The following is a 482,131-nucleotide window of genomic DNA, read 5'->3' as shown; positions in this document are numbered from 1 at the left end:
GGTTATGGCTTAACCACTGAACAGTACAGGATAAAGTTCAGAGAGACCAAAAAGGAGTCTTCACAAGACTGGGTTGATTTCATTGACCATTCAGTGAAGGCCTTGGAGGGGTGGTTACATGGCAGTAAAGTTACTGATTATGACAGCCTGTATAACTTAATCCTGAGAGGGCATATTCTTAATAATTGTGTGTCTGATTTGTTGCACCAGTACTTGGTGGACTCTGATCTGACCTCTCCCCAAGAATTGGGAAAGAATGCAGACAAATGGGTCAGAACAAGGGTGAACAGAAAAGTTCATACAGGGGGTGACAAAGATGGCAACAAAAAGAAGGATGGTAAGTCTTCTGACAAGGGTGGGGACAAATCTAAAAATGAGTCTTCATCAGGCCCACAAAAACACTCTGGTGGGGGTGGTGGGTCCAAATCCTCCTTTAATCAAAACAAAGAAAAGAAACCATGGTGCTATTTATGTAAAGTAAAAGGCCATTGGACAACAGATCCCAGTTGTCCAAAGAAAAGCACCAAGCCTCCTACCACTACAACCCCTACTTCTACCCCTAGTGTCCCTACTAATAGCAGTGGTGGTGGGAGCAAACCTACTAATAGCCAATCCAAGGGAGTAGCTGGGCTCACTATTGGTAACTTAGTTGGGGTTGGCCTTGTTAGGGAGGCCACAGAGGCTGTGTTAGTCTCTGAGGGGGCTATTGATTTAGCCACCTTAGTTGCTTGCCCCCTTAATATGGATAAGTACAAGCAGCTACCCCTAATAAATGGTGTTGAGGTTCAGGCCTACAGGGACACTGGTGCCAGTGTGACTATGGTCATAGAGAAACTGGTCCACCCTGAACAACACCTACTTGGTCACCAGTACCAAGTAACCGATGCTCACAACAACACACTTAGCCACCCCATGGCTGTTGTTAAACTCAACTGGGGGGGGTTACTGGTCCAAAGAAAGTTGTGGTAGCCACAGATTTACCTGTAGACTGTCTATTAGGAAATGATTTGGAGACATCAGCTTGGTCAGATGTGGAGTTGGAGGCCCATGCAGCAAAGCTGGGCATCCCAGGGCATATTTTTGCTTTAACCAGGGCTCAGGCCAAAAAGCAAAAAGGACAGGGAAGCTTGGATCCTGGAACAATGGACCAAGTGCTCCCTAAAGCTAGGACTAGTAGAAGCAAACCACTTCCTACTATCCCTCCCTCTACAGTGGATTCTACTTCTGAGGAAGAAGAATTCCCTCCCTGTGCAGAACCTACACCAGAGGAGCTTCAAGCAGACACTGCTGAGCTTTTGGGTGAAGGGGGGCCTGCCAGGGAGGAGCCGAGTGTGGCACAGCAAACCTGTCCCACATTAGAGGGTCTAAGACAGCAAGCTGTCAAACAGGCTAATGGGGATGTCAGTGACTCTCACAGAGTTTACTGGGAGGACAACCTCTTGTACACTGAAGCAAGGGATCCTAAACCTGGAACTGCCAGGAGATTAGTGATTCCTCAGGAGTACAGAAAGTTCCTCCTAACTCTTGCACACGACATTCCCCTAGCTGGGCATCTAGGACAAATGAAAACTTGGGACAGACTTGTTCCCCTGTTTCATTGGCCTAGAATGTCTGAGGACACAAAAGATTTTTGTAAGTCCTGTGAAACCTGTCAAGCCAGTGGCAAGACAGGTGGCACTCCAAAGGCACCCCTTATCCCACTGCCTGTGGTTGGGGTTCCCTTTGAAAGGGTAGGGGTTGACATAGTTGGCCCCCTTGACCCTCCTACTGCTTCAGGCAATAGGTTTATCTTGGTGGTAGTGGACCATGCCACAAGATATCCTGAAGCAATTCCTTTAAGGACCACTACAGCACCTGCAGTGGCAAAGGCCCTCCTAGGAATATTTTCTAGGGTGGGCTTCCCAAAGGAAGTAGTATCAGACAGGGGAAGCAATTTCATGTCTGCATACTTAAAGGCCATGTGGAAGGAGTGTGGTGTAACGTACAAGTTCACTACACCCTATCATCCACAAACAAATGGACTGGTGGAGAGATTTAATAAAACTCTCAAAGGCATGATTATGGGTCTCCCTGAAAAACTCCGCAGGAGATGGGATATCCTGTTACCATGCCTCCTTTTTGCCTACAGGGAGGTACCCCAAAAAGGAGTGGGCTTCAGCCCCTTTGAACTCCTGTTTGGTCACCCTGTTAGGGGTCCACTAACACGTGTCAAGGAGGGTTGGGAACAACCTTTAAAAGCTCCAAAGCAAGATATTGTGGATTATGTACTTGGCCTCAGATCAAGGATGGCTGAGTATATGAAAAAGGCCAGTAAAAACCTTCAGGCCAGCCAAGAGCTCCAGAAGCAATGGCATGATCAGAAGGCTGTTTTGGTTCAGTACAAACCAGGGCAGAAAGTGTGGGTCTTGGAGCCTGTGGCCCCAAGAGCACTCCAAGATAAATGGAGTGGACCCCACACAATTGTTGAAAAGAAGGGAGAAGTCACCTATTTAGTTGACTTAGGCACTGCAAGGAGTCCCCTTAGGGTACTCCATGTAAACCGCCTGAAACCCTACTATGACAGGGCTGATCTCACCCTGCTCATGGCAACTGATGAGGGACAGGAAGAAGACAGTGATCCTCTACCTGATCTCTTCTCTTCCACAGAACAAGATGCTCTTGTGGAAGGTGTAGTTTTGGCTGATTGTCTTACTGCTGAGCAGAAAGACCATTGCATAAATCTCCTAGATCAATTCTCTGAACTCTTCTCTACTGTGCCAGGTACCACTTCTTGGTGTGAGCACACTATAGATACTGGAGACAGTTTACCTGTCAAAAGTAAGATCTATAGGCAGCCTGACCATGTCAGGGACTGCATAAAGCAAGAGGTGCAGAAAATGTTAGAACTAGGAGTGGTTGAGCACTCTGAAAGTCCATGGGCTTCTCCTGTGGTACTTGTACCAAAACCCCATTCCAAAGATGCAAAGAAGGAAATGCGGTTTTGTGTAGACTATAGAGGTCTCAACCTGGTAACCAAAACTGATGCTCACCCTATACCCAGGGCAGATGAGCTCATAGATACACTGGCATCTGCCAAGTATCTAAGCACTTTTGATTTGACTGCAGGGTATTGGCAGATCAAATTGTCAGAAGATGCTAAACCTAAAACTGCATTTTCAACCATTGGAGGCCATTACCAATTTACAGTAATGCCTTTTGGTTTGAAAAATGCACCTGCCACTTTTCAGAGGTTGGTGAACACAGTCCTGCAAGGGCTGGAAGCTTTCAGTGCAGCATATTTGGACGATATAGCTGTCTTTAGCTCCAGCTGGGATGATCACCTGGTCCACCTATGGAAAGTTTTGGAGGCCCTGCAAAAGGCAGGCCTCACTATCAAGGCTTCAAAGTGCCAGATAGGGCAGGGTAAGGTGGTTTATCTGGGACACCTTGTTGGTGGGGAACAGATTGCACCACTTCAGGGGAAAATCCAAACAATTATTGATTGGATTCCCCCTACCACTCAGACTCAGGTGAGAGCCTTCCTAGGCCTCACTGGGTATTACAGGAGGTTCATTAAGAACTATGGCTCCATTGCAGCCCCTCTTAATGACCTCACATCCAAGAAAATGCCTAAAAAGGTATTATGGACAGCAAACTGTCAGAAAGCTTTTGAGGAGCTGAAGCAGGCCATGTGCTCTGCACCTGTCCTGAAAAGCCCTTGTTACTCTAAAAAAGTCTATGTCCAAACTGATGCATCTGAATTAGGAGTAGGGGCAGTCCTATCACAACTTAATTCTGAGGGCCAGGATCAACCTGTTGCTTTTATTAGTAGGAGGTTGACCCCTAGAGAAAAGCGTTGGTCTGCCATAGAGAGGGAGGCCTTTGCTGTGGTCTGGGCTCTGAAGAAGTTGAGGCCATACCTGTTTGGCACTCACTTCATTGTTCAGACAGACCACAAACCTCTACTTTGGCTAAAACAAATGAAAGGTGAAAATCCTAAATTGTTGAGGTGGTCCATATCCCTACAGGGAATGGACTATACAGTGGAACATAGACCTGGGAGTAGCCACTCCAATGCAGATGGACTCTCCAGATATTTCCACTTAGACAATGAAGACTCATCAGGTCATGGCTAGTCTTATTGTCCTTCATTGGGGGGGGGGGGGGGGGGGGGTTGTGTAGGAAAGTACCATCGTGCCTGGCATGTTACCCCCATTTTTCACTGTATATATGTTGTTTTAGTTGTATGTGTCACTGGGACCCTGTTCACCAGGGCCCCAGTGCTCATAAGTGTGCCTGAATGTGTTACCTGTGTAGGGACTAACTGTCTCACTGAGGCTCTGCTAATCAGAACCTCAGTGGTTATGCTCTCTCATTTCTTTCCAAATTGTCACTAACAGGCTAGTGACCAATTTTACCAATTTACATTGGCTTACTGGAACACCCTTATAATTCCCTAGTATATGGTACTGAGGTACCAAGGGTATTGGGGTTCCAGGAGATCCCTATAGGCTGCAGCATTTCTTTTGCCACCCATAGGGAGCTCTGACAATTCTTACACAGGCCTGCCACTGCAGCCTAAGTGAAATAACGTCCACGTTATTTCACAGCCATTTTTCACTGCACTTAAGTAACTTATAAGTCACCTATATGTCTAACCTTTACCTGGTAAAGGTTAGGTGCAAAGTTACTTAGTGTGAGGGCACCCTGGCACTAGCCAAGGTACCCCCACATTGTTCAGGGCCAATTCCCCGGACTTTGTGAGTGCGGGGACACCATTACACGCGTGCACTACATATAGGTCACTACCTATATGTAGCTTCACAATGGTAACTCCGAATATGGCCATGTAACAGGTCTATGATCATGGAATTGCCCCCTCTATGCCATCCTGGCATAGTTGGCACAATCCCATGATCCCAGTGGTCTGTAGCACAGACCCTGGTACTGCCAAACTGCCTTTCCTGGGGTTTCACTGCAGCTGCTGCTGCTGCCAACCCCTCAGACAGGCATCTGCCCTCCCGGGGTCCAGCCAGGCCTGGCCCAGGATGGCAGAACAAAGAACTTCCTCTTAGAGAGGGTGTTACACCCTCTCCCTTTGGAAAATGGTGTGAAGGCAGGGGAGGAGTAGCCTCCCCCAGCCTCTGGAAATGCTTTCTTGGGCACAGATGTGCCCAATTCTGCATAAGCCAGTCTACACCGGTTCAGGGGACCCCTTAGCCCTGCTCTGGCGCGAAACTGGACAAAGGAAAGGGGAGTGACCACTCCCCTGACCTGCACCTCCCCTGGGAGGTGTCCAGAGCTCCTCCAGTGTGCTCCAGACCTCTGCCATCTTGGAAACAGAGGTGCTGCTGGCACACTGGACTGCTCTGAGTGGCCAGTGCCACCAGGTGACGTCAGAGACTCCTTCTGATAGGCTCCTTCAGGTGTTAGTAGCCTATCCTCTCTCCTAGGTAGCCAAACCCTCTTTTCTGGCTATTTAGGGTCTCTGTCTCTGGGGAAACTTTAGATAACGAATGCAAGAGCTCATCCGAGTTCCTCTGCATCTCTCTCTTCACCTTCTGCCAAGGAATCGACTGCTGACCCCGCTGTAAGCCTGCAAAACTGCAACATAGTAGCTAAGACGACTACTGCAACTCTGTAATGCTGATCCTGCCGCCTTCTCGACTGTTTTCCTGGTGGTGCATGCTGTGGGGGTAGTCTGCCTCCTCTCTGCACTAGAAGCTCCGAAGAAATCTCCTGTGGGTCGACGGAATCTTCCCCCTGCACCCGCAGGCACCAAAAAGCTGCATTACCGGTCCCTTGGGTCTCCTCTCAGCACGACGAGCGAGGTCCCTCGAATCCAGCAACTCTGTCCAAGTGACCCCCACAGTCCAGTGACTCTTCAGTCCAAGTTTGGTGGAGGTAAGTCCTTGCCTCACCTTGCTAGACTGCATTGCTGGGAACCGCGACTTTTGCAGCTACTCCGGCCTCCGTGCACTTCCAGCGGAAATCCTTTGTGCACAGTCCAGCCTGGGTCCACGGCACTCTAACCTGCATTGCACAACCTCCTAAGTTGTTCTCCGGCGACGTAGGACTTCTTTGTGCGACTTCGGGTGAGCACCGTTTCAAGCATCCTCGTAGTGCCTGTTTCTGGCACTTCTCCGGGTGCTACCTGCTGCTAAGAGGGCTCCTTGTCTTGCTCGACGTCCCCTCTACCTCCTGGTCCAATTTGCGACCTCCTGGGCCACAGCAGCATCCAAAAACGCTAACCGCACGATTTGCAGCTAGCAAGGCTTGTTGGCGTTCTTTCGTCGGGAAAACACTTCTGCACGACTCTCCACGGCGTGAGGGATCCGTCCACCAAAGGGGAAGTCTCTAGCCCTTTTCGTTCCTGCAGAAACCTCAGCTTCTTCTGTCCAGTAGAAGCTTCTTTGCACCCACAGCTGGCATTTCCTGGGCATATGCCCATCTCCGACTTGCTTGTGACTTTTGGACTTGGTCCCCTTGTTCCACAGGTACCCTAGATTGGAAATCCATCGTTGTTGGTTTGTGCCTTTCCTGCATTATTCCTCTAACACGACTTCTTTATCCTTAGGGGAACTTTAGTGCACTTTGCACTCACTTTTCAGGGTCTTGGGGAGGGTTATTTTTCTAACTCTCACTATTTTCTAATAGTCCCAGCGACCCTCTACAAGGTCACATAGGTTTGGGGTCCATTCGTGGTTCGCAATCCACTTTTGGAGTATATGGTTTGTGTTGCCCCTATCCCTATGTGTCCCCATTACATCCTATTGTAACTATACATTGTTTGCACTGTTTTCTAAGACTATACTGCATATTTTTGCTATAGTGTATATATATTGTGTGTATATTTCCTATTCTCTCACTGAGGGTACACTCTAAGATACTTTGTCATATTGTCATAAAAATAAAGTACCTTTATTTTTAGTATAACTGTGTATTGTGTTTTCTTATGATATTGTGCATATGACACTAGGTGGTACTGTAGTAGCTTCACACGTCTCCTAGTTCAGCCTAAGCTGCTCTGCTAAACTACCATTATCTATCAGCCTAAGCTGCTAGACACCCTATACACTAATAAGGGATAACTGGGCCTGGTGCAAGTACCCCTTGGTACTCACTACAAGCCAGTCCAGCCTCCTACAGTGAGTCAATGGTAGGTGCACAGACATCCTGAGTCATTCACCGGCACACTGAGGGACACAGTGAGTCACTGGTAGGTACACAGACAACCCGAGTCATTCACCGGCACACTGAGGGACACGGTGAGTCACTGGTAGGTGCACAGACATCCAGAGTCATTCAGCGGCACACTGAGGGACAGTGTGAGTCACTGGTAGGTGCACAGACATCCAGAGTCATTCACCGGCACACTGAAGGACACAGTGAGTCACTGGGAGCTGCACAGACATCTAGAATCATTCACCGGAACACTGAGGGACACGGTGAGTCACTGGTAGGTGCACAGACATCCCGAGTCATTCACCGTCACACTGAGGGACACGGTGAGTAACTGGTAGGTGCACAGACATCCTGAGTCATTCAGCGGCACACTCAGGGACAGGGTGAGTCACTGGTAGGTGCACAGACATCCCGAGTCATTCACCGGCACACTGAGGGACACAGTGAGTAACTGGTAGCTGCACAGACATCCTGAGTCATTCACCAGCACACTGAGGGACAGGGTGAGTCACTGGTAGGTGCACAGACATCCCGAGTCATTCAGCGGCACACTGAGGGACAGTGTGAGTCACAGGTAGGTGCACAGACATCCCGAGTCATTCACCGGCACACTGAAGGACACAGTTAGTCACTGGGTGCATCGCAGACATCTAGAATCATTCACCGGAACACTGAGGGACAAGGTGAGTCACTGGTAAGTGCACAGACATCCCGAGTCATTCAGCGGCACACTGAGTGACAGTGGGAGTCACTGGTAGGTGCACAGACATCCCGAGTCATTCACCAGCACACTGAAGGACACAGTTAGTCACTGGGTGCATCGCAGACATCTAGAATCATTCACCGGAACACTGAGGGACAAGGTGAGTAACTGGTAGGTGCACAGACATCCTGAGTCATTCACCGGCACACTGAGGGACAGGGTGAGTCACTGGTAGGTGCACAGACATCCCGAGTCATTCACCGAAACAGTGTGTCACTGGTAGGTGCACAGACATCCCGAGTCATTCACCGGCACAGTGAGTCACTGGTAGGTGCACAGACATCCCGACTAATTCGCAGTCACACTGAGGGACACGGTGAGTAACTGGTAGGTGCACAGACATCCTGAGTCATTCACCGGCACACTGAGGGACAGGGTGAGTCACTGGTAGGTGCACAGACATCCCAAGTCATTCACCGGCACAGTGAGTCACTGGTAGGTGCACAGACATCCCGAGTCATTCACCGGCACACTGAGGGACACGGTGAGTAACTGGTAGCTGCACAAGCATCCATAATCATTCACCGGCACACTGAGGGACACAGTGAATCACTGGTAGCTGCACAGACATCCTGAGTCATTCACCAGCACACTGAGGGACACGGTGAGTCACTGGTAGGTGCACAGACATCCAGAATCATTCACCGGCACACTGAGGGACACAGTGAATCACTGGTAGCTGCACAGACATCCCGAGTCATTCACCAGCACACTGAGGGACACGGTGAGTCACTGGTAGGTGCACAGACATCCCGAGTCATTCAGCGGCACACTGAGCCTCATCTTAACTCACTTGCACACACAAGCCAGAAAACTAGTCGGCTCATGTTTCAGCGTTCTTAGATACCTAAGAAAACTTCTATATCTACTACCTCACTCCACCTGGAGAGTCGTTGTGCAGTCTCTTATCAATTCACGATTACATTATGGTAACTCCCTTCTTTTTAGGGAGTTCAAATTGCATGAGAAAGACTGCAAGTGGTACAGAAAGCCGCAGCCAGAGTTCTGCTCAGAATACCTAAACCTCAATCAGCCAGGCCGGCCATGGCAGAGCTTCACTGGTTGCCAGTCCAAACAAGCATTTGCAATGCAACGGGTCTCGCATTTCTCAGAGTTAGAGCTATTAGCAGTTGTAAACCCCAACCAGACTTTTCTTGCCTCATTAAATGGAAAACAAGAGCGCGATTGTGCTGCTACAGTTCACTCGTGGTGAAACCTATCGGCAAAAGTGCAATTCTCTACGTAACCGGCAAAAGTGCAATCAACTATGCAACAGGGTCGATGTCATGCAAAGCGCTGAACTTCTGCCAAGCGAGATCGCTCTGCGAAAAAAAGAAAAAGTAGTCCACAAACTGGACAGAAAACAGCTAGCCTCGTATGTTTTCATAACTTGGTTGTGCACTCGAGGAGGGCTAACCACCAGAAAAGGCATGACATATGCATGCCTTCCACTAATGAAAGCAAGCAGATTTGAAAAGGCAAGCCCACGAACCAGTGAAAGACACTGATGTAACATGGGCGGGGCTCCGAGCCCTTTTCCAACTACTACAGCGTCTCGCAAGCGATACGCATGCACAAGAGCATGCTACGCAGGCTCGACCCTAAAAAGGACCTACTTTACGGTTCTGCGCATTGCCCATAGGGCCTCTGTAGGAAGTTGGCTCTGTATGTGCTATTTCAAAGTAAGGAATAGCATGCACAGAGTCCAAGGGTTCCCCTTAGAGGTAAAATAGTGGTAAAAATAGATAATACTAATGCTCTATTTTGTGGTAGTGTGGTCGAGCAGTAGGCTTATCCAAGGAGTAGTGTTAAGCATTTGTTGTACATACACATAGACAATAAATGAGGTACACACACTCAGAGACAAATCCAGCCAATAGGTTTTTATATAGAAAAATATCTTTTCTTAGTTTATTTTAAGAACCACAGGTTCAAATTCTACATGTAATATCTCATTCGAAAGGTATTGCAGGTAAGTACTTTAGGAACTTCCAATCATCAAAATTGCATGTATACTTTTCAAGTTATTCACAAATAGCTGTTTTGAAAGTGGACACTTAGTGCAATTTTCACAGTTCCTAGGGGAGGTAAGTATTTGTTAGGTTAACCAGGTAAGTAAGACACTTACAGGGCTTAGTTCTTGGTCCAAGGTAGCCCACCGTTGGGGGTTCAGAGCAACCCCAAAGTCACCACACCAGCAGCTCAGGGCCGGTCAGGTGCAGAGTTCAAAGTGGTGCCCAAAACACATAGGCTAGAATGGAGAGAAGGGGGTGCCCCGGTTCCGGTCTGCTTGCAGGTAAGTACCCGCGTCTTCGGAGGGCAGACCAGGGGGGTTTTGTAGGGCACCGGGGGGGACACAAGCCCACACAGAAATTTCACCCTCAGCAGCGCGGGGGCGGCCGGGTGCTGTGTAGAAACAAGCGTCGGGTTTTTAATGTTAGTCTATGAGAGATCTCGGGATCTCTTCAGCGCTGCAGGCAGGCAAGGGGGGGATTCCTCGGGGAAACCTCCACTTGGGCAAGGGAGAGGGACTCCTGGGGGTCACTTCTCCAGTGAAAGTCCGGTCCTTCAGGTCCTGGGGGCTGCGGGTGCAGGGTCTCTCCCAGGCGTCGGGACTTTAGGTTCAAAGAGTCGCGGTCAGGGGAAGCCTCGGGATTCCCTCTGCAGGCGGCGCTGTGGGGGCTCAGGGGGGACAGGTTTTGGTACTCACAGTATCAGAGTAGTCCTGGGGTCCCTCCTGAGGTGTTGGATCGCCACCAGCCGAGTCGGGGTCGCCGGGTGCAGTGTTGCAAGTCTCACGCTTCTTGCGGGGAGCTTGCAGGGTTCTTTAAAGCTGCTGGAAACAAAGTTGCAGCTTTTCTTGGAGCAGGTCCGCTGTCCTCGGGAGTTTCTTGTCTTTTCGAAGCAGGGGCAGTCCTCAGAGGATGTCGAGGTCGCTGGTCCCTTTGGAAGGCGTCGCTGGAGCAGGATCTTTGGAAGGCAGGAGACAGGCCGGTGAGTTTCTGGAGCCAAGGCAGTTGTCGTCTTCTGGTCTTCCTCTGCAGGGGTTTTCAGCTAGGCAGTCCTTCTTCTTGTAGTTGCAGGAATCTAATTTTCTAGGGTTCAGGGTAGCCCTTAAATACTAAATTTAAGGGCGTGTTTAGGTCTGGGGGGTTAGTAGCCAATGGCTACTAGCCCTGAGGGTGGGTACACCCTCTTTGTGCCTCCTCCCAAGGGGAGGGGGTCACAATCCTAACCCTATTGGGGGAATCCTCCATCTGCAAGATGGAGGATTTCTAAAAGTTAGAGTCACTTCAGCTCAGGACACCTTAGGGGCTGTCCTGACTGGCCAGTGACTCCTCCTTGTTTTTCTCATTATTTTCTCCGGCCTTGCCGCCAAAAGTGGGGCCTGGCCGGAGGGGGCGGGCAACTCCACTAGCTGGAGTGTCCTGCTGGGTTGGCACAAAGGAGGTGAGCCTTTGAGGCTCACCGCCAGGTGTGACAATTCCTGCCTGGGAGAGGTGTTAGCATCTCCACCCAGTGCAGGCTTTGTTACTGGCCTCAGAGTGACAAAGGCACTCTCCCCATGGGGCCAGCAACATGTCTCGGTTTGTGGCAGGCTGCTAAAACTAGTCAGCCTACACAGATAGTTGGTTAAGTTTCAGGGGGCACCTCTAAGGTGCCCTCTGTGGTGTATTTCTCAATAAAATGTACACTGGCATCAGTGTGCATTTATTGTGCTGAGAAGTTTGATACCAAACTTCCCAGTTTTCAGTGTAGCCATTATGGTGCTGTGGAGTTCGTGTTTGACAAACTCCCAGACCATATACTCTTATGGCTACCCTGCACTTACAATGTCTAAGGTTTTGTTTAGACACTGTAGGGGTACCATGCTCATGCACTGGTACCCTCACCTATGGTATAGTGCACCCTGCCTTAGGGCTGTAAGGCCTGCTAGAGGGGTGTCTTACCTATACTGCATAGGCAGTGAGAGGCTGGCATGGCACCCTGAGGGGAGTGCCATGTCGACTTACTCGTTTTGTCCTCACTAGCACACACAAGCTGGCAAGCAGTGTGTCTGTGCTGAGTGAGAGGTCTCCAGGGTGGCATAAGACATGCTGCAGCCCTTAGAGACCTTCCTTGGCATCAGGGCCCTTGGTACTAGAAGTACCAGTTACAAGGGACTTATCTGGATGCCAGGGTCTGCCAATTGTGGATACAAAAGTACAGGTTAGGGAAAGAACACTGGTGCTGGGGCCTGGTTAGCAGGCCTCAGCACACTTTCAATTGTAAACATAGCATCAGCAAAGGCAAAAAGTCAGGGGGCAACCATGCCAAGGAGGCATTTCCTTACACAACCCCCCCCCAAACGAAAGAGGATGAGACTAACCTTTCCCAAGAGAGTCTTCATTTTCTAAGTGGAAGAACCTGGAAAGGCCATCTGCATTGGCATGGGCAGTCCCAGGTCTGTGTTCCACTATAAAGTCCATTCCCTGTAGGGAGATGGACCACCTCAACAGTTTAGGATTTTCACCTTTCATTTGCATCAGCCATTTGAGAGGTCTGTGGTCAGTTTGAACTAGGAAGTGAGTCCCAAAGAGGTATGGTCTCAGCTTCTTCAGGGACCAAACCACAGCAAAGGCCTCCCTCTCAATGGCACTCCAACGCTGCTCCCTGGGGAGTAACCTCCTGCTAATGAAAGCAACAGGCTGGTCAAGGCCATCATCATTTGTTTGGGACAAAACTGCCCCTATCCCATGTTCAGAGGCATCAGTCTGCACAATGAACTGCTTAGAATAATCTGGAGCTTTGAGAACTGGTGCTGAGCACATTGCCTGTTTCAGGGTGTCAAAGGCCTGTTGGCATTCCACAGTCCAGTTTACTTTCTTGGGCATTTTCTTGGAGGTGAGTTCAGTGAGGGCTGTCACAATGGATCCATATCCCTTCACAAACCTCCTGTAGTACCCAGTCAAGCCAAGGAATGCCCTGACTTGAGTCTGGGTTTTTGGAGCTACCCAGTCCAGAATAGTCTGGATCTTGGGTTGGAGTGGCTGAACTTGGCCTCCACCTACAAGGTGTCCCAAGTAAACCACAGTTCCCTGCCCTATCTGGCATTTGGATGCCTTGATAGAGAGGCCTGCAGATTGCAGAGCCTTCAAAACCTTCCTCAGGTGGACCAGGTGATCCTGCCAGGTGGAGCTAAAGACAGCAATATCATCAAGATAAGCTGTGCTAAAGGACTCCAAGCCAGCAAGGACTTGATTCACCAACCTTTGGAAGGTGGCAGGGGCATTCTTTAAACCAAAGGGCATAACAGTAAACTGATAATGCCCATCAGGTGTGGAGAATGCTGTCTTTTCTTTTGCTCCAGGTGCCATTTTTATTTGCCAGTACCCTGCTGTCAAGTCAAAGGTACTTAAGAATTTGGCAGCACCTAATTTGTCTATGAGCTCATCAGCTCTTGGAATTGGATGAGCATCTGTCTTGGTGACGGAATTGAGTCCTCTGTAGTCCACACAAAACCTCATCTCTTTCTTTCCATCTTGGGTGTGAGGTTTGGGGACTAAGACCACTGGGCTAGCCCAGGGGCTGTCAGAGCGCTCAATTACTCCCAATTCCAGCATCTTGTGGACTTCCACCTTGATGCTTTCCTTAACATGGTCAGACTGTCTAAAGATTTTGTTTTTGACAGGCATGCTGTCTCCTGTGTCCACATCATGGGTACACAGGTGTGTCTGACCAGGGGTTAAGGAGAAGAGTTCAGGAAACTGTTGTAGGACTCTCCTACAATCAGCTTGCTGTTGGCCAGAGAGGGTGTCTGAGTAGATCACTCCATCTACTGTGCCATCTTTTGGGTCTGATGACAGAAGATCAGGGAGAGGTTCACTCTCTGCCTCCTGATCCTCATCTGTTACCATCAACAGATTGACATCAGCCCTGTCGTGGAAGAGCTTAAGGCGGTTCACATGGATCACCCTCTTGGGGCTCCTGCTTGTGCCCAGGTCCACCAGGTAGGTGACCTGACTCTTCCTTTCTAGCACTGGGTAAGGGCCACTCCATTTGTCCTGGAGTGCCCTGGGAGCCACAGGCTCCAGAACCCAGACTTTCTGCCCTGGTTGGAACTCAACCAGTGCAGCCTTTTGGTCATACCAAAACTTCTGGAGCTGTTGGCTGGCCTCAAGGTTTTTGGTTGCCTTTTCCATGTACTCTGCCATTCTAGAGCGAAGGCCAAGTACATAGTCCACTATGTCCTGTTTAGGCTCATGGAGAGGTCTCTCCCAGCCTTCTTTAACCAGGGCAAGTGGTCCCCTTACAGGATGACCAAACAGAAGTTCAAAGGGTGAGAATCCTACTCCCTTCTGTGGCACCTCTCTGTAAGCGAAAAGCAGACATGGCAAGAGGACATCCCATCTCCTTTTGAGCTTTTCTGGGAGCCCCATGATCATGCCTTTTAATGTCTTGTTGAATCTCTCAACCAAGCCATTAGTTTGGGGATGGTATGGTGTAGTGAATTTATAAGTCACTCCACACTCATTCCACATGTGCTTTAGGTATGCTGACATGAAGTTGGTACCTCTGTCAGACACCACCTCCTTAGGGAAACCCACTCTGGTAAAGATACCAATGAGGGCCTTGGCTACTGCAGGGGCAGTAGTCGACCTAAGGGGAATAGCTTCAGGATACCTGGTAGCATGATCCACTACTACCAGGATATACATATTTCCTGAGGCTGTGGGAGGTTCTAGTGGACCAACTATGTCCACACCCACTCTTTCAAAGGGCACCCCCACCACTGGAAGTGGAATGAGGGGGCCCTTTGGATGCCCACCTGTCTTACCATTGGCTTGACAGGTGGGGCAGGAGAGGCAAAACTCCTTAACCATGTTGGACATATTGGGCCAGTAGAAGTGGTTGACTAACCTCTCCCACGTCTTGGTTTGTCCCAAATGTCCAGCAAGGGGAATGTCATGGGCCAATGTTAGGATGAACTTCCTGAACAGCTGAGGCACTACCACTCTCCTAGTGGCACCAGGTTTGGGGTCTCTGGCCTCAGTGTACAGGAGTCCATCTTCCCAATAGACCCTATGCGTTCCATTTTTCTTGCCTTTAGACTCTTCAGCAGCTTGCTGCCTAAGGCCTTCAAGAGAGGGACAGGTTTCTTGTCCCTTACACAGCTCCTCCCTTGAGGGTCCCCCTGAGCCTAAGAGCTCAACCTGATAAGGTTCAAGCTCCAAAGGCTCAGTTCCCTCAGAGGGCAGAACTTCTTCCTGAGAAGAGAGGTTCCCTTTCTTTTGCTGTGTTGCAGTTGGTTTCCCAACTGACTTTCCTTTCCTCTTGGTAGGCTGGGCCATTCTTCCAGACTCCAGCTCTACTTGTTCACCCTGTGCCTTGCACTGTGCTCTTGTTTTCACACACACCAGTTCAGGGATACCCAGCATTGCTGCATGGGTTTTTAGTTCTACCTCAGCCCATGCTGAGGACTCCAGGTCATTTCCAAGCAGACAGTCCACTGGGATATTTGAGGAGACCACCACCTGTTTCAGGCCATTGACCCCTCCCCATTCTAAAGTAACCATTGCCATGGGATGTACTTTTCTCTGATTGTCAGCGTTGGTGACTGTGTAAGTTTTTCCAGTCAGGTATTGGCCAGGGGAAACCAGTTTCTCTGTCACCATGGTGACACTGGCACCTGTATCCCTCAGGCCCTCTATTCTAGTCCCATTAATTAAGAGTTGCTGTCTGTATTTTTGCATGTTAGGCGGCCAGACAGCTAGTGTGGCTAAATCCACCCCACCCTCAGAAACTAGAGTAGCTTCAGTGTGGACCCTGATTTGCTCTGGGCACACTGTTGATCCCACTTGGAGACTAGCCATACCAGTGTTACCTGGATGGGAGTTTGGAGTGGAACCTTTCTTGGGACAGGCCTTGTCTCCAGTTTGGTGTCCATGCTGTTTACAGCTATGACACCAGGCCTTTTTGGGATCAAAGTTTTTACCCTTGTACCCATTGTTTTGTGAAGAGGCTCTGGGCCCACCCTCCTGTGCAGGTTTTTGGGGGCCTGTAGAAGACTCTTTACTATTTTTAGTTTTGGTTGTCTCATCACCCTTCCCCTGGGGAGTCTTTGTGACCCCTTTCTTTTGGTCACCCCCTGTTGAAGTCTTGGACACCCTTGTCTTGACCCAATGGTCCGCCTTCTTTCCCAATTCTTGGGGAGAAATTGGTCCTATGTCTACCAGATGCTGATGCAGTTTATCATTGAAACAATTACTTAACAGGTGTTCTTTCACAAATAAATTGTACAGCCCATCATAATTATTTACACCACTGCCTTGAATCCAACCATCTAGTGTTTTCACTGAGTAGTCTACAAAGTCAACCCAGGTCTGGCTCGAGGATTTTTGAGCCCCCCTGAATCTAATCCTATACTCCTCAGTGGAGAATCCAAAGCCCTCAATCAGGGTACCCTTCATGAGGTCATAAGATTCTGCATCTTGTCCAGAGAGTGTGAGGAGTCTATCCCTACACTTTCCTGTGAACATTTCCCAAAGGAGAGCACCCCAGTGAGATCTGTTCACTTTTCTGGTTACACAAGCCCTCTCAAAAGCTGTGAACCATTTGGTGATGTCATCACCATCTTCATATTTAGTTACAATCCCTTTAGGGATTTTCAACATGTCAGGAGAATCTCTGACCCTATGTATGTTGCTGCCACCATTGATGGGTCCTAGGCCCATCTCTTGTCTTTCCCTCTCTATGGCTAGGATCTGTCTTTCCAAAGCCAATCTTTTGGCCATCCTGGCTAACTGGATGTCCTCTTCACTGGGGCTATCCTCAGTGATTTCAGAGGTGTTGGTCTCTCCTGTGAGGGAACCAGCATCTCTGACTATTATTTTAGGAGTCAGGGTTTGAGGGACCCTGTTCTCCCTAGATAGGACTGGTAGGGGGGAATTTTCCTCCAAGTCACTATCCTCTTCCTCTGAGTTGCCACCCTCAGAGGGGTTGGCCTTTTCAAACTCTGCCAAAAGCTCCTGGAGCTGTATTTTGGTAGGTTTGGGGCCCATTGTTATTTTCTTTATTTTACAGAGTGACCTTAGCTCCCTCATCTTAAGATGGAGGTAAGGTGTGGTGTCGAGTTCCACCACAGTCACATCTGTGCTAGACATTTTGCTTCTAAAAGTTGGAATACTTTTTAAGAATCTACAACTGGTTCTAGAATCTAATTCAAACTTTTACAAACTTTTAAACTCTAAAAGAAATGCTAAACAGGATCTAACACAAGGCCCTAGCAGGTCTTTTAAGAATTTAGAAAACTTTTCAAATTGCAAAAATCAATTTCTAATGACAATTTTGGAATTTGTCGTGTGATCAGGTATTGGCTGAGTAGTCCAGCAAATGCAAAGTCTTGTACCCCACCGCTGATCCACCAATGTAGGAAGTTGGCTCTGTATGTGCTATTTCAAAGTAAGGAATAGCATGCACAGAGTCCAAGGGTTCCCCTTAGAGGTAAAATAGTGGTAAAAATAGATAATACTAATGCTCTATTTTGTGGTAGTGTGGTCGAGCAGTAGGCTTATCCAAGGAGTAGTGTTAAGCATTTGTTGTACATACACATAGACAATAAATGAGGTACACACACTCAGAGACAAATCCAGCCAATAGGTTTTTATATAGAAAAATATATTTTCTTAGTTTATTTTAAGAACCACAGGTTCAAATTCTACATGTAATATCTCATTCGAAAGGTATTGCAGGTAAGTACTTTAGGAACTTCCAATCATCAAAATTGCATGTATACTTTTCAAGTTATTCACAAATAGCTGTTTTGAAAGTGGACACTTAGTGCAATTTTCACAGTTCCTAGGGGAGGTAAGTATTTGTTAGGTTAACCAGGTAAGTAAGACACTTACAGGGCTTAGTTCTTGGTCCAAGGTAGCCCACCGTTGGGGGTTCAGAGCAACCCCAAAGTCACCACACCAGCAGCTCAGGGCCGGTCAGGTGCAGAGTTCAAAGTGGTGCCCAAAACACATAGGCTAGAATGGAGAGAAGGGGGTGCCCCGGTTCCGGTCTGCTTGCAGGTAAGTACCCGCGTCTTCGGAGGGCAGACCAGGGGGGTTTTGTAGGGCACCGGGGGGGACACAAGCCCACACAGAAATTTCACCCTCAGCAGCGCGGGGGCGGCCGGGTGCGGCCGGGTGCAGTGTAGAAACAAGCGTCGGGTTTTTAATGTTAGTCTATGAGAGATCTCGGGATCTCTTCAGCGCTGCAGGCAGGCAAGGGGGGGATTCCTCGGGGAAACCTCCACTTGGGCAAGGGAGAGGGACTCCTGGGGGTCACTTCTCCAGTGAAAGTCCGGTCCTTCAGGTCCTGGGGGCTGCGGGTGCAGGGTCTCTCCCAGGCGTCGGGACTTTAGGTTCAAAGAGTCGCGGTCAGGGGAAGCCTCGGGATTCCCTCTGCAGGCGGCGCTGTGGGGGCTCAGGGGGGACAGGTTTTGGTACTCACAGTATCAGAGTAGTCCTGGGGTCCCTCCTGAGGTGTTGGATCGCCACCAGCCGAGTCGGGGTCGCCGGGTGCAGTGTTGCAAGTCTCACGCTTCTTGCGGGGAGCTTGCAGGGTTCTTTAAAGCTGCTGGAAACAAAGTTGCAGCTTTTCTTGGAGCAGGTCCGCTGTCCTCGGGAGTTTCTTGTCTTTTCGAAGCAGGGGCAGTCCTCAGAGGATGTCGAGGTCGCTGGTCCCTTTGGAAGGCGTCGCTGGAGCAGGATCTTTGGAAGGCAGGAGACAGGCCGGTGAGTTTCTGGAGCCAAGGCAGTTGTCGTCTTCTGGTCTTCCTCTGCAGGGGTTTTCAGCTAGGCAGTCCTTCTTCTTGTAGTTGCAGGAATCTAATTTTCTAGGGTTCAGGGTAGCCCTTAAATACTAAATTTAAGGGCGTGTTTAGGTCTGGGGGGTTAGTAGCCAATGGCTACTAGCCCTGAGGGTGGGTACACCCTCTTTGTGCCTCCTCCCAAGGGGAGGGGGTCACAATCCTAACCCTATTGGGGGAATCCTCCATCTGCAAGATGGAGGATTTCTAAAAGTTAGAGTCACTTCAGCTCAGGACACCTTAGGGGCTGTCCTGACTGGCCAGTGACTCCTCCTTGTTTTTCTCATTATTTTCTCCGGCCTTGCCGCCAAAAGTGGGGCCTGGCCGGAGGGGGTGGGCAACTCCACTAGCTGGAGTGTCCTGCTGGGTTGGCACAAAGGAGGTGAGCCTTTGAGGCTCACCGCCAGGTGTGACAATTCCTGCCTGGGAGAGGTGTTAGCATCTCCACCCAGTGCAGGCTTTGTTACTGGCCTCAGAGTGACAAAGGCACTCTCCCCATGGGGCCAGCAACATGTCTCGGTTTGTGGCAGGCTGCTAAAACTAGTCAGCCTACACAGATAGTTGGTTAAGTTTCAGGGGGCACCTCTAAGGTGCCCTCTGTGGTGTATTTCTCAATAAAATGTACACTGGCATCAGTGTGCATTTATTGTGCTGAGACGTTTGATACCAAACTTCCCAGTTTTCAGTGTAGCCATTATGGTGCTGTGGAGTTCGTGTTTGACAAACTCCCAGACCATATACTCTTATGGCTACCCTGCACTTACAATGTCTAAGGTTTTGTTTAGACACTGTAGGGGTACCATGCTCATGCACTGGTACCCTCACCTATGGTATAGTGCACCCTGCCTTAGGGCTGTAAGGCCTGCTAGAGGGGTGTCTTACCTATACTGCATAGGCAGTGAGAGGCTGGCATGGCACCCTGAGGGGAGTGCCATGTCGACTTACTCGTTTTGTCCTCACTAGCACACACAAGCTGGCAAGCAGTGTGTCTGTGCTGAGTGAGAGGTCTCCAGGGTGGCATAAGACATGCTGCAGCCCTTAGAGACCTTCCTTGGCATCAGGGCCCTTGGTACTAGAAGTACCAGTTACAAGGGACTTATCTGGATGCCAGGGTCTGCCAATTGTGGATACAAAAGTACAGGTTAGGGAAAGAACACTGGTGCTGGGGCCTGGTTAGCAGGCCTCAGCACACTTTCAATTGTAAACATAGCATCAGCAAAGGCAAAAAGTCAGGGGCAACCATGCCAAGGAGGCATTTCCTTACAGCCTCCTACAGAAAAGACGCAGCCATCACGAGAAAGACCTCCATCCAGGCAGTTTAAAACTTGTGGTCGGTAGCTAGGGCCAGAAAGGCGAGACATAGCGGACGCTAGTTCACAGACCTGGTACCCAAGCTGCGGAATAGGCTTCCTCTCTCCCTCAGAAGCCAAGAACCGGAAAACGTTCAGAAAACGTTTCAAAACTCACCTCTTGTAATTCTCAGTTGATGACTTGGAAACCTCAGCGGTTGTTGCATCAAGCACTGGGAGGCCCGATCGGGTAGCTACACACTACATAAAAACAACAAAACTAAACTTGAGTGACTGACTGGTGCACCTAGGACCATCCTGGGTCCCTCTGGTGCACTGTGATTAGGCACTTAGCTGCAGTTAATAGGAAGCAGGCGAGGCGCCTTGAGGTTCAGCCAGCAGCCACTGCCACTAATGGAGTGTGAGGGATCTGGTGGATAATTCAAGAGCCCGGAATCAACCATCAATGTCCCAGTGCCAAGAGGCACAGACTGGATGAAAACTCTGCTGCATATTCCCCTGCACTAGAACCAAGACCTCTCTCCATTCATGATGGATGGCTCTATTTGCCTCTCCCCAGTGCTCAATTTGTACATCAAAAGGTGCCGGTGCCCAAAGCCCCATTCTTAAACACGCGGTTGCCGCAATTAATTGCGAGTACATGAATACTGAGGCGGCTTAGTCCTGAATCCATCTTGGGCTTCTTCAATCCATATAAAGCCACCCCTGCCCCTTCAGCTCACTCCTCCAGCTTTCTGCTTTCTGCCTTTGTGACGCTTTTCCGTTTTCCCCTTCCTCAGTCTTTCCCATATGAGGCTTTTGTTCGCAGCAAATGCTTGAGGCAGAAGAATAAGCCTTGGCCCTCAAAAACAAGTGCCGGTGCTCAGCACCGGAAACAACAAGCACAAATTAAGCACTGCCTCTCCCATGTCTGAGGAAGGAGGAGCCAAAGGTGCATGCAGGATCCCCTTCCCATGCACACCCTGGCCACTCCCATGTTTCACCCACCAGCGGTTAACTACCAAAACTCAGAACAATCCTCTTAAGTATGCCGGAGGACCAGACTGGAAACCAATAACAACCCTGGCAAAATTGTTCAAACCAGTTTCACACTGCAGGAGCAAACAACTGAAATGGGGCTATGGTGGTCTGGAGGGGTCACCGCGGTAGATCTGGTTCTGAAAGCAGCCCCCTAGCCTCTAACCTACCAGAGAAATGCTCAAGTGGCAGAATGGCCTGTCTGGTCCTGCAGGGGTGGTGATATGTACAGATAGGCACCGGTGGGCAGCTGCTGAATGCTCTAAGCCAGAAGACTGGCTCAGCTCAGGGTCCTTCTAGAACCCTGAGCCCAAAGCGCCCCTAGCTTTCACAGGAGGCAGTGCAGCGTCCTGGCTACAGCTGCTGACCCTGTGAATCCCGGCTAATCGCCCTGTGCCTATAAAGTAAACACGTAACAATCTGTGGTGAAGCGCTATTATGCCCTTTCGGTAAGATTCATGCTTTATAAACCAGCCAATGACACACTGCCATCAGTCGGTCACATACTCTAATCTCATACGGCAACAATCAAACGGAAGGCATTATCTCTGCAGTGAGAAAGAGATGCCCCTCTATTGGCTGAAGTGCAGTGTGAAATCTCAGCTCAGTCCCAGCTTCCCTGCTTGAACAGATCGTGTGATTGAGGGCACATACTTGACTTTGCCCAGCCTCCTTTCGGTCTGCTATCACAGGAGCACCTTCTAATATCCGAGCTCACCCTATACACAGCACAAAAACCTCTTGTATTTGCTGTAATAGCCTATAACGTTGCTCCATCTAAAATAGGAATCCAGGCCACGAACAGACTTGCCTCCATGTTCACTAAAAGCATTGTAATCAGGGCAGGGACAGGAATGTTTCTCAGTTCATATTTAAACACTCATGTTTGCTTAATACTTCTCAATGCACATATAATCTGATGAACTAAGGTGAAACGCTTCCCAGTGTTAAAGAAACATCCTTTTTTGATTTGTTATCATATTCTTACATGTTTGTTGCATGATTTACAAGCCAGTTTGTTGCACGGCTCGCCTTGTGCACGGGCTCTTAGAGCCAGAGCTGACCCTTGGCTCAGCTCTCCCTGTCCATTTGTTGGGTTTACAGCTGAGCCTTGTGCACGGGCTCTTAGAGCCAGAAATGACCCTTGGCTCAGCTCTCCCTGTCCATTTGTTGGGTTAGAGCCAGAAATGACCCTTGGCTCAGCTCTCCCTGTCCATTTGTTGGGTTTACAGCCGAGCCTTGTACACGGGCTCTTAGAGCCAGGAATGACCCTTGGCTCAGCTCTCCCAGTTCATTTGTTGGATTTACAGCTGAGCCTTGTGTGGGCTCTTAGAGCCAGAGCTGACCCTTGGCTCAGCTCTCCCTGTCCATTTGTTGGGTTTACAGCCGAGCCTTGTGCACGGGCTCTTAGAGCCAGAAATGACCCTTGGCTCAGCTCTCCCAGTCCATTTGTTGGGTTAGAGCCAGGAATGACCCTTGGCTCAGCTCTCCCTGTCCATTTGTTGGGTTTACAGCCGAGCCTTGTACACTGGCTCTTAGAGCCAGGAATGACCCTTGGCTCAGCTCTCCCAGTTCATTTGTTGGGTTTACAGCTGAGCCTTGTGTGGGCTCTTAGAGCCAGAGCTGACCCTTGGCTCAGCTCTCCCTGTCCATTTGTTGGGTTTACAGCCGAGCCTTGTGCACGGGCTCTTAGAGCCAGAAATGACCCTTGGCTCAGCTCTCCCTGTCCATTTGTTGGGTTACAGCCAGTAATGACCCTTGGCTCAGCTCTCTCGGTTCATTTGTTGGATTTACAGCCGAGCCTTGCTCACAGGTTTTTAGAGCCAGACCTGAGCCTTGGTTCAGGACTCCCTGTTCATTTGTTGGATTTTTTTCACAGCTCCTCTTTGCACTGGCACTTCGAGCCACAGCGAGCCCTTGGCTCAGCTCTCCCACCTCTACAGATGGGGCATCATGAACATATAGGACTTGAGCTTATTCACCCATGCATACCCCTCTCGAGGGGCTGGTGGGATGAGTGATGTAAGGAAATGCCTCCTTGGCATGGTTACCCCCTGACTTTTTGCCTTTGCTGATGCTAAGTTATGATTTGAAAGTGTGCTGGGGCCTGCTAACCAGGCCCCAGCACCAGTGTTCTTTTCCTAACCTGTACTTTTGTTTCCACAATTGGCACACCCTGGCACCCAGGTAAGCCCCTTGTAACTGGTACCCCTGGTACCAAGGGCCCTGATGCCAGGGAAGGTCTCTAAGGGCTGCAGCATGTCTTATGCCACCCTGGGGACCCCTCACTCAGCACAGACACACTGCTTGCCAGCTTGTGTGCGCTAGTGGGGATAAAACAACTCAGTCGACATGGCACTCCCCTCTGGGTGCCATGCCAACCTCACACTGCCTATGAAGTATAGATACGTCACCCCTCTAGCAGGCCTTACAGCCCTAAGGCAGGGTGCACTATACCATAGGTGAGGGCATAAGTGCATGAGCACTATGCCCCTACAGTGTCTAAGCAAAACCTTAGACATTGTAAGTGCAGGGTAGCCATAAGAGTATATGGTCTGGGAGTCTGTCATGCACAAACTCCACAGCACCATAATGGCTACACTGAAAACTGTGAAGTTTGGTATCAAACTTCGCAGCACAATAAGTGCACACTGATGCCAGTGTACATTTTATTGTAACATACACCCCAGAGGGCACCTTAGAGGTGCCCCCTGAAACCTTAACCGACTCCCCGTGTAGGCTGACTGGTTTTAGCAGCCTGCCACACACCAGACATGTTGCTGGCCACATGGGGAGAGTGCCTTTGTCACACTGTGGCTAGTAACAAAGCCTGTACTGGGTGGAGGTGCTTCATACCTCCCGCTGCAGGAACTTTAACACCTGGCGGTGAGCCTCAAAGGCTCACCCCCTTTGGTACAGCACCCCAGGGCACTCCAGCTAGTGGAGTTGCCCGCCCCCTCCGGCCACGGCGCCACTTTTGGCGGCAAGGCCGGAGGAGATAATGAGAAAAAGAAGGAGGAGTCACTGGCCAGTCAGGACAGCCCCTAAGGTGTCCTGAGCTGAGGTGACTAACTCTTAGAAATCCTCCATCTTGCAGATGGAGGATTCCCCCAATAGGATTAGGGATGTGCCCCCCTCCCCTCAGGGAGGAGTCACAAAGAGGGTGTAGCCACCCTCAGGGCTAGTAGCCATTGGCTACTAACCCCCCCAGACCTAAACACACCCCTAAATTCAGTATTTAGGGGCTCCCCAGAACCTAGGAACTCAGATTCCTGCAACCTAAGAAGAAGAGGACTGCTGAACTGAAAAACCTGCAGAGAAGACGGAGACACCAACTGCTTTGGCCAATACCTCTACCGGCCTGTCTCCCCACTTCTAAAGACACTGCTCCAGCGACGCGTTCCCAGGGTCCAGCAACCTCTGAAGCCTCAGAGGACTACCCTGCATCTAGAAGGACCAAGAACTCCCGAGGACAGCGGCTCTGTTCCCCAAAGACTGCAACTTTGCAACAAAGAAGCAACTTTGAAACATCACACGTTTCCCGCCGGAAGCGTGAGACTTTGCACTCTGCACCCGACGCCCCCGGCTCGACTTGTGGAGAACAAACACTACAGGGAGGACTCCTCGGCGACTGCGAGACCGTGAGTAGCCAGAGTTGGCCCCCCTGAGCCCCCACAGCGACGCCTGCAGAGGGAATCCCGAGGCTCCCCCCTGACCGCGACTGCCTGCTTCAAAGACCCGACGCCTGGTAAAGACTCTGCACCAGCAGCCCCCAGGACCTGAAGGATCCGACCTCCAGTGCAGGAGCGACCCCCAGGTGGCCCTCTCCCTTGCCCAGGTGGTGACTACCCCGAGGAGCTCCCCCCTTGCCTGCATCGCTGAAGAGACCCCTTGGTCTCCCATTGAAACCTATTGCGAACCCGACACCTGTTAGCACACTGCACCCGGCCGCCCCCGCGATGCTGAGGGTGTACTTTTTGTGTGGACTTGTGTCCCTCCCCCCCCCGGTGCCCTACAAAACCCTCCGAAGTCACGGGTACTTACCTGCTGGCAGACTGGAACCGGTGCACCCCCTTCTCCATTGAAGCCTATGCGTTTTGGGCACCACTTTGACCTCTGCACCTGACCGGCCCTGAGCTGCTGGTGTGGTAACTTTGGGGTTGCTCTGAACCCCCAACGGTGGGCTACCTTGGACCCAAACTTGAACCCCGTAGGTGGTTTACTTACCTGCAAAAACTAACAAACACTTACCTCCCCCAGGAACTGTTGAAAATTGCACTAAGTGTCTAGTTTTAAAATAGCTATATGTCATTTGTGTGAAAACTGTATATGCTATTTTGCTAATCCAAAGTTCCTAAAGTACCTACCTGAAATACCTTTCATTTGAAGTATTACTTGTAAATCTTGAACCTGTGGTTCTTAAAATATACTAAGAAAATATATTTTTCTATACAAAAACCTATTGGCCTGGAATTGTCTCCGAGTGTGTGTTCCTCATTTATTGCCTGTGTGTGTACAACAAACGCTTAACACTACTCCTCTGATAAGCCTACTGCTCGACCACACTACCACAAAATAGAGCATTAGAATTATCTCTTTTTGCCACTATCTTACCTCTAAGGGGAACCCTTGGACTCTGTGCACACTATTCCTTACTTTGAAATAGTACATACAGAGCCAACTTCCTACAAGTGACATACCATCACTTTTTCTTTCAAGCTAGCTCCTCTCATTTCACCACGTCCAGTGACCAGGATTCACATCCTAGAAAAGCCACACTTTGCGTAGACCTGGGTGAAGTTTAACTTGCACTACCATAATTTGCATTATTTCAACAATTTAGCATTACATTGGTTATGTCAAACTCCTGAATGCATAATTATGAGCAATTCACAGTAAACATTTACCATGAACGCACACATTTGGCTGTTTGGGATGTTTTTGTTTAACTGCGCCCTCGCATTTAAATATAGTATGAAATAAAAGATTTGCATTTTACATAATTTTGATGTAATGTCACATAATTATGCAAACGCATATTCCATGAGTTTCGCACACTAATTTTGAGAACAGCCGGTCTTGGCGCTGTGATGCTGTAGGAACGTGCCCTCTTTCTTGGCATGGTTACCCCCATTTTCTGCCTGTTGTCAGTATGTTTGACTGTGTTCCCTGGGATCCTGCTAACCAGGACCCCAGCAGTTATGCTCTCCCCTGCAAATTTATGCTAACTGTACCTTTTTCTTTCCACAATTGGCAAGGTGCCCCCCCCCCCCATGTAAGTCCCTATTATATTGTACCTAGGTACCCAGGGCACTGGGGTAACAGGGGATCCCTATGGGCTACAGCATGTATTATGCCTCCCATAGGGAGCCCATGCAAAGGGTTCGGCAGGCCTGTCATTGCAGCCTGACTGAAAGGGTGCATGCACCCATTTTCACTACAGATCACTGCACCAAGTCACTGTAATTCACCATGTGGTAGGCCCTTCTCAGCCCAGAGGGCAGGGTGGAGGTACCTGTGTGTAAGGGCACCCCTGCACTAGCAGAGGTGCCCCCACAAACTAAAGATCAGTTTTTCCTGGACTTTGAGTATGGGGAACACCATTTTACATGTGTACTAGACATAGGTAACTACCTATGACCAGCTACACAATGGTAACTTCGAACCTGGGCATGTTTGGTATCAAACATGCCGGAATCATACCCCAATACTGTTGCAAATATTGAAAGTAGGATTCCATGCACTCTGGGGGCTCCTTGAGGACCCCCAGGATTACTACAAACAGGCTTGCTGTCACCCCTCAGACAAGTTTGCGCCCTCCTGCTGCTAGATCTGATCAAGCCCAGGAAGGCAGAATGAAAATGTCACTTACCCAGTGTACATCTGTTCGTGGCATCAGTCGCTGTAGATTCGCATGTTTTGCATAGCTCGCCATCTGGTGTTGGGCCGGAGTGTTACAAGTTGTTTTTCTTCGAAGAAGTCTTTCGAGTCACGGGACCGAGTGACTCCTCCTTTTGTGTCCATTGCGCATGGGCGTCGACTCCATCTTCGATTGTTTTTCCCCGCAGAGGGTGAGGTAGGAGTTGAATTGTAGTAATAGTGCCCATGCAATGGAGTGACTAAGTATGTACCTATTTAAGGTTGAGATGATACATATACAAATAGTTGAAGGTAACTTCCAAACTGCTACAGGCTCCCGGGGAGGTGGGTGCCACGAACAGATGTACACTGGGTAAGTGACATTTTCAGTTCGATGGCATCTGTCGCTGTAGATACGCATGTTTTGCATAGACTAGTAAGCAGTTATCTCCCCAAAAGCGGTGGCTCAGCCTGTAGGAGTGGAAGTAGTTTGAAATAATGTTCTTAATACGGCTTGACCTACTGTGGCTTGTTGTGCGGATAACACGTCTACACAGTAGTGCTTGGTGAATGTGTGAGGCGTAGACCATGTGGCTGCCTTACATATTTCTTGCATTGGGATGTTTCCTAGAAAGGCCATGGTAGCACCTTTCTTTCTGGTTGAGTGTGCCCTTGGTGTAATGGGCAGCTGTCGTTTAGCTTTAAGGTAGCAGATTTGGATGCATTTAACTATCCATCTGGCTATACCTTGTTTTGATATTGGGTTTCCTGCATGAGGTTTTTGAAATGCAATAAATAGTTGTTTAGTCTTTCTGATGTTCTTTGTTCTGTCAATGTAATACATTAATGCTCTTTTGACATCTAATGTATGTAGTGCCCTTTCAGCTACGGTATCTGGTTGTGGAAAGAACACTGGAAGTTCCACTGTTTGAGTTAGATGGACCGGTGAAATAACCTTTGGCAAAAATTTAGGATTAGTCCTTAGGACGACCTTATTCTTGTGTAGTTGTATAAAAGGTTCTTGTATTGTAAACGCCTGAATCTCGCTTACTCTTCTTAGGGAAGTAATGGCGATGAGAAATGCAACCTTCCAGGTTAGGAACTGTATTTCGCAGGAGTGCATGGGTTCAAAAGGTGGACCCATAAGTCTAGTTAGGACAACATTTAGGTTCCATGAAGGAACAGGTGGTGTTCTTGGTGGTATAATTCTCCTAAGGCCCTCCATGAATGCTTTAATGACTGGTATCTTATATAGGGAAGTTGAATAGGTAGTCTGCAGGTATGCAGATATTGCTGCAAGGTGTATTTTAATGGAAGAGAAAGCCAGGTTAGATTTTTGTAAGTGAAGCAAGTAACCCACTACATGTTCTGGAGTTGTGTGTAATGGTTGTATTTGATTAATATGGCAGTAGCAAACAAACCTCTTCCATTTACTTGCATAGCAGTGCCTGGTGGATGGCCTTCTGGCTTGCTTTATGACTTCCATACATTCTTGGGTAAGTTGTAAGTGCCCGAATTCTAGGATTTCAGGAGCCAGATTGCTAGATTCAGCGATGCTGGATCTGGGTGTCTGATCTTTTGGTTGTGTTGTGTCAACAGATCTGGCCTGTTGGGCAATTTGATGTGGGGTACTACTGATAGGTCTAGCAGCGTTGTGTACCAAGGTTGCCTTGCCCAAGTTGGTGCTATTAATATGAGTTTGAGTTTGTTTTGACTGAGTTTGTTTACCAGGTAAGGAAGGAGAGGGAGAGGAGGAAAAGCGTAAGCAAATATCCCTGACCAGTTCATCCATAGGGCATTGCCTTGGGACTGTTTGTGTGGGTATCTGGATGCGAAGTTTTGGCATTTTGCGTTCTCCTTCATCGCAAACAAGTCTATTTGAGGTGTTCCCCAGAGTTTGAAATAGGTGTTCAGAATTTGGGGGTGAATTTCCCATTCGTGGACCTGTTGGTGATCTCGAGAGAGATTGTCTGCGAGTTGATTTTGGATCCCTGGTATAAATTGTGCTATTAGGCGAATTTGGTTGTGAATTGCCCAACGCCAAATTTTTTGTGCTAGCAGGCTTAACTGCGTGGAGTGCGTCCCCCCTTGCTTGTTTAGATAATACATTGTTGTCATGTTGTCTGTCTTGACGAGAATGTATTTGTGAACTATTATTGGTTGGAAAGCTTTTAGTGCTTGAAAAACTGCTAGAAGTTCTAGGTGATTTATATGCAGTTTTGTTTGATGTACGTTCCATTGTCCTTGTATGCTGTGTTGATCGAGGTGTGCTCCCCACCCTGTCATGGAAGCATCTGTTGTTATTACGTATTGTCGCACTGGGTCTTGGAAAGGCCGCCCTTTGTTTAAATTTATGTTGTTCCACCACAGAAGCGAGAGGTAAGTTTGGCGGTCTATTAACACCAGATCTAGAAGATGACCCTGTGCTTGAGACCACTGTGATGCTAGGCACTGTTGTAAGGGCCTCATGTGCAGTCTTGCGTTTGGGACAATGGCTATGCATGAAGACATCATGCCTAGGAGTTGTAATATCATCTTTGCTTGTATCTTTTGTGTTGGATACATGCGTTGTATGATGGTGTTGAAATTTTGAATTCTTTGGGGACTTGGAGTGGCTACTCCTTTTGTTGTGTCTATTATGGCTCCTAGGTATTGTTGTACCTTGCGCGGCAGAATGTTGGATTTCGTGAAGTTGACGGTGAACCCTAGTTTGAAGAGGGTTTGTATGATCTGATTTGTGTGATTTGAGCACTCTATTAACGAATGGGCCTTGATTAGCCAGTCGTCTAGATATGGGAACACATGTATTTGCTGCCTTCTGATGTGTGCAGCGACTACTGCTAGACATTTGGTAAAGACTCTTGGTGCGGTTGTTAATCCGAAAGGCAGTACTTGAATTGGTAATGTATTCCTTTGAATACAAACCTTAGGTATTTCCTGTGCGATGGGTGTATTGGTATATGGAAATACGCGTCCTTGAGGTCTAAAGTTGTCATGTAGTCGTGTAGTTTTAGCAATGGTAATACTTCTTGTAGTGTGACCATGTGAAAGTGGTCTGATTTGATGAATGTGTTCACTATTCTGAGGTCTAGGATTGGTCTCAGCGTTTTGTCCTTCTTTGGTATCAGAAAGTACAGTGAGTAAACTCCTGTGTTTATTTGTGTGTTTGGCACTAATTCGATTGCATTCTTTTGCAATAGTGCCTGCACTTCTATCTCCAGGAGATTGGAATGATGTTTTGTCAAATTTTGTGCTTTTGGTGGTATGTTTGGAGGGAATTGTAGAAATTCTATGCAATAACCATGTTGGATAATTGCTAGAACCCAAGTGTCTGTAGTGATTTCCTCCCATGCTTTGTAATAATGACTTATTCTTCCCCCCACTGGTGTTGTGTGGAGGGGGTGAGTGACATGTGAGTCACTGCTTAGTAGTAGGGGTTTTGGGGCTTTGAAATTTTCCTCTATTCCTAGGGAATTGCCCTCCTCTATATTGTCCCCGAAAACCTCCTCTGTACTGTCCCTGGTAACTGGACGGTGTTGCCTGTGAGGTGCTGGCTTGTGTGCTCTGACCCCGAAACCCCCCTCTAAAGGGTGTTTTACGGAATGTGCTGTAATTCCCTCTGCTCTGCGGGGAGTAGAGTGCGCCCATGGCTTTAGCAGTGTCCGTGTCTTTTTTGAGTTTCTCAAACGCTGTGTCCACTTCTGGACCGAACAGTTCTTTTTCGTTAAAAGGCATATTGGGAACTGCTTGCTGAATCTCTGGTTTAAATCCAGACGTTCGGAGCCATGCATGCCTTCTGATAGTTACAGATGTATTAATTGTCCGTGCAGCTGTATCTGCAGCGTCCATGGAGGAGCGGATTTGGTTGTTGGAAATGGTCTGTCCCTCCTCAACCACTTGTTTTGCCCTATTTTGTAGGTCCTTGGGCAGATGGTCAATGAGATGTTGCATCTCATCCCAATGGGCTCTGTCATAGCGCGCAAGTAGTGCCTGGGAGTTAGCGATGCGCCACTGGTTAGCAGCTTGTGCTGCGACTCTCTTACCAGCTGCATCGAACTTGCGGCTTTCTTTATCTGGGGGTGGTGCATCTCCAGATGTGTGGGAGTTGGCCCTTTTCCTAGCTGCTCCTACAACGACAGAGTCTGGTGGCAGCTGTGTAGTGATGAAAGCCGGGTCTGTAGGAGGCGCCTTATACTTTTTTTCCACTCTTGGTGTGATTGCCCTACTTTTGACCGGCTCCTTAAAGATTTCTTTTGCGTGCCGGAGCATACCAGGGAGCATAGGCAGGCTTTGGTAGGAGCTGTGGGTGGAGGAGAGTGTGTTGAATAAAAAGTCATCCTCGACCTGTTCTGAGTGGAGGCTTACATTGTGAAATTGTGCTGCTCTAGCCACCACTTGAGAATACGCAGTGCTGTCCTCTGGTGGAGATGGCTTCGTAGGGTATGCCTCCGGACTGTTATCTGACACTGGGGCGTCGTATAAGTCCCATGCGTCTTGATCTTGGTCACCCTGGCTCATGGTGGTGTGAGCTGGGGATGGAGTTTGTGCTGGTGAGACGTTAATCACAGGTGGAGGAGAGGGTGGTGGGGTAACTTTTTTCACCACTTTTGTTTGTGGTGTTTGTTCAGTTTGGAACACCAATCTTCTCTTTCTTCTAATAGGGGGAAGGGTGCTTATTTTTCCTGTCCCCTGCTGTATGAAAATACGCTTTTGCGTATGGTCTACATCAGTTGAGTGTAGCTCTTCCTCAAAACCTATGCTTTTGCATTTGGGAGGTTAGCGAGTGCTCTTCTGTATAAGAGCCTGAAACTGGGTCGGTTGCAGTTTGTTTTGGCACCGAAACCCTGTCTTTTTTCGGCTCCGAGGTGACTTTTTTCTTTTTCGGGGCCGAAACCTCTCGGCGTCGATCTTCTTCGGTGCCGCTGTCTCGGCGTCGAGCCGTGTCTACACCGGCATCTCGGTGTCGATGCTTGTCTCCAGCACTTTCTCGGTCCTGAGAAGGCTGCGTGCCGGTGTCTCGACCGGAGTCGGACGATCTCGGCACTGTTTGGGCCTTTTTCGGTGCCGACGGTCGGTCACCGAATTTATGGGTCGAGCCATGGCCTGGTGGCAGTGGCGTCCCCTGGGCCTTGTAAATCTTCTGAGTGGTTTTCGACGTCTTACTCACGGTTTGTGTATCGTCGAATCCTTCGGAGTCCGATTCTTGGATCGAAAAGGTTCCCTCCTCTTCTTGTTCCTCGAACTCCCGGTGGGCTGTCGGCGCGGACGCCATCTGAAGTCTTCTGGCTCGACGGTCTCGGAGTGTTTTTCGGGACCGGAACGCACGACAGGCCTCGCAGGTGTCTTCACTGTGCTCAGGTGACAGGCACAGGTTGCAGACCAAGTGTTGGTCTGTATAGGGGTATTTATTGTGGCATTTGGGACAGAAACGGAACGGGGTCCGTTCCATCGGCGTTCTTCTGCACGCGGTCGGGCCGACCAGGCCCCGACGGGGGATCGAAAAAATTACCCCGAAGGGCACCGGAGCTCTTCGATCTTAGACGCGGTGTTGAATCTAACTACGCCGATCCCGAACGCAACAATACCGACGAAAATCTTCCGAAATTAGCTATCTTTCCGTTCCGAAACTCGGAGCGACAGGAACACGTCCGAACCCGATGGCGGAAAAAAAACAATCGAAGATGGAGTCGACGCCCATGCGCAATGGAGACAAAAGGAGGAGTCACTCGGTCCCGTGACTCGAAAGACTTCTTCGAAGAAAAACAACTTGTAACACTCCGGCCCAACACCAGATGGCGAGCTATGCAAAACATGCGTATCTACAGCGACAGATGCCATCGAACCAAAGGTTTTTCTTTGGGAGAGGGAGGTAACACCCTCTCTCTTTGGAAATAGGTGTGACCAGATTGGGAAGGGTAGCCTCCCCAAGCCACTGGTATGCTTTGAAGGGCACATTTGGTGCCCGGTGTGCATAAGCCAGTCCACACTGGTTCAGGAACCCCCAGCCCTTGCTCTGACGCCAAACTGAGCACCACCCCTGAGGTGGTGATGGACAGGGGAGTGGTCACTCCCCTTTCCATTGTACAGAGTTCCTCCAGAGGGTCCCTGGGTTCTGCCATCTTGCTTCCGAGGTTGGCAGGGAATCCTAGAAGCATCTGAGTGGCCAGTTCAGGCAGTTGACGTCAGAGATCCCTCCCAATAGGTGCTCATCTGGCTAGGTGACCAATCCCCCTTTCAGAGCTATTTAGGGTCTCTTTCTTGGGTGGTCATCAGATTTGGCTTGCAAGACTCCAGCAGGATTCCTCTGCAACCTCCACTTCGACTTCTGGCCACTGGAACCGCGATGCACCCTCCAGGAACCAACAACACTGCAATCCACAAAGAAGACTCTTCCGTAACATTGTTTCTACAACTCCTGCCAGCTTTGCAGCATTTCCACAGCCGTGCAGACTCAGAAGCCAGCAACTCTTCAGCTTGCACAAGAAGAAGAAGGAGTCTCCCTTGGAGTGAAGGAGTCACTCCCCTGCATCCGCAGGCACCTGCTGCAACAATGACCGCCTGTGTGGATCCTGTATCACGGGTGTTGATCCGGAGTAGTCCTCTTGGCCCTCTCTGCCAGTTGTCCAACTTTGGTGGAGGTAAGCCTTTGCCCTCCCATGCAGGATAGTACCCCATGCACAGATTCTCTTGCAGCTGCCAAGGCTTGTTTGCATCTCCTCCAAGGGATCTTCAGGTGACATGTAGCTCCAGGCCCCGGCACTCCTTCCTGCAAAGCACAGCCTCCTGCGTGGTTCTCCAGCAGGCTGGGATCCTCTTTTGTAATGCTGCGTGGGCTTCTTCTGTGACTCTTGTGTCCCCGTCCTGTGGGACACCTGTGGGTGCTGCCTCTGCTCCTGTGGACTCTTTTCGACGCTGAGGGTCCCCTGTTATTCCCCCTCCTGGGTTGAGTCCTCCTGGGCCTTGCTAGTCCCTGGCAGCTCCACTTTTCCACTAACCGCAAACTCGCCTTTACCAAGGCTTGTTTTTGGAATTCCTGCACCGACACCAGTCTGTAATCTTCACTCCAGCATGGGACATCTTCTGCATCCATCAGAACTCATCTCCGGCTCCAGGGCTGCAGTGCTGACCTGTTCTTCCTCACCACTGACCAACTCCAGCAAGTACAGCTGGGTGGGTAGTAGCTCCTACTGCTCCTGGACTCCACTGTGATTCTTGGACTTGGTCCCCTCTCTACACAGGTCTTCTTTCTTCAGGAATCCACCGCTGGTTTCCTGCAGTCTGGTCTGGGTGTCATCTTTTCTTCTTCCTCCTTTTGGGTGGTTTGGAGAAATTCTAGTGAATTACTCCTGCATTCCTGGTCGCTAGGGGTACTGTGTTACTTACCTCTGTGGTTTTCGAGTACTCCCAGCTCCCCTCTACACATTCCACTTACCTAGGTGGGGGGGTCTTGTGTTTGCATTCCATTTTTTCAGTATATGGCTTGTTCTCCCCCTAGGGACACTATTGGGTATTGCTATTTGCACTGTTTTCTAACGTTTTCTATGCCCATTTCTGATTACTGATTACTAGTGTGTATATTTAGTATATTACTTACCTCCTATTGGAGGGCTGCCCTTCTAGTATTCTGTGGTATTGTTCCAAAAATAAAATACCTTTATTTCTGTACAACTGATTGTTTTTCTTTCACGGGTAAGGGCTGTGTGACTACAATGGTTTCGCATGAGCTTTGAATGTCTCCTAGATAAGCCTTGGATGCTCATCCACAGCTACCTCTAGAGAGCCTGGCTTCTAGACACTGCCTACACTTCACTAAGAGGGGATACCTGGACCTGGTATAAGGTGCAAGTACCTTCCGGTACCCACCACACCAGGCCAGCTTCCTACAGATGCCCATCGGAGCAACATCATGAGATGGGCACTTGCGTACTAAGTGCTTCGTTTGCAGACAGTTTTTTTTTGCAGGAAAAAAAAAAAAACTGCCGACCAAGCGTTCCTACAAATTTTTACTTTGATGTTAAAATGTTGGAAAGACTTATCCTAGAATTCTCCACTTGAAATCCATCTGCTGAAGGGTTTGTTTGGATGTGGCCTTTTCAAACAGGTCTTTTGTCAAGCCACCTCACCAAAAAGAACCCAGGAGTCAGATTACTTTCAGGAGCGACCAGACAGAGGCTGCACTTGACAAGCCCACTGACAGGCCAGAAGGCTTTACCAATCCTGGTCTGCATCCTGCCCTGGGGCACCATAACTGGTACTAGCCATGCCAGCAGGCACCCAGAGGGACAAAGCAGACACTCCGTGTACTCCAGTAATATTGCAACAGAATCCAAATGAGAACCCAGTGTCATTACTACCAGATGAACTGGACCTGCAACAGACAGAACTCTTACTGCACTAGCAGCCCTGGTGCAAACACAGCCAATGCACACAGCAGCAGATCGGTTAATCCCAGTCAACCCAGAAGTGCACACGTCAGAACAGCCAACTCCATATGAACACACGCCCTCAAGGCGGTAAGAGGGCCTTAGTTAAGGACTCTGGCAATGTGGTTTCTGGTGGATACTCTATTTAACTGCAGATTCCCTCTCCTTCGAATACTCCGTCAGGAAACGTTTCCATAGTAATGCGCCCGAGGGACACCAGCTAGCATCGTGCGTATAACTCCACAATGCCACACGTAAGGGCCACTTCTGCGCGCTGTTTCTTCTATTCACACATTTTACACCCTCAGACACACAGCATGAACAAGTCCTGTATATTCACATGCTCTGCAAACTCCTGCCATCTAGTGTTGGTCCAGAGTGGTGCACCTTGTTTTTCTTCGAAGAAGCATTTTGAGTCACGAGATCGAGTGACCGTGCACCTGGGCATCGACTCCTTTGTTAGACTGTTTTCCCGCAGGTGGGTGAGAAAAGTAGTGTAGAAGAAGTATAGAGAAAGAGATACCCATGCAAATATAACTACATGTGTACAGATATAATAATGTAACTGAAATAGCCGCAGGCGTCCGGGGAGGAGGGAAGGTGCATGTGAATCTGCAGCACTACATGCCACGAACAGATGTGGGCTGGGTAAGTAACATTTTCCGTTTGCTGGCATGTGTAGCTGTAGGTACACATGCCGTGCATAGGCTGAAAAGCAGTCCTCCATGGAAGCAGAGCTTTATTATTATTCGTGGCAGGCACTGCCCACTTCAAGGAATAATCACAGCCTTTGTCAGCGTCAACCCTCCAAGCCACTAAAGAACCTGAGCTCAACCCCTCAGGACCTGTGGCCCTGGGTGGACAGGGCCAACCCAGGGCGACACCTGCAGTAAGAAAACAGCAGTAAAGTCAAAATGGCCAACAATAAACATCTCAAACCGAATGTAAAAAATATAGTAACATTTAGTAACTGAAATTACAAAAATATATCAAGAGGAACCAGGAGTATGAATTTATAAAGATTTAAGGGTAAATAGCACCAAAAAGCAGAATCTTCCAAAGATAGTCTATTGTAGTGGTAGATGGGTACAGTGGAACAATTTCACAGGAGTACACTTCTAAAGCCCGCTAGCAAGGAGAGACATTTAAACACTCACATGCTGTCAGCCAACGGTCCACAGGAGGGTCCAGGCAAGGTGCCACAGGCCACTGGGAACTTCCAGGAAAAGGCCTCTTGCAGCTTATTTTCTTCCTGTAGTCACACAAGAGGTCAGCCAAGTGACCCTTGGAGTCCACATCTTAGTCTTGGCTACAAGATGGAGCAGGTCCAGTCCTTCAGGATACCTCTAAGGACGCAAACAGCAGGTCCAGCCTTCTTCTGAAGGTACAGAAAGTGTTCTGAAGAGGCTGCCTGGGGATGCCATATTCGTGCCGGTCACAAACTAACGGGTCAGGGTGACACCTGGATACTCCGCAACCAATAGGGTAAATGTTCCCAGGGCGACCTACCTACTTTTGGTGTAGCCCATGTGCCTTACTGCAAATAGGCCCAAAATGCAGTGTGTCAAGTCAAATTAAAGTTAGCGAACGTCTTCTGACAAAATCAGCCGGGGCTCTCGCTGCTGTGGGGATTGTACAGTGGTAATCCTAGCGTGCTCCGACATCTAATCATAATATACAGTTTGAGGCAGGTATTGTGCCCACAACCCACCCAGAGGTCTGGTAGACAAAAGTTGGGTCCTCCAGTAACCAGACAGTAAATAGACAAACACTGGCTTGGCATCCTGTTCTCCCTTTTTTGAGCGTACCCAAAGTGTTACATGCGGCTCAACAGACCTGCTGTGCAGGATTACACACAGAGTTGTAAAAAGGAGGTCCACAACCCCCACCCAGCATATTCTGTTGAGCTCAGACGAGTCATCTCTCCCCATTAAGGTCAGCCTTTTGTTAGCTCCTGGGAGGCATTTCACATCTATTCAAGGTTAATTACTGGCTGTTAGAAGCTGGAGAGCCAATATTATTTAATGAAATCCTTAATATTTCATAACAATTCAACTCAACTTCTCCACTGAATTGGATTTTGAAAAGCTATAAAAAAAAATAGTTGTCTATTCTTCTAGCTGGTCCAATTGCAGAGATACAGTATTAAAATGAAATAGTATCACTTTACAGCGCTTTCCTATGGGCCAGCCAGGCTTCGTACAGTGAAAACAGCTTTCACTGAAAGGACACATTAACATTACATTTCTATATGTCCTACTTTTAAATACCATGCACCCTGCCTTCAGGGGGCATTGGGGGCAGGGGGGATGTGGTTACAAGGCCTAAGTACAAGTGTCTTGTTCATATCTAAAAGACAGGGTTTTATCTGTCAAAGGGCTTTATTTTAAATGGTTAAAAGGTAGTTTTCACGCAGCCACAGTCAGGCTACAGCGATAGGCCTGATGCCATGTTTGCACTGCCACTATAGTATATGGAACAGTGCTGCAGGCTACCCGTGGTCTTTAACTGCCAGGCCTGTGGTTACATCTTGTACCATTAAACTAGGGAGTTACAGGCAAGTAAATTTATAGTAATTAAGAGTATGCAACTCAACCTTTTTTAAAGAGAGAGCACGGTTACTTTACCACTAGTTAGCAGGGTTAAAGTGTACAGAGTTCTAAAGCCAACAGAAGGAAAACATCTGGTGTGACTATGCAAACAATGCAGCTTTCATTCAGGGTCTGTCCGGCGTGCACACCAGGCCACACATTCATCCCAGTGCCCAGCATGAATGGATTTCGTGGAAGGGAGCCTGGCGGCAAGAAGGACATCCACCACTTCAGGCAGCAAATCAAATGCAGTCAATTGTTGCCACTCAATCTGCGTGTGTAGGTGCAGACTGCAAGGATTTGGGTGGAATCCATATAAAAGATGCCAAGAGGCACACCACACACCCAACTTTGTTCAGCACTTTGGGCTGAGCTCACCAATTGACTCACTACAAACAGTAATGGTCCATGAGTCGCAGATCTGAGCTGTAAGGAGACCCGTGGAAGACTTAGAGCTTTACTTGAGCAAATCCCAATCGATAAGTGGGAATTCACCAGGGTGCAACACTGCCCGGGACTGCTGGCCTTTCACCAGAGTGCGGAGACTCACCCCAGATACAGCAGACAGTCGAAGAATCCAGCGAGACAGAAAGAACGACAGGAGAGACAGATAAAAAGCAGAAATTTGATCCAGATGCATTCAATGGCCTCAGTCTTTCTCTACGACAAGGGGCTCAGACGAACGTTCATCACATTATATTTATTGACATATTTACAAACACAATTCGCTTTTATTTTTTGTACATTACAATTAAATAGAATGGAAAGAACCTTTTGCTCTATATTTGTATGCAAATTACACTTTTAGTTGATTTTATTTCTCCATAAAAGCCTGCGCCAAATCAGGGGCTCAACCCCCAAGCCCCCACACCTCCACATCCCTAACATCCTCAAACAACCAACCCAAAAATCCTTCTTTGTGAACTGGATGTGCCGTACTGTGGAACAAATGCTGAGCTGTCACACACACGGCTATCTTCAGAAGTCCCCAATGGATTCTGGGATTAAAGAAATGAAGGCCCAGGGAAAGGACTCGGGATGTGACAAGGAGCAGTCCGCTCTTCCCTGAGAAGAAGTAAGCTATGCCCTAAGGACCGTGGATCTGATGTCCGTGAATACCAAAGAGCCCTTACAGTGACCAGCAAACAAACCCTCACCCCTGAAGATCCTGTGTTACAGATACGACCAGCATCAATGTTTAACAAGAAGGGCTGGGCATTAGAGCAGCTGGTATTTGTGCCAATTTAGGGTGAAGCTGTGTCAGCATCCGAAGCCTTACTGGCTACATCTTAAATGTGAAAAGGTGGTGCTAATCCACAAAACAACTCCTTAAAAATGACATTTTCCATGAAGGCCTTCATCTACTCCTCAAATAGACCCCAAAGGGGAAAAAAACAAACAAAAAAAACAAAAAAAACAGGCTGGTGTTTTTTTCCACCTCATTCATCTTCACATTCATCCTCGGTGCACAGAGCGGCAAAAGAATGGTTCTGGCTAAAGTAAGACTCAACGGGTGTAACTATGGAAGACTCAACTACAGGTGCTTTCACCAGACCAGATGAGTGTTAATTTGCAAAACCTCACCAGAAACCAGTACCCTCGACCAGGGATGGTTTCTGAAGAGGTAACCCGGAAACAACACAGACCCGCGGAGGAAGAGCTCCAATGTGCCACACAAACTGGCTGACATGAACGGTCTAACTTCTCATGAGTTACCCAGAGTCAACATCCACCTTCCACCACACTGCCTCAGGACAGGAAGGTCTATTCTGCTCTCACCAAGGCACGTAGCATCTCAGTGCAGGATTTGCCAAAAGTAGATCTCTCCAGGAGCCTAGAACTGTAAGGGATGCTGTGTTTGCCAGAACTCACTGAGGGTGACTGACGCGATCCTGCTTTATGAGTTATCACAGCACTACCGGCCTGAAGTAGGAAGAGTGACCCACTGCATCTAAATGACAATCTCTTCAGTAAAGTGCCAAGGCCGCCTGCCAACAGCCAGGAAAAGAGTCTGCAAAGAGTGAAGAATTCCCAGAAGATCCTGACCCTCCCTCACCATAAGGAGTCTGCTCTTTCGGGATAAGGATGATAAGGACATGATGGTGTAGCAATTGCTTATATGCCACAATGACACCCTGGTTTCCCAGAGAGGCTCGCATGGACAGAACTCTGTGCATAGCTCTAGGCTCCTTCTATTCACAAAACATGCCCACTTTACACATATGTTGCTTCTGGGATTAGTTTACTGCAGTGAGGGATCTTCTGATGAGAAACCTCGCACACTTCCTACATTCACACTGCCACATTCTTCCATGAATGACAACACTAGCAAAGAACGGTCCTAAGCTGGATACAAATGAAGGGAAAGCTCCTATGGTACAAAGCTCCAGCAAGGAAGATGCCAAGACTGTCTGCATTCCTAGGGTAGTTCCAAGCCATGGGTAAAGGGACATCTCAGTAAAAGTATCTATTAAAGAAGCAAACGTGCCAACAGCCACCGCCCACTTTGTCCCAATATCGACAGAGTAAATAGGGTTGATCTCTCAAAAGGAAAGGCTTCAATCAAAATGCACCAGGTAGGAATGTCAGTACCCGTTTATATACAGCACCTATTTTAACTCAGCATTTAATCTCACCCCCTCACCCTCTCCACTGTCCTGCTCATCTGACAGCTTCAACTGTACCAAGGTCAGTTTACTCATCACTTCTTTGCTGACATTTCTGATGCTCCCTTGAATCATCCCTGCACCAATGCTGAAGAAATAAGTACACTTCTGCTCAGTCAATATCCTGTGATGAGCTGATGCTTTCCCTGTGCCCTTGACTCACCCAGCCTCGCCACTCTTCACAACATTCATTCATTTGAGCCTAAAACATTCACCCCAAATCTTTCCATGCCCAATGCCTGCAAACACACGCAGTCTGTTTTTTTCCTGCTTTCATCTAAAAATTATAATTGCAAAGCTTGGGTGAAAAAAACACCCCCTCACCCCCAATCTCTTTAAAGAATGGGCTCACCCGCAGCTCCCATCGTTGAACCCAGCCACAGCTGGGGTCCACAGAATGGGTTGCTTTGTTTGCCTGTGAGACTCGGAAGGGTTCCAGACGCTTCCAGTGGGCTCCTAAGGGAGGGCACTTTCATGCCTTGAGGGGTCTGAGCTCCAGAGAGCTGCCTTGTTTTCCTTTGTTCCTTTATAGGGAAAAGCAAAAACATTTAAGAGAATTAACAAAGAAGCAATGGTAACTGCGCTGGATGATCCGCCCATCCATAGTTGCCCCCACAGGCCGAGCTCAGCACGGTCCGCTGGCCTCTGCCCCCGGCTGGCTGCGATCCTGTGTGCCAGCCTCCGCTTGCTGGCTTGTGTCTGTTCCACTGTGGATCCTCACCTCAGAGCCTTTTGTGCTGAAGTCCGCCAGGGGAGGGGTTGCCTTGCTACAGGCAGGGTCACTTGTGGACTGTGCTGATTGGGAGGGGAAGAGGTTTTGGTCCAGGTGCGTAGGTGGCCTGTCGGCGAAGGCAATGTGCTCACCTGGCCCTCCAGCTCTGCTTAGGGGGTCACTGGTTTGAGACAAGCTCATAGCTGGAGATGGCGCCACCTCAAACGTAACAGAGTTAAGTGCAGCATCCAGGTGGTCACCAATGACACTAATGCAGGCAGCAAAAGTGGTGGGCCTAGCAGCAACTGATGCATCCTGCGGACTCTCATTCACTGGGACGTCACCCACAAGCTGCATGAGTGTGCTGTTCAGATCAGAGCCCAGCGGGTCCATGCTGGCAGTCCCTGCTGCTCCTGGACTCTGATTTTGTGCTGGCAGGCTGCTGCCTTCAGCAGAGGACGAGGATGCGGCTGGTCGGCTGGCTGCGGCTGTGGTATTGTTGTTCAGGTTGTCCTGCAGCATGGTCTGCTGACCCGGGGCCTGTCCCGCCTGCTGGTTCTGCAATAACATCTCCTGGATGCGGATCTGTTGCAGGATGGCCGGGAGCTCGTAGTGATGGAAGAAGTACATCATAGAATGCTGCAGAAAGAGGAAGTGTTAAAAGCTTCATCGATTGGGAGCACAGAAAACAGCCTGCAAGTCTGAATGCAGGTGTGCAGACAGCACCAATGCATGCACCACCTCCTCCCTCCCACAGCAGTACACCGAAGCAGCGAGACTACCATCTGTATGCATGCTGTGCAGACAGCAACACAAGATCTACCGTCCCCCTCACTCCCACAGCAGTACACCGAAGCAGAGAGACTACTATCTGTATGAATGCTGTGCAGGCAGCACCAATGCATGCACCACCTCCTCCCTCCCACAGCAGTACACCGAAGCAGAGAGACTACCATCGGTATGCATGCTGTGCCAACAGCACCAACAGATGTACCATCCCCTCTCTTCTACAGCACTGCGCAGAGCAGAGAGGTTACCATCGGTATGTATGCTGTGCCAACAGCACCAACAGATGTACCCGCCCCTCTCTTCTACAGCACTGCGCAGAGCAGAGAGGTTACCATTGGTATGTATGCTGTGCCAACAGCACCAACAGATGTACCCGCCCCTCTCTTCTACAGCACTGCGCAGAGCAGAGAGGTTACCATTGGTATGTATGCTGTGCCAACAGCACCAACAGATGTACCCGCCCCTCTCTTCTACAGCACTGCGCAGAGCAGAGAGGTTACCATCAGTATGTATGCTGTGCCCACAGCACCAGATGTACCCGCCCCTCTCTTCTACAGCACTGCACATAGCAGAGACTCTACCATCGGTATGTATGCTGTGCCAACAGCACCAGCAGATGTACCATCCCCTCTCTTCTACAGCACTGCACAGGAGCAGAGAGACTACCATCGGTATGTATGCTGTGCCAACCGCACCGCCAGATGATCTGCCACCCCCTCTCTTCTACAGCACTGCGCAGGAGCAAAGGGCCTGCAAGCCTTAGGCACATACTATGCAGACGGCATTGTCACGGTCTACCACCCCACCCTCTTACAGCTGTGCATGGAGCAGTGAATTGTCTGCCCTCAGCATGCACACAGTGTGCAGAATACCACCTGGCACCCCCACCGTTCCGAGGTAGCCAGCAGTACAGGAACAGTGCATGTTACCCCAAGCAAGAACATGCACCCACCCTGTACTAATGTAGAGTCCACCACCCCTCTAATTTAAAAAAGACTTCATTTAAACACTATTCTTCGTAGAAACAAAGCTCATAGAGATTATCAAAGCCTTTAAAAAAATAATTACACAACTATTCACTGCATTTTCTAAAGCAAGCTTATAAAACATTTCCCACTGAAAGTGCACCATTGTCAGTCTTCATTTCAGAAATCAATTCAAATCTTACAAGTTGCAAATGTAAATAAAGGCTTACGGCGCCCTTTACTCACCTTGATATAAGGTAGGAGTAGTAACAGTGACTGGGTAAATGAGGACTGTTATCCCAACAAACACAGCAAAACCTGCTTTGCAAGCAAATTGAAGTTTTTGACCCCCAATGTCTTATCAATCAGCACTTGCTAAACTCTTCACTAAGCTGCTGGGCGAGAAAGGGTTAGCATTTAAGGGGAAATACCACAGAGGATCCTAAATGTACAAACATGACAATGTTTTCGCACAAAATGTAGGCTGGTCAGAATCACAGCTGAGACAATTTCTACTAATTCATTATGAGTAGGTCTATTTTTCCTTTAAATAATTCTAAGGAAGTGCCTCTTTTGACTAGGTCACCCCCCACATTTTGCCTGGTTTCTGGTGTAATTTTGACTGAAAGTGCACCGGGTCCTGACTACCAGGTCCCCAGTGCCACATCTCTTTCCCCCAAAACTGCAAAGTCATGTTTCCCAATTGGCAAAAACTTTAGCTACCACTTTAAGTCCCTAGTCAATGGTACCCCTGGAACCTAGGGCACTAAAAACTGCACCTTAGGGCTGCAGCACGTAATGTGCCATCCTATGGGACCCCTCACCAAGCACGTGACCAGCTGCCATTGCAGGCTGCGTGTCTTGGTGCAGACAAAAGTGAAAACACACCATGTGCCATGTTCCTTAGCACTGCATGCAATATGCCACCTCTCTAGCAGGCCTTACAGCCCTATGGCAGGGTGCATTATATAACACGAGAGGGCACAGGTGCATGAGCAGAAATGCCCCTGTTAGGTCTTTGTCGATTCTCCGACATAGTAAGTGACCAGGGAAGCCATTTTAAGCATATGTGCTGGACACTGGTCACTATGAGTTTTCTCCCTACATGATGGCTTCTGCTAACCCAGAGATGTTTGGAATCAAACATCTCAGATTAATAAACCCTCACTGATGACAGTGATTGATTTAGTAATAAATGCACCAAAAGAGCACCTTAGAGAGAGAGAGTGTGAGTGTGAGTGTGTGTACTTCAAAAATGTGTCCCAGGTCTCTCCAGATGGCTGAGATGACCGACCCTGTCCTGACCCCAGTTTTGGTGGCAGAACAGACGGGAAAATTAGGAGGTGCGCCCACTTTATGTCAGTCCCACCCCTCAGGTGGGCAAGCTGTAGTGGACACCACTTTTTAAATTCCTCCATCTTTGTTTGGAAGGAATTATGCCACTAGGGTTAGAGTTATGCCCACTTCCCAGCAGAAGTGGTCATAGAAAGGGTGTAGTCATTCCTAAAGGCGGTCAGCCCATTGGCTAGCACCTGGCACTCCCTGTAATGCCCCTAGATTGAGTATTTAGGAGACAACCCTGAATCCAAGAACTCAGATTCCTGACAACCTAAGAAGAGCTGGACACGAAGAAAAGGACACAGAGGAGCCGTACCAGCAAAAGAGGAAATGAAGAAGCAGCTGACCTGGTACCAACCCCACCAGCCTGCCTCCTGACCTAGACAGTCTGCCCAAAACCCAGGACTTCTGCCTTCCACAAAGAACAGCAGATATGTTCTGCAACGAAGGCTCAAGAAAGGACTCTGCAGCCTCCAAAACAACACAGACCTGACACCCGAAGGGAGTACTGCACTGATGTCCACAACCCGAGAGGAAGCCAATCAATGGTGCCAGCACAGTGCCCCAGCTGACCAGAGTCTTAGTCTATTGTGGTCAAACCCATCTTGGACTCACTCAAATCCTTTGCAGCCTCTGCACACAGGCCTACTCTCCTGCGAGCTTGTGGTGAGAGAAAACCCGACACCTCCAGCAACCACTGCACCCGTCGCCTCTGACTCAATCTGAGGTGGGTCACCCCCAGCGCCCCTGAGCTCAGGTCCACCCTAGTTTCACCCCTTCTGGACTCCTCGATGATGTCTGCAGCCTCAACACTCAGGACCCCCACGACCATGAGTGCTCCAGGACGAAGAAACCCAATGCATCCATTGCCCCTGGAGAAAAGGACCAAAGGTGCATCTACTTCCTCGAGCAACCCACGTTTGTAATCTACCTGCTTGTTGTCCCCAACTGGCCCTTTAGCCAGAGCCTGCAGCCTATTTCCATGAAGGCCGTTTCCCACTGAAACATTGAAACCCACTGGGCACCTGACACGTTACTGCACCTCTACATCTGGCTGCCCACTGCCGCCGGGAGTGACCTGCTGGTGCGTTTCTGATCAGTGCCCAGTACTGACCGTAACTCTCCGAGATCAGTCTTGTAAGTCGTTGTTAACTGTTTGCTGAACATTGTTTTCCTCCATAGATTAACACTGAAGAACTTTGAAATTGCACTGTGTCGATTTTTTAAACTAAAAAGTATTTATGCTTGAAAACATACTTATGCTATAACGAAGTTCTTGGGTTCAAAGTATACATAAAGAGGTGTTATTTTTCTAATCTTGTCTCGGATTTATTCTTTGCGTGTGTGCCTCATTTATTGCCTGTGTGTGTACAACAAATGCTTGGCACTACCCTCTGATAGGCCTAACTGCTGGACCAATCTACTTTTGCCTCAGCAATACCAATTGGGGATGCACTGGACTCTGCACGGTGTACTTCTTTTTAGTGCAGTATATAGAGAGCCAGCTTCCCACAATAATATATTCATGGGAGAAATAATACTGATTTTATATAACCGGCTCTGCAGCGCTACTAAGTATTTACACCTTTTTACTTGCACCAAGTTATCGTCTGCAAGTTTCCAAATGTAGTTGATTTTATTTCTTCCAAAGTGCATGACGTCGGTTTTGGTTCTGTTAATAGTTAACTTATGAAAAAGGCAATAAACAATTCGGGAATTTGCCTTTGTAGGCTACATGGAGTACAGTCAATAAAACAAAATCTTCTGCACATAGTGAAAGCAACTGCACATTGTAGGAAATGTCTCCCTGTTGCAGTTACCCCCCACTTTTTGCCTGATACTGATGCTGACTTGACTGAGAAGAGTGCTGGGACCCTGCTAACCAGGCCCCAGCACCAGTGTTCTTTCACCTAAAATGTACCATTGTTTCCACTATTGGCACACCCCTGGCACACAGATAAGTCCCTTGTAAAAGGTACCAGTGGTACCAGGGGCCCTGTGACCAGGGAAGGTCCCTAAGGGCTGCAGCAGGTGTTGTGCCACCCTAAGGGACCCCTCACCTAACACATGCACACTGCCATTGCAGATTGTGTGTGCTGGTGGGGAGAAAAAGGCAAAGTCAACATGGCATCCCCCTCAGGATGCCATGCACACAAAATACTGCCTGTGGCATAGGTAAGTCACCCCTCTAGCAGGCCTTACAGCCCTAAGGCAGGGTGCACTATACCACAGGTGAGGGCATAGCTGCATGAGCAATATGCCCCTACAGTGTCTAAGCCTATTCTTAGACATTGTAAGTACAGGGTGGCCATATTAAGTATATGGTCTGGGAGTTTGTCAAAACGAACCCCACAGTTCCATAATGGCTACACTGAACACTGGGAAGTTTGGTATCAAACGTCTCAGAATAATAAACCCACACTGATGCCAGTGTTGGATTTACTAAAAAAAATGCACACAGAGGGCATCTTAGAGATGCCCCCTGTATTTTACCCAATTGTTCAGTGCAGGACTGACTGGTCTGTGCCAGCCTGCTGCTGAGAGACGAGTTTCTGACCCCATGTGGTGAGGGCCTTGCTCTCTGGGGCCAGAAACAAAAGCCTGCACTGGGTGGAGATGCTTCACACCTCCCCCCTGCAGGAACTGTAACACCTGGCGGTGAGCCTCAAAGGCTCAGGCTTCGTGTTACAATGCCCCAGGGCACTCCAGCTAGTGGAGATGCCCGCCCCATGGACACAGCCCCCGCTTTTGGCAGTCTGGGGGAGATAATGAGAAAAACAAGGAGGAGTCACCCCCTCAGGAGGGTCCAGCCCTAGGGTGACCAGAGTTAAAGTGACCCCCTCCTTGGAAAATCCTCCATCTTGTTTTGGAGGATTTAGCCCATTCGGGATAGGGATGTGCTCCCCCCCACAAAGGGAGGGAGCACAAGGAGGGTGTAGCCACCCTCAAGGAAAGTAGCCATTGGCTACTGCCCTCCAGCCCTAACAGACCCCTAAATTCAGTATTTAGGGGTGACCCTGAACACAGGAAATCAGATTCCTGATGACCTGAAACAAGAAGGACTGCTGACCTGAAAGCCCCGCAGAGACGACGGAGACAACTGACTTGGCCCCAGCCCTACCGGCTTGTATCCAGACAAAGAACCTGCAACAGCTACGCATCCAGCGGGACCAGCAACCTCTGCCAACTCAGAGGACTGCTCTGCACCCAAAGCCCCCAGGCGACTCCAATGACGTGGACACCCTAAGGCGACCTCCCTGTACCCCCCCACAAAGAAACCTGAGGCTTCACTTGACCGCCCGGTCACAAAGAACTCGACGCCTGGAAGAAGCACTGCATCCGCAGCCCCCAGTCCTGAGAAAAACCATCTACCGGTGCAGAAGTGACCAGCAGGCGGCCCTCATCGTTGCCCAGTCAGTGGCTGGCCCGAGAATCCCCCCTGTGCCCTGCCTGCATCGCATTAGTGACCCCCAGGTCCCTCCATATATTACTATCTGAAACCCGGCTGCCCCTGTGCCACTGAGGGTGTATTTTGTGTGCCTGTGTGTGCCCACCCACCCAGTGCTCTACAAAACCCCCCTGGTCTGCTCCCTGAGGATGCAGGTACTTACCTGCTAGCATACTGACACCGGACCACCCCTGTTCTCCATAGGCGCATACACTATTTGGGCCCTACGTTGACCTCTGCACCTGACTGGTCCTGTGTTGCTGGTGCTGGGTGTTTGGGGTTGACTTGAACCCCCAACGGTGAGCTGCCTATGCCCCAGAGACTGAACTTGTAAGAGCTTTACTTATCTGACAAACTAACTTGTACTTACCTCCCTGTAGAAAGTTGACTCTGAATATTCTATCTCCAAGTAAGAGATAGTGTGCACAGGGTCCAAGGGTTCCCTTAGAGGTAAGATAGTGGCGAAATAAGAGAATTCTAATGCTCTTTTTTGTGGTAGTGTGGTCGAGCAGTAGGCTTATCAGAGGGTAGTGTTAAGCATTTGTTGTACACACACAGGCAATAAATGAGCAACACACACTCAAAGACTTACTCCAGGCCAATAGTTTTTATATAGAAAAATATATTTTCTTAAATTATTTTTAGAGCCACAAGTTCAAGTTTTGAAGTAAATACATAAAATGCAAGGTACTCCACGCAGGTAAGTTAGGAACTCTGAATTAGAGCAATAACATATACAGTTTTTGTTAAAATTGCAATAAGCTATTTTAAAAGTAGACAGTACAACATATCAACAGTTCCTGGGGGAGGTTAGTAAGACACTTACAAGTCTCAGTTCCTGAGCATAGGCAGCCCACCGTTGGGGGTTCAGGGCAACCCAAAAGTTACCACACCAGCAGTTCCAGGCCGGTCAGGTGCAGTGGTCAAAGAGGTGCCCAAAACACACAGGTGCCTATGGAGAACAGGGGTGCTCCGGTTCCAGTCTGCCAGCAGGTAAGTACCTACATCCTCGGGGGGCAGACCAGGGGTTTTTTGTAGAGCCCTTGTGGGGAAGGGGGGGGGGGGGGGGGGGGGTGACACAAGTAGGCACACAAAACACACCCTCAGCAGCAGAGGGGCAGCCAGGCACAGTGTCCAAAGCAGGCGCCAGGTTTTGTATTGGTTTCAATGGAGGGACCCGGGGGTCACTCTAGCGGTGCAGGCAGGCACATGCGGGGCTTCTCAGGCCAGCCACCACCTGAGCTAGGCAGAGGGTCTCCTGGGGGTCGCTTCTGCACTGAGGTTCGGTTCCTTCAGGTCCTGTGGGCTGCGGGTGCAGTGCTTGGTCCAGGCGTCGGGTCCCTTGTTACAGGCAGTTGTGGTCAGGGGGAGCCTCTGGATTCTCTCTGCAGACGTCGCTGTGGGGGTCCAGGGGGATTGTCTCGGGCTACTCACGAGGTCGCAGTCGCCTGAGAGTCCTCCCTGTGGTGTTGGTTCTCTGGATCTCGAGCCGGGGGCGTCGGGTGCAGAGGGTGAAGTCTCACGCTTCAAGCAGGAAGAGTGAAGTTCTTTAAAGTCCTCTGAGGTTTCAGAGGTCGCTGGTCCCTGTCGGATGCGTCGCTGGTTGCAGGTTTCCGAGTCAGGCGACAGGCCGGAAGGGCTCGGGCCAAAGCAGTTGTCGTCTTCTGTCTTCTCTGCAGGGTCTGTAGGTCAGCAGATCTACTTGTTTCTTCAGGTTGCAGGAATCTGATTTCCTGGGTTCTTGGGTGCCCCTAAATACTAAGTTTAGGGGTGTGTTTAGGTCTGGGACGACAGTAGCCAATGGCTACTGTCCTGGAGTGTGGCTACACCCTCTTTCTGCCTCCTCCCTGTGGGGAGGGGGGCACATCCCTAATCCTATTGGGAGAATCCTCCAAAACTAAGATGGAGGATTTCTAAAGGCGAGGGTCACCTCATCTCAGGGCACCTTAGGGGCTATCCTGACTGGTGGGGGACTCCTCCTTGTTTTCCTAATTATCTCCTCCAGCCTTGCCGCCAAAAGTGGGGGCAGTGGCCGGAGGGGCGGGCATCTCCACTAGCTGGGATGCCCTGTGGCACTGTAACAAAGGGGATGAGCCTTTGAGGCTCACCGCCAGGTGTTACAGTTCCTGCAGGGGGAGGTGTGAAGCACCTCTACCCAGTACAGGCTTTGTTCCTGGCCACTGAGTGATAAAGGCATTCTCCCCATGTGGCCAGCAACTCATCTGGTTGTGGCAGGCTGGCAGAAACTGGTCATCCCCACACTAGAAGTTGGGTTGGTATTCAGAGGGCATCTCTATGATGCCCTCTGGGTGCATGTTACAATGAATTCCACACTGGCATTAGTGTGCATTTATTGTGCTGAGAAGTTTGATACCAAACTTCCCAGTTTTCAGTGTAGCCATTATGGAACTGTGGAGTTCGTGTTTGACAAACTCCCAGACCATATACTCTTATGGCTACCCTGCACTTACAATGTCTAAGGTTTTGCTTAGACACTGTAGGGGCATATTGCTCATGCAACTATGCCCTCACCTGTGGTATAGTGCACCCTGCCTTAGGGCTGTAAGGCCTGCTAGAGGGGTGACTTACCTATGCCACAGGCAGTGTGAGGTTGGCATGGCACTCTGAGGGGAGTGCCATGTCGACACAAGCTGTGAGGCAGTGTGCATGTGCTGAGTGAGGGGTCCCAAGGGTGGCATAAGACATGCTGCAGCCCTTAGAGACCTTCCCTGGTATCAGGGCCCTTGGTACCAGGGGTACCAGTTACAAGGGACTTATCCAGGGCTGTGCCAATTGTGGAAGCAAAGGTACAGTTTAGGGAAAGAACACTGGTGCAGGGGCCTGGTTAGCAGGGTCCCAGCACACTTTAAATCAAAACTTAGCATCAGCCAAGGCAATAGGTCAGGGGGTAACCATACCAAGGAGGCATTTCCTTACACTTCCCTAGGAACTGTTGATTTTTGCAGTGTCCACTTTTGAAATAGCTTATTGCCAATTTTGCCAAAACCGTGTACATTACTGTTTTAATTCAAAGTTCCATCTTTACTTATGCCAAGTACATTACAATGTATGTACTTTCTTGAATTCTGAATCTTGTGGTTCTAAATAAATTAAGAAAAGGATATTTTTCTATATAAAAACCTATTGGCCTGTAGTAAGTCTTTGAGTGTGTGTTCCTCATTTATGGGCTGTGTGTGTACAACAAATGCTTAACACTACCCTCTGATAAGCCTACTGCTCGACCACACTACCACAAAATAGAGCATTAAAATGATCTCTTTTTCCACTATCTTACCTCTAAGGGGAACCCTTGGACTCTGTGCATGCTATCTCACACCTTGAGATAGTATATATAGAGCCAACTCCCTACACATGGCCACCTATCTTTGGAGGATTTTCACTGACTTCCATAACTAATTAGAGAAATTCGGTTAAAAAAAAAAGTATGAATTTAGATTAAAAAAAATTAATAAAACGGAAAATTATAAAGTACCAAAACACAACCTTGCTCAAGACCATTTCTAAATAATACTCTATCAGGAAGCTAGCCTTCCGAAAAAGGCTGAACCCTGGCTCAGCTGTTTTCATGTAGAGCATGTAAAGAACGCAAAATTTACTGGGAGTCCCCTCCACCCCCTCCAAACTGGGGTCAGCACCAAGGCTGGCCCTGCAGCCAATGATAACTGGGGTCAGTACCAAGGCCGGCCCTGCAGCCAATGATAACTGGGGTCAGTACCAAGGCCGGCCCTGCAGCCAATGATAACTGGGGTCAGTACCAAGGCCGGCCCTGCAGCCAATGATAACTGGGGTCAGTACCAAGGCCGGCCCTGCAGCCAATGATAACTGAAAGGGAAGCTCCGGGGGTCAGTACCGTGGCCGGCCCTGCAGCCAGTGATAACTGAAAGGGAAGCTCCGGGGGTCAGTACCGTGGCCGGCCCTGCAGCCAGTGATAACTGAAAGGGAAGCTCCGGGGGTCAGTACCGTGGCCGGACCTGCAGCCAATGATAACTGAGAGAAGCTCCGGGATCAGCACATAGGCCAGCCCTGCAGCCAGTGATAACTGAAAGAGATGCTCCGGTGGTCAGCACCGAGGCCGGCCCTACAGCCAATGATAACTGAAAGGGAAGCTCCGGGGGTCAGTACTGTGGCCGGCCCTGCGGCCAGTGATAACTGAAAGGGAAGCTCCGGGGGTCAGTACCGTGGCCGGACCTGCAGCCAATGATAACTGAGAGAAGCTCCGGGATCAGCACATAGGCCAGCCCTGCAGCCAGTGATAACTGAAAGAGATGCTCCGGTGGTCAGCACCGAGGCCGGCCCTACAGCCAATGATAACTGAAAGGGAAGCTCCGGGGGTCAGTACCGTGGCCGGCCCTACAGCCAGTGATAACTGAAAGAGATGCTCCGGTGGTCAGCACCGAGGCCGGCCCTACAGCCAATGATAACTGAAAGGGAAGCTCTGGGGGTCAGTACTGTGGCCGGCCCTGCAGCCAGTGATAACTGAAAGGGAAGCTCCGGGGGTCAGTACCGTGGCCGGCCCTACAGCCAATGATAACTGAAAGGGAAGCTCCGGGGGTCAGTACCGTGGCCGGCCCTACAGCCAATGATAACTGAAAGGGACGCTCCGGGGGTCAGTACCGTGGCCGGCCCTACAGCCAATGATAACTGAAAGGGAAGCTCCGGGGGTCAGTACCGTGGCCGGCCCTACAGCCAATGATAACTGAAAGGGAAGCTCCGGGGGTCAGTACCGTGGCCGGCCCTACAGCCAATGATAACTGAAAGGGAAGCTCCGGGGGTCAGTACCGTGGCCGGCCCTACAGCCAATGATAACTGAAAGGGAAGCTCTGGGGTCAGTACCGTGGCCGGCCCTGCAGCCAATGATAACTGAAAGGGAAGCTCTGGGGTCAGTACTGTGGCCGGCCCTACAGCCAATGATAACTGAAAGGGAAGCTCTGGAGGGAAGCTCTGGGGTCAGTACCGTGGCATGCACATTCAGAAACCTCTTAGTATATTCTGGTAGGAGCTTTCTTCAGACTGCTCTTTCTATTGGCACACTGCCTAGCAAACTAGGTATTTTTCCTTGGTTACCTCTTTCCAGGACATCCGAAGGTATAACTTCCACAGTGACTGGATTTCAGCATACGCCTCAAACATCAGTCTTGTTGGAATCCTACTCACTGACCGTGTGCCCATATCTGACCTAGCTGCCCTGATAAGTTATGTTTTTTATTTCTTTCTTTCTCAAGGCATTACTGAGCCCTCCAACAGTTGCACGATTTGAGACACTGGCATTTGCTGACCTGCTGTTTTCAGCGCAGTAGCGTCCTGCAGGGCAACGGATCACTTCCCTAGCAGGGCAATGCTGTAAAATAAGTGCCAAAGCTCTGAAAGCTGAGCCCCTTGTCAGCACAAAATGTGTCGGAAGACTGACATCTGTCTAATATACGCAATAGGGAGTGACCTTTCTGAACATCAATGGAACATATAAAGGCCAACCGTGGCGAGACAATTATGAAGATCTGTGCCTGTCTTGCAACCAGAATCACTATTCTATCCAGGCACAGCGAGGATGAGTCGATCCTGGCTCCTGGGTAGATTCACAGTTACTGACTGATGTCCTTACAACCTTGGTATTAACATCCTAACATCCAACATGAGTTCCTCTGGAGAAGACGACCTACTTTTCTCAGTGTCACATTCTAATATGTCTAACACTTCCTCAGCAGTTAAGTTTAAATTAAACATTAAAGCTTACTAGCGGTCTCATTTTGTCTTATACCAAAGTCAGGTTAATCTGCTACTGCATTTTCTGTTTCCAAATCAAGTATATCCTACTTTGAGTTCAGATTTGTGTTCACTACTTTACCTAACCCAACAATAGCGCTCTCTCTACAACGGGTTAAATGGATCAGTGAACCATGTCTCCTGCAACATAGGAATAGAAAACTCAAACCAGGAAAGGTCCCGTGTCTACCTTCTTTTCTAGAGATATTTACTACTGATAGTACTTACAACTCAATATTTTTAACCTATTATCAATTCTTGTACTTTCAAAGGTTTGAAAAGGTTTCAAAGGTGAAGCTGCACAGAACTATCGACTGTATGAGTGCCAGGTCAAGACATGAACCAGATATGCAGCAATGAAACACAGCACCAAGAGCTTGACACGCTTTCCAACACTGTTAAGGGCTGTTACTCACAGGCACTAAACCTATTCATAGGAGTACAGAGATTTTAGATTCAGCAGCCCTGATTGCACAAGCATGTATGTACTCCTAATGGGAGAACATGAACACAGCAGCACCCGTCAGGACAGGTCATCCGAGAAGTTAACCAATGCTCTGCAAGAGCCAGGATATCCTAGAATGCTTGCAGAAACCACCTGGTTTGATTAAGGTTTAGTACGAAGCATGAGCTGGAGACAGGGTTGTAGGAAGTTGGCTCTGTATGTGCTATTTCAAAGTAAGGAATAGCATGCACAGAGTCCAAGGGTTCCCCTTAGAGGTAAGATAGTGGCAAAAAGAGATAATACTAATGCTCTATTTTGTGGTAGTGTGGTCGAGCAGTAGGCTTATCAAAGGAGTAGTGTTAAGCATTTGTTGTACATACACACAGGCAATAAATGAGGAACACACACTCAGAGACAAATCCAGCCAATAGGTTTTGTTATAGAAAAATATATTTTCTTAGTTTATTTTAAGAACCACAGGTTCAAATTTTACATGTAATATCTCATTTGAAAGGTATTGCAGGTAAGTACTTTAGGAACTTTGAATCATTTCATTAGCATGTATACTTTTTTACATAAAACACAATAAGCTGTTTTAAAAGTGGACACTGCAATTTTCACAGTTCCTGAGGGAGGTAAAGTAATGAAAATGTCACTTACCCAGTGTACATCTGTTCGTGGCATCAGTCGCTGTAGATTCGCATGTTTTGCATAGCTCGCCATCTGGTGTTGGGCCGGAGTGTTACAAGTTGTTTTTCTTCAAAGAAGTCTTTCGAGTCACGGGACCGAGTGACTCCTCCTTTTGTCTCCATTGCGCATGGGCGTCGACTCCATCTTCGATTGTTTTTCCCCCGCAGAGGGTGAGGTAGGAGTTGAATTGTAGTAATAGTGCCCATGCAATGGAGTGACTAAGTATGTACTTATTTAAGGTTGAAATGATATATATACAAATAGTTGAAGGTAACTTCCGAACTGCTACAGGCTCCCAGGGAGGCGGGTGGGCACATGCGAATCTACAGCGACTGATGCCACGAACAGATGTACACTGGGTAAGTGACATTTTCAGTTCGATGGCATCTGTCGCTGTAGATACGCATGTTTTGCATAGACTAGTAAGCAGTTATCTCCCCAAAAGCGGTGGCTCAGCCTGTAGGAGTGGAAGTAGTCTGAAACAATGTTCTTAATACGGCTTGACCTACTGTGGCTTGTTGTGCGGATAACACGTCTACACAGTAGTGCTTGGTGAATGTGTGAGGCGTAGACCATGTGGCTGCCTTACATATTTCTTGCATTGGGATGTTTCCTAGAAAGGCCATGGTAGCACCTTTCTTTCTGGTTGAGTGTGCCCTTGGTGTAATGGGCAGCTGTCGTTTAGCTTTAAGGTAGCAGATTTGGATGCATTTAACTATCCATCTGGCTATACCTTGTTTTGATATTGGGTTTCCTGCATGAGGTTTTTGAAATGCAATAAATAGTTGTTTAGTCTTTCTGATGTTCTTTGTTCTGTCAATGTAATACATTAATGCTCTTTTGACATCTAATGTATGTAGTGCCCTCTCAGCTACGGTATCTGGCTGTGGAAAGAACACTGGAAGTTCCACTGTTTGATTTAGATGGAACGGTGAAATAACCTTTGGTAAAAAATTTGGATTAGTCCTTAGGACAACCTTATTCTTGTGTAGTTGTATAAAAGGTTCTTGTATTGTAAACGCCTGAATCTCGCTTACTCGTCTTAGGGAAGTAATGGCGATGAGAAATGCCACCTTCCAGGTTAGGAACTGTATTTCGCAGGAGTGCATGGGTTCAAAAGGTGGACCCATAAGTCTAGTTAGGACAACATTTAGGTTCCATGAAGGAACAGGTGGTGTTCTTGGTGGTATAATTCTCCTAAGGCCCTCCATGAATGCTTTAATGACTGGTATCCTATATAGGGAAGTTGAATAGGTAGTCTGCAGGTATGCAGATATTGCTGCAAGGTGTATTTTAATGGAAGAGAAAGCCAGGTTAGATTTTTGTAAGTGAAGCAAGTAACCCACTACATGTTCTGGAGTTGTGTGTAATGGTTGTATTTGATTAATATGGCAGTAGCAAACAAACCTCTTCCATTTACTTGCATAGCAGTGCCTGGTGGATGGCCTTCTGGCTTGCTTTATGACTTCCATACATTCTTGGGTAAGTTGTAAGTGCCCGAATTCTAGGATTTCAGGAGCCAAATTGCTAGATTCAGTGATGCTGGATCTGGGTGTCTGATCTTTTGGTTGTGTTGTGTCAATAGATCTGGCCTGTTGGGCAATTTGATGTGGGGTACTACTGATAGGTCTAGCAGCGTTGTGTACCAGGGTTGCCTTGCCCAAGTTGGTGCTATTAATATGAGTTTGAGTTTGTTTTGACTGAGTTTGTTTACCAGATAAGGAAGGAGAGGGAGAGGAGGAAAAGCGTAAGCAAATATCCCTGACCAGTTCATCCATAGGGCATTGCCTTGGGACTGCTTGTGTGGGTATCTGGATGCGAAGTTTTGGCATTTTGCGTTCTCCTTCGTCGCAAACAAGTCTATTTGAGGTGTTCCCCAGAGTTTGAAATAGGTGTTCAGAATTTGGGGGTGAATTTCCCATTCGTGGACCTGTTGGTGATCTCGAGAGAGATTGTCTGCGAGTTGATTCTGAATCCCTGGTATAAATTGTGCTATTAGGCGAATTTGGTTGTGAATTGCCCAACGCCAAATTTTTTGTGCTAGCAGGCTTAACTGCGTGGAGTGTGTCCCCCCTTGTTTGTTTAGATAATACATTGTTGTCATGTTGTCTGTTTTGACGAGAATGTATTTGTGAACTATTATTGGTTGGAAAGCTTTTAGTGCTTGAAAAACTGCTAGCAGTTCTAGGTGATTTATATGTAGTTTTGTTTGATGTACGTTCCATTGTCCTTGTATGCTGGGTTGATCGAGGTGTGCTCCCCACCCTGTCATGGAAGCATCTGTTGTTATTACGTATTGTGGCACTGGGTCTTGGAAAGGCCGCCCTTTGTTTAAATTTATGTTGTTCCACCATAGAAGCGAGAGGTAAGTTTGGCGGTCTATTAACACCAGATCTAGAAGATGACCCTGTGCTTGTGACCACTGTGATGCTAGGCACTGTTGTAAGGGCCTCATGTGCAGTCTTGCGTTTGGGACAATGGCTATGCATGAAGACATCATGCCTAGGAGTTGTAATATCATCTTTGCTTGTATCTTTTGTGTTGGATACATGCGTTGTATGATGTTGTTGAAATTTTGGATTCTTTGGGGACTTGGAGTGGCTACTCCTTTTGTTGAGTCTATTATGGCTCCTAGGTATTGTTGTACCTTGCACGGCAGAATGTTGGATTTCGTGAAGTTGACGGTGAACCCTAGTTTGAAGAGGGTTTGTATGATCTGATTTGTGTGGTTTGAGCACTCTATTAACGAATGGGCCTTGATTAGCCAGTCGTCTAGATATGGGAACACATGTATTTGCTGCCTTCTGATGTGTGCAGCGACTACTGCTAGACATTTGGTAAAGACTCTTGGTGCGGTTGTTAATCCGAAAGGCAATACCTTGAATTGGTAATGTATTCCTTTGAATACAAACCTTAGGTATTTCCTCTGCAATGGGTGTATTGGTATATGGAAATATGCGTCTTTGAGGTCTAAAGTTGTCATGTAGTCGTGTAGTTTTAGCAATGGTAACACTTCTTGTAGTGTGACCATGTGAAAGTGGTCTGATTTGATGAATGTGTTCACTATTCTGAGGTCTAGGATTGGTCTCAGCGTTTTGTCCTTCTTTGGTATCAGAAAGTACAGTGAGTAAACTCCTGTGTTTATTTGTGTGTTTGGTACTAATTCGATTGCATTCTTCTGCAATAGTGCCTGCACTTCTATCTCCAGGAGATTGGAATGATGTTTTGTCAAATTTTGTGCTTTTGGTGGTATGTTTGGAGGGAATTGTAGAAATTCTATGCAATACCCATGTTGGATAATTGCTAGAACCCAAGTGTCTGTAGTGATTTCCTCCCATGCTTTGTAATAATGACCTATTCTTCCCCCCACTGGTGTTGTGTGGAGGGGGTGAGTGACACGTGAGTCACTGCTTAGTAGTAGGGGTTTTGGGGCTTTGAAATTTTCCCCTATTCCTAGGGAATTGCCCTCCTCTATATTGTCCCCGAAAACCTCCTCTGTACTGTCCCTGGTAACTGGACGGTGTTGCCTGTGAGGTGCTGGCTTGTGTGCCCTGACCCCGAAACCCCCCTCTAAAGGGTGTTTTACGGAATGTGCTGTAATTCCCTCTGCTCTGCGGGGAGTAGAGTGCGCCCATGGCTTTAGCAGTGTCCGTGTCTTTTTTGAGTTTCTCAATCGCTGTGTCCACTTCTGGACCGAACAGTTCTTTTTCATTAAAAGGCATATTGAGAACTGCTTGCTGAATCTCTGGTTTAAATCCAGACGTTCGGAGCCATGCATGCCTTCTGATAGTTACAGATGTATTAATTGTCCGTGCAGCTGTATCTGCAGCGTCCATGGAGGAGCGTATTTGGTTGTTTGAAATGTTCTGTCCCTCCTCAACCACTTGTTTTGCCCTCTTTTGTAGGTCCTTGGGCAGATGTTCAATGAGATGTTGCATCTCATCCCAATGGGCTCTGTCATAGCGCGCAAGTAGTGCCTGAGAGTAAGCGATGCGCCACTGGTTTGCAGCTTGTGCTGCGACTCTCTTACCAGCTGCATCAAACTTGTGGCTTTCTTTATCTGGGGGTGGTGCATCTCCAGATGTGTGGGAGTTGGCCCTTTTCCTAGCTGCTCCTACAACGACAGTCTGGTGGCAGCTGTGTAGTGATGAAAACCGGGTCTGTAGGAGGCGCCTTATACTTTTTTTCCACTCTTGGTGTGATTGCCCTACTTTTGACCGGCTCCTTAAAGATTTATTTTGCGTGCCGGAGCATACCAGGGAGCATAGGCAGGCTTTGGTAGGAGCTGTGGGTGGAGGAGAGGGTGTTGAATAAAAAGTCATCCTCGACCTGTTCTGAGTGGAGGCTTACATTGTGAAATTGTGCTGCTCTAGCCACCACTTGAGAATACGCAGTGCTGTCCTCTGGTGGAGATGGCTTCGTAGGGTATGCCTCCGGGCTGTTATCTGACACTGGGGCGTCGTATAAGTCCCATGCGTCCTGATCTTGGTCACCCTGGCTCATGGTGGTGTGAGCTGGGGAATGTGATGGAGTTTGTGCTGGTGAGACGTTAATTACAGGTGGAGGAGAGGGTGGTGGAGTAACCTTTTTCACCACCTTTGTTTGTGGTGTTTGTTCAGTTTGGAACACCAATCTTCTCTTTCTTCTAATAGGGGGAAGGGTGCTTATTTTTCCTGTCCCCTCCTGTATGAAAATACGCTTTTGCGTATGGTCTACATCAGTTGATTGTAGCTCTTCCTCAAACCTATGCTTTCGCATTTGGGAGGTTAGCGATTGCTCTTCTGTATAAGAGCCTGAAACTGGGTCGGTTGCAGTCTGTTTTGGCACCGAAACCCTGTCTGCATCTTTTTTCGGCTCCGAGGTGACTTTTTTCTTTTTCGGGGCCGAAACCTCTCGGCGTCTATCTTCGTCGGTGCCGCTGTCTCGGCGTCGAGCCGTGTCTACACCGGTATCTCGGTGTCGATGCTTGTCTCCAGCACTTTCTCGGTCCCGAGAAGGCTGCGTGCCGGAGTCTCGACCGGAGTCGGGCGATCTCGGCACTGTTTGGGCCTTTTTCGGTGCCGACGGTCGGTCACCGAATTTATGGGTCGAGCCATGGCCTGGTGGCAGTGGCGTCCCCTGGGCCTTCTAAATCTTCTTCTGAGTGGTTTTCGACATCTTACTCACGGTTTGAGTATCGTCGAATCCTTCGGAGTCCGATTCGTGGATCGAAAAGGTTCCTTCCTCTTCTTGTTCCTCGAACTCTCGGTGGGCTGTCGGCGCGGACGCCATCTGAAGTCTTCTGGCTCGACGGTCTCGGAGTGTTTTTCGGGACCGGAACGCACGACAGGCCTCGCAGGTGTCTTCACTGTGCTCAGGTGACAGGCACAGGTTACAGACCAAGTGTTGGTCTGTATAGGGGTATTTATTGTGGCATTTGGGACAGAAGCGGAACGGGGTCCGTTCCATCAGCGTTCTTCTGCACGCGGTCGGGCCGACCAGGCCCCGACGGGGGATCGAAAAAACTACCCCGAAGGGCACCGGAGCTCTTCGATCTTTCAACGCGGTGTTGAATCTAACTACGCCGATCCCGAACGCAACAATACCGACGAAAATCTTCCGAAATTAGCTATCATTCCGTTCCGAAACTCGGAGCGACAGGAACACGTCCGAACGCGATGGCGGAAAAAAAACAATCGAAGATGGAGTCGACGCCCATGCGCAATGGAGACAAAAGGAGGAGTCACTCGGTCCTGTGACTCGAAAGACTTCTTCGAAGAAAAACAACTTGTAACACTCCGGCCCAACACCAGATGGCGAGCTATGCAAAACATGCGTATCTACAGCGACAGATGCCATCGAACTGTTAGTTTTAACAGGTAAGTAAGTCACTTACAGGTTTCAGTTTTTGGTCCAAGGTAGCCCACCGTTGGGGGTTCAGAGCAACCCCAAAGTTATCACACCAGCAGCTCAGGGCCGGTCAGGTGCAAAGGTCAAAGAGGTGCCCAAAACACATAGGCTTCAATGGAGAGAAGGGGGTGCCATGGTTCCAGTCTGCCAGCAGGTAAGTACCCGCGTCTTCGGAGGGCAGACCAGGGGGGTTTTGTAGGGCACCGTGGGGGACACAAGTCAGCACAGAAAGTACACCCTCAGCAGCGTGGGGGCGGCCAGGTGCAGTGTGCAAACACGCGTCGGGTTTCCAATAGTTTTCAATGAGAGATCAAGGGATCTCTTCAGCGTCGCAGGCAGGCAAGGGGGGGGCTCCTCAGGGTAGCCACCACCTGGGCAAGGGAGAGGGCTTCCTGGGGGTCACTCCTGCACAGAAGTTCTGTTCCTTTAGGTGCTGGGGGCTGCGGGTGCAGGGTCTTTTCCAGCCGTCGGGAAATGGAGTTCAGACAGTCGCGGTCAGGGGGAGCCTGGGGATTCCCTCTGCAGGCGTCGCTGTGGGGGCTCAGGGGGGACAACTTTGGTTACTCACAGTCGTAGAGTCGCCGGAGGGTCCTCCCTGAAGCGTTGTTTCTCCACCAGTCGAGTCGGGGTCGCCGGGTGCAGTGTTGCAAGTCTCACGCTTCTTGCAGGGAGTTGCAGGGGTCTTTAAATCTGCTACTTGAAACAAAGTTGCAGTTCTTTTGGAGCAGGGCCGCTGTCCTCGGGAGTTTCTTGTCTTTCTTGAAGCAGGGCAGTCCTCAGAGGATTCAGAGGTCGCTGGTCCCTTGGAAAGCGTCGCTGGAGCAGGTTTCTTTTGGAAGCAGGAGACAGGCCGGTAAGTCTGGGGCCAAAGCAGTTGGTGTCTTCTGTTCTTCCTCTGCAGGGGTTTTTCAGCTCAGCAGTCCTCTTCTTCTTGTAGTTTCAGGAATCTGTTTTCCTAGGTTCAGGGAAGCCCTTAAATACTAAATTTAAGGGCGTGTTTAGGTCTGGGGGGTTAGTAGCCAATGGCTACTAGCCCTGAGGGTGAGTACACCCTCTTTGTGCCTCCTCCCAAGGGGAGGGGGTCACATCCCTAATCCTATTGGGGGAATCCTCCATCTGCAAGATGGAGGATTTCTAAAAGTTAGAGTCACTTCAGCTCAGGACACCTTAGGGGCTGTCCTGACTGGCCAGTGACGCCTCCTTGTTGTTTTCTTTGTTTCCTCCGGCCTTGCTGCCAAAAGTGGGGGCCGTGGCCGGAGGGGGCGGGCAACTCCACTAGCTGGAGTGTCCTGCGGTGCTGGAACAAAGGGGTGAGCCTTTGAGGCTCACCGCCAGGTGTTACAGCTCCTGCCTGGGGGAGGTGTTAGCATCTCCACCCAGTGCAGGCTTTGTTACTGGCCTCAGAGTGACAAAGGCACTCTCCCCATGGGGCCAGCAACATGTCTCTACTGTGGCAGGCTGCTGGAACCAGTCAGCCTACACAGATAGTTGGACACAGTTTCAGGGGGCACCTCTAAGGTGCCCTCTGGGGTGTGTTTTACAATAAAATATACACTGGCATCAGTGTGCATTTATTGTGCTGAGAAGTTTGATACCAAACTTCCCAGTTTTCAGTGTAGCCATTATGGTGCTGTGGAGTTCGTGTTTGACAGACTCCCAGACCATATACTCTTATGGCTACCCTGCACTTACAATGTCTAAGGTTTGGCTTAGACACTGTAGGGGCACAGTGCTCATGCACTGGTGCCCTCACCTATGGTATAGTGCACCCTGCCTTAGGGCTGTAAGGCCTGCTAGAGGGGTGTCTTACCTATACTGCATAGGCAGTGAGAGGCTGGCATGGCACCCTGAGGGGAGTGCCATGTCGACTTACTCATTTTGTTCTCACTAGCACACACAAGCTGGTAAGCAGTGTGCCTGTGCTGAGTGAGGGGTCTCTAGGGTGGCATAAGACATGCAACAGCCCTTAGAGACCTTCCCTGGCATCAGGGCCCTTGGTACCAGGGGTACCAGTTACAAGGGACTTACCTGGATTTCAGGGTGTGCCAATTGTGGATACAAAAGTACAGGTTAGGGAAAGAACACTGGTGCTGGGGCCTGGTTAGCAGGCCTCAGCACACTTTCAATTCAAAACATAGCATCAGCAAAGGCAAAAAGTCAGGGGGTAACCATGCCAAGGAGGCATTTCCTTACACAACACCCCCTCCTCAGCCCCCCCCCCCCAAACGAAAGAGGATGAGACTAACCTTTCCCAAGAGAGTCTTCATTTTCTAAGTGTAAGAACCTGGAAAGGCCATCTGCATTGGCATGGGCAGTCCCAGGTCTGTGTTCCACTATAAAGTCCATTCCCTGTAGGGAGATGGACCACCTCAACAGTTTTGGATGTTCACCTTTCATTTGCATCAGCCATCTGAGAGGTCTGTGGTCAGTTTGAACTAGGAAGTGAGTACCAAAAAGGTATGGTCTCAACTTCTTCAGGGACCAAACCACAGCAAAGGCCTCCCTCTCAATGGCACTCCAACGCTGCTCCCTGGGGAGTAACCTCCTGCTAATGAAAGCAACAGGCTGGTCAAGGCCATCATCATTTGTTTGGGACAAAACTGCCCCTATCCCATGTTCAGAGGCATCTGTTTGCACAATGAATTGCTTGGAGTAATCTGGAGCTTTTAGAACTGGTGCTGTGCACATAGCTTGCTTCAGGGTGTCAAAGGCCTGTTGGCATTCTACAGTCCAGTTTACCTTTTTGGGCATTTTCTTGGAGGTGAGTTCTGTGAGGGCTGTCACAATGGATCCATATCCCTTCACAAACCTCCTATAGTACCCAGTCAAGCCAAGGAATGCCCTGACTTGAGTCTGGGTTTTTGGAGCTGCCCAGTCCAGAATAGTCTGGATCTTAGGCTGGAGTGGCTGAACTTGGCCTCCACCTACAAGGTGTCCCAAGTAAACCACAGTTCCCTGCCCTATCTGGCATTTGGATGCCTTGATAGAGAGGCCTGCAGATTGCAGAGCCTTCAAAACCTTCTTCAGGTGGACCAGGTGATCCTGCCAGGTGGAGCTGAAGACAGCAATATCATCAAGATAAGCTGCATTAAAGGATTCCAACCCAGCAGACTTGATTCACCAACCTTTGGAAGGTGGCAGGGGCATTCTTTAAACCAAAGGGCATAACAATGAACTGATAATGCCCATCAGGTGTGGAGAATGCTGTATTTTCTTTTGCTCCAGGGGCCATTTTGATTTGCCAGTAGCCTGCTGTTAAGTCAAAGGTACTTAAGAATTTGGCAGCCCCTAATTTGTCTATTAGCTCATCAGCTCTAGGAATGGGATGGGCATCTGTCTTGGTGACAGAGTTGAGACCTCTGTAGTCCACACAAAACCTCATCTCTCTCTTTCCATCTTTGGTGTGAGGTTTGGGGACTAAGACCACTGGGCTAGCCCAGGGGCTGTCAGAGTGCTCTATTACTCCCAATTCCAGCATCTTGTGGACTTCCACCTTGATGCTTTCCTTAACTTGATCAGAATGTCTAAATATTTTGTTTTTGACAGGCATGCTGTCTCCTGTGTCCACATCATGGGTACACAGGTGTGTCTGACCAGGGGTTAGGGAAAAGAGTTCAGCAAACTGCTGCAGGACCTTCCTACAGTCAGATTGCTGTTGGCTAGAGAGGGTGTCTGAATAGATCACTCCATCTACTGAGACATCTTTAGGGTCTGATGAGAGGAGATCAGGGAGAGGCTCACTCTCAGCTTCCCGGTCCTCATCTGTTACCATCAACAGATTTACATCAGCCCTGTCATGGAAAAGCTTAAGGCGGTTCACATGGATCACCCTCTTGGGGCTCCTGCTAGTGCCCAGGTCTACCAAGTAGGTGACCTGACTCTTCCTCTCTAGTACTGGGTAAGGGCCACTCCATTTGTCCTGAAGTGCCCTGGGAGCCACAGGCTCCAGAACCCAGACTTTCTGTCCTGGTTGAAATTCAACCAGTGCAGCCTTTTGGTCATACCACAACTTCTGGAGTTGTTGGCTGGCCTCAAGGTTTTTACTTGCCTTTTCCATGTACTCTGCCATCCTTGAGCGAAGGCCAAGTACATAGTCCACTATGTCTTGTTTAGGCTCATGAAGAGGTCTCTCCCAGCCTTCTTTAACAAGAGCAAGTGGTCCCCTTACAGGGTGGCCAAACAGAAGTTCAAAGGGTGAGAACCCTACTCCCTTCTGAGGCACCTCTCTGTAAGCGAAAAGCAGACATGGCAGGAGGACATCCCATCTCCTTTTGAGTTTTTCTGGGAGCCCCATGATCATGCCCTTTAATGTCTTGTTGAATCTCTCAACAAGGCCATTAGTTTGAGGATGATATGGTGTAGTGAATTTATAAGTCACCCCACACTGATTCCACATGTGTTTTAGGTATGCTGACATGAAGTTGGTACCTCTGTCAGACACCACCTCCTTAGGGAAGCCCACTCTGGTAAAGATACCAATGAGGGCCTTGGCTACTGCAGGGGCAGTAGTCGACCTAAGGGGAATAGCTCCAGGATACCTAGTAGCATGATCCACTACTACTAGGATGTACATATTTCCTGAGGCTGTGGGAGGTTCTAGTGGACCAACTATGTCCACACCCACTCTTTCAAAGGGGACCCCCACCACTGGAAGTGGAATGAGGGGGGCCTTTGGATGCCCACCTGTCTTACCACTGGCTTGACAGGTGGGGCAGGAGAGGCAAAACTCATTAACCTTCTGGGACATATTGGGCCAGTAGAAGTGGTTGACTAACCTCTCCCACGTCTTGGTTTGTCCCAAATGCCCAGCAAGGGGAATATCATGGGCTAAGGTCAGAATAAACTCTCTGAAACTGAGGCACTACCACTCTCCTAGGGGCACCAGGTTTGGGATCTCTTGCCTCAGTGTACAGGAGTCCATCTTCCCAATAGACCCTATGTGTTCCGTTTTTCTTGCCTTTGGACTCTTCAGCAGCTTGCTGCCTAAGGCCTTCAAGAGAGGGACAGGTTTCTTGTCCCTTACACAACTCTTCCCTTGAGGGTCCCCCTGGGCCCAAGAGCTCAACCTGATAAGGTTCCAGCTCCATAGGCTCAGTTCCCGCAGAGGGCAGAACTTCTTCCTGAGAAGAGAGGTTCTCTTTTTGGTGTTGTGTTGCAGCTGGTTTCCCAGCTGACTTTCCTTTTCTCTTGGTAGGCTGGGCCATTCTTCCAGACTCCAGCTCTACTTTTTCACCCTGTGCCTTGCACTGTGCCCTTGTCTTGACACACACCAGTTCAGGGATACCCAGCATGGCTGCATGGGTTTTCAGTTCTACCTCAGCCCATGCTGAGGACTCCAGGTCGTTTCCAAGCAAACAGTCTACTGGGATATTTGAGGAGACCACCACCTGTTTCAGGCCATTGACCCCTCCCCACTCTAAAGTTACCATTGCCATATGATGTACTTTAGTTTGATTGTCAGCATTGGTGACTGGATAGGTTTGTCCAGTCAGGTATTGGCCAGGGGAAACCAGTTTCTCTGTCACCATGGTGACACTGGCACCTGTATCCCTCAGGCCCTCTACACTTGTCCCATTAATTAAGAGCTGCTGCCTGTATTTTTGCATGTTAGGGGGCCAGGCAGCCAGTGTGGCTAAATCCACCCCACCCTCAGAGACTAATGTAGCTTCAGTGTGACACCGGATTTGCTCTGGGCACACTGTTGATCCCACTTGGAGACTGGCCATTCCAGTTTTACCTGGAGTGGAGTTTGAAGTGGTATATTTCTTGGGACAGGCCTTGTCTCCAGTTTGGTGTCCAGACTGACTACAGCTACGACACCAGGCCTTTTTGGGATCAACGTTTTTACCCTTGTACCCAGAATTGTTTTGTGAAGAGGCTCTGGGCCCACCCTCCTGTGCAGGTTTTTGGGGGCCTGTAGAAGACTCTTTACTATTTTTGTTTTTGGCTGTCTCACCACCTTTCCCCTGGGGAGGTTTTGTGACCCCTTTCTTTTGGTCACCCCATGTGGAAGTTTTGGACACCCTAGTCTTGACCCAATGGTCTGCCTTCTTTCCCAATTCTTGGGGAGAAATTGGTCCTAGGTCCACCAGATGCTGATGCAGTTTATCATTGAAACAATTACTTAACAGGTGTTCTTTCACAAATAAATTGTACAGCCCATCATAATTACTTACACCACTGCCTTGAATCCAACCATCTAGTGTTTTTACTGAGTAGTCTACAAAGTCAACCCAGGTCTGGCTCGAGGATTTTTGAGCCCCCCTGAATCTAATTCTATACTCCTCAGTGGAGAATCCAAAGCCCTCAATCAGGGTACCCTTCATGAGGTCATAAGATTCAGCATCTTTTCCAGAGAGTGTGAGGAGTCTATCCCTACACTTTCCTGTGAACATTTCCCAAAGGAGAGCACCCCAGTGGGATTTGTTCACTTTTCTGGTTACACAAGCCCTCTCAAAAGCTGTGAACCATTTGGTGATGTCATCACCATCTTCATATTTAGTTACAATCCCTTTAGGGATTTTCAACATGTCAGGAGAATCTCTGACCCTATTTATGTTGCTGCCACCATTGATGGGTCCTAGGCCCATCTCTTGTCTTTCCCTTTCTATGGCTAGGATCTGTCTTTCCAAAGCCAATCTTTTGGTCATCCTGGCTAACTGGATGTCCTCTTCACTGGAGTTATCCTCAGTGATTACAGAGAGGTTGGTCCCTCCTGTGAGGGAACCAGCATCTCTGACTATTACTTTTGGAGTCAGGGCTTGAGGGGCCCTGTCCTCCCTAGATAGGACTGGTAGGGGGGAATCACCCTCCAAGTCACTATACTCATCCTCTGTGTTGCCATCCTCCGAGGGGTTGGCTCTTTCAAACTCTGCCAAAAGGCTCCTGGAGCAGTAGTTTGGAAGGTCTGGAGCCCATTGCTATTTTCTTTATTTTACAGAGTGACCTTAGCTCTCTCATCTGGAGATGGAGGTAAGGTGTGGTGTCGAGTTCCACCACATTCACATCTGTGCTAGACATTATGCTTCTAAAAGTTGGAATACTTTTTAAGAAACTAAAACTAGTTCTAGAATCTAATTCAAACTTGTTAAAAAACGTTTAAAAACTCTAAAAGAAATGCTAACAGGGACTAACACAAGGCCCTAGCAGGACTTTAAAGAATTTAGAAAAATTTCAAATTGCAAAAATCAATTTCTAATGACAATTTTTGGAATTTGTCGTGTGATCAGGTATTGGCTGAGTAGTCCAGCAAATGCAAAGTCTTGTACCCCACCGCTGATCCACCAATGTAGGAAGTTGGCTCTGTATGTGCTATTTCAAAGTAAGGAATAGCATGCACAGAGTCCAAGGGTTCCCCTTAGAGGTAAGATAGTGGCAAAAAGAGATAATACTAATGCTCTATTTTGTGGTAGTGTGGTCGAGCAGTAGGCTTATCAAAGGAGTAGTGTTAAGCATTTGTTGTACATACACACAGGCAATAAATGAGGAACACACACTCAGAGACAAATCCAGCCAATAGGTTTTGTTATAGAAAATAAAAATGTCACTTACCCAGTGTACATCTGTTCGTGGCATCAGTCGCTGTAGATTCGCATGTTTTGCAATAGCTCGCCATCTGGTGTTGGGCCGGAGTGTTACAAGTTGTTTTTCTTCGAAGAAGTCTTTCGAGTCACGGGACCGAGTGACTCCTCCTTTTGTGTCCATTGCGCATGGGCGTCGACTCTATCCTCGATTGTTTTTCCCCGCAGAGGGTGAGGTAGGAGTTGTATTGTAGTAATAGTGCCCATGCAATGGAGTGACTAAGTATGTACGTATATAAGGTTGAAATGATATATATACAAATAGTTGAAGGTAACTTCCGAACTGCTACAGGCTCCCGGGGAGGCGGGTGGGCACATGCGAATCTACAGCGACTGATGCCACGAACAGATGTACACTGGGTAAGTGACATTTTCAGTTCGATGGCATCTGTCGCTGTAGATACGCATGTTTTGCATAGACTAGTAAGCAGTTATCTCCCCAAAAGCGGTGGCTCAGCCTGTAGGAGTGGAAGTAGTCTGAAACAATGTTCTTAATACGGCTTGCCATACTGTGGCTTGTTGTGCGGATAACACGTCTACACAGTAGTGCTTGGTGAATGTGTGAGGCGTAGACCATGTGGCTGCCTTACATATTTCTTGCATTGGGATGTTTCCTAGAAAGGCCATGGTAGCACCTTTCTTTCTGGTTGAGTGTGCCCTTGGTGTAATGGGCAGCTGTCGTTTAGCTTTAAGGTAGCAGATTTGGATGCATTTAACTATCCATCTGGCTATACCTTGTTTTGATATTGGGTTTCCTGCATGAGGTTTTTGGAATGCAATAAATAATTGTTTAGTCTTTCTGATGTTTTTAGTTCTGTCAATGTAATACATTAATGCTCTTTTGACATCTAATGTATGTAGTGCCCTCTCAGCTACGGAATCTGGCTGTGGGAAGAACACTGGAAGTTCCACTGTTTGATTTAGATGGAACGGTGAAATAACCTTTGGTAAAAATTTAGGATTAGTCCTTAGGACGACCTTATTCTTGTGTAGTTGTATAAAAGGTTCTTGTATTGTAAACGCCTGAATCTCGCTTACTCTTCTTAGGGAAGTAATGGCGATGAGGAATGCAACCTTCCAGGTTAGGAACTGTATTTCGCAGGAGTGCATGGGTTCAAAAGGTGGACCCATAAGTCTAGTTAGGACAACATTTAGGTTCCATGAAGGAACAGGTGGTGTTCTTGGTGGAATAATTCTTTTAAGGCCCTCCATGAATGCTTTAATGACTGGTATCCTATAAAGGGAAGTTGAATAGGTAGTCTGCAGGTATGCAGATATTGCTGCAAGGTATATTTTAATGGAAGAGAAAGCTAGGTTAGATTTTTGTAAGTGAAGCAAGTAACCCACTACATCTTTTGGAGTTGCGTGTAATGGTTGGATTTGATTAATATGGCAGTAGCAAACAAACCTCTTCCATTTACTTGCATAGCAGTGCCTGGTGGATGGCCTTCTGGCTTGCTTTATGACTTCCATACACTCTTGTGTAAGTCGTATGTGTCCGAATTCTAGGATTTCAGGAGCCAGATTGCTAGATTCAGCGATGCTGGATCTGGGTGCCTGATCTGTTGGTTGTGTTGAGTTAACAGATCCGGTCTGTTGGGCAGTTTGATGTGTGGTACTACTGATAGGTCTAGCAGCGTTGTGTACCAGGGTTGCCTTGCCCAAGTTGGTGCTATTAATATGAGTTTGAGTTTGTTCTGACTGAGTTTGTTTACCAGATAAGGAAGGAGAGGGAGAGGAGGAAAAGCGTAGGCAAATATCCCTGACCAGTTCATCCATAGGGCATTGCCCTGGGACTGCCTGTGTGGGTATCTGGATGCGAAGTTTTGGCATTTTGCGTTCTCTTTTGTCGCAAACAAGTCTATCTGAGGTGTTCCCCAGAGCTTGAAGTAAGTGTTCAGAGTTTGGGGGTGAATTTCCCATTCGTGGACCTGTTGGTGATCTCGAGAGAGATTGTCTGCGAGTTGATTCTGAATCCCTGGGATAAACTGCGCTATTAGGCGAATTTGGTTGTGAATTGCCCAATGCCATATCTTTTGTGCTAACCGGCTCAACTGCGTTGAGTGTGTCCCCCCTTGCTTGTTTAGATAATACATTGTTGTCATGTTGTCTGTTTTGATGAGAATGTATTTGTGAACTATTATTGGTTGGAAAGCCTTTAGTGCTTGAAAAACTGCTAGCAGTTCTAGGTGATTTATATGCAGTTTTGTTTGATGTACGTTCCATTGTCCTTGTATGCTGTGTTGATCGAGGTGTGCTCCCCACCCTGTCATGGAAGCATCTGTTGTTATTACGTATTGTGGCACTGGGTCTTGGAAAGGCCGCCCTTTGTTTAAATTTATATTGTCCCACCATAGAAGCGAGAGGTAAGTTTGGCGGTCTATTAACACCAGATCTAGAAGGTGACCCTGTGCTTGTGACCATTGTGATGCTAGGCACTGTTGTAAGGGCCTCATGTGCAGTCTTGCGTTCGGGACAATGGCTATGCATGAAGACATCATGCCTAGGAGTTGTAATATCATCTTTGCTTGTATCTTTTGTGTTGGATACATGCGTTGTATGATGTTGTTGAAGTTTTGAATTCTTTGTGGACTTGGAGTGGCTACTCCTTTTGTTGTGTTTATTATGGCTCCTAGGTACTGTTGTACTTTGCACGGCAGGATGTTTGATTTTGCGAAGTTGACGGTGAACCCCAGTTTGTAGAGGGTTTGTATGATTTGATTTGTGTGGTGTGAGCACTTTGATAACGAATGGGTCTTGATTAGCCAGTCGTCTAGATACGGGAATACATGTATTTGCTGCCTTCTGATGTGTGCAGCGACTACTGCTAGACATTTTGTAAAGACTCTTGCTGCTGTTGTTAAACCGAAAGGCAATACTTTGAATTGGTAATGTATTCCTTTGAATACAAACCTTAGGTATTTCCTGTGCGATGGATGTATTGGTATATGGAAATACGCATCTTTGAGGTCTAAGGTTGTCATGTAGTCGTGTAGTTTGAGCAATGGTAGCACTTCTTGTAGTGTGACCATGTGAAAGTGGTCTGATTTGATGTATGTGTTTACTATCCTGAGGTCTAGGATTGGTCTTAGCGTCTTGTCCTTCTTTGGTATTAAGAAGTACAGTGAATAAACTCCTGTGTTTATTTGTGTGTTTGGTACTAATTCGATTGCATTCTTTTGCAACAGTGCTTGAACTTCTGTCTCCAGGAGCTCGGAATGATGTTGTGATAAATTTTGTGCTCTTGGTGGTACGTTTGGAGGGAATTGTAGAAATTCTATGCAATAACCATGTTGGATAATTGCTAGAACCCAAGTGTCTGTAGTGATTTCCTGCCATGCTTTGTAATAATGACCTATTCTTCCCCCCACTGGTGTTGTGTGGAGGGGATGAGTGACATGTGAGTCACTGCTTAGTTGCAGGGGTTTTGGGGCTTTGAAATTTTTCCCTATTCCTAGGGAATTGCCCTCCTCTGTATTGGCCCCGAAAGCCTCCCCTGTACTGTCCCTGGTAACTGGACGGTGTTGCCTGTGAGGTGCTGGCTTGTGTGGCCTGACCCCGAAACCCCCCTTTAAAGGGTGTCTTGCGGAAGGTGCCGTAGTTTCCTCTGCTCTGCGGGGAGTAGAGTGTGCCCATTGCTTTAGCAGTGTCCGTGTCCTTTTTAAGTTTTTCTATCGCTGAGTCCACTTCTGGACCGAACAGTTCTTTTTCATTGAAAGGCATATTGAGAACTGCCTGCTGTATCTCTGGTTTAAACCCAGACGTTCGTAGCCATGCATGCCTTCTGATGGTCACGGATGTATTAATTGTCCTTGCAGCTGTGTCTGCTGCGTCCATGGAGGAGCGTATCTGGTTGTTTGAAATGTTTTGACCTTCCTCAACCACTTGCTTTGCCCTTTTTTGTAGGTCTTTGGGTAGATGTTCAATGAGGTGTTGCATCTCATCCCAATGGGCTCTGTCATAGCGCGCAAGTAGTGCTTGAGAGTTGGCGATGCGCCACTGGTTTGCAGCCTGTGCTGCGACTCTCTTTCCAGCTGCATCGAACTTGCGGCTTTCCTTATCCGGGGGTGGTGCATCCCCAGATGTGTGGGAGTTGGCCCTTTTCCTAGCTGCTCCTACAACGACGGAATCTGGTGGCAGCTGTGCAGTGATGAAAACAGGGTCTGTAGGGGGCGCCTTATACTTTTTTTCCACTCTTGGTGTGATTGCCCTACTTTTGACCGGCTCCTTAAAAATTTCTTTTGCGTGCCGGAGCATACCAGGGAGCATAGGCAGGCTTTGGTAGGAGCTGTGGGTGGAGGAGAGGGTGTTGAATAAAAAGTCATCCTCGACCTGTTCTAACTGGAGGCTTACATTGTGAAATTGTGCTGCTCTAGCCACCACTTGAGAATACGTAGTGCTATCTTCTGGTGGAGATGGCTTCGTAGGGTATGCCTCCGGGCGGTTATCTGACACTGGGGCGTCGTATAAGTCCCATGCGTCCTGATCCTAGTCACCCTGGCTCATGGTGGTGTGAGCTGGGGAATGTGATGGAGTTTGTGCTGGTGAGACGTGAATTACAGGTGGAGGAGAGGGTGGTGGAGTAACCTTTTTCACCACCTTTGTTTGTGGTGTTTGTTCAGTTTGGAACTCCAGTCTTCTCTTTCTTCTAATAGGGGGAAGGGTGCTTATTTTCCCTGTTCCCTCCTGTATGAAGATACGCTTTTGCGTATGGTCTACATCGGTAGATTGCAGCTCTTCCTCGAACCTATGCTTTCGCATTTGGGAGGTTAGTGAATGCTCCTCTGTATAAGAGCCTGAAACTGGGTCGGTTGCAGGTTGTTTTGGCACCGAAACCCTGTCTGCATCTTTTTTCGGCTCCGAGCTGACTTTTTTTTTTTTTTCGGGGCCGAAACCTCTCGGCGTCGATCTTCGTCGGAGCCGCTGTCTCGGCGTCGAGCCGTGTCTACACCGCTATCTCGGTGTCGATGCTTGTCTCCAGCACTTTCTCGGTCCCGAGAAGGCTGCGTACCGGTGTCTCGACCGGAGTCGGACTGTCTCGGCACTGTTTGGGCCTTTTTCGGTGCCGACGGTCGGTCACCGAATTTATGGGTCGAGCCATGGCCTGGTGGCAGTGGCGTCCCCTGGGCCTTGTCAATCTTCTTATGTGTTGTTTTCGACGTCTTACTCACGGTTTGTGGGTCATCGAATTCCTCGGAGTCAGATTCGTGGATCGAGAAGGTACCTTCCTCTTCTTGTTCCTCGAACTCTCGGTGGGCTGTCGGCGCGGACGCCATTTGAAGTCTTCTGGCTCGACGGTCTCGGAGTGTTTTTCGGGACCGGAACGCACGACAGGCCTCGCAGGTGTCTTCACTGTGCTCAGGTGACAGGCACAGGTTACAGACCAAGTGTTGGTCTGTATAGGGGTACTTGTTGTGGCATTTGGGACAGAAACGGAACGGGGTCCGTTCCATCGGCGTTCTTCAGCACGCGGTCGGGCCGACCAGGCCCCGACGGGGGATCGAAAAACTACCCCGAAGGGCACCGGAGCTCTTCGATCTTCGATGCGGTGTTGAATCTAACTACGCCGATCCCGAACGCAACAATACCGATGAAAATCTTCCGAATTTAGCTATCTTTCCGTTCCGAAACTCGGAGCGACAGGAACACGTCCGAACCCGATGGCGGAAAAAAAACAATCGAGCATAGAGTCGACGCCCATGCGCAATGGACACAAAAGGAGGAGTCACTCGGTCCCGTGACTCGAAAGACTTCTTCGAAGAAAAACAACTTGTAACACTCCGGCCCAACACCAGATGGCGAGCTATTGCAAAACATGCGTATCTACAGCGACAGATGCCATCGAACATATATTTTCTTAGTTTATTTTAAGAACCACAGGTTCAAATTGTTCAATATTGTAATATCTCATTTGAAAGGTATTGCAGGTAAGTACTTTACGAACTTTGAATCATTTCATTAGCATGTATACTTTTTTACATAAAACACAATAAGCTGTTTTAAAAGTGGACACAGTGCAATTTTCACAGTTCCTGGGGGAGGTAAAGTAATGTTAGTTTTAACAGGTAAGTAAGTCACTTACAGGTTTCAGTTTTTGGTCCAAGGTAGCCCACCGTTGGGGGTTCAGAGCAACCCCAAAGTTATCACACCAGCAGCTCAGGGCCGGTCAGGTGCAAAGGTCAAAGATGTGCCCAAAACACATAGGCCTCAATGGAGAGAAGGGGGTGCCCCGGTTCCAGTCTGTCAGCAGGTAAGTACCCGCGTCTTCGGAGGGCAGACCAGGGGGGTTTTGTAGGGCACCGGGGGGGACACAAGTCAGCACAGAAAGTACACCCTCAGCAGCGCAGGGCGGCCGGGTGCAGTGTGCAAACACGCGTCAGGTTTCTAATAGTTTTCAATGAGAGATCAAGGGATCTCTTCAGCGTCGCAGGCAGGCAGGGGGGGGGGGGGGGGGAATCCTCGGGGTAGCCACCACCTGGGCAAGGGAGAGGGCTTCCTGGGGGTCACTCCTGCACAGAAGTTCCGTTCCTTTAGGTGCTGGGGGCTGCGGGTGCAGGGTCTTTTCCAGCCGTCGGGAAATGGAGTTCAGACAGTCGTGGTCAGGGGGAGCCTGGGGATTCCCTCTGCAGGCGTCGCTGTGGGGGCTCAGGGGGGACAACTTTGGTTACTCACAGTCGTAGAGTCGCCGGAGGGTCCTCCCTGAAGCGTTGTTCCTCCACCAGTCGAGTCGGGGTCGCCGGGTGCAGTGTTGCAAGTCCCACGCTTCTTGCGGGGAGTTGCAGGGGTCTTTAAATCTGCTACTTGAAACAAAGTTGCAGTTCTTTTGGAGCAGTGCCGCTGTCCTCGGGAGTTTCGTGTCTTTCTTGAAGCAGGGCAGTCCTCAGAGGATTCAGAGGTCGCTGGTCCCTTGGAAAGCGTCGCTGGAGCAGGTTTCTTTTGGAAGGCAGGAGACAGGCCGGTAAGTCTGGGGCCAAAGCAGTTGGTGTCTTCTGTTCTTCCTCTGCAGGGGTTTTTCAGCTCAGCAGTCCTCTTCTTCTTGTAGTTTCAGGAATCTGTTTTCCTAGGTTCAGGGAAGCCCTTAAATACTAAATGTAAGGGCGTGTTTAGGTCTGGGGGGTTAGTAGCCAATGGCTACTAGCCCTGAGGGTGAGTACACCCTCTTTGTGCCTCCTCCCAAGGGGAGGGGGTCACATCCCTAATCCTATTGGGGGAATCCTCCATCTGCAAGATGGAGGATTTCTAAAAGTTAGAGTCACTTCAGCTCAGGACACCTTAGGGGCTGTCCTGACTGGCCAGTGACTCCTCCTTGTTGTTTTCTTTGTTTCCTCCGGCCTTGCTGCCAAAAGTGGGGGCCTTGGCCGGAGGGGGCGGGCAACTCCACTAGCTGGAGTGTCCTGCGGTGCTGGAACAAAGGGGTGAGCCTTTGAGGCTCACCGCCAGGTGTTACAGCTCCTGCCTGGGGGAGGTGTTAGCATCTCCACCCAGTGCAGGCTTTGTTACTGGCCTCAGAGTGACAAAGGCACTCTGCCCATGGGGCCAGCAACATGTCTCTACTGTGGCAGGCTGCTGGAACCAGTCAGCCTACACAGATAGTTGGCTACAGTTTCAGGGGGCACCTCTAAGGTGCCCTCTGGGGTGTGTTTTACAATAAAATGTACACTGGCATCAGTGTGCATTTATTGTGCTGAGAAGTTTGATACCAAACTTCACAGTTTTCAGTGTAGCCATTATGGTGCTGTGGAGTTCGTGTTTGACAGACTCCCAGACCATATACTCTTATGGCTACCCTGCACTTACAATGTCTAAGGTTTGGCTTAGACACTGTAGGGGCACAGTGCTCATGCACTGGTGCCCTCACCTATGGTATAGTGCACCCTGCCTTAGGGCTGTAAGGCCTGCTAGAGGGGTGTCTTACCTATACTGCATAGGCAGTGAGAGGCTGGCATGGCACCCTGAGGGGAGTGCCATGTCGACTTACTCATTTTGTTCTCACTAGCACACACAAGCTGGTAAGCAGTGTGTCTGTGCTGAGTGAGGGGTCTCTAGGGTGGCATAAGACATGCTGCAGCCCTTAGAGACCTTCCCTGGCATCAGGGCCCTTGGTACCAGGGGTACCAGTTACAAGGGACTTACCTGGATGCCAGGGTGTGCCAATTGTGGATACAAAAGTACAGGTTAGGGAAAGAACACTGGTGCTGGGGCCTGGTTAGCAGGCCTCAGCACACTTTCAATTCAAAACATAGCATCAGCAAAGGCAAAAAGTCAGGGGGTAACCATGCCAAGGAGGCATTTCCTTACAAGGGTCAAGTATTCATCTAACTATACTTGCAGCATTAAACAGGGTTGTATCAGTATAAGAGCTCTAGCCATTAGAACCGCTAGTATTATCCAGATACTCAGTAAGAGTATTTGAAGATTACTGGAGAGATTGTGGTGGAAATAGAAGAGTTGAATTCATTGTCATGTTAGATTTCTTTAAAGTATCACTTTAAAAAGTCTTAATACAACTGTACCAGTGAGAAATGTTAAATTAAAGACTTATACTGGTACCACTCTATGAGAACAGCATTAACTATGTCAAACAAACCCTAAAGTGGTGTCATCTGAGCTGCAGAACACACCTCACACTAGACAACCGGTTGTTGAGTAAAATTGTGCTACTTGAGCTTATATACCAGCTTTTATGTTTTGGAAAGTACACCGTGAAGGCGTGCTTTGGGCCTTTGAGCTGCAGGAAATATTCGTTAACTCTTGTTCTGATAAAGACAACTAGAAAATTAAACTTTAAATTATTATCCATATTAAAAAAACCTTAAAAGTAAAATTAACTCAAGTTGCAGGGTAATCTCAGATCTGGTGAGACGTGACCTGGTTGAGGGAGTTGACACAGTTAAGTGGGAAAGCATCTGTTCAATTCCAAGAAGAAAGGTTTACTATACATATACTGACCCGTGCTACCTCTTACATCATTTGGGTTTATGTAGGTTTTATGTCACCGCCCTGCACCGTGGCTCAACCCCCCTCCCGCCCCCCACTCCTCCTTCAGGCTCTTTAGCTGAGAGGGCCCAGTCTCATCCCCAGGACATTCCGCTTTAGCCTAAAAGGATGTTGTTGTGTCCTTGTTGCATACTTTCAACCCCCCCCTTCCCATCCCCTGGAGTTGAGGCACTTGCTTGATGTTTTACCGTTGGCTCACCTGCTTGGGTGGCACCATCCACCATGTAGTCTGTTCTTACCTGTATGAAGAGCCAGGAGGTCACCAGGGCCAGGCTGCTGTACTGCCCGTTGAACCGGTAGTGGTAGGCATAGAAGGCAAAGTGATACAGGTAGAAGAACCTGGAATACAGGGGGAGGCGGGTCAGTGGCTGCAGAGCACAGTCACACAAGGACTGAGAGCAACAGAACACCAGAAGTACAAACTGCAACAGGAAACAGTGAGAGAGGTAGAGAGGAGAGGCACAAGTACAAAACACATAAGACAACACCACAGGCGCCAACACACTCAGAAGAAAGCTTCTCAAAGAGAACAGCGCGAGTACTAACTGCAAGCCTAGGAAAGATCCCAGCGCTAGTACTGACAGCCAAAGGACAACAGCACAAGTACAGAGAGCGGCAGAACAGTGGAAGTACAAGCTGCAACAGGAAGCAGTGAGAGCACGACAGGTAGAGAGAGGCACAAGTACAAAAACACACAAGATAACACCACAGGTGACAACACACCTAGGAAAGATCCCAGCGCTAGTACTGGCAGCCAAAGGACAACAGCACAGTACAGAGAGCGGCAGAACTGCAGCTGAACTAGTGACAGACAGCCCCCACAGGAGAGCACGTCTAAGAGGACAGTGCAAGCAGAACCACAACAGCAATACACACATTACTACCCACAACCCCCATGTGGACTTACAAAAGATAAAACTGAAGGAACTGCAAGCCACGGGACAGAGAAACATTTAACACCAGCAACTTCCATGAGAAGGAAGTGTTACCCCGGAGCAACCCGTCTTGCCATCACGAAGGCTTCCTCTGAATTCAGATACGGTAGAACAGCTTGGCGCTTGGCCATTTGGTTTTGTTCAGATAGTACTGCAAAGCCTTTTCCTTTTCAGCAAATGCAGTGATGTTTATGTTGCTACAGGCAGAGTTTGAAAGACTACAGGTGCGCTACTGCTTCATGCAGATGACGAGAGGATGGAGCTACGGCAGGTATGAACCTGGAAAGGCCTTCAAGCTGACTGCAAACCTCTTCCGATAAAGTACTTACACTTTCAGGATTTGTGTCACCATCACAGCAGGAACAAACACATTGTCCAGCTTAGACTTATGAATCTGCTGAAAGGGGCAGGGCGGTCTCCTGACCTTGGGCAGGGTTGTGGTATTTCTCACCATCATCAGGCAAATGCAACCAAAATCATCCCATAAAGCTCATGCAAATTTCAGTGAATGCGATAAAAGAACACTCAGATTTCATGTGGATGTCAAGGCTAAGTGGGCCGGAGACCCATCTGAGACCGTCGAAGTCAGGGTGAAACCTGACGTTCTAGAGAGGTTACAGGGCCGGACCTTTACTTATGCATCAGAAGCAAACTCTTTTCTATTTCATGATGTTCAGAAGGTCCTGGAGGCCTAACTCGTAGTCTTCAAGACAGAACAGTGCTCCCTGCATATGAACTTATAGAGCGTCTTTCACGAGGAGGGGCAATGGAGGACCAGCTACTAGTAGAGTTCATGTGACAAAGAACGAGGAATTTGAGCCAAAGGGGGTAAAGCTTAACATTTTACATATAGCTCAAAAACCCCATCAAAAAGGAGCCTTCACAAAAAGTAGAAATCTTAGGAACCCCATTGGGCTTCAGGGACAGTACCACAGGTCAGATGTACAAAGCGTTTTACCAGTCACAAATGGCCCGTTTCACAGAACAGGGCCGATTGTGACCGGAAAAATGCTTTTTTGGATGTACATAATGCACTATGGTAATTTGTTACCGAACCACAGTTTGCATTTGCGATTCAGTATTTGGAAGGAGTGTGCAGTGGGTGTCCCTTCCAAATATCAAATAAGTAAGTTACATATTAGTGACTTGCTACCGAATTCCGGCCACAAAACAGTTATACTTTACCACCATTTAAAAAGTGGTGGTAACCCATCCACAAATAGGAAGGGGTCTCTTTGGGACCCCTCCGCTTTGAGAATGTTGAAAAATATTTTTAAGAGTAGACAGTGTTACCACAGACCACTGCCTACTCTTAAAAATGAAACTTAAAGGTTTCATTTCTTTTTTAAACCTACTTAATTTTCTTTTGAGGAAAACGGACTGCTTTTAAAAACAAGCATTTACAATGTGCCAGTGAGTGGTACATAAACCTGAGAAGACTTTTGGCGGCATTTCAAGCAACCCCACAGACTTGGCTGCTCTCTGCTGATGACGGGCTAAACCTAGAAACACGTGTCCAGAGATACACAGCACTTGCTGCACCTACTTAGGTGAAAGACTTTTGATTATTTTTTCAGCACAAAACGAAGTGACTGCATTTACCATGATGCATTGGGGCTAACTTTTTGCTTGAGTGTGAGGCAGTGTGCTCCCTTTTTTCTTTTTGTACAATGCAATGGGTCTCGCATTTGCTTGACTTATAGCCATTAGCGTTGTAAATTCCTAAATGGACCTTTCTTGCCACATAAATTGAAAATGAAGTGTAAAATATTACTTGACACTAGAGAGCCAATTCAAAGCGCCATAAGCGTGCGCACGAAGGAGAGAAACAAAAGGAAAAAGAAGTTCTCGCAGTCAAACGTATCGGTAATCGTGCAGTCAGTCTGCAAGGTGGTAGCACAACCGCCCAAGGCAGGACAAACGTAAAGCATTTACTAAATGTTAACAAGTGATTTTTTTAAAGGCAAACCCACGAAAGAGTGAAAGTGCTAGACGTGAGGTGGGCGTGGTTAAAGCCTACAATTCCTACAACAGGTCAAAGCGCATGAGCAATCAACCTAAAAATCCTGCTTTATTTAAAAACAAAGCCATGGTGATCTGCTAAGCCCAGCAGGCCACCATCCCTGTGATGGCAGCAAATTCTAGAGGGTCACAAACTGTGACCTACCTCAATATGAATAAGGTAGGTCTGTTTGCGACCCATTAGGAATCGCTACTGAAGCAAAAAAGCTTCATACATTAGAAACAGTGATTTCCCAATTGAGACTCCCAGGATAACGCAATTAGGAAATCGCTATTCCTAATCTTCATACATCTGGCCCCACATCTCCTCACTGCAACAGATGTCCTTTTTGAGGCGAGGCCTTCTTTGATCCCATTTACATTGCCTTATTGGAATCCGATCTGCAAATTCTGGATTTCCTTTATGGATGGGATCGGACAGCTGTAACGAATTGTCTAAATACCGTAGTGGAGAGCATGGCTGGGGGCGCATGTTTGCGACCAGTGGAATAAACAGAAGAGGGCTCAGGTGAGTAGGAGTCTCTGATCAGGATCAAGCAGGTAAACAAGGCATCAATAAAGACAGTTGACTATGGCCATGGGATTGTAAATGTAACTGGGTTGACACTTTTGCAACCAACAAAGAAGCTGTCTGCGGGTCTGCGGTGGAAGAACACATTAATGAAGAGGGCAGAGAGATTTGTATATCTGCCCCAAACCAATCAACAACTTCCACCCCTTATCCAGAGCTGGGTGAAACTGCAAGTATGCCAGCACCATTTGTGAATTCCCCCATTTCACTTTAGGTGAAACTTCGCAAAATTTCTTGTTACGCAATATTTGAGTGTGAAAAACTTGTGCACGAAAAATTTCTTGTTTAGACACTTTGTTCAAACTACTTTCCTGACAGTATCTTGCAATACTTTCATGTAACATGTGCGCTTGTGTGGGAAAAGGTCCTGAAAGATACGGGCAAACTACATTTAGCACTTAAAGCACATTTTTTGCACATTATGAACTTACACAGTTTCAACCACCCACCTTTTACACTTTGTTACCTACAGACTCATGTTCCTCCCTGAAGCCTTTCCTAAGGGCGGTTCCTCGAGAAAAAAAATCCACCCACATGGCACAATCTTTGCCTCAAGGGAATAAAGGTTCAGCATTTAAGAAAACTGACAATGCTGTGCAATTTACAAACCTAGGGATGTGAGCCAGACAAAGCCAGCACATGGACAAGTTACCTTAAACTTGTGAGTACTTTGCACATGTACTTACTCTTGCACTTTTGAGAAACCTCCCTACTTCTGGCTATTCACAAAATCCAAACGTAGTGTAACTCAAACATGTAGACCTGTAAACTCTGCACTTGTATAGCGCACTACTCACTCGTTAGGGTCTCAAGGCGCTGTACGCATACCGCTGTGGAACCCCTCCTGGCTTTTCCCTGTGAGACACCCACACCTGGGCACCCCCAGGGTGAAGCCAGGCATCCAATCACTGTGAGGGCCGTTGTGGAGATTAAGCAAGCTATTGCCCAGAGTTACAGAGTGGGACACATGAATTAGATTAGGCACTGAGGCGAGAATTATCTGGTCCAAGGGAATTGAGCCCAAGGCCCGCCGAGGTGGGAATTGAACCCTGGTTCCGGGCCAGATCTCTGCATCAGGGTCCGCCGCTCTAACCATTGTGCCACAGTGACCTACACATACTCACCCCATGAAAAAGTTGGTGGACACAAACTTATAAGTGTAAGTTACTAACGAAAAAAGGAAGCTGTAAGTGGTCCGACGACACCCTCCCATAGAAGAAAAGAGGGGGAGGCGCTTAAATTTAAACCCCTTGGGAAATAATGTTCAATTTAATTATTTAATATTGTTCTAAAACAATTAAGTATGTTAACCTTTTTATTTGAAAAATTAATGCAGCATTATTTTTCATTAAAATATAAATGAACTATTTGAAATTAATTTTATACAGTACTTTCTTAATATCGCTGCCTAACAGAAATATGCTTTCACTTTAGGTGGGAATTTATTTTTTTTAATTTAAATTTCAGAAACAAAATCAATTTAATGAAGTTAAATTAACAATTTAATTTGAAATTAAGTCAATGGTGCTGCAGACTTTTTTATTTTTTTATTTATTTTGTTCCAAATTATTAAAAAGACATATATACACACAATTTACATGTAGCAATTTTTGTTCAAGTTAAATAAAAAATTTAAAAAAACTTTTCCCACCATTTTACCACATGGAGAACCCCCAAGGTAGGGGAATAGATCTCCCTAGGGAAAAGAATAATAAAAATAATATATATTTTTACATTTTCCTTAAATTAGTATAAAAATTCAGCACGCCTGACAATATAGGACCAACAAAGACCCGCACTTCGATCTCCACTGTGTGGGATCCTGAAAAGGCATCAGCGCCGAGTAGAGTGCCGCGCTGGCAGTGTGCCCCAGACGTACAGAATGGCTGATGCTGAATTCCCACAAGCCTTTCTACTTGGCATTAGAATCGTTATGCACACAACAACGAGCACACAGCACATAAGAGCACTGAATTAACATTGCCCTAACCATACACACTCAGGCTGAGAACAGTATGCAACGTTCCTGCCCGGGAGCTTTATACATACTCCCCAGAAGCAGAGGGGCACTTTGGCAAACTTCACAGGATCCTTCAGAGGGCATTTTCATTTCATAGAATAGCAAAGTAAAAATGTTAAGAGGCAAAAACAAACCCCACACATAATGAATACCCTTTTGCAATACTTTGTTTCTCCTCCCCAGCACAGGCCCTGGATACACTGCCCTTTTCAGCTTGCTCGGTTTACCTAACTCACCTCTCGTTTGTCTGGCACACGCCAGCTTCTGCGCAAATGGCAGCTGTTTAAACTGCAAAGACACAGGCAAAGAGTCCAGCAATGTTTTCTTGAAAGTGCTTGGAGAAGCACAGAAGGCTCCGTGCAGGAGGTTTAGCAGAAAGACAGTGCTGCGACACACCACACACTTCACCCATACCACCACGCAGAGATGCCCGCCTCCCGCTCCACCCCTACCAGCAGGTATCACTCACAGAGAGGGCTCTCACCTCAGCCAGTGCCTTTTGCTGGTGTTGGTGTGGCAGCAGATGGCATCGTACTGGTCAGCCAGCCAGACGATGAGGATGATGTAGAAGGCAGTGGTGGTATCGTTGAAGAACTCCGACATGATGGCCTCCATGCCTGAAAAACATTCATAGTGAGGATGCAGACTTTGTGAGGGGTGGGAGGAAGGGGGGGGGGGGAGGAACAGCCCTCATCAAAAGTCAAGAGAGAACACTGACCCAACAATCCCGCAATTGAGATGTACAATACCCCTCTTCGTTCTACACATATAAGCAGCACTTTTTCTGGAAGACAGGCATAAACTGAGCTCATGCAGGCAGACCATTCACTTGATCTATGCTCCAGAGGCTCCGAGCTGGCCTGCTGGAGTGCAGGGGTGAGGGAATTTCAGTTCAGCATCTGCCCCACACAGGGAACCGCCAGTGGGTTTGGCCAGCTCTATAGCACTAGACCAGCAGGTCATGCACAGAAGAAGGGTGTAGGAAGTTGACTCTGTATGCACTATTTCAAAGTAAGGAATAGTATGCACAGAGTCCAAGGGTTCCCCTTAGCGGTAAGATAGTGGCAAAAAGAGATAATACTAATGCTCTATTTTGTGGTAGTGTGGTCGAGCAGTAGGCTTATCAAAGGAGTAGTGTTAAGCATTTGTTGTACATACACACAGGCAATAAATGAGGAGCACACACTCAGACAATTCCAGGCCAATAGGTTTTTGTATAGAAAAATATATTTTCTTAGTTTATTTTAAGAACCACAGGTTCAAATTCTACATGTAATACTTTGCATGAAAGGTATTGCAGGTAAGTACTTTAGGAACTTTGAATAATCACAATAGCATATATACTTTTCAAATAAAACACATATAGCTATTTTAAAACTAGACAGTGCAATTTTCACAGTTCCTAGGGGAGGTAAGTTATTGTTAGTTCTTGCAGGTAAGTAAACCACCTACGGGGTTCAAATTGGGGTCCAAGGTAGCCCACCGTTGGGGGTTCAGAGCAACCCCAAAGTTACCACACCAGCAGTCAGGTGCAGAGTTCAAAGTGGTGCCCAAAACACATAGGCTTCACTGGAGAAGGGGGTGCCCCGGTTCCAGTCTGCCAGCAGGTAAGTACCCGTGTCTTCGGAGGGCAGACCAGGGGGTTTTGTAGGGCACCAGGGGGGGGGGGGGGGGGGGGGGGGGGAGGACACAAGTTAGCACAGGAAGTACACCCTCAGCAGCACGGGGCGGCCGGGTGCAGTGTGCCAACACACGTCGGGTTTGTCGTTGAAATCAATGGGAGATCAAGGGGTCTCTTCAGCGGTGCAGGCAGGCAAGGGGGGGGCTCCTCGGGGTAGCCACCACCTGGGCAAGGGAGAGGGCCTCCTGGGGGTCACTCCTGCACTGGAGTTCCGATCCTTCAGGTCCTGGGGCTGCGGGTGCAGGGTCTTTTCCAGGCGTTGGGATCGGAGAGTCAGGCAGTCGCGGTCAGGGGGTGCGTCGGGATTCCCTCTGCAGGCGTCGCTGTGGGGGCTCAGGGGGACAACTTTGGTTACTCACAGTCTCCGAGTCACCGGGGAGTCCTCTCTGTAGCGTTGTTTCTCCACCAGTCGAGTTGGGGGTCGCCGGGTGCAGGGTTGCAAGTCTCACGCTTCTGGCGGGAAACTCTGTTGTTTTAAAGGTGCTCCTTTGAAACAAAGTGGCAGTCTTTGGTGAACAGGGCCGCTGTTCTCAGGAGTTTCTTGGTCCTTTTAGAGCAGGGCAGTCCTCTGAGGATTCAGAGGTCGCTGGTCCTGGGGAAAGCGTCGCTGGAGCAGTTTTCTTCCGAAGAGGGGAGACAGGCCGGTAGAGCTGGGGCCAAGGCAGTTGGTGTCTCCATCTTCTCTGCGGGGTTTTTCAGCTTAGCAGTCCTCTTCTTCTTAGGTTGCAGGAATCTGAGTTCCTAGGTTCAGGGGAGCCCCTAAATACAGAATTTAGGGGTGTGTTTAGGTCAGGGAGGGCAGTAGCCAATGGCTACTAGCCCTGAGGGTGGCTACACCCTCTTTGTGCCTCCTCCCAAGGGGAGGGGGTCACATTCCTATCCCTATTGGGGGGGATTCCTAAAAGTCAGAGTCACTTAAGCTCAGGTTGCCTTAGGGGCTGTCCTGACTGGTCAGTGACTCCTCCTTGTTTTTCTCATTATCTCCTCCGGCCTTGCCGCCAAAAGTGGGCCCGTGGCCGGAGGGGGCGGGCAACTCCACTAGCTGGAATGCCCTGTAGTGCTGGAACAAAAGGGGGTGAGCCTTTGAGGCTCACCGCCAAGGGTTACAGCTCCTGCCTGGGGGAGGTGATAGCATCTCCACCCAGTGCAGGCTTTGTTACTAGCCACAAAGTGACAAAGGCACTCTCCCCATGTGGCCAGCAACATGTCTCGGGTGTGGCAGGCTGCTAAAACTAGTCAGCCTACACGGGTAGTTGGTTAAGGTTTCAGGGGGCACCTCTAAGGTGCCCTCTGGGGTGTATTTTACAATAAAATGTACACTGGCATCAGTGTGGGTTTATTATTCTGAGAAGTTTGATACTAAACTTCCCAGTATTCAGTGTAGCCATTATGGAGCTGTGGAGTTCGTGTTTGACAGACTCCCAGACCACATACTCTTATGGCTACCCTGCACTTACAATGTCTAAGGTTTTGCTTAGACACTGTAGGGGCACAGTGCTCATGCACTTATGCCCTCACCTATGGTATAGTGCACCCTGCCTTAGGGCTGTAAGGCCTGCTAGAGGGGTGACTTATCTATACCTATAGGCAGTGTGAGGCTGGCATGGCACCCTGAGGGGAGTGCCATGTCGACTTAGTCGTTTTTTCCCCACCAGCACACACGAGCTGGAAAGCAGTGTGTCTGTGCTGAGTGAGGGGGCCCCAGGATGGCATAAGACATGCTGCAGCCCTTAGAGACCATCCCTGGCATCAGGGCCCTTGGTACCAGGGGTACCAGTTACAAGGGACTTATCCGAGTGCCAAGGTGTGCCAATTGTGGAGACAAAGGTAAAGTTTTAGGGAAAGAACACTGGTGCTGGGGCCTGGTTAGCAGGCCTCAGCACACTTTCAATTCAAAACATAGCATCAGCAAAGGCAAAAAGTCAGGGGGTAACCATGCCAAGGAGGCATTTCTTTGGCATTACTCGCCTGCACTGCTGCACTGGCGAGGTCTCCGTACCCGCGTAACCGCAGGCAGAGGGTGTTACGGTGTCCGCTGTCTTACAGGGAAAGGCACTTGGTGCTGGGCACCAGGTTCAGAAGTGCTCTAATTGTGCTGTGCTGAACATGATGATGAGGCATCAGGAGGATGAAAGATTGAGGCCTGCAGGACGGACAAAGGTCTATTCTAAAGAGGAAGAACTCGGTGCCACGTCGGACGGCCAGAAAGGGGCCCTGATCATGAAGTAGGGTGTAGCCAAGCTCACTACAATGAAATAGGCTTGTAAATCATTTAAAATGAGATATAGTGTGCACAGAGTCCAGGGGTTCCCCAGAGCAATAATAGATAATTCTAATGCTCTATTTTGTGGTAGTGTGGTCGAGCAGTAGGCTTATCAGAGGGTAGTGTTAAGCATTTGTTGTACACACACAAGCAACAAAAGAAACACACACTCAATGACATAATATGTTTTTATATAGAAAAATATATTTTGTTAATTTATTTTAGACCACAAGATTTAGTTTGCAGGTCAGACCAATAGGTTTTTAATATAGAACTATATATATTTTGTTAATTTATTTCAAGACCACAAGATTCAGTTTGCAGGTAAGTACTTTAAATGAAAGGTACTTTGCACATGTAAGTTCAGTACTTTGAATCAAAATCGACAATACATGCAGTTTTCTTTAACATGGCAAAAAGCTATTTTAAAAGTGGACACTGCACTTCGCAACAGTTCCTGGAGGAGGAAAATACAGTACCGATTTGGAGGTAAGTAACTGACTGACAAGACTCAGTCTCCGGGGCATAGGTAGCCCACAGTTGGGGGTTCAAGATAACCCCAAACACTCATCACCAGCAACACAGGGCAGGTCAGGTGCAGAGGTCAAACAGGAGCCAAAATAACATGGGCACCTATGGAGATAGGGGGTGCTCCAGACCCAGTCTGCTTGCAGGTAAGTACCCGCGTTGTCAGAGGGCAGATCAGGTGGGGTTAGAGGAGCGATGGGGGTGCGGTTGGGGGGCGGAGGGGAGGCAAGTAGGCACCAAAGACACCCTCAGTGGCATGGGGGAGGCTGGGTGCAAACCGGGGGTCCGGTTCCCACTAGAACTGAATGGGCAGACCCAGGGGTCATTTAGGCGCTGTAAGCAAGGCACGGGGTGGGGCGGGCGTCTCATGCAAGCCAGTGACTGGACAGAGCGGAGGGCTGCCTGCTGGTCACTTCTGCACCGGTGGTCAGTTTCTCTCGAGTCTGGGGGCTGCTGGTGCAGTGCTTCCCCAGGTGTCGGATATCTTCGTCCCGGGCAGTCGCGGTTGGATGAGGGGAAGGGCGGGTCCTCGGGATTCCCTCGTCGTGGAGGGGTGGTGAGGACAGCCTAGGGTGGACACTTGGTCGGAATCGCCTGGGGGTCCTCTCTGACTGGATGGTTCCTCTGGACACAGGCCAGTGGTGTAGGGTGCCGAGTAGTTTTGAACTCACGCTTCTGGAGTGAGGTGGGAGTCCCTTCAAAGATGGCTTCTTGTTCTCCTTGTTCTTTTGCAGGGTCTTTGAAGCAGAAGACAGGCCAGTAGGGCTGTGGCCAAGTCAGTAGTTGTCTCCTTCTCTTCTCTGTGGGGATTTCAGCTCAGCAGTCCTTTTCTTGAGGTCATCAGGAATCTGAAGATCTGGGTTCAAGGGTGCCCCTAAATACTTAAGTTAGGGGTATGTTAGGGTCACGGGGCAGTAGCCAATGGCTTCTGCCCCGGAGGGTGGCTACACCCTCCACGTGCCCACTCCCTCTGGGGAGGGGGGTGCATCTCTATCCCTAATGGTCCTAATCCTCCAAAGCAAGATGGAGGATTTCTCAAGGAGGGGGTCACTTCAGCTCTGGACACCTTAGTGGTGGGTCCTGGCGGAGGGGGTGATGCCTCCTTGTTTTTCTCATTATCCCTCTGGACTTGCCACCAAAATTGGGCGCTTGTCTGGGGTGGGGGGAGCGGGGCATCTCCACTGACTGGAGTGCCCTGGGGCATTGTAAAACGAGGCCTGAGCCTCTGACGCTCACCACCAGGTGTTAAAGTTCCTCCAGGGGGGAGGTGTGGAGCACCTCCACCCACGACAGGCTTTGTTTCTGGCCTCAGAGCACAAAGGCACTCACCCCATGGGGTTAGAAACTCATCAGGCAGTGGCAGGCTGGCACAGACCAGTCAGTCCTACACTACCAAGCTGGCATGCAGGGGCATCTTTAGGATGCCCTCTGTGTGCATTTTTCAATAAACCCCACACTGGCATCAGTGTGGATTTATTGTGCTGAGAAGTTTGATACCAAACTTCCCAGTATTCAGTGTATCCATTATGGTGCTGTGGCGTTCGTAATGACAAACTCCCAGACCATATACTTAATATGGCCACACTGTACTTACGTCTAAGAATGGACTTAGACACTGTAGGGGCATATTGCTCATGCAACTATGCCATCAATTGCAGTATAGTGCATCCTGCCTTAGAGCTGTGAGGCCTGCTAGAGAGGTGACTTACCTATGCCACAAGCAGTGGTTTGTGGGGCTTTGCACTGAGGGGAGGGCCATGTCGACTTTGTCTTTTTCAACCCACTAGCACACACAAGCTGTGAGGCAGTGTGCATGTGCTGAGTGAGGGGTCCCCAGGGTGGCATAAAACATGCTGCAGCCCTTAGAGAGGTGAATTTTACCCAGATGATTGCATAATGTATGATCTTCAAGACTATCAGAAGAGCTGTAATAAGTGACTTATTATGAGCCGTCCGTTGCACACCGTGAGCACATGCACTTCGGCCTTATTATGCCTTGTACCATCGGTAGCCACATCAAGGAGGTATACTAAGAGACCAGATCTTCATCCCATCTGAAATCCACTGTCGCGGACACAAGACCCTTCCAGCAGTAATCTGCAGCCTCCTCGCCTGAGAAACATAGAAGAAGCGATGCCCTTGGAACACTCTAAATTACTACGGTGCAGTGTCTTACACACCCTCCAAAATACTACTGGGCTTCATTTTACACACCCGCAAGAGCTGCAGAGTGCTTACCCACAAGAGCCAGGATGACGGTGAGCAGAGGAGCGGCAGGGAACGCAATGGTCATATTCATTTCCAGCATCTGCAACAGGTCCACTGCAGGAGGAACGAGAAAAGCGCATATTACACAAAGCCAGTGCACAACACACCCCAAACCACAGCACGTGGCCCTGGATACCAACCCAAAAGGCAGCAACTCACCGATGAAGACAAAGATCTGGTGGTGGGAGTAGCGCAGCAGCATGGAGACGGACAGCGTCTGCAACGAGAAGCAACCATCCACAAGTTGTGCGTCTCACTCGTAATATAAATAAATTCATAACAGTCATGCAACCCTGCTGCGCGCATTGCTAGGCTTCTTTCCGTGGGTCTCTGCGCAGGCAGCAGTTACTATGGCCCACAGTGTGGGGGTTCTCTTGTTTACCACTCGCACCCCTGAGCCCATACTTTAGGCGCTCTAAAATGGATAATCATGGCACTATCTTGAGGACTTGACTTAAGAGCCTTATTTCAGGAGAACGCTAAGAGACACACACTCAGTATATTCATAGTAGAGAATAATGCCATTTCCCAGTCAGTACTTTATACAAAGAAAGAGACTTTAATGTTAGTACACAGAAACATGTTAATCTAGAAAAACAAATAGGTGTGAGCACCCATGTTACACCACCAAAAGTTTCTTTAACCGCTTTGTGCTGAAGTAAGTTTAACAATAAACCTTATAGTCCATGTTGGTCTACGGCCATGGCTTTGGTTAACTCAGGTCCGTTCAGAAGCATCCGCACAAATCACCGAGGCATCAGTAGCCCCTGGCAACTATCTGACATTAAGGGAAGGAAAGGATGATGGCTTTTACAAGCCAATCCCACTGCAACCTTGAGGTCTAAAAACATGTTCAAACTGTTCCAGACGCACAGCACGGTGCAAGAATGTGAAGACCCTGTACCTGGTCCCTCTGGAGCTGTGCGTGAGGTGAAGACTCAACGGGCCGAGCAGAGACTATCCAAGCTCACTTTTCAATAACAAAGGCGATGGAGCAGCTGACCAATTGAATCGTCTTCCCTGCGGCATGAAGGCAGCTAGACAGGCTCCTGGGCATACTTAAATTCTTGTCCTGGCCTCTCAACAGTCATCTGATCAGTCCCAGGGGTACTGTCTAGACCCACCTGCAGACAGGTACGCCCTTCTTTCTAACAGATCAGCAAGGCAAGTTGGCAGGCTTTACTCTGACTTAAACCAACCATGCAGAATTTCTGTTTATGTTCCAAAATACTTCTTTGTAAGACTCCACTACGTCTGATGGATGAAAGTGGCCAGAGCGACCCATAGGGTTTCTTTGCGGATCCACCTGGGAGTCTCCCTTTTTCTCTACCTGGGACATGCCCACTTTACCTTCTGAAGCACCTAGGTATGGGTCATCTTCCCAATCTGGGCATGTTAGGGCCAGACCCCCACCCTGTTTGCTTCCTCGGCACGCTCTGCAGGAACCATGCCCATGCAGATCCCTTTCTTTGGTTCCTTAATGTCACATACAGACCGATGGATGGTGCTACTTCTGCTCCTAGGAGACCCCAGAAGTCCCATACACACGTGGGGTCTCTTCAATGGATTGTCCCTTTGCTCCTGGGGGTGAGGGAAATCCATACCTATAGGCCCAGGCGTGATATACGTTGCTCCCTGGTACACCCTGGTTAACATACAAGCATAAACAACTGCTGATAATGGGCACATCCTATGACTGCCCGCATAATGCCCATTACTGTGGGCTGATCTTAGGCGACACATGGTGGACTCCTGGCAGATACTACAGTTAGTTGTGAGCAGCCCAGTTTCCACGAGTTGCTCCTCAGACACCCTTGGGAGTAGTCTCTAGAGCACTTACTATGGCCAGTAGCACAACTCTTATTTCAATGGGTTACTTTCTGCCACCAAAGGAGGAACACGCAGCACAGACACCACGACTAGTTGTAGAATGCTCGCTCTTGTTGGGTTCCTCCTTGCCACACCTGGGTGGACGACCAATCACATCTGCTCCTGTCTCCCCAAGGTACCTACCAGAGGACATACCATGGATGGCTGCTCCCTGGCTCATGGGTGGACCCCTCAGGGATGGATCTGGGCTGCTCGTATTGTGTTGGTATTTAAAATCGATCGCCATAATCCTGCAAGGCCTTAACATTCTTTTCATATGTTTGTATGTGTACATACTAGTAATCTATCGAAATCATGAACCTACACTTTTAGCAGTGAATATGTGTTTATTAACAAAAAATGCATTTTGAAATAGGTATTTAGAGCAGATATCTGAATGGCAATCAGGATCACGTTTAAAAACCCAAATTCGTATGTTTTATTATGCCCAGTCTGCTGTCTGAACACATGGCTCGGGCAACAGTGCTTTTGTTTTAGTCTGTGTATGTGGTCTACCTAGTCTGGATGGGCCCAGGGTACCAGTTATATGTTATTTGTTTATTTTTCTACCTGCTCCTCCCACAGAGATTCTTGGTCTATGCACTCAGAATCTGTTTGGCAGAGGGTGCAAAAAACTAAGAACTAAAAGGTAAATTATACCCCCTTTAAAATTGTATTTCTGAACTGCTGGTATCACCAATAGTTTCTTAAAGAACATCTGTAAAATGCAGAATCTAGCCATCACTTTCTCAAGATTGTTTTAGTGACACACTTGCAACCTGCTTAGGTTGCACAACATGAAAATATTAGCATATATCATCACTGCGCTTTCGCGGCCTATGTGTGTTTTTTGTTGCTGTTTTTAAAAAAATATGTAATCGTACAAGAAAATAAGGTTTAAAATGCACAATTTGATCCCATGGACCCCACTTCAAAATAGATTTAAGTTGGCTTGCTTTGGTCGCAGCTATTCAAAACAGGTACAATGCCTACCATGTCAGGTCCTTCAACCTAATCATAGCATCACTGGAAGGACCTCACACGACATGTGGCCTAGATTGCAGGAAATTATAGCGTGGATTTTGCGGTGGTGATGCAAATGTGCTCCCTAGCAACATTGCAGCAGCACAACGCCAGCCTCAGTCAATACACTGGAACTCATTAATCACTAATCACATGCCTACCGACATGAGAGACAAGCAGCATGCACAAGGCTAGGAGAACAAGAAGCCTCAGAACTGAATATTCCCGATCATACCCTGAATGTCCAGAACTATGAAGTGAGGTCTCTGCATCGTCCGAATATAGGATTTTAGCTCAGTGACTGAGAACTCTAGTCATCTGCACGTGAAGCATAACTGACGCCAGCTGCCGAGGTATGGAACAAGATATATTTCCAAGCTGCGAACATCGTTCACAACCACCTCTCTTACCTTCCGAACACCTGGGGGTCGAGGTGTACAGCCCAGCCTACTACAGGTTTTGCTGTTTTGCTGTGTTGAATTAATATATGTATCCTAAAATTGAAAAGCATGTATTCTGGATGAAAGATGAAAGACTATGCTCAAAGTGATGTTAAAAAAAACAGATTTTCAAAATAAAGTTAAAGCTTATATTTGCATGATAAATCATGCCCTGTTGGGGAGACGTACTACAAGTAGCATTAGCGTGGTGCTAGGGGCACTGCAGTTGTGGTTGTCAAGTATATTTATACAGAGACCGTCCAAATTGATAAAACCTGTTTTTTTTACATTACTTCTTGCACATCCACTGGATGCACTGAATTCGCCTCTACCAGTAGTCTTGCATGGTGTTACCACCCACGTAATAATGTTTGAGCTGGGTATTATTTCAACACTAATAATAGTAGCTTGGGATGATTTTCATTGAACATATGTAGCTCTTTACTACAGAAAAAGTTGGAAACCCCTGGTCTAGAGTGAGTTCACAAATAGCCCAACCACCACACTTATCCAGATGTGTATTCCACAGATATGCTGAGGCACTGAATGGTTAAGCAAGAAAAAGTGACATTTTCAACTTACAATTACAAAGCAGACTTCACCAAAAGATGTATTTTCAAATCGTGAGTTTCCAAGACCCTAATCTCCACATCTCTATCTTCTCCCAATGGGAAATTATAGTTGTAAGATATTTCAAGGCAATCCTTGGGAGAGATGGTCCTTGCAATAGTGAAAACCACATTTAGCAGTGTTTCACTATGAGGACATGTAAAACACACGAGTACATGTCCTACCTTTTAAATACACTGTGCCGTACCCACAGAGCTGCATTTGGCCTACCTTAGGGGATGACTTACATGTAGTAAGTGGGCAGGTTTGGGCCTGGCAAGTGGGTGCATTTGCCTGGTCGAAATGGCAGTTTAAAACTGCCCACACAGATACTGCAGTGGCAGGTCTCAGACATGTTTATGGAGTTACTAGCGTGGGTGGCACAATCAGTGATGCAGGCCCACCAGTAGCTTTTGATTTACAGGCCCTGGGCACACAGAGTTCACTTTACACAATACAACTTAGACAGAGAGCACTTGCATTTTAGCACTGGTCAGCAGCGGTTAAGTGCCCAGAGCCCTAAAGGCAGCAAAAATGAAATGCAGCACAGGCCAAAAACAGGAGGGTGGAAGCAAAAAGACAGAGACCCCCCTGCAGAAAGGGCCATTTCCAACACTCTCCAACTAGTCGCACAGAAGAAGTACTGCTCCTAAGTATCACTAACTAGCCGCACTGAAGTACTTCTCCTAAGTACCACCAACTAGCCCACACTGAAGGAAGATTCCCCTGCCCCACCACCCACATCATACTCACAAAGATGACCATGATAACAAAGGCAGCCAGGTAGGACGTCCTTGCCATCCACATGCTGACAAAGCGGTAATGCTCCCCAGACACCACATTACGCAGGAACCCTGCAAGAGAGCCACAAACCACTGTTAGGTCTCACAATGTTCCCACACACAGCAACACACAAAAATATTGTCAGGAAAACCAAAACTACTGCCACTTTCCTAAAAAGGTGGCAAGGATTGACAAAACAAGGCTTGCACCTCTCATCAGTTTCCCACCCAGTCACCTTTGTTCTCCTCGTTCTCTGCCAGCGCTTTGACACTTGACATCAGGATGTCATCGTAGCCCAGGAACTCGTCCAACAGCAGGCGGCTGAAGCGATCCCCAAAGCACTGATCTCTGGTGGGGTCTGTTGGAAAAATGAAGGAGATAATGAGTACATCAGAGGCTGAAGGTGAGGGATGCAGAGAGGCAGAGAAGAGACAACTGGGGGAGGATAAAATTGCAAAGGGAGAGGAAGGGCACTAGGGGGAATTAGATGACATAACTAAAACGCAGAGCTTCTTTGCACTGTGGTGGGTGAAGAAGGGCGCAACGCTAGAAGACTAGGCACTGTACCAGTACACAGATGAAGGACTGATGTGCAGCACGTAAGTCAATCACCGCTCATATTGTGGATCCCATATATTCACTGCTACAGATGATCCTCAGAACACCTACCGAGAGTTACTACCATGACTGGTATGTTGAGGCGTTGCCGTGTGCTCTGGGACAGCCGAAGGAATCCGTACTCCAGGGAATACTCCACAATATACTCCTCCTGTGGCCACACTGCACCATAGGAGACAAAAATTATACTGCATTAGGTACCAAGACCAAAGTGCACAGAATGCAATCTAAGAAAATCTGAGGCAGCTCTGATGTGAGGATTCCCAATGTTGCCAGCATCACTCACAGTATAGATAAAAGTCGCTTAGGCACAGGGTTATGTTTATACAAAGGCGTTCCACAGTGGTCCAAATGCCAGGAAGAAAACAAACCACGTGTGAAAAGCTGTGTACTCCAATATGGAAGAGGTTACAAGAGGGCAGCAGACATGAAACAGCATTACCACAGAGGCAAGTGAACTATGAAAACAAGCAAAATAAACTACATTCTTATTTATATTTTAACACAGGAGTACTCTTCATGCGATTAACCCTACGAAAAAGAGTTTCTCCTAAAGACTGGGAACCCATTAGGTAAAAGATTTCACCAATAGACTGGTAACTCGGAGGAAAAGGTGGCTTTCTCAAATACTGGGAACCTAAAGGAAAGTGAACTTCTACCAAAGACTGAAAGCTCTGATTTAAATAAAAATAAAAAAAAATAAAAAATTAAAAAAAAGGAAGGAGTTTCACACACAGACTAGGAACCCCATGGAAAATACACCATTCCTCAAAGACTAAGAACCCAAAGGAAAGATATTCTAACAAATACTGGTAGCCTCTAGGAGAGCAAAGAACTCAGGAAGAACAAAGCAGGTCTGGGACAAAGAAAAATTGAAATTAAAATTGATCAAGTTTTGCTCCATTAAAAGAACAGACTTCGCAAAGATACAACCCACTGACATGAATGCACTGCGAGGGCTAGCGGGTCTGGTTTCACCTGAAACTTGCAGTTAAGGGCCATTGGTGAGTGCCAGTCCTGATTTGAGCGCAACCACATGGAGACTGACAAGCCTCAAATAGGGTGAAACCTGTCTAGGGTTGCTGTTCAGAGGAGACCTGACAGTTTGTACCTATTGGAGCAGGGTTAAGACTGATTGGCATATTTCTGGTTCCTGTCTGAGGTGTCATGGTGAGCAACTGAACGATGGATTGGAATGCAGCCCAGAGTAATTAATTACTGGTGGCCGAGATGAATGCAAGCATTCCCCCAGCCTCTTTTTGGTGTACTTGATTGATGAGTTTAAAAAAAAAAAAAAAAAAAACAATCTCTCTTCCTGGCCAGTACAAGCCCCCCCCCTCCAACTACTGCATAATCCTACATTTGCTAGGGGAGGAAGGGCAGTGGCCACTGGTTAGAATTATTCTTTTTACACCTTTTTGTTGCCCTCCGTCCCCACGTTAGCAGACATAGGGAGTGAATAGTGTCCACTGTGCATGCACCAAGTGAGTGTGTGTGTGCATTTTAGTTTTTAAAGATTCAGTGTTCAGGAAGGACGTTGTTTTTACCAGGAAATTGCAAGTAAAACGGGAAATAACCATTACATGCATAGTAGAGACACATTTTGCATTAGACCATAGGGGTGGCTGGATTAAAATTCATCAAACCACAAAAATAAAAAAGAATGTCAGAAAGGCTTTGGGTCATTGTAATGTGGTGTAGTTTTATCTCACAGTTTCGGAGATTGTGTGAACAAAGTTTTCTAAAGGAAAAATACAGAAGTGGTAGATTTGGAGCTCTCGGTTATAGCTTTTGACCAATCTGGATCACACAGCACATTCCGGACGTGGGGCGGTTCTTCCCCAGGCCCGGTCCAAATTAGTTCAGGTTGCCAGGGAACCATTTATCTAGGAAGCAAAAAGTGGATTTCCTGAAATAAGGACATATAAAGATGCTTCTGTACTCAGCATGGTGTGAATGATCAAACTAAAAGCTCCTACTCTGGAATTATGCCTAACAGTACCACGTAAGACCACACAGATAAAGCCAAAGAAGACAAAAGGAAATATATTATTGTGGGTAGGGGGTGTTTGTGGGGGGGGAGGGGGAGTTAATTGTTAGGAAGACCAGATAAATTATTTGAAAAAAGAAAACACACAACCACTTGAGGGATACAACCCAAATAAGGACACGAAAGGCAAGAGAGGATTATTTTTTTTGTTTCAAGAAGGAAAAAACTAAATACTGTATGGGAAAAATGCTACTATTGGACAGAACACAAGACACTACAACCGGGCCAGCAGACTTCCAAACAATCTCTTCCATTGAGATCAAGCTATACTTGGATTGGTGGGTTTAAAGTCTAAAGCTGAAAACAGTTCTGGTCAGCAGTAGTGTTGGCATGGAAGTAAACATCACCGTCCCCTTGGGGGAAAGATGCCACTGTAAAGAGACCTTTGGGTAAAAATGTACAAATGTAAAAGTGAGAAGCATATTTGCCCTAGTGAGGGGCCTGCCCAAGTTGTAGCTTCCTGTGGTCATCCAACACATTAGAAATACCGCCCTGGATGACTCAAACATGGTGGTGGGTGCAATGACTGAACCAAACCCAGAAGTTGAAACTGTCTCCAGTTGTGAAGATCTGAAGCCAAGCCCAGAACCTAGAATTTCTTGAGGACCATTGGGGTGGGAAATCAACCAAATGATTTTCACCTTCAGAAACCAGTTCAACTGTATGCAGGAGAAGTATTTACTGAAACTCGTGCCCCAGAAAACTCCCACCCTGTTCTTGAGAGCCTGAAACTTTTGGATGCAAAGTCACGTCTGGAGATTTATCTGTAGTCTGTCTCTGTAAGGGTGCTTTCTGAGGGGGGGAATTATTAACACCCACTTATAACACGCACATTCACGTCACAGGTATCTTGGCGCTAAAATCACAGTACACCCAAAGAATTATGCAAAAAGCTAAAACTAACTAGTAATACCCTCAAGCTAGTCTACTACTTAGGAAAACCCACGTTTTAAACCTTTTCCTAAAAGTGCACAAGTTTCCATTCTTTCTGAGGATAAGTGGTAATTTATTCCACAACTGTGCAGCCTTCGCCTGGAAAGATCTGCCACCATACCCAACCTTCTTGAATCTTGTACGCACATCAGGTTTGCCAAGAAAGACCACAGCTGCATCTGTGGTCTGTAACAACAAAGCTTCTTTTTCAAAAGTGAAGGACCGGTTCTGTTCGCAGCTTTGAAGACCATGCACATTGCTTTAAACACAATTCTTTCCCCCACCGGTCCCAGTGCAATTCTCTTAAGGTATTCTGAGGCCGAATCAAGCCTGGATTTGGTAAGCGCAAGCCTAGATGCACCTTTCTGCACCCTTTCTAGTTTTTAGCAGGTAATTGGGAACACCCGCTGAAGTGGATTACAACAATCTAATCGGCTAAGCACTGCGCCCTGTACCACCAGGGTCCGTGCTGGTTGAGGCAGGAAGCAAAAATGAAGGGCTCTGTGCAGAGCCCTGTGGAACCCCATGGCTTATCTCTTTGAAAAGTGATTAGAAAGGAGGAAGCACAATGGCCTGCCATCTATCAGTCAGGAACGAGTCCACCCAGTCCAGAAAATTGCCTCCAATTTCAATTTCCTTCAGTCTATCCAGCAGACTTCGATTGTTAGTATCAAAAGCAGCTGATAGATGTAATAAAATGAACACTGCCACTTTCCCTTTACAGACTGTCATTCTCAACTCATCCAATGCATGGATTACAGCAGTTTCCGTACCATGTGCCAGTCTGAAGCCGGTCTGTTAATTCCAAGATACCAAAGACTTCTAGATATTTTGCTAACTTCCCGCTGACATATTCATCAACAATCTTTACCGGGTATGGAAGTTGAGAAATGGGCCTGAAATTAGTAAGGTTATTCATGTCAGAAGACTCTTTTTTTCAATAATGGTTGGACAAGTGCCGTTTTCCACGCAGGAGGAACCTTACCAATAATTAAGGATTGATTAGAAACCTTCAATGGACCTGGGAATAGATCTTCTGCCCTCTCTATCCAGATTCCCTGTGGGATAGGATCTAGTAAGGAACCAGAGGAGATGGGCATGACACATTTCTTAAACTTCTCACTACTCATAGGCTCTAAAATGTCTAATTTACCATGTAGACCTATTACCTTGCCTCCAGGATCCAGCGGACCAATCTCATTGCTCAGTCTGTCGTTTAACTGTGGGTTACCTGCAACACGGACGGCAGATTCTACCTCTATATCTTTTTGGATCACTTCGATCTTATGAAAAAAAAACGGATAACTCATCACGCAATTCCTGCGACGGTCTCACTGTACCTTTAACGCAATCTGGACCTGCCAAATCCCTCACTATTTCAAGCATTTCCTTACTTTTATTGGCAGCTTTCTTGGCTTTTCGAATTCTCATCTTATATTGATTTAAAGCTTGTTTTAATCATCTTTATCACCATCAGAATAGGTCCTATGCCACTGCCTTTCCAACTTCCTGTACTTCTGTTTGGTTTCTTTTAAAGTAGTCGTAAACCAGGGAGCCATCTGTCTAGGTTTGATATTAACAGATTTAATAGGAATTATTCCATCTAGAGTCTCTTTGACTTTAGTCAGGAGAAGACAGCATTCTTAACAGCGGTCAATCAAATGAGCCCTTAATACCGTCAAAAGACATTTTCAAATGTTATTCAAAATTCAACAAAACAGTCGTAGGTGTACATATTCCACAAACAGCCAACACGTGTTTCGTCCAAGGGACTTTTTCAAGGCGAATGCGTGCTAGTATAGGAATTCATATGTAAGATGTTACAAAATCAGGTAATTTAGGGTGTCCAGTAGTAATCCAAAATAGGTGTTCAAAAACTGTTGTGATGTAGTGACAGTAGGAAAAGGTCGTATAAAAAGTCACATATCTTGGTCAAGTTATGCAGAGCCCATGAAACCATATCGTATTAACAATGAGACGTGCTCTGGCGTTTCGGCAATGTTGCCGAAACGCCAGAGCACGTCTCATAGATATGTGACTTCTTATACGACCTTTTCCTACTGTCACTACATCAGAACAGTCACTTGGACGAAACATGTGTTGGCTGTTTGTGGAATATGTACACCTACGACTGTTTTGTTGAATTTTGAATTACACAAGGAATTAAAGCCCAACCGGTTTGAATAACAACTCCGATTGATCTTGGGACTTCTTTCTCCACTTTGGATGATATTCTTTGGACTGTTTTTCTGGAGTGCCCCGGTACAATTTTCCAAAATACTTTCCAGCACAGTTCAAGAAGTTTATTTTTGAATAGTGCCCTATAATACCCTTGGTGGTTGGGTATTACTACCAGGTTAAGCACCCACAAGAGCTCTAATGAATTTGGACTTACTATTTAATTTGCCATTTTGTGTACGGATGTGCGAAGTTTAAGCATTAACCACTGTTTTTGTTTCCTCACCTGACATCAAACTTGCTTCTGGAAATGAAAATACCAACAACCTAGTTACACTGGAATGTGAAAATAGCCATCCAGGATCTCCCAAAGGATTAACACTCGTACTTGACTTAAGTCAGATTAAAGCACCTAGAAAGCGCCTGGATACCTTCACAGATGAGAAATAGCACTGTACAAATCTACTGACTGACTGAAGTCTAGAACTGGACCACAGTCTAGGCCAGTGAACATCTAGGAGATCACTGTCCTTTCCTCCTCTACAAAGATAGCAACAGCAGTAACTGGCATCAGAGTGTGAAGCAGAAACACACAAACGCCCATGACATATTACATTTTTTAATGACCTGTACAATGTACCCTATAAACATTTGAAAGGGCTCATTAGATGTGACGGGGACATTTTGGGACAACAAAGTCTTCCTGCTTGGAGGGAAATTGTTAAAGGAGTAAGTGCAGCACCTTCCCCCTCCCCCCCATCATTTAGAGTGGGCAATGGTCCACTCCGGGAGAAAGACAGGAACTCAAGGTATGTGGGGGGCTTGCAGCATGGCTGTCGTGCACATCTCTTTTAAAGATAGAAGGGGGTATCATGAGCATAGAGAAAAAACAAATAATTTAAAAAGCTAAATATGGATCACATGAACCTGAGCGCACTGTCCCACAAGAGTCCACTCACTGCAGGGCAGCGAGTGCAGAGGACAGCAATACAAGGTGCCTTTACCTGCTCGGGCAAGCATCTCAAACTCGGAGACGCTCTCGCTCAGAGGCTGCGTACCTTTAGTGGCGGCCTCACTAAAGGAGAGCTCCTGGGTTTCGTTCTGGCCCACCTGGGTCACAGTCTCGATACTCCCCAACAGCGACGGCTTCAGGATCACCTTCGGTTCAATGTCCAACTCAAACTGTGGGAAAGGAAAGGAAAAGATCAGGTCTCATCAGGAGCTGCCGGTTGGATATCTGATATTACGTCCTCAGGAACGGAAATAACACTTTGAGCATCTGTATCTCTGTGGGTCTCAAAGAATGACAAACCTCCCAGTGAGTACCTGCCCCTCACCATCTGTCAGACTCTTCAAGCAGGCGAAGCACGCATCCCCTCACTGGCACATAAATTAATAGTCTGCCCACGAAGGACAGAGAGCAGGTTTTTTTCCCAAGTAAACTACAAGTTAAACCTGGTTGTGCCTTGAAACTAGGTGCAGACCCTGAAAAAAATGAAGGCTACACCCTTAAACCACAGGCAGAGCAGTATGTGTATCATCGTTAGGTTATCCACCAATGAGGGGGGGTTGACTATATGGTGTTAACTTGTCCAGTCTGCAGACTCCGAAGCGGCGGTCCGACTGTTTTATGCAATGTTTGCTTTGTGTATACATTTTGCGATACAAAGTGTGGGAAGAGGAGTGATGCACTCACTGCTGGAGTGACGTCTGTTCCAGGAACTATTTAGAGCTCCTCACTACAAGTTTCTTTCAAGATCTATCTTCTGACGTGTCCACAGCTGAGATTTTGTTCACCAAAAAGTAAACGGTCCCAATTGTGGGCAAATAATGTAAAAGAGGCAGAAGGATCACACAGCCCCCGATGTCAGACCTCAGCTAAGTTTGAAAGCTGGTATTAGCATTCTGTTTTAGTTTTATGGTGGAAATTCACTCAAATAGTCGATCAATTAGTCCCTGTTGTAATCACTGATTCAGCATGCAGAACCTTTAGTTTCTACAACACAAGGCATGTTCCAGGCATCTGTGAGGCACTGAGTGTGACCCCGTGTGGGGAGAATATCATAACAGAGGCCCTTGTAGCCCTCTTTCAGCAGTCACTCTCCTCAAAAGCAGCTGTCAATCATTGCCTGTGATGTGTGTTACAGGCTGCCCAACGTGTGAGCGACTGATGGAGCAAAGAGTTGCCCCCCACCCCATCCAGCGTTAGCAAGTCTTAAGATCAGACCATTTGCAAAGGCAACCCGTTTTAGTAGACCTATGTAGCCCAGTCTTCAAGGGCCCGGCTCACATCTGATATACACCGAACCCCCCATCTCTGCTTCAACCGAAGCAGCATCAAGCCTGAGGGCCAACCATCTAGACCTCCGCAAATGTTCTATTTAGATTTTGGGACTCAGCAGACTGGATAGGACATTCAGCAACCTTAGTGCTCAGATCAGCACACCCTCAAGCTCATTAGCACCAAGGGACAATATTTACACTAGGAATTATTAAGTGAGAAGAATACAACATATCCATTCGGGGTGACTCCAAGGGCAGTCCGAGTGACATTGTGCAAGCACCCCCCCCCCCTCCCAAAGGTGGAATACAAACAAACGGTCAAGATGTTTATAGAGCAGGAAAAATAAATGCTTATCAGATGATTGAGTCAAAGGATGCACCGACCATTAAACAAGAATATACAATGCATTACTCCTATCAACCTCAGCATGAAATATGACAGAATCTGGAGCAAGTCCTAACAGCGCTGAAGAAAAGGGATGGGGCGTGAAGCAACAGCACCAGGACTGATAAAGGCGTTTAATAAAGGTGTCTAAGCAATCGGGCCTAAGTCAATTGGATACTGCAAGAGAGACAAAGCCGTGAGCAACATATGAAACAGAAAAAAGGTGTGCATGGGTTCTGATAAGCAAAGCAAATGAGACAGAGGTATCACAGCAAACACAAACAGCACAGAATACTGCAGGTCAGACAGCACATGAATGCAGGGCAATGCGGGGCAGAATACAAGATACAAGCATGACCCGGAGAAGAGGGAGTGAAATACAACACAAGACTAACACCAAGGGGCAGTAAGGCAGGGCAGGCAGCATGCAAAAGGCAGACAAAGCCACAATGTGTTCAATCAAAAATATGGCTCGAGGGGCGCAGATGAATACAAGATGGAAAGAGATGTCAGAGCCAACTGACAAGGGGCGATGTGGTTCTTATAAAAGGTTTAGCTAGAGCAGGACTAACAATTATCCTGCTTACCCCCACACAAGACAAGTGCAGGGGAAGGCCACACTTCACAACTACTGCCATATCACTCAGCCCAATACCTTGATGGAGCTGTTCTCAAACATCTCCATGCTGAGCTCCTCCTCTTCACTGTCTTCCTCTGTGGTGGGCTCCTTTACACCCTCCAAAGTGCTATCCGCCTCATAGAACTGCAGGAAGATGGGCGCACGGGTGGAGTTTCTTTGGATTTCCACTCGCAGGATCCCGTCCCGGGGCCACTTATCGCGTACGTGCTCCAGGCAGTTGATGGGGGACCGGGAGAAGGCGATGTGAATGTAGGCCAGGATGAAAAGCACAAAGAGCGCCTGTGTGGAGAAGACATGGAGACAGGTGAGCATGGGCTGCGGACTCCTTCCTCTGCATGCTGGGACAATAACATAACATGGACACAGAGTCTAGCAATGCGCCAGTCCTAAAAACCCAGGAATCCCACCCTGCTGTGCAGCAGGCCAGGTTAAACAGTATGCAACAACACACAAAATATATACACATCCTACCACACCCAGAAAAAAGACCAACCAAAACAATCATTAAAAAAGCAGCACAAGTTCAAGCCACTTTGAATAACTATCGCCAGGTTTGACAACTCCCATTTCCGAATAAAATTCTGGAAAAACAAGCTAATTAACAAATCATGAACTATTAGGGGAAAAAAGCAGCTTTGCATTGTGCGCTGCACAGGCTCTAGGTACCCTAATGGATGAACTAAGTTGTATGGTGGATGGGGTGGGGCAACGCGGTCCTACATGAGCTTCGCACCGGAGACTCAGCGCTGGACTAGACAGACTCAAACTTGGAAGACAAAGGCCACGCTGTGAAAATCTCATTGAATTAGTTTATATTTCGGTCTGCGCAGCAAGGAGATCCTCACGGGTCCTGTCTCAGCCCCACCCTTTTTAACATCTATGTGGCCACACCTGACAGAGGGATCCAGCCCTTGTGTTTTCCTTTATGACAAAGGTGAACAATACTTAAGAACTTTTTTTTTTTACGGCGGTTACCTTTTGGACAGGCAATTACGTCGACAAGAGTAAGATCCTTGTTCCGAGTAAGAAATGTAGCATCTGCACCCACAGCTGTTTGCCATCTAACCTAGGCCGCCATCTTGAGCCAGCTTCCACTGGAAAGAATGTGGGGGGAACACAGACTAACCGCAGGGCTATGAGACACACACTAAGGAAGTGGCGGAAGCTTTCCTTTTCTTCATAAAGATCCAGAGCAAACTGTCCCTCATCTCCCTCAGGACTGCAAGAAAATGGCGTTTCAGGCAACAGAGCTATCCAGGCTACACTGACACTCTCAGACTGAAGTCCCAAGAAGCTCATAACCAAACTTCAGTTACTACGAAACATGGCTGCACGGGCTATTGCTGGAGTCCCGAGACGGGACCACAGCTCTGCTTATTGCAGCAAGTTACACTGCTTAAGGTGTAGGAAGCTGGCCTGGTGTGTGGTATGGTGTTATCACCTTATCCCAGCTCCAGGGATCTTCTCTCAGTGAAGTGTAGGCAGTGTTTTCAAGCCAGGCTCTCTAGAGGTAGGTGTGGATAAGCAGCCAAGGCTTATCTAGGAGACATGCAAAGCTCATGCAATACCACTATAGTCACACAGCACTTACACACATGAAAGAAAACACTCAGTGTACAAAAATAAAGGTACTTTATGTAGTAATCTGGCCTGGTGTGTGGTGTGTACCCAAGGTACTTACACCAGGTACAGGTATCCCCTCTCAGTGAAGTGTAGGCAGAGCCTAGAAGCCAGGGCTCTCTAGAAGTAGCTGTGGATGAGCAACCAAGAATTATCTAGGTGACATGCAAACCTTACGCGATACCACTGTAGTCACACAGAAAGAAAACACTAAGTGCTACAAAAATAAAGGAACTTTATTTTAGTGATACAATTACCTAACACACTATATAGGTGATACCCCCAGAGGAGGTAAGTAACACACTAGATATGTACACTAGTAATCAGTAATAGGCATAAACAGCAATAGAAAACAGTAAATTAGCAATAGACAGTAGTGATCCTAGGGGAAGACCAAACCATATACTATAAAAATGGAATGTTAATGCAGGCCCCCAATCGGGTAAGTGGAATTTGTAAAAGGGAGCTGGGGGAACTAGGAAATTTCAAATGGAAGTACCACAGTGCCCCCCAGCGACCAGGAAGAGAGAAGTTACTAGTTTTTCACCAAACCACCAAAAGGACTGAAAATAAGGATGAGGCAACACCCAGCCTAGACTGTGGAAACAGTCCACCCAAAACTGTCAAGCGAGGGCCACTACCAGACGGACCACAAGCAACCCCAGACCAGCTTTGGCCTTCATAAGCCTCATCGATGAGCTAACCCAACTGGACTTACATAGCAGGTGGCAGTCAGTCACGCCAAGTATTAGATCTCGCTGACAGTGCGCACACTTGCAGCTCCTTGGAGAGATGAAAGTATGAATAAAGAAAGGGAAGTTCCCGTCACAAAGGCTACCAGATGATGTGGGATTACAGAGTAGCACAGCACCTGGCGAGCGAGTTGGGAGGTCTACACAGCTAGTGAAGAGGTGTGCATAGCAGATGCAATTCCACTCAATGTCAAAAGTATTTCATGGTTTAAAAATATATAAACAACAAGGCTTTGCTACTGGATTGGATGTACATAAAAGCACAAGAACTTAAGTGTAAATTATTTTACTGAGCCATTTTGTCCGGACATCATGCCTGTGGCACAGTAAAGGTAAAGGCAGAGAGATGTGACCTACTTACAGACGCCATCTGTGTAATATAATAGAGGTGAAAGCGGGGAGCTGTGACAAAGGAAACCCACATCTCTGTACACAGTGGAGGTACAAACAGAAGCTACAATAGCTGCTTCAGACACGGTCTCTAGAGTTTGGTGGAGCGAAGGCACAGCGCTGCGACTGTGGCTTGAAACCTAGTCTGTGCAGCTGAAAGACAGCGAAGGGAGGGAGTCTCCAAACTTCCACTGGAGGTGGCCACCATAAGGCTGAAGGCTCAGCTATGCAGCATTAGGCCCAGACCTGGTATCTAAGGACAGCTTTATTCCACTGAAGATTCTGGCCTTGTGTCCTACCATGTGAAGCAGATGCAGGTAAACCTGCAGGTGGTGGCATTAGGTCCAGACCTGGTACCAAAGCACCGCTTTACGCCACTGAAGGCTGTGACATTGTGTCCTACCATGGGGAGCAGATGCAGGTAAACCAGCAGGTTGTGGCATTGAGGCCAGACAAGGTACCAAAGCACCGCTTCACGCCGCTAAACTCTCTGGCATTGTGTCCTGCCCTGGGGGAGGCAGGTGCAGATAAGCCAGCAGGTTGTGGCATTGAGACCAGACATGGTACCTGTAGGAAGTTGGCTCTGTATGTGCTATTTCAAAGTAAGGAATAGCATGCACAGAGTCCAAGGGTTCCCCTTAGAGGTAAAATAGTGGTAAAAATAGATAATACTAATGCTCTATTTTGTGGTAGTGTGGTCGAGCAGTAGGCTTATCCAAGGAGTAGTGTTAAGCATTTGTTGTACATACACATAGGCAATAAATGAGGTACACACACTCAGAGACAAATCCAGCCAATAGGTTTTGTATAGAAAAATATCTTTTCTTAGTTTATTTTAAGAACCACAGGTTCAAATTTAACATGTAATATCTTGTTTGAAAGGTATTGCAGGTAAGTACATTAGGAACTTTGAATCATTTCAATTGCATGTATACTTTGCAAGTTATTCACAAATAGCTATTTTAAAAGTGGACACAGTGCAATTTTCACAGTTCCTGGGGGAGGTAAGTTTTTGTTAGTTTTACCAGGTAAGTAAGGCACTTACAGGGTTCAGTTCTTGGTCCAAGGTAGCCCACCGTTGGGGGTTCAGAGCAACCCCAAAATTACCACACCAGCAGCTCAGGGCCGGTCAGGTGCAGAGTTCAAAGTGGTGCCCAAAACGCATAGGCTTCAATGGAGAGAAGGGGGTGCCCCGGTTCCAGTCTGCCAGCAGGTAAGTACCCGCGTCTTCGGAGGGCAGACCAGGGGGGTTTTGTAGGGCACCGGGGGGGACACAAGCCCACACAGAAATTTCACCCTCAGCGGCGCGGGGGCGGCCGGGTGTAGTGTTAGAACAAGCGTCAGGTTCGCAATGGAAGTCAATGAGAGATCAAGGGATCTCTTCAGCGCTGCAGGCAGGCAAGGGGGGGCTTCCTCGGGGAAACCTCCACTTGGGCAAGGGAGAGGGACTCCTGGGGGTCACTTCTGCAGTGAAAGTCCGGTCCTTCAGGTCCTGGGGGCTGCGGGTGCAGGGTCTTTTCCAGGCGTCGGGACTTAGGTTTCAGAGAGTCGCGGTCAGGGGAAGCCTCGGGATTCGACCTGCAGGCGGCGCTGTGGGGGCTCAGGGGGGACAGGTTTTGGTACTCACAGTCGTAGAGTAGTCCGGGGGTCCTCCCTGAGGTGTTGGTTCTCCACCAGCCGAGTCGGGGTCGCCGGGTGCAGTGTTGCAAGTCTCACGCTTCTTGCGGGGAGATTGCAGGGTTCTTTAAAGCTGCTCCTTTGGATAAAGTGGCAGTCTTTTTGGAGCAGGTCCGCTGTCCTCTGGAGTTTCTTGTCGTCGTCGAAGCAGGGCAGTCCTCAGAGGATTCAGAGGTCGCTGGTCCCTTTGGAAGGCGTCGCTGGAGCAGAGTTCTTTGGAAGGCAGGAGACAGGCCGGTGAGTTTCTGGAGCCAAGGCAGTTGTGGTCTTCTGGTCTTCCTCTGCAGGGGTTTTCAGCTAGGCAGTCCTTCTTCTTGTTGTTGCAGGAATCTAATTTCTAGGTTCAGGGAGAGCCCTTAAATACTACATTTAAGGGCGTGTTTAGGTCTGGGGGGTTAGTAGCCAATGGCTACTAGCCCTGAGGGTGAGTACACCCTCTTTGTGCCTCCTCCCAAGGGGAGGGGGTCACATCCCTAATCCTATTGGGGGAATCCTCCATCTGCAAGATGGAGGATTTCTAAAAGTTAGAGTCACCTCAGCTCAGGACACCTTAGGGGCTGTCCTGACTGGCCAGTGACTCCTCCTTGTTATTCTCATTATTTCCTCCGGCCTTGCCGCCAAAAGTGGGGGCCGGAGGGGGCGGGCAACTCCACTAGCTGGAGTGTCCTGCGGTGCTGTGACAAAGGGGTGAGCCTTTGAGGCTCACCGCCAGGTGTTACAGCTCCTGCCTGGGGGAGGTGTTAGCATCTCCACCCAGTGCAGGCTTTGTTACTGGCCTCAGAGTGACAAAGGCACTCTCCCCATGGGGCCAGCAACATGTCTCTAGTGTGGCAGGCTGCTGGGACCAGTCAGCCTACACAGATAGTCGGTTAAGTTTCAGGGGGCACCTCTAAGGTGCCCTCTGTGGTGTATTTTACAATAAAATGTACACTGGCATCAGTGTGCATTTATTGTGCTGAGAAGTTTGATACCAAACTTCCCAGTTTTCAGTGTAGCCATTATGGTGCTGTGGAGTTCGTGTAAAACAGACTCCCAGACCATATACTCTTATGGCTACCCTGCACTTACAATGTCTAAGGTTTTGCTTAGACACTGTAGGGGCACAGTGCTCATGCACTGGTACCCTCACCTATGGTATAGTGCATCCTGCCTTAGGGCTGTAAGGCCTGCTAGAGGGGTGTCTTACCTATACTGCATAGGCAGTGAGAGGCTGGCATGGCACCCTGAGGGGAGTGCCATGTCGACTTACTCATTTTGTTCTCACTAGCACACACAAGCTGGTAAGCAGTGTGTCTGTGCTGGGTGAGGGGTCTCTAGGGTGGCATAATACATGCTGCAGCCCTTAGAGACCTTCCCTGGCATCAGGGCCCTTGGTACCAGAGTTACCAGTTACAAGGGACTTATCTGGATGCCAGGGTGTGCCAATTGTGGAATCAAAAGTACAGGTTAGGGAAAGAACACTGGTGCTGGGGCCTGGTTAGCAGGCCTCAGCACACTTTCAATTCAAAACATAGCATCAGCAAAGGCAAAAAGTCAGGGGGTAACCATGCCAAGGAGGCATTTCCTTACAGTACCCAACCACAGCTTTATGCAACTGAAGGCTGTGACACTGTCTACCATGGGGAGCAGATGCAGGTAAACCTGCAGGTTGTTGCATTGAGACCAGACCCGGTATCTAAGCACAGCTTTAGGCCACTGAGGGCAGCGCATGTTGCCCTACCATGGGCAGCAGATGAGGGTGAACCACCAGGTTGTGACATTGAGGCCAGACATGCAAGGGCACAGTAACAGGAGCAGTGCGCCGGACTCAGTGGGCTCTCCTCGGCGAGGAGCTGCAGAAATATCGCAATGGGATAGAGCATGTTGCCAGCAGGAGGGGCTGAAGATGCTGATTAATGGTGTGTCAGCCCAGAGCCTTCACGTTTCCAATTTCCTCTCGGATCCAATCACAGTCACCCCAGTCTTGTCAGGATCAAATCTGAACCAATTTACAGTTCTTCATACACATACTTCATCAAGGCAGACAGACAGAGTTGCGAGTGGCTCGGATGTTGGGAGAATGACCTGGCTTCTCTGAAAGCTGCTCAGTCAGATTTGGGGCAGTGCACAAATCCTTCAGAAGAGAGCGACGGTCGCTGACACACCCTTCTGCAGGACTTCAGGACCAACTACAATGCTTTTTAAGCAGCTTGTATTGCATCAGACGAGGCAGTGCAGAGCTTGAAGTTGGTATCTGCGTTACACACACTGAAATGCTTTATAGTAAAGTAATATTACATGTGTAAAAAGTGGATCAAGAATGATCCTGCTGACCAGGAGAAGGTGGAAATTGAAACCAAACACAATCTGAAGTAACAACCGAATAGCAAAGGTATTCTTGCAGGAAGAGGGCTGCCATCCTCATACAACAGCATTCACTGTGATGCTTCCAAGCTACACTTTACACAAGGCCACCGTGGGTGTGAATCATTGCTGTGGCTGGCACAGAAGAGGGAAATAAAATAAAGTGGCAGCACATCGGTTAACTACAGGTCATGGCTTCAGAAGATAGGGGAAAGGGCATCATAGACAAAGCACAGTGTAGATGTACGCCAACGACAGCCACGGCGGGTGGCATCTAGAACGGATGTTGTCTGCATGTAGGTGGTTGTGTTAGGACTTCTTCAACTCATACACACTAAGAGACTAGAAACATACCACTAGGTAAAGGCAAAAACACAACCACCTCTGCAATCTTCAAATGCCACAGACAAAACTAACACTTTGGGTTTTTGGGGACGTGCACTTCACTTTTTACCACTCCAAGTGAAATGCTCAATTCTTTTGACACTATATTCTTGTAATCTCAGAGTCCTACCAACATGTACTGACCCCTGCCATGAGAAACTGGGATGTTTGGAGAGCTAGGCTGTCTTACTCATTAAACCCTCCTTCATCTTGTATCAGTAGACGACCCAAGATTGATCCACAGCAGTTTTCAGATTAAATTCTACACATAACCAGCAAAGCAATCTTTCATCCCGTCAGTGAGCCAAAGGCTAGCCTAAAAAAAAGGAGTCCTCCCTTTGAAATCTGAGAGAACGAAGCTGTGCAGCGCCAGACGGCCTGTAAGTACCTGCCACGTGGGGACAGGATGAGGCCAATCCAAGCAGGGCGACAGCAGTTGCTACCTGTGAGAGGAACGCCCTCACTCCTCAGGCCCACCAAGGGGCTATGGAAATTACATGCACAACAATTACCTCTGTGGATACTTTAAATAAAAAAAAAGCTCCACTAGCATCAGAAAAAGCCACCAATGGCTAACAAGGTTGGTCGCTGCTCTGTGGTTTATGTCTGTCCTATGCAAAGAATATCTCCCTCACCCCCTCCCAGGTTTCATGTTACCTGAAGTAACAGCTTCTCCCTAGAAACTCATACTTCTTCGTTTTCACACAGAAAGCACTTAAAATGGCCTGTGTCCTCCTGCAGCCCCTCTACTCTTCTTTGTTTTTTTTACTTTCACACTTTCAGAAACGTCACTCAGAGGCAGGTATATCGCCAATCATCACGATCAACAACTCTGACAATCAAGGAAAGAATCCACTGTGCATAAAATCTCAAAGTGAGCATCTGGGTCTAGTCCAGGTCCAGCATTTAGACGGCTCAGGTCAGGTTTAGTTTGGGCTGAAACCTTCATCTGTCTCTCAAGTGAATACCAGAGGCCACTCTCACCAAACTGGGGTGGGCTTTAACCCCAAACAACCTCGTCTCAGCGATTCTAGAGACCACAAAGCGTGTACACTGGAGGCCACAATTCTTCATTCACATGGACCCAAACAGGAGATGAACAGTTAGTCTTATGACTCTGGAGAGGGTCCCCAGTTATCATAGACCTCACGTATATAGCACTCCGCACTGATCCTTCCGGTGGCTGCCTTGTGGCAAGCCAAGGCTGTTCTCGGTGTCGCCTTGTATTCTGTGTCCACAAGAGAACTCCAACTTTATAAGCTTTCAGATTAGGAGCAAAAAGGTTGCAAAGAACTTTTAATCTGAAGCCCACACATGAGCCACCTACACACAGAGCCACTGCTGGGGCACACTGCCACACAGAGGATGCTGCCCTGGCTGTGGCCCTGCCAGCTAATGAATTACACAGTGGTCGATCACTCAGCAGGATAATCGAGTGACGTGCCACACTGGCATCTAACCAATTGTTATGTTATAGAGCTAAAAAAATCTAAAGAAATAGAACATTTGGTTGGGTGTGGGGGGGGGGGGGGTATATTGCTTCAAAAAGCAGCAGAGTTCTATATTCAAGGCAAACTCCGAGCAGTGGGCTGCACAACAGTGAAATGAAGGACACCTGGGGAAGGCATTAATTGCACTGTTGTGGTCGTGGCAAGAATATAATCGTCAAATGACAAAGCTTAAAAGAATGTGGTACATGCTCGAGGTTCAGCAAGTACAGGAGAGCGACAACACAAAGAAAGACAGCTAGAACATGCTGTTAGAAGTCCTTTCTGAACAGGTACAAGCAGCGGGCACGCTCAGCAGCAGCTCGCTTCAAAGTTGTTTCAGAGGCACATGCCAGTCTCTCTACTGGGTTTTGTGGTGTTCAGTCAGTGACTGCATGGTTTACCGTGGACCCTAATTCTGTCCAAGTTGGAGTGCAGACATTATTTAACCATTATGTTTAAAAGAATGCATACGGCCCTTTGAAATCCCAAGTTGAATATAGACTTGAATGGTTATCGCTCCATAGACAGTTTATAACATCAGTTTCAAGGTGAAGGGTAAACAGCCAAGAACGACACTGGGGCGATAATACCCAGACGTCGTCAAAGGAGCGGGACAGATCCTTCCACAAGCCCAACAACTAGGTGGGATCTAGAAGATATGACAGGGAGGCTCTTGAGATGAGGGACAAGGGCAGCCTTCCCTGCGCGCCACGCCTCAGGTGAGTTAAATGGCTCTATGTACCCCAGGAATCAGGAGACTGGCTTAGGGAGCGCAGTGAGCTGCAGTCAGGTGTAACACCAAGGGCAGGACAAGAGGTGCCAGACCTTCATTCCTAGGACTGTCAGTAAGGGAATATGTGAGGTCATAAGCAGTGCCTCTCAGTGATGCGAGTTACTTATGCCAGTTACACATAACCTGCACACTTTAGTGTTTGTTTAACCCATGATGATGGGCTGTCAGAACTGTGTTGAGTCACAGATGGCAACAAATCTCTCTCTGTAAAAGGTTCTTTGTTACCACACAGGATGGATAACAAAATACCTCTAGTTTAAAGACTGAGGCACAACTTACCTCCAAATATCTTACGAGCTAGATTGGGCCCTCACGCTTCCAAACATGCAAGAATTATGCAGACCCAAAGGTCTCGTACACGTGTGCATTTAGGACACACGGACACCTGTAGAAGGACTGAGCGAATACTAGATGCTACTGGCCAAGAATCAACAACAAGACTGTAGTCATTCCAACCACATCATCCACCACAAACGACAACTCCTCCAACACCTCGTCGCACCCAGTGACTGAGGAGCCAAGGCAAGCGGGACAAGAACGCTGTACGATTCTTGGAGTGCAGGAGGGAGCCGGAATGGGATGCTTCATCCTGTCTGTTCACTAAAAGCACTGACACCATTGGAAGGAGTCCTAGAAACAGGGCCACTGGAGTTATATAGCAATGGAGGGCCAGAGGTCACTACAGGGTTGCAGTGTAATACCGAAATTCGGCGACAGTAGAATGTCACAATTTCAAAACACTGATACTATATGGGCAAAAGTTAACTTTAGCACTTTTAAGTTGCTGAAGACAGTATTCAACAACTTAAAAGTGATCAGTTCACGTTGCTAAGGGTCTGTCACTGCCCAGACCCATATGAAGCACTTCAAAGCAAATTTAGGGCTCTAACAACCAGAAACTATTCTTTTAATGAAATTTACAAATTATGCAGGAGTATGGGGCAAGTGCCCAAAATCCCAAATAATTATGTTGGTTCTGCAGATCATTAAATGTCTAACTACTTTTGTTTTGCCTTCTGTGTGGTTAATGTTCATATTTTAAGCAATAGACCAAGGATCATAAAATAAACAGTTTAAGTTACATGTTCCTCTTTCTTGGTTTTCTTCAGGAATCTTTTTGTTATTTCTAATATGAAATATCAAATATACTGTAACAGTTTGGTGGCATAGTAATATTCGTGCAGTAGACAGTTACATCTGTTATACATTTTGCAAATTCATGGGTACTATCAACAGTAACTAGTACATGTATAACATTTACAAAGAGGAGAATAGATTATATACCCGAACCCATGCATCACATATTACAGTCAGAAGGAGGTATCTAAGCCGGTCTATAAGTGCTTCATATGTAGGGTAGTTGGGCCTCTGGATGTAAGCACAGTACACCAGTCGTCTTAACTCTCTTACTGCCTTTCTGTTTAAGTTGGCATGTAATTGCACATTCATGTATAAAGGTTGATCCTGGATTAGTAACGAATAGAAATAGTAACATTCTGAAACAATGGAGTACCTTATCTTCAAACATAAGACATGACATGACAGTATTACTATGCCTTTGTGTGTGTGTGGAATCCCCTTGTTGTTATGAGGATGTGTCCATGCAGCTTGAGCCATATTTGAACTCCGGGTGTTTAGTGTCTACGTTGTCCTGAGTTAATAGTTGAGGTCAGAGTGCGATAATCAGTAAGCATGTCAGTAACCTTTTCATATCATCTCCGGTGTTTAATAATCGCAATGTCACCGTATATATTATGTTGTCTCCGCTGAGTCGGAGTCCTGCCCTGGAGTTTGTAAGTGTATCATCGCGTCCCAGCCATCCGACAGAGGGTATTTGCGCAAACCAAGTGCATCCTCCCGCTGCAGCGCCACCCCCTCGGCTCCCGCCCAGATCATAAATGATTGTTTACAAGCCAAAACAGTGGGAGCCTCAGCAGACTTCCATCTGCGAGTTATCAGCCGTTTGGCTGTTATAAATCCCAAGTCCAAAAATCTTGCGGTAGCCCTGTGCCGCGGGCCTCTGGGGAATAAACCCAACACGGAGGTCTCCCATGTGTGTGGTATTGTGCATGCTGACAAACAAGCAAACACAGCCTCCCAGTAGTTATGCAAGCAGGGGCAGGACCATAGCATATGCAGGATATCGGCATCTAAATGTTTGCAACGGGGGCAGGCTGCGTCACAACGAAGGAAGTATCTGTTGATGCGAGCTGGCGTGCGGTATGCCCTTTGTATAATGTAGAATTGTATGAGTCGAAATCTGGAGTTACAGGGTATAGTGGTGTGGCTAGAGAGGGCAGATTTCCACTGCGAGTCAGTGAGGGTCGAGGCCGATTCACTCTCCCAGGCAGTGTGCAGCGTGCCATGCTCCTTTACCAAGTGAACTCGAAGTGCTTCCATGAACCACCTGATCAGATGTCTACCCCGCCCCATTACCTGTATATATTGTATTAGTAAATAAATGGGTCGGCGGTGGTCGTTAGGTCTGCCCACCTACTCGATAAGGATCACAGAAGTGAGTTATACAGCTGAAATGGTCTCTCTGGGAGGCTCATGTCCGCGACCAGAGTAGAGAACGCGATCAGCCTGCCACCACTATACAGATCACCTACTGTGTGCAGGTCCGCGGTATGCCACGCCCGAAGCTCAGCTCCAGACGTGACTCTGGAGCCATGAGGCGTGCCCAATAGTGCCAAACCCGGGGCAAACGGAACAGTCCCATTCGTGAGCTGCAGGGACCTGCGATAACAGCTGTAGGCCACTTTGAGGAGGAGCTCCCCCGGCGGCGCTAGGCGCGCAAGTGGGTGGGTGGAACAGGTGCATTACTTGCACAAGAGACCAGGGCTCTGTGGTAGTTGCTGTGTCAGAGAGATGAAGTCCTGCCAGCCATTTAGATTCCCAGTGGAGCTGGGATGCCAAATAATAGTGCTCCAGGTTGGGTGCTGAGAGACCACCCTGCTCCAATGGCAAAGTAAGCTTCTTAAGCGCAACCCTGCAGTGCCCTTTATTCCAGATGAATTCACGTAGTTTGGGTTCCAGTTCCTTAAAGAAGCTGACCGGTATATAGTATGGGAGGTTGGAGAAGTAGTATAATAGCCGTGGTAATACAATCATTTTCAGGAGAGCAATTCTTCCTGCTACAGAGAGCGGCAGTGTTTGCCAGAAGGCCATCTACATGTTCCTCTTTCCTGGTGATATCTTTGGGTGTGTTATGCATCATCGAAAGATTGTTTGGATTTCCACTGTGTCCCTGAACTCATCCAGAAAGATTGATAGATACCTAAACACACAGTACAGTGGACTCGTAACAGCTCTGCGGTCCAACAGGCTTTCTCATTCAATGTCGGTGCAAGGAATTAAGTCCTTGCATCAGAGGGTTACAAATTCAACCCCTGCTGCTCTGAGGAGCTTCTAGATTTTGTACAATTTCAACTGTTTCAGTTACTTAAGAGTTTTACCTAGATTAAAGATAGATCTTAAGTAATGACTTCTGTCCAGCGTGTCACTTAACACACGATCTGCTCTTTCCCATGCTATCCGAACTTACAAAGTTACTTAATGGCTTCTCATCTGGCCATCCTCTTAACAGCCAGCAATGTCTCATCTTATCTCAAGCCATTTAGGATTTCTGGATATACCAATGTAACATGTCCAGCTGGATACATTCAGGGTATTGCAAGAGCACTCACAATTGCCAATTAAAAAAACAAAAAAACAAACAAAAAAAGTAAATCCCTCAGCCTTTTGATGACATCTTATTCAGTCCTTAGTGCAATTCAAACCAGCGGTAGAGGCAACTCTTGGTGTAAAATGCTCCAGAACAAACCAAACTTTCAACTAACATCCAACCAGCCCTAAGAACTAATGAGCAAAGGGATTACTAAGCAGCTGAAACAGTTACAACAAAACATCTGTCTGAATCCAAGTGAGATTTTTGAGATGTGGAATACTATCAATGTTTATGCCACTACTTACTTTTTTAAAGAGGTGGGTAGCAATGGGAATAGTGTACTACTTCTACTGATTTTTTTGCAATCACTGACCATTTTAATCCCCTAAACAGTCTTAATGATCTCTAAATATGACCACGGTAGTGTGGTTTCTTTTCCAATCTCATTAATTATTCCTCCTTGATAAAAATGTGATACACTTCATCTGCTCCATCAATCAACATTCCTCTGGGAAAATCATTGAATCCCTCAAAATATTTGTCTGATCTCATTTGTTCAGTTCATATCCTAAAACTAAGGGTATATACCGTGGCAGGAAGATCTCTCTCTTCTAGCCCCCTGATGTCCCTCTCCTGACCCCACTGATCTCTCTTTCCTGCCCCCACACCCCCTGATGTCCCTCTCCTGACCCCCCGATCTCTGTCTTCTGGCCCTCCTGGTGTCCCTCTCCTGAACTCCCCCCCCCCCCCCCCCCCATTATTATATTATAAATATATATATCACTCTCTCTCTCTCCTGACCCCACTGATCGATCTCTCTCCTGACCCCACTGATCTCTCTCTCTCCTGACCCCACTGATCTCTCTCTCTCTCTCTCACTCTCGTGACCCCACTGATCTCTCTCTCTCTCTCTCGTGACCCCACTGATCTCTCTCTCTCTCTCCCGACCCCACTGATCTCTCTCTCTCTCTCCCGACCCCACTGATCTCTCTCTCTCTCTCCCGACCCCACTGATCTCTCTCTCTCTCTCCCGACCCCACTGATCTCTCTCCCGACCCCACTGATCTCTCTCTCCCGACCCCACTGATCTCTCTCTCTCCCGACCCCACTGATCTCTCTCTCTCCCGACCCCACTGATCTCTCTCTCTCCCGACCCCACTGATCTCTCTCTCTCCCGACCCCACTGATCTCTCTCTCCCGACCCCACTGATCTCTCTCTCCCGACCCCACTGATCTCTCTCTCTCTCCACCCCACTGATCTCTCTCTCTCTCCACCCCACTGATCTCTCTCTCTCTCTCCCGACCCCACTGATCTCTCTCTCCCCCGACCCCACTGATCTCTCTCTCCCCCGACCCCACTGATCTCTCTCTCTCTCCCCCGACCCCACTGATCTCTCTCTCTCCCCCGACCCCACTGATCTCTCTCTCCCCCGACCCCACTGATCTCTCTCTCTCTCCCCCGACCCCACTGATCTCTCTCTCTCTCTCCCGACCCCACTGATCTCTCTCTCTCTCTCCCGACCCCACTGATCTCTCTCTCTCTCTCCCGACCCCACTGATCTCTCTCTCTCCCGACCCCACTGATCTCTCTCTCTCTCCCGACCCCACTGATCTCTCTCTCTCTCTCCTGACCCCACTGATCTCTCTCCTGACCCCACTGATCTCTCTCCTGACCCCACTGATCTCTCTCCTGACCCCACTGATCTCTCTCTCTCTCCCTCCTGACCCCACTGATCTCTCTCTCTCTCTCTCCCTCCTGACCCCACTGATCTCTCTCTCTCTCTCTCCCTCCTGACCCCACTGATCTCTCTCTCTCTCTCCTGACCCCACTGATCTCTCTCTCTCTCTCCCTCCTGACCCCACTGATCTCTCTCTCTCTCCCGACCCCACTGATCTCTCTCTCTCTCCCGACCCCACTGATCTCTCTCTCTCCCGACCCCACTGATCTCTCTCCCGACCCCACTGATCTCTCTCTCTCTCCCGACCCCACTGATCTCTCTCTCTCTCCCGACCCCACTGATCTCTCTCTCTCTCTCTCTCTCTCTCCTGACCCCACTGATCTCTCTCTCTCTCTCTCCTGACCCCACTGATCTCTCTCTCTCTCCTGACCCCACTGATCTCTCTCTCTCTCCTGACCCCACTGATCTCTCTCTCTCTCTCCCCTGACCCCACTGATCTCTCTCTCTCTCCCGACCCCACTGATCTCTCTCTCTCTCTCTCCCCTGACCCCACTGATCTCTCTCTCTCTCTCTCTTGACCCCACTGATCTCTCTCTCTCTCTCTCCTGACCCCACTGATCTCTCTCTCTCTCTCTCCTGACCCCACTGATCTCTCTCTCTCTCTCCTGACCCCACTGATCTCTCTCTCTCTCTCTCCTGACCCCACTGATCTCTCTCTCTCTCTCCTGACCCCACTGATCTCTCTCTCTCCCGACCCCACTGATCTCTCTCTCTCCCGACCCCACTGATCTCTCTCTCTCTCTCCCCCACTGATCTCTCTCTCTCTCCCGACCCCACTGATCTCTCTCTCTCTCCCGACCCCACTGATCTCTCTCTCTCTCTCTCTCTCTCCCGACCCCACTGATCTCTCTCTCTCTCTCTCTCTCCCGACCCCACTGATCTCTCTCTCTCTCTCTCCCGACCCCACTGATCTCTCTCTCTCTCTCCTGACCCCACTGATCTCTCTCTCTCTCCTGACCCCACTGATCTCTCTCTCTCTCCTGACCCCACTGATCTCTCTCTCTCTCCTGACCCCACTGATCTCTCTCTCTCCTGACCCCACTGATCTCTCTCTCTCTCTCCTGACCCCACTGATCTCTCTCTCTCTCCTGACCCCACTGATCTCTCTCTCTCTCCTGACCCCACTGATCTCTCTCTCTCTCCTGACCCCACTGATCTCTCTCTCTCCTGACCCCACTGATCTCTCTCTCCTGACCCCACTGATCTCTCTCTCTCTCCTGACCCCACTGATCTCTCTCTCCTGACCCCACTGATCTCTCTCCCTCCTGACCCCACTGATCTCTCTCCCTCCTGACCCCACTGATCTCTCTCTCTCTCCCCTGACCCCACTGATCTCTCTCTCTCTCCTGACCCCACTGATCTCTCTCTCCCTCCTGACCCCACTGATCTCTCTCTCTCTCTCTCTCCCCTGACCCCACTGATCTCTCTCTCTCTCTCCCCTGACCCCACTGATCTCTCTCTCTCTCTCTCCCCTGACCCCACTGATCTCTCTCTCTCTCCTGACCCCACTGATCTCTCTCTCTCTCCTGACCCCACTGATCTCTCTCTCCCTCCTGACCCCACTGATCTCTCTCTCCCTCCTGACCCCACTGATCTCTCTCTCTCTCTCTCCCCTGACCCCACTGATCTCTCTCTCTCTCTCCCCTGACCCCACTGATCTCTCTCTCTCTCTCTCTCTCTCTCCTGACCCCACTGATCTCTCTCTCTCTCTCTCCCCTGACCCCACTGATCTCTCTCTCTCTCCTGACCCCACTGATCTCTCTCTCCCTCCTGACCCCACTGATCTCTCTCTCCCTCCTGACCCCACTGATCTCTCTCTCTCTCTCTCTCTCCCCTGACCCCACTGATCTCTCTCTCTCTCTCTCCCCTGACCCCACTGATCTCTCTCTCTCTCTCTCCCCTGACCCCACTGATCTCTCTCTCTCCCCTGACCCCACTGATCTCTCTCTCTCTCTCTCTCCTGACCCCACTGATCTCTCTCTCTCTCTCTCTCTCCTGACCCCACTGATCTCTCTCTCTCTCTCTCTCCTGACCCCACTGATCTCTCTCTCTCTCTCCTGACCCCACTGATCTCTCTCTCCCTCCTGACCCCACTGATCTCTCTCTCTCTCCCCTGACCCCACTGATCTCTCTCTCTCTCTCTCCTGACCCCACTGATCTCTCTCTCCCTCCTGACCCCACTGATCTCTCTCTCTCTCTCTCTCCCCTGACCCCACTGATCTCTCTCTCTCTCTCTCTCCCCTGACCCCACTGATCTCTCTCTCTCTCTCTCTCTCTCCCCTGACCCCACTGATCTCTCTCTCTCTCCCCTGACCCCACTGATCTCTCTCTCTCTCCCCTGACCCCACTGATCTCTCTCTCTCTCTCTCCTGACCCCACTGATCTCTCTCTCTCTCCTGACCCCACTGATCTCTTTCTCTCTCTCTCCCCTGACCCCACTGATCTCTCTCTCTCCCTCCTGACCCCACTGATCTCTCTCTCTCTCTCTCTCCCCTGACCCCACTGATCTCTCTCTCCCCTGACCCCACTGATCTCTCTCTCTCTCTCCCCTGACCCCACTGATCTCTCTCTCTCTCTCTCCCCTGACCCCACTGATCTCTCTCTCTCTCTCTCTCCCCTGACCCCACTGATCTCTCTCTCTCTCTCTCTCCTGACCCCACTGATCTCTCTCTCTCTCCTGACCCCACTGATCTCTCTCTCTCTCTCTCCTGACCCCACTGATCTCTCTCTCTCTCCTGACCCCACTGATCTCTCTCTCTCTCTCTCTCCTGACCCCACTGATCTCTCTCTCTCCCTCCCGTCACTCCCCCGGTCCCCCTCCCGCCCGGGCCGCACCTTGAGCAGCAGGCAGAACTCGAGCACGCGGCGGCAGGAGGCGGGCAGCAGGCGGCTGTAGGTCACGGCCATCTTGAAGAAGAGCGCGTGGAAGAGCCGGTCCCGCACCGAGATCAGCGGGTTCTGGTTCAGGCCGGGCGGCCGCGCGCGGGGCGGCGGGTGGTTGTTGTTGGCGTTGGCGGCCCCGGGGGCGGCGCCCCCTCCGGCCGCGGGCTCCGACATGCTGCCGCGGGGGCTCAGGGGGGGCCCGGGGGCGGCCTCATGGGGGGGTGGGCTGCGGTCCTGGGCCCCGGCGGCTCTGCTCTCTCTCGGCCCCGCCGCCTCGCCCCCCGCGGTCTCCCTCTCTCGGTCCCGACCGGTCCTGCTCGCTCCAGCCCCCCGGGAGAGGCCTCCAGTGGCCCGTACGGTCCCCGCTGCCACTTCCGGTCTTCCGCTCACACCCGCTTCCGGTCCGCCATCTTGGCTGACACACGGAGGCAGCAGCGGCGCAAGAGTGGCAGGAGGCCGCGATGTATGCCGGGATAGGAGCGCGCAGCCCCGCCCTTCTCGGAGGACTCGGCGTATCAACGCCTGTCACCCGCGCAACTCATCTGCATGCGCGCTACCCAGCCTGCACTGCGAGTGACGTGGCCACTGTGACGCGCGAAACTATTCAAAACTAAAAGATTCTTCAGCAAAACAATGAGAAAATGAGAAGCCTGAACCTGTGAAGCGAAGTGATCAATTCGTGACGGCCGCGGAGCTCCAAGAACACTGACGTTTAGGTGAATGGACACCCTCTGGAAGAAGGGAGCTCGGGAGCTAGGCATCAACACCTTCAGGCCACAGTACGTGCAGCAAAAGCTGAGAAGGGCTTTTCTAACCCCACTAACGACTCAGGCCTGAGAAGGCCTCTTCCAACCTCACCCATGACTTAGGGCTGGGAAGGGTTCTTCCACTCTGACCAAGGGCTGAGCAGGGCTCTTCCACCCTCACTAATGACTCAGGGCTGAGAAAGGCTCTTCCACCCTCCCTAATGACCCAGGGCTGAGAAGGGCTTTTCTAACCCCACTAACGACTCAGGCCTGAGAAGGCTTCTTCCAACCTCACCCATGACTTAGGGCTGGGAAGGGTTCTTCCAACCTCACCAATGACTCATAACTCATGACTTAGGGCTGAGAAGGGCTCTTCCACTCTCATCAATGACCAAGGGCTGAGCAGGGCTCTTCCACCCTCACTAATGACTCAGGGCTGAGAAAGGCTCTTCCACCCTCACTAATGACTCAGGGCTGAGAAAGGCTCTTCCACCCTCACTAATGACCAAGGGCTGAGCAGGGCTCTTCCACCCTCACTAATGACTCAGGGCTGAGAAAGGCTCTTCCACCCTCCCTAATGACCCAGGGCTGAGAAGGGCTCTTCCAACCTCACTAATGACCCAGGACTGAGAAGGGCTGCTCCACCCTCACTAATGACCCAGGCCTGGGAAGAGCTGCTCCACCCTCACTAATGACCCAGGGCTGGGAAGAGCTGCTCCACCCTCACTAATGACCCAGGGCTGAGAAGGGCTCTTCCAACCTCACTAATGACTCAGGGCTGAGAAGGGCTCTTCCAACCTCACTAATGACTCGGGGCTGAGAAGGGCTCTTCCACCCTCACTAATGACTCATGACTCAGGGGTGAGAATGGCTCTTCCAACCTCTCTAATGGCTCAGTGCTGAGAAGGGCTCTTCCACCCTCACTAATGACTCAGGGCTGAGAAGGGCTCTTCCAACCTCATTAATGTCTCAAGGCTGAGAAGGGCTCTTCCAACCTCACTAATGACTGAGGGCGGAGAAGGGCTCTTCCATCCTCACTAATGACCTAAGGTTGAGAAAGGCTGCTCCAACCTCACTAATGACTCAGGGCTGAGAAGGGCTCTTCCACCCTCACTAATGACTCAGGGCTGAGAAGGGCTCTCCCAAACTCACTAATGACTCAGAGCTGACGAGGGCTGAGAAGGCCTCCTCCACCCTCACTAATGACCCAGGGCTGAGAAGGGCTCTTCCAACCTCACTAATGACTCATGACTCAGGGCTGAGAAAGGCTCTGCCAATCTCACTAAGGACTCAAGGCTGAGAAAGGCTCTGCCAACCTCACTAATGACTCAAGGCTGAGAAGGGCAGCAACGCAGACCTGGAGCCGTAGAAGAGTTCCTGGAGGATGCAGTCGATGTCCCATGCCGGATGAAAGATTTCAGTCAGTTAGTGGTGTGTAAAAGCCACCAACAAGCCTTGGCAAAGGCAGAAGTCACAGTGAAGCAAATGTGGAGCTGACCGGGACAGGAGAACTCAAGGCAGAGAGTCCACAGAAGAAAAGGCAGCCCACACAGGAGACCCCTGGGACAAGAACCCAGGAGTCGCAGAAGAGCCCACGTAGCACAACTGGAGAAGGGTCCCATGCCACAGGAGAAGCATGCAGAGGGCTGTGCATCATAGGAAGGAGTGCTAGGGGCTGGGGCCACACAGAGCCTGAAGATCCCTTGGAGGAGATGCCAACACGCCTTGGTAGCTGCAAGAGACGTGGTGCAGGGGGGTACTGTCCTGTGTGGGAAGGCAAGGGCTTACCTCCACCAAAGTTGGACAGCTGGCAGAGAGGGCCAAGGGGACCACTCCAGACCACTACCCGTGATGCAGGATCCACGCAGCTCCGAATGAAAGGAGTTCCACACAGCTGGTCGTCGTTGCAGTTGGTGCCTGCGGATCCAGGGACGTGACTTCTTCACTCCAAGAGAGATTCCTTCTTGTGCAGGCTGAAGACTTGCCGCCCTCAGAGGATGCACCGCTGGGGAAATATTGCATAAGCTGGAAGGAGCCGTAGAAACAATGTTGCAGATGTTGTGGATGCAGATTGTCGGTTCCTGGAGGGTCGAGTCACAGCTCCAGTGGCTGGAAGTTGAAGTGGGGGTTGCAGAGGAGTCCTGCTGGAATCTAGCAAGCCAAATCTGAGGACCCACCCAAGAAAGAGACCCTAAATAGCCCTGAAAGGGGGATTGGTCACCTAGCCAGGTGACAAACTATCAGGAGGGGGCTCTGACGTCACCTACCTGACCTGGCCACTCAGATGCTCCCAGAGGCCTCTACCCACCTTGGATTCAAGATGGCAGAACCCAGGGACCCTCCGGAGGAGCTCTGAGCACCACCCCTGGTGTGGTGATGGACAGGGGAGTGTTCACTCCCCTTTCCATTGTCCGGTTTCGTGACAGAGCAGGGACTGGAGGTCCAAGTATCAGCTCTTCCAACCACTCTAGCTCTGGAAGACCCATCAGCCTGGGGTTGGGCCATCAGGATATTCAGGGCACACCTGTTATCCTGACCCATACGTGTATTCAGCAGACAGGCAGAGAACGAATGGTTAAGCGAGAAAATGCCCACTTTCTACAAGTGGCATTTTCAAACTTACAGTTCTAAAACCAACTTCACCAAAAGATGTATTTTGAAATTGAGTTCAGATACCCCAAACTCCATATCTCTACGTGCTCCCAATGGGAAATTACACTTAAAAGATATTTCAAGGCAATTGCCATGTTACCCTATGGGAGAGATAGGCCTTGCAATAGTGAAAACTGAGTTTAGCAGTATTTAACTATCAGGACATGTAAAGCACACCAGTACATGTCCTATCTTTGAAATATTCTGCACCCTACCCATGGGGCTGCCTGGCCTACTTTAGGTGTGACTTATATGTAGTAAAAGGAAAGGTTTGGGCCAGGCAAGTGGGTGCATTTGCCAGGTTGAAATGGCAGTGCAAAACTACACACACACACACACTGCATCGGCAGGTCCGAGACATGTTTACAGGGCTAATCATGTGGGTGGCACAATCAGTGCTGCAGGCCCACTAGTAGCATTTGATTTACAGGCCCTGGTCACACACAGTGCACTTTACTAGGGACTTACTAGTAAATCAGATATGCCAATCATGGAAAACCAATCACCAATACAATTTAGATAGACAGCATATGCATTTTAGCACTGGTTCGTAGTGGTAAGGTGCCCAGAGTCCTAATGCCAACAAAAACAGGTCAGAAAAAATAGAAAGATGAAGGCAAAAACTTTGGGGGTAACCCTGCAAAAACGGCCAGATCCAACACTGGGTTACAGAGTGTGTGTGCTGGCGTCTTCAGATTTTTGATACAACTGCTGGTACAGTCTATGCATGCAACACTGCCTTCAGATTTATTCTTCATAAATGCATCACTTCTGTCTTCATTTCAAGAAAAAGTATCACAAGTGTAATTTCTACTCCCAGGGCATATTTATGATCTGGTTTGCATCACGTTTGCACCATGCGTGCTACATGTGCAATGCAAACCTTAAATGCTATTTATGAAGCCAGGTAAGGCCACTCTGCTGGGCCCACGTGGATCCATAAATCTTTCGTAATGCAAAGCAGCGCAAATCGCTGTGTTGCCTTACTCTGCACTGCGAAGGCATTCCGTGGGTGCTGCGTGGGTGTTCCCATGCAACTCCAATGGATTTTGATGCTTTCCCACATCAGAACTGGTAAACCTGAGAATGCACCAAAATGCTGCGCCTTCCCGGGGAGAGGCAAGGAGCACAAATATATATTTATTTCTCCTTCTACTTCCTCTTTTTAGGAATGTGCCTCCGGGTTGTTGTTGTGCAGGACGTGCCTCTTCCTGCACAAAACAAACCTGCTTGCAACGCCGGCACCCGTGCACCATGGAGCAAGGGTGCCGGCGTTGGTGCTAGGCTGCCAAAAGTGCAGGACAGAGACAGCCCACTCGCAGTGTATTATGTCACCTACACACAGTGAAGTGAGTCGTCTACAGGGCAGAGCCCACTCACAGTTGAGTGTGTCGCCTACAAGAGAGAGCCAGCTCAGAATGAAGTGTGTCACCTTCAGAAGCAAAAGCAAGCCCACTCACAGTGGTGCCACCTACAACAGCGGCCTGCTCACAGTGGAATGTACCTACAAAAGAGAGCCCGCTCACAGTGAAGGTGACTTATAAGTTACTTAAGTGCAGTGGTAAATGGCTGTGAAATAACGTGGACGTTATTTCACTCAGGCTGCAGTGGCAGGCCTGTGTAAGAATTGTCAGAGCTCCCTATGGGTGGCAAAAGAAATGCTGCAGCCCATAGGGATCTCCTGGAACCCCAATACCCTGGGTACCTCAGTACCATATACTAGGGAATTATAAGGGTGTTCCAGTATGCCAATGTGAATTGGTGAAATTGGTCACTAGCCTGTTAGTGACAATTAGGAAAGCAGAGAGAGCATAACCACTGAGGTTCTGGTTAGCAGAGCCTCAGTGAGACAGTTAGTCATCACACAGGGAACACATACAGGGCACACTTATGAGCACTGGGGCCCTGTCTGGCAGGATCCCAGTGAGACAGTGAAAACACCCTGACATATACTCACAAACAGGCCAAAAGTGGGGGTAACAAGGCTAGAAAGAGGCTACCTTCCTACACTGACTCTTTGCATTGACTGAGCCCCCTACTCTGAGAAGTAACTGAGGTCCCTGACTGAGCAGTGACTGATCCCCCTGAGTCTAAGAAGTGAATAAACACCAGACTCCGAGAGGTGACTGAGCCTCCATCTCTGAGAAGCGACTGGCCCCTCTGACTCTCACAAGTGACTGAGCTCCCAGACTCTCAGAAGTGAATGAGCTCTCTGTCTCTCAGCAGTGATCGAGCCCTCTGAGAAAAGGCTGAGCTCCCTGACTCTGAGCAGTGACTGAGCCCCCTGACTCTGAGAAGTGATTGAACCCCCTGACTGAGCCCCAACCCCCAACTCAGAGAAGTTACTTTACTCTTTACTCTGAGAAGTGATTGGGCCCCATGACTCTGAGAACTGAGGTCCTTGACTCTAAGAAGTGAGTGTGCCCCCTTACTCAGAGAAGTGAGACTCTTGACTCAGAGAAGTGACTGAGCCCCCTGACTCTAAGAAGTGACTGACTCTGAGAAGTGACTAAGCCCCCTGACTCTGAAAAGTGACTGAACCTCCTCCTCTGACTCTGAGAAGTGATTGAGTACCCGATTCTGAGAAGTGACTGAGCCTCCTGACTCTGAGAAAGGACTGAGTCCCGCCATGATTCTGAGAAATGACTGAGCCTCCTCTCAGAAGTGACTGAGCTCCCTGACTCTGAGCATTGACTGAGCCCCCTGACTCAGAGAAGTGACTATAAGCCCCTGACTCTGAGAAGTGACTGAGGTCCCTGACTGAGCAGTGACTGATCCCCTGAGTGTGAGAAGTGATTGAACCCCCGACTTCGAGAGGTCGCTGAGCCTCCATCTCTGAGAAGTGTCTCACCCCCTGACTCTAAGAGGCGACTGAGCCCCCTGACTCCCACAAGTGTCTGTGCCCTGACTCTCAGAAGTGACTGAGCCCCCTGACTCTGAGAAGTGACCGAGCCCCCGACTCAGCTCCAGAGACATGAGTGAGCTCTTTGACTATGAGCAGTGACTAAGCCCTCTGAGAAAAGGCTGAGCTCCCTGACTGTGAGCATTGACTGAGCCCTCTGAGAAGCGACTGAGGCCCCTAACTCTGAGAAGTGACTGAGCCCCCTGACTTTGAGAAGTGACTGAGGTCCCTGACTCTGAGAAGTGACTGAGCCCTCTGACTCTGAGAAGTGAGTAAGCTCTCTGTCTCTGAGCAATGACTGAGCCCTCTGAGAAGACTCAACTCCCTGACTCTGAGCAGTGACTGAGCCTCCTGACTTTGAGAAGTGATTGAATCCCCGCCTCTGAGAGGTGACTAAGCCTTCAACTCTGAGAAGTGTCTGAGCCCCTGACTCTCAGAAGTGACTGAACGCCCCATCCCACGACTCTGAGAAATTACTGAGCCCCCCTGGCTCTGAGAAGTGACTGGGCCCCCTGACTCGGAGAAGTGACTGAGCCCACTGACTCTGAGATGTGCATGAGCTCCCTTATTCTGAGAAGTGACTCAGCCCCGTGACTCTGAGAAATGACTGAGCTCCTTGACTCTGAGAAGTGACTGATTCCCCTGACTCTGAGAAGTGAGTGAGCCTCCTGACTCTGAGACGTGACTGAGCCCTCTGACACGAAGTGACTGCACTCCTGGCTGAGCCCCCTGACTCTGAGAAGTGACTGAGCCCCCTGACTCTGAGAAGTGACTGAGCTCCTTGACTCTGAGAAGTAACCGAGCCCCCTGACTGAGCCCCCCCCCCCAACTCCGAGAAGTGATTGCGCTCCCCAAGCCCGAGAAGTGACTGAGCTCCCGGACTATGAGAAGTGAGTGAGCCCCCTGACTCTGGAAGTGACTGAGCCCTCTGACACAAAGTGACTGAACCTCCTGGCTGAGCCCCCTGACACTAAGAAGTGACTGAGTTCCCGGACTATGAGAAGTGAGTGAGCCCCCTGACTCTGAGAAGTGACTGAGCCCCCTGACTCGGAGAAGTGCATGAGCTCCCTTATTCTGAGAAGTGACTGAGCCCCCTGACTCGGAGAAGTGAATGAGCTCCTTGACTCTGAGAAGTGATTGAGCCCCCTAGCTTTGAGAAGTGGCTGAGCTCCCTATGAGAAGTGAGTGAGCCTCCTGACTCTGAGAAGTGACTAAGCCCTTTGACACGAAGTGGCTGAAACTCCTGGCTGAGCCCCCTGACCCTAAGAAGTGACTGAGCCCCCCATGTCCCTGACACAAGGAAGTGACTGAGCCCCTCCAGCAAGGACCCTGGGAAGTGACGGAGCCGCCCTCACCCTATGAGAAGTGACTGACACTTTGAGGTCACTGCCCCCCCTCAGGACAGTGGGAAGTGGCTGCACTGCCCCCTCCCGCACCAGGACACCTGAAGGCGACAGGTGAGCCCGGCGCCCCGCCCACACCTGTGTTTTGACCTTGGCCCAGTGTTTGGTTGCCCCTGGCGCTGTTTGTGTGAAGACCTGCCCTGCCGAGGAGCACACAGAAGGTGCAGGCGCCAGGACTCACCCGGAGTGGAAGCGATCCTGCCCAGGGCATGGGCGCCCCCACCCTCGGCCTGCCCCCCCCACCGGCCCCTCGAGCACCCGAAGGTACCAGGGACTTCTCAGGGAGTGGGCAATACATGCTGGCACGTGAGGCCGACTCTGCCCCGCCCCTGCCAGGACTCCACACACTGCCTGGCACCCAACTGACTCTCCCCAGCCCCACTGCCATTTCAGAGACAGCAGCATGGCATGTGACTGACTCTCCCCAGCCCCACTGCCATGTGACTGACTCTCCCCAGCCCCACTGCCGTTTCAGAGACACCAGCATGGCATGTGACTGACTCTCCCCAGCCCCACTGCCGTTTCAGAGACACCAGCATGGCATGTGACTGACTCTCCCCAGCCCCACTGCCATGTGACTGACTCTCCCCAGCCCCACTGCCATTTCAGAGACACCAGCATGGCATGTGACTGACTCTGCCCCAGCCCCACTGCCATGTGACTGACTCTGCCCCAGCCCCACTGCCATTTCAGAGACACTAGCATGGCATGTGACTGACTCTGTCCCAGCCCCACTGCCATGTGACTGACTCTGTCCCAGCCCCACTGCCATGTGACTGACTCTGCCCCAGCCCCACTGCCATTTCAGAGACACCAGCATGGCATGTGACTGACTCTGCCCCAGCCCCACTGCCATTTCAGAGACACCAGCATGGCATGTGACTGACTCTGTCCCAGCCCCACTGCCGTTTCGGAGACACCAGCATGGCATGTGACTGACTATGCCCCAGCCCCACTGCCATGTGACTGACTCTGCCCCAGCCCCACTGCCATGTGACTGACTCTCCCCAGCCCCACTGCCATGTGACTGACTCTGCCCCAGCCCCACTGCCATGTGACTGACTCTCCCCAGCCCCACTGCCATTTCAGAGACACCAGCATGGCATGTGACTGACTCTGCCCCAGCCCCACTGTCATGTGACTGACTCTGCCCCAGCCCCACTGCCATTTCAGAGACACTAGCATGGCATGTGACTGACTCTGTGCCAGCCCCACTGCCATGTGACTGACTCTGCCCCAGCCCCACTGCCATTTCAGAGACACCAGCATGGCATGTGACTGACTCTGTCCCAGCCCCACTGCCGTTTCGGAGACACCAGCATGGCATGTGACTGACTATGCCCCAGCCCCACTGCCATGTGACTGACTCTGCCCCAGCCCCACTGCCGTTTCGGAGACAGCAGCATGGCATGTGACTGGCTCTGCCCCAGCCATAATGACCTTTCAGAGACACCAGCATGGCATGGATTGGCCCTGCCCCAGCCCTTATGACCTTTCAGTGATGCCAGCACGGCTCTGCTCCAGCTTTCCTGACCTTCCAGAGACGCCTTCCTCCCTGACTGCTCCAGCTGTACAGGCATTTCATAGAGACCCACCTGGTGTGACAAGCCCTCCTGCCCTGCAGTGCCTGTGATCTGCCCTGCTATAGAGCCCAGACTGCCCTGCAGTGCCTGTGATCTGCCCTGCTGTATAGCCCAGACTGCCCTCAGTGCCTGTGATCTGCCCCCGCTGTAGAGCCCAGACTGCCCTGCAGTGCCTGTGATCTGTCCCCGCTGTAGAGCCCAGAGTGCCCTCAGTGCCTGTGATCTGCCCCCGCTGTAGAGCCCAGACTGCCCTGCAGTGCCTGTGATCTGCCCTGCTGTAGAGCCCAGACTGCCCTGCAGTGCCTGTGATCTGCCCTGCTGTAGAGCCCAGACTGCCCTGCAGTCCCTGTGATCTGCCCCCGCTGCAGAGCCCAGACTGCCCTGCAGTGCCTGTGATCTGCCCCCGCTGTAGAGCCCAGACTGCCCTGCAGTGCCTGTGATCTGCCCTGCTGTAGAGCCCAGACTGCCCTGCAGTGCCTGTGATTTGCCCCCGCTGCAGAGACCAAACTGCCCTGCAGTGCCTGTGATCTGCCCCTGCTGTAGAGCCAAGACTGCCCTGCAGTGCCTGTGATCTGCCCCTGCTGTAGAGCCAAGACTGCCCTCAGTGCCTGTGATCTGCCCTCGCTGTAGAGCCCAGACTGCCCTGCAGTGCCTGTGATCTGCCCTCGCTGTAGAGCCCAGACTGCCCTGCAGTGCCTGTGATCTGCCCTCGCTGTAGAGCCCAGAGTGCCCTCAGTGCCAGTGATCTGCCCCTCTCTGTATAGCCCAGACTGCCCTGCAGTGCCTGTGATCTGCCCCCGTACAGCCCAGACTGCCCTCAGTGCCTGTGATCTGCCCCTGCTGTAGAGCCCAGACTGCCCTCAGTGCCTGTGGTCTGCCCCAGGTGTAGAGCCCAGACTGCCTAGCAGTGCCTGTGATCTGCCCTCGCTATAGAGCCCAGAGGGCCCTCAGTGCCTGTGATCTGCCCCTCTCTGTATAGCCCAGACTGCCCTGCAGTGCCTGCAATATGCCCCCGGTGTAGAGCCCAGACTGCCCTGCAGTGCCTGTGATCTGCCCCCGCTGTAGAACCCAGACTGCCCTGTAGTGCCTGTGATCTGCCCCCGCTGTAGAGCCCAGACTGCCCTGCAGTGCCAGTGATCTGCCCTGCTGTAGTGCCCAGACTGCCCTGCAGTGCCTGTGATCTGCCCCCGTACAGCCCAGACTGCCCTCAGTGCCTGTGATCTGCCCCTGCTGTAGAGCCCAGACTGCCCTCAGTGCCTGTGGTCTGCCCCAGGTGTAGAGCCCAGACTGCCTAGCAGTGCCTGTGATCTGCCCTCGCTATAGAGCCCAGAGGGCCCTCAGTGCCTGTGATCTGCCCCTCTCTGTATAGCCCAGACTGCCCTGCAGTGCCTGCAATATGCCCCCGGTGTAGAGCCCAGACTGCCCTGCAGTGCCTGTGATCTGCCCCCGCTGTAGAACCCAGACTGCCCTGCAGTGCCTGTGATCTGCCCCCGCTGTAGAGCCCAGACTGCCCTGCAGTGCCAGTGATCTGCCCTGCTGTAGTGCCCAGACTGCCCTGCAGTGCCTGTCCACCTTATGCCCATGGGTCCTGATTACATCTTGGAGCCCTCTGGCCCCTCCCCTCAGACCTGCACCGGGGGGGGGGGGGGGGGGGTGAGTCTGTGCACCCCAGGGCAGGGAAGGGAATCCACACCCCGGGGGAAAGAGACCCCACCCACGCTGGGCATCTGCACCCCAAGAGTGGAGTTTCACAACAATTCTCTAATCCTCCAGGCAAGTGAACTCTACCCAGCCAGGGCACCTTCACCTCCACCTGGGCCCTTGTACCCCGAGATGGGGAAATTCCACCCAATCAGGGTACCTGCACCCCCACCTCGTACTCGGCCCTTGTACCCCGAAAGGAAGGGAACTCTACCCAGCCAGGGCACCTTTACCCCCAGGCTGGGCCCTTGTACCCCGAGAGAAAGGGAACTCCACCCATCCAGGGCACCTCCACCCCCACCTGGGCCCTTTGTACCCAAGAGGGAGGGAACTCCACCCAGCCAGGACACCTTCAACCCAAGGCTGGGCCCTTGTATGCAGAGAGGGAAAGAGCTCCACCCATTTAGCGTACCTTCACCCCTAGGCTGGGTCCTTGTACCTCGAGAGGGAGGGAATTCCACCCATCCAGGGCACCTCCACCCCCACCTGGGCCCTTTGTACCCGAGAGGGAGGGAACTCCTCCCATTCAGGGCACCTTCACCCCAACCTGGGCTCTCGTGCTCTGTTATGGACGCTCTAGCAGCTGGCACTCTCTGGGGTGGCACTATGTGTAACCGGCACTCTTTGCAGCCAGTCCCCACTCTGTAAAGGATGCTTCATGCAGCTGGCACTGTCTGGAGTGGCACTGTGTAATTGGCACCCTCTGCAGACAGTCCTTACTCTGTAAAGGAAGTTCTAGCAGCTGGCACTTTCTGGAGTGGCACTCTATGTAACTGGCACTCCCTACAGTTAGTCCTCACTCTGTAATGGAGGTTCCATGCAGCTGGCACTCTCTGGGGTGGCACTTTGTGTAACTGGCACTCTCTAGAGCCAGTGCTCATTCTGTAATGGATGCTCAATGCAGCTGGCACTGTCTGGGGTGGCACTCTGTGTAACTGGCACTCTCTACAGTTAGTCCTCACTGTGTAATGGATGCTCTAGCAGCTGGCACTCTCTGGGGTGCCACTCTGTGTAACTGGCACGCTCTAGAGCCAGTACTCACTCTGTAATGGATGCTCCATGCAGCTGGCACTCTGTGTAGCTGGCACTCTCTGCAGCCAGTCCTTACTCTGTAATGCATGCTCAAGCAGCTGGTAATGTCTGGTTTGGCACTCTCTGTAACTGGCACTCTCTTCAGCCAGACCTTACTCTGTAATGAACGCTCTAGCAGCTGGCACTCTCTGGGGTGGCACTCTGTGTAACTGGCACTCTCTGCAGCCAGTCCTTACTCTGTAATGGACGCTCTAGCAGCTGCCCCTGTCTGGAGTGGCACTGTGTAGCTGGCACTCTCTACAGCCAGTCCTCACTCTGTAATGGATGCTTCATGCAGCTGGCAGTCTCTGGGGTGGCACTCTCTACAGCCAGTCCTTACTCTGTAATGGATGCTCTGGCAGTTGGCACTCTCTGGGGTGGCACTCTGTGTAACTGGCACTTTCTGCAGCCAGTCCTCACTCTGTAATGGATGCTCCATGCAGCTGGCACTCTCTGGGGTGGCACTCCGTGTAACTGGCATTCTCTAGAGACAGTCCTCACTCAGTAATGGATACTCAATGCAGCTGGCACTCTCTGGGGTGGCACTCTGTGTAACTGGCACTCTCCTGCTAGTCCTTACTCTTTAATGGAAGCTCTATCAGCTGGCACTCTCTGGGATGGCACAATATATAATTGGCACTCTCTGCAGCCAGTCCTTACTCTGTAATGGATGGTTCATGCAGCTGGCAGTCTCTGGGGTGGCACTCTCTGTAACGGGCACTCTCTACAGCCAGTCCTCACTCTGTAATGCATGCTCTAGCAGCTGGCATGCTCTGTAACTGGCACTCTCTTCAGCCAGTCCTTACTCTCTAATGGACGCTCTAGCAGCTACCACTGTATGGAGTGGCACTGTGTAGCTGGCACTCTCTACAGCCAGTCCTCACTCTGTAATGGATGCTTCATGCAGCTGGTACTCTCTGGGGTGGCACTCTCTGTAACTGGCACTCTCTACATCCAGTCCTTACTCTGTAATGGACGCTCTAGCAGCTGCCACTGTATGGAGTGGCACTGTGTAGCTGGCACTCTCTACATCCAGTCCTCACTCTGTAATGGATGCTTCATGCAGCTGGCACTCTCTACAGCCAGTCCTCACTCTGTAATAGATGCTTCATGCAGCTGGCACTCTCTGGGGTGGTACTCTCTGTAACTGGCACTCTCTACAGCCAGTCCTCACTCTGTAATGGATGCTCAGTGCATCTGGCACTCTCTGGGGTGGCACTCTCTGTAACTGCCACTCTCTAGAGCCAGTCCTTACTCCCTTATGGATGCTCCTGGCAGCTGGCACTCTCCGGGGTGGTATTCTGTGTAACTAGCACTCTCGGCAGCCAGTCCTTACTCTGTAATGGAAGCTCTAGCAGCTGGCACTCTCTGGGGTGGCACTCTGTGTAACTGGCACTCTCTGCAGCCAGTCCTTACTCTGTAATGGATGCTCCATGCAGCTGGCACTCTCTGGGTTGGCACTCTGTGTAACTGGCACACTTTGCAACCAGTCCTTACTCTGTAATGGAAGTTCTAGCAGCTGGCACTGTCTGGAGTGGCACGCTGTGTAACTGGCACTCTATACAGTTAGTCCTCACTCTGTAATAGATGCTCCATGCAGTTGGCACACTCTGGGGTGGCATTCTGTGTAACATGCACTCTCTGCATCCAGTCCTTACTCTGTAATGGATGCTCTGGCATCTGGCACTCTCTGGGGTGGCACTCTCTACAGCCAGTCCTTACTCCGTAATGGATGCTCCATGCAGCTGGCACTCTCTGGGGTCGCACTCTCTAACTGGCACTCTCTGCAGCCAGTCCTTACTCTGCAATGGACGTGCTAGCAGCCGGCACTGTCTGGAGTGCCCCCTCTGTAACCGGCACTCTCTTCAGCCAGTTCTTATTCTGTAATGGATGCTCTAGGAGCTGGCATTATCTGGTGTGGCACTATATGTAAGTGGCACTCTCTAGAGCCAGTCCTCACTCTGTAATGGATGCTTCATGCAGCTGGCACTCTCTTCAGCCAGTCCTTACTCTGTAATGGATGCTCTGGCAGTTGGCACTGTCTGGAGTGGCACTGTGTAACTGGCACTCTCTACAGCCAGTCCATACTCTGTAATAGATGCTCTGGCAGTTGGCACTCTCTGGGGTGGCACTCTGTGTAACTGGCACTTTCTGCAGCCAGTCCTCACTCTGTAATGGATGCCCCATGCAGCTGGCACTCTGTGTAACTGGCACTCTCTAGAGCCAGTCCTCACTCTGTAATGGATACTCAATGCAGCTGGCACTCTCTGGGGTGGCACTCTGTGTAACTGGCACTGTCTGCTGCTAGTACTTACTCTTTAATGGAAGCTCTATCAGCTGGCACTCTCTGGGATGGCACTATATGTAATTGGCACTCTCTGCAGCCAGTCCTTAATCTGTAATGGATGCTTCATGCAGCTGGAAGCCTCTGGTGACACTCTGTAACTGGCACTCTCTACAGCCAGTCCTCACTCTGTAATGCATGCTCTAGCAGCTAGCACAGTCTGTAACTGGCACTCTCTTCAGCCAGTCCTTACTTTCTAATGGACACTCTCGCAGCTGCCACTGTCTGGAGTGGCACTGTGTAGCTGGCACTCTCTACAGCCAGTCCTCACTCTGTAATGGATGCTTCATGCAGCTGGTACTCTCTGGGGTGGCACTCTCTGTAACTGGCACTCTCTTCAGCCAGTCTTTGTAATTGACGCTCTAGCAGCTGCCACTGTCTGGAGTGGCACTGTGTAGCTGGCACTCTCTACAGCCAGTCCTCACTCTGTAATAGATGCTTCATTAAGCTGGCACTCTCTGGGGTGGCACTCTGTGTAACTGGCACTCTCTGCAGCCAGTCCTTACTCTGTAATGGATGCTCCATGCAGCTGGCACTCTCTGGGTTGGCACTCTGTGTAACTGGCACACTTTGCAACCAGTCCTTACTCTGTAATGGAAGTTCTAGCAGCTGGCACTGTCTGGAGTGGCACGCTGTGTAACTGGCACTCTATACAGTTAGTCCTCACTCTGTAATAGATGCTCCATGCAGCTGGCACACTCTGGGGTGGCATTCTGTGTAACATGCACTCTCTGCATCCAGTCCTTACTCTGTAATGGATGCTCTGGCATCTGGCACTCTCTGGGGTGGCACTCTCTACAGCCAGCCCTTACTCCGTAATGGATGCTCCATGCAGCTGGCACTCTCTGGGGTCGCACTCTCTAACTGGCACTCTCTGCAGCCAGTCCTTACTCTGCAATGGACGTGCTAGCAGCCGGCACTGTCTGGAGTGCCCCCTCTGTAACCGGCACTCTCTTCAGCCAGTTCTTATTCTGTAATGGATGCTCTAGGAGCTGGCATTATCTGGTGTGGCACTATATGTAAGTGGCACTCTCTAGAGCCAGTCCTCACTCTGTAATGGATGCTTCATGCAGCTGGCACTCTGTGTAACTGGCACTCTCTAGAGCCAGTCCTCACTCTGTAATGGATACTCAATGCAGCTGGCACTCTCTGGGGTGGCACTCTGTGTAACTGGCACTGTCTGCTGCTAGTACTTACTCTTTAATGGAAGCTCTATCAGCTGGCACTCTCTGGGATGGCACTATATGTAATTGACACTCTCTGCAGCCAGTCCTCACTCTGTAATGAATGCTCTAGCAGCTAGCACAGTCTGTAACTGGCACTCTCTTCAGCCAGTCCTTACTCTCTAATGGACACTCTCGCAGCTGCCACTGTCTGGAGTGGCACTGTGTAGCTGGCACTCTCTACAGCCAGTCCTCACTCTGTAATGGATGCTTCATGCAGCTGGTACTCTCTGGGGTGGCACTCTGTGTAACTGGCACTCTCTGCAGCCAGTCCTTACTCTGTGATGGATGCTCCATGCAGCTGGCACTCTCTGGGGTGGCACTCTGTGTAACTGGCACTGTCTGCTGCTAGTACTTACTCTTTAATGGAAGCTCTATCAGCTGGCACTCTCTGGGATGGCACTATATGTAATTGGCACTCTCTGCAGCCAGTCCTTAATCTGTAATGGATGCTTCATGCAGCTGGAAGCCTCTGGTGGCACTCTGTAACTGGCACTCTCTACAGCCAGTCCTCATTCTGTAATGCATGCTCTAGCAGCTAGCACAGTCTGTAACTGGCACTCTCTTCAGCCAGTCCTTACTCTCTAATGGACACTCTCGCAGCTGCCACTGTCTGGAGTGGCACTGTGTAGCTGGCACTCTCTACAGCCAGTCCTCACTCTGTAATGGATGCTTCATGCAGCTGGTACTCTCTGGGGTGGCACTCTCTGTAACTGGCACTCTCTTCAGCCAGTCTTTACTCTGTAATTGACGCTCTAGCAGCTGCCACTGTCTGGAGTGGCACTGTGTAGCTGGCACTCTCTACAGCCAGTCCTCACTCTGTAATAGATGTTTCATGCAGCTGGCACTCTCTACAGCCAGTCCTCACTCTGTAATAGATGCTTCATTAAGCTGGCACTCTCTGGGGTGGTACTCTCTGTAACTGGCACTCTCTAGAGCCAGTCCTCAGTCTGTAATGGATGCTCCATGCAGCTGGCACTCTCTGTAACTGGCACTCTCTACAGCCAGTCCTCACTCTGTAATGGATGCTCAATGCATCTGGCACTCTCTAGAGCCAGTCCTTACTCCCTAATGGATGCTCCTGGCAGCTGGCACTCTCTGGGGTGGCACTCTGTGTAACTGGCACTCTCTGCAGCCAGTCCTTACTCTGTAATGGAAGTTCTAGCAGCTGGCACTGTCTGGAGTGGCACTGTGTAACTGTCACTCTCTACAGTTAGTCCTCACTCTGTAATGGATGCTCCATGCATCTGGCACTCTCTGTAACTGGCACTCTCTAGAGCCAGTCCTTACTCCCTAATGGATGCTCCTGGCAGCTGACACTCTCTGGGGTGGCAATCTGTGTAACTGGCACTCTCTGCAGCCAGTCCTTACACTGTAATGGATACTCCATGCAGTTGGCACTCTCTGGGGTGGCACTCTGTGTAACTGGTACTCTCTGCAACCAGTCCTTACTCTGTAATGGAAGTTCTAGCAGCTGGCACTGTCCGGAGTGGCACGCTGTGTAACTGGCACTCTATACAGTTAGTCCTCACTCTATGATGGATGCTCCATGCAGCTGGCACTCTCTGGGGTGGCACTCTGTGTAACTGGCACTCTCTGCAGCCAGTCCTTACTCTGTGATGGATGCTCTAGCAGCTGGCACTCTCTGGGGTGACACTCTGTGTAACTGGCACTCTCTGCAACCAGTCCTTACTCTGTAGTGGAAGTTCTAGCAGCTGGCACTGTCTGGAGTGGCACGCTGTGTAACTGGCACTCTATACAGTTAGTCCTCACTCTATGATGGATGCTCCATGCAGCTGGCACTCTCTGGGGTGGCACTCTGTGTAACTGGCACTCTCTGCAGCCAGTCCTTACTCTGTAATGGATACTCCATGCAGGTGGCACTCTCTGGGGTGGCACTCTGTGTAACTGGCACTCTCTAGAGCCAGTCCTTACTCCCTAATGGATGCTCCTGGCAGCTGGCACTCTCTGGGGTGGCACTCTCTGTAACTGGCAGTCTCTAGAGTCAGTCCTTACTCTGTAATGGATGCCCCTGGCAGCTGGCACTCTCTACAGCCAGTCCTTACTCTGTAATGGATGCTCCATGCAGCTGGCACTCTCTGGGGTGGCACTCTCTAACCGGCACTCTCTGCAGCCAGTCCTTACTCTGCAATGGACGTTCTAGCAGCCTGCACTGTCTGGGGTGGCCCTCTCTGTAACTGGCACTCTCTTCAGCCAGTGCTTACTCCGTAATGGATGCTCTAGGAGCTGGCATTATCTGGTGTGGCACTATATGTAATTGGCACTCTGTAGAGCCAGTCCTCACCCTATAATGGATGCTTCATTCAGCTGGCAATGTCTGGAGTGGCACTCTTTGTAACTGGGACTCTCTTCAGCCAGTCCTTACTCTGTAATGGACGCTCTAGCAGCTGCCACTGTCGGGAGTGGCACTGTGTAGCTGGCACTCTCTACAGCCTGTCCTCACTCTGTAATAGATGCTTCATGCAGCTGGCACTCTCTTCAGCCAGTCCTTACTCTGTAACAGATGCTGTAGCAGCTGGCATTATCTGGTGTGGCATTATTATATATGTAATTGGCACTCTCTACAGCCAGTCCTCACTCTGTAATGGATGCTCCATGCAACTGGCACTCTCTGTAACTGGCACTCACTGCAGCGCACACTCTCATCCGCTGACGCCTCTTTTCCTTCACAGGTGAGATAAGGCGTGCCTTGCATGGACACCCCACCAAGGAGAGCTGAGGCCCCAACCCTCCTTGACAGGGCCCTGGACCAATGGCGAAGCTCAGCTTGGAGCAGAGGGCCAGGGGAGGCCAGAAGAGACTGCCTCCTATCCAGGCATCAGAGACGACACAACATCTGGACAGGCGTCAAGTGTCCCCTATTTATTGGTCAGATCTGTACCTACCTGCCACCAGGTGCCCAGCACAGCCTCCAGGTGAGGGTCCACGGTCGATGCGGGAGAAGGGTGGGTCTCCAGCTCTTGCACATCACCAAGGGTCTGCAGGGCTTGTGCCAGAGGGCGGGCCCTGTACGTGCCCCATCCCTCTGGAGAGCAGCGCAGGACAGCACAGGTCCTGGGAAGGATTGTATTGAAATCTCATTTATTCACTTGGCCTTTGGGAAAAAGGCCAAAGGCGGGTATGGTTCTACATGTTCATGTGTATTATGTGCTTGTACATGTGTATTATATGACTAATCTTCATGTGTATTGTATGTAGGTACATGTGTATTACATGCCTGTACATGTGTATTATATGCATGTACACATGTATGACATGTCGGTACATGAACACATGTATTACATGACTGTACATCTACTTGGGTATTACGTGTCTGGAGATCTACACATCCACTCAATGCTCATGCCTACACATGTGGATTACATGCCTGTGCAAGTACTAGTGAATTACATGCCTATATAGATGTATTACACACCTGCATACGTACACATGTATTAAATGTCTGTACATGTAGATCTGCATGGCTTTTCTAATACCAGTCCTGGACAGCAGTGAATGTGGCATTCAGGTGCACGTGAAACAAAATGTCCGTCCCAAACAAAGTCAAGCCGCCTCTAGGAATGTCCCTTCCTGCTTCGACAAACAGGAGGTAAATCCCAAAGAAGGGGAGAGAGGGACTGAACCTCCCTGTAGGGCTCTGGCTCAGTTTATGGTGTACACCTATGGTGTGGCGCCAAATACTGAGTCCAGGCAACCTTAGTGATAGTGGGTAGGTGTCCAGACAGCAGAAGCTCTCTGGGGGTAGCTGAGGAGAGCAGCTGAAGCTTAGCCAGGAGGCATGTAGAGCACTTGCAATACCACAGTAGTCAGTCAGTAACTCACTCACACTTACCTTCGGAGATATCTACACACAATATATACACAGAATAACAAGCAGAAATAGCATAGAAATATACAGGCCCCCAGGAGGGGATCAAACCATATACTAAAAAAGTGGAATGTGAAAGACTCCGCCCTCCCCCCAACCAGGGTAAGGGTTGGTTAGCGTAGGGGCTGGGTGAGTTAGGAACACCAGAGGTGAGTACAGTAGGTGGCCCCAGCAACCAGGAGTCTCAGTTACCCTCCCAGTTGTCCCATAGGCTAACACAGGAAGCAGTGGTGGGAGTTTGTGGAATTCAGGTCCCTTCCCTGTGGAACCCGAGGAAACCAGCAGACAAGAGGGTGGATGGAGAGTGACCCTACCCCAGAGTACCACAGAAGACAGGAGTACCTACACCGGCGACCCTGATGCAGAGGGGAGAAGGGACCCTCTCTGAAGACTGTGGATGCCTTGGATTGTCCAGCTGCTGTCACGACCTGTGGACCAGGCTGGTGGAACCCAGGGATGGATTCCAGACGTGGAGGGCCTGCAAAGGAAGGGGCAGAGTCCAGCAGCCTTGGAGGTGCCCAAGTGGCAATGCCCACCCTCCTGGAGATGAAGCTCTTGCAAGTGCAGCTGCGGGTCTAGGAGTCGATGGAGATCCCAGGAGTCACCTACGAGCTGTCCCTCAATGGTCGCCGGTCTGCAGGAGGGTCAGTGATCAGCCAGGTCACCAACAAGCACTATCAAGTGCAAATAGAGGCAGACAAGACTTTTGCAAAGTTGTGAGGACCAGCAAGGTCCAGTAGACTTGACCCAAGAGGGGGAGTCAGAGCTGGCTCTCAGCACACAGGAACGCCAACAGAAGTCAATGGAGCCCCCACAAGTGACCCACAGGCGCCAGGCACAGGGAGTCACAAGGAGGCCTTACCAGCCCAGCAAAACAGAAGTCCCATGTCGCAAGAGTTTCAGGGCAGGAGCTGATCTTCAGTTTGCAGTGTGCTCGAGGTTTCTTGAAAGAGTGAACAAGCTCTTGCAAGTGCAACAGTCGTGGTGCACAGGGGTGCCAGTCCAGTGGCAGGAGCAAGGGCCTACACACTCCCAACTGGGATAGAGGCCAGAGACTCACCACTTGTGTTGCAGGATCTTCGGATGTCCATAGACAGTAGACCCCACCAACTGGTTGACGATGCCAGCAGATGCAGGGGAGTGACTCCTTCACTACAAGGGAGATTCCTTTGTGCTTCGTGAGTCCTTGTGACCCTGTTGGATGCACAGCCTTGGATTTTGCAGTATTCTTGTAGGATCCAGAGAAACAAAGTTGCAATGGGCGCCTTCCCACCAGAAGTAGACGTATCCAGTTCCAGGGGAAGACCAGCACCAGTTTCTGAGGCCAAGGGCAGAAGATATCTTGCAGAGAATTCCTTGTAGAGTCTTGCTTGACGAATCTGAGGACCCACCCATGAGGGAGCCCTTAAAAACTCTAAAAGGGGGTTGGTCACTCTCTGCAGTGACCTACCTATCGTAGGGGGTCAGGGACTTCCCTTACCTGGCCTAACCAACCAGATTCTCCCAGGGGCCTCTGCACAACATATCTTCAAATGGCAGAATCACGTGGCCACCTGGCAGACCTCTGTGACCTCTCTAGGGGAGGAGCTGGACAAGGGGTGGTCACTCCTTGTCTTTGTGTAGTTTCGCGCCATAATGGGAACCGGGGGTTCCTGAACTGGTACAAACTGGATTATGCAAGGAGGGCACCAAATGTGCCCTTCAAAGCAGTCTAGTGGTGCTCAGAGGCCACGCCACCCCACCCAACCCCCACCTCTTAGACATCTAATACACAGGGAGGGGCTGTCAAACCTCTTTCATGCAGGAAATACTTTGTTCTGCTCCTCTGGCATGAGCCTGGCTCATCAGCAGGAGGGCAGAATAGTGTCTGGGGTCATCAGCAGTTTGGGCTGGCAGCTAGACCCCGTAACACTGCACAAGCATAGACCCCAGAGTACATGGTATCATGCAACTACAACTGGAATTGGTGTAGTTGCATGATTCCAACATGTTTGATTCCAAACAAGCCTCGGTTTGGAGAAGCCATTATGTAGTTGGACCGCTTGTGTTGATCAGTGTCCACTACATACCTTAAGATGGCTTCCCCACTTACAGAGTCCAAGAATTGGCCTGGGGCTTGTAGGGGTACCCTGCCCATGCAGGGGTACCTTCACACTTGGAGACATGCACTCTGCCCTTGGCTGAATGGCCTACCAGAGGGGTGACTTATAATGTCTAAGTGCAGTGGTCAAGTTTGGCAGTGAAAGGTGCATGCCCCCTCTCACGCAGGCTGCAATGGCAGGCCTGCAGACACAGTTTGCATGGGCCCCCATGGGTGGCATAATACATGCTGCAGCACATAGAGGACCACTGGTGTAGCAATGCCCTGGGTACCTAAGTACCATATACTAGGGACTTACATGGGGGCACCAGTATGCCAATTGTGGTTGTAAAAAGTAACAACTAACTAAATTTAAGGGAGAGAGCACGGTCACTGGGGTCCTGGTTAGCAGGATCCCAGTGAACTACAGTCCAAGCACATTGACATTAGGCAAAAAGTGGGGGTAACTATGCCAGAAAGATGGCACTTTCCTACACTCACGGGTTTTTCCTCCCTAAAAAATACAGAGACCACAAATGTATTACTGAGCATCAAGACTAGACAGCTGTGTTTGTGGAAAATAGTATGGATTGTATTCAAGTACCAAAGAGCCCCCAAAGTTGGGAAAAGTACCTACAATTTACGGTAAGCTTCATCATAGGGCTTTCTCCACACACGTAAAACATCTGGTAATGTTTGAGCAGGAGCGCTGAATATCATAAATAGGGATCTGAGCAAGTTAAAACTCCCTAGTTATATCCCATGTCCTCACTTTATTCAGGAAGCCACTGACAGATTTACAAACTAGAAAGTGTGATGGTAAGAGGGTATCATCACTCTACCATCCTCTATGCTAGTTTTGTCAACATGTTTCGGCTGATCCTTTGTGCCCACAAAGGGTCAATGGCCTCCATCGGAAAAAAGATTCCTGAATAACTGTCACATCCCCATAGTCAGAACCCAGGGAACAGTGGAGACCCAAGACCGGCGAGGGAGAACAGCGCCTTTGGGCCTGATTTAGAGATTTAGAGTTTGGCGGAGGGGGTTACTAACATGACGAATCAGATATCCCATCCACCGTATTACGATCCCATCGTAGCCAATGGAACTTGCTATTCAGTGGACGGGATATTCGTCACATTTGTGACAGAGTAACCCCTCTGCCAAACTCAAAATCAGGCCGTTAGTCACGAAGTAAAACTGAAATGCAACTCTGGTTGACCCATTTTACTGTTTTCAGGTCAGGTGGGTGTGCACTGAGGGTTGATCTCACAGTGTGGACCTCATGGTGGCAGTCAGTGACGGTGTCCAAGAGGAGGGGACACTTTTCAATGAGACCCAGCACAAAGAAAGACACTTCAGAATTCCAGAGATTAAGCATTTTCCGTACTAGGTCACTAGTGTATTGTCAAGAAAGAATGCATGTATGTTCAATCAATCAATCAATCAATAATTTGTTAAGCGCACTACTCACCTGGTAGGGACTCAAGATGCTGGGGGTGGGGAGTGGGAGGGGTGGATGCTACTGCTTGAAGAGCCATATTTTGCGGTGCTTTCTGAAGGCTAGGAGATCCTGGGTCTTGCGTAGGTTGGTGGGGAGTTCCAGGTTTTGGCGGCGACGTAGGGGAAGGATCTGCCGCCGGAGGTGGTGCATTGGATGCGGGGGACTGATGCAAGGGCGAGGTCGGCGGAGCGGAGCTGGCGGGTCAGGATGTGGAAGTTAAGTCGTTCGTTGAGGTAGGCGGGTCCAGTGTCATGGAGGGCTTTGTGAGCGTGGATTAGGATTTTGAAGACGATTCTTTTGTTGATGGGCAGCCAGTGAAGGGATTTGAGGTGGGTGGAGATGTGCTCGTGGTGGGGGAGGTTGAGGATGATACGTGCTGAGGCGTTCTGGATGCGCTGGTGTTTTCTCTGAAGCTTGGCTGTGGTACCTGCGTGGAGGGTGTTGCCGTAGTCCAGTCTGCTGCTGACGAGGGCATGGGTGACCGTTCTTCTGGTTACTATTGGAATCCACTTGAAAGTCTTGCATAGCGTGCAAAGGGTGTTGAAGGAAGAGGATGATATCGCGTTGACTTGCTGAGTCATGGAAAGAGATGAGTCTAGTATGAAGCCGAGATTACGTGTGTGGGTGGTGGGTGCTGGGGGTGGTCCGAGGGGGGTGGGCCCCCATGAGTCATTCCATGCTGTCTTGTTGGGTCCGAAGATGATGATATCGTTTTTTTTCCGAGTTCAGCTGAGGAGTCTGGCGTGGAGGTTGTTCTTGGCGGTAGAGGGGCTCCTCGTGAGGGAGAGGATGAACTGGGTGTCATCGGCGTAGAAAATTATGTTGAGGCCGTGGGGGCAGACAATGCTGGCGGGAAGAGCCATGTAGATATTGAAGAGGGTGGGGCTGAGTGAGGATTCTTGGGGGACTCCACATATGGTCTTGGTGGCTTTAGACCAGAATGGAGGGAGGCAAACTCTTTGGGTTCTGTTGGAGAGGAAGGAGGTGAGCCAGTCCAGGGCTTTGTGGCGAATTCCGGTATCAAAGAGGCATGTGCAAAGGGTTTTGTGGCATATGGTGCTGAAGGCTGCGGAGAGGTCAAGAAGGATGAGGGCAACAGTTTCACCCTTGTCAAGTCTGGTCCTGATGTCGTCAGTGCAGGCGATGAGGGCGGTCTTGGTGCTGTGGTTTTTGCGGAATCCAGACTGGGAGACGTTGAGCATGTTGGTGTCCTCCAGGAAGCGGGACAGTTGTTTGTTGACTATCTTCTCTATGACCTTTGTGGGGAAGGGGAGTAGAGAGATAAGTTGGTAGTTTGTGAGGTCTTCGGGGTCTGCTTTGTTCAAGTCATGCGTGGCTCCAGCATGCAGAGGAAGTCTGTGTGATGAAGATGGAGTTTTTAAAAGTGGTCAGTCACTCACCCACTCACTCACACTCAAGTCAGCAGAAAAGTCTGTTCCTGAACATGCTTTGGTCACGCCCTTCTAGCCTTGAGATAAAATCTTTTGGCTATTCAGTCTTTTCCTGATTTTGTGGTTGGATTTCTTCCAGGAATCCCAAGAGTAAAAGGAAGGAGAAGTCTTCAGGAGGGCAGAGCACCGAAGCCCCCAGATTTCCTTCCGCCGGACCCCAGTCTGCCATTGAGGAAGAAGCGATGGAAAGACCCGTCCCCCTTGAAAGTCACTGCTCAGTGTCCTCGTGGCAGAGCAGGAGGAGGCGTGTGGTCTGAAAGCAGCCCGAGTTCTCCAGAACTTTCCAATATGGAGGAGCCGTGTGACAATGCTATGGCGTCTAGGGCCACACACTGGAGAGAATTCCACCCACCACCCAGGGTTCACAAGATCTGTGTGGACCTTCGAGCTGCTCTGGAGAATGTGGTTGAGCCTTGGGGATCCTGGGAGGGATCATCAGACACATGCAGTATCTCCGGAGGATCTGGCACACCAAGGGATGATCAGAACCCAATCGAGGAAGAGCCGGGCGAAACAGCCAGTGTTCAGACCACAAGAGTGACCCGAACTGGCACAGGAAAAAACCCAGGAGCAAAAAAGGAACAGATAATGGTTTACAAGATAGGTTCAGCTCTCCCTCCTCCCCGCACCAGTACCATGTATGAAGAGCATGGGTCACCGTTGAGGCCAAGTCCAGCATTGTCACAAAGAAAAGTGAGCCTGGTGGAAGTCTTGGGAGATGGGACCTTGGCCAGCAGTATGTCTCCGAACGCACACGGCAAGTCACCATCTGGATTCCCAAAGGTCATTCTGCAGAGAGATTCCTGGAGGCTGCACCCAGGGAGGACAACAGTGGCTGAAGTCACGGTAAGGCAACCTTGGGGTATTTGATGCCACCACACGCTCCTGAGGGTTGTGGTGAAGGTAAAGTATTTGTGTTTTCCTGAGCAGTCCTGTCTTGATTCTCTGCAACGGGACCCTATGAGGTACGAACCCACTATAGGGCCACTGTGCTGTAGCTGTCAGCAGTCAGTGCTTTAACGTGTTTCCTTATTTCTAGGACAGAGGCAGCTCCCCCAGGCTGGACTTTTCTGAGGACCTCCAGCTCCCGACTACCCTTCTCCTCCAGAGGGTTCGAGATCACACGAGCAGCGAACACCACAAGCTGATCGCCCAGGTCCTGTGCTCGCTCCGCCAGGGACCGGGGGTAGGGCCCCGGGGACTACCACAGTAAGTGCCAGTGCATGGGGTGGAGCAAGATTCTGGGGTCCAGCAGCATAACTGAGGGTATGCAGGGACGCTGAACCGAGCGGACTAGCACAAATACTAGGACAGCACTGACCAGCGCGGATGGAAGGACGCTGAACCGACCGGACCAGCACAAATACTAGGACAGCACTGACCAGCGCGTATGCAAAGACCCTAAACCGAGCGGACCAGCACAAATACTAGGACAGCACTGACCAGCGCGTATGCAGGGACGCCGAACCAAGCGGACCAGCACAAATACTAGGACAGCACTGACCAGCGCGGATGCAGGGACGCTGAACCGAGCGGACCAGCACAAATACTAGGACAGCACTGACCAGCGCGTATGCAGGGACGCTGAACCGAGCGGACCAGCACAAATACTAGGACAGCACTGACCAGCGCGAATGCAAGGACGCTGAACCGAGCGGACCAGCACAAATACTAGGGCAGCACTGACCAGCGCGTACGCAAGGACCCTGAACCGCTATACTAGGACAGCACTGACCAGCGCGTATGCAAGGACGCTGAACCGAGCAGACCAGCACAAATACTAGGACAGCACTGACCAACGCGTATGCAGGGACGCTGAACCGAGCGTACCAGCACAAATACTAGGGCAGCACTGACCAGCGCATACGCAAGGACCCTGAACCGCTATACTAGGACAGCACTGACCAGCGCGTATGCAAGGACGCTGAACCGAGCAGACCAGCACAAATACTAGGACAGCACTGACCAATGCGTATGCAGGGACGCTGAACCGAGCGTACCAGCACAAATACTAGGACAGCACTGACCAGCGCGTATGCAAGGACGCTGAACCCAGCGGACCAGCACAAATACTAGGACAGCACTGACCAGCGCGGATTGAAGGACGCTGAACCGAGCGGACCAGCACAAATACTAGGACAGCACTGACCAGCGCGTATGGAAGGACGCTGAACCGAGCGGACCAGGACAAATACTAGGACAGCACTGACCAGCGCGTATGCAGGGACGCTGAACCGAGCGGACCAGCACAAATACTAGGACAGCACTGACCAGCACGGATGGAAGGACGCTGAACCATCTGGTGCAGCTAGTAAGGCACGGAACTGAATGGAATGGATAGTGGGAGGCACAAGCGACCAGTGCACACAGGGAACCGACTGGTACCAACGCCACGACATGGAACAGGCCACTGTTGAGAGCAGGACAGGTAACTACCAAGTACAGATACAAGGGAGACAAAGCTGAGGGAAGTTGTGTACCAGACACATTGTATGGAGTGCCCTAGAGAACATACTTGAGAATTGCTGAGGAGATACAGGGAGCCCGCCTAGGTACCGCCTTCTGTACACCCCAGAGATCCCCTGGATCACACATGGTGGACCCAGGTAGGAGAACCTGTTAGTCATGATAGTGAAGGATGGGCCTGCGAATGGGCAGCCCCCAGGACTCAGGAAGTCAGTATTTGGAGGCACAGAACCTGGAGACTTTACTTGCGGTCTTGGCTGTGTCTGGCAGCGATGGATGGTCTCTGATGGAAGCCCCCACCCCAAGGACCCAATATCTGGAAGCACACTACCTCGGATGGTACTAGACTTCTTGGTTCTGTAAATCACATCTGGGACCCCGCAGCCTTGCAGCATCACCAGGTGGGCTTCTTTCTTCCGTCAAGGGACAGGCTGGGGGTGCAGCTGCCACACTGCATGGTTACCGTTACCCCCTAACACGCGTTGAAGCTCGCAGGATGACTTGGACATGGCACTCACGGAGGCCCCACATTGCTGAGGAAGTTGCTGGATCCTGGCCGGAATCCACTGTACCGAGGGGGGAGGAAAGCCCACAGGCGGATCCTGCTTCAGATCTAGAACTTCTGGACCTAAATACATTTCTTAGACTCCTAACTGCTCCATCCCTTTTACAACCTTCCCAGGTGATGAGTTTTGTTATGTCAGTGTGCCAAACATCCCAGCTCAATGCTGGTCCTTACATACAATCTAGAGCAGCATTACTTGCTTCTGTTTGCACTTTGTCTAGGCCCTCATTCTGAGGCCACCTCGGTTCCAAAAATGCAACCTTAAGAGCTCTCACCAACCCTCCTTCTCGCTGTCTCCTCTTACCACTGTCCCGTAACGTGTTCCTAGTAGACCCCGTAAGACTTCAAATCTTGGGGCCTTATTTTAAGTTGAGTGGTGTCAAGACTTGGGAGTTGAAGCCTCCACAAGTGTGCATGTGGCCATACCTAGTGATCCCATCTGCGCGTCCTCCAGTACCGAGGATGCACTTTACTCACTGGTGAAGCAGGTCCCCGTGTCAAACTGGCCAGCTTGAAATTCTCTTCTGCTTTTCAGCAGCAAACCCCCAAAGCAGGGTTTTGTTGCTGAAAGGCAAAGAACATGTGTCCCTGACACCCAGGGAGTTTTCTTCCTGCAAGCCAGGGACCCTTCCATGCCCAGGGTGCTGTGTCTCGCTTTCTTTTACTTTAAGTTAGAATTTCCCTACTTTGATCCAACTCCCCTTTAAATACCTCTCGGTCAGGTGTCCTGTCCCACCCTTTTTTTATTGAGGAATTAACTCTGTTTCTTCTTGTCAAAAAGTCTGTCAATTTATTTTCATGTCCATCTCTTCATCTCCAGTTAAGGTTTTTCCAGTGTGAGAACCAACATTTGGGGGCTGTCGGGTCTTCTTACAACACTAGAGAAACTTGTGTCTTTTTTTGCTAATGACATGTCTCTGATTTCTAGTTTTTAAACATTAGCATTGTAAGGTCAACTTCGTTGCAAAAGCAGTTTCACAACCTCCCTATGTGCAGGCCACCCTGCCCTTTGTAGGACCCTTCCAGTTGGGTCATCTATTCAAGTTGGACCATCTGCTCGGGTTCTGATTTTCCACCGGTTTAGACTGTCCTTCCTATATGCTTTTGTTTATCTGAGTTTCGTCTAGTATCATTTGTTGGTTGCTGTCAGGGTGCATGGGAACGGTGTTCATGGAGCTCACGTCATCAGCTAAGACGCCTTCTCCCTTTTGTTGCAGACTGCAGGCATCGACCTGGAGGACAAACCTGCGAGAAGACATTGGGTGGAAAACCAAACAGACAGCTGTGCAGAACATCCAGAGGCGGTTGGCACCTGGCAGCATACCAGCCCTGACCAAGGGAAAGGCCAGATTTACCTGGCAGAAGAGCAGGTGGGTCATGCATGATGCCAACTGAAGCTCGATTCAGAAACCACTCCTTGCAGAAATTCAGGTCTAACTAGGCATTGCGACTACGATTGTCCTTTCCTTTCTTGAGGGGTCACGGTGCAGTACGGCTGAAGTCTTATGGCAGGATTTAAATCCCCCCCCCCGATCCATCGCCTCTCCTTTGTGAAGACCTCCACCCCAGGTGCTTCCATCAGACATTGTATCTCACTCAAGACTTCCAGACTGTGAGATTTGTAGAAAGGCTGGGCTGTGCAGAAGTCAATAGCAACTACATCCAACATCTGGACTTAGTAAACATCTCCTAGTGGCCAAGAATGTATAATGATGGCTACCAGGGCCAACACTGGCAAGTCTTGCATGAAGTGGATTAGCAAAACACAGTAATCAAAGCATGATGCCGGTGGTGAACTCTCAGTGCACCAATCCTGTACTTAGCCAAGTACCAGATGTTCACCAGTGCTCAATGAAGAGATGAGACACAGATGTGGAGGAGAACCAGTGACTCAGAGAAAAACCAAAGTAAAGAACGTAGATGGCGATAGTTAACAAGAGCCTCAAAGTGAAGCAAATTCCTCACAGAGATGGAATAACCCAATGCCTAGGCTTTGAGACGGATGGGGAAACGTCTGTGTGAGTTCTGAACAGACACAGTCCTCAGTCTTGACCCTTCGACACGGAGTCCCAAGGGCCTCATTCAAAGGTGGACAGGAATGGGATATCTGCCAAAAAATGCAGAGGGTGGTGGAAGGCTAATTTCCAAATGTCTGGCCTTCAGTTGGCTCATGCCATCAGGAACGTCAGGCTGGTAGTGCGGATGCCCAGTTTAGTGTTGCTGGTGCACCACTGTTATGGGGACACCATGTACCCATGCTAGCGATCGCAGCTCCACCACTTTGTGCGGAAACAGTGGAATTACGGTCACTGACATTACTTGATGTGCCTCCTGGTGAGGCCTACTCTGGGGAAGGGGTGGGTTGGGGGATGAGGGGAGAGAGGTTGGGAATTTCAAGCGAAGGGAAGGATCTTTAAATGGTGCTCCCCATACTCCAAAGTGGCAGAGAAGGTCACTCCACAACAGAAGCCAGGCAGTCTGTCCACCCAGATTTAAATCATCCCATAATTCTGGAAGCAAAACCCTTGAGTATCTCTACCCCAGGCTCCATCTGTTACATTTAAGGGTCATCCTAGGTCAGGTGGCACCAGCTGCTGAGGGCTCCACAAAGAGACTTTGTAATTATTCCCAATTTTCAAGCTCCCCACAAGATACTATCATCCCATTAATGTCCATGTAAAGGGGCGGCCTCATGTTGGGATTGCTTTTTTATTTTTTTACACCTTCCTTTGCATTTTTATGTTTTCTAGTTGAAACGTTTTACTGTTCTACAAAACACTGAGTTAGACATTTATGCTCTTAACTTCTGGTCCATATCGTTGTTCGAACGAAGGTTGCAACGCGTCCCTATTATACATGAACGGGTAAGTCTTTGTGCTCGGCCAGGCTAGCGAAAGGAGAGCCTGACAATCCCACTGGGTGAGAAGCTGCTTTGTCGCTGTGGAGTCCCCTGACCAGGATGTTGTTTGAGGTATCCTTAGCATAGCTCTGGCCACTGTTCGCTCCTCTCCTCCTCAGCTCAACATGACGGTTTCTTATCCGTACGTTGTGTGTTGTTCAGTGTACCCCAGACAGCCAACCCGTAGGAGTTTCCTTTCATGGGAACCCTGCAGCTGTGATGACACGCAGCAGCTCGCCCGGCGCCCAGTGTCTTTCAGGACTGGGTTCTTCTCAGCCGTGATGACACGCAGCAGCTCGCCCGGCGCCCCGTGTCTTTCAGGACTGGGTTCTTCTCAGCCGTGATGACACGCAGCAGCTCGCCCGGCACCCAGTGTCTTTCAGGACTGGGTTCTTCTCAGCCGCGATGACACGCAGCAGCTCGCCCGGCGCCCCGTGTCTTTCAGGACTGGGTTCTTCTCATCCGTGATGACACGCAGCAGCTCGCCCGGTGCCCAGTGTCTTTCAGGACTGGGTTCTTCTCATCTGTGATGACACGCAGCAGCTCGCCCGGCGCCCAGTGTCTTTCAGGACTGGGTTCTTCTCAGCCGTGATGACACGCAGCAGCTCGCCCGGCGCCCAGTGTCTTTCACGACGGGGTTCTTCTCAGCCGTGATGACACGCAGCAGCTCGCCCGGCGCCCCTTGTCTTTCAGGACTGGGTTCTTCTCAGCCGCGATGACACGCAGCAGCTCACCCTGCGTCCAGTGTCTTTCAGGACTGGGTTCTTCTCAGCCGTGATGACACGCAGCAGCTCGCCCGGCGCCCAGTGTCTTTCAGGGCTGGGTTCTTCTCAGCTGTGATGACACGCAGCAGCTCGCCCGGCGCCCAGTGTCTTTCAGGACTGGGTTCTTCTCAGCCGCGATGACACGCAGCAGCTCGCCCTGCGTCCAGTGTCTTTCAGGACTGGGTTCTTCTCAGCCGTGATGACACGCAGCAGCTCGCCCGGCGCCCAGTGTCTTTCAGGACTGGGTTCTTCTCAGCCGTGATGACACGCAGCAGCTCGCCCGGCGCCCAGTGTCTTTCAGGACTGGGTTCTTCTCAGCCGTGATGACACGCAGCAGCTCGCCCGGCGCCCAGTGTCTTTCAGGACTGGGTTCTTCTCAGCCGTGATGACACGCAGCAGCTCACCCTGCGTCCAGTGTCTTTCAGGACTGGGTTCTTCTCAGCCGTGATGACACGCAGCAGCTCGCCCGGCGCCCAGTGTCTTTCAGGGCTGGGTTCTTCTCATCCGTGATGACACGCAGCAGCTCGCCCGGCGCCCAGTGTCTTTCAGGACTGGGTTCTTCTCATCCGTGATGACACGCAGCAGCTCGCCCGGCGCCCCGTGTCTTTCAGGACTGGGTTCTTCTCAGCCGTGATGACACGCAGCAGCTCACCCTGCGCCCAGTGTCTTTCAGGACTGGGTTCTTCTCAGCCGTGATGACACGCAGCAGCTCACCCTGCGCCCAGTGTCTTTCAGGACTGGGTTCTTCTCAGCCGTGATGACACGCAGCAGCTCACCCTGCGCCCAGTGTCTTTCAGGACTGGGTTCTTCTCAGCCGTGATGACACGCAGCAGCTCGCCCTGCGCCCAGTGTCTTTCAGGACTGGGTTCTTCTCAGCCGTGATGACACGCAGCAGCTCGCCCGGCGTCCAGTGTCTTTCAGGACTGGGTTCTTCTCAGCCGCGATGACACGCAGCAGCTCGCCCGGCGTCCAGTGTCTTTCTGGACTGGGTTCTTCTCAGCCGCGATGACACGCAGCAGCTCGCCCTGCGTCCAGTGTCTTTCAGGACTGGGTTCTTCTCAGCCGCGATGACACGCAGCAGCTCGCCCTGCGTCCAGTGTCTTTCAGGACTGGGTTCTTCTCAGCCGCGATGACACGCAGCAGCTCGCCCTGCGTCCAGTGTCTTTCAGGACTGGGTTCTTCTCAGCCGCGATGACACGCAGCAGCTCGCCCGGCGCCCAGTGTCTTTCAGGACTGGGTTCTTCTCAGCCGTGATGACACGCAGCAGCTCGCCCTGCGTCCAGTGTCTTTCAGGACTGGGTTCTTCTCAGCCGTGATGACACGCAGCAGCTCGCCCTGCGTCCAGTGTCTTTCAGGACTGGGTTCTTCTCATCCGTGATGACACGCAGCAGCTCGCCCGGCGCCCCGTGTCTTTCTGGACTGGGTTCTTCTCAGCCGTGATGACACGCAGCAGCTCGCCCGGCGCCCAGTGTCTTTCAGGACTGGGTTCTTCTCAGCTGTGATGACACGCAGCAGCTCGCCCTGCGTCCAGTGTCTTTCTGGACTGGGTTCTTCTCAGCCGTGATGACACGCAGCAGCTCGCCCGGCGCCCGTGTCTTTCAGGACTGGGTTCTTCTCAGCCGCGATGACACGCAGCAGCTCGCCCGGCGCCCAGTGTCTTTCAGGACTGGGTTCTTCTCATCTGTGATGACACGCAGCAGCTCACCCTGCGTCCAGTGTCTTTCTGGACTGGGTTCTTCTCAGCCGTGATGACACGCAGCAGCTCGCCCGGCGCCCGTGTCTTTCAGGACTGGGTTCTTCTCAGCCGCGATGACACGCAGCAGCTCGCCCGGCGCCCAGTGTCTTTCAGGACTGGGTTCTTCTCAGCCGCGATGACACGCAGCAGCTCGCCCGGCGCCCAGTGTCTTTCAGGACTGGGTTCTTCTCAGCCGTGATGACACGCAGCAGCTCGCCCGGCGCCCAGTGTCTTTCAGGACTGGGTTCTTCTCAGCCGTGATGACACGCAGCAGCTCGCCCGGCGCCCAGTGTCTTTCAGGACTGGGTTCTTCTCAGCCGTGATGACACGCAGCAGCTCGCCCTGCGTCCAGTGTCTTTCAGGACTGGGTTCTTCTCAGCCGTGATGACACGCAGCAGCTCGCCCGGCGCCCAGTGTCTTTCAGGACTGGGTTCTTCTCAGCCGTGATGACACGCAGCAGCTCGCCCTGCGTCCAGTGTCTTTCAGGACTGGGTTCTTCTCAGCCGTGATGACACGCAGCAGCTCGCCCGGCGCCCAGTGTCTTTCAGGACTGGGTTCTTCTCAGCCGCGATGACACGCAGCAGCTCGCCCGGCGCCCAGTGTCTTTCAGGACTGGGTTCTTCTCAGCCGTGATGACACGCAGCAGCTCGCCCGGCGCCCAGTGTCTTTCAGGACTGGGTTCTTCTCAGCCGTGATGACACGCAGCAGCTCGCCCGGCGCCCAGTGTCTTTCAGGACTGGGTTCTTCTCAGCCGCGATGACACGCAGCAGCTCGCCCGGCGCCCAGTGTCTTTCAGGACTGGGTTCTTCTCAGCCGCGATGACACGCAGCAGCTCGCCCGGCGCCCAGTGTCTTTCAGGACTGGGTTCTTCTCAGCCGTGATGACACGCAGCAGCTCGCCCGGCGCCCAGTGTCTTTCAGGACTGGGTTCTTCTCAGCCGTGATGACACGCAGCAGCTCGCCCTGCGTCCAGTGTCTTTCAGGACTGGGTTCTTCTCAGCCGTGATGACACGCAGCAGCTCGCCCGGCGCCCAGTGTCTTTCAGGACTGGGTTCTTCTCAGCCGCGATGACACGCAGCAGCTCGCCCGGCGCCCCGTGTCTTTCAGGGCTGGGTTCTTCTCATCCGTGATGAATGACATGCAGCAGCTCGCCCGGCGCCCAGTGTCTTTCAGGACTGGGTTCTTCTCAGCTGTGATGAATGACATGCAGCAGCTCGCCCGGCGCCCAGTGTCTTTCAGGACTGGGTTCTTCTCAGCTGTGATGAATGACATGCAGCAGCTCGCCCGGTGTCTCTCAGGACTGGGTTCTTCCCAGCTGTGATGAATGACATGCAGCAGCTCGCCCGGTGTCTTTCAGGACTGGGTTCTTCTCATCTGTGATGACACACAGCAGCTCGCCTGGTGCCCTATGTCTTTCAGGACTGGGTTCTTCTCATCATCTCTGGTAGCCCCATGTACTCACCACAGCACCTCATTTCCTCCAGGCCACCTGCCCTTTCAGCTGCAGAATGAGTGAATACATGAACTCATCTCTCTTCTCAATCTTTGCCTCTTCACTCTCCACCACTTGCACTACCTTCTGCCTCTGGGTAGGCCCTCCTCACACTCTCAGTGTCTCTGTGCCTTCTCTTTACTGCGGCCTCTTCCATGCTTGTCCTCAGTCTCACTCTCGTACTACCTTCTCCTCTCCTGCCCGTGCACCTCTCTGTCTCGTGCGCTCTCCCAGTTCCAGGTCTGACAGTGTGCTCTCAACATCGAGTGTACCAGAGATAGTATTCTTTGTTCCAACTCTGGATCATCCAGTCAGGCTGCCAGCATTCCTATTATTGTCCTGGGGCTGGCCGGGCCATCTGATACCCCTACGTCCCTCTGTCTTGAACTCTCCGCTGATGGATCCAGGAGGGCGTGCACCGGGGAAAGTAATCCCTCTCTCCAGATCTGGATCCTCCAGTCGGCCAGCTGGTGGGGTCTGTCCTCTCGTCCCCCTGGTGGCCGCTGGTTCCTCTTCCTTAGAAGTTCATCTCTGCCTTACAGAGTCTTTTGGATTCAAAGTTTCTTTTACTGACCTTCTCTCTTGCAGTTCACAGGTTGGTGCCAGCGTGCCTGCACGTGTCCCACGAGATTCCCGCGGCCCATGCAACGTCTGGCGGGTGGAAGATCCTCCAGGGAAGTCACCAGGACACCCTCAAACCTTGCAGAATGAAGTCCTGACGATGGTCTCTTCACTCACTGGGGCCCAATAACTCCTCACGGAACTTCGTAAGGTCTCAGAGTCTAACATTTCAAGCTGGATTTGTGATCCTCCTAAAATGTTCAAGGCACCCCTGCACTTACCCCCTACTGGCCAGGGAGGACTGCGCTGGGATCAAAGCGAGAGGATCCCAGGACTCGCCCAACATCAAGTATCAGAACCAGTTACAGCAAAGACTCTGCAGGAACCAGAGCGCACTGACGGTCATTGAGGTTTCAGTGGCATTTCAGCTCCAGGATGGCAATGTAGGGTGTAGATCATCTTGGGAACATGCATCAATAATGAACAATATTCAGCAGAGTGGAGTGGCGCTAACAGTAAAGTGGGGTGGCTCCTAACTTGAAAGGGAAGATCGGGTGGATCTCCTACTCCTGGGAGGAGTGACTACCCCACCAGGGATCCCCGGTGCTGCTGCATTCTCACCACCCTCTCCGTGGAGCACAGTTCAAAGGGCCCCATGAGATGATGTCACGCCGAGCACAAAGGACAGGACACAAAGATGCTGTGACCTATAAATTGTAATTTATTAATTTAATAACATGCCTACAACCTTTTCAATAAAAATAGTGAAAAAGAAGCATGAGAGAAGCTGTAACAATCCAGCCATGCGCAGCCTGGATCCTGCCCAGGTGTGCGAGGGGGCGTCTGCAGATGTGCATGGGGCGGGCAACCATTAGGAAGTGGGGTGACCACCAGGGACGGATCTGTGCCATCGCAAGGAATACTTTATAAAGAGGCAAACACAGAGAAAAGTCATTGCAAAGGATTAGCAGTACAAACTCACTACAAAATGAAAACATTACCTCCCTGCAACTATCCCTTTGCAGCTTGCTTTGTTGGAGATTCACACCCCACTCACAGTCATGGCATCCACGCTGGTGTCGAAAAAGCAGACACTGTTTCTCCCAAAGTCTTGCTTTTGATTTCAGAGAGGGCTCAAATGATTCACCCCCACATCACTCATCAACCCCACAACGCGCTGCGACACGGGCCCCACCTTGGGTTTCCCAGCATGCCCTTTGTCTGAGCTCCTGGGGATGTGGATCCAGTGATACTCCCCCCGCCCACTGCCCGGGGGGGTCACGTGTGAATCCACAACAGAGACAAGCTGCTAACCCGGGGTACAGTCAGCAATCCATGTGCAGCAAGGTGCAAACCCGGGGTACAGTCAGCAATCCATGCAGCGTGTGTCCCTCCTAGATTACACCTCTAGATCGACTGTAAAACTCTACTGAACGTGGATTTAAGTAATGTCTCCACAGACCTCTAACCCCTGAAGTTTCTTCTAACTGGAATAGCTACACAGTAGTACCCTGTGAATGCAGCACCGCTCTGCACGTCAGCAAGGGCTTCTTTACATAGAGCGGGCATGGCTGCACCTCCTGGGTGTGGGACGTGGCCTCGGTTGGTGTTTACCACTTGTACATCTGCTCTGTATCCAATGTACACTCCTTGCAACATCTGATCTACTGTAGTTAGTGGTTTCATCTGCACTGCTGAGCAGAGCTAAAGAGCAGCTGTCAGGAGTGGGGAAGGGGGTTGTGAAATGAATGTAATTTACGCCCGCTTTTATCACATTACACATGTGTAGTGGAGACTCCGCCGTGGCCTGCGGATTAGTGAAAATAAAGGCAGCCTAATTGAGAAAGTAATGTGAAAGAGACAGACACCCTTGGCTAAACCCTTTGTATGTGAATCCAGTACTAACCCAGCCCTGTGTATTTGTGGACGTGGTTGATCTGTGACTCAACAACTCTCCATAAGGAAGTTGTACATTATAAAGAAAACTATAAAGGACAGCTTTTTGAGACCAAAAGCAAGTGATGACACAGATGTCTGCTCCATCAGTCCCGCAGTTGCCTCCTTTAAGCCCCATGCTGAGGATGGAGTCTCCATCACAGGTTTGGACATTTGCACCTTTTCGTAAACGCTCTCATGACAGGTAGTTTGAATAAGGATGTGTTATCTAATGTGCTCCCAGACATACCCAGATAAATGTGTATGCTAACCCCGATTTGTTTATTCTGAAGTGAAGCCTGTAATGGGTCAGTTCAGCATTGAGACAACAGTGCCGCCCTGCTGGCACACGCTGTAGTGCAGTTTGTCTCTTATGTTCTTCACAGATTCTGGAGGCCAGTCAAAGCGAGCTAACCCCATGACCTGAGGTGTATTATAACTAGACTCACTGACCAAGGGTTGGGATGAACACCCTTCCTCTTCTCCACTGACTGACTCAAATATGGGGTCCAAGTTGTCCCTGTCCCTGGCATAGATTCCTGTTCCTTTTAGGTTGTGTGTGATGAAATGATTTCTGTCTGAATTCAAGCAATCTCCATCAAGGCCTGTTGGTTCCACTACCAAGTTCGTTGTGTGAAGGTCTTGCACCCTGATGCAAATGCCTTTTTTTGCCGATACAAGTGATATTGCCTCGGTGTCCCATCAATTTAGTAGTCTGTATCTTCTTGGCTCCTCTCTAAGCCTCACCTTGGCCCAGACAAGTGTCCCCGCCACGTCAGATTCAAAGGTGCACTGAGCATTTACCAGTGTTTGAGATTAATTCAAGCTTCAAAGACCTGAGGCAAGTGATGCAGGATAGGGCTGGAGGCGAGCTGACGCGTGACCATGGCCGCTGCATCCAAAGCAGTGCCCACGCCAGCCTCAGAGCGGTCCATGCCACCCTGTACAATCCGCCCGGCTCACCGCATTGAACCCCAGGGATCTGGGCCCTGGCTCCATCTTGTTTGGCTGGACTCGGATCTCAGTGGCTCTCCGGTGGAGTCCAGCGGGTCTTTTGTTCGGTGCTCTTTTCGAGATGGAACCAGAGACTGACGCTGTACTCGAGCCAGGGTTGGACTTTGCTTCGGGTGTAAGAACACCCTCAAGGCTGACCCTGCAATTAACCTCTTGTGCATGTTTTGAGGCCAAGGCTGGCGGCGGTGAAGTGTCTTCAGATCTAGAGAGGAGGTAAGTGCCTGGTTAGCTGTGTGGGTTTGACATCCTACTCAGGGACTGTGCCTCTGAGATACTTCTGCTGGAGACTGGCTCGGAACAAATCTCTCCACTCCCTGCTTTGGCTTCGCTCCATCTTCCTTCCTGGACATCATAACTTGTACCTTTACTCCTGCAGGTTAATAGCTTTCTCACACCAAAATGCCAGACATGCTCAAAATTACAGGGTGATCCCAGGGAAAACAAACCTTACCGAATGCAAGTCATTGCAAAGACGGCGTGTGTTACACTGGGGAAGCATTTAAAAGAGCAATTCTCTTTGGACTTAAGCATTTCACCCACCTCCAAAATCATTCTGTTTTGACCCAAAACCACATACATTAGGTTTCAAAACTGCCCTGATGTTTGGTGTGTGCGAGAGAAGGTCATGTTGGTCTTCTGTGTCCTCGTGTCCAATAGTCAACATCTCTTGGTGTTTCACAAGTTTACACCTCGGTGGAAGATGTAATCTGAGGCGTGAGGTGTAACGAAGTGCATAGTGGGGCTCAAGCTGAGGCAGGCGTGAACCGTGCCTGAGCCCAACATGGAGATTTAGGAAGAAACAATCTGAGCTTTTCCAAACTTGTTAGATGGGAGGAGAGTTTCATGGATCGGGTTTCTATGTAATGACATGAATCTCAGAGTCATAGAAGGACGAGGACAACCTGAGCAGATTTATTGGGGTAAGAGTTCACCGTGTAGTTGTAGACAGCCCTAACATATGCCCTTGTGTGTATGAAGCTAGACTGCTGGACTAGGGCATCAACACTTGGCATCTGTTGACCTCTCACTGCCTGCAGAGACTTTACAAATGCCCTGGGGGTGCCAACCCCCTCTCCACAGATTCTCCTCCCACACGGGTCCCTCATGTTCATGCCCGTGACTGAAAGCCACGAGCAGCACCCCAACACTTCTATTGTTAGTTTACAGGACAAACACCCAAAAGCGACATTCTTAAGCGTCTGAGTGCATAGCGCTGGGCCCAGTGGACCACCTCCCAACGGTCTCTTTCCCGACAGGCTGTCGTGCTGCTTAGCGTCTCCTGATGAGACCTGATGACAGCCTTGAAGGTCATCTCTCTGTCCTCAGTTGTGGATGAGGGAGACCCCAGTCCACCTTAACTTCAAAACATGACTCAGAGTTCAAGGAGTTTGTATCTGTGCTGCACAAAGCTTCCTGGGATGGAGAACAGAGACCAAAGCCATCAAGAGGTGTGACACCAGGTGTCACATAAATAACATTTGGTACACACAGGGAAATCTCCTCACATTGCAAGCCACAGGTATTCTAACTCTCAAAATCGTATTTAGATTGCCTCACAAAATTTTTCAAATGTTCAGGCCACTATTACTTAACCTTCGATGGAACCCTGTAAAGTTGAACGGATGCTAATTTTACTGGCAGTAGACAGTGCATATACGTTAATCAAGTGATGTTTGTCAGCTGTGAACCATTTTTTATCTGACTGCTTAGATGCACAGGGTCTGAAATAGGCCACGGCGGTTCCTCCTATTCGACCTCGGTGGTGGCTGCACCCAGGCTGGGCCTCTCAGCTTCATGCCTGACCTCCGCTCCGGTTCAGCCAAATCCCGAAGCCACTCCTTGAGTTTTGACTTGTAACACATCTCGCAGCAGCTCCTTGTGTTTTGATCTGATCTTTGATTGTAACAAGTCTCTCAGCAGCTCCTTGTGTTTTGATCTGAGGTATGATTGTAACAAATCTCTCAGCAGCTCCTTGTGTTTTGATCTGAGGTATGATTGTAACAAATCTCTCAGCAGCTCCAGCTATAACAAGTCTCTCAGCGGCTCCTTGTGCTTTGATCTGAGCTTTGATTATAACAAATCTCTCAGCAGCTCTTTGTGTTTTGACCTCAGCTTCAATTGTAACAATTATCTCAGGAGCTCCGAACATTTAGACTTCCGCTCTGGATGTAACAAATCCCTCAGCGGCTTCGTATGGTTGGACCCAAGCTTCAGTTTTAACAAGTCTTTCACCAGCTCCTTGTGTTTTGACCTCGCCTCCAGTTGTAAAGAATGTCTTAGCTACTCTTTGTGTTTTGACCTGAGCTCTGATTGTTACAAATCTCTTAGCAGCGCTTTGTGTTTTGACCTGAGCTTCAGTTGTAACAAATCTCCCAGGAGCTCCACTTTGGATGTAACAAATCCCTCAGCGGCTCCGTATGTTTGGACCCAAGCTTCAGTTTTAACAAGTCGTTCAGCAGCTCCTGATGCTTGGACCTCAGCTCTGGTTGTAATAAATCCTGCAGTGGCTTCTTGGGTTTTGTCCTCGGCTTCAGCTGCAACAAATCTCTCAGCGGCTCCTCATGCACAGTCTGAAGATCCTCAGTAGAGCTACATATGCTTCTTGAATTGCCTGAGGTTTACAAATGGTCACTGATTTCTTTATCAATGTTTTAAGACTTATCCTCATTGTCGTGCAACACAGTATGCTCCCACAGCAACCAAGCCATGGACCTGGGTTGTGGATCTCTGTGGAGGAGTGTGCAATAGTGCTACGGCCTGAAAGTGCAGCGCTGAGACAATAGTGCCACTGTGGAGGCCCGTAGTGGCGTGGTAAATGTGGCACTGCCGGTCTGTGGAGGAGTGGCAATAGTGCAACTTTCAGGCTGTGGAGGTCTGTGGTGGGGTATTAATAGTGGTGATATAGTGACAGCCCTTGTCTGTAGTAACAGTTGCACTGTCTTGCTATGGAAGCCTGGCATGAACTGGTACACAGTCACAGTGAAGGTCTTTGGTGGTGTGGGCACAGTGGTATTGTTGGACTGTGGGCATGTGTGGTGAAGTGGTAGCAGCTGTACAATCCAGATGTGGCGATCTCTGGTACAAGTTGTAAAGTCGGGCTGCCTATATCCATAATGAAGTGGTAATGTGTGGTTTGGACTTTGGTGGTCACAGTGGTTGGTACATCAGCTCTGTCGATCCCGGCGGGAGCTGGAATAGTGGTACTGTCAGGCTGTGGCGATCTGTGGGGGAGTTATCCCAGTAGCAATGTCTGGCTGGGTTCGTCTGAGAGGGTGGTTGAGGGAAATAACAACGTAATTGTACACTGGGTGCATCTAGCAGGTGAAGCAGCAGCATGGTGGTGTCCGATCTGTCTGCCAGAAGCAAGAGATAATCACAGCTGGGCGCACACGGAGGCGTGAAGCAAGAGAGAGACGGTGAGCACAAACAGATGGGCAGTGCGTGATGTGGACCTCAGGATCTCTCTTCTGAGTCTGCACTGGCAGCAGGCACAAATACGAACCACTACCCCGTGCCATTACAGTGAGCAGGCAGAGAGATAACATAACCGTACCTCCAGGCCTGTACAGGGAGCAGGCAGAGAGATAACAGAGCCCCTCCGACACACCGGTACAGTGCAGCAGGCAGACATCAAATCCACTCCTCTGAGCCTGTTCAGTGAGCAGGCTCAGAGATGACCGTATCCTTCCATGTCAGTACAGTTAGGAGGCAGATCCCAAATCCTCCCTTCTGGCTTAGAAGAGACTGCAGTCTACAAATATCTCCATCTTTTAACTGGGCCTACGCCGAGCAGCAGGCAGATACCAGAGCAACTTGTCTCTTCCTTGCCTTAACAGTGCAGAAGGCAGATATTTGCACATCTCTTCTCAGTTAGGAGACTGCAGAGGTTTGGAGTGTTTGTGTAAACGTATGACATTGCAGCAGGCACATTTGGACAGGCTTGTGTGTGACCCCATCCTTTCTGGATCTTGATTAGTCAGGCAGGCCTCAGGATTGGTGACTTCAGGGGACAAGGCTGGGGAGCCTGTCTCCGGCGTCTTGGAAGACTGAAGAGGAGTAGACTGGACTCATCATTGAGGCGCACACTGCTGCGCGTCAGAGGAAGCTTTCTTTCACAGTCTCATCTGTCAAAAACTGGGACAGTCTCTGGAGCCGGAGGTCCGACTCCTGGGTGGTCAGAGACTGAGGAGGCGCTGGTTGCTGCAGGTCTCCATGCGGAGCAGTCGTTGGCTCCTTGGCGGGAGGATCCTCATCACTTTGGTCCTTAGCAAAATGTATGAACACCTGTCAGGAGAGAGACTGCACGTTAGAAGGACAGGGCAGAAGCTACATGTTACACACGCGTGATGTCTGCCACATGCATCTACATTAGATCCACATAATGCACAGTGAGTAGTGGGACCACACAAGGGGCAGGGTAGAGGGCAGAAGTTACTGTAACACACAAGTGACGTCTGCCACATGCATCCACGTTAGATCCACATAATGCACAGTGAGTAGTGGGACCACACAAGGGGCAGGGTAGAGGGCGGAAGTTACCTGTAGCACACAAGTGACGTCTGCCACATGCATCCACGTTAGATCCACATAATGCACAGTGAGTAGTGGGGACCACACAAGGGGCAGGGTAGGGGGCAGAAGTTACATGTAACACACGAGTGACGTCTGCCACATGCATCTACATTAGATCCACATAATGCAGTGAGTAGTGGGACCACACAAGGGGCAGGGTAGAGGGCGGAAGTTACCTGTAGCACACGAGTGACGTCTGCCACATGCATCTACATTAGATCCACATAATGCACAGTGAGTAGTGGGGACCACACAAGGGGCAGGGTAGAGGGCGGAAGTTACCTGTAGCACACGAGTGACGTCTGCCACATGCATCTACATTAGATCCACATAATGCACAGTGAGTAGTGGGACCACACAAGGGGCAGGGTAGAGGGCGGAAGTTACATGTGACACACGAGTGACGTCTGCCACATGTATCCACATTAGATCCACATAAAGCACAGTGAGTAGTGGGGACCACACAAGGGGCAGGGTAGAGGGCGTAAGTTACCTGTAGCACACGAGTGACGTCTGCCACATGCACCTACATTAGATCCACATAATGCACAGTGAGTAGTGGGGACCACACAAGGGGCAGGGTAGAGGGCGGAAGTTACATGTAACACACAAGTGACGTCTGCCACATGCATCTACATTAGATCCACATAATGCACAGTGAGTAGTGGGACCACACAAGGGGCAGGGTAGAGGGCGGAAGTTACCTGTAGCACACGAGTGACGTCTGCCACATGCATCCACATTAGATCCACATAAAGCACAGTGAGTAGTGGGGACCACACAAGGGGCAGGGTAGAGGGCGGAAGTTACCTGTAGCACACGAGTGACGTCTGCCACATGCACCTACATTAGATCCACATAATGCACAGTGAGTAGTGGGGACCACAGAAGGGGCAGGGTAGAGGGCAGAAGTTACATGTAACACACGAGTGACGTCTGCCACATGCATCTACATTAGATCCACATAATGCACAGTGAGTAGTGGGGACCACACAAGGGGCAGGGTAGAGAGCGGAAGTTACATGTAACACACGAGTGACGTCTGCCACATGCATCTACATTAGATCCACATAATGCACAGTGAGTAGTGGGACCACACAAGGGGCAGGGTAGAGGGCGGAAGTTACCTGTAGCACACGAGTGACGTCTGCCACATGTATCCACATTAGATCCACATAAAGCACAGTGAGTAGTGGGGACCACACAAGAGGCAGGGTAGAGGACGGAAGTTACCTGTAGCACACGAGTGGCGTCTGCCACATGTATCCACATTTGATCCACATAATGCACAGGGAGTAGTGGGGACCACACAAGAGGCAGGGTAGAGGGCGGAAGTTACCTGTAGCACACGAGTGACGTCTGCCACATGCACCTACATTAGATCCACATAATGCACAGGGAGTAGTGGGGACCACACAAGGGGCAGGGTAGAGGGCGGAAGTTACATGTAACACACGAATGGCGTCTGCCACATGCATCTACATTAGATCCACATAATGCACAGGGAGTAGTGGGGACCACACAAGAGGCAGGGTAGAGGGCGGAAGTTACATGTAACACACGAGTGACGTCTGCCACATGCACCTACATTAGATCCACATAATGCACAGGGAGTAGTGGGGACCACACAAGGGGCAGGGTAGAGGGCGGAAGTTACATGTAACACACGAATGACGTCTGCCACATGCATCTACATTAGATCCACATAATGCACAGGGAGTAGTGGGGACCACACAAAGGGCAGGGTAGAGGGCGGAAGTTACCTGTAACACACGAGTGACGTCTGCCACATGCATCTACATTAGATCCACATAATGCACAGTGAGTAGTGGGGACCACACAAGGGGCAGGGTAGAGGGCAGAAGTTACCTGTAGCACACGAGTGACGTCTGCTACATGCATCTACATTAGATCCACATAATGCACAGTGAGTAGTGGGGACCACACAAGGGGCAGGGTAGAGGGCGGAAGTTACATGTAACACACGAGTGACGTCTGCCACATGCACCTACATTAGATCACATAATGCACAGGGAGTAGTGGGGACCACACAAGGGGCAGGGTAGAGGGCAGAAGTTACATGTAACACACGAGTGACGTCTGCCACGTGCATCTACATTAGATCACATAATGCCCAGGGAGTAGTGGGGACCACACAAGGGGCAGGGTAGAGGGCAGAAGTTACATATAACACACGAGTGACGTCTGCCACATGCATCTACATTATATCCACATAATGCACAGTGAGTAGTGGGGACCACACAAGGGGCAGGGTAGAGGGCAGAAGTTACTGTAGTACACGAGTGACGTCTGCCACATGCATCCACATTAGATCCACATAATGCACAGGGAGTAGTGGGGACCACACAAGGGGCAGGGTAGAGGGCGGAAGTTACCTGTAAAACACGAGTGACGTCTGCCACATGCATCTACATTAGATCCACATAATGCACAGTGAGTACTGGGGACCACACAAGGGGCAGGGTAGAGGGCGGAAGTTACCTGTAACACACGAGTGACGTCTGCCACATGCATCTACATTAGATCCACATAATGCACAGTGAGTAGTGGGACCACACAAGGGGCAGGGTAGAGATACATGCTGAACTCGGACCAGGTTCTCCTTCTGTAAGGGGTTTTCAGAATGCTGTCCGGCCCAGCGGAGCATCGGACCCTGAGCAGCAGGGGCTGCGGGCGGCTGCTTTGCAGGTGTCAGTAAGTGGATTGTTGCCCTAACTGGATGCAGTTGTGGCTTTCTACACCCAAGTTTAATGTATAGTGACCTGTTTGTGAACCCTAAGTGAGGGCCTGCTGGTGACATGGGGATCTGTTGGGAATCCAGTTCGATGTAACAAACTGTTTCAATACAGACCCCCTGCACAGCTGGACCAGAAGCTGGAAACAACTGTTCCTCTTTAATATCTTCTCTTAAACACTTGTCTCTTAAGATGTCCTCACCCTCTCCTCATCCAAGGTCCACATCGTCCTTTGGTTGCACTGTTGACAAACGGCACCGATTGTGGCGCCCCAGACTCCTACTGTATCGCCTTTTCTGGCTCGGTATGCACTGTATCAAAGTGAGGTATAGTGTGCACAGAGTCCAGGGGTTCCCCAGATCAGAGGCTAAAGTAGGAAACACTAATGCTCTCTTTGTGGTAGTGTGGTCGGGCAGTTAGGACACACACAGGCAACAGAAGCAGCATAAACTCAATGACTGAACTCCAGACCAATGATTTTTAAATATCAAAAGGAAAATGTCACTTACCCAGTGTACATCTGTTCGTGGCATTAGTCGCTGCAGATTCACATGCTGTGCATAGTCCGCCGTCTGGTGTTGGGCTCGGAGTGTTACAAGTTGTTTTTCTTCGAAGAAGTCTTTTCGAGTCACGAGACCGAGGGACTCCTCTCACTTCGGTACCATTCTGCATGGGCGTCGACTCCATCTTAGATTGTTTTCCCCGCAGAGGGTGAGGTAGGAGTTGTGTATGGTAATAATAGTGCCCGTGCAATGGAATAGATACGTATGTACAAAATGAAGGTTTAATGTAATATATTTACAAATGTACACATTTTAAGGTCTACTTCTAAACGGCTACAGGCTCCCGGGGAGGCGGGTGGGCGCATGAGAATCTGCAGCGACTAATGCCACGAACAGATGTACACTGGGTAAGTGACATTTTCCATTCGGTGGCATGTGTAGCTGCAGATACACATGCTGTGCATAGACTATTAAGCAGTTATCTCCCCAAAAGCGGTGGTTCAGCCTGTAGGAGTGGAAGTAGTTTGAAATAAAGTTCTTAGTACAGCTTGACCTACTGTTGCTTGTTGTGCAGTTAACACATCTACACAGTAGTGCCTAGTAAATGTATGAGGCGTAGACCATGTTGCTGCCTTACATATTTCGTTCATTGGAATGTTACCTAGAAAGGCCATGGTAGCACCTTTTTTTCTGGTTGAGTGTGCCTTTGGTGTAATAGGCAGTTCTCTTTGCTTTAAGATAGCAGGTTTGGATGCACCTGACTATCCATCTAGCAATACCTTGTTTTGAAATTGGATTCCCTGTATGAGGTTTTTGAAATGCAATAAATAGTTGTTTTGTCTTCCTAATTAGTTTTGTTCTGTCAATGTAGTACATTAGTGCTCTTTTGATGTCTAATGTATGTAATGCTCTTTCAGCTATTGAATCTGGCTGTGGGAAGAACACTGGTAATTCTACTGTTTGATTTAAGTGGAACGGTGAGATAACCTTTGGCAAGAATTTTGGATTTGTTCTTAGAACTATTTTATTCTTGTGTATTTGAATAAATGGTTCTTGTATGGTAAACGCCTGAATTTCACTTACTCTTCTTAGAGATGTGATGGCAATGAGAAATGCAACTTTCCACGTCAAGTATTGCATTTCACAAGAATGCATGGGTTCAAAAGGTGGACCCATGAGCCTGGTTAGGACAATGTTGAGGTTCCATGAAGGAACAGGTGGTGTCCTTGGTGGTATAATTCTCTTTAGGCCTTCCATAAACGCTTTAATGACAGGTATTCTAAATAGGGAAGTTGAATGAGTAATTTGCAGGTACGCAGATATTGCTGCAAGATGTATTTTTATGGAGGAGAAAGCTAGATTTGATTTTTGCAAATGTAGTAAATATCCTACTACATCTTTTGGAGATGCATGCAACGGTTGAATTTGATTGTTATGGTAGTAACAAACAAATCCTTTCCATTTACTTGCATAGCAATGTCTAGTGGATGGCCTTCTAGCTTGTTTTATGACCTCCATACACTCTTGTGTGAGGTTTAAGTGTCCAAATTCTAGGATTTCAGGAGCCAAATTGCTAGATTCAGCGATGCTGGGTTTGGATGTCTGATCTGTTGTTTGTGTTGTGTTAGCAGATCTGGCCTGTTGGGTAGTTTGACATGAGGTACTACTGACAGGTCTAGTAGTGTCGTATACCAAGGTTGTCTTGCCCATGTTGGTGCTATTAGTATGAGTTTGAGTTTGTTTTGACTCAATCTGTTTACTAGATATGGAAGGAGAGGGAGAGGGGGAAAAGCGTATGCAAATATCCCTGACCAATTCATCCATAGAGCATTGCCTTGGGATTGCAGGTGTGGGTACCTGGATGCAAAGTTTTGGCATTTTGCGTTTTCTTTTGTTGCAAATAGATCTATTTGAGGTGTTCCCCAAATTTGGAAGTAAGTGTTTAGGATTTGGAGGTGAATTTCCCATTCGTGGACCTGTTGGTGATCCCGAGAGAGATTGTCTGCTAGCTGGTTCTGGATCCCCGGAATGAACTGTGCAATTAGGCGAATGTGGTTGTGAATTGCCCAATGCCATATTTTTTGTGTTAGGAGACACAACTGTGTCGAGTGTGTGCCCCCGTTTGTTTAAATAATACATTGTCGTCATGTTGTCTGTTTTGACAAGAATGTATTTGTGGGTTATCATGGGTTGGAATGCTTTCAACGCCAGAAATACTGCTAACAGTTCTAGGTGATTTATATGAAACTTTCTTTGATGTACGTCCCATTGTCCTTGGATGCTGTGTTGATTGAGGTGTGCTCCCCACCCTGTCATGGAAGCATCTGTTGTTATTACGTATTGTGGCAATGGGTCTTGGAAAGGCCGCCCTTTGTTTAAATTTGTACTGTTCCACCATCGAAGCGAGATGTATGTTTGGCGGTCTATCAACACCAGATCTAGAAGTTGACCCTGTGCCTGTGACCATTGTGATGCTAGGCACTGTTGTAAGGGCCGCATGTGCAATCTTGCGTTTGGGACAATGGCTATGCATGAGGACATCATGCCTAGGAGTTTTAACACCATCTTTGCATGTATCTTTTGCGTTGGATATATGGCTTGTATTATTTTGTGAAAATTTTGAACCCTTTGTGGACTTGGAGTGGCTATCCCTTTTGTTGTGTTGATTGTTGCTCCTAAGTATTGCTGTGTTTGACACGGCAAAATGTGTGACTTTGCGTAGTTGATGGAGAAACCCAGTTTGCAAAGGGTTTGTATAACATAATCTGTGTGATGTGAACACTTTGTTAGCGAGTTGGTCTTGATTAACCAATCGTCTAGGTACGGGAACACGTGTATTTGCTGTCTCCTGATATGTGCAGCTACTACTGCTAGACATTTTGTAAAGACTCTTGGCGCGGTTGTTATTCCGAATGGCAACACTTTGAATTGGTAATGTATTCCTTTGAATACGAACCTTAGGTATTTCCTGTGCGAGGGATGTATCGGTATATGGAAATATGCGTCTTTTAGATCTAAGGTTGTTATGTAGTCTTGTTGTTTTAGCAGTGGTATTACGTCTTGCAACGTGACCATGTGAAAGTGTTCTGATTTGATGTAGGTGTTTAGTGTTCTGAGATCTAATATTGGTCTCAGACTTTTGTCCTTTTTCGGTATTAGAAAGTACAGTGAGTAAACTCCTGTGTTCTTTTGTGGACCTGGTACTAATTCTATTGCGTCTTTTTGCAGTAATGCTTGAACTTCTAGTTCTAGAAGGTCTAAATGCTGTTTTGACATATTGGGCCTGATTCTAACTTTGGAGGACGGTGTTAAACCGTCCCAAAAGTGGCGGATATACCACCTACCGTATTACGAGTCCATTATATCCTATGGAACTCGTAATACGGTAGGTGGTATATCCGCCACTTTTGGGACGGTTTAACACCGTCCTCCAAAGTTAGAATCAGGCCCATTGTGTGTTTTCGGTGGGACGTTTGGAGGGAGTTGGAGAAATTCTATGCAATAACCATGTTGGATAATTGCTAAGACCCAAGTGTCTGTTGTTATTTTTTCCCAAGATTTGTAGAACTGGCTTAGTCTTCCCCCCACTGGTGTTGTGTGAAGGGGTTGTGTGACCTGTGAGTCACTGTTTATTTTGAGGGGTTTTGGGACCTTGAAATTTTCCCCGGTTTCTTGGGAATTGGCCCCCTTTGTATTGGCCCCGAAAGCCTCCCCTTTGATATTGCCCCTGGTAGGTAGGTGGTCTTGTTTGTGAGGTGTTGGTTTCTGTGGGTTGACCTCGAAACCCTCCCCTAAAAGGTGTCTTACGAAATGTGCCTCTGCTCTGCGGGGAGTACAGTGCGCCCATGGCCTTGGCTGTGTCAGTGTCCTTTTTCAATTTTTCAATTGGCGTGTCCACTTCCGGGCCAAACAATTGCTGTTCATTGAACGGCATATTGAGCACTGCCTGTTGTATCTCCGGTTTGAAGCCAGATGTGCGCAACCATGCGTGCCTCCTTATCGTCACAGCAGTATTTATTGTTCTTGCAGCTGTATCTGCTGCATCCATAGAAGAACGTATTTGGTTGTTGGAGATATTTTGTCCCTCTTCAACCACTTGTTTTGCTCGTTTCTGGAATTCTTTGGGGAGGTGCTCGATGAGATGCTGCATCTCGTCCCAATGGGCCCGGTCATATCGCGCTAGGAGTGCTTGCGAATTGGCGATGCGCCACTGATTTGCAGCTTGTGCTGCAACCCTTTTCCCAGCTGCATCAAACTTGCGGCTCTCCTTGTCTGGAGGTGGTGCGTCGGCTGATGTATGCGAGTTGGCCCTTTTACGAGCTGCTCCTACGACAACTGAATCTGGAGTCAGTTGTGATGTAATGAAAGCAGGGTCTGTCTTCGGTGTTTTGTATTTTTTCTCCACCCTTGGAGTTATTGCTCTGCTTTTAACTGGCTCCTTAAAAATTTGTTTAGCATGCCTTAGCATTCCCGGGAGCATAGGAAGGCTTTGATAATGGCTATGGGTGGAGGACAAGGTGTTAAAGAGGAAGTCATCCTCGATAGGCTCTGAATGCAGCGATACATTATGAAATTTGGCTGCCCTGGCTACCACCTGTGCATATGCTGTACTGTCCTCAGGTGGTGAGGGCTTAGTTGGGTACGACTCAGGGCTATTGTCCGATACTGGAGCGTCATAGAGGTCCCATGCATCCTGATCATCCTGGCTCATGGTGGTATGAGCTGGTGATTGTGGTGGAGTCTGTGCCGGTGATACATGAGTTGCCGGTGGTGGAGAGGGTGGTGGAGTTACCTTCTTTACCACCTTTGCCTGTGGTGGCTTGTCTTGTTGTTGGAAGTCAAGCTTCCTCTTCCTTCTGATTGGGGGAAGAGTGCTGATCTTCCCTGTACCACTTTGTATAAAGATCCGCTTTTGCGTGTGATCTACATCTGTTGTTTGTAATTCCTCCTCAAATCTGTGTCTTTGTAGTTGGGAGGACAGTGATTGTTCCTCTGTGTAGGAACTGGTTTTTGGTTCGGTTGCTGGTCGTTTTGGCACCGAAACCGTGTCTTTAGTTGTTTTCGGCTCCGACGAGATCTTTCTCTTTTTCGGTGTCGTGCCCTCTCGGTGTCGACCTTCTTCGGTGCCGCTATCTCTGTGCCGAGCAGCTTCGGTGCCGCTGTCTGTGTGCCGAGCAGCTTCGGTGCCGGTATCTCGGTGTCGACCCCTTTCTGCAGCACTTTCTCGGTCCCGAGATTGCTGCGTGCCTGTGTCTCGACCTGAGTCGGACGACTTTGGCACTAGCTCGCCCTTTTTCGGTGCCGATGGACGGTCACCTACTTTATGGGTTAAGCCATGGCCTGTTGGCAGTGGCGTCCCCTGGGCTTTATCTGTTCTTTCGTGTGATCTTTGTTTCGACGTCTTACTCATGGTTGGTTGCTCTTCGACGTCGAATTCTTCGGAATCCGATTCGTGGATGGAGAAAGTTTCTTCTTCTCCCTCTTCCTCGAACCGTCGTTGTCCTGTCGGCGTGGACGCCATTTGCAACCTCCTGGCTCTCTGGTCTCGGAGCGTCTTCCTCGACCGAAACGCTCGACAGGCCTCACACATCTCTTCCTTGTGCTCGGGTGACAGGCACAAGTTACAGACCAAATGTTGGTCTGTATAAGGATATTTACTGTGGCATTTAGGACAGAATCGGAACGGGGTCCGTTCCATCAGTCTCGATGTTGCACGCGGTCGGGCCGACCAGGCCCTGACAGGGGATCGAAATTACCCCGAAGGGCTACCGGAGCTCTTAAAGATTCGGTGTTGATTCTAATCTAACCCGATACCGAGCGAAACAATACCGACGTAGTTTTCCGCGATTCTGAGTAACTTTCCGACCCGAAACTCGGAGCGAAAAGGAACACGTCCGAACCCGACGGCGGAAAGAAAACAATCTAAGATGGAGTCGACGCCCATGCGCAATGGTACCGAAGTGGGAGGAGTCCCTCGGTCTCGTGACTCGAAAAGACTTCTTAGAAGAAAAACAACTTGTAACACTCTGAGCCCAACACCAGACGGCGGACTATGCACAGCATGTGTATCTGCAGCTACACATGCCACCGAACATATATTTTCTTAATTTATTTTTAGAACCACATGATTCAAGTTGCAGGTAAGTACCTTAAAAGTTTTGTATTTCACACAGGTAACAACAGTACTTTGTCTGAAATAGTTCTTCAAACAGTTCTTGAAATATTGCCAAAAGTCTGTTTTAAAAATGGACCCTCGGGTAGGTCGCTCCCCTGCTCACGCAGCGCCACCAGTCCCTGACTGCCCTCCTCACCGTTCTCATCCTGTGAGTGTGTGCGAGTGTGCCCCCTCTTTACCCGTGTACCCCGAGTGCTTGTGCTGACTGACTGACCGGAATCCTCCTTTCTTCCCGTGTATCCCGTGCTTGTCCCCGTGAGTGCCGTGTGCCCCCTCCTGCCGTTCTCCCTCATTTTCAGCCCCTCCCTTTAGAGTTTTACCTGGCCTCTCGCCGTTTTTTGCCGCCGTTCTTTTTGCCGCCTTTTTCGCTGCTTTTTCTTTTTCCCGCCTCCAGATTCCCCCGCCCGCCCGCCTCCCGCCTCCCAGCTGACCCCTCCTCCCCGGCTACCCTTAAATGGCGGCCGCTGCGAGGCAGAGGTAGCGACCACTGACCCTCGGGTAGGTCGCTCCCCTGCTCACGCAGCGCCACCAGTCCCTGACTGCCCTCCTCACCGTTCTCATCCTGTGAGTGTGTGCGAGTGTGCCCCCTCTTTACCCGTGTACCCCGAGTGCTTGTGCTGACTGACTGACCGGAATCCTCCTTTCTTCCCGTGTATCCCGTGCGTGTCCCAGTGAGTGCCGTGTGCCCCCTCCTGCCGTTCTCCCTCATTTTCAGCCCCTCCCTTTAGAGTTTTACCTGGCCTCTCGCCGTTTTTTGCCGCCGTTCTTTTTGCCGCCTTTTTCGCTGCTTTTTCTTTTTCCCGCCTCCAGATTCCCCCGCCCGCCCGCCTCCCAGCTGACCCCTCCTCCCCGGCTACCCTTAAATGGCGGCCGCTGCGAGGCAGAGGTAGCGACCACTGACCCTCGGGTAGGTCGCTCCCCTGCTCACGCAGCGCCACCAGTCCCTGACTGCCCTCCTCACCGTTCTCATCCTGTGAGTGTGTGCGAGTGTGCCCCCTCTTTACCCGTGTACCCCGAGTGCTTGTGCTGACTGACTGACCGGAATCCTCCTTTCTTCCCGTGTATCCCGTGCGTGTCCCCGTGAGTGCCGTGTGCCCCCTCCTGCCGTTCTCCCTCATTTTCAGCCCCTCCCTTTAGAGTTTTACCTGGCCTCTCGCCGTTTTTTGCCGCCGTTCTTTTTGCCGCCTTTTTCGCTGCTTTTTCTTTTTCCCGCCTCCAGATTCCCCCGCCCGCCCGCCTCCCGCCTCCCAGCTGACCCCTCCTCCCCGGCTACCCTTAAATGGCGGCCGCTGCGAGGCAGAGGTAGCGACCACTGACCCTCGGGTAGGTCGCTCCCCTGCTCACGCAGCGCCACCAGTCCCTGACTGCCCTCCTCACCGTTCTCATCCTGTGAGTGTGTGCGAGTGTGCCCCCTCTTTACCCGTGTACCCCGAGTGCTTGTGCTGACTGACTGACCGGAATCCTCCTTTCTTCCCGTGTATCCCGTGCGTGTCCCAGTGAGTGCCGTGTGCCCCCTCCTGCCGTTCTCCCTCATTTTCAGCCCCTCCCTTTAGAGTTTTACCTGGCCTCTCGCCGTTTTTTGCCGCCGTTCTTTTTGCCGCCTTTTTCGCTGCTTTTTCTTTTTCCCGCCTCCAGATTCCCCCGCCCGCCCGCCTCCCGCCTCCCAGCTGACCCCTCCTCCCCGGCTACCCTTAAATGGCGGCCGCTGCGAGGCAGAGGTAGCGACCACTGACCCTCGGGTAGGTCGCTCCCCTGCTCACGCAGCGCCACCAGTCCCTGACTGCCCTCCTCACCGTTCTCATCCTGTGAGTGTGTGCGAGTGTGCCCCCTCTTTACCCGTGTACCCCGAGTGCCTGTGCTGACTGACTGACCGGAATCCTCCCTTCTTCCCGTGTATCCCGTGCGTGTCCCCGTGAGTGCCGTGTGCCCCCTCCTGCCGTTCTCCCTCATTTTCAGCCCCTCCCTTTAGAGTTTTACCTGGCCTCTCGCCGTTTTTTGCCGCCGTTCTTTTTGTCGCCTTTTTCGCTGCTTTTTCTTTTTCCCGCCTCCAGATTCCCCCGCCCGCCCGCCCGCCCGCCTCCCGCCTCCCAGCTGACCCCTCCTCCCCGGCTACCCTTAAATGGCGGCCGCTGCGAGGCCGCGCAGCGGACGCGCGCAGCGGGCGCGCCGCTGGCGCGCCGAAGGCGCGCCTAAGGCAAGCCCGTCTGCGCCTGGACCGCGCCTAGCGCCACAACCCCTGGCCCCCGCGACCCCCACCTCCCCCGCCTGACCCACAACTCCGCCTTCCTCACTGCTCTCAACCCCGGCCGCACGCCGGCCTGCTGCCGCGCCACCCCGAAGCGGACCCACGGACCCTTCACCTGCCGCAACTGCCATTTCACCTGCCTACGAACTCACACCACACCCAACAGGAACGACTCGCCCAGAAACAACCTCAACTGCATCCTGGTCAACACCAGATCAGTCCACAGGCACGCCATCGAACTGTGGAACCTCATCGACTCTACAAACCCGGACATCGCCTTCCTCACCGAGACCTGGATGAACCCCTCCTCGGCACCCGACATCGCCATAGCCATCCCCGACGGCTACAAAATCATCAGGAAAGACCGCACCAACCGCACCGGAGGAGGCATCGCCATCGCCCACAAGAGCTCCATCCGCATCTCAACCTACACCGACAACTCACTGCCCGACGCCGAGCACCTCCACTTCTCAATCAACAGCGACCCCAAGACCACCCTCAGAGGCACCCTGATATACAGACCACCAGGACCACGCACAAAGTTCAGCGAAGACATCGCAGACTTCATCAGCCCACACGCACTCCCGTCCACCAACTACATCCTCCTAGGGGACCTCAACTTCCACCTGGAGAATCGCACCGACAACAACACCACCGCCTTATTGGACAACCTCGCCAACCTGGGACTGAAACAACTAGTCAACACCCCCACCCACTACGCCGGACACACGCTGGACCCCATCTTCTCCTCCAGCAAACACATCTCTTTCAGCCACACCACTGTACTCTCCTGGACAGACCACAGCTGTGTCCACTTCAGCTTCAAGAAAACCAACGTACACCACCACGCCCAACAACCACCAAGAAGACAGTGGAACCGAATCTCCTCGGAACAACTCATATCGACCCTCTCTCAGAACCCACCCACCAGCACTACAGACCCCAACGAAGCCGCCAACAACCTCACGAGCTGGATCTCAGACTGCGCCAACCTCCTGGCCCCCCTGAAGACCCAAGCAAACAGAAACAGCCACAAGAAAAATTCCTGGTTTACCCCCGACCTCAAGGACTCCAAAAAAGAATGCCGCACCCTCGAGAAGACTTGGCGCCTCAACCAGACCGACGAAAACATGTCTGCTCTCAAAAACGCCACCCGCAAACACCACCAACTCCTCCGCGCAGCACGAAAATCAGCCTTCCAGAACAGACTAGACAGCAACGCCCACAACAGCAAGGAACTATTTGGCATCGTCAAAGAGATCTCCAACCCCGACGCCGAAAACAACTCCATCCCTCCCTCACAGGACCTCTGCGACTCCCTCGCAGCTTTCTTCCACCACAAGATCACCGACATCTACAACAGCTTCACCACAACCAACTCGAACCCTCCACCGGAACCCGCCACCGACAACACCACCATCCACACCTGGAACTCAACCTCCACTGAGGAAACCACCCGCGTCATGAACTCCATCCACTCAGGATCACCATCCGACCCCTGTCCGCACCACATCTTCAACAAAGCCGACAACATCATCGCACCCCACCTCCGAGACGTCATCAACACATCCTTTTCCACCGCCACCTTCCCGGAGAACTGGAAGCACGCTGAACTGAACGCCCTCCTAAAGAAACCAACAGCAGACCCCACCGAACTCAAAAACTTCCGGCCCATCTCGCTCCTACCGTTCCCCACCAAAGTGATCGAGAAAATCGTCAACGCTCAACTCACCACCGCCCTGGAAACCAACGACTCACTCGACCCCTCACAGTTCGGCTTCAGAGCTAACCACAGCACCGAGACCGCCCTCATCGCAGCCACGGACGACATCAGATCCCTGACCGACAAAGGAGAAACCGTGGCCCTCATACTCCTGGACCTCTCTGCAGCATTCGACACGGTCTGCCACCGCACCCTGATACGTCGCCTAAGCAACGCCGGCATCAGAGGCAAGGCCCTGGAATGGATCACCTCCTTCCTCTCCGGAAGAACTCAGAGAGTCCGCCTCCCCCCCTTCAGATCCACGGCTACGGAGATCATCTGCGGCATCCCCCAGGGATCCTCCCTCAGCCCCACCCTCTTCAACATCTACATGACCCCCCTGGCGAACATCGCACGCAAACACGGACTCAACCTCATATCCTACGCAGACGACACCCAGCTCATCCTATCCCTCACCAACGACCCCACCTCAGCAAGAACCAGACTACACGAAGGCATGAAGGAAGTAGCGAACTGGATGACAGACAGCCGGCTTAAACTGAATACAGAGAAAACGGAGGTCCTCATCCTCGGCCCTACACCTACCGCCTGGGACGACTCCTGGTGGCCTCCTGCCCTAGGCAGCACTCCCCAACCCACCGACCACGCACGCAACCTCGGTTTCATCCTGGACTCTTCCCTCTCCATGACCAGACAGGTCAACTCGGTGACCTCAGCATGCTTCAACACCCTCCGCATGCTCCGCAAGATCTTCCGCTGGATCCCCACCGACACCAGGAAGACCGTCACCCACGCCCTCGTCACCAGTCGCTTGGACTATGGGAACGCTCTGTACGCCGGCATCACCATCAAGCTACAGAGGAAACTACAACGAATCCAGAACGCTGCTGCACGACTTATCCTGAACATACCCCGCCACAACCACATCTCCGGACACCTGAGGAAACTCCACTGGCTCCCAGTCAACAAGAGGATAACCTTCAGACTCCTCACCCACGCACACAAAGCCCTGCACAACCGCGGACCAGAACTCATCAACCACCGCATCTCCTTCTACACTCCTCCTCGCACCCTACGCTCGACCGGACAAGCCCTGGCAGCCGTACCACGCATTCGCAAAGCCACTGCCGGAGGCAGGTCCTTCTCTTACCTAGCAGCGAAGACCTGGAACTCCCTTCCCAGCCACCTTCGCGCCATACAAGACCACCTTCACTTCAGACGGCAGCTCAAGACCTGGCTCTTCGAGCATTGAACCCCCCCCCCCAGAGCGCCTTGAGACCCTTACGGGTGAGTAGCGCGCTTTATAAATGCGACTGATTGATTGATTGATTGACAGCAATTTTCAGAAACAGTACCTGGGGGGGAAGAAAAGTTAGATCGCTTTACAGGTAAGTACCACACTTACAGTTTCAGTCTTCGGGTTTTAGGAAGTCCACCGGTTCGAAGTTCAAGTCAACCCCAAACACCCACCACCAGCAACACGGGCCGGCCGGGTGCAGAGGTCAAACATGAGCAATTTTAACGTGGGCACCTATGGGGACAGGGGGTACCCGGAATCCGGTCTGCCTGCAGGTAAGTACGCACAACTCAGAGGGGAGACCAGGGGGGATTATAAGAGAAAGGAAGGGACCCAAAAGTAGGCACCAAAAACACACACCCTCAGCAGCAGCCGGGTGCAGGGTGCAAACAGGACGTTGGGTTTTCAACGCTGGTCTATGAGGAGACCCCAGCATCACTCAGAGGCTGCAGGCGAGGTCCGGGGGGGTGTCTCAGGCACACCACCGGTCGGACAGAGAGGAGGGCCGCCTGCTGAACATTGAGACACCGGGGTCGGGTTCTCCAAGGCCTGGGGGCTGTGGGTGCAGTATGTTCTTAGGTGTCGCCTGGGGAGCCTTTCTTGCTGGGTGGACCACCTGGACACAGGCCGTGGGCATCGGGTGCACAGGGGTCAAGGCTCACGCATCTGGAGTGAGGTGGGAAGCCCTTGGTTGAAGAATTTCTTAGACAGAGCCACTGTCCTCGGGAGTTCTTGGTCCTTTTGGGTGCAGGGCAGTTATCTGGAGTTGGCAGAGGTCGCTGGTCCCGCTGGATGCGTTGCTGGTCTTTTGCAGGTTCACTGAAGCAGGAGACAGGCTGGTAGGGCTGGGGCCAAAGCAGTTGTCATCTTCCTTCTTCGCTGCTTGGGGTTTCAGCTTAGCAGTCCTTCTTCTTCTCGTAGGTCACCAGGAATCTGGTGAGTAGGGTTCAGGGAAGATCTCAAATACAAGATTTAGGGGCGTTATAGGGGTCAGGGGGCAGTAGCCAATGGCTACTGTCCCGAGGATGGCTACACCCTCCTTGTGTCCCTTGGGGGGGGTCTCATTCCTATTCCTATTGGTCCCTGTCCTCCAAACCAAGATGGAGGATTCTGCAGGGAGGGGGTCACTTCAGCTCTGGACACCTTAGGGGTGGTCCCAGCTGAAGTGGTCACTCCTTGTTTTTCTTAACTTTCCCACCAAACTGGCTGCAAAAAGTGGGGCTTTGTCCAGAGGGCGTGCATCTCAATTTGCTGGAGTGCCCTGGGGCACTGTAACAAGAGGCCTGAACCTTTGAGGCTCACTGCTAGGTGTTACAGTTCCTGCAGGGGGGAGGTGTGAAGCACCTCCACCCAGAGCAGGCTTTTGTTTCTGTCCTCAGAGAGCACAAAGGCCCTCACCCCAGGGGGTCAGAAACTCGTCTCTCAGCAGCAGGCTGGCACAGACCAGTCAGTCCTGCACTGAAGAATTGGGTAAAATACAGGGGGCATCTCTAAGATGCCCTCTGTGTGCATTTACTAATAAATCCAACACTGGCATCAGTGTGGGTTTATTATTCCGAGAAGTTTGATACAAAACTTCCCAGTATTCAGTGTAGCCATTATGGAGCTGTGGAGTTGGTTTTTGACAAACTCCCAGACCATATACTGTAGGGGATATTGCTCATGCAGCTATGCCCTCACCTGTGGTATAGTGCACCCTGCCTTAGAGCTGTAAGGCCTGCTAGAGGGCTGACTTACCTATGCAACAGATAGTATTTTGGGTCCATGGCATCCTGAGGGGGATGCCATGTAGACTGCCTTTTCTTCCCCACCAACACACACAATCTACAATGGCAGTGTGCCCGTGTTAGGTGAGGGGTCCCTTAGGGTGGCACAACACATGCTGCAGCCCTTAGGGACCTTCCCTGGTCACAGGGCCCTTGGTACCACTGGTACCTTTTACAAGGGACTTATCTGTGTGCCAGGGGTGTGACAATTGTGGAAACAATGGTGCATTTTTAGTGAAAGAACACAGGTGCTGGGGCCTGGTTAGCAGGGTCCCAGCACACTCTGTCAAGTCTGCATCAATATCAGGCAAAAAGTGGGGGGTAACTGCAACAGGGAGCCATTTTCCTACACCAACCTCTCCACTGCTGGCCTCCGGCTGTCTCATCTTTCTTTGCTACTTCCTTTCAGGGTTAGTTCTTTTCTTTCTTTCCTGGCAGCTCTTATTCTGCATCTTCTAAAAAACTCCCACCACCCGTCCCTGGCTTCCAAAGTTAGCCCCATATTGTATCCTCCTCTCTTCTTAAACCCTTGAAGGCCTCTGTGACAGATCGAACAGTATAAAGGCCACGGAGAGGTATGGAATTGATCAGGTAAGTGGTTTATTCTTATTAATTGGTGAAAATAAGGTGTTATAACAGAGGTAGTTGGATTTTCCTTTTTTCCCTTTTCCTTCTTTGGTCTTGTTCGTCTGGTTCCCCAGGATTGGTGGTTTCTTCTAATTTTGTTTCCCTTTTCCCTTTCAGGTTGAATGCTGGCTGGTTCTCTCAGGTGTAACCAGGACGACACCGGAAACAGAAGAACAAAAAATGCTCGGGTAAGTTTGGGGTTTTATAGCAGGGTTTACACTCTCTCTCTCTTATTTTGACTGGGGAAAAGGTACAAACACAAGGAGGGGTTTGGTGCAAGTGAGGAGTTGGGGAAATGATGTGTCCACAAACTAAAATGTGGTCGGGTAAAAGTGCCACCCTTGTGCTGGTCGAGGTGCCCTTATTAATCCTCCCTTTCCACCCCTCCTCTATATCCCCTCCCCAGCCCTTTTATTATTTATGCCCTTTTTCTGGGTCCACAAGGACCGTACCTTGGTTAGCCACGACCCTCCAGGGTCGTGGCTGGCGTTGTAACGGTCCTCCGGTTGCTCTCTCCTTCCAGGGTGTTTCAGCTCGAGCTCCTCGTGGTCTTCCGGTTTTCCTCGTTCTGCCGTCCTCTGTAGTTTTTCTTCTTGGTGTTCCTCCTCGCGGGCTCTCTCCTCCTGACTCCTTTTCTTCTTTTCCCTCACGGGTCGCTCCCCTGTTTGCGGCGCGTTCTCCTTTTGACCATTGCCGTGCCGGGAAACCCTAATGGTTTCCCCGGCAACGGCATTCTGCCAGCCTCGCTCTCGACGCGTTTCCCCGACAACGGGGAGACGCGGAAATGACGTATCGGCACCGTCCGATACGTCACTGGGAGCGTTCTGTGCCGGGAACACCCGGTCACACACCTCTCCCCATGAACGGTCCTGTTCGAGGACCGCAGTAGAGTCCGGGAACCTAGACAAATAATCAGCCGGGGCCTGTTGGGGACCAGGTATGTGACGGACCTGAAAGGAAAACGGTTGGAGTTCAAGGAACCATCTCAAAATCCGGGAATTTGTATCCTTATGAGCGGATAGCCAAGTGAGGGGAGCATGATCCGTAAAAAGTATAAAAGGTCGACCTAACAGGTAATACTGTAAAGTGTCCATGGCCCATTTAATGGCCAAACATTCTCGTTCATGGGTAGGATAGTGGCGTTCCCTGGGAAACAGCTTCCTACTGACATATACTGCCGGGTGATCCCTACCCTCCCCATCGGGTTGGGCCAGTACTCCCCCCAAACCTACATCAGAGGCATCTGTGTATAGATGGAAGGGTTTTGAGAAATCTGGGCACCGTAGTATCGGGTCTCTAGTCAGACAGGATTTCAGTTGCTCAAAGCTAGCCTTCTGGTGCTCCGAAAAAGGGGCTAACCGATTAGGATGGGATTTGGACAGAAGATCTGTGAGGGGGGCTGCCAGGGTGGAATAGTCAGGTATGAACCGTCGATAGTAGCCTACTAACCCCAAGAACGAGCGCAAATCTTTTTTTGTTGTAGGGTTAGGTGCATTCAGAATGGCGTCTACTTTCTTAGTTTGAGGTTGTAGGCTCCCCTGACTGATTTTATATCCTAAGTATGAAATGTCGGGTTTCCCTATAACGCACTTTTTTGGGTTGGCAGTTAAGCCAGCGGTTGCAAGAGTGTGGAATATCCGTTGTAAATGTATTAGATGATCATCCCAGGTTTCACTAAAGATAACTACGTCATCTAGGTAAGCTGCTGCAAACGTTTGGAATGGGTTTAAGAGTCTATCCATTAACCTTTGGAACGTAGCAGGTGCTCCGTGTAGCCCGAACGGTAACACAGTGAAATGATAAAGACCGGACTGTGTGGCAAAAGCCGTTTTTTCTTTATCCTCTGGGACTAATGGAATCTGCCAGTATCCTTTCGTTAAATCTAATGTGGACATATATTTTGCCCTCCCCAGTTTTTCTAGTACGTCATCCACTCTAGGTATGGGGTATGTGTTGAACATTGAATTTTCGTTAAGCTTCCTGAAGTCAATACAGAATCGAATAGTACCATCAGGTTTCGGTACTAGGACAACTGGGGAGCACCAGGGACTGGTTGAAGGCTCTATCACTCCTAGTTCTAGCATTTTCTGGATTTCGTTCTCCATAATCTGTTTCCTTGCCTCGGGGATACGATACGGCCGTAACCTAACTATTTTTCCCGGTGTAGTCCTTATGTTATGGGTTATCATGGTAGTTTTACCTGGCACTTCTGAAAAGAATTTTCTGAAGTGCTCTAGTAAGCTATATACCTGTTCCATCTCTGATTTCGTTAACGTTTCGTTTACTGTGGGTAGCCCCTACCCATCATTGTGTTCGGTTGGACAAAACTCGATATTTAAGTTTTTGCTAGGACATAGGAATTGGCCCATTGCCCCGGAAGCGTCGGAGTTGTTTGGTTCTTCCCATTTTTTAAAGAGATTTATATGATAAATTTGGGTTTTCCGAGGAGTGTTCGAGAGTTCAACTAGGTAAGTGACAGGAGAAACGACTCGTAAAACCTTATAAGGACCCTGCCATTTTGCCACCAACTTTTGTTCAGACGTGGGACGCATAATTAGTACTTGGTCTCCTGGTTGTAAAACCCTTAACTTACTCCCTCGGTCATAATACTGTTTTTGGTTTTGTTGAGCCCGTTCCATATTTATTCTGACTGTTTCCCATAAACCTTGTAGTTGGGAAACGTAAGTTGTGGGCATATTCTAATAAGGGTCGTCCCCCTTCCTCCGCCTCTTCCTCCCATGTTTCAATGGCCATGTCTAAAAGGGACCGAGGCTGTCTTCCGAACACGAGCTCAAAAGGGCTGTGGCCTGTTGAGGCCTGTTCATGAGTCCGTATTGCGTATAATACTAATGGTAACTTCTGATCCCAGTCTCTCCCTGAATCCTCCACTACTTTCCTCAGTAGGGTTTTTATTGTTCGGTTGTACCGTTCCACCAGGCCATCCGTCTGTGGATGGTACACCGAAGTTCGAATTTGGAAAATACCTAATGTCTTACACACCTGCTTCATAAGTGTAGACATAAAAGGGGTTCCTTGATCGGTGAGTATTTCATGCGGAAACCCCACTCGAGAGAAGACATTTATCATTGCTTGGGCAACTGTTTTGGTTGTCATACTATTTAGAGGAACGGCCTCGGGGTATCGAGTGGCATAATCAACCATAACTAAGATATACATGTGACCTTTCGTTGAGGGTACCACAGGACCAATCAGGTCCATTCCCATTCTACTAAAAGGGATGTCTATGATGGGTAGGGGCATTAGAGGGGCTTTCTTAGGTCTACCCGGTTCAGTAAGTTGGCACCTGGGACATTGGGAACAATATTTGCGTATGTGGGCGAAAACCCCTGGCCAATAAAACCGCCGAAGGAGGTACTCTTCGTTTTTTTCCCTCCCATAATGACCCCCACCGGGTTGACAATGAGCCAAAGTGAGGACATGTTCTCTATAATGATTGGGTACTAATAATTGGTGTTTATGGTCTCCTGTACGAGTAGTGGTTACCCGGTATAAGAGGTTTTTCTTAATTAAGAAGTAGGGACCCACCTCCTCGCTTTCTTCTGATTTTGCTGATTTCCATGCTTGGGCGAGAGAAGGATCTTCTCTCTGTCGCTGGGAAAAACTGACAGGTACCTCATGTGTTACGGCAACAAGACCTGGGTTTTGTCCTGAAACCTCTTTGCCCTGGTGATTCGCTCTTTCTGCCCGCTTCTCTCTACGTGACAATTTCCTACGGGGTATGGGACATTCAATATCACTGTCAGCAAAGGGAGCTTCCCCCCACCAGTCCTGTGTCAGTTTGGGTTTTCTGACGTGATCCAGGATTTCTTGGAAATGTGCATAATCAGTCCCGATGATACACTCCTCGATCAGATCGGTCATTAGTCCCATAGGTAGGACATCCCGGAAATTTTTCCACTCTATGGTTAGATTGTGTAAGGGGTATTGCTCCTTGTCCCCGTGAATACAGCAAATATTCACCCATCGTTTTACTTCCGTGTGGGCTATGTTTACAACATCGTTCCTTACTACGGATTGGCTACACCCGGAATCAATAAGGGTCCATACCGCTCGTCCATTGATGTTCAGGGACTGTTTAAACTTCAGATTACCTCTGCCTGTACACATTACCCGTCGCCGAGTTACTCCTATCTCCATTGGCTCACTACTGTCCTGTTTCCTCGGACACATGCGGGCGATATGTCCCCATTCCCCACAGTTGTAACATTGGGGTCCAGTTACTGGTGGATGTTCGATTAGCCTGCGAGGAATGGGTTCGTCGGGGGGGCCTCGGGGAGTGCTTTTAGGGTTGGATAGCCCTGGTTTTATACTGGGTCGGGGTGGTACACTTCGTACATCCACCGAGCGATGATAGGCACATGCTAGATCGATCGCCATGTCCGTATCCACTTTTGGATGCTGACGGATCCAGAGTTTTGTAGCCGTAGGCAAAGCATCTAGATATTGTTCAAGAACGATCGTTTGGATCACTTCTTCCCTGCTATTCCCGCCAGGACCCAACCACTTCAAAGCCAAATCCTTAACACGATAGTAGAAGGTTCGGGGGTCCTCATTCGGTCCCCATTTGATTTTCCGGAATTTGACCCTATAATATTCAGTGTCATGTCCCACTCGTTCTAAGATACTAGTCTTTATTTCTTGGTATGGCGTGGTTCCACCCGGGTTTGCTGCTTGATATGCTGCTTGTAATATCCCTGTAAGTAGGGGTGCGACATACTGACCCCATCTATCCTCAGGCCATTGAGCAGATGAAGCCACCCTCTCAAAATTAGTGAAAAAGGCTTCGGGGTCTTCCCCCTCCTGATACTTCTGCAACACAGAACTTGGGACATTGGGGTGAACCTTACTGATAGCAATAGTCTCGGTTAATTTCTTCATGGCCGTCTCGTGGACCAGTTGATTATTTGCAAGGATTGTTGCCTGACTTATCATGTAAGGCTTCCCTGTCCTCTTTTGCTTCTCGCTGGTGGGCTTCCCATACCAGCTGCAGGTGTCGCTGGCCTTCGGCTAATTGTTTTATCATATCCTCTAAAGAGGGGGTGTCGCTCATGGTGTATACTGTTCGGTTGTCTGGGAGGGGTCCAAACAAGGTCCCACTTCTGACACCACTGTGACAGATCGAACAGTATAAAGGCCACGGAGAGGTATGGAATTGATCAGGTAAGTGGTTTATTCTTATTAATTGGTGAAAATAAGGTGTTATAACAGAGGTAGTTGGATTTTCCTTTTTTCCCTTTTCCTTCTTTGGTCTTGTTCGTCTGGTTCCCCAGGATTGGTGGTTTCTTCTAATTTTGTTTCCCTTTTCCCTTTCAGGTTGAATGCTGGCTGGTTCTCTCAGGTGTAACCAGGACGACACCGGAAACAGAAGAACAAAAAAATGCTCGGGTAAGTTTGGGGTTTTATAGCAGGGTTTACACTCTCTCTCTCTTATTTTGACTGGGGAAAAGGTACAAACACAAGGAGGGGTTTGGTGCAAGTGAGGAGTTGGGGAAATGATGTGTCCACAAACTAAAATGTGGTCGGGTAAAAGTGCCACCCTTGTGCTGGTCGAGGTGCCCTTATTAATCCTCCCTTTCCACCCCTCCTCTATATCCCCTCCCCAGTCCTTTTATTATTTATGCCCTTTTTCTGGGTCCACAAGGACCGTACCATGGTTAGCCACGACCCTCCAGGGTCGTGGCTGGCGTTGTAACGGTCCTCCGGTTGCTCTCTCCTTCCAGGGTGTTTCAGCTCGAGCTCCTCGTGGTCTTCCGGTTTTCCTCGTTCTGCCGTCCTCAGTAGTTTTTCTTCTTGGTGTTCCTCCTCGCGGGCTCTCTCCTCCTGACTCCTGTTCTTCTTTTCCCTCACGGGTCGCTCCCCTGTTTGCGGCGCGTTCTCCTTTTGACCATTGCCGTGCCGGGAATCTCTAATGGTTTCCCCGGCAATGGCATTCTGCCAGCCTCGCTCTCGACGCGTTTCCCCGACAACGGGGAGACGCGGAAATGACGTATCGGCACCGTCCGATACGTCACTGGGAGCGTTCTGTGCCGGGAACACCCGGTCACAGCCTCGTTTACTCACACCTCACCTCGAACTCTCAGTTTAGCCTCTTTCCTCCTTTGAATTGATCTTACGTCTTGTGCACTCCACTGAAACGGTCTATTTGTGTCCTCGCGTCTCACCCTGTTCACCTCTCTGCAGCTCTTTAAATACTCAGGCTCATTCTTCCCTGGCCAGGCAAGGGTCTTTCCTCTGAGTTCCACTCCACCTTTACACTCAGATTTATTGGCAAAACCATGAACTTTAGGCCAGCGCACATGCCCTACATAAAAAAGGCGGTGCATGTCTTGAAATAGCTAAACAGAACAGGATCATGACATTTAAAAAGTTGTCCCTCCTCAGGATTCTGCTTGACGAAGCTGCTGAGGTTCTGCTGTCAGCAGTGCCTGGTTAGTCAGATCGTTGCCCAAGGCCTGGACTTTGTGTGAGAGGCACTGCGGGAACGCGCTTCCATGCTGAATGGTAGAAGGCCTTGCCACCGTGCTGTCTGCTGAGATGGGTGAAGCTTTCCCTGTATTAGATTAGAATAGGCCAAGGACTGCAACAACATCACAGGCTTCGCATGACAGACATTGAGCCGTGTCTACTGCAGCATTTTTTTGTAAATGTCTGATGTGCAGGCCACATCCTGCATGAGATGCATCAGTCACTGTTATGAGATCCTGATTTTGTTCCAGTAAATCAGAATTAAAAAGAAACAGGCTGTGTAGCAAGATATGTCTCCTAGGGAAAAAAGCTGCTTACAGTGACCCTTTCGTCCGTAGCCATGAAGCAGAACTGTGGAGACCACCACCTTGGATCAGGGCTGCAGAGTGGTACGAACAAGGTGTACTGGAGCTGCCAACTTACAGCAGGTTATTACGTAACTCTAAGGACCAGCAACAACCACAGCCTTCAGCACCCTGAACCAATGCGCTGCAGCATCAACCGGGCTTGTGAGGCGCAACCGTGGCGTAACAAAGGCCCCCACAGCCCTTGGCAGAGTACCCTGGCCTGAGAGCTCCGGAGTGAGCTCGGAGCGGAGGCCCTCAAGTTCGTACACCACGGAGGAGCAACACACCAACAAAATGATCCGCCACGCTACCATGCCGGAAGACTAGTACAGGGGTACAAGAGGACAAACCCACAGAGATGTTCAGACCTGAAGTGAATCCCAGTGCCTGAAAGCACAAACTGCAGGGCCAGGGGAGGTGGCAAACAACTTCCACAAGCAGATCGGTGGAGAGTGAGGCACTGGGTGATATCCACCCACTAACTGAGAACTGTGGCATTCTTTCTCTGGTGGCAATATAATAGTATTTAAGTATTTTCACTGAAAGGCCCTCGTGGAGGAATGCTAAATATAAATTCTGCAAATCCTGGCCTCTCCAAGGTGGTATAGCTTCCTTGAGCCGTGGGCTCCAGCCTCTGGTCTCTGACTCGGAAAGCAAAGCGGAGTGAAGCACAGATGCGATCCTTCACTCATCCGTTCATCCGAGGGTCACATTCTGACGACAAAAGAAAAGAAGGCAAGGGCAATGGAACTAAAAGTAAAGATCTGAGAAAGACACAGAGCCCAATGTAGAACACGAAGAGCAAATCCACTCACAGCGGGCGCTGCTAAGACCTGCAAAGCTCTTCTCCTTTTCCAGTATGCACTAAAGGCCAGATGTACGAAGCACTGATCGCAAGACACTGGTCGGAAAGTGCAAGCAGTATTTTTGTGACCAATGTGGAATTTTGCAAGCTACCTATATACAAATAGGCCAGTTCGAAAGATTCCGACTCGTAGTGCATCCCACTCGACCTCCCTCATTCATCTTCTTAAGGTAGGCTAAAAATCGCGATTTACTACGATTTCTGGCCAGCTGGGGCCAGCAGACCATAAGTGTGATTGTTTTTTAAATAAAATGTGTTTTTTTAAAGCAGCCACTTTTCCTTGAGGAAACAAGGCTGCGTATAAACAAATTGAAGAGTTTTAAAAGTTTGTTTGAGAGTCTTGACCCACTGCCATCTCCTCAAAAGAACTGAACTTTTTTTTATATATTCACAAAGTATAAGGTGTCACAGGTACACCCCTTCCCTTTTACAAAGGGGTTACAGTTAGGAATCAGTAAAATCTCAATGTATTGTGACCAGTTGTTGGTCGCAAAACATTCGCAATACCATAATTAACTGTTATTTGGAAGGGACGCCCTAAGTGTACCCCTTCCAAATAGCAAATCATTAGTCCCTTCTAAAACCAGTTTTTGATTCAGTAACCTGTTACTGAATCACACAACGGGCTTCGTACATTGCAAAAAATATTTCTGTGACCCCCAAACTCCTAATCTGAGTATCTGCAACCACAAAAAATGCTTTTTACAACTGGGCCAAATTCCCAAGTATGTCCAAAACTGTATGGAAATTATAGACTTCAAGGCATATTCCATACCTACTCTCAACATTTGTACAATACACAAGTTTAAGATTGGAGGAAAATGTTTTTTCATGTTCTTATTTTTTTATACACATAAAAGGCATTCTTTTTTAGGATAAATCCCTTCCACTGCTATGCCGAAGATAAGAGAAAGCTTGTGAGTTGAAGGCGTTTATACAATGCATTACATATTGCGGTACAACACTCCCATCCGCCGTAAGGTAAGGTATATATTTAGGGTGGAGATGTAATTTCTAATATTAGCCTCAGAACAAAGTTAGCACCTTAGGGATGTTCCTAACATCCCCAGAGGTCACCCCCTGCTGTTGTCCCTGGGACTCTCTCTTTCCTCTTCTTTGATAAGCTAAAGACTGGCAAACCTATGCATCTAAGTCCGAGGGCTCCATAAATACTTGCAGAGCCAGATTCTGTGAACCAGGACCTGTCGCCACAGGCACAGAGGGCAGTTGTTGTGCCTCCAAGTCTCACTTCGCAGCACAAAATATTTTGTGGATCAGGCCCCTACTGTACAACGGCCATCAAAATGGTGGGAGGAGAGGACCTTGCCTTGTGAACAAAGGGTGCATGCGCCCCTCTAACCCGCTGGTCCTGTAGTGAACAGAAGATCCTCTCAGTCAGAAGGCCACCTTAAAATCAGTGTTCAATCAGCCAATGTGATTTTAATCAAAAGACTGCTTCGCAATCAGAAAATCTTAGATTCAGAGCATCACCTTAGGCTCAGATGATCATCTTACAACCAGAAGGCCACCTTAAAATCAGATAATCAGTGTTCAATCAGCCAATGTGATGGTAATCAAAAGATGGCTTTGCTATCAAAAGATCTTAGATGCAGAGCATCACCTTAAACTCAGACGATCATCTTACAACCAGAAGCCCACCTTAAAATCATAGAATCGATGTTCAATCAACCGATGTGATGGTAATCAAAAGATGGCTTTGCAATCAGGAGATCTTAGATTCAGAGCATCACCTTAGCCTCAGACGATCATCTTACAACCAGAAGACCGCCTTACTGTCGGTCACTTCACAATCAGGTCACCTTGTAATCAGAAGATCGCATCACATGCTATCAGCTTATAATAAAAGGGTTGTCTTACAGCGAGATCATGTAACAGTTACAAGATTTCCTGCCCCTTATAATCAGACGATCCCCATAAAATCAGAAGACCCCTTACAGTCTGTAAGCTGACTCCCTTCCTATGCATGTAACCTTCCCTACAATAAGTAACTTCTATATTCTAGAGAGCATTCATGACTCATCTACTTATTACTAGGGGAGATAATTTACAAATACATTACAATAGACTGCTCAGAGAGTTTGGGGCAAATAGACGCTCCGCAGTGGGCTAGTTCTAAAAACCAAACCACTAGCGGGCGGTGAATGTGACGTGGTCAGCGGGATGTGTCAGCGCTGGGATTCCCAAGACCAAACGCAAGAAGACAGTCGCTTCAACAAGCTTTCGAGTGAAGATAGGGAAGAGACGGGCCTGAACCCCAGAGGTGACCATCACAAAGGCTGCCTCCTCACCTGGTCCAATGTGGTCTGAGACACAGAATAGTCTTCAATCTGCAGCTCGTCCTTATACTGGGAAAAGAGGCTGAAGATCTGTGCCAGCGATGGGGAGGCAGCGGAGGGCAGCTGGTACTGCAGCGTGCAGTGATGATGCTCCTTCAGGACAATGCCAGGAAAGGAGGCCTGCATGAACTCCTGCACAGGCCGAGTATTGGCGCCAGAGCTGCGCACCCGCAGGATTATAGTGTAGCCATCGCCAAACCTGGGTGGAGAAGAAGACATGAAGAGAGAAGCACATGATGGACGTTCACATATCCTTGGTACCCCTCATTGCATGCCAGCTCCAGAGATGTTAATTCCAAAATGAATTTACAATCTAGAGACAGAAACCCCGCACAAGGCAGTGAATGTGGAAGGAGGGACAGCAATACACATGGAGCTCAGACCAGACAACCTACGCTGCAGAAAGCGCACATCACAGCACACACCCAATGCCAGTGACTCACATGCTGACCGGGTAGTCAGTGTCTAGTTTAATGAAAAAACAACTAAGAAGTGCAAGGTAAGACCTGCCTTTTGGAGAGGCAACACATTACAAATAATAGCTGGAACAGCACCACTCAGTACGGGCTGTATGTTTAGGTGAAGACAGGAATAGGCCAAACGTTACTACTTAGCTGCATAACACGCCCTGGTTGTTGGTTTTCTGGCTTTTAGTACTCCCGCACATTCTGTAGTAAGTTCTAACTACCTAAATTCAAGTATCTCAGGTGCCAACTCTCAAGACTGAGCTCCTGGGGAACGAAGGGTAGTAACGGATGCTAACGCTGTGTAAGGAGATCTGGGCGCGGCTGCAGTGTCTTGTGAGAGTGGACTGATGTTCTCAGAAGCACGGAGAGCAACGTCTGTCTTACCCCAGTTGGAGCTATAAGGATAAGTTGCATTGACTTTTCATGCATTTTCCTGATGACAAAATGAATCACTGGTAGCGGGGACCAAGGCTATGCAAATATCTCTTAATGGTTGATCCACGTGGCACTGCTTCGGTGGGGAGGGTACCTGCAGGCGACGTTTTGGCATTTGCATCCTTTTACATGGAACCAGGCAGACTGCTGGTGCACCCCAATGTTGGAAGTAACAGTTGAGCACTTTCTTGTTAACACCCCACTAACATGTTTGCTTTCAACTTCTCCTGAGGAGACCTGCAGAGTTGTTGCCTCCTCCTGGAATGTGCTCCGCTTACAGATGTATTTTTTGGCAAAGGGATCGGAGCCTACTCTTCGACGGGCCTGACTGGGTGCCCGAAGGATTTCTTTAGCCCTTTTCTTGGGCATCAGGGAGGTGTTGTACGTGCTTCTCCACCTCTTCCCACTGCTCGCTGTCAGGTCTAGAACCGACAGCCGTGGAATTAGCAATGCCCCACCGTACTCATGTGCCCAGCACTATATGTTTGCATACGACTGACTTCCTTATCCTATGGAGGGGAGTCTCTTATCCTCTGTGTTACAGCTCGTTTCCTCACAGTATGCACTACGAGCGAGTTAGGTGAGACACAACATCATAAATACAATGAGTTCTCGGGTAGTTGCTTACATTTCTTTTCACCTCTGGAGTTAAAACCCTGGGTTTCATTGAGTCTTCGAAGTTTTCTGTGGGGCGCTTTCACATTGTCTTTAACATGAGCAGACACCGAGTACTGCGCTCCCTCTTGGATAGCATTTAGATTGGAGATTCCTCTTCGTCCTCGCCCACGTGTCTGTTATGATGCTCTGCTGTCCGGACTGTTGGAGAAGGAGAAGGTTTTCCTGGACATGGCTCTAAAGAGGCGTCCTCGTGAGGGTCTTCCCTGTGCCCGGCATCATCCCTGGGGTTCTCATATAACTGCACTGTTGTCATATCCACGTCTATACATGAACCACTCGAGTGTGATGGAGACATTTCCAGAGATGGTGAGCATGTTATAACCGCCTCGGTTCTTGATCCAGGTACTGTCTCTACCGCTTCTTTTTAGGAAGTAAATATGTCCTGATGTCTTCCGAGACTGCTTCTTCCAAGGTTAGCTACACTTTGTATGTGTTGAATTGGTGATGGAGAGAGAGAGTGACAATGTGCCCTTTTATTAGCTCAGTGTATATTGTTCTTTGCCATTGGTCAGGCTGGTTGTCTTAGTCTGTGTCCAGCATCGAAACTGGTTTTAGTATAGACTTCAACACCAAAGACGGCTCGATGTGGTTTCAGTGTCGAGACTCCGTGTACGGTGTTCAAGAGCGCTCTAGAGTTGAGTGATGCATTCAGCACAAACAGCTTCCTTGGCAGTAGATGTGAGCAAATACTTTGCTGATAGTTTTGCATCGAAGGGCAAGGCATGGGCTACTTGAGCCACTCAATCCCATGGAGTCGAGGCTCCTTCATAGGTCGATCATCCGAGAGCAGATCCTCTTGACTGTCCTTTTGAGGTTATGAGTGCCCTGCTTCAGGTCAAGCCTGAACCTCAGGGTGTTTTTTAAGATCTCCAGGCATTAAAAGTCGAATAGGTACTCTTGCTGTGTTCCCACGATAAGGAGAGGTTACAGACCGATGCAACTTTACAAGTGCATGAAGGGGAACATTTAAGTGGTGTGGTCTCCATAGCCTGACCCCACTGGAATCACTGTTATACAAATTGACTCGATCGAAGTGTTCGACCTGGAGCAGTTCCTTTGACACATTCTGCCAAATGCGAAAGGACTTGCTATAGTTGTCTGGTCAGAGTTTGTTTTACGATGAGCAGTGGCCGGGCAGCTTCCAAAACACATTCAAATGCGAAGCACGAAAAACAATCTAAGATGCAGCCGGTGTTCTGCTGCATTAAGAACCGGTCTCACTCATGTGTCACCTCAAAACTGAAACTCCTTGTGGAAGAAAAACAACTAGAAGGCAGAGTGTGCAGAGCATGAGATCTACAGCAGTGCATGCTGCACACAGTAGGTTCTAGGCCTGGTGTGATTCCAAAAGTGTCTCCTCTATTGGTGGCCAGAGGTTTGAAAAGCCCTGGTAAAATATTATACATGTTATTGGCTGTGCTGTTCATAAGCAGAGGACACCCGGACACATGTAAGTTAGTGTTTATGTTCAGGACGCTTGTGAAGAGTACACTACGACCCAGTACATCAGGCGTAGAACCTCATCCCGTCCCAGGTAGTGCCTGTTACAAGGGGCTCTTTAAACACATCCATACCTGTTCTTCAAGTGTTGCACACTGCCGAGGCAGCAAAACCGCCCGTTCACCATGATTGCCATCCTGGTGCAGAGCGCCTCGCACTCCTCCATGCTGCGGGAGAAAGGAAACAGTTTTACGTACAGCACAGCATCAGGGCACTCTACCAGGCACACCCAGGCCCTGAAGGGCACCTCAGACCAGATCCAGCAAAGATCTGTCCTTTGGAACCTGCAGGGCATCAATGGTCCTTATGGCAGTGATACCTACTGCCTGCCACAGCATGAGAGCCCTGGTCCTGAGCCGCATTGACAGCGAGCTCTGGGAACACAACATTCTGGAGAAGCCTGAAGCCCACCACTGCCAAGTGCTTAATCTACACTTTAGCAGCACCTAGAAGCTGGGAGGCACCAATGCCCAGGCTTTGAGTGGCATCAACTTCAGACCTTGAGGCAGAAAAGAGTCTATCCCATGCACACCGAGGGAAACCAATGCTGGGCCCATGTGGGGCATCACGGACCATAGCTTGCCAGGCACCTTGGTCCAGACATTGCGGGACCAGTGCTCAGATCCTGAGGAACACCAAGCGCAGGCCACGTAGGGCGCTGCATCAAGAGCACTATCACCGGCAAAACCCTTCAAAGCACCAATGTCAAGGTACCCACAGCAAGCCCGTATCATTGAAAGGACTGCAGCGCATCAACGGTCAGTCTCTGCCACTGAAGGTAACCAAGAGATAGGGCCTCATTTAGAGTTTGGTGAACGGATTACGCCATCACACACATGACGGATATCCCGTCCGCACGATTACAAGTTCCATAGGGTATAATGGGATTCTACTACGGCAGACGGGGTATGTGTCACATCTGTGATGGAGGAACACACTGTGTCAAACTCTAAATGAGGCCCATAGCCGCTATCACTGCGGCGCAACGAAGTCCAGACATTGGCGCTAAACGTAACTACGGCGCCACCCCTATAACTGCAGCACAGTAAAGTCCGGACTCTGCCATTCAAAGTAAACAAGGCATGACACTTCCCACTGGAGAGCACCGAAGTCCAGCCTCCGGCTAGCGCTGGCGCACATCGTGTCTAGAGGGTAAGTTGGTAACCTAGAGCCTGGAGAACTGGGTTTTAATCCTAACACCATCAGATCATTCAATCAGTAGATTTGTAGAGTGCTTCCTATCACCCAGGAGGGTATCCAGGCGCTGTTTGTGTAATTCTGGATATAGCACTACGCCATCCTCAGCCTAAAAACTGAGTATAAGTAAATATTTAAAAGAAAATAAATAACAAAAAAACATTGTACCACTTGCAGTTTAGTGCTGCCCCAGCAACATGTTCTCATCCTTTCCCCATCACGCCCTGATTTGTGCGAACAATCTCACACTGACCTATACACAGCGTTGTTCTACGTGCGGCTCTTCGTGCCTGAGACCCTTTCGCCATTACTAACAATACCACCTGGTCGGACTCCTCACCTGTGGGAGGTAAGAACCACCGAACGGCCTTCTTTGAGGACGCTGAGGATGCAGTTCCACAGGAATCGTCTGGCGCGTGGATCCATCCCAGTTGTGGGCTCATCCTGGAATGAAAGGGAAGCGTGAACTCTGAACGCAGTCTCCCGATAGACTCCTTGCCCCTGTCACTCGGCTGCTGGTCACTTTGGCCCTCATTATGAGCACAGCGGTGAAAACCGCCGTGTACATGCTGGCGGTCTTCTCAGTGACCACCAGCACCCCCAGAACCCTGTCGGCCGTATAATGTACATTCCTCGGGGCCGGCGGGCAGAAACATTGTTTCCACCCGCTGGCCCAGAGGAATGCCTGGCCGGGACATTGACATAAAAACAAAACAAATCAACTTGACATGCCTCTGTGCGGCGGGTGCAGCTGCACCCGTCGCGCAGATCACTGCCCGTAAATCGGGCACTGACCTGCGCGATGGGGCACTGCACAGGGGCCCCTGCACTGCCCATGCCATGTGAATGGGCAGTGCAGGGGCCCCCAGGGGTGCCCCAGTGCACCCCTTCCACCAGCCATTCCCTGGAGGGGAAACCCACCAGGGAAAGGCTGGAGGCTAAGGTATCATTATCAGAGGGGCAGCTGTGCTGCCCTGTCAGATAATGGTGCCTTCCACCGCCAGGCTGCCTGACGGAGGCAGCCTGGCGGTGGGTGAGGGCCGCCTATGGCAGCCCTCTCTGGCTTTATTATGTGGCGGTGTGGGCCGCAATACCGGCTGGCAGGATTTCCCGCCACTGCCGGCATGGCGGCCCACACCGCCATGTTCATAATGACCGCCTTGGTCTAGTTTAGGACTCCTACCCTCTATCACCGGTCAGCTAAACGCAGTCTTTTGCTGGACTCCTACGTTCTGCTACTTCACTCCTGCCTCTGAGCCACAAGTCAGCCGATCACTGCCTTCTTTCATTCCCTACCTGATGTTTACCTTCTTTGCAAGTCTGCTCGTCACTGCTGCATGACTCCTGTTCCATGCGTCTAGCCTGCTGATCACTTTGGCTCGTGCATGACTCCTGTCATGTGCCTCTGAGCTGCTGGTCACAAAATGGACCCCGCTGGCCCTCTGCTCCCCTTCCAGAGTAGGACGAAGTCTCCTCTGTCACCCATGCATGGTATTCCGGCTCTGTCTATGTCTGTGATGAACCAACACTTTGCAGAGGTGCGACTAATCCCTGCTCTCTCGCCCTCCCCCTCTGTCTACCATACATTCTCCCCCTTCATACAGTAAACTGGTGGCTTTTCAGCTCTAGCCATACAATCTGTCTCAGAATCTGTTCATTTCACTGGTACAAGGACACTTAGTGGGGATCACACATAGCTCCGTTACATAGGCATGGTATTAGGATGAATGGCGTTGTTTCGCGCTTACCGTTTGGACCAAGAGTAGGAAGACAAACAGGACAGGTTGATGTGAGCACGTAGTGTGTAGAAATGGCCACAGCCTCTCTCGTGAGGTCCAAAGCTAGAGGCCTCCACTTTCAGAAGAACTCCAACGGACTGAGGCTGCCCTCATTTGGTCAAGCTATGTGGGCATGATCAAGCTTTCCTCTTCAGCCACCCCACCCCAACTTCTCTATGGATCTGCAGAGGACCCCAAGGGAGTCTGGTGTGTGCATACTGACCAGAAAGACGACAGGCGGGGACCCAATCAAAGCGATTGCAGTGGAGAGTTTCCGCTTGTTGCCTCCGCTGTACTTCCCAGATGGACGCTCCGCGTACTGCACAAGCCCCAGCTTCTTAATCCCCCACTGAGCCACCTGTAAGTAAAAAGAGGCCACTTATAACCTTGATCATAGAGCCATGTTACCTACATGACACAAAGGAGCCATCACAGAGAACTGATTGTATCACGAGGAGCCTGTGGCATGGGGCACCATCTCACCATGGCATCTCTAGGCCACGGAGAAACTTCCTCCTGGAGCCTTTGGTACACAGCACCATCACACCCATGCCAAGGGGCAGCCCTCCACCTGGAGCACACGGAGGAACAGGGACTAGGTATCAAATCATCCATCCAACTACTGTGGAAGCCCAGCTTCAGGTGCCCTGCAAGCCACAGGGAAAGGAGAAGGCATCATACACAGGATATTCCTGGCCAGGGATCCCCTTCATCAAATGGTATGAGATAGAACTGAGTTATCAAACCCTGTTCAGGGGGAAAGGGCAGACAGAAGCTCCTGGGCCCCAGCCTTGGTGGCTGTGGTAGTTTTCCACCGGTCTCTACTATGAGTGTGCAAACTGGGCCAGGAACACCCCTTTCTGCACTCGACCCTCCAGGGAGTGAGGACGAGCAATCACAGGCTGCTCAGGGAGGTAGGGTGGAGGCACAAGCTCACAACTCAATGTCAACCAACAATAACTTTAAAGCCCAGGCTAGTGATGGTTCTTTTGAAAAAAAAAAAGTACTTTTAATCACACGCCCATCCTCAATACTACACAGTTCAATGGCAAATACTGGGTGATGTCCCTGATCACAACTCACTGTGGGTGCCACAACCTGTCCCACTGTCCAGGGTAACCACATCGAGGATTGTTCCCAGCAAGCTTTGGTAAAGCATGAATAAGGCTCACATACAAACTAGGTTTTCCCACATGCCAAATGTGCATTCAGTTGAGTGTTCACTCTAGCTCTTACTCCTAATGCTTGCGCTCACCTCATTGTTTTTGGAGCGGCTCCTGACCACAGCTGGTGGCCGGTGGTAATCATATGAGGCCTCAGCAGTGGCCACTGTGGAGGTCAGGCACCGCTAGCATCTTCATTGAGCACAGCTGGCTTGGATTGTCAGGAGGCTACTCAGCGAGTTTGCTGCTGCTGGGCGGGTTTCCTCAGCAGTCGTAGCCTGCTTTTGAGCCAACAGAGATACAAGCCAAGGCAGCTGCAGTCTGACCCAGGCCGATGCACATAGTGAGGGAGCTGTAGCCCCTACGCTTGGCCAACGAACACAGCGGGTCATGCTGTCCCCCCTTGGAACAATACACAGGGCACGGAAGATGCAGCCCACCTTATGCACACGCAGCAGGCAGTTAAAGCCAGATGTGGGCAGTACACAAGGCAAGGTACATGCAGGCTGCTTTGAGCCAATGTACATATGTATGCAGTCTTTCATGGTCCTCCCCAGGAACTGCAGAGAGAGACGAGGAGACCCTCTGCGGCAACGGTTGATCCTCAGCTCCCCTAGCTGCAAGTTCAGAATTCAGGTGATGTCCCTGCGCTGTGGGACACTGGCTGCCAGGGAGATACCAGCCCTGGTCATTCAGCATTCCTTCGAGTACTCTCTGGAGCACTCTCTTCCTTGGTCACAAAGAACTTGGAAACGGAACAAAGTGGGATGTGGATCCACTGTATCTAACTTCAGAACTGGTTCTTTCAAGTGTCTTTATCAAGCTGCTCTTCAGATACAGCCTTTCGGGAGGGTGATGCTTCTCACAGCAGGTCGCATAGGGCTGTCTCAAAATGAGAGCACTCGCAACAAGGGCATAACGAACTGGGGGGTTTCTGCAACTAGCTGTCGTCAGCCTTCCTGAAGCAGTGATCGGGCAAACAAAAGGGCACGGCTGACCTAGAAAATTCCGATCTTGTACAACAAAAACTGCAGCGCCATCCCTCGCCCCTATCCTTAAGCAAATGCCAGTGTTCAGGAAGAACTAGTCAGCAGCTGCTTGCTAACAAAGTCTTTATGTAACGTCTGAAGGCAGCCCTGTCTCCATCCTCCTCCATTCAATGTCTGGACCGCCACCCCCAGGAATGCAGGAAGTACACTTCCACTGCCTGCGGAAGCTGGACCCACCTTCCATCTTGTGCCACTCCAAGCTAGGGGATTCAAACTGGATCCCACTGGCTCCAGTAGTCAGACTCACATGCACAGAGCCCTTCTACCGTGCACGCACTTGACATAAAAACAGGGCATCAGCACAAGGTCCTGGGCTTCACACAATAGCTGAACTTTACACAAGAGGGGCTAGTGAGCTACATTTTCACGCAAAGGATAAAAAGGTCTAGTCAACTTTAAGGTCACAGAACATATTACCACTACAATCTAATGTGCTACACCCCGCGCTTGGGCAGCAGTCCTCTGTCCACTAGGAGGGCATGCCTGGTGCACCCCTCTGGTTACGGGAATGAATCGTGGGTTTACACCGTCAGGGGCGGGTCTTGGCCTACACGTTCACGCTAGATTAGCATGACTGGCCGACATAAAAGGTAGGATAGCACGTACACAATAGTTGGCGGCTTAGGGTAGATGTATACCCCCATTTAGCAGACAGGGGTGACAGCCCGGCTCAACACATAGCCGAAGCCATTAAGTACACAACAAAATCATTATATAACTCAGAACTTCAAGTGCACGCCTTAAGAGGATACACACCACACCAGTGCTGCTCAGGTGAGCTAGAAGATCTCGCGCAGCGCATTACAAAGGTTCACAAGCGATGCATGAGGTGGTACTTCACTCCCCTAGTTGCTTGGCACCTTGGCCATGGTAAGCCATCAATGAGCAGGTACGTCCTGTGGGAGATCTGACAGGAGATACTTTTCTTTCATTGGGAAGGAAGGCAGAGACTGGAATGCCAGCACCATCTTGTACCCTAACACAGTATGTTATCGAAACAGTCAATAACAGTCATGTTGAGGCTGAGCTTCAAAAGAATCCAGGGGATGAAGGAGGAAAGGGTCCCCATCCACAGCGCGAGGGAAGGTGGACAGGCTGGTGTCTGTATCTGGAGACCATTACCAGGCTGGGCGGGCAAGGGGGCCGTAGCAGAGACGGGAGAGATTAGACAGGGCTGGAGCTCTTCATCCTTGGTCGATGGGACTGTGAGTTTGATATTTGCAAGTATAGTTAGACTGAAGGGGGTGGCTGGAGTTCATTGCACAGGGATTTCTCAGGCTGCTTGGGCTTCAGGTCACTCCTCCCTTCCTATACTTGTGTGATGGGCACCTCTGCCTCACCTCTGGCTCTGACCTGCCCTCCTTGGATAGAGGAGAGTGTGACAGTATTACTTCTAGGGGGAGGAATGCTTACTAGTTACCTTGGGTACTTCATCTTCTGGGATGCCTCGCAGCCGCCCGTAGAACTCCAAGAGCTCGCGTCCCGTCAGCAGGTCGCAGATGGCATCAAACTGCGGGCAGTAGCCCATGTTCTGATGCACCGACTGCAGGTCATACAGGACACTGGGGAGAACGACAAAGTCCAGTCAGAATGTAGAAGCAGAGGCAGTACACACCATGGGGCTCTCAGACAATATCATACAATGCAAACCAACCTGTGGCCCACCAGGGTGGCCTCGCCCTGTGTCACCTCTGTGTCCCCGGTCAGCATCTTGAAAGTGCTCGTTTTCCCTGCACCGTTCACCCCCAGCAAACCAAAGCACTGCAAGAGGATGACACGGGTTAAGTGAGCCATGAGCAACTTTACAGAAAGCAGAAACACAGGTACAGCCGAGGCACAGGAAGCAGAAATATCAGCCATAGGCACGCTGCACAGGCACAGGGAGTTCATGTAGAGTGGCACCACCCAGGCACAGGGAGCTCATACACACTGACACCACCCAGGCACAGGGAGTTTATACACACTGACACCACCCGGGCACAGGGAGCTCACACACACTGACACCACCAGGCACAGGGAGCTCACACACACTGACACCACCCAGGCACAGGGAGCTCACACACACTGACACTACCCAAGCACAGGGAGTTCATGTAGAGTGGTTCCACCAGGCACAGGGAGATCATGTAGAGTGGCACCACCCATGGCACAAGGAGTTCATGTAGAGTGGCACCACCCAGGCACAGGGAGATCATGTAGAGTGGCACCACCCAGGCACAGGGAGTTCATGTAGAGTGGTTCCACCAGGTACAGGGAGATCATGTAGAGTGGCACCACCCGTGGCACAAGGAGTTCATGTAGAGTGGCACCACCAGGCACAGGGAGATCATGTAGAGTGGCACCACCCAGGCACAGGGAGTTCATGTAAAGTGGTTCCACCAGGCACAGGGAGATCATGTAGAGTGGCACCACCCGTGGCACAAGGAGTTCATGTAGAGTGGCACCACCAGGCACAGGGAGATCATGTAGAGTGGCACCACCCAGGCACAGGGAGATCATGTAGAGGGGCACCACCCAGGCACAGGGAGTTCATGTAGAGTAACACCACCCAGGCACAGGGAGCTCATACACACTGACACCACCCAAGCACAGGGAGCTCACACACACTGACACCACCCAGGCACAGGGAGATCACACACACTGACACTACCCAAGCACAGGGAGTTCATGTAGAGTGGCACCACCCAGGCACAGGGAGCTCATACACACTGACACCACCCAGGCACAGGGAGATCATGTGGAGTAGCACCACCCAGGCACAGGGAGTTCATACACACTGACACCACCCAGCTCGTGGTCCGTACAGATCATAGATTTGAACATTTGGCTGAGAAGTGCTCTAAATGGATTGGAACAGGAGTCACAACAGTTACCTTTAGAGCATCATTACTGATGGCATTCACAGCTTCATTAAATTGTGAAATACAGATGGCAAAACCTATGTGAAATTCATGATACACCATGTAAGGTCTGTAAAGAGAGCCTGGAGCGCCTGCCAGCTGTCCTCGGTGTTAGGAACGTGCTGTACGCTACCTACAGCTGGTGAAGCTATCCTAGAATTCAAGCGTGCTGAGAGGCTGTGTCTGAAAGGACTTCGCTGTGATACTCATCTAGGACGCTGGGCTGTGTGCCTCACATCAAGTCAAGGTCTGTATTGCTCCCATACTGGTAGCACGGTCCATGATAGTTGGCACTAGGGAGACTCGGCCCGCTCACATATACGGTCACTGACGATGAATAAGATGAAAACATCGGTAAGGTTTTATCAGACTTGAGCTACAGTCGATCTTGCGTCCCAGACTGCAGGACCTGATAGAAGGAACCGTTTGCATTAATCTGCTCATCTGCAGTCTGCTGACGAATATGAATGTGTGAACTTGCGTTAAGTCTTCCCCTTTTCTCCTCTAGTATTTGCCCAATTACAAAAAAGAAAAGGCATATCTAGACTTGAATGGAATAAAACAGAAATCATTTAGAAAGGATTGTTACATCTGTGCCAAGAGAGGTCTCAGGAACTCACAGAAGACCCTGTGTGTTCAAGAAGGGAAGGCACGGTCTATGTGCAGCGGACGGCAGGTTCCTATGCGCCGCTCTCAGCCACGGCACCTCCACGCTCAGGGCGCTCCCTCAAGCTGCGTGGACCAACAGGCAGTGGCCGGACTCTGGAATTCAGTGGGGGTGAAGGATTTCAGGCTACGGCTTCTTTTTCATTCATGCCTTCTTGGAAAGGGGCATGGACAAGCCTTACAACCAGCCCTAGCCAAGATGGCGGACAGTTTATAGGACGCAGGTCAAGGTTTCCAAGCTAAGATGAAGTAGAACAGTTTCCTGTGATGTCACCCCTATCTGAATCAAACGCAAGGAAGACAGCTAGAATAACACACCCTCTACTGTCAGAAGTGCACAAGCTGCGAGAGGAAGACGCAACGAGCTGGAACAGCAATGAAGAAGGAATAAGGGGAACAGAGAGCGTGAATGTTGGCCCGGGGTGGGGGAAACACTTCAAGCAGGTGCAACCAAAACATCTAAGTACATGTGAATGCCATCATCACCCCTAAGTGGCCAGGACAAGGACCTAGAAACAACCCCCAGAAATGTTTAAAAGACCAATGGACATTGCCAGTTAGAGGCCACAAGAGCGATCTTATCAAGAGACCATGAAGAGATCCCGTCTTCTTGAAACCTCTCAGTCCTACATGCATAACAGAAGAATTTCCTTCGAAAAGAGTCGCTTCCTGTCGCTAGAGGAGAGAATGAGAGAGATGCTTCAAACCAGCAGAGAAGGAAATCCTCCAGAAGGCAATCAATCTGAGCAGGGCCTTCCCACCTAAATGTGTTCCAAAGCTCGGCCACCCTCGCTAGTCCGGGCCACGCACAGCTAGCTATAGTGGCCAAATGTCCAGAGCCCACTAAAAGATGTGGCAAGGATGAGGAGCTCAGAAGAAGGCCAGAGGGCCAAGCCTCATGATCACCGCTCCCACCAAGACAATCACAAGAAGAAAATTAAGCCAAAAAATCATAGTTGCACTCTGCCACAATCCAAGACAGGTTGCCAAAAGTTAGAGGATGACATGTACCCAGCTAAGGAGGTTTTCAGCAGCGAGATCAACGACGGCCAGCACCGGTCTCCCAGAGAGGTAAGATATTCACAAGCACGAACAACGCAGCCACATCGGATAGATCCTACTCACAGCTCTTTGCTCCAGGGCTCCAGAGGACGCACAGGTCAGTAAGCAAAGACTTGATGGAATACATTCTGCCTCACACGTCTCTATGGAGCCTCCTACGTCCTGTATTAGATTATTTGCTCGCTGACGCCTCAGGCCATATAAACCTTCACATTAGCGGTTGCCTTTATGTTCCTCCTGAAGTAGCAATGTGCGCCACATTTATGGTCCTCTGTGAGAGTGCTTCTAGTTCATACATTCACCTAGTCTTTTAAATGGTTGATGGTTGGAGAAAGTGTAGTGGTGGTAGGCTTTAAAATGAATATGTAGGTAAATTCACTTTACTTATTAATGACATCACAGGGCATAAGGTTTATTTTCTTCAAAATAAACAGTTTGAGAGTTCACAACTCTTTTGGGGGCAGAGTGGGACTTCAGTTAGTTCCAGGACAAGCAGAGGGCAGAGCAGTTCTTTGTGGAACTGCGACAAGGCCACTGTCTCATGACAATATTTTTTACAAAGATGTAATCTAGCCTTGTCTAGGAGATAGGGCTGCAGGCTGGAAAAATAAATTATGCGCGGGACACATGAATAATGGCAATATCTAAATACTGAATCCTTATGAAACGGTCAACCTTTGGTGCTCAAATTAGGTTAATAAGAAGCCTTAAACCATGTGTTAAGTTGTCTGGTTTCATAATTTTGAATTCAGTGCATTTGTATTCTCTACAACGGTACAAGAGTTACTCTGTGCTACAGACGGCCTACAATAAAACCTTGAAAGTAGCAGTGTAGATTTCTTGTGAGTGCACAGTGGGGGTGAAAGGTTGCCAGGACTCACAACAATTAATCACAATCCCTGGTAGACTGGCAGTTTCTGGCACATGACTGTCACAGACTGTCTCCAAGTAAGTTGAGAGAGATGCAGGGGCCATAACTTTCCTGTTCTTCCCATTCCAGGTGGCAAGTTGGTACATATCTGTGCTCGCCTAAGGGCCACAGGGTATACAATCACACCCTGACTATGGGAAGCCCCAGCTAAGGGAACATTACAGGCAGCCACAGACAGAAAGGATGCTCAACAGGCTGGACTACCATGACCACGCGGGGCTGCCATGGAGAGGCGGAGTGATGAAGGAAGGGGTCCATGAACCACTCTGAGCGGCTGCAGAGCACAACCGGGTGTAAAGGCTCAGGTACATACACGGCCAGATCTGACTACAGTGAGAAATCCATCTGAAACTGTGGGTACAGCATTGCAGAGGGAGAACCATGAATGCACAGCAGGGGGACATTTGATAATATTAAAAATCAAACACTCAAGACTGGGGACAGGGAGATGAGCGATATGACTACTAATGCAGAGAAGCCACAAGCGCGAGCTCAGAGGCGCTACAAAGCAACGTGCATGTACATGTGGCCTGTGCCTGAGCAGAAGCGACCCCAGGAGCAGAGGACAATCCAGAGGCACGTACCCAGGATGGTGCACAAACACTGGATTATTGCTGGCTGCGGCAGAGGCAACCTTCCACTTTTCCTGGCCTTGAATAATGAACCAAAGGCAGTTGACTCCGACTTTAAGATTGTAAGCGACATGGAGGTCCTCAGTGCCAGAAGCACAGAGGTTTGGGGACACAAGTCATTATCTCAGCGTCTGGTTAGAACATAGCCAAAGACCATATGAAGGACAAGCCAAGGTCGTGTTATTATTGAGGACCTTAGAAAAAAGATCACACGAGAAAGTTAGAGTTAGAGAGAACACAAAAACTAAAGGTGTTGCCCAGCTGATATCAACATTAACCACCGAAACAAGCAAACCTTCTCAGAGTTTAAGGAACAACAATGAAATCCTGAAAGTCTTGGTAAAACATGAACTAAATTAACAAGCTAACACACATCTAAAACTGTAAAATAACTCTAATTGCTTCCGCTAAGGCGCACAACATTTTCTAGAGGCTCATCTCCCTTCTCATGCAGGTTAATAGTATCCAAGCAGCACAACATCAAGTGCGTGAGGCTTACACAAGAGCCCTGAGCATGCACAGGGTGCTGGGTGCTAGTACAGCAACCTGTTCAAGAAGCCCTCACCTCTCCTGGCGGGATCCCCACACACAGTCTGTCCACAGCAGGCTTCTTCCTCCTCTGGTACACCTGAGGAAACAAACACACATGAGCTGGCTCCACAGCAGGACATCATCACCTCACATCCCCTGACCACAGGAAGTACTAATAGACACACAGGAAGGAGAGACACAGGGAGGGGCTGAGAGCCTGCAAAGCACATGATACAACCAGGAGAAGGGGAGAGGGGGAGAGATAGAGACCGAAAGGAAGTAACAGACTTGGAGTGACAAATGAGAGAGACACCAAGAGAAGAAGAGAGAGGAGGAGACAGAGTCCTGGAGGCTGACACTGAGGTGGAATAACAAATGAGAAAAACTGCCAGAGAGAGGGAAGACAGAAAGAGTGAAGGGCAGGGAGTGAAAAGCCAAGGAGTGAGCTACAGAAGGAGAAAGGCAGAGACAGAAAGAGTGAAGAATGAGTGAGATGCCAGAGTGGAACTGGGAGGGAAGACATTGGTCTTTTTAAGATATGGTACCCAGGAGGGAGACAGGCCTGAGAGGGAAGGGAAGACATGTGTCTTTTTGAAGACATGGTACCCAGGAGGGAGACAAGCCTGAGAGGGGATGTAGTGAAAATAGGTAGGCTTGACCACTGACTTTGTCTTTCACCACTGTGCATATTAGTTACTCAATGTTCACCAGTTGCAGATTACATTTTGTATTCAGTTTAGCTGCCTATTGGCTTTATCGTGACAATAGACATTGCAGTTGAGACATTGCAGATGAGCTGTGTTTTTCCACATGGTAAACTAGGCTTGTTTCTTCATATTTTCTCTTACCGAACACAATAGCATGATAAGGAAGCACATATTTTTTGTTTTTCTTCAGTGCAGGAAACAGGTTGGCCTTGGAAGGGGAGCCTTGAAAAGTTGGCCAATTTTCAACATTTTTCTTACAACCCTGACCTACAGTAGCCAGCATGTTTTGAATATTTCTATCTGAAAGGGGAGGGCCTTTCAGAAGTCTTTTTTCATGATTGTTTAAGCTATAAAAAGGTGGCCCTGGTCGGTAGCGAGGGGAATTTCCGAGACCTCGGTCAGGATTGGACGTCAAATGCCTTACATTTTCCCGTGAGGGTGGATATCTCTTTTTCGCAGTTGAACGGGGTCATCAACTTGCTGGCATGAGAAAGATGAAGAGCTTGGCAGGCCCTACGGTGATGCATTTTTACTTTATCCTTTGTTTTGTAATCATGCTATAATATAATTACATATATTTGCTGTGTACATTGCAGTTGAGAATCACGTTGATATAGTTTCCTTTCATTGCAGTGACTATTTTTAAAAGTGTGCCTCCGACCTACCAATCTCCTTCATTTTTTAGGAACCTTGTGGTGGAACAATAATAAATGTCTTCTTTAAACTAAGAAGTGCATTCCAGAGATTTTTGTCAGCTCGGTCATTAGTGAAAGCAAAACGGGAACAGAAAGAGCTAACTGAAATGAAGAGCAAGTGACAAAGTGTGAGAAAAAGAACGAGGTGAAGGATCTGTATGGAAAGGCAGAAACCAAGGGAGAGAGGGAAAGAAGGAGGGAGAGAGGGGAAAAGAGAGAACGGTAGCCAGATAAAAACAGGAGACACTGAAAAATAATGACTAAAGAAGCAGGTGGGAAAAGAAATGCGGACTGAAGCAGTGACATTTTATTTTGCTGGAATACGTGAAGCTCATAAGCAACTTGAAGTGTGACATTTACACAAAAGCACAGTGACTATGAGCCAGTGTGAAACAGCCTCAGAGAAACCACAGCCGCAGCATCAATACTCCTTAGTAATGAGTGTGAGAAGCTGAAACTCCTGATCACAAAAGGGAGGTATCAAACCACAGAACAGCTTCCACGCATCTGAGAGAGCAGCGCTCTGACAGACTCATGATCACTGTGACAGGAGGAAAAGGACGGGGTTTAAGGACAGTGACCGTCACAGGGAAGTGGCCGCATGGTGCACACTGATCCGAGTTGAAGGTTTTCTTAAAGAGATGACCAGTGTTTTGTTGGGCTCATTCCTTCCCCCCTATATTGGAGCAATGTGCAAACAGACCAGAGGGCATTACTCACGGCACAGACTTACTAGGGCAAAGGCTTGGGAGAGAGAAGAGAAAGTGGGGAGGAAAACAGAGAGGTGGACACAGCCTGAGAAACAGAGAGTGGAGAAAGAAGCGATGAAGATAGTGCATGCGAGCAGAAGGGGAGGGCAAGGGAGTCCCAGAGCGTCGCTCACCTTGGTAAGGTCACGCAGCACTAGAATATCTCTGTGCGTCACTCCCGCCGTAATCCTTCCTCGCTCCTTGGCCACATCCTCATCTTCCTCGCCTAGGGGGGGAGGCTTGTAAGAGAAGGGTCTAGAAGGTGAGAAGAAAGGGAGAACATCAGAGATCACTATTGTGAGAAGTGGAGAAGCCACCACCGTGGCTGCAGGAGGCAGAGGAGCCTCAACCATGGCTGAAGGAGGCAGAGGAGCCTCACCCATGGCAGAAGGAGACAGAGGAGCCTCAACCAAGGCTGAGGGAGGCAGAAGAGCCTCAACCATGGCTGAAGGAGGCAGAAGAGCCTCAACCAAGGCTGAAGGAGGCAGAAGAGCCTCAGCCATGGCTTCAGGAGGCAGAGAAGCCTCAACCATGGCTGAAGGAGGCAGAGAAGCCTCAACCATGGCTAAAGGAGGCAGAGGAGCCTCACCCATGGCTGAAGGAGGCAGAGGAGCCTCAACCATGGCTGAAGGAGGCAGAGGAGCCTCACCCATGGCTGAAGGATGCAGAGGAGCCTCAACCATGGCTGAAGGAGGCAGAGGAGCCTCACCCATGGCAGAAGGAGACAGAGGAGCCTCAACCAAGGCTGAAGGAGACAGAGAAGCCTCAACCATGGCTGAAGGAGGCAGAGGAGCCTCACCCATGGCTGAAGGAGACAGAGGAGCCTCAACCATGGCTGAAGGAGGCAGAGGAGCCTCAACCATGGCAGAAGGAGGCAGAGGAGCCTCACCCATGGCAGAAGGAGACAGAGGAGCCTCAACCAAGGCTGAAGGAGGCAGAGGAGCCTCAACCATGGCTGAAGGAGGCAGAGGAGCCTCAACCATGGCTGAAGGAGACAGAGGAGCCTCAACCATGGCTGAAGGAGACAGAGGAGCCTCAACCATGGCTGAAGGAGGCAGAGGAGCCTCAACCATGGCTGAAGGAGACAGAGGAGCCTCAACCATGGCTGAAGGAGGCAGAGGAGCCTCAACCATGGCTGAAGGAGGCAGAGGAGCCTCAACCAGGGCTGAAGGAGGCAGAGGAGCCTCAACCAGGGCTGAAGGAGACGGAGCCTCAACCATGGCTGCAGGACGTAAAGGAGTCCTAGGCACTGCAGGAGGTGGCTCAACCGTCAATGCAGGAGAAAAGAACACTCAACACTCAATGCAAACACTGAACAAAATGACTTGCCAGCCACACTGCTCCTCCTGCAAATGGAGAGAGAAGACACCTGTAATACATTCTTTTCAGGGCCAGGAGGGACAAGTTATTAGCCTGAACATCCATCTCCAGCACAGTGTCTTCCACACACTCCAATCATGGCGTTGCTTGCTTTGATTCAGGAAGACTCCTTCAGTTATGAAGATTTTACTCCAAACTATACCACAATGACACAAAGTAGAAAGCCACAACGTGCTCACCTTGCTCAGCCCCATCCCAGGCAGTACATCTCACAATCTCTCTCCAGATACTATTATCTATGTCTCTGGCCGTTAAAAACTCTCCACTCTTTCCCTTCCCAACTCTTGAGATGCAAGGAGGACAACAACCAGCTCCGGCGGACAGCCCACCACTGTAGCTGCAGAGACCAATGCCTCGTGGCCAGCGACTGTGAGACCACTTATGTCACAGTCTAGGGGGTACTCCTATCCCATCGTGCTGGGCTAAGCGAACACCTAGCAGTGAGCGGAGTGAGGGAAGCCGTCTCGCATGTTTGGACAGGGGAGGATCTTTTGTGTATTAATCACTCCACCATCAATCAACTGAGGCAGATTTTCTTTGTTCACGAGGACCTTCCATTGAAAGGACCTACCTCTTAATGTTACGCTCTGGTCTGTGGATTTCCTTGAGGCCAGGTACATCTCATCCCCAAAACAATGAATCCACCCGCCGACTGCTCAGTGTGAGGAAGACCTGAAGGGGGCCTTTCAGTTGTATGGATCACATTCTGTTCAATTATATTTCTAATTAGCTCAACTTAAAATATAAAAAACAAAACACAGAGAAAGTTGCCTCTTACAAGCAGGCTCTCATAAGATAATTTTCAACATTAATAGCTTTATCTGTTCAATGCGTTCCATGTTGGTGTAAAAAGCAGCGATAATGTTATATTCTAATATTTATAAAAGACAAAAAGCTCCCATGTTGAAGGACACAGAAGTCAATGGTGTTGAAGGGCGCACACTAGACAATGAGAACCAAGATCGTTGGACCAGCTACAATTTGCAAAAGTTGTCAAAAGTATTAATTAAACCAGTTTCAGGCCATGCTTGAGACAAAAGTCGCACTCAGTTATGGCACTGACAAATTTAAAGGAACACATGAAAGTCATGCACCAATATTCTTCAGGTGGAGTGACATTGCGTGGTACCCCTGTATAAGGTGGTGTAAATATAAGCACCAGACCATGAGCCTCGAAGGTCCCCAGCAGTCTTCACTCGCTATGATTTCCTGGAGCATCTGAAATGCCCACATACAGTCCTACATCAGGGAGCCTTGGTGGAACCAGGTTCAGTGCCCATTAAACGGTGTACTTTTTGCATTTGGAGTTCAGGCGAGTCTTAAGGTATCTGCAGGAGGAAGACCCCAGGCCCTGGACATGGAGGATCTCCCTCTTGTGCAATAAGCAGAGACATCTGGTCAGACGGTCAGCTTTGGTGTTATTAATCCCACAATGTAGGGCACCAGCAGGAATTTGCGTGGCTGCTGCACTGCCTTCACAGAGCTACAGCCAGCTGTGGCGAGTGGGTGCCTCCTTCGCTCCTGTTGTGAAAGAGGATTGCAGTGCTGTCGGCGTGGACCAGCGAAGCCAGTGGTACATGACAGCACCCACAGAGACACTGCCCGGTAAACGCTCACTGCTTCAATCACCAAGAAAACGCCTCACACCTACAAAAAGAGCGAGCAGAAGCTCACGGCTTCAATGTCAGAAAGCGTGCACAGTACCACACCTCTGCACTCACCTCTTCTTTTTTTTTTTTTAAATCTGTTTATTAAACACAACACACGAACAGCAGTACATGTCACTTGACTTAGCAATAGAATAAACATTTTTCCCTTTTCATGTGTCCCTGCACGTACCTGTGGTTCCCATACAGTACGGTTACATTTTTAATGTACTGGCATGCAACTTAACTTGATACATTTTAAAACAATAACAATGGGCATATCTATGGTTTTACTTAAGTATATCTAATGGTATTCTAAGTGATTACGATAATATTCAACTATATAGGCATGAGATATGTTAGTGCTTGTTTGCGTGTTATATGGTTTGTAATGGGGCAAAGGCTGGGGTAGCAGGGCTTCGGGATCTTTTGTCAGTTTGTATATTCGTGTCTGGATGAAGTTGCGCTTGTTATCCAACTATTTGTTTCCGGGTTGATATGGCGAGGCTGGCTGGGACGCTACATTGGATATGATTTATTACTTATCGTGGTTGCTAAGTGTTTACGCGCAGGTCGTTCTGTACGTGTCGCGTGTTTCAAGGGGGGTAATCATCATCTCTAGCCTCTATTTGTACTACAAAGTGATCCCACTGTGCGGCTCCCTCTTGTATCTGGCCTCTGAGTTGCAGCTGTCTTAGAGTGTATGCCTCCGCTAGTGTGGAGCTGTGTAAGGCTGAAAGCCAGGCGCGGAAGGAGGGGGCGTTAGGGGCCTTCCAGTGTGTAGCGATCAAACGCTTGTATATTATAAACGCAAGATCTATAAACTTGTGAGTGTGTTTTTCATTCTTGTCCTGGCGACGTATGCCCAATAAGCAGGATTCTGGTGTGGGAATAAGCGTGTTTTCTATTATGTCTGCAACCGTCTCGGTGATGCGGCACCAGCCAGTATGTATTGTGTGGCATTCCCAAACCATATGGTAGAAATTAGCAGCAGGGGTAGCACATCTAGGGCATTCTGGCTTAGAGTTTGGGTATATTTTGTTGATGCGGGACGGAGATAGATATGCTTGATGGATATAATTGAATTGAGTATATCTTAGTCTAACATTACGGGATACAGATTTAATCGTGGTGAGGGCAGCTTTCCAGGATTTCTGATCAACTGGTGTGGGGAGGACCCCATCCCAGCGGCTCTTAACTTGGGTCAAAGCAGTGCAGGTATCTGTTAGGAGTATTTTATATAATTTAGTAATGCAGCCCTTAATGTTTCCTATAGTGAGTAATGAGGTGAGTAGGGGGGATTCATCAGGCTCGTTTGGGTTGCACCCCCAAAAGTTTTGTAGAAGTTTGTTAATGGCATTAAATGTTAAGAAGGCCCCAGGTTGCATGGTACCAGCAGTCACGAGCTCTGCAAAAGTGCTTGCTTTAGAGTTCAAGTACAAGTCTCCCATGTTCAGTGTCTTGGTTATCCGTATATCATGGTGATGGGAAAGAGCTCGGACACCTGGTACCTGAGCCAAAGGTATTGCAGGTGAATAAGGGGGAGTTAGGGTTTTGCCCTGGACATATCTCCGCCAGCAGTATCTAGCCGTTACTACTAGGGGATTTCTGTTAGATGGGTAAGGAGGTTTGGACATAAGTGATGACAGTATCGTTTGTGGTGCCACACAAGACATTATCGCTGTACACTCTGGGGTGGGTGGGTCGCTAAGCCACGTGGCTACCCATTGGAGTTGGGCTGCTGCGTAGTATAATTCAAAGTTCGGCATGCCGAGCCCGCCTTCCTCCTGTGGATATTGTGTAATGGCTAGGGCTACTCTCCGTCTGTCCCTGCCCCACAACAAATCAGTCAGCAGAGAGTGTAGTTTATGAAAGAATGAACGTGGCAGGGATAATGGGAGCGCTGTAAAATAGTATAAAATCTAGGTAATATTAACATTTTTGCTATGGCCGTGCGGCCCATGGGTGATAGTGGGAGGGAACTCCAAAATGCCATGGATCCCCGAGTTGAGCGTAGCAGCCTATCGAGATTGCCCTCGCGTAGGTCTGTCATAGAGTGGTAAACCTGAATCCCCAGATATTTAAAAGTCTGATATGCCCATGTCAGTTGATGTAGTGGTAATACCGATTGCTGTTCCGTAGGTATACGAGTGAGCGGGAAAATACATGATTTCGCCCAATTAACAATAAACCAGATGATAAAGCAAAGTTATCCAGGATTTGTATAACTCCTGCGAGGGAGGAGGTATAGTTACGCAAATATATTAGAGCATCATCTGCGTATAGGGAAATAATATGGTATGTGTTGGATTCTAGGATGCCCCATCTGCTTGCCCAGCTACGAAGTTTAATTGCCAATGGCTCCATAGCTATAGCAAATAATAAAGGGCAACCTTGTCTGGTGCCTCTGCCGATGGGGAACGCGTCTGATATCATTTGGACCGTTTTGACGCGAGCTATTGGTTTAGTGTATAGAGTGGCAATCCAGTTAATGAAACCGCTTTGAAAGCCGAACGCCTTCAGAGTGCAGAAGAGATATTCCCATCCGAGCGTATCAAATGCCTTCTCTATGTCCAATGCCACAGCCACTGCCTCAGTTTCTGTGGTGCTGTGTAATATACGTATTAGGCGTCTTATATTTTAAAAAGTGTTCCTCCCTGGTACAAGTCCAGATTGATCATGATGAATTAAGTCTGAGAAATAAGGGAGTAGCCTATTTGCTAGAATTTTCCCCAGGAGTTTACAGTCAGTGTTTAATAGGGAGAGTGGTCTATAGGATTTGACATCAAGTGGATCGCGTCCTGGTTTTGGTAGCACCACTATCAATGCTTCGTGCATGGAGTCTGGCAGCTGCTTTCTATTTCGTGCCTCGTTAAATACCTCGGTCAGGGGCTGCAGGAGATGAGCAGATAGTGAACTGTAATATTCCGTTGGTAGTCCGTCTGAGCCAGGAGTTTTGCCGCGCGCCATTTGAGAAAGAGCTAAGCGTAGTTCTTCGATAGTGATGGGACCGTCCAGTATGGCTGCGCTGTCAATGATATTAGTATTTTGGGGAATCAATGAGAGGAGTTCAGAAAGAAGTTGTTCATTTGGAGGGTGAGTGGGCTGATATAGGGAACGGTAATACATATGAAAGGACTCATTGATTCCGGCTTGTGTGTTAATCACTTCCCCTGAGTGTGTTCTTATCGCGCCTATAGGTGAGGACTGTAATGAAAATGTCACTTACCCAGTGTACATCTGTTCGTGGCATCAGTCGCTGAGATTCACATGGTATGCATGAGCTCGCCATCTGGTGTTGGGTCGGAGTGTTACAAGTTGTTTTTCTTCGAAGAAGTGTTTTCGAGTCACGGGACCGAGTGACTCCACCTTCTGTGCTCATTGCGCATGGGCGTCGACTCCATCTTCGATTGTTTTCCCCGCAGAGGGTGAGGTAGGAGTTGTACTATAGTAATAGTGCCCGCGCAATGAAAAATGTAAGTATGTACCTATTAAAGGATTAAGTAATATATACAAATGTACAAAATTGAAGGTAACTTCTGAACTGCTACAGGCTTCCGGGGAGGTGGGTGGGTCCATGTGAATCTCAGCGACTGATGCCACGAACAGATGTACACTGGGTAAGTGACATTTTCAGTTCGATGGCATCTGTCGCTGTAGATACACATGGTATGCATAGACTAGTAAGCAGTTAGTTCCCCATAAGCGGTGGTTTAGCCTGTAGGAGTAGAAGTTGTCTGAAATAGAGTTCTTAATACCGCTTGACCTACTGTAGCTTGTTGTGCGGATAGCACATCTATACAGTAGTGTTTGGTGAATGTGTGAGGCGTAGACCAAGTGGCTGCCTTACATATTTCCTGCATTGGGATGTTTCCTAAAAAGGCCATTGAAGCACCTTTTTTCCTTGTTGAATGTGCCCTGGGAGTAATGGGCAGTTGTCTTTTTGCTTTAAGGTAGCAGATTTGGATGCATTTAACTATCCATCTGGCTATACCTTGTTTTGATATTGGGTTACCTGCATGAGGTTTTTGGAATGCAATAAATAGCTGTTTAGTTTTTCTGATGTTCTTTGTTCTGTCAATGTAGTACATTAATGCTCTTTTGACATCTAATGTATGTAGTGCTCTTTCAGCCACAGAATCTGGCTGTGGGAAAAATACTGGTAGTTCTACCGTTTGATTTAGATGGAATGGTGAAATAACTTTTGGTAAAAATTTTGGATTAGGTCGTAGGACGACCTTATTTTTATGTATTTGTATAAAAGGCTCTTGTGTTGTGAACGCTTGAATTTCACTTACTCTTCTTAGAGATGTAATGGCGATGAGAAAGGCAACTTTCCAGGTTAGGAATTGTATTCCGCAAGAGTGCATGGGTTCGAAAGGTGGGCCCATGAGTCTTGTTAGAACCACGTTTAGGTTCCATGAAGGAACAGGTGGTGTTCTTGGTGGTATAATTCTTTTAAGCCCTTCTATAAATGCTTTGATAACTGGTATCCTATACAAGGAAGTTGAATAGGTAGTTTGCAGGTATGCAGATATTGCTGCAAGGTGTATTTTAATAGAAGAGAAGGCTAGCTTTGCTTTTTGTAAATGGAGCAAGTAATTTACTATATGTTTTGGAGTTGCATCTAGCGGTTGTATCTGATTATGATGGCAGTACCAAACAAATCTTTTCCACTTACTTGCGTAGCAGTGTCTAGTGGATGGCCTTCTGGCCTGCTTTATGACTTCCATACACTCTTGGCTAAGTTGTAAGTGTCCAAATTCTAGGATTTCAGGAGCCAGATTGCTAGATTCAGCGATGCTGGGTCCGGGTGTCTGATCTGTTGGTTGTGTTGCGTTAACAGATCTGGTTTGTTGGGCAGTTTGATGTGTGGTACTACAGACAGATCTAGCAGTGTTGTGTACCAGGGTTGTCTTGCCCAAGTTGGTGCTATTAAAATGAGTTTGAGTTTGTTTTGACTCAATTTGTTTACTAGGTAAGGAAGGAGAGGGAGAGGAGGAAAAGCGTAAGCAAATATTCCTGACCAGTTCATCCATAGGGCATTGCCTTGGGATTGCTTGTGTGGGTATCTGGACGCGAAGTTTTGGCATTTTGCGTTCTCTTTTGTTGCAAATAAGTCTATTTGTGGTGTTCCCCAGAGTGTGAAGTAGGTGTACAGAATCTGTGGGTGGATTTCCCATTCGTGGACTTGCTGGTGATCTCGAGAGAGATTGTCTGCCAGCTGATTCTGGATCCCCGGAATAAACTGTGCTATTAGACCAATCTGATGGTGGATTGCCCACTTCCATATTTTTTGAGCTAACAAGCTTAACTGCGTTGAATGTGTTCCTCCTTGTTTGTTTAGATAATACATCGTTGTCATGTTGTCTGTTTTGACAAGGATGTATTTGTGGGTTATGATTGGTTGGAAAGCTTTTAGTGCTTGAAAAACTGCTAATAATTCTAGATGATTTATATGCAGTTTTGTTTGATGTATGTTCCATTGTCCTCTTATGTTGTGTTGATTGAGATGTGCTCCCCACCCTGTCATGGAAGCATCTGTTGTTATTACGTACTCTGGCACTGGGTCTTGGAAAGGCCGCCCTATGTTTAAATTTATACTGTTCCACCATAGAAGCGAGAGGTAAGTTTGGCGGTCTAGCAACACCAGATCTAGAAGGTGACCCTGTGCTTGAGACCACTGTGAGGCTAGGCACTGTTGTAAGGGCCTCATGTGCAGTCTTGCGTTTGGGACAATGGCTATGCATGAGGACATCATGCCTAGGAGCTGTAGTATTGTTCTTGCTTGTATTGTTTGGTTTGGAGACATGTGTTGAATGACCCTGTTGAAATTGTGGATCCTTTGTGGAGTTGGCGTTGCTACTCCTTTTGTCGTGTCTATTATGGCTCCTAGATATTGCTGTACTTTGCTTGGCAGAATGTTTGATTTTGCAAAGTTGACGGTGAACCCTAGTTTGTAGAGGGTTTGTATGACTTGATTTGTGTGGTTTGAGCATTGTGTGAGCGAACTGGTTTTGATTAGCCAGTCGTCTAGATACGGGAACACATGTATTTGCTGCCTTCTGATGTGTGCAGCGACTACTGCTAGGCATTTTGTGAATACTCTTGGAGCGGTTGTTAAACCAAAAGGCAATACTTTGAATTGGTAATGTATTCCTTTGAATACAAACCTTAGATATTTCCTGTGTGATTGATGTATTGGTATATGGAAATATGCGTCCTTGAGGTCTAGGGTTGTCATGTAGTCGTGTTTTTTGAGCAATGGTAACACTTCTTGTAGTGTGACCATGTGAAAGTGGTCTGATTTGATGAACGTGTTTACTACTCTGAGGTCTAGAATTGGTCTCAGTGTTTCGTCCTTTTTTGGTATCAAGAAGTACAGTGAATAAACTCCTGTGTTTATTTGTGTGCTTGGTACTAATTCTATTGCATTTTTTTGCAGTAGTGCTTGAACTTCTATCTCTAGAAGCTGTGAATGGTATTTTGTTAAATTTTGTGATTTTGGTGGTATGTCTGGAGGGAATTGCAGGAATTCTATGCAATAACCATGCTGGATAATTGCTAGGACCCATGTGTCTGTAGTTATTTTGTCCCATGCTTCGTAATATTGACGTATCCTCCCCCCCACTGGTGTTGTGTGGGAGGGGTGTGTGACATGTGAGTCACTGCTTGTTGGTAGTGGTTTTGGGGCTTTGAAATCTTCCCCTATTCCTAGGGAATTGCCCCCCTCTATACTGGCCCCGAAAACCTCCCCTGTACTGTCCCTGGTAGGTGGGCGGTGCGGACTGTGAGGTGCTAGCTTGTGTGGCCTGACCCCGAAACCCTCCTCTAAAAGGTGTTTTGCGGAAGGTGTTATAAGATCCTCTGCTCTGCGGGGAGTAGAGTGCGCCCATGGCCTTGGCAGTGTCAGTGTCCTTCTTGAGCTTTTCTATAGCTGTGTCGACCTCCGGACCGAACAGAAGTTTCTCGTTTACTGGCATGTTAAGCACTGCCTGTTGAATTTCTGGCTTGAATCCAGACGTTCTGAGCCATGCGTGCCTACGGATGGTAACCGACGTATTAATGGTTCTTGCGGCCGTGTCTGCTGCATCCATGGAGGAGCGTATTTGATTGTTGGAAATGTTTTGACCCTCCTCAACAACCTGTTTTGCTCTTTTTTGCAGATCTTTTGGGAGATGTTCAATGAGATGCTGCATCTCATCCCAGTGGGCTCTGTCGTATCGCGCTAGCAGCGCTTGTGAATTTGCGATGCGCCACTGGTTTGCTGCTTGGACAGCAACCCTCTTCCCGGCTGCATCGAACTTCCTACTTTCTTTATCTGGGGGAGGTGCATCCCCAGAAGTGTGTGAGTTTGCCCGTTTTCTGGCAGCCCCTACCACCACAGAGTCTGGTGGCAGCTGAGAGGTGATGAAGACAGGGTCCGTAGGAGGCGCCTTATACTTTTTGTCCACCCTAGGCGTCACTGCCCTACTTTTAACTGGCTCCTTGAAAATGTCCTTTGCATGGCGTAGCATGCCTGGGAGCATCGGCAGGCTTTGGTAGGAGCTGTGGGTTGAGGAGAGGGTGTTAAATAAAAAATCATCCTCTACTTGTTCCGAGTGTAGTTCCACATTATGGAATAGAGCTGCTCTAGCCACCACTTGCGAGTAGGCTGTGCTGTCTTCCGGTGGTGATGGCCTAGTTGGGTATGTGTCTGGGCTGTTATCAGACACTGGTGCGTCGTACAAGTCCCACGCATCCTGATCTTGGTCGTCGTGGCTCATGGCGGTGTGAGCTGGCGAATGTGACGGGGTGTAAGTTGGCGAAGCCGGAGTTACAGGTGGAGGCGAGGGAGGAGGTGTTACCTTTTGTGTTGTTTGTTGCTGAGGAGTAAACTGAAGCGTTCTCTTTCGTTTGACAGGTGGGAGGGTACTGATCTTCCCAGTCCCCTGCTGAATAAAGATACGCTTTTGCGTGTGATCCACGTCAGTGGATTGCAGTTCTTGTTCAAATCTATGTTTCTTCATTTGAGAAGACATAGAATGCTCTTCGGTATAGGAGCCAGAAACAGGGTCTGATGTCGCTTTTTTCGGCTCCGAAAGCCCTGTCGATTGTTTTTTCGGCTCCGAGGTAACCTTCCTCTTTTTCTGTGCCGAAAATTCTTGGCCTCTATGGTCTTCGGCGCCACTGTCTCGGCGTCGATCGGTGTCGACACCGAACTCTCGGTGTCGATGCTTCTGTTTAGCACTCTCTCGGTCCCGAGGAGGCTGCGTGCCGGTGTCTCGACCGAAGTCGGACGATCTCGACACTGAATGGGCCTTTTTCGGTGCCGATTGTTGGTCACCGAGAATTTGGGTGGAGCCATGGCCGGTTGGCAGTGGCGTCCCCTGGGCCTTCTTTCCTTTTTTAAGGTTTGATCTCGACGTCTTACTCACAGTTCTTGTAGAGTGTAGCTCGTCGGAGTCTGAATCCTGGATGGAAAAGGATTCCTCCTGTTCCTCTTCTGTCTCGAACTGTGGACGCTCTTTTGGCGTGGACGCCATCTGGAGTCTTCTCGCTCGACGGTCGCGCAGAGTTTTTCGGGACCGGAACGCCCGACAGGCCTCACAGGATTCTTCGCTGTGCTCGGGTGACAGGCACAGATTACAGACCGAGTGTAGGTCCGTATAAGGATATTTGTTGTGGCATTCGGGGCAGAATCGAAACGGGGTCCGATCCATCGGCGTTGTCCTCCACGCGGTCGGGCCGACTAGGCCCCGACGGGGTGCCGAAATCTACCCCGAAGGGCACCGAGGCGCTTCGATGTTGAACGCGTTGTCGTATGTGTCTATCTCTAACCGGATCGCAACGATACCGTCGAAAATCTTCCGTCTTCAGCTAACTTTCCGTTCCGAAACTCGGAGCGACAGGAACACGTCCGAACCCGATGGCGGAAAGAAAACAATCGAAGATGGAGTCGACGCCCATGCGCAATGAGCACAGAAGGTGGAGTCACTCGGTCCCGTGACTCGAAAACACTTCTTCGAAGAAAAACAACTTGTAACACTCCGACCCAACACCAGATGGCGAGCTCATGCATACCATGTGTATCTACAGCGACAGATGCCATCGAACTGGTTGACGGACCAACCATGCCAATAGCTTGCCCGATCTATCGCCTTCTGCGTGTTGACGGGTTTTAAAATGTCTATAGTCATGTCTGCTGAGCCTGTCATCCGCTTCTTTGTAGTCAGATTTCAGCGACTTTAGTGTTTCAAGCGAGGACCCGCTAGTGATGGTCTCGGTCTCTGCCCTGCGCATTTTTAATTCTATCTCTAGTAATTCCTTATTAAGCATTCTTTTGACCCCCAGCGAGGCTGCAAGGCAGTGGCCGCGTATAACCACTTTATGAGCGTCCCATTCCGTGGCGCGCGCTGTTGTTGTGTTTTTATTTAAAGCAAAGTAATCCGATAAGCACTTAGCTAGTTCAGCATGATAAGGGGGATCTATGAGGGCATCTGGTTGTAGACGCCATGTGGGAATGCACATGTGTGTGCGGCCCGTTCTCAGGGTAGCTTGAAGCGGATTATGATCAGATATGGTGCGAGCCAGGTAGCCTGATGTGGTTATTTTTGGGATTATATCTTTTGACGCAAACATCATATCTATTCTAGTGTGCAATTTATGCACTGGGGAGTAGAAAGAATATTCACGGTGTATGGGGTGGGCAGTTCTCCAAATGTCTCTTAGCCTATTGTTGGAGGCCCACTCTGCAAGTTCGAGTGAAGCACGTTTAGCTAGGGTATTATCTAACGGAGGGATAGAGCGATCTCTGTGAATGTCTAATACGCAGTTAAAGTCGCCGCCCCAAATAGTATCCATCTCCGGATCGTTAAGTTTACTACTGTTAAGTGTCTGTAGGAATTCCCATTGATTTGAATTGGGGGTATATATTGATGCTAATGCCATGGGTTCCAAGAGGACATATCGGCCATTTGGGTCACATTGTACGCGGGACGTAACATAAGGGACCCCGGGGGCTATCCAGATCGCCACTCCCCTAGCATATGTTGAAAAAATGGTACCATATAATTGCCCTTTCCATTTTACTTTTGTGTTCTCCAAAGAGGACTTAGCCAGGTGTGTCTCCTGTAACATGGCGAAATGTATTTGATGACTCCTGAGGTATGCGTGGATCTGTTGTCGTTTACGCGGGGATGCCATGCCCCTTATATTCCATGTGAGTATTTTATATTGCGGGTTATACTGTTGTCTTTGGGTTGCCATGGAACATTTGTACTTGTATGTCTAGATTTTGTGGGTTTGGTGGGCCGGCTCCTTTTACAACTATAGTGTATTTCACGCCCATTATGCTTGGCCAGTTTATGCTGCAGCTGCCTAGTGTGTGCTTGTCATTAGCAATCAAACAGCTTTTACTACGAATACTATAATCTAAATTATGCCTCTTAGATATGATTCTGCTAATTAAAACAATAACATTAACTATATCTAACAGTAACTGTGGTTGTGGCAATAACGTTAACGATACAATACTTGCCAACCAGATAGAACGTTCCATATGGTGCGGGGGTGTTTCAAGTAAATAAGTTCAAATCGATGCTGGTTCCAACCCGTTATGTTCTTGTTGAAGCTGCTACTTTCTGGGACCAGCCATGAGTCTTTTGCTGCGGTCGGGGGTAGCGGTGCAGCGGAGATGAGGACAGTGTGCAGCAGTGAGTTTTAGAAGACGATTAGTGGCTACTTCTGTAGGATGTCGTGTGCCGTTATGTCCGAGATTGATATATATTAGCAGATGTCGTCTGCTGTTCGTGGAGTGAGATTGGGGGCGCAGGCTGAGTCTGTAGAGTCAGAGAGTATCCCAAGCTCGGATTCTAATCCCGAATGCGTCGATACAGACCCCGGGGATGCATTGGCGAAAAGGGATGTGGTTTGCAATAATAGAGAGCGTTCCACGCGAGACTGTTCAGGGGTAGGTTTAGTGTCTGGTTGCCTGCTGGGTTTGCGTTTGCCACTAGGAGGGTGATTTTTATCTTTGGAGTTTCTTGTATTGGGAGGGTCAGCGAGTCCCTTGGCATGTAGCCAAGTCCATGCATCTTCTGGTAAGGTGAAAAAGAAAGTGCGGGTGTCGTCCTGTATTCGAAGTTTGGTCGGGAACAACAGAGCGTATTTGATGTTGTGGTCTCTTAGTCGCTCTTTGACCCGAAAAAATGAGTTACGCTTTTTCTGTACCTCTGCTGTAAAGTCCGGGTAGGCCGATATGACTGCCCCTTCGAAGCGCATTGGGCCTGCTTTACGAAACAGTTGCAGTACAAGGTCCCTGTCACGATAATTGAGAAGTCTTGTTATTAGTGGGCGAGGCTGAGTGCCAGGTGGTGGGGGTTTTCCGGGAACCCTGTGGGCGCGTTCTATTAAAAAGAATTTCGGGACATTGTCCTTCAGTACTGTTTCTATTAGCCATTGCTCAATGAACAGTTCTGCGCATGGGTCCTCAAAGCGCTCAGGAAAGCCCACGAAGCGGATATTATTACGTCTTGACCTTCCTTCTGCTTCTTCAGCTTTGCGCCTCAGTGTCCCCAGTTCAGCTGTTACAGCCCCCATTTGCGACTGGAGTTTGGTTATCGCTGGTGAGAGGTGTGACGTGTCTGCTTCCAAGCCTGCGACCTTTTCAGCTAGCGTATGTTGGTCTGCACGCAATATGTTAACGTCTTCGATTACCAAACCTATTTTTGCTTCCAGAGTAATTTTGGTGTCCAGTATGGCTTGTAAAATCTTTTCAAATTGCGTTGTGTGCGTTTGGAGTGTTATTTCCATCTTTTGTAGTGCTTGTTGTGTGGTCGAGGCCTCCGCAGGTGGGGGTGGGGCACCAGAATCCATATTCCCAGAAGGTACGCGTGAGGTCTTTGGTTTGCCCATTGATTATTTACGTGACGGTATTGCTGTTAACTATTGTTTTTGAAGTGGCTTCGATTGATTAGGACTGCTGAGGCTTGTTCCTTAAAAATAGAAATCTTGCTGCGTATCAGGCAAAGAAGTTATACCGCTTTCGGGTTCTAGGGCACCGTGTCCGTCAGGATTTCGTGTTGTTTGCAAAGAAGCAGGGCCCCTAACTTGGGGTCAGCAGCTCTGTTTGGAGTAGTGAAGATAAGGTAGCAATACTTTGTTTGTGTGGTGTATCCTCTTTGTAGTGGAGAGCCTCAAGGCTTTTATGTCTGGTGAGAGCCCTGCTGGAAACGCTGCGGCACGATTAGCGACGCCGGTGCAGTGCCGCAGGAGGATATACTGTAGTGCCCTGTTATACGTATTATTTTCTGAAGGGGTCCGTTTTATTGCTGTGTTGCTGCTTGGAAGCTGGGATTGGTAGGGCTCAATTTACTTGAACTTTGGTGGTCCCGGCTCTTCTTCTTTCTTTTTTTTTTTTTTTTTTTTTTTTTTTAATTTTAATTGTTATTTATTTGCTTCCCCAATTGTCTCTCCTCCTTATTACTTGGTTATTTGTTAGCCCAGGCTTAATGCGCAAGGAAACGCCTGTTCAATGCCATCAGATGTTTTGGGTGTGGAGCCAAGAATAAAGGGCAGCCGGTGGGATCCCCTCCCCTCTCGCGGGGAACGCAGCTCCAGCCTGCACGGCAACCCCGAGTCTCAATGGTGGCCGCACGTCCCAGCGGCACCTGTCATGTGGAGCAAGTGGAGCCAGCCGGCTTCACACGGGAGTGTGGCTGTATCAGGCCGAGCGCATCGGGTCGAACGCGGCCCCCAGGCGCGTGGTCCCGGAGCCGGGGAACAAGCGCCTCCTCACCTTCGTCGGCGCCCGCCTCCCCGCCCCGGGAGACGGGACAAATCCCAGCGTGTCGGGAACCCGTCCGTGGCTCCCGACGCAGCTGCCTCGGCACTAGAGGTGCCGCGTCGCGTCGGCCCCGGCAGGAAAGGCCCAGGCTCCATGGGCCCCGGCGGCCGCGCCCAGGACCGCAGCCGACCCCACGGCACCCGGAACGCCGCGGTCGGATTCGGTCAAAGCAGCGCCGGCATCCCAGGTAGAGCATACGTCGTCTCGCACGAACAGTGGTGCGGGCGCTTGTTACAGGATATTTAACACGGGCCGGGATCAGAGCTACAAACTATGCGACCATCCCGGTCGCCATTTTGGCCACGCCCCCCTGCACTCACCTCTTCTTACTGATAAAATCACACATTGTTGTGGAATCTGATAGCCTTTACTCTGCTTGCATGCCAGGTGGTTCCCCTGGCACATTGTACATTGGGGGCAGACAGCAGACGCGTGCACCCAAGGAATGTTCCCAAAACAAGAGGTGGAGACCTTGTGAGAGGCAACGCGCTCATTGGTTAAATTGCGTTGTGTGCGTTTGGAGTGTTATTTCCATCTTTTGTAGTGCTTGTTGTGTGGTCGAGGCCTCCGCAGGTGGGGGTGGGGCACCAGAATCCATATTCCCAGAAGGTACGCGTGAGGTCTTTGGTTTGCCCATTGATTATTTACGTGACGGTATTGCTGTTAACTATTGTTTTTGAAGTGGCTTCGATTGATTAGGACTGCTGAGGCTTGTTCCTTAAAAATAGAAATCTTGCTGCGTATCAGGCAAAGAAGTTATACCGCTTTCGGGTTCTAGGGCACCGTGTCCGTCAGGATTTCGTGTTGTTTGCAAAGAAGCAGGGCCCCTAACTTGGGGTCAGCAGCTCTGTTTGGAGTAGTGAAGATAAGGTAGCAATACTTTGTTTGTGTGGTGTATCCTCTTTGTAGTGGAGAGCCTCAAGGCTTTTATGTCTGGTGAGAGTCCTGCTGGAAACGCTGCGGCACGATTAGCGACGCCGGTGCAGTGCCGCAGGAGGATATACTGTAGTGCCCTGTTATACGTATTATTTTCTGAAGGGGTCCGTTTTATTGCTGTGTTGCTGCTTGGAAGCTGGGATTGGTAGGGCTCAATTTACTTGAACTTTGGTGGTCCCGGCTCTTCTTCTTTCTTTTTTTTTTTTTTTTTTTTTTTTTTAATTTTAATTGTTATTTATTTGCTTCCCCAATTGTCTCTCCTCCTTATTACTTGGTTATTTGTTAGCCCAGGCTTAATGCGCAAGGAAACGCCTGTTCAATGCCATCAGATGTTTTGGGTGTGGAGCCAAGAATAAAGGGCAGCCGGTGGGATCCCCTCCCCTCTCGCGGGGAACGCAGCTCCAGCCTGCACGGCAACCCCGAGTCTCAATGGTGGCCGCACGTCCCAGCGGCACCTGTCATGTGGAGCAAGTGGAGCCAGCCGGCTTCACACGGGAGTGTGGCTGTATCAGGCCGAGCGCATCGGGTCGAACGCGGCCCCCAGGCGCGTGGTCCCGGAGCCGGGGAACAAGCGCCTCCTCACCTTCGTCGGCGCCCGCCTCCCCGCCCCGGGAGACGGGACAAATCCCAGCGCGTCGGGAACCCGTCCGTGGCTCCCGACGCAGCTGCCTCGGCACTAGAGGTGCCGCGTCGCGTCGGCCCCGGCAGGAAAGGCCCAGGCTCCATGGGCCCCGGCGGCCGCGCCCAGGACCGCAGCCGACCCCACGGCACCCGGAACGCCGCGGTCGGATTCGGTCAAAGCAGCGCCGGCATCCCAGGTAGAGCATACGTCGTCTCGCACGAACAGTGGTGCGGGCGCCTGTTACAGGATATTTAACACGGGCCGGGATCAGAGCTACGAACTATGCGACCATCCCGGTCGCCATTTTGGCCACGCCCCCCTGCACTCACCTCTTCTTACTGATAAAATCACACATTGTTGTGGAATCTGATAGCCTTTACTCTGCTTGCATGCCAGGTGGTTCCCCTGGCACATTGTACATTGGGGGCAGACAGCAGACGCGTGCACCCAAGGAATGTTCCCAAAACAAGAGGTGGAGACCTTGTGAGAGGCAACGCGCTCATTGGTTAAAGTGGGAAATCTATGGCCTAAGAAACCTGAGCTGAAGCTGGGAACAGTGAACAACAAGAGAGAGAAAGGTGCCAGGGTTTCACCCATGAAATAACTGTGCATGAGACGCAGATTTCCACCAGAAGGGGATTGGAGAAGGTGCAACGACACCGGGGCCATGGGATGTGCCCCCAAATGACGCAGACGCAAATGTAGGATGTTAAAAAGGTACCCAAGGACTGAGAAGCATTCCAATAATAGTGCACCACTCCATGCTTGGAGCATCATGGCTCCTGCCCACTCACCTGAATGAGACAAAGAACTTGTACTGCAGGAGGAGGGTGAACAGGAAAAAGATGACCCCCTCAACAGCCATGGCAAACAGGTTCTTTCCGGCGACATCCCAGGAGAGTGGGGACACGGAGGGCACCTCACCTACAGTGGAGTAAAGCGGGCACAGATTATGAGCGATAACTGGGGCACAGAGGGAGGCTGAAGAAATGTGACACAAGGCAAGAGGCCTAAAGGAGGTGTAGGGTCTGAGGGGTCAGAAGCAGGTACCGAGTGAGTGGGTTGGCATGGGGAGAAGGGGGCAAGTGATCAGGGGGTTGAAGAGGGTGGGTTGGCAGGGTGCAAGCTGATGCACAGCATGAAAGAACCAAAGAGGGCGCAGATTGGTCTCAAGAAGCACAAGAAGGCCAGGGAAGTACTCACCAAATCGCTCGAAGGCATCTGCTATTGCCTGGTTCTTCACCATGTCTATGAGGCCTCGTCCCAGGCAGAAGTGGGGGAACACCAGGAAGACTTTCTTTAGGATGGTGTTGACGTCCTTCAGTTTCTGGTTTCGGAGAACAGAAAAGACAGCATTCACACATCAATCCTTGTGCCTCCTGCAGTGGTTATTCACAACCAGAAGAGCCATGTTCCCCCTCTTAAAAATACTCCTGTCCAGATTGACACTAATGACACAAATGCAACATACCTCCCCATTCATGATACATTTCCACAAACTAAGCTACCACTCCCTGAACCACAACAACCACATTACTACTCTAAGAAACACTGTCCACCACACCCCACAGCTTTATAATAACGCACGAACATCATTCACTCCCACATCCACCAACTCGAATATTTTCAGAACCATCTCATTCAGCTTTCAAACACCCTTGACTCTATTAGCCACCTTTCAACTACCTCAAGCACCAAAACTCCCCCATGATGACACCAAACCAACAATCAAGCTTCACTCCAACCTCTACCTACTCCCCCAAACACAACCTTTCTCAATTACCCCACCAATCCCCAGGTTCTCTTGGTCTATTTACAATGGCAGCCTAAAACCTGTAACCCCTAGAAAGTCCAAGGCCCTTAGCCAGTGAGTGCTTCAGTGGCCTACCAGATACATCCTCATCACTAGCACCAGGCCTTGCCTTGCTTGCACCACTATGCATTGTATGAGCCATCCTTCACATGCCTTCTCACCCGCTGCGTGACCCTCTCATCTCTAACCACTCCGCCCCACACTCACCTGGTCTGGGAAGAGCTCAAGCACAAAGGTGGAGACACTGCCGTTGATCCCGATGAAGAGGTTAATGCAGGTGAGAGCCACGTAGGCCGTGCTGGGCACTCGGAAGATGAAGGAAGCAGGGTACATCAGAGGAGTGATGGACCAACTGGAGGGAGAGATGCCACAGGCGTGAGACCAACAACAGGGAGAAGACAGAGAGGACGGAGAGAGATAACACAAAGAAGACAGAAACCTGAGGAGGGAGGGATACAGCATGACTACAACTTCACTAAGAGAGAATTAGAGACAGCGGAGAGGGAACCTTGACTTAAAAAAAGAGAGAGAGAGAGTATGGAGAGGGAACCTTGACCTAAAAGAGAAAGGGAGAAAGAGAGTGGAGCGGGAACCTTGACCTAAAAAGGGGAGAGAGAGAGAGAAGTGGGAGGATTGAGATAGAAAGCAGAAGGAGAACTGCAGTGGGAGACAGATCAAAGTAAGTGAGACCACTGGGAGAGAGACAGATCACTGAAAAAAAGGAAGGAGGCAATATTGAGAAAGAGAGCCTGAGGGAATAAGAAGTGAGACACACTCAGGGATTGCGAGTCAAAGCAAGGATACCAGTGTGTGTCACCGCCACCCCCTGGAAAAGGAAGAGATCTGAGTCCTCCACACCCTCAGACTGTGCCCACAGTCCACACTCAGAGACAGGAGGAGGCCCCTCAGACTGTGCCCACAGTCCACACTCAGAGACAGGAGGAGGCCCCTCAGACTGTGCCCACAGTCCACACTCAGAGACAGGAGGAGGACCCCCAGACTGTGCCCACAGTCCCCAGACTGGGCCCACAGTCCACACTCAGAGACAGGAGGAGGACCCCCAGACTGTTTCCACAGTCCACACTCGGAGACAGGAGGAGGACCCCCAGACTGGGCCCACAGTCCACACTCAGAGACAGGAGGAGGAGGAGGAACCCCAGACTGGGCCCACAGTCCACACTCAGAGACAGAAGGAGGACCCTCAGACTGTGCCCACAGTCCACACTCAGAGACAGGAGGAGGACCCTCAGACTGGGCCCACAGTCCACACTCAGAGACAGGAGGAGGACCCTCAGACTGGGCCCACAGTCCACACTCAGACAGGAGGAGGACCCTCAGACTGTGTCCACAGTCCACACTCGGAGACAGGAAGAGGACCCTCAGACTGTGCCCACAGTCCACGCTCAGAGACAGGAGGAGAACCCTCAGACTGCGCCCTCAGTCCACACTCTGAGACAGGAGGAGGATCCTCAGACTGTGCCCACAGTCCACACTCAGAGACAGGAGGAGGACCCTCAGACTGTGCCCACAGTCCACACTCGGAGACAGGAGGAGGACCCTCAGACTGGGCCCACAGTCCACGCTCAGAGACAGGAGGAGGACCCTCAGACTGTGCCCACAGTGCCCACAGTCCACACTCAGAGACAGGAGGAGGACCCTCAGACTGTGCCCACAGTCCACAATCAGAGACAGGAGGAGGACCCTCAGACTGCGCCCACAGTCCACACTCGGAGACAGGAGGAGGACCCTCAGACTGCGCCCACAGTCCACACTCAGAGACAGGAGGAGGACCCCCAGACTGTGCCCACAGTCCACAATCAGAGACAGGAGGAGGACCCTCAGACTGCGCCCACAGTCCACACTCGGAGACAGGAGGAGGACCCTCAGACTGTGCCCACAGTCCACAATCAGAGACAGGAGGAGGACCCTCAGACTGCGCCCACAGTCCACACTCGGAGACAGGAGGAGGACCCTCAGACTGCGCCCACAGTCCACATTTAGAGACAGGAGGAGGACCCTCAGACTGGGCCCACAGTCCACACTCAGAGACAGGAGGAAGACCCTCAGACTGTGTCCACAGTCCACGCTCAGAGACAGGAGGAGGACCCTCAAACTGTGCCCACAGTCCACGCTCAGAGACAGGAGGAGGAGGAGGACCCCCAGATTGGGCCCACAGTCCACACTCAGAGACAGGAGGAGGACCCCCAGACTATTTCCACAGTCCACACTCGGAGACAGGAGGAGGACCCCCAGACTGGGCCCACAGTCCACACTCAGAGACAGGAGGAGGAGGAGGACCCCCAGACTGGGCCCACAGTCCACACTCAGAGACAGGAGGAGGACCCTCAGACTGCGCCCACAGTCCACACTCAGAGACAGGAGGAGGACCCCCAGACTGTGCCCACAGTCCACAATCAGAGACAGGAGGAGGACCCTCAGACTGCGCCCACAGTCCACACTCGGAGACAGGAGGAGGACCCTCAGACTGTGCCCACAGTCCACAATCAGAGACAGGAGGAGGACCCTCAGACTGCGCCCACAGTCCACACTCGGAGACAGGAGGAGGACCCTCAGACTGCGCCCACAGTCCACATTTAGAGACAGGAGGAGGACCCTCAGACTGGGCCCACAGTCCACACTCAGAGACAGGAGGAGGACCCTCAGACTGGGCCCACAGTCCACACTCAGAGACAGGAGGAGGACCCTCAGACTGTGCCCACAGTCCACGCTCGGAGACAGGAGGAGGACCCTCAGACTGTGCCCACAGTCCACACTCGGAGACAGGAGGAGGACCCTCAGACTGTGCCCACAGTCCACACTCGGAGACAGGAGGAGGACCCTCAGACTGGGCCCACAGTCCACACTCAGAGACAGGAGGAGGACCCTCAGACTGGGCCCACAGTCCACACTCAGAGACAGGAGGAGGACCCTCAGACTGTGTCCACAGTCCACACTCGGAGACAGGAAGAGGACCCTCAGACTGTGCCCACAGTCCACGCTCAGAGACAGGAGGAGGACCCTCAGACTGCGCCCTCAGTCCACACTCTGAGACAGGAGGAGGATCCTCAGACTGTGCCCACAGTCCACACTCAGAGACAGGAGGAGGACCCTCAGACTGTGCCCACAGTCCACACTCGGAGACAGGAGGAGGACCCTCAGACTGGGCCCACAGTCCACGCTCAGAGACAGGAGGAGGACCCTCAGACTGTGCCCACAGTGCCCACAGTCCACACTCAGAGACAGGAGGAGGACCCTCAGACTGTGCCCACAGTCCACAATCAGAGACAGGAGGAGGACCCTCAGACTGCGCCCACAGTCCACACTCGGAGACAGGAGGAGGACCCTCAGACTGCGCCCACAGTCCACACTCAGAGACAGGAGGAGGACCCCCAGACTGTGCCCACAGTCCACAATCAGAGACAGGAGGAGGACCCTCAGACTGCACCCACAGTCCACACTCGGAGACAGGAGGAGGACCCTCAGACTGTGCCCACAGTCCACAATCAGAGACAGGAGGAGGACCCTCAGACTGCGCCCACAGTCCACACTCGGAGACAGGAGGAGGACCCTCAGACTGCGCCCACAGTCCACATTTAGAGACAGGAGGAGGACCCTCAGACTGGGCCCACAGTCCACACTCAGAGACAGGAGGAAGACCCTCAGACTGTGTCCACAGTCCACGCTCAGAGACAGGAGGAGGACCCTCAGACTGTGCCCACAGTCCACGCTCAGAGACAGGAGGAGGAGGAGGACCCCCAGACTGGGCCCACAGTCCACACTCAGAGACAGGAGGAGGACCCCCAGACTGTTTCCACAGTCCACACTCGGAGACAGGAGGAGGACCCCCAGACTGGGCCCACAGTCCACACTCAGAGACAGAAGGAGGACCCTCAGACTGTGCCCACAGTCCACACTCAGAGACAGGAGGAGGACCCTCAGACTGGGCCCACAGTCCACACTCAGAGACAGGAGGAGGACCCTCAGACTGGGCCCACAGTCCACACTCAGACAGGAGGAGGACCCTCAGACTGGGCCCACAGTCCACACTCAGAGACAGGAGGAGGACCCTCAGACTGTGCCCACAGTCCACACTCGGAGACAGGAGGAGGACCCTCGGACTGTGCCCACAGTCCACACTCAGAGACAGGAGGAGGAGGACCCCCAGACTGGGCCCACAGTCCACACTCAGAGACAGGAGGAGGACCCTCAGACTGTGCCCACAGTCCACACTCGGAGACAGGAGGAGGACCCTCAGACTGTGTCCACAGTCCACGCTCAGAGACAGGAGGAGGACCCTCAGACTGTGCCCACAGTGCCCACAGTCCACACTCGGAGACAGGAGGAGGACCCTCAGACTGTGCCCACAGTCCACACTCGGAGACAGGAGGAGGACCCTCAGACTGTGTCCACAGTCCACGCTCAGAGACAGGAGGAGGACCCTCAGACTGTGCCCACAGTCCACACTCGGAGACAGGAGGAGGACCCTCAGACTGGGCCCACAGTCCACGCTCAGAGACAGGAGGAGGAGGAGGACCCCCAGACTGGGCCCACAGTGCCCACAGTCCACACTCGGAGACAGGAGGAGGATCCTCAGACTGCGCCCTCAGTCCACACTCGGAGACAGGAGGAGGACCCTCAGACTGGGCCCACAGTCCACGCTCAGAGACAGGAGGAGGACCCTCAGACTGTGCCCACAGTCCAAGCTCGGAGACAGGAGGAGGACCCTCGGACTGTGCCCGCAGTCCACACTCAGAGACAGGAGGAGGACCCTCAGACTGTGCCCACAGTGCCCACTCGGAGACAGGAGGAGGACCCTCAGACCCGTGCCCACAGTCCACAATCAGAGACAGGAGGAGGACCCTCAGACTGTGCCCACAGTCCACGCTCGGAGACAGGAGGAGGACCCTCAGACTGTGCCCACAGTCCACGCTCGGAGACAGGAGGAGGACCCTCGGACTGTGCCCACAGTCCACACTCGGAGACAGGAGGAGGACCCTCAGACTGTGCCCACAGTCCACACTCGGAGACAGGAGGAGGACCCTCAGACTGTGCCCACAGTCCACACTCAGAGACAGGAGGAGGACCCTCAGGCTGTGCCCACAGTGCCCACAGTCCACACTCAGAGACAGGAGGAGGACCCTCAGACTGTGCCCACAGTCCACGCTCAGAGACAGGAGGAGGAGGAGGACCCCCAGACTGGGCCCACAGTGCCCACAGTCCACACTCGGAGACAGGAGGAGGATCCTCAGACTGCGCCCTCAGTCCACACTCGGAGACAGGAGGAGGACCCTCAGACTGTGCCCACAGTCCACACTCAGAGACAGGAGGAGGACCCTCAGACTGTGCCCACAGTCCACGCTCAGAGACAGGAGGAGGACCCTCAGACTGTGCCCACAGTCCACACTCGGAGATAGGAGGAGGACCCTCAGACTGTGCCCACAGTCCACACTCGGAGACAGGAGGAGGACCCTCAGACTGTGCCCACAGTCCACACTCAGAGACAGGAGGAGGACCCTCAGGCTGTGCCCACAGTGCCCACAGTCCACACTCAGAGACAGGAGGAGGACCCTCAGACTGTGCCCACAGTCCACAATCAGAGACAGGAGGAGGATCCTCAGACTGCGCCCTCAGTCCACACTCTGAGACAGGAGGAGGACCCTCAGACTGTGCCCACAGTGCCCACAGTCCACGCTCGGAGACAGGAGGAGGAGTAACAGTGGTGCCCCACATCACTCACCCATAGAACAGCAGGAGCAGGACGAGCGCCGGAAGGTTGTCGTGGGACACATAGGCCTCCTGCTGGAAGCAGACGAAGATCAGGATGACCAGCACTGCAGGGACCAGGTAATTGCACTAGAACCAGAGACGGTGAGAGTTCAGCGGGCTACAAGATCATGAGAGCTCTCGTGGCTCACTGAATAGTTATAATATTTCACTCGCTTCAGATTGAGATCTGCATAGTGTGCCATGCATTAGGGTGACAGATAAGGGATGCAAAAATCCAAAAAGCTTAAAGTGCAACAACTATTTCTGCACAGCCGTGGGACATGTGGATCCATAATCAGAACAGACAGTAAGCCACCAAAGAGATCGTAAAACCAAATCCAGGGCGGTTTTAGTTCCTCTACGCCCAGACACGGCAGTGAAGACACACATGCACTCCGCCACGCTGTAATTTCATATCAGAAACAAATAATGCTGTGGCCTGAAGTAAAAACTACTGCGCTAACCCAACTACCAAGAAATAAATACCATTATAATTTTTACTAGGTGTCACCATTGATTATCCCATGTGTTGCGCAGAAGGGGAATCCCTCTTCTGAAACTGCAGAATCTACAAGAACCTATTGCTACCAATTCTTTAAAACATACATAGATTGGGCTTTAGCTCGCACAAACAAGAGAATTACCCACTCACCTCCTGCTGCTGTCTGGTTGGTGTACTATGGCTTGCATTGCACTGCCTGGCGGATTACGTTACATCCCAAAATTGCACTGAATTATCACTTAAAATTCATAGAGCCATTATTTACAAAACGCAATTGTTCATTTTACTTTTGATTGCAGCCAGCTTTATAATGTTTTAATCACACTTCAAAATGAAAGCCAGATGTACTCGCTTCGCCAATGCTTGTTAGAGTAAATGACTGATGAAAAAGTGTGAAATGGAAGAGTGACCTTGACAAATCATTACGGATCCTGGGGTGGTCTTACCAGGTGCATCTCAGATGACTTACCATGTCCCAGGCGAAGTTTCCCAGCCAGTACACAAGGGGGTTCATTCCGCTGACAAACTGCAGGTGCTTGGCTTTGCTGACACGCTCCTCGATCAGAAACAGCACAAAGCTTGCCGGCACAAAGGACAGGGCAAACATGACGCATATGGAAATCAGGACGTCCACTGATGTGGTCAACCTGGGAGCCAAGAAGGGAAACAACACCTCAGCAAACAGTGGAGTATGGACAGAGCTAAATGTTTAAGAAAGAATGACTGCAGAGGCCTGGAGTGTGTGTGTGTGTAGAAAGGGGGGGGCTAGGGACTGAATGAGAAGACACTGAAGTTGCCCCAGGTGAGACAGGTTTGACTTGTCTGCAAAGAAAGAGGTGTGAAGCATCTGCCACTCCACAGTGTATGTGCTTTCTACACACAAGCACAGAGCATGCAACAGCCAGCATGCATTCACCGAAGCACAGGCGTGCACACACAGCATTCCTCAGGTTACACACTGAACATGCACTGATCTATACATGTAAAGTGCATGCCTTGGCCTCCTTACAGAATGTGCCTGCCTTCAGATATTTCATGCTTCAGACTGTACACAGTGTGCTGATGTGCACAGGGTGCCAAGAGACGCATGACACAGGCACAGATCAGTCACCAGCTTTCAGACAGGATACTGGAACTGTACACATACTAGGCAGACAAAGAGCGAGTGTTGTTGCTGGGACGAAAGTCCTCTCAATATAGCTTGGGAAAGCTGGACTCTTGTGCCTTGTGACCTTTTCCTGGCCTGCCCTAAGCTATTGTTTCAGTTAACAAAACAAACTGCAAGTAAACTGGAGATGTGTGATGTTTCTCAGTAGTAACACTGGTCATAACTGAAGCACTGACAGAAACAATGAAAAAATGGCAGTCCCTAGCTTTGGTTGGTACCACAAAGAACCCAAGTGGAGGGAAAGGATGTGCGTTGACTTAAGACGATGCAGAGGACAGCCTCTGGTACAGGCCATGGTGCTTTCGAGGCGTTGCAAGAGTTTATCAACAGTTTTATTGCATCTTTATCCTTGGGAACTGACAACCTTCCTACCTATGGAGGTTCACTCCATCTCCTAAGGATTTTACTTGGCCTGGTAACCAACAAAGTAATATTTTGGCTTGTGATGTATGAAGTGGTTGATGTATTCTGCGGGGTGCTGTTTTTCCAGAGTGAAGTGTTGATGTCAGGGAGAGACGTAAAAGCACGATGCACAACTAGGAAAGGCGGCGTCTGTTCTCTGTACCAAGGGATTCACATTAGAGGAAGAAAACTCTAAGCCTGGGTGATATTCAATACTTTGGATGTGAGAATGAAGGCTGAGAATGAAAGACAGCCTAGTGCACAAAACAAGGGAAAGTCCTAGCACCTATGATTACGGATTAATGATTGTTCTCGCTAGGGTTAGGTAAGCTCCACATTATTTGTGAAGAAATTTAACAATCTGCAAATGGACAAGGAAACTGCTGAAGACGGGGTTGGGTTTAGGAGGGTAAGAGCTGTGAAGATAAGGTTAGTAGATTTGTGGAAGATGTTTGTGAGATACCCAGTGATGTAGTATTAACAAGGATGACAGTTCTTACAAATTAGGGTGATGCTGGGTGTTGGACCTTGCCCTATTTGCGGGGCCATCCTCAAACTTTTTGACTTCTTTCTCCTATTTTTTTCTGCCCTGTTTTTGTTGGCTTTAGGACTCTGGGCACTTTATCACTACTAACCAGTGCTAAAGTGCATCTGCTCTCTCTGGTGACTGGTTTCTCCCTGATTGACCTATACGATTTCCTAGTAGGTCCCTAGTATAGTGCACTAGAGGTGCCCAGGGCCTGTAAATCAAATGCTACTAGTGGGCCTGCAGCACTGGTTGTGCCACCCACATGAGTAGCCCTGTAAACATTGCTCAGTCCTGCCACTGCAGTGTCTGTGTGTGCAGTTTTGAACTGCCATTTCGAGTGCACGCACTTGCCAGACTCACACCTTCCTTTTTACTACATATAAGTTACCCCTAACGCAGGCCCAAGGCAGCCCCACGGGCAGGGTGCAGTGTATTTAAGAGGCAGGACATGTACTGGTGTGTTTTACATGTCCTGCTAGTGAAACACTGCTTAATTCGTTTTTCACTATTGTAAGGCCGATCTCTCCCTTAGAGTAACATGGGGGTTGCCTTGAAATATCTTTTAAGTGTAATTTCCCATTGAAAGCAGATAGAGATGTGGAGTTTGGGGTCTCTGAACTCGCAATATAAAAATACATCTTTTGGCGAAGTTGTTTTTTGAATTGTAGGTTTGAAAATGCCACTTTTAGAAAGTGAGCATTTTCTTCCCTAAGCATTCTGTGCCTCTGCCTGTCTGTGGAATACACGTCTGGGTCAGGGTGACTGTTGGGCTGTTTGTGAATTCACCAGGCTGATGGGTATTACTGACCTAGAGTGGTGGGAGGAGCGGACACCTGCACCTGAATAGGGCTGTGTCTGGCCTTGTGCAAAGCAGTCTCCAAACCCCTGGAGTGTGTCTGAGGCCAGAGGAGGAGAGGCAGGGTCTTGTGCATTACAAAGACCTCTCTTTAAATTTCACGGTATTGATCTCCCCTGTTGACCCCCAGGAAGCAGTGAGTGAGACTCTTATGGTAATGGAGGGCACTACAGAACAGGTGAAGGGGCAGAGACATCCTTTAGCATGGCATACTGTCTCACACTCACAGGGCCACCTCTGAGAGCTGGTCCTTGGTCAGGTTCAGGGGGTGATTGAGTGCCGAGATCCCATACAAAGTGGGGTCAGCGTCTCTTGGGAGTGATGCTCGCAGGAGCCCATTATGCAGAACGTTAACAAAGGACACCATGGCATGCCAGCCTTTGTTGTTAAACCAAACCTGGAAGAGAAAGAGACCATCATTAAACCATGGTGAAGACATGGAGAAAGAGAGAAGAGCATAGAGGAACAGATGGAACAGAGAAGACAAAGAAAGAATGTGAAAAAAAACTAAAATCATGCACCCAGGGAACATATAAGAGGCCGATAGAGTAGAAACTGAGAGGACAGAGAAAGAAAAAAATCAAAAGCAGGAACAGGACAACAAAAATAAATCACTAGATAAATGTGGGAAACAGTGTATGAAACAGAAACCCCCAACACCAGACGGCGGACTATGCACAACATGTGTATCTGCAGCTACACATGCCATCGAACACAAGAACACAATACGTAGAGAGAAGCTGGCATGGTTGAGATCGGTGAGGGAGAAGGCGTGAAACTGAAACGAGAACACAATAAGTAGAGAGAAGCTTGCATGGTTGAGATCGGTGAGGGAGAAGGCGTGAAACTGAAACGAGAACACAATAAGTAGAGAGAAGCTTGCATGGTTGAGATTGGTGAGGGAGAAGGCATGAAACTGAAATGAAAACACAATAAGTAGAGAGAAGCTGGCATGGTTGAGATCAGTGAGGGAGAAGGCGTGACACTGAAACGAGAACACAATAAGTAGAGAGAAGCTGGCATGGTTGAGATCAGTGAGGGAGAAGGCGTGAAACAAACGAGAACACAATAAGTAGAGAGAAGCTTGCATGGCTGAGATCAGTAAGGGAGAAGGCGTGATACTGAAACGAGAACACAATAAGTAGAGAGAAACTTGCATGGCTGAGATCAGTAAGGGAGAAGGCGTGACACTGAAACAAGAACACAATAAGTAGAGAGAAGCTGGCATGGTTGAGATTGGTGAGGGAGAAGGCGTGAAACTGAAATGAAAACACAATAAGTAGAGAGAAGCTGGCATGGTTGAGATCAGTGAGGGAGAAGGCGTGACAATGAAACGAGAACACAATAAGTAGAGAGAAGCTGGCAAGGTTGAGATCAGTGAGGGAGAAGGCGTGAAACAAACGAGAACACAATAAGTAGAGAGGAGCTCGCATAGATGGCTGAGATCAGTAAGGGAGAAGGTGTGATACTGAAACGAGAACACAATAAGTAGAGAGAAACTTGCATGGCTGAGATCAGTAAGGGAGAAGGCATGACACTGAAACGAGAACACAATAAGTAGAGAGAAGCTCGCATGGTTGAGATCAGTGAGGGAGAAGGCGTGATACTGAAACAACAACACAATATGTAGAGAGAAACTTGCATGGCTGAGATCAGTAAGGGAGAAGGCGTGACACTGAAACCAGAACACAATAAGTAGAGAGAAGCTTGCATGGTTGAGATTGGTGAGGGAGAAGGCGTGAAACTGAAATGAAAACACAAGGAGAGAGAAGCTGGCATGGTTGAGATCTGTGAGGGAGAAGGCGTGACACTGAAACGAGAACACAATAAGTAGAGAGAAGCTGGCATGGTTGAGATCAGTGAGGGAGAAGGCATGAAACAAACGAGAACACAATAAGTAGAGGGAAGCATGCATGGCTGAGATCAGTAAGGGAGAAGGCGTGATGCTGAAACAAGAACACAATAAGTAGAGAGAAACTTGCATGGCTGAGATCAGTAAGTGAGAAGGCGTGACACTGAAACGAGAACACAATAAGTAGAGAGAAGCTGGCATGGTTGAGATCAGTGAGGGAGAAGGCTTGAAACAAATGAGAACACAATAAGGAGAGAGAAGCTCGCATGGTTGAGATCAGTGAGGGAGAAGGCGTGATACTGAAACAACAACACAATAAGTAGAGAGAAACTTGCATGGCTGAGATCAGTAAGGGAGAAGGCGTGACACTGAAACGAGAACACAATAAGTAGAGAGAAGCTCGCATGGTTGAGATCAGTAAGGGAGAAGGCGTGACACTGAAACGAGAACACAATAAGTAGAGAGAAGCTCGCATGGTTGAGATCGATGAGTGAGAAGGCGTGAAACTGAAACAAGAACACAATAAGTAGAGAGAAGCTTGCATGGTTGAGATTGGTGAGGCAGAAGGCATGAAACTGAAATGAAAATAGAATAAGTAGAGAGAAGCTTGCATGGCTGAGACTGGTGAGGGAGAAGGCGTGTAACTGAAATGAAAACACAATAAGTAGAGAGAATCTGGCAAGGTTGAGATCAGTGAGGGAGAAGGCGTGACACTGAAACAAGAACACAATAAGTAGAGAGAAGCTTGCATGTTTGAGATTGGTGAGGGAGAAGGCGTGAAACTGAAATGAAAACACAATAAGTAGAGAGAAGCTGGCATGGTTGAGATCAGTGAGGGAGAAGGCGTGAAACAAACGAGAACAATAAGTAGAGAGAAGCTCGCATGGCTGAGATCAGTAAGGGAGAAGGCGTGATACTGAAACAAGAACACAATAAGTAGAGAGAAACTTGAATGGCTGCGATCAGTAAGGGAGAAGGCGTGACACTGAAACAAGAACACAATAAGTAGAGAGAAGCTGGCATGGTTGAGATCAGTGAGGGAGAAGGCGTGACACTGAAACGAGAACACAATAAGTAGAGAGAAGCTGGCATGGTTGAGATCAGTGAGGGAGAAGGCGTGAAACAAACGAGAACACAATAAGTAGAGAGAGGCTTGCATGTTTGAGATCAGTGAGGAAGAAGGCGTAGTTCTAGATTCATTGATCTTTCGTGTCACCTTTTCTGCACCATCAGTCCTCCACTACCCTGATATACGACCTGCTTCTTCAAGTGCAGCACTGGGCTCTCCAGGCTTTTCAGGGTCGATGCCGGACAAACACTATGGAGGTCATTACAACCCTGGTGGTCAAAGACCGCCAGGGCTGTTCCGACGGAAGCACCGCCAACAGGCTGGCGGTGCTTCCCATGGTATTACGACCGCGGTCGAACCGCCGGGACCGGTGATTTTTCGCCACTTCAGTCCCGGTGGTTTTAATCCACCAGGGCAGCGCTGCTTGCAGCGCTGCCCTGGGGATTACGAGTCCCCCTACCGCCAGCCTTTTCCTGGTGGTTTGAACCGCCAGGAAAAGGCTGGCAGTACGGGGAGTCGCGGACCCCCTGACACGGCCCCGTGCAGCTTTTCACTGTCTGCTATGCAGAAAGTGAAAAGCGCGACGGGTGCAACTGCACCCGTCGCACGCCCGCAACACCGCCGGCTCCATTTGGAGCCGGCTCCTGTGTTGTGGCCGTGATCCCCGCTGGGCCGGCGGGCGGAAACCAGGTTTCCACCCGCCGGCCCAGCGGGGATCTCAAAATGACTGCGGCGTGAGTGCGGCCGCCCGGCAGTCCAACCTTGGCCGGCGGCCTATGTGCCTGCTTCAGCTTTAGTAGGGTCAGTCCAAGCCAGATGTCATCTCTCCCCTGGGCTATTCGGTGTTAATGCTGGGCAGACAAGGCAACCCTTCTCTGCCCCTCCCGGCCCTCCCCCAGAGTTAGTACCAAGCAAACAGGGTGACTCTTTTCAACCCCGGCAGGGTCCCCACTAGACACACACTTACCTTCACATTATCTCTGGCAGTCAGCCCTTGAATGAAATTGGGAAGGTTCACCAACAGCCGCTCAAGAGAGCCCCCCTGTAAGGAGAAATAGAGGGATATCACATCCTAGTACATGGCAAGTCCAACCGCCTCACTCCACCGCCATCCAGACAGAAGGAGCCTCAGGAACAGCTGGGGTGGACAATAGCTGTCAAGCTGTTTTTTACACCCTGTGGTCTCCATTCAAATATTCAAAAAGTGAAGGCAAGTCTTCCGCACCATGTGCAGGCCCAACCATATGCACCCACCTTGAGACAGCATGTTATTCCATACCTAAAGCCAACATTTTGTATCATTTCCATCCACCTTGCAATTGCACATCGCGCACCACTCTCCTGCATTCCATGCAAGACCAATCACCTTGTGTCAGGATCTCACCCAACCAACCATTGCATTCCCTATGTTAAACATTCCATACTGTAAGATTCTATTATCCAGCAGCAGCTTGCCAGGTGCTATAGCAGAGCTGCCCACGCGGTGACACTCTATTTTCTCACACATCAGTACCAGTGATGCTTACATCGGACCTGTATTTATCTACAATTGGACACAGTGTGCTGACACCTACCCGAGTCACATTGAGGAAAGAGCGGAGCTCCCGGGTGACTCCTTCCAGCTCGTCCACATTCAGGGCAGTCTCCGAGGTCCTGGCCCCGAGAGAGAATCCACCGTACCTGAGATGTGAGGGCGGAAAGGAAAGACGTGAGATAGGGCAGGTAGGAGGTGGAGAAGGTCAAACAACAAGAGGGGAGAGGGCGGAAGGGGATGCAATGGGGCATGGACAAAGAGAGGGCGTGGTGAAGAAAAGGAAAAGAAATGGAGGTGGGAAAGAGAGGAGGGATGTGGAAAGAATGAGTCAAAATGTGATAGGTGCGAGAAGAGAAAGAGGAGGACATCACTGCTAGTGCAGGGTTCACCATGAACTGCTCGTGGTTCACCAGCGCACATCACATACTAAACTGTGCCTCACTTCCTCTAACTGCTGATATCACCCATTTCACAGACTCACATTTTATCAGCCTTTGTAGGATGGAAGTCAGATCTGCGAGCATTTCAACTTCTGAGGCAAGCACCACACTTCTGCAGAGGACAGTCTATTTACAGAGCTTTCCTGCTATTGTGAGGCATCCCAGAAGTGAACTCACTGCCGCAGCCCAAGCTATGTATCTCCAGAGCGCTGTACGTCCCCCATTCAGCAGACAACCCTGTGCTTTTTGTAAACAACATGCTCCATTAGTACTGTGTGAGGGAGATGAATGCACTGAATTGATGCTTGTAAAGTGCTCCAATTTAAATACTCTCCGGTGGGGCAGTTGGACTGTGTGCACCAGTACTCTGGCCAGAGCGAGAGGCCAGGCCTTGAGTATATGGAGACACCTTATTATAGTGTTTCACAATAAAATGAGAATGTACACAAGGAACTCTGTGACCTGAGCAGGCAGGTCAGAGTAATCAGGACATTTGTGGCATGGAAAGCGGCTTCAGGTGTGCAGGTGTACCTGTATGCGACAAACTGTGATAAAGAAATACAGTGCTCTTGCATGCTGGATGAATGCAGACGCAGTTACTCTAACTGCACTCTGGAGGCCTGGGACTCCTACAGTATACTCTGTGGTATGAAAATATAGCCTTTCAGTATGCAGGTAACATGAACATGTACGTGCTCTGTGGTAGATAGACACAGGCCTCCCATGTGCAAGTAACACTAGTGTGCAGACTGAATGAACATGCAGCTCTCTGTGGTAAAGAGACACAGGCTTCTGGTGGACAAGTAGCGTGCACATGTAGGTACTCTGTGGTAGATAGACACATGCCTCCCATGTGCAACTAACACTAGTGTGCAGACTGAATGAACATGCAGCTCTCTGTGGTAAAGAGACACAGGCTTCTGGTGGACAAGTAGCGTGCACATGTAGGTACTCTGTGGTAGGGAGACACAGGCTTCTGGTGGACAAGTAGCGTGCACATGTAGGTACTCTGTGGTAGGGAGACACAGGCTTCTGGTGGACAAGTAGCAACCACGTGTAGGTACTCTGTGGTAGAGAGACACAGGCTTCCGGTGGACAAGTAGCGTGCACATGTAGGTACTCTGTGGTAGAGAGACACAGGCTTCCGGTGGACAAGTAGCGTGCACATGTAGGTACTCTGTGGTGGGGAGAGATGGGCTTCTGGTGGACAAGTAGCATCCACGTGTAGGTACTCTGTGGTAGAGAGACACAGGCTTCCGGTAGACAAGAAGCGTGCACATCTAGGTAAACTGTGAAAGGGAGACACAGGCCTCTGGTGCACAAGTAGAGTGCACATGAAGGTACTCTCTGGTAGGGAGACACAGGTTTCTGGTGGACAAGAAGCGTGCACATGTAGGTAAACTGTGGAAGGGAGACACAGGCTTCTGGTGGACAAGTAGCAACCACGTGTAGGTACTCTGTGGTAGAGAGACACAGGCTTCCGGTGGACAAGTAGCGTGCACATGTAGGTACTCTGTGGTAGGGAGACAGGCTTCTGGTGGACAAGTAGCGTGCACATGTAAGTACTCTGTGGTAGGGAGACACAGGCTTCTGGTGGACAAGTAGCAACCACGTGTAGGTACTCTGTGGTAGAGAGACACAGGCTTCCGGTGGACAAGTAGCGTGCACATGTAGGTACTCTGTGGTAGGGAGACACAGGCTTCTGGTGGACAAGTAGCGTGCACATGTAGGTACTCTGTGGTAGGGAGACACAGGCTTCTGGTGGACAAGTAGCGTGCACATATAGGTACTCTGTGGTGGGAAGAGACGGGCTTCTGGTGGACAAGTAGCAACCACATGTAGGTACTCTGTGGTAGGGAAACACAGGCTTCCGGTGGACAATTAGCGTGCACATGTAGGTACTCTGTGGTAGGGAGACACAGGCTTCTGGTGGACAAGTAGCGTGCACATGTAGGTACTCTGTGGTAGGGAGACACAGGCTTCTGGTGGACAAGTAGCGTGCACATATAGGTACTCTGTGGTAGGGAGAGATGGGCTTCCGGTGGACAAGTAGCACCCACGTGTAGGTACTCTGTGGTAGGGAGACACAGGCTTCCGGTGGACAAGAGGCATGCACATGTAGGTACTCTGTGGCAGAGAGACACAGTCTTCTGGTGGACAAGTAGCATGCACATGTAGGTACTCTGTGGTGGGGAGAGACGGGCTTCTGGTGGACATGTAGCAACCACGTGTAGGTACTCTGTGGTAGGGAAACACAGGCTTCCGGTGGACAATTAGCGTGCACATGTAGGTACTCTGTGGTAGGGAGACACAGGCTTCTGGTGGACAAGTAGCGTGCACATGTAGGTACTCTGTGGTAGGGAGAGATGGGCTTCTGGTGGACAAGTAGCATGCACATGTAGGTACTCTGTGGTGGGAAGAGACGGGCTTCTGGTGGACAAGTAGCAACCACATGTAGGTACTCTGTGGTAGGGAAACACAGGCTTCCGGTGGACAATTAGCATGCACATGTAGGTACTCTGTGGTAGGGAGGCACAGGCTTCTGGTGGACAAGTAGCGTGCACATGTAGGTACTCTGTGGTAGGGAGACACAGGCTTCTGGTGGACAAGTAGCGTGCACATATAGGTACTCTGTGGTAGGGAGAGATGGGCTTCCGGTGGACAAGTAGCATCCACGTGTAGGTACTCTGTGGTAGGGAGACACAGGCTTCCGGTGGACAAGAGGCATGCACATGTAGGTACTCTGTGGCAGAGAGACACAGTCTTCTGGTGGACAAGTAGCATGCACATGTAGGTACTCTGTGGTGGGGAGAGACGGGCTTCTGGTGGACAAGTAGCAACCACGTGTAGGTACTCTGTGGTAGGGAAACACAGGCTTCCGGTGGACAATTAGCGTGCACATGTAGGTACTCTGTGGTAGGGAGACACAGGCTTCTGGTGGACAAGTAGTGTGCACATGTAGGTACTCTGTGGTAGGGAGAGATGGGCTTCTGGTGGACAAGTAGCATGCACATGTAGGTACTCTGTGGTGGGAAGAGACGGGCTTCTGGTGGACAAGTAGCAACCAGATGTAGGTACTCTGTGGTAGGGAAACACAGGCTTCTGGTGGACAATTAGCGTGCACATGTAGGTACTCTGTGGTAGGGAGACACAGGCTTCTGGTGGACAAGTAGCGTGCACATGTAGGTACTCTGTGGTAGGGAGACAAAGGCTTCTGGTGGACAAGTATCGTGCACATATAGGTACTCTGTGGTAGGGAGAGATGGGCTTCCGGTGGACAAGTAGCATCCACGTGTAGGTACTCTGTGGTAGGGAGACACAGGCTTCCGGTGGACAAGAGGCATGCACATGCAGGTACTCTGTGGCAGAGAGACACAGGCTTCTGGTGGACAAGTAGCATGCACATGTAGGTACTCTGTGGTAGGGAGACACAGCCTTCTGGTGGACAAGTAGCATGCACATGTAGGTACTCTGTGGTAGGGAGACACAGGCTTCCAGTGGACAAGTAGCATGCACATATAGGTACTCTGTGGTAGGGAGACACAGGCTGCCAGTGGATAAGTAGCATCTATGTGTAGGTACTCTGTGGTAGGGAGACACAGGCTTCCGGTGGACAAGAAGCGTGTACATGTAGGTACTCTGTGGTAGGGAGAGATGGGCTTCCGGTGGACAAGTAGCATCCACGTGTAGGTACTCTGTGGTAGGGAGACACAGGCTTCCGGTGGACAAGAAGCGTGTACATGTAGGTACTCTGTGGTGGGGAGACACAGGCTTCCGGTGGACAAAAAGCGTGTACATGTAGGTACTCTGTGGTAGGGAGACACAGGCTTCCGGTGGACAAGAAGCGTGTACATGTAGGTACTCTGTGGTAGGGAGACACAGCCTTCTGGTGGACAAGTAGCGTGCACATGTAGGTACTCTGTGGTAGGGAGACACAGGCTTCCGGTGGACAAGTAGCATGCACATGTAGGTACTCTGTGGCAGAGAGACACATGCTTCTTGTGGACAAGTAGCGTGCACATCTAGGTAAACTGTGAAAGGGAGACACAGGCCTCTGGTGCACAAGTAGAGTGCACATGAAGGTACTCTGTGGTAGGGAGACACAGGTTTCTGGTGGACAAGAAGCGTGCACATGTAGGTAAACTGTGGAAGGGAGACACAGGCTTCTGGTGGACAAGTAGCGTGCACATGTAGGTATTCTGTGGTAGGGAGACACAGGCTTCCAGTGGACAAGCAGCAGGCACATGTAGGTACTCTGTGGTAGGAAGACACAGGCTTCTGGTGGACAAGCGGCGTGCACATGTAGGTACTCTGTGGCAGAGAGACACATGCTTCTGGTGGACAAGTAGCGTGCACATCTAGGTAAACTGTGAAAGGGAGACACAGGCCTCTGGTGCAAAAGTAGAGTGCACATGAAGGTACTCTGTGGTAGGGAGACACAGGTTTCTGGTGGACAAGAAGAGTGCACATGTAGGTAAACTGTGGACGGGAGACACAGGCTTCTGGTGGACAAGTAGCGTGCACATGTAGGTACTCTGTGGTAGGGAGACACAGGCTTCTTGTGGACAAGTAGCATGCACATGTAGGTACTCTGTGACAGAGAGACACAGGCTTCTGGTGGACAAGTAGCGTGCACATGTAGGTACTCTGTGGTGGGAAGAGATGGGCTTCTGGTGGACAAGTAGCATCCACGTGTAGGTACTCTGTGGTAGGGAAGCACAGGCTTCTGGTGGACAAGTAGAGTGCACATGTAGGTACTCTGTGGTAGGGAGACACAGCCTTCTGTTGGACAAGTAGCATGCACATGTAGGTACTCTGTGGTAGGGAGACACAGCCTTCTGGTGGACAAGTAGCGTGCACATGTAGGTACTCTGTGGTGGGGAGAGATGGGCTTCTGGTGGACAAGTAGCATCCACGTGTAGGTACTCTGTGGTAGAAAACACAGGCTTCTGGTGGACAAGTAGCGTGCACATGTAGGTACTCTGTGGTGGGGAGAGATGGGCTTCTGGTGGACAAGTAGCATCCACGTGTAGGTACTCTGTGCGAGGGAAACACAGGCTTCTGGTGGACAAGTAGCGTGCACATGTAGGTACTCTGTGGTAGGGAGACACAGGCTTCCGGTGGACAAGAAGCGTGGACATGTAGTTAACTGTGAAAGGGAGACACAGGCTTCTGGTGGACAAATAGCATGCACATATAGGTCCTCTCTGGTAGGGAGACACAGTCTTCTGGTGGACAAGTAGCGTCCACATGTATGTCCTCCCTGGAAGGGAGACATAGGCTTCTGGTGGACAAGTAGCGTGCACATGTAGGTACTCTGTGGTAGGGAGACACAGGCTTCCGGTGGAGAAGAAGCGTGGACATGTAGGTACTCTGTGGTGGGGAGAGACACAGGCTTCTGGTGGACAAGTAGCATGCACATATAGGTACTCTGTGGTAGGGAGACATGGGCTTCTGGTGGACAAGTAGCATCCACGTGTAGGTACTCTGTGTTAGGGAGACACAGGCTTCTGGTGGACAAGTAGCGTGCACATATAGGTACTCTGTGGTAGGGAGACACAGGCTTCTGGTGGACAAGTAGCGTGCACAAGTAGGTACTCTGTGGTAGGGAGACACAGGCGTCCGGTGGACAAGTAGCATGCACATATAGGTACTCTGTGGTAGGGAGACACATGCTTCTGGTGGACAAGTAGCGTGCACATGTAGGTACTCTGTGGTAGGGAGACACAGGCTTCCGGTGGACAAGAGGCATGCACATGTAGGTACTCTGTGGTAGGGAGACACAGGCTTCCGGTGGACAAGTAGCATGCACATATAGGTACTCTGTGGTAGGGCGACACAGGCTTCCGGTGGAAAAGTGGCGTGCACATATAGGTACTCTGTGGTAGGGAGGCACAGGCTTCTGGTGGACAAGTAGCATGCACATATAGGTACTCTGTGGTGGGGAGAGACGGGCTTCTGGTGGACCAGTAGCATCCACGTGTAGGTACTCTGTGGTAGGGAAACACAGGCTTCTGGTGGACAAGTAGAGTGCACATGTAGGTAATCTGTGGTAGGGAGACACAGGCTTCTGGTGGACAAGTGGCATGCACATGTAGGTACTCTGTGGCAGAGAGACACAGGCTTCTGGTGGACAAGTAGCGTGCACATATATGTACTCTGTGGTAGGGAGAGATGGGCTTCTGGTGGACAAGTAGCAACCACGTGTAGGTACTCTGTGGTAGGGAAACACAGGCTTCTGGTGGACAAGTAGCATGCACATGTAGGTACTCTGTGGTAGGGATACACAGCCTTCTGGTGGACAAGTAGCATGCACATGTAGGTACTCTGTGGTAGGGAGACACAGGCTTCCGGTGGACAAGTAGCATGCACATATAGTTACTATGTGGTGGGGAGACACATGCTTCTGGTGGACAAGTAGCGTGCACATGTAGGTACTCTGTGGTAGGGAGACACAGGCTTCCGGTGGACAAGAGGCATGCACATGTAGGTACTCTGTGGTAGGGAGACACAGGCTTCTGGTGGACAAGTGGCATGCACATGTAGGTACTCTGTGGTAGGGAGACACAGGCTTCCGGTGGACAAGAAGCGTGTACATATAGGTACTCTGTGGTAGGGAGACACAGGCTTCTGATGGACAAGAGGCATGCACATGTAGGTACTCTGTGGTAGGGAGACACAGGCTTCCGGTGGACAAGTAGCATGCACATATAGGTACTCTGTGGTAGGGAGACACAGGCTTCCGGTGGACAAGTGGCGTGCACATGTAGGTACTCTGTGGTAGGGAGACACAGGCTTCTGGTGGACAAGTGGCATGCACATGTAGGTACTCTGTGGTAGGGAGACACAGGCTTCTGGTGGACAAGTGGTGTGCACATATAGGTACTCTGTGGTGGGGAGAGACGGGCTTCTGGTGGACAAGTAGCATCCACGTGTAGGTACTCTGTGGTAGGGAAACACAGGCTTCTGGTGGACAAGTAGAGTGCACATGTAGGTACTCTGTGGCAGAGAGACACAGGCTTCTGGTGGACAAGTAGCATGCACATGTAGGTACTCTGTGGTAGGGAGAGATGGGCTTCTGGTGGACAAGTAGCATCCACGTGTAGGTACTCTGTGGTAGGGAAACACAGGCTTCTGGTGGACAAGTAGCGTGCACATGTAGGTACTCTGTGGTAGGGAGCTACAGGCTTCCGGTGGACAAGAAGCGTGGACATGTAGTTAACTGTGAAAGGGAGAGACAGGCTTCTGGTGGACAAGTAGCGTCCACATGTATGTCCTCCCTGGAAGGGAGACATAGGCTTCTGGTGGACAAGTAGCATGTAGGTACTCTGTGGTAGTGAGACACAGGCTTCCAGTGGACAAGATGCATCTGTGTGATTGTGGTCTGAGGCGCAGGGTCCTGGAAGGGCCGCCCCTTTGATAGGTTGTTGTGATTCCACCACTGGAGAGAGCGGCGAGTCTGGTGATCCAACAACAATAGATCCTGAGTCTGACCCTGTGCCTGAGACCATTGTGGAGAAGGACACTGGTGCAGTGGTCTCACGCGTAGTCTTGCATTGGGTACTATTGCTCTGCATGAAGCCATCATTCCCAATAGTTTCATCACTAGCTTTACTGTACACGTGTGGCTGTATTGTAGTTGAGATATTAGGCTGTGAAATGCTTGAACCCTTTCTGGGTTTGGATACGCTAATCCTGACTGAGTGTTCACGATTACTCCCTGATACGGTTGTATCTGTGATGGTTGCAGGTGGGATTTGTGATAATTGATTGTGAATCCTAGATTGTGTAGGGTATCTATGGTATACTGAGTGTGTTGCTGACAAATTTGGACTGTACTAGCTTTTATGAGGCAGTCGTCTAGATATGGGAAGACATGTATGTGGTGTCTTCGGAGGAATGCTGCAACTACTGCTAGGCATGTGGTCAACACCCTTGATGCTGTTGTTATCAAGAATGGTAGCACTTTGAATTGGTAGTGCTTGCCCGCTGTGAGAAATCTTAGATATTTGCGATCTACTGAATGTATGGGAATGTTGAAACAGGCATCTTTGAGGTGTAATGCTGTCATGTAATCCTGTTTTTCTGGTAGGGGGATGACGTCTTGTAGACTGACCATATGAAAGTGTTTTGAAAGGATGTAAAGATTGAGGGGTCTGAGATATAAAATTGGTCTTAGAGTACTGTCTTTCTTTGGTATTAAAGTACAGTGAATATACTCCAGATCCCTATATAGATACTATCGCCATGGCTTCTTTGAGCAGTAGTGATTATACCTCCTGTTTTAGTAGAGTGAGATGGCCCAGAGAGAGTCTGTGTGAACGAGGAGTAAAGTTTGGTGGAAATTAGTTCCAGACAATAACCATGTTGGATAATGCACAGAACCCACTGGTCTGCGGTGATGCTGTGCCATTGTGGAAAGACATTTAACAGTCTTCCTCCTACAGTGCTTTTTGGGAATGGTGAGGTCACTGTTTATTTGAGGTAGAGGAACCTCTGGAAGTGGATGGTTTGCCTCGTCTTCTATTGCCTCGTCCTCTACTGTTGGATCCTCTGTAGGAGCCTCTAAATGGTCCTCCTGTGTAGAAGTGCGAGGATTGTTTTTGTTGGGAAGTTGCTGTTTCTGTGCTGATGCTTGGAAGCCCCATCTAAACTGTGGCCTATGAAACTTTCCTCTGGAGGTTGTGGTGTGTAATGCACCCATCGCCTCAATGGTTTCAGAATCTTTCTTAAGTTTGTCTATAGTCGTATCAACTTCTGGGCTGAATAGACGCTCCTTGTCAAAGGGCATATTTAAGACAGCTTGCTGTATCTCGAATTTGAACCCTGAGCATCTTAACCAAGCATGTCTTCTGATGAGTACACTGGCGTTGACTCCTCCGGCTACAGCATCAGCTGCGTCAGTAGCAGATCTAAAAGCATTATTAGATATTGCCTGCCCTTCTGTGACTATTTGCTGTCCCTTTTTTGATGCTCTGGTGGAAGGTACTGCAACAGTTGTTCCATCTCGTCCCAGCGGGCCCTATCATTGCTAGCTAGGAGAGCCTGTGAGTTGGCTATCCTGCAGTGATTTGCAGCTTGTGAAGCTGCCCTTTCACCTGCTGCATCCATCTTCTTGCTCTCCTTGTCTGGAGGCGCCTCCTGTGGATTGACTGGTGGCCTGTCTCCTTGCTGCACTAACCACTGAGTCAGGTGGTAACTGAGGGTTGATTAACACTGTGTCTGAGGGTGCTGGTTTATATTTGTATCCACTCTAGGAGTGACAATTCTGGCCTCCACTGCTTCTTTGAAACTGTCAGATGAATGTCTGACCATTCCAGGGAGCACTGGGAGACACTGATATTCTTGGTGTGTAGACGCTAATGTGTCAAAGAGACAATCTTCCTCTTGTGATCTGTTCGCATCTGCACATTATGAAAGGCAGCTGCTCTGGCCATAACCTGGTTATGTGCAGTAGTGTCTTCAGGTGGGAAAGGACTAGCGGGATAGAAGCCTGGATCATTTGGAAGAATGAGATCAGGATCATATAAATCCCATGGATCCAGATCCTGCTGCTCATCACTACGATCATCCCTCTGTGGTGAGAGTGAGGATGTCTGTGGTGAAAACGGCATTGCATATGTGGGTGATGGTGGTGGTGGCGGTGTGGAAGGAAGAACAGGAGAATGTGGTGACGAAGACTGTTTTTGTTGTGTAGCCTTTTCCCTCTCCTTGTCTTTTGGGGCATTCTTTGGTGGAGCTGCATCCTCTAAGACCTCTTGAAAAGTTAATTTCCTCTTAAAAGGTATTGGAGGAGAAGCAATTATTCTTCCTGTGTCCTTCTGAATGTGCAATTTACGCTGTTTAGTGCCCATCACCTCTAAAATAGGTTGTATGTCCATTGATTCTTGGGTAGAAGTAGTATGTTTACGACTTGTGGCATTCCACTCTGAAGATTTAGAACCAAGTGTGTAACCGAAAATGTGGGCTCTGAAGTTGTTGCCATTTTTTTCAGCTCTGAAAATGACCCTTCCATTTGTAAGCTTGGTACTGAGATGGCTGCAGCAGTCTGTTTTGTCGACGCCGAGTGCACGTTAGTCTTTGTTCTTGGCGCCGAACCCGAAGGTTGGTCATTCCAACTTGTTTTTTTGGATCCAAGCATGGCCCAAAGGCAGCAGAGGACTGATGACCCATGCTGGAGTCTTTTTTTTGTGTCTTTGTGTGGTGTGACGGGCAGGTGTACTCACGTACTGAGCTGGAGGTACGTAGTGGCTATCATCATCGGAGTGTTGATCAGAGTCCGACTCTTGGATGGAAAATGCCACCCCTTGTTGTACTTCCTCCTTCGTGTGTTCTTTACCGAAAATATCAGGTGTGTCTTCTGTGGACTTGGGACGACATTTTGAGATGAAGAGCTCTGCGGTACCGGAGAGTCTTTTTAGATCGAAAAGATCTGCAGGCATCGCAACTCTCTTCTCGATGACCGGAATATAGACGGAGATTACACACGAATGTTGGTCGGTGTATGACAATTTAGCGTGACACCGAAGACAAAATCGAAACCGAGTTCGTTCCATCAGTCCGACACTGAAGTAGGGCAAACATTCGACCCTGCCTGTCTAAATCGGATCAACTATAGAAAGAAACACGATCTAAAAAATACAGACCGTATTTTAGAAAGGTGGAATAAGTTTAGAAGTAACGAACCGAGATCCACCGGAGCGAGAGGAAACACGTCCCAACCCGATGGCGTAAAGAAAACAATCTAACAAAGGACTCTATGCCCATGCGCACTATTACCGAGAGGAGGAGTCACTCGATCCCCTTACTCAAAAATCTACTTTGAAGAAAAACAACTAGTAAAACTCCGAGCCCAACACTAGATGGCACACTTATGCAAAGCATGTGTATCTACAGCTGCACATGCTATCGAACATGCAGGGAGACACATCCTCCGGCATGCAGGTTGAATATAGAGCAGGCACTCTGCGGTTATGAGACAAAGGCCTTCAATGAGAAGTAAGAGTGCAGAGCTGGGCCTCTGCATTGTGAAAAGCTAGGCCTCTGATGTGCAGGCACAATGTACAAGCAGGTACTCTGCCGTTAGGAGACATGCCACCAGGACACAGGTACTTTGTACCTGTGGATACTTCGCTGAGGGTAGATATGGGCCTCTGGTGTGCAGAAAGACGGTACTCATGTAACCCAGTGTATGAAACATGCCCCTGGCAGTACAGGGTAGAGGTACACCATGGGACTCAGTTCCAATACTGAGAGCCAAGCCTCTGTCATGCAGGTAAGCATGTGCAGATGTCACAAGTAGGTACTGGTCACTTTTCTGCAGGTAGCGTTGTGTGAGAGACCTATGGAATTGCCTGGTCATCTGTTGAAAGACTGGGGAGAGGGAGGAGGTAGATGGGGTTTTGTGAGGGGAGATGAAGTAAGTGGTCCTGTCTTTTAGGGGTCTTTACTGATAAAAAAACAACATCATGTGCAAATGTTTTCCTTTACAGAGAAGAAAATGGAATGATTCCCACAGGCCATTTTCACAAAACGTTTTCAAAGTTTTGAGAGCAGTATTTAATGTTCCCACCACCAGCTTCAGTGCTGTAACTCCAGTCTCTCTCCCCATCCTGGCTGAGCTTGGAGTGCTGACACCACCTACACTAGGCAGGGAAAGAAGTTCTGCAGCAGTACTTGAATCTCACAAGAGTTGTGTTTGAGAATGAGAAATGGAGTGCTGGCTTACCTCTGCTCGTTCACCAGTTTCTTGGTTCTGAGGCTAGAAGAGAAGATACAGTAGAAAGGTGTGAACTTTGCATGAACAGTGACGTTCACATCACCACATCTCAGCGCAGGCTCCTTTAACTGGAAATCTCTGCACTTGTAAAGCTGTCCCAGTCCGTTCCCTGTAAGCAAACGCCACTCTGCCCCAGCCCCAGCCCCACGGACATGATGCAAGGCCTTTGTTGCCAACTATATAAAGAAAATACTGCCATACAAAGGACTCTGACCCCTCTGGTGACACTCCCTCTCGAAAGCACAGCCCAGTACAACATGGTCTGGAGGATCTTTTCTTCCTCCCATCTCTGTTTCTCACTGTCTCTTTCTGAGGCCTAGACGCTCTCTTTCTTCCCATACCTGCTCCCTTCTCTGATCCAGTCCCCCCTTCCTTCTCCCAGCTGTCCCCAGAAAGATCCTGCTGCCCCCCAACTCTGTCCCTTGTTTCGGGATGTCTGCTCCCCACCGAAGCCACCCTTCTTCTGCAGCTCTTCACTCGTACCTTTTTCTGATGATTTTAGGGTACGTCTTCACCAGGTAGTCTGAGACGTTCCTGCCCGTCAGGTTCTGCAGGATGTCTCCTGTGTTCCTTTCCACCTGCAGGAGAAGAGCAGGGAGTGCTGAGGAAACGTAACATGTGTACAAGGAGGGTGCCCCGCTCCCCCTCACTCTACTTATAGAGTACGGATGGGTTTACACTCTAAATAAGATGGATGGGACACAGATCTGAGTGTGTAGGAAGCTGTCTGGTGTGTGGTGCGTACCGAAGGTACTTGCCCCTTATACAAGGTCCAGGTATCCCCTCTCAGTGAAGTATAGGCAGAGTCTAGAAGCCAGGCTCCCTAGAGGTAGCTGTGGGTGAGCATTCAAGGCTTATCTAGGAGACATGCAAAGCTTACGCAATACCACTACAGACACACATCACTTACACACATGAAAGAAAACACTCAGTTGTACAAAAATAAAGGTACTTTATTTTTGGAGCACAATACCACAAAATACAAGAAGGGCAGCCCTCCAGTAGGAGGTAAGTATTACACTAAATATATACGCTAGTAATAAGAAATAGGCATAGAAAACAGTGCAAATAGCAATAACCAATAGTGACCCTAGGGGGAGCACAAACCATGTACTAAAAAAATGGAATGTGAACAGAGGACCGCCCCCCCCCCCCCACCTAGGTACGTTGAATGTGTAGAGGGGAGCTGGGAGTACTAGAAAACCACAGAGATAAATAACACAACACCCCCCAGCGACCAGGAAAGCAGGAGTAAGTCACTGGATTTTCCCCAGGCCATCCAAAAGGAAGGAAAGAGAAGAAATGCAAGGCCCAGAAGAGACTGCAAGACCCTGGCGGTGGACTCCGGTGAAGAAAGACCTGTGAAGAGAGGGGACCAAGACCAGAAAGAACAAGTGGGGGCATGGTGGGCCCCTACCCACCACACTGAAGATGCAGGAGTTGGTCACTGGTGAACACAGGATGGTCAGCACTGCACCCCTGAAGACAGAGTCGAGTTCCTGTAGGATGCAGGTGATGTCCCACGCTGGTCAGAAGATTGCAGACTGGGTTGCGTGTCAGGATTCCACCAACAAGCTTTGGCAAAGGCAATCTTCGCAGTTGGAGGAAAGTGGAGCTGCCGGGGACCAGCAAGGTGCAGGAGGACTCAACCCAGGAGGGGGAGTCACAGGGGGTCCTCAGCGATTAAGAGAGCCCATGGAAGCCCAAGCAGCACCCGCCGGAGTCCCACAGGATGAGGACACAGAAGGTGCAGGAAGGAGCCCTTGCAGCACTACAACAGAGGATCCCACGCTGCCGGAGAACCACGCAGAGGGCTGTGCTTAGCAGGAAGGAGTGATGGGGGCTGGAGCTGTACGTCATCTGAAGATCCCTTGGAGGAGATGCAAACAAGCCTTGGCAGCTGCAAGAGATGTAGTGCAGGGGGGTACTGTCCTGCGTGGTAAGGCAAAGGCTTACTTCCACCCAAGTTGGAAAGCTGGTAGAGAGGACCGAGGGGACCACTACAGACCACCACCCATGATGCAGGATCCACGCAGCTCAGCAGGAGAGGGAATCCACGCAGCCAGTCGTCGTTGCTGTAGGTGCCTGCTGATGCGGGGGAGTGACTCCTTCACTCCAAGGGAGATTCCTTCTACTTTTTGTGCAGGCAGAAGAGTTGTCATCTGAGGATGCACGGCTCGGGAAATGTTGCAAAGTTGGCAGGAGACATGGATAGAACGTTACAGAAGAGTCTTCCTTGTGGATCTGCTGCTATGTTGGTTCCTGGAGGGTCCAATCGCGGTTCCAGTGGCCAGAAGATGAAGTGAAGGTTGCAGAGGAGTCCTGCTGGAACCTTGCAAGCTGAATGTGAGACCCACCCAAGAGAGAGACCCTAAATAGCCCTGAAAGGGGGACTGGTCACCTAACTTGGTAAGCACCTATCAGGAGGGGGCTCTGACGTCACCTGCCTGGCCTGGCCACTCAGATGCTCCCAGAGTTCCCTGCAAGCCTTGGAATCAGGATGGCAGAACCCAAATACCCTTTGGAGGAACTCTGAGCACCACCCTTGGGTGGTGATGGACAGGGGAGTGGTCACTCCCTTTTCCATTTCCAGTTTTGCGCCAGAGCAGGAACTGGGGATCCCTGAACCTGTGTGGACTGGTTTATGCATGGAGGGCACCAAATGTGCCCTTCAAAGTATACCTGTGGCTTGGGGAGGCCACCCCTCCCAAGCCAGTCACACCTATTTCCAAAGGGAGAGGGTGTTACCTCCCTCTCCCAAAGGAAATCCTTTGTTCTGCCTTCCTGGGCTTGCTCAGATCAAGCAGCAGGAGGGCAGAAACCTGTGAGGGGTGGCAGCAGCTTGGGCTGCCCGGAAAACCCTGTAAGAGCCCTCCAAGGAGCCCCAAGAGTGCATGGAATCATACTTCCAATACTTGCAACAGTATTGGGGTACGATTCTGACATGTTTGATACCAAACATGCCCAGGTTCGGAGTTACCATTATGTAGATGGACATAGGTAGTGATCTGTGTCCAGTACACGCAGTCCAGGAAAATGGATCTGGAGTTATGGGGACACCTCTGCCAATGCAGGGGTGCCCTCACACACAGGTACCTGCACCCTGCCCGCTGGGTAGAGAGGGCCTACCATAGGGGTGATTTACAGTGACCTGGTAGTGAAAGGGTGCATGCCCCCTCTCAAGCAGGCTGCAGTGGCAGGCCTGCAGAGCACTTTGCATGGGCTCCCTATGGGAGGCATAATACATGCTGTAGCCCATAGGGATCCCCTGTTACCCCAATGCCCTGGGTACCTAGGTACCATATACTAGGGACTTACATGGGGGTACCAGTATGCCAATATGGGGTAAAAAAAGGGTTCCAGCAACCAAGTTTAAAGGAGAGAGCATAAACAATGGGGTCCTGTTTAGCAGGATCCCAGTGAACACAGTTAAACACACTGACTAACAGGCCAAAAAGTGGGGGTAACAATGCTAGAAAAAGGCTACTTTCCAACAGAGTGTCTTTGACAGCCCAATCGTCCAGGGATAGTAAAAGGTATGGCAGGTATGAGGCTGCAAAGTGTATGTGCAACAAAGAGGTGGACTGAGAATAGTGTCACTCGGGGAGATGTACGGGAATGGTTGGGTCTTTGATAGTTTTGAGAGTCACACACATGGCGGTTTACTAGCAAAAGTGCATGCTTTGCCCGGTGAGTTTGGTTTAAGGTCAATCACCCCACAACATTCTAGAGACTTCGCCTCAGGCATCATGGGACAGCCCTGAAGATTATTTAATATCTTCAAGAAAACCATGGATGAAAAAAGAGCTCAGCATCCCAGATAACTGCCCCCATCCATTTATTTACCCAGGGCGGCATTTAGATATGCTACCTCAAAATTCTCAAGCCTTTCTCATGCGATTGACAAGAACTTCTCCAAGTACATGTCTACTAACAAAAAACACAAAAGGCCACAGCCAAACTTAGATTTGACCAACAATATGACGGGTTTGAATGCCCGACTTTAAACAGAATCATTCAGCATTTCTTATTGCCTAACCAACTAGACGGTTTCAAACGTCCTTTAAATACGAGAACAGACCTGCCCTGGCTCCGTGCCATGTACAAGTCTTCTATAATACCAGCAGATAACGCTGAGGTGGCCTAGTCCTTATAGGAACAGAAAGGTATGGCAGTGAGTAAGAAGTGCACAAATGAAAACCATTCAATGCTCAGAACAAATTACCTCATGATCTTCTGGATCGATTTCTCCTCTTTCCCAAGACTGAGGAGTTTGATTTCCAAACTGAAACCCTCAGAGGGCATATTACACATTACAACCTCATCCGCGTTAGTTGGAAAAACGCACCTGACCAAATAATATATATGTACGATCAAGATTTATCATGTGCAAAGATGTGACGATTTTACCCTGAAACTATGACGAGTAAGTCCCAATCCGATTAACTATGAAATAAACATGGTCTATATATACGGAAGACCAGGCTTCCATGAATCAGTTCACAGACACTGCATTTGTTTAATCAATCTATGCCAGTTGTGACCGCAAGCGTATTGAACTCCGTCGCCGATCTTTCTCTAGATGTGTGACCAAGCTATCTTTCTTCTTTCTCTTCTGCTTTAGCTCTCTATCACTTTTCTGTATTACGTTCTTTTACAGTGCTCATGATTTGGCCAGCCTAGATGCTGTTATCAATAAACGTAGAAGTGTAGATTGAAAAGTGACTCATTCAACTATTTAATGATGACCACTGCTTGTTCTGCTGCTGTTTTGGGGTCTCAAACAGTTGTCCATCTTCTGTACAGCAAGCCACACGTGCTGTAATGGGTTGGAGTTTCTCATTTCCGAATTTGCAGTTAAAAAGATTTGAGCACAAAAAAGGAATAGTTTGTCAGCTCTCTCGTAGGGGCTTTCCATGATAAGTCATAAGCACTGAATAGTCCCACCCATGTGCGGGGACCCCAGAGCAGTTCTTTAATATATCTTCTTATGTCGAGACATTGACCCTTCTTCAGAAAGGCCTGTAGAGATGCTTAAGAAAGAGACAGATAATGCAGCCTATATATCTAGGCTACAATGGCCCAATTCTTCAAGCCAAAAAAGGGCCAATACATTACAAATGGGTATAATTTAAGTTGTTTTGAAACAGTATAAATCTCCTTCACAAAGCCCTTTTTATGACAGAGATGAGTGAGAGCAGGGCAGGGGACGCTCATAGGCTGCCATTATATGTCGAAAATAGAGACTGTGCCTTTAAGAACTTAGGTACTAACAGCATCCCATCATGCCCAGCAGGTGGCAGTTGCTTCGGTTCTTTTTGAAGGCGATATGGGAGATAAAAAGATTGCAGGGGGAGGAGGGATTACATGGAAATCCCCTACAAGAGAAGGAATAGTTTCTTACCTGTAACTCCTCTTCACTTGTAGGGGAATGTCCATTATGAGTCATAAGCAATGACAACAGCAGCAAGCCCATCCCCACAAATCGCGGTGGAGAAGACAGGGGGTCACTAACAAAATTTCAGCAAACAGGTATCGGATGGAAGCCTGTCCTACTTCATGTGCTGATTTCTAGGTAGCTGCTTTGCAAATGTCTGGAATCAGGGTATTGCGTAGTGAAGCAGCAGTAACCACTCTCCCCCAGTAGAGTGCGCTTTAGGTTAAGCTGGTGGAGACTGGTGAGCTTTTTGGTAGCACAATAAAAGGGAAGTGTCACTTACCCAGTGTACATATGCTGGTGGCATTCAGTGCTGTAGATTCACATGCTTTGCATAAGTCCACTATGTAGTGTTGGGCTCGGAGTGTTACAAGTTGTTTTTCCTCAAAGAAGGTTTTCGAGTGACGGGATCGAGTGACTCCTCCTCTCGGTGATAATGTGGATGGGCGTCGAGCCCTTTGTTAGATTATTTCCTCACAGGAGGGTGAAGTAAGGAGTGTACAAGTGTATGTGTAGATACACAGTAAAGAAATTAGAAGTCCATGCAATGCACATGCATATTTACAATATATAACACTACAATAGTTACAGGCCCCTGGGGAGGTGGGAGGGCGCATGTGAATCTGCAGCGTCTCATGCCACGAACAGATGTACACTGGGTAAGTGACATTTTCCGTTCGATGGCATGTGTAGCTGCAGATACGCAGGCTTTGCATAGACTGTAAAGCAGCCCCTCCCACAATAAGCGGTGGCTAGCCTGTAGGAGTTGGAGTAGTTTGAAATAGTGTTTTAAGCACTGCTTGATCCACAGTTGCTTGTTGTCGAGATAGCACATCCACACAGTAGTGTTTAGTAAATGTGTGAGGTGTGGACCATGTGGCTGCTTTGTATACGTCTGCCATTGGTATATTACCTAAGAATGCCATTGAAACACTTTTCTTTCTAGTAGAATGTGCTTTAGGAGTTACTGGTAACTGTCTTTTAGCTTTAAGATAGCAAGTTTGTATACATTTGACTATCCATTGTGCTAATCCAGTTTTTGAAATAGGATTACCTTTGTGAGGCTGTTGAAAAGCCACAAAGAATTGTTTGGATTTTCTGAAATCTTTTGTTCTATCTACATAATACATGAGAGCTCTTTTAATATCAAGGGTATGAAGAGCTCTTTCAGCAACTGAATCTGGCTGTGAAAAGAAGACTGGCAATTCCACTGACTGATTGATGTGAAATGGTGAAGCTACCCTTGGTAGGAATTATGGATTTGTCATAAGAACTATTTTGTTTTTGTGAATTTGGAAGAAAGGTTTTTCTAAAGTGAATGCTTGGATTTCACGAACTCTTCTTAAAGAACTAATTGCTACTAGGAAAGCAACCTTCCATGATAAAAACTGAAATGGCAAGAGTGCACGGGTTCAAAGGGTGGCCCCATACGTCTTGTGAGTACAATGTTAATATTCCACACGGAGGCTGGTTGTACCCTAGGTGGAATAACCCTTTTAAGATCCTCCATAAAAGCTTTTATAACAGAAATCCTAAACAGGGAACTATGGGAGTCATTTTGACCCCGGCAGTTGGTGGTAATGTGGTGGTGGTACTGCCAACAGGCTAGCGGTACATACCACCACATTATGACATTGGCGGGTTGGCTGAAGCCAACCAGCCAATGTACCACTCTGACCGCCATGGCAGTAGCAGCTGCCGGACTGGAGATAAGAATCTCCAGCCTGGCCGCTGCTATTGTACAGCCTCAGGCATTTTGACCCTGCCTACCGCCATGGTTTTCGTGGCATTAGCAACGCCATGAAAACCATGGCGGTAGGCCCTATCAGTGACAGGGAATTCCTTACCTTCACTGAAAGGAGGCGCCCACCCCCAAACACTCCCCAGATGCTCCCCACACCCCCTCCATCCACGCTCTCCCCCCTTCCAATCCCCAACCCTCCTACACAAACACACATGCAGACACACGCCATGCATACACACACTCACTCACACAGGCATACACGCATTCATGCACGCATGCATCCATTCATTCATTCATGTACACATCCGTACCAGTCACACTGACACGCATTCACAAATCCATTCATACACGCATTCTCACACATGCATACATGCACGCAATCAACACTACACATACATTCGTATTCATGCACACACTCACACATTCATGCACCCCCCCATACACAACACCCCCCTCCCCTGTCGGAAACCTGGCTTACCTGGATCCAGGGGGTCTTTCGGCAGGGGACAGGACTGGGCGCTGCTACCGCCAGCAGAACACCGCCAGGCCGTATTATTTTTCATAATACGGCTGGCGGTGGTCTACTGGCGTGGCGCTGCTGGTGGTAGCAGCGCCACCTTAACGCCATCCGCCAGCATGGCCACAGCCGGAGTTCCGCCCTTCTTGTGGTGGAAATTCGGCTGTGGCCATATTTGACAGACAGCTGTTATCCGCGGCAACGGTCTTTTGGTGGCTGTCGCCACGCCGGTAGGCGGCATTTATCACCAATGTCAAAATTAGGGCCTTTGTTGTCTGTTTTGGAGGTAAGCAGCTATTGTTGTTAAATCTATCCTAATAGAGGAGTATGCGAGGTTTGCTTTTTGTGAAAGTAGCAAGTAGCAAACAATATCCTGTATTGAAGCTTTAAGTGAGTTAATGTTTTTGGGGCTGACAATAGTAAGACAAAACGCTTCCATTTAGTTGCAAAACACTGTGTAGTTGTGGGTTTGCGTGCTTCCTTTAAAATATCCATACATTCAGATGGAAGTTGTAAGTAGCCAAATTCTATGACATCAGGAACTAAATCGCCAGGTTGGGTGTGCTGGGATTTGGATGTCTGATTTGACCTCTCCTTAGCGTCAACAGATCTGGTCTGTTTGGTAGTTTGTGATGTGGTACTACAGACAGATCCAATAATGTTGTGTACCAATGTTGACATGCCCACGTGGGAGCTACAAATGTCTTGGTGACTGAGTTCTGTTTCATCTTTTTGATCAGAAAAGAAATAAGTGGGAGAGGGGGGAAATCGTAGGCAATTATCCCTGACCAATTGATCCACAGAGCACTGCCCTTGGATTGAGGGTGTGGGTACCTGGATGCGATGTTTTGGAATTTTCCGTTTTCTCTTGTGGCGAAAAAGTCCATGTCTAGGGTTCCCCGCATTTGGAAGTATTGTTGAATCACATGTGGGTGAATCTCCCATTCGTGTATTTGTTGCTGCGTCCTGCTTAAGAGGTCTGCTTGTTGCTCGTGTATCCCTGGAAGATACTCTGCCAGTAACTGAATCTGATTGTGAATCGCCCATTTCCAAATTGTCTATGCTAAAAGGGGGAATGGAGATGAGTGCCACCCCCTCTGTTTTTGCAGATAATACATTGTGGTCATATTGTCTGTCCGTATTAACACCATCTTGTGTGTGGTTTGTGTTTGAAAGGCTTTGAGTGCTAGGAATACTGCTAGGAATTCAAAGTAGTTTATTTGATAAGTCTGTTGAAGTGGGCCCCATCCCCCTGTATAGTGAGGTTGTTGAGGCGAGCTCCCATCCTATCAGTGATGCATCTGTGTGATTGTGGTCTGGGGCGCAGAGTCCTGAAAGGGCCGCCCCTTTGATAGGTTGGTGTGATTCCACCACTGCAGAGAGCGGCGAGTCTGGTGATCCAACAACACTAGATCCTGAGTCTGACCCTGTGCCTGAGACCATTGTGGAGAAGGACACTGGTGCAGTGGTCTCACGTGTAGTCTTGCATTGGGTACTATTGCTCTGCATGAAGCCATCATTCCCAATAGTTTATCACTAGCTTTACTGTACACGCGTGGCTGTATTGTAGTTGAGATATTAGGCTGTGAAATGCTTGAACCCTTTCTGGGTTTGGATACGCTAATCCTGACTGAGTGTTCACGATTACTCCCTGATACGGTTGTATCTGTGATGGCTGCAGGCGGGATTTGTGATAACTGACTGTGAATCCTAGATTGTGTAGGGTATCTACGGTATACTGAGTGTGTTGCTGACAAATTTGGACTGTACTAGCTTTTATGAGGCAGTCGTCTAGATGTGGAAAGACATGTATGTGGTGTCTTCGGAGGAATGCTGCAACTACTGATAGGCATGTGGTCAACACCCTTGGCGCTGTTGTTATCAAGAATGGTAGCACTTTGAATTGGTAGTGCTTGCCCGCTGTGAGAAATCTTAGATATTTTCGATCTGCTGTGTGTATGGGAAGGTGGAAATAAGCATGTTTGAGATCTAATGCTGTTATGTAATCCTGTTTTTGTAGCAGTGGAATGATGTCTTGAGGAGTGACCATATAAAAGAGTTCTAAAAGGATGTATTGATTGAGGGGTCTGAGATCTAAGATTGGTCTGAGAATACCATCTTTCTTTGGTATGAATAAGTACAGTGAATATACTTCGGACCTCTGTTGGGCTATAGGTATCATCTCTACGGCACCTTTGAGTAGCAGTGATTGTACCTCCTGTTTTAATAGATTGAGATGTGCCGGACTGACTTTGTGTGAACGAGAGGGAATGTTTGGTGGAGTAAAGATGAGTTCTAGACAAAAGCCATGTTGGATAATTGATAGAACCCATTGATCTGTAGTAATGTTGTGCCATTGTGAGTAAACAAAATTCAATCTTCCTCCCACAGGAGATGTATGGTCTGTGGGGATGTGTAAGAAGTCACTGCTTTGTTGAGGTGGAAGAACCTCTTAGCGCGGTTGATGAACATCTTCCTCTATAAATATTTCCTCTGTAAGCGCCTCTAAAGGAGCCTGTGTAGCAGAAGTGTGGCCCTTGTTTTTGTTGGGAGGTGGATGGCTCAGTGGTTGATGGTTTGCATTATCAGTCTCTTTCTGTAGTGTGTTTACAGGCCTTCCTGAACAAAGGTGAAAAATCTCCACTTAAGAAGATATATTAAAGCACTGCTCCGGGGGTCCCCGCATGTGGGCTGAACTATTCAGTGACTATACATGGAAATCCCCTGTAAGAGAAGTACAGTATTAAAAGAGGTGCCAAATGTGGCAGAAAAGCTGCAGTTTTTCAGCACTGCCCACATTAGTGCAATGAGGGGACTAGAGTAAGGGCCAGATGTAGCAAACGTTTAGCGAGTCGCAAACGGCAAAATTTGCCGTTTGCGACTCGCTAAACGCGTATCCCAATGCAGAAATGCATTTTGCGAGTCGTTACCGACTCGCAAAATGCATTTCAGACTCGCAAATAGGAAGGGGTGTTCCCTTCCTATTTGCGAGTCGCATTGGGATGCAATACCATTTGCGACCGCATATGCGGTCGCAAATGGCATCGCAGTTACCATCCACTTCAAGTGGATGGTAACCCAATCGCAAATTGGAAGGGGTCCCCATGGGACCCCTTCCAGTTTGTGACTGGACCCCAAAATATTTTTTGAGGGCAGGGAGTGGTCCAAGGGACCACTCCCTGCCCTGAAAAAAAACCGAAACTAAAGGTTTCGTTTTTTTTGAAGTGCAGCTCGTTTTCCTGTTAGGAAAACGGGCTACACTTCAAAAAAAAAAAAAATGCTTTATTGAAAAGCAGGTCGCAAACATGGAGGTCTGCTGATGACAGCAGGCCTCCATGTTAGCGAGTGCCCATACTCGCAATGGGGCCGCAATTTGCGACCCACCTCATGAATATTCATGAGGTGGGTCATTGCGACCCCATTGCGAGTCGCAGTCGGTGTCTGAGACACCGTACTGCATAGCAATTTGCGACTTGCTACATCTGGCCCTAAGTTCCTAAGTGTAACAGCGGGGTGCACAGTTAGGAATCGTCCTTACCTGAGGGGGTGGGGGGCCACCTGCAGCTTCTGGACAGTCTGGCAGGATCTTCCTCGTCGCTTCAGAGCTGCACACACAGTCCGGCGAGGGCCGATCTGACGTCCAGTTCCCATCCTGGAAAATCTGCACCAGTGACGGGGACAGTGCGGGGGATCTGAAGTTTGGGTCCGTCGATGGGCACTGTTCTCTGGTAAAGAAAATACGAGTGACAACAGATTTGAAAGGCACTTGGGCAAAGGAAAGGATCTGTGAGCAGACAAACGGAACAGAAGATGAGCACTTGGGAGGACTTCATCCAAAAGCCCTGCAGCACAACACTGCAAATGCCCTCAAGGGCCCTTCTAGAGGATGCCTGCAGATCAACAGGTAGAACTATATTTAAAAATGTGCCAGTCCCAGGGCCCCTAAGAGGTTTGTACTCAATCCCAGGTCCCCAGGAGAGTCACTCAAGGATGCCACTGGTTCGAATGCATAGTTAACAGACACCCACTGTCTCCCAAGGGTAAGAGATGTACTCACAAGCTTGTCACGTTCCTCATGCATTTTGTCCCAAAGCCTGGCTCAGCTAGGAGAGCCTGCAGGAGTTGTGCTGAGCTGGGCTCCCCAGGAGCATCATCACTAAAACAGGAAGAATAACAAGTAAAAAATCTGCACAGGTACCAGAGTGGTCAAGGTTTGAGAGGGTACACAAAGCTGTGCCAAACACTGTAGCGGACAAGAATCATCAAAGATCAGGGGAAGGGCAACCAGCAGAGACATGAGAAATCACATGAAGAGCAATGCATAGGAGGGCTCCCGGGGAGCCACGTGAAGAAGCCGGTGCGGGAGCCAGCCTTACCTGAAGAAGGTGTACTGCTGTCCATACATCCAGGGCTCCAGGGAAAGAGGTGGGTACTTGCCAAACGGTGGAACAATCAGGCTGAAGAGAAGAGCAATGAACACAAACAGGGCCGGCAACACGATCTGTGCAACAGGGTGAGACAAGAGGTCAGCCAGAGAAAGTGTGGGTGGGACCCTCAGAGGAGACCTGAGGGAGCCTGCAGGGAGAGTATGAAATCTCATTGTGAGACACAGGGTAGCCAACAAACGAGATGACTACTGGAGAAGAGCAGGGGGAACCAAAGAGTATGTGTAAAACCTTAAGTTGAGGGGTAAACCATTAGAGGAGACACAGGTTCAAACAAGGAGCAATTAATGTGTGATCACGGTAGATATGAGGTTAGCTTGGGAACAAGGAAGGACCCCCTTAGATGAAGAGTGCCCCATAAGTGTATGCAGAAGGCAAGCCAGGGATTCAGGGAATCGCATCACACGAGGGGTGACGCACAAGAAGAAACAAGGTAAGCCAGGGAGTGAGACAATCACATCACACAAGGGGTGAAGCACGAGAAGAGACAAGGTAAGGCAAGGAGTGAGAGAATCACATCACACGAGGGGTGAAGCACGAGAAGAGACAAGGTAAGGCAAGGAGTCAGAGAATCACATCACACGAGGGATGAAGCACGAGAAGAGACCAGGTAAGGCGGGGAGTGAGAGAATCACATCACACGAGGGGTGAAGCACGAGAAGAGACAAGGTAAGCCAGGGAGTGAGAGAATCACATCACACGAGGGGTGAAGCACGAGAAGAGACAAGGTAAGGCGGGGAGTGAGAGAATCACATCACACGAGGGGTGAAGCACGAGAAGAGACAAGGTAAGGCAGGGAGTCAGAGAATCACATCACAAGAGGGGTGAAGCACGAGAAGAGACAAGGTAAGGCAAGGAGTGAGAGAATCACATCACACGAGGGGTGAAGCACGAGAGGAGACAAGATAAGGCAGGGAGTGAGAGAATCACATCACACGAGGGGTGAAGCACGAGAAGAGACCAGGTAAGGCGGGGAGTGAGAGAATCACATCACACGAGGGGTGAAGCACGAGAAGAGACCAGGTAAGGCAGGGAGTGAGAGACTCACATCACACGAGGGGTGAAGCAGGAGAAAAGACAAGGTAAGGCAGGGAGTGAGAGACTCACATCACACGAGGGGTGAAGCACGAGAAGAGACAAGGTAAGGCGGGGAGTGAGAGAATCACATCACACGAGGGGTGAAGCACGAGAAGAGACAAGGTAAGGCAGGGAGTGAGAGAATCACATCACACGAGGGGTGAAGCACGAGAAGAGACAAGGTAAGGCAGGGAGTCAGAGAATCACATCACACGAGGGATGAAGCACGAGAAGAGAAAAGGTAAGCCAGGGAGTTAGAGAATCACATCACACGAGGGGTGAAGCACGAGAAGAGACAAGGTAAGGCGGGGAGTCAGAGAATCACATCACACGATGGGTGAAGTGTATGAAAGAGATAGGGTAAGCCAGGGAGTTGGGGCATGAAAGAAGGAGTGATTTATCAGAGGTGGCAGCAGGCACACATGAAACTTCACAGTGGCAGTAAAGTGCATACCTGAGCAAAGAACCCTCTGCGGCTTCGCCGAGCATAGAGGGACCTCTTAAAAAACAAGGCCCTAAGTTGCTGCCAAATCAAGGCCCAGCCCGTCACCTGGCGGGATCCTGTGCCACCAACACTCTGCAGGAAGTCTGTTTCTTGGGGCTCGCCTGGAAATACAGAGGACAAGGTGTTTGCAAAAACTAAAGGGTTACAGGGTGCAAGATCCTGCACAACCCAACACTGAAGTGTTCCTTAACTTGGTAGCAAAGTGCAATATTTTCACAGAAGTGATGCTAGAGTCCTCAGCGTCTAAAGAGGCTAGACTTTGGCACAGAGAGTGACATCAATCTAAGGTCTGATCAACTGACAAGTGTAGGTTATGGGATCTGAGACTCTGAGAGGAGTACAGTCTACTTCTGAGACTTTTCTAAACATAGCAGACTTTGTCAGAAATGTCTGGTATTACTACAACAGGCAGAGACAAGACCAGCCTGTGGCTGGCAGACAAACATTCATGGGACTGGTCATGAATGGAAGCTCAACAAAACTCCCTTGCAGGGCACCCACTGTGGCCTTTTGGGTTTGTTCTGAACCCTGCAATGATTCTAGGATTGCTTGCTCTCTCATGCCCGGCAGCAGAAGGTGTTTCCTGGAAGAGCGATAAACAGGAACATTGCGTCTACTGTCAGCAGTGATAATGGCCACCCACACTATTCCACCTATGACATGAATGTGCCCTTCTCCACACGTCTCCCCATTCCTACCACATTCCCCCCTGTGTGCACTACAGCCGAAGGGCCACCCTAGTGACCCCTAAAAGAGGATGAGGCAGATCCACAAGTGATTGCGAGCATGCCCTCAGTATGCCAGGGCACGAAGGGCCTACCTTTCTGTACTGCTGAATCCAGGCACAGCAGAGGGAAGAAAAGAAAGGACATTAGACCAGAAAATTACTACGTTTCACAGTCATCCTATCCAGAAAGTATAATCTCTCGCTCAGGCATCGCCCACAGGTACATACACATCTGTGGCATACCCTGTATCGCCTTCTATCTTTCACACAGACACACTTCAAATGTAAGCAATTCCCGAAGCAAATACTTGACCATTTGCCCTATCACTGTAGACTCCTCCCACAGCATGACAGATGACTCCATAGATACATCACAGACCTGCCAGACATCCACTGTGAGGGACAGGCAAGGATGTCCTGTGTGCAAGAGTAAGGGCCCACCGTGCTCCTCACCCTAACTCTTTTCATAACTCCACACTAATCTGACCAAATCCTCATTCCAAACCCAACCCCAACCGTACCCCTAACCCTAACTCTTTTCATAACTGCCCACAAAACTTACCTGAAACAAACCTGACTAACAATCACAACCCCAACTGTACTCCTAACCCTAACTCTCTGCACCGCTAACCTTACTTGTAACACAAACTTAACCCAAATCACAACCACAACTGTACTCCTAACCCTAACTCTCTGCATAGCTAACCTTACTTGTAACACAAACCTAACCCAAATTACAACCACAACTGTACTCCTAACCCTAAGTCTTTTCATAACTGCCCACAAACTGTACCTGAAACACAAACCTGACCCCAATCACAACCCCGACTGTACTCCTAAACCTAGCTCTCTGCATCGCTAACCTTACTTGTAACACAAACCTAACCCAAATCACAACCACAACTGTACTCCTAACCCTAAGTCATTTCATAACTGCCCACAAACTGTACCTGAAACACAAACCTGACCCCAATCACAACCCCAACTGTACTCCTAAACCTAACTCTCTGCATCGCTAACCTTACTTGTAACACAAACCTATCCCAAATCACAACCACAACCGGACTCCTAACCCTAGCTCTCTGCATCGCTAACCTTACTTGTAACACAAACCTAACCCAAATCACAACCACAACCGTACTCCTAACCCTAACTCTTTTAATAAATGCCCACAAAACTTACCTGAAACACAAACCTGACCTCAATCACAACCCCAACTGTACTCCTAACCATAACTATTGCATCGCTAACCTTACTTGTAACACAAACCTAACCCAAATCACAACCCCAATCGTAATCCTAACCCTAACTCTCTGCATCGCTAACCTTACTTGTAACACAAACCTAACCCAAATCACAACCACAACCGTACTCCTAACCCTAACTCTTTTAATAACTGCCCACAAAACTTACCTGAAACACAAACCTGACCCCAATCACAACCCCAACCGTACTCCTAACCCTAACTCTCTGCATCAATAACCTTACCTGTATCACAAACCTAACCCAAAGTACAACCCCAACCGTACTCCTTACCCTAACTCTCTGCATCGTTACCTTACTTGTAACACACACCTAACACAAATCACAACCACAACCGTACTCCTAACCCCACCTCTTTTGATAACTGCCCACTAAACTTACCTGAAACACAAACCTGACCCCAATCACAACCCCAACCATACTCCTAACTCTTTTCATAACTCCACACTAAACTGACCTGCTGCACTAACCCAACCCTCATTCCAAACCCAACCCCAACCGTACTCCTAACCCTAACTCTCTGCATCGCTAACCTTACTTGTAACACAAACCTAACCCAAATCACAACCCCAACCGTACTCCTAACCCTAACTCTCTGCATCGCTAACCTTACTTGTAACACAAACCTAACCCAAATCACAACCACAACTGTACTCCTAACCCTAACTCTCTGCATCGCTAACCTTACTTGTAACACAAACCTGACCCAAATCACAACCCCAACCGTACTCCTAACCCTAACTCTCTGCATCGCTAACCTTACATGTAACACAAACCTGACCCAAATCACAACCACAACTGTACTCCTAACCCTGACTCTCTGCATCGTTAACCTTACCTGTAACACAAACCTAAGCCAAACCACAACCACAACTGTACTCCTAACCCTGACTCTCTGCATCGCTAACCTTACTTGTAACACAAACCTAACCCAAATCACAACCACAACTGTACTCCTAACCCTGACTCTCTGTATCGCTAACCTTACTTGTAACACAAACCTAACCCAAATCACAACCCCAACCGTACTCCTAACCCTAACTCTCTGCATCGTTAACCTTACTTGTAACACAAACCTAACCCAAACCACAACCACAACTGTACTCCTAACCCTAACTCTCTGCATCGCTAACCTTACTTGTAACACAAACCTAACGCAAATCACAACCACAACCGTACTCCTAACCCTAACTCTCTGCATCGCTAACCTTACTTGTAACACAAACCTAACCCAGACCACAACTGTACTCCTAACCCTAACTCTCTGCATTGTTAACCTTACTTGTAACACAAACCTAACCCAAATCACAACCACAACCGTACTCCTACCCTAACTCTTTTAATAACTGCCCACAAAACTTACCTGAAACACAAACCTGACCCCAATCACAACCCCAACCGTACTCCTAACCCTAACTCTCTGCATCGCTAACCTTACTTGTAACACAAACCTAACCCAAATCACAACCACAACTGTACTCCTAACTCTCTGCATCGCTAACCTTACTTGTAACACAAACCTAACCCAAATCACAACTGTACTCCTAACCCTAACTCTTTTCATAACTCCACACTAAATTGACCTGCAACACTAACCAAACCCTCATTCCAAACCCAACCGTACTCCTAACCCTAACTCTTTTCATAACTGCCCACAAAACTTACCTGAAACACAAACCTGACCCCAATCACAACCCCAACTGTACTCCTAACCATAACTATTGCATCGCTAACCTTACTTGTAACACAAACCTAACCCAAGTCACAACCACAACCATACTCCTAGCCATAACTATTGCATCGCTAACCTTACTTGTAACACAAACCTAACCCAAATCACAAACCCAACCGTACTCCGAACCCTAACTCTTTTCATAACTGCCCACAAAACGTACCTGAAACACAAACCTGACCCCAATCACAACCCCAACCGTACTCCGAACCCTAACTCTTTTCATAACTGCCCACAAAACTTACCTGAAACACAAACCTGACCCCAATCACAACCCCAACCATACTCCGAACCCTAACTCTCTGCATCGCTAACCTTACTTGTAACACAAACTTAACCCGAATCACAACCAAAACTGTACTCCTAGCCATAACTATTGCATCACTCCTCACTAACCTTACCTGTAGCACTAGCCAAACCCTCATCCCAAACCCAACCCCAACCACATTCCTAACCTTAACTGTCTGCATCACTCCCTACATAACCTGCCTGTGACAGTAGCCTAAACCTAACTCCAACCCTCATAGTACTCATAACCCTCTCCGGTACCTGTATACTGGATATTACCCCGGTGTTACACAGTGATTTACTCTGTTCCACACAAAGTTTCAGTTGTCTGGGTTTTTTGCTGTTTAAAGGACATATCAGCACACTGGCGTCTGCTAGGGAGAATGTATATTTCAGCCCCACTTATAGGTACCGGGGACATACTGGGACTGCGTAATGACGGACAATCCTGTTTTCGGCATTGCTATGAACGCCTGCTCCTGCCATTCTGCCAGAATTTATTACTATAGTGACATTTAGAATCTTTATGTGTTATCACTCTGTTTTGTGAAATGCAAAAAATGCTTGTAAATAATGGATCAATTTACATTACAGGAAAAAATGAATCAACAATCCGAGTCTTTGTTTACCGAACTGTACTAACCAGAATGGTTCTGGGCAGCTTTCGTCAGCCCAGACCTAGAACATTTGTGGGGTTAAAGCACTCGTGGCTCAGAACTTCTGGCTGCTCGTTGCCATAAACATTTGGGGGTGCCCCTTTCTCACAACCTTTTACACCCTGGAATGATGACAGGTGTCTCCCACCTACACTGCTCGTACAGTTCTGCTCTCTTTTAAGTTTTCCTGTATTCCATGTGACTTCATCAACCCCTGTTCCTGTATTTGGTTTTAAGGCAAAATCTTCTCAACTGCTGAACTGCCTTCCAGCTAACTAATGGAAGGCCCCTCTGCCAGCTGGGCACTGGTGGCTTCTGTCTGCATCCTATGCCAGCTGCGCACTGGTAGTTTCTGTCTGCGTTCTATGTCAGCTGGGCACTGGAAGTTCCTGTCTGCATCTTGTGCCAGATGGGCACTGGTGGTTTCTGTCTGCATCTTGTGCCAGATGGGTCACTGATGGTGTTGTCTGTATTCTGTGCCAGGTGAGCATGTGTGGCTCCTGTCTGCATCCTGTGCCAGCTGGGCAGTGGTGGCTTCTGTCTGCATCTTGTGCCAGCTGGGCACTGGTGGCTTCAGTCTGCATCTTGTGCCAGCTGGGCACTGGTGGCTTCTGTCTGCATCTTGTGCCAGCTGGGCAATGGTGGCTTCTGTCTGCATCTTGTGCCAGCTGGGCACTGGTGGCTTCTGTCTGCATCTTGTGCCAGCTGGGCACTGGTGGCTTCTGTCTGCATCCTCTGTCAGCTGGGCATTGGTGGCTTCTGTCCTGTCTGTATCCTGTGTCAGCTAGACACTGGTGGCTTCTGTCTGCATCCTCTGCCAGCTGGGCAGAGGCGTCATCTGTCTCTATCCCGTGCCAGCTGGGCACTGGTTCCTCTGTCTGCACCCTCTGCCAGCTGGGCACTGCTCATTTCTGCTGGTTTCTTCTGCTAGGTAGAACATGTCTATCCCGACTGGTCCCGACTGCTTCCATTACTTTCTGCTAGCGAAGCACAACCTCTTTCTTCCGTCGTCCGATCAAAGCAGTTTTTTCTTAACTTCTTCTGAACATTCCTGCTTCAAGTGCCACCTGGGCAGAGAATCTCTTTCTTCCCATTTGGTGTTTCCGCTGCAAGGCACCTACCTTCCCTTAGGTCACTGTCCTTTCTGAGGGGGGTCAAGTCATCAATTTGTCTAGTAAGCCTCACTCAGCAGAATGTGAGTTGGTGGAAATCTGTCAGCCACTGTGGACAACAGTCACCCGCGGTCTTGCTGTCTCTTTAGATGACAGTTGCATATGGTGCAACGAGACCTTTTATAAAGTAGTGAACATTTAATGGAATAATTCATTTGTACATTCACTTCTTGCGTTTGTCTAACGCTGTAAGGGTACAGCCCAAGAACTACCTTGGTCACTCTTCCCTATGAGGGTCTTGGATGGTTCACTGAATATCAAGAGCCACCAGTTGATGCTCAAGGCACTAGACTGACGTCATGTGTAGCCCCTGAAGTCTGCTACTGTTCACCTTAAGTAATGCCCAGGCTCTAGATTTGTTTGCATCCCTTACATGTTCCTGCCACCCTGTCTCTGCTTGAAACCCTCTGCTAATCCAGCCCTACTCCGCCTCACTGGATTTATCAGCAGATCTCTCTCTTTCAGATTTATAAAACCCTGCTCTGCATACCTTCACATTTCCAGGGCTCGCTTGCAATTACTGCTTTCATGTATTGGGATATGATTTGCTTTCTGTTGGTGCCCAGACTCAGTTCCTTTCTGTTAACACTGGAAGGCCCTCAATTCAGGACACCTAAAAGGGACTCGATTACATCTACAGTTTGCGCTCACACAGCATTTCTATGGATACAGTTTCTAGCATCCTCCTAGCTGCATCCTCCCAGCTGCATCCTCCCAGCTGCATCCTCCCAGCTGCATCCTCCCATCTCCATCCTCCCAGCTGCATCCACCCATCTTCATCCTCACAGCTGCATCCTCCCATCTTCATCCTCCCTGCTGCATCCTCCCAGCTGCATCCACCCATCTTCATCCTCCCAGCTGCATCCTCCCAGCTGCATCCACCCATCTTCATCCTCCCTGCTGCATCCTCCCATCTTCATCCTCCCATCTTCATCCTCCCAGCTGCATCCTCCCATCTTCATCCACCCATCTTCATCCTCCCAGCTGCATCCTCCCAGCTGCATCCTCCCAGCTGCATCCTCCCAGCTGCATCCTCCCAGCTGCATCCACCCATCTTCATCCTCCCAGCTGCATCCTCCCAGCTGCATCCACCCATCTTCATCCTCCCAGCTGCATCTTCCCAGCTGCATCCTCCCATCTTCATCCTCACAGCTGCATCCTCCCATCTTCACCCTCCCTGCTGCATCCTCCCAGCTGCATCCACCCATCTTCACCCTCCCAGCTGCATCCTCCCATCTTCATCCTCCCATCTTCATCCTCCCTGCTGCATCCTCCCATCTTCATCCTCCCAGCTGCATCCTCCCATCTTCATCCACCCAGCTGCATCCTCCCAGCTGCATCCTCCCAGCTGCATCCTCCCAGCTGCATCCTCCCAGCTGCATCCTCCCAGCTGCATCCTCCCAGCTGCATCCACCCATCTTCATCCACCCAGCTGCATCCTCCCAGCTGCATCCACCCATCTTCATCCTCCCAGCTGCATCCTCCCAGCTGCATCCACCCATCTTCATCCTCCCAGCTGCATCCACCCATCTTCATCCTCCCAGCTGCATCCTCCCAGCTGCATCCACCCATCTTCATCCTCCCATTTTCATCCTCCCATCTTCATCCTCCCTGCTGCATCCTCCCATCTTCATCCTCCCAGCTACATCCTCCCATCTTCATCCACCCAGCTGCATCCTCCCAGCTGCATCCTCCCAGCTGCATCCTCCCAGCTGCATCCTCCCAGCTGCATCCACCCATCTTCATCCTCCCAGCTGCATCCTCCCAGCTGCATCCTCCCAGCTGCATCCACCCATCTTCATCCTCCCAGCTGCATCCTCCCAGCTGCATCCACCCATCTTCATCCTCCCAGCTGCATCCACCCATCTTCATCCTCCCAGCTGCATCCTCCCAGCTGCATCCTCCCAGCTGCATCCTCCCAGCTGCATCCTCCCAGCTGCATCTTCCCAGCTGCATCCTCCCATCTTCATCCGCCCATCTTCATCCGCCCATCTTCATCCGCCCATCTTCATCCTCCCAGCTGCATCCGCCCATCTTCATCCTCCCATCTTCTTCCTCCCATCTTCTTCCTCCCAGCTGCGACCTTAAATCACGTGTTCTGCCTAATTTGCCGGCCTGTAACAGTGTCCATCGCAGTGACCCCAGAGTTTATGACTGTTTTATTGATTTCAGAATATCACTGTATGGAATAAAGAGATGAGGTTGAGTCAGAGGTTGGGCAGATGGGGCTGGGCAAATTACTACAAGCAAACCCAAGCATTTACACAGGCACATGAGTTCGTATTACAAGAGGAGATGACTCCGAACTAACAAAGAAGAGTTCCAACAACCAGGACTTCAAGCAAAGCTGTGTCCTCTCCTGTCCTTGTTTAAATTCTTATCTTTTTAAGCTAGGTCCGGCTAGTTGGAGCGAAAGAGCACGCCCTCCAAGACTAGGAAGCTCGCCGGTGCACCTACTGTGTAATGCAAAAACAACATGGCCTTATCAAACCCAACCAGCCTAGCCTTGCATCACATTGCCAGAGCACGGAGTATTTATTGTGCGTGCACCACCTGGAAGTAGGTACTGATAAATCTAGAGTAACAGCCTTTGGCAAAGCAATGAATACCTGCAGTCACTGGGCACTGGAGGGAGCTTCACTTTAAGGGCATTAACATTCAAATATGGGGGATCACCTCATGAAAGAGGATTATACCACACGTCTCTCTTCTTGGAAGCAAAAGACACAGTCATTCCCTTTGCCTTCACATAGCTGCTGAAATCGTTGACAGCGACTACTAGTCGTCAAATTGAAAGTTTCCCACATTAAAATATGGATTAAAAACTCCCCAGTGTTAGACATAACTCAGTACCAGCATTTGAGATTATATTTGCCCTTCCCAGCCCTACATTCGCCTGTAATTCAGGTGATGAAACAATATTTAAGTTGAATGCTGACCCAATCCACATCGGGCACATGGCCACGGAGGCCCTGCTTGGCACAGAAAAACATTTATTGTTGCAAGAACTGAGCCAACAGCCAATGAACAACCCCAACCTTTGGAAACAACCCTTCGAAGAGGCTTTACATCACCTATAATGTGGGTCACTCTGGGCAGCAAACCTCACCAGGAGCGCATTCAAAGAGGTTCTTCAAAGCCGAGCCTAAAACACAGCCGATCAGGGCTAACCTATTAAATGGACGTGACTGCATAATGCAGGTTTAGTCATTAGAAATTAGAAACTGAGACGCTTTAAGGAATATCTAAAGTCCTGTATCCTATGGATTAAAAGAGAATATTTGAGAATGCGCTTTGCCTGGTATGATCTGGTGATGAAGTAAGACTGGCAAGCTGTAGATCCACAGCCTTGGTGCTACTGTGATAATTGCAGAAATTAATCACCAGCGCACACATCTAAGCCAGAAAAGTATGCTTGTTCTCCTCTCTTAGAACATCCAGATGTGGGGATGCTCTGAAAGAGGTTTTCGGTACCAATGACCTGCAACTGGTAAGAGGAACCACAAAGGATTAAAGGGCGGTTCCTCATACTCGGGTGCGATCTTTATCTGCTCCAACAGACCCCTGCCCCCACCACGTCTTCAACAAGGCCAGCCAAGTCATCGCTCCCCAGCTCTGGTCCGTCAGAAACAGCTCCTTCGAGACCGCCACCTTCCCCGATGTCTGGAAACACACCGAAGTCAACGCCTTGCTAAAAAAACACAAACCCGACCCGAAGACCTCACAAACTACAGACCTATCTCTCTACTCCCCTTCCCCGCAAAGGTCATAGAGAAGATAATCAACAACCAACTTTCCCGCATCCTGGAGGACAACAACATACTCAACATCTCACAGTCTGGATTCCACAAAAAACACAGCACCAAGACCGCCCTCATCGCCTGCACCGACGACATCAGGACCAGGCTCGACAAGGGTGAAACCGTTGCCCTCATCCTTCTCGACCTCTCCGCAGCCTTCGACACTGTATGCCACCAAACCCTTCGCACACGCCTCTTCAACGCCGGAATTCGCCACAAAGCCCTGGACTGGCTCACCTCCTTCCTCTCCGAAAGAACCCAAAGAGTTCGCCTCCCCCCATTCCGGTCTAAAGCCACCAAGACCATGTGCAGAGTCCCCCAGGGATCCTCACTCAGCCCCACCCTCTTCAATATCTACATGGCTCCGCTCGCCAGCATCGTCCGACCCCACGGCCTCACCATTATTTCCTACGCCAACAACACCCAGCTCATCCTCTGCCTCACAAGGAACCCCCTCAATCACCAAGAACAACCTCCACTCCGGACTTCTCGCCATCGCTAATTGGATGACAGCAAGCCACCTCCAGTTGAACTCAGGAAAAACCGAGATCATCATCTTCAGACCCAACAAGTCTGCATGGAACGACTCATGGTGGCCGGCCACCCTGGGACCACCCCGACACCCACCATCCACGCACGCAACCTCAGCTTCATACTAGACTCTTCTCTCTCCATGACCCAGCAAGTCAACACCATATCGTCCTCTTGCTTCAACACCCTCTGTATGCTCCGCAAGAACTTCAGGTGGATTTCCGTAGAAACCAGAAGAACGATCACCCACGCCCTCATCAGCAGCAGACTGGACTACGGCAACGCCCTCTAGCCGGGAACTACAGCCAAGCTCCAGAGAAAACTCCAGCACATCCAGAACGCCTCAGAACGTCTCATCCTCAACCTCCCTTGCCACGAGCACATCTCCGCCCACCTCAGAACCCTACACTGGCTGCCCATCAACAAAAGGATCTTCTTCAAAATCCTAATCCACGCTCACAAAGCCCTCCACGGCTGCGGACCGGCCTTCCTCAACGACTGACTCAACTTCCACATCCCGACACGCCAGCTCCGCTCCACCGACCTCGCAACAGTCCCTTGCATTCAACGCACCACGTCCGGCTGCAGGTCTTTCTCCCACCTCGCCGCCAAAGCCTGGGATTCCCTCCCCACCAACCTACGCAAGACCTGGGACCTTCTGACCTTCAGAAAGCGCCTCAAGACATGGCTCTTCGAGCAGTAGCTTCCCCTCCCCCCTCCCCCAGCGCCTTGAGACCCTACCGGGTGAGTAGCGCGCTCAACACATTTATTGATTGATTGCTCCATGATGGCACAAGGTTTAGAATTTTAACCTGTATTATGAGTCAGAGAACAGTATTTTAACTGCTATTTTGGCTGTTATCTATGTACTTAAAGCCACACACCCATGACTAATGCCTTTTTAGGTTCTGTATGGCGCACTAGAGTGGAAGAGCTTACCAATGTCAACTTTTTGTAAATTGAGTTGGTTTTTGTTATTTATTTGCTAAAGGATGGATTAATTAATTCCCCAGGCAGGGCTTGAAAAATCCACTCTACCACTCGCATTGGTGCGTCTTATTTGATCAGGTCGAACTATTTTTAATACTTACTGGTCCCCTCTGGAGAGTTGACACTGAACAGGTGTTCTGTTCAGTTGAAAAGTGGAGGGGCAATAAAAGATGCCTTTAAATCTTGATCTTATGTCACATTTGCTCTGTGTTCACAGACAGAAGTCAAAAGTCAGTTTTTCTTACAATTAATTTCCCTTCTGACTGCAGAGTTCCAGGACTTTGTAAGGTGAACTGTGACCTGCTGCTTAGAATGTAAAATAAAAGGATTTAGGTTGTCAGTTTTTCCTAACACACAACATTTAAATGACTGAGTGAACTGTGCAAACATTAAAAAATATATTTCAGTAGTTATGAAAGTCATTTTTTATATTTCTGTGTGCTGAAAAAAATATTTTAATAGGATAAAACAAGTCAGAATACTTTACATGTTGATATGCAAAGGATATGTTTTCTAAAACCCAATTTTCACAGATTGTTAATACACTATGTAGATTTATCAGTAAAGCTGCAAGTAAGTGGAGAGGTTGTTGGACATTTTATGGAAAGTTACTGCGTGTAGATGACAATATGTTACCACATCATGGTTTAGTAATATATGTATTAAACTTGAGTGTTTCAACAAACTGAGAAACACTCCTGCCCTGATGGCAATGTTGTTAGTAAACTAAAAGAAGTCCTAGGTTGTGTGGCTAGACCTCATGGGTATGTGGGCTAGATTCTTGTGATGCATGCAGCAAACTTTAGTCTTCTACTTCAAACAAAAGAGGGTTTTTTGTACTGCAGAAAAGCTGAGCTCACACATTTGAAGGTGCAGTCATATGTGAGAATTGAGAAAAAGGCGACTCTGTAAACTATTTGCCTAGAATCACACAATTTGAGACCCGTTTACAGGTCAAGTACATTAAAGTTAGGTAGAGTAGATTATTTAAGTTACTCGACCTGCAGGTCCAGTAACATTTTTATGATTTTTTCGAGCCCTGCCAGATACAGAGAAACCTACACAGACCCCAGAGGCCTCTGTACACACAAAGTTCCAGAGTTCCAGTGGTGTATAAGGATCAGCAGAGGCACACAAGTACCTCCAGAGACGCACAGACCCATCACTGAAATATGCATCCAATGTACTCAGGTTTCTTATCTGCGGAGATCCCTCCCAAATACAGGTCCCACTGCTTTCAGAATCAACAGCACCAGCTAACAGGTACTGCACCACCCTCTCACAACCAGAAGCACCTTCCCTCTACACACGTGCACTTTACGTTCACCATTTGGCAGAAACCACTTCCAGGACACTTACACAGATATATGGCGGCCTCGATCAGGTCCTGCAGAGATGCGAGCACCTCACACGGAATCAGGAACATTGCACATACAGACATCGGATCCTCAGAAAGGTACAAGTGTAGTCACCTCGCACCCACAGGTACAGACGGGGCTCACAGGTGACCCACAGGCACAAACCTTTCACTCACAAACAAACCTTCACACAGCGGGAACCTTGCACATAGACACCGCACCCTGCATACACAGGTACGTCACGGGGGCACAGGCTCAGTTGCCAGATCCAGACATGGCCAGTGCTGCCTCACCTGCAGCCTCGATGTCCACAGCATCTCCGTCATCACAGGCCTTGTCTGGGGTGCAGGCCGAGGCTCTCGCACTCCTGTTCCCCAGTTCCACGGGTGCACCGCCATCTGTAGATAAAGAGGAGGAAGGGTGACCACCACAGGAAAGTAATGAATCTCACACACAAGTGTACAGGTCCAGTGACGAGCAGTGAACAGTACGCGTGGCTGTATGCACCTGCAAACCCCTGCTTTTCCTGCACATTCAGACTTTAGCAGGCCCTGCAGAGCGCAGTCTGGCCTGTCCTACTCAGTCAGGCATTGCTGCACAGAGTACCCACACAATTCAGCCTGCCAAGCACATACGTCGAGCAGATAAATACTCTTTGATGCGGGAGAATCCGAAGATGAACCCACCCAACAAGTCTATGTTTCCAGCTGGCCCTCTCCTTCTAGAGATGCTAACTCCTGTGTATCCTGTCCTGGAGGCATCGGCAGCAGCTCCTGGCGTGACATCAAGCACTGAGAATCCAAACTGTTCAGTCTATCACCAGGGTCAGTGGCTGTTCTCTCTAGGACTTCAAACCCTACATGAACAAAAGGAAAGGGTTAGATACCCATTAAGAGGAGGGATATTCTTGTTTTTCTTTAAAAATACCTTCTCTTGATGGGTACTAACACTTTCAAAAAGGATTCCTCCCTTTTGTTCTGAAGGCTTCATTGTCTGGGGAAACGAGGGATCACATCACTCTAACCTAATTGTCCTCTCTCCCCCGAATGGTGGCTCCCTAGCACTGCACCCAACGCCATCACTGACTGACCACGAGGACTCACACCTTGGAGGCGGACGAGCCAACCCGGGCCGGCCTGACTCAGAGGCTCGACTTCAAGCAACATCTGAATGGGGGCCAGACCTGACCGAGGGGTATGCGGGATAGGATAGATGAGGCACACGGCTAAACGAAGAAGAGGTCCTTTTACACACTAAGGGCCTAAATGGCACACAGATGTTGTATCCCCTCCCAGTGGAAGTGCAGTTTCAAATAAACAGAGACTAGTAAAGTGAGGATACCTGGCAGGTGAGATTGGTCCCACTGAGACCATATAACCCGAGACTGATCTCTCCCGAGACCTCACAAGTATTGCCTGTCCATACGACTCACATGGAGGGAGGCAGTGACAGCTACACGCATGAGACCGCCTGTGCTGCTGCACTCAACGCTGCACCACGGAGCAAACCACGCCTATTTATTTGCATCCACAATAATGACAATCATTCTTTTTTTGCTCCCGCCCCTTCCGTGGGTTGCATCACACTAGCTTTGCTTCACCAGTTTCTGCGACAGTTTCTTCTACTGTGTGGGGCTTATTCATTGGACTTTCATTAGATGTGGAGAATCAGCCGGACTGAACACCGTGAAGTAATTTAACGGATGCACAATAACTGTGCTCTGTCACTGTCCTGGCTGATAAAGCCTGATACATGAAGTGACCACACTGGTGACCCCATCACAGACTCCCAGCTAGGGTCACATCCCATCTTCCCCACTTGGAGAAACTGTCCTGGATGAACCATTCATGCCGCTATCATGCATTTCCCAGAACTACAAAAACTGCATCAATGCACAGACTCCACGAGAAGAGGCAAGCAGACTTGTGAAATGAATGAATGATCTGCGTCTAATGATGGGTTTAAAGCATCTTATTGAGTACAAGGCCTAGCCATCGTACCTTGTATTCTCACACTCTCCTTGCAGACGTCAGCAGCTCCTTTACAGACCTCAGCATATCTACCAGGCTCTTCAGCATCAACGTGTGTCTCTTCCGCAACCTTTAAAAATATCTGCAATGTACAAATGAACACTATGGAAGCACAAGGAGCAATCTCTCATTAACAGACTCTTCCTGCCCTTGTTGTGCTACATTGTGTAAAGTGCTGTGGTGCACGGGGCCCTGTATGTGCTTGATCTACAGCTCCCCACTGCGTACAGTGCTCTGTTGTACACCCAGGGCCCTGTAAGTGCTTATCTACTGCCCCCCACTGCGTACAGTGCTCTGCTGTACACCCATGGCCCTGTAGGTGCTTGATCTACTGTCCCCACTGCGTACAGTGCTCTGCTGTACACCCAGGGCCCTGTAACTGCTTGATCTACTGTCCCCACTGCGTACAGTGCTCTGCTGTACACCCATGGCCCTGTAGGTGCTTGATCTACTGTCCCCACTGCGTACAGTGCTCTGCTGTACACCCAGGGCCCTGTAACTGCTTGATCTACTGTCCCCACTGCGTACAGTGCCCTGCTGTACACCCACAGCCCTGTAGGTGCTTGATCTACTGTCCCCACTGCATACAGTGCTCTGCTGTACACCCAGGGCCCTGTAACTTCTTGATCTACTGTCCCCACTGCGTACAGTGCCCTGTTGTACACCCACAGCCCTGTAGGTGCTTGATCTACTGTCCCCACTGCGTACAGTGCTCTGCTGTACACCCAGGGCCCTGTAACTGCTTATTTACTGTCTCACCCTGCACACTGTGCTCTGCTGTACACCCAGTGCCCTATAACTGCTTGTCCACTGTCTCACACTGCACACAGTGCTCTGCTGTACACCCAGGGCCCTGTACCTGCTTGATCTACTGTCCCCACTGCGTACAGTGCTCTGCTGTACACCCATGGCCCTGTACCTGCTTGATCTACTGCCCCCCACTGCGTACAGTGCTCTGCTGTACACCCAGGGCCCTGTAACTGCTTATCTACTGTCTCACACTGCACACAGTGCTCTGCTGTACACCCAGGGCCCTGTAGGTGCTTATCTACTGCCCCCACTGCACACAGTGCTCTGCTGTACACCCAGGGTCCTGTAACTGCTTGATTTACTCTCTCACACTGCACACAGTACTCTGCTGTACACCCAAGGCCCTGCAAGTGCTTATCTACTGCCCCCCACTGCGTACAGTGCTCTGCTGTACACCCAGGGCCCTGTAAGTGCTTATCTACTGTCCCCCACTGCGTACAGTGCTCTGCTGTACACCCAGGGCCCTGTAACTACTTGAACTACAGTCTCACACTGCACACAGTTCTCTGCTGTACACCAGGGCACTGTAACTGCTTATTTACTGTCTCACAGACCATACAGTGTTCTGCTGTACACACAGGCCCTTCTAAGTGCCTGATCTACTGTCTCACACTGAACACAGTGCTCTGCTATACACCCAGGTCCCTGTAACTACTTGATCTACTGTCTCACACTGCACACAGTGCTCTGCTGTACACCCAGGGCCCTGTAAGTGCTTGATCTACTGTCTCACACTGCGTACAGTGCTCTGCTGTACACCCAGGGCCCTGTAACTGCTTATCTACTGTCTCACACTGCGTACAGTGCTCTGCTGTACACCCAGGGCCCTGTAAGTGCTTATCTACTGCCCCCCACTGCGTACAGTGTTCTGCAGTACACCCAGGGCCCTGCAACTGCTTATCTACTGTCTCACACTGCGTACAGTGCTCTGCTGTACACCAAGGGCCCTGTAAGTGCTTGTCCACTGTCTCACACTGCACACAGTGCTCTGCTGTACACCCAGGGCCCTGTAAGTGCTTATCTACTGCCCCCCACTGCGTACAGTGTTCTGCTGTACACCCAGGGCCCTGCAACTGCTTATCTACTGTCTCACACTGCGTACAGTGCTCTGCTGTACACCCAGGGCCCTGTAAGTGCTTGTCCACTGTCTCACACTGCACACACTGCTCTGCTGTACACACAGGGCCTTGTAAGTGCTTGTCCACTGTCTCACAGTGCTCTGCTTTACACCCAGTGCCCTATAACTGCTTATCTACTGTCTCAGACTGCACACAGTGCTCTGCTGTACACCCAGGGCCCTGTAACTGCTTGATCTACTGACTCACACTGCACACAGTGCTCTGCTGTACACCCAGGGCCCTATAACTGCTTATCTAATGCCCCCCACTGCGTACAGTGCTCTGCTGTACACCCAGGGCCCTGTAACTGCTTATCTACTGCCCCCCCCCCTGTGTACACTGCTCTGCTGTACACCCAGGGCCCTGTAAGTGCTTATCTACTGCCCCCCACTGCGTACAGTGTTCTGTTGTACACCCAGGGCCCTGTAACTGCTTATCTACTGTCTCACACTGCACACAGTGCTCTGCTGTACACCCAGGGCCCTGTAAGTGCTTATCTACTGCCCCCCACTGCGTACAGTGCTCTGCTGTACACCCAGGGCCCTGTAACTGCTTGATCTACTGTCTCACACTGCGTACAGTGCTCTGCTGTACACCCATGGCCCTGTAAGTGCTTGTCCACTGTCTCACAGTGCACACAGTGCTCTGCTGTACACCCAGTGCCCTATAACTGCTTATCTACTGTCTCACACTGCGTACAGTGCTCTGCTGTACACCCAGGGCCCTTTAACTGTTTATCTACTGTCTCACACTGCACACAGTGCTCTGCTGTACACCCAGGGCCCTGTAACTGCTTGATCTACTGACTCACACTGCATACAGTGCTCTGCTGTACACCCAGGGCCCTATAACTGCTTATCTACTGCCCCCCACTGCGTACAGTGCTCTGCTGTACACCCAGGGCCCTATAACTGCTTATCTACTGCCCCCCACTGCGTACCGTGCTCTGCTGTACACCCAGGGCCCTGAAACTGCTTATCTACTGCCCCCCACCGTGTACACTGCTCTGCTGTACACCCAGGGCCCTGTAACTGCTTATTTACTGTCTCACACTGCGTACAGTGCTCTGCTGTACACCCAGGGCCCTGTACGTGCTTGTCCACTGTCTCACACTGCGCACAGTGCTCTGCTGTACACCCAGGGTCCTCTAACTGCTTGATCTACTATCTCACACTGCGTACAGTGCTCTGCTGTACACCCAGGGCCCTTTAACTGTTTATTTACTTTCTCACACTGCACACAGTGCTATGCTGTACACCCTGTAACTGCTTATCTACTGTCTCACCCTGCACACAGTGCTCTGCTGTACACCCAGGGCCCTGTAACTGCTTATCTACTGTCTCACACTGCACACAGTGCTCTGCTGTACACCCAGGGCCCCGCAACTGCTTATTTACAGTCTCACACTGCACACAGTGCTCTCATGTACACACAGGGGCTTGTAAGTGCGTGTACACTGTCTCACACTGCACACTGTGCGCTGCTGTACACCCAGGGTCCTGTATGTGCTTGATCTACTGTCTCACACTGCGTGCAGTGCTCTGCTGTACACCTAGGGTCCTGTACGTGCTTGTCCACTGTCTCACACTGCACACAGTGCTCTACTGTACACCCAGGGTATGTGCTTGATCTACTGTCTCACACTGCACACAGTGCTCTGCTGTACACCCAGGGTATGTGCTTGATCTACTGTCTCACACTGCCTAAAATGTCCATAAAAAGAGACCAGTTAGACCTGTAGAGCCTTCCAAGATAACTTGGTACTGAACACCATTCTACAAACAAGATCCTGAAATGCAGTTTTCCTACTTCTTTCTAAACAAAAAGGAAGTTATGCAGTATTGGACCCATAACTCCTAACAAAAATAAAAAGATTACAAAGTCATGACTCGGCTGTCGCAATACCACAAAGGTAAGGCTCGCACCCTCTGTGATCACACTGAGCCGTCCTTGAAAGATCAGCCTCTTCCTTCTCCTTCAGATGTACAGTAGGAAAGGTTGTCATCTTCTTTGGCCCCACTACTGAGTGGTCACACGAAAACTCAGTGTCACTCGTACAGACGTACTGATGGCCAGAGGTGATCTGCTCACACGAAGGCTCCATGTCACTCGTACAGACGTACTGACGGGCAGAGGTGATCTGCTCACACGAAGGCTCCATGTCACTCGTACAGACGTACTGACGGCCAGAGGTGATCTGCTCACACGAAGGCTCCATGTCACTCGTACAGACGTACTGACGGGCAGAGGTGATCTGCTCACACGAAGGCTCCATGTCACTCGTACAGACGTACTGACGGGCAGAGGTGATCTGCTCACACGAAGGCTCCATGTCACTCGTACAGACGTACTGACGGGCAGAGGTGATCTGCTCACACGAAGGCTCCATGTCACTCGTACAGACGTACTGACGGGCAGAGGTGATCTGCTCACACGAAGGCTCCATGTCACTCGTACAGACGTACTGACGGGCATAGGTGATCTGTTCACACGAAGGCTCCATGTCACTCGTACAGACGTACTGACGGGCAGAGGTGATCTGCTCACACGAAGGCTCCATGTCACTCGTACAGACGTACTGACGGGCAGAGGTGATCTGCTCACACGAAGGCTCCATGTCACTCGTACAGACGTACTGATGGCCAGAGGTGATCTCCTCACACGAAGGTGTCACTCGTACACATGTACTGATGGGCAGAGGTGATCTGCTCACACTCCATGTCACTCGTACAGACGTACTGACGGGCAGAGGTGATCTGCTCACACAAAGGCTCCATGTCACCCGTACAGATGTACTGACGGGCAGAGGTGATCTGCTCACACGAAGGGTCCATGTCACTCGTACAGATGTACTGACGGGCAGAGGTGATCTGCTCACACGAAGGCTCCATGTCACTCGTGCAGACATACTGATGGCCAGAGGTGATCTGCTCACACGAAGGTGTCACTCGTGCAGACATACTGATGGCCAGAGGTGATCTGCTCACACGAAGGCTCCATGTCACTCGTCCAGACGTACTGACGGGCAGAGGTGATCTGCTCACACGAAGGCTCCATGTCACTCGTCCAGACGTACTGATGGCCAGAGGTGATCTGCTCACACGAAGGCTCCATGTCACTCGTACAGACGTACTGATGGGCAGAGGTGATCTGCTCACACGAAGGCTCCATGTCACTCGTCCAGACGTACTGACGGGCAGAGGTGATCTGCTCACACGAAGGCTCCAGGTCACTTGTCCAGACGTACTGACGGGCAGAGGTGATCTGCTCACACGAAGGCTCCATGTCACTCGTACAGATGTACTGACGGGCAGAGGTGATCTGCTCACACGAAGGCTCCATGTCACTCGTGCAGACATACTGATGGCCAGAGGTGATCTGCTCACACGAAGGTGTCACTCGTGCAGACATACTGATGGCCAGAGGTGATCTGCTCACACGAAGGCTCCATGTCACTCGTACAGACGTACTGACGGGCAGAGGTGATCTGCTCACACGAAGGTGTCACTCGTACAGACGTACTGATGGGCAGAGGTGATCTGCTCACACGAAGGCTCCATGTCACTCGTCCAGACGTACTGACGGGCAGAGGTGATCTGCTCACACGAAGGCTCCATGTCACTCGTACAGACGTACTGATGGGCAGACGTGATCTGCTCACACTCCACGTCACTCGTACAGACATACTGATGGGTAGAGGTGATCTGCTCACACGAAGGCTCCATGTCACTCGTACAGACGTACTGACGGGCAGAGGTGATCTGCTCACACGAAGGGTCCATGTCACTCGTACAGACGTACTGACGGGCAGAGGTGATCTGCTCACACGAAGGCTCCATGTCACTCGTACACATGTACTGATGGCCAGAGGTGATCTGCTCACACGAAGGCTCCATGTCACTCGTACAGACGTACTGATGGGCAGAGGTGATCTGCTCACATGAAGGCTCCATGTCACTCGTCCAGACGTACTGACGGGCAGAGGTGATCTGCTCACACGAAGGCTCCATGTCACTCGTACAGATGTACTGACGGGCAGAGGTGATCTGCTCACACGAAGGCTCCATGTCACTCGTACAGATGTACTGACGGGCAGAGGTGATCTGCTCACACGAAGGCTCCATGTCACTCGTACAGATGTACTGATGGCCAGAGGTGATCTGCTCACACGAAGGTGTCATTCGTACAGACGTACTGATGGGCTGAGGTGATCTGCTCACACGAAGGCTCCAGGTCACTCGTACAGACGTACTGACGGGCAGAGGTGATCTGCTCACACGAAGGCTCCATGTCACTCGTACAGACGTACTGACGGGCAGAGGTGATCTGCTCACACGAAGGCTCCATGTCACTCGTACAGATGTACTGACGGGCAGAGGTGATCTGCTCACACGAAGGCTCCATGTCACTCGTACAGATGTACTGACGGGCAGAGGTGATCTGCTCACACGAAGGGTCCATGTCACTCGTACAGACGTACTGACGGGCAGAGGTGATCTGCTCACACGAAGGCTCCATGTCACTCGTACACATGTACTGATGGCCAGAGGTGATCTGCTCACATGAAGGCTCCATGTCACTCGTACAGACGTACTGATGGCCAGAGGTGATCTGCTCACACGAAGGCTCCATGTCACTCGTACAGATGTACTGATGGCTCTGCTCACATGAAGGCTCCATGTCACTCGTACAGATGTGCTGATGGCCAGAGGTGATCTGGTCACACGAAAGCTCCATGTCACTCGTTCAGACGTACTGATGGACAGAGGTGATCTGGTCACACGAAAGCTCCATGTCACTCGCACAGACGTACTGATGGCCAGAGGTGATCTGCTCACACAAAGGCTCCATGTCACTCGTACAGACGTACTGATGGCCAGAGGTGATCTGCTCACACGAAGGTGTCACTCGTACACATGTACTGATGGGCAGAGGTGATCTGCTCACACGAAGGTGTCACTCGTACACATGTACTGATGGGCAGAGGTGATCTGGTCACACGAAGGCTCCATGTCACTTGTACAGATTACTGATGGGCAGAGGTGATCTGCTCACACTCCATGTCACTCGTACAGATGTACTGATGGGCAGAGGTGATCTGGTCACACGAAGGCTCCATGTCACTCGTACAGACGCACTGATGGGCAGAGGTGATCTGCTCACACTCCTTGTCACTCGTACACATGTACTGATGGGCAGAGGTGATCTGGTCACACGAAGGCTCCATGTCACTCGTACAGACGTACTGATGGCCAGACGTGATCTCCTCACACGAAGGCTCCATGTCACTCGTACAGACGTACTGATGGGCAGAGGTGATCTGCTCACACGAAGGCTCCATGTCACTCGTACAGACGTACTGATGGGCAGAGGTGATCTGCTCACACGAAGGCTCCATGTCACTCGTACAGACGTACTGATGGGCAGAGGTGATCTGCTCACACTCCACGTCACTCGTACAGACGTACTGATGGGTAGAGGTGATCTGCTCACACGAAGGCTCCATGTCACTCGTACAGACGTACTGATGGGCAGAGGTGATCTGCTCACACTCCACGTCACTCGTACAGACATACTGATGGGCAGAGGTGATCTGCTCACACGAAGGCTCCTTGTCACTTGTACAGACGTACTGATGGGCAGAGGTGATCTGCTCACACGAAGGCTCCATGTCACTCGTACAGACGTACTGATGGCCAGAGGTGATCTGCTCACCTGAAGGCTCCATGTCACTAGTACAGACGTACTGATGGCCAGAGGTGATCTGCTCACACGAAGGCTCCATATCACTCGTACAGACGTACTGATGGCCAGAGGTGATCTGCAGCCCACTGATGCACTTTCACCTACCACAGGGTCATAACTCGCTGCAATCTATGTTCTTATGTACAGGATCTTCAAAATGAAACAGAGCTCGTATTCTCTGGACAGTGGAGGGCCTGGAGACATGTAAACAGATGATCTAGAACTGGGAATCTCCCAAGGTATTGTGTGCAACCGACTGGATCACTGACCTAACAAATCAGCCCCTAGCAAAAATATAACCTATAAATCTATCTGACTGTACTACTCGGATACTTGCATGTAGGGCAGTAGAGAAATGTACTGTAGCACGTAACTAAAAAATCCTGTTTCTAATCTCCATACAGCACTTTCGATGAGCTTGAAATATTCTACAGATGGCGCACAATACGCTGTTGGTAGTTAGCTTTTTTACATCCTCAACCACTATTGGGATTTGTATTATTTTTGACTACGTAACTGATAACGCTTCTTACCTCTAAATTTACTGTAATGGTATTAACTGTAATAAAGTTGTGAATTCTCATAAAATCAAGCATAAATCATCATGGTGCCAGTAGGTGTCCCTACCTCTTCCAATGTGGTGTCCGAGATGCCGTAGCTGGACACGCCCAGCTCACCCAGACGCAAATCCAGTTCCTGGAAAAGCTTTCCAAAGCTGCCATCCTTGGCACCATCATACGGCAAGACGTAAACCACCTCATGGCCCATATCCTCCACCAAGTGCGAGCCGGAGACATGCGCCTGGACCAGAGCAGAGAGGAGAGACACGTCTGGAAGGAAAAAGAAGAGCATCTGGTGTGAGATAAAACACGAGAGCAACCAAGTAAAGCGCGGCTCCTGGGAGACATTTAACGTACATATGGGCACTACACGTTGGCAAAAGATAGGAGAGTGTGGAGTGAGCTGAGGTGCTCACATGAGAGTACTACAGGTTTAAGTGTGACTGAGGTCAGGCACTGAATCCAAATAGTGACACGACTCAAAGGAAGCGATCTCGCCACAATAACACAGCGTGAGGACACCCAGAGCGTACTACAGATCTATTACCTACAGATGTAAAACGCTACACTCTGGTTCCGCCCACTCCTTATATATAATAACGTTTTTACTTGATGTTTTAAGCTTTTATGTAATGCATGGGCTTATAAAAATGTGTGCTTTCAGCTCTGACACATCACAGCCCTGTACATACTAATGAGTTCATGAAAATAGCAATCTGGGAGACGGAGATCAACGGAGCATCTGCGGGAGATGTAGAGAATGGGAAAGAAATGAAACGGAAGGTAATGCCAGGCTGCAGAAGGCAGGGCTGGCACCTGACAAACCACCTGCAGTCACCGAGGAGCACCTCAGGGTGACGGGAGTAAACACTTAGACAAGGACATGGGAAGTGGATTCTTACAAGGAAGAGAAAGCAATAACCACAACAGTAAACAGGGGCTGTGCTACAGCGGCATGCTGTGAGCGTCAATGGGGAGGCCTCATCCGTGCCCAGGTTCTGAAACTTCCCGTAGAGTATGGGGCCATGTTCCTAAGCCTCTTTTCCAGACTCAGGGCTTGATTTAGAGTTTAGTGGATGATTTACTCTGTCACAAATGTGATAGATGTCCGTCCGCCGTATTACAAGTTCCATAGTGTATAGTAGAATTGTAATGGAGCGGACGTGATACCGGTCACGTTTGTGACAGAGTAAGCCAACTCTAAATCAGGCCCTTAATGCTACAATCAGTGCCCACCTCTGTCATACTGTGTCCCAATCTGGAAGCACATCTTAGCATCCCTCATCCCACTTTGGAGGACACCTCCGGCATACTGTGTATTCTGTATGAATGTGGAGGCCACTTCTGGTGTTTTCTGTATGAATGTGGAGGCCGCTTCTGGTGGCCGTAAGCACATGTGGAGGCCACATCCGGCATACTGGGTACCAATGTGGAAACCACCTCTGGTGTATTCTGTATGAATGTGGAGGCCGCTTCTGGTGGCCGTAAGCACATGTGGAAGCCACCTCCGACATACTGTGTACCAATGTGGAAGCCACCTCTGATGTATTCTGTATGAATGTGGAGCCACTTCTGGTGTGCCGTAAGCACATGTGGAAGCCACCTCCGGCATGCTGTGTACCAATGTGGAATCCACCTCTGGTGTATTCTGTATGAATGTGGAGGCCACTTCTGGTGTGCCGTAAGCACATGTGGAGGCCACCTCCGGCATACTGTGTACCAATGTGGAATCCACCTCTGGTGTATTCTGTATGAATGTGGAGCCACTTCTGGTGTGCCGTAAGCACATGTGGAAGCCACCTCCGGCATGCTGTGTACCAATGTGGAATCCACCTCTGGTGTATTCTGTATGAATGTGGAGGCCACTTCTGGTGTGCCGTAAGCACATGTGGAGGCCACCTCCGGCATACTGGGTACCAAAGTGGAAGCCACCTCTGGTGTTTTCTGTATGAATGTGGAGCCACTTCTGGTGTGCCGTAAGCACATGTGGAGGGCACCTCCGGCATACTGGGTACCAATGTGGAAGCCACCTCTGGTGTATTCTGTATGAATGTGGAGGCCGCTTCTGGTGGCCGTAAGCACATGTGGAAGCCACCTCTGGCATACTGTGTACCAATGTGGAATCCACCTCTGGTGTTTTCTGTATGAATGTGGAGGCCGCTTCTGGTGGCCGTAAGCACATGTGGAAGCCACCTCCGACATACTGTGTACCAATGTGGAAGCCACCTCTGGTGTATTCTGTATGAATGTGGAGGCCGCTTCTGGTGGCCGTAAGCACATGTGGAGGCCACCTCCGGCATACTGTGTACCAATGTGGAAGCCACCTCTGGTATTTTCTGTATGAATGTGGAGCCACTTCTGGTGTGCCGTAAGCACATGTGGAGGCCACCTCCGGCATACTGTGTACCAATGTGGAATCCACCTCTGGTGTATTCTGTATGAATGTGGAGCCACTTCTGGTGTGCCGTAAGCACATGTGGAGGCCACCTCCGGCATACTGGGTACCAATGTGGAATCCACCTCTGGTGTATTCTGTATGAATGTGGAGCCACTTCTGGTGGCCATAAGCACATGTGGAAGCCACCTCCGGCATGCTGTGTATCAATGTGGAAGCCACCTCTGGTGTATTCTGTATGAATGTGGAGGCCGCTTATGGTGGCCGTAAGCACATGTGGAAGCCACCTCCGGCATGCTGTGTACCAATGTGGAAGCCACCTCTGGTGTATTCTGTATGAATGTGGAGGCCGCTTCTGGTGGCCGTAAGCACATGTGGAGGCCACCTCCGGCATACTGGGTACCAATGTGGAAGCCACCTCTGGTGTATTCTGTATGAATGTGGAGGCCGCTTCTGGTGGCCGTAAGCACATGTGGAAGCCACCTCCGGCATACTGTGTACCAATGTGGAAGGCACCTCTGGTGTTTTCTGTATGAATGTGGAGCCACTTCTGGTGTGCCATAAGCACATGTGGAGGCCACCTCCGGCATACTGTGTACCAATGTGGAAGCCACCTCTGGTGTATTCTGTATCAATGTGGAGGCCGCTTCTGGTGGCCGTAAGCACATGTGGAAGCCACCTCCGGCATACTGTGTACCAATGTGGAAGCCACCTCTGGTGTTTTCTGTATGAATGTGGAGGCCACTTCTGGTGTGCCGTAAGCACATGTGGAGGCCACTTCCGGCATACTGTGTACCAATGTGGAAGCCACCTCTGGTGTATTCTGTATGAATGTGGAGGCCGCTTCTGGTGGTCGTAAGCACATGTGGAAGCCACCTCCGGCATGCTGTGTACCAATGTGGAAGCCACCTCTGGTGTTTTCTGTATGAATGTGGAGGTCGCTTCTGGTGTGCCGTAAGCACATGTGGAGGCCACTTCCGGCATACTGTGTACCAATGTGGAAGCCACCTCTGGTGTATTCTGTATGAATGTGGAGGCCGCTTCTGGTGGCCGTAAGCACATGTGGAAGCCACCTACGGCATGCTGTGTACCAATGTGGAAGCCACCTCTGGTGTATTCTGTATGAATGTGGAGGCCGCTTCTGGTGGCCGTAAGCACATGTGGAAGCCACCTCCGGCATACTGTGTACCAATGTGGAAGCCACCTCTGGTGTTTTCTGTATGAATGTGGAGGCCACTTCTGGTGTGCCGTAAGCACATGTGGAGGCCACTTCCGGCATACTGGGTACCAATGTGGAAGCCACCTCTGGTGTATTCTGTATGAATGTGGAGCCACTTCTGGTGGCCGTAAGCACATGTGGAAGCCACCTCAGGCATGCTGTGTACCAATGTGGAAGCCACCTCTGGTGTTTTCTGTATGAATGTGGAGCCACTTCTGGTGGCCATAAGCACATGTGGAGGCCACTTCCGGCATACTGTGTACCAATGTGGAATCCACCTCTGGTGTATTCTGTATGAATGTGGAGCCACTTCTGGTGTGCCGTAAGCACATGTGAAAGCCACCTCCGGCATGCTGTGTACCAATGTGGAAGCCACCTCTGGTGTATTCTGTATGAATGTGGAGGCCGCTTCTGGTGGCCGTAAGCACATGTGGAAGCCACCTCCGGCATGCTGTGTACCAATGTGGAAGCCACCTCTGGTGTATTCTGTATGAATGTGGAGGCCGCTTCTGGTGTGCCGTAAGCACATGTGGAGGCCACTTCTGGCATACTGTGTTGAGTGCTGGTTGCGCAACGCTCTGTTGAGTTTTGGCTCACTGTGGAACTAATGGTTTACTAGGTAAGGGGAGGCGTAGCCGGTGTCCAAACGAATGAAATAGTTGTACTTCTTGTGTGAGGCAGCTGTAGAGTGAAAGGAGAACTCTGCTTACTTTTGCAGCATTATTTGAATCCGTCTCTAGGCAAAAACAGCTATCAATACAACCAGGTTACACAGTTGTGCACTTTAGCAAAGAAAGCCCCTCTGGCCAAATCAAGGGTATATTAAAAGATTTCCATCCTCAGAGCCCACTTCCTGTGATACCAAGGCAACAGTTTCTCCTTTAGTGGTAGATATGTGTCAAGATTATAGACCAGATCATGAAAGCATTGAGGAAATGGAGGTGGCTTGAGATACTGATGGAGAAGATTTAAGTGGTACCCAGTATGGTGAGTAAGGGTGGGGTCTGGAGGGGGAGCGGTTGGGGGCATTGGCGGATTGTGAACTAACCTGCAGAACTGGTCTCACTCGGCCGCTCGCTGCCCAGACCAGTGTCACTGCTGTGCTGCGAGGCACTGTCCTCCTGCGAACAACACAAGGCAATTACTTGTCGGCTCTAGAGAACAGGATTTAAAATGCTAGTGACTGACTCGAATTTTGGGAGCTTTTGGTTGAATCTCAGATGGTCGAGGAGCTAACATTCCACACTTTCCTACAACCTGACTGAGGAAAGATAAAGGGAGCTGTCTTGAGTACATAACACAGGCGTTGATTGTAGTCCAAGAAAGCTTACACTCAGGATTAGAGCAAAACACATGTTGTCTAAAATTATAAGAAGACTGTGAACAACGAGATGCTGAATAATCAATGGCTGGGTTTTGGGGATCTTGTTTGTGCTCACAACATGACCAAACTCAAATAAATACTTAAAAGCACATCAAAAATGTAAAGTTTCTTGGACTATAAATAAGAACAAAGAAGAGGGGCTCCCCAGAAGTCTAAACTCCACATGAGAACTGCAAGACTGGCAGGCACGTGGTGTAAGACCCAAGTGCCAGGCCCTCGCCCACCTCCCCAATTCATTTCAATATCAAAACGGATCTTGTTGTAGCAGATGTCAGACATCATGAGGACCGCGCAGTGCGGCTGCTCTTGTTCCATTGGTAAACCCACTTCCTCACACCTCAAACAAATAAGAGATCAACTGAAAGCCAAGGGTAAAAGCTGAGGCAACACCACATGTAGGACGACTACCTTCCTCAGGGTCATTATGGGCGCTGTTTCCAGTTCTGGGCTTTCAGGTGACAACCTACTGCATTCTGGGTGTTGTAGGCTTCTTTCGCTTTCACTGGCCTGATTACACCAGGGCACCTGAAGCCAATGATTTGGACTGGAGATAGGGCCTGTAATGAGCTTGGGTGAGATGGCCACCTTAAGCTAAATGAAGAAGCAAGAGAGACAAAGAGAGTGGGAGAGACAGAGACACACAGAGACAGGAAAAGAGTGATGGAGAGAGCTAGGGAGTGAGAGAAATGAAGAGCAGAGAGAGAGGGCATAAGAGCAATTTGGAAAAACAGAAATAGAAAGGCAAGCAAAGGCAGAATGAGAGGAATGGACAATCAGAGAACCAGAGAAGTAAAAGACAGACAATAAAGAAAGGAAAATCAAAGGAGAAAGAAGGCGAGAGGAAGATGGTTAGCAAAGAACAGAGAGCAAGTGACAAGGCGAGAGAGCATAAGAACAAGACAGAGGGGGTCATTCTGACTCCCGCCGGGCGCGGTCACCGCGCGCCCGGCGGGAGCCGTCAAAATACCGTACCGCGGTCGGAAGACCGCGGTGGGTATTTTGAGTTTTCCCCTGGGCTGGCGGGCGGCCTTCAAAAGGCCGCCCGCCATCCCAGGGGAAAACGACCTTCCCACCATGAAGCCGGCTCGTAATCGAGCCGGCGGAGTGGGAAGGTGCGACGGGTGCTACTGCACCCGTCGCGTATTTCACTGTCTGCTATGCAGACAGTGAAATACAAGCGGGGCCTTCTTACGGGGGCCCCTGCAGTGCCCATGCCATTGGCATGGGCACTGCAGGGGCCCCCAGGGGCCCCGCGACACCCCCTACCGCCATCCTGTTCCTGGCGGGCGAACTGCCAGGAACAGGATGGCGGTAGGGGGTGTCAGAATCCCCAAGGCGGCGCAGCATGCTGCGCCGCCTTGGAGGATTCTGACGGGCAGCGGAAAACCGGCGGGAGCCCGCCGGTTTTCCTGCACTGACCGCGGCCAAAGCGCCGTGGTCAGAATGCCCTGCGGGGCACCGCCGGTCTGTCGGCGGTGCTCCCGCCGACCCTGGCCCCGGCGGTCTGAGACCGCCGGGGTCAGAATGACCCCCAGAGTGTCTGAGAAAAGATACAGAGAAAGAAAGAGAGAGCTAGACTGATCTAGAGACAGAACACAATGTGGGGGTAGCAGTGTCGCCCAATCTTTTCCCAGCATCCTCCTCCCGAGTTCAGTTTCTACTCTCTCACCCACCTCTCTCTCTCTCTCTCTCTCTCTCTCTCTCTCTCTCTCTCTCTCTCTCCTCCTCTCTCTCCCCCCCTCTCTCTCCCCCCCTCTCTCTCCCCCCCTCTCTCTCTCTCTCTCTCTCTCTCTCTCTCTCTCTCTCTCTCTCTCTCTCTCTCTCCCCCTCTCTCTCTCTCTCTCTCTCTCTCTCCCCCTCTCTCTCTCTCTCTCTCTCTCCCCCTCTCCCTCTCTCTCCCCCTCTCTCTCTCCCTCTCCCTCTCTCTCCCTCTCCATCCCCCGCCCAGAGTTACCTTCTTGCCCATGCTGGCAATGCTGCTGCTGGTCACGTTGGTCCTCTGACGCTTGACCAGGGTCAGGTAGTACCCGGTGCCCAGGGTGGTCTTCAGGAAGAGAGGTGACCCGCAGCACTGTAGCCGTCCCTGGGAGATAATGGCGACTCGGTCCCCCAGCAGATCGGCTTCGTCCATGTAGTGCGTGGACAGGATGATGGTGCGTCCTGGGAGAAAGAAATCCAAGAAACAAACCGAAGCTGCTTACCTCGGACATTTTTTAAATCAACACCAGCATTCACTGCTCAGCGCACCAGAAGACAACACTGGTACAATGGAAAGAATCATTGGACTCCAGAAAATATACAAACCCCAGCCCTGGGACACCAAGTACTCATACATGACAGCAAAGCTAGGAAGCATGAATGAAGGGTGGAGGTTGTGGAACTGTGTCAGATGCGAAGGTTCTTCCTCCGAGAACCCAATGAGGCACACTACACCTGTAAGAGGAACCCTTTGCGCTGTATACAACGCTGGGGGCAGAATTACGGCCTCACACAGCACACCTGTTTTTACAGAAGAAACAGCACTGAATTCCATGCAGCACCAGCAATATTTGAGAGATTTACATAACTTCCCCCAGGTCGCTAGAGTAAGGCATCCTACAGGTTCAAAGGTCACAGTGTGAAGGCAGTAGCTTACACAAGTCACTAAGGCAGCATTTATCGATGCTGATCATGCGGGCCACAGAACGCCTCCTCACAGCAGTACCCGCCGTGCTGGTGGCGCTCATGAAACTACAGTGTCCTGTGGCACAGAGCGCTGTATCTTCAGTGTGACCTCCTCGGGAGCAGATCCACACATCCCTTGGTACCGATCCCGACCACGCGTCTTCCATCTTCACGGAGAACCACGTATGCTTTATCCATGTACGGAGAACACCATGATCACCCTTTCTTTACAAGCAGACTCAACTGTAGATGTGAAACCCACCTCACCTTTACGATACTTTAAGACGAGGTCCCAGATCCCGCGGCGCGAGTAGGGGTCGACGCCAGCCGTTGGCTCATCCAAGATCACCATCCTGGAACCACCAACAAATGCAATGGCCACTGAAAGTTTCCGCTGCATACCGCCTAGAGAGAAGAGGTGGAGAGAGGTCACTGGTGAGATGATGGCACCCTCCGAATACAAATGCAGTGCAGGCCGTGTGAGTGTGGCGTGGCGGACATAAGTTACCATTAATGTCCACATTACAGCTTGACAACCTGCAGATTCACATGCTAGTCAGCATGCTGCTTCTAGTGGTTGGATTCGGAGCTCATGATGGTGTTTTATCAAAATAAAAAACACTTGCTCTTGAGGAATACATGCAAGACACCGAGTGGAAATCTAGAATGCCCCACACCTCCCCTCGCTTCAGATCATTTTGTAAGCTGGGCCCTTCTTCACTAGTCTGACTATGGGGTAGCAGTAGACGGGCTCACGGGCACATCTATAAGAGACGGGAAACTGCCAAACTATAGGAACTGGTAAGAGAGATGCTTCTTTGCACCGTGAAGCATCCACAGGTCCACATACTTGGCACAGACTACTGAGCGGCACTGCTCGCACTAAGGAGCCGCTGAGAGGCTGAGACGCTCCAATGCCTGCAGGTAGGATCTAGAATCGGAGGAGAGGTTTGGAAGGATTACCTCTGCCTGAAGAATCAGGATGTGCAGAAGGACCTTCGATGCCTGAGGAGTTACCTTGGCGTACTCTCCATCAGGGAACCGTGATCTTCTCAGTCCTGCCACATCTGTCCAGTGGACGTAGCATCCCATGAACTATTAGGATGGGGAACCAGGCTCCCTGATTAATGCCCCCTGCAGTGTGCTGGAAACAAAGCTGTTTGTGAATGGACACGACCTCATCGCAGACTAGGCAAGTTTAAGTACAGCTGGTACGACACACTGCATCAGACAACCCCTGAACGAGAAGCACCAATCCTGTTGGGGATTTTTATGCTGAAACTGATAAGACACCAAAAATAGTATATTAAGTGTGATAGTGACAGCGCTGAAACCTAATGTGGACGCTCTCACGGGGCCCTCTTCCCAGAGTAGAGCATGTCTTCTTCGGATTCGTGATGAGAATGTCTGCTGCTTCTGAATGATGAAGGTTTGGGCTCCACAGAGACATGTGGGCCTAGTCTGGATTCTGGGCGGTGTGTCACTGATGATGATGCAATTAGTGTCACTCGGATGCGTTTATTGAAAGAGTTGAGATATTCTGGAGGGAACTGTGATAAAGTGATGTAATGGTGAGACGCAGGGCATCCTAAGAGAGCAGGCCAAGAACGGGTTGAGGAGAAGGCCTTCTTGCAGTTACAGTGTTTGAGAACTAGTAACGATGGGGTCTCCTGAATGCAGCTCTTTGGAAACAATTGTCACTGTAGAGTGCATAAGATCTGACTCCAGTTTGAATTGTTCAAGGTGAGGTGTACTATGGACAGAGCCCGTATCTTTTCTGGGTGGCCATCAGCAACTCAGCAAGACATGGGGTGCGGTGCTTCAGGTGAGCAGTGGAAGCCGACAGTGACGAAGGAATGAGATGGAACTAGATCAGGATTGAAGGAGGTGGCCCTATGCAGGGGACACCCGGAGGCTGGCATAAAGAAGGGCCAGCACGTAATGGGACATACCAGTCAGTAAACATGTAAAACATGCATCACGCATACACAAAGCTCTCTCGCGCTCATATATGCACACACACACAAACACGAGAAGGGACACACACACGCACACTGTAGGAAGCTGGCTCTGTATATACTATATCAAAATGAGATATAGGGCCAGATTACGGCCTTGGCGGGCGGGATACTCCGTCACAAACATGACAGATATCCCATCTGCAGTTTTACAAGTTCCATAGGATATAATGAAACTTGTAATACGGCGGACGGGATATCCGCCACGTTTATGATGGAGTATCCCGTCCGCCGAGGTCGTAATCTGGCCCATAGTGTGCACAAGTCCAGCGGTACCCCAGAGGCTTGACAGAGGCAATAATAGATAATACTAATGCTCTATTTTGTGGTAGTGTGGTCGAGCAGTAGGCTTATCAGAGGGTAGTGCTAAGCATTTGCTATACACACACCGTCAAGAAATGAAACACACACTCAATGACTAACTCCAGGCCAATTATGTAGCAAAATATTTTCTACTTTATTTCTAGAACCACAACATTCAGTTTGCAGGTAAGTGCATTTGTAAGTATCAAACATATGTATCAACACCACTTTGTTTACATTTCGCAAGTTATATGTTTTTCAAGAAAATAGCAAATATCTGTTTTAAAAGTTGACAGTGCAATTTTCAGAAACAGTTCTGGAGGGAAGGGAAGTTAGCACAGTTTTGAGGTAAGTACAAGACTTACAGTTTCAGTCTCCGGGGGTTAGGATGTCCACAGGTCGGGGTTCAAGTTAACCCCAAACACCCACCACCAGCAACACGGGGCCACCGGGTGCAGAGGTCAAAGTTGATGCAGGATTTAAAATGGAGTCCTATGGAGACTGGGGGCACTCGGAATCAGGCCTGCTTGCAGGTAAGTACCTGCGTCTTTGAAGGGCAGACCTGGGGGGTTTAGGTGAGCACGTGGGGGGCCACAGGTCGTCACCAAACACACACCCTCAGCGGCACAGGGGCGGCCGGATGCAGGGTGCAAAAACAGCATTGGGCTCCCAATGCTTTCCAATAGGGGACCCATGGGGTCACAAAGATGCTGCAGGCTAGGTCCAGGGGGTCTGTTCTGGAAAAATCACAGGCTGGCCAAGGAGGAGGGCCTCCTGCTGGATGTCGTGGACCACAGGTCGGATTCCCCAAGGCCAGGTGCAGGGGTACCTTTGGGCATCAGGAATCTTCGTCCAGTTCTCTTGCGGTCAGGGGGTCCTCTGGATTTAGGCTGCAGGCATCGCCGTGTTGGACAGGAGGGATCAACCCAGGGTGGGCACTAGGTCAGAATCAACTGTGGACCAGCTCTAGTCAGTTGGGCCACCTAGACACGAGCGTGGGCAACAAGCAGAGTGGACAGGACTCACAGATCTGGGGATGTTCTGGAGTCCTTTGCTGGAGTTTCTTTCTGGACAGGGCCGTTGTGCACGGGAGATCTTGGTCCTCTGGGGTGCAGACAGTCCTCTTGAGGCTTTTAAGAAGTCGCTGTTCCTGCAGGATGCGTCGCCTTTTTGAAGCAGGGCTTCAGAAGCTGGAGACAGGCCGGTAGGACTGGGGCCAAATCAGTTGGTGTCTTCAGTCTTCTCTGCTGGGGGTCAGCTTAGCAATCCTTCTTCTTTCTTCTTGTCATCTTCTTGAGGTTGCCAGGAATCTGACAAGCTAGGTTCAAGGGGAAACCTTAAATCCTGGATTTAGGGGCGTTACAGGGGTCTGGAGGCAGTAGCCAATGGCTACTGTCCCTGAGGGAGAGGGACACTTTGAGGAGGGGGAAACAGACCTAACCCTAATGGTCCCTGTCCTCCAAACCAAGATGGAGGATTTTGGAAGGAGGGGGTCACTTCAGCTCTGGACACCTTAGGGGTGGTCCTGGCTGAGGAGGTGATTCCTCCTTGTTTCTCTCATTATCTCCCCAGACTTGCCGCCAAAAGTGGGGTCTGTGTCCGGGGGGGAGGGCATCTCCACTAGCTGGGATGTCCTGGAGTGCTGTAACAACAGGCAGGAGCCTTTGAGGCTCACCACCAGGTGTTACAGTTCCTGCAGGGGGAGGTGAGAAGCACCTCCACCCAGGACAGGCTTTGTTTCTGGCCACAGAGAGCACAAAAGCTCTCACCCATCGTTGTCAGAAACTCAACTGAAAGTGGCAGGCTGGCACAGACCAGTCAGTCCTGTACTAGAAGTTTGGCTAAAATACAGGGGGCATATCTAAGATGCCCTCTGACTGCATTTGTCAACAGATCCAACACTGGCATCAGTGGGGGATTATTGTGCTGAGAAGTTTGATACCAAACCTCCCAGGCTTCAGTGAAGCCATTATAGAACTGTGGAGTTCGTAATGACAATGTCCCATATACTCGGTGTGGCTACACTGCACTTACAGTGTCTAAGAATGGACTTAGACACTGTAGTGGCATAGTGCTCATGCAGCTATGCCCTCACCTATGGTATGGCGCACCCTGCCTTAGGGTTGTAAGGCCTGCCAGGTGACTTACGTATGCCACAGGCAGTAGTTTGTGGGCATGGCACCCTGAGAAGGGTGCCATGTAGACTTTGGGGCTCATTATGAACACGGCAGGATTCCCCGCCTTGTTCATGCTGGCGGTCTAAACATAGACCATCAGCCCCTAAAAGACGCCACCGGCCCTATAATATACATTCCACTGGGCCGGCGGGCGGAAACAGAGTTTCCGCCAGCTGTCCCAGCAGAATGCTGGGCCTGGACATTGCCGACGGGTCGTCAATACCTCAGTGTGGCGGGTGCAACAGCACCCGTCGCGCACATCACTGTAAATCGGGCAGTGACCAGCGCGACGGGGCTGTGCAAGGGGGCCCTGAGCAGCCGTTCTGCCAGCCGTTCCCTGGCGGGGATACCGCCAGGGAAAGCTGGAGGAACAAGGGTTCTCTATCCGGAGGGCGGCGCTGCTTGCAGCTCTGCCCTGTCGGGTAGAGAAATCCATAATCGTCAGGCTGCCTGTCGGCAGAAGCCTGGCGGTCTTCCCTTGTTTATTATATGGCGGTCTGGCGGTTTCCTCCGTCGGCATGGCGGTCTGGACCGCCATTTTCATGATGAGGCCCTTTGTCTTTTTCTCCCACCAGCACACACAATCTGCAGTGGCAGTGTTCATGTGTTCGGTGAGGAGTACCTTAGGGCGGCACAATACATGCAGCAGCCCTTGCGGACCTTCGCTGGCCAGAGGCCCTTGGTACCATGGGTACCTTTTACAAGGGACTTAACTGTGTACCAGGGGTGTGCCAATTGTGGAACAATGGTACAGTACACACACGCACATACATCAATGGATCTCAGTTATAAGGCATTATACAGAGCTCGGGGAACAGCCTATAGACAGTCTAAACATGGAGGAATAGTCTAAATGCCCTCTCCACTGGGGAAGTAATCACTGCCAGTTACCACATAGCCCATGAAGAAAGGACAACACCCAGTCTCAGTCAGAAAGTGGTACCTCAGCCCTCACCCACTGGGAGAGCTCTGCTATCCACGGTCAGGCTGTAGTGCTCTGCCACTCTGTCTACATGGCCGCCACTAACATTAAATATTCACTACTGTGCCGGGTACATGCCCGAGATGTGGGGTGATGGAGGCCAATCTCAAGCACACATATCTGACAAGCCCTTCCTTGAACTCTAGCTGAGCTGAAGTGTTCACGCTAAAAGTTCAGATGGAGGGCATCACAACGGCCCAGGAACCGATGGTGGGCATGTTTGGTAACACAGTAGAATGGCTTGCAGATTTGTTGATCCTGAAATAGTAGCCAAACCACAAATAGCCATAGCATGGAAAGTGTGATAGGAACCCCTATGTTCTGGACTCTGGCGAGCAGAACTTTCTACGTGGGCAGCTGAGGAACACACCCGACGAAGCAATAAATAAAAGGGGGTGGACAATCTTATATTTACAGAACAGGACAATTCCAAATTAACTTAGCAGACAAGAGAGACACCAGACCCTCTTGAGACACGATACAGGTCTCCTCCTGAGACTGAAAGTTGCAATGACTACCTTACGGGTCTATCTCCTCATGCAATTTCAGATAGGTACATTAATAATAATCGTGCATCAGTTTGACAGAGAAGCTTAAGAGAGGGATACCTGGCACATGCTGGAAGCAGGGCAATCTGGATCCAGGGCTCTCTTCGGGTCGTCGAGGCTTGAGACGCTGGGTGCTCCCTTCTCCGGAGGTGGACTGGGTGCGTATACATCGCTCTTGTACTATACTGTAGCATATATATCAAGATGCATTCGCTCTAACACTGTGGTTGGTTCTGCCCTCTTTATGGTGGTCGCATTAATGTTAGTATACATATTTCCCATCTTTCTCAAATGCGACACGTTGATATGTTAACAATCATTAAATTAAAATGACATAAATCATGCTGTTTAAGTGCGAACGAGGCCCTAGAACTTCCACCTCCTCGACAGAGCAAGGGACTGAGCTGAACCCTGATCATGTGCAACACAAAAAGCGCGGGAGAGGAAGCCGAAAGAAGAAAGCATTGTGACATGGGTCGGTCCTTCTACAGCCAGTTACCTGTGTGCTCTTCACTCGTGAGAGTGCTTTACATGTGTGAGAATGCACTATCCCAGACGCCTCCGTGGTGGCTGAAGGATACTGCCCTCACCTCTGCGGTTCCCTGTAAGCTTGTTGATAAACTCTACTTTAACGTTGGACACTGATCAGCTGTTGATATCGTCCTCTCAAGGTTCCCTCATTGCCAGTGCACTCACCCGATAGGCTTCGCGTTGGCTCCTTAGACTTGTGCATGAGCCCAACATCCAGGATGAGTTGCTTGGACTCCTCCTTCACCTCCTCATTGGTCAAACCCTTCAAACGGCCGTAGAACCAGACGTGCTCCTCCACGGTGAGACTGGGGAGGAAGCAGAAGGTTCAATGTCATGGAACAAGGTACACACTCAAAGGAAAGAATAATGCAGTGGTCAGAAGACTCATGCACAGTGATGAGGCAATCAGAGATGGAGTGGCGTTTGTTCGAACTGTCTCCTGTGGTCATATGGAGAATTTACCACACTCTCTAGGACTACAATTCACACCATCTTAGCAGTTATCATCACCACGACCTGCCTGATGCTGCCTGACAGCCCAGCTTCTACAAACCCAAGAGTGAACTCCCATCCAAGATGAGAACAAACATACCAGTGAGTTAGTAAAATTCTCCATGCTCAAGGGACAACTTTTACCGTAAGTGCTTGGCTTGCACTGCAAGAGTGAACAAGAGTTAGAGACAGGCAGAAGCACTGAACCAGATGCCGGTGTGAATGGAAGCCGCATCTACACCCCTACCTGGGCCCACAGAAGGCATGCTGTGTGCAACCACAACCACTGTCCTGTCTGTACAATGAACACTCATGCACTCGAAAGGCCACTACAGCACACACCGCAGTCAACTTGTACAGCCAAAAGGAAGGGTTCCCTTTACATACAAAAACACACAGGCCTAGTTCTCCCAGCTGGAGGTGGACCTGTACCCTCTCTAGATCAGGCCACTGCCAGGACTCCAGCCAGACACAAGCCTGCCACAGACAACTGAGAGAGCCCATGTATCTGTAGTGTGTAGAATATATGGAGTCATCCCAACATCTTGACGTAAAAATTACTATGCAAAAATTAGCTCGTTTTGTGCATGCTTTGGACAAAGCACTATTGTCAGTTCTGCATAAATGCCTGTGGGAAGCAAAATATTGGTTTTGATAACATGAGAGAATATCATCCAGGACAGAGGAGTCAGAGCACAGGGTCAAAGAGGCACAGTCTCCGGGGTACAGGAGCATAGAGTCCATGGTAGAAAGAAACAAAGAACCAACAGAAGGAGGCCCACAGACCATTGAGGAGAACGGTAGAGTCCAGGATAGTGGGACACAGAAGGCCTGATTAAGAGTTTGGTGGCCGAGGACTCTATCACAAAAGTGACCGATATCTTGTCCGCGGCCTTATAAGTGCATCCTATCCTAAAGCACTTGAATTTAGTTGGCCTTGACAATGGTCACATTGTTGACAGCCTACCAGTCTGACAAACTCTAAATCAGACCCAGAGCCTTGGGTGGAGAGAATCAGGGCCGGGCAGAGCACACACCTTCCAGAGGAGAGCGGTCACAAGGTCCAGTCTAGAGCGACAGAGTCCTGGGATCACAGACTTCACCTCCCTCCACACTAGAGTCGGTGGTTCCTTTCCACCTTAGATGCTGCCTCCCTCTGTGCTACATATCATCCTAGACCGTGCACGCTGTGATCACAGACTTCACCTCCCTCCACCCTAGACTCAGTGGTGCTTTTCTACCTTAGACGCTGCCTCCGCCTGTGCTACACATCATCCTAGACCTTGCATACTGTGATCTCAGACCTCACCTCCCTCCCTCCCTCCCTCCTAGACTCAGTGGTGCCCTTCTACCTTAGGCGCTGCCTCCGCCTGTGCTACACATCGTCCTAACACTTGCACGCTGTGATCACAGACTTCACCTCCCTCCTAGACTCAGTGGTGCCTTTCTACCTTAGACACTGCCTCCCTCTGTGACACACATCATCCTAGACCTTGCATGCTGTGATCACAGACTTCACCTCCCTCCACCCTAGACTCAGTGGTGCCTTTCTACCTTAGACACTGCCTCCCTCTGTGACACACATCATCCTAGACCTTGCACGCTGTGATCACAGACTTCACCTCCCTCCACCCTAGACTCAGTGGTGCCTTTCTACCTTAGACACTGCCTCCCTCTGTGCCACACATCATCCTAGACCTTGCACGCTGTGATCACAGACTTCACCTCCCTCCACACTAGACTCAGTGGTGCCTTTCTACCTTAGACGCTGCCTCCGCCTGTGCTACACATCATCCTAGACCTTGCACACTGTGATCTTAGACCTCACCTCCCTCCCTCCCTCCCTCCCTCCTAGACTCAGTGGTGCCCTTCTACCTTAGACGCTGCCTCCCTCTGTGCTACACATCATCCTAGACCTTGGCCGCTGTGATCACAGACTTCACCTCCCTCCACACTAGACTCAGTGGTGCCTTTCTACCTTAGAAGCTGCCTCCGCGTGTGCTACACATCATCCTAGACCTTGCACGCTGTGATCACAGACTTCACCTCCCTCCTAGACTCAGTGGTGCCTTTCTACCTTAGACACTGCCTCCCTCTGTGCCACACATCATCCTAGACCTTGCATGCTGTGATCACAGACTTCACCTCCCTCCACCCTAGACTCAGTGGTGCCTTTCTACCTTAGACACTGCCTCCCTCTGTGCCACACATCATCCTAGACCTTGCACGCTGTGATCACAGACTTCACCTCCCTCCACCCTAGACTCAGTGATGCCTTTCTACCTTAGACGCTGCCTCCCTCTGTGCTACACATCATCCTAGACCTTGGACGCTGTGATCACAGACTTCACCTCCATCCACACTAGACTCAGTGGTTCCTTTCTACCTTAGACGCTGTCTCCGCCTGTGCTACACATCATCCTAGACCTTGCACGCTGTGATCACAGACTTCACCTCCATCAACCCTAGACTCAGTGGTGCCTTTCTACCTTAAACGCTGCCTTCGCCTGTGCTCTGGACTTGAAGACTCCTCATAAACTCAGCACCCATCTTTGAATTCCAAGTCTGGGCTCCACCTCTGTAACTGTGGAACCTACGCATGTAAGAGGATGCTGTGCGGATGGCACACAGCCTGGTGCTCAGGACTCTGTCCATTTATCATAGACTCTGTGTCTCGTGATCTAGGTTTATCTTCCCTTTACCATAGTCTGAGTGTCTCCCGGTGCCCAGGCCGTCCAGGTCCACCTCCACCACTTACATGTCAAAGAGGACGTTGTGCTGAGGGCACATGCCCATTGTGGTCCGGACACTATCCATCTCGGTGCGAATATCCCGGCCCAGGACATAGGCCGTACCAGAGCTGGGAGGGATGAGACCAGTGAGTATGGACCTGTAGGAACCAAAGGAAAGTTGTGATCAGATAGTCTTGCTTCACTCGCTGGAGACATTTTCCTCGCCACCATTTGCGCTTTTGTCAGCCCCATCTTCCGTCTTTCTCCTTTACCTTCTAGATTCCTTTTCAGTTTGTCTTTGGAGACTTCTAAACTTCCTACCTTACCTAAACCAACCTGTCACACTGCTCTCATTCCCTCTCACATATTCTTCTCACTACACCTTAACCTCATTTCCCATGTCTTCTCTCTCTCTCTCTCTCTCTCACAACCTATCTTTCTTATCGCTGTTCCTTCCCTTTCTGTACTCCAGCAACACGCCTGCTTTTCTTGGGCTCATCTTTCTTTCCCCATCTGTTATTTCCCCTCTCCATCTGCCTCTTATAATGTTTACTTCAGTCTGAGCCAACGTTTACCCTATCCTCACATCACCGCCGTTCCACTCGCCCTCCTGTTCTGATCTCTTTGCTCCTCTTCTTCTGCCTCTCACTCCACACGTGCATGAATCCCCTTCTGCCATGTTCTAATGTTACCTGCATTTCTATAGCACGGACCACCAATGTTGTGGCACAAGCTTCATCTTGGCGCACGTTCAGGGAGTCCGAGGAATGCCATCGCACTGGAGAAACCACTGTTTGATGGTGTTTGTTGTTTCCTTCGTGTTTGGTTGCGTCGTTAGGAAAGAGTTTGCTCAGTCTTAAGTTTTAAAAGGTTTTTTGTGAAAGTAGAAAGAGTCTGGATATGTATCACAACCCAGGTCCGAGCCTCATGATATGATGGATGGAGAATGGGTTCTGCTACCTTTATCGACCTGTTCTTGGGTGTATGACGGTGAGGTGTGTCACAGTGCGTTTGATTTAGCAGCGCTTTGGTGCTGTGAGGAACAGGAAGGAACAACGGGAAACAACGGGAAATAGGAACACGTGGTGCAGTACACGCTGACCAGTATCCAGGGTTCAGGGCTCAGGGCCTTGGTTAAGATCAGAAAGGTTAGGCATGAGCAGTGTGGAGGACGTGCACACGGAAACTAGCATAAGACAGAGATAGCGTACTTACAAATCCGGGTTAGGGGCAGCAATTGTGGGGCATGTATGGTGGAGTTAGTATGTAAGACCATCCACAGTCACTCACTAGGTGGCCGGCAACATCCGCAGGTGCTATGGCTTTTCGCTCTCAAACCAGCTCATCACATGGACTTGCACAGAGGATTCCTTAAGACCCCACAACACCCTCTGCTCCTCCTTCACTGCAGACTGGATCTTCATCCAAAGGTATCCTACCTCCAAACCATCTCCATGGCGTGGAGCTTGTCAGCATCTTGGGACTGTAACCAAGTAGGGCGGGGCTGGTTAAGGCCCTCCTGAGCTGGGCCAGCGGTTGGCTGCTAACACTATTGATTCATATGTATTTCAATATTTGCTATACATCAAGAAGTTCTGATAGTCTTGTCTGGTATGTGGGTTGTCAAGTTTGCAGGACGGGGATTCTGTGACGACCTGAGGCTGCCCCATTTCTGAACCAATGTCTCTGGTGACTTACTCTTTCCCCATTTTCCCTTGGTTTCTCATCAAGGTATTACAACTCAGTATCTCCATTAGAATGGGCAGATGGCGGGGACCGTCGGCTATACCCCTTGCGGAATTTCATCCTTCAAACAAAACCTGACAGGTGCAATGTGGTGAAGAGGATGATCAGCAGTAGAAGAACCATTTGTAGGTCGGCCTGGACCAATGGTGTTCCTGTTGGGTACAGATGGAACGACTGGCTGTCAGACGAAACGCAAACTGTGGGTTACCGGAGGTTTCTTTGTTGCGTGTGGAAACTGTCGTCCATTATCTACTGAGTGTCAGTTTTAGGCTGGACTGTGAGACTGATCATGAAAAAATCGTCCTTCTATAAACCCAGAGTTGCTTTTATATACTTTACTGCAATGTTGGCTGCTGTATAGCGCCATATTTATACCTTTCTCTTCTTTGTCCTCTCCATCAATTTTATTGTCTAGCAGCTTCTTTTGCCACATAATTTGCACCCTCTATGGTGGTCTCCCCTCCCGCTTTACACATCCCTGCTCGTGTCACCACAGTTCCAGATCTTCCCATCTCTAGGGTTCACTCTGTGGTGGTCTCCCTTCCCCCTTTAGACATCCCTGCTCATGTCCACAGTTCCAGATCTTTCCATCTTTATGGCTCACTCTGTGGTGGTCTCCCCTCCCTCTTTAGACATCACTGCACGTGTCACCACAAGTCCTGATCTTCCCATCTCTGGGGCTCACTCTGTGGTGGTCTCCCCTCCTTCTTTAGACATCACTGCTCGTGTCACCACAAGTCCTGATCTTCCCATCTCTGGGGCTCACTCTATGGTGGTCTCCCCTCCCTCTTTAGACATCACTGCTCGTGTCACCACAAGTCCAGATCTTCCCATCTCTGGGGCTCACTCTGTGGTGGTCTCCCCTCCCTCTTTAGACATCCCTGCTTGTGTCACCACACTTCCTGATCTTTCCATCTCTAGGGCTCACTCTGTGGTGGTCTCCCTTCCCCCTTTAGACATCCCTGCTCATGTCCACAGTTCCAGAGCTTACCATCTTTCGGGCTCACTCTGTGGTGGTCTCCCCTCCCTATTTGGACATCACTGCTCGTGTCACCACAAGTCCAGATCTTCCCATCTCTGGGGCTCACTCTGTGGTGGTCTCCCCTCCCTATTTAGACATCACTGCTCGTGTCACCACACTTCCTGATCTTCCCATCTCTAGGGTTCACTCTGTGGTGGTCTCCCTTCCCCCTTTAGACATCCCTGCTCATGTCCACAGTTCCAGAGCTTCCCATCTTTCGGGCTCACTCTGTGGTGGTCTCCCCTCCCTATTTGGACATCACTTCTCGTGTCACCACAAGTCCAGATCTTCCCATCTCTGGGGCTCACTCTGTGGTGGTCTCCCCTCCTTCTTTAGACATCACTGCTCGTGTCACCACAAGTCCTGATCTTCCCATCTCTAGGGTTCACTCTGTGGTGGTCTCCCTTCCCCCTTTAGACATCCCTGCTCATGTCCACAGTTCCAGAGCTTCCCATCTTTCGGGCTCACTCTGTGGTGGTCTCCCCTCCCTATTTGGACATCACTGCTCGTGTCACCACAAGTCCTGATCTTCCCATCTCTGGGGCTCACTCTGTGGTGGTCTCCCCTCCTTCTTTAGACATCACTGCTCGTGTCACCACAAGTCCTGATCTTCCCATCTCTGGGGCTCACTCTATGGTGGTCTCCCCTCCCTCTTTAGACATCACTGCTCGTGTCACCACAAGTCCAGATCTTCCCATCTCTGGGGCTCACTCTGTGGTGGTCTCCCCTCCCTCTTTAGACATCCCTGCTTGTGTCACCACACTTCCTGATCTTTCCATCTCTAGGGCTCACTCTGTGGTGGTCTCCCTTCCCCCTTTAGACATCCCTGCTCATGTCCACAGTTCCAGAGCTTACCATCTTTCGGGCTCACTCTGTGGTGGTCTCCCCTCCCTATTTGGACATCACTTCTCGTGTCACCACACTTCCTGATCTTCCCATCTCTGGGGCTCACTCTGTGGTGGTCTCCCCTCCCTCTTTAGACATCACTGCTCGTGTCACCACAAGTCCAGATCTTCTCATCTCTATGGCTCACTCTGTGGTGGTCTCCCCTCCCTCTTTAGACATCTCTGCTCGTGTCACCACAGTTCCAGATCTTCCCATCTCTACGGCTCACTCTGTGGTGGTCTCCCCTCCCTCTTTAGACATCACTGCTCGTGTCACCACAGTTCCAGATCTTCCCATCTCTACGGCTCACTCTGTGGTGGTCTCCCCTCCCTCTTTAGACATCACTGCTCGTGTCACCACAAGTCCAGATCTTCCCATCTCTGGGGCTCACTCTGTGGTGGTCTCCCCTCCCTCTTTAGACATCACTGCTCGTGTCACCACAGTTCCAGTTCTTCCCATCTGTAGGGCTCACTCTGTGGTGGTCTCCCCTCCCTCTTTAGACATCACTGCTCGTGTCACCACAGTTCCTGATCTTCCCATCTCTAGGGCTCACTCTGTGGTGGTCTTCCCTCCCTCTTTAGACATCTCTGCTCGTGTCACCACAGGTCCAGATCTTCCCATCTCTGGGGCTCACTCTGTGGTGGTCTCCCCTCCCTATTTAGACATCACTGCTCGTGTCACCACAAGTCCAGATCTTCCCATCTCTGGGGCTCACTCTGTGGTGGTCTCCCCTCCCTCTTTAGACATCACTGCTCGTGTCACCACAGTTCCTGATCTTCCCATCTCTAGGGCTCACTCTGTGGTGGTCTCCCCTCCCTCTTTAGACATCACTGCTCGTGTCACCACAAGTCCAGATCTTCCCATCTCTGGGGCTCACTCTGTGGTGGTCTCCCCTCCCTCTTTAGACATCACTGCTCGTGTCACCACAGTTCCTGATCTTCCCATCTCTAGGGCTCACTCTGTGGTGGTCTCCCCTCCCTCTTTAGACATCACTGCTCGTGTCACCACAGTTCCAGATCTTCCCATCTCTACGGCTCACTCTGTGGTGGTCTTCCCTCCCTCTTTAGACATCTCTGCTCGTGTCACCACAGGTCCAGATCTTCCCATCTCTGGGGCTCACTCTGTGGTGGTCTCCCCTCCCTCTTTAGACATCACTGCTCGTGTTCACCACAAGTCCTGATCTTCCCATCTCTAGGGCTCAAACTGTGGTGGTCTGCCCTCCCTCTGTGATGGTCTCCCCTCCCTCTCTATCCATGACGGTTTGTGGCACCCTAGTTCCAGACCTTTCTGTCTCTAAGGCTTACATGGTGGTGGTCTTTCCTGCTCCGTTGTGGCCCAGGAATGAGGTAATCTGTCCCTCGTAGAAGTTCAAGTTCAAGCTATTGACGGCGATCTTTGGGCCGCTACTCCTGCTGTGGTAAACTTTCCCCAGGTTACAGACCGCCACTCCCAAGGGCAGGTGCACTGGTGCCTCCTCAATGAGACCTGGAACTCAAGAAGACACCAAAGGTTAAGAAGTCGCTAGAACAGCCTCAGAAAACCCAGGAGACGGAAAAGAAGGAACTTCAGTGCACCTGAGAACCATCAGTGAACCAAACCAGAAATGGCGTATCACAGCTCAGAGCACAGTCTGACCACACACGCAGTATGGTGTTCCCACACAAAAATCAACCCCATAACCTCGAACCAGACTCACCAAACATACTATAAATTCAAACCTCCAACTCACAGCCAAGGAATCGACTGACATTATTCAAGTTTGTATTGTAGGATTTGCAAAGTGTGGGACACATACTTTATTTCAGAATCTTCTTGTTGGTTCAAAGGGTGGTGACACAGAAAGAACTGAAGTATTTTTCTTTTGCTTTTGCAGGATGCCCATCTTGTTTCAGGGCATAGGGATGTGGCACCTGTATAATACTGTCTCAATGCGGCCCAAGGCCAAGATTCCAAAACCAAGAACTTGTTATAGTCTGTTCATTTGTTCGTTAAGGAACATATTCCAGGCATGCAGACGCAATGCAGAAAGTGCAGGATGGAAGCTTTTGTTATTGAATGCCAGTCCTTCTGAGACTCAACATTGCAACTCGAAGAGAAGCATAAACTAGTTATGTCTGTCAGTAAGAGGCATGGGGTCACAATTCTGGACATTGTTCCTAAGCAGTGTCCTCCCCTGAAGGAGGAGGGCCGAGGAGGGTTTGTTGAATGACCTAAGAAAGGATAAGACCACACTGGCATTTTTGGTGCCACCTTTGGTATCCAAGACCACACAGTGTCTTGTGATGTAATCTGCTGAAGCCCACGCGGGGGCTTTAGAGATCTCCACAATTGGAATGTTTCTTAACATACCAACAGAAGCAGTTTTTGGCACAACAGAATGTGTGCTTTTAAAGTGATTTTGAAGTGTTTCTGAGACTCCTGTAAAAGAAAAAGTTATCTTTGGTGTATAATTATTTAATACACCACTGTGCTGCTTCACAGACATTTCACAAGACAAAAGTCAGCTCTTATTGTTATGATGTGCTCTGTTTTATTCTGTTCTATTGTACTGCCGCACTGATATAACATTTACTACCCTTTGTGGGGCACTGATGTGCTTGCGTACATGGACAGCAAGCTACACCGCGTAGGGTGTGTGGTTGTAGGTGTGTTATCTTTGTTTGTTGATCCTACGTTGGAAGTGTTTCCATGTTGCGCGTGATGACCACCAAGGTTTGGTTACTGTGTTATGGGACGCAGCACTTACAAGTGTGATGGGTGAATAACTGAGAGAGAGGCACGCAGTTTATTGTTTCCAGTAGGCTGGCAACATTCAATAGATCCGCAGGTCCATTTTCAGGATTTCTTAGGATTAAAGACTACATAGCCACTTAGTGCACTGGGTTGTCCAACCTGATATTTTGTTTAAAGTTTTTGGTCCTGACCATTGCTGACGTAGCCCAAGAATGTGTCACAGTTACTTTTCGCAGGAGTGTCTTTCCAGAATATTGTTCGGTTACTTCTCAGTGGGGAGTATCTTGCACGGTGCAATAAATGAGCGTAAGGGCAGGTCACTTCTTGCGGATGGGTGGTGACAGAGATATTCAGGAGGTGGTAAAAGGCCCACTGAAAAGGGACAGATTTATGGCCCTGCAAGTGGTGAGAGGCAGAAAAGGAAGTGAGACCAATGCAGTTCCAGAAATGATTCTGAGAGCCAGCACATCACACCAACCACCTGAGAACATGCTACAAGCAGCTTCCAGGCAGAACACAGCTTGCTCCGTTCCGTACTGAAGTCAGTGGCCTTAAAGAGAGACACACTATCCCCGGCTAGGAGTGATGTCCTGGACGTCTCACGATGGTCTTGGCAGAGAAGCGGCTTGTTGTGGACCTTAGCAGCGTTGCTTGCAGAGCTCGAGGCATGTGCGCCTCGGTGACAGAGAAGGTCACGCCGAAGCAGAAGGCCTCAGTGCCAAGGAATGTCATATTGAGAGGGCATCTTTAGACTGATGAAGCATGAGGACACCAGCTCCACACCCCAACAGCCTTGGAGGACTTGACAACCCACGTGGTACCACGGGGAGAACCTTGCAGAACGCAGTCCTCTGCCCCTACCACAAGACTTGGCCTCTCAATGGCCGGTTAATGTTCTGCCTTCTCCACTTCCCTGTGCACCAGCTGCCTCTATTCTTGGCCAGTCATCAGCACTGCTATGTCGGAGAGCGCAATGCGGAGATGGGGTTCAAAGGGCGCCCTTCAATGTCTGGACGAATCAGCTGTGCTGAAGAAAAAGCTCTTGCAGACCAACCTATGCTGAATTTGTCAGAGAGAAACAACCATTTATTGTGAACAACTATAAATAAATGTTCAAATATTCAGATTTATTAAAACGAAAATGGATAAAATCCAAACCACAGTTGTCTGCAGATACTGGGGCCGGTGACAAGAACCACAGACACTAGAATCTTACAGGTAGATGAAAAGGAGAGAACTTCAAGTCACAGTGGCATGGAGAAAATAAAAATCATGAGATTAAAAAAGACTTTAAGGCGTTTTGTCCATGCCTTCCCCTGCAGGTTGTAGAAATATGCTACTATGTGTCTCACTAAAGATACCAGAGGGACGCAGGAGGCCACGGCCTGGGTGCTCTGATGACCTCTGTCCTAGGACATCTGAGAACAAAAACTGCTCACATTGGATGTGCGCTGTGAGTAGATGTAAATTAGGGGTATTGTTCTCAGGTGCTCACACTAGAGACAAACACTAGTCACTCCAGCTACTCACTCTCTCTTCACACTTAAAACTTCCGGTGAGGATCATGTTCACAGACCTTGCACCACCTCGACCTACCCAGAAACAGCTCTGCCCTGTTTTGCCTGACGAGCAGATCAGTTGGGCAATAAAACAAGGAAAATATCTGGCAAGAGAGGAAAAACGATGGAAGGGAAACAAGCAGGGATGCCAGGAGAGAGAGAAAAACATGAGAAAAGAGAAAAAGCTCTTACCATTCAATGGAAGGACATCAGGTGCCAATGGGAACTTGTCGTCACACAGAGAGACTCCGGACCAGTAGCTTCTCTGGAAAGGAAAATTCCAGGGCTTCGGAATCCCATACTGACCTGGAATGAAATGCAAAGCCCAGCATGGCCGGAAGTGTTTGTTAGAAAGACAAACTGCTTTCCACTCACTGACAATCTCACCACACCGTGGCCCAACACAGAGCCATGCAGCTCACACAAGTACATATCGATCTTTCCATTGTCTTCCTTATAAAAAAAAAAAACACACACACCGCCACCACCTCCTTATTCTCCACCCATCTCTCCATGTCCAAAGACAGAGAAATTCAGCCCACGGATTCCTGCCTCTCACTCTCTACCTAGTTTTTCTACCTACTTTTGCTCTTTGTCCCCCAAGGAAACACATTATTTTGTTATTGCGTCAAAGAAATGCCCAGCTGAAGTCCCCTGGCTAGTGTAAAGTGAGTCGGCCATTGCTGGGAGAAGACCGAGGCTGCTGCCGTCAGGCACTGTCTCTGCTGGAAGGAGGGAGATCCCTGGCATGGTGAGTTCCACTGACTACGGGTCTGGGAAGCTAAGCTGGAAGCCTTCTGGGAATACACTGAGGTAGGTGGACACATCATGATGAAGATGGGGGGTTTCCATTTCTTGATCTGTTAAAGGTTCCTGGTGAATGCGCAGGATAAGTTTGCGGAATCCCAGCGTTGAGTGCAATAGCCGAAGGGTAAAGAGGAAAGCTGCCGTCCTGATGGATTGGAAACTGCATGAATGCAGGTGATCCATCTGTTGAATCTCTACATGGTGAACAGCAGATCAGGGAAGCTGCCACAAGCTCTCCTACACACCACTGCCTCCAGATCGTTGCAAGTCTCAAAGTTACTGCCTGAGCTAGGCTTGGATAGCGCAGGTGTGAGGCCAGGCCAGGATTCACCCAGCACTGGGTTCATATTCAAGGCCTGACTGCTTCCTACCTTTGCTGTCTGCATAAACTCTCGACTCTGCCTGAGCTCTGCCTGAGCTAGGCTTGGATAGAGCGGGCATGAGGCCGGGCCAGGAATCACCCAGCAGTGGGTTCATATTCAGGGCCCGACTGCTCCCTACCTTTACTGTCTGCACAGACTCTCGACTCTGCCTGAGCTCTGCCTGAGCTAGGCTTGGATAGAGCGGGCATGAGGCCGGCCCATGAATCACCCAGCAGTGGGTTCTTTTTCAGGGCCCGATTGCTCCCTACCTTTACTGTCTGCACAAACTCTCGACTCTGCCTGAGCTAGGCTGTCTGAGATAGGCTTGGATAGCGCGGATGTGAGGCCGGGCCAGGAATCACCCGGCAGTGTGTTCATATTCAGGGCCCGCTGCTCCCTACCTTTACTGTCTGCACAAGCTCTCGACTCTGCCTGAGCTCTGCCTGAGCTAGTCTTGGATAGCGCGGGTGTGAGGCCGGGCCAGGAATCACCCGGTAGTGGGTTTATATTCAGGGCCCGCTGCTCCCTTCCTTTACTGTCTGCACAAACTCTCAACTCTGCCTGAGCTCTGCCTGAGCTAGGCTTGGATAGCGTGGGTGTGAGGCCGGGCCAGGAATCACCCGGCAGTGGGTTCATATTCAGGGCCCGCTGCTCCCTACCTTTACTGTCTGCACAAACTCTTGACTCTGCCTGAGCTCTGCCTGAGCTAGGCTGCCTGAGCTAGGCTTGGATAGCGCATGTGTGAGGCCGGGTCAGGAATCACCCAGCAGTGGGTTCATATTCAGGGCCCGACTGCTCCCTACCTTAACTATCTGCACAAACTCTCGACTCTGCCTGAGCTAGGCTTGGATAGCGCTGGCGTGAGGCTGGGCCAGGAATCACCCCAGCAATGGGTTCAGATTCAGGGCCCGACGGCTCCCTACCTTTACTGTCTGCACAAACTCTCGACTCTGCCTGAGCTCTGCCTGAGCTAGGCTTCGATAGCGCGGGCGTGAGGCTGGGCCAGGAATCACCCAGCAGTGGGTTCTTTTTCAGGGCCCGACTGCTCCCTACCTTAACTGTCTGCACAAACTCTCGACTCTGCCTGAGCTAGGCTTGGATAGCGCGGGTGTGAGGCCGGGCCAGGAATCACCCAGCACTGGGTTCAAATTCAGGGCCCGACTGCTCCGTACCTTTACTGTCTGCACAAACTCTCGACTCTGCCTGAGCTAGGCTCGGATAGCGTGGGTGTGAGACCGGGCCAGGAATCATCCAGCAGTGGGTTCATATTCAGGGCCCGACTGCTCCCTACCCTTACTGTTTGCACAAACTCTTGATTCTGCCTGAGCTCTGACTGAGCTAGGCTGCCTGAGCTAGGCTTGGATAGCGCGGGTGTGAGGCCGGGCCAAGAATCACCCAGCAGTGGGTTCATATTCAGGGCCCGACTGCTCCCTACCTTTACTGTCTGCACAAACTCTCGACTCTGCCTGAGCTAGGCTTGGATAGCGTGGGTGTGCGGCCGGGCCAGGAATCAGCCAGCAGTGGGTTCATATTCAGGGCCCGCTGCTCCCTACCTTTACTGTCTGCACAAACTCTCGACTCTGCCTGAGCTAGGCTTCGATAGCGCGGGTGTGAGGCCAGGCCAGGAATCAGCCAGCAGTGGGTTCATATTCAGGGCCCGACTGCTCCCTACCTTTACTGTCTGCACAAACTCTCGACTCTGCCTGAGCTAGGCTTGGATAGCGCGGGTGTGCGGCCGGGCCAGGAATCAGCCAGCAGTAGGTTCATATTCAGGGCCCACTGCTCCCTACCTTACTGTCTGCACAAACTCTCGACTCTGCCTGAGCTAGGCTTCGATAGCGCGGGTGTGAGGCCAGGCCAGGAATCAGCCAGCAGTGGGTTCATATTCAGGGCCCGACTGCTCCCTACCTTTACTGTCTGCACAAACTCTCGACTCTGCCTGAGCTAGGCTTGGATAGCGTGGGTGTGCGGCCGGGCCAGGAATTAGCCAGCAGTGGGTTCATATTCAGGGCCCGCTGCTTCCTACCTTTACTGTCTGCACAAACTCTCGACTCTGCCTGAGCTAGGCTTCGATAGCGCGGGTGTGAGGCCAGGCCAAGAATCACCCAGCAGTGGGTTCATATTCAGGGCCCGCTGCTCCCTACCTTTACTGTCTGCACAAACTCTCTACTCTGCCTGAGCTCTGCCTGAGATAGGCTGCCTGAGATAGGCTTGGATAGAGCGGGTGTGAGGCTGGGCCAGGAATCACCCAGCACTGGGTTCATATTCAGGGCCCGACTGCTCCCTACCTTTACTGTCTGCACAAACTCTCGACTCTGCCTGAGCTCTGCCTGAGCTAGGCTGCTTGAGCTACGCTTGGATAGCGTGGGTGCGAGGCCGGGTCAGGAATCACCCAGCACTGGGTTCATATTCAGGGCCCGACTGCTCCCTACCTTTACTATCTGCACAAACTCTCGACTCTCTGTCCAGAGTTTGAAAAACATTTCTACAATTGGCTTCCCCGTCCATTCTGTTTTTCATTCCAAAGAATGTTTTGCATTTAATATAGACGCCTCTAAAATGTTCCCTTTTGCCTAAAAATGCCCTCACAATGCATTTTGATCCCTGCGGAGTCATGTGCATCCCTGCGTCCCCGAGGTGTAGGATCCAAAGTGAGTCACGTGCCACAACATTTGGGCCAACACAGCAATAAAATAAAATCCCTCTTACTTTCAGCAGCCTGCGCTGTGGCAAGTGAGAAGTATAACGTTTACTACATCCTTCAATTCTGAAGACAACCACTGCCTGAGACATGTTCCTCTTCTCCAACAGGTTTGGTACCGAGAGCACTGGGCACCGTGTAAAATCAGGACATCATTGGATGACTGTGGTCAGATTACGAAGCTGAGTTGTGCTTGAAGTGATGGAAATCAAAGTGCCCTCATACAGCCTAGTGGTGGCCGGTGTAACAAGCTGGCCCTGTTGCAGAATGGCCCACAAAGGCATTGGCGAGCACTGTGAACAGCTGGGACTGGTGGCCAGTGTGAGAAGCTGGCACTGTCGGAAAGTGAGACACACTGGGATTGGAAGGCACAGTGAGGAGCTGGGACTGGCGGCCGGTGTGAGAAGCTGGCACTGTCAGAAAGTGAGACACACTGGGATTGGCAGGCACAGTGAAGAGCTGGGACTGGTGGCAGTGTGAGAAGCTGGCACTGTCAGAAAGTGAGACGCACTGGGATTGGAAGGCACAGTGGGGAGCTGGGACTGGTGGCCAGAGTGAGAAGCTGGCACTGTTGGAGAGTGGGACACATTGGCACTGGAAGGCACAGTGGGGAGCTGGGACTGGCGGCCAGAGTGAGAAGCTGGCACTGTTGGAGAGTGGGACACATTGGCACTGGAAGGCACAGTGAAGAGCAGGGACTGGCAGCCAGTGTGGGAAGCAGGAACTGTTGGAAAGTGAGACACACTGGGATTGGCAGGCACAGTGAAGAGCTGGGACTGGTGGCCGTGTGAGAAGCTGGCACTGTTGGAGAGTGGGACACATTGGCAATGGTGGGCAGCAACAGAAGTTGGCCAATGTGATCAGTCGACGCTCACAGGTCATCTGAGGAGCTTACACAAGTGGTTCGTGTGGTTAGTAGAATTAAGTCATCTTTATTGGTGTGGTGAGAAAGTACAAACCTTTCACTGTTGGGGACACCAGTAGGCCATCCAGATAAGCCAGCTGCTTCTATAAAGACCAAACTCATACCATAAACTTTTGAAAACATCTAAGTGTCCCATTTGCAGTGCGTAGAGCACTAAAAATAAATTGGTTGCTCACTCACAAGGTTTCACAACCAACCTCCTCCATTAGTTGACTACTGAGGTTAAGCATTGTGCTGTGTACACCGCTAAGGGAGTGTGACATGAAAAGTGGCAATTATGCGCACCATGCTATGGGAAGAGGCAAAGGGCGTGCGCCACTGACCTGGACACACCGCCTCTAGGTACCAGGTGGCTGCTCCGTATACACAGGCATCCAGCAGCAAGAGCAGGAGCGAGGAGGCAAAGGTGTACGGGTCTCCCTCCACCGGGCGCGAGTTCAGGTTGTACCACTGTATTCCGACTCCCTGCTCCTCGTACAGGGAGAGGTACTCACACCCAAAGCCGAAGGCCACCGGGGAGAGCAAGCTCTGCAGGGAAACAAGACACTTATGAAACATGCTGATGTGAGAGGCTTGTGTGGTAAGCCAGGTTATGGTTGTAGTACCTACCACTTCTTTATTCTGCCTGGTGTTAGTATGTTTTGGGCTGTGGTGCACGGAGATCCTGCTAACCAGGACCCCAGTGCCAGTGCTTTCTCCCCTAAATGTAATTGTTACTTTTCACACCCACAATTGGCATACTGGTGAACCCATGTAAGTCCCTAGTACATGGTAGCAAGGTCCCCAGGGCACCAGGGGTCCCCCATGGGCTGCAGCATGTATTATGCCACCCATGGCAGCCTGTGCAAAGTGTATCTGCAGGCCTGTCATTGCAGCTTGAGTGAAAGAGTGCATGCACCTTTTCACTGCCAAACCTAACCACTGCACTTAGACATTATAAGTCACCCCTCTGGTAGGCCCTTAAGACCAAAGGCTATGTCACTAACTGTGAGTGTATCCCTGTATGAGCAGGGTACCCCTACAGACCCCAGGCCAATTCCTGGACTCCGTAAGTGTGGAGAAGCCATCTTCACAAGCAGTCCAACTACATAATGGCTACGCCGAACCTAGGCATGTTTGGTATCCAACCTGTTGGAACCATGCAACTACACTAGTTCCAGTGTTAGTTGCAAGATACCCTGTACTCTGGGGGTTCCCAAGGTGATCCCCCAGTTCTGCTTGTGCAGCGTTACGGGGGCCCTGCCAGGTGGCCACTTGATTCTGCCATCTTGAAAACAAGAAGTGCAGATGCCCCAGGAGCATCTGGTTGGTTAGGCCAGGCATGTGAGGTCCCTGACCCCCTGATAGGTAGGTCACTGCAGAGAGTGACCAACCCCCTTTTAGAGTTTTTAAGGGCTCCCTCATTGGTGGGTCCTCAGATTCGTCAAGCAAGACTCTACAAGGAACTCCCTGCAAGATATATTCTGCCCCTGGCCTCAGAAACTAGTGCTGGTCTTCCCCTGGAACTGAATACGTCTACTTCTGGTGGGACGGCTCCCACTGCAACATTGTTTCTCTGGATCCTACAAGAATACTGAACATCCAAGGCTGTGCATCCTCCAGGGTCACATGGACTCACGAAGCACGAAGGAATCTCCCTTGGAGTGAAGGAGTCACTCCCCTGCATCTGCTGGCATCGTCAACCAGTTGGTGGGGTCTACTGTCTCTGGACATCCGAAGATCCTGCAACTCAGGTGGTGAGTCTCTGGCCTCCACTGGGATCTGCTTGTCTTCTATCCAGGTTGGGAGACTGTGGGCCCTTGCTCCTGCCACTGGACTGGCTTCCCAGTGCACCACGACTGTTGCATTTGCTGGTGACTCTTCCTCCGGGAAATCGTCAGCCTCCAAGTAGCCCCCAGCACCCTGCAAACCGAAGATCAGCTCCTGTCCTGCAACTCCTGCAATGTGGGACTTCTGTTTTGCTGGGCTGGTGAGGCCTCCATGTGACTCCCTGTGTCCTGCACCTCCTGGGGGCTCCATTGACATCTATTGGCCTTTTTGTGTGCCGCGGGCCAGCTCTGACTCCCCCTCCTGGGTAGAGTGTCGTGGACCTTGCTGGTCCCCACGACTCAGCAAACTTCTTGTCTGCTCCCATTTGCAACTGCCAGTGCTTGTTGGTGACCTGGCTGGTCACTAACCCTCCTGCAATCTGGTGATCGTCGAGGGACAGCTCATAGGCGGCTCCTACAATCTTCATCGACTCCTGGACACCGCAGCTGATCTTCTTCTTTCACCAACTTGCAGGAACTTCATCTTCAGGAGGGTGGGCATTGCCACCTGACCCAACTGGGCATCTTCTTGGGTGCTGGACTCTGTCCCCTTCCTTTTCAGGCCCTCCACGTCTGGAATCCATCCTTGGGTTCCACTGGCCTGGTCCCTGGATCATGACAGCAGCTGGACAATCCAAGGCATCCACAGTCTTCAGAGAGTCCCTTCTTCCCTCTGCATCTGGGTCCCCGGTGTAGGTACTCCTGTCTTGTGGGTATCCTGGGGTAGGGCCGCTCTCCATCCATCCTCTTGCCTGCTGGTTTCCTCAGAGTCTGCTGGAAAGGCTCCTGAATTACACAATCTCTAAGCACTGCCTTCTGTGTTAGCCCATGGGACAACTGGGTGGGTAACTGACTTACTCCTGGATGCTGAGGTCACCTACTGTACTTACCTCTAGTGTTTCTAACTGGCCCCAGCCCTTAGTTAACCACCGCACTTCCCCTGGGTGGAGTTCCACTTTCACATTCCTCTTTGTTAGTACATGGTTTGGCCCTCCCCTAGGACCCTCTATATTTCTATGCTGTGTATGCTGGTTATTTTATGTGCATAATTGTATGCAGTATCTCCAAAGCGAGATACTCCAATGGTACTTTGGTAGTACTAATGTAATGAAGTATCCTTTATTTTTGCAACACGTGTGTGGTTCTTTCTTGTGAGTGAGTTACTGACTGACTACTGTGGTACTGCAAGTGCTTTACATTCCTCCTAGATAAGCTTCAGCTGCTCGCCTCAGCTACCCCTAGAGAGCTTCTGCTAGCTGGACACCTACTCACTATCACTAAGGGCAGCCTGGACTCTGTATAGGGTGCCACACCATAGGTGTACACCATAAACTGAACCAGCTTCCTACAGCTTGCATGTGTGCCCATCACTGGCACCAGAGTGGTGAAGTCCTAGGCCTTTGTGACACACATACTTACGGCAAAGATGCGCAGCGTGTATGTGATGTAGTCCCTCCACGCCACGCACAGCACGTAGGGCAGGTAGAAGGAGAAGTAGATGATGCCCCCACAGGCCGATGCCAGGTTGGCCCGAGAGAAGAAGGTGCTGATGAGGAAGCATTGGGCGATGGTTGCGACTGCGAATGTGGAGAGGAAGAGAAAGACCACTGTGGGATCGCTGTAGGGGAGGATGTCCCCCACCTGCAGGAACAAGCGGAGAAGAGTAGTTAGCACGTGCTACATCCACTGTTGAAATCTTCACCAGCCCTTGGCATGAAGGCGAGCTACTCATGCACCTACTCCTGGGCTGAGGACAACGCACCTTCGGGATGATGATGAAGTACCCTCAGGATGAGAATGAAGTCCCCTCAGGAAGAGAACCCCATACCCTTGGAATGAGCCCCTCCTACCTTGTGAGACCTATCCTTGGGATTAGAACAGTACACCCTCAGGACGTGGCCGGAATAACCTCAGAATGAGGAAGGCATAGCCTCAGAAGAGGACCTCATACCTCTGTGATGAGCATCATCTACCTTCAGGATGGTGACCACCTACTATCAGCATGAGGATGACCATGCGGCGTATCGACTCTCGAGATGGGAATGACCTACCTTCAGAATAGGGGCTCCCTTCACTCGGGATGTGGACAACCTACCCTCAGGGTGGGGATGCCTTACTTTTGGGATTGTGTTACCCTACTCTTGGGGTATCAATGACTTATCCTCGGGATGGGGACAGCCTACGCTTCGGGTGTGGATGCCCTACCCTCACAATGGAGCAGTTCTACCCCCAGAGTAAGGGCGACCTACCGTTGGATGAGGATGACCTGTCCTCGGGATGAGAATGACGTACTGGAGGACTACTACCACCTATCCTGAGATAAAGAAGATGCACCCTCAGGATACGGACCATCTTTCCCACAGATGTACATAATTTCCCGTTGGGGTGAGGATGGATAAACTAATGGCAGAGTTCAGATAAACGACTCCCAGAAAGAGAACGACCTAACGAGAAAAGGAGACTATTGTGCCCAGAGAATGAGGCCACCTACCCTGAGGATGAGGATGAGAAGGAGTGAGCTGATGAGGAAGGGGATCAGGCTGCTGATAAACCAGCTGAGCCACAGCATGCCCCGGCTCAGACCCATGACCTTCATGGTCTCCTTCAGCCGGGTCTCCTTCTCTCGCACCACGCCCTTGATGATCATGGCCACGGAGTAGATCCACGCTAGCGTCATGAAGAGTGGCATGGAACGGTTCAGGACCCGCAGAAATCTGTGCCGAGGAGAAGCAGCGAGGGGAGAGAGAGGGTTTGGAGGTGGATGGGGCAATATAGAAGGAAGGTGAGAAGGTTTAAGACCAAAAGCGAGAGCAAAGGAGAGACAGAGAAAATATGATCCAGAAAGCGGGGATATATTGAGAGAAGCAGAGCGGGCAAGGGGGATGCAAAGGGGTGACAGAATGGATATGGAGTCAACTTAGAGGAATTTGAGAGAGAGAAAGGAAAAAGGAAAGGAAGGAAGGAAAAAGGGGTAGAGGAAAGAAAGAGGTGAGTGAGGAGAAGAAAAAAATTCAAGGGTGAGGGGAAAAGGAAGAATTAGACTAGAATTGATAAATAAATCTAAGAACTACAGAAAAACATAGAGGCAAGACTTTTACAACATGTGATCACTGAGCCTGGGAATCCTACTGTCCTCGCTGTAATGCACCCTTCACATTTACGCTCCCGTACGCAGCACCTGCGATTACTACAATACTACAATGAAGAAGTCAGAGAGGCTAGGGAGCTCACATGTCGTCAACATAGCATGGGTAGGGCATCTGCTGTATGTAGGTTCCAGTACGTGTCCGGGTACCGGTCATGGCCCGTACGACCGCCTGCTCCACAAGATCCTGGATGTAGACAAAGCCACCCCAGATGTAGCGCAGGTCATTGAGGGGATCAGCAGCCGGGCCTGGGTCCCAGAACCTGAGGAGATGAGGAACAGAAGACAGAAGGAATTCAGACATATGGACAATTACAAGGGGTAGCGAGAAGGTCTGCTGGGTCTCAGGTAGAAAAGGAGCTGCAGGAACCCACTCACTGAGACACGGAGATCTGCAGCAGGCCGAGTCTCTAAGACATGGAGAGTTTCAGCAGGCGCTGTGTCAGAAACATGGCGACCTGCAGAAGCACCACTCTACGACATACTGAAAACTGCTGCAGCCCCCCCTCAAAAAGGAGGCCTGGCGACAAGAGGTTTTGCATCAACCCCTCTGTATGATACATGAATATCAGCTACAGCCGTTCTTTCTGAGATGTAAAGAGTGCCCGGAGAGCTACTCTGAGACATAGAGATGTACGGCAACCCCGCCCTCAAGTGTGGACTGTGTGTGCCTGGCACTGAACTGGTCTACGCCTGGACCGCACTGACCAGGGCTGCGCCTGGACCGCACCGACCAGGGCTGCGCCTGGACCGCACCGACCAGGGCTGGGCCTGGACCGCACCGACCAGGGCTGGGCCTGGACCGCACCGACCAGGGCTGGGCCTGGACCGCACCGACCAGGGCTGGGCCTGGACCGCACCGACCAGGGCTGGGCCTGGACCGCACCGACCAGGGCTGGGCCTGGACCGCACCGACCAGGGCTGGGCCTGGACCGCACCGACCAGGGCTGGGCCTGGACCGCACCGACCAGGGCTGGGCCTGGACCGCACCGACCAGGGCTGGGCCTGGACCGCACCGACCAGGGCTGCGCCTGGACCGCACCGACCAGGGCTGGGCCTGGACCGCACCGACCAGGGCTGGGCCTGGACCGCACCGACCAGGGCTGTGCCTGGACCGCACTGACCTGGTCTGCGCCTGGGAAACACTGACCTGGTCTGCACCTGGTAAGCACTGACCTGGTCTGCACCTGGTAAGCACTGACCTGGTCTGCGCCTGGGATGCACTGACCTGGTCTGCGCCTGGGAAGCAGTGACAAATACCCCTTCAGAGGAATTCTCCCTCTGCTCACCTGTCTTTGATCTTGTTAGTTCTAGTGACGTCATCGATGTCCATTCTGATTTTAAACGTCACGTGGCTCAGCGGCGTCTCATTGGCTGGGACGGTCTGGTTATCGAGATTCAAGAAAACCACCCCAGCCCAAAACTGCCTCTTGTCCAGCAGCTGCAGCGCCTGCAAGACCAGGTAATCTTCAGAGGGCACAGCTTTGATCTTGTCCAAGGACACACACTGAGGAGAGAAATCGAAAGGTACAAGGTAACGAAGAAAGAAGAGGTGCTTGTGTTTATCCCAGGGATTCTACAAGAAAGAATGAGAACACATTGTAGGATGAAAGGATCACACGACTACCTCAATGAAGCGGGACAGTGGGGCGATGAGGCGGTCCACCTGGGTGAAGGCTTCCTGCCATGTGAAACCACCATCACCGCCAAGGAAGTCGGCCACGGAGGATGCATTCCAAGAGCTGTTGGCGAGCCTCTGATCAACCAGGCGAGCCAGGGTTGGCGTCTTCAGCAACGTCTGCCACGGAGGGAGAAGGGGGGAACGTTGTAAAGACAGATTGGGACCACGGACAAGTGTGGGGAGAGATGCAGGTGGAAGACATTTGTGTGAACTTTCATTAGTGGGAACAGTCAAAGGCAAACCTGTGAGTCCAAGATAAACTAGCTTCCAAATGATGGATTTCACCCCGGCCTTAGCAACCCCTGGAGGGACTGACCTGTTTGGAAATGTTTATGTCCCCAGAAGGCTGTGCACCACTGTCTAGCTTCAAGATAACTGTAGCCCCGAAGCAGCCAAGCATTTCAGGGAATTATAAACCCTATTCCTAAGCAATCTTCACCCCTGCCCTGATGGATACATGCGTTGTATTGGATTCAAAGCTTTAACCAAAGAACTTGAGGGGAAAGAGGCCCAAGTGTCAAGAAGCCACGTGCCTAGCACTGAGTGCACACGGGGGACCACAGCAACCCCACTGGACCTCTCCTACAAGCCTCTGCGGTGGGAGGGGAACAGTGACCACTCATGTTGGTTGCAGTGCGAAGAATGTAGTAACACGAAGATTCCTCTTAATTAATGTTAATCACGTCATGCATGTTTGTTGCAGAGGTTCCTTCAAAAGAAGGCTTACCATGCCTCAGCGAACCCCCCTCAACCCACCTGGACCTTTCTGCCACTGCTGCATTCACCCTGGATCAGTCAGGAGCCAATATACAAACACACCACGGTAAGCTACATGCATGTTTGCTCTTTCTGCACAATCCATGACATTGCAATGAACACATACTGCAGTTGTTATAGGATTCACATGTCCTGTGGCACCCTAGAGGAACCCTAACTGCACACCCCTTACATTCTTGCCAAATGGGAAATGGTTACTGACTGTAAGTAAGACGACCTCCCGGCTACTCGTCATCCAGGTCTTGATCTGACCCCCGACCTCTGCCCAGGCATCCTTCACGTCCCTCAGCAACGCCAGCTCCTGGAAGGTGCGGTTCACCTAAGGGAGAAGCGAACGAGCAGATCAGGCACAGTTTATGCGGCCCAATGCGGACACTTTTTCATTTTACAGCTTGTGCCCCAATGGGATTTCTTTTACCTCAAGGGACTTTGGTGACCTTCTGCACCAGACCTGGCGATGCTACATAATTAATGACCTTGTCAGATCAGAGAAGGCTCATGGCACATATTCACTCATCTCATGAGATCTGTGTTGGCTATGCCAGCCACACTGGCACTGGAAGTCCTGGAAAGGATTTGCCAACACCTCAGTTCCTGAATGTGACTATAGATACCTTGTGGCACACAATACTGTATCAAATCCTAGTCTCGCCTAGAGTGGGCATTCCACCACCCTGCCACCCTGAGTCTGCCGTCCGCCAGGTCAGGTAAATAAAGATGCCCTAAAATGCATTCTGTGACCTTGTGTAGTCTTCTCGTGGTTGATGCTGCCCGTCAGTGACCGGCAGTCGCCTAGGATGACCACATATGATCCTCAGTAACGTGAAGTATCCCAAAATGTACATCACTTCCCCTGCATGACCTGGAGTGTCCCAGGGCTACCATCACTGGCATCACTGATATGGAGCTGCACAGGATGAACACGCCTTCCCTTCCTTGACCACGTGTGGCCCACAGTGAGCATTCAGACTGTCGGTGACCCGGAGGGATAGAGAGTGAACATTCCTTCCCTTCCTTGACCACGTGTGGCCCACAGTGAGCATTCAGACCTTCGGTACCCGGAGGGATAGAGTGAACATTCCTTCCCCTCCTTGACCAGGGGTGTGCCAGGGTGAGCATTCCTACCCCTGACTGACTCGACGAGTTGCAGGATAGCCGATAGGCGCTGCCCGTCTGTGACTACAGGATCACGTCCTCTCACCCTGAATGCACATGTGCATCCAGCGACACTGTTTCCTCAGTGTCACGGACATTGTTAACTCATGGGTAGAATTCTTCACTTCTTCCATAACCTCGGTGGCTCGTGACTGCCTGTCCGTCCATTCACTGCCTGCGTGTGTTCTGTGGCAGAAATTACTGACTCCTCACAGGCCACATGGAAAGTGAGATGGTACTTTCCACCTTGTGTGACCACAAATCAAAATCACAGACACATCACAGTGCACACGTGTAAGGAAATGCCTCCTTGGCATGGTTACCCCCTGACTTTTTGCCTTTGCTGATGCTATGTTTTGATTTGAAAGTGTGCTGAGGCCTGCTACCCAGGCCCCAGCACCAGTGTTCTTTCCCTAACCTGTAGTTTTGTTTCCACAATTGGCACACCCTGGCATCCAGGTAAGTCCCTTGTAACTGGTACCCCTGGTACCAAGGGCCCTGATGCCAGGGAAGGTCTCTAAGGGCTGCAGCATATCTTATGCCACCCTAGGGATCCCTCACCCAGCATAGACACACTGCTTGCCAGCTTGTGTGTGCTAGTGGGGATAAAAAGACTAAGTGGACATGGCACTCCCCTCAGGGTGCCATGCCAACCTCACACTGCCTATGAAGTATAGGTAAGTCACCCCTCTAGCAGGCCTTACAGCCCTAAGGCAGGGTGCACTATACCATAGGTGAGGGCATAAGTGCATGAGCACTATGCCCCTACAGTGTCTAAACAAACCCTTACACATTGTAAGTGCAGGGTAGCCATAAGAGTATATGGTCTGGGAGTTTGTCATGCATGAACTCCACAGCACCATAATGGCTACACTGAAAACTGTGAAGTTTGGTATCAAACTTCTCAGCACAATAAATGCACACTGATGCCAGTGTACATTTTATTGTAAAATACACCACAGAGGGCACCTTAGAGGTGCCCCCTGAAACTTAACCGACTATCTGTGTAGGCTGACTGGTTCCAGCAGCCTGCCACACTAGAGACATGTTGCTGGCCCCATGGGGAGAGTGCCTTTGTCACTCTGAGACCAGTAACAAAGCCTACACTGGGTGGAGATGCTAACACCTCCCCAGGCAGGAGCTGTAACACCTGGCGGTGAGCCTCAAAGGCTCACCCCTTTGTCACAGCCCAGCAGGGCACTCCAGCTTAGTGGAGTTGCCCGCCCCCTCCGGCCACGGCCCCCACTTTTGGCGGCAAGGCTGGAGGGAACAAAGAAAGCAACAAGGAGGAGTCACTGGCCAGTCAGGACAGCCCCTAAGGTGTCCTGAGCTGAGGTGACTCTAACTTTTAGAAATCCTCCATCTTGCAGATGGAGGATTCCCCCAATAGGATTAGGGATGTGACCCCCTCCCCTTGGGAGGAGGCACAAAGAGGGTGTACTCACCCTCAGGGCCAGTAGCCATTGGCTACTAACCCCCCAGACCTAAACACGCCCTTAAATTTTGTATTTAAGGGCTCTCCCTGAACCTAGAAATCAGATTCCTGCAACAACAAGAAGAAGGACTGCCTAGCTGAAAACCCCTGCAGAGGAAGACCAGAAGACAACAACTGCCTTGGCTCCAGAAACTCACCGGCCTGTCTCCTGCCTTCCAAAGAACTCTGCTCCAGCGACGCCTTCCAAAGGGACCAGCGACCTCTGCATCCTCTGAGGACTGCCCTACTTCGACGACGACAAGAAACTCCCGAGGACAGCGGACATGCTCCAAAAAGACTGCAACTTTATCCAAAGGAGCAGCTTTAAAGAACCCTGCAACTCCCCGCAAGAAGCGTGAGACTTGCAACACTGCACCCGGCGACCCCGACTCGGCTGGTGGAGAACCAACACCTCAGGGAGGACCCCCGGACTACTCTACGACTGTGAGTACCAAAACCTGTCCCCCCTGAGCCCCCACAGCGCCGCCTGCAGAGGGAATCCCGAGGCTTCCCCTGACCGCGACTCTCTGAAACCTAAGTCCCAACGCCTGGAAAAGACCCTGCACCCGCAGCCCCCAGGACCTGAAGGACCGGACTTTCACTGCAGAAGTGACCCCCAGGAGTCCCTCTCCCTTGCCCAAGTGGAGGTTTCCCCGAGGAAGCCCCCCTTGCCTGCCTGCAGCGCTGAAGAGATCCCTTGATCTCTCATTGACTTCCATTGCGAACCCGACGCTTGTTCTAACACTGCACCCGGCCGCCCCCGCGCCGCTGAGGGTGAAATTTCTGTGTGGGCTTGTGTCCCCCCCGGTGCCCTACAAAACCCCCCTGGTCTGCCCTCCGAAGACGCGGGTACTTACCTGCTGGCAGACTGGAACCGGGGCACCCCCTTCTCTCCATTGAAGCCTATGCGTTTTGGGCACCACTTTGAACTCTGCACCTGACCGGCCCTGAGCTGCTGGTGTGGTAACTTTGGGGTTGCTCTGAACCCCCAACGGTGGGCTACCTTGGACCAAGAACTGAACCCTGTAAGTGTCTTACTTACCTGGTAAAACTAACAAAAACTTACCTCCCCCAGGAACTGTGAAAATTGCACTAAGTGTCCACTTTTAAAATAGCTATTTGTGAATAACTTGAAAAGTATACATGCAATTGAAATGATTCAAAGTTCCTAATGTACTTACCTGCAATACCTTTCAAACAAGATATTACATGTTAAATTTGAACCTGTGGTTCTTAAAATAAACTAAGAAAAGATATTTTTCTATAACAAAACCTATTGACTGGATTTGTCTCTGAGTGTGTGTACCTCATTTATTGTCTATGTGTATGTACAACAAATGCTTAACACTACTCCTTGGATAAGCCTACTGCTCTACCACACTACCACAAAATAGAGCATTAGTATTATCTCTTTTTACCACTATTTTACCTCTAAGGGGAACCCTTGGACTCTGTGCATGCTATTCCTTACTTTGAAATAGCACATACAGAGCCAACTTCCTACATTGGTGGATCAGCGGTGGGGTACAAGACTTTGCATTTGCTGGACTACTCAGCCAATACCTGATCACACGACAAATTCCAAAATTGTCATTAGAAATTGATTTTTGCAATTTGAAAAGTTTTCTAAATTCTTAAAAGACCTGCTAGGGCCTTGTGTTAGATCCTGTTTAGCATTTCTTTTAGAGTTTAAAAGTTTGGTAAAAGTTTGAATTAGATTCTAGAACTAGTTTTAGATTCTTAAAAAGTATTCCAACTTTTAGAAGCATAATGTCTAGCACAGATGTGAATGTGGTGGAACTCGACACCACACCTTACCTCCATCTCCAGATGAGAGAGCTAAGGTCACTCTGTAACATAAGAAAAATAACAATGGGCTCCAGACCTACCAAAGCACAGCTCCAGGAGCTGTTGGCAGAGTATGATAGAGCCAACCCCTCTGTGGATAACACAGAGGAGGATGATAGTGACTTGGAGGTTGATTCCCCACCACCAGTCCTATCTAGGGAGAACAGGGCCTCTCAAGCCCTGACTCCAAAAATAATAGTCAGAGATGCTGGCTCCCTCACAGGAGGGTCCAGCCTCTCTGAAATCACTGAGGATAACTCCAGTGAAGAGGACATCCAGTTAGCCAGGATGGCCAAAAGATTGGCTTTGGAAAGACAGATCCTAGCCATAGAAAAGGAAAGACAAGAGATGGGCCTAGGACCCATCAATGGTGGCAGCAACATAACTAGGGTCAGAGATTCTCCTGACATGTTGAAAATCCCTAAAGGGATTGTAACTAAATATGAAGATGGTGATGACATCACCAAATGGTTCACAGCTTTTGAGAGGGCTTGTGAGACCAGAAAAGTGAACAAATCTCACTGGGGTGCTCTCCTTTGGGAAATGTTCACAGGAAAGTGTAGGGATAGACTCCTCACACTCTCTAAAAAAGATGCAGAATCTTATGACCTCATGAAGGGTACCCTGATTGAGGGCTTTGGATTCTCCACTGAGGAGTATAGGATTAGATTCAGGGGGGCTCAAAAATGCTCGAGCCAGACCTGCGTTGACTTTGTAGACTACTCAGTAAAAACACTAGATGGTTGGATTCAAGGAAATGGTGTAAATGATTATGATGGGCAGTACAATTTATTTGTGAAAGAACACCTGTTAAGTAATTGTTTCAATGATAAACTGCATCAGCATCTGGTGGACCTAGGACCAATTTCTCCCCAAGAATTGGGAAAGAAGGCGGACCATTGGGTCAAGACAAGGGTGTCCACAACTTCCACAGGGGGTGACCAAAAGAAAGGGGTCACAAAACCTCCCCAGGGGAAAGGTGGTGAGACAGCCAAAAATAAAAATAGTAAAGAGTCTTCTACAGGCCCCCAAAAACCTGCACAGGAGGGTGGGCCCAGAGCCTCTTCACAAAACAATCCTGGGTACAAGGGTAAAAACTTTGATCCCAAAAAGGCCTGGTGTCGAAACTGTAGTCAGTCTGGACACCAAACTGGAGACAAGGCCTGTCCCAAGAAAGATACCACTTCTAACTCCCATCCAGCTAAAACTGGAATGGCCAGTCTCCAAGTGGGATCAACAGTGTGCCCAGAGCAAATCAGGTGTCACACTGAAGCTACATTAGTCTCTGAGGGTGGGGTGGATTTAGCCACACTGGCTGCCTGGCCCCCTAACATGCAAAAATACAGGCAGCAGCTCTTAATTAATGGGACAAGTGTAGAGGGCCTGAGGGATACAGGTGCCAGTGTCACCATGGTGACAGAGAAACTGGTTTCCCCTGGCCAATACCTGACTGGACAAACCTATCCAGTCACCAGTGCTGACAATCAGACTAAAGTACATCCCATGGCTATGGTAACTTTAGAGTGGGGAGGGATCAATGGCCTGAAACAGGTGGTGGTCTCCTCAAATATCCCAGTAGACTGTTTGCTTGGAAATGACCTGGAGTCCTCAGCATGGGCTGAGGTAGAACTGAAAACCCATGCAGCCATGCTGGGTATCCCTGAACTGGTGTGTGTCAAGACTAGGGCACAGTGCAAGGCACAGGGTGAAAAAGTAGAGCTGGAGTCTGGAAAAATGGCCCAGCCTACCAAGAGACAAGGAAAGTCAGCTGGGAAACCAGCTGCAACACAACACCAAAAAGAGAACCTCTCTTCTCAGGAAGAAGTTCTGCCCTCTGAGGGAACTGAGCCTATGGAGCTGGAACCTTATCAGGTTGAGCTCTTGGGCCCAGGGGGACCCTCAAGGGAAGAGTTGTGTAAGGGACAAGAAACCTGTCCCTCTCTTGAAGGCCTTAGGCAGCAAGCTGCTGAAGAGTCCAAAGGCAAGAAAAATGGAATACATAGGGTCTATTGGGAAGATGGACTCCTGTACACTGAGGCAAGAGATCCCAAACCTGGTGCCACTAGGAGAGTGGTAGTGCCTCAGGGTTTCAGAGAGTTTATTCTGACCTTAGCCCATGATATTCCCCTTGCTGGGCATTTGGGACAAACCAAGACGTGGGAGAGGTTAGTCAACCACTTCTACTGGCCCAATATGTCCCAGAAGGTTAAGGAGTTTTGCCTCTCCTGCCCCACCTGTCAAGCCAGTGGTAAGACAGGTGGGCATCCAAAGGCCCCCCTCATTCCACTTCCAGTGGTGGGGGTCCCCTTTGAAAGAGTGGGTGTGGACATAGTTGGTCCACTAGAACCTCCCACAGCCTCAGGAAATATGTACATCCTAGTAGTAGTGGATCATGCTACTAGGTATCCTGAAGCTATTCCCCTTAGGTCGACTACTGCCCCTGCAGTAGCCAAGGCCCTCATTGGTATCTTTACCAGAGTGGGTTTCCCTAAGGAGGTGGTTTCTGACAGAGGTACCAACTTCATGTCAGCTTACCTAAAACACATGTGGAATGAGTGTGGAGTGACTTATAAATTCACTACACCATATCATCCACAAACTAATGGCCTTGTTGAGAGATTCAACAAGACATTAAAGGGCATGATCATGGGGCTCCCAGAAAAACTCAAAAGGAGATGGGATGTCCTCCTGCCATGTCTGCTTTTCGCTTACAGAGAGGTGCCTCAGAAGGGAGTAGGATTCTCACCCTTTGAACTTCTGTTTGGCCACCCTGTAAGGGGACCACTTGCTCTTGTTAAAGAAGGCTGGGAGAGACCTCTTCATGAGCCTAAACAAGACATAGTGGACTATGTACTTGGCCTTCGCTCAAGGATGGCAGAGTACATGGAAAAGGCAAGTAAAAACCTTGAGGCCAGCCAACAACTCCAGAAGTTGTGGTATGACCAAAAGGCTGCACTGGTTGAATTTCAACCAGGGCAGAAAGTCTGGGTTCTGGAGCCTGTGGCTCCCAGGGCACTCCAGGACAAATGGAGTGGCCCTTACCCAGTACTAGAAAGGAAGAGTCAGGTCACCTACCTGGTGGACCTGGGCACAAGCAGGAGCCCCAGGAGGATGATCCATGTGAACCGCCTTAAGCTCTTCCATGACAGGGCTGATGTAAATCTGTGGATGGTAACAGATGAGGACCAGGAAGCTGAGAGTGAACCTCTCCCTGATCTCCTCTCATCAGACCCTAAAGATGGCTCAGTAGATGGAGTGATCTACTCAGACACCCTCTCTAGCCAGCAGCAGTCTGACTGCAGGAAGGTCCTGCAACAGTTTGCTGAACTCTTTTCCCTAACCCCTGGTCAGACACACCTGTGTACCCATGATGTGGACACAGGAGACAGCATGCCTGTCAAAAACAAAATATTTAGACAGTCTGACCAGGTTAAGGAAAGCATCAAGGTGGAAGTCCACAAGATGCTGGAATTGGGAGTAATTGAGTACTCTGACAGCCCCTGGGCTAGCCCAGTGGTCTTAGTCCCCAAACCTCACACCAAAGAAGGAAAGAGAGAGATGAGGTTTTGTGTGGACTACAGAGGTCTCAACTCTGTCACCAAGACAGATGCTCATCCCATTCCTAGAGCTGATGAGCTAATAGACAAATTAGGGGCTGCCAAATTCTTAAGTACCTTTGACTTAACAGCAGGCTACTGGCAAATCAAAATGGCCCCTGGAGCAAAAGAAAAGACAGCATTCTCCACACCTGATGGGCATTATCAGTTCACTGTTATGCCCTTTGGTTTAAAGAATGCCCCTGCCACCTTCCAAAGGTTGGTGAATCAAGTCTGCTGGGTTGGAATCCTTTAATGCAGCTTATCTTGATGATATTGCTGTCTTCAGCTCCACCTGGCAGGATCACCTGGTCCACCTGAAGAAGGTTTTGAAGGCCCTGCAAACTGCAGGCCTCTCTATCAAGGCATCCAAATGCCAGATAGGGCAGGGAACTGTGGTTTACTTGGGACACCTTGTAGGTGGAGGCCAAGTTCAGCCACTCCAACCCAAGATCCAGACTATTCTGGACTGGGTAGCTCCAAAAACCCAGACTCAAGTCCGGGCATTCCTTGGCTTGACTGGGTACTATAGGAGGTTTGTGAAGGGATATGGATCCATTGTGACAGCCCTCACAGAACTCACCTCCAAGAAAATGCCCAAGAAAGTAAACTGGACTGTAGAATGCCAACAGGCCTTTGACACCCTGAAGCAAGCTATGTGCACAGCACCAGTTCTAAAAGCTCCAGATTACTCCAAGCAGTTCATTGTGCAAACAGATGCCTCTGAACATGGGATAGGGGCAGTTTTGTCCCAAACAAATGATGATGGCCTTGACCAGCCTGTTGCTTTCATTAGCAGGAGGTTACTCCCCAGGGAGCAGCGTTGGAGTGCCATTGAGAGGGAGGCCTTTGCTGTGGTTTGGTCCCTGAAGAAACTGAGACCATACCTCTTTGGTACTCACTTCCTAGTTCAGACTGACCACAGACCTCTCAGATGGCTGATGCAAATGAAAGGTGAAAATCCAAAACTGTTGAGGTGGTCCATCTCCCTACAGGGAATAGACTTTGTAGTGGAACACAGACCTGGGACTGCCCATGCCAATGCAGATGGCCTTTCCAGGTTCTTCCACTTAGAAAATGAAGACTCTCTTGGGAAAGGTTAGTCTCATCCTCTTTCGTTTGGGGGGGGGGTTGTGTAAGGAAATGCCTCCTTGGCATGGTTACCCCCTGACTTTTTGCCTTTGCTGATGCTATGTTTTGAATTGAAAGTGTGCTGAGGCCTGCTAACCAGGCCCCAGCACCAGTGTTCTTTCCCTAACCTGTACTTTTGATTCCACAATTGGCACACCCTGGCATCCAGATAAGTCCCTTGTAACTGGTACCTCTGGTACCAAGGGCCCTGATGCCAGGGAAGGTCTCTAAGGGCTGCAGCATGTATTATGCCACCCTAGAGACCCCTCACTCAGCACAGACACACTGCTTACCAGCTTGTGTGTGCTAGTGAGAACAAAATGAGTAAGTCGACATGGCACTCCCCTCAGGGTGCCATGCCAGCCTCTCACTGCCTATGCAGTATAGGTAAGACACCCCTCTAGCAGGCCTTACAGCCCTAAGGCAGGGTGCACTATACCATAGGTGAGGGTACCAGTGCATGAGCACTGTGCCCCTACAGTGTCTAAGCAAAACCTTAGACATCGTAAGTGCACGGTAGCCATAAGAGTATATGGTCTGGGAGTCTGTTTTACACGAACTCCACAGCACCATAATGGCTACACTGAAAACTGGGAAGTTTGGTATCAAACTTCTCAGCACAATAAATGCACACTGATGCCAGTGTACATTTTATTGTAAAATACACCACAGAGGGCACCTTAGAGGTGCCCCCTGAAACTTAACCGACTATCTGTGTAGGCTGACTGGTTCCAGCAGCCTGCCACACTAGAGACATGTTGCTGGCCCCATGGGGAGAGTGCCTTTGTCACTCTGAGGCCAGTAACAAAGCCTGCACTGGGTGGAGATGCTAACACCTCCCCCAGGCAGGAGCTGTAACACCTGGCGGTGAGCCTCAAAGGCTCACCCCTTTGTCACAGCCCAGCAGGGCACTCCAGCTTAGTGGAGTTGCCCGCCCCCTCCGGCCACGGCCCCCACTTTTGGCGGCAAGGCTGGAGGGAACAAAGAAAGCAACAAGGAGGAGTCACTGGCCAGTCAGGACAGCCCCTAAGGTGTCCTGAGCTGAGGTGACTCTAACTTTTAGAAATCCTCCATCTTGCAGATGGAGGATTCCCCCAATAGGATTAGGGATGTGACCCCCTCCCCTTGGGAGGAGGCACAAAGAGGGTGTACTCACCCTCAGGGCTAGTAGCCATTGGCTACTAACCCATAGACCTAAACACGCCCTTAAATTTAGTATTTAAGGGCTCTCCCTGAACCTAGAAATCAGATTCCTGCAACAACAAGAAGAAGGACTGCCTAGCTGAAAACCCCTGCAGAGGAAGACCAGAAGACAACAACTGCCTTGGCTCCAGAAACTCACCGGCCTGTCTCCTGCCTTCCAAAGAACTCTGCTCCAGCGACGCCTTCCAAAGGGACCAGCGACCTCTGCATCCTCTGAGGACTGCCCTACTTCGACGACGACAAGAAACTCCCGAGGACAGCAGACCTGCTCCAAAAAGACTGCAACTTTATCCAAAGGAGCAGCTTTAAAGAACCCTGCAATCTCCCCGCAAGAAGCGTGAGACTTGCAACACTGCACCCGGCGACCCCGACTCGGCTGGTGGAGAACCAACACCTCAGGGAGGACCCCCGGACTACTCTACGACTGTGAGTACCAAAACCTGTCCCCCCTGAGCCCCCACAGCGCCGCCTGCAGAGGGAATCCCAAAGCTTCCCCTGACCGCGACTCTCTGAAACCTAAGTCCCGACGCCTGGAAAAGACCCTGCACCCGCAGCCCCCAGGACCTGAAGGACCGGACTTTCACTGCAGAAGTGACCCCCAGGAGTCCCTCTCCCTTGCCCAAGTGGAGGTTTCCCCGAGGAAGCCCCCCTTGCCTGCCTGCAGCGCTGAAGAGATCCCTTGATCTCTCATTGACTTCCATTGCGAACCCGACGCTTGTTCTAACACTGCACCCGGCCGCCCCCGCGCCGCTGAGGGTGAAATTTCTGTGTGGGCTTGTGTCCCCCCCGGTGCCCTACAAAACCCCCCTGGTCTGCCCTCCGAAGACGCGGGTACTTACCTGCTGGCAGACTGGAACCGGGGCACCCCCTTCTCTCCATTGAAGCCTATGCGTTTTGGGCACCACTTTGAACTCTGCACCTGACCGGCCCTGAGCTGCTGGTGTGGTAACTTTGGGGTTGCTCTGAACCCCCAACGGTGGGCTACCTTGGACCAAGAACTGAACCCTGTAAGTGTCTTACTTACCTGGTAAAACTAACAAAAACTTACCTCCCCCAGGAACTGTGAAAATTGCACTAAGTGTCCACTTTTAAAATAGCTATTTGTGAATAACTTGAAAAGTATACATGCAATTGAAATGATTCATAGTTCCTAATGTACTTACCTGCAATACCTTTCAAACAAGATATTACATGTTAAATTTGAACCTGTGGTTCTTAAAATAAACTAAGAAAAGATATTTTTCTATAACAAAACCTATTGACTGGATTTGTCTCTGAGTGTGTGTACCTCATTTATTGTCTATGTGTATGTACAACAAATGCTTAACACTACTCCTTGGATAAGCCTACTGCTCGACCACACTACCACAAAATAGAGCAGTAGTATTATCTCTTTTTACCACTATTTTACCTCTAAGGGGAACCCTTGGACTCTGTGCATGCTATTCCTTACTTTGAAATAGCACATACAGAGCCAACTTCCTACAACACGTGACTAGAGACGCTACTTCTGACACTTTCCTTCTGCAGTGCCAAGAGACCGGGCAATGTATTTGTTACAAATAAGTCCAGTCAGTCAGTCTCAGGGACCACATGTGACTGAGATGGAATTTTCTGACCCTTCACTAACCCAAATGTCTAACCTGGCCATCGCTGACCCGCTGAGGACCCAGTGCCATTAAGGATTGAGTGACCGACCCTGAAGTGAGAGATGCTTGTGGTAACTGCAGGGAAGTGAGACCACGGAGGATGTGTAGATGGACCTCTCACCTCAGCCATGATTCTCGTGGTGACGGGCGTGATCGGGGTGTAGAGGATTCTCCCCAGGAAGAGTGGTTTTATCCCCCGCCAGATGATCCGAGACAAAGGGTTGGATTCCAGGGTTTCCATTAACTCTTTGCAGTGAGGAGCTGTTAAAAAGACAAGTAATAGTTGAGCAATCTTATAACCTTTTATCTCCGTGCCTTTCAAATCTGCAGATTCCTCCCCACGAATCGTCAAAATGAAATTACAAAGCAAAAGTGTCTGCAGGCGGCTGTCCCTCTATGTAGCGCGCAAAGCCAGGCACACTGTGCAGGGGGTCCAGGCAGCCACACGTTGGTTTACAGCGGTAAAAACTAGACCACCTAATGCTCTCATTTCTATGGTAGCTTGGTCGAGCAGTTAGGCCAATCCTGGGGAAGTGCAAAGCATTTGCAATACTCACAGCATCAATCTTGCAGCTCACACGCTTAAAGGAATAAGTAGAGACCAATTTATAAACATACTTCACATTTAGATATACATTTTAAGACCAAGATCATCGGAATTGAGCAAGTACTTCTCAAGATATGAATTCTTGAAGTTTAATAAAAATAGTCTCTTTGTGTGTAATTATGTACCATAGGAATCATATAAAATGACAGAGTGGGTTTACCAAGTTCTTCTTTTGCAGGTTGGTTGTGGTTGTCGGTGGACACGCTGTGCCGGCTGTAGAAGTTCAGGCGGCTCCCAGTTCCGGCAGGAGCGGCAGGAAAAGGTCTCTGGAGCTGGTGCAGGGCACAAGGATGCCCTTAGAAGCAGGAGGTAAGTTGGTTCAAGGTTCGTTTGCAGGAAAATAGGGGCACTCTGGAGGGAGGTCTGGGGTTGGTTCTGAAGTCCCTTGACTGGGGCTTCCTCCTGGTCCTTTTTCAGCCCCGGATGTCCAATGTGGGCTGACCAATACCCTGGGACGTTTGGCCGCTGGAGATCGCAGTGCCACCAAACTTGGCACACTGGCAGGGTTTGCCCTCATGGCCATCGGGTTATAGTTTGGTCCAGCAGGGGCGTCCAGTTTGGGAGTTAGCGGCTGGCCAGTGACACGACCCTCATTGGCTTGGTGGTTTCTTGAGGCTTTAGAGGGGTGCCTCCACTCTGGAGGGAGTTCTCTGGCGCTCTGTAAAGCCTAATGACCCTCTGGGGTTTTTGTAGAGTTGTCCAGTTGTCCAGCGGCTCCTCAGTGGTGATTGTCGAGTCCTGGGTGCAGCAGGCAGGGTTTGGCACCTTTTCTTTGTTGCAGCAGGTCCACAGTTCTCGGGCTTCGGATCTTCTTGGTGAGGGTCTTCTTTTGCCCATTGAAAAAAATGAGTTTTAGGGCTGCCCACTAAATACTTATTTAGTGGGCATTTTAGGGGGAACCTGGTAATGACCAATGGGTTATCTACCTTAGGGTGGCTACACCCACTAAGTGACCACTTCTGGTGGGCAGAAGTCACATCCCTACACCAATTGGCTATTTTCGTTCCATTTAAGATGGAGGAAAATGAAATGTAGAGTCCATCTTGCATGCAACATCTTGGGAGCGGTGCACGCTAGGTAGGGCCACTTCTCCTGTCCTAGGTTTGAATTTCCCTTAGTTGCTCCTGCCAAAAGTAGGGGTTTGTAACAGCGGCCCTCTGCTGCTTGCAGCAGGCCTGGAGGACGAGTTTCAAAAGCGGTAAGCCCTTTGAAGCTCACCAACAGAGCAGTGCACATTTCTGAGGGAAGGGCTTTGTCTTGTATCCCAGAGGGCTGTAGCCCTCACCCCAAGGGTACAGACTTGTGTCTGGAAGTGGCAGGTTGGTTAGGACCAGTCAGGTACATTTTACAATAAATCCAACACTGGTACTAGTTTGAATGTATCATTCTCAGTTGTTTGATACCAAACAACCCAGGGTGCAGAGTGGCCATCATGTAGCTGGGAAACTTGTGTTGGCCAGTGTCAAGCACATGTACTTAAAATGGCTGCTCTGTTCACTCACTATGTCCCCGGTTTGTCAAGGACCCAGGGCATACTGCTCATGCAGCTATGCCCTCACATATAGTATGGTTCCCCCTGCCTTAGGGCTGGAAGGCCTGCTAGAGGGGTGGCTTACCCATAACATATGCAGTGTAGGGTGGACAGGGCACACAGAGAGTGTGCCATGTCATGTTTGTCCTTTTAGGGTTGCCCCAGAACACTCAGCCTGCAATGGCAGTGCTGGGTGCATCTGGGTGTAGGGTCAGTGATATCTAAGAGCGTATCCAATTGTGCCAATGCATCACAACAGATTTAGAGAAAGAGCTCTGGCCCAGGGAACCTGGTTAGCAGGGGCCCTGGGCACTACAACTTCTAGCTGTGAAACCTGTATTGATCAGTGTCCAGGTATTAACATGGCTGCTCTGTTTACTCACTATGTCCCAGGTTTGGCAAGGACAATATTGCTCAGGCAGCTATGCCCTCACATGCAGTATGGTGCAGCCTGCCTTAGGGGTGGAAGGCCTGCCAGAGGGGTGTCTTACCCATAGTGCATGCAGCGTATGGTGGACGGGGCACACAGGCAGTGTGCCATGTCGAGTTTGTGTTTTTGGTCTGCACCAGAGCACTCAGCCTGCTATGGTAGTGCTTGGTGCATCTGGGTGCATGGCCCTAGAGGGTGGCACAATCAGTGCTGCTGCCCTCAGGGGCCTACCCTTAGTACCTCTTGCCCTGGGTACCTAGGTACAATCAACTAGGGGTTTATAGTGGCAGCTAAAGGTATTGCCAATTGTGGCAATGAGTCACAACAGTTTAGGGAAAGAGCTCTGATCCAGGGAATCTGATTAGCAGGGGCCCTGGGCACTACCAGCTTCTAGGCTGCATCATACATCAGGCAAAGAGTGGGGCTAACCACGTCAAAAAGAGGCCTCATCTCACAGTAATGGCTAATGTTATTTGCTCAATAGAGAGAATAACAGACATTAAATGAAAAATGTGAGAAGGGATGGAAAAGCTGGGTCAAGGATTGGATGCTACAAAGGTCTTTTGAGACACCTTCAAGAATGACTGAAGAAAGGGGACTACTCGGAAGCCACAGCATGACTCTTTCACTGAATGCGAGAAGTGTCTCCTTAAGAGGGTCCCAGATAGGAAGGAAAATACACAAAGGGTAAAAACACACTGACGTTATTTGGAAGGTGTCAAACTAGCCCTGGAAGCAGGGAAGAGCAAAGAGCCAAGCGAGAGAATCCAGGAGTAGAATCCAGCAGATGTGCCAACAGACAGAAGCAAAGACCAGAGACAGAAGAGTTAGCAAGAGTGTGATGAATGCAGCATAAAATGAGGGACCACAGAGAAGGCGCGCATGCCTTCAGAATGCCTCCTACATGATCCAAACAGGAACTAATATCCCAGTACTAGACTACGTCATCTATCATTGGGAAACTCTGATAGCTTTCGATGGGTAGACCACCATCTTGCAAAGGTATAAGGCTAGTTCACGGCCCTTTGTGAAACCCATGGTGTCCATTCGGCAAACAAGAAAGAAACCTAGGATTGGCATCCTTTGTCCAGTCCTGCCACCACTCCTCTTACCTGGCCCTCCACACGGGTCGCAGACCATCACGCAAGGTGGCAGAGGTCACGGAAATGTCTGCGCGGATGAGGAGGTACGAAGGCTCAACCTCAGGCTGATTGTGGCATCCAGCGACATACTGCCTGAACGACTGAGTGCTCCTTCTGACCCTGTGTAAACCCTGATGAACTATCAGCTCAGTCTGGGCCACAGACATAACAAACTGCATCGCACACATCACAGCATTACGCATCTTCTAAAACATCTCAATGCAATTCATAAAACGAAAATATCAAATTATTGATACTTCAGCAACAAGCAATGCAATGCTCTAGGAGGGATCCATGGGGTGAACACAGCCAGGACTGAAGGGCTCTGGTGACTGACTGCCCTGGTGCCACAGCTGCCTTGAGGTTTGCTGAGCGGTAATGGCTGCTCAAACTTCAGCCAGGCTCTGTGCAGAGGGATGTTGTGTGATTCAGGTGCTGGGGGATGAGCGTGGAGTTTATGGAGGTGCTGGTGCAACAATGGTTCGATGTCTTTCTTTAAGCTGCGTATCCTTTTAATCAGGATACTCTGTGGAGTTAGGGCTTGCTGGCTACTGCGGACCCTAAGAGCAAGGCCCCCACATGACAGCTAGAGACAGGTGCCACAAATCACATCTTGGAAGTTGTCGCGTCTCTGATGGGCCGGAGTGACAGAGCCATGGATGAGATTCCACAGGCTGCTGGAAGGTGCAGGAGAATGGTGATAGTCCCACGAGTATTGATTAATGTGAGGGCTGGAGCTACAAGAGAGAGAGAAACAGAAAGAGAGACAGACAGACAGACAGAGATAGAGAGGCTTAAAGAGAGAGACAGAGAGATGAATGATTGAAGGACGATAAAGGAGTATATAAAGTTCATTAACGCCTTCGGACTTCAGGCTGTTAATAGCCGATTCATCTGAAAAGACGAAAAGAAACAGAAAAACACCCTCCGCACTTTGAATACATTTCCAGGGCCTGAAATGCTAAGTGTTCTAGGGTAAAGTACAGAGTGAAAGAGAAAGCATCTCACAGGGACGGTCCCACAACTCTCCAGCATCCACCACCCTATCGGGCCTTGCTAAGCCCTGGGCTGACTAGCAGACTAGCAGAGCTCAGCAGCAGGCTGCAGGGTTCTGGAAAAGGAGGAAACAGAATCTTCTCCGGAAGCAGAGGTCAAGTGCCGTATGTTGCCAAATGTATTATACATATGGCCTTAAATTGACCCCTTTGTTGAAGAGGTGACCAATGGGCAGGACTGGGCCTCTCAGTAATATTGTCATATGTTTGAGCTGTGCGCACGACAGGACAATTAAATACTGGATCAGCTGAAACCTACTGAGCTCCTTGCGCAGTATTCCAAGGCACAATTCCTCTCCGCGATCTAAGCGGGAAGTGAACAAGTCCTTGCTATAGTGACAAGCATTGACCGAGGTGGCCGGGGTTGCATTTTTTTGCAGAATTCTAAGTTGAAGAAGTAACACTGCTGTTACCACTTTAAACTGAGAATCCAGTGGAAGCTCAGGGTGCACTATAGAGACCAGATTTCAGACTCTGAGAATCAGGCTATGTGTGATTAGGCCAGGGATTCTGAGACCCGACAGACTTGTTGTTTGTTGCCCAGAGCTGAGCTGAGACGATCATCTGGACGACCCGCAGTGATGTTATGGTGGTAACAAAACCCAAGTAATTGACTGAGTATGGTCAGCGTATGAGAGAGTGAATGCAAATGATCTGAGGAACACCTGCAATGGTTCCAGGTAGAAGTGGAACAAAAACAGGGGATGTGATTATTCCTGAGGGTCTCCCCAAGACTAGTCACTGAAGAGAGGACCAAAGGGGTGAAGAGACATGGCCTGGACTTTCTAGGAAAAGGAAATACAACAGTCAAGAGATTTTCCTCCTAATCCAGCCAAGGCGACACAGTCGGCCAAAAGCTTATGGTGGTGGACAAACCCACAGAGCACCACAACTGTCCCTTGTGTCTCAGCTCGGAGATCATCCTGGGCATCTGGTAGGATGGACTCAGTTCAATGCACCGACGGGAAGCTTAGCGCAACCCAGTCTAGCAGGGCCTTCCCTTTCCGTGGTCTCAGAGCCAGCTGAGCAAGAACCCAGGAACACTGTAAAGAAACAGGCCTGCCGTGAATGGATTTATTACCCCATGTGCCCGCACTGGGATCCTGTGACAGAGGATGTCATTGACAGGTCAGGAAATCACACAACCAAATCTAAAGTGACACAGGGACACACCGGGGACCGGTGGACGGATGGTGTCTATTATCCTTACCTAGAAGGCAGCGTTTCTACCCCTTCAGAAAGTTGCAGAGCTTCAGCTGAAAGAAACTGGTAAAGTAATGTAACCCAATAACTGGATTCATCGAGGGAGGGAGGAGTACAGAAGGAGTACTTATTAACGTTCCCACGCTCTCTCAGTCTCTTAAGGAGTCTGCCACTCAGATCTAGTGGTGAAGACTGGCCGAATGCCATCCACTCTTGCAGAACTCGGAGGCTACACTGAAGGGACACTGCATGCTGGATTCTGTCTGCATTGGATACAATCTCTTCACTTAGTCGTGCCAAGAGCTCCGTGAGTCACCTCAAATAAAAGCTACCTTTGTCTGCTTTAGTTCCATCTTCAATGTGGTACATTTGAGATGGAAGGTGTGGTTGAAATCTTTCTTCCAATTAAACCCCTGCCATCTTCTAACACCACTGCTCCCCTAACGTGCACAAGACTCAGGAACTAGAAGGAGGCCTTCCTTCCTGGGGGGCTCTGATGCAGCCCTCGCTCTCAGCTGAATGAACGGTGCTCCCTGAGGTGGGTGCTGAGAGACCAGGCGTCTGGTACAGCCATCAGCACAGACCTCTCCGACGAGAAGCCAGCAGGGCAGAACTAAAGAAAGGGAAACTATTGTGGAAATGTACACAGCGCAGAGACAACTAAAGTGTGGCTAAAAGGGAAAAATAACAACATATTACTGTACGAGGGGAAGCAATGGGCACTGACTGGCAGAGCCTTACAAGGCCTTTCATCTCTTGCAAACTGCTGTGAGTACCTCTCAGACCTAACAAAACTCAAAATGCATGAGTAACGGCGTGCTGTTTGTTACAGTCTGTTTAAAGTGGCAGAGTAGTACCACAACTCCCAGCCAGCCAACATCCACTTCACACACAACTTTATTAAACTTCGTGCAAGCGTAGTGTTAACATCTGAATCACACAGTGCACGCTAATGTGCAATGGCCAGTCGTGTGCAAGTCAACGATGCAATGATGCAGACTGGTGCAATCTAAGGGACTCAACGCAAAACCATTTCTAGTTCAACTGAACACTTAGACCCAGTACTACAAACTCAAATGCTCCAAAGTTTAAATGTTTCAGTCACAAACAGCTACTGTTCTTATACCACCAGCTTTATTTTGGGATCCAGCTTGTGCTTTACCAAGCGACGCCCAGGCGACTCGTCCTTGAGTGGGCAGTTCAGCTATTCTGCACCACCCCATCTTGAAACAGAACCTGTGACCCAGGACCCAGCTCCCCTCACCTGTGGAGTTGTCCTGCGAAGTCTCCCGACTCTCTGCGGTACTTCGATTTAAGAAAGCCTTGATGTCGTTGTCTTCGTACCAGTTCAGTGATGGTATCTTAAGTCCACCAGAGCCCTGAGGGCCACAAACAATCCGTGATACAGCTTCAAACACTCCTTGTGAAGTGCTGGTGTTACGCTGCGCCAGGCCTTGAACCTCCTTCTGGAAGTCGGAGAAGCTGGACATAGCAGGAACCTACGAGGAGGCAGGAGGCAACAAAGCAAGGTAAATATCTAGGCATTTAATGCTTCATCTATATGTGCGACCATACGTGGACACCTGACCTCCACAACATCTGGGGCGCTCTACCCAGGGAGAGCATGTCTGTCTGCTGATGCAAGGAGGCTCTGGAGGGGTTTTAGAGGACAGTTAGTCCCCTGCACACCCTGCAGTGCACAAATCTCCACAGGCTGCCTGTTACCCGATCACTGGCATCTGTCCGTGTTCTAACTGATAACGAGAATGTATATTTCGACGCTGGGGATGAGCTGATTGTCCCCTATCCGGAGGATGACATGAGCCTTATTCAACTTTTAGGACCCGCAAGTCCTCGGCTCTGTCACTTCTCTGCCTCTGGGTCTAAACTCTATAATGTCCCATATCTAGAACTCACTCAAAGGCTGTCTGAGCCTCTCTGTTCTCCGGTTCATTAAGATGGGCTCAGCTCCCATTTGCTAATTTGTAGGTGGCCACCTGAGCTCCTTCGGACATCTCTTTCCTCGAGCTCCGAGTCTCCCGTGCTGCACTCCAAGACATTCAATGGTATGCTGTTGCCATCTCTTCCTGGAGGTACGCTGGACCTCCAGCTACTCAGTCTCGAAGAGTGAAGTACCTCCCGAGCAGAAACTCTGTTCAAGCACCAGATCCCTTCCTCATTGATATGAGCCTGAAAGTTTATGCCTCCGAGACCCTCAGCCCGGAGCAGGAGTCCTCCATGAGCCTTGATCTAGACCTCCAGGGCTTGCTACGCTGCCTTCAGAGACTCCCAATCCACAGCAGGAGGCCTCATCCTTAATCCTGAACTTGAGACCCCCCATGAAGCTGTCCAAGTCCCTCAATCTTGAATGTTGGAGCACTCCGTGCTGCCCTTTAATCCGCACTATCCTGAGTGCGAGAGCCCCTCGTGCTCTCCTCCAAGCCCCCAATCCTGAGCAGGTGAGACATCCATGCTGTTCCCCAAAGGACGCCTCAACCTCGCAGCCCATGAGCAGAGCTTGTGTCTAGACACAACGTAAGAGCCTTCTCTCTCTACATATTGGGAGGGTCTGACATGTCCTTCTTCCCTCATCACCTGGTTCTAGGGCTGAACCTGCCCACCCGCCGCCCCCGTGAAAGAGAGAGGTTTGGCTGGTGCCAGTGTTTTACCACAAAAGGAGATGATGGTTTTACCTCTTGTGCAAGAACTTGTATCCCCTGAGAGACGGCGTCCAAAGCCTCCATCACCTCGGCCGCGGCATCCGCCTCGGACAACATCCTCTCCTGCGTGGGGAAGCGCGTAGAGACCGTGAGCTGTGACTTTAAACGTCAGCTGCACATTCACATTAATAATGCTTACCCTGACAGACATGCATGGCCTAGCATACGACACTCTTAGAAAAAATGAAAAGTGCTGAAGCATCAAAGAACTTCCACCTTCTCCTCTGTCAGCGGTCTCACGGCACTGAAAGCAGCAGAAGCTTCTCTACAGTCAGAGGTCTCACAGCACTGAAAGCAGCAGAAGCTTCTCCTCTGTCAGTGGTCTCACAGCACTGAAAGCAGAAGCTTCTCCTCTGTCAGTGGTCTCACAGCACTGAAAGCAGCAGAAGCTTCTCCTCTGTCAGTGGTCTCACAGCACTGAAAGCAGAAGAAGCTTCTCCTCTGTCACTGGTCTCAGGGCAATGAAATCAGCAGAAGCTTCTCCTCTGTCACTGGTCTCACAGCACTGAAAACAGAAGCTTCTCTACAGTCAGAGGTCTCACAGCACTGTAGGAACTCTCCTCTGTCACTAGTCGCACTGCACTGAAAGCAGCAGAAGCTTCTCCTCTGTCACTAGTTGCACTGCACTGAAAGCAGCAGAAGCTTCTCCTCTGTCAGTGGTCTCCCAGCACTGAAAGCTTCTGGAAGCTTCTCCTCTGTCAGTGGTCTCAAAGCACTGAAAGCAGCAGAAGCTTCTCCTCTGTCAGTGGTCTCACAGCACTGAAAGCAGCAGAAGCTCCTCCTCTGCCAGTGGTCTCAGGGCACTGAAAGCAGCAGAAGCTCCTCCTCTGTCAGTGGTCTCAGGGCACTGAAAGCAGCAGAAGCTCCTTCTCTGTCAGTGGTCTCACAGCACTGAAAGCAGCAGAAGCTCCTCCTCGGTCAGTGGTTTCAGGGCACTGAAAGCAGCAGAAGCTTCTCCTCTGTCAGTGGTCTCACAGCACTGAAAGCAGCAGAAGCGCTTCTCCTCTGCCACTGGTCTCACAGCACTGAAAACAGCAGAAGCTCCTCCTCTGTCAGTGGTCTCAGGGCACTGAAAGCAGCAGAATCTCCTCCTCTGTCAGTGCTCTCACAGCACTGAAAGCAGCAGAAGCTCCTCCTCTGCCAGTGGTCTCACAGCACTGAAAGCAGCAGAAGCTTCTCCTGTCAGTGGTCTCAGGGCACTGAAAGCAGCCGAAGCTTCTCCTCTGTCACTAGTCGCACTGCACTGAAAGCAGCAGAACCGCCTCCTCTGCCAGTGGTCGCACAGCACTGAAAGCAGCAGAAGCTCCTCCTCTGTCAGTGGTCTCAGGGCACTGAAAGCAGCAGAAGCTTCTCCTCAGTCAGTGGTCTCACAACACTGAAAGCAGCAGAAGCTCTTCCTCTGTCAGTGGTCTCACAGCACTGAAAGCAGGAGAAGCTTCTCCTCTGTCACTGGTCTCAGGGCACTGAAAGCAGCAGAAGCGTCTCCTCTGTCAGTGGTGTCACAGCACTGAAAGCAGCAGAAGCTTCTCCTCGGTCAGTGGTCTCACAGCACTGAAAGCAACAGAAGCTCCTCCTCTGTCAGTGGTCTCAGGGCACTGAAAGCAGCAGAAGCTTCTCCTCTGTCTGTGGTCTAAGGGCACTGAAAGCAGCAGAAGCTTCTCCTCTGTCACTGGTCTCAGGGCACTGAAAGCAGCAGAAGCTTCTCCTCTGTCTGTGGTCTCAGGGCACTGAAAGCAGCAGAAGCGTCTCCTCTGTCAGTGGTCTCAGGGCAGTAAAGGGAGAGGAAGCTGTAGACCACATCCATACCTATGGTACAGATGTAGACCAGGTCCATATCTAAGATACAGCCACAGACCAGGTCCATACCTAAGGTACAGCAACAGACCAGGTCCATACCTAAGATACAGCCACAGACGAGGTCCATACCTAAGGTACAGCCACAGACCAGGTCCATACCTAAGGTGCAGCTGTAGACCAGGTCCATAACTAAGGTGCAGCTGTAGACCAGGTACACACTTAAGGTGCAGCTGTAGACCAGGTACACACTTAAGGTGCAGCTGTAGACCAGGTCCATTCCTAAGGTACAGCCACAGACCAGTTCCATACCTAAGGTGCAGATGTAGACCAGGTCCATACCTATGGTACAACTATGGACTAAGCTTCCAGCAATCGGAGCCTTGCGCTCCTCACAGAGAGACACACACTCAGCAGCACAGGACATGGATGAAGGTGTCACACTTACCTGTACCAGACGCAAGTAATCAACCTGTGAGAGGAAGGACCGTTCCATGGCCAGCAAGGTGGACTCGGGTAAGGCGCACAGCACTCTCTGCACCTCACCGAATGACTTATTACTGCTGATCACTAAAACCTGCGATAGCAATGTTGTGCTGCACGTCACCTCCTTCAGCTGCACCCCCATCCGAGCGAAAGACAGCTGGGGAAAGAAAGGAAAGGCTGAAGGATGGAGGCGTCAACCACTAGTCACCAGCACATGGGAAGCCTAGGTTAGCCTTTGCCTTTAGACATTGCGCCTCATAGACCTGACAGGAAACAGGCCCATCAAAATCATTGGCAGACATACTGCCACCGTTTGGCGATCCATTCTAATTATACCGACAGAGAAAAAAAGAAAACACCTGGTGGAATAAAAGGCAATGCTGTCTCTAACGAAAGAAGGAAAAAATCGAGATACAAGGTGGATGACAAGAAACCCTTTCGTAAATCTCACTACTGTTGAAGGGAATCGTGGGACAGTTTCAGTGCAAAAAAAATAAATTAAGTAAATACTGTGGCAATGCCAAGGCAGCCACCACCAACGCACCACACCTTTAGGATTTATCTTGCTTCCTTGAAAAGAGTGATGGTTGAAGCTGTCTACATCCATGCTGAAGTGACCACACTGCTTGAAGGGGGCCGCTGACAGCAGCGAGGAACTGCCCCAGTGCGTACCGCCAACCTCCCGCTTTAAATACAATAAATCCTGCTCTAATTATTAATGTTTAAAATGAGCCCACTCCTGATCAACAGGGCTTTCCATCTACCCACTTCAAATGTTTATTTTAAATTATTTTCTGTATGGCTTTATGAATTGTAAACTTAAGCGAATCAACTTAAAACCCTTGGAATGAGGCACATGTCAGTCACACCTGCACTCAAGAGACCTTCACATTTGGACAAACATCAGTTTTCAGAGTTTTGAGCCAGATACACTGCCAATATTCCCAGGCCACTCTTCCAGCGAGTGGAGGAATCACAGGCCACTCTTCCAGCGAGTGGAGGAATCACAGGCCACTCTTCCAGCGAGTGGAGGAATCACAGGCCACTCTTCCAGCGAGTGGAGGAATCACAGGCCACTCTTCCAGCGAGTGGAGGAATCACAGGCCACTCTTCCAGCGAGTGGAGGAATCACTGACTCACGGGCCCTCTCCGCTGGCTCCTCAGTTACTAGCCCTTTTCTGGTGTCTCTCCAAGTGCACTGCAGCACATAGCTTAACTAACACGGTTCCTACTACTCACGATTGGTCCGTCAATGTCCTTTCCTACTTGCGCAGGAGGAGGCATATAACTCAAGCCTTTACCAACGAGTGGTTGTCCACCGAAGACGACATGCCTCAAGCCCCGGCACCTTACTGAAGGCCATTTCCATGTCTACGCTTGCCCAGCATGTGTGCCCGCATGTGGCAGGAGTCGATCAGCCCTTCGAGCTCAGCTTGCCGAGCCAATGCCCATGGGTTCTGTTGTCGATCGGACTTCAGCTGCTACTTCCGAGGGACTGTGTGCTCAACTGCTCAATGGGTTCATCACAGGAATGTATTTGCTTTTCTAATGGATTCTTACCCAAGGGGCAGTTATATAAAGACAGAACCATGGTCCACAGATACCACCTAGAAAGGTACTCACGATGCGGGGCGTGAGCCGAGCCTGCAGGAGGGTCTCCGCTACCTCTGGAGACAGAGAGGCATTCCCCTGCAGGAACCGGGAGAACGTCTCCGCGGGCTTCAGAAGGTCCTGGAGAATCCACTCTGAAAGAAAGACACCGTTTGGAAACAATTCAAAGGAAGGGAAAAGAGAAAAGGGAGGGTTGGAACAAGAACAGGGCCAGGGAGGAGGAAAAAGAAAAAGAGTGAATAAAACGGAGAAAGAAGGCGAGAGGGAGGGAAGAGAGGATGTGAGAGAAAGACGGCAGGAGTAGGAGAAGGATAGAAAGGGAGAAGAGAGAGAAGACACGATAGGTAGAAGGAGATACGCAGGAGTGAAGGAGGGAAACGGGCAAGAAGAGGCAATGGAAGAGCAACACAGACACACATGTGAGTATATCTCACTATTCCAACTCTCAACCAGCCTTCACAGGCATAGATCTCTTCTGCACCCTTCACTGTACCCTCAGAGGACTGCCCAACCCTCCGTCACTCATTCAAGCACTTGAGACAGCCCAACTCCACCCTAACTCTCCATGAGGTCTCTTAGGAACAACCGACTGCTGCACCCGCTATTCAGCCACTGAGGGACAACTCGCTGCCTTCTGTCTGATTAGGATCATGGAGAGGTGCCCTGCCCCATTGTCCAGTTCGGGGCCACAAAGTGGCTGCTCACTCCTTCTGCCCCGATTCAAGGCCCCTTGAGGGCTGTTCACTCCTGACGGTGAGGGATGTCTGACCCCGGCTTCAGGCTAGCTACTGTCAGAAGCAGCAGACACTAGACCTCAGTTGGTCCATGTTGAGTTACTGACCTCGGTGTAGTGTGACGAGGCAGCATGTGATCACTAAAGGGTAAGCTGCTGCCATCTCACTCTCAGAAGACAAGCCATATGAAAAGGGTGAGCAGCCCTAGAGCGCCTTCCTGCAGTTTGTTTGGGCCTACTTGGCATGCCACTAGACCGCTGTGACCCCAGCCCAGTGAGGGAACGAAAAGCACTCCAAGCAAAGCATCTGTGATGTTTAACTTCTCAATTATGGACACTATGCTGTCTTCTCATGACTTGTAGCTCAGGCTAGAGGAAGTGCCTGGTAGCTAACTGGTCAGTACTTTATAACCCACAATGGTGGGGATCTGTCATTTACAAACCACACCAAGAATCAGTACTTTACAACCCACACTCGGCATACGTCGTTTACAACCCACACTCTGCATCAGTCGTTTACAACCCACACTCGGCATCAAGTCGTTTACAACCCACACTCGGCATCAAGTCGTTTACAACCCACACTCAGCATCAGTCGTTTACAACCCACACTAAGCATTAGTCGTTTACAACCCACACTTGGCATCCATCGTTCACAACCCACACTCGCCATCAGTGCTTTGCAAACCACACTCTGCATCAGTACTTTACAACCCACACTCTGCATCAGTTGTTTACAACCTACACTCGGCATCAGTCGTTTACAACCCACACTCGGCATCCGTCGGTTTACAACCCACACTCGCATCAGTCATTTACAACCCACACTCAGCAGCAATCATTTACAACCCACATCACGCATCAGTCATTTACAACCCACACTCGGCATCACTCGTTTACAACCCACACCAGGCATCAGAAGTTTACAACCCACACTCAGCATCAGTCGTTTACAACCCACACTCAGCATCAGTTGTTTACAACCCACACTCAGCATCACTCATTTACAACCCACACTCTGCATCACTCATTTACAACCCACACCGGGCATCAATCGTTTACAACCCACATTCGGCATCAGTCATTTACAACCCACATTCGGCATCAGTCATTTAGAACCCACATTGAGCATCAGTAGTTTACAACCCACTTTGGGTATCAGCACTGTGTAATTGACACTCAGCATCAGAAGTTTAAAACCCACGCTGGGCATCAGAAGTGTACAACCCACGCTGGGCATCAGCAGTTTACAACCTACACTGGACAACAGTACTTTACAACCCACACTAGCTATCAGTAGTTCACAACTCACATTCAGCATCAGTACTGTGCAACTGACACTCGGCATCAGTACTTCACAAGGCACACTGGGCCTCAGTAGTTTACAACCCACACTCTGCATCAGTACTTTACAACCCACATTGGGCAACAGTAGTTTAGAACCCACAATGGGCATCAGTAGTTTAAAACCCACACTGAGCATCAGTAGTTTACAACCCACACTGAGCATCAGTAGTTTACAACCCACACTGAGCATCAGTAGTTTACAACCCACACTGGCATCAGTAGTTTACAACCCACATTGGGCATCAGTAGTTTACAACCCACACTCGGCATCAGTAGTTTAAAACCCACACTGATCATCAGTAGTATACAACCCACAGTGGGCATCAGCACTGTGCAACTGACACTCGGCATCAGTAGTTTACAATTCACGCTGGGCATCAGAAGGTTACAACCTACGATGGGCATCAGAATTTACAACCTACACTGGACAACAGTAGTTTACAAACCACAATGGGCATCAGTAGTTTAAAACCCACACTGAGCATCAGTAGTTTACAACCCACACTCGGCATCAGTAGTTCACAACCCACATTCAGCATCCGTACTGTGCAACTGACACTCAGCATCAGTACTTCATAAGGCACACTGGGCATCAGTAGTTTACAACCCACACTCTGCATCAGTACTTTACAACCCACATTGGGCAACAGTAGTTTAGAACCCACAATGGGCATCAGTAGTTTAAAACCCACACTGAGCATCAGTAGTTTACAACCCACACGGAGCATCAGTAGTTTACAACCCACATTGGGCATCAGTAGTTTACAACCCACATTGGGCATCAGTAGTTTACAACCCACGCTCGGCATCAGTAGTTTAAAACCCACACTGAGCATCAGTAGTTTACAACCCACACTCGGCATCAGTAGTTTACAACACACACTCGGCATCAGTAGTTTACAACCCACACTCGGCATCAGTAGTTTAAAACCCACACTCGGCATCAGTAGTTCACAACCCACATTCAGCATCAGTACTGTGCAACTGACACTCAGCATCAGTACTTCACAAGGCACACTGGGCATCAGTAGTTTACAACCCACACTCTGCATCAGTACTTTACAACCCACATTGGGCAACAGTAGTTTAGAACCCACAATGGGCATCAGTAGTTTAAAACCCACACTGAGCATCAGTAGTTTACAACCCACACTGGCATCAGTAGTTTACAACCCACATTGGGCATAAGTAGTTCACAACCCACATTGGGCATCAGTAGTTTACAACCCACACTCGGCATCAGTAGTTTAAAACCCACACTGAGGAACAGTAGTTTACAACCCACACTCGGCATCAGTAGTTTAAAACCCACACTGAGCATCAGTAGTTTACAACCCACAGTGGGCATCAGCACTGTGCAACTGACACTCGGCATCAGAAGTTTAAAACCCACGCTGGGCATCAGAAGTGTACAACCCACGCTGGGCATCAGCAGTTTACAACCTACACTGGACAACAGTACTTTACAACCCACACTGGTTATCAGTAGTTCACAACCCACATTCAGCATCAGTACTGTGCAACTGACACTCAGCATCAGTACTTCACAACACACACTGGGCATCAGTAGTTTACAACCCACACTCTGCATCAGTACTGTACAACCCACACTGAGCATCAGTAGTTTACAACCCACACTGGCATCAGTAGTTTACAACCCACATTGGGCATCAGTAGTTTACAATCCACATTGGGCATCAGTAGTTTACAATCCACACTCGGCATCAGTAGTTTAAAACCCACACTGAGCATCAGTAGTTTGCAACCCACACTGAGCATCAGCACTGTGCAACTGACACTGAGCATCAGTACTTTACAACCCACACTGGGCATCAGTACTTTACAACCCACACTGGGCATCAGTACTCTACAACCCACACTGAGCATCAGTAGTTTAGAACCCACACTGAGCATCAGTAGTTTACAAACCACACTGGGAATCAGTCATTTACAACTCACACTGGGCAACTGACGCTCGGCATCAGTACTTTACAACCCACACTGAGCATCAGTACTCTACAACCCACACTGGGCATCAGTATTTTAGAATGCACACTAACCATCAGTAGTTTACACCCCACATTGGGCATCAGTACGGTGCAACTGACACTCAGCATCAGTACTTAACAACCCACACTGGGCATCAGTAGTTTACAACCCACACTGGGCATCAGTACTGTGCAACTGACACTAGGCATCAGTAGTTTAGAACCCACCCTGAGCATCAGTAGTTTAGAACTCACAATGAGCATCAGTAGTTTACACCCCACATTGGGCATCAGTACTGTGCAACTGATACTCGTCATACGTAGTTTAGAACCCACACTGAGCATCAGTAGTTTACACCCCACAATAGGCATCAGTACTGTGCAACTGACACTCAGCATCAGTACTTTACAACCCACATTGGGCATCAGTAGTTTACAACCCGCACTGAGCATCAGTACTTTACAACCCACACTGAGCATCAGTACTTTACAACCCACACTGAGCATCAGTACTTTACAACCGACACTCGCCATCAGTTGTTGACAACCAACACTGAGCATCAGTAATGTGCAACTGACACTCGGCATCAGTACTTTAGAACCCACACTGGGCATCAGTACTGTGCAACTGACACTCATCATACGTAGTTTAGAAACCACACTGAGCATCAGTAGTTTAGAACCCACATTGGGCATCAGCAGTTTAGAACCCACACTGAGCATCAGTAGTTTACACCCCACAATAGGCATCAGTACTGTGCAACTGACACTCGGCATCAGTACTTTACAACCCATATTGGGCATCAGTAGTTTACAATCCACACTGGGCATCACTACTGTGCAACTGACATTCAGAATCAGTACTTTACAACCCACACTCAGCATCAGTAGTTTAGCACCCACACTGGGCATCAGTAGTTTACAACCCACACTGGGTATCAGTAGTTTAGAACCCACACTGAGCATCAGTAGTTTACAACCCACACTGAGCATCAGTAGTTTACAACCCACACTGAGCATCAGTAGTTTACAACCCACACTGGGCATCAGTAGTTTACACCAAACACTGAGCATCAGTACTGTGCAACTGATACTCGCATCAGTACTTTCAGACTCGCCGTCTCCAAGTAAAGATAAGGCTGCTCTAGGTATTACTTCAGTGCTCGTTCTGCATGTTCTCCTTTATCTTGAAACATCTTCACTGCCGGCAGGGCCCAGGGTCCCTTTACGAACCCTTGCACTGTCCATCGCTACGTCCGATCAAAGAAACACGGCCCCATACTCTGCGATCCTTCCGCAAGCCTCTCTGAACATTCCACTTTTTGGTGTGGTTAGATCCGATGTTACCCTCTTCTCATGCTCAGCCATACATTTTCAATTTTCTCCCCAGGGAATTCAGAAACATTTCCTTTCACTTACACTTTAGGAAGTAACTTACATTCACTTGTTTACATAATTTTCTTACATTGGTTTTGGTTCTACGTTACTCCATGTTACTATTTTGTCTGCAGTGCCCAGAGACCATGGCATTACATGAGGCGCATAACAAAGCATCTGGGGCTGGATCCGGCAGAGGATAACTGCTGGTACGACCAGGGGTGCCACAGCAAGGGGAGGCAGTTAACCCTGAGGCAGGAGGATGCCACAGAGTAGCGCCCAACACAGAAGCAGCACCAGCGGAGGAGCTCCTAGAAGCTGCCGCTCCACTGAGGCGGTGCCTGGGGTCTGCCCCCGGATACCCCGGCAGAACCCCTGCACAGTGCACCGGTGTGGAGGGGAGGGGAAGGAAGCCATGGATAAAAAGAGAGATCACAGGAACATGCCAACCTGCATGTAGGGCCAAAGAGCACTGACAGCACTCACAGCACGTACTCCAGCCTGAGGGTAACAGTGCTGAGCACGGTGCAGCGTGGCCACTCAGCCCAAGGACTAGCGCCCTGCTAGCCTACCTGTGGAGGTGTCAATCCACGCACCTCGGTGCAGCTGCAAACGCAGTCTGAAAGCACGCACCCTTGGCAATCCGGTGGAACAATCAAAACTGAGCTGTTTTTGGTCCCAAGGGAAGAGTGCACCTCTCAAAAACCCCAAGTCTTGGGATTAATACTGATCACTCAGAAAAGGCCATGAATGTGGGCTTCTTGTCTGATACCTCCACATCACTGGATGCTGGCTCCTGTGGAGCTGTTTCTATCTTAGCAGCAGACTGAGACCCTGTCTGTCCTTCCAGTGCCACAACAAAAGCCCCCAACATCCTCAAGACAGATTTCAGATGGCAAGAATTGCTGCACTTTGTGCAATTTTTCACCTCAAAAGAAGACACCATGTATCAAATGTAGTGCCTTGCAGTCTGAGAAGAAATCCCATTTCAAACCTGGCATCTCATGTAGAAATACTCAGGCAGGCTCGCTCCCCACAATCTGACTGCCAGCTCTGCCCATTAGGTGCCAGCCCAGGGCATTCTTCCAAACCACTGAGCGGTTACCCACCCCTCCAGGGAGGTGGTGGCTGATCTGTGATGGGGAAGAGGTCCCCGGAGACTGCGTCTCCTTCAGGAATCACGCTGGCAGCCTCCACAGGAGCAGACAGTGTTCCCGCTCATCCTGATGTCCCCCCACATTAAAAACGGATATTGTTTACGGCAGCTCTGGCTCACAGGCTGCTTTAAAAATGTTTTCCATTTGGGATGCAAACACAAGGATGGTGGTCTGCTGTGCCTTGGAACAAGTGTGTGTATATGTTTGTAACAAATTATAGGGGGGTCACAAATTGCAATTTACTTGCCTAGATAGTATTCATTAAGAAGGTCATTCTGGGAACCCCGGAGAATGGTGATTTTGTATTAGTGCACAGGTCTGGTTGCAAAATGTTGGTGAGCAATTTGTGTGCACTTTTTGTGAGCGTACCCTTAGTACACCTGCCCTGAGTACCTTGAGAATACCGCAGTGATGCCAGAACTCATCCTCTGAGCATCCCCCGGAGAGCGCCTTGGTCTCCTTATGCGCGACAAGGACTCCGTTACAGGCAAGCAGACATGATGTAGTGTCTGGGATTCTGTGGGCTGATTACAGCAATCTGGGCAATGAAGATTAATTCCAGAATAATTCACCAGAAAGTAGATTGGGATTATGTATTACACACAGTGCTGTAATTCGACAGACATTTGTTACAGGAGAGTATCAGTACTGTTTTTTGGGGTAGGGAGGTGGCGACGACTCGTTGCACCCAAAACCAGACACCCTACTCTGATGTGGGATGCATCATGGGTTTTACCTGTGCTTGGAGGCTGGCGCCCCTGAAGGTCACGGAGAGCAGCCAAGAGACGCCTGAATCCCTCCACAAGCTCACTGTTCCGTCCAAGAAAGAGTACTCTCTGGGTGTCGGCAAACAGACGAGACAGGCTGCAAAAGACAGACGAGAATCACTGATACCCCAAGCAAGCAGCAAGAGATGCAGGGAGAGCGACAGCATGATGTAGCATACAGCGAGAGACCTCAGTGACAATAGCAACATCTGACTGTACAGGAACAGACAATGGCTGCAATACTGAACCCTCGCATATAGGATGAGCCCCAATGACAAAATCACAGTCCACCATTTACAAGCAGACCCATCTCAACATGCAGCAGGAAATGTGCAGAGTGTGCAGGAAGGAAAAACACCCAAGAGACAGCAGTGTCATCTAAACTCACAAGGAGAGACATCTAGTAATAACAGTCGTATAGGAACATGGAAGCAGTGACCTCCTGGAAGCATAGAATTAACAACAACATACCTGCTAGAACAACACACTTTACAAAATACAACAATAGACCACCTGGAAGAAGAGACCTGACAACCTGCAACAATCGCCCTGGAACAAAAGACTTCACAACGATCAACAAGAGATCTCCTGGAACAACAAACTTCACAACAATCAACAAGCAATCTCCTGGAACAACAGAGTTCACATCAATTAATAAGAGACCTTCTAGAAGAACAGACTTTACAACAATCAACAAGAGACTTTCTGGATGAAAAAAACTTCACAACAATCAACAAGAGACCTTCTGGAAGAACAGACTTCACAACAATCAACAAGAGATGTCCTGTAACAACAGGCTATACAACAATCTACAAGAGATCCCCCATGAACAACAGACTTCACAACAATCAACAAGAGAACTCCTGGAAGAACATACTTCACAACGATCAACAAGAGAACTCCTGGAAGAACAGACTTCACAACGATCAACAAGAGACGTCCTGGAAGAACAGACTTCACAACAATCAACAATAGACCTCCTGGAAGAACAGACTTCACAACAATCAACAAGAGACCTCCTGGAAGAACAGACTTCACAACAATCAACAAGAGAACTCCTGGAAGAACAGACTTCACAACAATCAACAAGAGACCTCCTGGAAGAACAAACTTCACAACAATCAACAAGAGAACTCCTGGAAGAACAGACTTCACAACAATCAACAAGAGAACTACTGGAACAACAGAGTTCACATCAATTAACCCCTTCTGTGCCCAGGACGTCATGGTTACGTCCTGAGGCACAGTGCTGCTGTGCCCAGGACGTAACCATTACGTCCTGTGCACAGAGCCCAGAGGGAGCGCTAGCGCTCCCTCTGTGGGGTTCTCCCCCACCCCCCCAAGTCAGGGATGGAAGGGGAAGCCCTTCCCCTCCCACCCCCAACCCCCCCTGTGACGTCAGCGCGCGAGCGCGCGCTGATTAGTCACAGGGTCTCCCCCATCGCGCTGGAAGCAGATTTTTTTTTTTTCAATGAAATTGCCAAAAGGGAGCGACCCCTTGGGCAAGGGTCGCTCCCAGGGGGGGCATTTTTTTAGGAAGGCCTTTTCTGCCCCCCCTGGGGGCAGATTGGCCTATTATTAGGCCGATCTGCCCCCAGGGGGGGCAGAAACCTCTAGGCACCAGGGACCTTTATTTTTTATTTTTTTTTTTTGTGATGTTTTCTTTTTTTTTAGGTGGGGAGCGACCCCTTAGGCAAGGGTCGCTCCCCTAGGGGGCAAATTATATTTAGGCCATTTCTGCCCCCCTTGGGGGCAGATTTGCCTATTTTGATGAGACCAATCTGCCCCCAAGGGGGGCAGAAACCTTTAGACACCAGGGAGTTTTTTTTTTGCGCGCGAATTTCACGCAACGGGAGCGACCCCTTGGGTAAGGGTCGCTCCCAGGGGGGGCATTTTTTTGGGAAGGCCTTTTCTGCCCCCCCTGGGGGCAGATTGGCCTATTATTAGGCCGATCTGCCCCCAGGGGGGGCAGAAACCTCTAGGCACCAGGGAGCTTTTTTTTTTTTTGTGATGTTCTCTTTTTTTTTAGGTGGGGAGCGATCCCTTAGGCAAGGGTCGCTCCCCTACGGGGCAATATATATTTAGGCCATTTCTGCCCCCCTTGGGGGCAGATTGGCCTATTTTGATGAGGCCAATCTGCCCCCAGGGGGGGCAGAAACCTCTAGGCACCAGGGATCATTTCTTTTCTTTTTGTTATGTTTTCTTTTTTTTTTAGGTGGGGAGCGACCCCTTAGGCAAGGGTCGCTCCCCTAGGGGGCAAATTATATTTAGGCCATTTCTGCCCCCCTTGGGGGCAGATTGGCCTATTTTGATGAGGCCAATCTGCCCCCAAGGGGGGCAGAAACCATTAGACACCAGGGAGTTTTTTTTTTTTGCGTGAATTTCACGCAAGGGGAGCGACCCCTTAGGCAAGGGTCGCTCCCTGGGGGGGGGGGGGGGGGGTAATTATTTTAGGCCATTTCTGCCCCCCTGGGGGGTAGATCAGCCTATTTTGATTCGGCTGATCTGCCCCCAAGGGGGGCAGAAACCACTAGGCACCAGGGATTTTTTTGTTTTTTTGTTTTACAGATGGGGAGCGACCCCTTGGACAAGGGTCGCTCCCCTGGAGGGGCAAAATGTATTTAGGCCATTTCTGCCCGCTTTGGGGGCAGATCGGCCGATTTTAGGTCAATCTGCCCCCAAGGGGGGCAGAAACCACTAGGCACCAGGGATCTTTTTTTGGCGGCGTCACGCAAGGGGAGCGACCTTGTAGGCAAGGGTCGCTCCCCAGGGGGGGGGGGTAGGGGGGGGGCAAAATTATTTTAGGCCCTCTCTGCCCCCCCTGGGGGCAGATCGGCCTATTGGTATTAGGCCGATCTACCCCCAGGGGGGGCAGAAACCTCTAGGCGCCAGGGCACATTTTTTTTTTGTGTTTTTTTTTTTTTTTAAGAGATGGGGAGCGACCCATCAGGCAAGGATCGCTCCCCTGGGGGGCAAATTGTATTTAGACCATTTCTTCCCCCCTTGGGGGCAGATGGGTCGATTTTAGGTCAATCTGCCCCCAAGGGGGCAGAAACCACTAGGCACCGGGGATTTGTTTTTTGGCGCCAATGTCACGCAGGGGGAGCGACCCCGTAGGCAAGGGTCGCTCCAAGGGGGGGGGGGGGGGGGGGGGGGTTGGGGGGCAAATTTATTTTAGGCCATTTCTGCCCCCCCTAGGGGCAGATCGACCTATTATTAGACTGATCTGCCCCCAGGGGTGGCAGAAACCTCTGGGCGCCAGGGCAATTTTTGTTTTGTTTTTTGTTGGTTTGTTTTTTTAGAGATGGGGAGCGACCCATCAGACAAGGGTCGCTCCCCTGGGGGACAAACTGTATTTAGAGCATTTCTGCCCCCCTTGGGGGCAGATGGGTCGATTTTAGGTCAATCTGCCCCCAAGGGGGCAGAAACCACTAGGCACCGGGGATTTGTTTTTTGGCGCCAATGTCACGCAGGGGGAGCGACCCCGTAGGCAAGGGTCGCTCCTGGTGGGGGGGTGGGGGTTTGGGATGCAAATTAATTTTAGGCCATTTCTGCCCCCCCTGGGGGAAGATCGGCCTATTATTAGGCCGATCTGCCCCCAGGGTGGGGAGAAACCTGTAGGCGCCAGGGCAAATTAGTTTTTTGTGTTTTTTTGTTTGTTTGTTTGTTTTTTTAGAGATGGGGAGCGACCCATCAGACAAGGGTCGCTCACCTGGGGGGCAAACTGTATTTAGAGCATTTCTACCCCCCTTGGGGGCAGATTGGTCGATTTTAGGTCAATCTGCCCCCAAGGGGGCAGAAACCACTAGGCACCGGGGATTTTTTTTTTGGCGCCAATGTCACGCAGGCGGAGCGACCCCCAAGGCAAGGGTCGCTCCCGGGGGGGGGGGGTGGAGGTTCGGGGGGCAAATTTATTTTAGGCCATTTCTGCCCCCCCTGGGGGAAGATCGGCCTATTATTAGGCCGATCTGCCCCCAAGGTGGGCAGAAACCTGTAGGCGCCAGGGCAAATTAGTTTTTTGTGTTTTTTTGTTTGTTTGTTTGTTTTTTTAGAGATGGGGAGCGACCCATCAGACAAGGGTCGCTCCCCTGGGGGGGCAAACTGTGTTTAGACCATTTCTGCCCCCCTTGGGGGCAGATTGGTCAATTTTAGGGCAATCTGCCCCCAAGGGGGCAGAAACCACTAGGCACCGGGGATTTGTTGTTTGGCGCCAATGTCACGCAGGGGGACCGACCCCGTAGGCAAGGGTCGCTCCTGGGCAGGGGGGGTTTGGGGGGGGTGGGGGTCAAATTTATTTTAGGGCATTTCCCCCCCCCCACCCCCCCCGGGGCCGGCTGAGCTAGAGGTCAAAATCCACAGGTAGGCACTTTGCAAAAAACACCTCTGTTTTCTGTGAAAAAATATGTTGTGTCCACGTTGTGTTTTGGGCCATTTCCTTTTGTGGGCGCTAGGCATACCCACACAAGTGAGGTACCATTTTTATGGAGAGACTTAGGGGAACGCTGGGTGGAAGGAAATTTGTGGCTCCTCTCAGATTCCAGAACTTTCTGTCACCGAAATGAGAGGAAAAAGTGTTTTTGGGCCAAATTTTGATGTTTGCAAAGGATTCTGGGTAACAGAACCTGGTCAGAGCCCCGCAAATCACCCCATCTTGGATTCCCCTAGGTCTCTAGTTTTCAAAAATGCGCTGGTTTGCTAGGTTTCCCCAGGTGCCGGCTGAGCTAGAGGCCAAAATCCACAGGTAAGCACTGTTTTCTATGAAAAAATTTGATGTGTCCACGTTGTGTTTTGGGCCGTTTCCTGTCGCGAGCGCTAGGCCTACCCACACAAGTGAGGTATCATTTTTATCGGGAGACGTGGGGGAACGCTGGGTGGAAGGAAATTTGTGGCTCCTCTCAGATTCCAGAACTTTCTGCCACAGAAATGTGAGGAACATGTGGTTTTTTAGCCAAATTTTGAGGTTTGCAAAGGATTCTGGGTAACAGAACCTGGTCCGAGCCACACAAGTCACCCCATCTTGGATTCCCCAAGGTCTCTAGTTTTCAGAAATGCACAGGTTTGGTAGGTTTCCCTAGGTGGCGGCTGAGCTACAGGCCAAACTCTACAGGTAGGCACTTTGCAGAAAACACCTCTGTTTTCCTTCAAAAATGTGGCTGTGTCCACGTTGCGCTTTGGGGCGTTTCCTGTTGCGGGCGCTAGGCCTACCCACACAAGTGAGGTATCATTTTTATCGGGAGACGTGGGGGAACGCTGGGTGGAAGGAAATTTGTGGCTCCCCTCAGATTCCAGAACTTTCTGCCACAGAAATGTGAGGAACATGTGTTTTTTTAGCCACATTTTGAGGTTTGCAAAGGATTCTGGGTAACAGAACCTGGTCCGAGCCACACAAGTCACCCCATCTTGGATTCCCCTAGGTCTCTAGTTTTCAGAAATGCACAGGTTTGGTAGGTTTCCCTAGGTGGTGGCTGAGCTACAGGCCAAAATCTACAGGTAGGCACTTTGCAAAAAACACCTCTGTTTTCCTTCAAAAATTTGGCTGTGTCCACGTTGCGCTTTGGGGCGTTTCCTGTCGCGGGCGCTAGGCCTACCCACACAAGTGAGGTATCATTTTTATCGGGAGACGTGGGGGAACGCTGGGTGGAAGGAAATTTGTGTCTCCTCTCAGATTCCAGAACTCTCTGCCACAGAAATGTGAGGAACATGTGTTTTTTTAGCCAAATTTTGAGGTTTGCAAAGGATTCTGGGTAACAGAACCTGGTCCGAGCCACACAAGTCACCCCATCTTGGATTCCCCTAGGTCTCTAGTTTTCAGAAATGCACAGGTTTGGTAGGTTTCCCTAGGTGGCGGCTGAGCTACAGGCCAAAATCTACAGGTAGGCACTTTGCAGAAAACACCTCTGTTTTCCTTCAAAAATTTGGCTGTGTCCACGTTGCGCTTTGGGGTGTTTCCTGTCGCGGGCGCTAGGCCTACCCACACAAGTGAGGTATCATTTTCATCGGGAGACGTGGGGGAACGCTGGGTGGAAGGAAATTTGTGGCTCCTATCAGATTCCAGAACTTTATGCCACAGAAATGTGAGGAACATGTGTTTTTTTTAGCCAAATTTTGAGGTTTGCAAAGGATTCTGGGTAACAGAACCTGGTCCGAGCCACACAAGTCACCCCATCTTGGATTCCCCTAGGTCTCTAGTGTAAGGAAATGCCTCCTTGGCATGGTTGCCCCCTGACTTTTTGCCTTTGCTGATGCTATGTTTACATTTGAAAGTGTGCTGAGGCCTGCTAACCAGGCCCCAGCACCAGTGTTCTTTCCCTAACCTGTACTTTTGTATCCACAATTGGCAGACCCTGGCATCCAGATAAGTCCCTTGTAACTGGTACTTCTAGTACCAAGGGCCCTGATGCCAAGGAAGGTCTCTAAGGGCTGCAGCATGTCTTATGCTACCCTGGAGACCTCTCACTGAGCACAGACACACTGCTTACCAGCTTGTGTGTGCTAGTGAGAACAAAACGAGTAAGTCGACATGGCACTCCCCTCAGGGTGCCATGCCAGACTCTCACTGCCTATGCAAGTATAGGTCAGTCACCCCTCTAGCAGGCCTTACAGCCCTAAGGCAGGGTGCACTATACCATAGGTGAGGGTACCAGTGCATGAGCATGGTACCCCTACAGTGTCTAAACAAAACCTTAGACATTGTAAGTGCAGGGTAGCCATAAGAGTATATGGTCTGGGAGTTTGTCAAACACGAACTCCACAACACCATAATGGCTACACTGAAAACTGGGAAGTTTGGTATCAAACTTCTCAGCACAATAAATGCACACTGATGCCAGTGTACATTTTATTGCAAAATACACCCCAGAGGGCACCTTAGAGGTGCCCCCTGAAACTTAACCGACTGTCTGTGTAGGCTGACTAGTTCCAGCAGCCTGCCACACTAGAGACATGTTGCTGGCCCCATGGGGAGAGTGCCTTTGTCACTCTGAGGCCAGTAACAAAGCCTGCACTGGGTGGAGATGCTAACACCTCCCCCAGGCAGGAGCTGTAACACCTGGCGGTGAGCCTCAAAGGCTCACCCCTTTGTCACAGCACCGCAGGACACTCCAGCTAGTGGAGTTGCCCGCCCCCTCCGGCCCCGGCCCCCACTTTTGGCAGCAAGGCCAGAGAAAATAATGAGAATAACAAGGAGGAGTCACTGGCCAGTCAGGACAGCCCCTAAGGTGTCCTGAGCTGAGGTGACTCTAACTTTTAGAAATCCTCCATCTTGCAGATGGAGGATTCCCCCAATAGGATTAGGGATGTAACCCCCTCCCCTTGGGAGGAGGCACAAAGAGGGTGTACTCACCCTCAGGGCTAGTAGCCATTGGCTACTAACCCCCCAGACCTAAACACGCCCTTAAATTTAGTATTTAAGGGCTCCCCTGAACCTAAGATTTTAGATTCCTGCAACTACAAGAAGAAGGACTGCCTAGCTGAAAACCCCTGCAGAGGAAGACCAGAAGACAACAACTGCCTTGGCTCCAGAAACTCACCGGCCTGTCTCCTGCCTTCCAAAGAACTCTGCTCCAGCGACGCCTTCCAAAGGGACCAGCGACCTCTGAATCCTCTGAGGACTGCCCTGCTTCGACGACGACAAGAAACTCCCGAGGACAGCGGACCTGCTCCAAAAAGACTGCAACTTTATCCAAAGGAGCAGCTTTAAAGAACCCTGCAATCTCCCCGCAAGAAGCGTGAGACTTGCAACACTGCACCCGGCGACCCCGACTCGGCTGGTGGAGAACCAACACCTCAGGGAGGACCCCCGGACTACTCTACGACTGTGAGTACCAACACCTGTCCCCCCTGAGCCCCCACAGCGCCGCCTGCAGAGGGAATCCCGAGGCTTCCCCTGACCGCGACTCTCTGAAACCTAAGTCCCGACGCCTGGAAAAGACCCTGCACCCGCAGCCCCCAGGACCTGAAGGACCGGACTTTCACTGCAGAAGTGACCCCCAGGAGTCCCTCTCCCTTGCCCAAGTGGAGGTTTCCCCGAGGAAGCCCCCCCCTTGCCTGCCTGCAGCGCTGAAGAGATCCCTTGATCTCTCATTGACTTCCATTGCGAACCCGACGCTTGTTCTAACACTGCACCCGGCCGCCCCCGCGCCGCTGAGGGTGAAATTTCTGTGTGGGCTTGTGTCCCCCCCGGTGCCCTACAAAACCCCCCTGGTCTGCCCTCCGAAGACGCGGGTACTTACCTGCAAGCAGACCGGAACCGGGGCACCCCCTTCTCTCCATTGAAGCCTATGCGTTTTGGGCACCACTTTGAACTCTGCACCTGACCGGCCCTGAGCTGCTGGTGTGGTAACTTTGGGGTTGCTCTGAACCCCCAACGGTGGGCTACCTTGGACCAAGAACTGAACCCTGTAAGTGTCTTACTTACCTGGTAAAACTAACAAAAACTTACCTCCCCCAGGAACTGTGAAAATTGCACTAAGTGTCCACTTTTAAAATAGCTATTTGTGAATAACTTGAAAAGTATACATGCAATTGAAATGATTCAAAGTTCCTAATGTACTTACCTGCAATACCTTTCAAACAAGATATTACATGTTAAATTTGAACCTGTGGTTCTTAAAATAAACTAAGAAAAGATATTTTTCTATAACAAACCCTATTGGCTGGATTTGTCTCTGAGTGTGTGTACCTCATTTATTGTCTATGTGTATGTACAACAAATGCTTAACACTACTCCTCGGATAAGCCTACTGCTCGACCACACTACCACAAAATAGAGCATTAGTATTATCTCTTTTTACCACTATTTTACCTCTAAGGGGAACCCTTGGACTCTGTGCATGCTATTCCTTACTTTGAAATAGCACATACAGAGCCAACTTCCTACATCTAGTTTTCAGAAATGCACAGGTTTGGTAGGTTTCCCTAGGTGGCGGCTGAGCTACAGGCCAAAATCTACAGGTAGGCACTTTGCAAAAAACACCTCTGTTTTCCTTCAAAAATTTGTCTGTGTCCACGTTGCGCTTTGGGGCGTTTCCTGTCGCGGGCGCTAGACCTACCCACACAAGTGAGGTATCATTTTCATCGGGAGACATGGGGAACGCTGGGTGGAAGGAAATTTGTGGCTCCCCTCAGATTCCAGAACTTTCTGCCACAGAAATGTGAGGAACATGTGTTTTTTTTGCCAAATTTTGAGGTTTGCAAAGGATTCTGGGTAACAGAACCTGGTCCGAGCCACACAAGTCACCCCATCTTGGATTCCCCTAGGTCTCTAGTTTTCAGAAATGCACAGGTTTGGTAGGTTTCCCTAGGTGGCGGCTGAGCTACAGGCCAAAATCTACAGGTAGGCACTTTGCAGAAAACACCTCTGCTTTCCTTCAAAAATTTGGCTGTGTCCACGTTGCGCTTTGGGGTGTTTCCTGTCGCGGGCGCTAGGCCTACCCACACAAGTGAGGTATCATTTTCATCGGGAGACGTGGGGGAACGCTGGGTGGTAGGAAATTTGTGGCTCCTCTCAGATTCCAGAACTTTCTGCCACAGAAATGTGAGGAACATGTGTTTTTTTAGCCACATTTTGAGGTTTGCAAAGGATTCTGGGTAACAGAACCTGGTCCGAGCCACACAAGTCACCCCATCTTGGATTCCCCTAGGTCTCTAGTTTTCAGAAATGCACAGGTTTGGTAGGTTTCCCTAGGTGGCGGCTGAGCTAGAGGCCAAAATCTACAGGTAGGCACTTTGCAAAAAACACCTCTGTTTTCCTTCAAAAATTTGGCTGTGACCACGTTGCGCTTTGGGGCGTTTCCTGTCGCGGGCGCTAGGCCTACCCACACAAGTGAGGTATCATGTTTATCGGGAGACGTGGGGGAACGCTGGGTGGAAGGAAATTTGTGGCTCCTCTCAGATTCCAGAACTTTCTGCCACAGAAATGTGAGGAACATGTGTTTTTTAGCCACATTTTGAGGTTTGCAAAGGATTCTGGGTAACAGAACCCGGTCCGAGCCACACAAGTCACCCCATCTTGGATTCCCCTAGGTCTCTAGTTTTCAGAAATGCACAGGTTTGGTAGGTTTCCCTAGGTGGCGGCTGAGCTAGAGGCCAAAATCTACAGGTAGTCACTTTGCTAAAAACAGCTCTGTTTTCTGTGATGTGTCCACGTTGTGTTTTGGGGCATACCCTGTCGCGGGCGCTAGGCCTACCCACACAAGTGAGGTATCATTTTTATCGGGAGACTTGGGGGAACATAGAATAGCAAAACAAGTGTTATTGCCCCTTGTCTTTCTCTACATTTTTCCCTTCCAAATGTAAGACAGTGTGTAAAAAAGATGTCTATTTGAGAAATGCCCTGTAATTCACATGCTAGTATGGGCACCCCGGAATTCAGAGATGTGCAAATAACCACTGCTTCTCAACACCTTATCTTGTGCCCATTTTGGAAATACAAAGGTTTTCTTAATAGCTATTTTTTACTCTTTATATTTCAGCAAATGAATTGCTGTATACCCGGCATAGAATGAAAACCCACTGCAGGGTGCAGGTCATTTGTTGGCTCTGGGTGCCTAGAGTTCTAGATGAACCTACAAGCCCTATATATCCCCGCAACCAGAAGAGTCCAGCAGACGTAACGGTATATTGCTTTCAAAAATCTGACATTGCAGGTAAAAGTTACAGAGTAAAACGTAGAGAAAAAGTGATGTTTTTTTCACCTCAATTTCAATATTTTTCTTTTTCAGTTGTTATTTTCTGTAGGAAACCCTTGTAGGATCTACACAAATTACCCCTTGCTGAATTCAGAATTTTGTCTACTTTTCAGAAATGTTGTGGTTTCTGGGATCCAGCGTTGGTTTCATGCCCATTTCTGTCACTGACTGGAAGGAGGCTGAAAGCACAAAAAATCGTAAAAATGGGGTATGTCCCAGTAAAATGCCAAAATTGTGTTGAAAAATTGGGTTTTCTGATTCAAGTCTGCCTGTTCCTGAAAGCTGGGAAGCTGGTGATTTTAGCACCGCAAACCCTTTGTTGATGCCCTTTTCGGGGGAAATACCACAAGCCTTCTTCTGCAGCCCATTTTTCCCTTTTTTTTAAAAAAAAAACGAAATTTTCACTGTTTTTTGGCAAATTTCTTGGCCTCCTTCTGGGGAACCCACAAAGTCTGGGTACCTCTAGAATCCCTAGGATGTTGGAAAAAAAGGACGCAAATTTGGCGTGGGTAGCTTATGTGAACAAAAAGTTATGAGGGCCTAAGCGCGAACTGCTCCAAATAGCCAAAAAAAGGCTCGGCACAGGAGGGGGAAAAGGCCTGGCAGCGAAGGGGTTAATAAGAGACCTTCTAGAAGAACAGACTTTACAACAATCAACAAGAGACTTTCTGGATGAAAAAAACTTCACAACAATCAACAAGAGATGTCCTGTAACAATAGGCTATACAACAATCTACAAGAGATCCCCCATGAACAACAGACTTCACAACAATCAACAAGAGACGTCCTGGAAGAACAGACTTCACAACAATCAACAAGAGAACTCCTGGAAGAACAGACTTCACAACAATCAACAAGAGACCTCCTGGAAGAACAGACTTCACAACAATCAACAAGAGACCTCCTGGAAGAACAGACTTCACAACAATCAACAAGAGACGTCCTGGAAGAACAAACTTCACAACAATCAACAAGAGAACTCCTGGAAGAACAGACTTCACAACAATCAACAAGAGACCTCCTGGAAGAACAGACTTCACAACAATCAACAAGAGAACTCCTGGAAGAACAGACTTCACAACAATCAACAAGAGACCTCCTGGAAGAACAGACTTCACAACAATCAAGAAGAGACTTCCTGGCAGAACAGACTTCACAAAGATCAACAAGAGAACTCCTGGAAGAACAGACTTCACAACAATCAACAAGAGATGTCCTATAACAGACTATACAACAAACTACAAGAGATCCCCTGGGACAACAGACTTCACAACATGGAGGAGGCAACCCTTGGAACCAACAGTAAAATGTGAGCATGTACAGGGGACTCCAGCGACGTTCAGGCATGAGAGCACTCCTGGGATGATGTAATACCCCAGAATGCATAATGAAATGTCCAGGGTTGAGCCAGCCACTGCTGCAGGCAGGACAAGTGCCCTGGGTCCTTTCCTGTCCACTTGTTGCTTTCTGACTCCTTCATATAGTTCTACACTCCCTGCAACCCGATCAGATGCACAGGACGCTGCTGGGACTCACATGGACTCTTTGAAGTTACCCACGGTGCCCGGAGTCTCCCCCGGTGTTGGGTGCCGGAAGCAGGGGTTGTTGACATTACAGACGATGCCCTGAATCCACGGCAGGGTGCCGGCTGAGGGTAAGGCCTTGTTGGGGAAGTGACCTGCAAGTAAACACAAATTCAGTAAGAAATGAAGGTAGAGGAAGTCACACATACAAATACAATAAATAATCGCCTCGGGAATCAGAGACAAATGTAGAATCATACACAGCCTAGAGGAACATGCGAGTAATAAATATAACTAAGCAAACAAGCAATTATCTTTTTTTTCTCTCACACAGAATCAGGCTGATGCGAAATTGCGAGCCAGCTATGAGTAATTCTCCATTAATACCTTTAGAGTTTAATGGTAAATGTGAGAGTCACATGTACACCTTTGTTATGTACATAGGGTAAGACTCCCATAATCATAAGATATTCAAGCAAGCCAGGGTCAACTTAACACCCCACTGATGATGAAGCGTGCTACAATATGTGGGTGGGGGCCTTGCCTTCCTAGAAACTTATCACCAGGAAATTTGTAGGAAAAGGCACAACATACTTGCCCTATTCTTTAACACAGTGAGGTGTGTCTGTATGTATCCGTCGGCCTGGGAATGCATATGTTTGTGTGTACGCGTACGGGCACCCGGTATATGTATATATCTGTCTGCGGCGTAGTGTGTGTACGTCAGAGTCCTGTATATATGGCTCAGGTGCCCTCCCGCAGATAACCATGAAAGTGGTGACGGACGTTCCCGTGTCCGCATCGGTTATTCTTCAAGGAGCCGCACATGTCTGGGGTAAAAGGCAGAGCTGGTGCTGGAATGTTTGTCGTCTTAGGAGAATTGACAATGTACTCGGTGCATCCCATGGCTACGTGTTCGCCACTCACCACACTGTCTGGTGGGATCGTAGCTAATAAAACCATCTTCGGTCGCCCTTATTTCGCGCAGGTCTGGGGCAGGGCCAGACAGAAGCACTCTAATAACTAAGACAAAGAGACACTCGGTGCACGAGCCGCCTCCTAAATAAATCTGAGCACTGTCGATCACAGGCCGGAAACGCAGTGTGTGAGGCGACCGCTCTTAAACTCAATAACAGTAACACCGACAGCAGCGCCTAGATGCAGTTTAGTGAGTGGCCTGTGCTATAGTGCTTGATCTCTCCATAATACCACACTGGCCACAAGCGCTGTGAAGCTTTAGACTTCTAAGAGCTCTATAAATGGGAAGATAAACTACTCACCACACTATATCACAGCAGAGGACCGCAGGAATGCCGATCCCTTCCTGTCTTCCATCTTTTGGCACAGAGACAAGTACTGCGTGGGTAGTAGGGGGAAGGATGAAATCTAGCGCACAGTACAGATCTGAAGGCCCACAGGTGCTCCCTAGTAGGGGTTACCACATGCTCCTTGTGTGCAATGATCATCCTTTGCTGAGCACGTAAATGCCCTGAAGTATGACTTGTTTATCTGTGCACTGGCTATGAAGCACATACATAAGCTGAAAGGTACAGATTTCTCCTTCAGGTTGCACACAAGCACATTTTCTGTTCAGTGGGGAAGGAGTCTATTTATTCAGGGTGCTTCAGATGGGACTTGGGTGCAAGCAGGTAATTTAGGAATCTGTTGAACTAACAACTCTGATAATGTTTACAGAAGCCAGGGTGCATAAACTGCATAGAAACGTAAACTAATGGAAGTTAACACTTCTTTTGAAGAGAGATGAGAGAGGCTGTGGTTTTGTGGCTAGCAGAACACACACAGAGACTGGTAAGCACTTGGAAACCAACGACAACATCCACATGCATTTTCTGCTTGAGCACGTTATCCTTTTCTTTGCACACTCTGTGAACCCTGGATGTTTTTTCCACTGCTAGCTTGTTGATGCCCCATTTGTGCCTTGCTATCGAGAACATGATTATGTTGATTCTCGTAGCTACGAAGATTTGCAAATCCAATCTAGGTCTCACCTAGGAGAGCTATGGGCTTTGTGAATGTTAGCGATGCTGTACAGCAGTGTGGCTGCTCTACAGCACGACTGAGCCTGAAAAACAAAAAGCGCTATGACGTAGCCAGCGATGGTGACATTACAGAGCGCTTTTATTGCTGGCAGGCGGTGGGCAACGTGGAACGAGGGGGGACAAGCATGTGTGTGGGGAAACACACACAAGGGAGGGGATGGGGAAAAGCGCTAAAATGCACCCAGCACGGACAGCGTCATAGAGGCTTTTTTCAGGGGGGAGGGAGACTTGCATGTAGGAGACTATATGAAGTTTTGAGTGTCAGGTCATGGTCTCTTGGGCTGCATGGCTGCGAGGAGTGACAATCCAGTGATCAGGCCTGGGCTACCAACTAGCCCCAGCAGGCTAGTTCAGCTTTTGTAACCCTGAGAACAGAAAGTCAGCCAACTGACTCTTGGAATCTCTGCTTCAAGCTGAACTCGAGGGACGACTTCTCCATGAGCAGGACACAGCAGGTACAGTGTTTTCTTCCTCTAGGAGTGACAGGTGCGGTCCAACTTCGGCGAGGGCTCTTCTTTCCGGTTCCTAAGTCAGTACGGTAATTCTTCTTTTGTCCTTGTCTTGAAGTCAAGCTAGATCCGAGTTCTGGGTGCCAGAGGTGCCCCTTCTATGACCAGAAACTGCCATCGGGGGAGGCTGCAGCACTAGTCAATGGGTGACTAAGTTCCCTCCTGCATGAATGCAACGTTGTGTGCAGTGTGGCATCCAGCCATCCCAGTAGGCTCCATTCTGCCTGCTCTCAAGATGGCAGAGCCCCTCTCTCATCCTCAAGAGGTGTGGCCCACACACCCAACGGAAAACTGGTTTTGACCAGTGTTTCTGCCTCTCTGTCCTTGACGTCAACCTTTGTACCCGAACAAAAGAGCGGGCCCTCTCGAGTGCGGTGAGCATTTGTCCTTCAAAGGCAGCTTCCTGCTTAAAGCTCGCCTTTTGGGCTAACACCTGTGTGGCTTCCTTCTAGGAGGCGATAACACCTCCGCCGACAGCAGGCCTCTATTGTTACCTGTCCTGGGGGTCGTTTACGCGTCTCCCCAGGCGGGCAGAACACCGTCTCCTGGCCAGCCTCAGTGAATGGCCACTTGAAAACTTGGGCAACAGAGTAGCAACGTTCTAAAAGTTGCATGTAGCAACAAGTTACATTATTGGCATAAATTCGGGCTTAATGTAACAAACAGTTTGATACTTTGAAGCTTCGGTAGGACAATTCAGAAGTTAGCACAGCTGAGTTGTCAGCGTGTAACTGTATTTGCCAATGTGGCTACCAACCTCTCCCGCAGTGAAAGGAACAATTGCGGGGTTTTACTGCTAGAATAGGTTAAATAAGTGTTCTACTTTACTAATGTGTTGCGCCCTGCCTTGGGACTCGTTAGGCCTTCTGTAGGGATGATTGCACACATTAGAAAGGGAGTTTGGGATTTGTCATTTCTTAAGATGGCAAAGTCGAACCAGCAGTTTTAAACTACCCTCCCAGTCTGCCGAGGCAGGCTAGGAGCCATGTTTTATCTTGTCCACTCAGGGTTGCACAACAAGTGCTGCAGTCTCTGAGGGGATACTCAAATGTACAAGCCATGGGTACCCCAGTACCATAAACTGGGGGTCTAGATGTAAATTAGCTTACGCCAACTTGGTATAAGTCAAACAACCAGATATCTTTCGAAGCACATCCACAAGCCCTGATAATGAGGGCTCAGGGCATTTCAGGGCCATTACACTAGTGCTCAGTGGTCACAATGGGGGTATAAAATGGGGCAAAGCCTGCAAAAAGCATGTTTCCCCACATAGTGCTTAAAGAAAGAAAATATAGGACTTCACTAAATGAGCAGTGGAGGGACACAACTAATGGGTCCATGCTCCAGTGGAGGGACAAACACACGAAGTGGAAGGAAGCATATAGCAGCCGACCAATAGGAGCAAGAAAATGAGAGTGACAATGAAGCCAACCAATGGGTAAGCTCCTAGCCCACTATCAGAAAACAATGCGTCTCACAAGAGACCGTGCATGTGCGGTCTAGCCAAGACATGAAAAGGGTTGGCATTTATGGCAATATTAACTATTTTCCTCTGCCTATCAGTGAAATTAGTAACTGGCACCTTCGGTTCTCAGGCGTCCGTTAAACGCATCCCAATGAAACAAAGGAAACATATAACTCCTCAAGGGCAAAGAACGAGATAGCCTTCCCCTCAGCACCTTTGGGGCTGGCTGTGTTGAGGACGAGACTATCTTGTCTTTAGCACTTAAGTGGTTAAGAAGGTAAAATCCAGACCAGCTCAAGGCCCACGCTCCATCCTACAGCTGAAGTTGATTCCAGAGTCACTGTTCTTTCTTTACTCACAGCAGTGAGGCAGCCCCTCTTAATAGGGATCATGAGGCAATGGTTAAAGTCTGCAGCCGCTAGAAAACACAGTGTCGCTCTTGATGGCTCTCATTCACTTGATGGTCTCCCTCTCCATCCGGGCATAACTGTTGGGTGACTTTGGTTCGCTCTGGTAGCCTCCTATTCCGTAGTCACGAGACTGCCTCAATTCCCAGCTGCGTTGACAATATCCACCACCCAGTCATGAGTAGCAGTATTGAGAAATCTTGTACCAGCCTCGCTTGGATTCATTCCTATCTCATGGATCGCGTGAAGGTTATTACACCTTCTTGATCCAATTCTCAGCTGACTGGCTGCACGGGTCCTTGCTCTCAGCTGTCTGCAGGGTTCTTTAATATTAGATGACCGGCTGCAGGGGTCCTCGCTCTCAGCTGGCTGCAGGGTTCTTTACTATTAGATGACTTGTTGCAGCATTCCTCATTCTCAGATGTTTGCAATGTTCCTCACTCTCAGCTGGTTCTAGCGTTCCTCACTCTTAGATGACTGGTTGCAGCGTTGCTCGCTCTCAGCTGTCTGCAGCGTTCCTCACTCTCAGCTGTCTGCAACGTTCCTCGCTCTTAGAAGACTGGCTGCAGCGTTCCTCGCTCTCAGCTGGCTGCAGTGTTCTTTACTCTTAGATGACTGGCTGCAGTGTTCCTCGCTCTCAGCTGGCTGCATCGTTCTTTACTCTTAGATGACTGGCTGCAGCGTTCCTCGCTCTCAGCTGGCTGCAGGGTTCTTTACTCTTAGATGACTGGCTGCAGCGTTACTCGCTCTCAGCTGGCTGCAGCGTTCCTAGCTCTCAGCTGGCTGCAGCGTTCCTAGCTCTCAGCTGGCTGCAGCGTTCCTAGCTCTCAGCTGGCTGCAGGGTTCTTTACTCTTAGATGACTGGCTGCAGCGTTCCTCGCTCTCAGCTGGCTGCAGGGTTCTTTACTGTTAGATGACTTGCTGCAGCGTTCCTCGCTCTCAGCTGGCTGCAGCGTTCCTCGCTCTCAGCTGTCTGCAACGTTCCTCGCTCTTAGAAGACTGGCTGCAGCGTTCCTCACTCTCAGCTGGCTGCAACGTTCTTTACTCTTAGATGACTGGCTGCAGCGTCCCTCGCTCGCAGCCGGCAGCAGGGTTCTTTACTCTTAGATGACTGGCTGCAGTGTCCCTCGCTCGCAGCCGGCTGCAGGGTTCTTTACTCTTAGATGACTGGCTGCAGCGTTACTCGCTCTCAGCTGGCTGCAGCGTTCTTTACTCTTAGATGACTGGCTGCAGTGTTCGTCGCTCTCAGCTGGCTGCATCGTTCTTTACTCTTAGATGACTGGCTGCAGCGATCCTCGCTCTTAGAAGACTGGCTGCAGCGTTCTTTACTCTTAGATGACTGGCTGCAGTGTTCCTCGCTCTCAGCTGGCTGCAGCGTTCTTTACTCTTAGATGACTGGCTGCAGTGTCCCTCGCTCGCAGCCGGCTGCAGGGTTCTTTACTCTTAGATGACTGGCTGCAGCGTTACTCGCTCTCAGCTGGCTGCAGCGTTCCTAGCTCTCAGCTGGCTGCAGCGTTCCTAGCTCTCAGCTGGCTGCAGCGTTCCTAGCTCTCAGCTGGCTGCAGGGTTCTTTAATATTAGATGACCGGCTGCAGGGGTCCTCGCTCTCAGCTGGCTGCAGGGTTCTTTACTATTAGATGACTTGTTGCAGCATTCCTCATTCTCAGATGTTTGCAATGTTCCTCACTCTCAGCTGGTTCTAGCGTTTCTCACTCTTAGATGACTGGTTGCAGCGTTGCTCGCTCTCAGCTGTCTGCAGCGTTCCTCACTCTCAGCTGTCTGCAACGTTCCTCGCTCTTAGAAGACTGGCTGCAGCGTTCCTCGCTCTCAGCTGGCTGCAGTGTTCTTTACTCTTAGATGACTGGCTGCAGTGTTCCTCGCTCTCAGCTGGCTGCATCGTTCTTTACTCTTAGATGACTGGCTGCAGCGTTCCTCGCTCTCAGCTGGCTGCAGGGTTCTTTACTCTTAGATGACTGGCTGCAGCGTTACTCGCTCTCAGCTGGCTGCAGCGTTCCTAGCTCTCAGCTGGCTGCAGCGTTCCTAGCTCTCAGCTGGCTGCAGCGTTCCTAGCTCTCAGCTGGCTGCAGGGTTCTTTACTCTTAGATGACTGGCTGCAGCGTTCCTCGCTCTCAGCTGGCTGCAGGGTTCTTTACTGTTAGATGACTTGCTGCAGCGTTCCTCGCTCTCAGCTGGCTGCAGCGTTCCTCGCTCTCAGCTGTCTGCAACGTTCCTCGCTCTTAGAAGACTGTCTGCAGCGTCCCTCGCTCTCAGCTGGCTGCAGGGTTCTTTACTCTTAGATGACTGGCTGCAGCATCCCTCGCTCGCAGCCGGCAGCAGGGTTCTTTACTCTTAGATGACTGGCTGCAGTGTCCCTCGCTCTCAGCCGGCTGCAGGGTTCTTTACTCTTAGATGAATGGCTGCAGCGTCCCTCGCTCTCAGCTGTGTGCAGGGTTCTTTACTCTTAGATGACTGCCTGCAGCGTCCCTCGCTCGCAGCCGGCAGCAGTGTTCTTTACTCTTAGATGACTGGCTGCAGTGTCCCTCGCTCGCAGCCGGCTGCAGGGTTCTTTACTCTTAGATGACTGGCTGCAGCGGTCCTCGCTCTCAGCAGCGTTCCTCGGGGTCGCCTACCATATCCTCATTGATCAGACAGCTCTTACTCCTATGTGTGTGCCAATGACACCCAGCTATTTTTTTAACTGGGCAAGGAGCTGGGTTTCATGGCTTGCAGGTGCTAAGCCAGCTGGCTGGTGGCCCAACATTGGCCTCACTTCTACCTGTATTTCCCCATTTGAATTCACCCACTTAATAATAGTAAAAGGCCAGTTATGACTTCCCCTTTATTTCATTATTTTGTAATTTCATCTCCTAGTCCTGAAATTTAATTTTGCAGTAATGTTAACTGCTTCCTCACTCTTTTTATATCCTTGCATTCTGTTTGTTCAATACTAATCTTTGGCCAAATCGTAAATTGGATATTTACATTTTTGTAATTATCTAATTACAGACATTAACCCCATCAGTCTTAAGTGCCAATAACCATAAGGTTTATTCTAACCATAACGTTATATTTGATTAAATACATTTATGTTTAATTTAATTTAATTCATTCTCTAGACCAGTTAAAAACAATCTCTTCAGGTGCAACAGCAATTAATTTAAAACTATAAAATCATTCTAATACAAAATATTAGTCCAGTACTAACTTTCAATATTTTTAATTACTGTTCAATGCATTACAATAATGTGAACTCTAATCCGAACATTCCCATAATATATTAGTAATCATTTGTCTCTTACAGAATTGAGTGGTATGGCCAGACCTAGCAAACGCCAGCTGTTTCTCAGCAAGCCACCTCTTCCCTGCTCAGTCTTGTATAGAGGTGGGGAACCCCTGGGGGCCTCATTCAAAGTACCGAAAATCATCTAACTCATGAAGGAAATTCGTAACCGAGAGTTAAATCCAGCAGTTGAATTTCCTCAACAATAATATGCCTATGATGAGGGGAGTCGGCAGAATTATTTTCTATATTTAGAGTTTCCTTGGGGAAATGGTTCCTAAAAAACTCTCCCTAAAAATCTCTGGGCCTGAATTAGAGTTCTGCGGACCAGCTACTTTATCACAAAAGTGACGGCTCTCCTGTCTGCCATTCTACAGGTGCCATTATATCCACGTCACTTCTAATATGGTGGACGGAATAGCTGTCGCATTTGTGACAGAGTAACCCATCCGCGGATCTCTAAATCAGGCCTAAGTCGCTCAGACTTTAGTGTGAGAAACATCCTGCTGCAGGCCAGCCATCAGAGAACCACCATCTCCACTGACCTGACGGAGATCCATCTAATATGGTGGAGTACCCTGTCCGCTGATCTCTAAATCAGTCCCAAGTCCCTTAGTCTTCACTGTGAGAAACATCCTGCTGCAGGCCAGCCATCAGAGAACCACCATCTCCGATGCATCCTAGTGGTTGCTGCAAAGGGACCCCCGCCATGTCTATGGAAACTTTGTCAAGAACTTCTCCCCAGCAGTTTGGCCGGTACTCTACACTGGGTGGGCTTGCCACCTCTGGATTGCTGGGAGGCGACCTCCCCCACCACAGTGGCTTAGCGATCGGCCATACACGGCGTAAATGGGGCTGCTTTATTGTGTGTTTTTGTAACCCTAAATATACCTAATTTAAACGTTTTTTCATGGTGTTTTGGGGAAAGTGATGGCATAACACAATAGATGCAAGCAAAGCAAAGGGGCTTTTGAAATACTTGCACGGGCGTTAAGGCCGGGCAAACTTACGGCAGGTTACCAGCTGCGTGCGGACGCAAGGTCCCATTCAAGATCCTCTCCAGAGTCCACTGCTCTTTGTTTGCACCAGAGAGGCCTACTCGAGGCTTTCTGCCCATTCACAGCAAACTTCTGCAAATGCAGCAGTTCAAGCACAAAAGAAAGAATTGTGCTGTTCGTCGCTTCTGTAACTTCCTCAAAGAGCTCCATCCTCAGCCTGCTCGCCCTGTCGTCATAAAGCAAGACAGCCATCTCTATTTCCACTGAATGCTGTGCCTGTAGCAGTCCTCACTCAGAAACCAGACAACTTCCAGGTGTTTGTGCATGACATCAAGTACAGAACAACAAACTGCAAAGGATGCACTGCGCCCGAAACACTTACACTCATGCTGCTCGACGGGAGGGTGGGATTGTCGCACCGAGATCAGGATGAAGAACAAGAAGAGAGGCCACAGGAGCTCAATGGTCAGCTGCACCTGGGGAGAGTTAACAGAACACTCTAAGCAGTGATGCAGATTAGAGCACAGGACAAGACACACAGGATGGAAAGACCACACTATGCAACATGAGGCAGGCGTGAGAAATCGTGAGAGCACAAACCTGAGGCAAGAAATGAAAAACAGATGTATAGCAAGGTATGAGAAGCACATGGGCAGAAATCTCAGGACAGAAGAAGCACAAAGCTATTGTGAACTGAAAAAGAGTGTTTGTAATCAATCACATCCCAACACAGACAGAACTGGAGAACTCAGAGTTCAAGAAGAGTCAGCAACCCATGAAGCTGGAGACCACCAGACAGATGCAGACAGAGGCAAATCTAGAGGTTACAGCAAAGACCAGACACACCCGGTGCACTGAAACCATTTACACAGCTAACTGTGCCTACCAATGCTGCATCACCAGTGGTGATACTCAGACACTCATTTAACTCATGTACCCTAAGTATTCAGATTGTGAAAAGAAGAGGGCTGTGACGAGAAAAGACAATGAGCTGTGGACTGCACTGACAGTGGTTAGCAGACGCCTGTGAGAGCTGTGCAGTAGGAGCAGAGGTTGGAGGGAGCTGTACACTGCCTCCGGTTGAGCAGCAGTGCACCGCTTCGATGATGTACACAGAACTAGTAGTGGTCGGAGGGATTCTTGCATTCACCAGTGGTAGTGGCCTGGGAGCAGGACATCACCTCTAGACTCTACACTGCTTTGGCAGTGGTAGGGGGTGGCTGCAGAATGTGCCCCTGAGGGTGCACAAGGCAGTGACAGTCGTTGGAAAGGCATTATTATGCACAGGACCCTTGCAATGGTCGGGGAGACCTACTACCTGTGGTATGCCCATAGATCTGGTCTAGAATAGAAGGGGACATGAGATGTTTCTAGGAGCTGCATCATAGTAAAGTTAACCTGTGCCTTACATTGAATTGCAAACTACTTTCAGCTCGAGAGCGGAGGTGAGAGAGACTTACAGTTTGTCGTCTTCGATACGTGAAGTTCTTCCACAGCAGAAGTCCCAGCTGAACCCAGAATGCCATGACGTATGCGATGCCAGCATTATCTGAAGCCTTGGGTCACCGATGCAAGTACATTCCTGAGGGTAAGAGAGGGCCAGCATAATCTGGAGGTCTCTTGAGGCACCAGCATTACCACAGTCTGCTCACTCTGTGGCTCCTGTCTGTAAGAAGGAGAACATTCATGTCACAAACACAGAAAGACGTGATGTAATACCCATGAGCGTCAGGTTGTGTTGCAATGGAAGCACAAATTGACTCTTAAGACATCCTGCGCCTGTTTTTAACAAGAATGTCATCTGCATACAGCGAAGAACCACTGGGCTTTAGCAAAGAATCTTGGGAGCCCAACTGGAATGATTAGTAGTCCTCCGGCACCAAGGCCCCACACAGCCCTTCAGTGACTTGGCTCTGGCTGCCATGGGTGCCTCACACAAGGCCTGAAAGCCTGGGACTGTGGGGGGCTCTATGAAGCAGTAGGGGCTGACACAGTGGGAGTACAAGTGACTGTGTTTCATCAGAGCTCTCAGTCCTTTCTCTGTGTAGGTAGATTCTTGTGCATGTCAAAAACAGGAGAGTAAAGGTGGCAGCTTAAAACAGTCAGACAGTGCTCAAGACCATCTTTGGCTATGCTGACCATTCCTAATTTAAAGCTCCAATCCAATGTATAGTACTTGCATAAAGTGTAGCCCATGTGGCTGCCTTGCAGAGCCCAGCAACAGGAATGTGCCATCCCTCGAGGGCTGCCGCAATGAGAAGCATTATAAAAGGTGGAAAACATGTCAATGTCACGGATGATCTTTCAGCAACACTGAAAAACATTACAAGGTGTCGAAAACATATCAAAGTAACAAATGCTCTTTCTAGCACTGAAAACGATTCAGGGAAAGATATTGGACTACAATTCTCCAGATGAAGATTGGAATTGGAACTGGCCTGCCTTAGGCAGGAAAGAAAAGTTTGTCCTCAGCACATTCGTACATTTTGGGAAACAGAGACTTGCTCATACGGTGAGCCGATGCACCGGCAGCTAGAAAGAATGTTTGTCATTGAAGATTGTTTTCAAATAAAAGAAAGATTCCTCGTTAGAGTCCCTACGGTTGCCAATTGCTGTCAGATAAGACCTGCATGTGTCAGTCTGGGTGTTGCCTAAAGGAGATGCATATGAAGAAAAAAATCCATAGAACAACTAGGGGGTTAGAGGCCTTCTTACAAGCTCAAAGGTCAAACACATCTTATACCAGACTGGATCCTGAGGTCAAAGCTTCCTCCCAGAGCACCCTCTTTCTATACAGGGCTGCAAGGAATCTGCTTTGTGTCAGACACATCTGCTTATGGATGGGCTCCAAGGAGTGGCTCCCTGCTAGACACATCTGCTTATGGATGGGCTCCAAGGAGTGGCTCCCTGCTAGACACATCTGCTCATGGATGGGCTCCAAGGAGTGGCTTCCTGTTACACACATCTGCTTATGGATGGGCTCCAAGGAGTGGCTCCCTGCTAGACACATGTGCTTATGGATGGGCTCCAAGGAGGGGCTCCCTGCTAGACACATCTGCTTATGGATGGGCTCCAAGGAGTGGCTCCCTGCTAGACACATCTGCTCATGGATGGGCTCCAAGGAGTGGCTTCCTGTTACACACATCTGCTTATGGATGGGCTCCAAGGAGTGGCTCCCTGCTAGACACATGTGCTTATGGATGGGCTCCAAGGAGTGGCTCCCTGCTAGACACATCTGCTTATGGATGGGCTCCAAGGAGTGGCTCCCTGCTAGACACATCTGCTCATGGATGGGCTCCAAGGAGTGGCTTCTTGTTACACACATCTGCTTATGGATGGGCTCCAAGGAGTGGCTCCCTGCTAGACACATGTGCTTATGGATGGGCTCCAAGGAGTGGCTCCCTGCTAGACACATCTGCTTATGGATGGGCTCCAAGGAGTGGCTCCCTGCTAGACACTTCTGCTTATGACTGGGCTCCAAGGAGTGGCTTCCTGCTATACACTTCTGCTTATGACTGGGCTCCAAGGAGTGGCTTCCTGCTAGACACTTCTGCTCATGGATGGGCTCCAAGGAGTGGCCTCCTGCTACACACATCTGCTTATGGATGGGCTCCAAGGAGTGGCTCCCTGCTAGACACATCTGCTTATGGATGGGCTCCAAGGAGTGGCTCCCTGCTAGACACATCTGCTCATGGATGGGCTCCAAGGAGTGGCTTCCTGTTACACACATCTGCTTATGGATGGGCTCCAAGGAGTGGCTCCCTGCTAGACACATGTGCTTATGGATGGGCTCCAAGGAGTGGCTCCCTGCTAGACACATCTGCTTATGGATGGGCTCCAAGGAGTGGCTCCCTGCTAGACACTTCTGCTTATGACTGGGCTCCAAGGAGTGGCTCCCTGCTATACACTTCTGCTTATGACTGGGCTCCAAGGAGTGGCTTCCTGCTAGACACTTCTGCTCATGGATGGGCTCCAAGGAGTGGCCTCCTGCTACACACATCTGCTTATGGATGGGCTCCAAGGAGTGGCTTCCTGCTAGACACATCTGCTCATGGATGGGCTCCAAGGAATGGCTTCCTGCTAGACACATCTGCTTATGCATGGGCTCCAAGGAGTGGCTTCCTGCTAGACACATCGGCTTATGGGTGGGCTCCAAGGAGTGCCTCCCTGCTAGACACATCTGCTTATGGATGGGCTCCAAGGAGTGGCTTCCTGCTAGACACATCTGCTTATCTATGGGCTCCAAGGAGTGGCCTCCTGCTAGACACATCGGCTTATGGATGGGCTCCAAGGAGTGGCTCCCTGCTAGACACATCTGCTTATGGATGGGCTCCAAGGAGTGGCTCCCTGCTACACACATCTGCTTATGGATGGGCTCCAAGGAGTGGCTTCCTGCTAGACACATCTGCTTATGGATGGGCTCCAAGGGGTGGCTTCCTGCTAGACACATCTGCATATGGATGGGCTCCAAGGAGTGGCTTCCTGCTACACACATCTGCTTATGGATGGGCTCCAAGGAGTGGCTCCCTGCAAGACATGTCTGCTTATGATTGGGCTCCAAGGAGTGGCTTCCTGCTAGACACATCGGCTTATGGATGGGCTCCAAGGAGTGGCTCCCTGCTAGACACATCAGCTTATGGATGGGCTCCAAGGAGTGGCTCCCTGCTAGACACTTCTGCTTATGACTGGGCTCCAAGGAGTGGCTCCCTGCTAGACACTTCTGCTCATGGATGGGCTCCAAGGAGTGGCCTCCTGCTACACACATCTGCTTATGGATGGGCTCCAAGGAGTGGCTCCCTGCTACACACATCTGCTTATGGATGGGCTCCAAGGAGTGGCTTCCTGCTAGACACATCGGCTTATGGGTGGGCTCCAAGGAGTGCCTCCCTGCTAGACACATCTGCTTATGGATGGGCTCCAAGGAGTGGCTCCCTGCTACACACATCTGCTTATGGATGGGCTCCAAGGAGTGGCTCCCTGCTAGACACATCTGCTTATGGATGGGCTCCAAGGAGTGGCTTCCTGCTAGACACATCTGCTTATGGATGGGCTCCAAGGAGTGGCTTCCTGCTACACACATCTGCTTATGGATGGGCTCCAAGGAGTGGCTTCCTGCTAGACACATCTGCTTATGGATGGGCTCCAAGGGGTGGCTTCCTGCTACACACATCTGCTTATGGATGGGCTCCAAGGAGTGGCTTCCTGCTGGACACATCGGCTTATGGGTGGGCTCCAAGGAGTGCCTCCCTGCTAGACACATCTGCTTATGGATGGGCTCCAAGGAGTGGCTTCCTGTTACACACATCTGCTTATGGATGGGCTCCAAGGAGTGGCTTCCTGATAGACACATCTGCTTATGGATGGGCTCCAAGGAGTGGCGTCCTGCTACACACATCTGCTTACTGATAGCCTCCAAGGAGTGGCTTCCTGCTACACACATCTGCTTATGGATGGGCTCCAAGGAGTGGCTTCCTGCTAGACACATCTGCTTATGGATGGGCTCCAAGGAGTGGCTCCCTGCTAGACACTTCTGCTTATGACTGGGCTCCAAGGAGTGACTTCCTGCTACACACATCTGCTTATGGATGGGCTCCAAGGAGTGGCTCCCTGCAAGACACATCTGCTTATGGATGGGCTCCAAGGAGTGGATTCCTGCTAGACACATCGGCTTATGGATGGGCTCCAAGGAATGGCTCCCTGCTAGACACATCTGCTAATGGATGGCCTCCAAGGAGTGTCTCCCTGCTAGACACTTCTGCTTATGACTGGGCTCCAAGGAGTGGCTCCCTGCTAGACACTTCTGCTCATGGATGGGCTCCAAGGAGTGGCCTCCTGCTACATACATCTGCTTATGGATGGGCTCAAAGGAGTGGCTTCCTGCTAGACACATCTGTTTATGGATGGGCTCCAAGGAGTGGCTACCTGCTAGACACATCTGCTCATGGATGGGCTCCAAGGAGTGGCTTCCTGCTAGACACATCTGCTTATGGATGGGCTCCAAGGAGTGGCTTCCTGCTAGACACATCTGCTTAGCTATGGACTTCAAGGAGTGGGTTCCTGCTAGACACATCTGCTTATGGATGGGCTGCAAGGAGCGGGTTCCTGCTATACACATCTGCTTATGGATGGGCTCCAAGGAGTGGCTTCCTGCTAGACACATCTGCTTATGAATGGGCTCCAAGCAGTGGCTTCCTGCTAGACACATCTGCTTATCTATGGGCTCCAAGGAGTGGCCTCCTGCTAGACACATCTGCCTATATATGGGCTCCAGGGAACATGTTCCTGCTAGGCACATCTGCCTATATATGGGCTCCAGGGAACATCTTCCTGCCAGGCACATCTGAATATACATGAGCTCCAGAGAACAGGCAGGACATGGCTACCCACCAGACACATCTACTTCCATATGGGGCTCCGTGGAACTCCTTTCCATAAGATCATCTACTTACGCATGAGACATCATGTGTATGGAAGCTTCCTTCCATACACATCTGCTTCTGTACAAGAGTCCAAGAGCATGGCTTACAGACCAATCCATCTGCTTCTAATCAGGATGCCAAGGAGCGAAGCCTGACCAAACCTTCTAATTCTGTACAACCGTCAAAGGGTCGTGACCTCCTCCAGACACATATGCTTCCAGGAGAGAATCCAGGCACCTCTTTCAGCAAGACCATCTACCTCTGTACAAGAGCCCAGGCCCCAGCTTTCTGTCAGACACCATCTGCTTCAGTATGAGACTTCAAGGAAACATCTACAAGGGCACATCTGCTTCTGTACAAGACTCCCAGAACGTAGCTTTCTGCCAGACACATCTGCTTCAGTAAGAGACTTCAAGGAAACAGCTTCAGGAAGGGCACATCTGCCTCTGTACAAGGCCCCCAGTGCACAGCTTTCAGCCAGACATGTTTGCTTCCGTACAAGACTCTCAGGGCACAGCTTTCTGCCAGACAGATCTGCTTCTGTACAAGGCCCCCAGGCCACAGCTTTCTGCCAGACATGTCTGCTTCTGTACAAGACTCTCAAGGCACAGCTTTCTGCCAGACACCATCTGCTTCAATATGAGACTTCAAGGACACTGCTGCCAATCTTCTTCTACAGAAGACTTACACAAACACATCTGCTTCTTTATGAGACTTCAAGGAAACAGCTTCAAGGAGGCACATCTGCTTCTGTACAATGCTCCCAGGGCACAGCTTTGTGTCGGACATATCTGCTTCTGTGCAGCAGTCCAAGGACACAGCTTTCAGCCAGACACACCTGCTTCTGAGCAGCAGTCCAAGGGCAGATCTTCCGGTGTGGGCCATCTGCTTATATGCAACAGTCCAAGGACAGAGCTTCCGGCCAGACACATCTGCTTCTGTGCAACAGTCCAAGGACAGAGCTTCCAGCCAGACACATCTGCTTCTGTACAGCAGTCCAAGGGGATAGCTTCTGGCCAGACACATCTGCTTCTGTGCACCAGTCCAAGGGCAAAGCTTCCAGACAGACACATCTGCTTCTGTGCAACAGTCCAAGGGGAGAGCTTCCGGCCAGACACATCTGCTTCTGTGCAACAGTCCAAGGGCAGAGCTTCTGGTCAGACACATCTGCTTCTGTGCAGCAGTCCAGGAACACAGCTTCCGGCCAGGCACACCTGCTTTTGTGCAACAGTCCAGGAATACAGCTTCCAGCCAGACACACATGCTTCTGTGCAGTAGTCCAAGGGCACAGCCTCCGGCCAGACACACCTGCTTCTGTGCAGCAATCCAAGGGCAGAGCTTCCGGCCAGACACATCTGCTTCTGTGCAACAGTCCAAGGGCAGAGCTTCCGGCCAGACACATCTGCTTCTGTTCAACAGTCCAAGGGCAGAGCTTCCGGCCAGACACATCTGCTTCTGTGCAACAGTCCAAGGGCACAGCCTCCGGCCAAACACATTTGCTTCTGTGCAGCAGTCCAAGGGCAGAGCTTCCGGCCAGACACATCTGCTTCTGTGCAACAGTCCAAGGACACAGTTCTGAGCCAGACACATCTGCTTCTGTGCAGCAGTCCAAGGGCAGAGCTTCCGGCCAGACACATCTGCTTCTGTGCAGCAGTCCAAGGGCAGAGCTTCCGGCCAGACACATCTGCTTCTGTGCAGCAGTCGAAGGGCAGAGCTTCCGGCCAGACACATCTGCTTCGGTGCAGCAGTCCAAGGGCAGAGCTTCCGGCCAGACACATCTGCTTCTGTGCAACAGTCCAAGGACACAGTTCTGAGCCAGACACATCTGCTTCTGTGCAGCAGTCCAAGGGCAGAGCTTCCGGCCAGACACATCTGCTTCTGTGCAGCAGTCCAAGGGCAGAGCTTCCGGCCAGACACATCTGCTTCTGTGCAGCAGTCCAAGGGCAGAGCTTCCGGCCAGACACATCTGATTCGGTGCAGCAGTCCAAGGGCAGAGCTTCCGGCCAGACACGTCTGCTTCTGTGCAGCAGTTCAAGGGCACAGTCTCCGGCCAGACACATCTACTTCTGTGCAGCAGTCCAAGGGCACAGCGTCTGGACAGACACGTCTGCTTCTGAGCAGCAGTCCAAGAACACAGTTTCCAGCCAGACACATCTGCTTCTGAGCACTAGTCCAAGGACACAGCTTCCGGACAGACACATCTGCTTCTCGGCAGCAGTCCAAGGACAGATCTTCCGGACAGACACACCTGATTCTGTGCAGCAGTCCAAGGTTACGCTTCCGGACAGACACATCTGCTTCTGTGCAGCAGTCCAAGGGTAAAGCTTCCGGACAGGTACATCTCCTTCTGTACAAGACTCCAAGGCACTGGTTCCGGACAAACACATTTACTTCTGTACAAGACTCCAAGACACTGGTTCTGGACCAACACATTTACTTCTCTACAAGACTCCAAGGCAGAGCGTCCTGGGAAGCAATTTGCTTCTGTATTGAAATCTACATAAAATTGTTTAACAAAAACTTTGGTGGAAAGCAACTTTTAAGTGCACCATTCTACTCTCTTTAGCACACCGCTAACTTCTACTTGGAGGTATTTATTTATATGTTTTGTATTGTGCTACGTGTCTTCTTGGTGTTAATTCAGAGCACTCAATGGCTTGGGTACAAGTGTAAATCTGTTGTGTAATAGGTTTTGATGATCAGATTAGAAGGTGGGGCTGTGTGCAATGTCATCATCAGAGAGCTTTCCTGTATCAGGTCAGTAGTAGCTGAGGTTAAAGAGCTCAGTTGTGAGTAGTTCTCTGAGGTGGGGGGGGAGGGGGAGAGTTTAGTTCGCCGCTCTCAGGTACTGGTTCAAAGTGAAACAAAGTTTGGGTTCTTGGACTCCTGAGGGTGTAACTCTGTGCTTCATCTGTCTGAAGGGGCGCTGTGCTATGAGGTCTGGATTTCCGGACGGTAAGTAGTGGGGTGCAATAGTTAATCAGGAAATGGCAATATATTTAACCAGAAAAATGCTGCACTCATTAGGAAACTAGCTTAGATATGAACACTTCTAATAAAAAGTGCACCTTGTTCTCACCACAAGAAAGCCTGGCTGTATAATAAATACTATGTTAAGCTTCTAGTGTGACTACATTTCCGGTGCTCCTAAGTCCTTCCTCCAGAAGCAGAAATCTGGTGCATGCAGAAGCCTGCATGAGCTACAAGGCACAAATCACACAAGAAGGGCCAGTGACCACCACAAATAGCCTACACCAGAGAAGAGTACAGAGAACTGGAGCAGGGGACGCCAGGGATAGACAGCAAAGAGGAACAGGTACCGCCATGCTAATTGGGTACTAGTCTCATGCCTAGAAGCACAGTCTTACTCACAGGGTACGATGGGTGTGTCTCCCTCGTGCTTGTGAGTCTCACTTTTTACAGCATCTATGTCATCTCTTGCCTGGAAGTGCAGCAAAGTGGCAGAACTCTTTACAAAATAGATTTCAGAATAAAAAAATCACAAATATTAGCTTTTTTTCTACAGGATACTGTAACAGAACTTGCTATGAGACAGCTCACATGCTCTGCAAACTTTCCCTGTAAGTGCCTCTGAAAAGCCGGGATACCGGCTCACAAGATGCACAATTGGACAGAGTCCCATGGAAACACTTCCAGACACCCAAGAACCAGAGCAGAACAAAGGACTAGTGTAAGGAGGTCCTTTCTGAGCAAAGCATGGCAGAGTACATGAACTGGCAAAGCCAAGCAGGGGAAGCCTGGGCTGTAGAACCAAGGGTGAGAACTCAGAATAAAGAGCCTAGTTTATGAGCCCAGGTGTGAAGCCAGGGGGCTGAAGAACAGAAACATAACGTGGAAGGTGAGAACCAGTCATGTAAACTCACAAGATACAAAAGGCTGGTTTTGAAACCCAAGATGAAGGGCCTGGCCTTAAGGATCAGGTACAGCTGAAGTCCACCACACCTTGTGGTTTTGTACACAGAGGTCAGGGGTGAGGGAGCGCTCCGGCGTGGCACCAAGGAACCTGGCTGATTTCAGAACAACTGGGAAAATTTTCATGGCCTTTACCTACGCAATCTAGTTAGGGGTGAGAACCGTAGAGCTCCTAGGTGCTAACGAGGAATTCAGCCTTTTTAAAGTTACATGTAAATTTCATCCCAGACATCCATGAGCTTATGTCGGGCAGGCATTGAGCTAGAGTGCCAAAATCATCTCCATAACCAACTGCACCCAGAGGAGCTCCAGAGAGGTGCGAACAGGCCCACATATTCCTATCAGCTCGCGCTCTAAACATTAAAGAAGGCTGAAAATAAATACAGCGAGTGCTTGTCAAGTATCGTTTTTAGAATTATACTGAGGAAAATGTGTATTGCTATTCTGCATCCTTTCTAAAGACTTCTGTGCAAATAAGCATCTCCCACATACAACAATGTATAACACTTTCCACAAACGTTCACTCTTTCAGAGAAGCTGGACTGCTTCTACACCCATAACTCAAACAGGACACGTGCCTCCTATGACCCCCTAAAGCACACATCCCAATCATATCTCAATAGTCGTTCTGACTCCAATGATCCCTGAAATCAATGCCCGCATCCACGAAGCAGCCCCTTAACGACCCTCAAAGAAAACCTCATTGACATGACGTGAAAGTCACCCCATCTTTATTGAACTCACGTCACCTGCTATGAAACCTCTGCAGAGCACTCCCTGCCCCCTCCCCTGGGCACAGAGGCATGCTTCTCTGCTTCCACTCAAAGAGCACTTGCAATTCATTTTAACTGCAAAATCTCATTTTTCTGTCTAATATTACTCGATTTTACTTCAGAAGTGTATTTTGTCTGTGAATGTTTTTGTGCAAATGTTGGCAACTGTGCTGTTTAAATGTGTTTTGCTGCTGGTAAAAACATTTCCCAGTATATACTATGTGTTAAACTCCCTCTACAAAGGTAAGAGCCCCTGTTATTTAAATCGTCACTCGTTTATAAAGTGCTGCAAATCACCCGTGAATGTCTCAAGGCACGTGGGTTGCTGGCTGCTGTGGGGTGATCCGTTACCTCGAACGGCCAGATCTTGAGGTCTTTCCAGAATTGCTGGAGCGATGAAGCAGTTCTGGGGTGCCGGGGAAGGCTGTTCCCAGCTTTGGCTGCCAGGTATGAGAAGAAGCATCCACCACTGCCGGCTTAACAGATCCTGGGGGTGTTTGTGTGGAAGAGAGAGGTGCAACGTAGGTGTCTGGTTGGTGGAAAGATGCATTTGTTGATTTAAGCAGGTCCTTCTTTGTGCAGGGTTTTGAATGTGTGGGCCAACATCTTGAACTGGCATCGCTTCTAGATCAGGAGCGAGTGCAGCTTCTTAAGGTGGGATGTGATGTGGGTCCATCTGGGAAGGTCGAGGATGAGTTTTGAACTGTCTAGGTTATCTTCAGGAGGCGTGCAGTGATTCCTATATAGAGTGTGTTCCCAAAGTCCAGCCTGCTGGTGATGACGGCCTGCGTGACGGTCCGGTGGTTTTCGCTGGGAGACCACCTGAAGATCTTGCGTGCCATGCGCAAAGTGTGGAATCGGGCAGATGTCTTTGAATACTTGTTTCTGGCCAGACCATGGCAGTTTCCTGAAATTGCCACTATGATGGGTTGTGACTGCTTGTCTGTTCATTGCTTGAAAACTCAGCTGTGTTGCAAGCTTGGCCTCATTTGCTTCCAAATCTCTGCTGAGAGCTCCCTGCATCACTGCCCCATTTCCACCAATAAGCATGTTTTCCAGATATCAGTTCAAAAGGAGCTGTCACATTTACTTGCTCACTCTTTTTATACTGCAAAGTATTGGTATTTTTGTTTGGAAAGGTATTCTTCTCAAATTTGTTTTTGTATAAATGCTGCAAGTCGTGTTGTGTAAAAGACAGAAATATGGTTTTCGTATTGCCACCGTGCTGTTTAAAGCTGTTTTGTGATAGGATAATGTTGCAGCCTTTCCCCTGGAGCCATCCCATTGATTCCCCAGACTATTTCAGGATTCCGTAGTGCCTTCACCCCAGGCATTAACGTAAAAGGCGGAGTACATGAGGGTGGTGTGGTCTAGGGCAGTATGGTTTGGGGCCTCGTCCAATAGTATTGGCCCTGTTTGGGCCTGCAGCTTCAACCCATGTGTGAAAGACTGGCTCCTTGTTGCAGTACCCCCCCCCCCCACACACACACTTTTTGCCTGGTTTCTGAATGCAACTTGGACTGGAGTGCACTGGGATCCTGCTAACCAGGTTCCCAGTGCCAGTGTTCTTTCCCTAAAACATGGTAAAATGAATTGGATACACCTTTAGCTACCACTATGAGTCCCTAGTAAAAGCTCCTTAGGTACCCAGGGCATGGGGTACTGAGGGTAAGCCCCTAAGGGCAGCAGCTCTGATTGTGCCATCATCAAGGGCTGTGCTTCCAGATGCACCCAGCACTGCCATAGCAGGCTGTGTGTTCTGGTGCAAACCTAAAATAAAATCACGACATGACACGCTACCTGTGTGCCCTGTCCACCCTACACGGCATATGTTATGGGTAAGTCACCCCTCTAGCAGGACTTCCAGCCCTAAGGCAGGGTGCACCATACTATATGTGAGGGCATAACTGCATGAGCAGTATGCCCCCACTGGGTCCTTGTCAAACCTGGGACATAGTGAGTGAACAGAGCAGCCATTTTAATATATGTGCTTGACACTTGTCAATACGAGTTTACCGGCTACATAATGGCTACTCTGAGCCCTGGGTTGTTTGGTATCAAACAACTCAGAATGATAAATCCAAACTGGATTTATTATAAAATGTGCTCCCTGCTAAAACTAACTATCCTGGCATGGTTGCTGACTGGTTCCAGCAAGTCTGCCACCTCCAGGCAGCCAATATACAAACCTGGGGGAGAGCCCTGTCTCTCTGGTTTGTAAAACGATGTCCTTCTTGGGGGGAGGAGCTAACACCCCCTCCCTCAGGAATGTGCAATGCCCTGGCAGTGAGCTTCAAAGCAATACTACCCTTGAAACTCGACCCCCAGGTCTGCTGCTAGCAGCAGATGGCCTCCCCCTTTGTAAACCCCACTTCTGGAGGGAGCAAAGGCAGGAAACCACACAAAGGGTAGGAGGAGTTGCCTCACTGAGCATGCACCACCCCTAGGGGCTTGCACGCAAAGTGGTCCCTTCATCTAATTTTCCTTCATGTGGATGACAGGAAAATAGCCAATAGCGTTTAGGGAAGTGACCCTTCCCAAAGGAAGTGGTCACTGTAGTGGGTGTAGCCACCCATAGGTAAGTGTCCCATTGGACACTACCAGGTTCCCCTAAAACCCCCACTAAATTCAGTATTTAGTGGGCTTCCCTAGACCAAGAAATCAGACTTGAAGACACAAAGAAGTCCAACACCAAAGAAGCTCCGAAGCAAGAGAACTGTGGACTTGCTGCACAAGAAAAGGCGCCAAACCCTGCCTGCTGCACCCAGGACCTGAAAATCGCTGCTGAGGAGGAGCTGGACTCTGGACTGACCCCAAGAAACCCAGGGGACCTCCAGGCTTCAAGAATAACACCAGCTCTACCTTTTGAGTGGAGGCACCACTCAAAAACCAAGCAAGAGTCAACAAACTGGGGAGGGTCACTTCACCGAACGTCTGACATCTCAGCAACTGGAAGTCGTAGCCGGACTAGACGACACACCGGTGACCGCACGGACGTGACCTACAAGTGTCCCAAGATTGGTGGTACTGCGCCCCCCAGTGGCAGAGTTACGTCAATACCCTGGGTACTAGTCAGCTGACATCAGACAACCAGAGAACAAGCTCCCTCAGAGCTGAAAAAGGATCAGGAGGAAGCTCCAGTCAAGGGACTTCAGGAACACCCCGGACCTCTGTTCAGAGTGCCCCCTTTGTCCTGTAAGCAGCCCTCAAAGAGACTCACCTCCAGCTCCGAAGGACTCCATTGCACACAGCTCCTAGATCTCCAACTTGCCCTACACCTGGCCGCCCTGGGCCTTGCATAGCAGGATCTGCTGTGTGCCCCGGACACCAACCCCTTGCAACCTCAACAGCCCAAGGGGATCACAAGGCACCATCTTTATATCTGCAAACCAGATCCTTTTCCAAGTGGCCCCTCCAAGTGGCCCTGTGCTAAGAACCTCTCCAACGCTGCTCCCGTTGGAACCGGGAGCCACTTGAGACTCTCCAGCTGGCACAATGTGCCCACCAACCACCCTGCAAGAGAAGAGCTTTATCTTAACTGTGTGACTTTTACTGCATTTTTAAGATTATGCATTGATTCCAATGGTGCGTAGTTACGCACAGAAAGACTAATTTGAAAAAAAAAAAAAAGCTTTAACTTGAAAAGTACTTAACGTATTCTGAAGATCTTGGTCTCAAAATGTATATAAAAGTCTAAAGTATTTTTATAAATTCTGATCTCGAGTTATTCATTGAGTGTGTGTGGTGCATGATTGGATTTGTGAGTGCAGCAAATACTTAGCACATGTCCTGGATTAGCCTAACTGCTCGACCAGCTACCTTAAAAATTGGAGCATTAGGTGGTCTAATTTTTACCTCTGGAAACCAACGTGTGGTTGCCTGGAGTCCCAGATCAGTGTGCCTAGTTATGCATAGCTACAGAAACGTCTTCAACGCATACAGAACGCCTCCGCACGCCTCATCCTCGACATCCCCCGCCACAGCCAAATATCTGCCCACCTGAAACACCTGCACTGGCTCCCCGTCAACAAGAGGATCACCTTCAGGCTCCTCACCCACGCACACAAAGCCCTCCACAACATGGGCTCCGAAAACCTCAACGGACGCCTCTCGTTCTACACGCCCAACCGTCAGCTTCGCTCAGCCAGCCTCGCCCTCGCCACCTTCCCACGTATCCGCAGAACCACAGCTGGAGGTAAATCCTTCTCCTACCTGGCAGCCAAAACATGGATCTCCCTCCCCGACCACCTAAGAACTACCCAGGACCATCTCGCCTTCAGGAAGTGCCTCAAGACATGGCTTTTTGACCAGCAGTAACCCCCCCCCAGCACCTTGAGACCCTTGCGGGTGAGTAGAACGCTCTATAAATGCATTGATTGATTGATATTACATAGAGGGCCAGTTTCCTACAAGGGTCACCTTCCCTTGTCGTGAGATTAGAGGCCCACCGTCCCTTGTTGTGCCACTGAAGGACCACCTTCCCTTGTTGTGCCACTGAAGGACCACCTTTCCTTGTCCTGTCACTGGAGGACCACCTTTCCGTGTCCTGCCACTGGAGGATCACCTTCCACTCTCCTTTCAGTGCAGGACTCCCTTCCACCGTCCTTTCATTGGAGGTCCACCTTCCACTGTCTTTTCACTGGAGGATCACCTTCCCTTGTCCGGCCACTGGAAGACCACCTTCACTTGTCCTGCCACTGGAGGACCCCCTTCACTTGTCCTGCCACTGGAGGACCCCCTTCACTTGTCCTGCCACTGGAGGACCCCCTTCACTTCCACTGGAGGACCACCTTCACTTGTCCTGCCATTGGAGGTCCACCTTCACTTGTCCTGCCATTGGAGGACCTCCTTCCTTGGTCCTGCCACTGGAGGTACACCTTCCCTTGCCCTTCCAATAGAGGATCACCTTCCCTTTTTCCTGGAGGACCACATTCCCTTGTCCTGCCACTGGGGGACCACCTTGCCTTGTACTGACACTGGGGGTCCACCTTCCTTTGTCGTGCCACTGGGGGACCACCTTCCTTTGCCCTGCAATTCGGGGACCACCTTCCCTTGCACTGCAATTCGGGGACCACCTTCCCTTCTCCTGTCTTAGGAGGACCACATTCTCTTGTCCTGACGCACAAACCCGAACACTCCCCCCATGGAGAATAACAGCCAGCAAACACACTGGTCGCTCCTACAATTTAACAAAACTGATCTGAAATGACACCAAATGTATTTACAATGCTTGTAAAGTCAACCATCACACTCTCTTGAAACCCATTCGGACATACAGCAGTGCTAGAAGACGTTTGGACACTCTCTGGGCCTCATGCCCGACATAAACACTCTAAACTTGAGAAGACACCACTACCAAACCCTTCCCTTTTTTAAAGCATTGGAAAATGGGGCCCTACCCAACAGCAAACTTGGAGAGCACCTTAGGATCTCAACAACAGGCACAGAAAATGTGAGAGAAATACTACAATACCAAGGTGCACACCCTCCATGACTCTTAACCCCCCCATTTCTTCACTAAACCAGGAGACCTCTTCCAAAACACAGACTTCTTGTTGTGACCTCTTAAAATTCACAGCTCTTTTGATGACCCCCCCCTCGAGACAGACCCCCTTCTAATGACTTCTTAGAAGACATGACCCTTTCCATTACCCCTCTCCCTAGGATCCTCTTCAAGACACGCCCCATTCAATTACCTTAAAAGAAACACCTCTTTTCATGATCTCACTCAAGACAAACCCCCTTCTAATGACCTCTTAGAGGATGTGTCTTCTCTCATGCCCTCCGAGAAGACACACTCCATTCCATGAGCCGCCTGAAGGTAACTCATCACATGACTCGCTTTGAGAAACACCAATTATCATCACCTCTCTGAAGACTCACTTCTTTCTATGGCCCTTCTCAAGAATGACCCTCTAAAGACTTCTTAGAAGAAACACCTCTTTTCATGACAACCTACCCCTCAGGATAGTCCACTTTCCATGACATCTTCCAAGACACACACTTTCTTGTGTCCTCCTAGAAGACACACCCCATTCCATTACCCACATCAAGGTACTCCCCTTCCCATGACCTTTTCCAAGACATGACCTCTTAGAACTAACGTCTATGACCCTCCTGATGACAGACCCTCTTCTGATGACCTCTTAGAAGACTCATCTATCTTGAGTCTTCTAAGAGGTCTGGGGGGCAGTAGCCAATGGCTACTGCCCTGGAGGGTGGCTACACCTTCTTTGTGCCTGCTCCCTGAGGGGAGGGGGGCACATCCCCATTTCTATTGGGGGAATCCTCAAAAACCAAGATTGAGGATTTCTTAAGGCAGGGGTCACCTCAGCTCAGGACACCTTAGGGGCTGTCCTGACTGGTGGGTGACTCCTCCTTGTTTTTCTCATTATCTCCTCAGGACTTGCCGCCAAAAGTGGGGGCTGTGTCTGGAGGGGCAGGCATCTCCACTAGCCGGGATGCCCTGGGGGGGGGGGGGGGGGGGGGGGGCTGTAACAAAAGGGGTGAGCCTTTGAGGCTCACCACCAGGTGTTACAGTTCCTGCAGGGAGAGGTGAGAAGCACCTCCACCCAGTGCAGGCTTTGTTCCTGGCCACAGAGTGACAAAGGCACTCACCCCATGTGGCCAGAAACTCGTCTGGTTGTTGCAGGCTGGCAGAAACTAGTCAACCTAACACTAGGAATTGGACTGGTATACAGGGGCATCTCTAAGATGCCCTCTGTGTGCATTTTTCAATAAATTCCACACTGGCATCAGTGTACATTTATTGTGCTGAGACGTTTGATACCAAACTTCCCAGATTTCAGTGTAGCCATTATGGAACTGTGGAGTTCGTAATTGACAGACTCCCAGACCGTATACTCTTTATGGCTACCCTGCACTTACAATGTCTAAGGTTTGGCTTAGACACTGTAGGGGGTTAGTGCTCATGGAACTATGCCGTCACCTGTGGTATAGTGCACCCTGCCTTAGGGCTGTAAGGCCTGCTAGAGGGGTGACTTACCTATGCCGCAGGCAGTGAGAGGTGGGCATGGCACTCTGAGGGGAGTGGCATGTCGACTTAGTCACCAGCACACACAAGCTGTGTGGCAGTGTGCATGTGCTGAGTGAGGGGTCCCCATGGTGGCATAAGACATGCTGCAGCCCTTAGAGACCTTCCCTGGCATCAGGGCCCTTGGTACCAGGGGTACTAGTTACAAGGGACTTACCTAAGTGCCAGGGTTGTGCCAATTGTGGAGACAAAGGTACAGTTTAGGGAGAGAACACTGGTGCTGGGGCCTGGTTAGCAGGGTCCCAGCACACTTTCAATCATAACTTAGCATCAGCAAAGGCAAAAAGTCAGGGGGTAACCATGCCAAGGAGGCATCTCTGTACACCTTCCAAGACACCTCCTTCTAATGACCTCCCTTAAGGTACTCCTCTTCAAAGACATACCCCTCCCCTTGACCATTTCCCCCCTTTAAGATACTCCCCCTCCCATGGCCTCTTAGGAGACAGACCCCTTCCCATGAACCCCCTTGGGTACCCCCTTCCCATGGCCTCTTAGGAGACAGACCCCTTCCCATGACCCCCCTTGGGTACCCCCTTCCTATGGCCTCTTAGGAGACAGACCCCTTCCCATGACCCCCCTTGGGTACCCCCTTCCTATGGCCTCTTAGGAGACAGACCCCTTCCCATGACCCCCCTTGGGTACCCCCTTCCCATGGCCTCTTAGGAGACAGACCCCTTCCCATGACCCCCCTTGGGTACCCCCTTCCTATTGCCTCTTAGGAGACAGACCCCTTCCCATGACCCCCCTTGGGTACCCCCTTCCTATGGCCTCTTAGGAGACAGACCCCTTCCCATGACCCCCCTTGGGTACCCCCTTCCTATTGCCTCTTAGGAGACAGACCCCTTCCCATGACCCCCCTTGGGTACCCCCTTCCCATGGCCTCTTAGGAGACAGACCCCTTCCCATGACCCCCCTTGGGTACCCCCTTCCCATGGCCTCTTAGGAGACAGACCCCTTCCCATGACCCCCCTTGGGTACCCCCTTCCCATGGCCTCTTAGGAGACAGACCCCTTCCCATGACCCCCCTTGGGTACCCCCTTCCCATGGCCTCTTAGGAGACAGACCCCTTCCCATGACCCCCCTTGGGTACCCCCTTCCCATGGCCTCTTAGGAGACAGACCCCTTCCCATGACCCCCCTTGGGTACCCCCTTCCCATGGCCTCTTAGGAGACAGACCCCTTCCCATGACCCCCCTTGGGTACCCCCTTCCTATTGCCTCTTAGGAGACAGACCCCTTCCCATGACCCCCCTTGGGTACCCCCTTCCTATGGCCTCTTAGGAGACAGACCCCTTCCCATGACCCCCCTTGGGTACCCCCTTCCTATGGCCTCTTAGGAGACAGACCCCTTCCCATGACCCCCCTTGGGTACCCCCTTCCCATGGCCTCTTAGGAGACAGACCCCTTCCCATGACCCCCCTTGGGTACCCCCTTCCTATTGCCTCTTAGGAGACAGACCCCTTCCCATGACCCCCCTTGGGTACCCCCTTCCTATTGCCTCTTAGGAGACAGACCCCTTCCCATGACCCCCCTTGGGTACCCCCTTCCCATGGCCTCTTAGGAGACAGACCCCTTCCCATGACCCCCCTTGGGTACCCCCTTCCTATGGCCTCTTAGGAGACAGACCCCTTCCCATGACCCCCCTTGGGTACCCCCTTCCCATGGCCTCTTAGGAGACAGACCCCTTCCCATGACCCCCCTTGGGTACCCCCTTCCTATGGCCTCTTAGGAGACAGACCCCTTCCCATGACCCCCCTTGGGTACCCCCTTCCTATGGCCTCTTAGGAGACAGACCCCTTCCCATGACCCCCCTTGGGTACCCCCTTCCCATGGCCTCTTAGGAGACAGACCCCTTCCCATGACCCCCCCTTGGGTACCCCCTTCCTATTGCCTCTTAGGTGACAGACCCCTTCCCATGACCCCCCTTGGGTACCCCCTTCCTATTGCCTCTTAGGTGACACCCCCTGTCCGCCTCAACGCTCCTCTCACACCTCTTCAGAGACAGCTCTTCCCATGACCCCCAAAGACACATCCTACCCCGTGACCTCCAGACCTTCTTGTAGCCCCTGAGTGACGTCACTTCCAGTTCAGCGCAGAAGTGTGAGATGGAGCTTTAATTTCCGGACTACTAGTCCCAGAATGCCCGTCTCAGCAGCGGAAGTGGAGTGTAACCCCCCCCCCCCCCCCCGCCCCATAGAGCCGTGAGCCCGCAGCGCTCCCTCGTGCCTCACCCTCTCCTCCGGGCCAGGACCGGAGACCGGATCATCAGCCTCACCGGGGGGCGGCACCTGAGCCCGGGTCACCTCCAGCTGGTCCCACCGCTGCGAGCATCAACACGGGGCCGGCGCGGATCAGCCAATGGCAGCTGAGTGTCCCACAAGGCAGCCAATCACCGCTCACACCGCATCCATAGGCCCGCCTCTTAGGAGACGATCTGGTCCGCGGACTGCACAAGCAGCGCCATTGGCCGCCAGAGCTGTCACTCAGAGGGATTATACAAGCTGCTGCAGCGGGGGCGGTGCGCGGTGACGTCACGGAAGGCGGGAACCCGAGCTGAGGTGAAACTGCGTGAGGAGGAGGAGGGCTGAGGAGGATGAGAATGGCTGAGGAGAGAGTCGGTGGAGGAGGAGGAGGGCTGAGGGGGCGGAGTAGAAGGGCTGAGGCGGATGAGAATGGCTGAGGAGAGAGTCGGTGGAGGAGGAGGGCTGAGGCGAGGGGGCGGAGTAGAAGGGCTGAGGAGGATGAGAATGGCTGATGAGAGAGTCAGTGGAGGAGGAGGGCTGAGGGGGCGGAGTAGAAGGGCTGAGGAGGATGAGAATGGCTGAGGAGAGAGTCGGTGGTGGAGGAGGGCTGAGGCGAGGGGGCGGAGTAGAAGGGCTGAGGAGGATGAGAATGGCTGAGGAGAGAGTCGGTGGAGGAGGAGGGCTGAGGGGGCGGAGTAGAAGGGCTGAGGAGGATGAGAATGGCTGAGGAGAGAGTCGGTGGTGGAGGAGGGCTGAGGCGAGGGGGCGGAGTAGAAGGGCTGAGGAGGATGAGAATGGCTGAGGAGAGAGTCGGTGGAGGAGGAGGGCTGAGGCGAGGGGGCGGAGTAGAAGGGCTGAGGCGGATGAGAATCGCTGAGGAGAGAGTCGGTGGAGGAGGAGGGCTGAGGCGAGGGGGCGGAGTAGAAGGGCTGAGGAGGATGAGAATGGCTGAGGAGAGAGTCAGTGGAGGAGGAGGGCTGAGGCGAGGGGGCGGAGTAGAAGGGCTGAGGAGGATGAGAATGGCTGATGAGAGAGTCAGTGGAGGAGGAGGGCTGAGGGGGCGGAGTAGAAGGGCTGAGGCGGATGAGAATGGCTGATGAGAGAGTCAGTGGAGGAGGAGGGCTGAGGGGGCGGAGTAGAAGGGCTGAGGAGGATGAGAATGGCTGAGGAGAGAGTCGGTGGAGGAGGAGGGCTGAGGGGGCGGAGTAGAAGGGCTGAGGAGGATGAGAATGGCTGATGAGAGAGTCAGTGGAGGAGGAGGGCTGAGGGGGCGGAGTAGAAGGGCTGAGGCGGATGAGAATGGCTGAGGAGAGAGTCGGTGGAGGAGGAGGGCTGAGGGGGCGGAGTAGAAGGGCTGAGGAGGATGAGAATGGCTGAGGAGAGAGTCGGTGGAGGAGGAGGGCTGAGGCGAGGGGGCGGAGTAGAAGGGCTGAGGAGGATGAGAATGGCTGAGGAGAGAGTCGGTGGAGGAGGAGGGCTGAGGGGGCGGAGTAGAAGGGCTGAGGCGGATGAGAATGGCTGAGGAGAGAGTCGGTGGAGGAGGAGGGCTGAGGGGGCGGAGTAGAAGGGCTGAGGAGGATGAGAATGGCTGAGGAGAGAGTCGGTGGAGGAGGAGGGCTGAGGGGGCGGAGTAGAAGGGCTGAGGAGGATGAGAATGGCTGAGGAGAGAGTCGGTGGAGGAGGAGGGCTGAGGGGGCGGAGTAGAAGGGCTGAGGAGGATGAGAATGGCTGAGGAGAGAGTCGGTGGAGGAGGAGGGCTGAGGCGAGGGGGCGGAGTAGAAGGGCTGAGGAGGATGAGAATGGCTGAGGAGAGAGTCAGTGAATTTCACGGACTGTCCGTAATTTCGCCCTGCTGTCCGTTGTCCGTGATGAAAGCTTTAACGGACGGCATTTGTCCGAGGCAGGGCGAAATTACGGGCAGAGGAGTTTCCCCAGCCGGACTGAAAGGCAGGGAGTCTCCTGTGCTCTGAGGGAGGGACAGATAAGAATCAGACCCTCTTGTCAGGGAGTCTCCTTCCCTAAAGACATGCAAATGTGGGCAACTGGTAAATCTGCAAATACAAAGGGGCTTGAGAACCTGCATTGACTTTACTAAAAGGAGTCACTTCAAGTTTTCTGGTGGCAAAGACATTACTTTCAGAGAGGTGTTGTAATGGTGTTCCAAGGTGAGCTGTGGAGTGTGTGGTTTTAATGGAGTGTTATACATTTTTTTAGTACTAGGTATAAACTCTATATTATTCAAATCTGTATTTCAGAAGCACTTTTTTTTTATTTAACCAAAATGTATTTGCGCATTTTGTAGCAGCCTTTATTATGATGTAATTGTATTTTTCACAGTTCTTTCAGGTACCTCATAGTACTAACAAACATTGGCAAAGCCAATAGGTCTCATCTACGAAAGAGTTATTGGCTTTGCTAATGTGTTTTAGCCATTAGCCATGTTATACACCAGAGTAGCTGCTGTTCAGCATGGCTTAAAGCTAGTGGCATAGTGGTGTGGAGTGGAGTAGAGTAGCATAGGAGCAGTGGCGTAGAGCCCAGTGGTGCAAAGTACAGTGCAGTGGGGTACAGTGCAGTTGTTTAGAGTGCGTTAGCGTAGAGTGCAGTGGTTTAGAGTGCAGTGGCATGGGACAGAGAAGAGTGGCATACAGTGCAGTGCAGTAGAGTGGCATACAATAGAGTAGCAGAGAGAGCAGTAGTGTAGAGTGGTGCAGTGGCATAGATTGCAGAGTAGACTCACGTTGCAGGGAGTGCAGTGGTGTAGTGCAGAGTGGTGCAGAGTCTGGCAAAGTGCAGTAGAGTGGAGTGATGCAGAGTAGAGTGGTATAGAGTGCAGTGGCATAGAATGCAGTAGTACATAGTACATTGGTGTATAGTACAGTGGTGGAGAGTGCAACACTGCAGAGTAGAGTGTCAGCGCAGTGATGCAGAGTGGAGTAGAGTGGCACAGAGCAGTGGCGTAGAGTACAGTGGTACAGAGTAGAGGGCAGTGGCGTACAGTGCAGTTGTTTAGAGTGCAGTGGCATGGGGTAGAGATACATAGAGTGCAGTGGAGTAGAGTGGCATACAATAGAGTAGCAGAGAGTGCAGTAATGCAGAGTGGTGCAGTGTCATAGAATGCAGAGTAGACTGGTGGCATAGAGTGTAGTGGTGTAGACTGGTGTCGAGTGTAGTGGTGTGGAGTGGTGCAGAGTGGAGTATTGTAGAGTGGTGTAGAGTATAGTGCCTAGAGTGCAGTGGCATAGAGTAGAGTGGGGTAGAGTGCAGAGTTGCAGAGTAGTGTCAGTGCAGTGGTGTAGAGTGGTACAGAGAACAGTGGCCTAGAGTACAGTGGTGCAGAGTAAAGGGCAGTGCAGTTGTTTAGAGTGCACTGGTGTAGAGTGCAGTTGCATAGAGTGGGATTGGGCAGAGTAGAGTGGCATAGAATGCAGTGGAATAGAGTATATTGGTGCAAAATGCAGTAGTACAGGGCAGATTGGTGTAGAGTATAGTGGCGGCCAGAGCAGTGTTGCAGAGTGTCAGCTTGCAGTGGTGTAGAGTGCATTGAACTAGGGTGCAGTGGTCAGAGTGGTATAGAGTACAGTGGCGTAGAATAGATTGTTTCAGAGTAGAGTGCAGTTGCTTAGAGTGGAGAGGTGCAGGGTAGAGTGCAGTGGCATAGAATGCAGTGGCACAGTGCGGTGGCATAAAATAGATTATTTCACAGTAGACTGAGGTGGCTTAGAGTGGAGAAGTGCAGGTTAGAGTGGAGTTGCATAAAGTGGCATAGAGTGTGATGGCATAAAGTAGTGTAGAGTGCGGTGGCATCGAGTGCAGAGTAGATTAGAATGATGTACAGTGTATTGATTTAGAGTGCAGGGGCATAGAGTTGAGTGTTACAGAGTAAAGTGCATTAGCATAGAGTGTATTAGTTTAGAGTGCAGTGGCGTAAAGTGCAGCGTTGCAGAATGGCAGAGAGTGGAGTTGTGCAGATTAGATTGGTGTTGCTTAGACTGGAGTGGTATGGCGTGCAGACGAGCAGAGCGCAGTGGTGTAGAGAGGCACAAAGTGCAGTGGCTTAGAGTAGATTAGTACAGAGTAGAGTAGAGAGGCATAGTGTGAAGTAGCATAGAGAGCAGTGGCATAATGTGGAGTGGTTCCGAATGGAGAAGAGAACAGTGGCATGGAGTGGCGTAAAGTGGAGTGATACAGAGTAGGGTGCAATTCTGATATATTCTGAAGTCTATTTAAATGTTGTCATGTGATAGAAAATACTCTTTCCTAACCCCAGTATCCAGCAAGATTGTTGCATAAATCCTCTCACTTTGAAGTCAGAGAAAGGAAAGTAAACACTAAGGGGGTCATTACAACCCTGGCGGATGGTGTTAAAGCGGCGGTAAGACCCCCAACAGGCTGGCGGTCTTATTTTTGGAATTATGACCATGGCGGTTACCGCCATGGTCATCCGCTGCTTCTCCGTTCCGCCCGCCAGGGTGGAGACGACCGCTGGGCTGGAGACCTGGGTCTCCAGCCCGGCGGCCGTGACAATACCGCTGCCGGTATTTTGACCTGGCTTACCGCCGTGGATTTCCAGCGGTAGGAACCGCCATGAAATCCATGGCGGTAAGCACTATCAGTGCCAGGGAATTCCTTCCCTGGCACTGATAGGGGTCTCCGCCACCACCCCACTCCCACCCCGACTCCCTCCCCTACACCACCCACCACCACTGCCACCCCCCAAAGGTGGCAGGACCCCCGTCCCCACCCCGCTCCCCGACATTACCTTACACACACACCCGACACGCATGCATGCACCACCAACACACACACACACACACACACACACACACCGACACACATGCCAACATCCACACACACAGTCAGACACGTACACACACATTCACGCATACATCCACACAGACATACCTACATACATACACGCACTCATTCCCAAAACACGCAACACCCCGCAAGCATACACGCACTCACACCCCCCCTACATACACAGGCGCGCACCCACACAACCCCCCCCCCCCCACCCCCTCCCCTAACCGACGATTGACTTACCTGTTCCGTCGATCCGGCGGGAGGGGACGGGAGCCATGGGGGCAGCTCCGCCGACACCACACCGCCAACAGAACACCGCCGCGCAGAATCACAGGACGTGATTAGCTGGGCGGTGTTCTGTTGGCGTGGCAGTGGAGGTGGAGCAACTTCCACTTCCCCCCCGCCCGCAAGTATGGCTGTTGGCGGCTCTCCGTCGGAAAAACGACGGAGGGCAGCCAACGGTCATAATACGCCGAGCAGCAAACCGCCACTACTGGCGGTCTTCCGCACGGCGGCCCCTCGGGTTGTAATGACCACCAAAGTTCCCACCAAAGACAGAGCCTGACATTTGACTTTGTTCTTTGAATGCACAGCAAATATGATAAGATAAGAACAAGATTTACAGGCCTGTTTACAGAAAGGGAGCACTCGGCAGGATACTGTAAGTAAGGTTTTGGCAAGGGAAGGGACGAATTCAAGCTGCATAGCCTAAAACAAATAAAGCCAGCAAATTGAAAGCAACAAATTGTGAGCTACAAACCACAAGGAAGGGCCAATGGCAAGCAACGGGCAGAATGCATTCACAAGGAAGCACTATGAATTTACTTAAAGGGACAGCTGTGGGATACTTTGTGGGGAAAGTCTAGTATTTTAGTCCATATCTTGCAGAGGTTTGGCTACATCAATCACCCAGGTAGTATGACAAGAAGACCTGGAGTGGTTTCCATGTTGCAGGATAGGTCTGTACACCCATTCTATCAGTTTGCCACCATTTCCTATGGTACAGAGCTTCTGACACACCTCTTGTAGGGTTAGTGCTAGGTAGCAGACATGAAATAGGGCATTTAATGATTATTTGAGGTGGTTGTAAGTAAGGAGTTGACCGGGGGGAAGATGGTAGTCTGCCACAAGGGTTTGGAAATTTAGTAGCTCACTGTTCAGAAACAAAGTCCCCAATTTTAAAACACCTGCAACATGGCACTGATGGAGTTGCTCTGAGCACAGCCATCCTGTGCGAGTGGGAAGGCTTAGCAAAGGTAGTGCAGGAGCATAGGGTTTCATTGTGTCAGTGAGTTTACAGGTTCTGGCAAGGCAAGAGAAAGCCATGCATGATAACCCCGGATGGTGATCGATAGAATGGTCAGTAGGAAATGATGAGCAGTGCATTAAGCCTTCCTTAAAAGTCTTTACTGGTAAACCCCATCTCATGCAGGGAGGTGGGCAGAAAGCCAGTGATCCACCCATTGGACATCTGCAGCTGAATAAAAGCATTCTAAGTCCAGAAGATCTAATCCACCCGCAGTCACAGTTACCTTTAGAGTGGAAAGAGCTCCCGATGGTGCTGCAGTGACCAAATCAGATGTGTGGCCTGTCTGAAGGAGGAATGAAGGACGAGCAGGGGAAGGTTTGCAAAATAATACTATCATTGGGGTAGCACACCATCTTCGCTAGTGTCACATGGCCTCTACAGAAAGCAGAAGAGAAGACAAAAAAGCAAACTGGGCTTGGAGGGACCATTCGCTCTGCCGAGATTTTCATCCTGGAAATCAGTGTAAGAATGGTAGGTAGATATTAATCACTAGGTATCAAAAGGTAACTGGTTCCCTGTTCAATCTGAGATCTAATTGTGTAAGAAGGCGAAAACAGTGCCATATGTTAAAGAAACACTAATTAAATTTTAAAATTTGTAAATTTTGTTTGTGCAATTTACATCCCAAATATTTTGAAGATTCTATGTGTACTTGACACTTAGGGATAACCCAGATCTCTAGTTTGGCTTTTGCTCAATTGCAAAACCATATAAAGACATGGACTAAGCGGGCAATTGCCTTGCACAACCTTGCAAGGGGTCTGGCCCCTGCTCACCCTTCACAAGCACTAACAGCGAACCATTGCACCAGAAGAGTTTGCCAAGGTGGATGGGTGTTGCTTGTTCAACAACTTGACAGTGCCCCTTCTGTTTCGCCCCTGTATGCAGAGACAACTCCTCAGGTACCCAATACCTTCCAATAGTCTTGGTGGACCCATCTTGTCTGATTTTAGGAATTGTCCCACCTTGTTCATCTCTTCTTTATTTATCCAGTTGTTAGCAACAACCCTTTGAATTACTTGCCGTGGATCTCCCATTTGATCTCGATTTCATCCTACTCTTTTATTATCTTTGATTGGTAGTCCGGGCTCCCATTTCTGAGATAAATGTAGAGTCCCAAACATACACTCTAGTGCAGTGAGACTACAGACAAGTTATGGGTACATCACATCCTGTCATTAGGTGTGAGACTGTCACCCACACCATCTGCCCTGCCTCTTTAAAAATAATTAGGTTGAAAGTCCATGGGCTGTTGGGGTAAGCCAGATGTTTTTGTTCAATTTGTTTAAACTAGCATAAGGTTAATTACCTTAATGTTTCCCAAACTGTTTGCCAGGGATTTTGAAATGATCAGAAACATAATAAAAATGTTGCTGTTACTTTCTCTTCAGGAAAGATCGGGTAGATTTGGGTAGCGGTGATGGCCTTGCCGTGAAGGGCATTAATTTACTACTGAACAAGGACGTAATGTGACACCTGAATGTAGCACACCTGGAGGCAATCACAAAAGGTCCACAGTGAATAAATAGTGCTATGTTAAAGAGTACATAAATGCACTGACAACATAGTGAGGCATGGCCTCTCTTGCGTGTGTCTGTAAAACTGACGTTTGTTCTTGAATTTTTGTCCTGAATTTTGACCCTTTGTCCTGAATTTTTTACAGTTCTGTCCAGAATTTGCCTCAATGCCAGGTGGTCACCCTAGTGGAGGAGGAGGGCTGAGGCGGATGAGTGGCTGAGGAGAGAGTCAGTGGAGGAGAAGGGCTGGTGAGGGCTCTGTCCCTGAGGAAGAAGAGGCCCTGTCCCTGAGGAAGAAGAGGGGCTGGTAAGGGCTCTGTCCCTGAGGAGGAGGAGGAGGAGGAGGGGCTGGTGAGGGCTCTGTTCCTCCGGAGGAAGAGGAGGGCTGGTGAGGGCACCGTCCCTCCGGAGGAAGAGGAGGGCTGGTGAGGGCTCTGTCCCTGAGGAGGGCTGGCGAGGGCCCCGTCCCTCCGGAGGAAGAGGAGGGCTGGTGAGGGCACCGTCCCTCCGGAGGAAGAGGAGGGCTGGTGAGGGCACCGTCCCTCCGGAGGAAGAGGAGGGCTGGTGAGGGCACCGTCCCTCCGGAGGAAGAGGAGGGCTGGTGAGGGCGCTGCCCCTGAGGAGGAGGAGGGCTGGTGAGGGCTCTGTTCCTGAAGAGGAAGAGGAGGGCTCTGTTCCTGAAGAGGAAGAGGAGGGCTGGTGAGGGCACCATCCCTCCGGAGGAAGAGGAGGGCTGGTGAGGGCACCGTCCCTCTGGAGAAAGAGGAGGGCTGGTGAGGGCCCGGTCCCTCCGAAGGAGGGCTGGTGAGGGCTCTGTTCCTGAAGAGGAAGAGGAGGGCTGGTGAGGGCACCGTCCCTCTGGAGGAAGAGGAGGGCTGGTGAGGGCCCGGTCCCTCCGAAGGAGGGCTGGTGAGGGCCCGGTCCCTCCAAAGGAGGGCTGGTGAGGGCTTTGTTCCTGAAGAGGAAGAGGAGGGCTGGTGAGGGCACCGTCCCTCCGGAGGAAGAGGAGGGCTGGTGAGGGCACCGTCCCTCCGGAGCAGGAGGGGCTGGTGTGGCCGTGTGCAGTGCTCCGCTGTGTTTGGCTAGGAATATGATACGGAAGTGCCCTCTACGTGCATACATAGGCGGCCACATTATAATGGGTGTTGAGTATATCTGGTTGAGGCTCAGTTGTGAAATGCTAGAGTATGAGGTTAGACAACGGCAGCATATTTTCTGGGGTGGTGTGGGGACACCTGTGAAAATCACCTTATTTTGGAAGGTGTCGCCGTCCTGTGGCTCCTGTTCACCCTCCATTTAAGCAAAATTGATCCTCTAAATTTGAAAACATTCTGCAACCCTGTAAACCTTAATGAACCACTCCCATGCTCCAAATGCTTCCCTCTATTGACATTAATGCAATGCCCCTCAAAAACCTTAATTCTCACCCACTTCATGACTCAAAGGGGGTTATTCTAACTTTGGAGGAGTGTTAATCCGTCCCAAAAGGGACGGTAAAGTGACGGATATACCACCAGCCGTATTACGAGTTCCATAGGATATAATGGACTCGTAATACGGCTGGTGGTAAATCCGTCACTTTTCCATCACTTTTGGGACGGATTAACACCTCCTCCAAAGTTAGAATAACCCCCAAAATGTGTGATGAAAAATGTCCACTCAATCGAAGTTTTTACAGCTAATACGGTGCGACAAACAGAGGAACCTATAGAAGGAAAAAGTACTAACGTAGGAAAAGAAAAGGACAGTTCCGGGATGAGCAACGTGCTCCCCACTGAGGCTATTCGTGAAAAAACAAAGGGGGTCATTCTGACCCTGGCGGCCACCGACCACGGGAGCACCGCCAACAGGCTGGCGGTGCTCCCACGAGCATTCTGACCGCGGCGGTTCAGCTGCGGTCAGAAGCGGCAAGTCGGCGGGCTCCCGCCGACTTACCGCTGCTCGGGGAAATCCTTCATGGCGGCGGAGCGCGCTCCGCCGCCATGAGGATTCTGACAGCCCCTACCGCCATCCTGTTCATGGCGGGAAACCCGCCATGAACAGGATGGCGGTAGGGGGTGCCGCGGGGCCCCTGGGGGCCCCTGCCCTGCCCATGCCAATGGCATGGGCAGGGCAGGGGCCCCCGTAAGAGGGCCCCGCAAAGTATTTCAGTGTCTGCCTTGCAGACACTGAAATACGCGACGGGTGCAACTGCACCCGTCGCACCCCTGCAACTACGCCGGCTCAATTCTGAGCCGGCGTCCTCGTTGCAGGGGCATTTCCTCTGGGCCGGCGGGCGCTCTTTCGGAGAGCGCCCGCCGGCCCAGAGGAAATGTTTAAATGGCCGCCCGCGGTGCGGACATTTCACGGCGGTACCTTGGCGGACGGCCTCCGCCGTCCGCCAAGGTTAAAATCACCCCCAAAGTCTGTACACTCATTAATACTGTACTCGCAATGTAGGTGGGAGTGTCAACGTTTTTAAAGCACTGTTTTATTTGTATCTTTCTCTTGTATAAAATGTGTATTACAATGCAAGTTACTGGGAAAATTCAGTCTTTCCCTGTATATTTTTATCCAGACACCCGCCTTAGGTGTTTTCAGATGTTGGCATGCACGAAGTCTCTCAAAGGAGTGTGCTTAGGGTGGTTACAATCAGAATGGAAGGAATGAGCCGGGTCAATGTGTAGTGACGAGTGGAGCTGTGAGGCATGGAGTGACCTCGCACAACTGCACAGACTCTGGTCCTTGGGCACATCGACAGCTACACAGACTACTCGACGGACACCCTTCCACCCATGCTCTCACACAAGGTAGTGTTTTACCTGCCAGGCGATGCGTGCTTTCCTGGGAGCACCAAGTGCTAAATAACCTGCTTAAATGTGGATGCCCCCTTCCTCTGCAAATACCTTGCAATCAGGCAGTGTTTGTTCCCTTTTATGAAGTTACAAACAAGGCCAAGGGCGTCAGAGGGCCTCAGAATACTGACAAAATTTGATGCAATGTGCACTCTGCTTCGAACTTTTCTTAATCGCTGAGGCTTCCCCTGAAGAGCTTCCATTCACCCTTAAGCAGTCCTACAGGGGCGCAGACAAGTTGCTGCAACTTGTTTCAGGGGTGACATGGAGAGGTGGGTGCCTGGAGGGAGCATGGGTCTGGTTGAGAGGCGGGAGGCAGGCAGGAGTGGTGACTTGCATGGTCTTGAAGACGTTGAGAGGGTGTGTTGTGTGGTATTGAATCGGGGTGGGAGTATAGGGGAGAAGGGTTGGGACGTGAAAGAGCTGGAATTATTTGCAGACACCATAGAAGGACTAGAACGGGGTAGGTCATTACTGACCTCGGAGTGATGGAAGTCCCACTGACGCCATACCCGGGTGAACTGTACGCTTTGTCGGTCGTGCAAAACGGCACAAGCTAAAATGCTGTCGCTTTGGACATGCAGTCATGACTATGCTTTCCCTTTTGTACACCAATAATGGCACGTTGGTCTCTGGCCGCTACATCTAAGACTGCAAGTTCCAGAAAGCACTGCGTTGTAAAAGAATGCCCTGTGGTGGAGTGAAATGCAGCCGACACTAACCTCCGTGGCGCTGGGAAGCGGCTCTGAATCAGTCAGCGGGCAGGCTTGGCATCGCATCCAGTGCCAATTCCGTTCCACGTGAGGGGCACCCTGGCTGGTGGTAGGAAACTGGCGAGGAAGGGACCTCAGCGGGCTCGCACAACTGAAAGGTGACCGACCACTCGCTCTTTGTTGCAGACCAGGAGGCGGAAGCTTTACCCTCCAGAGCAGCCTTCAGCGCCCCCGACAAAGAACACTGTCAGACCGGCCAGCTGAGGCACAGGCTGGCAACGCTCAGGACAGAGGGCAGGTCCGCCAGTGCGGCGCCGAGCCTGCAAACAATGTGCATCTTTTAATACTCTGTAACAGTTTCCACCGTGGTGCAGGACTCCCTCAGCTCTGCTGTTTTAAGTTCACGCTTACAAAATACAAGTTACCCGAGCAGCGGCTGTTAAGGCGCATGCCAGTGCAGGGCTGTGGCCTTGTATGATCTGCCTGCAGGGTTCCAGGTAGTGGCAGGAAGTGCTGTAGAGAGAGGCCATGCAATGTACGTCAAAGACAGTTTAGTTAAGTGCAGCACGCACAGGAAGTAGCTGTGATAAACGAGAGACAGTTTTAGCAAGGCAAACCGGCAGGGCTCAAAATTCCCAGACCTCCTTCTTCTCCCTTGTGAAATGTGAGCTCTTGCATGAGGAAACAGGAGAACTTAAATCCTGGAGGTCTTTGCAGGCCACGCTGCCAACTTGGGGTTGACTTTCGTTCAAAGGCTCCTGCCACCCTGCTGAGGTTGGTCGGCTGGTAGTTCTCTACAGGCACATTGCCATATGTCCCCAAACTCAGGATTTTGGCATCAACAGTATTTATAACACAACATGCCTGACCCCACTACCGTCTTCAAGATGTTTGACTGTGGACCCAATAGGTCTATCCGCTTGATTTCACATTGTAGTTAAGTACTCTCTTTTTGGCATGGTTACCCCCCACTTTTTGCCTGCTGTCAGTATGTTTTGGCTGTTTTCAGTAGGATCCTGCTAACCAGGACCCCAGTGATTGTGCTCTCTCCCTCTAAATTTGGTTTCCTATGACTTAGCACACCCCACAATTGGTATACTGGTGCCCCCATGTAAGTCTATAGTATATGGTATTTGGATACCCAGGGCATTAGGGCACCAGGGGTTCCCCATGGGCTGCAGCATGTATTGTGCCACCCATGGGAGCCAATGCAAAATGTCTGCAGGCCTGCCATTCCAGCCTTCGTGAAAGAGTGCATGCACACTTTCACTACAGCTCACTGTAAGTCACCCCTATAGCATGCCCTTCTAGCCCAGAGGGCAGGGTGCAAGAACCTGTGTGTGAGGGCACCTCTGCATGAGCAGAGGTCCACCTACGAACTCCAGGTCCATTGCACTGGACTTTGTAAGTGCAGGGAAGCCATTTTACCTGTGTACTGGACACAAATTGCACCTGTGCCAAGCTACATAATGGTAACTCCTACCCTGCGCATGTTTGGTATCAAACATGTCAGAATCATACCCCAATACTGTTGTCAGTGTTGGTTGTATGATTCCATGCACTTTGGTGGCTCCTTAGAGGACCCCCCAGTATTGCTCCTTCCAGTCTTTCAGGTTTTTACAATCAGCTCATGCTGCTGCCACCCTCCAGACAGGTTTCTGCCCTCCTGCTGCTTGACCAGCTCAAGCAGGGGAAGGCAGAAACTTGATTTTCTGTGGGAGAGGGAGGCAGCACCCTCTCCCTTTGGAAATAGGTGTGACATGGCTTGGGATGGGTAACCTCCACAAACAACCAGTATGCTTTGAAGGGCACATTTGTTGCCCTCCTTGCATAAACCAGTTTGCACCAGTCCAGGGACCCCCGGTCCCTGCTCTAATGCGAATCTGGACAAAGGAAAGGGGAGTGACTACTCTGCTGTCCATCACCACTCCAGGGGTGGTGCCCAGAGCTCCTACAGGTGCCCCCTTGGTTCTGCCATCTTGAATGTACAGAGGCTCCTGGGATTGTCTGAGTTGCCAGGTCAGACAGGTGACATCACAGCCCCCTCCTGATAGGTGGTGACCAAACCCCCTGTTAGGGCTATTTAGGGTCTCCCTCTTGGATGGGCCCTCAGATTCAACGTGCAAGATTCCAGCAGGACTCCTCTGCATCGTTAACTTCATCTTCTGGCCACTAGAACTTTGTTTGGACTCTTCAGGATCCAACAATCTGCAACTTCAACAACTCCGCTCTGGAATATTGTTTCTCTTGCTCCTTCCAGCAACTACAACATTTCCCTTGCTGTGCATCCTCTGAGGGCAGCAAGTCTTCATTCTGCGTAAGAAGGAATTTCCCTTGGAGTGGAGTCACTCCCCTGCATCTGCAGGCACCAACTGCAACGACGAAAGGCTGCATGGATCTGCTCTGTGCCGGAACTGCATGGATCCTGCATCAAAGGTGGCGGTCTGGAGTGGTCTCATTGGTCCTCTCTACCGGCTATCCAACTTGGGAGACTGTAAGCTCTTGCAGAACAGTACCCCTGTGCACAGCGACTCTTGCAGCTACCAAGGCTTGTTTGCTCCTCATCCAAGGGCTCTTCAGGCTCCGTGTAGCCAGGCCTCCTGCACTTCTCCCTGCAATTCACAATCTCCGGCCTGCTGCCCCAGCAACGTGGAACACTTCTTCAGGTGTTCTGAGTGGGCCTCACTGCAACTCCTGTGCCTTCTGCCAGGGAGTTACCTGTTGGGGGTTGCCTCCTTCTTGTGAATTTATTCAGCTGCTGAGGGTGACCCAGGACTTCCCTCCAGGGATCGAGTCCCCTGGACCTTGCTGGTCCTCTCAGCCTTGCAAGCCTTCTGCTCCATCTTTTGCATTTTCCAAGGCTTGTCGGTGGTTTTGCAGCACCACTAACCGACTGTATCACGACCGCCGACGTGGAACATCACTCGCATCACTTCAGTGGCTTCTCTTCAGTTCCTGTGCTGCACTGCTGGCCTTCTTTGTCCACCGTCGACCTGGTCCTGCATCCACAGAAGAGTGGGCAGTGGCTCCTGCCACAACCAGACACTCCATCACAAACTGGATTTGGTCCCCTTCTTTCGCAGATCCTCTTCTATCAGGATCCACCTTTGGGTTCTTCCAGTCTTGGTTGGGTCTTGTACAATCGTTTCCCAAAGTCCTCATGTTAGATTTTGGGAAAACCAGGTACATACCTCTCCTCTCCTGGTCACTGGGAGGCACCCTCATGCTTACCTTTTGGAGCCTCTAGTTCCTCCAACTCCCGTCTCCAGATTCCACATCCTTGGGTGGGGGACTGGCTTTCACATTCCACTTTATTAGTATATGGTTTGGCCCTCCTCTAGGGCGTTCACTATTTGCTATGGCTTTTACCAATGCCTATTGCTTTCTATGCTCTTGACTGATTGCTAATGTGTATATAATAGTGTTTACTTACCTCCAGTTGGGGGATTGCCTATACAGTATTCTAGTATTTGTGTTACCATAATAAAGTACCTTTTATTTTTGTAACCCTATGTGGGTCTTTCATGTGTATAAGTGCTGTGTGACTGTAGTGGTATTGCATTAGCCAAGATATCTAAGAGACATGCAAAACTTATCATCCACAGCTACCGCTAGAGAGACTTGGCTTCCTAGACACTGCCTTCACCTCACTGTTAGGGGATACCTGGACCTGGCATTGGGTGATAACACCATAGGTGTCCACCTCACACCTGGTCAGGTACCTACATTGGTGTTGCAGTGGTGGGACAAGCCACTTGCAATTGCCTTGCCACTCTGTCATTAGTTACTTTCCACGGGGAAGACCATTACTAGTTGTTAGGTACACACTACACTTAGCTATCAGATTTCTTGTCTGCTTCGTTTGGTTAAGTTAGGGGTCTAGCATAGCCCTTGCTTCAAACTTTCTTAGGGAGTCTAGTTGTTAGCGTAGTTAGGTGCTCCCTCACCACTCTAGCAGGATGTCTTCAGTGGAGCACACCTGTCGGAAACTGGCTTTGTATATACTGTAGCAAAATGAGGTATAGTGTGCACAGAGTCCAGGCGTTCCCCAGATGCTTAACAGAGCCTAAAGTAGATAATACTAATGCTCTCTTTTGTGGTAGTATGGACAAGAAGTTAGGCTTATCAAAGGGTAGTTAAAGCATTTGTTGTACACACATAAACAATAGAAGAAGCACACACTCAATGTCTTAACTCCAGACCAATGGTTTTTATATAGAAAAATTTATTTTGTTTATTTCTAGAACCACAAAATTCAGTTTGCCGGTAAGTACATACATTAATAAGTATTTCACATATGTATCACTATCACTTTGATTGGAATTGGTAGGTTGTACACTTTTTGAATAAATGGCAATAATCTGTTTTAAAGGTTGACAGTGCAATTCTCAGAACAGTTCCTAGGGGGAAGAAAAGTTACTATGTTTGGCAGGTAAGTACAACACTTACAGTTTCAGTCTCCGGGAGGTAAGAAGTCCACCGGTTGGGTTTTCAATTAACCCCAAACACCCACCAGCAGCAACACGGGGCTGGCCGGCTTCAGAGGTCAAAGTTGAGGCACGTTTAACATGGGCTCCTATGGAGATGGGGGACACTCGATTTCAGATCTGTTGGCCGGTAAGTACCCGTGTCTTCGGAGGGCAGACCTGGGGGGTTTAGAGGAACAAGGGGGGGGGGGTCCACAAGTAGGCACTAAACTTACACCCTCAGGGGTGGCCTGGATCACGGTACAAACAGAGCATCAGGCTCCCAATGCTGTCTTATGAGGAGACCCCCGGGGTCGCTTAGATACTACAGGCTGGGTCCAGGGGGTCGGTTTGGAAAAAAACATATGCTGGGCTGGACAAGTAGGAGGTCGCTTGCTGAACGTTGCTGCACTGGAGGTCGGGTTCTCCAAGGCCTGGGGGCTGCGGGTGCAGTGTACCTTTAGGCGTCTGATATCTTTGTCTGGAGCTTTCGCGGTCAGGGGGCTCACCTGGATTCACACTAAATGTGTCGTTGTGGGGGGCAGGAGAGGGCCACCCAGGGTGGGCACTTGCTTGGAATCGCCTAGGGATCCTATCTAGCCGGTTGGGACACCTGGACACAGGCTGTGGGTGTCTGGTGCAGAGTGGTCACGACTCACGGATCCGGGAGGGTCTGGAGCCCTTGGTTGTAGTTTCTTCTTGGACAGGGCCGCTGTCCACGGGAGCTCTTGGTCCTCTGTGATGCAGGTAGTCCTCTGGAGGCTTTGCAGAGGTCACTGGTCCCGCAGGATGCGTCGCTTTCTTTTGCAGATTCTTTAAAGCAGGAAACAGGCCAGTAGGGCTGGGACCAAGTCAGTTTTCATCTTCTATGTTATCTGCTGGGTTTTCAGCTTAGCAGTCCTTCTTTCTTGTCAGGTCACCAGGAACCTGATGACTTAGGTTCAGGGAAGCCCTTAAATAATTGGGTAAGGGCCTCTCCATCTGTCCTGAAGTAACCTGGGAGTCACAGGCTCCAGAACCCATACTTTCTGCCCTTGCTAGAATTCTACCAGTGCAGCCTGTTGGTCATACCACAACGTCTGGAGCTGTTGGCTGGCCTCAAGGTTTTTGGATGCCTTTTTTCCATGTACTCAGCCATCCTTGAGCGGAGGCTAAGCACATAATCCACCACATCTTGATTAGGCTCATGGAGAGGTCTCTCCCAGCCTTCTTTTACAAGTGCTAGTGGTTCCTTTACAGGGTGGCCAAACAGAAGTTCAAAGGGGGAGGGGGTGACCCCTACACCCTTCTGAATCACCTCTCTGTAAGCGAAGGGCAGGCATGGCAGCATGGCAAGAAGACATCCCATCTCCTTTTGAGTTTTTAAGGTTTGTGGCTGGTAAGGTGTGGTGAATCTGTGAGTCACCACACATTCATTCCGCCTGTGTTTCAGGGAAGCTGACATAAAGTTTGTACCTCTGTCAGAAACCACCTCCGTAGGAAACCCCACTCTGATAAAAAAAAAAAAAATACCAATCGGGGCCTTGGCTACGGCAGGAGCTGTAGTCGACCTAAGGGAAATTGCTTCTATGTATCTGGTAGCATGGTCCACTACTACCTGTATGTACTGATTCCCTGAGGCTGCGGGTGGCTCAAATGGACCCACAATGTCCACACCAACCCTTTTAAATTTAAAGGGAACCCCCACCACAGGAAGTGGAATGAGGGGGGGCTTCGGGTGGCCACCTGCCTTTACCACTGGTTTGGCAGGTGACAAAGGAGCTACAAAATTCCTTCACCTTCTGGAACATAACGGGCCAATAGAAGTGGTTGACAAGCCTACTCCATGTTTTTGTTTGACCCACAGCATCCCCCTAGCTGGGCATTTGTGACAAAGTTGGGATAATCTCCCTAAACCGCTGCGGCACTACCGCTGTCCTGGTTGCACCAGGTTTGGGGTCTCTGGCCTCAGGGTAAAGGAGTCCATCTTCCCAATAGACCCTTTGGAAGCAATAACATCTGCATTTTCCTGTTCAGCTGCTTGCTGCCTCAGACCTTCAAGAGTGGACATGTCTTTTGTCCCTGGCACATCTGTTCCTTTGAGGGTCCCCCTGGGCCCAAGAGCTCTACCTGGTAAGGTTCCAGCTCCATGGACTCGGTTCCCTCAAGGGATAAGACATCTTCCTGAGAAGAGAGGTCTTGCTTTTTTTGCTGTTCAGAGGCTGGTCCCCCAGTCCTCTTACCCTTTCTCTTGGAAGGTTGGGCCATTATTCCAGGCTCCAACACTTCCTTCTCACCCTGCGCTGCTTTGTGCTCTTGGTTTTATGCACACCAGTTCAGGGATTCTCAGCGTGGCTGCATGGGTTTTGAGCTTTACCTCAGCAGAAAGCTGAGGACCCCAAATAGTTTCCTAGCAAGCATTCCGATGGGATCGCAAAAGAGACCACTACCTGTTTCAGGCCAGTAACCCCTCCCCATTCTAAAGTCACCATTGCCATGGGATGGACTTTAGTTGCATTGCCAGCATTGGTGACTGGATATGTTTGTCCCGCCAGATACTGTCCTGGGGAAACTAGTTTCTCTGGCACCATGGTGGCACTGGCACCTGTATCCCTCAGGGCTTCTACTTATGTCCCATTAATTAAGGCCTGCTATCTGTATTTGTGCAGGTTAGGCAGCCAGACAGCAAGTGTGTCTACATCCACCCCACACTCAGAAATTAGAGTAGCTTCAGTGTGTACCCTGATTTGCTCTGGGCACACTGTTGATCCCACCTGGAGACTGGCTATACCAGTACTAACTGGAGCAGTGCTAGGGTGATTCTTTTTGGGACAGGCCAAGTCTCCAGTTTGGTGTCCATGCTGATACAGTTGTGACATCAGGTCTTCTTGGGATCAAAGTTTTTACTCTTGTACCCACTTGTGGACACTGAAGAGGCTCGGGCCCACCCTCCTGTGCAGGTTTTTGGGGCCCTTGTGAAGACATAGTTTTTGTCCTTAGGTGTTTCAGCACCCTTCCCTTGGGGAGGCTTTGTGACCGCTTTCTTTTGGTCACCCCCTGTGGAAGTCTTGGTAACCCTAGCCTTAACCCAATGGTCTGCCGCCATTCCCAATTCTTGGGAAGAAATTGGACCTAGGTCTAATAGATATTGATGCAACTTTTAATTGAAGCAGTTACTTAAAAGATGTTCTTTCATAAACAAAGTATAACGCCCATCGTTTTCATGCACTCCACTTCCAGTTATCCTACCATCTAGTGTTTTCTATGAGTAGTCTACAAAATCAATCCAGGACTGGCTCGAGGTTTTGTGAGCCCTCCTGAACCTAATTCTATACTCCTCAGTGGTGAATCCAGAGCCCACAATCAGGGTAGCGTTCATGTGGTCATAGGATTCAGCATGTGTGCCAGTGAGTGAGGAGTATATCCCTACTCTTACTAGTAAACAGTTCCCAAAGGGGAGCTCCCCAGTGAGATCTGTTTAGCTTTCTGGTTGCACAAGCTTTCTTAAAAGCTGTGAACCCTTTGGTAATATCATCACCTTCTTCATATTTTTGAGACAATCCCTTTGGGGATTTTTAGGATATCCGTATTCTCTCTAACCCTATTTACTTTGCTGCCACCATTAGTGGGTGCTAAACCCATTTCTGCTCTCTCTCTCTTTCTATAGCTAGGAGTTGTTGCTCCAAAACAAATCTTTTGGCCATCCTTGCAAGGAGGTCATCTTCATTGACGCTGCCCTCAATGTTCCCGGAGGAGCTGAACTCCCACGTGGAAGATCCAGATCCTGTGAGTACTATCGTTGGAGATATGGACCTTGGGACCCTGATCTCCCTAGTTAGGTAAGGAGGGGGGTGTGGGGAGGTCTTCCTCCTCCGCAATGTGGTCCCTGATGTACTCTGCCAAGAGTTCCTGGAGCTTGACCTTGGTAGGGTTGGAACCTGTTCTAATCTTTATTAGCTTGCAGAGGGACCTTAACTCTTTCTTCCTTAGATGGAGGTAAGGGGTCTGGTTGAGTTCCTCAACCATTTCCTCTGAGCTGCTCATTATGTTACTAAAGTTGGGGATTACTTTCAGGAAATAAAAACGACTTCTAGTTACTAACCCCTAACTTAAAATAACTTTTAAATCTAAAAAGAAATGTTAAGAGGACTTAACCAAGGCCGTAGCAGGACTTTTAAAAATTTAGAAAAATTTGACAAATTCCGAAATCCGTTTCTAAGGGCAATTTTTGAATTTGGTCGTGTGATCAGGTATTGGCTGAGTAGTCTAGGAAATGCAAAGTTGTAGACTCCACCTCTGATCCACCAATGTAGGAACCTGGCTCTGTAAATACTAATATCAAAATGAGATATAGTGTGCAAAGAGTCCAGAGGTTCCTCAGAGGTTTAACGGAGGCTAAAGTAGATAATACTAATGCTCTCTTTTGTGGTAGTGTGGTCGAGCAGTTATGGTTATCAGTGGGTAATGCAAAGTACTTGTTGTACACACACAGACAATAGAAGAAGCACACACTAAATGACTTAACTCCAAACCAATGGTTTTTATATAGCAAAAAAATATTTTGTTAATTTATTTCTAGAACAACAGGATTCAAGTTGCAGTTAAGTACATAAGTTAATAAGTACTTCACATAAGTATCACTATCACTTTGATTGGAATTGGTAAATTTTTTTTTTTTTGTTTTTTAAATGTCAATCTGTTTTAAAAGTTGACAGTGCAATGTTCAGAACAGTTCCTGGGGGTAAGAAATGTTAGTATGTTTTGCAGGTAAGTACAGCACTTACAGTTTCCGTCTCTGGGTGTTAGGAAGTCCACAGGTTGGGGTTCAGGTTAATCCCAAACACCCACCACCAGCAACATGGGGCCGGCCGGGTGCAGAGGTCAAATTTGAGGCAAGTGTAACATGGACTCCTATGGAGACTGAGGGCCCTCGGTTTCAGATTTGCTGGCAGGTAAGTACCCGTGCCTTAGGAGGGCAGACCTTGGGGGTTTAGAGGAGCACTGGGGAGGCCACAAGTAGGCACCAAACTTATGCCCTCAGCAGCACAGGGCCAGCTGGGTGCAGGGTGCAAACAGTCAGGTTCCCAAAGCCTTACTATGAGGGGACCCTGGAGGTCACTTAGATGCTGCAGGCTGCGCCCAGGGGGTTGGTCCGGGAAAACCACATGCTGGATGAGTAGGAGGGCCGCCTGCTGAATGTTGATGCACTGGATGTTGGGGGCTGCGGGTGCAGTGTACCTTTTGGTGTCTGGTTTCTTTGTCCGGAACTTTCGCGGTCTTGGGGTGGGGGGTGTCCTCTGGATTCACACTGCAGGTGTCATTGTGGGGGGGGGCCAGGAGAGGGCAACCCACGGTGGGCATTTGCTCGGAATTGCCTGCGGATCATCTCTAGCCAGTTGGGCCAGCTGGACACGGGCCTCAGGTGCAGAGTGGTCTGGACTCCTGGATATGGGGAGGCTCTGGAGTCCTTGGTTATAGTTTCTTCTTGAACAGGGCCGCTCTCTACGGGAGTTCTTGGTCCTTTGTGATGCAGGCATTCCTGGAGGTTTGGCAGAGGTCACTGGTCCCGCAGGATGTCGCTTTCTTTTTCAGGTTCTTTAAAGCAGGAAACAGGCTGGTAGGTCTGGGGCCAAGTCAGTTTTCGTCTTCCTTGTTCTCTACTGGAGTTTCAGCTTAGCAGTCCTTCTTTCTTGTCCGGTCACCAGGAATCTGATGACTTAGGTTCAGGGGAGCCCTTAAATCCTGGATTTAGGGGTGTTACAGGGGTCAGAGGACAGTAGCCAATGGCTACTGGCCCGAGGGGTGGCTATACCCTTCTTGACAGATCTAACCCTATTGGCCCGTGTCCTCCAAACCACAATGGACGATTCTGCTGGGAGGGGTTCACCTCCGCTCTGGACACCTTAGGTGTTGGTGTAGCTGGGGTGGTCACGCCTTTCTGCTTTTGCTAATTTTCTCACCAGTTTTGCTGCCAAAAATGGGGCTTTGTCCTGGGGGCCGGCAACTCCACTAGCTGGGGTGCCCTGGGGCACTGTAACAAGAGGCCTTAGCCATTGAGGCTCTCCGCCAGGTGTTACAGTTCCTGCAGGGGGAGATGTGAAGCACCCCCACCCAGTGCAGGCTTTGTTACTGGCCACAGAGTGCACAAAGGCTCTCACCTCATGTGGCCAGAAACTCGTCTCTTAGTGGCAGGCTGGCACAGACCAGTCAGTCCTGCACTAAAGGATTGGGTAAAATACAGGGGGGCGTCTCTAAGATGCCCTCTGGGGCCATGGTTCAATAAATCCAACACTGGCATGAGTGTGGGTTTATTGTGCTGAGACGTTTAATACCAAACTTCCCAGTAATCAGTGAAGCCATTATGGAGCTGTCGAGTTTGTAATGACAAACGGCCAACTACTCAATATGGCTACACTGCACTTAAAATGTCCAATAATTGACTTGGACACTGTAGGGGCATATTGCTCATGCAGCTATACACTCACCTGTGGTATAGTGCACACTGCCTTAGGGCTGTAAGGCCTGCTAGAGGGGTGACTTAACTATGCACCAGGCAGTAGTTTTTGGGCATGGCACCCTGAGGGGTGCCATGTGAATGTTGTCTTTTTCTCCCCACCAGCACACACAAGCTGCAAAGGCAGTGTGTATGTGCTTGATGAGCGGTTCCCCCAGGGTGGCATAATGCATACTGCAGCCCTTGGGGACTTTCTCTGGCCACTGGGCCCTTGATACAATAGGTACCTTTTTATAAGGGACTTGTCTGGGTGGCAGGGGTGTGCCAATAGGGTAAACAAAGGTACAGGTTTTGGGAAAGAACACTGTTGCTGGGGCCTTGTTAGCAGGATCCCCGCACACTCAATCAAAATTGGCATCCATATCAGGCAAAAAGTGTGTGTGTGTGGAGGGGCTATCCATGCCAACAAGGGTACCGCTCAGGCTCAAGACTCTCACTATGATAGTCTTATTTTCCAAGAGTTGAGGGAGATGTGTGCCTCCAGAAAACTAAAGACCGCGAAAAATCCCAATAAGAGTCTGCTTCCGCGGCTTGTTCTTCAGGCCGACCAGGACCATGCAGGCAGCCAGGAGGAGGAAATATAAACTGACCGTCCAGTCCTATACAGAGTAGATTTAGGCTGCACAGGGGAGGGTCAGGAAGAACCTGGGGAACACCACAGCCCTGTTAAGAGCACTACATGCCGTGAGAGGGGAGTGGTCATGCCAGTAGGCCTACCTTTACTCCTAGAGGGTTGGTTCATAGAGTCCCCCCAGGAAGAGGGATAGGTCCTCCTCTGTCAATACCTATGTCTCCTCTGTATCTGAGGGCACCCACTGCTCCACCTCAGGGGGAGATTCCTTAGATAGGGAGCTTAGGAAACTGAGGTTGGAGGAGGCCAAGCTGAGGCTGCAGCAGCAACAGCTAGATCTAGATAGGGAGGCCTCAGCAGTGGAGAGAGAAAGAGAGGGTTTGGAGTTAACTTCCCATGGTGGCAGCAGTCTTAGCTTTAGGGACACCAGGGTCAGGGAGGACTCCTATGATTCTAGGAACCTGAGAAAGATAGTCTCACCTTACAAGGTGGGAGATGCTTTACATACATAATTCACTACTTTAGAGAGGGCCTGTAAAGTACAGACTGTTCCCCAAAGACAGTGGGCAGTAATCTTGTGGCTCTCCTTCTCCGACAAAGGCAGAGACAAACTCCTCATGATCAGAGAAGATGCAGATGATTACGCATCCCTTAATAATGATCTCTTCGATGGATATGGTTTAACCACTGAACAATACAGAATAAAGTTCAGGGAAACCAAGAAGGAGTTGTCACAAGAGTGGATACATTTTTTGGACTGTTCTGTAAAAGCTCTTTAAGGCCGGTTGCATGGGAACAAAGTAAGTGACTACTAGGGCTTATACAATCTAATTCTGAGAGAGCACATTTTGAATAACTGTATTTCTGATCAGCTGTATCAATACCTGGTGTACTCTGATCTGACCTCTCCCAAGAGAATTGGTAAAGAAGTCAGACAAATGGTTCCGTCCCAGGGTGAGTAGGAGAACTCGCACAGAGGGTGTTCACAAAAAGAGGGAAGCAGGTTAAGCATCAGGGTAAGGGTGAGGACAAAGATAAAACTAAAGAGTCTTCATTAGGCCCACACAACTCTTCTGGGGGTGGGACTAAATCCTGTTACTCAAAGTTTAAGAAACCTTGGTGCTATATGTGTAAGAACAAAGGCCATAGGGCAGGAGTCAACTCCTGTCTTAAGAAGGGCACAAAGCCCTCCACCACTACTGATACCACTTCTACCTCTAGTGCTCCTAGCAATAGTAGTGGGAACAACAATAACAGTAGTCAGTCCAAAAGTCTAGCTGGGCTTACCTTGGGGACTGTAGTGGGATCTGGGCTAGTCAGGAAGACCACTGAGGCTGTGTTGGTCTTTGATGGGGGCATTGACTTTGCCACCCTTAGCTGTCTGTCCCCCTTAACATGGGTAAGCACAGGCGGCATCCCTTAATAAATGGTGTTGAGGCCGAGGACTACAGGGACATATGTGCCAGTGTCACTATGGTGCCTGAAAAACTGGTGTGTCCTAGGCAACAGCTGCTTGGTCACACGTACCAAGTGACTGATGCTCACAATAACACTTTGTGCCCCCCCCCCCATGGCAGTTATTGAGCGGGGGTGTTACTGGCCCAAAAAGGTTGTAGTGTCCTCTGATCTACCTGTAGAGTGACTGCTAGATAAGGACTTGGAGACTTCAGCTTGGGCTGAAGTGGAGTTGAAGGCCCATGCAACAATGCTGGGCATCTCTAGCATATCTTTGCCCTAATCAGAGCACAGTCCAAGAAGCAAAGGGAACAGGAAGCTCTGGAGCCCGGAACAATGGCCCAGGATGCCCCTAAAAAGAGAAGACCGGATTAAAAGGTACCCCTTGCTCCAGCTTCCAGGGAAGATTCCACTCCTGAGGAGAGGAATCTATTAATAGGGGGGAACCTACACCAGAGGAGCTCAAAGCTGACACAGCCGAGCTCATGGGTGCAGGGGGCCCACCAGGGAGGAACTCAGCATGGAACGGTAAACCTGTCCCACACTGGAGAGCCTAAGGCAGCAAGCTGTAGCACAAGAGGCAGGCGATGTCAGTGGCACCCATAAGGTGTACTGGGATAACAGCCTCCTTTACTCAGAAGCAAGGGTCCCTATACCTGGTGCCACTAGGAGACTGGTTTTCCCTCTGAAATTTAGGGAGTTCTTATTAAATCTTGTACATGATGTTCCCCTTGCAGGACACTTGGGGCAAAGCAAGACTTGGGACGGACGTGTCCCTCACTTTCACCGGCCCCACATGAAGCCTCTGCAAGCACATTTATACTGATGGTGGTGGACCGTGCCACCAGGTATCCAGAGGCCATCCCTCTCAGGACCACTACAGCTCCTGCAGTGGCCAAAGCCCTCCTGGGAATTTTCATAAGGGTGGGTTTTCGTAAAGAATTGGTATCAGACAGAGGTGCAAACTTAGGTGGTCATTCCGACCTAGGCGGGCGGCGGTTGCCGCCCGCCCGTCGGAATCCGCCTGAATACCGCCCCGCGGTCAATTGACCGCGAGGGGTATTCTGACTTTCCCGCTGGGCCGGCGGACGATCTGATTCAGATCGCCCGCCGGCCCAGCGGGAAAGCGCCTTCCACAAGGAAGCCGGCTCGGAATCGAGCCGGCGGAGTGGAAGGCGTGCGACGGGTGCAGCAGCACCCGTCGCGCTTTTCAGTGTCTGCATCGCAGACACTGAAAAGCCTAGTTGGGCCCTGTTAGGGGGCCCCTGCCGTGCCCATGCCATGGGCATGGGCACGGCAGGGGCCCCCAGGGGCCCCGCGACCCCCCCTACCGCCATCCTGTTCATGGCGGCTTTCCCGCCATGAACAGGATGGCGGTAGGGGGGGTCAGAATCCCCTCGGCGGTGCAGCGAGCTGCGCCGCCTTGGAGGATTCTAAGGGTCAGTGTAAAACCGGCGGGAGACCGCCGGTTTCCCGTTCTGACCGCGGCCAAAGCGCCGCGGTCAGAATGACCAAGGGAGCACCGCCGGCCTGTCGGCGGTGCTCCCGCCCCCGTTGGCCCTGGCGGTAGGGAACCGCCAGGGTCAGAATGAGGGCCTTAGTGTCTGCTTATCTAAAAGCCATGTGGAAGGAGTGTGGTTTTTCACTCAGAAATTTGCCACCACTTACCACCCACAAACCAATGGGTTAGTGGAAAGGTTTAATAAAACTTCCAAGGGCATGATAATGGGACTCTCGGAGAAACTCAGAAGGAGGTGGAATGTCCTGTTACCTTGGCTCCTCTTTGCCTATAGGGAGGTTCCTCAAAAGGGAGTGGGCTACAGCCCCTTTGAACTTTTGTTTCGACACCCTGTTAGGGGTCCACTTGCTGTTGTCAAAGAAGACTGGGAGCAACCTCTCAAGCTCCCAAAACAGGACACTGTGGACTAAGTATTAGGCCTCACACTTCTCTTCAGCTTCTGTGATGCATTGTTAGCCTTCTTCGTCCACCGTCGACCTGGTCCCCCATCCACAGAAGGGTGGGTAGTGGCTCCTGCCACAACCAGACACTCCATCACAAACTGGACTTGGTCCCCTTCCTTAGCAGGTCCTCTTCTGTCAGGATCCACATTTGGGTATTTCCAGTCTTGGTTTGGTCTTGCACAATCATTTTCCAAAGTCCTCCTGTTGGGTCTGGGGAAAACTAGGTAAGTATCTCTTCTGGTCGCTAGGGGGCACCCTGTTACTTACCATTTGGGGTTCCTAGTTCCTCCAGCTCCCTTCTCCTGTTTACACATCCTTGGGTGGGGGACTGCCTTTCACATTCCACTTTCTTAGTATATGGTTTGGCCCTCACTGTTTGCTTTTGCATTTACCAATGCCTATTGCTTTCTATGTTCTTTACTGATTGGTAATGTGTACATAATAGTGTGTTTACTTACCTCCAGTTGGGTGATTGCCTATACAGTATTCTAGTATTTGTGTTACTATAATAAAGCACCTTTATTTTTTATAACACTGTGGTTCTTTCATGTGTATAAGTGCTGTGTGACTGTAGTGGTATTGCATAGGCTTTCCATTTCTCCTAGATACGTTTTGGCTGCTCATCCACAGCTACCTCTAGAGATCCCTGGCTTCCTAGACACTGTGTTCACCTTACTAATAAGGGATACCTGGACCTGGTCTAAGGTGATAACACCATAGGTGTCCACCACACACCAGGCCAGCTTCCTACACACATGTCCTCCAAGACCTGTCCATATCTGTTTCTTGTGGTGCTTTGCTTGTTTAGAGTCTACTAAAGCATTACAGGATCCACTTTGGACTTTGATGTTATATTACCTTTGATGGTAAGCATTGGATATTCCGCTTTCATGGTCATGCGCTTCTTCTTTATTCAGAACCTTCCTTAGCTTGTTTTGCACATACAGGTGCACCTTGGTTGTTTGGAATTACATGTGAGCGTTCCAGTTCTATCTCATCTGGAATAGACAAGGCATCATTGTCCCACCTGACCCTCCTCACATCAATAGTGTACATAACTGTGCACGTTTTGGCATTAGATGGGACCCTTGTCTGATTTAGATCCAGAATGTCAAGGTATTCTGAACTGGACCATCCTTAGGGCTGTCTTCTTTCATCACCTGTGCCGCTACCTAAGAAAGGAACACTCACTCCTCCAGATGGCACATGGTTCAGGCAATCATGTCCGCTCTTCTTTTTTCCCCATTGTTCTATGGAGGTGAGGTGATTGCTGTAACAAGTAAAGTTTTTCTGCATGGTGGGGGAATCAGTATCCTCCTGCCTCTGAGACTTGCTTCAAGGTGCATGACCACCTAGCAAGTACTCTTGGGTTGCTTGAAGTTTTTTGCTTTATATTCCACTAGCATACTACAAGGCTTTGGGGGCCACAGGGTGCACCCCAAAGAGTACCTCCACCTGTACAGGTGTCTCCCCTCTGCGTGTTCATATTGGACCATAGGTATAATGGTGCTCAGCATCTGAATAAGTAGTTCATGAACCTACCTTTTCACTTATACTCTGAAGGGACAGAATTCCCCTGGAAAACCCACTCAGCCCCCCCCCCCCATAAATGAAGCTCTTCACTTCCTGTGCACACATCCAGTGGGTTGTGTTGTGCAACATGCTTGTGTATTTGGACTCGCATACTCTGACGTGTTGTCTGCGAAGGTGTATTGTATGCAGCACTCAATGTTGATTACCCTGCAAAAGCAAAGGACATATTTGCTTTCCTGTCCCTGGGCACACCCATAAGGCTGCAGTTCAGACTCAGTGTTACATTTTAATTTTTTTCTGTTTTTTTTGTTGCAATAAAGAATTACCTTTTTTTTCTATGTTAGCCTCTCGCCTGCAGATCATACAGGGGATAGCTGAACAGCGTACGGTGTGAGGTTTGTACGTCCTCGCTCTAAATACTTTTTTATTCCCCTTTTAGGTTGAGTGCGCAAGCACATTGTTAGGTCGAGCGCAAATGCTTTGACCTGTTGCAAGTCTTGTGGGCTTTTAACCATGCCCACCGCATGCCCATCACTTTAATTCATTTGTGGGCTCGCCTTTCAAAAATCACTTGTTATCATTGGTAAATGCTTTACTTTTGTACCTCCTTGGGGCGGTTTTGTTACCGCCTTGCAGACTGCTCCATTACATGGATAATTGCACGATTGCCGATAAGTTAGACTGCAGGCAAATTTCTTTTGTGAGAAAGTAGCCTCTTTCTAGCATGGTTACCCCCCACTTTTTGCCTGTTTGTCAGTGTGTTTTTACTGTGTCACTGGGATCCTGCTAGTCAGGACCCCAGTGCTCATAGTTTGTGGCCTACTTATCAGTCTGTTTCACTGTTTTTGTCAGTGTGCTTAACTGTCACTAGAGTCCTGCTAACCAGAACTCCAGTGCTTATGCTCTCTCTGGTTCCAAATTTGTATTTATGTACTGGTAACCCAGTAGTCCACTCCAAATTGGTATACTGGATTCCCCCCCTTCCTTATAAGTCCCTAGTATATGGTTCCTATGTACCCAAGGAATTGGGGTTCCAGGAGATCCTTATGGGCTGCAGCATTTCTTTTGCCACCCATAAGGAGCTCGACAAACACTTCTTCAGGACTGCCTTTGCAGCCTTAATGAAATAGTGTAAGCACTATTTCACAGCCATTTGGACTGCACCAGGTCCCCTATATGTCTAACCTTAAGAGCCTAAAGGCTAGGTGCATAGTACATGTGTGTGAGGGGAACCCCTGCACTAGCAGAGGTGCCCCCACATCGCCCAGGCACATTTTCCCGGACTTTGTGAGTGGGGGGACACCATTATAAGTGTGCACTACATATAGGTCAATACATACAAGTAGCTTCACAATGGTAACCCTGAATATGGCCATGTGAGGTGTCTAACAGCTGGGAATTGTACCCCAATACTGATTTCAGTCTTGGTTGCACATTCCCATCCACTCTGGGGGTTCCACCATGGCCCCCCCAGTACTGCCATACCAGCCTTCTGAGGTTTCCACTGCAGCCCCAGCTGCTGTCACCTCACAGACAGGCGTATGCCCTCCTGGGGTTTGAGCAGCTCAATCCCAGGAAGGCAGAACAATGCATTTCCTTTAGGATCGGGGTGTTGCACCCTCTCCCTTTGGAAATTGGTGTTACAGGCATTGGAGGGGTATTCTCCCAGAGCCTCTGGAAGATGGTGCCCTTCTTGCATAATCCAGTCTACACCGTTTCAGGGACCCCCAGTCCCTGCTCTGGCGGGAAAATGGACAAAGGAAAGGAGAGGGACCACTCCCCTGTCCATCAGCACCCCAGGGGTGGTGCCCAGAGCTTTTTCAGGATGGTCAGGGAACTCTGGGAGCATCTGAGTGGCCAGTGCCAGCAGGTGATGACTGAGACTCCTCCTGATAAGAGCTTACCTGGTTAGGTGACCAATACCCCCTCCCCCCCGCCGGGCTATTTAGGGTCTCTCTTCTGGGTGTTTCCTCAGATTTGCAAGACTCCAGTAGGACTCCTCTGCATCCTTTGCTTCACCTTCTACCATCGATCAACTGCAGAACTGCTCCAGGAACTCTACAACTTACAACAAAGTATACAAGACAGCTACTGCAACTCTAACTCCAGCTGCTGCCAGCAATTGCAACAGTTTCCATGTTGTGCACGCTCAGAAGACTGTCTGTCTTCATGCTGCACCAGAAGGACTGAAGGAATCTCCCGTGGAGTGACTGAGTCACTTCTCTGCTTCAGCAGGCACCTCTCTGCAGCGACAACCGGTACTCTGGGTCCCCTTTCCTGGCGACGAGCATGGATCCTGGAACACAGGTGGTGGACCAAAGAGACCCTGACTGTCCAAAGGTCCAACTGTCCAAATTTGGTGGAGGTAAGAGCTTGCCTCCCCGTGCCAAAGTACCCCTGTGTACTGCATGTTTTGCAGCTCCTAGGGCTTCTGTGCACTTCTCCAAGGAATCCTTCGTGCACAGCATAGCCCAGGTCCTCAGCACTCTATCCTGCGACGCTCCGCTCCCTGAGTGGCGTGGGATCCCTTTGTGTAGTGCTGTGACGACCACGATTTGCAACTCCTTTGACCCAGTATCCTGGAACTCCTGTGGGTGCCGCCTGGTCTTCTGAGGGGTCTCCGAAGTGCTGAGAGCCCCCTCTATCTCCTCAGTCCAAGTTGAGACCTCCAGGTCCCTCCTGGGCAGCACCTTTTCCCACCAAATGCTTCTGTTGCGTGGGCCAAGGTTTGTTGGCGGAACCCAACGATGAAAACCAGCCTGCATTCACCGACTTGATGTGGGACATCTCTTGCACCAAGCAGGAACCCGCAGCTGTCTGCTTTGGTGTATTTCTGACTTTTTCTTCCAACTGGAAGGTTTCACTTTTGTACCTTCACCCGGGTTAGCAGGGGCTCCTGTTGTTCCTGGACTCTTCAGCTGTTCTTGGACTTGGTCTCCTCTCTCTGCAGGTCTTCAGGTCCAAGTATCCATCATTGGTGTCTTGCATGGTTTTTGTATTATTCTTTATCACGACTTCTAGTGTGTTCTGCAGTAACTTACTGTACTTTACTCCTGTTTTGCAAGTGTGTACTTAAAGATTCTCTATTTGCAAGTTTAATGTAAGGCAGTGGGACTGATCCTATGTCAAGAAAGGGATGCTGTCCTAAGGATGGGAATGCTAGACAGGGACACTGTCTGAGCTGGGCAAAAAATGTGTTCATATGGCTGTAAGAGAGAACAGGGTTGCGGCTTCCCTTAGGTTGGAACAGGATAGGGATTCTCTCATATAGGCTCCACACAAGAACAGGGCTCCTGTCCTATGTGTTTAGAGTTGGTGCAGGGCTGCTGCACTAAAGTTTCTCTGGGAAGGCTACTCCAAATGTGCTAAAACAGTGCAGTTTTGCTTATCTGGTTTAGTGGTTCCACAGAGGGACTTTTACCTCTGGGAGTTCAGCTGCAGGCTCCCCGGTACAGGTTCCATCCCAGGAGAGGTATCTCCCACCACAGGAATGGTATCCTTAGTGGCAGGGTGGGGAGGGGATACTTTGATACCCTTTTTACTGTGGGGTGAGGAGGATCCTGAGGCTTCAGGGCTCCTTCTCTTCTTTGCTTTTTCATTTCACGTGAAATGAGAGGCAGCAATTCCTCAGGGATACCCAGCATGGCTGCATGGGTATTAAACTCTACCTCAGCCCAACCTGAGGCCTCTAGGTCATTCCCTAAGAGGCCATCTACAGGTAAGCTAGGTGATACCACCACCACCACCTGCTTAGGGCCAGTAACTCCACCCCAACTAAGTTGCACTACAGCTAAGGGGAGAGTGAGTGGAGTTGTTGACATCAGTAACCTGGTACTTCTGTCCAAGGAGATGCTGTGCAGGTTGACCCCAGATTTTCAGTCACCATAGTGATACTGCCACCTGTGTCCCAATAGGCCTGGGCCTCAACTTCTTTTATTACAATGGACTGCTTGTACTTGTCCATGTTAAGGGAACAAGCAGCCAAGTGGGAAGGACAATGGCACCAGGTGTGAAAGAAACTGTCTTGCGGGTTTCTACACCTATCCAGTTTCTATAATGGACCCAAAAAGTGAACCTAACTACACCTTTTGTTTGACTATTGCCAGTAGTCCCACCACTATTACAACTGCTAGGGGCACTAGAGTTTGAAGTGGATGCATTGGTGGTGGTAGGCTCAGGGGCTTTGCCTGGACAGGACGTATCTCCTGGCCTATGGCCTTTACCTCTGCTCACATAGCACCAGGGCTTTTTACTGTGTGGGGAAGATGATTTATCCCCCAACCCCAGAGTAGTGTTGTGGACTTGAAGAAGGATCTTTGGTGATTTTTATGCCTATGCTTAGCCTGAGATTTTTCACCATCTTTCTTCTTTTCTTGGTTACGCCCTGTATGAGCTTTCCTGCTCAACCTTGTTCTGGCCCATTTGTCTGCCTTCTTTTCCAATTCTTGGGGAGAGGTCATATCTGAGCCCACAAGATACTGGTGTAACAAGTCACATACACAACTATTAAATGTATGCTCTCTCAAAATCAGATTTTACAGACCCTGGTAATCAGACACTTTACTGCCATGTAACCAACCTTCTAAAGCTTTGAAAGAACAATCCACAAAGTCAACCCAATTTTGTGAAGATTCTCTCTTGGTTTCCTTGAACTTAATTCTGTATTGCTCTGTGGTGAGCCCAACACCATCAATGAGTGCATTTTTTAAGATGTTGTAATTGTCCTCCTCCCTAACAGCAAGGAGTCTGTCCCGCCCTTTGTCAGAGAAGGACAACCAAAGTATAGCAGCCCACTGCTTCTGAGGGACCCTTTGAACCTTACAAGCCCTCTCAAGTGAAGCAAACCACATTTGAATATCGTCCCCCACCTTGTCTGGGGGAAACAATCTTCTGAAACTGTTAATGCTGCTGCCACCATGGGGAACTAACCCCAACCCCATCTTTCCTTTTTCACAGCTAGGGCTTCCCTATCTAAGGCCAACTGTTGCAGCCTCAGTCTGGCCTCTTCCAGCCTCAGCTTTCTGAGTTCCCTATCTAGGGAGTTATCCTCAGTGTTGCATGTCTGGGACACTTCTGAGACTGAAGTGACATGGGAATGAGCAGAGACAGATCTTTCCCTAGTGACCTGGCCTCTAGGTGTGAAGGGAGCCCTACTTGCGAGTGACCCCTTCCCACTACCAGCTACACTAGGTAGTTTGTCAGTGGAAAGAGTGTTAGAAGGATCCTTCCTTGCATCTTCAGGACCCTCTCCTGAATGTACCTGGTCATAATCCCCCCTCTTCCTGCTCTACCTGGTTATCAGATTGACCCTGATCGTCCTGCAGGAGGATATTTAAAAGAGATTCTTTGTTAAGGTTCTTCCCAATCCCTTGGCTTCTCTCTAAGCAAAGCCCCCTCACACTTTTAAAGTTAAGGTTCTCATAGGTAGTTTTGACAACCCTAAGGGTGGCCTCAGAGGAAGGCATAGTGATAGAAAAGTTAAAGTAGGTCTGTTTACTCTTTTCACTTTACTCTATCTAACGTTTAGAAATTTAGAATGCAAGTGAGACTGCTAGGTATACTTCTGTATAGTTGTAGGAGGCTGGCCTGGCTTATAGGGGGTACCTGAGGGTACTTACACCTTGTGCCAGGTCCAGTTATCCCTCATTAGTAGATTAGTAGTGTTCTAGCTGCTTAGGCTGATAGCGGTAGCTATAGCAGAGCAGCTTAGGCTCTGCTAGGAGACATGCAAAGCTCCTACTATACCACTTATATCACATAGGTACTATATCATAAGAATCACAATACTCAGTTACTAAAAATAAAGGTACTTTATTTTAGTGACAATGTGCCAAAAATATCTCAGAGGATATATTCCCTTAGGAGGTAAGTAAAATACACAAAATATACACACAAACCAAAATCAGGTAAGTAAACAGACAAAGTAGTGCAAACACTGTAGAATACAATAGGATGCAATAGGCCTAGGGGCAACACAAACCATATAGTAAGAAAGTGGAATGCGAACCACGTAGGGACCCCAGGCCTAGTGTAGTGTGTAGAGGGTCACTGGGAGTGTAAGAAATCACTAAGGGTGTCCAAGATACCCCACCCCAAGACCCTAAAAAGTAGGAGTAAAGATACCCTACTACCCCAGAAACACACTAAAGTTGTGATAGGAGATTCTGCAAAGACGACAACTGACTGCAAAGCACTGAAGACTGATTCCTGGACCTGAGGACCTGTAAAGGGAGGGGACCAAGTCCAAGAGTCAGGAAAGTGTTGTGGGGAGGGGGGGGGGGGGGAGAAGACAGGAGCCTACTAAACCCCGGATGAAGGTGCAAAAATGGTTGACTCCGGATGGAAGAAGCTGAAGATTCTGCAACAACAGAAGATGCCAGGAACTTCTCCTTTGCACAGAAGATGTCCCACTGTGTGCTGGAGGATGCAGAGTTGTTTCCACTCAGAAAGACTGCAAACAAGCCTTGCCAGCTGCAAAGGTCACGGTTGAAGAAAATGGGTGCTGCCTGGGCCCAGGAAAGACCAGGAGGTCACCCCTTGGAGGAGGAGACAGAGGGGGTGCCCAGCAACACAAAGAGCCCACGCAGAAGCAGGCAGCACCCGCAGAAGTACTTGAACAGGGGTTCAAGAAAACTGAGCACGGCGGTCATCTCAACACTACAAAGGAGGGTCCCACGAAGCCGGTGATCAACTCAGCGAGTTGAGCAACGCAGGACGGAGTGCTGGGGACCTGGGCTGTGCTGTGCTGTGCTGTGCATGAAGGGTTCCTTGCAAAAGTTCACAGAAGCCCTAGCAGCTGCAGTTCACGCAGTACACAAGATTACTGTCTGGGGTGGGGAGACAAGGACTTACTTCCCCAAATTTGGACAGATGGACCACTGGACTGTCTGGGTTACTTGGATCCAGCTCCTGTGTTCCAGAGACCACGCTCGTCAAGATGTCCCCACAATTGGCACAACCCTGGCACCCAGGTACGCCCCTTGTAACTGGTACCAAGGGCCCTGATGCCAGGGAAGGTCTCTAAGAGCTGCAGCCTGTCTTATGCCACCCTAGGGACCCTGCACTCAGCACAGACACACTGCTTGCCAGCTTGTGTGTGCTGGTGGGGAGAAAATGACTAAGTCGACGTGACTTTCCACTCTGTACCCGACGCCCCCGGCTCGACCTGCGGAAAACTAACTCTACAGGGAGGACTCCCCGGCGACTGCGAGCCCGTGAGTAGCCAGAGTTGACCCTCCTGAGCCCCCACAGTGACACCTGCAGAGGGAATCCAGAGGCCCCCCCTGACCGCGACTGCCTGCTTCAAGGAACCAGACGCCTGGAAAACACACTGCACCCGCAGCCCCAAGGAGCTGAAGGAACCGAACTCCAGTGCAGGAGCGACCCCCAGGTGGCCCTCTTCCTAGCCCAGGTGGTGGCTACCCCCAGGAGCCCCCCCCCTTTGCCTGCCTGCATCGTTGAAGAGACCCCCCAGGTCTCCCCATTGATTCCTATTGAAAACCCGACGCCTGTTTGCACTCTGCACGCGGCTGCCCCTGTGCCGCTGAGGGTGTACTTTCTGTGCCTGCTTGTGTCACCCCCCCCCCCCCCCCCGGTGCCCTACAAAACCCCCCTTGTCTGCCCTCCGAAGTCGCGGCTACTTACCTGCTGGCAGACTGGAACCGGGGCACCCCTATTTCCATTGAAGCCTATGTGTTTTGGGCACCACTTTGACCTCTGCACCTGACCGGCCCTGAGCTGCTGGTGTGGTAACTTTGGGGTTGCCTTGAACCCCCAACGGTGGGCTACCTTGTACCCAACTTTGAACCCTGTAAGTGTTTTACTTACCTGTGAACTTAACATTTACTTACCTCCCCCAGGAACTGTTGATTTTTGCAGTGTCCACTTTTAAAATAGCTTATTGCCATTCTTGCCATAACTGTACATGCTATTGTGATAACTCAAAGTTTCTAAGATACCTGAGTGAAATACCTTTCATTTAAAGTATTGTTTGTAAATCATGAACCTGTGGTTCTTAAAATTCAAGATTTTAGGTAAGTACATAAAATGCAAGGTACTTCACACAGGTAAGGATAGAACTTTGATTTAAAACACTAGTACACACAGTTTTGGTTAAAATGGCAATAAGCTATTTTAAAAGTGGACACTGCAAAAAATCATCTGTTCCTGGAGGAGGTAATTTTGATTAGTTTTTGCAGTTATGTAAAGCACTTACAGTCAGTCTCCTGGTCATAGGCAGCCCACCGTTGGGGGTTCAAGGCAACCCCAAAGCCACAGCACCAGCAACACAGGGCCGGTCAGGTGTAGAGTTCAAAGGAAAACTCAAAACACATAGGTGCCTATGAAGAACAGCGGTGCTCCGGTTCCATCTGCTGGCAGGTAAATACCTGCATCCTTGGGGAGCAGGCAAGGGGGGGTGGGTTTGTAGAGCACTGGTGGGGGGGGGGGGGGAGACACACAAGCACACAAAACACACCCTCAGCGGCACAGGGGCAGCTGGTTGCAGTGTGCAAAGTAGGTGTCAGGTTTGCTATTGAAAGCAATGGAGGGACCCGGGGGTCACTTCGGCGATGCAGGCAGGGCACAGGGGGGATTCTCGGGTCAGCCACTGACTGGGCTAGGATGAGGGCCATCTGCTGGTCACTCCTGCACTGGTAGGTGGTTCTTTGCGGTCCTGGGAGCTAGGGGTGCAGTGCTTGGTCCAGGCGTCAGGTTCCTTTGTTCCCAGGCAGTCGCGGTCAGGGAGAGCCTCTGGATCCTCTCTGCAGGCGTCGCTCTGGGGGTGCAGAGAGGGCGTTGAAGTCACCTGGGAGTCTTCTCTGTGGTTTTTGTTGTCCTGGACTCAAGCCGGGGGAGTCTGGTGCAGAGTGTGAAGTCTCACGCTTCCAACAGGAAGGGGCAGTCTCTTTAAAAGTTGTTTCAAAGTTGCAAAGTTGTTGCAGTTTCTGAATAGTGCCAGTGTTTTTGGGAGTTTCTTGGTACTTTAGGTGCAGGGCAGTCCTCAGAGGTCGCTGGTCCCGCTGGATGTGTCGCAGTGCAGGTTCTTTGAGTCTGGAGACAAGCCGGTAGGGCTGTGGCCAAGTCAGTTGGTGTCTCTGTTGTCTCTGCGGGGCTTTCAGGTCAGCAGTCCTTCTTCTTTCTTCAGGTTGCAGGACTATGATTTCCTGGGTTTAGGGTCGCCCCTAAATACTAAATTTAGGGTTGTGTTTTGGTCAAGGGGGTCACCTCAGCTCAGGGCACCTTAGGGGCCGTCCTGACTGGTAGGTGACTCCTCCTTGTTTTTCTCATTATCTGCTCTGTACTTGCCGCCAAAAGTGGGGGCTGTGTCCGGAGGGGCGGGCATCTCCACTAGCTGGGATGTCCTGGGGTGCAGTAACAACAGGCAGGAGCCTTTGAGGCTCACCGCCAGGTGTTAAAGTTCCTGCAGGGAGAGGTGAGAAGCACCTCCACCCAGTGCAGGCTTTGTTCCTGGCCACAGAGTGACAAAGGCACTCACCCCATGTGGCCAGAAACTCGTCTGGTTGTGGCAGGTTGGAAGAAACTGGTCAGCCCAGCACTAGGAGTCGGAACGGTAATTCAGGGGGCATCTCTAAGATCCCCTCTGGGTGTATTTTACAATAAATCCCACACTGGCATCAGTGTGCATTTATTGTGCTGAGAAGTTTGATACCAAACTTCCCAGATTTCAGTGTAGCCATTATGGAACTGTGGAGTTCGTATTTGACAAACTCCCAGACGATATACTCTTTATGGCTACCCTTCACTTACAATGTCTAAGGTTTGGCTTAGACACTGTAGGGGCATAGTGCTCATGCAACTATGCTCTCACCTGTGGTATAGTGCACCATGCCTTAGGGCTGTAAGGCCTGCTAGAGGGGTGACTTATGCGACATGCAATGGGTTGAGGGCATGGCACTCTGAGGGGAGTGCCATGTCGACTTAGTCATTTTCTCCCCACCAGCACACACAAGCTGTGAGGCAGTGTGCTTGTGCTGAGTGAGGGTTCCCCAGGGTGGCATAATACATGCTGCAGCCCGTAGAGACCTTCCCTGGCCACAGGGCCCTTAGTACTAGGGGTACCATTTACAAGGGACTTATCTGTGTGTCAGGACTGTGCCAATTGTGGGAACAAAGGTACAGTTTAGGGAAAGAACACTGGTGCTGGGGCCTGGTTACCAGGGTCCCAGCACACTTTCAATCATAACTGGCATCAACAAAAAGGCAAAAAGTGTTAGGGGGTAACCATGCCAAGGGAGGCATTTCCCTACACACATTGTCTACAAAGTTTTCATCATCTCTATACCAGCATGGCACTGATGCCCTTTATACCTGCAACAGGCATGTCACAGTCTACACTATCCGCAGAAAAACTGCTACATCCAGAACACACCTCGCCAAGGAAGGTCACCCCATTTCCACCGTATCATCGACTAGATGACGATTCGGAAGGTGAAGGGCCTTTGGGGTAGCTCAAAGCCCCTCCAAATTACAGGTTAAATACCAGGATGATGATGGCCAGTTCGATCAGGACAATACTTAGATGGATCAAAACGTACAATAGAGTTACGAGCTTGGCTCACCACATGATCAGCAGGACCAAACAGTCCACATACCACAGGACTTGATATTTAATCTGGAAGCAATGCTCCAAGATTAATATAGACTATTTCCTGAACCTGCACAATCTACACCTCCATCGCAATTTCAAACTCCAGGGCACTCACCTCAAATGCCACCCACTCCCCCCTACTACACTATATTAGTACCTCCGGTATCTACAGTGCCATTAGCAGGCCCACCGGCAGACGACCAAGATACATCTGAAGAAGAAGAGGGTGAAATACGAGACCAAGCCTCCGCAACTTCAGAGAGGGACAACTGTCATAAAGCCACCATCACCACTGCTACCACTTCCTGTAGACTCTCCACCAGACGATATTGGTGGTTTTCATAGCATAATGGAGCGCACAGTGAAAAGTTTTTAATTACCTCTTACTTCCAAAGACAGACTGTTTCTTATGATTTTAAGGAACCCAGAAAAAAAAAGTAAGTGAAAGCGATACCCATAATAGGTTTTATCTGGCTAGAGGGTATTCGTACTATGAAAAATCCAGCCACCATATCGTGCAAGACTGGATAAAAAAATACAAAGTGCCAGACAATGTGCCAGCATGTTTCGTAGGCTATCCCAGGCCAGATTGTTGTTAGTCAAGCGTCCCAGTTGCATTAAAAAAAATTCATCAGTGCCCATTACAACACCACCAGATGCTGCTTCTTTGATTCATTGGGAAGTGATTCTCGAGGATAGCAGGCTTACAGTTCGAGCAGCTAATTCATTGGCAATTCTTGAAAGGTTTGACAGACAGATGTGGTCGGATATGCCACAATACATAGATCCTCTTGCAGATGACTCTAAAGAAGAGGCTAGAAAAATTCTCCAAGAAAGGAAAAAAGTTTCTGCAGAGATAAGACTATGCTATTTGACATCTCCTTGACAGCATTTCAGCAGTTGACAGGTGCAGCTGGACTCTGAAAACAAGCTTGGCTGAGAGCCACAAACTTTAGACCAGAGGTGCAAAGCAAAATCTTGGACATGCGCTATGACGGTGAGTCATTATTTGGAAAACATATTGATGATGCTTTGCAAGCCATTAACACCGATACTGACACAGCCAGATCATTGGGCATATTGCAAATGAAGAGGCAGCCCTTTAAAGGAGCCAGAGGCAGGACTACCTTGTCCTATCGGGGACAGTTTCAGCCTTAGAGGCAGCAATATTAACACTGCCAAGGACAATACCATGCTTACTACAATCAGCAGTACAGACAACTGCCTGCTGCAGCCTACAAACAACCAAGTAGGGGGAAACAACCCACCGGAGGTCAGGACACTACAAGACAACAATGACCTTACACTAAATTTTAGGAGGTTGAATTTCCCAATTTTTACACCAATGGGCTGGTATAACAATGGACAAATGGGTCCTAAATGTCATAACCCGAGGGCACACCCTCAAATTTATCAACAAACCACTGACTCTCCCACCCAGACGTCCACCCCCTCCAAGTCTAAAAAAGCTAATGAAAAAAATGTCTCTCCTGATAAGGAAGGGAGCAATAGAAAGAGTTCCAAAGGGACTGGGCTGTTATTCCCATTTCTTTCTAACCGGAAAAAAAAAATCAGGAGATTGGCACCTGATATTACATCTTAGCAAATTGAACAAATATCTAAAAAAACTGCCATTTCAGATGGTCACCTTACAAGAGATTTTGTACCTTCTAAACCATGGAGACCATATGACATCTCTCGATCTCAAGGATGCATATTTCCACATACCCATTCATCCCAATCATCGAAAGTACTTGCGATTCCAGGTAGCCGGCGCTCACTTCCAGTTCAAAGTGCTCCTTTTTGGTTTAAAATCAGCCCCTCGAATATTCACAAAAATGCTAGCCAGGTGGCGGCACATCGAAGAAAAAAAGGAATTCAAGTATTCCTATTCTTGGACGATTAGTTGATCAAGGCACCATCAGTTCAAACATTCACGGAGCATACAAACTTATGTCTTGTGTTGTTTGAGAGGTTGGGTCTCGCAACAAATCTTCAAAAGTCTTCCCTCATTCCGGAAACATAAATAACCTTCCTGTGTGCCGATATCAACACCAATACAGACAAAGCAACAGCTTCATTGGACAGACAAATATTAAACAATTGACCCTCAAACTTATCAAAAGAAAGTTTGTTTCAATTCGGATATACAAATCGTCCCTTGGAATACTATCTTCTTGCATTCCTCTAATTCCGAACTGCAGACTTCACACAAGGCCACTGCAGGAAGAGATAGACAAGCAGTGGAAGCAATCTCAGGGCTCCTTCCATGACATCATTCAAATAACTCAGGTGATGATATCTTTCATACGGTGGTATGTAATAACAAAAGATGCGTCCCTACAAGGATGGGGTGCTGACCTGCAAGATCTCTCCATCAGTGGAAAATGGTGCAATTCCGACAAGAAAATGCACCTCAGCTATCTCAAACTAAAAGCCATAGTTCTAGGACTCACGTTGTTCCTTCCCAGAATTGCTAAATCATCTGTGCTCATCAGAACAGACAGGACCACATTCATGCACTACTTAAACAGGGAGGAACAAGATCAACAGCTGTGTCACACCAAGTTCAGGAAATTTGGAAGTTGGCTATACAAAACAAAATATCGCTGAGACCGGAACATCTGCCAGGGGCATCAAATGTGCTAGTAGACACACTGAGCAGATTGACTTCAACCTGTTACGAATAGGAACTTGACCATCAAATATTACAGAACATATTCCTCCGATAGGGCACGCCGAAACTGGACCTGTTTGCGACGAAGAACAACCGCAAATGCCAGCATTATGCAAGTTGACGTCACCAAAGAGAATCGTGGGGAGATGCATTTTCGATAAGATGGTCGAAAATACTTGCTTACGCTTTCCCCCCTGATTCCTCTAATCTCACAGATACTTTGCAAATTAAAGAGGGAACCATGCGTGATCATCCTTATAGCTCCCAAATGGCCCAGACGATTCTGGTACACAGAACTTCTCCTGCTTTCAGAAAAAACACACGTACAATTAACGCCCAGTCAGGCAATGCTAACAATGAACAGGGGCCAGGTCTTACACCCCGATCAGACGCATCTGCATTTAGCCGCTTGGCTCATGAACACCATGATTTTGAAAACCTTGACATTCCATCTGATTGTAGAGAAATTCTAGCCTGGGCCAAAGCAGATTCTTCCAACAAATTGTGTAAACTGAATTGGAAACGTTTTTGTATTTGGTGCCAGCAAAGGAATTTGCACCCGTTTTCTTTGAATTCTGAACAGATTTTACCATATCTTTGGTGGCTAGCAAAATCTGGACTCTCTCATTCATCCATAGAGGTTCACTTGGCAGCAATATCCCAGTTTAGGAGAGCAAACAAAACACCTTCTCTTTGGTTATCAAGCAGTTCATAAAAGTGTTTTTCAGGGTTTTTCCCCACAGTAAGAAAACCACCTCTTATGTGGCATCTTAATATTTTTTAAGCCAGTTTATGAAATCCCCATTTGAACCTATACACAAGGCAGACCTAAAATATCTCACTGGGAAAACTGCACAGCTGCTAGCACTTACATCTGCTAGAAGACTGGGTGAGATACAAGCCTTTACTATAAAAGAACCCTTCATGGAGTACAAAAAGGGCAGTATTCTCCTTAGGACAAACCCTAAATTCATACCTAAAATTCCATCGGATTTTCATTTAAATTAAATCATTCTAAGTTTTTTTTTTTTCCAAAGAAGAGAAGAGCTGAACAGACACTTCACACATTAGATGTTAAAAGGTTTATCAAGTTCTATTTACGTACAACACAACAGTTTTGTATGTCAAACCAGTTTTTTGTCACATATGGTAACTTCAAAAGAGGCTTTCCAGCATCCAAGGCCACAATTAGAAGATGGATTACAGATACCATTCAATTCTGCCATGCAAGGGCAGGCAAACCATTGACGAATAAAGTAAAAGCTCACTCCACAAGAGCTTTATCTACATCAACACGATCTATTTGCGGGTGTGTCTATCCAGCAGATCTGCAGAGCAGCAACATGGTCCAGCAGACACCTTCACGCAGCACTGTTGCCTGGATGAGGCTGATAAGTCTGATGCAGAGGTGGGGCAAGCAGTTTTACGTAATCTATTCCAATAAGGTGAGCCATACCATAATTTCTCTACCCACCATCCGCTTGCTCTGTATTTACATGTTATTTGTAACTATGAACTGCTGACTATTCTGATTCAAGCATGTGAATCTATGAAAGATCCAATACTGGAGAAGAAAATAGGTTTCCTGTAACTAGTTCTCCAGTATTGGAATCTTTCATAGATTCACATGCTACCTCCCCAATGATGCTCCCCTTTATTGTGCTTACAGTAATAATTCTCCTTTGTGCGCGGATATCTGAGGAACTGGAGCCTCTGTGGTGAGGGTTCTAGAGAGTGTTGCCGCCTGATTGGTCAATGAATACATTTTTGCCTTTTTTTTTAGAAAGGACATAGTCTATTAAGTTAATCTTTGCATTCCTTTAAAAGCCTATTATTTTAATGTATACTATTGTTACAATACCGGGGGCTCCCTCTCTGACAATGGGAACGATTCAAGCATGTGAATCTATGAGGGATTCCAATACTGGTGAACTACAGTTACAGGTAAGTAACTTATTTTCTTACTCACCACAGGGGCTCAGATGGAGATTGAACTGTGACTATGGATCAGTTCATTTATACCGTAAAGCAGTGATTCTTAACCTTTTGACTTCTGTGGACTCCTACTTAATCATTACTCGAATCTGGGGACCCTCAGTGAATCAATATTCGAATCCTGGGGACCCTACTGAGTCATTACTGCAAGCCGGGACCCTGGTTTAACTAATTTTGATGATTTGGACTGCAATACAATGAGCAAAGATAAAACAGCATTCACTAAACAAATACACAAATTACAAAATATTTTATTTCACATATTCAAAATGGAAAGGTTAGGGCTTTTCAAAATTCAACCGAGGTCACCCATAATCCTCCTACTATATTTTGTTTGCGTTTCCTTTGCTCAAACGAACCAATCTGAGTATTCTAACTTAATTTATAGCCTCCAATTGAAAATTCCTTTACATTTACAAAATGTTTTAAAAAAATTATTTTACATATTGCTTCTTTGTTTCTATCCACTTCATTCATCTGTTAATATTTAATTTGCTAAGCTGTTGTGGACCCCCTGAGTAGGCATCTCAAACCGAAGGGTTCTCTGGACCACAGTTTAAGAACCACTGCCCTAAAGTGTTTATTTCACTAGTTCATTTGGTGATGACATTTGGGATGTTAGGACAATTGTGCCTATTTATATTTGTGACTGGTTCTTTACTGTTAGTATTAAAAAATACAAATTTGTCTTTGCTTGCTTACAGAAATTTATAGAAATTAGGGTGAAGGGCAGATTTTTTCATAGCATTCTGAATAAATGATAACATTCTTTCTGACACTGTTATGTTAATTCACCAGTGACATTAAACAGTTCTCAATAACAGAAATGAAATCTGAATGTTTCAAAAGGACAGCTGAGAAACAAAGCTGTCTTGGTACAGTGACGTTACTTTTAGAAGCCTGTGTGACTTGAACTTTAACACCATGCTGCATAAACCTATATATTGGAGTTTGTATATAGGTGCAAAACAGTTCTAGATCCTTCTGTTCTTGTGGTTGTTGCTTGCTTTAACAATATCCCCTGTCTGGGTACATAAAGACTCATTCCTTTTTTAAAGATCTATCTCTAACTGGACATTGAGTAAAGTGTGTGATTACTTGGTTGCTCTGTGCCGGAGTTTGTGTACTGTAACTTAGCTCAAACCTACTATTACTTCCTGCAGTAAGCCATAACGAAGCAACATTACTTCTCTTGGAAAGGCCACGGTACAAAGTTTACAAAATTGGGGTACCGAAGTATCTACAACCCTAGGACACCACTGTTAAAGAACAGTCCAACAATGACCACTGCCCAGTCAACATTGACTGCCAACAGCTGGAACAGTATCTGGAAAGCTTTCCTGTATCTATCACAACTGTCCCAAAGGTGCTCCAATTTAGGAGAGAGTTCAAGACTCACCTCTCTAAAGAACAGTACATCATAATACATTGACGATCGACAAGCCGGCTTCCTCTCCTCTTACTCGTTGACTTTAAGCTCACCTGTGACCATGTACAGTGATCCACTGCATTTTGGCTAAGTTAGTGCTATAAAAATACAATATACATACATACATAATTCCATAGGAACCTTAGAAAAGTTCTTAGAATGGCTGCCAAAATGCCCACCTTCTATTGTCCATAGCCAGAAAAGGCTCCTACAATATCTAGTCTGTGGCTGCCATTCTCACACGATGACCTGTTTGAACTAGAAGCACAGATAAGCTTAGTCACTTTGACAGTAAGGACAGACTGCTTGCGTGACCATCAGTGTTGGACACCCCTGCATACCTAATCTTTTTATCCTCTAAGAAAATAGAAGGCATTGCTATCTCTGCTGGCCAAATGATGCCCATCTGGTTAGCAGCTGAAGGATAAGAACTAAGACATAGACCCTGTAGCACTCCCACATTTCTCCCTCATTGAATGGTGTTTGCCAGCTCTTCTTTCTGCAGGGTTCTTATTTTGACGACAAAAGAGGGCTGATGGTCACAATGGTATGTGACCCTGTGTAGCCCTAGAAGTGATATATTATCTGTAGTTGACTTGTACAATGAGCTTTGTGAAGTAAGAGGCGATCCGTAGCAGTACCATTTGTCCTCTTAAATGACAGATATTATCTCTAACTTGCAGACTAACTTCCACCGAAGAGGTTTTTGTGTTTATTCACTTTTAAATGATTGGGGATAAAAAGCTGAAGGGTCACACCAAGCACAAAGGTTCAAAGTCTTATTTAAATTAATGGAATTGGAGCTGGGGCACGGGGTTCAGCACACAGCAAAGAGCCACTCCCAACTGCCACAGGAGACCATCCAGGAAACCCAACAGATAATGACACCGTTAGATGCATGATTGAATGCTGTAATGTCAGGGTCTGAAGTACATGTTGTCATTACTCTGTGCTATTCTGTTCCTGTTTTCTCCATTGTCTTCGACTGGGTAGGCTTTCTTTCGCAGGAGATTTGGGTAATGGCCCCTCTCACAAGTGCTGGACATATGTTTGGTAGTTACTTCCTGACAGAGCTTTAGAGTCCGTTGGAAAGCAGCGGTCCGTCCAAAGTGGTACTCATTTTACCATGGGCGCAACCAGACCCATGGCCACGCTGAATGGTACAAGCTTTTTCTAACACCCTGAAGTGTGCAGATTGGCTGCCTGTGTTTATTCTTCTAGTCTCCCATGGGTGGGTCCACTCATTCCATGAGTATAATAAGATAGAGCGAGAGGCGTGTATTTTAACACTGTAAGACACAAGGGATGTGACCACAATAGAGATTCCCTTGTTTCCACGCAGGCCCTGGGCTGTAGAATGCTTTCTAAGGCTTTGTGTTTGTCAGAAGTATGTTGGCTTCCATTCCTTGCATGCTCCTCATCACTATACAGTAACAGTTGTGAGCCAAGTGTATGTGTCTTCAATGGAGTAGGAAGGATTTTATGAATCCACATTTCCTCAATAGAGACAGTGTTAATAGATCAGTCCAAGTCCTAAAGGATGATGCACATTCACAAAGGACCATGATCTCTGAAACACACTTCCAATAAAGAGATGGGCTCTTGTTCATGCCTGCTTCGTGAGCCTAGACTCTACTTGAAAAGCAAGAGATGACTACCCACCATTCATAGACTGCAGACCATCAAGGCCAAATGTTGGAAAATGCCACTGTTGGCATGGCAACCCCCTAACTTTTTGCCTTTTGTTGATGCCAGCTTTGATTGAAAGTGTGCGGGGACCCTGGTAACCAGGGCCCAGCCCAGTGTTCTTTCCCTATAAATGTACCTTTGTCTCCACAATTGGTACAGCCCTGGCACACAGTTAAGCCCCTTATAAAAGGTACCCCTAGTACCAAGAGCCCTGTGGCACCGGAAGGTCTCTAAGGGCTGCAGCATGTATTATGCCACCCTGTGGACCCCTCACTCAACACATGCACACTGCCTCACAGCTTGTGTGTGCTGGTGGGGAGAAAAAGACTAAGTTAACATGGCACTCCCCTCTGCCTGTGGCATAGGCAAGTCACCCCTCTAGCAGGCCTTACAGCCCTAAGGAGTGCACTATACCACAGGTGAGCGTATAGCTGTATGAGCACTATGCCCCTACAGTATAGTCAATTATTAGACATTGTAAGTGCAGGGTAGCCTTACTGAGTAAATGGTCTGGGAGTTTGTCAAAAACGAACTCCACAGTTCCATAATGGCTACACTAAATACTGAGAAGTTTTGTATCAACCTTCTCAGCACAATAAACCCACACTGATGCCAGTGTGGGATTTATTGAAAAATGCACACAGAGGGCATGCCAGCTCAACTGCTAGTGCTAGGCTGACCGGTCTCTGCCAGCCTGCCACTTCCAGACATGTTTCTGGCCACATGGGGAAGAGTGCCTTTGTCACTCTGTGACCAGGAACAAAGCCTGTCCTGGGTTGAGGTGCTTCACACCTCCCCCTGCAGGAACTGTAACACCTGGTGGTGAGCCTCAAAGGCTCAAGCCTGGTGTTACAGCACCCCAGGACACTCCAGCTAGTGGAGATGCCGCCCCCCCCACCCCCGGACACAGCCCCCACTTTTGGCAGCAAGTCCGGGGAAATAATGAGGAAAACAAGGAGTCACCCCCTCAGCCAGGTCCACACCTAGGGTGACCAGAGCTGAAGTGACCCCCTCTTTTGAAGATCCTCCATCTTGTTTTGGAGGATTCATCCCAATAGCAATAGGGATGTGCCCCCCCCAAAGGGAGTAGCCACCCTCAGGGACAGTAGCCATTGGTTACTGCCCTCCAGCCCTAACACACCCCTAAATTTAGTATTTAGGGGCGAACCTGAACCCAGGAAATCAGATTCCTGATGACCTACAAAGAAGGAATGCCTGGCTGAAAAACCCAGCAGAGAAGAAGGAAGACAACTGCTTTGTCCCCAGCCCTACGTGCCTGTCTCCAACTTCAGATAACCTGCACCAGCGACGCATCCTGCAGGCCCAGCGACCTCTGCCGACTCCGAGGACTGCCCTGCAACTACAAAGGATCAAGAACTCCTGTGGACAGCGGACCTGTCCAACCAAAGAAAGAAGAAAACCTCTTTAGAGCGACTCTCACCTCACTCCAGAATCGTGAGTCCCCAACATTCTGCACCCGGAACCAACGACCCAGAGAGGATCCCCAGGCAACTCCGAGGACGTGTCCACCCTGGGCTGACCTCTCTGCACCCCCACGACGCCACCTGTAGAGGGAATCCTGAGGACCCTCCTGACCGCGACTGCCTGGGACGAAAATTTCCAATGCCTGGAGAAGCACTGCACCGCAGCCCTCAGGCCTGTGAGAAACCAACCGCCGGTGCATCAGTGACCAGCAGGTGGCCCTTGCCCAGTCGGTGACTAGCCTGAGAAGCCCCCCTGTGCCCTGCCTGCAATGTCTGAGTGACCCTTGGATCCCTCTGTTGAATCCTATTGCAAACTTGACTCCCTGTTTGCCCACTGCACCCAGCCGCCCCTGTGCTGCTGAGGATTTGTTTGTGTGCCTACTTGGGGGCCCTCCCAGTGCTCTACTAAACCCCCCTGGTCTGCCCATTGAAAACGCGGGTGCTTACCTGTGAGACATGAACCGGAGCTCCCCCTGTCTCCATAGGCGCCCATGTTATTTTGGCTCCTCTTTGACCTCTGCACCTGACCGGCCCTGTGTTGCTGGTGCTGGTTGTTTGGGTTTGACTTGAACCCCTAACGGTGGGCTACCTATGCCCCAGAGACTGAACTTGTAAGTGCTTTACTTACCTCAAAAACTAACCTGTACTTACCTCCCCCAGGAACTGTTGAAATTTGCACTGTCCACTTTTAAACTCGCTTATTGCCATTTTATGAAAACCTGTGTACATTACTGTTTTGGTTCAAATTTCTAACTATACCTATACCAAGCACCTTACATTTAATGTACGTACCTGAAATTTGAATCTTGTGGTTCTGAAATAAATTAAGATTTTATTTATATATATATATATATATATATATATCTATATATATATATATAGATATATATATAGATATATATATTTAAAAAAAAAAACTATTGGCCTGGAATTAAGTCATTGAGTGTGTGTTCTCACTTACTGCTTGTGTGTGTAAAACACATGCTTAACACTACCCTATGATAAGCCTAACTGCTCAACCACACTACCACAAATCGAGCATTAGTATTATCTATTATTGCCTCTGTCAAGCCTCTTGGGGAACCCCTGGAGTTGGTGCACACTATAATCTCATTTTGATATAGTATATACAGAGCCAGCTTCCTACACCAAATATACACCACACTGGACAGTGTGCAATGCTAAAGTGAATGTACTGTTGGTACCTCGTTTCCATGGCATTCTAAAACCTTTAAATATGCACTTTGCAGTGATATGTTCCCTCCAAAGTATGAGTACATCTTTGATTTTAATTGGCTAGTTGGCATGTGCCCAAGAGCCCACTGGGAATATACGCTAGCCCTGTGAACCAGATGAGATGCTGTAAGCATGGCTTACTCCCCTGAAGGAGTAGGTAATATACTAGAGGACTGATGAAAACATCTGCTGCTTCTGATGTGAATTGAAAGGAGGACGTAGGCTGCCTACAGTGATGAGAACCTGCTTTGTTTCAAGCCAAGAATCGCAGGCCAAGGTTGTCCAAGTGTTTTTGTGAAGAGCTTTGTAACGCAAAGTGCTTCCAAGATGGAAACCTCATTATGTTGCTGTCTATTGTGAACCAGGGGGAACTTGGGGCGAATACAATTTGCAACCTAGGTGAGGAATTCAAAAAGCCTACGGGATGTAGTGATGCAGAAGATGAAGACCACTCCAGGTTCTCTCCCACACTTTGTTGTTCATCCTGTTGAGTGCTGGGCCCAGGAATACCACCTTTCTGCAGTGGTTTCCTTTTCTATGAGCTTTTTGGTTCTGAGCTCACCGTTCACCCGAGGCCGCACCGCCCTCCTCACCCTTGTGTGAGAGTTGTACCAGCACCCTGTATTATAGCCGTGGAATCCTAGATTCCAGATCCGGCTTTCGGCAGCCTAACCGGTTTTTGACTTTTGCCACCCTCACCCCAGGTACATAAAGACTTTTAGAGCCCTATTGCTGCAGTGGTGGCAGCTCCTGTACGCACCATATAAGATCTCTGCTCTCAAATCTATGGACCAGAGCTGAGCTACAGATAACTGCAGACTTAGCCCCTGCACGTACCCCCAGTGAGAACAGAATAAGACTTCTGCCACAAAAACTCAACTTCCTTCCGAACTAGAGTGTGAATTTTAGCCTCTTCACATCACAAGCCCCCCTCAGTGCGTATCCATTAAGGGGGTACAGAGATAAATAACACACAGTTGTTGTAGAACGTTCTAGTTACTTAACCAGAAATCCGAGTAAGCATTAGGCGTGCTAAATTTAGCAATAATAAAACTCCTGCAAATGACGAGCCACAGACTAGGAGTGTGGCCACTCCATGGGCTGTATTAAACTTTCAGGAAGTCTGTGCCTCCTTACATCTTATCCAGCCTTCAGCAAACCATTAAAAGCCTTCACTCTGATTGCTGAGTTTTGGTTCTCTCCACTTCCTAGTGCCAGAACACTATTTCTTTTGTATGTATAGTGCTCTATAAATATGTACATTCAATATTGCATGTGGTTTTGTTGTATGTTACCTCAATTTAATGCTCTACCCCACGTGAGCCTTCAAAAGTACTGTTTCACCTCACTCCCTATGAAAGTCCAAGCGTGAGAAGGAGATACTTGGCACTTCATTGAGCTTGAAGTTGTTCAGTGCAAGTTGTAAGGTTCCAAGGACAGTGGCCATACTTCACACAGGAACTTTCTAGTTGCCCTTGAGCCCCAAAGGTTCCGGATCACTATCCTGATCTCATTGTTCTGATATCAACCATATCAATCGCATACTACACTTGCATTAGAACAAAGTACATTTTATAGAAAAAAAAAATCAAAAGTTGTACATAATTTTCCACTTTGTTGGCAAAGTAAGTCAGAAGTCTCCCTCTCAGCCAGCTATGGGTTGGGTTGACCTGCATAATAATGTGAACTAGTTTTATTTGTAGTGTTAAATACTTCCACTATGTTTTACAATAATGTAAACAGTTCGTGTACTTTAACTTGTAAGTAAACTTGTTTTTATAACTTTTTATTTTATTTTTATTTTTTAGATTTTTCAAACGGATTATTTCGCATACGTGCCTGTTGCACCGAAGCATTAAAAGAATTACCTGATGAGACCAAAGAAAGGGGAATACAAGATAATCCTGACCGACCCACCCTTCTTTTCTAGGCCACACTCGCTTGACCATGAAGAAATGAAGAAGAGGCAAGAAATACTGTATAATACTTTATTCAGTAGATTGGTATTTCATATTGTTATTTCACTAGTTTACCAAGCGACCCAGTGCTCAGACACAGGTGAAGAAAAAGTGCAAGGATTAGTGACCTGTGAAAGCACAATGCTTCTCAATTAGCTGCTCTGGGTATAACAGACTCTTCATGCATAATTGATTTGCAAGCATTTAAACAAATTGCACTGTTCTCCGTAATGAACAGAGTCACAGTGCCTTAGGTTTGATTACTATCACAGTGAACCACAGTTGTTCTCTATTTAACGTATGAACTAGCCTTAATGCATAACCTCACATTTTTCCTTTGATATGAATTTACAGTGAACGATATCACAAAACATACTGCCGCACTTATAAAGTACAACAACGCTTGGCAGAGTGAAAATACTGTGGGGCAATGGTAGGCTCGGGTCTGGTATGGAAGTCGGCTTCTTCAGTACTGCAGGAGGACGCCGAGGGACACAGTGCTCAGTTCCATGTTCTTCTGCCATACCTCTCAATACTTTCTCATGAAACAGGAGCATGGCAAGGGGATCTCTTGCCCCCTATAGTCAGTGAGAGTGTCCTGTTTTCCTCCAGACCTTTGCCGTTCGCAAGATAGAAGACTACGTAAAATGTCCTTATGGATGGGGTGGGATTTGGGGTTTGAGTGTTTACAGCAAAAAGGAAGCTGTGCCATTGCAGTAGGGCAAAAATTTTTACAATTGTCACTAATTCTCTATAAATTGGTCGTCACAGTAAAGAGGATCTGGCAGAGGTCTGCAAACGTGAAGGAGTTGAACGAGATGAGAAAGATGTAGACCGAGTTTCAGGTTTGGGAAGTTCAAAGCCCAGTTAATTTTTGGTTACAGATCTGATGTCAGACACAAATCCAAGATTTTCCTGTCGATAAAGTTAACTCCAATCAAATAAATAGGTACTGTTCTGCAAACAGTACTGACATGGAACGTATGTTTACAACTCTGTAGTAATTTGAATTACATTTAATTTTGTGTACAGTGGCAGACTTGCAATTACCAATGAACTGTGTATTTTTAGCACTTCCAAATCCTTCAGGTTATGTTAACTGACAAAAGATGAAATATGATTGCTTTTTTGGATGAACGGATGTGAGCGGAGGCCTCTCTTTGCATGGTAGCCCCCATCTTTTGGCAGATGTTGATGTATCCTAGAAGTTGTAGTGCCCAGGGCCCCTGCTAGCCAGGTCCCCTGAAACAGAGCTCTTTCTCAAAATTGGTTGTGATGCTTGGCACAATTGAATACACTCTTAAATATCACTGTAAGTCCTTAGTAAATGGGTACACCAGTCCCCAGGGCATGAGATATTAGGAGTAGGCCCCTGAGGGCAGCAGCACTGATTGTGCCACCCTCTAGGGCTTTGCACCCAGACACACACAGCACTGCCATTGCAGGCTGTGTGTTCTGGGTCAAAACTAAAAAGGCAAATTTGACATGGCACACTCCCTGTGTGCCCTGTCCACCCTAAACTAAATGTGTTATGGGTAAGTCACCCCTCTGGTATAGCCCTAAGGCAGGGTGCATGATACTATATGTGAGAGCATAGTTGCATGAGCAATATGCCCCCACTGTGTTCTTGCCAAACCTGGGACACAGTGAGTGAACAGAGCAGCCATTTTTATGTACATTTACTGGACACTGGTCGAACACGAGTTCCTCACCTACATGATGGCCACTCTGCACCCTGGGTTGTTTGGTATAAAACAACTCAGTATGATAAATCCATACTGGTACCAGTATTGGATTTATCCCTAAACATACCCAGGGTTCACCTTAGAGGTGCCCCCTACAAAAGCTAACTTAACTGGCATGGTTGCTGACTGGTTCCATCCCGCATGCCTCCTCCAGACAGCCAATATACAAACCTGGGGGAGAGCCCTGGCTCTCTGGTTTGTAAGACAATGCCCTTCCTGGGTGGAGGAGCTAACACTCCTCCCCCCCCTCCCTCAGGAATGTGCGCACTCCTAGCAGTGAGCTTTCAAAGTGCTACCGCCCTGGAAACTCAAGCCCCCAGACCTGCTGCTAGCAGCAGATGGCTTCCTCCTTTGTCAACCCCCACTTGCGACTGAAGCAAAGGCTGGAAACCACACAAAGGGTAGGAGGAGGGGTCTCATGAGCATGAACCACCCCTAGGGGCTTGCAGGCGAAGTGGACCATCCATGTTGGATGGCAGGAAAATAACCAATGAGGTTTAGGGTAGTGACCCTTCCCACAGGAAGTGTTCACTGTAGTGGGTGTAGCCACCTAAGGCTAAGTGTCCCATTGGACACTACCAGGTTCACCCTAAAACGCCCACTAAATTCAGTATTTAGTGGGCTCCCCTAGACCAAGAAACCATATTCATCAGGTAGAAAAGAAGACCGCACCAAAGAGCCCGATAGCATGAGAACAGTGGACCTGCTGCACCAGAAGAGCCCTCCAAGACCCCTGCTTGCTGCACCAGAGTCCCGACAATCGCCACTGGGGAGGAGCTGACCACTGGACCAACCTCCAAAGACCCCAAGGACCTCAAGGCTTTGCAAATAGCCTAAATCTCCCTCCTAAGTGGAGGCACCACTCAAGAAGCCAAAGAGACCTGCAAAGAACCAGCAAACCGGTGAAGGTCACTTCACCTACTGGACAATATCTCTGCAACTGGAAGTCTCAGCCGGACCTGTCGACACACCAAGGACAGCCCGGACGAGACCTCCAAGTGTGCCAACTTTGGTGGCACTGTGCCCTCCTGTGGCAGAGTTGTGCCAGTACCCCAGGGACTGGTTGGTGCATGTCGGGCAATAGCAAAAACAGCTCCCCCAGAGCTGCACTTGGACCAGGCAGACGCCCCGTAAGAAAACGTACCTCCTGCTCCAAAGGTTTCCATTGCGCACAGCATCCAAGACCTCCAACTCTCCCTGCATTCGGTCGCACTGAGCCCTGCATCACGGAACCTGCCATTTACCCCGGGTCCCTAACTCCTTGAGACCTCGACAGCCCAAGGCGACCGGAAGGCACTACCTTTAAACCTGCAATCCAACTCCTTTTCCAAGTGGCCCTGTGTCTGTGCTAAGAGACTTTTGAGCACTACTCCTGCCGGAACCAGGAGCTGCCCGGGACTCTTCAGCTGGCGTGCCCACCAACCTCATCGACCATCCTGCGAAAGAAGAGACTGGTAACTCGCCTGTGTGATTTTATATGCATTTGTCTAGGTGTCCTTCCATTGATTCCTATGGCGTGTAACTACGCATAGAAAGACTAACTTTATTAAAACTTTGAAAAATCATAACTTAAAAAGTACTTAACGTATCTTAACCATTTTGGTCTTAAAAATTATAGAAAGGTCTGAAGTATTTTTATAAATTCTGGTCTTAAGTTAGTCACTGAGTGTGTGTGGTGCATGATTGATTTTGTGAGTGCAACAAATGCTTAGCACATCTCTTAGATTAGTCTAACTGCTCTACCAGTTACCTCAAAAATTGCAGAATTAGGTGATCTGATGTTTACCTCTGGAAACCAACATGTGGTTGCCTGGACCCCCTGCACAGTGTGCCTAGTTTTGCACACTCGATAGAGGGCCAGCCTCCTATATTTGGTGGCAGCAGTGGGATAAAGACTTTGCATTTGCTAATACCACTTTTTCAATTGTGTGAACACACAAATAACTCTCTAAATTGTCTTTAGATATATATATATTTTTTCTGATTGACTAAATTGTTTTTATAAATTTCTAAAAATTATTAGGGCCCTGGTTAGGTCCCTACAACTTTAGTTGGTTATCCAAAAAGGGGAATTCTAAATTCTAAAAAAAAATACCTAACTTTAATAAGATATAAATGTCAGAAGTAGAGTCCAGAACCTGGGAGCTCAACCTGAAACCTTATGAGGCATATAGCTATGACCAATTAAGGAAATTCTGCAAGCTATACAAGATTCATTCTGGTAAAAGCCCCAAAACAGAGAAACTTAGGTTTCTGGTGGCCCAGCATAAAAGAGATAATCTCCAATGAGAGGAGGAGGAGGAGGAGGATGATGATGATACATCTGAGGTGGATGAAGATCCTGTGGAGAATGGGGATGAGGGTAGCTCTTCTTCCCTCAGAGGTTCTAGAACACCCACAGACACAGACCTGGACATTGCCAGGCTGACCAAAAGAGTGGCTTCAGAAAGTCTTCTTTTGGAGATAGAAAAGAGTTCGGCTTGGCACCCATCTCTGGTGGTAGCATTCAAGTATTGAAAGAGCAAGCTTTCAACATCAAACTCCCAAAAGGAGTTGTCCCTCCCTTCACTGAAGGGATGATACAGTGAAATAGTTTTCTGCCTTCAAAAGAGCCTGCATTCGATGGGAAATTGAGAAAGAACACTGGGGCACACTTATGTGGGAGTTATTCTCAGGAATGTGCAGCGATAGGCTCTTGACACTGAATGAGGCAGATTCTAAATCCTATGACCTCAAGAAGGGTACCCTCATTGAGGGCTTTGGATTTACAACTGAAGAGTACAGGATAACGTTCTGGAAGCTTCGAAAATCCCTCAGCCAGACCTGGGTTGACTTTAAGGACTATTCAGTAAAACTGCTGGGTGGTTGGTTAGCTGGGATCAAGGTACAAGATTATGATGGGCCGTATAATTTGTGAAGGAGCATCTGTTGGGTAATTGTTCCAATGATCGTCTACATCAACATCTGGTGGATCTGGGTCCACTTTCCCCTCAAGAGCTTGGGAGGAAGGCATACCATTGGGTCAAGATAAGGATGACCAAAACTACCACGTGTGGGAGAGACCAAAAGAAAGCGGCAAAAAAGGCACCCAAGTGAAATATGGGAGCCAGGGTAAAAACAACAAAGAGTCTTCTCAAGGCCCCCAAAAATCTGCACAGGAGGGTGGGCCCACAGACTACTCACAGTCCAGGGGTGGGTACAAAGAGAAACACTTTGACCCCAGCAAGGCTTGGTGCAAAGATTGTAGAACCAAGTGGCACCAAACTGGAGACTTGTGGCTGTAAAAACAAAAAGAATGTCTCTAATTAACCTGCAGTAAATGTAGTTACCAACATCCAGATGGGGTCAGAGGTGTGGCCTGCCCATGTCAGTGTCCCTACAGAGGCAACATTAGTCACTGAGGGTGGGGTAGATTTATCCTGTGCTGCCTGGCCAAGTAACAAGAAAAATACAGGCAGCACCCTGTGATTAATGGGGAGAAAACAGAAGCCTTGAGGGATACAGGGGCTAGTATCACCAGGGTATCTCAGCACCTGGTTCCCTCACCTCAGTTCCTAGTAGGGAGGTCTTATCCTGTCACCAATGCTGACAATGAGACCAAGCTCCACCCCATGGCTATGGTAAACTTTGAATGGGGAGGAGTAGTAGGGCAGAAAGAAGTGGTTGTGTCCTGATCCAACCCTGTAGATTGCCTGCTTGGAAATGACCTGGAGCATTCCCCCTGGGCTGAGGTAGAGCTAAAGACCCAAGCAGCAATGCTAGGGATCCCTGAGTGGGAATGTGTCAAGACTAGGCACAGAGCAAACTTCAGAGACAAAAAGGAGAGCTGGATCCTGAAATAGTGGACCAGCCTCCCAAGAGAAAAGGCAAGAAGACTGGTACCAGCTTCAAAACAGATTCCAAGACAGGACCCCTCCTCTGAGGAGGAGGAGTCACCCACCTTGGAGGAAACTGAGCCTCAGGAGCTTGGGCCTTACAACCCAGAGCTCTTGGGCCCAAAAGGAAGATCCGTGCCAGGGACAAAGAGAGTGTCCCACTCTTAAAGGCCTGAGAGAGCAAGCTGCTCAGGAGGAACTAGGCAATGTCAATGTTAACCAGAGGGTCTACTGGGAGGAGGGGCTCATGTACACTGATGCTAGAGACCTCAAGCCTGGTGCAACCAGGAGGGTGGTAGTGCCACAGAAGTTCAGGGAATTCCTTCTCAGTTTAGCTTTAGCCCGTGACATCCCCTCCTAGCAGGGCATCTGGGCCAGAATAAAACATGGAGTAGGTTGGTTAACCACTTCTACTGGCCAGGTAGGTCACAAAAAGTGAAGGACTTTAGTCAGTCATGTCCCTCCTGCCAAGCCAGTGGCAAGGCAGGCTGGCACTTAAAGGTCCCCTTAATACCACTACCTCTGGTTGGGGTACCCTTCGAAGGGTAGGGGTTGACATTGTTGGCCCCCTTGACCCTCCAACAGCATCAGGACATAGATGTATTTTTGTGGTAGTGGATCATGCCAATAGGTATCCTGAGGCTTTTCCCCTTAGGACAATCACTGTACCTGCAGTTGCAAAAGCCCTCCTGGGTGTCTTTACCAAGGTTGGGTTCCCTACGGAGGTAAGATCAGACAGAGGGTCAAACTTCATGTCTGCATACTTATAACACATGTGTAGTGACTTATAAATTCACTACCCCATACCATCCACAAACCGATGGGCTAGTAGAAAGGCTCAACCAGACTCTAAAAGGCATGATTGGAGGATTCTCTGAAAAACTCAGAATGAGATGGGAAATCCCACTTCCTTGCCTGCTGTTTGCCTATAGGGAAGTGCCACCGAAGGGAGTAGGTTTTTCTCCTTTTGAACGTTTGTTTGGGCACCCTGTTAGGGGACCACTGAGTCTTACAAGGGAAGGCTGGGAGAGACCTCTAAAAGAGCCCAAACAGGATATTTCAGACTATGTACTTGGCCTACGTTCTAGGATGGCAGAGTACATGGAGAAAGCCAACAAAAATATTCAGGCCAGCCAAGAGATTCAAAAGCTTTTGTATGACCAAAAAGCTGCTGGTGGAGTTCCAACCAGGGCAGAAAGTTTGGGTGTTGGAGCCTGTTGCTCCAATGGCTCTCCAGGACCAATGGTCTGGGCCCTATCCCATTCTTGACAAGAAAAGAAAGGGGAGGTCACTTATCTAGTGGACCTAGGCAGTTGCAAAAACCCCAAAAGAATCATACATGTCAACTGCCTAAAACCCTTTTATCAAGGAGCTGATGTGACCATGCTCATGGTTACAGATGAGGGACAGGAAGATGAGAATCTGCCTCTCCCTGATCTCCTCTCCAGCAATCCCCAAGATAGTTCTATAGACGGAGTGGTCTTGTCAGACACTCTCTCAGAACAACAGCAGACTGATTGCAGGCAAGTCCTCAACCAGTATGCTGGACTCTCTTCTCTGACAAACTGGTGTACCCATGATGTGGACACTGGTAACAGCCTGCCTGTCAAGAACAAAATGTATAGACAGTCTGACCATGTCAGAGAAGGCATAGAAGCTGAAGTCAAGAACATTTTGACTTTCCGTTCCCGTCTGAAGTCAAGCAGATTCAATCTACCCCTGCTGTAGTCCAGAGTCATCCTTAAAAGCAAACTCAGTGTGAGAACCGAAGAAACTTGGAGAGTGGCCAATTCTCCCAGGCTCCTCGCTCTGACTGGATTGCGAGGTAAACACAAAATCTATGTGCTCTTATCAGCTATGGTCTGGTGTGAACAACACTGCTTGGTCTACCATGTGGAAAAACACAGCTTGGAAAAACGCAGCTCATCTGCAATGTCTCAACTGCAATGTCTAACCCCACGTTAAAGCCAATAGGCAGCTAACCTAAATATTAAATGTATTGTCTCATGTCATGTCAAAGCCAATAGGCAGCTAAACTGAATACAGAATGTAATGTCTAATGCCATGTCAAAACCAATAGGCAGCTAAACTGAATACAGAATGTAATGTCTAATGCCATATCAAAGCCAATAGGCAGCTAAACTGAACAAAACATATAATGTGCTACTGGTGACCATTGAGCACCTAATGTGCGCAGTGGTGAAACGGTCATTGGTCAAACACAATTAATAGCATCACATTCCACCCTATGACCAATGAATTTTTGTTTCGTACCTCTTATTTCAAACAAAAAACAACTAATATCAACAAAAAAACATTATAAGCAAATCTGATTTGAATGATAAAAGCAATCACTGTAAAGCAATGAACGTGGATTAACATATTGATCTCATAACGTTTCACATCGGATACATCTACACTGAAAAGACTGAAACTTATATACTCTGACTGGGATAATAACTGATTAAACAGTGTCTCTAAAACAGCAATTTGATGTAGCATAAGTTCTACTCGTGTAAAGGTTCACGGTCCACCTGAAAGGTTTGCTGGAATGTAAGTGAAAGTCATAGTTCCATACGAAAAAACACAGACAGTTAACTGTTAATGTTGCTTAGTTCCAGTGGAAGAATGTAATCAAACAAGTTGAACTTGAACTGAAGGCGCCATTTGCGCAAAATGGATCCATGGGGTTTGTACTTTAATCAATCAGGTTCAGGTTGGGGGTTCGGTCCCTCCCTCGACCCCACACGCACACACCCGAAGGGAGACCACACAGCACGCTCATGGTCAGTGGCGAAACGTGGTAGGATCCGCAAAAGAAAAAAAGTATGACTTTTCTTGCACATAACATTTGCCATCTGAAATGTGCCCTTCCTCTTCCTTTCCCTGTTTTATAATCAGCAGGACGTTTTGGGGCCCTTTGTTATGATTTCTGCAGGTTCTGGAGGGTCATCTGGGGCTTCAACCCACACCTCAGCACTGAGGTTTTTATCTGCTGCACCACAGCTTCCCTTTCCTTGCACTGTCCGAAGGGCTGGGGCAGACTCCTTCTTGACCAAACCTCCATTCACTGCACTTTTGACAAGTTGGGCCATTCTGTCTCCAATTTGTATGAATGAATCAGATTATTTTCTAGTTATCAGCATAATTTTGATTTCTCCTTGGTAATCTGCAGCAATCATTCCTCCTAAAACCTGATCAATTTGCCATATCTGTTCTGGTAACCTTCCTCTCTCCAACTGATCTTTGACTGTTTGTGGGACAGATTGCTGTTGTGTGTGCTGACAAATAGGTACAATCACTGTTTTTATCAAATGTAGGGGAATGTGCATCTCTCTAATCTCTGCCCACCTGTAAGTGGCTTTTTCTCCCAGCTGTCCACATTTCTGGTGCACCCACTTAGCCATCCCCACTAAGTCAGAATTCTGGGTGGACACTTCAGACTCTGAATTTTTCTCTTTAACATCTGCAAGGGAATTGAACCAGTTATGTACAAGCCATGTGGAAAACTAAATGGTTAAACCATTGGCAGTGAACCAAGAATCAGTGTAAAAATGACACATCTCAAGCAGCTCTTGCTTTAAAGTCTGACACACATTGTACAACACTTTTCCTTCTCCTGTGCTAGAAAACATTTCAGTCAATGAATCATTAGTCAAACACACACGCTTTTTATCCTCAGGGGACACTAATTCAAATGGTGCACTCCATTTCACTGGTGACTCTTTTTTTTTTTACCTGTGGTACTCCTTGCACCCTCTCCACATCCTGAAAAGGGGCTTGTGGCACCTGTTCATGTAGGGCTGCAGTGACTCTAGCCCTGGCTTGCATGTACCAGATCCAGTGTATGATCCTGGCTAGGGGCACTCGTTTCTTCCCCTGTCCCTGATTTACATGTTGTAGGAGGCTGGACTGGCTTGTAGTGGGTACCAAGGGGTACTTCCACCTTGCACCAGGCCCAGGTATCCCTTATTAGTGTAGAGGGGTGTCTAGCAGCTTAGGCTGATAGAAAAGGTAGCTTAGCAGAGCAGCTTAGGCTGAACTAGGAGACGAGTGAAGCTCCTACAGTACCACTAGTGTCATATGCACAATATCATAAGAAAACACAATACACAGATATACTAAAAATAAAGGTACTTTATTTTTATGACAATATGCCAAAAGTATCTCAGTGAGTACCCTCAGTATGAGGATAGCAAATATACACAAGATATATGTACACAATCCCAAAATATGCAGTAATAGCAATAGAAAACAGTGCAAACAATGTATAGTCACAATAGAATGGAATGGGGGCACATAGGGATAGGGGCAACACAAACCATATACTCTAGAAGTGGAATGCGAACCACGAATGGACCCCAAACCTATGTGTCCTTGTAGAGGGTCGCTGGGACTGTAAGAAAACAGTGAGGGTTAGAAAAATAGCCCACCCCAAGACCCTGAAAAGTGGGTGCAAAGTGCACCTAAGTTCCCCAAAGAGCACAGAAGTCGTGATAGGGGAATTCTGCAAGGAAGACCAACACCAGCAATGCAACAACGATGGATTTCCTGACGAGAGTACCTGTGGAACAAGGGGACCAACTTCAAGAGTCACGATCAAGTCGGGAGTGGGCAGATGCCCCGGAAATGCCAGCTGTGGGTGCAAAGAAGCTGCCACCGGATGGTAGAAGCTGTGGATTCTGCAAGAACGACAAGGGCTAGAAACGTTCCCTTTGGAGGATGGATGTCCCACGTCGTGAAGAGTCGTGCAGAGGTGTTTCCTTGCAGAAAGACCGCAAACAAGCCTTGCTAGCTGCAAGGGTCGCAGTTAGGGTTTTTGGATGCTGCTGTGGCCCAGGAGGGACCAGCATGTTGCCAATTGCGTGAGGGGACAGAGGGGGCGCCCAGCAAGACAATGAGCCCTCTCAGAAGCAAGCAGCACCCGCAGAAGTGCCAGAACAGGCACTACGAAGTGGAGTGAACCGGAGCTCACCCGAAGTCACAAAGGAGGGTCCCACGACGCCGGAGGACAACTCAGGAGGTCGTGCACTGCAGGTTAGAGTGCTGGGGACCCAGGCTTGGCTGTGCACAAAGGAAATCCTGGAAGAGTGCACAGGAGCCGGAGTAGCTGCAAAACACGCAGTTCCCAGCAATGCAGTCTAGCGTGGGGAGGCAAGGACTTACTGCCACCAAACTTGGACTGAAGAGTCACTGGACTGTGGGAGTCACGGACAGAGTTGCTGAGTTCAAGGGACCTCGCTCGTCGTGCTGAGAGAAGACCCAGAGGACCGGTGATGCAGTTCTTTGGTGCCTGCGGTTGCAGAGGGAAGATTCAGTCGACCCACGGTAGATTTCTTCGGAGCTTCTAGTGCAGAGAGGAGGCAGACTACCCCCACAGCATGCACCACCAGGAAAACAGTCAAGAAGGCGGCAGGATCAGCGTTACAAGGTCGCAGTAGTCGTCTTTTCTACTTTATTGCAGTTTTGCAGGCTTCCAGCGCAGTCAGCAGTCGATTCCTTGGCAGAAGGTGAAGAGAGAGATGCAGAGGAACTCTTGCATTAGTTATCTAAGGAATTCCCCATAGCAGAGACCCTAAATAGCCAGAAAAGGAGGTTTGGCTACCTAGGAGAGAGGATAGGCTAGCAACACCTGAAAGAGCCTATCAGAAGGAGTCTCTGACGTCACCTGCTGGCACTGGCCACTCAGAGCAGTCCAGTGTGCCAGCAGCACCTCTGTTTCCAAGATGGCAGAGGTCTGGAGCACACTGGAGGAGCTCTGGGCACCTCGCAGGAGAGGTGCAGGTCAGGGGAGTGGTCACTCCCCTTTCCTTTGTCCAGTTTCACACCAGAGCAGGGCTGGGGGAGGCTACTCCTCCCCGTCCCTGACACCTTTTTCCAAAGGGAGAGGGTGTAACACCCTCTCTCTGAGGAAGTCCTTTGTTCTGCCTTCCTGGGCCAAGCCTGGCTGGACCCCAGGAGGGCAGAAACCTGTCTGAGGGGTTGGCAGCAGCTGCAGTGAAACCCCGGGAAAGGTAGTTTGGCAGTACCCGGGTCTGAGCTAGAGACTCGGGGATCATGGAATTGTCTCCCCAATGCCAAAATGGCATTGGGGTGACAATTCCATGATCTTAGACATGTTACATGGCCATGTTCGGAGTTACCATTGTGACGCTATACATATGTTGTGACCTATGTATAGTGCACGCGTGTTATGGTGTCCCCGCACTCACAAAGTCCGGGGAATTTGCCCTGAACAATGTGGGAGCACCTTGGCTAGTGCCAGGGTGCCCACACACTAAGTAACTTAGCACCAAACCTTTACCAGGTAAAGGTTAGACATATAGGTGACTTATAAGTTACTTAAGTGCAGTGGTAAATGGCTGTGAAATAACGTGGACGTTATTTCACTCAGGCTGCACTGGCAGGCCTGTGTAAGAATTGTCAGATTTCCCTATGGGTGGCACAAGAAATGCTGCAGCCCATAGGGATCTCCTGGAACCCCAATACCCTGGGTACCTTAGTACCATATACTAGGGAATTATAAGGGTGTTCCAGTATGCCAATGTAAATTGGTGAAATTGGTCATTAGCCTGTTAGTGACAATTTGGAAAGAAATGAGAGAGCATAACCACTGAGGTTCTGGTTAGCAGAGCCTCAGTGAGACAGTTAGTCATCACACAGGTAACACATACAGGGCACACTTATGAGCACTGGGGCCCTGGCTGGCAGGGTCCCAGTGACACATACAACTAAAACAACATATATACAGTGAAATATGGGGGTAACATGCCAGGCAAGATGGTACTTTCCTACACATGTAAATCAGTGTTTCCCTCTTGCACTGTGCAGAAACCTAAAATCTGCATTATTTCATTTGCCAAATCACAAGCGCGCAGCTGCTTATATTTTTTCCTAGTGACTTTATCCCAAAGTGTTAGGATTTCACTCAGATGAGGGCTATACTGTATCCAAAAATCAAACAAGCAAATGAAACTCTGGTGTCTCTTGCTTAGTGCAAACAGTAAGAAACTCTAAAATCTTTCCTTTTACTTGTGTCAGCAAGGGCACATTTTGCGGAACCTCGTAAATCACATTCTGAGCTATGTTCTCCATGTTATCAGTTAAGGAATGCACTTCAACTGCCAAAAAACGCGGCTCACACGGAGGCTCAGACTGGCTCACAGCTGTCTTAACCCCCTCATTACTGGAATGGGAAAAGCCAGATTCTTCTAAAACAGCAGTTTTATAGTTTTCAGCATTATCTTGCATTAATGTGTTCTGGCTAATTTGCTCATGTAAATTCTTATTTTCATGTTCTAACTGCCTACATCTCTCCTGCATTTATCTGTAAGCAGATAAAAGTATCCAAACCCTTCTGTCAAAAACAAAAGGTACATCATTTCTTTCAAAAGGCACATTTTCTAAATATGCTTTATCACATCAAGAAAACATGTTTCTCACAGCACCATAAGGCAGTTTAACTTCACATGCATTTTCAAACATGGTCTGCGGTGCTTCTTTAATTCTCTAAACAACAAAAAAACAATGACACTTTTTTAGATCGTGCACTTCGAAATCTCAAATTCCGACTCTGAAAACTGACGACTGCGCCAAAATGTTCTGCTTTCCTGCTCTTACCTCATAACAGAGCTTAAAGGACCTCTCTGGAATGCACTTCTGAGTTTAAAGAAGACATTTACTGTTCACCACAAGGTTCCTGAGAGACGAAATTAGTAGATTGGAAGCACAAGTTCAAAAGTAGTTGCAGCAATGAAAGCAAAATATATCAAAGTACTTCTCAGTTGCAATGTACACAGCAAATACATGTGATTATATTATATCATAACTTCAAAGCAAAGCATAAAAGTCTAAATTCATCACCGTAGGGGCAAGGCTGTAGGGCCTATATTCAACTTCATCTTCCTGTGGTCTACAAGTTCATGACTCCGGTCAACTGCGAGAAAGAGATTTTCTACCCAAACGGGAGACAGGCAGCTGACGTCTCCATCTGAAGTCAAGCAGATTCAATCTACCCCTGCTGTAGTCCAGAGTCATCCTTAAAAGCAAACTCAGTGTGAGAACCGAAGAAACTTGGAGAGTGGCCAATTCTCCCGGGCTCCTCGCTCTGACTGGATTGCGAGGTAAACACAAAATCTACGTGCTCTTATCAGCTAAGGTCTGGTGTGAACAACACTGTTTGGTCTACCATGTGGAAAAACGCAGCTCATCTGCAATGTCTAACCCAACGTTAAAGCCAATAGGCAGCTAACCTAAATATCAAATGTAATGTCTCATGTCATGTCAAAGCCAATAGGCAGCTAAACAGAATACAGAATGTAATGTCTAATGCCATGTCAAAACCAATAGGCAGCTAAACTGAATACAGAATGTAATGGCTAATGCCATGTCAAAGCCAATAGGCAGCTAAACTGAACAAAACATATAGGGGGTGATTCTGACCCCGGCGGTCTTAGACCGCCGGGGCCAGGGTCGGCGGGAGCACCGCCGACAGGCCGGCGGTGCCCCGCAGGGCATTCTGACCGCGGCGGTAAAGCCGCGGTCAGACCGGCAACACTGGCGGTCTCCCGCCAGTGTACCGCTGCCCTGTTGAATCCTCCAAGGCGGCGCAGCTAGCTGCGCCGCCGAGGGGATTCCGACCCCCCCTACCGCCATCCAGTTCCCGGCGGTCCGCCCGCCGGGAACCGGATGGCGGTAGGGGGGGTCGCGGGGCCCCTGGGGGCCCCTGCAGTGCCCATGCCACTGGCATGGGCACTGCAGGGGCCCCCGTAAGAGGGCCCCTACAAGTATTTCACTGTCTGCTTGGCAGACAGTGAAATACGCGACGGGTGCAAATGCACCCGTCGCACCTTCCCACTTCGCCGGCTCGATTACGAGCCGGCATCCTCGTGGGAAGGTCGTTTTCCCCTGGGCTGGCGGGCGGCCTTTTGGCGGCCGCCCGCCAGCCCAGGGGAAAACTTGAAATACCCGCCGCGGTCTTTTGACCGCGGCGCGGTATTTTGGAGGGCGGAATTCTGGCGGGCGGCCTCCGCCGCCCGCCAGAATCAGAATCACCCCCATAATGTGCTACTGGTGACCATTGAGCAACTAATATGCGCAGTGGTGAAACACAAAGTCATTGGTCAAACACAATTAATAGCATCACAGGGTGGCAAAAGAAATGCTGCTACCCATAGGGATCGCCTGGAACCCCAATACCCTAGGTACCTAGGTATCATATACTAGGGAATTATAAGAGTGTTCCAGTGTGCCAATGAGAATTGGTAAAATTAGTCACTAGCCTGCAGTGACAATTTTAAAAGCAGAGAGAGCATAAACACTGAGGGTCTGATTAGCAGAGCCTCAGTGATGCACTTAGGCACCACACAGGGAACACATACAGGGCATACTTTGAGCACTGGGGTCCTGGCTAGCAGAATCCCAGTGACACAGGCAAAAACAAACATACATACAGTAAAAATGGGGGTAACATGCCAGGCAAGATGGTACTTTCGTACACTGGACACTGGCCCAACACGAGTTCCCCAGCTACATGATGGCCACTGTGCACCCTGGGTTGTTTTGGTATCAAACAACTCTGGATGATAAATCCAAACTGGTACCAGTATTGGATGTGTCCCTAAATGTACCCAGGGGTCACCTTAGAGGTGCCCCCTGCACAAGCTAACCTTACTGGCATGGTTGCTGACTGGTTCCATTTAGCATGCCACCTCCAGACAGCCAATATACAAACCTGGGGGAGAGCCCTGCTCTCTGGTTTGCAAGACAATGCCCTTCCTTGGTGGAGGAGCTAGCACCCCCCTCCCTCAAGAATGTGCCTTTGAAACTCGAGCCACCAGGACTGCTGCTAGCAGCAGATGGCTTCCCCCTTTGTCAACCCCCACTTGTGGCGGGAACAAGCCACCCAAAGGGTAGGAGGAGGGGGGTCTCACTGAGTTTGCACCACCCCTACGGGCTTGCATGTGAAGTGGACCCCGATTTAATTTTCCTCCATGTTAGATGGCAGGAAAATAGCCAGTGAGGTTTAGTTTAGTGACCCTTCCCACAGGAAGTGTTCACTGTAGTGGGTGTAGCCACCCAAGAGTAAGTGTCCCATTGGACACTAATGGGTTCCACCTAAAATGCCCACCATATTGAGTATTTAGTGGGCTCCCCTAGACGAAGAAACCAGATTCATCAGGAAGAAAAGAGGACAGTTCCAAAGAACCCGATAGCATGAGAATAGAGGACCTGCTGCACCGTAAGAGGCTCCAAGATCCCTGCTTGTGGGACCAGAGTCCCGAAAGTTGCCAGTGTGGAGGAGCTGACCACTGGACTGGCCTTAAAAGACCCCAAGGACCTCCAGGATCGCAACTAGCCTAAATCTCCCTCCTGGGTGGAGGCACCACTCAAAAACCCAAAGAGACCTGCAAAGAACCAGCAAATCAGTGAGGGTCACTTCACCGACCAGACGATATCTCCGCAACCGGAAGTCTCAGTCGGTCCAGACGACACACCGACAGCCCAGACTAGACCCACAAGTGGGCCAACTTTGGTGGCACAGCGCCGTCCCGTGACCAAGTTGTGCCAATACCCCAGGTACTGGTCATTGCATGTCGGACAATAGCAAAAGCAGCTCACCCAGAGCTGCAACTGGACCAGGAGGAAGCCCCAGTTGAGGGACTTCAGGAGCACCCCGTACCTCCCACCAGAGTGTCCTCGTCGTCCTGCAAGGCCCCCGGAAGAAGACGTACCTCCAGCTCCAAAGGGTTCCATTGTGCACAGCAGCCAAGAGCTCCAACTCGCCCTGCATCACGGAACCTGCTGTGTGCCCGGGTCCCTAATACCTTGAGAACTCGACAGCCCAAGGGGACCCAAAGGCACCACCTTTAAACCTACAATCCAGCTACTTTTCCAAGTGGCACCTCCAGGTGACCTTGTGCCTGTGCCAAGAGACTTTCGAGCACTGCTCCTGCCAGAACTGGGAGCCGCCCAGGACTCTCCAGCTGGCACGGTGTGCCCACCACCCTCTTCAACCATCTTTCTAAAGAAGAGACTGGTAACTCACCTGTGTGATTTTTTTTTTTTTTTTTTTAATATGCATTTTTCTAGGTGGCCTTCCATTGATTCCTATGGTGCATAATTATGCACAGAAAGACTAACTTTATTAAAACTTTGAAAGATCATAACTCAAAAAGTACTTAACGTATCTTAACTACTTTGGTCTTAAAAATGATATGTCTGAAGTATGTTTTATAAATTCTGGTCTTGAGTTATTCATTGAGTGTGTGTGGTGCATGATTGATATTGTGAATACAAAAAATGTTGACCACATCTCCTGGATTAGCCTAACTGCTCGACCAACTACCTCAAAAATTGGAGCATTAGGTAATCTGATTGTTACCTCTGGAAACCAATGTGTGATTGCCTGGACACCCCGCACAGTGTGCCTAGTTGTGCACAATACATAGAGGGGAAGCCTCCTACAACTGACATCATGGTTACAATCCAAAACTTAAAAATCGTTTAATTTAGTCGACCATAACTCCCACAGTGCCCTGTTAATGTCCACACAAACTGTGTCACGTGATTTATCATCCCGATACTTGTGGCATCTTATATCTTCATTGACAAAAACATAGCTGGTACCATGAAACATACACCTAGTTGGGGTATCACTAGAGCGTTTCCCATTCAGAGCTCTCGGGCCAAAACTCTGAAGACTACTCAATGTTTCTTCACTTTTGTTACTGTTTGTTGAGTGGGTTTAGAGTTCGAAAGAATTTTCCAAATAACATTTTATATATGATAGTCTATCATCCAGGTGTGAAGTGGCTAGATTGTTATAAATCTGTTGTTAAAATGAGCTGTACTCTCATAAAAAAAAAAAGGTTAATTATGCTTAGTAAGTCCTTTAAGAGTTGTGTTTTGGTGTTATGGCCGGAGCTAATGTAGATTTTAACCAAAAGGAAGGAAGGAAGAGTGTTTCCAATGGCAGCCTGACTACCAATATGAAAGAATAAGCAACCACAGATCCACAAGGATTGTACAAGAAAATATCCAGTCCTTCGGAAGATCTACAGATTTCTGATCCCTTTTATTGCTTCTGAGTAAGGGCCTGACAACCTTGAAATGTACTTACCATCTAGATTCTATCTTTCCTGAACATATACCGTATTTTTTAGCAAGTTCCCTAACATCCGTTTTCTCCTTTGTTCTGCTTCACCCTCCCACATTGTACGAACACAACAAAATAAACCATTTAATGTTGCAGATAGACTTGGATTAACGTGTACCGTCACAGGACATTAAATGTGTAGTGCCATGTGTGACTGTAAATACAATAACAAAATAATAAATGCCAAGCACCATATCTCAGACCTACTTACTGACACACAACCTGACTTACTCTTCATAACAGAATCATGGTTGGGAGATGACATGGCTCCACTGCTGCATGAAGCCACCTACCCCTCCCCCCAACCCTATCAAATTAGTACACAAAATCGTATAGTCAAAAGAGGATGTGAACTAACTGTTATATACAAGCAAACAACAAATCTCTGCAAAACAGACATTTCCATACAAGGTTGTGAGGCCCTCGTCACCAGATGCAACACTACACCAACTTCCTCCTGTAACTTCCTTCTCCTTTACAGACCACCACCTAGCAATGCAACATTCTCGGACACGTTTCTAGACATTTCAAACCTTATAACACTATACTCCAACCTATGCATTTTTGGGGACCTAAACATTTGGTATGACAAACCCAATATGCCCCATTCAAAACTATCATCACTGATCTGGTCACACTGAACCTACATCAGATCGTACACCATCGCGCACACATAGCTGGACACATCCTTGTCACCAATTTTGCTAATCCAGAACTAGTTACTGTAGGAGGCTGGCCTGGCTTATAGTGGGTACCTTGGGGTACTTGCACCTTGTGCCAGGTCCATTTATCCCTTAATAGTAGATTAGAGGTGTTCTAGCAGCTTAGGCTGATAGAGGTAGCTATAGCAGAGCAGCTTAGGCTGAACTAGGAGACATACAAAGCTCCTACTATACCACTTACATCATATAGCACTATTTCATAAGAAAACACAATACTCAGAGTTACTACAAATAAGGGTACTTTATTTTAGTGACAATATGCCAAACATATCTCAGATGATATACTCCCTTAGGAAATAAGTAATATACACAAGGTATATACACACAAACCAAATCAGGTAAGTAAAACACTTAGAAAAGTAGTGCAAACACTGTAGAACACAATAGAACGCAATAGGAGACAATAGGCCTAGGGGCAACACAAACCATATACTCCAAAAGTGGAATGCGAACCACGAATGGACCCCAGGCCTAGTGTAGTGTGTAGAGGGTCGCTGGGAGTGTAAGAAAACCCTAAGGGTGTCCAAGATACCCCACCCCAAGACCCTGAAAAGTAGGAGTAAAGTTACCCTACTCCCGCAGACGGACGGTAAAGTCGAGATAGGGGATTCTGCAAGGACAACAACTGACTGCAAAGCACTGAAGACGGATTCCTGGACCTGAGGACCTGTAAAGGAAGGGGACCAAGTCCAAGAGTCACGCAAGTGTCCAGGGGGGAGCAGGAGCCCACTAAACCCCAGATGAAGGTGCAAAAGGGCTGCCTCCGGGTGGAAGAAGCCAAAGATACTGCAACAACAGTAGGGGCCTGGAACTTCTCCTTTGGTCAGAAGATGTCCCACAGCGTGCTGGAGGATGCAGAGTTGTTTCCACGCAGAAAGACTACAAACAAGCCTTGCTAGCTGCAAGAGTCGCGGTTGAGGATTTTGGGTGCTGCCAGGGCCCAGGAAGGACCAGGAGGTTGCCCCTTGGAGGAGAAGACAGAGGGGGCATTCAGCAATACAGAGAGCCCACGCAGAAGCAGGCAGCACCCGCAGAAGCACCTGAACAGGCACTTAGCAGATCTGAGGATGACGGTTGACTCAGAGTCGCAAAAGAGGATCCCACGACGTCCGAGTCCAACTCAGCGAGTTGGGCAAAGCAGGACGGAGTGCTGGGGACCTGGGCTAGGCTGTGCACAAAGGAAGTCTTGCAGAAGTGCACAGAAGCCCGAGCAGCTGCAGTTCACGCAGTACACAGGATTACTGTCTGGCGTGGAGAGGCAAGGACTTACCTCCACCAAATTTGGACAGAAGGAACACTGGACTGTCAAAGTCACTTGGACCCAGTTCCTGTGTTCCAGGGACCATGCTCGTCCAGATTAGAAGGGACCCAGAGGACCGGTGATGCAGAAGTTTGTTGCCTGCGTTGGCAGGGGGAAGATTCAGTCGACCCACGGGAGATGTCTTCTTGGCCTCCGGTGCAGGGTGAAGGCAGACAGCCCTCAGAGCATGCACCACCAGGAAACAGTTGAGAAAGCCGGCAGGATGAGGCGCTACAATGTTGCTGGTAGTCTTCTTGCTACGTTGTTGCGGTTATGCAGGCGTCCTGGAGCAGTTAGCGGTTGATCCTTGGCAGAAGTTGAAGAGAGAAGTGCAGAGGAACTCTGGTGAGCTCTTGCATTCGTTATCTGGTGAGATGCCCACAGGAGAGACCCTAAATAGCCCACAGAGGAGGATTGGCTACTGAGAAAGGTAAGCACCTATCAGGCGGGGTCTCTGATGTCACCTGCTGGCAAAGGCCACTCAGAGCTGTCCATTGTGCCTTCACACCTCTGCATCCAAGATGACAGAGGTCTGGGACACACTGGAGGAGCTCTGGGCACCTCCCCTGGGAGGTGCTGGTCAGGGGAGTGGTCACTCCCCTTTCTTTTGTCCAGTTTCGCGCCAGAGCAGGGGTGGGGGAATCCCTGAACCAGTGTAGACTGGCTTATGCAAGGAGGGCACCATCTGTGCCCTTCAAAACATTTCCAGAGGCTGGGGGAGGCTACTCCTCCCATGCCCTTCACACCTATTTCCAAAGGGAGAGGGTGTAACACCCTCTCTCAGAGGAAATCCTTTGTTCTGCCTTCCTGGGACCAGGCCCCAGGGGGGACAGAAACCTGTCTGAGGGGTGGAAAGCAGCTGTAGCTGCAGTGGAGACCCCGGAAAGTTAGTTTGGCAGTACCCAGGCTCTATGCTGGAGACCCAGGGATGCACGGAATTGTCCCCCCAATACCAGAATGGTATTGGGGTGACAATTCTATGATCCTAGACATGTTATATGGCCATGTTCGGAGTTACCATTGTGACGCTACATATAGGTAGTGACCTATATGTAGTGCACACGTGTATTGGTGTCCCGCACTCACAAAGTCTGGGGAATTTGCCCTGAACAATGTGGGGGCACCTTGGCTAGTGCCAGGGTGCCCACACACTAAGTAACTTTGCACCTAACCTTCACCAAGTGAGGGTTAGACATGTTGAAGGGTTGGCAGCAGCTGCAGTGAAACCCCGGGAAAGGTAGTTTGGCAGTACCCGGGTCTGAGCTAGAGACTCTGGGGATCATGGAATTGTCTCCCCAATGCCAGAATGGCATTGGGGTGACAATTCCATGATCTTAGACATGTTACATGGCCATGTTCGGAGTTACCATTGTGACGCTATACATATGTCGTGACCTATGTATAGTGCACGCGTGTTATGGTGTCCCCACACTCACAAAGTCCGGGGAATATGCCCTGAACAATGTGGGCGCACCTTGGCTAGTGCCAGGGTGCCACACACTAAGTAACTTAGCACCCAACCTTTACCAGGTAAAGGTTAGACATATAGGTGACTTATAAGTTACTCAAGTGCAGTGTAAAATGGCTGTGAAACAACGTGGACGTTATTTCACTCAGGCTGCAGTGGCAGTCCTGTGTAAGAATTGTCTGAACTCCCTATGGGTGGCAAAAGAAATGCTGCAGCCCATAGGGATCCCCTGGAACCCCAATACCCTGGGTACCTAGGTACCATATACTAGGGATTTATAAGGGTGTTCCAGTGTGCCAATGAGAATTGGTACAATTAGTCACTAGCCTGCAGTGACAATTTTAAAAGCAGAGAGAGCATAACCACTGAGTTTCTGGTTAGCAGAGCCTCAGTGAGACAGTTAGGCACCACACAGGGAACACATACAGGGCTTACTTTATGAGCACTAGGGTCCTGGCTAGCAGGATCCCAGTGGCACAAAGGCCAAAACAAACAAACAAACAAACATACATACATACAGTAAAAATGGGGGTAACATGCCAGGCAAGATGGTACTTTCCTACAGTTACCTTTCAAAGGATTACTCCAGTCACATGGTCAGGCCATCATTTGGTAGCTTTCCAACATAAAACGCCACAAATCAACACTCCCGAAACCACCTTACATGCATCCGCCTATCGACCTTGGGATAAACGCAGTTTTGAATACTTGGAAACACAACTACAAGCCATCACAGATCTAGACACAATAAATTCTGTTCAATATCTTTGTGGCTACAGGAAGCTTTCCTAGTAATACTACTAAAAACAACAAAACAGGACAAAAGAAAACAAGCACCTTGGAGAAATACAGAAATAAAAAATGTAAAACAACAAATCAGAAAGCTGCAACAAACCTGGCTCAAACCAAACCGCAATCAAGGCAAACTTCACTGTACACAAACTTAACAGAATATACAAATCAACAATCGAAAAAGCTAAAAATAAGTACTGTTCAGACAGAATTCAAAATGCTGCATCTGCAAATAAAGAATTTTATAAACCTAAATGCACGAAGGAACTCATTCCATTACTCAAGAATTCAGACAAACTAGGAAATCATTACATAACCAAAGCAGACACATTGGACTCATATTTAAAACAACAGAGAACCACCAGCACCAACCCATTTTCAAATATTTCCTCTAACAGTAGACCAATCCAACCTCTGCATTCCTTCGGGCAAATATCACAAAGTGAATTAATGGATCTGGTCAAAGCAAGCAGGCCTTCAGGCTGCCCTGCTGACCCTTGTCCACCACACATTCTCAAGAACATTCATTTACCTACCTCTGCTGCCACACCAGTCAGAAGAATGGTCAATACATCTTTAACTACAGGAATCTTTCCAGAAAACCTTTAAATGTCATACATACATCCATTATTAAAGAAAACAAGCTTAGACCAGGATAACCCCCAACAACTACAGACCAATTACAAATGGACCTTTCCTGGGCAAACTGATAGAGCAGAGTTCACCCAGATGTCACAATTCATTTAAGATCACTCCGTAATTTCAGACTACCAAACTGGATTCCGCCTAGGAAGAGGCACAGAATCTGCCCTCATTGCCATCTGGGATGCCCTTACAAACACAGTAGACCGCAATGGAATGGCTGCACTACTTGTTTTGGACCGCTCAGCAGCCTTTGACACAGTTGACCATGACACCCTAGTACAAAGACTCTATGAAGCCAACTGTAAGAAAATGACTCCCTGTTGCAGTTACCCCCAACTTTTTGCCGGATATTGATGCTGACTTGACTGAGAAGTGTGCTGGGACCCTGCTAACCAGGCCCCAGCACCAGTGTTCTTTCACTAAAAATGTACCATTGTTTCCACAATTGGCACACCCCTGGCACACAGATAAGTCCTGTTTACCTATGCACCAGGCAGTAGTTTACGTCACCCCTCTAGCAGGCCTTACAGCAGGTGAGGGCATAGCTGCGTGAGCAATATGCCCCTACAGAGTCTAAGTCCATTCTTAGACATTGTAAGTACTGTGTGGCCATATTAAGTATATGGTCTGGGAGTTTGTCAAAAACGAACTCCACAGTTCCATAGTGGCTACACTGAATACTGGGAATTTTGGTATTAAACGTCTCAGAATAATAAACCCACACTGATGCCAGTGTTGGATTTATAAAAAAATGCACACAGAGGGCATCTTATAGATGCCCCCTGTATTTTACTCAATCCTTCAATGCAGGTCTGACTGGTCTGTGCCAGCCTGCTGCTGAGAGACGAGTTTCTGACCCCATGAGGTGAGGGCCTTTGTCCCCTCTGAGGCCAGAAACAAAGTCTGTTCTGGGTGGAGGTGCTTCACACCTCCCCTCTGCACGAACTGTAACACCTAGCAGTGAGCCTCAAAGGCTCAGGCTTTGTGTTACAATGCCCCAGGGCACTCCAGCTAGTGGAGATGCCCGCCCCCTAGGCACAGTTCCCCACTTTTGGTGGTAAGTCCAATGGAGACAATGAGAAAAACAAGGAGTCACCACCCACCAGTCAGGACAGCCCCCAAGGTGTCCTGAGCTGAGGTGACCCCTGCCTTTAGAAATCTTCCATCTTGATTTTGGAGAATTCCCCCAATAGGATTAGGGATGTGCCCCCCTCCCCTCTGGGAGGAGGCACAAAGAGGGTGTAGCCACCCTCCAGGACAGTAGCCATTGGCTACTGCCCTCCTGACCTAAACACACTCCTAAATTTAGTATTGGGGGCACCCCAGAACCCAGGAAATCAGATTCCTGCAACCTGAAGAAACAAGAAGGACTGCTAACCTACAAGCCCTGCAGAGAAGACTGAAGACAACTGCTTTGGCCCCAGCCCTACCGGCCTGTCATCGGACTCGAAAACCTGCAATCAGCGACGCATCGGACAGGGACCAGCGACCTCTGAAGCCTCAGAGGACTGCCCTAGACCGAAGGACCAAGAAACTCCAGTGAGCAGCGGCTCTGCTCAATTTCAAAACAAACTTTCTTGCAACTTTAAAGAACTTCACTCTTCCCGCCGGAAATGTGAGACTTCACCCTCTGCACCCGACGCCCCCGGCGACTGCGACCTCGTGAGTAGCCCGAGACGACCCTCCTCAACCCCCACAGTGACGCATGCAGAGAGAATCCAGAGGCTCCCCCTGACCGCGACTCCCTGTAACAAGGGACCCGACACCTGGACCAAGCACTGCACCCGCAGCCCCCAGGACCTGAAGGAACCGAACATCAGTGCAGGTCTGATCCCCAGGCGACCCTCTGCCTAGCCCAGGTGGTGGCTGGCCTGAGACATCAAACACCCACACATAAACATAGTAAAAATACTGTGTGTTACTAAATCTGGTCATATGTTGATGTCTCTTTAAATGGGTTGGAGCACTACGGGTAGCATAGGCTATGAGGAAGATCTGTTGATCGAAACGCGTCGCTATTAAAATTAGCTTTGCATCTGAAACTTTGGAGTGCGGTCTTTTCAATTCCTATGAGGAGTGGCATTTTCTTTGTTATAAATAATGGCTGCCGGTGACCGTGACCTGCACTTACCCCAAGAGGTGGAAGTAGCTGGGCAGACACCGGGATCATTTTATGACATATATGTATTTCTTTGAACAAAGATGTATAATTATGTTTTTTTTTTTCTCTTAAAATATATACATACTCTTTAGGCCTGCTTAATGTGTATATATTACTTACGGTTAAATATATATTATTCGATGCTTAACACGTTAATAGGTCATTGCATAGTATCTATATAATTTAATTTGTTTTGATTAGATGCTTATGAGTCTGTTTTATTTATCACAGTAGGTAAATCTAGTCTTAACTATTTATCTACAAGCATTGCACTATTGAGATATTGAAGAAAATATTAAAATAATGTTGTAAAAAGTACATAAATTACCTTCAGATACTGGGACACTTGAAAGTCTGTGTTTATACAATACAACTGTAAATCTTAATATACCATCTTCCTATACAAATATTTGCTTTCTATGTAATCATGCATCTTATGATGTGGCACTTGAAGTATTACTAATTGGGTACGTTAATCTTCGTTAAGAGTGAATGCAAATTGTTAAGCACGACCAAAAGCCTACTGAAAGGGCTTGCTACATAGTCAAATGGAAAAGATTTGTCCGCTATTGTAACAATTTGTTTAAGGAACTCGTATAGGCCTTGGTACAAAACATAGGGGGTCATTCTGACCCTGGCGGTAATTACCGCCATGGCGGAGGTCGGCGGTAGCACCGCCAACAGGCTGGCGGTGCACCGCTGGGCATTCTGACCGCGGCGGTTCAGCCGCGGCCAGAAACGGAAAGTCGGCGGTGTACCGCCGACTTCCCGCTGCCCTTGAGAATCCTCCATGGCGGCGGAGCGTGCTCCGCCGCCATGGGGATTCTGACACCCCCTACCGCCATCCGGTTCCTGGCGGTTCTCCCGCTAGGAACAGGATGGCGGTAGGGGGTGCCGCGGGGCCCCTGGGGGCCCCTGCAGTGCCCATGCCAATGGCATGGGCACTGCAGGGGCCCCCGTAAGAGGGCCCCACGAAGAATTTCAGTGTCTGCTTTGCAGGCACTGAAATTCGCGACGGGTGCAACTGCACCCGTCGCACCTTCCCACTCCGCCGGCTCCATTCTGAGCCGGCGTCCTCGTGGGAAGGGTGTTTCCCGCTGGGCTGGCGGGCGGACTTTCGGCGGTCGCCCGCCGGCCCAGTGGGAAAGCCAGAATGACCGCTGCGGTCTTTCGGCGGGAACCGCTTGGCGGGCGGCGACCGCCGTCCGCCGCGGTCAGAATGACCCCCATAATCTTTTATTTTTGGGGAGTAATAAATACAAATTACAAAATTAGTGAGTGGCCAGTACTGTGGTACGTTAACAGAAGATACAAGCAAAGGAAATTCGATGAATTATCATATTTGGACTGTTTCACAAGGTAGGTTCTGTGGCTAATTTTATGTGACAAAATGCTAGTAGTCTCATTTTATTAATGGAATTCATTTTTGTGTGCCTGGTTTATTGTTAGTCTATTGTTAGGGTATATAATTAAGTAACAGAAATTTGTAGAACCCTGTATGCTAGCATAAGGCTACTTGAAAGTGTGTGAGAGATTCAAAATGAGTCTGAAGTGGATTAGGTGGAGAAGGTAGAGTTACGTTAATGAAGATTAGAAGTCTTGGCTGGAGGTGGTAAGTCTTTGGTCTCTGAACAATATAGTGAAGAGCATTCTTCCTATTATATGCTTGTCCAACAAAACATTGGCCACCAGAGCACCTTTTTTTCAATCTGGGAACCACACACTGTAGGAAAGTGTCCCTTTTTGACATGGTCACCCCGACTTTTTGCCTGTTATTTGATGCAATTTTGACTGACGTGCACTGGGTTCCTGCTAACCATGTGCCCTGTATGAGATCTCTTTCCCTAAAACTATGCAGTTGTTCTCCAATTGGCTTTACCTTTAGCACCCCTGTAAGTCCCTAGTAAATGGGAGCCCTAGTACCTAGGTCCTGGAGTACCAACGTGGGTCCCTAAGGGCTGCAGCACCGATTGTGACACCGTAAGGGACCCCTCGGCACACTTCTGCAAACTGTGATTGCAGGCTATGTGACACAGTGCAGAAAAAAGTGTAAACACAACATGGTACACCACCTGTGTGCCATCCCTACAGACACTGCATGCAGTATAGTTAAGTCACCCCTACAGCAGGCCTTGCAGCCCTAAGGCAGTGTGCACTATACTACACGTGCAAACATATCGGCATGAGCAGATAAGGTGATTCTTAGCTATTACATGTGAACAGGGAAGCCATTTTAAGTACATGTGCTGGACACAGGTAATCAGGAGTTCCCCAGCTACATGATGGCTTCACTGAACCCAGGGATGTTTGGTATCAAACATCTCATATTATTACACCCACACTGATTCCAGTGTTGGATTTATTAATACATGTACTCAGAGGGGACCTTAGGGGTCCCCCTTAAGATCTACCAACTAGTAGTGTGCTGACTGACTGGTTCTGACCAGCCTGCTCCCACAGACTAGTTTCTGCCCCCCTGGAGGTGAGAGCCCAGGCTCTCTGAGGTCAGAAACAAGGCCTGCTCTGGGCAGAGGTGTCACCACCTCCTCCAAGCAGCATGGCTAGTTATCAGTATATCAAGGCAGGAGGCTTCAAAGGCCTCTGTCTCCTTTGTTATGCGACCCCGGCTTCCCCAGACAGTAGAGATGCCCCCCCCGCACCAGGCCCATTTGGCATTAGGCCAGGTGGGAACATTAGCTAGTCAGGAGGCTTGTTCCCTATGGGGCTAGTTCCACCCCTAAGGTGGGCTACCTGATGGGATTACAAAACTTAGAATTCCGCCATCTTGGGTTTTTGGTGAAATGAGGCATACTGGGTCAGGGTTATGCCCCCTCTCCACAGGAAATGGTCATATAGAGGATGTAGTCACCTAAAGGTAAGCAGACCATGAACTACTACATGTCACTCTCCATAACGCCCTTAGATTGAGTATTTAGGAGGCACCCAGATGCCAGGAACTCTAATTCAACAGATCCAGAAGAAAAGGACAAAGAAGAGTCATGAGAAAGCAAGAACCGAAGGCTTGCTGTGGACTTCTGGAGCCAAACCCTGCCTGCACCAGTCGTGACAAAGTGACTCATCCTGCAGCTGAGCATCTTCCAAGAACCCCGAAGACTTCCAGCCTTTCACAAAGTGATGGCAATCTCCCTTGGAGTAGAGGAGCTATTCCCCAGCAGTCTGAAGGTACCAGAGCTGCAGAGTCCAGTCCACCATCTTGTAGCTCCCCAGCCAGCCTGATGCTGCAGTTGCCCAGGAAGAGGTACCTGTGCCCCAGAAGGTCAGACCCGTCGACCCATTACCAAGTGTGTAGACATCGGGACCAATTGAAGCTGCAAAGCACCTGTATCCGGGGTACCGGATCCACTGAACCAAGCCCATGTGAGTCTAGGCGGACTCCCACTGTCCCAAGACGAAGCAGCTTTCGAGGGAGGTCAGCACCAGAGACACCCACTACCAGAGTGACCCAGCTGTCCTGCTTTTGCACCCACCCTGCCGTAACCGACAGCCGCAAGGACCTTGGATGCATCCAGCCATGCTGCCTATCTCCTCTGCACCCGAGCGCCCTTGCTGCGGTGCCCGGGAACCGATTATGGTTTCTAGATCCCAGGACCCTTCGACCCAAGCCCCCTGTTGGGAAAGTGACCCCCAGAAACTACCTGTAAATAACTGAATTCAACATGTACCTTTTTCCCCATAGGAAAGCATTGCAGCGTACAGACAAATTTAGGTGAACATTAACTTACCTGTAAAAATCGAAAAGGACTTACTTAATAACGAAGTTCTTGGTATCAAAACTTACATAAAAATGTGCTACGATGCATATCCCCTCCCCCCACCCCCTCCACCTCGGTTTTTCACACAAAGTGAATGCTACTATCTCTCTTATACTGTCTAAACTGGATTATGCCAATGGCCTCTACCATGGATCATCTCTACTATAAAAAAACTACAATTCATTCAGAACTCGGCTGCCAGACTACTTCTACATGTAAAGCCACAAGCCCACATATCCCCTACCTTGAGGGCCCTACATAGGTTACCGGTTGCCAGAAGATCAACCTTCAAGCTGCTTTGTATCGCCCACAAAGCAATAGAAGGAACAGGACCACTTTTCACCAGGAATAAAATCACAAACCTCCTCTCAAGGTTGGCACCCTGCATCAAAACACCACCATACAAGAAAAAGACAATAGGTGGTGCATCTTTCTCTGTTCAGGAGGCCAAACTATGGAATTCATTACCCCAATATAACATCCATGGATAAGTATCTTATCTTCAGAAGACTACGCAAGAGTTGGCTCTTTCATTTTCTACATAATCACCATACTCAAAATGCAATGGACTGCATTTCCCTGTGTATGTAAACATTTGTAATTTGATTAGATGTATACATCTAGATATTTGTATTTCTTTGTACAATGATATAATAACTATTTTATCTTAAAATATCTACATACTCCTTAGGCGTGTGTGTATGTATGTGTGTGTGTGTGTATATATATATATATATATATATATATATATATATATATATTCACTGAAAAAGCAAAGTTTACAAGGACGTTATAGTTAGGCTCACATTTTAAATGTACAAAACCTTAGAAATTGGCCAATTATAGTTTGAGTTATCTCAAGTAACTAACTTGTGCCGTAAGGTAACTATAGCTTGTGCCCCTGCCATGCAGTTTTTTCGTCAAAAATCTTAATGCATATATTACATTGTTACTATCAATAATGTTATCAAAGATGTCATAAGTGCCATCATTTGTGGGTAGTTACCAGTGCATGGCGGAGCATGAGTAATAGTTACCTTAGGGCAATGAGAATAACCCCGGTGGGTGGTGGTCCCCAGGGCAGCGTACGGCCCCCACAATTCTTTTGCCTCGGGGTGGTGGTCCCTGGGGCAGCGGAGGGGGTGCAATCCTTCACCAATCCAAGTAAAGTGTAGCCCAGTCCCAGAGGGTGGTAAACCAAGGAGGGGGGGCCCATGCGTCCCCCTTCTCTCTGATGCCCCCTGGACCTGGACCACCCAGGGCCATATTTGAAAAAAAAAAAAAAAAAAAATCAGAGGAGACCACTTCTTCTTTTTTCTTTAAAAAAATAAAATACAAAATATATATATAAAAATCTGCAAATCCGCAGACTTTTCTGAATTGTTTTATTTCTTTTTTAATGTTTATTTAGCCCTGGCGGGGTACCTTCAAAGACCCAAGCACCAGGGTGAAGGGGTCTGGGTGACTCTACCCTGGGCCCTTTTCTTTCTTTTTTTTTTTTTTTTTTTTTTTCCTCCTCTGGGACTTGGTTGAAGCTGAGTCCCAAGATGGCTGCTAACACTTCCTTGCTGAAGTGTTGCCAGCAATCAGATATCAGCACTGGGACAGCTGGATCCGCGTCCCTATTTCTATATATATTTTGCCCGTAAATTTCTCTGAAACTACTGAAAGGATTCGCACCAAATCACAATAAGTGTGATCTGCATAACAAAATCGAACTTTGTGACAAATTTGGTGTAATTCTGTTTAGTGGTTTGGGCTGCATGCGTGTCTAAAGGTCCTATGGAAAAATTAATGGGGAAAACACATTTTAGGACCTCACCTTTTTCTCGGCCCTTGCTTGACATCACCCCGAAACTTTCAAGACAGAAGCTGAACTTAGCAAAGTATATGTTTTGAAAATGTATTCAAAACATTGTCAAAGTTATAGGCAAAACAAAAAAAAAATGCTCTTTCTAAAGAAACTAGGTACTACCTATAACTACTTAGTGGCGACCTCTACTAGGTAATATATATATATATATATTCTACGCTTAACATGTTCATAGGTCATTGCATCATTTCTATAGAAGTTGTTTGATTAGATGCTTAATAATCTGTTTTTACTTTTTACTTTATCACAATAGATAGATATTATCTTAACTATTGATCTACAAGTATTCAGCTATTGAAATAGAGGAAAGATAAAATCATGCTATAAAGTACACATATAAATTAACTTCAAATACTGCAACTTTTGAA

The 482,131-nt window shown here is 49.6% G+C and overlaps 3 protein-coding genes across 7 annotated transcripts; 1 reads left to right on the top strand and 2 right to left on the bottom strand.

Moving 5' to 3' along the window:
* Positions 1-38,645: 38,645 nt before the first annotated feature.
* Positions 38,646-121,582, bottom strand: TMEM259 (transmembrane protein 259). 2 transcript variants are annotated; one of them, XM_069216249.1, is made up of 11 exons: positions 121,057-121,582; positions 103,379-103,642; positions 101,060-101,237; positions 94,946-95,056; positions 94,512-94,634; positions 94,247-94,347; positions 89,712-89,769; positions 89,523-89,606; positions 83,297-83,429; positions 77,504-77,603; positions 38,646-41,981 (listed from the first exon to the last, which is right to left on the bottom strand). In XM_069216249.1, exons 1-11 carry the CDS (start codon positions 121,276-121,278, stop codon positions 41,256-41,258), a joined length of 2,100 nt encoding a protein of 699 aa, XP_069072350.1. In that variant the 5' UTR covers positions 121,279-121,582; the 3' UTR covers positions 38,646-41,255. The 2 variants fall into 2 exon arrangements, with proteins under 2 accessions (XP_069072350.1, XP_069072349.1); XM_069216248.1 differs by having other exon boundaries at positions 101,114-101,237; positions 121,057-121,419.
* A 113-nt stretch (positions 121,583-121,695) lies between these two features.
* LOC138268411 (uncharacterized) lies at positions 121,696-156,839 on the top strand. 2 transcript variants are annotated; one of them, XM_069218020.1, is made up of 6 exons: positions 121,696-121,883; positions 139,423-139,665; positions 145,733-146,499; positions 146,693-146,862; positions 149,902-150,054; positions 156,162-156,839. In XM_069218020.1, exons 2-6 carry the CDS (start codon positions 139,503-139,505, stop codon positions 156,322-156,324), a joined length of 1,416 nt encoding a protein of 471 aa, XP_069074121.1. In that variant the 5' UTR covers positions 121,696-121,883; positions 139,423-139,502; the 3' UTR covers positions 156,325-156,839. The 2 variants fall into 2 exon arrangements, with proteins under 2 accessions (XP_069074121.1, XP_069074122.1); XM_069218021.1 differs by lacking the exon at positions 121,696-121,883 and adding an exon at positions 128,942-129,071.
* On the bottom strand, positions 156,833-400,609 carry ABCA7 (ATP binding cassette subfamily A member 7). Of its 3 annotated transcripts, none has more exons than XM_069218017.1 (50): positions 400,505-400,609; positions 381,557-381,762; positions 380,479-380,572; positions 371,391-371,532; positions 359,136-359,263; positions 351,810-351,931; positions 350,149-350,343; positions 347,880-347,969; positions 346,451-346,685; positions 339,340-339,479; positions 327,365-327,481; positions 326,332-326,502; positions 325,994-326,211; positions 324,791-324,967; positions 324,051-324,273; positions 322,979-323,200; positions 320,075-320,279; positions 315,149-315,262; positions 311,969-312,149; positions 307,039-307,170; positions 303,954-304,093; positions 297,497-297,634; positions 296,520-296,725; positions 294,230-294,302; positions 289,635-289,837; positions 281,305-281,416; positions 279,598-279,702; positions 266,737-266,888; positions 265,137-265,261; positions 264,818-264,916; positions 264,299-264,485; positions 253,546-253,640; positions 253,012-253,044; positions 240,884-240,989; positions 240,277-240,351; positions 236,616-236,785; positions 233,903-234,080; positions 232,903-233,018; positions 227,373-227,517; positions 226,556-226,679; positions 226,147-226,276; positions 208,077-208,197; positions 205,826-205,888; positions 200,724-200,830; positions 200,490-200,631; positions 197,081-197,215; positions 195,420-195,523; positions 193,957-194,049; positions 190,755-191,001; positions 156,833-163,367 (listed from the first exon to the last, which is right to left on the bottom strand). In XM_069218017.1, exons 2-50 carry the CDS (start codon positions 381,620-381,622, stop codon positions 163,179-163,181), a joined length of 6,885 nt encoding a protein of 2,294 aa, XP_069074118.1. In that variant the 5' UTR covers positions 381,623-381,762; positions 400,505-400,609; the 3' UTR covers positions 156,833-163,178. The 3 variants fall into 3 exon arrangements, with proteins under 3 accessions (XP_069074118.1, XP_069074119.1, XP_069074120.1); XM_069218018.1 differs by lacking the exon at positions 400,505-400,609 and adding an exon at positions 400,311-400,361; XM_069218019.1 differs by lacking the exon at positions 400,505-400,609 and adding an exon at positions 397,181-397,582.
* Between the last annotated feature and the right edge of the window lie 81,522 nt (positions 400,610-482,131).

This window comes from Pleurodeles waltl, chromosome 12 (genome assembly GCF_031143425.1).
Source record: "Pleurodeles waltl isolate 20211129_DDA chromosome 12, aPleWal1.hap1.20221129, whole genome shotgun sequence".
Classification (NCBI taxonomy): Eukaryota; Metazoa; Chordata; class Amphibia; order Caudata; family Salamandridae; genus Pleurodeles; species Pleurodeles waltl.
Note: the sequence above shows the minus strand (reverse complement) of the source record. Positions and strands in the feature narration are given on the sequence as shown.

Coding starts and splice junctions, on each gene's coding strand:
- TMEM259 (XM_069216249.1), bottom strand. CDS start 121,278: ATGTCGGAGCCCGCGGCCGGAGGGGGCGCCGCCCCCGGGGCCGCCAAC. Junction 103,643..121,056: donor AGTTCTGCCTGCTGCTCAAG/GTGCGGCCCGGG, acceptor TTCTCCACACAG/GCGCTCTTTGTGCTTTTCAT. Junction 95,057..101,059: donor TGAGATGCTTGCCCGAGCAG/GTAAAGGCACCT, acceptor CCTATGGTGCAG/TGTGGCCACAGGAGGAGTAT.
- LOC138268411 (XM_069218020.1), top strand. CDS start 139,503: ATGGCGAAGCTCAGCTTGGAGCAGAGGGCCAGGGGAGGCCAGAAGAGA. Junction 146,500..146,692: donor CAACAGTGGCTGAAGTCACG/GTAAGGCAACCT, acceptor CCTTATTTCTAG/GACAGAGGCAGCTCCCCCAG. Junction 150,055..156,161: donor TTTACCTGGCAGAAGAGCAG/GTGGGTCATGCA, acceptor TCTCTCTTGCAG/TTCACAGGTTGGTGCCAGCG.
- ABCA7 (XM_069218017.1), bottom strand. CDS start 381,622: ATGGCATTCTGGGTTCAGCTGGGACTTCTGCTGTGGAAGAACTTCACG. Junction 296,726..297,496: donor CGTCTTAAAGTATCGTAAAG/GTGAGGTGGGTT, acceptor TCTTTCTCCCAG/GACGCACCATCATCCTGTCC. Junction 281,417..289,634: donor CGGACACCACATTGGAAGAG/GTAGGGACACCT, acceptor TGTACATTGCAG/ATATTTTTAAAGGTTGCGGA.